The sequence below is a fragment of the Drosophila willistoni genome, assembly GCF_018902025.1.
Source record: "Drosophila willistoni isolate 14030-0811.24 chromosome 2R unlocalized genomic scaffold, UCI_dwil_1.1 Seg200, whole genome shotgun sequence".
NCBI lineage: Eukaryota > Metazoa > Arthropoda > Insecta > Diptera > Drosophilidae > Drosophila > Drosophila willistoni.
In genome coordinates this window covers 986,540-1,541,938 of record NW_025814051.1, presented here as the reverse complement: position 1 = coordinate 1,541,938, position 555,399 = coordinate 986,540, and the positions used below count along the sequence as shown (strand labels likewise).

At 34.9% G+C, this 555,399-nt stretch overlaps 37 protein-coding genes and 3 non-coding genes across 64 annotated transcripts; 25 read left to right on the top strand and 15 right to left on the bottom strand.

Annotated features, from left to right (window-relative positions):
- The first annotated feature begins 2,116 nt into the window (after nucleotides 1-2,116).
- On the top strand, nucleotides 2,117-45,207 carry LOC6641621 (protein decapentaplegic). Of its 4 annotated transcripts, none has more exons than XM_023175480.2 (3): nucleotides 2,117-2,209; nucleotides 40,928-41,848; nucleotides 43,270-45,207. In XM_023175480.2, exons 2-3 carry the CDS (start codon nucleotides 40,942-40,944, stop codon nucleotides 44,172-44,174), a joined length of 1,812 nt encoding a protein of 603 aa, XP_023031248.1. In that variant the 5' UTR covers nucleotides 2,117-2,209; nucleotides 40,928-40,941; the 3' UTR covers nucleotides 44,175-45,207. The 4 variants fall into 4 exon arrangements, with proteins under 4 accessions (XP_023031248.1, XP_002064605.1, XP_046866910.1 ...); XM_002064569.4 differs by lacking the exon at nucleotides 2,117-2,209 and adding an exon at nucleotides 36,344-37,703; XM_047010954.1 differs by lacking the exon at nucleotides 2,117-2,209 and adding an exon at nucleotides 40,555-40,739.
- Nucleotides 45,208-46,192: 985 nt separating this feature from the next.
- On the bottom strand, nucleotides 46,193-46,290 carry Trnay-gua. The gene is made up of 2 exons: nucleotides 46,254-46,290; nucleotides 46,193-46,228 (listed from the first exon to the last, which is right to left on the bottom strand). It is a non-coding gene; the product is annotated as a tRNA-Tyr (tRNA).
- A 3,192-nt stretch (nucleotides 46,291-49,482) lies between these two features.
- Nucleotides 49,483-49,580, top strand: Trnay-gua. The gene is made up of 2 exons: nucleotides 49,483-49,519; nucleotides 49,545-49,580. It is a non-coding gene; the product is annotated as a tRNA-Tyr (tRNA).
- Nucleotides 49,581-92,457: 42,877 nt separating this feature from the next.
- Nucleotides 92,458-94,904, bottom strand: LOC6641624 (protein sly1 homolog). The gene is made up of 5 exons (XM_002064570.4): nucleotides 94,779-94,904; nucleotides 94,551-94,710; nucleotides 93,783-94,474; nucleotides 93,015-93,724; nucleotides 92,458-92,948 (listed from the first exon to the last, which is right to left on the bottom strand). The coding sequence occupies exons 1-5, from the start codon at nucleotides 94,804-94,806 to the stop codon at nucleotides 92,616-92,618; spliced, it is 1,923 nt and encodes a 640-aa protein (XP_002064606.3). The 5' UTR covers nucleotides 94,807-94,904; the 3' UTR covers nucleotides 92,458-92,615.
- A 2,920-nt stretch (nucleotides 94,905-97,824) lies between these two features.
- On the top strand, nucleotides 97,825-99,213 carry LOC111518509 (zinc finger protein ZFAT-like). Its single transcript, XM_023175448.2, has 2 exons — nucleotides 97,825-98,972; nucleotides 99,032-99,213. Exon 1 carries the CDS (start codon nucleotides 97,918-97,920, stop codon nucleotides 98,941-98,943), a length of 1,026 nt encoding a protein of 341 aa, XP_023031216.1. The 5' UTR covers nucleotides 97,825-97,917; the 3' UTR covers nucleotides 98,944-98,972; nucleotides 99,032-99,213.
- Nucleotides 99,214-99,388: 175 nt separating this feature from the next.
- LOC6641670 (out at first protein) lies at nucleotides 99,389-105,443 on the top strand. Its single transcript, XM_002064574.4, is given in 4 exon segments — nucleotides 99,389-99,747; nucleotides 102,768-102,881; nucleotides 102,960-103,278; nucleotides 104,419-105,443. Coding segments are annotated over 4 exon segments (1,329 nt in total). The 5' UTR covers nucleotides 99,389-99,525; the 3' UTR covers nucleotides 105,093-105,443.
- A 34,479-nt stretch (nucleotides 105,444-139,922) lies between these two features.
- Nucleotides 139,923-140,800, bottom strand: LOC6641672 (cilia- and flagella-associated protein 299). Of its 2 annotated transcripts, XM_047010991.1 has the most exons (3): nucleotides 140,423-140,800; nucleotides 140,235-140,370; nucleotides 140,077-140,155 (listed from the first exon to the last, which is right to left on the bottom strand). In XM_047010991.1, the coding sequence occupies exons 1-3, from the start codon at nucleotides 140,726-140,728 to the stop codon at nucleotides 140,142-140,144; spliced, it is 456 nt and encodes a 151-aa protein (XP_046866947.1). In that variant the 5' UTR covers nucleotides 140,729-140,800; the 3' UTR covers nucleotides 140,077-140,141. The 2 variants fall into 2 exon arrangements, with proteins under 2 accessions (XP_002064612.1, XP_046866947.1); XM_002064576.4 differs by having other exon boundaries at nucleotides 139,923-140,370; nucleotides 140,423-140,799.
- A 38,614-nt stretch (nucleotides 140,801-179,414) lies between these two features.
- Nucleotides 179,415-180,858, top strand: LOC124460379. The gene is made up of 2 exons (XM_047011011.1): nucleotides 179,415-180,321; nucleotides 180,386-180,858. Exons 1-2 carry the CDS (start codon nucleotides 179,416-179,418, stop codon nucleotides 180,803-180,805), a joined length of 1,326 nt encoding a protein of 441 aa, XP_046866967.1. The 5' UTR covers nucleotide 179,415; the 3' UTR covers nucleotides 180,806-180,858.
- A 26,088-nt stretch (nucleotides 180,859-206,946) lies between these two features.
- LOC6641673 (probable cytochrome P450 309a1) lies at nucleotides 206,947-210,711 on the bottom strand. Its single transcript, XM_002064577.4, has 6 exons — nucleotides 210,437-210,711; nucleotides 210,026-210,377; nucleotides 209,548-209,967; nucleotides 209,356-209,479; nucleotides 209,020-209,283; nucleotides 206,947-207,125 (listed from the first exon to the last, which is right to left on the bottom strand). The coding sequence occupies exons 1-6, from the start codon at nucleotides 210,634-210,636 to the stop codon at nucleotides 206,971-206,973; spliced, it is 1,515 nt and encodes a 504-aa protein (XP_002064613.1). The 5' UTR covers nucleotides 210,637-210,711; the 3' UTR covers nucleotides 206,947-206,970.
- A 1,457-nt stretch (nucleotides 210,712-212,168) lies between these two features.
- Nucleotides 212,169-214,272, bottom strand: LOC6641762 (probable cytochrome P450 309a2). Its single transcript, XM_002064578.3, has 6 exons — nucleotides 213,894-214,272; nucleotides 213,491-213,842; nucleotides 213,009-213,434; nucleotides 212,830-212,953; nucleotides 212,497-212,760; nucleotides 212,169-212,430 (listed from the first exon to the last, which is right to left on the bottom strand). Exons 1-6 carry the CDS (start codon nucleotides 214,085-214,087, stop codon nucleotides 212,267-212,269), a joined length of 1,524 nt encoding a protein of 507 aa, XP_002064614.1. The 5' UTR covers nucleotides 214,088-214,272; the 3' UTR covers nucleotides 212,169-212,266.
- Nucleotides 214,273-217,496: 3,224 nt separating this feature from the next.
- Nucleotides 217,497-218,968, bottom strand: LOC6641763 (4'-phosphopantetheine phosphatase). Its single transcript, XM_002064579.4, has one exon. It carries the CDS (start codon nucleotides 218,849-218,851, stop codon nucleotides 217,769-217,771), a length of 1,083 nt encoding a protein of 360 aa, XP_002064615.1. The 5' UTR covers nucleotides 218,852-218,968; the 3' UTR covers nucleotides 217,497-217,768.
- A 324-nt stretch (nucleotides 218,969-219,292) lies between these two features.
- Nucleotides 219,293-220,035, top strand: LOC6641764 (60S ribosomal protein L37a). Its single transcript, XM_002064580.4, has 3 exons — nucleotides 219,293-219,376; nucleotides 219,581-219,709; nucleotides 219,771-220,035. The coding sequence occupies exons 1-3, from the start codon at nucleotides 219,374-219,376 to the stop codon at nucleotides 219,915-219,917; spliced, it is 279 nt and encodes a 92-aa protein (XP_002064616.1). The 5' UTR covers nucleotides 219,293-219,373; the 3' UTR covers nucleotides 219,918-220,035.
- A 3,682-nt stretch (nucleotides 220,036-223,717) lies between these two features.
- LOC6641765 (polypeptide N-acetylgalactosaminyltransferase 5) lies at nucleotides 223,718-230,048 on the bottom strand. Of its 2 annotated transcripts, none has more exons than XM_015178524.3 (9): nucleotides 229,539-230,048; nucleotides 229,103-229,455; nucleotides 228,876-229,042; nucleotides 228,495-228,813; nucleotides 228,253-228,430; nucleotides 227,777-227,957; nucleotides 224,598-224,737; nucleotides 224,307-224,540; nucleotides 223,718-224,246 (listed from the first exon to the last, which is right to left on the bottom strand). In XM_015178524.3, exons 1-9 carry the CDS (start codon nucleotides 229,716-229,718, stop codon nucleotides 224,100-224,102), a joined length of 1,899 nt encoding a protein of 632 aa, XP_015034010.1. In that variant the 5' UTR covers nucleotides 229,719-230,048; the 3' UTR covers nucleotides 223,718-224,099. The 2 variants fall into 2 exon arrangements, with proteins under 2 accessions (XP_015034010.1, XP_002064617.2); XM_002064581.4 differs by lacking the exon at nucleotides 227,777-227,957 and adding an exon at nucleotides 225,977-226,157.
- Nucleotides 230,049-256,477: 26,429 nt separating this feature from the next.
- Nucleotides 256,478-261,617, top strand: LOC6641766 (sodium- and chloride-dependent glycine transporter 1). Its single transcript, XM_002064582.4, has 10 exons — nucleotides 256,478-256,813; nucleotides 258,048-258,179; nucleotides 259,485-259,660; nucleotides 259,720-259,760; nucleotides 259,822-259,942; nucleotides 260,001-260,343; nucleotides 260,400-260,557; nucleotides 260,636-260,764; nucleotides 260,823-261,029; nucleotides 261,096-261,617. The coding sequence occupies exons 1-10, from the start codon at nucleotides 256,483-256,485 to the stop codon at nucleotides 261,363-261,365; spliced, it is 1,908 nt and encodes a 635-aa protein (XP_002064618.3). The 5' UTR covers nucleotides 256,478-256,482; the 3' UTR covers nucleotides 261,366-261,617.
- A 698-nt stretch (nucleotides 261,618-262,315) lies between these two features.
- Nucleotides 262,316-265,708, top strand: LOC6641546 (sodium- and chloride-dependent glycine transporter 1-like). Its single transcript, XM_023175435.2, has 9 exons — nucleotides 262,316-262,649; nucleotides 263,451-263,582; nucleotides 263,650-263,813; nucleotides 263,880-263,986; nucleotides 264,046-264,515; nucleotides 264,689-264,837; nucleotides 264,899-265,027; nucleotides 265,086-265,292; nucleotides 265,353-265,708. Exons 1-9 carry the CDS (start codon nucleotides 262,487-262,489, stop codon nucleotides 265,632-265,634), a joined length of 1,803 nt encoding a protein of 600 aa, XP_023031203.1. The 5' UTR covers nucleotides 262,316-262,486; the 3' UTR covers nucleotides 265,635-265,708.
- On the bottom strand, nucleotides 265,100-269,311 carry LOC6641547 (sodium- and chloride-dependent glycine transporter 1). Of its 2 annotated transcripts, XR_002723985.2 has the most exons (10): nucleotides 269,009-269,311; nucleotides 268,175-268,470; nucleotides 267,721-267,782; nucleotides 267,544-267,667; nucleotides 267,145-267,478; nucleotides 266,934-267,085; nucleotides 266,750-266,878; nucleotides 266,486-266,686; nucleotides 266,018-266,422; nucleotides 265,100-265,915 (listed from the first exon to the last, which is right to left on the bottom strand). XR_002723985.2 is itself a non-coding variant. In XM_002064584.4 (9 exons), the coding sequence occupies exons 1-9, from the start codon at nucleotides 269,184-269,186 to the stop codon at nucleotides 266,114-266,116; spliced, it is 1,785 nt and encodes a 594-aa protein (XP_002064620.1). In that variant the 5' UTR covers nucleotides 269,187-269,311; the 3' UTR covers nucleotides 265,919-266,113. The 2 variants fall into 2 exon arrangements, 1 of the variants encoding a protein (XP_002064620.1); XM_002064584.4 differs by lacking the exon at nucleotides 265,100-265,915 and having other exon boundaries at nucleotides 265,919-266,422.
- Nucleotides 268,545-268,732, bottom strand: Trnay-gua. Its single transcript has 2 exons — nucleotides 268,696-268,732; nucleotides 268,545-268,580 (listed from the first exon to the last, which is right to left on the bottom strand). It is a non-coding gene; the product is annotated as a tRNA-Tyr (tRNA).
- Nucleotides 269,312-269,784: 473 nt separating the features above from the next.
- Nucleotides 269,785-278,562, bottom strand: LOC6641549 (CD109 antigen). Its single transcript, XM_002064585.4, has 16 exons — nucleotides 278,177-278,562; nucleotides 274,943-275,120; nucleotides 274,396-274,877; nucleotides 274,002-274,332; nucleotides 273,658-273,941; nucleotides 273,489-273,600; nucleotides 273,159-273,429; nucleotides 272,959-273,096; nucleotides 272,483-272,896; nucleotides 272,292-272,423; nucleotides 271,809-272,227; nucleotides 271,393-271,740; nucleotides 271,153-271,330; nucleotides 270,740-271,095; nucleotides 270,228-270,684; nucleotides 269,785-270,164 (listed from the first exon to the last, which is right to left on the bottom strand). Exons 1-16 carry the CDS (start codon nucleotides 278,263-278,265, stop codon nucleotides 269,959-269,961), a joined length of 4,395 nt encoding a protein of 1,464 aa, XP_002064621.3. The 5' UTR covers nucleotides 278,266-278,562; the 3' UTR covers nucleotides 269,785-269,958.
- Nucleotides 278,563-280,463: 1,901 nt separating this feature from the next.
- LOC6641550 (CD109 antigen) lies at nucleotides 280,464-290,630 on the top strand. Of its 11 annotated transcripts, none has more exons than XM_023175518.2 (8): nucleotides 280,464-280,542; nucleotides 281,185-282,486; nucleotides 282,555-282,816; nucleotides 282,880-283,147; nucleotides 287,874-288,078; nucleotides 288,274-288,455; nucleotides 288,517-289,415; nucleotides 289,487-290,630. In XM_023175518.2, the coding sequence occupies exons 1-8, from the start codon at nucleotides 280,481-280,483 to the stop codon at nucleotides 290,573-290,575; spliced, it is 4,269 nt and encodes a 1,422-aa protein (XP_023031286.1). In that variant the 5' UTR covers nucleotides 280,464-280,480; the 3' UTR covers nucleotides 290,576-290,630. The 11 variants fall into 11 exon arrangements, with proteins under 11 accessions (XP_023031286.1, XP_023031291.1, XP_023031285.1 ...); XM_023175523.2 differs by lacking the exon at nucleotides 287,874-288,078 and adding an exon at nucleotides 287,460-287,625; XM_023175517.2 differs by lacking the exon at nucleotides 287,874-288,078 and adding an exon at nucleotides 287,096-287,309.
- Nucleotides 290,631-291,494: 864 nt separating this feature from the next.
- LOC6641536 (zinc carboxypeptidase) lies at nucleotides 291,495-293,033 on the top strand. Its single transcript, XM_023175477.2, has 5 exons — nucleotides 291,495-291,668; nucleotides 291,725-291,852; nucleotides 291,907-292,291; nucleotides 292,359-292,746; nucleotides 292,809-293,033. Exons 1-5 carry the CDS (start codon nucleotides 291,507-291,509, stop codon nucleotides 293,000-293,002), a joined length of 1,257 nt encoding a protein of 418 aa, XP_023031245.1. The 5' UTR covers nucleotides 291,495-291,506; the 3' UTR covers nucleotides 293,003-293,033.
- Nucleotides 293,034-294,241: 1,208 nt separating this feature from the next.
- LOC6641537 (zinc carboxypeptidase) lies at nucleotides 294,242-295,780 on the top strand. The gene is made up of 5 exons (XM_002064588.4): nucleotides 294,242-294,404; nucleotides 294,468-294,595; nucleotides 294,650-295,034; nucleotides 295,102-295,489; nucleotides 295,542-295,780. The coding sequence occupies exons 1-5, from the start codon at nucleotides 294,243-294,245 to the stop codon at nucleotides 295,733-295,735; spliced, it is 1,257 nt and encodes a 418-aa protein (XP_002064624.3). The 5' UTR covers nucleotide 294,242; the 3' UTR covers nucleotides 295,736-295,780.
- An 871-nt stretch (nucleotides 295,781-296,651) lies between these two features.
- LOC6641538 (zinc carboxypeptidase) lies at nucleotides 296,652-298,240 on the top strand. The gene is made up of 5 exons (XM_002064589.3): nucleotides 296,652-296,824; nucleotides 296,882-297,009; nucleotides 297,075-297,462; nucleotides 297,523-297,910; nucleotides 297,971-298,240. The coding sequence occupies exons 1-5, from the start codon at nucleotides 296,663-296,665 to the stop codon at nucleotides 298,180-298,182; spliced, it is 1,278 nt and encodes a 425-aa protein (XP_002064625.1). The 5' UTR covers nucleotides 296,652-296,662; the 3' UTR covers nucleotides 298,183-298,240.
- Nucleotides 298,241-298,264: 24 nt separating this feature from the next.
- On the top strand, nucleotides 298,265-299,934 carry LOC6641539 (zinc carboxypeptidase). The gene is made up of 5 exons (XM_002064590.4): nucleotides 298,265-298,450; nucleotides 298,511-298,647; nucleotides 298,760-299,147; nucleotides 299,210-299,603; nucleotides 299,664-299,934. Exons 1-5 carry the CDS (start codon nucleotides 298,280-298,282, stop codon nucleotides 299,861-299,863), a joined length of 1,290 nt encoding a protein of 429 aa, XP_002064626.1. The 5' UTR covers nucleotides 298,265-298,279; the 3' UTR covers nucleotides 299,864-299,934.
- Nucleotides 299,891-310,929, bottom strand: LOC6641789 (myosin-VIIa). Its single transcript, XM_002064591.4, has 11 exons — nucleotides 310,742-310,929; nucleotides 309,080-309,343; nucleotides 307,878-308,999; nucleotides 307,301-307,816; nucleotides 306,161-307,180; nucleotides 306,026-306,043; nucleotides 303,824-304,030; nucleotides 302,997-303,310; nucleotides 301,408-302,934; nucleotides 301,216-301,339; nucleotides 299,891-301,153 (listed from the first exon to the last, which is right to left on the bottom strand). The coding sequence occupies exons 1-11, from the start codon at nucleotides 310,763-310,765 to the stop codon at nucleotides 299,900-299,902; spliced, it is 6,390 nt and encodes a 2,129-aa protein (XP_002064627.2). The 5' UTR covers nucleotides 310,766-310,929; the 3' UTR covers nucleotides 299,891-299,899.
- A 5,831-nt stretch (nucleotides 310,930-316,760) lies between these two features.
- On the top strand, nucleotides 316,761-361,599 carry LOC6641790 (slowpoke-binding protein). 7 transcript variants are annotated; one of them, XM_023175468.2, is made up of 12 exons: nucleotides 335,174-335,231; nucleotides 342,400-342,890; nucleotides 343,963-344,082; nucleotides 344,494-344,661; nucleotides 348,945-349,152; nucleotides 349,207-349,443; nucleotides 349,497-349,678; nucleotides 352,076-352,286; nucleotides 352,352-352,477; nucleotides 352,546-352,688; nucleotides 358,096-359,215; nucleotides 359,280-361,599. In XM_023175468.2, the coding sequence occupies exons 1-12, from the start codon at nucleotides 335,226-335,228 to the stop codon at nucleotides 360,624-360,626; spliced, it is 4,359 nt and encodes a 1,452-aa protein (XP_023031236.1). In that variant the 5' UTR covers nucleotides 335,174-335,225; the 3' UTR covers nucleotides 360,627-361,599. The 7 variants fall into 7 exon arrangements, with proteins under 7 accessions (XP_046866926.1, XP_023031236.1, XP_046866925.1 ...); XM_023175470.2 differs by lacking the exon at nucleotides 335,174-335,231 and adding an exon at nucleotides 341,488-341,506; XM_047010970.1 differs by lacking the exons at nucleotides 342,400-342,890; nucleotides 343,963-344,082; nucleotides 344,494-344,661 and adding exons at nucleotides 316,761-316,829; nucleotides 333,815-333,904 and having other exon boundaries at nucleotides 335,155-335,231.
- Nucleotides 361,600-364,322: 2,723 nt separating this feature from the next.
- LOC6641792 (UDP-N-acetylglucosamine--dolichyl-phosphate N-acetylglucosaminephosphotransferase) lies at nucleotides 364,323-370,874 on the top strand. The gene is made up of 5 exons (XM_002064594.4): nucleotides 364,323-364,667; nucleotides 364,736-364,877; nucleotides 364,951-365,164; nucleotides 365,234-365,468; nucleotides 370,194-370,874. Exons 1-5 carry the CDS (start codon nucleotides 364,522-364,524, stop codon nucleotides 370,693-370,695), a joined length of 1,239 nt encoding a protein of 412 aa, XP_002064630.1. The 5' UTR covers nucleotides 364,323-364,521; the 3' UTR covers nucleotides 370,696-370,874.
- LOC6641793 (beta-1,4-mannosyl-glycoprotein 4-beta-N-acetylglucosaminyltransferase) lies at nucleotides 367,412-369,624 on the bottom strand. Its single transcript, XM_002064595.3, has one exon. It carries the CDS (start codon nucleotides 369,458-369,460, stop codon nucleotides 367,958-367,960), a length of 1,503 nt encoding a protein of 500 aa, XP_002064631.1. The 5' UTR covers nucleotides 369,461-369,624; the 3' UTR covers nucleotides 367,412-367,957.
- An 11-nt stretch (nucleotides 370,875-370,885) lies between the features above and the next one.
- LOC6641569 (radial spoke head 1 homolog) lies at nucleotides 370,886-372,045 on the top strand. The gene is made up of 2 exons (XM_002064596.4): nucleotides 370,886-370,962; nucleotides 371,033-372,045. Exons 1-2 carry the CDS (start codon nucleotides 370,888-370,890, stop codon nucleotides 371,984-371,986), a joined length of 1,029 nt encoding a protein of 342 aa, XP_002064632.1. The 5' UTR covers nucleotides 370,886-370,887; the 3' UTR covers nucleotides 371,987-372,045.
- Nucleotides 372,046-372,476: 431 nt separating this feature from the next.
- On the bottom strand, nucleotides 372,477-383,435 carry LOC6641570 (immunoglobulin domain and leucine-rich repeat-containing protein 2). Its single transcript, XM_002064597.4, has 5 exons — nucleotides 383,408-383,435; nucleotides 375,004-377,055; nucleotides 374,654-374,949; nucleotides 373,961-374,592; nucleotides 372,477-373,896 (listed from the first exon to the last, which is right to left on the bottom strand). The coding sequence occupies exons 2-5, from the start codon at nucleotides 376,984-376,986 to the stop codon at nucleotides 373,238-373,240; spliced, it is 3,570 nt and encodes a 1,189-aa protein (XP_002064633.2). The 5' UTR covers nucleotides 376,987-377,055; nucleotides 383,408-383,435; the 3' UTR covers nucleotides 372,477-373,237.
- A 284-nt stretch (nucleotides 383,436-383,719) lies between these two features.
- LOC6641571 (ATP-dependent DNA helicase PIF1) lies at nucleotides 383,720-386,452 on the top strand. Its single transcript, XM_002064598.4, has 2 exons — nucleotides 383,720-384,800; nucleotides 384,866-386,452. Exons 1-2 carry the CDS (start codon nucleotides 383,826-383,828, stop codon nucleotides 385,901-385,903), a joined length of 2,013 nt encoding a protein of 670 aa, XP_002064634.1. The 5' UTR covers nucleotides 383,720-383,825; the 3' UTR covers nucleotides 385,904-386,452.
- A 447-nt stretch (nucleotides 386,453-386,899) lies between these two features.
- LOC6641572 (NADH dehydrogenase [ubiquinone] 1 beta subcomplex subunit 10) lies at nucleotides 386,900-387,897 on the bottom strand. The gene is made up of 4 exons (XM_002064599.4): nucleotides 387,832-387,897; nucleotides 387,632-387,739; nucleotides 387,160-387,435; nucleotides 386,900-387,107 (listed from the first exon to the last, which is right to left on the bottom strand). Exons 2-4 carry the CDS (start codon nucleotides 387,711-387,713, stop codon nucleotides 386,980-386,982), a joined length of 486 nt encoding a protein of 161 aa, XP_002064635.1. The 5' UTR covers nucleotides 387,714-387,739; nucleotides 387,832-387,897; the 3' UTR covers nucleotides 386,900-386,979.
- A 1,457-nt stretch (nucleotides 387,898-389,354) lies between these two features.
- On the top strand, nucleotides 389,355-489,404 carry LOC6641573 (genetic suppressor element 1). The gene is made up of 3 exons (XM_023175540.2): nucleotides 389,355-390,688; nucleotides 486,387-487,607; nucleotides 487,638-489,404. The coding sequence occupies exons 1-3, from the start codon at nucleotides 389,657-389,659 to the stop codon at nucleotides 489,294-489,296; spliced, it is 3,912 nt and encodes a 1,303-aa protein (XP_023031308.1). The 5' UTR covers nucleotides 389,355-389,656; the 3' UTR covers nucleotides 489,297-489,404.
- A 4,921-nt stretch (nucleotides 489,405-494,325) lies between these two features.
- Nucleotides 494,326-498,702, top strand: LOC6641652. Its single transcript, XM_002064604.4, has 6 exons — nucleotides 494,326-494,688; nucleotides 494,832-494,985; nucleotides 495,037-495,199; nucleotides 496,547-496,671; nucleotides 496,728-497,398; nucleotides 498,440-498,702. The coding sequence occupies exons 1-6, from the start codon at nucleotides 494,525-494,527 to the stop codon at nucleotides 498,666-498,668; spliced, it is 1,506 nt and encodes a 501-aa protein (XP_002064640.3). The 5' UTR covers nucleotides 494,326-494,524; the 3' UTR covers nucleotides 498,669-498,702.
- Nucleotides 495,367-495,889, bottom strand: LOC26530261 (mitochondrial import inner membrane translocase subunit Tim13). The gene is made up of 2 exons (XM_015178587.3): nucleotides 495,633-495,889; nucleotides 495,367-495,572 (listed from the first exon to the last, which is right to left on the bottom strand). Exons 1-2 carry the CDS (start codon nucleotides 495,786-495,788, stop codon nucleotides 495,483-495,485), a joined length of 246 nt encoding a protein of 81 aa, XP_015034073.1. The 5' UTR covers nucleotides 495,789-495,889; the 3' UTR covers nucleotides 495,367-495,482.
- Nucleotides 495,978-496,467, top strand: LOC26529421 (probable small nuclear ribonucleoprotein E). The gene has a single exon (XM_015178564.3). It carries the CDS (start codon nucleotides 496,071-496,073, stop codon nucleotides 496,353-496,355), a length of 285 nt encoding a protein of 94 aa, XP_015034050.1. The 5' UTR covers nucleotides 495,978-496,070; the 3' UTR covers nucleotides 496,356-496,467.
- A 6,158-nt stretch (nucleotides 498,703-504,860) lies between the features above and the next one.
- LOC6641653 (protein spaetzle 3) lies at nucleotides 504,861-514,660 on the top strand. Of its 2 annotated transcripts, none has more exons than XM_002064605.4 (5): nucleotides 504,861-506,338; nucleotides 511,096-511,214; nucleotides 511,721-511,845; nucleotides 513,685-514,197; nucleotides 514,265-514,660. In XM_002064605.4, exons 1-5 carry the CDS (start codon nucleotides 505,366-505,368, stop codon nucleotides 514,419-514,421), a joined length of 1,887 nt encoding a protein of 628 aa, XP_002064641.1. In that variant the 5' UTR covers nucleotides 504,861-505,365; the 3' UTR covers nucleotides 514,422-514,660. The 2 variants fall into 2 exon arrangements, with proteins under 2 accessions (XP_002064641.1, XP_023031233.1); XM_023175465.2 differs by having other exon boundaries at nucleotides 511,093-511,214.
- Nucleotides 514,661-517,217: 2,557 nt separating this feature from the next.
- On the top strand, nucleotides 517,218-526,301 carry LOC6641654 (ras guanine nucleotide exchange factor G). Of its 2 annotated transcripts, none has more exons than XM_002064606.4 (3): nucleotides 517,218-517,281; nucleotides 519,926-520,202; nucleotides 525,024-526,301. In XM_002064606.4, exons 2-3 carry the CDS (start codon nucleotides 520,041-520,043, stop codon nucleotides 525,246-525,248), a joined length of 387 nt encoding a protein of 128 aa, XP_002064642.2. In that variant the 5' UTR covers nucleotides 517,218-517,281; nucleotides 519,926-520,040; the 3' UTR covers nucleotides 525,249-526,301. The 2 variants fall into 2 exon arrangements, with proteins under 2 accessions (XP_002064642.2, XP_023031207.1); XM_023175439.2 differs by lacking the exon at nucleotides 517,218-517,281 and adding an exon at nucleotides 517,349-517,456.
- A 5,507-nt stretch (nucleotides 526,302-531,808) lies between these two features.
- LOC6641655 (proline-rich extensin-like protein EPR1) lies at nucleotides 531,809-534,923 on the top strand. Its single transcript, XM_002064607.4, has 3 exons — nucleotides 531,809-531,957; nucleotides 532,035-532,255; nucleotides 534,091-534,923. Exons 1-3 carry the CDS (start codon nucleotides 531,940-531,942, stop codon nucleotides 534,440-534,442), a joined length of 591 nt encoding a protein of 196 aa, XP_002064643.1. The 5' UTR covers nucleotides 531,809-531,939; the 3' UTR covers nucleotides 534,443-534,923.
- A 3,601-nt stretch (nucleotides 534,924-538,524) lies between these two features.
- LOC6641656 (kinesin-like protein GA13060) lies at nucleotides 538,525-547,971 on the top strand. The gene is made up of 7 exons (XM_002064608.4): nucleotides 538,525-538,609; nucleotides 541,816-542,287; nucleotides 543,550-543,844; nucleotides 544,207-544,437; nucleotides 544,611-545,201; nucleotides 545,373-546,447; nucleotides 546,561-547,971. The coding sequence occupies exons 2-7, from the start codon at nucleotides 541,955-541,957 to the stop codon at nucleotides 547,399-547,401; spliced, it is 3,366 nt and encodes a 1,121-aa protein (XP_002064644.1). The 5' UTR covers nucleotides 538,525-538,609; nucleotides 541,816-541,954; the 3' UTR covers nucleotides 547,402-547,971.
- A 6,188-nt stretch (nucleotides 547,972-554,159) lies between these two features.
- LOC6641729 lies at nucleotides 554,160-555,001 on the top strand. Its single transcript, XM_002064609.4, has one exon. The coding sequence runs from the start codon at nucleotides 554,242-554,244 to the stop codon at nucleotides 554,857-554,859; it is 618 nt and encodes a 205-aa protein (XP_002064645.1). The 5' UTR covers nucleotides 554,160-554,241; the 3' UTR covers nucleotides 554,860-555,001.
- The last annotated feature ends 398 nt before the right edge of the window (nucleotides 555,002-555,399 follow it).

Here is a 555,399-nt window from a genome sequence, read left to right as displayed (position 1 = left end):
TATTAAAACTTTCGACACAGAGTTTTATATTTTTGTATATTCGAAATGAAAAAAATCTGATGCATGCTAAAAAATTCTTTAAAAATTTGTGTTATCTTGGAATATATAATCCGAATATATTCCTAACACAGAATCTCTTAACAAATTTTGCTAGCAAACTGATAAAAATTGTTGTTTCCAATAGTCCCCAAAGGATTAAGGACTGCAGGGACTAATGAGGAATCCTTATCTCTCAGAGATTAAAGATTGGTATATCTCTAAGTCCATGAAGAGATTCATTTCTACCTGCTGCAGGGTATCCTAAAGTCGGCGCTGAAAAATTAAATGATTAAATTAGTTGTAAACCTTTTTCCTTAAAAAATTGTCTCTCTAAATTTTGCTGTTGTTGAAGAAAAACTATCTGGCAACTCTAAAAGTGATTTAGCTTTAAGCATTTGGCAATCAATTTGGATTTGTCTGAAACACTATGAAGAGTTTAAAGAGAAACAAAGTTAAAGGAAAATAAACAACAACAAGTGTAACAAATTTCAAAGAGATAGGGAGAGAAAAAGAGAGAAAGGGAGTAGGCGGGTGTGTGTGAGAGAGAGACGTCGACCCAAAGAAAGTCCAACTCTAATCGATTGACTCTGATGTGACTCTGACTCTGACTCTGAGAGAGTTGAAATATTTATTGTAATTGTCTTCAGCTGTGCTGACTTACTTGGACTTGTTTGTTTGTTGTTGTTGTTGTTTTTTTTTTGGCTTGATTAATAATTAATCGCACACACACACACACACACTTATACTAGCATACAAAGAAAGAGAGATATATCAACATATACATATGCATATTTCGCCGCTTGCTTTAATTACTCAACTTAAATGGCGCTTTGAGTGGACTTAAGCAACTTGATATAGTGAGATTTTGTAATTGTATGTGTGTGTTTGACTGTGTGTGTGTGTGTGTGTGTGTGTAACGATCGACTCTCACTACTACTACGTGTTAAAAAAAAAAAAAAAATAACTAACTAACTAGCTCGCCACGGTTGCTGCTATTGCTGCTGCTGATGTTGATGTTGCTGCTGCTGCGGCGACTTCTCAGCGACGGCTTCGTCTCCGCTCTGCTCTGTGGGACTCTTTGGGGGGCTTTTTGCTTGGCTTGGGTTTTGCTTGATTTTTTCGTTCGCTTTTGCCTTTGCCAGTTTGCCTTGCCTCGGCCGCTTTGGATGCTCATTCAGTTTTTTGCGCTCAACGCTTGTTGTACGGAACCGTTTTGTTTGTCGCCAAAAAAAACAAAAAAAAATAAATAATAAAAAAAAAATACATATACATATATCCATCTATATACATTTATTCATATTTATGTATATAGTAAATCCATATATGTTTGTGTCGATGTTGTTGCTGTCGATAGTTCTTTAAGCAGTTTTTTTTTTGTTTTCCTTGTTCTCTGTTCTCTGTTGTAACATTTCGCGGTTTCTGCGGCTGTAAAACACAAAAAAAAAACAAAAAATAATATAAACTGAGAATAAAAAAAAAATAATGTAATCAAAAAAAATTAACGACAAACCAACAAAAACAACAACAGTAACAACATCAGTAACTAAGCGAGATAGCAGCAACAGCAGCAGCCTCAAGAACACACACCAAGTAAACAACAACACAGCCTCTCGAAGTCTCGGTTAGTCTCATCTCAACTTGCCTCGAGTTCCGCGATTAAAAAAAAAAATTGATATATATACATACATATATAAATATATGTAAAAAAAAAAATACATATATAAATATAAAAATTATCCATTTGCATGTGTCTGCGTATGCGTATATATATTTGTGTATCTCTCCATCTCTCTTTCTCTCTCTGTCTCTATCATTGTGTCTCTGTGTGTGTATGTGTCTTAGTGTGAGTGAGTAAATCGAAAAAGCCAAGAGCTAACCACAAGCCAAGCCTAAAGCTTTGTCTATCCACAATGTGAAGTTTTTTATATTCAAAGAAGTGTGTGATTTCAATAAATATATATATATAGAAAAAGAGAAAAGCAACAAAATAATAAAATATTGAAAAATATATATAAATGATTCCTGTGTTTCATCTAAATCATTATACATCCTGAATAAATATAATGTATGCAACGATTGTGAATTGCCAGAATTGGTTGTTGTTGCAGTTGCAGCCAAAGGATTTGTGGATTTTAGAAAGCTGCTGAAATCGGTCGTCGTAAGGCACAAGGTAAGCCACAAAATCAGCTAGTGAGTGCGTGAGTGACTGATATCTGTGTGTGTGTGTCAGTTTGCGTGTGTGTGTGAGCGACAGTCAGAACGAAATTGATGGGTGGTGGCAACCCTAGATTTAATAATAACGCGCATACGCCATGCTGGTTGCCATATCCAATCGAAAAACGCATTCAGCAATTTAACGCCAAAGTAATCCATATTAAAAGCAAAACTAATATTATTAAATGGCAAATATTAAACTAAAAGTGAAGTTTTTTGTCACTGAAGAAACTTTATATGCATTTCACACCTTTTATTCTGCATTTTCTTGCTAATTTGATTTCAATTTAAGTCATGGTAACTTATTTATCGAACTAAAAGTGAGTTTTTTTTGCCTCAAATAAGAGGGAATACTTACATATATGTATGGAACACCATTTATTCTAAGCCTTGTTGCTAATTCTACTTAAATTTAAGTCATGGCAATTTACTTAAGTTGCTTTTGTAGTTGTGTGACAAAGGTTTTCTTTATAACTCATATATATAAAAACGATAAATTGTGGTTAAAATTTAACATTTATTTGTTACAAATCAAATATTTACTTGACTTTTGAATAGTGAAATTTCTGTTCGATTGCTCATTTAAATTTGAACCTAACTAGCCATAAATTTAGAAAATAGAAAGTCATGCCACATAGCTGATTAGATTGTGGTTTAAAGTTCTTACAAAGTTTCTTTAGTCTATACATTTCTAAAGAAATTATGTGGTTTCATATAGTTTCGTTAGTCTATACATTTCTAAAGAAAGTGTGTGGTATAAGATAAACTTCTATTTTTTGTACTTATTACAAACTCAAAATTCGTAGAAAAATATTCAAAATCAATAGAATAGAGTTAGTAGAACCCAAATATTTAATGCATAGTCACAGAAATTACCTGCAAGTACAATTCAAATCAGAAATATGTGATTTACCTAATTCAATTAAATCAAATTTTTTCCATACTAGTTCTAAGGAAATGCTGACTATTCCTTAGCGACAGTCATTAAATACTTAATATGGACAGTAATCAAATTAATTTTTTCTCAAATATAAATCTTTCATTATAATTGCATATTCATTAAGACAAATGATGAACTAAATCAACAACATTCCACACAATTCACAATTAGCGCGACAACAAGAAATCGAGAGAGACAGAGAGAAAGGGGGGAAAAAACCCTTCGATCGGAAATGTATATAGGTACGAGTATGCATGGACAAGGTTGATAATTTATGGCGCCATTTGGTTAATTAAATAATTGCATGTGACTCGATGGGCGTGGTGGTGGAGTGGAGCACAAGTCAGTCAGTTGACATCGATTACTGTTGCATAAGCGTTTGGCTTAAACTGAAATCTATGGCCCTATCGGATTACATGTACTTTAAACCGATTTGCATTTAAACTGAATGAGATAAACAAAGAATATACTAAATCAAATGGAAAGCGCACTTAGCTTGATTAACAATGCCCAATTGTGTTTATTAATTGCGATGCAATTTCGAAAAGGTCAAACAAAATATACAAAGTATATAAAAATACAGTAATTCTATGAAAAGTGCAAATGTAGACTTGTCTATACCCTTTACATGAAGACTTTACCTAAAGTTTCAATACATTTAAAAACAAATCTTCTGACCTACATTTTATATGCACTTTCTTTCAATACAGTTTCAATTAGAATTGTCTAATTACAATCAACAATTATTTCTAATAAGTCAACCCCCTGGCACCTCCAACGGGCTATAGAAGGCTACATAGAACTATAACTCTCTTAGTCTTAGACTATGTCTTTGTGGACAATAATATATCCTTTATGTCTATAGTTAAGAGGTATAAGGCTACATAGAACTATAACCCTCTTAGACTTAGACTATGTCTTTGTGGACGATAATATATCCTTTATGTCTATAGTTAAGAGGGTATAAAAATTGTTTGCTCGTTTGTTGTTTGCTGTGAATGTTTTAAAAATTTTTGGTTTTTTTTAACCGAATATTTGGCTATAGAAACTTGTTGGCTAGGTGTGAAATTGATAGCTTCGAAAAAAACCTGATAAAAAAAACCAAAAGCAAAAAAAAAAAACGAAAAATACAATAATGAAATAACCGACATCGACTACGATGAGACGACTATGAAGGTCTACCACTTTCAGAAATTCGACAAAAAAAAAAAAAGAAAACGAAACAGAAAAAAAAAAACGTGAGCACGCAATCAAGCAACAAGTTGGAAGTGGCTCCATCTCACATCTCCGTGTTTGCTGGCCTGGCAAATCACATTGCTGATAACAACAACTAAGCAATGCGGCAATAATTTGACTCCCCTTCCATGCTTCACCTAAGTGGCTACTGGTCATCAGCATGGGGAAGGCAACTTTGCTGGCTTAGGCCAACATTTTATCAAAAGTGGTGGCATTAGCTAGCCGCTGGCTGCTGGCCGCTAGTCTCCTAACTACCACCACCCTGCCACCCTTTCTCTGTCCCACTTCAGTGTTCCAAGATTGCATGCAAAACGAAACTGGTCACACTGGACCATAAGCGGGAGGCAAACAGTGGGAAGCAGAGGAGGCAGCCTCCCAATAGTTTCACTTATTTTACACGCATTTCTTAACGATAAATAAATTCCACAAGCAGATGCGACCGAAGACGACGACGACGACTACGACGAAGACGACGACAAAACCAAAGCAACCTGCCTGCTCCGGTCTGGGTCTGAGCCTGAGCCAGAGCCTGGTCGGTAACAACTTTTGCTATCACGTTTCCATGCAAAAATTTCATTGGTATTTTGCTTGTACTTGAATTGCATATATGCAGGTGAAGCCGGCGTAGAGTAGGAGTAGGAGTTGCTATTGCAATTGCTGTTGCAGTTGTTGTTGTTGCTTGTGTGGCAGGTGGCAACTGCAACTAATGCTCTAGCTTTGGCACTGGCTTTGCCTCTCGTGGTTGAAAGTCAGTTTTGGTCAGTTCTGCCCGGTGGCTTGGACTTTGGCTCGAGCTCCAATATAGTTGGCAAATTGAAATATTTCCGCCTTTAAATGTGGCGCCTAAGACGCAAAATGGTAACAACCAATAGAGGCTAGGGGTTGGCTACATGCAATCAATTTAAATTAGTATTCGTTTTATAAAATAATCAAATATTAGATAAGTGGAGCAAACAAATTTGTGAAAAACGAATCATGATTGGGTAACATAATTTTATTAAAATATAATCTTAAAATAAAAATACACAAAATCTACTGACTATTTGAAGTTTAATTGAAATTGATGAAGAATTAAAGGTGGTAATGGAAAATATCTTCTTTTACTCTTGATTTAAATTGACTAAATTTATTTTTTAGTCGTTGTATAAGATAAGAATGGATCGAAATTGAAGAAATTCAAAAATGAATGTTGAATGTCTAATAGAAATATTTTATTTTACAATTTAGACTTAGGTAACATCATAATATTTATGCGAAACTCATATGTCATTTATATTGTCAATCATAATTTGTCAAAATTGGAAGATGAATGAACTCATATTTCAAGGTGGCATAGACAAACAATTTGTTCTTTTTTTTTGCCATCTGCTAAGCAAACAAAAAGAAGTATAAAGAAAATCTTAAATATTTTTTAAGGTCATCTGCTCAAAAGAACCTAGTTATACTGGTTTTTTCGAATTCAATTCTAAGTCAATGTGGCGTATACTTGATATGTGTTAATATGCGAACATTTCTTCTGGCCTTTCACTGATAATAGCAATAATATTCATAAATTGAATACATTGTAGATTGAATCGATATTATTATATATATGTATATAATGATTTATCATGTCTGACACTTGGGCCAAACCACTTGTCAAATGGTTAAGAATCGAACAACACCCAACGACAATCGACAAACGACAAACGACAACGGCAACATGCTGTGATTTTAGATAAATTCATAACTCAAAGCCTAACTTGTCTTGCCTTCAAAGTTCAAATCACTTGGCACTCGGTTATGTCTGTATGCGTGTGTGTGTGTGTGTGTTTGTATTTCATTTTAATTATTTATTTATGCCGTATTTTTGCGCGCCTTCATAACATACTCGTACATCGATAAGCCTCAAATGGAGAGACATCATTTACATTTACAGTTATGCGGGTCGATTTGCTTGGGTTTGAATTGCTTTTTTTTTTGTATATTCGGTTTGTTTACATTTACTCAGAGCAGCCTGCAGCAGCAGCAGCAAACACCAACACCAACACCAACATCAACAGCAGCAACATCAACCAATATCAGCTGTAGCCCAGGGCAAAATTTTTGATTTAACGAACTTGAAATTGCTGTAAAAACAACAAGCAAAAAACAAAAAAAAAACGATAAAATGTTCATAGCTTATATCTTTTCCTCTTTCCCACACTACTGTTGTTGCTGCTGTTGCTGCTGTTTATGTTGTTCTTGTTGTTGCCGTTCTGGGATATCCCTAGATTTCCATTGCTCTAATTCTGAGAATTTAGTTCACTTGATAATTGGTTTGGGAATGGGGAATAAGAACGACTGATTAGGAGTTAAACTAAAGTCTATTGCTTTATAGTGCCTTAAAATATGTTCTGCAATTATTTCAAAATCTACAACTAAATAAGCAAAATATTTTAATCATTGTTTCTACTATTTAAGAGTTTTCATACGACATTGAAATTCGACAACGAAGTTTCATTTAAATTGATTAAGCAATCAAACAATCAAAAAGCCAATCTTTAGTTTAAAAAAAAAAACTTTAACCACCTGATTGAAAAAAAATTTTTTAGGGCTAAAAAGAATATTATTATGGGAGCTTTAGTCAATCAAGAGAATATATGTATTAAGCATAATACAAACTATTTCGGATTTCAAAAGTTCACACAAATTACTGATCTATAGCTTCAAGATTATAATTATGATATATGTATATATCTAAAACTATTTAATATTTCCCTTACACTTGCAGCATTGATTACGTTTTGTAATTAAAGTTTCAGAAAAATCAAACTACTTACAAATAATCTTGACTTTATAAATTGTCAAATATTTTAAAACTTTCGATGGCTAAAAATATAAAATAAAAAAAAGAAAAATTTCCAGAACTGCTTTGATTGTATTGCAAGTAAAAATGAAATATGGATACGGAAAAATTGGCGTAAAATTGTTAAGGTATATTATTTCTGGCGCTTCTTTAATGTACAAAACACTTTTAGAAACTTAATTATGAAAAACGGGTTTAGATAATAAAATTTTGTAAGCCTTAAAAACATAAATGACAAAATTTTCAATGCATTCTTGATGTATTATTTTCTACTAACAGTTTATAAGATTCAACCTTCCGACAATAATAAGTAAATGCGTATTTTTCTCTGCGTAATTGATGTACAACATCATTAAATTTGTTATTTTCAAACCAATAAATGTTCCAATGAAAAATTTAATTTATAATAGTTTTTTTTTATGATTTTAAATGATTGATCAATAAAAAAATCACCCTCGATCGGTAAGGAAATTGTGTTCTTAGACACATCAAATGCCATTTCTAAACTTTAAGCTTCAAATTAATGTTTTATGCAACGCTGAGGGGTTAAGAAACATATTTCAACCAAATAATCATAGAGTGACAAAAAAGAAAGGTATTCAGAGCATCAACCTATGAAAAAAGTACAAAAATATAATAAATTTAATTTTCAGCGATATATAGGATAAAAAAGTTCATATAGTGTTGGCTGGCATAGGCTCAAATCGCCCCTCAATGCATAGCCAGGTTCCAGGTTTATCCCAAATTAAGTAAAAGAAAGGACTTCACTTAAATCCATTTGCTGCAAATTAAGATATATATTTCTAACGGTTTAGTTACAGATTTTTGTAAATTAATGCTTATAAAATCGAATTATGGGAAAAAATATTCTTTCAACTTTTACTTTCCTTCTAGATTATTTCGACATATTTTTTTGTTATTGCTTTACTTATATATTTTTTATCATATCTACTATAATTAGCACAAATATTGATTCTAAACACGTCTATACACACACACACACATATTGGATTACAAGACTTTTGAAGAAGAAAACAACAGAGAATAACACGTTTTCAGTGTAACCCTCACAGTTAGCTGGATACGCCAGTTTGAACCACTTTCAGTTGGTTGTGAAGAGTTCTAACCAGGCTCAAGATTAACTAACTTATAGTGCTAGCAAACATCACAATATCGTTTATATGAATGTAAATACGTGTGTATGTATATAGTTTGATCGTAACCACAGAATTTCAAGGAAGCAGCCATAAAAAACAATGCAAACAAAGCATTAAAATTAACATTAACATTTACGACAAATGTTAAGAAAATTTCTATAATCGTATTGAAGGTAATTTACATTTTTATGTAACAACTACTTGCTATAAAAATAAAATGCATTAACTATGTTACAGCACTTGACTCTTTTATTATTGTTGTAATTATCATAATTGCAATGCAATAGAGACACAGACACAGAGAGAGAGAGGGTTTACGAGACAGAGATATATAGATAGTCTCACATAGTTAGTCACAGTCAGAGTCAACATCCTGTGGTTTATTCACACTCCAGATAGAAGCTTTTGTCTCACTGGCTTTAAAATGTTCCATTTTCATTGATGCAAATCGGTTATCAAGTGACAAGAAAGTACTCAGGCAGGCACGCAGGCACATTTATAGATATACAGGGTGCTTACAAGGTATTTTTATGGATTTTAATAAGCAAATTGGGGTAGCAATTGGAATTAAACCATAAAACTAGTCAAGAAATTTATTATGACACTAAAAATATATTGCAAATATTGCATTTTTGTGGTGCACTATTTTAACGGAGGATCTTTAAAGTGAGGGATAGAAAGGTGAGGGGAGTAATTAGTTCTTGAAAAATGCTGTTTTGTACCAAATTTGAAAAAAATAATTATCTTTTAAGGACGAAATACAAGTCCAAATAATTTCTGTTTCAATATTAAAGACTTTTCAGTTTCAGACGTCTACAATGATACACAGATATCAAGACCCGTTCATAGTGGCACAAAGCTTTCATATTTATTATTATTATTATAAGTATAGGATATAGTTGTAAACTATCAACCAAACTAAATTTTACAAGCACTGGCAACTAAGGCTTTTGGGTTAGACGAAAACTTCATCCATACACTAGCCTGGGACTCGAACCTAATACTTATTTAATTTTTTGAAAAAAGAATGTGTATCTACTTTTGGGGACTCAAAAAACAGTTTTTTCTTGAAGATCTTAATGGCATAAAGGGTCTGGACACACCCCAAAATATTGATATTTCTAATCATTTTATACTTTTTTTCGATTGTCGGTCGGTCAATTTTTAGAAATCCTCAAATTGACAAAACGCCCTTCTCCAAAATTACTAAATTCTTAAACCACAAAATCTTAATTTTATGACGGGGACACCCCAGATTCGAATCAGTGATCCGAAATTCCCAAATTAGAGAAGAATAAGAAAACCTCTCACCAGCATATTTGTAACGATTGATTACAACGTTCTAAAAACAAAATTTCTATAACTAAATACTTATTTTAATAATTATAAACAAAACAAGACTTTTTTCCGGACTCTTAGAAATTTGCTTGCTTGGTAAATAATAAGAACTTGAAAAGCAATATGTCATTACATATGGACTTTGAAACTATTTAGTTTGAAATACTTTTCTGAGTCACCCTGTATAAATTGGTGTGTGTGACTAAGTGACACGCGTTTTAAGCATCCATTGCAGCTGCTGCTGCTGCTGCTGCTATTGCCGCTGCTGAAGCGGCTATCACTTCACTTGACTTCACTTCAATAAAGCAGCAGCAGCAGCCTCGCAGTCTCTTCTCTCGCTGTGAAAGAAACTTTGCCTCTGATAAGCTTATGTTTTTAAAAACAAAGTAAAAAAAAGGTCTTCTTTGTAATTGTTGTTGTTGCTGATGCTGCTGTGTCCAGTTGTGACACAAAGTGGGATAGAGAGCAAATGAGAGGGAGAGAAAAAACAGCACAAGGTTTGCTAAGGCGGCAACGCAACGGCGCTTGGGTTATAGCAATTTACAATAACAGCAACTACACCATACTATGCATATAATAAAAGCAACAACAACAACAACAACAACAACAACAACAACAACAACAACAACAACAGCAACATCTACTACCAGCGTCATCGACGACAACAACGACAACGACGACTACTCCACCAACTGGCAGCGACGTTGATTGCCACGGAATGCCGTCAAACAGGTTAAAAATGTAGGTAGAAATTCAATTAAAAATTGGTTATTTATTTATTTTAGCATGCACAGAGATCAACAAGTATCACCAAGTCTCTCCATCTCTATATCTTTCTCTTTCTCAAATCTACAAAAATTGTTAAATAAATAACCAACATAATCTAAATAATTTAATTAAGTTTTACTTAACTGTGACACGCAACATTTTTTAGTTGTCTCCTGTCAAAGAGAACTCAAATCTCGCAAAACTGTCAATCAAATTGGCGTCAAGCATGAGCCGTGCCACCATCACCAGCCACCAGCCACCGGCCACCGGCCACCGGTCAGCAGCCATCAGCCACTAGCCACTAGCCAGCATCCAACAAGGCAATTTTGAAAGTGAAAACCCCGAAAAGCTCAGCATGTGGCCCCCAGCAACAGCAACAGCAGCAACATCAGCAGCAGCAGCAGTGACAGTAGTTAAGTGACCAGTTAAGGAACAGGCAAATGTTAAATCAGTTGCAGCATTTGCTTAGCTTTCTGGAAAGAAATTTGCAATAAAAAACTAATATGGCTAAAAATTTGCAAGAATATCAATCAAATTCATATTTAATGAGTCAACGATTGATAGTCGACATGCTAGTACCCTGTGTCACAGCATTTTTTTTACCACTTATTAGGGGATTATGAATATATAATGAAAACTCTGCTGATTCAAAACAACTTAATGGTTCTTGAAAAAGCTATGTAGGCAACCTGCTCCTTCTTTTGAAGGTTGACCTAAGGCCAGCTTAAACGATTATAATTGTAAGGATACACTCAATTAAGCAATGTATCAGTTATTTTTCAAAAAGAAACTTGGAATTTTAAATTTTGATGATAGTAAATTATATTGGCGACCTTTTTCAATCGCTTTGAACGTCTTGTTCAATTCCTTCCAAGTCGACGTATGTATTTTTGTTAATATCGAACAGAGGATTTTTTTTTCTGTATCATTAAAACTTGTATGTTTTTTTGTTAATAGAGATAAAATACATTTCATGTCTAAAATTTTAAACCGAAATATTTATAAGATATAGGATCGGTTTTAAAACCATAAAAGTACACAGTTATTAATCATGAAATTTTCTAGATATTCTATTTTCCCGAAGTATTTTATATGGCGAATGGACATAAAATTGAATCTCTAAATCTAGTACTCGCCTTTAAGCCTCAAGCACCATTTACGATTTTTTTATGTACTGTTTTTTCTTTCAAATCTTTACGTGCGTTAATTATTTTAAGATCATTTTATAAAAGTAAAGTCCAAAGTCTAAAACTATGCATATATATATATGTATTCCCTGTTTTCCAAATGTGACGTTTTTTCTTTTGTCTCGCTTATAACGACACCGTTTTGCAAGTTAAATGAATTACATCATTATAAATCTGAAAACTCTGATAAATAAATCGATGTCGACAATAGAAGTTCATATTCCCTTGCAGTATATGTAAGTTATGTATGTATTTCAAATATTTTAAAATCAATAATATTTTCTATTGTTTCTATGACATCTATGACATAAATGTTATAAATAATATTGAAAGCCTTATTCGATAATGTGATGAGGTATTTGATATGTTCAAATTCTAAAAAAACGAACTACTTTTTCTTACATACATTAAATGTATTTAAAATCGTTAATCAAATGATTTTTTTTTCTAACAAAAAGTCGGAAGTGAAATCAATCTTCAATTTATTGAAAACATCAACAACTTTACTTTAATTGGAATAGTTTAATTATACTGATGAGGACATTTTTCAAAAAAGATGTGCCAAAATTACATATGTATGAAAAATGTTTCCATCAATAAGAAAAAAACGAAGGTCCTTGATTTTGTAAAGAGATTTGTAAATAGATTTCCTATGTAACTATGCGATTTTTATTTGAAATTAGCTACTATGACAATCTATTCCCATATTCCAGTTCAAACCGATATCATTTTGTGTTATTACAATTACTTATGCACATATTTGTTGGCAAAAACCGCAAACAAAAGTTAATTTTAGCCGATCTATTTATAAATATCTAGATTTTTGCGGCCCACTAACCAAACAAAACTAAACTATAATAGCAATAGCAAAACTGATCCAAGCCAAGTGTGAGAGGTGGCCATATAAATAAATACGTATACGTTTACGTATATGTATGTGTGTACAGATATATATGTATGTATGTATATACGTAAGCCCAGATATAGTTACGACCCCAAGCCATAAGTATGTAATTGGTAACTGGTTGCAACACAGCAAAGCAACGTCAACAGCGATTCGAGTCGAATTGAGTCGAGTCGCAAAGTCGAGTTTGCTGCAAAGACAGAGTGAGAGAGTGAGAGAAGAGGGAAGATCTGTCTGATGGATCGTTTCAATTTGTGACCGTGACATGCATGATTAAGATACTAATGCCTTCGATTTGAAGATGAGAGCTTGATCAGATCAGGTTGCTCAGCTGGAAGTGCGCGGGGTCTGTCAAAAATACGTATTTATGTACATGCTGGGGACCTTTGGTTAATCTTAAGTTTTTTTTTCGTTTGTTTTTCTTAATTCGCAACTGCAAAAAAGAAATTTACACTTAAATTCATTTGAACTATTTAAGTTTTAAAGAACTGCTTGCTTTCCAGGAAGTGTTCAATGTGGGGGCTAGGTAGAAAAGGTAGGTAGCCAGTCAAACAGAAAGACAGGCAGACAAATGATCTTGGGCGAGAAGCGTTCCGTTCGCCCGTTTTGCCCTGTTTGATGATATATGATGGAAATGTTTCGTTTCTGGCCTTCGCTATGAATTCATAATGGCTGTGTGTGTGTGTGTTTTGGTGTGCTATGCGTATTGTGGAAAAATCTGTGGCATGCCGCCGTGGAAAATGTGTGTGAGTGTGTTATTTTTTCCACCCAACTCTCTGTGGTATGTGAATTTACGAGCATTTAGGTATGGGGATTTTTCTTTTATTTTATGCTCTTCAATCCCCAGCTCTTTCTCTCACTCCCTCTCTCTGTCTCTCACTGATCGACCCAATAAAATGTTGGTCTAAATATGCGAAATGGTCAATTTAAATGTACTACAATGACATGCATCTTTTGTACTGGAAAAATTGTGAAATTCCCTCAAATTGAAGTGGGCTGAAGATGGATGGCGCCAGTTTTATCTAAATGAAGACTCATCATTATTACCTATAAGCACATTTCCACTCTGAGAGATTTAAGTAGAATCAAAACAACTCAATAAATATGTCGGAATTTTGGAAAAGCGTAAAGGAAGCTTGGAAAAAGTTATAGTCTTTGTTTGCCATTAATTTGTATATAAATTTACTTTCAATTTCACTTACGAAAATCGCAAAAATATTTGTATTTACTTTAAAGAAATAGTGATGGTGTTCAAAGCAGTGGTTAAAAGCAGGAAGGATTGATATCCTCAATGGTTAAAGTCCTTGGCATAAAGAGAGAACTCTAAATATATATATGTAAGTACATACATAAGTGTGTACATCCATGTGGCATGAAACTATAGCTTTAGATCCAATAGAATAGAATCCAATACTGATAACAATTAAACAAATAGTTGATAAGGAAATTATGTATTAAGTTAAACAGCAGCAATTTTCTAACTTAAGTGAGATTATATTATTACATAAAGCCTATATTTAATATATAACAATAACAATAACAATATTTATTAATATTTACCCTTGTAAAGAATAGTATAGTTTTAGTTTTTAATTTATTTAAGGAAAGGATATATAAATTTTGGCGAACAACTCACAACATGTAATGTGATTATAGTCAGTGCCGGATTGGCCATATATGAGGATTAAAAAAATCTCCACTTTATATAAATCTCCTCATCTATAAATTTTGACTAATTTTATCAAGTTAATTTTTTTTAAGCGAGACAAACAATGCCAATAAACCTTAATTTCATTAGGCTCTAATTTAATCAATGGCTTTTATTTCCAGGTTTTTTTTAATATTTTTCAATTTGAATTACAATCTTGGAAATTAATTTTTGTACCAATTTTCACAGGAAGTTATGTACATCATAGTCATACATCATACATAATGATTTTCTCAAGTGCCATTTAAAAATTTGCTATATTGCAATTTACATTTGTAGTTAACTTTTTGAAATTGAGTTGAAAATAGCGCGAAAGAATATAAAAAGAGGATAAAAATAATTCTCCTAAAAAAATCTAAAAAAAAAAAACACTATTTTTGCGAATAATTTTTGGCCGATTAATGATCTTTTAATTTTTTAATTTTTGGATTGCTACAGGCACTGAATATAGTTCATTGAATAGTGGCAAAGAAAAATGCCTAAAACACAATTTAAGGTTAATGCAAAAAGCATTAGCCATCAGCAAGGTAGAAACACAAAGTTTTCCAATCGATTCATTATTTCAAACCATTAACATAACTTTTAACTGAAAACCAAAAGAAAAAATAAACTCTTTCGAAATCTTCCACTTAAGACAGAAGATTTCCGTCATTAGTTTCGAATATTTATAACAACGATTTGATTTAAGGTCATATAATTTTGGGAAAAGCTCTTTCAACATTCTCCGGTTCATCAGAATAACTCACTGATAAGTTATACGTTTCTCGATAGTTTGGCGCTCTTTCATCTCCTCGGCGAATATTTACATCAACAATTGTGCGCAATTCAAGATCATTTAATGGGCGAGGGGAAATTTTTTTTACCAAGGTTTAACCTTACTCAGGTAAATGAACTATTACCCATGACCACAAACTATGTATGGGGGCAAAGGAGAAAAGTTCAATTCCAATGATTTACCTTGGAAATTTTTATGTAACAATTTTTAATAATCAAACCATAAAAATTAAATTCGTATACATTGCTGGAAGAAAACATTTCCCAAAAAGAGAGAGAGAGAGAGAGAGAGAGTATGGTGCAGAGAGAGGGAATTTGATGCCATAAAAACTTTCGTATAGCCAAATTCATGGATAAATTAAAATAATTGAAATACTTTGAAAAGTTAATTGCACCAGTCGAGGCGCGCTCGTTGATGCTAATGAGCAGACATAAATTTTTCTTTTTGTTTTTTGGTGAGCAGTGGAAAAACAGCAGAGCCAAAAGAAAGATGCCTTCTCTCAGATACAGATACAATACAGATACATACTCCAAGATATGTACATATGATTTTCATTTTGCCGGCCGGCACAACGCGCATATGTATGCAATATGTTTTAACGTTTTTTTTTTGTCTTCTTCTCGCTTTCGGCCTCGGAAACACGTTCATTCGCTTCGTTTGGCGCCCCAAATTGCCAAGAACACAGCACACAGCATCGGACCACAAATCAATTGGCAAATATTTAGACAGATTTCTGTTGGCAAAGACGTTTACAGGTGGCTGACTGGCCGAATACTGTGTAGCAAAAGTTTGCCTCATCATCATTATCATCATCATGAGTATCAGCCCAGCTGGGCGGCTTGGTCAAGGTTAGGCCAATTGTGAAGAGGGGCAGCCAGCGCCAGATACTCTATCTGCATCTTAGCTTGAATCTGTATCTGTGTTTTCCAGCATCTTCTGTTGCTGTATATTTGTATGCTCGGCACTGCAGGACATCATCATCATCGACAGGCGTGTGCTTCTTTTAACGATTTCAACAAAAAGCAAAAAAACGAACAGAAGAAAAAAATATTTCGATTTCTGCGCTGCTCATTAATTCGTTTCGATTAAAAATGTTTTTTCTTAATTCTTTTTTCTGCAGCCGCTTGTTGTGCATAAAAATCACAGCAAGGGATCATCTCTCTGAGAAAAGCAGCCGACTTCAATATCTCTCTTTCGCCTTTTTTTCCCAGACTTTATACATAAATATCAATTCAGTATACCCTGCACTTAAATAATAATGTGGTATATTTGGAAGCTACAATTGTACCAATATACAAGACATATTTATTTAAGTTAATCTAAAAGTCTTTAGATGAGCTCAATATTTTAAAGAATTAACAATAAATTCGACTTAATCTTAAATAGAGTTTTAAAGTGAACAAAACAGCAGGTAGTATTTTTAAAATATTTCACCACAAAATTGTATGTTGGGAATGTCCCTTATTGACAGAAGAAAGAAGTATTCGTTAATCAGAATACTCCATTGCTAAAAAGATCTTTAATTTGATCTTTCCTTAGTAATTAAGTATTAATTAACTGCATTTCAACTTGGGCTCTTTCTCATTTAGCTATCTATTTGAGCAATAAGCCTGTTTTATGACTGGCTTTATATATATAAAAAAAAAAGGTTTTAACAAATTATATTTTTAAAACAGATATTCCTTTCTGAAATTGGCGAACTGATCTAATTTTTTGAGCTATTTTTTAAGTATAGTGGAGTATTAGCTTATAATTTACATTGTAATATATATAATATATATAAAGTATTTGACAAAATAAAGCTCATAAAATCATTTATTTATGAATGCATTAAGATAAAAAAGAATGCAAAACATTTTTAAGGCAATTAGCGAATTCCGAAAAAGGATTCACGATTCTTGGGCTAAGCTGGTGACCCGTAGGAAAAAAACACGGTGATCCTTCGCAAAAGTTGTGAAGAGCTTCGCAACTTGCAACTTTGTTTTTATGAACATTCCTCAATTCACGTCTTAAATATCTTTCACTGCATAAGGATGCATCAGTTAATCCTTGGACACCTTTGACTTTCCAATCTGACTCAGTCTCGAGAGTCAGAGATTCTCGTTTTTCCCTTATCTAAGCCCTAATTAGTAGTATTAATCGTTTAAATTTTACAAGGTATCTTTTGGTTCGGTTCCCATGACCACATTTGTTTCTGCTCTGTTTCTGTTCCTCTTTTTTTTTCTTTTTGGCATTTTGTCTATTGGTGGAAAAACAAGTTGCCGTTTATTCCAAGTGCCTCTGAAATTTTTATGGGCTATGTATACTCTTTTCTTTTTTTTTTTGAATTTGGTTTTTGGTTTGGCTCTTTTTGTTTATGTTTTAAGTACGCTATGTGCAATTCTTTTGCCAGTTTTCAATTTGTTTATTATATGAACCGCCGCAGACTTCTTTCCTCATTTATGCCACTTGTTTCTCGCCGTTTTTTCCGCTTTTTGTTTAAATCGGCTACTTAATATAGATATATATTTACTTATTGTTGCATTGAGTTTATTTATTTCAATTTTTTTATGTTTTTTTTTTTTTTGTTGTTAATTTTGCTGCTGTGTTTGCTTTGTTTTAGTTATTTTTTTGTTAAACATATTACCTCTTTTTTTTGTGTTGTATTTGTTGTAGTCTTATTTTTGGGCTTTTTTGCTATATGTTCTCTCTCACGTAATCATTGCAAAAATTTCGCAGTGATTTCAATTGTTTTGGGAAATACTTTTTGTTTTTTTTTGCTTGAATTTTGGTGGGTGTATAAGAGTGTGTGTGTGTTAGTGTGTGTTCGTGTTGTTTAGAGGTGAAAATTAATTGAAAGTGTATTTCTGGGAATAGAATTTGAACAATTTGTAGGTATTATATTTTGGGCAGCTAGCAAAAAAATAAATTCTTCTGCATATTTCGATAGAAGTTTTTTTTTTTGGTTTCGTCTTCATAAAAATTAATTGTTTGTTTTCGAATCTGAGTTGCATTGATGAATTTGGCAGAGTAAACGCTTCATGAGAAATCGAAATCACTCAGCAATATAGTTTTTGAGTGAGAAATAATGATTTTACATCTCGTATACACCTAAAATACAATTTCAAATCTTTGCTATCCGATGTAGTACATATGATGAATTTCAAAAATAAGAACAGAAACAACAGATTTGAAATGTATTGAAGAAATTGGTTAGACTAGATAGAATTGGTAATTGTGGAAATCCGCTGCAAGTATTTGCATAATAATTTCAAACCTCAAATAATGGTTAATGGATATGGGATATATTATATTTTATATTTAAACCTATGGAGCCTTAATTAGTTGACTATTCAGAAATTTCTTGGGATTGGTATGTTAATGCCAAGAAACGAAACTCTTATTTGCCTTGTGACTTTTGAATTAAAAGTCGCCTGGTATTCGATCAATAAAACAAAATCAAGGATCGGCATGGGCAAAGTCCTAAGTTTAAGTTCCATAATTCAATTCTGAACTTTATTTTTTGTGTTAAGCAAAACTAAAAAGAAAGTACATCAATCTAAATATGTGTATTACTTACCCAATCAATGGCTCAACAAATATCACAGATACGCAGCATCTGGTCAAAAACAAAAATAAAAGGCTAAAGTAGGAAAGCCGTTGAATGCTTTCCACAAACACACAAAATGCATTTAAAAGCTCATTACTAATGCTAATTGATATGCAGAGAGAGAGAGAGACAGGGAGAGAGAAAGAGAAGAGAGAGAGAGAGAGAGAGTAGGAGAAAGAAAAGAGAGGGGCACAACCAAATCGAAGTTCAAAATCATAATTTTTCCTTGCTAATCGTACAACTAGAAGATAGATGCATCAACAGAAGCAGAGACAAATACAGGAGGCAGATTGAGGCAGGGGTAACCTAAGCAGAAGCCAAATGTTTGTTATTTTCCAAGTGCCCACACGCTCTTACATAAATTATTAACAGCTAAAAGCAAATAAATAAACAAACATTGGGGCGGCATGCTACCTCTGGCTGTGCCACAGCCGCTGCCTTCATTTGCCCCAATCGTTGATCATCGTTGGCAGCGCTAAAGCTGTCATCATTCATACCTGACGATTGTCCGACGATTGGGCAAAGTTCACCCTGGCCCTGGCATTGAAGATCAGCAATAACCACCAATAATCAGCATCATCATCATGGCATCATCTCTGCTGTGCATTACCCACTACTTAACAGCAAATCACTAAACATGTTTAAATATTTTATCTTGTCCCCAAGTATGATCCAGCAGCAGTCAGAAGCAACAAGCGGTAGCTGTTTGCCTGCGACATTTACCAAGCGGCAAAATGCAAAAGGCCAACCACTGTCCGGCTGACAATGAGCCAACAGTCCGAAGCCTTGACAAAAGAAATGAACTGTTTTAAAGTGAGTTGGAGTTGCTTTTTTGCTTTGCATCGCCTATCTCTCGTTTCTCCGCCACCGCAGCGGAAAACTACAAAACCCAAATTGAAAAATCATCAACCTCGCCAGAGCTCTGAATGTTCTTGTAGTTGCTTACTTACTGGACTCGAGGCTCGAGTTCTGGTCAATATTTGATTTAAAAATTTTTCACATTACCAGCGAGCGGTCTTGTTTTGGCATGCTAGAAAGGGTGGTAACACCCTGTAAGAAGGTAAGAAGGAAGATTGATTCTAGAAATTGACCTTCTGAAAATCAATCTAATACATAAGGATATCTGCATATAATGTGATATTGAAAATTATTTTTGCTTCGTTGGAAAATCTTAACAATGATAAGGTTGAAGTAGATAAAGGGTAACTGTTGTGTCGATACTTTTTAAATTAAAATTAATTTCTGGTTAAGCTATGACTTGGACCACAATCCAGCATGTTGAGTGAAATGTTAGTAACACACACTCACACACACACACACACTTACACACTTGTACCATGTTGTTGCAGTTGTTGCCTAGGAATTGTTTGCATAGCAGTGAGTAAAGACCAGCTTTAAGATTTTAGCCGGCCTCAGTTGGTGTCTCTCTCTCTCTTTCTGTCTCTGTCTCTCTGTTTCTGATCTCTGGGTCTCTGTGGCCTGTGGTCCAACGTTTTGTTTGATGTCGGCCTCGTTAAGAGCCAACGAAGCCAACGAGTAAAGCCATGTTGTTGCCTCTGTTGTTTGCTCATGAACAGTTGAACGTTGTCGTTGCCTCTTTGCATTAAGTTATTTTCATTTTCAATAGGCCGTGGCTAGGCATCATCATCATCATCATCATCACAACAACTGAGCTGGGAGATTCCCCAACTCCCGGTTATGAGTTCCCGATTCCCGAGCTCTGACTACAACGACTGTGATTCCTCCTTGGAGTGTTTTCTTTCGACGGCGGATTCGAGTGCTCTCCAAACTGTTGAACTTCACTTGTTTTCTCCAGCTATTAAGCCACTTGAGCAAGCATATTTCTCTATCCCCCTCCTCCTCCTTATCTCTTTGGCCCTTCCATTCTGTTTCTCTTGCTCAGTTTTATATAGTAGATTTCGGCACGACAACTACAACGATCGATGACGATGTCGGTCGGGGCCTTCCAGGAATTATGCAAATTTTTCATCTTTACATTTATGCCTATAAATCGCTCTAGCCGCTACTTCTGATTGCATAATTAATGAACTCTCTGCGGGCCTCTCAAGTGTCTCTCTTTTTCTCCACCAACTTATGACATGTAACAATTTTTTTGGTTTTTTGGTGGGAAAAATCCCTGATTCGTATGTGTGTGTGTATATCTTTAAGATACTTGGATACTATAATTTTTGAATTTTCTCATTTTCTGTTTATTTATGTTTCGCTGTCCCCCTCTTTCACTCTCGCTCTCCCTCTCCGCTTTCTCACACTCTGTTTTGCTCTGCATGCATCGCACAAAGTTGCAAAAATTGATTTGGCAAAAACATTCAAAAACCAAACAAAACCAACAAATCACAGCAATTATCAAAAAGAAGAGAGAAAAAAAAAAAAAATAATGTTTTGAAGGGGCCTTGCTACCTGACTAAATGAGAAATGCCCATCTAAGCTCCTCCCCCCTTTCCCCTGGCACAACCCCTTTCAACGTTTCAGTCGCCCGTTTTCTAATACAACACCATAAATTAGCAATTAAATGAGCCTGTGCGAACAAAATACACAAGATTTTCACAAAACGAAATATTGAAACGCAATAAGGTAGAGGTAGCAAATTTGTCGATAGTCAATTCAATGAAATTTTCTTCTCTTTGGGGGCAGACCACAGTTGGACAAATTGGCCCAAGGAGTTAAACAAAAAATTGGCATGCGAATGATATTTCAATTAATTTCTGTACACTCATCATGATCCATTCAATGTGGGCATAAAATAAACAGTCGAACCCAATCCAAACATAATTATCGACCTATTATTATTAGATGATTGACAACTCCAAGAACAAATAGATTCTCATATGAAAAGTAATGTGTGAAAGTCTTTAGAAAAAAATTTTAAACTTATTTGGCAACTGGCCAATCGATATATTCGCTCAATTCTCTGAGAGTGATTTGAAAATAATTACAAAATTAGATTTTCGTATTTACTTTGTCCACTTTTGAACCACTGTGTTTAGCAGCAAATGCTATCTAAAAATTAAACCCAACAACAATTAAAAGAAAAACCCATGGCAATATTAAACTGATTTCCTCCCACGCCTCCTTCTAGCTCTCTCTATCCCTCTCTGTAGTTCTCTTGGTGTCCGTCTTTCAGTGTCTCTAGAATCAATATTAAGGAAAACTTTTCGCACACAATACTCTCTGATCCAGGGGGCACACTCTGGACTCTAAAGAGGTGACGATGCGATGGCGATGGCGATGCCGATGGCTAGGGGCCTTCTTTTGGGCAATTGCGCGTTTGCGCTTTGCGATTAAATGCGCTTGTGTAAATAAACAATAAATATTAAGTGCGCTACATGCCGAGAGGCACAAAAGAAGAGCAGAGAAGTAGTGCGAAGATGTGGGGTTTGGGGCTGGTTGGGGGTGCGATTCGGTTTGGCGCGCAATTAAATGTAGCACTTTATGCTGGGCACGATCACTTTGGGTTGCCACAATGGTGGGTGGCATGCGTGTACTATCAGCAAAAAGTCTCCTTTTGCTCTGATCTTACCACTACTCCTGCCCCATGCCCATCCGCCCGTCTGCTTAGATGGATGCGCACGAGCGCCACTCTTCGAGCATTTTGTTGGCCATGCTCAGTTGGCCATTGCAGAGGCAGGCAACGGCCAAGAGGCAACATGCCGTCTTGTCTGTCTAGAGTGATCGTTCCTGGCGTCTCCCCTCAATCTCTCTCTGTCTCGCTCCTATGATACCCCTCTCTGGCCTGTCGTTTGCCAGCCAGGCGTAAAGCGCAAATTGTATTGATTATGCCCAAGAGTCCGCGGTGTGGCTGCCATGCACTTTTCTTTCTGTATCTTTTCCATGCGCCGTAAATTTTCATTTGATTTGCGAAGCAATCTGTTTGTTGTGTAATAAATTAATGCACTTGGTTTAATTTCAACGCTTGGCCTGTAACTTGTCGATGTGAATGCGAGCGAGATAGAATCGAATCGAGAGTGAGACGGAGATCGAAAATTGTAAGGTGTGTAGGAGGGCCAATCCAAAGTTTGGCCATAAGTGGAACAATGCAACAGACTATGAGATGTTTGGTGATCCAAAAAAAAACAGATGCTTGAACTACGACAATTCAGGCACAACCAATACAATACGATATATGTAACATTGAAAGGTCAAGTCCAGTCAAGTGAATAGACATCAAAATGTAATAATTCAATTAAATAAACCGAAATGAACAATAATCAAACATTTCTGTTTGAATATGCATTACACACATATATACATAGATACAATTCTTTTCCATTTGCTTTGCTTTGAAAAACAAATGCACAATAGAAAATCTTTCAACATGTCTGTTGAAAATTTTTGGTTTTACAATAAAGCAATAAGTCTATGTTTTGGGGTCTAAAACTTTTGTATGGCCAAGAGAGTCAAAAAACTTAATATTAATATTCTAAACAATTTATGGAATAATCCTTTTTAAATCATCCTTTTTAAATCATCCTTTTAAATCTTTAACGAATGGAGTTGTGATGAGGAAAGGCAGTAATGGAATTAATTTTTCATAAAATTTAAATATTTATTAGAAAGTCAATAAGTCGACTGACTTTAATGTATCCTGAACCAAATTTTTTATTTGGTATGGTTCTTGAAATTGCAATTATTGCAAAGATCTAGATCTAAACATAAAGATATCTTACAACTGATATATACTTATGAAACTTAATAAATTATTTACCCGATTTGAGTGAAAGTGTTAATAAAAGGATTATCCTCCTTGCATATCCTTTGTATTAAAAGCTCTCTCGACTCGATCAAATTAACGTACATACACTACGTATAATAGAAAACATAAATATTATTATTTGTAGAGAAGGATATGCATACAATCGATGTTAAGACCATTCAAATTTTTAAAGAATAATTAATAATTTAAAAATAAAATATACAAATATGTACGAAAATTGATTGATTGAGCTGCTTGGCCTAATTCACATTAATAGAATATAAAAATATAAATTGACAGGATATAATAAAAATGAAAAGTTCGCCAAAATACATTTCAGTTTTGTAATAAAATCCTCCAGACCGATCAAATGATATAAAACTATTGAATGGAAAACATCATTCTGTGTGAAATCTCATGCCAAATGCTATTAAAATTTTGCATATTCATTGCTTATATGCATCACATCAATTGAAAACGCTAAGAACCTTCATCTGCTAAAGAGATAATTCATGGAAATATAATATATGTATATATGTATTAAATCAGATTAAAGCAATTTACAAATCAATAATTTCTAGAAAAGTGTTTCCAAATGTGTTTATCTTAGGTGCAAATAAATTTTTGCATCTTCCAATTCGTAGGTACTCCAAAATTTCATATGAATCTGGCGTAATAAGCTTATATTTGTAATGCTCTCATCTAAAAATGCTTATGGCAAACAAATGTATCCCGCTGTTGTTGTAGAGGAGGGAGGGGCAAAATACCTGGAATGGCAAAAAATTCGGAAAAGGTCAAGTTCTACTACAAAACTACTACAATATATATCCAAGTATACTAGTAAATATATACAAATGCCAAGAACAAATTCATTTTTTCACTGGAAAATTGCCGAAAAACGCAAAACGCGTGGCAGCAACTTGTTCTTCTTATAAATACTTAATTGTTGATGTTGTTATTCTTCTATACACAGGTGAAATCTTGAAATCTATATATACAAATATATAGATATAGATGTAAAGTGTATCTGTATCTATTATGGCTACTAAGTATATTGACTAGAGAAAGAGAACAGGTGCGATTTGGTGGCGATTTTGTTTTAGATTTTTTTTTCTTTTTCTTTTTTTTTTTGGCGCTTTTTGGCTTTTCGGCTTTTGATGTTGATTAATTGCAAATGCTGTTGATTGATTTTTATTGCAAATATTGATAAAAAGTTTTGTATTAATTAAGGTGAAAAACACGCGTTTTGTGTTAATTGGAAAATGGTTACTGAAACTAAACAGAACCCAGTGGCAAGTGAGCGTACTACACCGGCTATACAAACAAACACTAGAAGCACCAACCAACAACAACAACAAACAAACAGACCGTGAGATACAAAGATATAAGTTGCATTTTGTAGAATGTACAAATTAACGAAAAAAACAGAGAGAGAGAGAGAAAAAGTTTCGAAACAGCAACAAGAACACGATCAGGCCAACTAATAGTACAAGTATCTGTATTGATACGATATATACATATATATATACATATATATATGTATGTACAAGCTAACATTTGATTTATGCTCAACTTTGATATTTACCGCCTAATAAACAAAAAATTAACGCAGACCCCATTTGAGATGTATCTTTGTATCGATCTCAATCGAATGGAGTCTATCTGTATCTGTATCTATTTCGATTTTCGCTTTGATTTGTACTTGACATGCGTACGTCTATCAGCTAAGGCAATTAAACAACATCAACACCAAGTGCCAACGAGTCCATCCCGAAAGATACATACATACATACGTACTTCAATCCCGGAGACCATGCATAGATCCCAAAGATTGCCGACTTAGCGCCATACAGTATATAAGCGTTGAAAGGGTAAGCGCTAATATTTGGTATTTGTTTGGGCGTCCACCAAAAAACAAAAAAAAAAAAAAACAAATGTTCCTCTCTAAAGAGTTGAAGATGTATTTCTTCTTTTTGAATGTTTTCTTTTTTGGACATGTTGCCGAAGCCCACCAACGTTGAGCCACTTTTTAACCGTGGTTGTATGAGAAAAAAGTATATATATCCTACGATAACTATAAGGGCTAATATATATGTTCTATTTGATATTAGAGAAGAAATGATTTTATAGAAGAAAATTTAAATTTGATCAATTTAATGCAATTGATTTAAGAATCATTAAAAATAAGAATCAAATTGAATCTTGTGTAAGATCTTTACAATATTTATTTGAATACTGAACAGATTGTATGTAGAAAAGTTTTAGCATAGCTTTTCCTTTTAATCTATTGGTATCAGCACATATTCCAAGGGCGACTTTTTGATAGCCTTAAATTTCGATGACTTTAGGTTGAAATTACTTTCATTAATGTTGAATAATCTTTATCCCTATTTAAATCAGATATTTATAGCAGTTTTCTTAGAAAGTAAATGCAATTTGCAGTCGTTTAACAATAATTAAAATTTATATTCAGAATTTTGGAAAATTGTTCCATTGTTCGTTCATTCGTTTGTATGGGTAATTAGTCAACGCAACTGAAGTAGCCAAAGGGCACATCACTCATCATTGGTATGCGGTGCGCCTTGAAGTTCAAACATTTGCGGTTGTTATATGTCAGCGCCAGGACAAGAGGAGTATAACATGGAAACAAAAAATAATACACACACACACATACATATGTACATATGTACACACCATATAGCAAGTCGACGCCTGATAGTCTCTCTCTGACTTGAGCCAGTGATCTGTGTGAGTCTCCAGGCTAGGGCCATAAATCAATGGAGAGGCCAGAAGAAGAAACCAACATGGCAACATTCGTGGCATTGTTGTAGATGGTTTGTTGGCTGGTTAGCTGGTTGGTTGGTTGGTTGGTTCGTTTGTTGGTCAGTCAATTGGCATGGCTAATGCGGCAATGGCAACTCATAAATTTATTAATTTTTAATTAAACTTACAACGATTTGTAATTCCAACATGGTCTAGCCATTTATGGTCACATGTTGCAACTGGTCCTCGATAGTCTGAGGAGTCAGAGTTTTCAATGAGAAGAGGCCCGGAAACAACTCATTATCCTAATTAAAACGTGCGCCATGCGCGCCCCAATGCCATATATGACCAATGCACGCGATCTGACAATCGAGAGGAGTCTCTCCAGTCTAGTCCAGTCCACTTCACTTCACTCGATTCCTGAGTCCAAGTCAGCGGCTGCATGCGAAATTAGAAGAGATTGTGTCAGATGCGAGATGCGTGCGTGATGCGTGAGTTTTCAATGATTTCCACACACCATGCCCCATTGCCCCCAACCAATCGATGCACTTGGCAATACAATCACGCTGGTATCTCCTCCAAATCCATTCTCAATTCTCATTCATACGCACTGTGGGCCGGGCCATTCACTCCCAACTCTTGTCCAGCACCAAAACGGGACATAAGACGAGGATTGGGGATCGGGGATGGTTGGGGGGAGGAACAGTTGTTCGTTGTTCATTGTCATGCGTTGCATTTACAAGATGCCAGCTGGCAACATTTTATAGCAATTGCTTCTGCAATTGTTGTTGCCACAACATTGCGGCTGCTTCGATTTCTGGCTTTGGCTGTGGCTCCGACTCTGGCTGCTGCCTCATGCAACATGTTGCATACTGATCAATTGCGGCTTCTTTGGCATGGGCTCTGACATGAATGACTTTAACCATTTTTGGTCCTACAGTTAAATTGCTCGAGAGCACAAACATCTGTGCAAGCTCAAGGCAATTGCATTCATAATAAGGCTGGAGGAAAATAGAGAAGAATCGGGAATGAATTCCCTATGAATGAAAATCGCGTAAATACTTATGTGTAGGCCCGATCCAGTTTATAAATTGTGCAGACAAAGTTTATAAATTATTTTCAATGTCAAACAAAATGCTAATAAATAAACAAGTTACAACGTACTTTTAACCAAAAGACCTAAAAATAGACCAAAATACGTGAAAGGCTAATTCTTCTTCTAGTTCTATACTTTAGGCCACGTTGTATCTCAATTTTGTGTGCAACCACAGCAACAACAACAACAACAACTTGTAAAACAAACAAACAAAATTGCATTTTGCACAAAATTGAATTTCATTTTTGCGGTTGCACTTAATTTGGCAATCGTTGCAATAATTTTGTTTACAATTTACGAGACTTCAATGCCTTCCTTCCACACCCAAAGAAGTGTGTGCGTTTGTGTGTGTGTTTGTATGTGTGTGTTTCTTTCCCACTTGGGTCTTTGCGTTGCGGTTTTTGGGTCTGTGTTTCGAATTTATAGCGACAAGGTGACAGATTCTCTCAAACAATTTTATCATCTTGGCAACAATGTTTCCACCTCGATCTATGCATTTGCATTGAACAATTTGTTTGGATTGTTGGAAGGTGCGTACTCGCAGATGCTTAGATGGAATATTTTACGATCATTTTGATATGATGTAGTAAAGTAGCTGAAGCTATAGCATTATACATACGCATGTATGGAAAATGTAACATAACTTTATGGTCTAGCCTATAAATAACCATTTGAAATTGGCAGAGTTTTTGCTATTTCGATTGTTCTAGTCAAGAATTAGGAACGGGTTAAATCCAACGAATCGCATAATATGCGAGGTTTATCCATTTGCCAATCGACCAATTCGACTTTTTAAGCGTTTTGTTAAAAGAATCTTCTAGAAATGTGCACATTGTACACACAAAACATGTAAATATGTCCCAATTACAATAAAATACAAGACAGACAACACTTTATCAATCCGTTTTAATACTTAATGATATAAAATTGTTTTTCCTCAATTACAATAGAGTACAAGACAAGTTTACAACACTGACACGTAATCCCTACTATATATTTTTGCAACTCTTTGTCAATCTATTTTAATATTTTATGATATAAAAGTGTTTTGAAGCGTTTTGTTAAAAGAATCTTCCAGAAATGTGCACATACACACAAAACATGTACATACATATGTCCCAATTAGACTAGAATACTGGACAGTTTTACAACACTCACACATTTGTGGGCTATTTAAATTTTCAACACTGTGTCAATCTATTTTAATGGGTACTTTTTAAGTTATGATATAAAAGTTCAGCATCAAGTTTTGCAATAATTGTCTTTGATTATCATTATTTAAAGACAATTTGTGTTAAGTTTACTGTAAACGCAGTATACAACACTAAACTCAAAACACTAGAACTTCTGCTAACTTTATGAACTTTACTAAAAGGGCAATAAATTCTCAAATAGTTCTCAACACTCATTATAGCTAAACAGGCAATTCTTGGGCGATTTCCCAACACTCTTTGATCACTGTTTATTGATGATATCGTCCAGATGGCAATACCAATTTATTCTCATAAAATTATTACACATCGAGTGAGAGAGCAATTAAATTAATAAACTACTTAAAAATGAAATACCAAATACATAAAAATCAACAATAAATATTAAGCAACATTTTTATGTAAGTGGCGATTATTGCGCCATTACAATTAGTTTATGTGTTAACAACTAAAACATCACACTAGCAACATAGCCACATAGCTCGCCGAACCACCAACAACACCACCACCAACAACAACAACAACTGAAACAACTGAAAAGTGTGTTTACAACAACAAGAACACATCATCGAAGTCAAAGTAAATTAATGTGTTCGTTTCGATATTTGGGAAAGTTTGTATAAACAAAAAAATTTTACAGAAAAAAAAAGAAGAGAAAAAAAAACCTTCCATTTTTGGAAGTTTAAACTTCAAAATCTACAGTTAAATATTTATGAAATCATAAAATTTGATGTTTCCTTGCCACTTGACACTTTGCTTTAGTTTTTTTTGTCGAGCTCCATTTAACGGTGTTAATGATGATTTTGATGTGCAGCTAACGGATTGACTGCAGAGATTCGAAAAATAAAAACCATTTGCTGGGCGATTACATGAAGTGCCATGGTAAACGATGTACCCCGGCCCTAGGTACCTATAGACCCATACCTGGCCATGCCGAAAATTCTCAATTTGTTTGTTTTATGCACGATTTGTGTTGTGTTTTACAATTGCTGTAAATAAATAGACATGGAGAGGACGGAGAGATATAGTCAGATCAAAGGCCTCCATTCAATTAGCACCCATTTCGATTATGTTGCATGCTGCACTTGTTGCCACCTTTTTGTTGCAATACAATTCACACCTAATTAGTAATAAATTTGAATGCCGCTGCCGCTGCTGATGTTGCTGCAATTTTCCATCTTCAACAATTTTTTTTTTCTTTTTTTTTGGCTCTTGGCGTGGCACCTGCAACAGCCATTCAACTTAACAGTTATGGGCGGCCATTAAGTTTTATCGATGGCGCTTGGACTTTGCTTCGGTTCTCGATTTGATTTGTGATTTGTGGCCCACTTGAAGGCCTCAAGCTTCTACCTTTGATATTTTCACACATATCCCGACCAACAAAAAAGAAAGAAAAAAAAGTAGAGAAAACAAGAACATAAAGATAAGGGAAGGGGAATGCCACGACTTAATTGCAATTGACTTTAAATGCTTATGCCCAGAGAAGGGGAATATGGCCAAGGGGGTGGACTGCCTGCTGTGTTAATTTGAATTCAAACTGTTTCCATAAAGTGGAGTGCAAGTGGAAGCCATGTGGCTAGGGATCGATCAATGATGACGATAATAGCAACGATTATGATGAAAATTCTATTTCTTTGACCCAACTTATATAAACTTGCAACACAATAGATACAACAATTATACACAGAGCGCCAAAAGGGGTAAATTAATTTTGCAAAAAACTAATTTTAAAACAAACTTCAGTCAAGGACAAATCGCTTAACATTATATTTGAATTGAAAAGTTGTTAAAACTTTTTGAAACTTAAATTTAAAACTTAAAGCTTTCTAAAGACTGTAAAGCCTGACTGAGCCCATAAAAACATTATTGTCTTAAAGGAGAATTTGACTTTATTAACTATATCTATTCTTTATTAGCAAGTAGTTGCATATTCAATGTACTCATTACTCAAAGTCTAGTTATTTCCTTCGAATTTCATTATATGTTTCATTAAGTAGTTGAAATTGTTTTAATGACAAAGTGGATAAATTTCTTTCAGTGTAAAAAGCCTCCCGCAGCCTGGTTCTTACAAATTACAGAATGGCGCTAATAAAAAAAAAGAAAAAAAACTAAAAAAAATGAATAAACAGTATTATTACTTGGTCTTTATATTGTTTCTTTTGTTATTACCGATATTGGGTTACCATCAAAAGTGCATAAATCAAGCGTTTACAAGCTGGCATATTGTCCTGGCTGTGGGCTCAGAGGACAGGGTAATGGTCAGTGAAGCAGTCACTTAGAGAGTCAGTCAGTTAGTGGTGGCATTGTTATCCACTCTATAAACAAACAAAACGCTGCCGTTGACAACAAAAGAACAAGAGACAACAAGAAGAAACATCAGGCGGCAGCATCAAATTACCACAAGATCAAGACGGCGACCCGTTTCCCTTGATTCCAGCTTCCCGCTTCTCGAATCTCTCTCTATCTCTCTCTCTCTATATATATATGTATCTCTTACAAAACGTTTGTCGTTTGTTGTTTGCCCAAGGATCAGCTTTCACAAAATGCAACTTAGACTTTGAGTCCCCAGTTGCAGTTGCAGTTGCAGCAACAACAACAACAACAACTGTATCTGCAACAACAACTACATACAATAATAACATTTTAATTGAACAAAAGACAAGACGAAAACCAAACCAAACCAAAACAAGCATCTTGAGCCAGTCAAGCAACAATTCGAACTCATTCGATACATTGACTGGACAATTGTCCACTCTGTAGTCTGTAGTGTATTCTTCTTCCACTACTTTGTCTTCCTGTTGTCTTTCTACTGGTTCTTTTGTGCCGTGCCTCTTGGCTGACAGACTGACTGAATGACTGACTGTCACCTTTCCATCAAAATGAAAACACGCCAACAGTGTGGCCGAGTGAAAGGCTCTCAATTTGATGTCCACGTGCCAATGCCAATCAGCATTGTTACCTGGTTAACGCGAAGGTAATTGATTAGCTGAAACCCATGAAAGTCAATGAACAAAGGATCTCTAAAGGCTTATTATGGATGAGGAAATGCTTAGAAACATGGTTAGCCATGTTAGAATGAGAAACACAGCAAAAAAATATAACTATAGACCTGTACTAAGCCTTTGCGCTTAATTAGTTAAAGCTGCTGTATCTAATACTGTTATATGAGCAAGATATATTAATCTTTAATGTCCAATCAATAACTTCTTTTTGGTCCTCTATTTTTTTTGTTTATTATTTTTCAAACGTTTTACTATATACTTTCATTTTTAATCGATACAGAAACTGCAAAATCTGTTGATTTTAGGCAAAACAAATAGTTTATTATTCAATAAATTTTCAATCTTTGTTCCCGTTGTGGGAAATGTAAGCTAATATTTTTAAAGACCGTAGTATAAAATTGTAGAAAATGATCAAAACTATTCCTTTTTGAAAAAATAACACTTACTAATATTTTTAAACAAATTCAAGATACATTTATGGGTAAATAAGATTTTGAAAGCATTTTAAATCCGAATTGAACTGAGACTGAGATTTAATAAGATTCCCTTTTAATTGAGCATCTTGCTCTTGAGTTTGATACTTGCTTAGAAATTAACTCAATTTCCTCGCCTTGTAGTTGCTTAGTTGCATATCCTTAATGTCATTCTCGGTCCAGCCTCTTTATAGTATGACAATTAACTCATGCCCCCGTTGCGACCCAGGGACAACAACGGAGGATGCAAAACCAGCTACAAGAAACATGAAAAAGGATCATGATCCTGCTGAGAGGCTGCAAATGGCAAAAGGCCTGGCATGTGGTCATCATCTAGACAGCCGCCAGGCTGGAGAACTCAAGGAGTTTCGTGTGTGTGTGCCTTTTTTTTTGGCAAAGGTTGTTATAAATGAGCCGAGAGTTGATAAATGAAGTGCAGCTGATAATGGATTTGTGTGTTGGAGTGAAAGTAGCGCCGTGGCAACTGGCGCGACGATGTTGGTGAACGGGCCAAGTGAAGGTCCTAGGAGCAGGCCAACATTCCAGGGCTGGAAAAAATCAAAGAAAGAACGACAGAAACGATAGCACTACAAAATTTCTGGTGGTCCGATAAGCAAAAAGGTAATTAAATGCCATTAAAAGTTGAGAGCTGTCCAAGAATCTGTATCTTCTGTTCGCTTTCCCAATGTGGTGTGGGAGAGGGAGCAGGAAGGGAGCTGAAGCCCAAAAGAATGAACCAAACGAAGGAGGAGCACACACAGAATGAGACAAGCACATATACATACATGCAAACTCAACAATCGCATATACACTCAGACACAGACAAAGATGGAACTGGGGGAGACACACACAGACGGACGGACAGACAGACAGACAGAGAGACAAACCAACCAACAGACAAACAGAAGGCGGCGGCTCTTGTTGGGCTCCGGCGATTAACATACAAAAGGATCTTTGGAGAGTTTACTCATCGCTGGCATTTTGGAGCCGCCTTCTTCTGCTCTCTCTATGTGTGTGTGCGTGTGCTTGTGTGGTTCTTTTTTTTCTTCATTTTCTTCCGCCAATGGGCATGAATCACTTGGCAGTTGGAGCGCAAAGAAGGCTGGGCATTGAAGTAGCCAAAGCGACGACAGAGATTTGATATAAAAAATTGAGAGGCCATGGCTCACATTAAACGTGGACAACACATACCCAAAATAACAAGTTGTTATCCCTTCCGGTTGGCAGGCTAGAATTCTATCTGACAAATTACTGCGAAATATGATGCCCAGACAGGCGTCAAGTGAAAGAAAAAAATGAGAAACTGAATAGAACAGGAACAAAGGCATCGGCTATAGCCAACGACAACAGCTACTTAAGCAGCCTTGGCGCCAGCAAACCAAACCCAATCCCAATCCCAAACCCATGCCATGACCATAAAGAAGAGCTCAAACCTATGAGCTAGACGAAAGCCACAATGTCTGGCAACGCTTAAGTTGACCAGTCTCCAGCCACCGACTCACCATTCCAGACTCAGACAACGGTCGCGACTATTCAAGACGCCAGTTAGAGAGGGAGAGAAACAGAGGAGAAGCTGCCACGAACAAGAATACAAATACATAATAACTTAAACCATGCAACTAAAATATGCTTGCAATTCAAATTGATCTAGACTGCAAAAATACCCTCGAGGCTATGAGTGACTTATCAAAGCCATTGAGTGATTTTTACTAAATACATCATAGAATCACTGACACGAATGCCAATAAATGAGGATGAAGCAATCAGGCAGTGACTTGAATAAAATAGATGTTTGTCGACCTAATTTAATTCTTTTTTACATCATTTATGTTATACAATACTTGGATTCATGATTTTTGAATCCATTGTTTTAAAAATGAATTAAATATTAAAGCTTGAAAAAAAAATAGAAGGAAACCCAAGTAAATACATACGAGAAAGAAACTAAAAAGAACTGTTTTGACAGAATTTTAACAATACGTTAAATACGAAAATAAAAATCATAATCATAATCTATATATTAGTTCTAAAGAACTTATGTATTTTATTTTAAAATTTTTATAATTTAAATATATAATACTTGAAAATAAATCCAAACTTTTCCAATAGTGAAAGATAAATAGATTATTATTTTACATAGAATTGGTCAAGTATAAAAGGGTATAGAAGTATAAAGGGGTATTATTTTTCTTTCGGGACTACAGTGAATACTTTCCCAAAAGACATCTTTTCTACCGGAAATTGACAGTTTGAAGTTTCAAATTGGCTTACAGAAATTAGCCAATGGCAAAAATGTGTCTGTGAATTACATGAACTTTTTGAATGTTAATTTTGGTTTTTAGAATTTGCATATTTTAATATTATCTCCATATTCAAAGTACATATATTCAGTTAACATAGCAAAAAAACTATGTAAGTAACTAACAGACATACTCTTCGTATATTTAATTCAGATAACGAGTTTATCAACACATATTTTGATCACACATAACGTTAAGGTCTTTAAGCAAACAAATTAAATTTCTATAATGACCAATATACCCATTAATAAGTAGAAAATTGGCGCGCTCAAAACGTGCATCATTTTGGGCTTTGCGTGTTTGGCTATTTTAGCCAAAAGCAGCTCCACCTATTCGCCACAATGAAGCAGCGTCGTCTTGGCTGGTCTGCAGCACCTGCTTCGATGGTAATAAAAATAAAAAAGCAACAACAACAACAACGATTGTGGCAGCATCATAATCGAGAGACCTTTGCGGCAGTCATGTTGGCTGCGCCTGCGCGGGTGTGCCATAGCCAAGTGAAGTCAGAGCCAAGTCATCTCCACAAACAGCAGAGAAAAAAGGGCCAACAACAACAACATCAACATGAAGGCAGTTTAAAGTGCATTTAGCTGTATTTACATTTGTGTTAGTGCTCCTCGCTTTGTGTCTATCTGTGTGTGTGTGTTTAAGTGTGAGTGTGGGAAAGAGTCAGAGAGTGTCATTCTTATGGCCGCCTCTGACTGTTTTACCTCTTGCCAACCAATAAAATTATACTAATTCCCGACTTTTTGATTTCATTTTGTTGTTGTTAAGGATTTCGTTACCTAAACACACACACACACAGAGAGAGGCCCTCTAAAAAACGAAACACAACAACAAACGAACAAAAAGGAAAAAACACTGTTTCGACTCGTTTGCTCTCGCTCACTCTAGTCTTGGGCTTATCCGGATCCATACCGTGTCTGTGTCTGTAGATCTGTATAGATTCTTATGATCATTTATTTGGCTGGCGCTGACTGGGCTGGCAGTATGTTCCCAGAGCTCCAGGAATGCAAGATCTCTGTAAGACGAGACAGTTTGGTTTTATACCTCTTGGCTCGTGCAACTCCTCCTCAAGACAGACTAAATTAAGTTGAGGTTGTTTTTTTATTTTAAACTTGGGATCACGAAAGCAAAACGAAATTGTCCCCTTTTGGACATATTTGCCGTTTAATAGTTATAGAAGATAGTACAAAAAAAATGTAAGTAATAGTCTAAAATTTATCACAAAAAAGGTTGTAAATTAAACGTAAAGATTCTTATTGAATGGTTTTTTAAAACTATTTTTCATTTATGTGGGTTAACATTTAATTTTGAATCTGATTGTGATTTTCTTATAAGCCATTTCCATATGTGAAAATCTTTGCGACATTTCCTAAGCTCTTCCCAAAGATCTTTCATGCCCAAGTTCATAACTTTGCACTCAAAAATAGCGTTGACGTCGACGCAGCAGCAGCAGCCGCTGTAGCGCCATCGACCAATTAACTGCGCCTTCTGTGTGCGACTGTGTGAGCAGCGGCGTCAACGCCGCAGCAACGTCGACGCAATGGGACTCGCACTCAATTTCAGCTTGATTGAGTGAAAGAGTAAAGGAGACTTTTTGACGTCGTGCTGGCTGGGAAACTGGCGCTAGACGAGATCATCATGATAATGATGAACAACGGAAGAATAAGATGATCATGATGATGCTGCCGATGATGATGATGAAAACTTTGAGAGAGTATCAAATGAAGGGAGAGACATTTGCTCTCAAGTCGAAGTCGAAGTCAAAGTCTCAGCCAACGGCAACGACGACTACGACGATGACGACAACAGCGAACCGAACTATACAACTCGACGAAGACGAGTCGTCGCTCGTCGTCGTGTGTTACTGTATCTGAGTATCTGTATCTGAATCAGGTAGACATGAAGGCGTTAGTCGTTCAACAGCGCTGATCGAGTTTATACTTACAATTTCTGCTGGCCCGGTGTTGAGAGAGAAATAAGCGGCTACGTCGAACTGGAAACCAAAGTGAAAAACTTGGCGTAACAATAACAAATAAAATACAAACACAACAGAAAAGGAGAAAAAAACACACACAAAAACAACAAACAAAAAGAAATACACAAAATTACAACAAACAAAAAAAAGCTTTCAATTTAAAATCTTCTTCAACCACAAAGCGCGTGTTCCAACAACAATAACTACAAAATTTTTAAATAAGAAACACAAAAAAAAAAAAAACAACCGAAGAAATATTGGAAATTTTTGTATCAAAAGCCATAAGTGCTGTCGTGTGTGAATTAGGTGTGCGTGTGTGTGTGTGCGACTTTTGGAATGGAATGTCAACTGACAAGTTGTAAAGGGAAACCCTGAAATTCGAACAGCCAAAAATATATAAAAAATAATAAGTTGCATATCGAAATATCTAAAGCAAAGATTAAGATACATCTACATCTCTATCCATGTCCAAGTGTTGTGTTTGAAATCTGCATAAACAAATCATCAAAAAGACAAGACAATTAAATTTTTGTATTCAATATTGACGACTTGTTTTCATTGTTCGTTTTCATTTTTTTGTTATGTTTCGGAGAAAAACTCTTTGGGAAAATATGTGGATTACTTTTGTATTGCCAGCAGAATCGAAAGAAGAAAATCAACGAGCCTGCTACAGAGGCTTAAAGCCTGTAACCAAATGCCAAATATAATAAAGAAAGTGAAATCACAACAAGGAAATAAATGTCGAGTATATCGGTTAGATACTCGTTTCTCATAGTGTGTCATGTGCCGCGGCATTCTGACAGCAGCAACCACACGAGCTAGCAAAAACCCTCGGCGCCTTGAATGCTGCAATCAAATTTTTAACAAGAACTTGATCTACTTTATCTACAATTATCGCAAGCGAAAAGCCAAACGATTCAAAAATATATAAGAAACTTCTACAAAGAAAAACCAATTCCATACGCTCTGTTATCACATATACAATTCACATATACATATGTATATATATATATATTTACACAAACGTGATTTAAAACGGAAGCCTCATCAAATGCCATAAACAGCTGTAAATTGTGCAAATATTCCAACTGTGTGTGTGTGTGTACGCGCGCGGTTGTGCTTGTGTGCGTGTGTATGCCTCTGTGGGTATGTGTAACCCAAAGCCGCTCGATAACAAACGTCATAAATTTCAGTGGAACAGAAAGTGTCAGACCAGACAAACCAGAGCCAGAGCCACAGACACAGACCCAGAGACAGACAGACGGCGGCGGCAATCCATCAATATTATATGTAACAGCCTAAAGTCTATAATCATAAGGCTTAACAAATTAATAACTAAATCAATATATATATATATATATACACACACACACACAGTGTCAGTCAGTCGTTGAAAAACAGACAGGCATCTGAAAAGTCTGATATAACCCATACGTATATATCACAACTTATCATTCAACCATAGGAAACTTTATAAGACTGAGGTGAGTGCGAGTTTTCGTCTTCTTCTGGTTGAGTTGTTCAAATCGAACTGAACTCAACTTAAGTAATCAACATTATCCATTATCATTATCATTGTCAGGGTCTCACATTTGCATTAAGCTTATGTAAATGTGCCCCCGGCCAAAAAAAAAAATCAAAAAAAGAATACACATGTATACAAAGAAACAACAACAACAAAACGAATATGAACTTGTTGTATCTGTGAGAACTGCACACAAAAGACCCCTACATAAAATGCATATTCAGGGGCACAATTTGATACCAAAGTATTTCGAGTCCGGGGAATGTGACAAATATCTTAAATGAAAATTGATCCTTTTCATATAACCCGATCGACAATCAAATAGTTGTACATATCAACAGAAAGTGACAAAAAGTTTTAGTTTGTGTTTATTTTGTTAATGGATATTTATATAAATTTTATATATCAAAAAAGAAGATATTTTATTTATTGAGTCTTTTATTTTTCTTACTAGAACTTAGTCTAATTAGAAATGAATTATATAATATACATATGTATAAGTTCATCTATTAGTAACTATCAGTGCAATATCCTTTATTATTTCTTTTATTTTGTATACTTTCTCGGATATAAAAATGTTGAAATGAAAGAAAATTCCAATTGGGGCGTGATTTTCTTCTCACACTTCGAAACAAATCGTTCGATATTCTAGCTCAATCAAAATATTTCCCCACATATATCATAATTTTGTATTGTCCTAGATTGGGTACGGTTTTTTATTTTTCGTTCCAAGAATCCAATGGAAAGCATTGTTAGCCTCTAAGGTTAACAATCAAAAATTTTAAAGTACCGTTCTGATAGAAGAATAAACTAAATATTATAAAGATGAGAGAGTCCTTAAACAATAAAATAACAACACAAAACTGCCGGCACTACAAAGATGACTCCAAAAAACACAAACCAAGACACAAAAAAGAAATGTCAATATCCTAGAGACATAAATTACAAAATTATGTCGAGGATCTATTGTATCTAAAAGATACATCACCATCACTAAGTCTTAGTGTGCTTTGTGTGTGTGTTTGTTGTGCGTTTGTGTGTGTGTGTGTAAGTGTGGTTTGTGGTGCAATTGCTAAGGTTATTTTTGGCATAGTTTATAAGATTATTGGGGCGACTGGCATTAAACATATCAATCAATTGTCAACGCATTTTTCTTTCTTTGCTTCTCTATCTCAATATAATTTTGCTGACATACATATACATACATACGTTGTAGGGGAATTTCAGAACCTGCATTACATTCAGTTTAGTTCTATGGTCAATATTGAATGGACAGAGAGTCGGGAAAAACCAGACCAAGACGTTCATTTAACATGGTCAATAGAATCGAAAGGGGAAACCCCCTGGTTGCAGGCCACATAGCCCATAACCAGAGGCAGCAGGGGCAGGTAGTTATATATTGTTACCAAAATAGTATGCCACACGCAACTTCGACCACAAAATTCGTGGAACATATTAAAAACAAACAACAAAATTATGAACAAATCATAAAAGCATTCAAAGCATAAATATATTGAAATTTATAAATATTTATGAAAATTTTCCCAAAACGGGGAAAAAAAAATTATGAAAAATTTCATTCACCCTTTCTTTTTTCCTCCCATCATCATCATCAACATCATACCTTACCATGGATTTTGTTAGCCTTATCAGAGCTGTTAGATCTCTGTTCTTAGCTGACTGCCCCCATATGGCTGGATGGCTGATGATGAGAATTTTCAGGGAGAGAGAAAGACAGAGACCTCTTGGCACCCCCCAGCGTGTGCCATCTTTAACCATTTCCAAAATTCCTTTTGCACCCAAGCGCCCTGTCATATAACAAAACTATATTTTCCCTTCGTCGTTTTTGTTTTTTAGTACAAGATAAGATTTTAATCTTTATGTGAAAAACAACATGTAATTTGTTGTGTGTGCGGCTGTGTGTACGTGTGCTGCTGCTCTCTCTCTCTCTCGTTACCTTTTTGTTCCTTAGGCTGGGCTCATCTTGAGATAAAATCTATGAAATTTATTGCCTATAACCAAAATATATAGAATACTTCTAATAATTTTCATAAATTTTCTAGATAAGTTTCCTCTTACTTACGTTATGGTATTCTCTTTCTTCTCTCGTTTGTAATAAGCCGCCCTGTTTATAAATCAAAAATCAGGAAAAAGAAAAGAAAAACCTAAAACCGATAAGTCTGTACAAATTATGACGACCGAAAAGTTCTCTAATAACCAAACTGCATTGAACCCACTTTTCTCAAATTCGGGTGGGGTCGAACGGGGGGGTGCTGTGACGACGATTGTGAATGTAGGGGCGAGAGAGAGAGACAGAGCGATCAACTCTGGTATATTAAATTTCTAAACGTAGACATAAAATGAGGCATGCCGATTATGGCCCAAAAGATCGTGTGTCAAGCCAACATCAAAAAGGTGCAATGTCCGCGATTGAAATTGCAACACGGAATGGCAATTGTAATGGGAACGGTCGAGGGAGTGCAAAATGGATGTGGGAACAGAGCAGAGCAGAGCAGAGCGGAGTAGAGAACAGCAGAGCAGCGCACGCGCGCCAATACCCACTTGGTTAAATGAGTGGACAGCCATTTTTTTTGATACGAATATGACGATGATCATGATGATGATGCACCTTTCACCCTTACCCTCATCCTCACCCTCACCCTTAACCTATGTGTGGGCCATAAAAATGGGCCAGAGTGTCTAAAAGGAAGCTGCAGCTTAGCAGAGGCCGTGGCAGAGGCAGCAGCGTAGTTTTTTGTAGTTAGTTGTTTTGTACCTGCCCTGCAGAGAAGAAGAACCCTGCTCGGGCGCCGCATTGTCAGTTGAGCGCCGCACGTCGTCAAGCGCGCAAACACACGCGCGCAGGCACACAGATCACAACAATTGAGTGAATGACAGAGTCAGCGAGAGAGAGAAAGGGAGTGAGTGAGAGAGCGATTAATTCTACTGCTAGTTGTATCGCTCTAACTTGAGCAATGGTCTTATAATTTTGAGTGTGAGTGAAATCTTTACGTTTTTATATCGAATGCACTCATCTCTCTCTCTTTGAGTGCGAATGTGTGGGAGAGAGAGACAGAGAGAGAGAGAGAGTGAGAGAGGGATCGTAGATGTATTGGTGGTGTTGGTGTTGGTAACCCTTTCGACGAATGCTTAACAATTTCCTATGCTTTTGTATCGTTTCAGAGTTACAAGCGACCATGCGCGCATGGCTTCTACTCCTGGCAGTGCTGGCGACTTTTCAAACGATCGTTCAAGTTGCTAGCACCGAGGATATATCAGTTAGATTTCTAGCAGCAATAACGCCGCCATCAACAGCAACAACAAAAGCGATTAAATCATCTGCAACAAGAACAACAACAACAACGACAGCATTAGCTAAAGCATTTAATCCATTTAACGAGTTACTCTACAAAAGCAGTGATAGTGATAAATATCATAATAAAATTAGTAAAAGTGACGAACAACAACAACGACAACAAAAACAACGGCAAAAGCAAAAACAACTGCAATTTAACGAAGTGCATAAAACCAGAACAGACCAATTAGAAAATTCCAAAAATCTAAATCATAATAAACCTAATCAATTAGTTAATAAAATCAATATAAATAATAAAAATCAACAAAAACAACAACAAAGCATTAAAATGGCTATTAAGGAGCAGCAACATCACAAATCAGCAACACCTGCAACAACAACAACAACAACATCTGCAACTGCTGCATCTATATTTGTGGATATGCCATATTCAATGAATATGGATGGAACTACTCTAATATTGGATAAGGAAGTGGCCGCCATCAATGTGCCAGCCAATGCTGAGGCCATCATTAGGGAGGACGAACCCTCCACATATAGCAATAAAGAAATAATTAAGGACAAAGTGAAACCAGATCCATCAACTCTAGTCGAAATCGAGAACAGTCTACTATCGCTGTTCAATATGAAGAGGCCGCCAAAAATCGATAGATCCAAAATCATCATACCGGAGGCAATGAAAAAGCTCTATGCTCAAATAATGGGACATGAAATTGATTCGGTTAATATACCAAAACCAGGACTATTAACCAAATCAGCGAACACAGTTCGTAGTTTTACACATAAAGGTGAGTTTTTTCAAACTATACACTATAATTTTATATATAAGAGATACCGAAAAATGACTAAAATTGGGAAAATAGAAGTAGATTATAGTAAAAAATATTCTGTTAAATTCAATTCATCACTTTAGTCCTTTTTCATCAAAATATTCTGTTAAATTCAATTCATCACTTTAGTCCTTTTTCATCTAAATTTCTTGATACTTTCGTTGAATTTAGTTTTTTCAATACTCTCCCGAATTTTCCATCACTATTCTATATGTAGTTGATATATCTAGACTATTATACCTACAAAATAAAGTTTCACCTGCTCATTGCCAGAAGGTTCACACAGGCTTGTAAATATGTTTCAAACACTAAAATTGAATTACACACGACGCGTACTTTCCCCTACAAGGCGGAATGCGAATGAAGAGCATTGCGGGATTTTCCCTTTAAATTCTAGTTCATCCATTTGAGGTGATTTGCATACCTGCTATCCAGCCAGCCATCCACCCATCCATCTATCATTCACGCAAGCGCTATGAAATCACGCGGAAATTCCGCAGCTTGAAATGAAAGGACAAAAGAGGTTGCAAACGTTGAGGGGCTGAGTCTTGAGATTGAATTTGAGCCGCCGGCTAAAAAGGACACATAACGGCCCAAATGTGGCCGTTTTTACCTGTTAACCCAAAATGTGACCTTGAAATTTTTCATACGAATTACACCAGGAGTAGTTAGCGCATGCGCTAAATGGCTTTTATATTGTATTTGTAAAAATAACAATTATTATTAAAGCGTATTTCGCATTATTTTCCACAGGATTAGAGAGATGAACAATAAACCGAATAGCCGATGGGAAAGAGAATGTGTGTGTGTGCGAGAGAGAGAGAGAGAGACAAAGGTAGAGGGAGATGTGCAATAGGGGATATAAGATGTATATATATAGATATAGATTTGGCAGGTAGCTAACCTGATAGTGTGTGCCGCAAAGTGTTTAAAGCCAAGTGTCTAAGCCGAACCAACGGTTGGCTGTCTGTTGTCTTAGTATAAGGCATAGATTTCATTTGGTCTCGGTCCACAGATATTTACGACTCTTGTCCCTTTGTTGTTGTTATTGTCAGGATTCTCAGTGGTGGTAGTGGTGATGGTGAGGTGATGGTGATGGTGTCGGCGGCAATTCAAATTAAGATTTTTCGCCCAACCGTGCAGAAGTTGCACCTTGTGCAGGGGTGGGACCGGGTCTTTAGCATAGGCGCCAGTCGTAAAAAGTCGGCTGGGACAAAAACAACTGGATCGGGATTGTTAACGTGTGATTTTCTACCTTTTCCATTATATTTTGTATTTATTTTTCTTCTTTTAAACTCCTCACCAAAAATGTTGTTTCTAACTGTGTCCTGTCTGTTTTTTTTCTTTTCTTTCGTTTTTGTCTTTTTTTTTTGTTGCAGATAGTAAAATCGACGATCGATTTCCACATCATCATCGGTTTCGGCTGCACTTCGATGTAAAGAGCATACCCGCGGAGGAGAAACTGAAGGCGGCCGAGTTGCAGCTGACGCGCGATGCCCTAAGTCCGGCATTAGCGAAATCATCGGCCAACAGGACACGCTACCAGGTGTTGGTCTATGACATCACCAGGCTGGGCATTAGGGGACAACGCGAGCCAAGCTATTTTTTGCTCGACTCGAAGACAGTGCGTCTGAATAGCACCGAAACGGTGAGTCTAGACGTACAACCGGCTGTGGATCGGTGGCTGGATACACCGCAAAAGAACCACGGCCTGCTGGTGGAGGTACGAACAATGCGATCTCTCAAGCCGGCGCCGCATCATCATGTACGCTTGCGCCGCAGTGCGGACGAAGCGCACGATAAGTGGCAACACAAGCAACCGCTGCTATTCACCTACACGGACGATGGACGCCATAAGGCGCGCTCCATACGGGATGTGAGTGGTGGCGGAGGCGGTGGTGGCGGTGGCAATGGTGGTGGTAGAAATCGTCGGCATCAGCGCAAACCGTCAAGGCGTAAGAATCACGAGGACTCTTGCCGTCGGCATTCACTCTACGTGGACTTTGCCGATGTCGGCTGGAGCGATTGGATTGTGGCTCCACCGGGCTACGATGCCTTCTATTGTCACGGCAAGTGCCCATTCCCGCTAGCCGATCATCTCAATTCAACAAATCATGCGGTTGTGCAAACCTTAGTCAATAATATCGATCCAGGGAAGGTACCAAAGGCATGCTGTGTGCCCACACAGCTGGAGGGCATCTCCATGCTCTATCTCAATGACCAAAGTACAGTTGTGCTCAAGAACTATCAGGATATGACAGTGGTGGGCTGTGGTTGTCGATAAAGGCAATTGCATTCCATATCGCTTCCAAAAATTGTAAAAAACAAATAATCGCAAGAGAATCGGAGACAGAGTGTGAGAGAGAGAGAGAAAGAGCATCAAATGCTGTTTGGTTCCAAGCCGTCAATGCTTTAAACACAACGCAAACAAAATGGACTGAATATTTGAATTTTAAGTGTAAATCGTTAGACTTTAATTGTATAGATGATGCAGCCATGCCCACAGGAGCAGCCAGCCAAGGTACATCCATTCAACCACCCACCAACCCACTATCCATCCGCCCACCAAAAAGCGAGCGAGAGCGAGTGCCCAAGAGAGAGAGAGTTTCCACAGCCAGGCTTTGGTAAACCTTGAGCAGAGCCAACTGTATATAGATCCACAAAACCCTAATCCAATTCCTCCGAAAGAAGCCATAGCCATCAGCAAACTAACATGAACAAATTGTATAAAAGCCTAAATATAATTACAAATCTAATGTTATTCTATATATATACATATATATTTATACATATATATATACATATATATAAATACTATATGATTCTTAATGTGTGTATGAGAAGAAAAAGAAAAACTCTTTAAGTAGCTGTATTCTTTTTCCTCTTGTTTGTGTAATAAATTTTTTGTTAATAATTTTATAGGCAAAGAAAAACCCTTGTAAATGAATTAGTAAACGAAAATATAGTAACTTGAAATTATTCTGTGGGGAAAAAGGGGTTTTCCCTTCCCCCCACCGCCACCGCCCTAAACACATGTAACTATCTAACACACACACACACACATATCGACGCAACGGTATTGAAACTTCGTTCCGAAAGTAAAACTCTTAATTATAACTGTAAAAAAAAGCAAAACAAAATGAAAACAGATGAAAAAAAAACAAAAATTCAAACAAAAAATGTAATTCTAAACCTATGCGTTTTTTCTTAGTCTAAGCTCGAAATAAATCCGTACACGTTAATTAATCTAGGTCATAAGAGTTAACAGTTAAGCTCAGCATGTTAAAATTAAAATATATATATACACATATATATATATATATATACACATACATAGATGAAATGAAAATGAGAAACGAAAAACAAAAAAAAAAAACCGAAAAAACACACACAAAAAAAAACAAAAACTGAAAAGCAAACAAAAAAAAGAAAAACCACTCGACTCGACTCGAGTCGTGCCTGATGTTGCAGAGCATGAATTGTATATGTAATTTTTTCTATAAAACATTTTTATTATTTTATTTATTTAAACAAACAAAAATACAATATTTTTGATGATGATGAATAGCTGGATTGTAGCTGCAGGATGCAAAACAAAGATGCAAAAAAATATAAAATGAAAAAATCTATTTAAAAAAAAAAAAATTGAAGTTTCTTTAATTTCTAGTTTCAATATTTTAGAACGGGCGGCAAAATAATGAATATCCAAGCTCTCGACTTTCTTTGAGGGTGGTCAATTTTTATATCAACCTTTGGTTATTAAAGTAAACGATCTTTTATCTATAATGTCGACTTGCAGAAGACACTTAATCTCAACTTTGGATATTGCAGACCAAACGTGCTATATGTTTTGCCAGTCCGCCAAATGATATAGTTAAACGATTTCGATAAAGTTACACAGAATTATAGCTCATCATGTGCATTTCCTTATTACACTATATTGATAGGTAAAAATCGCTTAAGATACAAAATTTTTTTTTAACTAATTTATTTTTAGCCGAACGTTTTTGTGTGAGTCGCACTATATTTAGCATACTGATTAGATAATGACATATTTTAAACTAAAAAATATAAATTTTTCAGGAGAACCTCTTGAAAAATGTAAAAAAAAACGTATTCGACCGATGTTTTCTCTGGAATCTACATACATACTTATGTGATTAATTAGCCCCGAAATATGTTCCGTTTCCTATAAAAAACAGTTTCCCGATGACCTGCAATATTAAATATGCCTCTCTTTTCTCAGAAATTATGTCACCGATTTTTTTAATTTTAGAAATAGTTTCAAATAAAAAATTTGAATCCTTCGAGCCGGATTTGAACCAGCGACCTATGGATGTCTACATAATTCAATTATACCAATCTACAGTCCACCGCTCTACCAACTGAGCTATCGAAGGTCTTGGCGTAATCAAGTGCCAACTTGTCAATTTAAAGCGCTTATCAAAATAAAACAAAGAAAAAATAAAAAAACAAAAACTTGAAACAAATTAAAACAAAAGCCAAAAGTTGCTTATCGCAGCATAAAATCCCAGTGCAATTTATTAAAACGTGTTGGGCAGATAAGAGACATATATGTATGTATATATATGTTTGGTTTAGTTGTAGGTACTACCCACTAGCAATAAGTAGTAACTAATTGATAAAAGACTTGGAACGAAAAAAAATATACAGAAATCAAGTAAAGAGTTTCATTTCAATCAATGTGGAGGCAAGGCCAAGCGTGACCAGAAAGCTTCGTATCGGGCGAAAGTAAGTATATATTTACATATATACATATATGTATATATACATACATACGTAAGTATAGCAGTTGATGTATGGGACAACAAGCAATTTGTTGCCATTAAAATGCCAATTAAACAGGCAACTCAAATCGAAATCAAACTGATAATGATCTGCATAGATCTGCCAGTATGTCTAATTTCCATTTGCCCGTTTATACTTGGACAAATTGTTGTTCCACATGGGCGTAATAAAGGGGGCGAAATCGGCAATCGATTTCGATGAACCCAAGAAATGTACAAAGAAAGTGAAAGATATTGAAAAAAAAACTTATTCTGCAATAATTTAAAAAGTATTTTCCAAATTTATTACAATATATATTACAATATCTGAGCGATTTAATCTTAAAATTGGTTAAAACGCTAAAAGGTTCAAAGAGAAACATTTGAAAATATTTAAAAATATACTTGAAATATTGAAAATTTAATTTTAAATGAATAAAATTGATGAAATCAAAAAAAGTTTTTTTTTAAACTTTTTCTAAAATTTTAAATAAAAATTAAATCAAACTCGAATTGGTCCGCTATTTAATACAACAATTGGACTGCATTTGACTTCTTACAAAAGTCGTTTAATAGTTTAAACCCCCTCTTCCCCCTTTACTGGGCCCTTGCTTTTCAAATGCGAAAAAAAATCTATTTATTCACTTACAGTTGACAAACCGCTGAGTGAACTTTGCTGATGCTGATAAGTCTAGTAAATAAATGTCAAATAGTATAGATTATTTCTAGAAAATGTCTACTACAAATTTTAAGTTTTAAATTGAAAAATATTTTCAACCCAAACTTATTCAAATGGTTTAAAATTTTGTGCTCATAATTTTGTTCTAAAGTGCATTTGGTTTATAATGTAAAGCAGGGAATTTCCTAAGAATTTTTAACACTTTTGACCAGCGACCTCTTATTTCTATTAATATATACAATCGGAAATATTACAACATCAAATGCAATTCCAATATATGTATAAAGGTAATTACATATATAAATTTATAGTATGCATCAATAAAAGACTGAACAAACAGAGACAGAGAGAGAGAGAGAGAGAGGCCAATACCACACAACGAATTCCTTAAGATGAGTCATGTGAGAGTTTGGTTTTTTTGGCTGGTTATCATGAGGTCAGTAAATTAATTTACCCATCCCTCGATTGGCAGATGCACTACAAAGTCAATTTTTCGGCTCAATTAAATGACTCATCAGGCGGTCGTATGCGATACATAGTTATAGTAGATAGGAGTAGGAGACAGAAGGGAAAACACTTTGCCACACACAAAGTGACTGACAAGACACACACACGCACACACAGTGCGGGATTTTTGCAGAAAAAATCCTAACTTATCTAACCAAAAAGAAAACTTGTGAAAATTTCCAAGAAATTTGGCAATTTTTTTTTAGTTTTCAGTTTTAGATTTTGTGCAAGTGATAACAAACGCCCACATATTGTTAATATATATTAGAGTGAAATTTTCATTCAATCCTCAGCAGGAAATTGATACCAAACATCAAGAGTCTCTACCGACAACTTAGGTCAAGATCTAATAGATAAAAGTATAAAAAAATGAGGAAAAGAACTAAAAAAAAATTCAAGTATTTCGAGTCATTCTTAAAAATTATGAACATTTGTTGGCCAACATATTTACCTGGGCAAATTACAAATAACTCGAACCAGGGAACAGGGTAACAGGGCAACCTGAACCTCAAACTGGGCCCTCACCGCGGGATGCTGCTGGGCAATCATTTTCTTATCTAACAAGATCCAAGTTGGTCTTCGACTTTGAAACCTTACTCAATGGATCACACACAAATTGCCGACCCTTCACTTCACTCTTCATTCGCCTCTTCTTTTCCCCCTCTCTCTCTCTCTCTCTCTCTCTATCACCATCGTCCTGATGTTGGCCCTTGCTTACTTCGGTAATTATCTGTAAGTTGTCAGTTTTTTCGCTCCGCTGACTTCGAGCACTTCAACTCTAACCTTTTTAAATACTCTTACAAAGGGTTATATTAACTTGGATTGGCATTATGCAGTGTCCAAAAAAGAAACAATTTATCCAATTTCTTACTCGAAGTCCCCGGATTTGTTGGACTCACACAAATTTCAAAAGGACATTATCAAATTGGCCACATGAATTGAGAAAAAAACGGAGAATCATGAGGTTTGAGCGCAACTCAAAAAGAGTATACAAACTTCGGTTAGCCAAGTGGGTTATATGTGTTTTTTTTTGGTCATATATATAATTTATATATATGTATATATAGATTAACTGATATTTTCCGTCGTTTTTTACAATTTCTTGTGGCATCCTAATTGGTTTGTTAAGTATTTTCTTTCCCCTCTCCTATTGTTTTCATTCCTTACCTTTTTGGCCGTCAAAAATTGCCCCTTTAGCTTATCGGAGAACACACTTTGCCGTCCCGTACCGTCTACCGAAGCAGCAACAGTTTGTGCCTAGGCCAAGGGCCACCAGCACTTGACTGATAAGAACTAGGGACTCTGGCTTAGATACATTAACGCATGGCATGGCCGTGGCATGAGTCATTTTGGCCACAGGCATCGGGTACACGGCAATGGATAAAGATATGTAGATGACTTCTGAGTCATCGGATGCAATGACAACCCCAAACCTCAGAGATGATCACCGTTTAGTAGTGCATTTTAGGTGGCCCCCTTCTTCACACTAGAGTTCGGTCTTTTCATCTCACCGAAATATAAAAAACCGAAATCGAATTATGTATTCCACCGGTCCGATAAGTTGTCGCACATTCACTTTTTGGCTTTTCAATCTGGTTTGGCAGCGTGCTATATATATACCTTCGATAGCTCAGTTGGTAGAGCGGTGGACTGTAGAGCGGTAAATTTACATTAAGTAGACATCCATAGGTCGCTGGTTCAAATCCGGCTCGAAGGATTTTTTTGTTTGTCTAAACAATTAATCAAAATCAGATCTGATATGTCAAAACATTAACTTTTAAAATAACATTTTTAATAAGCTGATATAAAGCCATTATCTTGGCATTTTTATTATAAACAATATTTAAAAATTTTTTTTATAAATGTCAATATACTTTTTTCATCATCTATAGGTACATATGTATGTACATATATTTCTGTTCGAATTTTGCACGAATACATTTGAAATGATTAAAGATTAATAAATACACTTAAAGTTCCGAGTAGCCCATATAAAGTAAATAATCTAAAGAAAACTACCCTATCAAGAACAATCAAGTTAAAATCCAATGAGTACTCAGTAAATATGTACAATTCGAATGCATTTGGCTAGTTTCAATTCATTTTGAATTATTTTAGAAAGCAAAACATGATACTTATAAAAGATAATTTATTGAGTAAAGGCTAGCTAACATCCAGCTTAAGTTTCCCTTTTCTATATATTTCAAACTTGAACAGTTTTTTCTTAAAAAAATATTCGAAATTTATAACTTTGAAATAGTTTAGCCAAAAACATGAGTTTACTTGTTTTGTCCAGCAGTTGTTAAATAATAAATACATAGTCAACGGCCAGGAAATTTCTTTTTAGATGATTTAGGTTTCATATTGAAGCACTTATTACTTCTTGTTTGTTTAAACTGTTCAGAATTATATACATTTTATATGTAGATTTTATAATTTTATTTATATGAGCACTTTATGAAATAAACCTTAGGAAATAAAGACAATTCCAAAATAAAGACAAGTATTAAACAATGTTATATTAACATACAATTAATAAAACATTGTTAAATCCTTTAAAACCTTCGTCCAGTACAAAAAAAACTTTTGAAAATGTGGTTTCAATCATTGTGATCTTGAGTAAAATGGTATTATTCTCTCACCTTTAAATCACGATCAAAAATGTGTCAAAGGCCTTCGGGGGAAAAAAATGTGAGCAAAATGTATCGAAATTGCAGTCGTCAATTTGCATTCAAGATTCCTTTTATTGCTCCATCTTCAAGGTACAATGCAAAGCAATCTCTCTGACATCTCTTTGACTCACATTCAGGTTGAAGAATTGTGGTAGCAGACGTCCTGCCGCTATATATGCTCCACAGCTACCAAACAGATGCTATCAATACATCATTTGCCTTTGTCTTGGCTGTCACAAATTCATTCACCTGTTCTCGGGCCACGACTTCATCATCATCATCATCGTCATCCATCTATCCATCCATCCAAGTAAGCAAGCATCCGTCCGTTCATCCAGATACCCAAGCCAAAGCCTCAACAGCAGCAGCATCAGCCCTCGGTTCAGACAATTATACTGCGTTGATCTCCAATTAGGCTGTCGAAACTCCATTTACACGGCAACGGGCGTCCCATAAAATACATATATGAGATCGACTTGGCCTTTCATAAGCGTGTATGAATAAAGAACAGACAAAAAAAAAAAAAAAACAATAACAACAACGCCACAAAAAACTTACTGAATCGTCGACTCTCGCTGAGCTGTTGTTGTCCAAGATGTTGCAAGTCATTCTCGCATCTCCTCCTCCTCATCATCATCATCAAACAGCAACATCAAGATCGGCAAGTTAAGTAAATACAAATATGAATGAATTGCTTGGGTTTTTTTTTTTTTTGTTTTTTTTTGGTCTTTATGTTGAATCTGGATCGGGATCTTTGAGTGGTTGAGTTGGTTGTTATACAGTGTATAAAACTCAAGTGTGTTTAACCTTTCAGCAAATGCAAGTTTCTGTTGTTGATTTTGAGTTTCTGTCGAAATTTCGTGTAATTTCCTCGTAATAGATGGAAGCCTTAGTTGGGGGCCTTAATTAACTAGTTCAGCGATCTTATGGTTAGACATATACACCAAAAGCCACAGGCATTTGGCATTTGCATGCCAATGCCAAACACAATGATGATGATGATGATGATGGTGATGATGATGATCATGATGGCATGCAGAACTTAATACCCATCGTTGTTGAACAACTTTTTCCTCATTATTGAAATTCCAATAGTTGAGAAATGAAAGGTTGCACACACATACATACATACATATGAGAGAATGTGACTGCTAAAATACTCTTTTATTTAAGAATATTTGAAATAGTTAGAAGAGGGCAATCATTATTAAGAACACTTGACTAGAGATTTCTAACAAATTTAAATACTTATTTGAAAAACCAAGCAATCTGCATCAAAATTTATGCAATACTTATCATGCTCCTTAGTAGAGGGTATGAAGAAGAAATCTCGGCATTTTAATAACCACACACAGACATAGTCTTGGGTGTTAAAATGGGGCGCCACACCAGCTTCAGCTGCAGCCGCCACATTCAAGTGGGAAAGCGTTGTCCGCGTCGCTTTGTCTGCAGAGAGCTTCGTGGGTTGCCTTTTGCTTGCTTGGTTCTCTGGCATGCTGCATGCATGCAAAAGCCAGAAGACTTGGTGGCTACCTTAGCAGCCAAACAAGCATCAGTGGCGGCAGTAGAAGGAAAGAAAAAAAAATCTTATTAAAGCGTAACTAAATGCCATGGATTAATGTCTCTAACAGGCAGCAGGTGCTGCCTATAAATGCCAGGTTTAGTGGCAGGCCTGACAGCAACAATAGCAGCAGCCGCACCACCATCAGCAGGACCCCACAATGTGAAACCGATGCCACCCTGTAACATATGTACATATATGAATGTATCTGTGTTCATGTATTAGCATATAAGCTAGTCCAGCTTTCCTTAATGAGGGCAGCAAGTTCGTTGCCTAAGTCTTTCGTTAGTGCACAAAAGCGAGGAAAAAATAAAAAAAAAAAAAAAACGGAAGTGCCTGCTACTGGATGATATCGACAGCAAGTTACTGACAATTGGCATATTAAATGGAAAAAAACAAAACAATTAATCAGCATAAATTACAAATGCCAATGACTTTAACTATTCGAGATTAGCATATTTTATTAAATAGATATTATACATATAATACATATGTATTTCTATATACATATGCCCTGCCCCATAACTAATTAAAAGAATTAATGATCATTTAATATCCTTTAAATGTCCAAAAGAATGAGACCACTTTTCACTTCAAGTTGTTAAATATTTTCAAACTCACCATTCGCCCCATTCGAATTGTTTCAAATCCTTTGGAGTTACATAGCTGCCTTTTGCCCTAAGAACTAAATAATTACCGCCTTTTAAATGTTTTCTCACTTTTGCTTTTGTTTAGCATTATATTTTCAATTAATTAGGCCATTTATATTAGTTATTTTCGATACTTTGCCAAGATCGACAATTGCAAAATAGATTTTCTTATAAACCAAATTCCTAATAAAGTCCTAGCGAAAGTTAAAAGCAAAAGTTGTTATTATCCTGTAGAGCATTTAAGTGTTTACTCTATAGCTTTTTATTGAATTGTTTGCTCATATCATTTGCACAATTCACTCAGATCAAGTTCCCTGCACTTAATTGCATTAAATAAACAAAATAGTTTCTCATCTGCGTAATTATGAATCGAATCAAGCACCGAGGCATTGGGCCATTAATAAAGACTTAAATATTGCATTTGAAATTTCAATTTCAATTTTGCAATTTTATAATTTTCTGCCCCCGCTGGTGTTAGTTTGATTTATCATTTGTTAATTGAAAAATTATACTGTTTGGTATTTGTCAGGCAGTTAGTTAAAATGTTGTCAGAGTGGATGAGAAGGGGGATTGGATGGTGGTGGTGGTGGAGAAGTCTGACAGTGCCAATTTATTGAATGACCAAACCAGCAGCAAGTGTAAATTGTAAATGATACGAGTCGGGAATTTTTTCCTAGGAATTTTGATTGAGTTGAATAAGCAATTCGCAAATGTAAGCGAATTGTGTAAGTGGTTGGACGGTCAATCGACTGGACTTCTCATCTAAAAATAGACTGACTGACTTGGCAAATAAAGCAATGCAAATATCAGCAGCAACAACAGCAACAAACAAACAACAATGAAACGAAAGACTTAGGCAACGAACTTGGCACTCAGTAAAATGTTTCAACTTTTCGCTTTCAGTTTCGGTTCATTGTTTGTTTTCTGTTTTGTTTGTATTTTGTATATTTAACGAAAATTTATAAGCTACCAAGCGAATTAATGCACATAAATAAACAAAATGTGACATTGAGCGAAAGACAAGCACTTGAAGTATTTTAATTGTCTAAATGCCAAAGTTGCTGCTACTACGGATGATAATCATGATGATCATGATCATGATGATGATGATGATCACCACAACAGCAGCAACATCTGAAAAAAGAGCTACTGGAACCAGTAACAATTGCAGTGTTTTATTTTTTGGGGTAAGGAGTTGACTTGCGCCTACGACAATTTATGTGTTGGTTTGAAATTTCTCACAGAAAACAAAGGAAATTCCATTTGAACTAAAGGAATGTTAAGGCGAGTGAGTGGACGACCAGTCGACGACCAGTCTTGACCATTCGATTGGGCCGCCGTTGCTGACATTTTGCATTTCGTGCAACGCATTCCTTAAGGCGCATGCGTACCACACACCAAGGAAACGGAGACGAACGCCAACAGAGACGACCGTTGGGCCAGACCATTTGACACTGATGAGGCAAGGAACAGAACAGAACAGAGAACAGAACACAACCAAACAGAACAGAACAGAACAGAACAGAAAAGACCGGAGCTGAGTAGAGCAGATCAACAGAGAATATTGCCAGTGCCTTTAGGCTAAAGCTGTGTAGTTGAGGCAGCATCTGGCAGTCAAGGTGGTCACCCCAAATGCAACACGCAACAACAAAAACAACAACAGCGGCAGTAACAGCAACAACATTTGCGGCGTGATTGTTATGGCTGTGTTGCTGTTGCCTTGTTGTTGTTTCTCCCAGTTGCATTGTAAATTCGTAAAACAATAAAGAAATAAATTACTTTCGGCCCCAACTTCAAGCTCAAGAACTCTTGTACTTAGTAGAAAGACTGGGAAAGGCAAGCAGGCCCGACACACAGGGTGGTGATGGTGATGGTGCTGCTGGAGAAGTAGGCGGTAGTGAGAAGTATGGTGAGGTGAGGAGCAAAGAAATCGCACTGCGAACACGACAAAGCGTTGAAATCGTCGTGGCTTTTGCCAGAAACAGAAGATGGGACCAAACCAAACAACAGCAACCAAAAAAAAAAATAAAATAAAATGGCCGTTCCCTCAAAACTGCAACCAGCCAGCCAGTGTGGCCCCGCCGAATCCCTATACATAGCCACACATATACAAACGTACATGTATATGAATGTAGTTATGTACACCTACTACACACACACACACAGTCACAGCCAAAGCTAAGCAAACATAATGTCTGACATGAACTTTGCGCGCTGCTGAAATTGCAATTTTAATGCAATTCGTGAGCAGCAGCGGCATCGGCAATCGCTCTGGCACACACAGCTTCAACCAATCGTTCAAGTCCAAGTACAATTGGACCACCCCGATGACAATGATGATGATGATGACGATGATCATGATGATGATGATGGCAAACCAAAGAAAAAAGAAATACATGGAGCACGAAGTATGGAGGGCTGGCCCACCATAAGAACACACCAATAACACCCGCACATGAACTGATCAAAATGATGATCAGTAGATCTATTATCGAGGGCTGCTTAAAGCAAAACTCTCAAATCTCAAATATACTTTACTCTATTGAACGACTGTAGCGAGTTTTTAAACATTTGTGTAAATATTTCAAATAAGTTTCAAACCATAACTGAACCAGTCTTTTATTAAATTAAGCAGGATATACAAATTTTCACATTTCTTTAGCCAGTTTGAAACCAGTTTTGAGTCAATTTTCAAAGTGTTTGAGACCAATGTAAGATCAGTTTGAACCAGCTCAAAACAGTTTGAAGTCAATTTGGAACTTGTTAGGGCACGGTCTTTTGACAATTTGGAACCAGTTTGTTATTGACGATAACTTAAAAATAATTTCAAAAAGCAAAGATCAAAGTATGAAAAAAATAATTAAACATTATTAAAACCTACTAATTATTATTATATATATGATTTAGAAACTTTGCTCAAATTCCACCTGAGTGAGAGGCAATTAATGACCTATATATATTCTTAAGCTACCCTCGATCATTTATGAGCGTCCCCCTGAAGCCAAAAACCTCCAACAAAAGATACAAAAAAAAAGGGGAAAAATACACAAAAGTATTTGGCGTTGCCATCAAGTCTGCCATGACAAAAGCCCAAGACTCCAGTCCCAGATCAGAGCCAGAGTCGAACAACTCTGAAGAAGACCAAGTTTCAAAGGCTGAGGCTGAGTTCCACTGTCATGAAATGCCAAAATGTCTAGCTGCGAGTGCTACACACGATCAAAGAAAAAAAACCAAAAAATTACAAAAAAAAAGGCTTTAACATCAACACAATGATTTCAATAATGAACAGTTTTTTTTTGTGTTTTGCTGTATACATATATTGCCGCAAGGGATTAATCTAGATAACAACCATCGACAATCAACCGAAAAGTGCTTCAGCACACACACACAGACTCAAAAAAGCCCCAACCAAATGAAACAAAGGCATATTGAGGCTTAAACTCGTTGGATTGCTTCATGCCACGCCTCCGCCGCCCTCCCTCATCACTAACTTGATCAATACATTTTGCGTCTTTAATGGAATTCTTATCGTGCAGCAAATTATTGTTATTAATTATTTTTTTTCAAAAAGGGGTACCATCTCATTGGGGGAAGGGGCAAATCCAACCAATTGCTCAAGGGTTGGGAGCGACACGCTGTCTGTGATTGTTACTGCTTTGGCATAAATAATAATAAGAAATAAAGAAAAAGCAAAAAAAAAAAAAACAATATATACTTTATTAGTTGTCGAGTGTCGAGGGGCGCACCTTTTGTCAAATTAGAAATCGCCACATTTGCCTCGTTGATGCTGCGGATTAAACCTGGCTCGCAATTCTAGTTAAAACCGATAGTTTACTGATGATCAATGGAAGCTTTGTTCATAAATAGAGATATTTCATCAGATTAAACAATTTAATTGAACAATTAATTGAATCAAAAGGAACAAAAAAAAATGGTTGAAGAAAAACATTAGTTCTTTTTTAGAAATATTAAAGTTCAGATGGTAGCCTCCAAAATCTGGCAGCCTTTACAAATCATTAAAATTATATATTCAACAAGTATATATGTCTAAATACAATCTCATATATGTATATTACTTACCTGTCATAAAGGCCAACCAAACGTATAGACATTTTTATTATTTGTTTAAAACACTTTTTTTCATTTAGTTTTTTTGCACGTAAAACGCATTGAAATATTTAAGCATGATAAATGATAATGATGAATGAGCATCATCATCGCAATAGGCATGCTGTGAATTGTGTGAGAGCTTCGTCTTCATCCTGTAAGCGGCGGCAACTGCTGTTGGCATTTCTAATTTGTAAGCCACAAGATGGGCAGATCACCAGATCAGCAGCCGCCACACGCTTGGCTACTTTTTGGCACACTGCGGGAAACAAAAATAAAAAAAATACAAAAAAACAAAAACCAAGGAGAAAAAGAGAGAACTCCAAATGCCGACAATGAATAGCGCACATTGTTTTTTGAAGTTGGCAAAAATCAATAAGGAGACGGATCAGAGGAAAGATCTGAGGGGAAACAACTTTGTCTTCCTATATAAGGTATTTCAGAGAAAAGAAAGTCACTGCATGTTAATGCAAAGAAAGTTGGGCGAAATTCCATTTCAAAATATTTGTAATATTGTTCTATAACTTATTAACGATTAAGTGAAATATATAATATATATAGATGGAACATCTTGATTTTTTCATAATTTCATAATTTTAATTCAGATACATTAGGGTCTTATCAATACAATAAAATTTAAAGAAGAACAATAAAACTTAAGAGCTACTTATTTTTATCGCTTAAAATTAACTAAATAATAAATGAATATGGTATATTTTGAATTAAAATTTTGAATGCTATAATTATATAAAAATGCTTCTTAAATTTGATTTAGTGCTCAGTTGCCTTTTGTTAAGAATCACCAAAGTAATATAGGAGAAAAAACTTTTACTAATACAATCAAATTTAAGATGAAACTATTAAAAATACACCTAAGACATATAAACCCAATTGAATTCGAATTAACTATTATCATGTAATATTCTACTTAAGAGCATTTAAACTAAATATGTGTATATTTAGTTCTATTTAAGGACAAAATGACGAAATGTTGTTTATTGTTTAATATATATCATATTGATACTTATGAAAAAACATACCTTAATTGCAATATAGAAGATAAATCATGCTATTAAGTATAAGTATTAAAAGATAAAGATAGATGAAAGATAAAAAAAAGATAATTATATTTCCATATTATATTATATATACATTTTGTCAAAAGCATCTTTTAATACTCCAAATATAATATAGAAGAATAAATATGCTTTATACAAACATTCACCATTTAAAGTTCGTCAAACAATTGATATATCTTTCTTTATATTGTGAAATAGTTTCGTGTCTTACTTTGATCTTTCAAGCAAAACGTACAAAAAAATGTTTAATCATCCATATTGTTTCCATATAATTATATTCAAATTAGCAGGTATCAGCCCACGTGATTGCTTAGGCTGCCTCTCTAGTTCTTTGTGTCTTTTGGCATTTGAAGTTCTTTTACCTAAAAACTTTGCTTGGTTAATTAGCAAATGATTTACTACGTCAGGCATTTGCTTTATGCCACGAAAATGTAACCACCCAAAAAGACTTAAAGGCAAACCGCAGGAGACTTGCTGGCCACCAAAGCAAACATTAAAACAAAAACGAACAGCAACAAAAACAACAAGAAACAGCCAACAATTTTCAGACATAAAACAATTTTTTGTTTGCAACTTGGCCTCGGAATGGGTCAAGATGATGATGATGATTATGTGTGTGTGCATGTGTGAATGTGAGTGTGTGTGTGTGCATTGGTGTGCGTGTGTGTGTGTGTGAGTATGTGTGGGTATGAGTGGTGTGATCAGTGATCTGCTCCTCCTTCTTTTCAAAAACAAAAACAAAAAAAGGAGAAGAAACAAAACCAAAAATTATTAATTATAGTCACGAAAGGAAATAAAGATTTCATTTCAACAGAATGTAAAGAAAAAAAACAACAACAACAAAATCGAAAAAAAAATATAACCGGCCCGCACAAGCGGCTGAGGCACTGCAGCAAGCAGAAGCAGCCGCCGCTCTAAAAGGATTATAAAAAAGTTGTCGAAACAAGCCATTGGCAACAGCAACAGAAACAGCAACAACAACAACAACAAACATTATTAAGAAATTAAGTAATTTCTTTTTTATTTATGCTCCACGAGTTTTACTTTAGATTATCTGTATTCGGACCCAAAAGCTGGACACACAGACACATACATAAAAGGGTAGCTGATGCTGATGCTGGTGCTGCTGCAGCTGCTCACACAGCATCTTGAATCCGGCATCTTGGCCTGCCCTTGCCCCTGTGTGAAATTTATTAACGATTTTTTATATGATTTTCTGTATTTCTTGTGGTCCCCGCGCAGCACCTTCCATCCATTCCAGTTCTTTTAATGTCTTTGTTTCGTCTTGGGAATCGCATCGAAGTTATAGTCAAGGTGTAGACATAGACACTTTGGGTGAGAAGAGCAGGGAACAACATCATTTCGCTTTTATTCCGCTAAAGATGAAATTATTTTGGATCCCCCTTCTACATCTCATATGGACCATCAAGTGGTAAGGCTAATTTGTTTGCCAGCCAAAAGATTCACAGAGAAAGAGAGAAGGGTGAACCAAAAAAACAAAATATATTTGAGAAGCGCTAATAAGCTGCATAAATTTTATGAGTGTGAGCTGATTAGCAATTTTGCGGTCAAAAAGGACCACACACAAACACACATTCAGACGATTGGGATAAGAAGATTTTGGACAAATTAATTGGTGAGGGTGTCGAAAATGCTTAAAAAGGAAGTCGCTAATCTGACCAACCGCAAAATGACTAATAATTTCTCACAAAACTTTTGCCAATGTAGCTTTGCAAAAAAAAAAAACCCACAGTTAACTATAATATTACATGTGTGTGGGTATAAGACCTATACACATGCAAGTGGAAATAGTTAAGAAATATAGTATTATATTATTTTTAAATAACATAATATACTGTTTATCTCAAGATAAAATGCAGCGTAAAAATAATTAATTTGTATCATTTTCTTCAGATGACTTCAGAAGAAATTTTGTTAATACATTTTTTTTTTAATTCGATATTATGAAAAGTTTCAAAGATACAGCGCTGGAAAGTGTGTCATAGGAAATATTGGTCAACACGATTTCTGCCGACATTTGAAATCAAAAATAAAATGCATTATAATTAATGTGACGAAAGATATCGTGAAAAGACGATATTTTCTGTATAATATATAGAATTCTAAATAAAACCAGAGGGCCGGGGCTAACTTTGACCTCGTCAAAGTTTGTATACCCTTGCAAGTTTTAGGAAATAACGAAGCTATTGATCAAAGTCTCTGTTCACCAACGATTATTCCTATGGAAGCTATATGATATAGTCGCACGATCTTAATCAAATTTGGCACAGTCATTCATAGTTATGCTAAACTGAGAAATATAAATTTTTATGGTAATTGCTTTAAAAGTAACGAAGTTATTGACCAAAGTCACTGTTTTCGACCGATCGGTCCTATGGAAGCTATATGATATAGTCACGCGATCTTGATCAAATTTGGCACAGTCGTTTGTTAGTGTAGTAAATTCATTATATATATATTCAAAATATATATACTTTATATGGTCGGAGATGCTTCCTTCTATGCGTTGCACACTTCTGACCAAAATCAATATACCCTTTATGCAAGGGTATAAAGATCTTTGAAACTCAATAGAAAAACGGTCTTCATGGTATCCCAACAAAATAAAAACAGGAAGATTATTGAAATTAAAATCTAGTCCTTGTTAAAGCCTACTTGTTAAAATGGCGGTCGACTGAACATAAGTGTTGAATTTAAGACCAAGAGTTGGTTGTTATTTCGTCTGTAAAACAAAATAATTTAAAATAATTGATAATTGAAAATATCAAAGTACCTTATGACTAGATAATGTTCTTTGGAATAAATACAAAAACATCATTCATTTTCGAGAAATGACTTACTGCGAACGGAGATTCAGAAAATTTAAATATATTTCGGATAATGTTTGTCAAATATGCTTTAAATTTTGTAGAATATAAAAAAAGAAAAAACTTTTAACATTAGCATTTTCATGTAATCTTGGAACTTTAAGATTTTGTACCAATTAATGAAAATGCCAGAAGAAAATAAACTGTAAATGAAAGTTTCCCAATGAAATTTTATGCCATTATAGTAACACTTGCTTAAATCTTTAACTTTTGAAAATTATTGTATCCCTACCTCTTTAATTGAATTTCCATCTTAACTCTACAAACTACAACAGCTAAAACTGCAATTGTTCAAATTGCTGCTAAAATCTATAATGCCGGATAGAAACGTATTATATTTTAAATATTTTTGTTGCCAAGTGTCACAAAAGTGAAACTTTTGTAGTTTTACTACTTGGCGTTGGTTAAGACTTAAAAAAAAAACCGCTTGACAACTTCCTATAGTTTGCCTATTTTTTTTTTTTATATTTTATATATTTGTGATTTTGTTTTATAGTTTTGTTTAGTAATCAGCATAACCATATTGGGCCTCGAGACAAGGTCAAAAGAGCAAAAGCAATTTCCATTCGTTTCTCAGTCTGCAGCTAATTTGGGCATACGCTGCGTATGCGCAATATGCGAGAATGCTTAATTAACAACGACAGCTTTAAAAAAATATATATAAATGCAAAACACAAATAAAAAGCAAAACCAAAAATTAAGTGCAAATTGGCAATTAAATGAGTTATTTATGAAATGAAATTTCACCAGGCAAGAGGCAAAAAGATTTTTGTAGGCTTATTTTTGTATTAACTCATAAATTTGAAGTTCGTTAAGAATGCCACCACATTAAGCAGACCCACAGCGAGACAATACAATGAACAATCGATACTCACAATAAACAGAACAAAGACTAAAGTGCCGACAAAAAAAAAACGATACGGCTTTACTTGGCAAGTAGACTGCCAGATACCCTGTGAACCAATCTTAGTGGGATAAATCCATAATAATAAAAAAAAATGCAAAAACTGTAGTCAGGCATTTAGTTTAAGTTTAAAGAGTCAAAAGTCTGAAATTTTGGGAAGATCAATTTTGGTTTTGGCACCCCTGAACCACCCCCTTAATCCGTTCTTCGTTCTCCTAGTGGTATTTAAGTCATTTATTAATATGTTTCTTTAGCTACAATATTCGAGCAGCCCCTTTAGTAGGTATAGTCTTGTTTTATGTCGATACTATTGACAGTCGATGCTAAAACTTCTTTAACAAAGCTCAAAAATATACTTAAACGAGGTCTCCAAAGTAGGTTTCGTGGCTTCTGCTACACTAAACAGCATAAAAACGACTCTTAAATGGTCTTAAGCGTCAGTTTTCTGACCTAAATGTGGGCCGCTTTTTTTATATCCCAAATATTATGTTTGTTGGCCACAATCTGGAAAGCTTTCTTATTCCTGAAACATCACGCAGGATACGATCCACTCTTACTTTTCACATGTGTACTTGGACTTTAGTCGGTGATTGAACAATACGAGACCATCGATTTTTGGAGAATGTCTAATCTAATGTCTAATGTCACACCCTCCTCGTTTAATAACTCATACCACATCAAGAATCTATATACCTCGTGCAATTATTTGCGCTTTTACGGTATCAAGAATCAGGCTCAGACAGATGCAAACAAATACGATGAAGGGGAACAAAAAGGAGAAATTAAAAATCTGTAAAAATAAAAATGAGACAAAATATAAAAAGGGCATTGGCAATTTGTTGTGAAGCGTCCATTAACATAAATTAAAGACAGAGAACCATGACCATGCCCATCTGCATATACATATGTATTTGTATTTCTTCTTGTATTTGTCCCTTATTCACCCTCGATCAAGTGCAAACAATTTTCTTTGGAATTTATTAAGAGTGCTAACAAAACAATTTATGCCTTTTTAATGGCTTATTAGCCATTATTAGTCCCGCTTATCGCACGTTCCTCCAAATACACACACCACACACACTCGTCACACTCAAATTTGAGCTTTTTTTCTGTATTTTCTTTTTCTTTTTTTTTGTCTACCGTATGCCTGTGCTTGTGTGTGTGTGTGTGTCTGTGCGCTTGTTCTTCTGCCTGTCCCGCGCGGATTCGTTTCGTTGACAAAAATGAAAAATTATCGTAATAAATTAAATTTGCTATCGCAAGACATTAATTCTGATGCCGCGGCTGCTGCTGCTAAACAAAATGGAAAGGAATTTTAAGTTCTCCGTTTTGTTGTAGTTGCTTTTGCTGCAGGCTCTCCAATTTTAGTCTCAGTTTGAAAGTGAAGACATATACAAAAGACTTAAGCCACAAACTTGCTGTTGGGGAATTCAAAAATGGGGAATTCCAAATGCCAAATACAGTATAGAGTGAGAGAGAGAGAGAGAAACAATCAAAAATGCTGTATAATTAAAATAAATGAAAAGATTAATTACATTTTGTCTTTAAACATTTGGTTAATGCATAATTTTAAAATTGAATTTCTGCGTTTACTAGAAATGAGCAAAGTTCTAATTGGCTTTGATTAGGTCAAATAATTGTCATATCTTCTTAAAATTTGGATTCAAAATCTGATATGTCCCAAGGCAAGTCGGATCTATTTATAAGAAAAAGATGTTTAAATTCGTCACTTAGTTTGAAGTGGTAAAAGTCTTTTAGTATTTATTTTAATTCTTTGGAGAGGTTTGGTGCAAACGTACAAAAAAATTCTAACCTTTTTCTGCAGACAGCTTACCTTCAAATAAAATGATCAAATTTTTTGAAAACTTACTTTTATTTTTGTCGAATTTTGCTTCGTTGCTTGTTACTATTTTTTTCGCAGTTAAAAAGTGATTTCTATTTTTGCATTAAGAAAATAATGATTCTATGTGATAGAAGTGTAGCAAAACAAAGTTATTACAAAAGTAATGAAACTATTCTTATACATAAAATGTAACTTATACATAGCAAAAGAAAATGACAAAAAAAAATAAGGAGAATTTTATACTCCTAATAACAAAGCGCTGTCAACAATTAGGTACTAATGGTAATACAGGCCGACAAAACTCAGAACCAAAGTACACTTTTATTTAAATCCGTTTTCTAAATGTTCAGTTTTGTTGTGGGTTATGAGATATCATCATTTTGAAGTGCAAAAATGGGGGTTTTGGCGGTTTCGGAAGCTATGTAGCTCATTTTTGTTGACCTACAATAGATACATATCTTTCTCCAGTATGGTTTAAAGGGTCGTATAAGTGATAATCGAAAGAAATGAGGGGATCGAAGTATATCTAGTCTTAGAAATGTATGTAGATATGGAGAAGAGTATATGTATGGAAATCATAATTTAATTGTAAAAACATCATTGTTATAGATTCTAAGAAACTTAAACATTGACATTTCATCTCAACCAATCGTAGTTCTTAAACATTTTATTATTTAATTTTGGTAGTTATTCCATTACCAATACAATTCATTAGGATATTGTATTACAGCATCAAGTTTACATAATTTCGATTGTTCTTTTATGGTTTTACCATCCACTTAACTGTTTATCGAGCTATATTACCTTTCGTAAGAGTATAGATATATATTTATTTCGATCTGTATATACTTTTGACAAATGTGAAAGCATGCGACAGCTGTTTACCAAATAAATCCATTAGCTAAACAAATAAACAATCGACAATAACAGCAACAATAAAATCAACTATTGACAAGCAATATATATTGATCATACTCACACATACCTATGATTTTGTATGTATGTACATTTGTATATGTATGTATATAAATATGCATATAAATACATACATATATACATGATGTCTGGGTGTGACACTGTGTAATCGGTAATTGTCGGTTAATTTATCAAAGGCAAATCGCAAAATGCACACACACAATAAGAGAGTGAGAAAAATAAGTATAAATATTTCATTTATATTGTATAAACACATACATATATATGCATATTAACTTTACAGTAGACAACATAGTAAAGGTTTGAACCAATAAAATCAAACTATATTGAAAATAACTTTCTTTCATGAATTTAATCTCTGATAGTTTTACAGCATTTTTTGCTCTCTTTGGTCTAAGTAACTTAAATGAAGCATAATGCAGACTGCTTTATGGACTACCAATGTATCTAACGGTGGCTTTTTGAAATTTTCTAAAATATTGTTGCTTTAAAAGGCATTTTCATTCTCTACTTATTTCATAAATTTGTTGTCTAGTGAGAAACTATCTAAGTTAGGTCTAAATTGCAAGGCGTATACGAATCAAATAGTTGTTGTTGTTGTTGAACATATATTTTTAGCCGGGAACGATGATGCTCATGAAGTTGCTGTCGTAGACAACCCAGCGCCAAATGTTGCGACGTTGGCAACACAAAAAAAGGAGAAGAAAACAAAAGACTGAGACAAAAAACTTGAAAAGGCTAAGGAAGAGAGACAGAGAGAGAGGGAGAAAAAACGCTCAAGACACATGCTGGCACATTTCTTTGATAAGCATTTAGGTGTATGCATGAGTGTGTGTGTGTGTATGTGCGTGTATATATATACATATCTTATCTGGCCAATCAATCTTTGTTGTTTGTTTTAAACACGTTTCATAAAAATTAATTTTTTTATTTATTAAGCAAAAAAGATTTTATAGCATGCTGCGTAGAGCTGCTGCTACACAAAACTCACACAAAGAGAAAGAAGCAGATGATGATGATAGTGATGATGATGATGTAGAAGATGTTGTTGTTGATGATGATGATGATTATGACGACGATGGAGAGGAGGTGATGTGGTAAAGTGGGTTGAGGTGTGGGTATAGGAATAAACACCTGCTGCGACCCCCTTCGCTTTGGATCATACACCATACACGTACACATATGTATCATGATATCATCACCCGAAATTCCTCTCACTGCCAAATAAATCCTATATCTAAAAAAAAAAATGTTCAAATTCTTCTACTCACATCTCCCGCTGCTCTTTGTGTTTCATAAAATATTAATTAATTAGTCAAAACTGAGAAAAAGAGGGACAGAGAGAAACACGGAGAGGCTGAGGCTGAGGAGGTGAAAACTACTTTTGAGTTAGAAAGCAGAGATAAAAATTAGATAAGCTTTGACATCAAACAGCCATTGTATTTGCTCAACCCATCCCAATCAACCCAATCAAGTTCAAGTTTATGGCTCCAACTCCGAATCAAACATGAAGAAGTTGTTAAACATTTCTGAACTTTATTGTTTTTTAAAGAACAACAACAAAAACAAGAAATAAACGAACGATGAGAAAATCAACCGAGACCAATATACATACATACATACATAAGGTATATACTCATACATTTATTTACATTTATTCATTGTGATTCTGGCTTCAGCTGATTATTGAACCGATAAGCTGCAACTTTTAATGATCAGAACCGATATTAAACCATTAACGAAACGTATAAATAATATAATTTCGATTTTATGAATGAAGAAATCAAGCTTGAAAATAGTTTTACAGCTAATTACAATTTGTTTTTTTTTTCTTTTTGTTTTCAGTTCTCAGAACAAAAGCAGCAACAAAAATCAAAGCAACAACAACATCTTCTCCAATCTGACACTTGGCATTTTTGATCGCTACTTTAATCACTTATGGGCATGAAATGCAGTTTTCATTTTTCCAAAAACAAAAAACCAATCGCTAACCATAATGGGAAAAACAATTTCATTCATGCATATGTCTATTAGAAAACTATTTGAAATATTTTCATGCCGCTCAACGACATGAGTTGGAAAAACGTGAGCCAACAATTGCCAGGCAATAGACCACCTAAGTAACTTGTTAGAATTAATCGACATTTTTTCGTTTCGTAAAGCATTTTTTTGAAGGCCAATTTCGGTAAAGCCATCAAAAAAAAATTCATTTTTAAAAAATCGAGAGACAGAAATAGAATAAGGCAAAGGCAATTGAAATTGCAGCTGTCAAATTAATACAAACTTGTTAACAAAATGCAAATCTTGTCTACATTTGCCGCAAATATGTTGTTTACCCTAATCAATTTGGGGTATATGTAGTTTTTCACTTGAATTTGTACAATAAAAAATTTACTAATCATGTACAAAAAATAATACTAACAGACCTTAGCAGTTTGGAGACCCTCAAGTAAAATATGATTTGCAACCAATTGGAAATGCCTTAAGATTGCCATTAAGTACGTATAAATTTCGTTGACATAGTTTTAGATAATGCCTACTGTGAGTTTTATGGTATATAGCATAAAAGTGGAAATATATTATACAATCTGAAATTTAAATATAAAATGTAATTCTTGTAATTCACGGGTGAGTACTCATTTATAACTAATAATGGGCTTGAATTGGCCTATTCAAAAGACTTACCTAATAAATTAATTTGTTTCATTAAAGAGTAAACAAAAGAAAATTACAAATTGAAATTTTCATAAACATTTTAGGTATGTTTAAGACCAAAATTCGTTCAAATTGTTGCTGTAAGATCGTAGAAGTCTAAAGTTTATAAGCACTGTAAACCACTAATTTATGACTTAATTTTTGAATACATTTCAATCTAACGAGCTAGATTTTTTATCGGTCTTTTAATACTACATTTCAAAAACTAAAAACTTGATCGATTTTCTACAGTATTAACTAATTTTTTGGATGGTTTTAAATAACCCAACGAATCGCTTAATTTATAGCAATGGAAGTTACTTACATCTTAATACTAGATGATCTTATAAAGACTAACCAAAATTTTGTTTATCGTAATTTTCTACAAATTAAAAAACTAAAATTAAAACGAAATTATATATTTTTCTTACTTACAATCCAAGTTAGAGTATTTATCTTATGACATTTTGATTTATTCCACTTGAATTTAGTTAAAATGCTTGGCGCATCTTGACATTTTTTCCATTCGTGGGCTGCCATTTTTGGAATGCCTTCTAATTGTTTTGTAATTTGTTAGCAATTTAATTTGCGGTTGCATTTTGTTAGATTCTGAGTGATGTTGTTGTTGTTGTTGTTGTTGTTATTTTTTGTATTGTTAACTAATTGCAAATGCAGTGCGGAGAATGCGCGTTAGTTTTGATTTGACATATTACTAAAACGTGCGAGCTTTAATAGGAACAACTCTACATACATATAAGCAATATATTCAACATTTTATTAAACATTAACATTAATTGTTGCACATTGATTTAGTGGCTTTTCGACTCGGTTAAGACTGTTTGCTGTGCTTCAAGTCAGTGTCGACTATGACGCCAAGACCAAGTTGCCTCATAAAATTTTATGGAAATTTGTTTTTATGACTGATGAATGGTTTTTGTTTTGTTTTGCTTTTTTTGTATTTGTTTTTTTAGTTTTGTTTTTTAGCCGTTGTTTGTTGCTCTGCACTTGAACTTGCCTTGGGATGTGGAAAAGTTGTGGGCGTTGGTTTCCTTATTGCTCAGAACGCCCTGTGTGGCCAAGTTGGAGACTCATTGTTGGGGCAACTTTTTTTGTTTTTTTCTTTACCGAGGTCAGATGGGATCTAATAATTTGCCAATTGAAAGTACTTTCTATTACAAGTCAGTTGGCAATAGTATCTCAATCAAGGTTGTGGGAAAATATGCACTTTGTAGAGCGTTGAATTGTAATTTCCATTTAGGATTTAGGAAAACGTGGGTAGGTCTTTTTTCGATTACTTAAAAGTGTGAATTATCATATCAGATTTTAAGATAGTAGATAGAAACTTAACATAATTTATTATTTTTTTCATCATTTTTCTAGTAGTCAAATTTAACCCAATATCACAACTGTACAACCAAAACAAGTCTGTAAATATCTAAAGATGGGTAATTAGATAACCAATTGTAGTAGCTATCAAGAATGCAAATTTCTTGTCTACTCTTACAATAAATATAAATTTTCCAACAAATTCCGGTCACTTCAATGACTATATGATCTTCTATAACTACATGTAAACAACTTACATTCTTCGTGTCCTATTTACAAAGAATTGATTATTATGCCTTCTGCACTTCTGTTTATATCTATTTTCAAAGTCGGAAATTTCAAGGTTTCAAGGATTTCAATATTTCTTTATTGTCTTTGATCAAGCGCCAGACAAATTGTCGCCAAAAATAAAAAGTATTTGTTGATTTTAAATCGATCGCCCAGGGTGAATACATATATCCAAGTATCGATTACAATTGCACTCAAATGTTGTTTTATAAATTTGCCTACAATAGAAGTTCGCCAACATCATACCCTTTATATTTGTCAATATTTTGAATGATACTTGTCTATATAATGTAAAAGCTGTCTGAAGCTGAGACAACACAAATAAAATATTAACCTCAAAAGATATTTTGTAGTGCGCATCTTTTGCCATAAATGTTGCTGACCCATGATGTTGCTGGCTCACCATGTTGCTGGTAAAATAAGTTTCTTTAAGGATCAGCGACTGATCTAGATGGCAGTGTTGGTAGGAAATCACACATTTCAAATTTAACCAAATATATATAAAAAGACAAAATTTAGTAATATGTGAAAAATCGAATTTGATGACAACATTTCAATATTTTATTGAAATATTTCATTTCATTTGTAATTAATTTGTCAAGCGCAATTTTGCTTGATAAATTAATTGCCCAAGTTTTATTTTAATTATATTTGGTCAACTAAAAATGATTTAAATTATGTCATAATTTGATTTGGTATTTGGTTTTAGAAATTTTGAAGAACCCAATATAACTTTTTGCCCTATGGGTAGAGGGTATAAAATCAGTAAAAAACAATAAGAATTGGCGGGCCCCACAACGTCTAGCATAAATTTGGAAAATGTCAAAACTTTTGTTTAAACGAGTGTGACTGTAAATGTTCATGTGTGTGTGTGTGTGTATGTATATTGAAGTGTATGTGTGGGGAGCCTGTCTTAATAATTCTTTTTATTATTAATAAATAAAGCTTAGTGTTGCTGTTTCTGGCTGCCGCACGGTCTGCTTATATTTGATTTTATTGCTCTGTTGCTGTTGTTTTTGGTGTTGCTGTTGTTATCGTTGTTGTTGTTGCTGTTGTGGTTGTTGTTGTTGTTGTTGTTATTGTTATTGCGGTTGCTAAATAAACAAAAGGCGTGTGTCGAGCGTCGAACGTCGAACGCTTCGTAGTGATCGTTGTTAGCTACCCAAGGCTTTGACTTTGAAAAGCGTTTAAGCTGCTTAAGCGTGTGTCCGAAACTGAAACTCAAGAGATCTCGCTCTCTCTGTCTCCCTGTTGACCACCTTCACTCCCCTCATCACAGACGGTTGCCAAAAGCCGCACCCCCCTTATCCACCTTTTTTCTTTTGGTTTCCACTGACTACTCCCTACGCTGGGCTGCTGTCATCGCTTAAAAATTTCGCCAGCTTTGTGTGTGTCTGTTTTTTTTTTTTGCTGTTTTTTTTTGTTATTTGTATTATTATTATCTGTTTTTGGGTGCTGCTGCCGCTGGGTGTGACAAATGATCATCAACTGCGACAGCAGCAACAACGGCAACAGCGGCAGCATCTGTGGAGCCAAATTGTCTGGTTGGTTGTTTGTTAAAGCTGATTTGCTGTTGTTGTTTTTGCTTGTTAGTTGTTTATTCGTTTTGTTGTTTCTACTTTTTTTTCCTCTTTTTTATTTATTTTTTTTTTTTTTTAGTTATATACAATAATTTGTATTCATAGTATGAGCTTGAGCTGAATGTGTAGTTATGATTTCAGCGAAATCTAAAATATTATTGTAGAAGTTTATTTTTAAACTTGCCGCCATAGAAATTCAATTGCCGTAAATGTAATGGAAAAAGCAATTTGTTGTAGATAAGCAAGGGTTTAAAAATATAGAAAATTTCGATTAAAGACTTTTGTTGGAAATTGAGGGAATTACTTCTAGAGTAGAATAAATCTCTTTTTTAGGGCTACAATCGTCAAGGGCATAAATACAGTTTTTACACTCATTTTTTCCTTTTTTGGTTTCTAACTTATCAGGATAGTTATTCTTGGCTTTCTTTTTAAGCTATTGACATTCTCTTCAGTCAGGTTTTCTAGCTTTTCTGCTTAGTATATTTAATTGTGTTTTAACTAACAAATTAAAAGATGAATGAAAAATGTATACATCTTTAATTTAAATTAAATGATGTAAAACTAAAATTTTCATTTAAAAGTAGAGACCAAACAGTGTTATTGCGTTTGTAGTCCCATTAAAAATCTTTATTATTTTAATTTATATAAAAAATTTTTTGTACTTTTGCTGATTATTTTGATCTTTAACACAACACTATACCGATTATTATAGTTTTGAACATGAGATAATGATATCATATATGTACATATGATAGAGATTGAACGTATTTCGGTTTCTGATCTTTATGTAGTCGACTTGGGCAATACACCAAGAAGCGTCTCATACAACAACAAACCAAAAGGATCCATGTTTTAATCACTGTTCTCATTCATTTTATTTTAAAATAAAACTAAGTTGACTTAGAATGATAAAAGATTATAAACACTTTAGTGTTTAGTGTATTATTGAAAAAACAGCCTAAAACTGAGACAATATAAAGAGAACTTAAACATTGAAGAAAAATTCATAATTTTATTGATCCGAAAATTAAATTTCTTTTTATATAATGAACTTTTTATGGCACTTTATGTTTTATATACTTATCAAATAGGAAAGGAAATTGAGAATTAAAAATTTAGTTTTGAACTAAGAGTATCAACTTTATTTATTTGGCATTTTAAATTTCACTTTTAGTCAATTTAAATTATAATTTTTTATCCATAAATGTTGGATTTGCTTAGTGTGGAGAATATGGTGTGATGTGTTTTTTATTTTTTTATTTGGTTTCGCCGTTTTTTAAACAAGTCAAAGTCAAGTTTTAACGATATGAGCGACACATAAATTTCCAAATGCTTATGGATTTTTATTTGTATATATATATTTTACTTTGTTTTGTCTTTTTAGTTAAATAATTGATGGCGTTTTTATTTATATATGCGCAAAAAAATATATATGTACATAAATATCCAATCAAGTGGGTCACTAAGCTTTGACAGTTATGGGGCAAAAATAGAATTTCAGTAGGGGAGAACAAAAGACTTGGACAGCAAACTTTATGGCAAATATGCGTGTGAGTGTGTGTGTGTGAGGGTGTAGGCGGGGCTCATTGACTATAAGAAATTGACATTGATTTGGCATACAAATCATATTGTCAATGCAATTAAAATGTAATCAAAAGGCTAGGCCATACCAAGCCAATTGAGTTGACGGAAACAGAAATGAAAAGTCAAAGCTCTTTGACTAAATGTAAATAATATCTTAATGGTAAATTAAAGCCACAAACGCGTTATACCAACTCAATCGGTTTGGCAACCAGCCACGCCCCCAATTTACACTATTAAGAATTCAAAGTATTATGCGGTTTTGTGGTTGACTTTATTCATATCAGTATTATTTTATTATTATGATTATTTATGATTTAGTTGAGGTGTGTTAAAAGGTGTAAGTAAGTGACATTTGTGACAACGCTGCTAAAGTTAAACATAATATCAGAGTTTGAGACAAAGCCACTAAAATCAGCCAGCAATTGAAATCATCATTTAGGATTTTAATCATTTAAACAAAAATATCTATAACTATTTGAAAGTTGAAAGACGCGTTTTGAAAAATTTTGCATATCTAATTAAATTAAGGATTGAGGAATAGGTTGAAAGAAAACTAATCAGAAAGAAGCAACTTTCTGAACTATAATAGCATAAAACCTTATCCCTTAATTCGAAAGAAATTTTTAATGGCTTTGTACTTAGCCAATTTAGACACTTTTTGAAGACATTCGAATTTTTTGTTTACAAGTCAAATCGACTGCGAATACAGATCAATATCAATTTAGGCAATGATACCATTTCTTACCCAGAGTTAGCTATTTATTATCCTCATCTTCGTTTTTTGATCAGGTACAAGTATAATCTACCGGATGAGAGCAAGTGATGGCCAAAAACTATATTAGCTAAACACAAATTTTGGCCCTTTTATCTACTTTGTGTTCGTTTGATTTGTAATCCGACGGGCAGAGTGCCATTTAGATACAATTATCAAGATAAATTCAAGATATTTTGTATCTAACAAATTTTACTTTTAAATCAATCAAATGTCGCTTCATTTATGGATTGCCTCTCGTTAAATTTGATGATATATTTTACTCTTATTTTCATTGAAAAAACTCGTTATTATAAGGCATCGCTTTTATATTTGTGTTTATAGATAACAGGATCTAAGAGTATTAGCCAAACCAAGAAAAAAAGAAAAAAATACGACATCTGGCGACAACCTGGCTCCTTTGGGCGGCTCTTGTTGATTTTTGCTGTTGTTGCTAAAATTCATTAGCGCTTTGGCGATTTTTCATGATTAAAAATGAAAAGTGTTGGCATTAAGTGCTATATATTGAGACAAAAAAACAGGTAACCTCTACAAAATCAACAATCAGTGACAGAGAGCTGGGGAGAGGTTGAGGAGGAGGGAGACTTGAATTCATCTATATTGATATTACTCATACGCAATGTTGCACCTGCAGCTAAACTTAATTACTAAGCAGGAAATATTACCGCGCACATGTACGTGTGTTTGTGTATATATGTATATATAGAGTTAAAGCAAATAAAACTAATGAACAAGAAATATTAATTTGGCCAAAATAAGAAAAACACGCCAACAACTTTCAAGTGCCGACTGCTGCTGCCTTTGCTCTGCCTGTTGCCACAACGAAGAGAAGAAAAAGGAGGAAAAAAAATTGTAGAAACTTGAACATGCATTTTAATTGCAGTCCCCTAGCTAACATTTGTGGCAAGTCTACGGATATTTGGTTGGTGGCAAAACAAAATGCCTGCCACAATTTGTATAAACACATTTTGCATTGCAGAAATGAAACGGCAGCAACAAGAAAGGAAAGTTACCAAGATTTTCAATTGTATGAAGTTGCCAATACACTTAAATCTGAATGCAAATTTATAGCTGGATAAATTGGTTTCTCAAATTTCGACACTAAAATAAAAGTTAAATTAATGCAATATAAACTTAATATACTTTCATTTATAGTTACTAAGCATGTTCTTAGAAAATGTATATGTATCAAACCTCTTTTTTATGTCGGTTCGAGATCAATCTTAAGAAAACGGAGTTTTCATAGGCATCACAAAATCAGGAGCAGTTTGTCTGCCGTTTCAAAAACACAAATTGTATCATCAGCAGACTATGCTAAAGAATTTGCCAGAATTTTAAATGACAATAACTAGTTGGGAATCACAGGTAAATTAAGCGAAAAAAGATAAAGAAAGCTTACAACATCTGAGTTAACCCATTTCGTGCATACCCATTAGATACATATGTAATCGGAGGATACATTCAAATATTTAAAACTAAATATTAAACATTTGTAACATTTTATTTCATAAGAAAATAAAAAGAAAAGAAAGTATAGATCGTATTCTTCAAGTCTGTTTTTGTTTTTATAGTAAAAAAAAAAAGATTTTCTAATTTATATTATTAACAAAAATTAAGAAAAATTCCCAAAATTATCTTCTTTTGAAATTTTTTACTTCAATTTACAATCAAGCGCCCTCTAAAAATTAAATGTTATAACTAAAACTTTTTTGTTTTTTACATTGAAACAAAACAAAATTTCTCTTAATTTTCAATCAAGTTGAACTTCTTAACTTTTATGTAGATTTATGAAATATGATTTATTAGTTATCAACAAATCGCATAGCAAATTAACCTTGTCCTCGTTGAAGAGTATATTTAAAATAAAACAAATTGCACAAGCAATTGTCTGCTGCATGTCTAGTCGTCATCGTTGCTGATGTTGTTGCTGTTGCTGTTGTTGCACGAAGCTTCGCGAAAGAGAAGAAGAAGAAGAAGAAAAAAAACTAAAAACTAAACTCCAATGCTAACGATGTCGGCAAAAGTTGAGCAATCAAATAAAACTAAGTAAAACTAAAAGAGAGACACAACAAACAAAAAGAAAAAAAAACATTGTCACGTCAAATTCATGTCATTTAATTAATTTTGTTTACTTGCCGCAACGATAATTTGTTGTTTGTTGTTGTTGTTGTTGTTGCTGCAGCAGTGGCGACTTGTTGTCTTTGAAAAAATTTTCCATGGAAAATGCCTATATGCTTGGCATAAAGTCAACTCTTTTTGGCTACCTCGACATAAGAAAAAATATTTTCCCACATGACTGCACTTTATGCAAATAATAAAATGGAAAAAAATTCGCATGAAATCAAACTTGCTTGCTTTTTACAATTTTTTTTTTCATTTTTTTGGTTGTAGTTTTTTGTTTTAATTTTTTTTTTTATCTGTTTGGCTGTTTATTCAAAGATTTGCCGACAGACTCTTGACGGGCTGTCAAATAAATGTCGCTTTATTCAAATTTCGCATAGCCACTAATTGTCTTTGGTGGAAAAGACAAAGGCTCTTTTTGCTAACAAGCTCTGAACTTGAACCCCAAAAACCCAACACAAAAAAACTCAACCAGAAACCAAAAAAAAAAGTGCAGATTAGCCCCTGCTTCTTGGCTTCGCTCTGGCTCTTGGTTCTTGCCAGTGTTGGCTGGAGTTGGCTTGGGTAGACTTTATGTCGCAGACTTTCGGTTTGCTCCTCCTCAATCAACTTTCGATCAAAACGCGCCGCAAATTTTTGTTGCTTGGCTTTTGTTTAACACAAAACTGAGTAACCGAGTAAGAAAGGAAAAAGAGGTTCGAGTGGAACCTTTTGGCGGCATTTTGCATGCCTCATTTGATTTTTGTTTTAGATGCGTTCTGATAGATCACAAGAAAGCAAAAACCACACCAAAAACAAAAAAAAAAAACCAACCACACACACGAAAATTAAGAAAAAATTTCAGAAGTACATTCGGACTGGCACAGTGGTTTACTAAATAAATCACTAAACAAACCTATTACCTTCCTTTTTGTTAAAATAAAATTAATTCAAAAGCTGTTTGTATTAGACTTACTTCAAATATAGAGACTAAGCTTCAACAAAATTTGTTGAGTATTAATTAGGTATTAAAAAATAAGTGATCTGTTTACAGATTGAATCGCTATTCTAAAAAGGAATCAACAAATAATATTAACTTTGAAAAGAATTAATAATTCTTTCCTCATATCAACAGAATTTACATTTCTACTTATTAAAATAAAACCTAAGGACTAACTTTGACCTTGTTGATGTTTGTAAGTGTTTCTATTACTTTTTCCATACTTATATATATGATCCCAAGCTAAAGACCTTACAAACTCAAACATATTTATGTACGGTATTTTATGGCATCTATGGTCTTTATATTTGTCAACGTTTCAACGTCAATTACCCATTTTGGTGAAAATAGCATAACCAAGAAAAAACATTTCCTAATCATTACTTTTGTAAATGGCTCAAATAGTGGCCCGATCACAATGAAATTGGACTCAATTTTTAAAAGGCATTTGTAAAATTTGTGATTTTAGTATAAACCTACATTTCCATCCGGTATTTTTTATGTAGATTATATGTATATATTTTTTAATAAAGTGTTTAGGTGTCACTAACCATTACGAGAATAAAAATTTCGAAGTTTATGGTCTCAAACTACATTTTGAACCAATCATTCATATGGGACCTATATTTATAGAAGTCCAATTCAGCTGAGATATGCATGGAATATATAAAAGTCAAAATGGAAAATTTTAGGGCTGCATCTTAAATAGTTCAGGAGGAGCTTACATTGATCCAGACAGGGACACAGACGTGCTGATCAGGTATAGATATGTATATACATATTTTAGATTTAAGCTTCTTTGTGTAGCATATTTCTTAATACAAATCATTTTGAAATTTACTACATAATGGAAACATCTTAACCACTGTGCGACGTTCAGTACCAAGTTCATTGAAGTTGAAAAACGGAAATTATCAAACGAAAGAGATACCGAGTGCAAGCGTACATACGACACCGGATGTCTGCCAGGAGTACACAGCCATATCCATACATATTTCTATATATACATGTTTGTGATCAACAGGCTGAAGGATAAACCAAAAAGTGAAATAAAAACGCAAAGCAAAAAAAAAAAAATGAAGAAGGAAAACCAACTAACTGCCTACAAAATGTCTGCTTTAGCTGCTGGATGAGTTAATTAAATCTGTCAATACTAACATGGTCCAAAAAGCCAGCAAACAACAGCAGCAGTTGTAGGAGCAGTCATCAAACGACCATGTCCATGTCCCTGTCCCTGTCCAGTGGCCCATCATCATCATCATCATCATCCAGCGGAATTGCAGCAGCAGCAGCAGCAGGAGCAACAGAGGCAATAAAAAATGTAGCACGCCATGTGCGGCCCGGGATCGGGTCCACAAAACTTGGCTCAGATTTTTTTTTTTTTGCCTGGAATGTAACTTGATTCCTATTAACTCATCAAGTTGGGCGCTTGGGCGTTGTTTTTTCATCCTTCTTTTTTTTGTTTCTGTTATTTGGCTTGGATTTTGTTCGTTTTTGGTTTTGGCCTCTGGTGGCCAATGGATTGAGAATTGGAGGCTAAAAATTAAATCACTTTTGGTTAAGCAAAAGGCAAAAGGAGAGCTACGAAATGCGGCCATACGGCTTAAGGCAATTTGTAGCCTTGTGCGGTCCTTTTTACCAACCAGAAGAGTGTGACTGTGTGCCTTAGTGCGTGTGTGTGTGCCTATAGATGGGTGTGTGTGTGTATGTGTATTTTAGGTGTGTTTGTGTTGGCTTTATAAAAGCAAATATGTTCACACACTTTACTAATAGCTCCATAAATAATAACCAAAGAGGTCAAAATGTTGAGCAAAGTACACTGAAAGAAATTTTTTTCAAATACACCTTTACAAGTTTGTTAAACATAATTCAATTCAATTTTTAGACAACACATTTCGTTAGAAATATTTATGAAAAATATATTTCAAAAAAAGGTGTTATTATTGTTAATGAGGTTATACTTAAAATCAAGTAAAATAAATTATATAAAATAATGTTTCTACTTTGGCCATTGAAGTTTAATTTCTAAAAGCATTTAAGAAGGATTCCAAGTCTTAGGAAATGACTATAAGCGAGGTTTTCTATACCTTTTGACTTGTTAATCTCGAACAAACGCCAAAACATAGATCAAATTTTGCTAAATTATTTTCATAGCATGCTTTAGGGATGACGTTTTGAAATTTTGATTTTTTCTACTTATTTGCAAAACTTTTTCAACTGTAGACATTTGCAGTTTTAGCATTGGGAGCATTGGAAGCATTGTCAGCCCATCAGACGCACGTCCAAAGTTGCCCCACACAGAGGGAAGAGAGAGACGAGAGAGAGAGACTCGTCTTTCCCCAACTTGTCTTGGTTATGTCTCATCATGGTGGCTTTCGTAGATGAAGATGTGTGTGGTGCTTGGGCCTGGTGTCTGGGTTGATAGTGTGCGTGTCTCAAGTTTTCAACAACAAGGGTCCGTAAAAGCCAATATAAAACGAAAAAAGAAACAACCAACAAAACCGAAGCCAAACTGAAAAAAAAAAAGCAAAATAAAAAAGGATGAGCGGAGAAACAAAAAGAAAGCAAAAGAATACCTTAATTACGGTTAATGGAGCGTTCGAAAACCGATGCCACAGCACTGTGTGTGGGGTATCTCTATCTCAAGCAACTCTACCAACCAAAAACCACCTCTTGCCTCTTGTCCTCCAGCTGCATCATTTTGCCCATCTTTATTCTTTGGGTCCTCTGTCCTTTTCTGCCGCAAAATAACTTAATCACATTTCCAGCAGAAACACACAGAGACCACAAAAATCTGCGAGCCATGTTCGTAATTTTGTATATAAATGAGCTGCGGCCACCTAATGAGCCTGATTAACCATCCAGCCAACGAACAGACACAGAGTGAGAGAAAGAGAGAGACAGCGCAAAACATAGAGAAAGAGACAGAAAGAATCTCTGAGGCGGTCGCTAAAACCAAAAAAAAAAATAAATAAAATAAAAATAAAGGGCAGAAAATGATTGCGGTGTTTCATTTAACTGCTTTCATGCCACAGATCGCGTCGAATGGGACGCGTCCTTTTGACCTCGAAAAGACTTGCCTTTTGGCTCGTCGAGCAATTTTATGAGCCTTCTCCCTCCATACCCCCATCCCCCCACTTGCCAGAGATGTTTTCGAGTTTGAGACGCTTTTAATTTGCATACGATGTGTCAATGATGTGGACGACAACGTCGCGTGTGGCTTTCCTTAGCTGTTGTTGCTGTTGATGTTGATGTTGCTGTTGATGTTGCTGTTGTTCCTGTTGTTGTTAAGGGTAATAAAAATCAGCTTTGCTTTAAATGCCATAAACAAAACGGCTGAACATTTTTGCTGACAGATGTCTTCATTGAAAATTATACAAGGAAGGCAGCACCACCAGCAGAAGAGGAGAAAGGGACCGAATAAGGCTTCGTACAGAATCTGAGCCTGGGATTCAGTCTCAGTCTCAGGCGTCAGGTGGCTTAGCCGTGAGAAAGTTTACTCATCTTCACTTGAAATCTGTTTAAGCGTTTATAGTCTCGTTTTTTGCACACATTCGAAATCATTTAAATATCCTTTTCTTTAACGAATTTAGCAAAGAGACATAAACCAAGTCAGTCATAAAAAAAACATGGTTCTATGTCATTCTACTCAATCAGCATTTGACCTATGGTCACGAAATTTCGTCCTTAAGTTTGTCTCAGCAAACAGAAGAGAACCTATGTCTACGGAGCTTTTGATCATGAATTCTTAGTTAAGTTGATCTGGTTTTCTCTTTATTTTAAAGAAAAAATAGAGTTTTTTGCGATAAATGATTGGCAACACCTACGGAAGATTATTAAAATTATGTATTTCAATGCCAAACCTGTTTTCAAAATTTTATAAAATTTTCTAAATTTGTAGAAGGCCTCCAAGATTTTACTACGCCCCCAACATAAACCTATGTTTATTCTTGACACAATAGTCGGACGATTTTTGGCTATAATTCAGCGATATGGTATCTCAGGCAAAAACAATCCCATCTCTGAGTTTCTGTATATACGAATTTTAATAAACTTTTGGATACTTGTGTTCATTTTTTATTTATTTATCTAAAATAAAAGTAGAAAATTAAAAATAGGTTGATGATTTTATGGTAGAATGAAATCATTTTATAAATATATAATATTTATATCAGCTACAAATAATATATTTTTTTTAGAATTTAACCTATTCAAATCCTAAACATTAGGAGCATCCATTGCTGGTATTTTTAGGATATTCAAGTAGTCTATAATTCATTTCATTCAAGTCACGCTTAGTCATGGTTTGGCTATTTGATCATTCCCATGGTGTTCTGTTCGGTTTTAGAATCGCAGCATAACTTAATCATAACTTTTTGGGTGGCCCCCCATTGCCCCAAAACAATGCTGAATTGTTCTCCAGACACAAACCGAGATACACTTTGATTTCAATCTGAAAACTGGCCCAGCATAATAATATTGTATCATTGTATCTCAAGGAGTCACCGCCGTTGTTGTCTTCGCGATCGTGTGATTGTGGAGCAGCAGCAACAGACCTTCGTCTCGTTCTTTCTTCTCCCATCATCATCTCCATCATCAATGGCAGCTTTGGGCCTACCGTACAATTCAACAGCAAAGGAACAAACAAACAAAAAAATAAGGTTTTTGGCTTTGGCACGCTGAAAATTTTATGACTTCATTTACTGACCACCAAGAGAGAGAGTAAGAGAGTCCAAAACCCACACACACACACACAAATACACACCACAGTTCAGGACTGGCTTCATAATAGGCCGGCTCAGTTGTTGTTCCGTTTGATGATGGCCAGTTTAGTATTTGGATTTGATCTGGTTTTAGTTTTTTTCTTGCTCTTTTGATTCTGAAAATGCAATACTTGGAATTTTGTGCAGCGGTAGGCATAGGACAAAGGTTTCTCCTGAATTTTGATTGAGATTTCGATTGGGTGGATCGAAATTGACTAGTTAAGCCTGTAGAAATCTCTGATCAACACACTTAATTAAACAAACTCTAGTATATTGCTTTGCAATCGAAGAGAACATTACAGAAAAATTAGAAAACACTCTTTCCACTAAGCCAATATTTCGTATATCTATGTAAAATCGATAAAAGACTTTGAAACTCGGTTGTTATTTATCTTTATCCCTTCTTTCCAACAACAAATCAATTTTTTTCTCTCTTTTTATGCCATCTATTTAGCATAATTCATTTAATATATTCATTTTTCAAAGAAAAATATTCAAAACTGTATCCAAAGTCGTCCCTTCCTCCGTTCGTCTATCGTTTTGTTGCCTTGCCAGAGAAACATGTATCGTTATCTGTAATTTATGCACTTGTACTTTGAATCACTTAGTTTGCTGCTGTTGTTCTTGTTTTGCCTGCTCCTCCTACTCTTCCGCTTTCCTGTACAGTGTGTCCTTTATTATTGTTGTTGTTGTTGCGGTTGTTGTTATTGTCACACACATAGAGAACGATTAAGGCAATGCGATTTTGATCTTATCGAGGGGGAAACCACAACAGACGACATCAGAGGGACCCACACGCAGTCACTATGAACTGGTTGAATGGGCAAGGGACTCAAAAGGGTGTGGGTTAGAAGGGTAGGATGAGGCACAAGGAACAACAACGTGAACAAGTCAAAAAGTCGAAAGTCGGAGTGCCGGAGAGTGCGTGCGTAGAACAGCTTCATAAATGTAAATTAGATCTCGTTTAGCATTGACTATGGTCTCGTAAATAAATGCCAAATGACATCATTATCGTTTTTTTCTTTCTTTGTTTTATATCCTGGCACAGTTCAAATTTCCTTCAAATTTAGGAAATTTAATTTAATCACATTTTTAATTCTGTTTAACTTTAACAAAGATTTTATTACCATAAAGTATAATGATTGAAGCAATAATTTAATTTAATTTATCTTACCATCATTTCTAGCTTTATTCATATGGCTTTAGTTTCTAAATTTACATAAATTGTAAGTGTCTTGGCAACAAAAAAAGAAAGAAATTCGGGAAAAAAGGGTTTGTAAAAATTGAGTCTTAAGGCTTCTGCGATAGCTTTTTCAGTAAATCCGAAAATGGAGAAATTTTTAACCAATTGCATTATGTCCATCAGCTTTTTTTAAAGTTAATGATTAAAATTTTCAGCTAGTTTTATCCATGAGCTTCTTTATCTTTAAAGTTAACGATTTAATAATAGAAACTTTCAAGTAGAAGACTTTTTTCTCAACAAACTCAAATGGGTAATGTTTTTACTTTTTCCTCATGTGAAATTAAATGTAATTTTAGACCACTGTGCACTGTTGTTAGTTGAGTTCCTTGGGCCTATAAGTTCCTTTGGTCTTTGTTGCTGCATCCTCTTTTCCTGCTGCTCCCGTTTCGAATGTCTCTGTTGTTGCTGTTGCTGCTGCTGCTGCGTTGCTGCTCGTTATCTTTTGTTTTATATGCTACCTTTGATGTTGTCGATGGCGATGCCTGATAGGCGGATGAGGCAAGGCTCTAAAGGAGATCTCTTTCGATCTCTCCATCTGTCTCACTTGCACTCTTTGGAGAGGACCTTATCAGCAACTGGCGATCAACGTTTGCTGCCTGGTGATAATGACTTGTAAGTACAAAATGGCTTGTCAGCATTTCTGCTGTTGCTGTTGCTGCTGCTGTTGTTGTTGTTGTTGGTGGTGGCAATTCTTTTTCTTGGCAATTCCTGCTGTTCTTGGCTTAAATTCTTGGCTGATTTTGCCTGCGCATCACTTCAATTAATTTCGTTGCTTTAATTTGCGTTTTGTTTCAGAAGAGCCTTACAAGCAAATCGTGCTCTACGGCGTCCGTTTGTCTATGCCAGAGCTTCATTATTTCCTTTTTCTTTTCTTTTTTTTTATTATTTGCTCTTTGCTGTTGTTGCTGTTTCTGCTGTTGCAACAACATCATGAAAAATGCATTTCCAATGAGAATGGCAGGACTAGTGTGGCACAACAGCAGCAGCGGCAACTCGAACGTAGACTATCTGTCTCTTCAGCCTCAAAACTCACTTAAAATTCTTGGGACATGTTTATCGAAAGAGTAGAGAAGCGAGGTTACAAGGCAAGGGATCTCTATGCTTATATGTGTGTGTGTGTGTGTGTGTGTATGTACTTACGACTGGAAAAGTTTTTTTTTTCTTGGGGTTTTGTCAAGTATTGCAAAATTGTTTTGGCAGACATTGGGATGGCGCTTGGGGGCATAAAAACAAAAGGCCTTTGCAGATGTCCAAATGACCAGAGAACGAAGCCCATAACACAAGGCTACAGAAATTTTAGTTCGAAAACTTTGTATTATTGAAGATCTACAATAAATTAGTTCTAGGAATGGATTTAAGTAAATGACTAATTACAAAGGAAGTTCGATGATTACACAATTTTATACTAAGTATAATACGAGTTAAATTGCAACTTGGTCTCCAAGGTTAAAAGTCTCTAGTCGATAGAATAATGTAGGTAAGTCGGCAAATTAGATCCGGGATAAGGATCGCTTCTGAAGTTTGAGATGGCCGTGCTTGATTAATAAACAATAAGATGGTTTATGAGCTCTCTTATAAAGCTCATAATAAAAAGATTAAATTTTCAAAGCAAATAAATCAACGAAGAAAACGTTAAACAATCCTAGAAATTAATCAGTTTCTGTCTTATGCTCAAAATGTTCAGAAAAATTGGTATATGATTAAGGCATGAAGGCAAAAGCTCAATTATTGGAACAGTGGATAATTAAGTGATAAGTGAGGCTGAAGACTAAAATGAATGAAATGAATACAATAACCTAAAAGTAGAACTTATAGAACCGATATTATGGGAAGCATTAGATCCGTCAACTCTCCTTAAATATATACATATATGTATCTATTAATATATGGATAGGGGAAATTCAATCCAACTTTCAAGGATTCCTTTTGTTTTGAGTCCTTGAGTTATGTTCTGCTTATTTACAGCTGCTTATACCGAATAAAAAATGTCATTAAATTTTGATTTACATAGGGAACAGCTCGAACAAAAATTGGGAATATCTTTGGAGACATTTCTTCTTTTTTTTTGTTGTCTAGTGTTGTGGCAATGTTCAAGTTAATGACTCTTCTACGATGAACATGGTCAAGAGTCAACTTGGTTTTGAGTCTCGAAGTCTTCTGCTCTTACTCCTCCTCCATCTATGCTTCCTCCTGGAAGTTGTGGTGCTCATAGGTTTCGGGGTGCGTGCGCATGTTTTTCCTAGGAAAAACGTCGCCCACATAATTTTCAATTTTGAGTTAGTGGCTTTTGATCACCGGATGTTGGCGATTGACGCTGCTGTTGCTGCTGCTGTTGTCTAATTGTCCAGCAGGTTGTCTTGAGGTGGGGGATAGGTCAGAGTGCGCAGTCAAGTGAGGCAGAGCAAGGTGCATACACACACACACACACACACACACACACGCACTCATAAAACACATGGCAGCTGGTGCAGCAACAAATTTTCAGGCAATTAGTGAAAATGTTTCAATTTACAAAAACAAAATAGAAAGAAAAACGTCGAGAAACACAAACCAAATGATAAGCGGGAAATTAGTAAATAAAGACATCAAAGCGCATAGAAAGAGGGTAGGGGCGGTGTCAGGGATAGAGAAAGGGACGGGCCACAGACTGACCCTGGCCAGAAGGAGGGTGAGCTCCGAAAAGAAGCCGGCGCTAATGGCGCTACATTTGAATGGCAGGGGGATAGAGAGAAAGAGGGGAGACAGAAAGATGCATACAACAGGTGATTAATTATAAACACTGACAAAACATAAAAATAAAAAATTAACCACATCTATACACAAATAAAGAAGGAAGCAAAGAAAGCAACCAAAAAAAAAAAAACAAAATTTAAAGAAAAAGGTCAACAATTAGTTAGGAAACAGTTTTATGAAGAGAACAAATTTTTATTTCCCTCATTCTACAATATACATATGTACATACATATTCATCTGTTTATGTGTATGTATGTGTGTTTGTATCTGTGTGTGCTGCCCATTAATCGTCAGTTAATTGCCTACAAAGCGGTGAGCTAATTGCCGATAGATTTTGAGGATCTTTTGAGTTAGGTCGAAGGAATTTGACTTCGTTGGGAGGCAACAAGGCGACAGATGAAAAGCGAGAAAGATCACTCTTATCAAGATGTATTTCAAATTATGGATCAGATGATTCTAGGTGGACAAATTAGTTGATAGATTCTGACTGCATATACCCAAAATTTAATTCAAGATCGTAACATTCGATATGTAAGAATAATTTGTGATATTACTCAAAAATTATTGTTCTTTCATTTATCAAGATGCAAAACTTCTAATGAATCAACTTATAATCCAATATGAACTTCTATTACTTGACAACTAAAAAAAATAATTGAAAATTTAAAAGTAATTCAAAAGTTGTAAAAGTATTAAAAGCAAATAGATGTATATCAGCTCAGAATATTCTTCAAATAGACTCTTAGGAACTACAGTTCGGAATAGGATCCTTCAATTCTTCAAAAGCTTTCTAGGATAATTTTTGATGTACATGTACATAATGTTTTTGAAAGAAATATTTAAAAACTTTTTTATAAGTCTCTATATTTGCCTCAATTAGTTATTTTACATTCGGACTCGTAATAAATAAAGTTAAAATACTTTTTTTTATATATTATGTTACAAAGATTTTTAAAATTCAACTCCAAACTCAGTCTAATATCCAATTTAAGAATTGACGATTTTTGAAAAACGAAATTTATCTTTAAATTCGAACGTTTTGAATATAAATATTTTGATTGTGGTTATTAGAACGTTGATTAATTTGGTCAAATATAAATTGTATTTATATGGATCAATATTTTATAGTTCAAGTGAAGTATATACTGGATTCATTTCTTAGGAACCATGTTACTAAAGTTTATTAATTTGAAATATGATGTAATATTAAGAAGCAATTAGATAAAAGATCTCTCTCTCTCTATCTTTCAGTTACAAATTTTTCTTTTTAGATTTTTCAGACTCCTTAGAACAATTTACCTTAAGTTTACATTGGGTTTAATGTGATTAACAGGCAAGTGGATATACCAAATGTTCTTTGGAGGTCCACTACCTCACTCCTTTGCTCTTTCACCTTACCTTTCGAGTGTTTGGTAGGGAAAGGGGGGAAGAAAGGAAGACTACGGTTGTTCTACAGTTCAGTTTCTTTATCCCCTCCTTTTTTTTTCATTATGCACGAAAATGAAACGAAACAAGAAATCGAGGCAGCAAAATTACTTATGCCCAATGACTGACCGGACTGGGTTTTGTTTGGTTATTTGGTTCCCAAGGCAAAGACTGAGTAACTGGTAGATGCATCAGACCATATACATACATACATATATATACCCACACGAACAAGAAAAAGTTAAAGCCCAAGATGAAAGGAAGGATGAGGAGAAAGGAGAAGGAGGAGGATTGTCTTCTAGCGTTGAGACCAGACAAAGCGGTGCGTGTGCAATTGCCAACTCTCCAGCCAGAGCAGCGTCAGCGGCCACTCCAGATGGAGGCCAAGAAGAGGGCGAAAAAGCTGGCTGAAAGAGATTGGAGAAAGATGAGCAGAGTAGAGGTGGAGAGCTGGCGAAGAAGGTGGACTGTGCGGCATAAATTGCGCATAAAACATGGAAAATGAAGCGATAAACTTGAGATACGCGATCGTAAAGCAAAAGCAACATCTTCTGGTAGGGCCAGCACATGGATGATGATGACGGAGAGCACAAAGCGGAGGCCCAAGGAGCAACAGCAGAAGCAGGAGCAGGAGCATCAGTGGGACTGTGTATTTGTTTATGTTTGATGAAGCTGTTTGGCTGCTTGGCTGCTGTTTCTTGGTGGGCCAAAAGAAGAATTGCCGCTGGGCAGGATAATGAAGACCCAGAAAAATCCAAAGTTTTGCTCTTACCGTCTCGTCCCTGTCTCTTGCTCTCTCTCTTTGTCTTCTTTTCCCCCTTCCTTGCACTCTTTTCTCTCTCTTTTTTTTTTGCATTTTTAATGATCACATTGCCTTTCACATGGGCGTGGTCGTGGGCTCAGTCCATCCATTTGATGCGTCACGCAATTTTTTGTGTTAAATCAATTTTGTTTTTTTTTTTTGTGTTTTGTTTATTTGGTCTTTTGCTTTTTTTTGGTCTTTTTATGGCTTCAGGAAATGGCCAAAAGCCATGAAGCATCATCTTTTATTATTATATATATGTATATATTTATCTCCATATATGTACGTAGATAGTATATATTTGTATATCGTTCTTTACTGGTAGCCCGGCTAACAAGCCGCTAACAAAGGCAAACAAGGTTATTCTACTCCAGCTCCTACTCCTGGCTGACTGGCTGGCTGGTTGGTTTGATCCATCCCGCCTGGTCTGACTTGTCTTTTGCTCCTTTTTTTTTATTGCCGGCAAATACTTAACTTGTTCGTTTTAGTTTTTTATTGTTTGGTTCGTTCGGTTCGTTTTTCATTTTTAGGGTGCCTTATGATTATTTGGTTGATTAATTAACATGCCGACGATGTGGACCACCAAAGGTGGCAGCAACAACAACAGCATCGGCAACGGCAACAGCAACAAACAAAACGTTAACAAGGATATCACAACAAAACACGGCAGCATCTTCTAATGGACAAATCAAACGAGCAACTCCTTCTGTTCGATATAAAATTAACTTTGTTTTTTTTTCTCGAAAAAATCTAAAGAGTTCAATGTTCGCATTTAAAAATATTTCAAGGAATTGCTAGTCTTATCCTTGTAGGTAACCAAAAAAATTTTTTGGTAAGTCTAAAATTCTTTAATCTTCAATGTATTAGACAAAAAATGGGACTAGAAAATAGATTTTCATAAAATAAAAAGAAAATTATTTAAATAAAAGAAATAACAATATAAAGTCAGCAAAGGAGAAAATATTGTCATTTGAATTTTAGAATAAATATAGTAGGTAATAGTATTAGGTCTCTATGTATATCAATCTACACTATCCATTCATTATCCCTTTTAATCCCATCTATCATACAAAAAAAAAAAAATGTATTATTTTCTACATGCAGTAGTTTAATAAACTCACTTTTGGTATTGGTTAATATAATACTTTTGAATATTAGTTATATATAAATTTTAAATTTGTTTGATAGTTAATGTGCCAAACTCAATTTTTTAGAGGTACATACGAAACATTCCATAGGACTTATTGTGAAACCAGCTGTCATTTTGGTCAATTATACTAGACTTTTTGTTCAAGTACATTAAAAAATATTGACAAATCACAATGATTAGCCAAGTTAGCAGGATTAGCAAATGCTACGAGCTCCGCGCCTTAAGCATACCTACCCTTTCCGAACTTTGTAAAAAAACATTGATCCTTTTGATTAATTGTTCATACCAAATTCAAATTACAGTACCAAATCACAGTATGAGCAAGATGAATAAATTGATCAAAATTTAATTTGAAAAAGTCTTAAAAATTTAAATGGATTTTTAAAAATTATATCTGCTTTAAAGTTCAATATATAAATAGATTAAAGTCTTTAAAATTAAAATATAAACTCAATTTTGTTTCCTATTTTCGCAAAATATTGTGATATATGATTTCTTTTAAAAATCAATTTTAAAATGTAGTTTTCAAAATGTCCAAATCTTTTATACTTTTTTAAAATATGGTAAAATGCTATTAAATAGAGACACAACTTTCTGAAATCGGTTAGAAATTGCCGAAAATAAGGTCTGAGAAAAATAGGTGGAATCACAAAACTTTCGTGTAGTAAGTGAAACATTTTGCAGAAATATTTTGTTACACGTCCTTAAAAGATAGAATAGTGCAAGAATTGAAAGCATTTGACCATTGAATGAGTCGAAATTTGTTTGAAACTTTCAAAGAGCTCTATAAGCTTGTAAACGCTGTTCAGGCTTAAGTCTGTTAATACTGATTTTCCAAGTATAAAGTGCGTTCACTTCATTACAGCTGGCACGTCAAAAATATTATTATAATTTTTTAAATTAATCAACATTAAGATAGTTAATATTTACATATGTAAGCTTTAATTAAACTATTTAAAAAACTGATCTCTGTGTTCTTTGTTTGGTTCTTTTCAAATTTGTTTTTCAAGTTTAACTCTTAACAAAAATAAAATAATGAGAATGGAAATAATAATAGAAATTAATAAGATAGTTAGTTGTTAGATTGCAACAGACCAAAAAATTTCATTTATGTATATCATATATATCATTATGAAACCATCCAAAAGTTTCCCAAAAGGCAAACTTTTTAACTTTATCTCTAATCTTCAAGGACATTCATGTGTAATTTTTCTTTTTAGTTTTGTTGACTTTATGATGTTGTATATTTAAGTAAGTAATAGTAATCCTAATATACGATTTCTTAACATTGTTTGATAGCTTTATTTTTGTGACCAACTCCGCCCAGCTTCTGAAAAGAGAAACTCTCGTGCTTGCACTTGGCTATATGAGTGTATTATATTAAGAGTAACGATAAAGATAAAAAAAAGACTCAAAAGGTTTATGGTTGTGGTTGCTGCACTGCCTCCAGTTTGGATGCGGACTCCTCCTAATGTGTGTGTGTGTGCGTGTGCGTCTTCCACTTCATTTTGTAGGTTTGGTTTCTGAATTGGGCCCTGACCGTCTGACTGGCTGGCTGACTGGATGGCTGGCTGGCTGACTCGAGATGGAGCTCTCGATGGTTGTTGGGTTAGCGTTTTGTGCTTCGCTTCTCGAATTTTGGAATTTGTTCTGCCTTGTTAAGAGTTGTTAAGATTATGATATATGTATGGCCTGTATGTATGCCTCAACGACCACGACCAAAGACGATGACGACGACAGCAGCGGCAGCCATTATGTTTCGCAGCAGGAATGTGGGAAACGGCTGCCTGACCATTTTTCTCTCTTTCTTTCACTGTGTTGTTTTTTTTCCCCCATTTTTTTGGGTTTGTGCTCCACACACACACACACACTAACACACACTCATTCACACACACACTGTCATACAGTTGCATTTACCACGTAATCGATTCATGCATGTGGCGAGTTGAGAATTTCTTTCATGTTGCGTTTTGGTTGTTAGTTTCCTCTGGATGTTGCTTTTGCTGCTGTTGCTCCATACGAAGTTTTATGATTTGTTTGAGCCGCATCTTTGTTGGACCACCCGTGAAATCACTTTGGGTTCCAATCGGTTTTTTTTACCCATTTTTTTTCTCTCGTTTTTTTTGTTACCCATTTTGAGGCTTTTGTTAAATTGCTCTTGTTTATGTTAACATTTAAATTGTAGCCACGGGTAGTCAGAGGGAGGGGGCAGTGGGGGGGCGGTGGGTTTGAGCCGTAAACCCAACCAAAACCAATATTTAAACTTTGCCGCTCCATGAATAATCATCTTGGTATCATCGTCGTCGTTGGTCATCATCATTCTCAGTTAGTTGGCTTTCATCGGGGCCATCAATTCTGATTTACCAAAAGTGTTAATTAGGATGGGGCCAGTTTTTTTTTTTTTTTTTCCTTTTTGTGGTAATTTGCTTGCATAAATATAAGCATTTATATTTAGAAATCTATTTTTGGGATAACAAACATTACTCACAAATTTAAGTAACTGGGAGGTTGTGACAAATGAAAAGTTTAACAATATAATAATAATTTCGTGAAATCTTTCCATTTTTATAGGTTTATACATACATATATATATATTTTTAACATTTAGGTAAAATGTAACTATATTGCTAATAGAATATTAATTAAAATTGAAAATATAAGTTATTAGTATATTAATATTATTAATATTAATTAAAATTGAAAATGTAAGTTTAAGGATATTTTCAATTTTTAAATATTATTTGTAATATTAAATATTTATAACTCATCAATCAATCCACGACGATTGACTATCAATTTTAAAGCTTTTAAAAATTTTCAATACTGCTTAACTTAAATCCATTTTGTTTCGAATTTCAGATTCAGTAAGAAAATTATAAAAAGAAGCTAAAAACTAAATATACTAAAGGATTTTTTGATATCGTTTTTGTAAGTCGTAACTCTTATAGTCTATAAAAAAGATCAATTTGAATAAATTAATCAATATATTATGAAAGTTGTAGGTAGAATACAAAAGTTAATTTTAATCTTTAAAATATAATTTTTGTTGATACTTTACAATTTTTTAAAGATTAATTTTATATTTTAGTTGTCTTATCATTTGACTTTAACCTACCTGTTAAAAATTCAAATTATCTAAATCAATATTGTCTGGATGATGTAAATATTGTCTGTATAATGTTTTTTTTATGTTAACAAACCGTTAATTCGGTTTTAATTACACTCCGAACTGAATCGAGGGTAATAAAGGATACTTAGAATGGTATTTGCATTAATTGCCAATCAAATAGTCTCAAGTCTGTTAAAAATATCTTTCTACTGCTGTTTTTTCGTACATATTGATTAAGTTTTTTTTCCAAAAATTACTGATCCATTTCTTATTAAGTGTCTATTATTTGAATTCATATGTAATCATTGGCATAATGATAATGATCTTTTTCAATTATATTTGTCCAAGATCCAACTTTTTAAAGATTAATGGCTCTTTGTTTTATGCAAGGAGCACATTCTCCTTTTGTTTAACATTTAAATTTCCCAAATTGTGTAGACATGAAGATATCTGCAAATTTCATCGATCTTTCTCATAAATATCTTGGGCGTTGGAAACATTTCATAGATAAGATAATAGAATACTGAGATATTTTAGTTTGGGAAAATCGATAACAAAAAATAATTACTATAAATAAAGTGAGTAAGTCTTTGCAATCTTCGCCAAGTGGAAAAAACGGTTCAAATTCATTTTTCCATAAATATGTCACAGAAGCTCGCAATTATAACATATAAGGCTTTTCTATAAGAAGGTCTCTAACATAATCATAACCATAATCAATCAAGCCTATGTTACTAATTAAAAGGTTTCAGCAAATCTCATATAAAATGCTTAAAAAACTTTGATATAAACCTGATTGTATGGAATGTCTTTCCCAAATCGAAAGTATTCAGTACAAAAATTGTGGACAATTTTCCACATCAATATTAGTTTTCACTATAAATAGCTTAAGACACTCACACTCTGCTAACTCCATTCATAGTTCTTTAGTAGCAAGAGACTGTGTCTTGGCTTTGGTGCTAATTGCTAGGGCCTGTCCCCAAGTGCCACGCATAGTTGTCGCTCCATAATTGTTGCCGTCAGCGTTACCGTCAACGGACAACTGGCATCGGCCATCGACCATCACCATCACCATCTCCATCACCTCAAGTCAACGCAGTCGTTGACTGCCGCCTGTCTGTCAGCTGTCCATCAAAAGCGTTACCAAGTTGGTGTTAATGGGTGACTAGAATGCACGAGAGCTGTTCCCGTTCTTCATGCCGCCAGCTCCTCCATCACCATCTTGTAGTCCGTTTTCTCTCGTTGAACACGCGGCTACGCATGTTTTTGCTTGTTGTCCTTCGGGGATTACGAAGCAGAGCGTCAGGTTTGAGTAATTGCCCATTGTTCACTTTGGTTTTATTTTATTTATTTTTTTGTCTTCTTTTTGTAGTTTGCTTTACTTGTAGTTTTTGCCAGGCATTTAATTTATTTTTGGATATGCTTAAAGTATAAAGAGAAGCTACAACAAACACATACATTGATTTTCCCCGATACGGCCCCCCTACCCAAATCCTTTACTGTCCTCGTCTGCTCAGCAGCAATGAAATGTTAGGAGTCGCTCCTAACTTGTCGATGTCGGCGCTTGAATCTCGCTGCCTAGTGCGGAAAGCTCTTTGAGAAACTGTTTGGCATTGGTCAATGTGGAGGCACCATAGATGATGCGTCGTTGGACATTGGACGTTTGTTTTTGTTTGATAAAATCGACAAGATTCTGATATTCAATATAATTGCCACCACCAACCATAAAGACCACAGCATCCTGGAAAGGAGCACGATTTTTGGGAAAAACATCACCACCCTTTAGCAATTTTGGATCCAGATATAGATAGTCATCAGTTTCAGCATTGCTGCGACACTCCATCACTTGCTCGGTGATTTTCGTTACAGGAAGATTCTATAAGATACAAACAGGAATATGATATTTAGCAAAATACGTTGTTCATTGTTGTCCGGTACTTACATGACGTTTCACTACTAAATTCTTCACACCCTCCATAACAAATGAACTGCCCTGTGAGACAAGTTTTGAAAACATGGACACAGTTTTGGTACCACCACCTTCATACTGGGTACCCTGGCTAATGCCCGGCGAACGATTCATAATCGATTTCCATCTTTGGACATAGGCCAAGGCAGTCAAATCGCAACCAGCTGCCTGGAGTGCCTCCTTTAGTCTATCCATTTCCACTTCAGGCAATTGCTGGGCGCAAATGTAATAGATAATGTATAATCGCAGTTTGTCTTCCGATTGACCAAATTCAGCATCCCTCAGCAGATCTATTAGGGGTTTATCCAAGGTCTGTTTCGACATAATCTTTTCCTCAATCTCAAAATAGGAATCCAGTCGTCGTGCCTTGATATAGTTTAATATTGCTGTAGCTATTTTCGTATGCATATCGATCAGACGCTTCTTCTCCATTAACTGGGGCAACGAATTGACGGCATTCGTAAGACGAGCTGTGGTATCATTGACCAACGAGAAGGCAATATCGGATTCACCCTCAATTCCCATGGAACTCTTCAGTCGTTTGATTTCCTCTTCCGAATTGCGATAGGATTCCAGTTCCTCCTGTATGGCCTCAGCCACAGTTGGGAATGGGCTACCCTTATGGGTCATCCAGAAGCGATCATTGCGATCCAAGTCGCAGGCTTTTGGTTTCTTTCGGGCCCCTGAGATTAACACAAAATGCATGTAGTAATGGATTTTTTCAATAACCTAAATTCTTACCCGTTGTTGAGCTTTGATCATCTTCCACGTAGACCAAATTCAATCCTAAATCGAGTACATCATGCACCAAAGCCTGATACGACCAGGTATGATGAAGAGGAGTGGCCAAATCCATGGTTCTATCCAGTAGCAGCAAAACTGGACGCTGGAAACTAAATACTCCGCCACCTGCTTGAGTGGCATCCATGTGAAACAGATTGGCACGGGCATCCCAGAGATTTTCACGCAATTTTTTCTCCAACTTGCGGGCTACCATCTCTGCCGCACTATTTCTGGGGCAGCGAATTATGGGAACATTACCGAGCGTTACAAACAACGCGAACAGAGAGTCAACTATGGAATCCATTAGAGCCTCCATTTCCTCATCCCTGGTATTGGCTCGATTGATAGCATAATAGGATAGCTGATCACTCTGCTGATGTTTTAAAATGAAGAAGTCATCTTCGAGACTAACAAAGTTTACATATTGATCATAGACTCGATGAATATTGGCCACACAACCACTATGCAGGGCAGCAGCAGCTAAATTTTCAATTTTATTTCGGGATATCGGAGCCAGAAAGTTCAGGTGATAGATGTCATAGAGGCCATTGGAGAAATCCTGCTGAATACGATCCAAATTCTCATCGGTGGGCAAACAAAAGTAAACAGCCGGCACATCTGGGATTGAGTCCCGATCTGAATGGAGTTGGCTAGCGTAAAAACAATGAAAAGATAATTATTGCCACTCGCAACTTCTGATTTGACTCTGCCCCTTGGCTTACTCACACATGCAACGTCACTCCCAATTCGCGCAACTCTTTAATGGATATTATCGGCGATATTATGTCTTGACCTACACGATCGTATATCAGAATCTTCCATACCGGCTCAGCAGCTAAGGCCTTTGGCTGCTGAGAGTTCAGATTTAGCATTTGCTTAATAGCATCTACAAGAAAAAAAAACATTTAATTAATTAAAGTAAATCGTGGCATATCATTCGCTGCTTTATCTCACTGATTTGACGCTCTCGGAGAGTTAACATTGTGTGTGCTGCAAAGATTCCTCTTAGTTAATATCGTTTTTAGTTGACTTTAATAAATTATTTTAGTTTTATTAGCTAAAAAACATAATTTACAAAAAACAACACGTCACAAGCGATAACGCGTTTCTGGTATTTTTTAGTATCTTACGGGATACAGCTGAGAATGCCAGTGTGACCGTAAATAAAATGAAGAAGCAATACCAAATGGAAACATAAAATTGTAAAATACTAAAGTAAACAAACGAAAAGCAAAACAATAACATCAAATGATACCAATTGCATCGTTTGTCCCGTCCCTTAGATCTATAAGTGGATAATCTTAATCTAAAAGCAACATGTATTTCTGCAGGCGATGCAACTATACCACCATCCGATATACCAACCTGCGACGGCATATGTCTGTCCATCTGAAGTCCTACGCTGGCCACATACAATGCAGTCTATGCAACTACAAAAGTTCTAGAAAACAAAATGTTACAAGGCATTTGATCAAGAAACACAATGGCAAAGGGGATGTAATAACAGGAGCAGAGTCAAATGTAGTCCCAAACCCATATTTAAAAACAATTTTCATCACCAACTTTAAATGCGATTTGTGCAGCTTTTCGAGCACCAAGGAGAAGGAAGTAATACAGCACCAGTCCAAGTTACACGAAGGCAAAGGCATTGTGGTGGCAGAACAGATAGAAGTTCCAAAGACCCATCCAGCCCCATCTCCAGAGCCACTACCAGATCCCAATCTAAATCCAGGACAAAAAATTGTTTTTGCGCCAAATTTCCAATGCAGTGCGTGTAACTATAGAAGCGTCAAAAAGAAAGATGTTGTACAACATCAAATTTTAAAACACGGCAGTGAAGAACCGGAAGATTCAAAGACTGAGCCATGTTCAGAAACGGATTCGATGCAAACTAAAAAAACCAATCCAGATAAGCGTTCAGACAAAGATGAATCAGAGCCCGGAAAGCGGCTTATAAAGAAGGAGGATGAAGATGAATCAGAACCCGCAAAGCGGCTTCTGCTTGCAGAATGTGGTCTCATATGGCACTCAAAAGAATTTTCAAAAAGGAATCCTAGTTAATTAGGATGTGGCATATAGCCTATGCCAGCATTTTTAATTTGCTGTCAACTGTATTAATATTCAAACCAATTGTTTTTGCATTTAGTCTTATTTAAATTGGTTCTCTATTGACGTGATAGTATTTAAAAACCTTAATAAACATTAAATTATATTCTTAAGATTTTAAATTAAAGAACTTTGAATTGAAATGCTAAAATAAAAGTAGTTTTTAGAAAAATTCGTATTTTGCCATTATGGACTATATTTTGATTTACTTCTATTGCAATAATTCGCAACTTTTCCAATGAGCGTCATATGTTTGTACATAAGCCAACTTTTTTTTTTAAGAGAACAACAAGTAAAGGTTTGTTTATCTGGAACAGCTGTGCGAACTCGTGTGGCCGCATACAAAACCACATAAAATACCAAATTTTTATATCGAAATAATCCGATTAAAATACTAAACTTAGAACTGAAAGGCCAAACAATTTGATTAAACATCAACAACCTTAATATTTGTTATTAAATTAAAAAAAAAAGAAAATGAAACAATGTCCACTTTGCAATTACTCTACCAAATCTACTGCAAACTTACATCGGCACTTTAATGTGCACAGAAAAACATTTTTCGGAAATTTTAGATGCAGCCTATGCAACTATGCAAGCACAAGAAAGGAAAATGTTATACGGCACTTGGCCCGCAAGCACAATAACAAAGGAGTTGTAATTACAGGACAAGTGCCAAGGCAAGCGCCAATCCCATATCCACAAGTAATGTTTGTTGCAAATTTTCAGTGCAACAAATGCAAGTATTCGAGCACGAATGAGAAAGATGTGATGAGGCACCGCATAACGGCACACAATGACCAAAGTGTTAAAATGCCGAAAGAAGAGGAATCACCAAAGTCTCATCCCGGCCCATATCCAGAGCCCCTGCCAGATCCCTGTCCGGAGCAATTTGCTAACATTGACACGCAACAAAAAATTGTGTTTGCTGCCAATTTTCAATGTAGCGCCTGCAACTATAAAAGTGTTAACAAGGAAGATGTTATGATCCATCAAGCGACGAAACACGATGGCGAAGATGAGGCCACAGCTGAAGCAGACCCCGGCGGTGATCCTACGAAAATAATTTATAAAGGAATTTTTCAGTGCAGCATTTGCAAATTTAAGAGCTATAACAAGCAAGTCATAACGAGACATAAGTTGGAAAAACACGGACAATTCGATGAGGGATTTGATACGGGGCGAAGGAAAAAACAAAACGGAGGCAAGGCCGAGGAAAAAAAACATTTAGAGATAAAGTCAAACAAAGTCGAAGACGATGATGAATCGGAACCTGCAAAGCGTCTTCTACTAGCGGAATGTGGTCTTATATGGCATTCAGATGTGTCTATAAAAAAAGGATCTTCTGTAAACGACTTCGAGTCATGACGGCAAGGATTTATAGTTCGTGGTGCTCTATATAGGTAGGTGCCTATTTGTCCTTAACCAAACTTTCACTGAATTTTCTAATTTATTGCTTCAGGATAAACCTAGTAAGAAACCTAGATGATGTAGGAAACTTTCAAACTGATTATGGAATTCATGTACTATCAATTCGATTCGGTTTTGTAAATATTTAAATGCGATGATACTAAAATGGGGTATAAAAATATAATTGAAACTGAGATTCAAAATCTTTTATTTGCTGCCGTTTCCTCAGATCTACAGTTCACATCCATTTGGAAATATTTGTATCTCTTAGTAGGAAATCCATTTGCTGATTAAAAGCCTTAACATTATGACAAGACTGCTTTGTTTGTACCTCCCAGTGACGCCTTAATCAATTGCAGTTAAATAAACTACAAACATTCATTGAATTTTAAAACATTTTATTAAACAAACAGCTGTAAGAGTCAATGTGACCGTATATATAACAAAACCATAAAATACTGAAATTTAATACTGACACAATACAGAGGTCTATAAAAATACCTAACAAACTAAATGGCAGAGCAATAACATTTGAGATTAACAATATTTATTATTATTTAAACGAATACGAAAGAAAATGCTCAGATGTCCAGTGGAGGGATGTAACTTTTCCACTCAATATAAATTGCAACTACAGCTCCATGAGATCGTACACCAAAACACCGATTTTAAATATTATACGTGCAGGCTGTGCGAATACAGCAGCCCTAAAAAACATAATGTTCAAAGGCATATGGCCGTGAGACACTATGGTGGCGAACAAGTGCAGCTACACCCATTTATGGATCCGCAAGCCCATCCCCCAGAAGAGGAACATCGGGAACAGAGAATAATCTTCGAGGAACAATTTCAATGCAGTTTTTGTCATTACAGAAGCACCAGAAAGTTGAATGTAATAAATCATCAGATCTTAAGACACAATAGCAACGACGATGCAACTAACCCGGAGCATCAGGAAGTATCAGTACCAAAATCAAGACCAGTTGATTCAGAGCTAGAAATAATGGTTGTAAATAGTTATCAATGCAGCCGTTGTGATTATACAAGTTCCAAGAGACAAAATGTAAGAAGGCATATAAACAGAAGACACAATAACGTTGGAGTTGTGCTCACAGAGTCATCAAATGACCTGCTAAGGCCATATAGTGGGATGCTAAATTCATATTGTCGCAGATCTGAGCCAAGCCCAGAGACATCGGATAAAATAATCTTTGAGGAACGCTTTCAGTGTAGCGTCTGTGACTATAGGAGCACCAACAAGGAAGATGTTTTGCGGCATCAGTCTTTGAGACACGATATAAATGATGAAGTTCCCGATGACTTCCACTGCAACATGTGCGATTATTTCTCCAACAAGAAGCATAATCTATTAAGGCACAAGTCTGCGAGACACCGTCGCATAGCCGATGCCAAGAAGGAAGAGTCAGGATTCAAGGAGGAAGATTCAGGAATCCAGGAAGAAGAATCAGACTCAAGAGGGTTCGAGGATGAACCTGCAAAGCGTCTCTTACTTGCAGAATGTGGTCTTATATGGAACTCTGAAACCTCGTCCAAGAAAGATGAGTGTTCGTCTAGCGATCGGGACACGCCGATAAGTAGTTAACTAAGAATACCAATTGTTTTCATAATTATGTAGGTATTTTTATTTACATACATATTTTTAATTATTATTATTAATGGTTTCCTTTCAGTTAATGTACAGCGTAGGTCCAACGAGGCGAATATGCAAATATGGACCAATAACGATGGGAAATATTTTTCTAAAAAAAAAACGAGATATAAATCAAAAGTGATTTTGAATTACGTCTCTTATATGATTAAAAACCAAAATGTGAATAATAAATTGGGAATTTCTCCCATTTAAGAACTACAATGTTTGTGTCTTAAAGTTCTATACCTAATGTTTGCTGGCTTACTTGTTCACTTACTGTGATTTTCACTGTTGGTATTTCATGCGTTCAATATATTTGGTCACATTTTTTTGGTATTTTTGTGTATGGCCATACTTCACAGCTGTTTCCGAATTTTTCGTAATCAGTTCTTTTCAGTTTTCCATATCGTGCGGTTACTGCGACGGTTTTTTTCACAAATAAAACGAAAATTTTTTTCATTTTACGTCGACACCGAAGCAACGCAACGAAAGTGAATTGAATTTACCGTAGTGTGTGGATGTGTAAAGTGCAAGATGATCTTGGCAAAGGATAGACCAATTGATCCCTATACATATTGCAAGCCAAGTGGCCAGCGTCGCATCTGTGATCGGGCAGCCAGCCATTGTTATTTGAAACAAAGTCGCGGATTCTTATGGTTTATACTGTGCAATTTACTAATGCCAACGATACCAAATGGCGGTCTTGGTGGTGGTAGCCTGGTGGGGGCCCAATTGTTGATCAATGTGCAAAATCAGGTGCGTGTATGCCACCAGCCGTCGCCGGCACCCAAGGTGATGGCGGTGGGAGTGCTTCATTATTAGATCATTAATATTTATCGACAACAAAAATAAAAGTCGCAGGAGTCTCAAAACAAGTGACGCTAGTTGTTTCTTCATTTTTCGAACATTTCATTTCGAAAATGAGCAACAAAAAAAAAAAAACAACACTAACCATACACTAGGAAGGAAGGCCAAAAGACGAGATATTTGAGCAATACTGTGTTGTTCTGTCAACAAATTAAATAAAAATTTACCTGTTTTGTTTATGTTTTTTCTTCGGGCTTTTTGCAGTTTTCGCTTTTCAATCAATTTTAAATTTGTTTGCACAACAACAAGAAGATAAAACATCAACAACAACAACAAAGTAGCAGCTGGTATTTCTGTGGCTGTGTGTCTGTATACCCCAGCGTGCTTGTGTGTGTGTGCCACCTGTAAGTGTGTGAGTGTGTGTGTGGTTCTATGCAAGTTTTTCTATGCGAATTCCGCTTCTATCTCCTATGTACGTGTGCATGTGTGCGTATGTATGTTTTCATCCTTCATTGTTTTGGCGATGGCCATGGCCCCAAAATGTCTCTGATTCACTCTCTCGTTCCAACTTTGACTCTCTCTTTCTCTCCCTCTCCCCCTATCCCTATCACTCAGTTTTGTTTACCATACAAACACCCGCAACAAGAAAACCAACAACAACAGTTCTCCTTGCCTTCTCGTGGCTCTCGCCTTATCCTGCAAACATCATCAGCAGCAGCAGCAACATGTTTGTTCATGTCCACGTGTAAAGGGCACATTTTTGTCCTTTTCTTCTCTGTGCACCGTGTAATCAAACATAGGCAAAAAGGTATATTAGTGTTGACAAACTCGATAAATATTTGTTTTTGGTTCTTTCTTAAGGCATTTAGTTTGTTATCATACATCCTTTCATTGGGATATTTAATTTTTAGAATTTAATTTTATCTGGGAACAAGATCCAGGCAAGTTGCCTTTTGTTTCATATATGTAATATTCAGTTTTAACTGCGCCTTTGTCCAATTCTTGATGAATCTTTAAAAAAAGTCAATACAGTCATAAAATATTAAGTCTGCATAAAATCGTCGTCATTAATGAGATAAAAGTCTAACTCAAAGTTAGTTGCATGTTACATACATACATATGTATGTATGTTTGCAAAAAGTTTAACCAATTGACTGTGTGTGAGAAGACTTTTCTAGGGATTCTCGATGTGAAAAATGTAAAAAAGTTCTACGTATTTTATTCCCTTTTTTAATTATTAAAATCTATAAATCTCTTAAGAAAGAACATAACACGATGACATGCATATGTATGTATTTATTTTTTTTATTTTGCCTGTGGTTTCCAGAAAAAAAAAATGGTCAAATGGGCACTTTTATACGTCACTGTAATCCCACAATATTTCGTTTGTACACAATTTTTTTACAACATCGTCAGAAAGTCATTCAAATCGACATTTTATACATTCATTGTAACAATAAATCGCATGAATTCGGCTTAAAACTGAACAAAAAAATACAGTTGTACTATACAAATACTGTGAAAATTCAAAGATTTCTAAGTTTTTGAAACATTCATTCAATGTTGTTTTCTGAAGTTCGTTTATTGTTTTCCAATTTGTGATCATTTAAATAGCATTCCGAATTCTGAATTTTTCTTTTTCCAATAATGATCAGAAAATGAAAGGTATAAATCATTTCGAAGTTGCAAAAATCACTAAATAACAGAATATTTAGAACATTATTACGTCTTCTTCTTTTTTTTACTTTGTGTTGTTGTAATTCTCAACTAGTACTACTTCAAGGGTAACACTGGGGCAATACAATTTTAGTCTATTGCGTCTTTATAAGGGAAAGGGTATTTCCAAAGTCGGTCCCTCGTTTAGCTTAGCGATATTTTTTGTTGCTTTTTTATTATACCATACACCCATAGGGTGAAATGGTATATTAAAGTCGCCAAAATGTATGTAACAGGCAGAAGGAAGCATCTCCGACCACACAAAGTATATATATTCTTGATCAGGATCAACAACCGAGTCGATCTAGCCATGTCCGTCTGTCCGTCCGTCGGTCCGTCTGTCCGTCCGTCCGTCCGTCCGTCTGTCCGTATGAACACCTAGATCTCGGAGACTGTAAGAGCTAGATCCACCAAATTTGGTATGTAGACTCGTGTAGAATGTAGAGTGATCAAGTTTATTTCAAATTTTTGCCACGCCCCTTTCCGCCTCCGCAATTTAAAAAAAGCGTTTATCTCAAAAACTATTCCAGCTAGAGACACCATATTTGGTATGTATATTCGCTTAGTAAATGCACACATTTTGTATGTGTCAAAATTTTGACACGCCCTTTTCCGCCCCCGTAATTTGAAAAACTTGATTATCTCCCGTATCTTTTTACCTTATGCAATCAAATGGCACACTTAAATTTAATACTAATATCTAGCAAAATACCAAATTTGATCAAAATCGGACAAAAAACAGTCGAGTTATGCATATAAACGTTTTTCCATAAGGCCGGATTTGGCCGTTGGTTGGTGGGGGCGCTAGGGTGCTCGTATGATTGAGTGAGCGAGATACTAAGATATGCTTGTAAAAAGCATGTGAAAATGCATTTGTTTAATAAAGTTGAAATATTTGCTTTACTGGTGTATGGTATACCTAAGTCGGCGAGACGACTTACTTACTTCATTTTATCTATGTAGTTGTTTTGTTGGAATGAGAAATGAGGTTGAGTACGAGGTGTGAGTAAAAGGAAAAGTTCTTTCGTTTCTCATTTCTTTCTATTTTCAACTCTCTTGACTCTAATTTGGTTCATGGTCGCCGTCCTCTTGTGTGTCGTCCTTCCCCTCCAGGCTCCAAGTGTCATAGTTAATTTGCGTTCCAAGGAAACTCTTGTCCTTTGTGTAAAACGTTTCCATCGTTCTCTCGGTTATTAATATCACTTTAAAAACGTGATGTTTTTTTTTTCTTTCTATGCTCTTCATTCTTAAAGGGCGGCGAGGTCATTCAGGAGAGCATCACATCCAATATAGGCGAAGATCTAATAACTTTAGAGTTCCAGAAAACCGATGGTACACTCATCACCCAAGTCATTGACTTTCGCAATGTAAGTACAAAAAAAAAACAAATGTACACAAATGTTTGAGTAACTTAATCAAATTCAAACTATTCTGATAACTTTTAGGAGGTTCAAATCCTTAAGGCCTTGGTCTTGGGCGAAGAGGAACGCGGTCAAAGTCAATATCAAGTCATGTGCTTCGCCACCAAATTCAATAAAGGGGACTTCATTTCCTCGGATGCCATGGCCAAACTGCGCCAAAAAAATCCTCATACCATACGCACGCCGGAAGAGGATAAAGGTCGGGAGACGTACACGATGAGCAGTTGGGTGCAATTGAATCGTTCATTGCCCATAACTAGACATTTGCAATCATTATGTACCGAGGCAATGGATGCCACATATGTGAGAGATGTCGATCTGAAGGCTTGGGCCGAATTACCAGGTGAGAAAGATTTCCAAGACTTTCAGAGCTTAAAAAAGAATTATAGTTCTAGACTGCTATAATTATATTGAATTCCAAGGAATTTAATTGGATAAAATATTTAAATTTAAAAACAAATTCTGCGCAGCATTTTATAAAATGGATAATTAAATAGGAATACCTTTTTAATCCTCTTACTGATTAAAATGTTGGCAAATGTAAGAGTATATGAGAAAATGCTTGAGTTGCATATGATTCCTTATTTTAATCGGCTTTGACACTTTTTAGAGTCATAATATACGACTTATTTAAAATAATGTTGTATCATACGAGACTCGTTTAATAGTTATTTTATGACTTCTTCAATATCCCCAAAACTATGGGCAATGTAAAAAAATATAATGATTTTTAATATTATTCATTTTACTAGCCTTATTTTAGCAGCCGATCCTTTGCATAAACGAATTGTTTTTGCATCAAATATGTAGTAATAAAATGTTAGTACAGTAGATGCCGGTTATAACGATACTCAGGGGACCATCAATAGCTAATAGCCGATATTCTTCATACCCGATTGTGCTTCCATAAAATTTTGTATGAAGCCAACCAAATTTTTCTTAGTTATAAGCGGAAAATCATTGAAAACGGCATCGTTATAACCAGTTTCTACTGTATATACATATTTTTACATAAAAAGTTTTCTTAAAAACCCTTAACAATCGGTGTTAACACGTTTAAAAACAAAAATGATAGTATGATCTATTACCGATGAGCCTTACTATAAATATGTTGTGATTTTAGGCATATGGAATATTAATTTTCGAGTCTTAATCAATTATGAAAATATAAACAATTAGACTCAATAAGGTGATTTTTTTAAGTCAAATTTTTTTTAAATGCTGGAGTTTTAGATGCTGACGTTTTTCCTTTAGAAAAACCCTAGCTAAACGTCTAACCAGTCGAGAGATCAATAAAGGAGCCAAATTGCCATAAAAGAGCCCTTGGGTCAATTCGACAAATCAGTTGGCTATTTTTTGATATCTTCAGTTGCTTAAAATTTTTTTGTGATGTTTGCATTTTGGTTAAGCCCACTGCATTTCCGTTTTGGGATGCTCAAACGTCAAGCCTCTCAATCCTTTCCTTTCTTAATATCTCCTTTAGGCTCGTCAATTTCCAGCCTAGAGGCAGCCACTGAAAAATTTCCGGATGCGCTGTCCACGCGTTGCAATGAAGTGAGCAGCCTATGGGCACCATGTCTCTGTACGCTGGAGACCTGCATCGGTTGGTATCCCTGTGGACTTAAATATTGCAAGGGCAAGACGGCCGCTGTGGGGTCGGATGCATCCGGGGCCCAACAGCAGCAGCAGACGAATTATCGTTGCGGCATCAAGACCTGCCGCAAGTGTACACAGTTCACCTATTATGTGCGACAGAAACAACAGTGCCTCTGGGATGAATGACGACGCGGCGAACTGCAGCTGATGCAGATGCAGATGCGATGTGCCAAGCGGCAGCAGCATGACAAGGAGGATGCTGCCTGTGATGCGACAGCAGTAGCAGGGGCACCCACAACGAATGCTAGCAGCAAAAGAACTGAGGGAAGACCTCCGCCCACTACAACAACTACAACGACCAACAAATTACGGCAACTGCTTTTGTTGGTACAGCAGCAGATGCCTTTTGCACTGTGGAGCTTTCCGGTCCATCACATTTCCCATCATCATCATCATGATGGCGTTGCCCCAACTACCGCCTCCACCTTGGCCCAACCATCGTCATCATCATCATTATCATCGCCATCATCATCATCCACAATGGCAGCCATCGTCGCGTGATAATGGGAGCTGGGAAAAACCGCACTCACCACCGCTGTCCCTTCTCCTCTTCCACATCCTGTTCCTCCTCCGCCCCTTGGTTCTTCCTCCTTCTATACTCAAATAATAAAGTGAGTGTTGACACTGTTTCAGGTTATAGTTTTTCGTGATGTGTTGGTGCGCGACAAAAGTCGTCCATATACAGGTGTATGTCTATATATGTGTGAGTGTGTATACTATGTATATATGTATATGTAATTATATATGATTAGCTTACGTTTTACGCTTATGCCAGATTTAGGTTTAGGCTAGCTAACCCAATATTATTACAAAAAAACTGAACAAATTAAACAAAAAAAGAACTCGCAGTATTTGGAATTACAAGAAAAAAAGACAAAAAATAACTTTAATTAATTTCTTTCAACATTTTACTTCATTTTTAATTGGTATAACAATACCATTTTCCAAAATTCTATATTTTCTTCTAATCAAAGTCTTTCTGGCTTTTATTCGACTTTGTTTATAATTTATATACCTGTGTTTAAAGTAGAAAATATTAACCATTTTAACAAATACTCAATATCTCTTTGTTCCTATATGCAAAACGGATAATTTACAATTTGTTTTGCTATGTCATGTTTTTGTTTTTCCAGTTATCTATCATTATCACATGTCATCTTGATCCTTATATCGTTTCGAAATTGTCTTCAATTGCATCTTTTGTTCATTGCATAGATAACTCTATTTATTCCAGTCCGTTTCGCTCTATTGTATAGGCCATGTCCAACTTTCATTTCCCATTACCCTGTCCAAACATCAAATTCAAACCTCATTCCAATTTCAATTTCAATTTGTTTACTTTCCATAGAGAGAGGGAGAGAGAGGTAGACAGAGAAAGTTCTATACTCTCTCCTCATAGTCTCTCATTCTCTTACATTTCTCTCCATTTCACATTGTGTGGCTGTAATTTCGTTTCAATTACCTTTTCCCCATGGTTTTCCATTCCATTTCTGTTTCATTTTTTTTCTCGTTCTTGTGTATGTGTTATCCCCTCTTTCGTTTTGTTTTAGCTCTTTTGATGTCTGTTTGCATTTCATTCACCTTTTTGTTGTTGTTCACCTCCTTCTTACCTTTGAACTAATGGCTCATTAGGTTTTAAATTTGAACAGTTGGGAAAAAAAATAAAGTGGAGGTTTTTGCGAGTTCTGATGAATAAATATATAGATTATATATAGTACGCATATATATTTAAATGATATATGAATAAAAATTAAATGTGGCCTTAGCATATTTTACATGAGCGCATCACAAACTAAAAAAAAATAAGAACTTCTTTAAAAAATTTGTGCTCATGATTAGATCTAACAAATATAATAGAATATATATACCTGTGTATATAAAAAGGGGAATACAAACCAAATTCAAACTGACTGCCGCATTAAAGCTTTTCTCTCTATATAATGTATGTATTTGTGTATGCATATATACATTGGCTGTTTCTGATCCTAAAAAAAAAACAACATGAACAATTTGTACAACTTTTTTCCTAGAAATTTCACTTTTTTCCTCGTATTTCTTTAATAAGAGAGTCTTTACTTTTCTCCATGTCTGCCTTTATCCTAATACTATTTATTCCAATAAAAATTTAAACAACAAAAACAAACACAAATTACCTTAACTAAATTACTAAACAATACCAAGAACAATAATCTATTGTAAAAATTTCAAACAAAACATAAGGAATAAAAAACATACTAACTAGTCTTACCTTAGAATGTTTAGAATGGCTAACTATTTTCCTATAAAGCGTATAAAACAAATGTTTCGACAAAATATATATAAAAAGAAAGAGAAAATAATGGTGATAATAATTTTTTCTACTACAAAAAGAAAATTAAAAATAGCAAAAGCTCCTTTTCTCAGTGTAAAAAATAAACATAAATGATTAAATTGCTAAACAAAAAATGTAATTAAACCCTTTAGCATTTTAAGGCATTTAAAATTTAATCGAAATGATCTGATTCGTGTAACAATTTAATCGACTAGTCTAACAAAACAACAAAATGAATAAATAATAATTTTAGTCAATAATTATTAATAATTAATAAAGCAGCTGGAAATTCTACATTTTATAGAAAACAAAAGAAATATTTAAAAACAAATTTGTCGATTAATTCATTTAAATATCTTTTAAGGACATGTTTTAAAAGGGCGGGCTAAGGACAGTCAGTTGTTTGTATGCACATATAAACGTAAGTATGTATATTTAAGTAAGTACTTAGCATGATGTTTGATTATATGTTGTATAATAAATACATCAAGCAGTTTGTTGAACCCAAATTTTATTTAACAAGGATATATGTAAATATTAAGCTTTATAGTAGTCATATGACAAACGACCAAGTTCCCTTAAATTTAGGGGTACAGCAAGCCCAAATAAGTATGCTACATTTTTAATCAATTTTGTGCAAAAACGAACACCGCAACATAAAAATTGTTTCTGCATACATACATATGCATGTATAGTAAATAAAAATCAATAGTGTATACATGGGATAAACCAAAGTTCATTTTGACCACGTGTAAAATCTATTTGTGCGTCTGATGATTTTTATACCAAACACCCATAGGGTGAAATGGTATATTTAAGTCGCCAAAATGTATGTAACAGGCAGAAGGAATCTTCTCCGACCCCATAAAGTATATATATTCTTGATCAGGATCAACAACCGAGTCGATCTAGCCATGTCCGTCCGTCTGTCCGTCCGTCTGTATGAACACGCAGATCTCGGAGACTATAAGCGCTAGAGCCCCCAAAATTTACATAAAACTGTTTTTCTTAAAAAGTATTACAAATAGAGACATCAAATTTGGTTTATATGCTCGTTTAGTTAGCGCGCAGAAAATAATTGTTTCAACTTTTGCCACGCCCCCTTCCGCCACCGGAATTTACATAAAACAGATGTTCTTAAAAACTATGAAAGCTACCGACATTAAATTTGGTATGTAAACTAGCCTAATAGACGCGCAGATATTGACTATTTAAAAATTTTGCCACGCCCATTAAACAAAACTGATTTTCTAGAAAACTAACAAAGCTAAAGTCATGTATAATTCCATCCATAATTTAGAAAAAACCGATTGGCTCTTGCAATTTTTTGACCACCGCAATCAAAATTGGCAGACTAATTTTTCTTTTTATAGATTATTTTGTTTTAAGCGAGCTATTTCTGTTCTAAGTTAAATACATACACATACCAAATATTAATGTGGCACAAATTCTGTCCTTTTTTTTGTTTTCAAATAAATATTGTGATGCTGTACCTCAATGAAGAGGTGATAAATTCGCCTATAATTTGCCATTTTTACTTTTTTATTTCGTCTAATTTTAATGCAGTTACTTTGGTTAAAAGTTAAAAAAGCGTATGGGAAAGTAAGTTTTTTGTAGTAATAATCCGTACTTCTGGTTTATGGAAGTCCGGATAAACGGGGGAGATAAATAAACTTTGATTATTTTAGAAAAATGTTTGTTATTCAATTTTAGATTTTTTTTTTATAAAAAAGCCTTTGCGCAAAGCGTCCATACCAACCTGTTGGAACTACATAGTAAGTTTAAATCGAAAACATTCACCAAGTTGGCAACTTTGCACTGATATCGGCTGCAGCAGCTGTTTTTGTTAACTCTAACGACTATATTGCCCGGAATTGATATTTTCAAATATTTGGTGAAATGTCGGAAATTTACATGAAACCAAAATTTTACTTGGCAGATTTCAAATTTTTATGAGGTTTCACGCGAAACAGTTGTTATATTTGGAGACTTTCGAGGCGTTATCGATGGTTTTGAAAAATCTATCGATGACGACGGCCATCGCTAGTTTGCCACCTCTAATATAGCTGCCAATCGATGGAGACTATTGATACTATCGACGTGTTTTCATTCTGGCGATATATCGATGTATTTTTTTTCTGTATGAATTTTTGTAAGTCACAATGTCAACTCTTCGGTGCTAAGAAAATCCGATAATCTTCCAGAGACCCGAAATATAAAGGAATTTGTGGTTTCACAATTTTCGCAATTATCTAATAATATATAGGCATATAATTTATTTGATATACAAACATCACATAAATAACCGATTGCTTTTCTATTGCAATTTTACACAAAAGCCTACGAATCATTTTTGTGCTGATTGTATAATTAAATTTAATGAAAAATTATATTTTTTATAAAAAAATTAAAATTATCTAAGTCCTTATCGATACTATCTATAGTTTGATTCATCGTTGGCGAAAACTATCGAGTGGAACCACTATCGATGTCTTTCCATCTCTAACTTACGTCTAGTCAGCCTGTAAGAATGTGCTAGAGCGACACGGTATAAATACAGGAACATAAAGGTCTAGAGCTCATTCTATTTCGTTAAGTCGTTGAGATAGAATCAAATATTTTCCTTAATTTTTGTCCTCATTTATAACTTTAAATCATTTTATTCCTTATTCATCCGCATTAAAGTTTTAAAGTGCTTATTATTATCTGAGGTCCACATTCCAACAGCGCCATAGGCCTTTTAGGAGATGTGATTGACACCGACGATAAGCGTCTATCGTTTAAAGCAATTTCCTTATTCATGTTATTTCCGTTTTTTCAAAAATGTTTCCAATAACCATAGCCATGCATAGTACAAATTGTGGTTACTTTAGCTTTTCACAATTTCTTGCTTGCACGATTGCCAATTACTTCGTTTGTTTAACTTAAACGTCTCCACATTATTCAGAGGGAAAAAAAATATATTGATAACAATTCAGCTGCCAGTCCTATCAACATGTCAGCCACAATTCTCAAGTTCAGTTTCCTGAACTATAGATGGGTGAGGATTCTTTTTTATTTCTATTATTGCTGACTGCGCCGACTCTAAAGTTCCAAGCATGTCCTTGCCAGATTTTTCCAGTTCCAGGTCCAGTTCCAGTTGGTAATCAACGACAGATTTTTTTTATTTTTATTTGCATGCATGCCAATGTTGCGACTAGTTTGTTGCTACTGCTACTAGTTCAAGCCTTCGGCTTTTATCAATTTCTTTCAGTTGAAAGCTTGCGATTAGTTGTCTTTTTGTCTTTCAATCTTTCCCTCATTGGTCATTGGAAAAAATATATCGATCACCGTCGAGATGTCAGTCTTATCAACATATCTTTGCAAAGCCTTTGGCGCAGTATTGTAATTGTATGCAGTTTACTTTCTTTACAATTCCAATGTTATTAACCGACATCTGGCTTTGACATATGTCACATAGAAACGGATAAATCAACACGAAGATTGATTTTATTGGCCCATTTTTTTCTTGGTTTCTTCTTCCAATTCATTAATATAAATTTAAATTATTTAATTTTTTTTTATTTTATTTAAGTTTTGAGGTCCTTTATTTTCCTCTTAAGTCCACATTCCAATAGCGCCATCAGCCTTTTGCATATTGACCTTTAGGCGATCTCTTTATCCGACGTTTTTTTGACCGAGTTTAAATTCCATTAACCAATATTTGTTTTTTAATCAACTCATTCCCACAATTATAGCTGTTTACATAAAACGAACTGTTTTTTTAAAACAGTTTTTAAACGGTTAAATAACTTGGTGACATCAATAAATCGATGTTTTTTTCGGTTATAAAAACTTATTCAAATTTTATTGAAATCGGACTAGAAACATGCAAAATATACGTATGAACGTATTTTGCTACGCGTGTTAAAACAATTTAATAGACATACATTTGGTTTTCGAAATTTTAAATATATGGTACACCCAAGTCGGCGAGTCGACTTACTTACTTCATTTAATTCTAATTTTTTTCATTTTAAAATTCATACAACAACCGAGGTATATTTAGAACTATGGAAGAATCCAGTGACGTCATCCATAGTACTAAATAAGTAAGTTTTTGAAGTACGAGTATAATTTTAATAAATTCTCATACAGGTAATGCGATAATTTTTGAATTTTTGAAGTACAATGCACTTTCCTACTTGGGTTATTTTTTTTTTATTTTTTTTTTTAAAGCAATCTTTAACTATAGGATGTACAGTGTATTTTAAGCATTTAATTAATAAATAATTTTCTCTTATTGCATTGCGTGAAGTAATAAATATATTTTGCAGTTGTTTTTTGACAAAATGGACGTGGCATCTCGTTTCCACGGACAAAGAACCGTATTTTGCCCAAAAAAGTATGCTAAGTATATCTTTAAACATAATACTTTTCATACAAGCGGTTGCAACATTGCAATTTTCAGAAGTTGTGTTCTGAATTCTTGCATTATGTTTAATGATACATACATATATCAATGCTACCCAATGTTACATTCAGCTCAAAGAATGTTAGAAGTCTGTTTGGCAATATTTTAGAAGGGTATCTTGATTTGAGAAGCAGGGTAATTATAATATGTATTATCCTTGCACACATATGTAAATAAAATTTGATTCCATGCAATTATTTCCCTTCCTACAAAATGATTTTCTGTTTAATATACATATATATATATAGTATACAAATTTCAGTTTTAATTCTCATAATATGAGTCACTTTAAGGGGGGAGAAAAATAACATCTTTTTCTTGTCAGTTATGCCAAGTTTTAGGACTGCAAGTCCTTAAATTTTGTATCTCTTTGCTTTTAATTAAAAACATTGATAACACAACTACATAATATCAAATTGGTTTTTATAATATCCACATATTTTGTTACTTTAGAGACCATATTTTGGAGTTCTTTTTGAAATATGAAGTTTTTTCTACTTCTTCTCTGTGGCACAAGAGTTCTATGAAATTGGAATATGATTGATTTTGTTTGATGTTCCTAAAGGTAAACAAAAGCTTATTAATGCATTTCTTTTTTAATCTAAGCAACTTCAGATTTCCTTTTATGCCACTTCTACTGGCAAATCTCCATTGGAATGCATTAAAATGCGCAGCATGCTTCGAGTTGTTTGTTGGCTCCTCTTTGGCCACCGATGCGCCACTCCATTTTCTTGGATTTGAACAAACAATGTTCCATAGGAGTCTGAACGAGAACGAGAAGATATAGAGCGGGCGAGAGATGCTTGAGGAGGCCAAGCTGTGAGCCAGTGGCAAATCCTTTATGCGATTTGTAATTCATGAGCAGCGCGCACAGATTCTTATCATTTATTTTACTGCGCAATCGGTATCGAGTGTTGGTTGCTGTAGAACAGCTCCCACTGATAGACACACAGACAGTCAGACAGAGAAACACTTGCAGCCAATATAACTATATTCATGGCAACCGACGACGACTACAACGACCATGAACCAACAGGAGTACGACGATAGCTTAAGACGTGCGGAAACCAAATCGGCGTCGTAGAAAATTGAATTTGTTACGATTTGGTATGGCTTGGGAGGACCTCCACCACCCTTCAGTATCCTAACGTACATATGTGCATGCCTAATGAGCCATGAAATGCCAGAAGCCCCTGGTCCCTTTTTTTTTCCACCCATCTAGGGGGTTTTAGGTTTGCCGTTTTTGTTGCTTCCCTCTCTTTGGCTTTTTTCCAGTTGGTAATCAACGACAGCTGGTGGCCAATTGCTGCGTGTAGGTCAGGGCTAGGCAATCCTAGAGCCTTGTTGACCTGACCCTCTCCGACTAAGGGCCAGGGAGAGTTGAGGTATTTAGCCCACGCATCTGTATATGTAGGTATACATCCATCCATATATATAAAAAAGCCTACAAGTATAATTAAAACATGCAACTGCTGGCGCGTAAATCAAACAAAATCAACTCTCCTTTCGCATGCTCTTAATTAAGTTTACACTCTTGCAATTCGATTTCTCTTATTTTTTTCCTTTTTTTTTTTGCTTTGCTTTGCTTCTTCTGCGGTTGGATAGGGCAATTCAAATAGGGCAGCATGAAGGTAAACCAACAAAAGTGGCCAAAACGTTTTCATTGGGGCAAATGGAAATCCCTTAAACTAGTCAATGTGAAGAGATATTTAGATCAGAGTGCTAAAATAATAACAATTTGGGCTTTGTCCAAATTTGAGTCCTTAGAAAAAAGATAATCAGAACACTCGGACTAGGAAATATTGTAAGAGAGTTGGTAATTCGGCAACCCTGACACTTCTTTTGTCTTTTTCTTAATTGTTTGTATTTTTAGCAGTGATAGATTAGATGTTGCAGCTTTATATATTTGGGAAAGAATTTACATAACTTTAGCTAGCAAAAATCATTCAAGCTATTCGAATTACTACAAGATCATAGAAAGATTCCTAAAAAGTTTAATTAAAAGTGGTTAATGCTTGAGAAAGTTGGGCAACTTAAACATTACGTACGTTTTTTTTCTAAATGTTTTCTAAATATTAATTTCCAAAATTAAGACAAGTAGACTCATGTTCTTATTTAAAGCGTGGCTCAATTTGAATAAGAAATTATACAAAAAATTAAATAAATCTGTATATAAATATTTTATTATTATTATTTCCATGGTTTCAACAAGAAGTTGATCGGCATGTTTATTGGTATAATATTTATCATTTTAGTTTATTTTATTCAAATTAAAATTTGCACATTTGTGGACTGTATAAGTAGTTATTCAGCCGCCAGCATAAGCAGTCAAACTCAACTTGCCCAGTTCTATGATTCTCTCTTTCTCTCGTGTGTTGTGGAATGCCTCAATATATATGGATGTACATATATGGATGTATACATAAATATGTAGCCTATACATATACGCTTTTGTATGAGTATATTCGTATGTGTGTGTGTGTGTGAGTATATGGTGTTTTCGTGTTTATTGCTGTTGGCCGTGTGAATTTTTCGTATTGACTTTTCAGGTCAAATGGCGGCTGTGCGCTTAACATTTGCATAACTACTTAAAACACACACGCATACAAACTCATGTGATTTACATGTATAAATGTATATATTCCTTTGTGTATATGTGTGTCTCCTGTAGATGGGGGTTCTGTTCATTATACATTTGTCAGTTTATCTCTGCGTTAAATTAAAATCACTCATACGCCATGTCAGCTCTTATACAATAAACCGAATACCAGATTTCAAGCAAAGTTCAAGGCCCATTTAAAGGCAAAATTTAGTACAAATTCTCCACAATATTTTCGCTGAGTCACGTAATTGAAGCGACGCCAGGTCTAAGGGGTGGAGAACAAAATACAAATACAACTACAAAGGCAACTTGTAAAATGTGACAACTTGCCAACTACTTTTCATTATCAATTTTGCCCCGAGGCATACCATTTTGCAATTTGCCCTTAGTTGCCCTTCAATGGTAATTGAAAGCCTTAAACAATTAGCTAGGAATTGCCTGGAATTTGATAAGTAAATATAAAACGACAATGGCAGGCAATTGGCATATTTTGAGACCTTTGACCCAACTTTTGCCAAATATATAAATTGAATTGTTAAAAAGAAATTCTGTGGCAATCAATTGGAAAGTTTGTTGTCCGCAACGTTAGGCAAGAGCAGGCTCGGATTATTGTAAAAAAGTTCATTTTTAGACCTACACAGTGAGTACGAGACAACAAATACTCGAATTTCCTCCATTTTGCTAAGGAAGTGTCGGATTTCTTTTATACAATAACATTTAATTTTGCCGAAGTTTATTCTATAAACTAATCAATAAAAAATTGATATGGTTCATGGTATTTAATCTGTACATTGTGTAGTTCAACTCACATTTTTGTAAATAAAGGGAGACTTTGAGACTTAGTTTTCTAGAATTTCGTTTTAAATAGCAGTATTTAGCAAATAAGAAAGAAATCAATTTAGTAGAAAGTTTTTTCTTTTTTTAAATCTTATTTAATAGCTTTTATAGTTCAACAATAAGATTATGTTTATATTATATTTAAAAAGATCTTTTAGAAATGTTTTTCAGGAGATATAAATGGTATGAGCCTGATGAATAATATTTTTTAATCAAAATTAACGCATAACAATTTAACTTAAATATATGCCAGTTGGAAAACGACCGAGGTATACAATTAAAAAGTTCATTATCATTTCTCTTAATTTATCATAAAGTGTACATACATACATAAAGTGTAGTGAAATAATTAGGATAACCAAAACATCTGCGCTACGTGTCTTTTGCCTTTTTCGAGAAGTATTTGAAGATCACAAGGCTAGAAGCGTTGATAACGTGGGCCGCAAGAGCAAATTGATCTATCACACATGACAACATCGTGGCTGTAATTCTTGCCAAGATCGTTGGTGAAACCGGCTCATACCTTATGGGCTGGAATAGGAGAGTGGTTACCCTGAGTGGTTGCTTTCAAATATATATTTCCCGAATTCAAGCACCTACGGGACCCCTACTGCACATATGTATGTACAGAACCGATTTGAGACGCAGAATATATAGTTTTTGGCACAATTCACTGCCTATATGGCTTCCCATTTTTAGTCAATGGAAGGACATTCAAATTCAAACTCCAGATAATTTTCTAGATGAGGCTTTTATTTCAATCCCTTTTTGTGAAGTAATAACTTCAACGTTGGTTCCTCGGAAGAGATATGGTAGGTTTCAGTGCGACCCTAACCAAGGTCGATAATAACAAACAAAATATTTTTTTACATGCACTAGTAAGGTTTCAACTGCTGTCATTGTCATCATTTATATTATTGTAGATAGTTTTACGTATACGTTATTTCGACAGTTGTGGAAAATGTGACGAATATTTATGGGGCTGGATGTTGAAAAAAAATGGCAATTGAATTTTTCATTCTCTTTTTTTTCGCCATATAATAACTTGTGTCACACTGCTTCACCTAAAAATAATAATAGTTCTAATTCTCCCATAATCTCCTACTTTTCTAACGGTTTTGGTAATATTTAAAATCATAAAGATTACTGACATTTTCTTAAGCGGCGGAACTTCCGGTAGACTCTGCATTGGTGCTAGCAGCTTAAAAGATTAAATTTCGAAAGAACCCAAAGGAACTTTGTAAATATTTTAAATTATTTGCGTTATATCAGGCGAAGTTAAAATGAAAGTAGCTTAACAATGTTGACGCGGCCTGAAAATCAGATTTATAACAAAAAAAGCAAAGCAAATGATAATGATAATCTAGTTTGCCAGCTTCAATTAATTGAAAATGGAACTATGTAGAAGTGAACGCACTTACTGAGCACTATTTTTAGGTTATTAAATGACCGATTCCGGCCCTGACCCGTGTGACCCGTGTCATTGGTAATCATCATTTATAATTGTCATTTTATGGCATTTAATTGAATTGCTTTTATGGTAGCCCTTTGGGGATTCTTGGGACCTTTTCCTTTTGCACAAATGTCCGTTACGCCTGTTGTCATCATTATCGTTCACATAATGGGATGGTCAGAGGAGAACAACAACAACAACAGCAACTGCAATGGCTTATACTACATATACATAAATCAATGACAATCAAAATTCATTTCGTTTGCGTTTGATTTATTGCTTTTGTTTGATTTTCGGGTGCTTAGCCAGAGAGATAGAATAGAGGCAGAAAGTCTAGAGAGGATGGGGATCTGGTTGCCTTATCAGCAATGCATATTAATGTGAGTTATGTAACGAAAATAAAACAAGAACTAAGCTCCTACCCTTTGCCCTTCTTGGGTTTTTCGTTGATACATATTAAAGGCACACATACAGGCGGTGGGTGGGGCAGCATGTGCACGCCTCCGGTTGAGTAGTAACCTTTCGTTTCCATTTTCTTTTTTTTCTCTTTTTTTTGGTTTTTCCCATCATCTGCTTTCCCCATGGCAAATCATCAATCAAACTCGTGTGATTTGCTACAGTTCAAATTTCGCTCTCAGTTCAATCGTTCAAGCATTCAAGCAGAAATACAAATATTTGCTTTTTTCAAAGCAAAGTACAAAAGCGGATGGAAAGGAAGAGCTTTCGCAACTGCTGTCCGGGACCGGGACTCTGACATGGCTTAGAAATTGAGGCCTTTTGCAAAAGCAGATGAAGAAAAAAAAATAAACCCAGTCAGCATACTCAACCACATAGCCGACTCTCAGATACTTTGTAATAGCCCAAAGCTTAGAAAATGTTTCACAAATGAATTGAGATGTAGTTGAATTTCATTGGTACTCATATAACCCCTTAACCTAAGAGTGCTGGGTATTCGTAAAAGAAAAAAAGGAATACTAAAAGGGTAAGCTATGCACTGTTTCACTCTCAACTCACAGGTAGCAGCTGCTACTCTCCCTTCAAGATGACTAATCTCCTGTGTGATGGGCTGACAACCTGTTACATGGCTCGTTCCTCCTCAGCGCTTAACTCTCTCCCAACTCCAACCCCGAACACCAACCCATGCCGACACAAGCTACTTTCCTTGCCCCCCACACAGCCCAACTCTGGGGCGGAGCAGTGAAATTATTTAGAAAATTTAACCTTAAGGCCATCAAGGGCCAACAATGGTAAGCAAAATGGTATTTAGGTTTTTGTGGCTTAGGCTATAAATGAAAATGTTTCTGCGGACTATTCATTCATAACAAAACGCAACAAAAGAAAACAAAAGCGGAAACCATAGAAAATAAAATAAATCTTCAAATTCTTTTTTCAAGTGCTGCTATTTTGAATAACATTTTGATTTATTTTGTATATAACAACAAGAGCAACAACAACAAAGAGAATATTTAGAGATTGTGTGCATGGTTAACTGTTACTTGCATATATAATAACTGCAATCATATTTATTTCAAAGCAATTAAAACTAACAATTTTCTTGAAATTTAATTACAAGTTCATATTACACATACGCCATGTGGGATGTGAGAGAAATGTTGATTCAATTGCATGCAAAAGTTATCAGTTGCCATTAAAATAACAGGCAATGGCCAACAACAGTTGTGGCTAGCAATAACAACAACAAAAACAACCACATGAAATATTAAACAAAATGGCCAACAAACACTCATCTGCATATATAGGATATAAGCCAAATTTATGAGCCACACAAAAGCTTATAAACCACAAATCAAAATGCAATACAAAAGCGCCAACGACAACGAGAACGTTGGCCAACAGCAACAACAATTATGTATCAAGTTAAAAGCAATTGTAAATTTTCTAACTGAAGTCATTTTGTCTATATATCAAATGTCTGACAGTCTGTCTGTCTAGCCGTCTATATGTCTGTTTTTCTGTGAATTTGTTTGTGTGTGTGCGTTTGGCGGATGCCATAAATAAAATTCAGCTAAAAGATAGACAGAGTCAGGATATACAAACATGTGAAGTGAGGTAGGCAGTGGGAGGCAAGGAGACAGAGTCCTGTACAAGTCTTGAGTCGGAAATTGTTTTGCAACGTGGGAAATGTTTGATTTATGTGTGTTTTTGTACCCCTCCTCACCCCCCTTCTTGACAGAGCCCAAAGACAGAAGTTGTAAAATGTGTAATTGATGATGTGGCAAAATGATATAAAATAAACTCTACGCCACACACGCACACTCCCTCACTCTCCACTGCTGTACACCGCACCCCGCATCCAGCGATTGCATAAAACTTGGCCCACCCACTCCCTACTAAATATGCTATTAATGTGCCTGAAATTTTGTTGACATTTGCGACAAAACACATCTACAAAATGTTGCACGACTGTAACAGCCAACGACCCGAAAAAAAGGAGCAGACAGAGAAAGGCTAAGCTAAACTGTTGGCCTCCCTGATAAGTGCATTTAAAGTGCAGGACATGAAGCGCGTGACGACATGCAAAGTGAAGTAGAATAGTAACAAAAAGAACATCCAGCTACAAAAATATAACAAAGTTTTTATACTCTTACAAATTTGTGAAATTGATCATATCACATTTTGGTTAAAGCAAAGCAATCCATTCGACTTGAGACCTAGTTGACATCTCTAATCCTACAAATGAATGGTATTAAACTGTGGATTACATAAGTATCTATCTAATCTGCATATAATAAACCAAAGTACTAGATAAGCTTAATAAGATTTATGCAATATGTTTCCATTCCAAAACTTTTTAGGTCTGGAAATTCTAAATTTTATAAAGTTTCGATTTTATTTGATTCCCATTTACATTTAGTTTACTAATATTTTAATTTAGATGTTTGTTATTTGAAGTCTAGAATTTGTACATTTCCCAACATAGAAATGTCCTTTCAATTATGGACTCGAATTTAAACGCTGAAGCATACAGGCTTTTGGTTTCGAAATCAAGAGAATTGCTTACCCTCCGCGCAAATGACCGCCTTTATTGCGACATAAATCATGTGGACAAATATAGGAAAACAGATTAACAGATTGGAAATATATTAACTAATTGTGTTTCTACGAACTACAGTTAAATTTATATGTTTTAATATCAGGAGAGACCATATTTCATTATCCGAAATATTGTACATAATTATGGCGCCACGTATTATTCTGTGATTAATCAAATCAGAAAGATTAATTAAGAATAGTCTATTAGAATAGCAGAGCAAATTGACATTGCGATCGCAATTTAACCCCCCAAAAACGTATGATTTTAATTCTAAAGTTATAAATAAAGAAATAAATTAATGACAGCCGCAAAAATCAACCACATGAGCAAATTCTCTAAAATTTGTTAATTATTCTAATCAAAACTAAGTTTTAGCTGGGTTGAGGTTGGTTTCTGATAATTTCTAAGATTTTTTATCATAGACAGCACAAAAGGTAAGCAGGTTGTTGTCCAAGTTCTGTCATCAGCAGACTTTGCTAAAGAATGCAGCGTTGTAAAGGCCATACCATATCTTCAAGGCTAAAAGACGTTGGGAATTCAAATTACTTACAACTGCCATCAGAATTAGTGTAAAAAGTATTTTAGGTTTAATTTTCACCAAAGAAAAGAAGGATTCACTACCATTTACTGATGCGTGTGTGTGTGTGACAAAATAGAAGCCATAATCAATATGTCCATTGGCAGAGTGTATCAGAAGGAACGTAAGCCAAACGGAAACGGAAACTGCATGCAAAACAAGAAGAAGCAGAGGCAAAACGATAGACAAAATGGGGGGATGACGAAGGAAATGTAATGTTGACCATTTGGCAAGCAGCACGAAAAGTCATTTTGTCCTGACTCTTTGGCACATGGCACCTTCTTGTTGTTATTGCTGTTGTTGTTATTTTTGCTATTCTTGTTGCAGGCTTGTTATCCTAGCAAATATTTTCGTAGCGCAACACAAAAGCATATTATCTAAGCCAAGGAGAACATTCCTATTGAAGCTTAACAAATTGAATTTTTTTTTTTTGTTCTTTGCTATTTTACCTTTTGCTTTCCTAACAATAGAGAACAAACTGGTTGAGTGATATATAGACAGCGAATAAGATGCATCGCCTGCCATCTCTTTCGTTTTTGTGCTTAATGCAGTGGAAAACATTTCGCAGGATCTAGTATAGCGCAAAGAAAGAAAGAAATAAGAAAGTGGAGGTGGAGGGAATTTTTTTTTATTTTTTTTTTGGGCATAAATACATAAATTCTCATTAATTTATGTGCCACTAAGTTTGGCTCATAAAGTGCGGCATAAGTTTCTTCTTTTTATTTTTGTGTGTGGTTGGCAAAACTGTAAAGTAAGGAAAAGAAATGCCATGAAGAATAAAAGAAAAAGAAAAAAATAAAGATGAGTTAAACTGGTTTGCCATGGCTGTTTCGCTCTTCCTTTTGCAGATGCCTTTAGAATGGGTAATGAAGCTGGCATATGATTACAATGTATTCATTAAATTTTTATACGTTTTCACAACAATTAATTTTTGCAATTTACATAAATTTGTACAAATGCGCTTAATTGTATGCTATATATATATTTCACTTTATTATATTGCACTTTTCAGGTACCACAAACACGTGCACACACACATGAGACACAAACTTCCGCACGAACAAACTGACCGCAACAACAAAGGAGACGATTCGTAGAGAAGCGAAACAAAAATCCCTCATCGATTGCACAGACATAACTCACTTTGTGGCACAATTAAGTGCCATCACACCTACCAACGACAAATAACTTGCACAGTGGTGCAATAATATTAAGAAAGCTATGCTTAACAGATGGATAAGAATTCAACCATTTATAGCCAATTTATTGAGTAGTTTCAAGCAAAAAAAAACTAAACAATACATTTTTGTATGGATAACATTTTGAAACATTCGTTCAGTTCATTAGTCATCTTTGGTCAACTGTTTGCCATTTTGGGAACAGACTATAGATATCGTATATATATATATATTGTTATTGTTGGCATTGCCTCGTAATCTCTCTCCTTCCCCCACTCGGTCTACGTGCATTGTGTTTTCGATGCTCGGTTTGTAATTGTTTCATTTAACAACTTTTAATTGAATATTTCGTGGTGCGTTTGTTTATTTGTTTAAAACACATACATGCACACACATACACATACATATATGTATTGTATAAGAACCATACAAAAGCAAGCGCATCGTGACTATCGTCATGATAAATTGTTTACACGTTTTAAGTAAATAAAATGCATTTAAAACACAAACGAATGATCGGGCAATTGGTAAGGCCATTTCACCTTTTGTTCGCCCTGGGCGGCTGAGGACAGAAGCATAAGCCGAAATCTCATTAAGTACTCAACCAATGAATCGATTGAGTTATTCCACTTGACGGGCAAAAGGAAAGGCGAAAAGGTTATCGCCTTCCAACCGCACCCGCCATTGTTTATTAGTTTTAATAAAGCCATTAACTCAGCCAACTCAAACACACACACACCTTACATATACCCGCAAAAGCAAATAAACTTTGACACTAAGCGCTTTAACATTTGACCTCGAGCTTTACTATTATTGTTTTGGGGGGTTTTTCTTGTCCTTTTTTACTCCTGTTTTTTTCGTTGTTCTTCTTATTGTTTCGCATCAAAAATTCCATTGCCATCGGTGTACTAGAAAAACCTTTTTTAAGCAAACGCATACAAATGCAACTTTTGTTTGCTTATCCATGTCCATGGCCGGCGCAACACTAGTTTATGTCTGTGTGCTGGGCCATTTTGTTGACAATATTGTTTACATAGCGTGGGAAACGGTGTTGCTGCCATCCAGGATGTCAAGGGAGTGGGGACTTAGTAGGGGGAGCTGATGCGGTGGCACCTCCAGCACATTTGCATACATTGTGTTATGTGTTTGAGTTGTTGGGCAACCAACAGCAAAATAAAATCCCAAAAATATGACGTATACGCCGCATGTGTTTGTACACTGAAACAAACAAATTAAATATACCCAATGCAAAAGCAATCCTTGAAATGAATTTAAATTTAAACAAATTTGAGAGAAGCACAAAAAAATAAATGAATAATTCGAATGCTAAAATTAAGTTGTATAATAAATACAAACGAAACTAAAAGTTTAACTGTCATAAGAAAAGTGTATTATTTTTTAAATATGAATTTAAAGATAGGTAAAGAATATTGAAACGTAAAACCACGATAACCGCTGGGCAGTCTGAATAATCAATGTGCTACACAAAAACAAAAATACATCAAAAGTTGATGTTTATTAAAAACAATACTTTTTTCATTTATGAACTAGCCAGCATTTAAAGTGTTTCAAAAGTTTTGTTAAAGTTTTATTCATAGTTTATAAATTCGATTCTACAAGAAAACTATTTCTTTTTGGAAAACAAAATTTCCTAATTTTTCTAGAAAATGTGGCCATTTCATAAGTTAACCTTTTCATATACGTGACTACAATGACTACAATGAAACCACTGTTTCAAGAGAGGAGAGGGCTATACTAAGGGACTTTAGATGAGACATGAGAAAGAGAGCAAAATTTGGCTAATGCGATAACTGAGAAATTGGATATGATAGGGAAAATTTTGCAATAATTTATGACTTTTCGTCAGTCTAGGTACCTCTACTCACTTCTATTTTCCCAATCCCACATATTGGACCCAAAAACGTGGACAACTTTTTGTAGTTAAGGGCTGTTTTAGATGAAGATGAGTCTTCCCGATAATTGAAAGCCAATGTGCATTATTACTAAAGACATTTTGAAATATTGAATACAATAATCAATTAATGTCAACAATATGGTTTATTCATACTCCGCTTATTGATTCGAGCATCAATCTTGCACCTGCTTTGAGAGCACCGACTGAGTATTACCCTGTTAAATTAATACGATTTATTACGTAGTAGTTTTTCAAAAATATTTGTTCAAATATTTTGTTCACAAATTATTGACAATTTTCCTACTATTTTAAGTGATTCTTTGTGTCACATAGAATATGTTAGTCTGTAATAAGTGAGGCTTTTCATCCAGATAGCAATTAAATTGTTTTAAAGCTTGATGAAAACCATTCTCGTTCATACATATGTAGGATGGGGCACTAAGTGAAACAAAAGTTTAAAATAGAATATGTACACATAAGAGACACATAAGAGACATACAGAGTATTAGAAGATCGTTATATAACATGCCTGTCAGTCAACAAGAAGTTGCCAAAGAGTCGGTAGTCAAGGTCGTAAAGTCCACTAATGAACTTTAATTGTCATAAAACATGTGAAATATTAATAGACAATAAATATAGTAAGCGATTGTCAAATCATCACCATATGTAGACATATATAGGAAATCAATTGCAGACAACAAATAGTTGCCCATAAGCACATGTCTATCATTTTGATAGCCATCAGAAATAAATAACATTAACAATGATTTATTTTAAATTCGTTGTAGTGAAGAAATTTAAATTCGTTTTTTTCACTTAATTAAAGTTGCCTTGCAACATTTTCTCATTCATCTACTTTATTTTTGCAACCAAACTTCATTTAAAATTTAACCAAAAGCCGTCAACTTGGTCGCCCATTGCTTGGGATAATGCCACACACACTCACCACGAATACTACATCCACAGGAGCTCTTTGTGTACGCGATGTATGTGTGTGTGTGAATGTGTGTATGAGTTTGAAAGAGAAAGAGATATATGTATGTATACATACACCTTCTGCGGTGACATTTTACGGCTTTTTCTTTGTTAATTTCATTTGAGGCATTTAAAATGCGAGCAACGCTGCTGACGTTGACAACTAAATACACACACACACACACATACACATATGGGGCAAGTAAGACCATTCTTACCTCCCAGCAGCAACTCAATCCCTCTACCCACCGAAACGTGCTAAAAGTTCTCCCTTTGCTCGTCTTTTGGCAACTTTTTTTTTTTTTAATGACTTTGCCTCACATACAAACATACAGCAGACAAAGCTAAGGGAGAAGCAAGTCCTTCCTCGCGTGCCAGAATATTTAACCACAAACGACGAAACGTCAAAATTAATTAGAAATAAAATTAGTTTTTAATGCCAAAGTATGTATGTGTGTGTGTGGCGGCTTAGAGAGCTGTAAAATATACTTTGACGGCGACAAAAGAGATGAAGACAGGGAGAAAGAAAAACGCAGAACCGAACATTTCTTGTGAAAACTTCTTGGTTCACTAAAAATATAAGAAAAGTTTTTTCTTTCGTTTTGTGTTGAGGCAGCGTTGAGTTTTACAGGAAATGATTTAATTTACACAAGTTTTTCTCTCACTTTTCTATGGGAAATGTTATGAAATGCTTTCATAGAAATTGATATAGTAGCGACAAAAGGAAACAAAGAGCGTAAAAAGCTGAAACTTAATTATGTCTACGGGGAAAATAGCAAAAAATGTAAAAGCTATAGGATTATTTTCAAAAATAGATACATTAATAATATTAATTCAATATATACACATCTTGCTAAGCAAATCGTCTTTATCTCTTGGGACTTAATAAAAATGTTTGTACAAAATTGATCTTATTACAGGATCTAGTTATTTTTGTCTATTTCTGGTGCCAAGGTTGCTTTAATATACGTTTTTATTTCTTCTTTTGGAGCCAAAGCAAGAAGACGAATAGGAAAGGATGCTGTTTGTTTTTTTTTAAAAATAAATAAAATGTTTTAGTTAAAACTTGTGACCTAAAGATGGATGTTACCCAAGAGTCACACTAAGAAGCACCTTATAGGGGCTTGCAATTGCTTTCGGTCACGGATCGAGGAGATTATTGGAGATTAAATTATAAAATTTTTTCGAAATGAAATTCGGTACATCTAAAAGCTAGAATCCCATGATAATGCACTGGCATTTAAACTGCTGGATAACAGCATGCAGACCAGACGTCTGAAAACATGTCACCCATTTGATCACAGACGGACTGGTGATTCTACTTCCGTGTCATGTTAACCTTGATTATATTTGCTTGTTGTTCTTATAGAATAATTAACGAAAACCAATTTACTTCGACTTTCATAAATTAGTAAGTAGAGTTTAAAGATAATTTATTTGGAATTCTAACAAATAAATTTGTTAAGTTTTTGTTGTTTATTGTTTACCTTGACATATTCTATAAGCAATTTTTTGATTGCTTTCTTATCCTTAATTGTAATGACAGAAACCCATTTATAATACCTAAAATTTTACTAATTATGTGAATGTTAAACAGCAATATTTAATATGTAGTTTTTAAAAGCTGATTAATAATAAAAGAATGAGAAATCGAAATTGTTGTGTTGTGTTTATAACAGAGTTGTTTAATATTAACTCGGGTTATAAAACCGCATTAATGTCGACAAATTGAATCAAAAAATATACAAACTTTAAGTAAAGTCAACCACTGCACGATATTTCTATACTGTTCAACTTTGTAGATTTCTGGGTCTTTAGTAATTTTTAGTAAAAAAAAAGACTTTAAGTTGTTTGCTCTCGTTTCACTGGCTCTTCTAGATTTTCATCTCACACCAGTTGCATTTGTAGTAACTGATTCGCGTGTTGCAATGGAGACTTTTCTAACTGGTAAATGCGAATGTGAAGTGCATAAACCTGACTAGGATGTCACGGAAAGAGACTAAAAGCGAGAAAGAGAGAGAGAGAGATGGCAAAAAGCTAAGACAAACATCCAAAAGGAGGCAAGTGGAAGAGCATCAGCAGTATTCTGACAGACAGCAGAGACAGAATTGGAATTGGAGTTTCTGGTGAATGGAGACAGAGAGGGAGAGAGATGAAAAAAGACGCACAAAACACACAGACACAAATCACCAGGCAAATCCGCAAAAGTGCACTTCAGTTGCCAGCCAGCAAGAAAGCCAACCAGCCAGTCTAAAGCCAAAAGACGACGCTGATGACGTTGAGTATTATAAACAGAGCGATGACAACTAGAACTATAGCAACAACAGTAACACCAACTACAACAACTACAAAATCATAAAAAAAGACGCAAATGCGAAAGGAAACAAGAAAAGGAACTACGAACTGCAAACTGAAGTTGCTGCCACTTTAGGCACAACTAGACAAAAAAAACTAAATAACATGAATGGAAAAAGGAAAGGGATAGTAAAGTTGGGTTACTCTTCGCACCGTAGAGTCGCTCTAGCAGCATTATTGAAAGGTGAACTGGGCGTTAACGGCAGTGGGCGTGGTTTGCTGACACAAAAAATCAACGCATGGAAAGTAGGACAAGTGTCAAAATCACTTAAGTGCGAATGCTATGCCAAATAGAAAGGAAACGAAGCCAGTCGACAGCCAAGGAGACATTGCCACTACCATCACTCCGCACCAGGATGACGATGACGATGACGATGAGAAGCATGAAGATGAGGACCACAATGATGATCATGCTGATAATGAAGTTGACAGCCAAAATGAAAGAAACGAGAGCACAAGAGTGAGATAAGCAACAGCAGAAGAAAAAGGAAACGGATTTAAGTAGTGCAAAAACAATGGAAAAATGCGAGGGAAATGGCAACGGTGTGAAAAAAGAGGAAAAATTTTATCCGAATGGGTTTTCTTTTCAATGCTTGGTTCATGCTACTTAGTTATAACTGTAAGAAAAACCAGCAGATGAATAAGATGATTAAGCCAAAGACTAAAACGACAACTAAATACACTGGATAAAAGGAAAGATTTCAAAACATGTGAAGAGAATAAGACCTATCCACAACAATTACAGAATATGAAAAAAATAGTTCAGAATTGATGTTAGAACTAAAATAAATTTAATAATTTTGTGGTTAACTGAACTAAACAATATCAGCAAAAAATAATAAGTTGGTTTGAACTAATAAATATTTTTAGCCTTTCATTTTCTTCACTGATGTAAAATTTAAATTTAAATTTTATATCAAATAATTCGATAATCTCACATTATGTACAATGTACGTCAAGTCAAATACAAACAAAAGACTTTCCGTAAAAGCAGCACAAATATAAATTTATTTCAATTATCTCGGCTCATTTCTCGTCTTCCTAACCCTTTTGCTCAACATGTTAGGGTATAATAAGTAAAATAATTTATGTTACAATAAAATACCAGGACACATTGTAGTAGAAAGTTTTTCGTTTTCGCTTCAACCATGTAATTACGAGCGCATTCTTTTGCACAGTCATTAAAAATGACAAATTCCCATTCCCGGGCACAGACAAAGTAGAACTGGGCCCAACCACGCATCCCAGCAGAACAAAATGAGGGAAAGAGAAATATGAGTTAAAAGACAGCTAAAGAGAAATATGTTCCCTTCCCTGTCTTCTGTGCAGTTAACGCGCTTAATCGCATTCATAAAACTTGGTTTTATGACTTTTGAAGCATTAACCCACAAAACAAAAAAAAAGAAGAGAGCCAGTATAAAAAATAACAAGAAAACGAAAGGATTTTCAATGCGTAACTTTTCGTTGGTAGAAAACGGAAAGTTGGTTGTGTTTTTTCTTCCTTTTTCTATTGTTATTTTCATAGCAAACTGAAATTCATAAAGGTGTTGCTCAGGTGGGTTCAAGTGGGGTGAAACACAAGCTCAATTCAATTTCTGGGAAGAAGCTTCCTTATAGTTTAAGTTTGTTTAATGAGAAATACAGACGGGAAATTAAAATCTTAATTAATTTATAAAGTCTGAATTTTTCCCTTTTTGTGAATTTGATAAATCCTTTACACATTTCCATAGTGTGTTTAAGGCCGCCAATTACAGGAATTTATAGTTCTTAGGAAATCATAAGGAATTCAGTGAAGAGCATTAAAAAAAGAAGGGAAGTTTAAAAGATCCAACTATCAAATAAAACCACCTTAATTTTGTTTCATTGCGCCTAGAAAAACCATGCACTAATTCAATATCTGTGCAAATTAAACTTAATTATTGAAAGCACACATTAGTCACTCGCTAATTAAGATTTATTAATTTTCATTAAAATTCCTTGGTCGCTTCTTGGCTGCTTTAAGGAGAAATATTCGCATTAAACAAAGGGCAGTCGGTAGCAATACAAAATTCAAAATCAAAGCCCATAAATATTTCGTAGGTAAACTAATCTTCAGATTGTAAAAATCGATAATATACTGAAGCCAAGTTTATCGACCAATTAGCCAGAATCAATGTGAATTGAGAACAATGCCCAATAGCAGCAGCAGCAGCACGTGGCTTCACTGAGCTGTACGACAAGTAAAACAAAAAAAGAAAAAAACTGGGAAGAAAGGGGCAAAGGGCTAGCCTAGGCAAAACAAAATGAAAGCAAACCAAATGGCAAAAGGCTCGCAAACAATACAAATAGAATGCACAATGCTATCAAACACTTGAAGCTAAAAAGATGGAAAACCTTTTGTTTAACCGAAAGAAAATCGAGAAAAATAAAGCCAAATTTCGGGCACATACATACACTCTCTCACACAGGGACCGAGTTTTAGTTTTGAGCTGCGTGTGTTTTTCCATTAAAAGAGAGAAATCAACGAAGCGATTGGAAAAGAATGATTTTGAAACAACATTAAATCATTTGAGAATGGTTGGCCAAGTTAAGTCTAATTAACTCTTAACATAGTATAATTTCCAATAATATTATTTTGTTCGGCAATATTAAAGAAATAACTTAGTTTTAATGAACAGTTTCAATGTGTTGATTTATAGCTTTCAGTGAGAGTTTTGGCATTAGCGAAAAAAAGGCATACATATATCATATTAAAGTTTGGCAATAGGCTCTTGAACCCTTAGATCCAGTGAAATGGCGTTCCTTTACTGTAAACTACAACTATAAAAAAAATGATTAAGAATGCGTCTTCCAACCTGTCGTCACTTTACGTCACTTATTAACTCTAATGCATTAATTTTCTTGACCGAAAAAATAAACAGGAATTGATCCCGCGTCAGAAAAGGCATTTCTGATCAAAATCAGATTACGATAAGATACTCTAAAATTGCCTCTCTAAAACAGTTCTGTTTTTAGCTAAACAGCTTGATTATCTACCCTCTTATTCTTTAAATAAAAAGGGACCTTGACCAACTATTCAAACTATATACATTTTATTGTTTATAAATTTCCCTAAAAGCTAGACTAACAATAACCGCAATAACAAATACATAGATCATTATTTTAAAGATGTTCTTAAGATTTTTAATATTTAATTATATCCTATAATAATATATCTCAATTAGTTATCATTGGCTATACAGTTTTTGTGCTGTTGTCAAATTCGGCATCAAAAAATGAGCATCAATTGAGATGTAAGCTTAGTTTGGTAAGTCTATTCGAAAGAGTTTCGCCCTTCGATGATTATTGGATTATATAAAACTTTTGTAAAAGTATTACTTTGGTGCAAAACGTAAAACTACATATATCTAAGGGCATAGCCAGGTAAGATAGGGCAACTATTTTACAAATAATAAGCTTAAATTTAAGATTAAAGATACAGATAATGGAAAATTGTTAACCTTTTAAAACTGGTAAGCCCATAATATCATAAACAAATACTACATATAATTTTGTCGAAGAACTAAACAACAAAACTATCAAACTTACAAGTCAACAAGTTAAGAAATTGTTTACCAGAATAGTGTAAAATATTATCAGATAAACTTATTTTCTTTCTTGATTCTAGGATGACATACTGCTTGTGTTTTTTCTGTTGCTTTTGTTGTTAGTAAAGTTATTTCAGCTTTTGCCATTTGTTTGTTTGTGAAAGCAAATAAAAATCATATTTCAAAGCAATGTAGCGTAAATGAAATTGCGAATTGCGAGAGAGACAAAAGTTTTACGACAGTTTGACAACAACAACAACGAAAACAAAAATAACTGCAGCAACAAATACATATAAAAAGTATGTACAACAAGTTCTCCAAGTACAAGAAGGGCAACCAAATTGCCGTTGCAGCTGCTTTTGCTTCGTTTTATTTTACATCGCATTTCATTTCATTTGCACTTTTCTCTCTCGATTCATCTTGAGTCAAGCTCTGGCTGGCTCGGATGGACATGATTGAAAGTAAATGCGGGTGAAATCGAAATGTGAAAATGCAGACATCTTCATCGCGCACTCCATCAGTAAGATAAGTGAAGAAGTATGTAGTAGTACGATATGTTTAGATATGTTGTAACTTGAATTTTGTGCAATATTTCTCTTGGCATTAGCAACGCATGTCAAAATGGCAGAATGTTTAGAAAATGTGCGAGCTCGTTAAAAAGGGCATCAGCAAGGAGAACGGCTTCAGGCAGGCATGAAAATCAGACATCCTGTACCTTATTGTTGCTGTTGTTAGAGCTGCTGTTGCTGGCAAATTAATGAGAACATGATGCTCTCGTATTTTTCATGTCAGCGCACAAAGCCTTTCTCCTTCCATAGCTTGATATACTCTTGGGCTTAATATGGGCATAACTAACATGTACTCAAGCAAAGTGCAAATCTTTGATTTTTTTTTAGTGACAACTCGAGGGAAACCATTCAATTTCTTATAAATTCAACAGAATGAGGAAAATTGCAATCATTTTGAAAAACTTTTCTGATAATATATATTCAATATTATTTTAGAAACTGAAAAAACATAAAATTTAATGTCTTGATTAAGAAATTAATGCAGAAGATAATCAAACGTTTGTTTCGAAGACAGAAAATAAGCAGCAAACTTGATTCCTGCTCAAAATCGCTATATCAGATAAAGCTTAAACTAAATGTTTAGGAAATGATTTTGACATATCAATAATATATCGAAAATACATAAACAAATTCAAAACATACACGACTTTGATTGACTTTATGGTAAGTCAAGTAAAGTTCAAGTAATTAAAAGAGTATTTCCACTTCAGTTAAAGTTTGGCAAACGAAAAATTTTGCAACTTTCAACATGTTTTTCTGTGCTGTCATTTTGTAATTTATTGAAGGCATGGCAAAACTTTTGTTTTCCCCCCCCTCTCCCAGCAAGCCATGAAACTCTTTTTGAGCCAACACTTGGCAAAGAAATCTCAGCGGTGCGTCTAAACCTTTTTTTCGGCTTTTTAAACTCGTTTTTTTCGTTCTTAGCCTGCTGTTCTTCTTCTAAAAAAGTGGGAACTTCATCAACATTTACGGACTGAACGCACGTGCATGGGGAGCCGAGTTGGAGCCACGTTGACATTGATTTGGGTCGTCAAAGCCAGTGATGACTCCCAGTGAAAGTAACCCATTTATTTACTTTACTTTACACAACTTTGCCGCGTTTTTCATATGATTTTCGGCGCGCTATTTAGACATATATATGGTATTTATGTATATGTATGTACCTAGGTATGTAGGTATGCGAGTTTTTCAGGTCCCGTCTTTTTCCTTGGCGGCTTCGCTTAATAAGCAGCAGGCAGCAGCATCGTGCAGTCAGTTTGTCACTCATTTTGCTTCATCATGCAGTAAGTATGTCAATGTAACATGTCCTTCCTTTGCCCACTCACACCGTTCCTCCTCTTCCTTCCTTCCCCCCTTTCCCCTCCGCATACTGTCTGTCATGTATTTGCCTTGCTGTTTAGTGCAAAACTTGTCATTTGCAATTTCAGCATTTTCTTTTTTTATACATTTTTTTCTTTTTTTAGTTCTGCATTTGTGTTTATTTGCACATACCCCTAGACAGGGCAGGAATGAGAAGAGAAGAGCTGACAACTCATGCATATTTCACTGGGAAATGCTTTTCCCCCTCCATTTGCCATCGCCTCTTTCGCTTTGCCATCATTTTCCCTCACTTTTCTATTTGTGTTGAGGTTATATGCAAACTAAGTGCTTGTAAATGGTTTTATGCTTAGCCTCAGCATTAACGGCGAGGACATCTCCACCTCTACCACTCAGCCCCAACATTCCATGGATTGTCTCTAAAAAGCTTGCTCTATATAAGTAATTTTTTTCATTTAGATTTTTTTTTTTTTTGGGTTTCGAGTGGGAGAAATTGTCAGGAAAAGTTTTCCTACACAACCGCCTAAATAAACAAATTAATTTGTGGATGGTGAAATTTTTTCGCGTCCAACTTACTTACTCCTCCTGCGTCTCCTTTTCACATTAAAAAGGATTATGTACTTGAGATTCTCGTTTTTTACTGCGTTCCTTTTTTTGTAGACGTTTGTTGGCTGCTCTTTTCTTATATCTGTGTCTATTTTTTTTCTTAATTAAAAAGTTATGGGCCTTAAAGTTAAAATTAAATGTTTGGCTCTTCTTTCTTTTTAATAGAATTTTTGCGTTAGCTTTTTTTTTTATTATTTATACGGATGAATCATTTCTCGGCTGTGATTTTTCAAATCAAACATTGGCTTTTGTTGTAAAAAATTTATAACGCGCAAACAAAAAGTTTAGCGAAAGAGAAAGTGAAAAAGAAATCGCTTTGTAAAAGTAAAATAAAATCAACAAAAAAGGTGGCAATGAATAAACAAGCCCAAGCGAGCGAGGTGGAAACAAAAACACAGAGAGAGGGAGGAGTGTAGAATGTGGGCGTGAGAGAGCAATAAGATGCTACACTAGAAAAAAAATGGTGAAATTTTTTAGAACATTTAATTAATAAATCAATTGCTGTTTAATATTATTTTGTTGTGTGGAATTACAAATGTAATTTCCAAATGTTTTAAATAAGAATATAAGGACAGTCTAAAAAAAAATTTCCCACAAAAGTATGCTAAATTTCTGTGCATTGATAACCCACAGATGGGTTTACAGAAATGTAGCATACTTTTTGGGGTAAAATGTTTTCTAAGCTTTGTTTTTTAGGCGTTAGTCTCTGTGCGACGCCATTTTAAGACCATTTAATTAACAAAACTATTTTAAACAATAATTCGTAATTTATTTTTATTGGCTAAAGTAATTTACGAATATTTCAAATATATTTATTGGTTAAAGTAATTAATGAATATTTCAAATGTTTCTTTACCAAATGAGGGTGGTAACACGCCCCAACTGCAGTAGACTGCATTGATAAAAATATGGTAGTTTGCCCAAATAAGTATGCTAACTGATCTGCAAGAAAAATATATAGTTATATTAATAAATACGATATACATCGTATTTATGATGTAATCCTTGTGGTATTTCATATCTTCTTCAATTTCAAGTTTATGTTTCATGGGATAATCTATAAATTTATGGATTCGCACAATACTTTGTTGACCATTAAGTTTTTTATATACAGTGCAAAACTTGAATCATACAAGTTTTTAACTTAACTTTTTTTTTTTTAACTCATTTATATCATGTTACAAAATATATTTCTTTGTTTTTATAGAACAGTATATAATATACTGTTCTATTTTTGCGTGAACAAAAGAAAGTTCTATTTAAATTGTTGTTAATCATTTGAAGCCAATTTAACTTCATTTGGAAGTTCATTCAACATTCACAATCAATTCTTATAAAATGTACACACGCAATTTTAAAAAACAAAAAGCTTTTGCTAAATTGCGTAGAAAAAAAGTTCGGAATGACCAAATTAAAGCATGAATATGTTTGCATTTTTATATGTATGTATGTATGAATATAATTTACATGACCAATATTTATAAAGTCTCCGATAAACCTGACCTATTTTTTCCTATTATCTCAAACTTTATTTTTTGTATTGTTTAATTTTAAATATTTCATATTTATTCTGTTGATACTTTTCTGTGGCAGCAGCTGTTACCCAAAAGCAAAATCAATAATAAAAACAAATTTATACAAAAAGGAAAAAAACGGACCTTTAATATTTGATGAGCTGCACCAGCAGTGGCAGCGACAGCGGCTGAATATGTCCACCGTCCTGCCAAACGTTTTCTGCCACCGTTAAGTCCCACTCCACCACCTAGCAGGCTGTATTTTCAATTAAATTTTCACAATTTTCCTTTTTTGCTGAGAAGAGAAATGGCTTATGCGATAAATATCAAGACAAATACTTCCTAGTAAAAGTGCTTTGAAGATTGAATTTTTTTTTGTTCCTTTTTGACGTTTTCACTGTAGAGAGAAGGGAAGGTCTGGGGAGAAGTGTTGGGAGAGTGGAGATTTCCTGTTTGAAACATGTAAATGTTCATGTTCATGTTGTTGAGATGGACGGTGGAAAGAGAATGGAAAGTGGAACGTGGCTATGTTAGCAATTAACATGCTTTCAACACTAAAGTTGCATGTGACAATATGCTTTGGTGGCCACTTGGATGTGTGCATTTTTGTTGCATGTTTGTATGTATGTATGAACACGCATAAGCGAATGAATGACTAAATGGCAACGTGTTTTTCTCCCCTCTCTTGTTTGACTTTGTCATTAGTAAAATGCACTCAAAGTGTTGTACGAGAAAGTCTCAAAATGGAGCCAAGAGTGGCACTTTAAAGATTTATGTGTCTCGTTGTCACATTCGCTTCACACCCCTATCCCCATTGAAGTCTGCTGCACAATGTCTGTGCACTTTTTGTTTTGTTGTTTGATTTTTTTTTTTTTTTTAATTATTGTAGAAGCAGCTGCTGATGAGAAACTTATTTACAATTTAACTGACGCTTACATTTTAGCTATTGTATAAATATGCAAAACTTGAACGCCAGCTGCTCGTCTTTGCTGCATCCCTTTTCTGTCTTTTTACTCTTTTCTTGACTTTTCGACAAATGCAATTGCACAATTCCAACGAATTGTAAGAAAATGCTACGTGTATAAATTGTTTTACCCCAAAACAATTTAGTTAAGAAAAGCAAAATGTAAAGAGGCACAAGTAAGAGTAAGAACTTCAATGTAACTTAATATGCCTTTTTGAAGCCTTCAGGCTAATTGTCTGTGGCTATCCGCACAATAGGATTAACATTTTCCAAATTGCTTCTGAAATACTAAAAGCATAATACCGTAATAGAAATTACCAGGCATTTAAGATATCTACTTATACATTTTAATGTTGGAACTTAAGTGTCAGCAGGGCATAATTATCATAATGCTATTGCAGTTGGTAGTTATAAGCAAAGCACACGCAATGGCTTAATATCAATGATCGACTCACTCTTCTATGACCAAAGAAAAGAAATAGGACACAAACTAAGTAGTATAGCACTTTCTGCGATGCTAGTCAAAAAAATAATGAAATTCTGTTTAAGCCTTTCATGTTATTTAATTACTCATTAATATTCAAGATGCTGCTATACTGAAGAGCTCTAGAGCGATTGCAAATCTGTGATCAGGTTCCTCAAATTAGAACACAACCCAATACTACAAGAAAAAGGTTCGATGTCCTGTGTATCCTGTGTATATTCAGTTCTGCTTATGGTGTTTTGATTGACACAAAAACGTTGTTGCTAGGTTCTTTTAAACTAGAACAAAACTAAAAATTTGTAGAATAGAATAGACTAATAAAAACAAATAAAAACAAATAATAAAAGTTGAGGTTTGGTTACATAAAAATTTCAATTTCAGTCTATGAAACGAAACAAAAGTCATAATATTTTGCTTAAAACGGCGAATTTTCTCTTTTAATAATTAAATCTTTTAAAGAAATTTTTAATATGAATTTAATTTTATATTCATTTCATTTACATATTTAAATACAAATAAACTACAAATACAACTTGGTCTAACTTATATACATAATAAATTTAAAAGATTGAAAATAAAAAAAACTAATATATTGTAGTTCAAGTAACAGTTTTAGGGCAATATGTGCATTCCTTATATAAAAAATGTCTTTTCTCAATCCATCCAATTTAGGTCAATCAACTTTGAAATATATTTTCATTGTGTGTGTGTGTGTGTGTGCGACATGTGTGTGGGATAAATTTCAGTCATTTCATTATTGGTCACATTTTATGAGTGCTTTCTGGCAATGGTTTCAGTTAGCGGAGGTGGACTTAATATCAAACCTTTTTGGCATTGGCATTTGTGGCATGCAACCGGTTTTATGTCTTCTGATGTTTTCTTTATGGCCAGCGCCTTTATGTGTTTATTTGGCCTGGGCACAAAGGGTTCGTTTTCAATTCCCATTTCTCCTTCCACTTGACATTTTTGCTCACGTAACTTAGCCAACAGCTGTCTCAATCTTGAGTGCTTAAATTATTTATTTGGCATATTTTGCTGTTGCTTATGACCTTATGAAATATAATAATTTTTGTGTGTCAAGACAGCAACAATACATATAAAATATGTTTCTACTGGATTGGGGTTCAAGTAGGGAAATTAACTCATAAATTACAAATGACTTGGCTAAGTGACCCAAGACATCATAACTTGTCATGCATAAAATAGGCTTTAATTTGTGTTTTAGCGAAATTTTCGATTTGATTAGAATTCTATTGTGTTTTTCTACACTTCTGTTTAATTAGTTAATATTCATTTCTATAACTAATAAGTGACACACACATACATATTAATATTTATACATATACATATATACAATGATGTCAATTTGACTTACTAAATACGACCAGAAGCCAAAAACCCTTGTTGCCATTAAGACCACAAACATTTTAATTATTCATTGGCATCATTGTTTGCACATGTTGCCAATTAAATTGGCCAACATCACCAATGGCAGCAACAATACATTCATATTTCATCAATTATTTATACATAAATCTTGCCCAATTTAAGCCATATCACAAATGGTCAAAACTCACTCGACCACATTTTCGCAGTCAAATTATTTACAGTTTGATTGACAATTCATAAAATTCTGTTGCAGTTTAAGAGTTACAAAATTGCCATACAAATTTTTCGGCAAAAATAGACCAAATGACAAACTAATACAATTTATACGACATTTTACTATTATTATCCCTAATAATTAAATGGGTATGTTAGTATTAGACGCTAGTTTAGGACCTTTGTGTAATAATCATAATGTGAGAAAGAATTTACATTTTCCAAAAATTTATATTTCAAATCTATCGTCCCTATTCGATAATTTCTAATAAATAAAAAAATGTTAAATTATGATATAATGGGTCATTCAAAAATTGCAAACAAGTTTAATCGATATCTCTATTTTAAGCAGTTCATTGCTATCAGTTTTGTTATATATTTAATCTATATGGCCAATGCCTGCAGTAAATAGAAGCGTACTGTACAATAGCTTTAATAAGTTGACAAAAATTTTACCTGAATTTGATCCAGTTGGACAGACAGACGAAAACATGATGGAAAAACCGGCAGACATGGCTTCATCTACTCGTCTCTTCGTTTATAAATAGAATATATGTATATACTAGATGGCATTAGGTAGTTTTATATTTTATGTGCAGAATAAACAAATTGAATAAATTGAATATAATAACCCTTTTGCAGAAGTAAGTATAATGGGACTCATTTGCTGCACTTCTGTTGGTAAAAATTAAAAAAAAAAATGGTATAAAACATCATCACAAAAATAAAAAATAAATCTCTTTGATTCTTTAATAATATGGTCAAGTAATAAAAGAACTAACATTTTTTCTTCTTTACCAATAGTTGACATATGTTCAAAAGTCATTTTACTCTCGTTTATTATTGCCAATAATAAATGTTGGATTATTGTTTGGGCGACATAAGTTTTCCATATTTAAGTAGGAGCAAATGAAATGATCTGGATATCTGGATGGATTTTCGTTTTCCATAGATCGGTCTTTTAAATAGATAAACTTTATCTGTACAATAAGGATTCACGAAATATTTTCTTAAAAAACACTTTAAAGCATACATTTGGTCCCATTGGCTTGCGCAAAAGGGCTTAAAAAACAACTTGAAAATCAAGAAAGCAAAAGCAATAAGGTATTAAAATAAAAAATTCTCCTGATCCTGATCCGTATTATAATAATATTATTGATCGACTGACTTTGTTGTTTAGTGAACTCAATAGTTTCTATGAGTAAAAAATCTTTGTTGTATCTTCAATATACCCAATTTGGACACAAAATAATTGCTTGTGACAATTTTTGTTTATTAACATTAGATATTTTACTTGCTCCAATTTGCAGCAGTAAATTGCCAGTTTATTTTGTATGAAATTTATATAGCTATTACATATTATTTTCATTTTTTGGTTGAGAGAAGCAACAAATTTGGCATATCTTTCTGATACAGACTAAAAGATTTATATAGTGCCCCAGAGTTAATGGGTGGTTGAACTCCTGTTAGTTAGAGAGAAATTGAGCAAATATTTATTTGAATTTTGCTTCAAGGCTATGCAGGTCCTTGCTAAGGACATTCCATTTACATTTGCACCTTGGAGTTGCTGCACCAGTAGACGTTGCTATTGCCCTTACCATTGCAGCTCTTAATGTTTATTTTAATTGAATTGTTGGCCAAGAGGCCTTGCCTTGGTAACTGAAGTCAAGGCTTTGTCCTTGTGCTAGAAAATTGAGATTTTCGTCTTCCCTCTAGCTGCCGTTCTCACTCAAACAGAGAGAGTTCTGTCCTGTTGGTTTATGGCATAAATTAGCAGCTAATTTTATATGCAAATTAAATTTTATATGCCATTCCAACTAGCTTTTAAATCATAATTTGGGGTAATTTATTATTTAGATTTATTTAGTTATTTTACAAATATGTATATGTACATAAAATATGCAAAATTCTTATCCATAATAACGGTAATTTGAAAAAGGAAATAGGTGGAAATTGCTTTAGGGAAAAACATCAAAATGTAGATGCTCCAAAGAGGACGACATGCTTGAAATTATTGAGTGTACAAAGGGGAAAACGAAAGTACAGAAAATGAAATAGAAATGAGACCCTAAGCAATAAGAAAATGGAAATAAAATAAGTTGTGAAAATGAAGTGAACTAGTTGCATGGAATACATTAAAAAATATTTGTTGAAAGTAGAACAAAATTTGACATAAGGAAACGTTTTTGTGCTCTTATATATATGACAGAAAACTTCTTGTTCTTTATTTGCTATCACATTGGTGTTTATTTATATTGAAATCATTCAACGTTAATTCGAAATTTATTTACCAGTTCACTTACTTAAATATAATAATTACCCATTGAGTTATGTGAGATTCAAAGATCTAATCGCATTTAAATTACCTTTCATTACTGACTAACTTTATGTTTTACCAAACACAATTAACTTCTGTCATTTCTTATGGTATTAATTTACTTGAGTTAATTTTGAATCCTTATCCTATATGTCAATAAATTGAAATTCCCAACAAAAGCACATTAATCTATCAGTATACAGATTACTTTGAAACCTTACAACCACAAACTAAATCAAATTTACCCAAACTGACTGCCAATTAGATGATGCCATACTATGTAGTTTAATTGAAAGTGACACGGCAAATACCACACACACACACACACACACACACACACACACACACACACACACACACACACACACGTAGATGGGCAGCCCAGCTCTAGGCATCAAGTCATCACTGTAAATGCAAAATATGATAAAGCTTGGTTAATTTCCTGTGCTAAGGGGGTGAGGACAAAGAAGTTGGGAACGTTGGAGGGGAACAGCCCTCAGAGTGTCCATCAAAAACATCAACGGAAGGCGTATGCCAGTCCCACAGACGCCCACACAAATACACCCACAAAACTGATAAGATATGAAAAGCAATTTACGTAAACTGTCAACGACAAATTCCGCCATGGACACGCCGGACACATGTCCGAAGCAGACAACAAACAGCCCACTACAAATTGACTACATTAAAGCTGCCATTTATTTTTATATTTTCTTTTCATCAATTAATTCATGCGCCTGATACTGTGATCAAAGAATATCACATTGCCATAGGTATTTGAATAGAACATTGAACGTGTGGCATTCCGTGAGTAGGGACAATCACAGCCAGCATTCACACAAATCATCTTATGATCCCCGCAATGCATTAGGAGTAAACTATGTGCTCCCTCGGAGATAATTAGAAAATTGTCACTGTTATTAAAGATGGTACTGTTCTTATGCCAATCAAAATGGCTGAGATCATGTTTACGTGGCATTAGTTTTACTTTACCCTCGAATATGCCACGCCAATCGATATAATTTGGATGGGAGCTATGAAAATGCGCTTCACGAAAACTCTGCTCCAAGTCAATAAAACTTGAGATTTCGAGGCCTCGACTTGAGCGCATTATAAGGAAAATAACAGTCTAAAAAATTACATAATTACAAAACTGTTCGTACAACTCTTAAACAACTTACCGATATGCGCTTCTGCATAAGTATTTTCTCCCGCCTGGCTAACTGTTTCAGCACCTGATCATTGCTATTCAAATGGTCACCGAACAGTTGCGAATCAGTTAGACCAGGCGGTTGTAGCATGTCCAAGGCCTTTTCACGGCGCGACACAAATTCCTTGCGACTCAATAAATTGCCGACACAACTCTTACCGCAGGCATTTTTGATTAACTTGCGTTGAACTTTGATATTTCGCAAATAGCGTACATCTTTAATTGTAATAAAATGATCAATGTATTCTTCATAGCTATTAAAGGGAAGTAAATCCATTAAAAACACAAAACAAAACAAACAACATACAAAGGAAAATAATGTAGGAAAAACACTGATGACTGACTGACTAACTGACAACTGACTGACAACAACTCCCTGCCAACTTGATTTTACAAAATAGGAGAACAAAATAACTTTTTTGCCTTAACTACATGAAGTTGCTGTAATTTTTCGCACAAATAATTAAACAATATTCAATACACACAAACTCACTCACGCATACACACACATGAATGCCATACATATTGTATACATATATATATAGAGTATTGTTCGTGTGGGAAATTTAATAAATGGAAAAAGTTTTACAATGCCCAAGCCCCGGCTCGACTTTGGCCTTCTCCTTTTATGCTTTTGTCCCTGGTTAAAGTTCTGCATACATACATATATCTACTATATATATTCAATTTCAGTTTTCTATGTGCTACACACACACACGCACACATGCCGACGGGTATACATACGCACACACACATACACATATATACTTGCATTTTGCATATGAAACTAATTACTTCATCAACATTTTCAACTAGGTCTCGCCATAAAGTTTTTTTTTTTGCTTTCCTTTTTCAGCCTGCGTGTATGCAACACAAAATATTTTTCCGCTTGCTTGGCATAAAAAAACTTTTCGGGTTACAATTTTTTAAATGCTTCAAAATGCGAAAACTGGAAAAGGGTATATGAACCAAAAGATAATGATAGAATAAAATCCTTTACTTTACCCTCGACGGCTCAGTAAGCATTATTTGTTTGTGATTTTCTTACAGAAATGTTAACCAAATAAAAATTAATAGAGAAAATAATAAAATTATTGATAAAGCTTTTGTATAAGAGCTCAGTATAATAAATAAGTAAAATGCGTTTCGTTTTTAGGTCTTAAATTTCGCTTAGCTCAATAAAATTTTAAATATGTTAATCAGATATTGGAATTATAGAAAATTTTTAAAATATTCAAATTGTTTATTAAAAATGACATTCAATTTCTTTAAAAATTTTAAAAACAACAAAAGTCATTAACGGATAACTTATAGCCTCATTAATTCTAGAATAAATTCTAAGCAAACGGCTAATACTAATATCATTTTAAATAATTTTATTCAAATAAATGTATGACTCTACTATTCATAAGGGTATTTAATAGCCTCCATGGAAATGTTTCGTTGCTTTTCAATTACTACATAATACATAGTGGGAATTGTGTATGTATGTGTGTGTTTGTGTGCCTGAGCGAATTCACGCTATTTAAACACGCTGTTTCCACTGTTGGCAGTTGCTGCTGTCGCTGCTGCAATTAACATGCCGCTGCTGCCAACACTTGAATCTCAAGCCGGTAGACTGTTGTGGCTCTAACTCTTATTCCTTAGCCTCCAGGTCCGTCTTCTTTTCTCTCTCTCTTTCTCTCAATCTTTTCTACTCTCTTACTCCCACCAAGAGCTCTGGCGTGCTTTGTCACCATCTTGAGCGCGTAAATTGCTACTTCGTGGCCTCTACCAACGTTTCTTTCTCCTTTGTGCTCCCTGCCTGGCTGTTGGCTGTTATTTCCACTTTACTCCAGTTTACTGCCACAGTTCCACTTCTTGTGCTGCTTTCTACTCCTATTTTGTGCTCTTGCGTCTTGGTCACAGCTATTGTTTGACTTGGTCATTAGTAAATGTACTTTGTCGTCGCATAAAAAGGAGTTAAGTGCACACTCTAAGGATTTATGTGCATACATTCAATGCTGACTGCTCCTACTTGAGCCTGTGCCATTCCATTTGCCATGTGTTAAGAGCAGAGTGTAGCAACTGCTTAACGATTGCTGAAAAGGGTTTCATTATGGGAATATAACTATGTATATCATAAGCCGGACAAGATGTTGAGAAGCATTGAAATGGGTAGCAGATGGTCATGTAGTTCAATTAATAAGGGAATTAGTAAGAGCATCTTCTCTTGGATTATAAATACATAATTTCAACAAGCGTATGAATGAAATACATACTTATATTATATGTATGTATATATTTCTACTGAAATATATACATACATAATTTCAAAGTCGATTTAGTAAATTAACTTTTCCACACCTAAATGTTGACAAATATATATATTGTCTATAAATTATTTCAAGTTTATTGTAGTTAGACTATACCATTTTTTTTTTACTCACTTTCATAGTTTATAAAAGTTAATTTACAATCAATTATTAATATAGACAACTTAATGCAGTTTATTTGTGATTTTAATCAGAAGCAAATTGCCGTTTTTGCATATGGCTGGCAGAATAAATGATTATTATTATTATTATTATTAAAGTATAGGATATAGTTATAAACTATCAACCTAACTATATTTTACAAGCACTGGCAACTAAGGCCTTCGGCTTAGACGAAAACTACATCCATACACTAGCCTGGGATTCCAACCCGGATCCTCGTTGTTCAGTTGACTAAATGACTGGGCCACTTAGACAACTCATCTACCGAGGACTGCAGAATAAATGAACTTTTGTGTTTTGCACATAATAAAATATGTATTTTGTAAATCAGTTTTTCGGCCTTATTCAAAAACTGATTGCAAATATGGAGCATATAAATTGAATTTCTCGTTTTGAGTCCCAACACAAATTATCAAGTTACCATAAATTGCTTGTCATGCCTTACATTCTCTCCATCTGTGCATCTTTCTACCATTCTTTGCCTCTTTCTCTCTTTTAGCATTGTCGTACATCTTGCCAATGAAATCAAAGCCACATAAATTGCGCAAATAATTCCGCAAATACTCTGGCTTGGGCATCAGCTCTTCTATTCTCCATTCTCCATCCTTGGAGCCCCTTTCCAGTTGACCAACTTGCAGTAAATATGGCGACTGAAATGGTACATCAAATGCAGAAAATGTGCAGCTATAGCCAAAGACAAAAGGCAAAAGAATCATCATCATCGCTTACAACTGACCGCAGAGGATGGTGGCCGGGGCTTAAGGGCAAGACAAGAGAAATAGATGGAGGATGGGAAGGGGTAAGGGTAGCGGTAGCGTTGCCCCGCAATCGATCAAAAGGAATTATGTCTCAACACAATTGTAAATAAATCTTTGTGGCCATGTGGACATCACGGCCAGGCCAAGAGGCCTTAACCACAACGAGAAAGATGGAGACACACACCGAACAAAAGAGGAAGAAAGAGCGTGGTAGAGGGGAAATATGGAGCTGGAGAATATCCTGCATATATATCTCCACCTATATCTTACTCTACACATACATATATATGAAGATTGAGTGGTAATGTGTGCAAATCTAAAGCTTCTCCGTTCGCTGCTGAATGTTCTCACCCAGTTTGCTCAGCCTCATCCGACTAGTATGTCCTGGCTTGTCGTTGACATGTTGGTAAATTGGTCCTTAGCTGATTGCATCGATTGCCCCTACCTCACCCACCATACATACATAGACTCTTAACCACACACATACACATTGATATTCTGGTTGTTTCTTGTAGTCCTACTTCATTTCGGATTTTGGGTTTTGCAAACTGGGGAATTAAGTCTAAATGCCGGAAATTAATCTGCTCAAAAAGGGACAGTCCAATACAATTCACAAACATGAACATACCAAATGCAATATTATTCAAAGTGATTTTACAAGTGTCGTTGTCATTAGGAAATTGCCTCCAGACATTATACCCTGACAAGGATCTATCTCAAGATGGATTTCGGCCCTAGCCAGCTGGTGCCTGCCGCTGTTGCTCCTTTACCAAATGAAATTTATTTATAATGCGCATCGATAATGATTTGTAATTTAGAGCTCAAATACAAATATCCGGCAATTTTTGTGGCAGACACGCTCCACAACACATACCTCAGCGTCCTTCTCAGCATTTTGTTTATTTTTCATCTCCAAAAGAACCAAGAAAAACAAGAAAGATTGAAAAAAAAACCATGCGACCACGCAAACGAGAAACTTATCGGCATAATCATGAATGGAGCCTTCAGTAACAGGAGGCTGAAATAACATTGCCATTAATTTGTTTCTTGTAAAATTGCCCCAGGCTTTGCGCAATCAACATGAACGTGAATATTTTCTGGAGGTTCTTCACTCTCCATTTTCTAAACTTTTTTCGCTTCCATTTTTTTCTTCTCCTTTTTCGAGGGTGTCTGGAAAATTGTTACCAAGCGCATGTCGATAGTGGGTGGAGGAAACAGGGAGTATGTGTAATGCAAAGGCAAAAGATAAGGAACGCAAGCAAAAGGAACAGAGTTGAGGTTTTTAGAAGATAAGCATTACACGATAATGAGAGATGAGGCAGGTGGTAAGTATCTTAAAAGAAAATTGGTCTTTCACCTTCAGATAGCATTTCATTTGGATTCCATAAGCTTTTGGTTTATTTCAAGAACAAACGAAAGAAAAAGAAATTGAAGTGTTGGATTAAGGCAAAACGTTGTGTCTATTACCGAAGAGTGAATATTGATATCAAGTTCGACATGAATAGACACATAAGTAGTTGTCTGGTTCCAACAATGTAGGCCATAATCTACAAGTACATGAATTGCCACACATGTTCAGGAAGCAAGTGAGGCACCTTTCTAACATCTGCTGCTGCTCATCGTGTCTATTCTTAGCAGTCTGACAGCCAGTTGTCCTGATGTTGCCTCTTCACATCATTGTTAACCATCGAGAAACGTTTCCACCATATGCCAGTCATATTAATTTTTATGCCTCTCGCCCTTTTCTCCTCCCCAAAGCCCATCGCATTCAAAATGGTGCAACCTACACGCTTCGATTTCGATGGGCAGCTGCCCCAATATGTCCTGTTCCACTCTGACGCTCTCTCTCTCTCTCCCTATCTATATTTTTGGCGTGTGACACGTGAGGAAATGCTTAACGCTTTACATCGTTACGGTTATGGCTTTTAAGTAATTTCCTTTAGCATCATCGTCATCATTGTTGTTGTTATTATTGCCCCATCCCATGACAGTTTTGCTCTGTATGGTATATTGTTGGCTGCATAAGCAATTAACTTGACTCCGGCAGATTGTGAGGTAAGTTTTAAAAGCCTTTTGATAGAATATGAAAATGGTTATAGATGACTCGTTTCTTTTTTTTTCGGGGTAATCTGATTTTAATGTTCATTCATTATGCAAATTTAATTTAATTATACAAATATGGAAATTAAATTAATTACCAAATAATTAAAATTAATACCCGGAACAAAAATAAAACCATGGCCACAAATTCTCTTAATTCCTTATTTAGGTATACAATTCGTGCGGTTATTGTGGTGCTGCAAAGTTTTATCCAACTTGTGGCTCTTAAAGGAGAAAATTTAAATCGTTTAATGTCAGTTTTTGCCTTTTTGTCTTACAAGAAGCAACAAAGAAAAAGGCAACAAGACTTGAGTTCAGTCTAGAAATAGAGAAATTTCGATTAAAAACTTTTAGAGCAGAAAATAAACATGAATATTTTAAAATTTTTGGGACTATTTCAACTTCTAACTTTTGCGATGTTTCTTCTGAGAAAATAATGAATTTAAAAAAATATTAATATTAAGAATTACGTGTACCAAACACAGTTTGACTAGTTTGAGTTAACGTACAAATTTGTTTTAATATTTGAATTGGTTTAGATGCTTCACAATGTACTGGATGAATTAATAAAAGATAGATATAAAATTTTTTCAAATTTCAAACATTTCGAAAATTTGTTAAAATAAATAAAAGTGAAATTTTAGACTTTTTTTTTAAATATTTGGCCAATGAAAAGATTCGATAAAAACAAAACTTTATATGATGCGGTTTCTTGATTCAGTAATTATCCCCTAAGCTGGAACAATAAAGATATTAGATTTTCCCTAGTTTTTGTTTTCCCAAAGATTGTTAAATACGTCTTTATAAGGAACAAGATTTTGCTTGTCGTGCATGCAGATATTTTTTTTAAAAGTTCCATTTAGATGCCTTTGTGGCGCCAGAGAATTTGGTTTAATCATATTTTTTTGTAACATCATCATCGCCTCTTTGAGTGAAGAGTTTTCCGCAAAATAAAATTGAAAAAGTCGTGCAAATAATTTGCATAATGTGCAAAAATGAGAGCAAAGCCCTTAACCAACCAGCCAGCCAGACGAGGCCCAAGGAGTAAATGTTTGTTGTCAACACGCAGCTTTTAGCTTGGCAGCAACTTGTGGGTCATATTATTTATATTGTATATTATTTATGCATATATAATGCTAAAGTCAGAGTGCCAACAGTGGTGCAATTCCATCACAAGACCAAAGTCAAAATATATGTTCACATATTTCTAGCTTAGCTGTGGGTTTTCATCCCACTGTGCCGAACCACTCGTATTTAATATGCAAGACAACAGGGCATATTTCACAGGGTAAAAACGAAATTAGCCTTAAATTGTAAGGCCTCCAGCGAGCGACATGGTTGTTATTAAGTGTATGTCATTGCCGACTTTTACTGTTCATGGAAATAAATAAACGAATCATTTATTTATTGGCCAACTACAACTACCAATATGTGTACATATTGTGCTTGTTCTTGTTGTCATTAACCTCAATATGGCCTGGCTGATTGTTGGCTTCTTCCATAATTGCTGCCAAATTGCTGGCAAAAGAAGTCGAAACTTAATTGAAGTGAAAGCTGCCAGAAGATGGAAAACTGCAAGGCATCTGCTGCCAAGTTCTGGTCAGGCAAAAAAAGAAAAAAAAAAACGGAAAGACGAAAATGAGAAGGAATACTGAAGCCAAAGTTGCTTCGCTTGCCCTAATGGATTAATTTACTTTGTCGCAGTGCCACAGCAGCAGAAGCAGCTGAAAATGTTGCAACAGCGGTTGCCAAAGCACTTGAAAATTGAAAGGCATCAAGGCGTGTAAAAGGTTTTTGTGGCCTAAACTACCTTCTGGCTCTATTCTCTCTCTCCTTTATCTTTCACTTTTCATTTTGCGTCCAGTAAGTGGGCGTTTGAACTAATTGAAATGCTGATGAAAGGAAAATGGTTGTTTAAAAAACAATAATGCAAAGTGAAAAAACTACAAAACGTTTGCCACACACTACTACATACATACGTATTTTAGGGTCTCAGTGTGTGTGTGTGTTTTTTTTGTGCTGATAAAAAAAGGAGAAAACCTGAAACTAAACAATACTGCGGAAACATTGTTGAGTTTTTTTTTTATTGTGTTGTTGTAGTTCTAGCCAACTAGTCCAGAAAGCAAGTGAGTACAGAGCGAGGGAGGATATCTGCAGGGCCTGTTCTGGCTTTGGCCACTATATTTTTCCCTTTTTTTTTTTGCAATAAACAGGAAACACCATATACATATGAAAAGAAGATTTGTTTACTGAAAGAGCTAGCTCTTGAATACCCAAAAAATTCAACATTAGAAAAGAGAGAGTAAATATGGAATTGTGAATTTAATTCAACTTTCATTCTTACACTTCTTATACATAATTGTAATTCATAGCCAGATAAATTATTGGCAAGGATATTTTAATTAGCCCTACGAATAATGAAGTCATGGTTTTTAAGCAAACTGTCCACCTTCTGTCCATTAATGTATTAATTACAATAGTTCATTTCATAGTTACATTTAGTTTTATAACAACATTTTATTAAATAAACCTAAAAGCAATTTAAACATATTTAGCCAACTCTTTACATCTTACTGTATATATTTTTCGAAAGTTTTTTCCAAATAAAAATGCTAAATTTTGCTTAACATAAAACTCATAAAAAGGAATTATTTTGTATACAAAGACAATTTTATCTATGTATAGAACATAGACTTAAATAAATATTGCCAATATGCTTAGTTAGTGTTAGATTTTGATTGAACAATTTTCACAGCATTTGCATGTACATACATACATATGTAGCTTTCTCTTGGCAAGCTTAAAACAAGTGTTGGTCTTATATTGGCTTTCTGGCAAATGTCTGCCATATGTTGGTCAAAAATAAATTGAAGTGGTCTCGCCTAGCACAGCAGAACGACCAATCCTAACTCCCAACTCCGCACCATTCTCATGTCGACCTAAACAGACATATTTCAGACACAAACTGCAAAATTCTGCATATTGGAGTCCCCTCTCTCTTTCTATATCTCTGTCCTTGCATGTTTCTTTTTTCTCTTTTCTGTGCCTTGTCTTCTTTATGTTGCCACAAGCCGCAAGCATTTAGTAAGCGGCGCCTTAACGTATGCAACATTATTTCAAACACTAAAATAAAAACTCCAAAAACACCATGAATATGCAGAGACTCGAGCGAGAGAGAGAAGCAGAAGATGCTCTGCAGTTTTAACATTAAATTAGGTGACTCCCCAGACAACTGCCTCCTTGGCTTGCCTTTTGGGTGGTGGCCTTTTTCGGCCAGGTGCGACAGCTTAGCCTTTGTGGCTGCATCACAGCCACCAGAGTTCGCCTTCATGTTTCCCTCATGTAAAGTAGTTTTTATGTGACCATTGCTTTTGCCCCACGTCCATGTCCTCACCCACCTTTAGTCCCCTAGCCATATGTACAGTATACCCACAGGGTAATGTCGACATCGCTTGTTGTGTGAGTGCATCATTAATTTTAATTTGTATAGCCCAAGCCGACAACATGGCCAACTGGCAGTCGAGGCTAGAAGGACACCCAGGACATTTATATATCTCGTCTGTTTCAGTTCCAGTGCCAGCTTCAGCTCCAGCTCCTGGTGTCTGTCTCGCTGCCTCACTGGTTGCCTCCAACCGCAATCCGACAACGTCACTTGCATGGCTGTTTAGTTTCACTTAAAGTGCCTCATTTTGTGGCCGTGTGTGTGTGTGTGTGTGTGCAAGTCCTTGCAGTCCTGTTTGCCCTTTTTCTTTTTGTTCGTTTGTTTATTTGCCAGTGCTGTCACTGTTGTTGTCTAAGCTCTGCACAAATTATGAATTGTGTTGTGAAAATGTGGGTAGTAAATTATTTTGCTTCCTAGCAGTTTCATTTTTAACTTTTTGTTTTATTTTGAAATATTCTTTTGACAAATATTTTAAGTTTTGTGTGTGTGTGTGTGTTTTTTTTTGTGCTTTTATTCTGCTCTTGATTTGAGAGCATTTTAAAATACAATATAAACGAAATCATTGAGTTAAAATTCAATAAAAACAAATATTTGCTATTGGCTTTTATTTAGCTAGCTAAAAGAATTTATTTTAAAATAAGTTTTCAGAGCTAAGTAAACTTTATTTAGCAAATAATTGAAAAAGCTCTATCAGAAATGTGTAATTGACATTATTTTGTTAAAGAATAAACTGAAAGAAAATACCAAGAAAACCGATTTCATGGTTGATTTGTCTTGCTGCTATAGAACTAAATTTATTTTTTTCCAGTTGCTTTTTCTTTCTTTATTTGCTTTTTTCCAGCAACATTTTAACATTTTGCAACGCTATTTTATGGCTTATTTTTACTTTAATCTTTCATTTCTTTTGTTTTACGCTATTCAAAGTCTCATTTAGTCGCCTTCAGATGTTGCCATTGGCAAGTGAACTCAACTGTCAAGCCAATACATGGTCCATTGATTGATCCTTTCACACAAAAATGCTGTACTACATATTCACATATACAGAGAACGCACCCACACTTTTACACACATATACATATATACATTCGTCACACCCACACCCATATATACTAAGGCTCAGACTTCAAACGAGTCCGAGTTTTTGCCATTCGGCTGTAGCTTCAATTTGGTTTTTGATTGCCTTAAATTAACCGACCATTTTCGTTTGTCCCTTTTGGGAAAATTTTGTGACGATTTGGCAATTGTCCACTCTGGCTGGCTCTCTCTCTCTCACTGTTTCTCGATTCCTGGACATAGCCATACTGTCGCCAGTCTGTCACTCACTCAGTTACTCAATCATGCATTCAATCAAGCAATTTTCATACAAACACTCGTCGTTTGTCGTCACAAAGTGCCTTAGCCCTAAACTTTGATTTTGCAATTTTGACACGCCGCTTAAATTGGAATTTTTGCTTTTAGCTTTGGCAAAATTGGCCATGAAAGCGTCAAGCGAAAAACAACAAGCAAAGTGAGTCCCAAAACAGAAAAAGGGACCATAGAAAACTTGTGATGTGGCTCGAAATGGTTCATTAAATTTGGTTTATTGAAGTGAACTTTGGTTCCACAAATCAAACTATTACTCGAAGCGTGAAAAGCATTGTCTGCTAAAATAAATTTTAAATAAAAAATGTGCCAATATGTGAAAAAAGGCGTCTACAAGTTTAAGATCAGATCTTTCGCTTTATAAAACTATTATAAAATTCAAAGTTCGAAATAAAATAAACTTCTTATATTAGGTAAAAATATTAAATAATTGTTTCTTAATAATGAGTCGAATCAGTCGAATAATAATATTCATTACTACTAATACTCGAAGATATTGATTAATCGAAAACACACACAACTCAAAAATATATCAAACTTCTCAAAAATATAAAATATATGTATAGCTAAGCAAAATAAATTTAGTGTGGAACCAATTGATCTGGAACCTTTTTTTGGCAACTCTGAACCTTTCTTGTTTAAGCATCGCTTTTTTGTGCTTTTAATAGAAAAACTCATCCTCTTGCACCAACCATTCTACTGTCTGGTTTTTGTGTTTACTGCGTCATACGGAGGGCCGCATCAAAAAACACATAAAAAGCGTAGGAGATCCATGGCTTACAGCTCAAAGGATTTGAGAGGCCCTGAATAGAACGAAAAAGCGCGCTTGGCCATCGTTTCCATCGTCGTTGCAATCAGCTTAACAGTAACTGTAACAGTAACTAGAAAATAAATTGCATTCGATTTTGTTTTTTCTTTCAAATTTTTTTTTTTTAGTTTTTTGTTTTCCTTTTCTGTTTTGGTTCCGGCCTTATCCTCACTTCGCTGGTCGATGGTCAAATGCGTGATTGGCCAGCGCGAAAAACATCGACAACAAAGACAACAGAAAAAGTGCAAGCTAAGTGAAAAATGCGCTTTGCCAGTTGGGGTAAGAGGATAAAGTGAGGGTGAGGTCTTTGCTTTTGTTTTTGAGCACTCAATCCGCTTTTTCACAAATTGAGGCCAAGATTTCTCTGCTGTTGTGATTTTTTCGCATCGCTTCCTACCCAAAAGTGGCTAACAAATGTTGCCGCATTCAATAATGTCAAAAGCAATTTTTTCTGTTTAATTGAATTGCATTTTATTTTCACATTTATCAACCAGACAGTTATCGAATTGAAGTAATATGTATTTTTTTCGGAATACCTTTCACGTTGAAAATCATAGCATACTTCTCTGGGCTCGACAATTATTACAATTAAACAGTAATTTATTTGCTTTACTCGATATGGCAAAGTAAATTCAATTAAGCCTGGCCAACGTCATGAAGGGAAGCAGACAGCAAGTAAGCGAGAGCTTTCATGAAACTTCAAAGGGTAAATAAATGATTTCGAATCTCGGCTGAGGCAGTTATGGTCTTTGAGCATTTGTTACAAATGCATTATACCCTTCTTTCCAGAATACATACATACGTATGCGATAACTTTTGTCGATATCTTTGGTTATCTAATACTAAGTATCACTTTAGGAATTCTACAACAAATAGTTTTTTATTTGTTTTCTTATGATTTATTAACTTTTCCTACATGGTGTAGTATATGTCGAATGTCTTCTCAAAGTTTTCTTTTTGCATACACTCCAATTAAAAATCAACTCTATTGACACATTCTAAGCATTCCACAAATACATTTACTTCTGGTTTCGAGTGTCTTCATACATATATAACGTATACGCCCACAAAGCCCTTCTCTGGGGAATTTATCATTTGAAGCAGACAAGTTCATATTTTACACCAATTACATAGACGACTGGACATAATTAAAAGCATTTGAAATACTGACTACCTGACACTTTAGGCTCGTTATGTGAGTTTTTATTTCACTATGGGACACCAGGGAGCCCTTAAGACGGAGAGTGAGACCATTCTGGATTTATAAATGCTCCGACATTTTATTTAATTTCTGTTTGTGCTTGTGTTTGATTTATGTGTGATGGGTGTGTTATGTTTGTTTTTTCATTGTGGGTAGTGTGCATCGTTTGTTGTGCATCATTAAAATCAAGCAAAATTGCTGAAATAAACGAAAGAATAAATCAACATTTTTATTACCTAAACGACAATTATTTTTTGTCGTCCGCAAAAAATCACAACGAGCGGCTAAACGAAAAATGGCTGTACATATGACGAACAGAGTACGAATTTGTTGCCATTTCTGATTTTTTTTCCTTTGTTTTACGCTGGGTTTATAAATAAATTCAAAGCTTCAAATGACAGACACACGCGCCGCTTGATTTATGGGGCCAAACAGCAAGTGCCGGATGGATGGAGACAGTCAGACATTCCGTATTTCTCATCGAAATTCCCAGTGCACAACAGTGCGTATGAGTTATTTTAATTACAATAATGGCATGTCAATTACAATAGCTGACAATGTGACACATTCATCTTTCGCCTCAGCTCTAATTAATTATCCGAAAAAATGTCATTAATTGCGGTAAGAATTTCATTAAATGAACGTTAAAATAGAACGAAACGAAGAAGAAACTCATCAGGTTAGCAAAATAAAGTAAATAAATAATATGTTCGAAGCTTAAGTAGATTTACAAAATGCGTTTTTCTTTTTTTTTAATTACTAAAAGCGTAAATTAATTAATGCCACATACACACACATGCAAATAAATCTACATGCATGTGGGCGTGGCTTACGCACACGCAGCAAGTTTTTAAGCCCCCATTTTGTTAAGTTTAATGCTTGCGGCGTGTGATCCACAAAAACCACCAAGTCACAGTAAAATAGAGGAAGTAAATGTGAATGGTGGGCGTGGTTCACTAGACCAAGCAGCAGGGAGCCGAATGGAGAGAGGGCATAACTGCCAGTTGGTGTAACTGGGATTATGACCATACAGTTTGTGTGTGTCTGTGTGTAGAGGTTCGAGCCATGTCTAATGGCATGTGGCGGCGGCAGCAGGCAGTCCCTGCCACGCCCTCCCCACCACACATACACAAATGTGCAAGAGGTGAGGCGGTGAAAGAATGTACGTGTATTTAAACTTGGTAAGTGTAAGTGTTATATTGAATTATACTTGGTCAGGGCACGGGCCGGCAATTGTTCAGGTGGGTCAATGTGTGAAGAAATGATTTAATCAAAGTTAATAATTGAATTGATTTCACGATGGGGCAAACAGATATAACACGATATTTTAATTAAGAAATTGTTGTTTGAACCACAATTTGACTTAACTTGGCAAAAACATGGGATTAATTGCACTATAGGTCGGAGAACTATATATAAATATTACTCCAATGAATACAATTGAAAAAAAATTGTATTAGATAAATAAATTGCATGTAAAGAAAAAATAGTATTAATATACATAGGTCCTTTATTTGAACAGACTCATAATTTTACAGGGGTTCTTTGGATCTTTGGAGTTCTTGAAATTAACTGGATAAGACTTAACTTTTTAAAACCCGATTAGAAATTGGTGAAATATAGTCTGAAAAAAAAACAAATAAGCCAAATTTTAGATCTAAAAATTCTACAAGAAAAACCGTGATCTGATTTGAGTTCTAATGCACTGTATTAGTATATATCAAGTAGATGCTTATTTCGGTGATTACCGTTTGCATTGTTTTTTTCATTTACAGTTTGGTCTAATATTTGTGGATGAATTAATGATATGTTGGTAAAGCGTTTTTAATTTAACTACTTTAAATTCAGTTTATGTAAGTCTTCACTCAATTTAGACAAGTTTTACAACTAAACTTTCATGTTTAAACCTTTTTGGACAACTTTATATTAAAATGAAAATCACGTTTTTATATTTATGCCCGCAATCAAGGTGACAATGTCAAGTTAGCAACTTTATTAACCATATGCAATATACATATGATAAGTCGCCTCTGTCATCATCATCATCACCATCATCTTGTCTCACCTCTTCTGTCATATTTAATATCCTCAATCAATTTTGACAGCTGTTTAAAGAGCGTCTCCCCCGGGAATTATTTACATCCCACATACATATGTACATTCCATATAACTACTTGCATATATATGTAAGTCTGTATGTATATAATGTATTCATATGTACGTGTATACAATATTTAATATTTGTTTGCTCAAGCTATGCACTTGTGTGGGTGAGTTTGCTTTTGTTTGTTTTTACTGCCAGTTGTCAATTATTTTTATTGGCAGGTATTATTTTCCCTACACATTTTTTATATGCAAATTGTCAAGCACACGCAGGGCAAAGCAAAAGGAAAGGAAATAAGGTTTATGTAAATGTCTGTATGTGTGTGTGTGCGTGCGTGTTTTGTGTATGTATGCGTGTATTCAGTGGTTCCGTCTAAAGTTGCATGTCATTGCCGCATAATTTGTTTGTTTGCTGTTTATTTTTAATGTTTGTTGGTTGTATTTGATGTTAGAGTACACAGATTTTTGTGGTTTTGTAATTAGTTAAAACAAAATGAATCTGTGTCATAATTAGTGAAACAATATTTTAATTTAAAGCGAATAAAAATAGTTTCAATTCTAAAAAGGCAAATGCAATTGCAAAAGTTAAGTGAATAGTAGGGTAGTAGGGCCCAGTTATGACCCGGGTTTTGAAAAACCTCGAAATTTTTTCTTCAGTTCGGGAAAATGAAAAATTAAGAAGTTTAACATTTAAATATTAACCAAACGCAACATTTTTCCAAAGAATGTATGTTTATTTGAGTTACTCAAAAAATTTTGGAACAGATTTAATTTGGATAACTTTTTTTAACCCAAAAAAAAAGTGGCCCAGTTATGACTCAACTTAAGAAATTCACTGAAAATAAGAAAGTATGAAAGGAATTTGAAAAAGGAAAACGAAAATGTTTTAAATTCTAATTCTTTATTCTAATTATAACACATAGATCATTTGTTGGTTTTGTTTTTTCTTTTATTTTAAATGGAGTTTATTTGAACTTGAAATTTTTACAAAATTCTATATTTAAATGGCCTTAGTGATAATTTGGGTGCGCGATGTGATCGAGGCGAGAGTACGATTGCGAGTAGTTTATGAATCAACGCTTCTCTTTATTTGCCAATGAGTGAGTCAACCAGATAGGTACGGCCGCTCCGTGTCGTTCTGTCTCGCTCACTAGCTACTGCCCGATTGCCATGATTATGTCCGCCTGACACTTCATTTCCTACATACATTAAACACATTTCAGTGAACAAATGTTGAAACTTCGCAATGGCAATACGACTATGTATACCGAATTTATTGATTGGCATTTAAAGCCCCATTTATTCATATTATTTGTGCACGAATACAAAAGAAAAATAAATAGTTAATTAGTTATACATTTAATGTTTTCTATTTTTAAATTTGGACGGATAGTAAATCCGATGAAACTTTAGGGTATGAACGATAAACTTTCTTTTAATCGATACTTTTGTTATCGATGTTAGACAAAGTTACTCACCTCCAAAAAAAAGTAGCATTTTCGTCTCCAACAGGGCATAGCAGGCTCTGCTTTTTACGGGTATAAAAGCAGGCCCACTCGGCGATTTTCTCATTCATTTGTTGAGCTCTCTCAAGGCAACAACTGTTTCCTTTTTTTTTTTTTTGATTTTAAAACGCTTTAAAACGTTCAAACGTCCAAACTAAAGCGGCGAGACCCACTTTAAATACTTTAATGGGTTATATTTTCCTTTATATTATAATTCAAACTTAAAGTGATGAAAACTCAATAGGCAAGCTCGGTCGTGATGAATTGTTTCCATACTTCAATATTTTCCTTAATACTAACATCCAAAATTAAAGTATTAACTCAATAGGCTTCCATGCATAAGTTCCATGCATTTGTTCTTAATCCCATTAATTGACGCATTATAAATGTCGTTCTTGTTCATACAGGTTAGACTTTTTTTAACATTTCGAAGATACTTTTTTTTTTGAACGAACAATATAAAAAAACTTACCAAATTTTTTTTTTATAAAAAACTTAGAATTTTGCACTAGTGTTCGAGACACAGGAATAATCCTTTAAATTTATTTCTTTTTGATACTAAAATGTATCTTAAATTTATAAATGTATAAATTTATTTCTGGATCTAAATCATATTCTGATGATTTGAATATGTTCCTTTTCTTAGTTCAAGCGGTACTCGGGGATCGGGTATCATGATTACTTCCATACCAAACAAACTGCTTATTTTTTTATCAAACATTCAGAGAAAAACAAAAAATTTGTACATTACATTTTTTCTCTTTTTTTTTAATATAGTTTTTTGTTATTGACTAGTCAACAGGCAACTGTCTAAAAAAAATGATTTTGTTTGATTTCTATAATCAATTTTATGATTCTTTTTTGTTAACTCATTTTTTATTTGTATACTAGCTGACCCGCCATCACGAAGATCTTTCAACGTTCTGTCCAGTGCCTCTAGCGACCTCTTATGGGCCATTGTGAATTCATCCCAAACAATCAATTTGCATACCTGTAGGATCTATTAAATTCCATTAAATTCACATCGAAACATCGAAAATGTTTTAAATTCTAATTCTTTATTCTAAAGCTTTAAATTTTTGTTTAAATTATAACACATAGATCATTTGTTGGTTTTGTTTTTTCTTTTATTTTAAATGGAGTTTATTTGAACTTGAAGTCTTTACACAATTCTATAGGGGAGAGGGCATGTATAGGGAATGTATGTTTATTTGAGTTACTCAAAAAATTTTGGAACCGATTTAATTTGGATAACTTTTTTAACCCAAAAAAAAAGTGGCCCAGTTATGACTCAACTTAAGAAATTCACTGAAAATAAGAAAGTATGAAAGGAATGTGAAAAAAGAAAACGAAAATGTTTTAAATTCTAATTCTTTAGTCTAAAGCTTTAAATTTTTGTTTAAATTATAACACATAGGTCATTTGTTGGTTTTGTTTTTCTTTTATTTTAAATGGAGTTTATTTGAACTTGAAATCTTTACAAAATTCTATAGGGGCAGGGCCCAGTTATGACCCGGGTTTTGAGAAACCTCGAAATTTTTTCTTCAGTTCGGGAAAATGAAAAATTAAGAAGTTTAACATTTAAATATTAACCAAACGCAACTTTTTTCCAAAGAATGTATGTTTATTTGAGTTACTCAAAAAATTTTGGAACAGATTTAATTTGGATAACTTTTTTTGACCCAGTTATGACTCAATTTAAGAAATTCACTGAAAATATGAAAGAATGTCACACGAATTGTTGTGATTTAATGGTTTACTTATTTTGAAGGGCTTCAAAGCCAAATACAATGAAAAACCCAAAAGAAAATGGCCATAAATGAGAACGATTTTAAGCCCTCGTCGTCCATGTCACTTTCGCAGTTTTTGCAAGCGAAATAACTTGCTTGCATATTAGCGCACTTCGAATGAACATTCCCGATCGAGATCTTCCAGAATATTCTTGGACAAACTGGTCTCAATATGTAAATTCCCTTTCCTTGTTGTTAAACAACAACAAAAATGTTGGAATTTGATAATTTTACATAATCCGAGTGCAAAAAAAATGGGACATAACTGGGCACCCCAGCTGAGTCATAACCGGGCCTTTTTATAGTTTAAAGTTTATATCTATATTTTTTATAGACACTACATAATCACATAAATTTTTATAGAATCACAAAATATACGGCAAATACAATACTTTGATGCATTGCACTCACCTTTTCACTGTTGATTTCACAAAATTTTGGTACTTTGAAATAAATGGAAAAAAACTTTTTCGCACGATTTTCAACACGATGTTTGGTACGCGTATATACAATACGATTATTAACGTTGGGGTCTGTCCAAAAACTGCAGAACGTCTAACAAACATGATTTACAGGGCTCAAACTGTCATTCAATACCGCATTTCAAAAATATTTGAGAATGTCACAACTGGGCCTGAGTCTCAACTGGGCCCTCTCCCCTATAATTTTTTTTACGTGCAAATACATCAATATCTAATTAAGAGGTAAGCGATAATTAAATATTGATTAGATGATTTAATGTTTAATCTACAATTGATCGATATCAGTAATAAAATTAGGTCAAAACAACTATTTTATTGCAATTTTATTTAAAGTGTAAACTCATAGATTAAGATGAGGTTTCTCATTTTGATCACAAATACATACATACATACATCTCTTTGCCTGCATTATTAACAACTGACAACTGAATTTGTCGAAAAAAATTATATAAGCTTACTTAGCTAATTAGAAGACATTTTCTGATCGCAGTAATAAATTTTTCCAAAAATTTTTTAAATACTCGTTTAAGTCCTTAATTTGAAAACTACTGGCATTAAATTTGGTAACTTGCAGCTATAACTATATGTTGATCAAGATCTATGATCTCTTTTGAAAATATTTGACAAAATAACTTTTCTAATACCCTCAACAAGGGTACACAAATATTTAATAATCATAACTTATTTATAACTGAATATCTTAAAATGCAAGGATATTCAAAATACGGTACAACCTTTTTTGATAGCTTTATTGATTTTTTATTTTCTGACCTTTCAAACGTTTTTATTGGCATGTAGAAATAAAAAGTACTGAAAACTATTCAGGCATGGCAACTTATCTTTATTAAACTCAAATAAATATTTGATGACGCTCTCGAAACATGTATTATTAAAATTTTGTCCATAGAGCACATATACTGATTTGACTAATATTCTTATTAAAATTAAGACATTAAAAGATGCACGTCAACTTCTACACATTTCACTTGTGTCAAAATGTGTAGCCAAGCATCAGAAATTTTACTCTATTCCTATTCAAAGCAAACAAAGAAATTAAAAATTTTTTCAAAATATTACCCAATGACTTAAAGATTTGCCAAGTCAGTGTTACTTTCTTATCAACAGGTGCAGTCTCATCCATCCTACATGAGCTTCATTAATGCACTGGCATTCGTAACCAAAGACATCTCTAGCTTTCCGCACTCTTCTTTACATTGCCCCTCACTATACGGCAACAAATGCAAATGCAGATCCCATGACCCCAAACAATCGAACTGTTTCATTCATGGATATTGGAGTGGAGAGAAAAGGTATAAGGCATAGGTATTGATGCCATTTGCCAGTTTGAAAACAACACAGGAAACAATTGAATTTGCATAAAACACATGGCTATTGTCAGTTCTTTAGCTCAACCAATTCAATATCATGCATAAGCTACCTAGACCAGGCAAAGGCTTGATTTCATGGCAGGAACAGATTTGTGCAATCGGAGAAGGCTTTTTAGCTGATGGCTTCTTAATGAGTCGCGGCAAACACGCAGAAAGTCCATCCACTAGAGAAGCCGACCTTACCACACGCTCACACAGCTGACGCTAATCTCTAATTGAATGCACAGTGCTCTAAAATATATGAAGCCAATAAAATGAGAATGAATTATTAAATGTATTAAAGAATTGAAATTTAAAATTGATTAAAATAACTATAACATTTGTTATACGACATGCTTAAGTCACCTGTAATATACAGTTTGATTCTAATTTAATTTCAAATTCAATCATAACTGGTTCCACTGTGCAATCAGCTTACTGCCTGACTAACTTTCTTTGGTCTCATTCTCATATTGAAAAATTTGTTGCCTTCTCTTACCAAATGCAGTCACGCACGACTAGCGTAGATTTTTCATTCAATAGCCACGCCCACCGCCCAACTCTTACCCAACATTCTGATGGCATTTTCATTATTTGTACATTGAAACAATTTAGCGAATTTACCAACTTTCAACTTTTTGTCCCCTGGACAATTTGAATGTAAATTTGATTTTTGCGGGTAAAATTAAATCATGACGTAAATTAAAAGTGATATTTGGCGAAACCGAATAGAATATTTCCTATGCACGAGCACATTTCCGGGATGGATGTGGGTAGGGGAATTAACGTTTAATTAGCATTCTACGTGATGATTTATGGTTGTCCCAGAATTGGGGCAATGAAATATGTTGCCTTTGCGTCTGTCTTCCAATTGGGAAGAGAGTCAGAGTGTGTGTGAGATAAGGAAATATGCTTAAAAAAGGGAAAAAAGTTAATGTACTGTAACGAGGAGAACCCTTTTTGGTGATTATATATATATAAAAATGTACTTTTATTTTATTTTTTTTTTTTGCTGGGGCCATTTAACACTATAAAATTATTATCGGTCTAAAGGAAATCTGAGCGCCATAAATACGCACACACACACACAGTAACAGGAACAAACAACAAAAAAGGTCATCAAAAGAAAGCACCCAAAAAGCAAGTAAAAAAGAAAATCAACATTAGCATAAATTATCAGGGACTTTTTTTGTTGGCAGAGGAATATGTTGTGTGGGGAGGGTTTGTTATAGAAGGGGGCGTGTTATCAAGTTGACGCCGCCATAAAAACGTTTAGTAATTATTGCAATGAAAAAAGAAATTTGAAATAAAATTTGAAGAGGCATTCGACCCGACCTGAACCGTTGCCCTATACTCCAGCCAATTCAATGTGCAGGCATGTCGATAAGCGGAAATGGCTTTTGAAGAACATGTGGATGTTTGTATATAAGACTACAGTGTGCCATTAAAGTATACGCACTACACTTCTAATTGTTGGATCTGGATTTGTATTTCTTAATTACCGATAGAAATTTTAGTTACAAGCCTATTCCGATTCAATATGATCTTGATATTAAAAAATACTTTGGACAGACTTCCCTCAGTTATGAAATAAAAAAGGTATTTCGGAGATGTCGTAGTAAATTTTGTCAACTCTCTATATATTTCTGTTATCTTCAGTATTATATTCAGTATATTCTTGCATCTATTTTTCAAGAATTATTTGAAAGCGATATAGAAAAATTTGTCAGACTTTAAGCTACTATAATGAAAACATCAATGGAAATATTAAAAAAAAATATCAAATAATAAAATTCAATAATAATATTTATTTGTACATTACAGCGAATACTTTTCTCACACACTGTGTCTTCTAATATAGTTATCAAAAATTGCTTGAATGTGTGTGCGTGTGAAGACACGCAACTTGCCAGCCATGTTCGTCGAACTATTTCGATAAGTTTCGAACGACAAAATTTGTGTAAAAGGAAAAAGAACTTTACACCAAATTGTCTGGGTGGGAAAGAGCGAGTAGCAGGGGAGAGAGACAAATTGTGAAAACTTGTTTAAGGCAGACACAGACACCGACAACGACTTATATGTATGTATGTATGTCCATATATCGTATGAATATGTGTGGGTGTGTAGGCGTTTTGTCTGTGTGTGTGTTTGTGTGAAATGTCTGTTACCTTAGGCTTACCATAACGAACCAATTGAGTGTAATTTCGAAAATTATTACGTATACGCCACGTGTGCCATATCAAGTGGCAGGGTAAAGAAGAAGCTGGAAGTTTTTTCTGTCTTTAGGGTAGAATATTAAACAACTTTATGCCAGCTTGAGTCTTAAGTTAATGAGTTTTCTATTAAAAGAGAAAATCAAACGAAAAGTATAATTATATTAATTTCGATTCAATCTTAATTTGTTTGCATTTGAAGGTATTATATAATCAATGCAAAATCAATAACACAGTCAAATGAAGAGTCTACAATTTCACCAATTATTTCCAATGAAAATTGCCAGTTATGCGTTTTGCGTTTCAAATGGGAATGAAAACGAAAATGATTTGTTATTGTGTTTTGCATTTTACATTTATGACCTAAAATTGCTTTAGCCAACACTTTTTGCTCTTCCCTGTCGACAGTTCTCTCTCTTTCCTACATCGTACTTTTTCCACTGACTCTCTCTTTTCTCTCTCTTTCTCTTTCCCTTTTTGCGTGTTAGTCAAAACCATTTGCATAATAAATGGTCAGCTGCTGGCCAAGCGAAATAAATTACAAACCTGAAACCAGAAATTACGCATACGCCGTGTGATACATAGAAATGGCAACACTAACAAAAGCAAAGCACACAAAGAGAATGAAATAAAAGAACAAAACAGACAACAGATTAGCTAAACTAAAACTGGAAGGGAAGTCGCAATATCTGACATCGTAGTTACACTTAGAAAAATTAAGTGTCAATAGGATTCTATAAAGAGTCATAGTAAATTTATATTTTTGTAATATTATTTAGAACTTGATGTGATGAATAATTAACAAATGTGGTTCAATCAGTATTATATCGTAAAAATAGAATGTATTGACATACATAAAATATCACATGGTACAGAAGTTCCCACAGAGAATTTCAAAAATCCAGAAAAACATTTAAAACTAAAAAAAAGTTTTCCATTATTTAAAATAAGCACAATCGCCTCATTGTTGACGTTGAGTGTTTGGTTGATATTTTTATGGGTTTCTTCCAGTTTACATTATCATTTAATTCTGCTTGACTCTTACGTTACGTACATTATTTTTCGCGGACTGTATATAGTCACAACACTCACTTGAAAAGTCATTAAAAAATATGACAAATTATATGCCAGAGGAGCGAAATGAGTGGTAGAACTTGTTCCAGTTATTTCTCCTGTTGTTGCAGTTTGCTATTCCTGTTCCTGATGATGGCTTGGCAATAAACTAAAGTTAGCAGCTTAACAAAACAATAAATGAAGTTGGCAAATGCGATTGTTATGCTTCAAAGCGAGAGTAGCAAAAAACTTTTTCTCCCAACAAGTCAAACTTCGATGAAAAGTTGAAGGACAAAAACAACTGCAGTAGATACAACATCCTTGGACCCGGAAAATGCTGGCTGGGGAAAAAAGAATAGTATGAAGCATTAAAAATTTGCTCTCCAAATTGCTTTCACGCTGGTTTTTTGTACTTAACTTTTGAGTTTTAAGCATTTTTTTTGTTAAGAAGGAGTTGGTGTGGGACAATTAGGTAGTAAGTTGCATAGAGATATGTGGTAGACACATACAACAGGTGGGAAATGTGAAACTCATTAAGCATTCATTTCATGCACACAACACAACGAAATGCGAACGCATATTCTGTAGATAGATAGAGTCAGAGAAAGAGTAAAAGAAGACGGAAAATGAGGAAAATGTAAACGATTGTGATTTATGATGCCGTCATGAGGATGATGATGATGATGATGATGGTGATGGCTAAGGACAATGATGCCGCATATGCATAGATGCATATTTAGAGCTGCTTTTTAATCTTTCTGCCTTTGCATTTTTGTTATTTTGTCATGTCATATAACTGCAACTTGATGGGATGACACAAGGACCAAGAGTCAACCAGATTGGAATTAAGCAAGCAGAAACAAATGCTATGAAAACCATTTTGACTGTGAAAGAAAGCATTAGAAAGTAAAGTTCATTATTTTCATCTATTTACCATATTTCTGCGTTTGGATGAATGTGTTTGTTGGTGCATTAACTTGAGACGATGTTTAAATTATCAAGAACTTAAATGGCTGTGTGCCAGATTTAACAGAATTTGTATAGATCATTAGCGTGAATAAAAAAAACAACTGTCCTGATTGTCTATTTTAGTTCAAGAGCTATTTGTTTGAGCTTTTTGTTTAATTAAAACTATTAGTGAAAAAGGTTTTATTATTTTTAAAGTTCTTTGAACTAAACTGCTGATTTCAACAAAGTTTTGTCACATCGTACTACGTTGTTAAAAAGTAGCAGAAGTTTTTTTGAGTCTAATATAAAAGAATCACGAATGATTTTAAATTGAAAACTTGGGTAGGATACCGATTGAGGAAAAATGTTTCGTAAAAAATACAAACTTTGACACGGTCGAAGTTAGCCCCGGCCCTCTGATTTAATAAATTGTTGTTCAAATATTCCATAGCACCAGATTGGAAATGCCCATATAAATAAAAAAATGGTAATTAAATCGTATTCCCCAGAGCTAAGCAGATTGGGTAATACCAACTTCTGTAGTGGTCTATGGTTTTCAGGTATACGATATACCGAAAGAAAATGATAAAAATTAACATACGAATAACATACCGAGCGCTTTCAGGATAGTCTTAGTCAAAGACGGTTTCTTTGATCTTTAAAGGTGGACAAAGTCTTTTTAAACTTGGAAAAAGTTGTGGGTATAATTTGTTCCCAAAACTTGTATTAAAATTTTTTATTTTGTGGTTTGATCTTGCCGCTGTAAATATTTGAAAAAGAGATTGGCATTCAATTATCCAATTATTTAAGCACTCTTCAATACAGCACATCTTTAAATTTAAACTATCATTGCCAGATGAACAGTTGCCCCTAAAATATCCTTATCCTACATAAATTGCCGGATTTTTTGGTTTTCGTATTTGCCTTTGCGTAGCACATTTCATTGGCCATTGGCAAGCAGTTTATGCAATGTTTGGCTTGCCGAGCACGAACTGCATCAGCATTAGCAGCACCATGAGCCGCAAGTGGAGCATTTAGATTTGCTGGAAATTCAAACCATAAATTTCCCAAAAATCGAAATGATAAACGGTAATTAAAGATAACCTATTAAGCTAATCTAATCGAATGAATTTATTAGCCAATGCTATAATTTTCCCAAATAGTTTTCCCTTCAATTTTTAAATAAATAAACGGTAATTAAAGATAACCTATTAAGCTAATCTAATCGAATGAATTTATTAGCCAATGCTATAATTTTCCCAAATAGTTTTCCCTTCAATTTTTGCTTGTGCCGTTTATTGAAGGTAATTGGAAAATTATGCAGAAAGGCATAAGACAAAAATACTCAAACACAAACATCCAAAGACTGAGGGTACCTACAGTTGGCCACATATGTACATATGTACATATGTATGTGTGAGAGCTACCAGGCGGCGAAATAGGATACCACTAGACAGCAGCTCATTTTTAGCCGGAAATGAACTAGAAATGCAGAAACTGGCCAGCCAAAACGACGTTTCAGTGTGGTAAATCGAAAAATCGTTCAACAGCCAAAAAGCTGTTGCTAACGTAAAATGAAATTAAATTTCCGTTTCAAACGCTTTCAACATCTCTACCATAGCTGCTGGCATTTAGCCTATTAATTATGCCCCGATCCATCTGATATGCGTTATATATACTCTAACCGAACATACATACATACTTAAAGTTGCCAACGAAAATGCATTTTTAAATGGTTTTCTTTGTGCTTTTTTTGTTTAAATCTGTTTTTTGTGGTTCTTTCATTTCAGTTTTGGTGGAACACCGTGACAAACGTCACAGCAAAAAGAAAAACTGATTTCAAAACAAACTCAAACACACACATGTGAGAAAATGTGAGCTGAAATGAAATAGTGTCGACTTTTTGCTGGCAGCCTTTATGCAAATTCCTTGCTCACAATCCTGACTATGTTTGGACAGGTGAGTAAGAGTGAGTCGGCGGTGGTGCTGTTGGTGGAAGCGGAAGACCAGAAGGCGCTTTGAAGTGCAGAATAAATAATACGAATGAGTTGCTGAGTGTATTATTTTGATAGTGCATAATGTAGTTAACCTGCCTGCAAGTTTTCTATCAAGCTCTCGACTCACAAATTTAGACAGTGCCATCTTGCTTCTTTGCTTAAATCAAATAGTAAGAAAATAATTTCAAAGCTCTTTAATTTTCATTAGTTGAGGTATAATCTATGTATAAACAGTGTCACTTCAAAATGTCAGAAAAATGTACATTATATAGTTAGTTATGCAATATGCCATTGTCATTCGTTTTCCTTTTCATATTGCTTTTTGTTTGCCAATAAATCAATGTCAATCATTCAATATGCAAGTCCGATGCGAACACATCAATCAATCAGTCTCAAGTCAATCAAAAATGCAAACTTTTTTTTTATTTTTTTGGCTTTCTGTATTTTTATTTTGTGTCTAAAAACTTTTTACATTCAATCTGTGGCCTCACAATTTCGGTTGCGTTTTGTGGCCTTATTACCAGGGATAACTTTACTGGTCCAGCATTTCCATTTTGCATCACATAAATCACACTGATTAGAGGAAAATGCTGTCATCGGTTCGTGTTGATTATGGGCCACAAATCACAATAAAACAAATTTGACCATCGTCAACAAATTATTGACAACCAAAAACAAAAAGAAAGCAATTACAATGCATGTGCGTGTGTGTGTCAATATGAGTGTGTGTATTTGTGTCTGTGTCTGCCATAAATAACATTTTTGCGAGGCAAACATGTTCGAAAATGGGTTTGCAATTGATCCAACAGCAGGAAGTGATTGATTTATGCCTGCCTGTTGATCCAATCGAGCTTCGAGGGCAAAAGAGTTGGCCACAATTTTTGGGTTTACGTTTTTATGCAAAAACCCAGAATGTTTTACTGATGATGTGTGACGATATAGTTTGTAAGCCACACTACATTCCCGGCAGCAACATCCCAGTAACATCTGCAAAGGAATAGAGCAATGACTTTTTGCCGGCTCATTGCTTGGATAATTGATGTGCCTGAAGTTATAAATATATTTTAGTCACGTTCACTAACTAACTTTGCCAAACAATTAGTTTCAGTTTTCCTCTATTTTCGAATTTTTCTAATTTTTCTTTGCTTTTATTATTATTATTTTTTGTTGTTGTACATGGCAAAAAGTTTTCCATCAAGTTTACTTGCCCTGCAGGCTGTTGTTGCTTAGCGAAAAGTCCGCTGTTTGCCTGACATCTTAGAACTTTGTGGAATGACGTAGAGTTTAGCGACTTTGGCTTTGGTGTCACTGGACAATGAAATGACTTAGAACGCACATGTCGCTCTTAGTCACTCGTATGGGGCAACAAGCAGAGCAAAAAAATTGAAAATTGAGCCAAAATCCCTTCAAGGCAACAAAAACTCGATAACATGATAGTTAAAAAAAGAAAGAATACAAAACAGATAAAAAAAAGTAAAACAGATAAGAGCTGAGTTCATGGAATTTTAATGAGCATGAAACTAACAGTTAAGCAGATAAGAATCCGAATGATATAAACAGATATCAATTATAATGGACTCGAAGGCATTTGTGTTTTTTTTTTTTGCTGTCTGTATATTCTGTATACTTTTTTTTGAACCACGACAAAAACTAAACGGGCATGTACTACACAGGTTGAATACTGTTTGTGTATTCAATAGTGGTACGAGTACTTTTGTTAACCACTGTTTGTATAAAGTACAATAGCAACAGTTTGTTGTCCAAATGTTTGCTTCCATTTCAGTTTCCAAATCCACACTTAAGCTCCCTAACATATAAATATTCTATATGTACCTGAGTGGCTATAAAAAATAAAAAAAAGGAAAGAGGGAAAATGAGAAAGCTTAGTTCAATCCGCTTAGCTCTCTAACTGGCTAGCACAAATTGCATTTGGTGACCCTCCCTCCATTTCCCACCCTATGCTCTAAGTATCCCTCTATCGAACCCTTATCTGGGAGCACTTCATTTCATTTATTCGCGCATTTATTTGCCATTTTTCAAATAGAACTTGCACAGAGTTTATTGAAAACTTTACTCAGTTTAATTGAATGGCTAAAGAAGGAGAGTTAACATAGCGATACCCCCATCCCATTGCCGGTTAGCCTTATTCCTTGTCTTTCTGTACCTTCCCCACTCATTCCCTTTCGTTATGCATGTACACTTCTTCATTTTATGCTTTATGCAAAGTCAATTGTGTGCGTGTGGCAAAAGTTTTTACTTCAAAATGCAAACAAGTTGAAGTTGAAGCGTATTTTCCATTTTTCACACTAAAAATTTTGCAAAAATTATGGCTTAATGGTAAAGTTGGCTTTTTCGTTGCTTTCTGTTGTTTTTTTCTTGTTATTTTAGTTCAGCACTTAGTTTTCAATTATGAAATTTACATTACACTGAGGCACTTTTCGGCAAGAACAATATTGATTTTGATATGGACTTTGATTTTTCAACAAAACGATTTTTCATTTTATCTTTAATTTGGCTCTCGATACTCTCAATTACTTAATTGCAGAAAAGAAATCAAGACAAAAAGGATACTTTCAGCTAAATTAAACAATTTCTTTTTACGTAATAAAAGCTATGTCTCGAGAGTAGACATTTGTTAAGAGAGTTACTTTGTCATGGTTGAAGCATGCCATGGGTAGGGCCAAACCTTAAAATTTATTAAATTGTAATTTTTCTTTTGTTGTATGTAATGTAATTCCATTTGACGTGCTAGATTAGTTGGAAAATGTTTTCCCTTCTCGATCCGTTAGATGATGGATGATATAGAAATGCTTTTTAAGATAAGCCTATTGATGTAAAACCTAATTATTTTTGAATAAATCACTTACAATGAACATTTTTGTCCATGTTGGAATTAATTTAAATTTGAACCCCCGTCGAAGGCAGCTTTTGTCTACTGCCATGAATTTAAGACATTTCTAATTTTTGTATATTAAAATCATTCGAGCGTTCACATAGCAACTGTCCAATTGTATGATTCTTGCCCTCCAGCTGCAGTTGCATCTGTTAGATGGCACATAATTCCCATGCGTTAATTCGCCTTCTCTGGTGATTATAAGTGTATATACATATATTTATAACAGCGAATGACAATCATTGAAGCATTCATTGTAGTGAATCAGATAATAAGATTCAATTAAACAAATTAAAGAGTGAAATGTATGTGGAATAGATATTTAACGCTTGATTTTTTTTTCCACAAACCAAAAGTATGCCACAACATTAGTTGCTAATGAAGTGTTTAAGGAAATTAAGAGTACACATACGCCATGTGGGCCACAAGCTCACGTTACGCATACGACCCAAATTCTAAATAAACATTTCCATATCTTTTGCATGAATTTTATCTTCAACCGGGGACAAGGGCATGGGCCAGGGCAAAAAAAAAAAGGAAAACAGAACCCCAAGTGAAAGGGAAACGAAAAAGAGGGCCGAGAAAGAAAAAAACAAAAATGAGAATGGAGAAAATGTGAAATAGGGAAAACAAGTTAACGCTGATTGCACAAAGCCGGCGGATTTGTAGACGGTTGCACAGTCAACGACTTTTTCTTTCCATGTCACACTCTCCCTTCCCTTTTTCGCTCTCTCTTTCTCTATCTTTATGTACCTTTCTTTCTCCAGCGTAAACGGGGAAAAAAGTTAGGCAAAAACACGAAATTAAGAAAGGAGTCCCTCTTCAAGCGTAACGGTATATCTAACAATACGAAGGTGTATGTGTGTGTATGTATGTCTATGTCTAGGTATGTGTATGCGTGTGAACAGGATACATTAACAAAATTAGCGCAGCAAGGCGTTCAACCGGAGTCAGGGCATTCATTCCCATTCCCCCTCGTATATGTACATAGGTATGTATATATAGAAAGTCTAAACATTGCCCACAGGCAAATCATTCAACGAAGAAATCAGTATGAGGGAATGTGAAACGGGCGGAATGAGGAAAAGGAATTCAACTGAAGCTCTCAACACTCGACAGCAAATTGCCGGAAGTTTCATGCGATTAAAGCGCCATTATCGATGTGAATTATTTTAACGTTGATTTCAATCCTCTCGTTCAGCGCCCATCGAAAACGCTCCACCCCACCTTTTTCACCTTTTGCCTTGGCAATCAATTTGCTTTTACTTTAAAAAGTAATTGCCAGGCATTTGTCGCCACTGAAGAAAATGAAGTCCTTGCCATTACAAGGGAAAAAATATTCTGAGCACTGAACAAACGGAAGTCTATAATGGTCGAAAGGGCAGAACGAGAATGAATGGAAAACTGTGAGAGAAAACTTTACCGCAAACTTCAAATTCAAATTAAACTTTTACTAGTTTCTTCTGTTTCTCTCTCCATCCCTCTCTCTCATTCTCATTCTTATGATTTGTTAGCCCCTAGTCTGGCTAAACATTTATTATAACTTAAAACAAAAGTTTTTGAATGTCCTTTTTTTCAATGTCCTTTTTTTCTTGCTTCTTTCATCTGATTTACAACCATGAAATTTGGTGGACTTTAATTTGAAGACTACAGGTAAATGAAGTCAAAATGCTTGACTGGTTGCGATGGCTGCGTCCTTTGTAAATATTTAATTAGTTCAATTCACAAGGTAGCCGCAAAATTTATTGACTCCTGAGGACTAACTACACAAGGCTTGTGGTGGTGGTCATGGGATGGGGTATCTAAACAGATGAAGAGCCATATGATTCCTAACCAAGAGGACTTGATTAACAAAGCCTACTGCCCTCGGTCTGCCGCAATGACCCAAAGGGGGCCATAGACTAAACTCAGAATTCTCTAATTAGCATGTCCGAAATGGTTAAAGGCTATGCCAGAGTCTTAGACAAAAGATATAATGATGGAAATGTTAAGTGGCTTGGGGTCGAATTGGATACTGCAACAACTGCAATTAAGAGGCTAGCTAAAGTTGTAAGCCGGAAACAACACAAATCCAATTAAAGACAATTGGGAATACTCATAAACCATCTGAATAATTTCAAGGATGAATCAATACAGATACAACAAATCCTTCACGTGAATTTTCATGTCTGTGACTCTTTATTTACAGGCGTCAAAGCGTCTGGTAAAAATGTCCATTGTCTGATAATTAAATCGGTTTTAATTATGTAATGCTTTAAATAGTATTTTATAATACATAACCAATTTTTATAGAGCGCAACTCTTTGACTTTCTTATGAGTTTTTACAGACAAGCGGATACATTTGTTGAATTGTTTTTAATATAAATCAATAAATAAAAATCGTTTGATTGAATTGCACAAGCCAATATAAACTGGTTTCAGAATTTTATTTACCGGACTTACCAGTCATCAAGACTATAACTCTTACCTCTCGCATGTCTTTTAAAAGTTTTTATTTTGATTTGTTTGTTTTGCTTTATCGAAATTATATCCAGATACATTTCCTGCAACATAAACTGGAAACACTTTGGCAATTTTTTACACTGCTGCCATATGGAGCATCAATTTGGCAATTTTCGATATTATTTTTTTGCCCAAATCAAAGAAAAATCGTACGTACATATAAAGTTTCAGCGGAAGCGCCCGGAAAAGTATGCTATAAAATTTGTATAGCTTATCCAATGCATCAACAGCAATCGAGACCAAGTATTTGTGAAAAAGTTAAAGAGAGCAAACAAAACGTACACACGAAACGAAAATAAAATAAAACAACAACAAATTTTCCACAAAGGAATTGTTCAGGTTGTTAGGGTGTGGGTGTGTGTGTGTGTGATGGGAATTGTTTCCAGGACACAACCAAAATGAGAGGTAAAAAATAAACTTTATGGTAAATAATTCAAATGTGTTTCGCATACTTTTAATAGCAGCAGCTACTCCTCCGCCTATCTGTTTTTTTGTTTTAAGGTGTTTCATCCTTCGTTTATTTTGTTTTTTTTTTTTTTTGAGTAAAATTTACTATTTCGCTTAAAACTTTTGTGAGTCGTGACAATTTTGTTGTTTCATTTTAAACAACAATTTACAATTTTGGCCCTGTTTTTTGGCTCTAAAACGAAATCGTAAAGTCAAGTAAACTTTCTTTATATTGAATGCCTCCGCCATAGGAATCGAACGAATTTCTTCTGTTCACTTGCTTTGCCATTTTGACAGTTTGCTAAATTACGCGACATTAACTTAATAGACTTCTATAAATTTTGTTCAGACATTTGGCAGCTGGCAGCCACAAGGCTGACAACAAAAGAGAAGGCAATATCCTTGCACAGAGTACAACAAACTTGAGTTACTTTCGTGTGCATGGTGTGCATGAGTATGGCACAATATATTTTCTCTATCTTATAGACTTTGTCTTTGGCATTTCTCTTGTTGCCAGTTGTGCATTTGGGCAATATAAATTTTGATTGAGCTCTAGGCAGTCAATTTACTACACATACATGTACAATGTACATACATTCATGTACACATACATGCGACCGTCTATAAGAATGAATTGACCTCTAAAAACAAGCAAAAAAAAAAAAGTTGAATTAATTTTTTAAAGCTTTAATCCCATTGCCTGACACGCGTTACACTCGCAACTGACTCGGGGATTCGACTTTTTGGTGTCAGCGAAAAATGAGAACAGACTGGCTACAAGGCATACCATGACATAAACAGGTAAATACTCTTACTGAATTGTAAAGAAAATATTTGTTACTAGGAGTACACATAACTACATAAATATAGTTTATAGAAAGTTATATAAATCAAGTTTAAAACAGTAATGTATATATAATAACAGAACAAACATGAAAAGTTTGACTTAAGTAATTTGTATAATTTTCTAAAGACCCTAATTTTAAAAAATAAATTAAAATGTCAACCTTTTATTCCAAATTTAAGATATTGTTTAAAATTTCTCGATTTTTAATGAATAATCTGATTTTCCTTCTAAAAAACGCAAATCTTTAGAATGTCTTATTCTGTTGGTTAAATTAAATTTACATGGAACTTTCACATTTCTCAATCAATTTATCTTAATTAATTGGTTTAATCATTACTCTGTATACTTCAAGCATTTTCAACAAGTTGAGGCCAACACTGATTGCAAAACTTTGTTTTACTTTTAAACTTTATCAGTTATAACGATGTCATAATGAGTTTACATGAATAACGAACGAAAAGCAACAAATTGATTTTGTTAGTCAAAGTTTTAATCAATATGAAGATGATTTATAAGTTCATCACCTTTTTTTTGACGCCAGGGAAGTGTATTTACAAAGTGCACGGAGAATGAGACATAGAGGGAGAGAAATAGTGAGAATGAGAATGAAAGGATGCGAGCGATGGGCTAGATATGTGAGTAAGATAAAAAAAAAAAATGCAAGTGCAGCAGAAATTAGTGGAAGAGCCTCTTACTCTAGGTTTTGCTGCGTCACTGCTTATGCTGCGTTAAGCAATGAAGAACAGACACATGCACACACACACACATGCATCTTCCTCCTGGCACCGTGATGTTGTTGTTGCTGATACTGCTGCAGATGCTCTCGTATATCACTCAATGTTATGGTTATCAGCAACTGTTGTTGCCTGTTCATGTTGCTGTTGTTGCTTCCGCCTGTTTTGCATTTGCCTCACCAGACACACTTACACATACACATACACAAACACTTGAATTTGCCAACAATAATGCACACACTCACGCACACATGCACACACATACTTATGGGATGGCGTTAACATTCTGCATAGTTGCTGCTGTTGCTAGTTGCTAGCTGCTTGTTGCTGTTGCTGTTGTTAGTTGGCATCCATAAATTCAAGCATTAATGGCAAAGGGGCGGACTGGTGGCCACTCCTCCTCCCTCAATTGCAAAACTGCATTTGATGCCTTTCCCCTTTCATGTAAAAATGTCAACCGAAAAAAAAATGGGAAAATAAACGAAAGAAAAGGAAAAAACTTTTGCAATATTTGCAGATGCCTCTCCTGTGTATCGTTCTTCTTGCTTTGATTGCGGTTTTGCCAGGCAAGCCAGCGAATTTTTTCTAAAAACATATTTTACTCTACACAAAATGAAAATACATACCATATACATACACACATTCATGTTCATACACCAAAATGTTCAATACTTGCAGAGAAACCAATTTAAGAGGCGAGCATTGAGTTTATTTTAAGTAGTTTTATAGTAAAGGAAATAAATATAAAAAATAAAATAAATAAATAAATTCCCCCAAGCATTTTTATGCGTACACGTTAAGGGAATCAGATTGTGAGGGTGCTGGTGGATGTGGAAAGGTGGGAAGGGTAATGTAGGGCAGATAAAGGAGTGCCGATTGAAAATGCCAAAGAACATTAAAATTCAATACACAGTCAAACATAAATTCGATAAGTTTGAGTGTTCGTTCAACAGACCGAGAGAGCAACATGTTTTATTTGGTCCGGCGACGTGCGTGTTGGCTGCTAAAAAAACCGAAAAAGAAATAAGCTAAAATATTACAGAAATACACGGTGACTTTAGAATACTCTCTGAAAAGTAGTATCTATAAAGGCAAATAATACGAAAGATACAGATACAACACGTTGGAACTAAAGCATCTGAAATACATAAGTTTTTCATTCTTCGAAATAAAAAGAAATATTCTGCCTCTGTAGACCTTCGTCCTATCCCATAATTAAACTGAATCCTTAAGCAATAAATTGCCATGAATACAGCTTGGTCAGACTTTCTAATGTACTCTTATACCCTACATGCTTATGAGGTATACAAGGAAAGGTGCTTGTGGGTGTTTATGTAGTGCACATATAGAAACATATACTTATATAATTCAATAGAGCAAACATGGCACTGCCTTTGGCAGCCAAAAAAAAAAGTACTAATAAAAAAATACCGAACCAAACGAAACAAAAAATAATAATAAAATAAAACTTTATTGACACAAACATAAAACTCCCAAATGGACGTGTCTATCTCTGTTTCTCTTTCTCTCTCTCCTATTTTTCCAGCAAGTTGTTGCGAGGAAGAAAAAACCATGTATCCTATTTTTTATATAGACAAATTTATGCATGTGTAAATATTGTTACCGTTTGATAAAAACATATTGACAAACATTTGCTGAATCGAACTCCTAAACAAATTGTATTACAGTCCCTGGAACAAGCAAAATAAACAGGAAACAGTTTATTTCATTTTTATTTTTCTCTTTTCCATTGGCAGTTGTCGTTGCTTGTATGTTGCATGCATCCTGGCATCCGTTGACTTGCTGCAAAGGTAAACTAGCGGAAGGCAACAGCCTAACAAACAAAAAGAGCCTAAGAGAATCTTTAACAGAATTGAAGTGTTTGCTTCATATTGACCCAAAAACCTAAAATGCCAATATGTATGTAGTAGTAGGCTGCACAAATGCATTCAAAACTCTTCGAGATGAAGAGAATTCAAGACAAGAATGAAAGACCCTAACTTTGTCCGATATTTATATACTATGTTTGGGGCAAATGATATAGCCATTTAGAAATCTTTAAGTTCTTTTAAAAATTTTCTCAACATATTCCGTTTTAAGAATTTAAAATGACTTTTGAATTCCATAGATTTGTGACCTAAAATATGAATTTAATTTTTAATCAACCTTAAACATATATTTGCCATATTTTGGTAACTATAAAATCCATGGTAATCCATGTCTATTTCTATGGTCTTAAAATGTTTTTCCCTCGGAAATATCTAGTTCCTCGCTATGAATTGTAAATTGATGAAAGGATAGAACTTATTCACTAATGGCTACAATTATTATTAATTATTGTTATTAAGAGGCAAACGATTTGAAACCGAAAAACTTAAAAAAAAACAGGTTTCAAATCTTATTCCGTCAAAATCCTCCTGTTTAATGTCTCCCATAAATAGTATCAGCTCGATATCTAAATGGTTATGTTCTTAAGTCTACTCTTTATTAAAACCACTCTCAAACAACTTTTTATAACTATCAGTTTCACAATTCCAAATTCAGACTAAACGCTTTTCTTTGCTGAAATTCTATTCACAAAAAAACCACTTAAAAAACTAACCAAAAGTGAGTAACCCATTAAATGATAATCTTCTCCCAAAAGACTTAAATTGGTCTTTTTCCACACTTATTTCATTTGAAATTTCAACAATCTGCATATCATAAAAGAACAGGCAAAGTTTTTTTTCGGTTTTTCAATTCTCTTCTTTTTTTTATGGTTAAGCCTTCTTGTGCTGCTGTTGCTGCTGCTGCTGCTACTGTTGGCTCATTTAACGAAACAATTAAAACGGCTTATGCACTAAACTGGCAAACACAGTTATGCGACAGATTCCAGAAACGAGAAATCCGAGCCACATGGGAAAAATTGTGTATGTATATGTGCGGGGAGGACCTCATACAAGCAGCACCATTTTGCATTTGCCGCCTAATAGAACTTTAATTGTTTTGCAAAATACTTGGTATTGTGGAGTGGGGGCTAAAAGTTGAAATTGCTTTTCTTTTTTTGGGTTTTTTATGGAATGAGATAAGGGGTTTAAGGAAGAGGGCTGGCGTGATGGCAGTTAAAAAGAAACGAAAAGTTAAGAGAGTAGGAAACAGGAAGCAGACAAAGCTATTGACAGGCATGGAAGCGTAAGGCTTGAGACACGACTGCACATAAGATATGCAAGTTTATTTGCCATAATGTGGAAAGCCTCAACAACAACCAACACCACCATCAACATAGGCAAAGAGTGAATGGATGCAACTTTGCACACCGAAAACTTGTTCTTTTAGCCTCACCATCACGTTATTGGCCTGATAAAGCGAACAGGCACGTGCAGACATAGCCGAAAACTGAGTTACCCCTCCCTAACTCCTAACCAATGATAGAGTTTCTTTTGCTAGGGAAATGTTTCACAGTTTTCAGACATGTGCGCCCATTAGATTGAACAGCATGGATGAACTAGGATAAGTCTGAGGGTCTTTTTTCCTCAATCTGTGTGTGTGTGTGTTTTCCATTATGTTAAGCTGAAGAGTCGGCTGCAACTAATAAAAGCTTTATGACAAAGTCTCACGAAACCATTCTGTATGTGTGTGAATGTGTATTGTCTATGTATGACACTGTGTGATTCCCCTTAAGGCCATTGAACTTAGGCCTATTCTGCTTTAGTTCCTTGTTGTATGTATGTCCTATTGGTAGATTTCCCCACTCATTCTAATCCGAGTGTGTGTGTCTGTGTGTGCGTCTGTGAAAATATTTTCAAAGTCTTAACCTCACTGGCTGAGCAATCATAAATCAAATGCCACTGCTCTACCTTTTGTTGCTTGAGTGCTCACAGACACATACACACACATTCACCCACATACATAGAGACATTCCCAGACTTAAATTTTATTTATGGCTCAAACTGCCATATGTGTGTGTATGTGTATATGTGTGTCAGCAACTAACATACCAAAACAACAAAATATATGCGAATATTCGAGCGTTGAGCGAGCGTGAAAATAAATAAATCAGGGAAGAGGAAAAAACTGTAGCATACCTTGCAGGCGCTCAGCGCTAAAGTTTTTTTTCTTCTTTCTGTCTATCAACGCAAAAATATTCCCTCGACAACAGATCGAACTTTTTTTTTGTTGCTTTTATCTTAGGACTGCTCTTTTTAATACAAAAAAAAGTTATCGTAGATGAAACATACCAAGACTTCTTTGATAATTGTACAAATTTAAAAATAAATATAGCTGCATTTTAAAATTTTGAAGTTTCCCTAAATAAGCAATCAACTAAAACAACAATATTTTATTAACGAAAAAGGTATTTTACAATGTGAAAGCAACAAAGACTTTTACATCAATAAATGACATAGCTATGGACTTTTTAAATGTGCAATGCCAACAAGAAATTTCAAGCTTTGATGCTAAACCGATGGTTTTGTTCTCGCTTTCCTGAAAGTTGTGAAACTCATGATCACTAGTAATTCTTTCAAGTCGACATGTCTCCTACATAAAGGAATTTCAATTAAGAATTTAAATTTCTAGGATATACTAAGATTTAGCAGAGTATTGTTAAGCCGCTTCATATCCTTTTATCGGTAAATAAAGGCAACCAAAAAATGTAGAAAATAAAAAAAAAATATCATTTTATTGCACAGGCACAAGTTGAAAAAGGCCCTTTATTATAAATACATAGTGATTATAGGAAAGGGGATACAGATGATATGGCATATTAGGGGCGGATGCCAGACTTCAATTGACTGCACACTTGATTGAAGTTGACATTTTGTGCACCAAAATGTTTTAGTTGCTGAACAAGATGGGTAAAATATGCTAGGGGGATAGAAACGACTTTATTTTTTGCATGACAGGAACCGAGTGCGTGTAAGCAAGTCAAAACGGAAAGCTTCAGTCATAATATAATGACAAGTTTTGATTGATTCTGAGTGAGTTTTTTCATGTAATCTTTGCAAACAATATGGTAATAGTATTATGACTCAATTCAATTGGATAGCAGTAAAAAGAAATGTAAATAAATATAGACTCTCAACACCTTTTGTTTAACAATCATCTAAACGTTTTCAGTCAATTATTCTATAAAACCTGTAACCTGTCAATTAGTCTATAAAACCTGTAACTAACTGTGGTGGTTAGTTAATGGAATACATTTAAAATTTCCTATATTCCAATCTTGCCAAAAAAGAAGAAATTCTTAATCTATTTCTTAGTGACATAGAAAACAATCATTAAGATTGTCGGGTGTAGTCTTTAAATGCTCATAACAGCTTTATCATTGTAATCATTTCCTATTTGTTAATGTAGGACTGTAATATAATGTGAATATATGTAAATGCAGACGACATACATATACGAACTTACATTTTTAAATACATTGCAAATATATACATATGTATTTATATGTAAGTACATATTAAACGATACCATAAACTTTTCAAAAGTCTGAATGGTATAAAGCTAGTACTCGATAAGGGTTATCTTACAGTCAGTGCCTCGACTTGCATACAGACTTGGGGCCTTTAAAGTGCCCTTGTTGAATATTTGGAACAACTTATGGAAATATCTTGTTTATAAATAAACTGTAAGAAAACCGACTATCAATTAAGATCAAGTTAATCTGCGTTTAATCGTCAAAGTTACTATTTATTATTAAATACTACAAATTTTTTTATTAAGTTGGAATGTTAAAAAGCGAATTCGATTATCAAAATCGATTTTAATGGCAATATCAGATTTAAAATAAAGAAACAAAGAAGAATTTAAATTAATAAAATGCTAAAATGTTTAGTTTCAACCAGTTATCTCAAAAAGAGACCTCCTCAAGCATATGTAAATAAGAATTACTTATAAAAGATATCGACTTAAGTATACTCAACTCAGTTAAAGCTCGTTCGTCTCTTCAACATGCGAACCGAGTATGCAGTGGAGTTTTCGGTCGCATTTTTTATTTTCTGCGCTTATTCTCGTGCTGATCCGGAAGCATATATAGCTATTGAAAATGGCCTCAAAAGTCTGTCAAACGTCGTAGTGAAATATCAAAGTGAATTCGATATGAAAATTAAATTTGGTCCATTACAAGAAGCCATTGATGAAATTGACAAAGCTTTAATAGGCATTCAGGGTACAGCTACAAGTAAAACAATTGAATTGCACAAAACGAACAAGGACGCGCGGTTGGCATACCAAAATTGTGTTGGTCCTGTATTTGAATGGTGTGTTTCGATCAATCGTACGCTTGATCTGTTTATCCCATATATAGCTGACAAACAATTGACAAACGATGACCGAAATATTATATGGCTTATGAATATCGATGCGCTGAGTGATGGTCAAGGTAAAGTCTCCAGCTCATTGGAATTATTGAAATCTGTACAAAACAAGACGGCCGATCTGAAAATTTTATTGGATGCCATAAAGCATGATCTACATCATGATCTTGCTCCACAACGACAGGACAAAGATGGGATTCAGGAATCTTTGGCAAGGCATAACGTATACGCCACAGGTGCATATGCCACCGCTGGAGTAATTGGGACTATTTTCACTTTGATTGGAATTATCACAATGGGTCCTATAGGTGCAGCATTGGGCATCGGTGTGGCATTTACCTCTGTAGGCCTGGCACATGTTTTCGATAAGGACAACAAAGCTTCGTTGGAACAACAATTGAAAAGCATAGATACGTTTTTCAGTATTATTGATGAAAAAATAACAAATGCTAGTAAAATTGCTGATCAGGTCAATATAGACTTGGAGGAAGATAAGAAGAATCTTTATGCACTTTCTGGTCTGATCACAGCTGCAAATAGAGTAAGAAATGTGAAATGTTATTCATGAAATTAATAATGATTCCTGGTCGTATTTGCGTTTTCAGAACAACCAAGCTTTATTGAACTCTTCTCCGAATTTGCGAAAACTTCTTGTTCCAAGCTTTCAGGCTTTGGGAAAATCATGTTATGAGTACACAATTTGGCACGGATATGGCTCAACAGGTTATCAACTTAAAAATGGCAGAGCTAAACGTCATGTAACCGAGACTTGTAAAACTAATAGATGGAAGGCATTGCAAACTCGAATGAAATCGTTTTCTTTGAACACCACATTTGCCACCATTGTCTCCCAAGCTCATTCTTTTTTAATGGAAATCGATTGTGAAGAAATAAATTTGCCTGTACCAGCTACAAATGAAATTTCCAAAGATCCATTGCGTTACCCAATTAACCCATCAAAAATAATTTCGTCACAATCAAATCCTACACTGAATATAATTGCATCATATTTAAAATACGTTTAATGAGAAATGGGAAAAATTCCTTAAGTTAGAAATAAATTTAGTAATATCTGAAACTGTGTATTCATTTTTTCAGTTTTTGGTTTTGAGATCCATTTTTTGAGCAATGCTAAAATTTAGCATTAACCGCGCAAAAAATAAGTTTTGTTAAAATGTTTACAATACAGTTTTTTTTTTAAATTTCGTCCCACTGTATAATCAATTTTTGTGTTAGTTTTCTCTTCAAAAATATCAAATAAATAAATTATTCTGGTGACTCTATCGATATTCATATTTTTATTACTGAAAATAGATAACATTGTGGTAAATATTTAATAAAAATTGTTATTAGCCCACAATGGTGGCCTGCAATAATTTTTCTGAGTTAAGGCAAACAGAAAGTCTCATAAATTGCTCAGCCCGCATTATGTCAACTTTGTAGGCCCAAAAAATAAAAGAGTTTTTTATAAATAGTTGAAGACGGCTTTTACATTCTGGTATTGCAGACCGATTAATTGTATTCAAAAGATCAGTAACTGATTCATCTATTCGGTAGAGCTTCCTCAAATGATCCATTGTGGCTTTCGAGAGTAAGGCTCGACATTCTTGCTGACAGCATTCTGGATACCAATTGCATTCTCTTGAATAGAACTTTAAGCTGTCGTTTATTGATGGCGTTATTATTGGTGTTGTCGATATCGGTGAGCTAAATAATAAATTGAGAGTTCAATTATTGTAGTACATGCACTTATGAATAAAGTCGGAAACTCACATTTTGTTATTTAACTTTTCCAAAATGGGTACACATTTAGTAACTATATATTCTTTGTTAAAGTCATCAGTCTCAGCATTCGAAATGGCAGTTTGTGTCTCAGTTATCATTCTTATCGCGTATTGCAATTTATCATTGAATGTTGTCATCGTAGTATTAATTATAACAGTTCCCTGACTTATAGACTTTTCCAGAAGTGGAGCCAGCAGTTCTTTTATATTTGTCGGCGTAAAGCCACGAATAACTTCATATTTTAGAATACCATCTTGGAATATTATTTGTGCTTCATAGTTTTTGATAACCTGTACTTCTACCTCTTGTATCGAATCTAAATAGTATTTCATCTGACTTAGTTCATTCAGTACATTCAACGCCAATTGGGATTCACTTTCACGACTCTGGCCTATCAAATCAACTGTATTCTTTACTTCTGTGCACCACTTAATCATCTCACCACATATGTTTGTATATGGGACCCAAGCTTTGCGTAGATTATCGACTGCTTTTGAAGGTACATTTTCTTTTGATTGAAGTAAATTATTAATTCCATTTGGTGACAGAAAAGATTCAAAGAAACTAAGCTTCTGATTATACAACTCTACGATAGCTACACCACTTGCTTGCTGAAGGGTAGAGGCTGAGTTAGATAGGGAAATGATACACGAAAAAATAAAATAAACTGTATTCATGGCGACGTCTTTTCAATGACTGAATGCGGCTTGCTCCTTGTTGAATCAGCTTATGTACCCTTAATACTCATAATGATCCAGTCTTATCAAGTGTCAGCAACTTCACAGCAGCAATACATTATTTACTTAGATATGTACATATGTGTAAACAAATGTTATAGAGAGTTCTTGGGGGCTAAAGATTTAGCTAAATATCTGATTAAATATAAAAACTAGTATAACTATTCTAAGGTAGATTTCAGAAAATATTTTTAAAATATTTAGACCGCGAAGGCTGGTCTCTAATAATATTCTAAATATTAATACCTTTGAAAGTTAACTAAAGTGGAGGAGTGAAGTTAACTTCTAATGTATTTATATGCTCTTATGTTTTCATTAAGTTAACTTTATTGTTCTTTAAAAGAACGGAAGGAATCGTATATTGAATTGCATATACAATGTTTTTAATTGAGTGACTTTAAGGGTAAAGACTGTAAAGCAATAAATGTTAATTATCTTTTTTTCCATGCTTCATAAGAACCAAAATGTTTTTGTTTTGGATTCATATACATGGATAAATCATATATGTACTCAACATATATCACGAGAAGTGGTTCAAAGAAGTGTGGAGGGACATCGGGAAACTCTCACTCTGGGATTTTACACCCTGGATAGAAAGTCACTTTTTGATATGAGTTATCTTGAAGTCACTATCGTGAGTTATTATTTATTGCAGACTTGCGGACTTTAAGCTACTGATACTGGGTAATCAGAATGCTCATGGAATACACTGGAAATACTTTATTTATATATTAACTATCAAAAAAAAAAGCAGCTCGGCTTACCGAACTTTATATACCCTTGTAGTCATAAGGTATTCCAATTTTTTTACTATCCTCTAAACACTGTAAAAACTTCGACTAATTTGAAAATCTCATGGAATTTTTTGTTGCTCCACTTTTTACGCAGATAAGACTTCTTTGAATGCTATAAAACTTAGCGATCCGAATGATTCTTAAATATCGAAATTGATTCAGTTATCTGAAAAACAGAGAGAAGTTACTTATAAAAGTTGCCGGTTTAACTTTATTCAGCTCAGTTGAAGTTTGTTTGTCTGTTCATCATGGGGATGAAATATAAATTTGTGTTTCTTATGCTTTTGTGTTCCTACTGTGCTGACTCTCATGCTGATCCAGAGGCATATGTAGCTATTGAAAATGGCCTCAAAAGTCTGTCAAACGTTGTAGTGAGATATCAAAGCGAATTTGATATGAAGGTTAAATTTGTTCCATTACAAGAAGCCATCGATGCCATTGATAAAGCTATGTTGGGCTACCAGGGAATAGCTAAAAATAAATTGAAGGACTTACACAAAACGAACAAGGATGCGCGCTTGGCATACCAAAACTGTGTTGGCCCTGTGTTTGAGTGGTGTATTTCGATCAATCGTACGCTTGATCTCTTTATTCCCTACATGGGTAATGAAGAATTGACAAACGATGACCGAAATATTATTTGGCATATGAATATCGACGCCCTAAAAGATGGTCAAAGTAAAGTATCCACATCTTTGGAATTATTAAAATCTGTACAAAACGGAACTGCGAATCTTAAAAATTTACTTGATGCCATTTTACAAGATCTACATAATGATTTCGCACCAAGCGGCGTTTATGGAAAACAGACAAATAGATTGGAGGAGTCTTTAAAACAAAACAAGGCTTTAGAATTAGCTGCAGCTATAAATATAATCTTCAACGTTATTGCAGATTTTACACAGTCTCCAATAGGTGTGTTATTGGTATTACCTTTAGCCTTTCTTGTGAATGGACTACAAGAAGTGATCGAAAGGAAACGCAAAGCTACGTTAGAGGAACAATTGAAAACCATTTACACATTCTTCGCTGAAATTGAAGCCAAAATAGCAAATGCCAGCGCAATCACTGATGAGGTTAATCTGAACTTGGAAGAGGATAAAAACAACTTGTATGCACTTGCAACACTCATTTCAGTTGCAAGCAAAGTATGATATATGAAACTTATTCATATATGGAGATAATTTTTATTTATTGGCATACCTTTATTTTCAGAATAACGAAGGTTTGTTGTCCAATCTAACTTACCGAAGACGTCTTGTTCCCAGCTTCCAGGGCTTGGGAAGTTCATGCTATGAATACACAATTTGGCACGGATATGGCTCAACAGGTTATCAACATAAAAAGAGAGCTAAACGTCATATAACAGAGGCATGTAAGTCTGATAGGTGGAAGGCATTGGAAACTCGCATGAGATCGTTTCCTTCAAACACCACATTTGCCACCATTGTCTCCCAAGCTCACTCTATTTTGATGGAAATCGATTGTGAGGAAATAAATTTGCCTGCCCTAAAAGCCGATGGAATCTCAAAAATGTCATTAAGTTCTCCAAATAACCCATCAAAATCACCCCAATCAAAACCCATGAAGAATATCATTGCGAACTATTTAAAATACGTTCAATAGAAGACACTAACACCACAAATTTTTCTACTATATATATATATATATATATATTCTAATAGTAAACATAAAATTCTTTTGACAAAATTTTCGTTCAGACGGCTTTATCTCTACTGTTAGCAAAGACAAGCAAAAGATAATACACAACAAAGGTTGAAAAAACGTGTTTATACCTCTCATATAATATAAAAGGAAAAAGGAAAACAAAAAAGAAGGAAGCGCTTTCCAGAAGTGTATTAATATATACTTTTATTATATTTATTAAAGTCTTGGAAATATGTTGGCCTGCGTTACAACACAACGCCTATCAGAAAGATACAAAAAGGTACATACAAAATTCCAAAATTTTAACTGACTAAAAATTCTGGGCTATACTATACTTGTTATTTTGTAGTAAAACTAATGAAAGTTTTACTAAAAATACAATTTCTTCAAAAAGTAGTTCTAATGACTGCTTTTAGAAAAGCGATATTTAATGTTCATTATCTTAATACAGTAACAAACAAACTACTGCAGATTTTTTATGAAGACACTTGGGATTTATGATTAAATTAGAATTAAAGTTTAAGGACGCTCAACATGAAAAAATTGTCGGAAAGCATTTTGTGTTGGACTCAATTCCGTCTATCCAAAAATTTAAAAAAATATGTAAGTCCAAGGTTCTTTATAAGCAGAGTGTTTTTTTGATGAGTTATCAACTTGATTTTTGCGTTGATGTAATTTTTCGGTCAGCATGAATAATGATCCTGTAGTAAAATTTAGTTTTTAGAAAAGAAAATAAAAATCCTTTTAAAAAATTGTAATACCAAGAGAGGTGTAAAGAACTCTGGATTGCCTATTTACATCACATTAGCATCACCAATATCATCATCATCATTATTGTCCGGAATTGCCTCTCTGTTGTGGCTGTGGCTGCGGCTGCTGCTGGTGGCACGTGAAGCATGCGACTTTGGTTGCATATAATGTCCGTTCCGCAGCCGCTGACCTAGCTCTGGTCCAGACATCCGTGTGTACTGTACTTTATTTATAGAAGTAAGCGTGGGAGAGGAATTTCCCTCTGGTTGTGTGGGTGTGAGTGGAGAACATTGTGGTACAATGAACTGACAAGTGTAATTATGTTACCATGTTGTAGCTGTGTGAGTGCGTGTGCGAACCCTCTACATAACCGCTGATTGCAAGTTTATATGCTGTAAGCAGGGTACATCCTTCCATCTCCATCTAAGTTTACATAACGTTCTGCCAACTCCTAGTAAATGTATTCGGACTAGGCGAAGTGGAAACAATACTTATATGCAGTTTCCATTCCCATAAAATACTTCAGAGAATATAAAAGGCCGTTAACCACTAAAGTAACATTGAATCCATTGAAAATCAACTACTCAAGTATTGAATTTAAATCAATGTTATTTGTGGTATTTCTTTTTTTCTCATCAAATAATGATATTAGCAAATATCTCTTGTTAACAATTTAGATTTCAGAAGTTTACGATCTTCAATGCTCATTTATTGTTAAGTTAAAGAGTTTCAATCGGCAACTTTCTTATTTCAATACCAAAATATCCAATTTTTTAATTTTCTGAATTTTCTGAATTTTTTTTCTAATTCGACAAAGAACATTCAGTTTGCATTAGCAAAAGTTTTTATAATTGGAATATTCTTAAGACCTAAAAAAATTAAAAAAAAAAACATAAAAAAATGCCAAAATAAAGCTCTTATTGTTAGTATTAATCAGTCCAATTTCAGTAATGGTGATTTCAATTCACTTACATTGAATATTGTAAATGGGAACAATGTCAGCAGTAAAACTTGATGTCTATACTAATTGGCTTCGTGTATAGTTTCTTTTTCATTTCGCTTCCATTCATGACTCGTTTTTCTCCCTCCTTTTACCACCAGCATCATGCAGGCAGTTAACATTTATGGGGGTAAAAGTTTTTGCCAGTGATTAGTTGAGGATTTTTACTTGTGCTTCTTGCTATTGACTATAACATATATGCCATAGAGAAGGGGAGAGAGAAACTTAATGAAAATTAGCATGCCCGAGGATTAAGTAAGTTACTATGTACGTAAGTTGGAAAGTGAGATGTCTGCTCTGTGTCGCAGTATGTTGAGAGGGTTGGCAAAAATTACTTGGCTAATTACTGGCTGCTAAATGTGTGAAATAGCTGCTAAATTCTCTGAGACTGGAGAATGCCGATTGAGACCGAAAATTTGTTTGCCAATTAAGTGAAGATAATCTTGTAACATGAAATCTTAAAGCCGGAAAATTACTTAATCAACTGCAAAATACTTCAATCGATGGCATTAGGATAACATAAGCGAATATGTATTAAATATTATTTGACCCCTATTTACTGCTTGCAAAGTGCACATGACCAAAAAAGTTTGTTTTAAAAGGATTCCATTTCTAACTTTGACCCACAAATAAATTTGCCCAAACTTATGCTTGTTTTTTTGTAAAAAATTTCAACTATGCAGGTTCAACGATTTCCTCATAATTGAACAATTAATTTTCCTTTTTTTTGTTTGTTATCTCTGTCAATAATTTTGCTACTTTAATTTCCCTTTTGGCTGAATGCCCTGTAGACAGCTGCTGCCAAGATTATTCAACATCCTCACGCCTCTCTTCCTCCACTCTTTGTCTACTTAGCTAAAGCTACATTTGTTCGCATTTTTGGTCCTTGGACTGCACTAATGACGCAAATCGGCCTAAATAACAAGTTCCTGGCATTTGGTCAACAAGTGGAAATTGCGTTGCCAACTCAGCAGTCGATTTTAAAATTTTCCAGTCAAAACTCCACAACCCACCCACTTCTCAAAGCTCCAACCGGCGAGTCTAGAACCGCCCTTTGGTTGACCTCCCGCTCTCTACTAATGAGAAGCAATCAAGAGGAACAACGAGGACTTGCTCTCGAAATGGAAATTAAAATGGCAAGAAGGTGGTCGAAAGGGCGGAAAGTGGGCGTTGGTTGAACATTTGATTTAATTAAGTTTAAGACGCAAACTGTTAAGGCAAGTTGGCAGCGCCTTTAATGTCGCAATGGTTTTCTTTTTCCATTTGGATAAAGAGGCAACCGCGCTGTGTCGATAAATGTCACACCGGTTTCCCAGTTTGTTTTAGCCACAGAGAATAAGGGAAAATTGCTTATATGGCGTGCTGATGCCGCTGCATCAGGTTGCTGTGTAAAGGGCAACAATGCGAGACGTGGTCGCTGTGTGCTATTCAATCCAAAAGGCACAGTATTTGTCAGTTACGGTATGTTGACTTTATTATGTGGATGCCAAAGGCAAATGGTGAATGAAAATAGCTCGATAAAGACACTGAAGAGGCAGAACTTAGCGAAAATAAGGTACAAAAGGTAGAAAAACAGTATCCAGAATTTCAACTAAGTTAACCAGTGAAGCAGATCTCAGAGGAAAATAACCTATTAATGATCTTACCTAGATTAAAAAAAAAAGTTTTGTGATGATGTCGTAGTCTTCAATTTGGAAGTAAAACCCACTCGATTGTTAGAAAAGATTCAGCAAACAGTCTTCTGAAGAAGGGAGAACACATTGGACTGGACTAAACAAAGACTCTTATCATAAGGCTAGACCTTTAAACTCTTCAACTTTTTCATCCCATTGCCGAAACTTTGAACAAGTCAACGCTGTCCACTTCGCAGCTGGAGTTCGACTCCATCTGAAGATCTCCTGCTTCATTCTCTTGTCCTTTCGGAGACACACAAATTGTCGAAGCAAATTGCACAGCTGGTTGGTTATTTTGAGAACTTTTCAACCATTCAACCGACCAAGCATATAACTTCGAGATATATGTTTGCGGTACCCACACACACACACAGACACACGGACAAGCATTTCATTTAGTTTTTGTGGCCATTAAAAGAATTTCTCTCCCTTTTTAATATTAATGAAATCTTTTTTACCCACATATACAAATTGATGTTGAAGTTTTTCCAACTTGTAACTCTAATTGAATATGTGTGGCCAAGTTCTTCTCTTCTGCCTTTTTGTGTGGAAAACGTGGGTGATGAAAGTAACGTAAATGGGGGGGAGGGGCGAGAGAATTCGCTTTAGAAAGTTACCATGTGTGCAATATGTTTTGAAGTTTTGAATGCAGCCTCATCAGGCTACAGCAGCTTATGTTATCAAAATTGCATAAAGTTCTCTACTTGTTCTTGTTCTGTTTGTTTGAAGAAGATTCTAACCAAAAGGGATGATGCACTTGCTCTGCTGGTACTTAAGTCTGCCAAGAAAAAGGCAAAAGTTTATCAAAAAGAAACAGTCGGCAAGTCATTGGCCATTCCACAAAGCGAGCACTTAAAACTTGAAGTCCTCTCAGGCATTTCCAGAAATATTCATATAACATTCCGAGAGTCTGCATATGGAGACGAGTTGATGGTTATTTTACAGGCTCTACACATTTGGCCCCATGCTAAGGCATTCAATATTCCATCAATGGGTGAGCAACAAATTTGATGAACGTTATTTTGATTAAGTTTAATGAGCGGTCGTATTCACGTGGCTGTCGCCCTTCACTCTTAGACAGAAAACCTGCAATGGTAACTAATTAAGGATTTACCACATCAATATCCCGGCTACTATCAGCAATAGCTTCCTACTTAAACAGCTTTTTTTTTCATTCACATCGCCACTAATTAGATTTAGCCTATCATCCTCTTACCCTGAAGGCATAGCCGGACTAAGTCATGTTTTTGCGTCATAAGTAAAGGAAATGCATCCGGTTCAATAGGATGAAAAGTTTGCCCGGTAGAGAATGCTAAAAATTTTTCGAACGGACCCAAGTTAACACAATATTGGTACAAAAGTTCTGATAAGTGATTAACAAATATGAGCCACTTTTATTTTTAGGAAAAAACGCTGATGCAAAGTAATTAAATGAAACAATTTTATTTTTTGTACTATTTTGTTGAATTATTTTCCAATTGACTAAAGTAGAAATTCGGTTTGAGTTTAAAATCCCGAATTCAAAGGCCCAAATAATGATTCTTAGCTGAAAGGAGGTTGAATTAAAAAGAAATGCATTTAAGTCTTAAGTGGCTATTTAACGTTACCTACAATAAATACTTATCAACCCAATATATTAATATTCTTAAACAATAAAGAAATATAAAACAAAAGCAATCTGATTTCTTTATATTTATCCAATGAATTGAACTCGAGCCGGCAAAGCATATCTTAAAAAATAAAGTTATAAGATTCAAACAAGTAAATATTTTAGAAATTATACATAAGAAATTCAACCACTCGAAAATGCCAATATTGAAGAAATTGCTAATTGCAACAAAAATATTATTATGTGATGGCATTATGAAAATATAGAATTAACTATATTAGGATTTTAGTCAGTGTGTAACTAAAACAAATATTAAGAATTTGGCGATTCACCTAAACTGTATACGGAAACGCTATACGGCAATTCGGTTTTTTTTTTTGAGCGCAAGTGCAAAACAGAAAAGCAAACTATCCAAATTGTAAAAAAGACACATTTGGCCAAAACGTAGTTTAACTTTTGGCCAATTGCCTTGACTTTCTATTGTGTTAAAAATAACATTTGTTTAATTGAAAATTTAATAGTTAATGATTTTGATTGAATTTCTATGGCTACTAACAGTCTAATACAGACAGAAAGATTTTATTTTGTGCCAGTAGCACGCGTTTATTTATTTTCGTTTAACACTTTTCCGGTTTAGTCAAAGTTGTGGGGCAAATTGTGTGGGTTCAGACACTTCAAAAGTCAACAGCAACAACAAAAACTAAATACACTTCTGTTGAATGAAGTAGTTTTTGGGGAGTGTCGACAACAGCAACAACAATAACAGTGGCAACTTCTAGTGGAACAACTGAAGCAACAGCATAGCATTATGCTAATTAAGTAGAAAAGTTGAAAACTGAAACTAACTAAACATAAATTAACGCAAGCGACAAATTTCAAACAGAGAGCACACTCACACACGCACTCACAAGACAATGAGTCTGAGTGAGTGTGAGAGAGGGAAAGGGAGAGTAACGGAAACGGAAGTCACAGTGTTGCCATTTTGATTTGGCTGGGCCATTAGCATTAGCATCCTTTGAAGAAGGCATAAATGGCCTCTGCTCGTTACAAAATGAGAAATTAATTAAAAAGGTGGAAGAGAAATGTTAAAAAGAAACGATTCAAGCGCGTGACCAAATTGTAAAACAAGTCCCAAATGGCCTAGAGATGTAGTCCAGCTACCCTCCACTCCTACTTGCCCATCCACTACACACACAATCGTCAGCCATCCTTTGTTCATGTTCCTATTTTGGATGTGTCCAATGACGCAAGAATATTTAATGCGTTTGGTAATAAAAGCGGATTTTCGTTTTTGGCCCCAACCAGCACCAACCCAACACACACACACACACACACTAATCTGGTTAGGGCTCAAGTATTCCTATTTTTGGCAACATACTGTTTTTTGTGCCTCTGCCCTGACCCTGTCTCCCTTCTCTGTGCATTTTTATGAACTACGAAACGGAGGAAAGAAAAGTTTCTTTTCTTATGGTGGAGAAAAACTTGTTTTTCTTGGCCATGTGAAAAATTATTGTAGACTTTTTTTCGTTGTACTTGAGAACCAATCAATTGCATGCAACATCAACTAAAACAACTTGCTGGCCACTGTAATGGCTGGAGGATTATAATGGGAAAAGTAATTTAAAGTCCTTGGCTACACAATGCTTATTCCTAATATACAGAATCAATTTGACCTCAATACGTTCGATGGGCCAAACTTTTAAATTACTCAACGGGCACTTTCAATAAAGGCGGCCAATGGCGGGGGTCAACTCACATACTACCTGCCAAAAAAAGACCAATACTCACAAAGCCAACTATTGCCGAACTGTGAATGCTCTAAGACACCGGAGAGTATGTCGACAAGGAGTCAAATTTACAAGACCTCTCACAGTCTAAATACTAGATCTGCATGAAATAAACTAGAGTTACTGAATACCAAGTTTTGGTTCTTGTTTCGAGAGCTAGCCAAAATTTATAGATATAGAACAGTCAGAAATTTTTATAATATAATCAAAATTACAAATTGAGTATTTAGGACCACTCTTGGTCTAACATTTTATAAAGGTTATCACATTCAAATATGTTTTCGAATTATCTTTCTGATTAAGTGCTTAGCTTTTAATCCTGATTAAAGCCCTAGTCAGCGGAAATGGTACTTTATTTTCGACTCCTCTTGATGAGTTGGACTTGATTTCCTTTATAAATCAGTTTCGACTTTTGCTAGATTCATATTATTAAAAAGATTTTGAACATATGGAATCAGTATGGAAATTATCATTTCCTAATCAAAATAGACTCATCAAGGTATTTTCCGGTAAATTAATCTTCCAAATGAAGGGTATGTAGTGTTCAGTTTTATCATATGTAGCAAAATCCATAAAGTTAATTTAATATGGTAATATTAAAAATAAAATAAATAAATAAAATGTTATTCTTGTGCAGACATTTTTTAGTACTAGGAATGTGTAGCAGAACAAGAAAAACTAATAAGGGTAACTAATAATTATGATTATTAAAACGTTTTTTCTATAAATAAGTTAAAGTAGGATTTTTAAAATTTGTTTATTTCAAATTTAAATATTTTCATAATTGTTCCTTGTTTTGTAAACCAAAATAGTGTTCCAAAACAGGCATAAACATTTCAATAATATTTCGAATGAGAAGGCTCGAGATCATGCTTGGAGCAAAAAATTAACTGGTTGTTGTAATGCCATACCTTTAATTCACTACAAAAATCAGTCGGAAATTAGAATTGGATTAAGCAAAGAAAGAAAAGCATCCTTTTTTAAATTCAACCGATTCTTCTCGAGATTTCACGTCGATATCACAATTAACTTTCTTTAGAATTATGAAATGAAATTAAATATATGTAGGTAGTAATATATGTATGTATGTAATAGGTATTTGATCGCCAAATTGAGAATGTAAGTTTGTAAAGAACCATTAATTTACTTTGAGTTCCCTTAAGTTAATACTTAAGCAATAATATAATAATTAACTTATTACAATTTACATGTATTGCAGTGTAATATTGAAATATCGATAGAAACAATACACCAAAGTTCAAACTTTAAAAAAATTCCTCCTAACCATGAGCCAACTAAAGGTTATTATTATCCCTGTTACATATTGGCATATTGATGAAATTCTCTCACAACGTCACGATAGACTTAAAATGTTTTTTATGTCAATCATCACATTTTTCCATGTCAGCTAAATGATTTAGTGGCTGATTGGAAATGGTCTTGGCTTAATATTTATAGCCAATATATCCTTTACCTTAGGGTATTGGAAAAACTCCTTCGACAAGGTCCCAACATGCCAGCCAGAAAAACTTTTCTTACTGCCGCACAAATTTACTCTTTTCTGGCTCCCCCTCACCAATATAACTGGGCGTTAGGTGGCTCGTCTTTAGCAAAAGTTGTGTTAAAGTTTTTCCCTTTTCTTTTTTTTGTTGCTGTTGTTGTTGCAGGATGAAGGACGACTACAACGAAGCCAAGCAGGATGTCTATTTCCGCCGTTGGCGTAAAAATAACAATCGACTTGCAGTTTGAATACGTCAGGCAAAACTTTGCTCAGTTCCTGGGCTCTCCTCTATACATTTTTTTACCAGTGCTTTTCTTTTCATTTTCTTTTTTCTTGATGTATAAGACGGCGGGATTAAGTGGATTTTTAAGTGGCAGCAGCAAAAGTGGCCACGGGCCAGCTTCAGTTGCCAGTTTGGATTCTTTTTTTTTTTTTTTTGAGGGGGGGTTTAGGCTTTTGAGTGTGTCCCAGGCGACACAATTACATGCACGTTATTTCCCCGACGTCGACTTTGACTTTCGTCGCGTTGGCAAATTTAGCATGGCATACTTATGGGCGAAGGGACAAGGCAGTCTTACCAATTGACATGGACAGCACGTGCTAATGGGCAATTTTAATGCAGACACAAAAAGAGTGTGGGCAAGGATGTCTGACAGGGTGAAGCATTTGTCAGTGCCTTTTGTTTTTTTTCTTTCTTATTTTTTTGCTTCTGTTTCTCGAAAAAAAGGTTATTGCTGAGGTTATGTGGTCGTCTAATGATTGTCTGAAATGGTTTTTATCATGCCAAGGTAAAAAGAGAGAAAGAGAAATGAGGACGATCAGTATATGTTGGTTTCGGGAGCAATAACCTAACATGTGAATGCTCTTAATAACTGTCTGAGAAATCAGAAAAATCAGTAAAAAACTAGATTGCTTATGATTTGAGTAAACTGAAATAAAGACATTTTGAAAACTTTGCCTGGGATAATCCTTTTTTTATTATTTATTATAGAAATGCACAGAACGTGCAAAAATGGTAAGAGCCATCAACACTGATTAAGATTCAGAAATTTACAATTTAGCTTCAAAACAAAGTTAGTTGAAACAAAAGTGTATCTGCCAAGGTCAGTGAAAACTTTCATTGAGAAGGGTTTTCTTTCATTGTTTTACTGCAATGTGTTGTTGGGCATAAGATTATTTCAATTATGATTCAATTATTTGCACAAAATCAAATTGTCATCAACTTGATGGCGGGGCCAAGTGTTAACAGGCAAGAGTTTATGTCAAGTGCTCAGATACGAGTTGGCATTCAGGTGCCTGCCCAATCCGCTGCCAATCCCAAGCCCAATCCCACTGGCCGAATGTAAATTGTAATGTAAGCGGAAATAAGCATCGGTTGACGCTGCTGAACTTGGCTGCCGTCGCATTTTAATTAAAATTTATAAGCCCTGGTTGGGGATTTGGCATCCAGAACCAACAGACACAAGGCCAGGATTCTATGGATACCACTAACGGGAATGGGAACGGCAATGGGAACGGGACTTGTGCCTAGAGATGGACGTGGCGTTTTAAGCTTTTAAGTTGTGGTGGATTTGCAAAGGATTTTATGTGAAAATCAACTGCGGTGCGCATAAATTAAAAATCAAGCCACAACAAAAACAACAATAAAGTGAAAAAACAGCAAGCAACAACAAAAAAAAATGCTGCTGCTATGGTCCGACTTTGTGCGCATTATTTGTAATTAATTTGCTGCATTAGCTTTTTCCGTTGCCTATTTCTAGGCCAAGCACGAACAAAAAATAACAAAAAAACAAAAAAAAAGTTAATGCCTCGGCAATTTACGCATTTTGTGGCTTTGATTGTCAAATTGAATTATTTTGATTTACAAGTGCACACAAAGCCATTCGCCGTATTATTATCCATTTTAATGGGTTTTCCGCAAATAATTGTTTTCGATCAAATATTTCAATAATATATAATGAAATCAATTATGATTATTGTGGGTTAAAAAAAATACACACACAAATTTAAAAAAAAAAATGTATACAACCACTTATTAAGACAAGCAAGATACCCTGGATCACCTAGGATTCATATATATGAATGTACATATATATGTACATTCCAATCTTAAATGTACATAAAACACATGAAATTTTTTAACGACTAGTTACAAAAAATTTTTTAATGACACCAGATTTGGAACAAGAACCCAAGTGCTGGGACACAAACTGTAATTATTTTTTAGGTATTTGTTTTTGCAGCCTATTTTAATATTAATTTGTCTGAGATCTTATATTGGACAAAGCTAAAAGTGATTCGAGAACTTGCACACTAAAACTAGTTGAGAATTACGTATAACGACTTAATCTTAGTTTACAGCTCCAAAACTACGTTTGCTTACCCTAAAAGAGAGTTATTTTATCAAAGCTTAAGATTTCTTAAATTTAAATATCGGTTCCAATATGTTTTTTATATACTTAACAATACTTTTCAAACTGTTTAAATAAAGCGGACCTGTCTTTTTAAACTAATAAATATTTAATATCTTTATTTAACCCTTATTTTTATTATTTTAAAAAAGCTTTTTCCAGAATTTACAGAGAAAACCACAGCCAAGAGAACGCACTTGAAATAATTAGCGTGGAGAGGACACCTTTTTCAATTTGAAATAAATCTTTTAACAACTTTTCAAAAACTTCGACTAACTGCAACTTCCAACGTAATGTATTTTTTATCTCTAAAGGCTTCCATTTAATTTAATTAGTCCAAATGCCAAAGCAATATTTAATCTATATTTAGTCAGTCAGTTCTACAATGCTAAAAACTTTTATACTCAGCTGTTTTAGGGTATTGCAGATAAAAATATTATGCAGGCTGACAATAAACCTATGTGCTTTGGCAAATAAATATACATACATATGTACTACATATATGCCAACACTTGATAAAAACTGATATAAAAAACAATTATTAAAAAAGGAAGGTTAAGCCAGGCATTGCCGAATTATCTATGTTTTAAATTCACAATTAGTTGAGCAAAACTAACATAGCAATAACTAGTTAAGTCTCTATTCCAAAGCCCACAATATAAATCTACTGTAAACATTAAGAATATTTTAAATAAGCCCGCTTTTCTTCTCAGTGAATTTCCCCGATAACCGAATTTGGTCACACTAAAATGGTATAATGCACTAAGGCGGGGTACGAGCACACTCTCTCGAAATATAGTCAATAAGACCACATGTGCAGTTTTTTGAAAAAAAAAAAATCGGAAAATATAAAGAGAATCCCAAGGGATTAATTACCGAAAAAGTAGAGAGTTTACACTACTAAATAAGATAAATTTTCACATCCACTAAACGAATTTCATTTGTTAATCTTATTGCACTCCTTGTAATGATCTTTTACTCGTTGTATAGTTTTTGGTTTCTAGAATATTTCTTTAAATAAAACACAATAAAAAAAAAAAAAACTGAAACACTTTTCAAAACTGTTGCGAAAAAAAACAAGTTCCAAAAAAACTACACCATAATAATTGCACTGCAATATCTAATTTAACTCTATTTGGCAAAATATAAACCAAATATGCATTTTATACTTACATACTAAATATAACAAGGTCTATACCCAAAATGTTAGAGTATAAGCATATAATGAATATTTTTTAACTAAATAAGCATGTGATTAAGATATTTCAATTGGTTAGTTAATATTACCAATATAAATAGTTAAGCATTTTTTTCAATTACTTACTTAAAAAAAACATAAAAAATCCGAATTACAGACAAAGAATGTCCATTTACATAAATTTAAGCATTTGAAATTTAAACAAATTAAAGCTTTATTTGATGTGATTCAAAAAGAGATTTAATAGGTACTTAATCACTGTAGACAAAAGTAGACGATAGGTTCTACAAAAAAAGACAGTTTATATTACAAATTAAATTAGTTGGAGTTTATATTCTTATCCAATATTATTCAAATTGGACAATGAATGTGTCTGACTTAATTAAATTTCCATAGATAAGCGAATCGAATCTAAGTTGCTTATTCTTGAAATCTTGTTAAATGCAATATTTGGGAATTTGAAACGGAATTAGCCTAAATGGACAACGACATTTATGGCCATTAATTGCTGTCTATCTCTACGGGCTATTCCCTTGCCAAATTGGCCAAAAATTGCATATCACTTTGGACCACTTGGGCTTGGTATGTATATACAATCAATGGACACCATACTCGGACCGCTCCCTTACATGCATGAACTTCCTGTTTATTGATATTTTATGCGGCATTTTATGCAGCAAATTGCATTCTAATTGCAATTTTAGGCACGTTCACAATGGTCCATCCCCAAATCGTTGAAAAATTTGCATAACATGAATTTCCAATTTAATTGTTCAAATAAAAATCCGATTTTTCGCACATGTTCAGCAATCAGCCAAAAAAAAAGAAAAAGAGAAAAAAAACAGGAAGCAGTAATACAGAAATGAAAAATGTTTTGGCCAAAAACCTATGATGAAATTTAATTGAGAGCAAGCGGGGGGAGCAGCTCAAATCGATTACCTCTACTGGAGTTGACAAAATATATACGAAAATACACCCATACATATGTACATACATACAGAATGAGTGTAGGAAATGCCTGGGCAATGGCAATGGATTTTTGTTGTTCGAGGCAAAGTGCAATTTGTTGTCAAGTTTTGTATGAATTTCTTAAAAGCGCATAAATTTTACAAGCACATGACGGAGGTGCCATGTCGGGGGAGTTAGAGAATTGGAGAGATTGGTTGGCAGGAGAGGCGAAAGGTGATATGGGGTCGAGTGTCAAGTTTATTATGGTCCCTGGAAATGGTATGCAAAGAATCAGTCAAGTTACTGCAGCTGGAGCTGGAACACCTCAACTGGCTTAAAAATTTGTGCAAATTTTTCAATCAGTATGTGAAGACTTTGAGCTTGTGCAGTTGCTGATTCGAGATGGTAACGTGATTTTCAAACGAAAAATGCTCACACTAGTTTTATTGCCATAGTCCCATCTCTAGACAAGCCAAAAGTTAGTCCAAACCAAAGTCAAAGTTCAAACACAATATCTCAAATATGCTCGAAGGGTTTTTTGAAGTGAGGAACTTGCAACCTGAAGAAGAAGAAGAATGAGAGGAGGCTATGTGCACTCATGTATGTCTATTTCTCTCATTTTTTTCCAAGTTCTTCAGCTGTGTGTTTTGTGTGCGCTGCACCTCTGGAAATTGAATGGGCCATGGCTCTCATGTCCTCTCAAGCCGTAAAAGAAGATAAATGACAGAAGTGAGCCATATCAGCCACAGTCAGCACCAGCAGCAGAAGCCGCTCCAAATGCTTTGCATTTTGCTCGAGCCATGATTTCACGGAGGAGGAGTTGAAATCCTAACAGATAGCGTCACACATTTTGCCATCTTGAGGCTGCAAAACGTCAGGCCATCAGCAAATGGCCTTTCTCACTCGTTCAACTTTTCCGTTTGATTAAAAATCTTGTATACTGGTATATACAGAGGCATGTAAAGGTAATCCCAAGTTTCACCTTTCGCCAATTTGCAATTTAATATTCATATGACTGCAAAATGGCAACCAAAAGTCGCAACAAATAAATGAAACAGAGAAAAATATGCCAGACATAAAGAATGTAAGAGAATGAACATAAACTGCAACGAAAGACTCATTTTTTGAATGCCCTTTAAAAATATATGATCCATACAAGGAAATTAAGGCAATAATCTAAAAGAACATTGCAAAAAAACAAATTTAAAGCTTAGAAAACAAAATTTGTATGATAATTTATTTCAGAAACAATCTATTTAAACGAAAATGCAACATTTCCTGCCAAACTTGTTGGTCATGCAATTCTATATTAATCTTAGTAATAATAAAGAGTAATCTTACTTCCGGTAGATCTTAACAATATAGTAATATATGTAAGTATATATATTAGGCATTAGTAAACTCATTTTACTTCACCGCTACTATCTTTTTAAAAATCTGACAAAATCTTTCAAATTTCAGTTCGACATATTTAAAATTTTACAAATTTTTTATAGATTTTTCATAATTGATTTAGTTTTCATTTTGTATTTTGTATTAATGCAAATTAACGAATAGTTCTAACTCAACATTTTTGTTTTGTGTAATTTTGGAAGACTTTTTCCATTCAGGATATGGCTAGGATACATAAAGGCTAGATGTCAATTTTGTTATCCCTTGAGGTTATCATTTTTCCAAATGACCCTCTTTTGGTCAGATTTCAAAATTCATGATGCAGCTCATATACTCTCTGTACGAAGAAGAGACAGAAAATATGACACTGAGCTGGAACGAGGACGAGTTCTCAGTTCTGGGCAAGAGTAGAGGTGTCCTTTGTGGTACCATGATTGGTGGGCCAAAGGAAGGTTGAAGGCTATGGCGTCTCTCTAGTTTGGCGCAACTCGCGAAACGTCATATAAAAGTAAACACGCTCCGGCATTCGCCTGACAGTGGGCATGGAAATTTATTGCTTTTTCCCCAGTCCTTTCAGTTTCCATCTCTCCCTCTCTCTACGTTTGCAGTCTTCTTGCTACTGAAGTTTTGCGAAATTTTTGGCGGCCATGCAGCACACTCGTAACACACTGACAAAAGTTGGACGCAGGAAATAAAAATTACCAAAAAAAAGAAAAAAAAAAGACGCCAAGGCAAACGCATGTGAAGCGGATGTACATATATAGCCCAAACCCTGTCCCAAACCCAGACTCATGATTCATGATATATACACATGCGAATGTTTTATAAAAACCTACATATACATAGGTACTTACTTATATACATTTGTATGTATTTTTTAATATGCATAAATTGCACACTTATTTTATTTCGTTTCATTTTCAAGGAGACCGCCCACAAAATCGGACTAAGGCGATTTCAGTTACCTCAACTCTGGCAGGAATTGAGTCGAGTCGACTGGGCAATTACTTATGTATGGCAAAGGTATTAAAATGAAATATAAAATACGTTTCGTAATTAATTAATTGTATACTTTGTTAAAAATCGATTTACTCTGCTAAGAAAAGAAAAAGTCCACTTAAAACGTTTGTTTTATCTATGTCCTTGAAGTAAAATATAAATTTGGAAAAAGATCCATAAGGCATCGATATAATTTTTCAGAAAAAAGTAGAATATGAGCGATTCGAGTAAAAAATCATAATTTTTTGCAATATTTAAGAGCTGAAAATGAAACACATTTCTGTTGAAAGTTAAGAAGAAAAGCGGCTTGTGTATTTCTTCGTCAAGGGAATTAAATATTTGGTGAAGCTTTGCTGAAAATGTTGGCCTGATTGTGTGACAGTCGCCAACAGATATATATATGTATATAATTGGGTATATATATCACATAAATGTGTGCTCCATCCTTCTGTGTGTCAGTGTGTTTGTGTATATCAGAGACATGACAATTGACAACATTATATGGCACGTTAGGTTTAAAAGGCCCAAACTCTATATTTGTATTTCATCAAGTCAAGTCAATTCTATGGCTTTAACTCAAACAAGTCATTTTCATTAACTTGACTTACTTTGACCGCAGCAGCAGCGGTGGAAATATTCTGTAATATAACCAAGTTCCTTAAGCCCATATACACACTAGTATTTGCTGATTGTGAAACAAATATTGACAAGGCCAAGAAGGACAGCATACAATACTCCACTCCACATACTATTCGTCTCCTGCTCCTCAATATACCAGCTCCATTTACAGCCTTGTGCTTAGTGCCTTGGTCTTGCTTATGGTTTTGGTGTGGTTCCTGCTTTCCTTTTTCCTGGTTTGGCTTCCTTCCACTTTCCCCCTGTAGTCCGCAGAGACATTTGTGCCATATCATGTTCCATGTACCATGTTCTCTGTGTTGACGCACTGGCACAAAAGCTGAAATTATATTTAAAACTTCTCTCTTTCTTTCTTTCTTTCTTTTATTCTCTCCCACTTGCTTTGCGTCTGGCTGTCTCTTGGTCTATCTGTCTGTGTGTGTCCTTTCTTGGATGGCATGTTATTTACTTTTGTGGTCATTGTGCGCCATCGCCATCCCAAATGCCCCAAAGTTATAATTCTTAAAGTTTTTATCTACCAAAGGAGCTGCCGCCCGCCACCAGCTTTCTATCTGTCTGTCTGTCTGGCTCGCTGGCTGCTCAAGTGGGCGTATACGTAATATTTAAGTTAAATGTATTTAATGATTCTTCTTCTACTTTCATTTAATTTTTCTCTTTCTTTCTTTTTTTTCTTCTTATTTTTGCATATTAATGATTTATGAATGGGTCCCAGACATGTCATAATAACAACAGCACAACAACAGGAAAAGTAGCTGTCTATTTTCATTTAGAATTCGCTTAATTTTCATTTCTTGCTGCTTTTGTTAATGAGAACATTAGACGTGTATAGACGGGGCATGCATTGAGTTCACTTTTTGAGGGTATTTTCAATTTTAATTAAGTGCTGAGCTACATTTAAGCCTAAGCCGGCATTGGGAGTCGAAGTCTTATCCCCAGGCCAAGTTTTAATGCTGCCATTGCCTGTCTCTTTTTTGGGGCAATTTATGGGCAAGCAAACAACAAATTTGGCAATTTGTTAGGCTAATGATGCCATTTTTCCTCAACGAAATTACCTGATGCCTGGACGGCAATACCAAACCACCTCATCTCATATAGTAGGTACATACGTTCTAAAAACACACACACACATTGCCACACCAAAATAAACTACAGCCGCCAGTCATGTGTGCGTTTTGTTGATTGGCAACTAAGACCAGACCCGAACTAGTTCAGTTATACACTAAAGTAAGTCTCAGTTAAACTTGCCGACAAAAAATTACGCGTAAACACCTCCAACCAATTTCCAGTGTAGCTTTGGGTATCAACGTATTGTGGTCATAGTTTCTAGCCTTTTTGCACAAAGAAATTTAAAAATAAGGACTATTATATGTTAACATATTCTACTTTTTTAATTGTCATGTGTGTTATAATCAATATGTCTATAAACAAATATCAATCGAGAAGTAATAGGTTGAACATTAGAACATAATTATTTTAAGCAAAATATCTGTTTAGGAAGGTCGTAAATCAATTATTAGATGTAAGCTGTATTTTTTGAAATATTGTTTTAGTGATTTATACCTGTTTCCAATTAAGTTAAGCCTCAAATGAGCCATCTATATTAAACAACAAAATTACTGGACTCAAAAAGGAATCCTAATCAACTTAAACAAAACATTTCATACAGTACTTTGGATACGTTCAAATAGTTTTGAAAAATATTGACTGCGATTGGTTTTTCAATAATTACCATAACACATATAAAATGAACTTAATAAATCTTATAAACCTTAGTCCTTATTTTTAATCTTGTATATAAAATAAGGTTAATCAAAATGTTTTCCCATTAAGACGTAAACGATTTCTTGTTGACTTTAAGCCCAAAAATTAGCTAATTAAATAAATTAAAACATCATAAAGTAAATTAATTGAGAGTTAAGAGTTTTATCAAGTTTTTAATGCTGTAATGTAGAGTAGATTGCTCAAAGTACTAAGTTTTCTAAGAATTTTTATAACTTTGGTTATTCTTAGAATATTATAATATAGCGAAGTTCGTGTTGACTGATTTATAAATAATATTAATTAGTTACTGTGTGCAATTGGCTTGCTTTTATTAACCACGGTCTGTTTAATGTAATTAAAAAGATAGTAGAGTAGGTTAAGATTTGGTTCGTTGAGAAAAGAGGTTTTTAAATGAAAACTCAGCTATATTTGAATTTTAGCCATGACATAGCTCAATCAGTGAATTTAAAACAATGTATTAGATTCATACATTCTAAAGATTGAAGTCTTGGAATATTCAGTATTTGTTTTTCTGTTTGCCCTTTGGAACTGGATCTTTTTTTGGCCACAACTGTTGGACATCAGCAACACTCTAATTTTGGGTAACAAATGTAACTATTTTTATATATCATTCAAGGGTCAACAAGTTACGACTAGTCAGCAAAAATTCGTGTGCCCCTCTTCTTGTTGAGGTAAGTAAGTACCTGTCATAAAAAAAGGAAAATGTAGGTGCTCAACAAACGGCATGGGATGAGATTGAGGCGAGTTACGCTTATACTTTATCCGAATGACTTTGCTTTCGGGGGAGAATCTCAGGAAGAACTTTCATTTAATGGTAACTAGTTTTGGTTGGTCAAATTTCCATTTAATTAGCGACAACAGCTGTAGCCAGCTGTATGCAATGAAACCCCAAAGTCTATTAAGCATTGCGAAAGCCAAAATGGCAAACGTAACGTTAGGATTTAATGCCAATGAAACCGCGTGAGGCATTTGCCAATTCGGTTGGGTTCAGACATTAGACGATGAGGGGGAGTAAGTAAGATGATACTTGTATCCAAAAACTAACCAGCCAGAACAATGCTTAACACAGACACCCGAGATCCTGAACCAAATGTGCAACATGCCAATGCACATGATGTGTTTAATGGTTAAATTGTTGCTAATTCCATTAGCCGTTTGCTGGTCTCATCGGTCCGGGGCTGGCCTGCCCTGGTTGGGGTATCCTCTGGTGTTGTTGGCGTCTGTTGTATGTATTTGTGGCCAAAGTGTTGCGTTGCAATGCCGCCAGCTACAGGGCAGACCCATGGCAAACTCCTCTTTATACCACTTCACTTCAGTATACTACACCCTATCCCGCTGGCAAATGGAACGTGCGCAAATTAATGTTACGTTGACGCAATGTTGGCATGGCTCCGAGTACCGTGACCTGTTCTCGTTACTCCTCGTTACCCACCAAATCTCACCCTACCCCATGCCACACTCCACTGTGTTTCCTGTTCCAAAATTTGGCACATTGTTTGCCCTGGTCTGCAGATTTGTCAAACTTGTTCTCAAATGGAGGGCGGAGGCGGCGGAGTTAGAAGCGGAGGCAACTACAACTGATTGGAATTGCAATAGATTTTGGGCGCCCATCCAAATTGGCCAAAAGGCAACAAACTGTTTCGAGTTTTAGTGTTGAGTGTGTAAAAGAAATTAGCCTCCAATTTTGTTTGAGAACAATGAAAATTGGTGGAATATCCTAAATCAAGCTAGTGAATAAAAATGTATATGTATATGTACATATGTACATACATTGGAAATGGACTAAAACAACATGAATTTTAAAAACTTCAGTCGATCTTGCGAAATGTCCATTGGACATTTTTCCAAATTCTATCTCCCCGAGTTACCAAATCGATTACATTTATAATTTTAGATATACATATTTTATTATAATACATATGCATTTAAATATATATATATGTTTAAAAAAAAAAACTCCGCTTTATTTTTCTACATTTGTCAGTAATTAAGACATTGAATATCTTCTCTGCAATTTATCATTAGCAATTAAATAGGAATTTTTTTTTAAATTTCTCTAAATGGTCTTGCTTCTAGTTTATTGCTAATCACTTGCTAAATGCGCTTTTAAACCATCAATAAACATTTTAAATTTGGCAACACAGATTTCATTCAACCACACACACGCACAACACCCCAAACACCCATAAATAAACATAAAAGTACAAATAGTTTAACCCCAAACTGGTTAGAGTTTTCGCGCAGCAGCGCCAAAAAACACACATACATTAAATTTGTTTAGTAAATGATGGCTAAAATATACGCGACAGAACATTAAGGCACCCAAATGATTATGGCGCCCTTAGTTCGAGGACTAACCTAAAACCCTCTCTCCACGGTGCTCCCCTTACTTCCCGTCATCCTCATCCCTTTGGTGCGCTCTTCCAGTTCCATTCAGTTAACGCGTCGCAGCAGCGTAGTTGGCACTTTTCTATTTATTTGCCCATTAACGCTCATTTGTGGTTATCAGGTAAATTGGATAAAAGCCAACGTAGCATGAAGCCCAGGCATGGCAGGTACTAACATTGCCTACCACTAGCCTCCTCCCAGTTCCTTCTGTGTCTTCTTCCCATCTACCTGGTTATCTTCAAGTGTTGTTGCAACACGAAATGAAGGCTTTCTGCCGTTGCCTTTCGTCGTTGAATTTGCCCATGGCCAAGGGGAAGTGAAATTTTTATACTCTCTACCCATTACTAATTGGTTAAAAGGGCATAACAAATAGAAAGGTACTACTTGTATACATGTATATACATTCTTTTTGCTTATCAGTGGTTCAGAATATGTCGATGTCTTGTCTGTTTATTTGATGAATGCAACAACAAAATATTTTAATATCGAATCGCAAAACATTTACTTTAATTTGGACTAAGATTTAGCCTTTAGTGTTCTACTTATATTCTTTACAAATAAATATCTATAGATACTAATCCTTTGATAGAACTAAAGCTTTAATGCTAACAATCAATGAAACGTGTCTCTTTTATTCCAAAGTCACCTAAAAAAAACCGCCGTGAATTCAAATTTGCAAGAATCAAATGCTAAAAGTTGATCATCGGACCTAAATGACAATTTTTAAATTAAAAACTTCTAAAAGGTCGTGGAGGCTAAAGCTCGATGTAACGAAAAAGCGACAGTTAAAAGATATGGACTTATAAATTCTTAATCTGTTGCTTGGAAGATAATGAGTTAGGTAGCATTTTATAATCTTTCACATGTTAGTGGTTCCCTTTAGTGGTTCCCTTTTGTGTATCATACCCTTCCAGAGATAGAGAGAGAAAGATATTGAGAGTGAACAAGATCTCTATAAAAAGCTGCAATACAGTATAAAATTTTTAAAGGTTTCAGTTTTGCCACGTAAAGTACAAGTTTATTTCTTGTGAAGTGTAAAATATGCTTTTCCAAAAACCTAAAGATAAAGATTTTCCTTGATATTTTCTATGAAAAATTAAACAGATAAACAGGATCAGAGCCTCAAATGCACTGTAATTATTTAAAGAAAACAGGATACTTTTCATGTCGACTCCTCATTGTGGCATATAGAATTCTTTCGTTTCTGTTTGCCATTCGTTGTATTTATTTCGGTTTCGGCGTTAACTGCGTCAGTCATTAACTTTTTACGACTGCTGGTTTTTTGTTGCGGTTAGCTTCCAGCTTTAGGATGGTGGGAGGTTTCGTGTCTCTTGACAAATTCCTAAAATGCATTCAACATTTTAAATCGCGTATTCAAATATTTGCAGCTGAAATTTGATATAAGCCACAATTTGTTTGTAAGATCGGTTTAGTTTGTTCTGTTTCACTTTTTTTTTTGTTTGTGGCTAATAAATAAAATCCCTAGTCATAAAATTTAATTTAAACCAAAGTTTATGCAAAAAAACTAAAAAATTAAATGAAAAAAATTCACATAAATGCGCCATATTGCACAAGCTCAAATGAAATTTTGTGGTCTGTTACAAAAAAAAGCGAATACAAATACAAAAACTAACGAAAAGTATAAAAACAAAAATGAAAACAGAGAAAAGGCGAAAAAGAAAATTGTAAATAAAAATAAAAGGCAAACGCCTGCAACATACAAAGCACTCGCCTCAACGTGGTGGCATTGCGGCTAGGGATTGGTCCGGTCGGCGCAGTGTATTGTGTTGTCCTTCGTCCTTTGCCCCATATACATACATACATATGTATGCGTGTATGTATGCATCGTCAAGCGTGTTGCAGTCCACTGCATGTGGTCGCCCCTCAATATGAAAGCCTGGTTCAGGGTGTCAAACTGGGTAGATGCTTGGAATGGCAGTTGGTCTCTGGGTGTTGGTTTGCGCTAAATTAAATTTCGCCGCGGTTGGCCTCAAAAGTCCAACTCACATACACACACACACACACACACACACACACTTACAACTATGAAAACATTTATACCCCTATAGTCTAGCCGAAATATTGTGCAAATATATGTAGATACATTCTTTGGTCCTCATTTTTTTATTATTTCACAATTTGATATATTCCAATTCAATATCACCATCAAGGAATAGTCCCAAACCACTGTCCGAGCTCATCGACAATTTTTTCGTCTGCCTTATTTTATATTGTGAGAGAATTTGTACGACTGCCGTTTTAACATTTAGCTGGCCAACACGCATTCCTGTTTAAAGAGAAGCAAAATCAAAAATAAAACAATGATTTTAATGGTTTTTCATAAAAATATGCCCTTTTTTCAAAAGAACCAATTTGATAGATATACTAATTTTAATTTAAACTGATATTTATTTTTGAATAATTTGCATTAATATTTTTGGGGGGAAAATTTAGCTACAGTTTAGATGTTTCATATTGTCACAAAAGCTGCTGTAGAATTACATTATTCGACTCTCCACCACAACTGCCTAATTTAACAAATACATATGTAGCTAAGCCTTGATAAGAGACTACTAAAAATACCTATACGACTTGGAACCACACTAGCCCAAACCCAGCCTATCCCATATCATTTGACTCAAATACATCCATGACAATTTATACAATTGTACCTTTTCCTGCAGTTTTTATTTTTAGCCTAACTATAGCCTGTTATACCCTGCGTATACGTTATTAAATTGTCATATTTGTTGTTGTTCAATAACTTTTACACATGAAGGAATATCCTCAGTGTTGCACACACTTCTGACTCTTATCCATAAATTTTCGTTTGGAAAGGAATTAAGATTAACATAGATCGGGCACAGTATAAACAAAGTTTACAATGTAATTAGGGTTTGGACGTTATAATCAAGGTTAAACACCTTTAAAAATATGAAAAAATCACGTATTTTGGATCTGAAATTTTCAGCTCATTGCGCGTCATTCTCCATTAATTTTCGTACTGTTAAAAAAGTAGTTTCCTTACAGTCGTGACAAAGTCGGCAAAAAATTTGGGAAGTAATTTTTGTTTGAAAATAGATTTAGTGAACATATTTAATGTGCTAATTTATATTTTTAAGTTGGTCCTTATATTGAGATTGAGTAAAGTAAAATGTTGTAGGTATAGTAAAATAAAAACAAACTCAATAAAACAAATCTTTGATTTATCTCCAGAATTCAAATTGGAGTTGATTCAAAGTGTTCATTTTGTATGACTATTTTTTGGGTCTTTCAACTTAAAACTTCACTTAAAATCAGAAATTAATTCTAAAGCATTATTTTTCTAGAACTAGGAAAGAAACTCAACTAAAATCGACATCGATTAAGGGATTTTCAAACAAAATATGTGAACGACAAAATATGTTAAATGACAAAATATTTGTAAGCATAAAAAAATAATTTAAAAACTGTCTCAAATCTTTTGTCATCACTGTACAGTTACATTTAAAACGCAATAGAGAGCCAGAGGGATAAGTGATATCTTTGACGACGCCGATTTCAAAAAACGGTAAGGATTATGATCCACTGTTAAGTGTTATCTTTGTCTTGGAATTACAAATATTAAATTTTTGGGATATTTGACATTACTTTTTTACTGCCCCGAAATTTTTTGTGTGATGAAAAGTGTGCATATAGATAGCTCTAGTGGTATAATATGTATGAAGTATTGTAAAAGTCCAACCCTGATGACATTTCCTTAAGTTTTCATAAGCATTTAACATATATTCTTCCCAGAAAGGAACATAAATCAGTTCTTGGGTACAGAAATAAAATGTATACTTTTTTAGTTATGGTTAAATTTTTTGACACAGTTTCTTCATCATAAAATAACGTATACGCAGGGTGTGTTGCTCAGACTTATAATGTGGAGTAACAATAATATAAATGATTAAGGATGATCATAACGATAATTCAGATAATAATGACAGTAGAAATTTTTTGCATGAAAGTAATTTTACTTTTGCTTATCCTAATTCATATATTGCACAGAAATCCAATTAGACTTAAGAATCATACTAAAGGTTTACTACTCAATAGGCAGTTCTGAATAATTTATAAGCTACATATATGCGACAACTGTTCCCTATATTTGAGATGGATATCTTGGACGATTTTTTAAAAGGAAATAGAAAACTTACCTAGACAAATTCGGGGACCATCCCCAAATGGTAAAAGCATTCCACGTTTAGTAAATTCAGTTGCCGGCTCATTGCCAAACCGTTCGGGCTTAAATTCATCTGCTTGCGGATAGAGAGACTCATCGTGATGAAATTGAAAGGCAGGTATGAGAACAGAAACGCCGGGCTCCAAGTTTAGGGTCTTATCATTTCCGACATCGATTTGTGTGGGTCGAGTGCAGATCTTCATTAAAAATCCAATGGGTGTGGTCAGTCGTAATGATTCTGGTAATCAAGTGGAAATTTTTTTTTGTTTCATTAATAATTGATAGTATTATCAAAAGGTCTGTCAACTACCATTTACACACTGATCGAGATAAGGCAAGGCGATGAGTTCCTCATAGCTGATACTCTTATCATCACCAAGAGCATCTAATATTTCGGTGCGTAACTTTTCTTGCACTTCATGGTATTCGCTGAGCTGATAAGATAATTAAGTAAACAAAAAGTAAATATATAAGGGATATATGTATGTAAGAAGGTACCCACCGAATAAAGTAAATGATAAAGGACAGCCCCAGAGGTTTCGTAGCCATCCATAAGAACAGTCAAAGCATGCCCGACAGAGTCATCCATGATATTGCCCTTCTGCTGGAGCTGTATGAGATGCGATAGATAATCTGCCCGATTTGAGCCGTTCCCATTCTGACGAAGTTTCACCGCCTGCTGAGTCAGTTGTAAATAGAAGGCATCCGTCTCCTTGCTAAATAGGCGCATTTGAAGCAATTTACGCATAAAGGGAGCGACCAAGGATCGATTGAATTTGGTAATGCTCTGGAAGGCAATAAAAGCCCAAGCGGTGGAGACCTTCTGAAATTCGCACTGCTCCTGTACCTTGCAGGTCAATGAGCCAGCGTCGATGCCCCAAATAAAATCAGCCATGGTATTGGCCATAAAACGATATGAGAGCTAAACAAAAATTATGTTATTAGAAAGTTATACGTCTAGAGATAATGTTTACACTTACATCTCTAGTTTCAATAATGTTGCCTTTCTCTGCTATAGCCTTTTCCATGTACTTGAGCAATCTCTGACCACTCTCTTGCCAAATGGCATAGCCCAATTTTAGTCTATTTGCGGTAAGGCCACCTCCTCCCTCAGTGCGTCTCTTCTTCCAAGTATCGCCGGAACTAAAGAAGGGATTACGTGCCACATATTTGTCATCCTCATTGTGACCCACAAAACCGCTGGTTATGGTATCACGAAAATTGTTAAAATTCGTTACCAGAATCTCATGGGCCAGTGCTGGATCCAAGATCAACAGTTGTGGTTCACGTGTCAAGAAGGTGCCTACCGCCCGATGTTTTCCCTTGTATTTGCTGGAATAGAACAATCAATTTTTATAGAATGATATAAATCGTGGAACACTCCAACTCACTTATAAACTTCCTGCACATCGAGTACAAGACCACGTTTACCCCAACCCAAAACACCTGGATATGTGCCAAGAATTGTAAATGGTTTCGCTGTCACTATACCGCGTTTCTTCCAGTAATTGTGATGCCATGTTAAATACAAATAGACGATAGCAAATGCTACGTGAACAAAGCCTAATACTAAACCAATAAACGACCACATTATAGATTCGAAACTTTTACGGAAATGCGATCGAATGCGAGCTCAATCACTTAGAACCGATCCGCTCACAGACCCAATGACGACTGTTTTGTTTATTCGCGTGTTGGACCCCACAGATTGCAAAATTACGGGTCCAATATAATATATATTGTGTACAATTGTAGAGGAGGGTCTTCATTATCGTATCACAATTTTATATTTAAGTGCTTGCTGTTGTTGTATGATGAAATTAACTTGCCTATTTAATGTATTTAATATTGTGTTTGAATGTTTGCCTATTTATCCATAATGGCAAGTCATGTGAATTTGATTAGTCAAAATAAAAAGAAACCGGTTAGGTTCAATTATGTTAAGAACTACCATAACATAATTGTTCTCCAACCGGTTTTTTCTATTTTAGCTTAAAAATATGTTTACAGAAGTTTTTTTTATGCACTTATTTTGGGGATCTACATCTGCGAGGTATTCAAAATATAGTCCATATATTTCTCATGAAAAAATGTATAAAATAACTAAATAACCTTAATCCCAAGATTAATTAATTTATTGTCGACTGTATAAAGTATTGCTACATAACTTTCAGACTTAAAAAAAGATGCGCAAGAACGACTCTTCGAGAAGTCGTTCAATGGAAGTTCCCCACGACTTTCAACTTAGTACAAATTTAAAAACAACAAACTTATCGGTCCAGCCTTACTTATATTCATTTTGGTCATTTGTTCATTTGGTCATTTTCGATCGATTGTGAAATTAAGAAGTCTTAGCATTTCAGAAGAACTGGAAGGGGACGAGACTAAAATTGTTAATACCATTTAATGCGCGGTCGTTAATCTAAGATGACTGCCGTCCGAAATTTGGTATTTTGACGATGAAATTGTCTTTAAAAGAAAAAGTAATGGCTGTTTATTTCAAAATATAACTTTGCAAAGCTTTAGAAAACCATTAAAGAATTCGGAAAAATAAAATTTAAAAACCCAGCTAAATTTCAAGCAAATATGTGTAAAAAGGTTAACTAAATTTGGAATCCAAAATAACCCAGAAACATTTAAACCCACTTTTCAACACAAATTAAAGATTGCAATCTAAAATATATATTTTTTTAATCGTAATGTGCAATCTTATTTTTAATGCGTTAATATATAGTACTTTAAGATTTTTCTAAGTTAAAACTTACAACAAATTTTTTACGATGCAAAATCGAGCTGCACGATTTTAAAATGGCTCTAAGCTGCGACAACTAAAACTTTAATTCAATTTTTTATTTTATGTTTTAAATTTATTTATATTTAAATTTACAGATGACAATTATTATATTCCTAATCTTGTGCTGAACTGTGGACTTATGTACATTTAGCAGACGCATTTTTACATTACTAAATACTTCTTACATATCTGCAAATATTCTATTCTCTGTTTTCCATAAAAACCTAACGACAATGTTTAGCAGCTTGTTATTCAAATTGCAAAGAGTGTTGGCGCGTTCTGTGCTTAGTGTGACCAGACTCATGAAAAATAATGCCAATGTAACGACATGCAAAAATAATAACGGTATTTTATTCAACGAAAAATTTACGTTACTTTTTGACGTTTTATTCATATATGAAAAAAAAATGCATTTTGCATTCGAGTTCTATCTCATGAATCGACGAAACTCCAAAAATATATCACCCTGAAGAGTAATGCCAAAACCAGAGTCTCCACTTGGAATAATCTTTTCCTTCGATCTTACAATTTGATAGTCGCTAACTATATATAACAGAGCCGATTTCAATGTCAATAGAGCCAAACGCATGCCTGGAAATGTAAACAAAAAAATAGAAAATTAGAAAATCTATTCGGATGCTTTTGTGCAGGACTTACCCATGCAAATGCGTGGCCCATCACTGAATGGCAGGAAAATACCTTTCCGTACAAGTTCATCATAGACGCCATTCTCAAAACGCTCGGGCCGAAATGTTTCTGGATCGGGAAAATAATGCTTGTCGTGGTGGAACTGATAATTCGGTATCATTATTGTCATGCCCTCTTCGACCTCCAATCTTTTGAATTCGTTCAACTGAATGTGTGTGGGACTTGTACAGATTTTCGTATACTGCGGTATGAGACTACTCAGACGTAAAGATTCTGTAAGAACCAGTATAAATTGGTTATAGAAATTTTGAATTAATTGAACTGGCTAAAGGCATAACTAACCATAGACAACTTGTTCGAGATAGGGTAAGGCGCACAACTGTTCGAAGCTTAAGCTCTCCTTGTCGTTTAAATTTTGCAGGACTTCCGTGCGTAACTTTTGCTGGGCTGTTGGACTCTCTGCCAACTGGAAAAATAATATATTTAAATTCTTATCAAAGAGCTTTGTAATTCATACCCACATAGTATAAGGCATGAAGCAAAGCCGTTCCCGTGGTATCGTAACCATCCAGCATCACTGTCAGAGCATGACCCACCAAATCATCATGGCTAGCCTGCTTCTGTTCACGCAATTGCAGCAAATGGGATAGATAATCGGTTCGAGATTCTTCATCACCCGTTTCAAGACGCAAATCAATTGATTTTTTGGTAAGATTCGAGAAGAACTCATCAGTTTCTTTGGGATAAAAACGAAAACGTAACAGCAAACGGGAAAATGGAGCTATAACCGAGGCCATAAATATGGACAACATATAAAAAGCATAGCTTGTCCATTTACTGGCCATTTGTTGGATCTTATTGGGATTCTCCAGTGGTCGGGTCAAAGTGCCAGCATCAATGCCCCATATAAAGTCGCCCATTACATGAGCCGTATAGCGAAAACAGAGCTAAGAGAAATTTCATTTTACAGAACACTATCGCATATTTAATGGCATAAGCTTACATCTCTGGTCTCCAGGATATTGTCGTGCTCTAGCACTTGATTTGCCATGTATTCGTTGAGCTTCTTGCCACCCTCCTCCCATATGGCATAGGCTTGGGCCAAACGACGGGCAGAAATACCAATCTGAGCTTCGCTCCTCAAACGCTTCCAAGTCTCACCTGAAGCCCAAAATGGGTTACGCTTGGCATATTTGTCCCATTTCGCATGACGGATATACGAACTAGTGAGAGTGTCTCGGTAGGATCGAAAATTCGAAACTAACACTTCATGGGCCAACTGCGGATCGAGCACCAAAATCTGTGGCTCTCTTGTCATAAATACACCCACAGCGCGATGTTTGCCCTTATACTTGCTAAAATTATGATGAATAGTTTATATGTTAATAGGTTTTTCAACAACTTACTCATATACCCGCTGCACATCGTGCACTAGATTACTTTTCCTAGTCAATAGACCGGGATAGGTGCCCAATATGGTTAGTGGCTTGACCGTGACAAGTCCTCGCTTACGCCAATAATTATGATGCCATGTTAGATACAAGTAAATCGGTAGCACTATCAGATGCAATGCCACCAATCCCAAGGTTAGCAAATACATTCTTCCGCCAGCTGATAGCTCTTCCAAGCTCTCGATTTATACTGAACGTTTATTAAATCCCAGATTTCACTTCGACATCATCCATACACTTTATACTTATTTTGCGATGTTTCTATGTTTGTGTGCTGCTGAAAACAATAGATTTGTTTGCACGGTAATCTATATACATATATAGATTTGAAAATGTTTTAAAAGCAAATGTTTTGACAAATAATCATAGAAATAAACTTATCCATAGGAATAAGAAAAGATAGGAATGATGCTGTGAATCAGTTTAAGAAATTAACTGCATGTGTTTAAATATAATTGCATTACAAAATCTTAATTTTTCTTTTCTGCATAAAGTTTTTCTACAGATTTCGTAGCACTTCCTAGTTAGATGGATCTGAAAACCTTAAATTTTTTATACCATACACCCATAGGGTGAAATGGTATATTAAAGTCGCCAAAATGTATGTAACAGGCAGAAGGAAGCATCTCCGACCCCACAAAGTATATATATTCTTGATCAGGATCAACAACCGAGTCGATCTAGCCATGTCCGTCTGTCCGTCCGTCTGTCCGTCCGTCTGTCCGTCCGTCTGTCCGTCTGTCCGTATGAACACCTAGATCTCGGAGACTGTAAGAGCTAGAGCCACCAAATTTGGTATGTAGACTCGTGTAGTATGTAGAGTGATCAAGTTTATTTCAAATTTTTGCCACGCCCCTTTCCGCCCCCGCAATTTAAAAAAAGCGTTTATCTCAAAAACTATTCCAGCTAGAGACACCATATTTGGTATGTATATTCGCTTAGTAAATGCACACATTTTGTATGCATAAAAATTTTGCCACGCCCTTTTTCGCCCCCGTAATTTGAAAAACTTGATTATCTCCCTTATTTTTTTACCTTATGCAATCAAATTTGGCACACTTAAATTTAATACTAATATCTAGCAAAATACCAAATTTGATCAAAATCGGACAGAAAACAGTCGAGTTATGCATATAAACGTTTTTCCATAATGCCGGAGTTGGCCGTTGGCTGGTGGGGGCGCTAGGGTGCTCGTATAATTGAGTGAGCGAGATACTAAGATATGCTTGTAAGAAGCATTTGAAAATGCATTTGTTTAATAAAGTTGAAATATTTGCTTTACTGGTGTATGGTATACCTAAGTCGGCGAGACGACTTACTTACTTCATTTAATATTTTATATATATTATTATTAGTCTGTTACCACAAATTGATTTTTTCAACCAAAGTTGGCAAATCGTCAGCAAAAGGAATTTTTTATTAACGTTTTATATATTTCTTGAATCTTCTCTTGACTAACAGCAAGTTTGAAATGTTTATTTAAGAATAAATAGACTAAGGTCTAGTACCTACTTAATTTAGGCCCTGGGTATGTGCTGACTTGTTATTGGTTGGGTCTGTCATTTTAATTTGCCTCGACCTATCAATAAAACATAAGATTTTGTTAACCATTATGAAGAGTTTTCTTTCTTTCTATGTATAGGAGTACTCTTTTAAAATTTTGAGATTGAAAACAAGAATTTAATGAAATTTTTTCTCCAAGTAGTTTTTATTTTATTTAACCCCCTTTTAAAAAGGGCCTGATATCTGTTCCTATATACCTTTGATCATTTCAAACACTTTTCTATGTATCAATAAATCTTAAAATCTTATAAATATTTGCTAGTTAATAGAATAATTAAATATATTGAAATATTTGAGCTTCGGACACGAGAATATCTTTTAACAAATGTTTTAAAATTGATTTTATGTTAAACTTTACTGGTACATACAACACTTAAAAAAGATTTTTATTAAATTTGGTGAAGTTTATACCATAAAATTAGATTGTAAGATTTGATTCGAGCAAGTTGAAGTCTTGGGAATAAAAATCGAATCCGCTCATGTCTTTCAGGTTCAATAGCCATACAGCTTCAAAATGAATCTTTCTTATCAGATGCTTATCAGTAATATTTACGGCTCTCTCTATGAGAATGAAGTAAGTGAGCGAATGAGTGAGGGGTAAAGATAGTGGGAAAGATAGTACAAGATAGTTGAGGCATGCGAATTATCACAAAATGGAAAACAAAATTCGAAATGTAAACATTTTAGATATTACGACAACGGCAGCTGCATATTATCACACGTCTGTATAAACAATATCTGATCTCTTTATTGTACCCTATAACTATAGGCCAAATGAGTATATCACAAGTCATTCTCGTTTATGGACACGTTCTGTCTGTCTGTCTGGAAGAATCAAGGTGATATTTAAAACTATTTAAACTAATGAAAGCAATTGGAGTATATTGTCTACAGTCGAAAGTGGCGACTTATTGTTAGACTTTATTGTTTGTTAAATATCAAATTTAGAAACTCTAATATTTCAGAGATGGTTATTCATGCGAATAGGCCGACGATACATACATACGTATTTGCATTACATATTTAATAGACTCGATAAGCAAATATTTTCTAAAATGGTTTTAATGGACTAATTTGATGAAGGATAATTTAAACAGAATTGTATTAAGACTATCTCTAATCATTTGATACTCTTCTATATTAAATGAATGAGAGGTCTGACTACTTAAAACACTGGGAATATTCAGAAGCTCTGTGTTCAGTCGCTTATTCGCTTACACAAATTCATTCATTTATATTATACATATATTATAGAGCTACGTCTACTTATAAATTAAACCCAAATGACTGAGCCTTAAAACTCAATTGAGTCAAGAACTAACGTAGAAGTCACTTAATCATTTAATACTTGACTGAAATGAATGAAAGTTATGAATACTTAAAATACTGGGAATACACAGAACAGTCTAGGTTTTTGATTGAGTTGGTCTTTAAATAAATGAGTCATTCGCTTGCCCTTACACAAATTCATTTATACATTCCATTTCACAAATGATTAATTTGCCGTATATTATTAATTTGATGCATTTGAATATGAGTACTCAATTGACGCCTACTAAGGGTAATCAAAGTTTTGAATCTTTTCGTGTAGCTTTCTACAATACAATCTTTATGAATCTAACTCGTGATATGAATTGATTCTACACAATCAAAATTATAATTTTACTAATTCAGAGAAATGTAATCAATTTGTATTAATATTATTCTAAATATGCCTCTTGTACTACCCATTTATAGGGTATTCCCATTGTCTATGCTTTGGCTTAAATATGCTATTAAATAGGTTGTTTTAGGTTTTTGTGAAAAGTAGTTTTATTTTCTTATCAGTCGACATGTATATGTATATATAGTACCGTTTGAGGTTGGTTAATCCATTATATGCTTATCAAGGTACGGGTGTGTCAGTGTGTTTGTGGTTTTTATATAAATATGGGGCCCCTAGATAAACAAAGACCTACTGTTATTCATTTTAGTTCATAATTAAAATATTGTATATGTTTTGTATATATGTATATTATATATGTATGAATGTAGGTATGCATTTATCATCTAGCCTTCCACAGTTGAAAATTCTCGATGAATGCAAATGCATTGGATGCACAAATCTCATATGGGGGTTGGTAAATGGGGTAGGGCACAGCAAATAACAAATAAAATATAGCTTTGTGTATTAATCTAAACAATATGGCCAATTCCAACAGCAGCAGCAATAACAGCGGTATAACAAGAAGAAGATGATGGCACCATCTATGAGGATTAGGCCGGGACTAGCTGAGACCCTCATATTTGCAGATGACAGCAAACATCTCATCCCCGCCTAGATATTTGGCAAGCCAACGATTCTTAATAACGACCAGTTTGAGGGTTTCGCAAGCAAAATGGGCATTCAGATTGGTGTGCAGAGCACGTCCCATGCCCTCGATGATCAGTAGGTCAGTCTCATTGGTGGCTATTGCCTCGCACAGGTCTCGAGGTAGGGTTCGCATATCCAGACAGGGTCCAGTCTGTCCATTGGCATAGACAAGCAGGCGGTGACTTTGTAACCAGGCATCCTTCAGAATGGCACACTGACAGGAACACTCGTCGAGCAGGGATCTAAGTTCCCTACTAGTCACGTCATTTAGAGAGGGTTCACTATTGGCACAGAGCAGAACCTTTGTGCCGCGCTTTAGCAGTTCTCTGACAAAGGGTAGAATGCCTAAAACCACATCCACTCCACTGTTGTCCACAAAAATAACTGCGCATTTGTGGGCCGGTTGCTTTAGACGCCTTAGCCAGCTATCCAAATTATCTACCAACCAGGGGCGTTTCTCTATACGATCCAGGGCTTGATGCAAACCAAAATTGCTATCCTTCTCCAATATGGTGGCAATGGCCTGGGCCCCCCAATCGAACATATTACCCGCTAGGACTCCGCGCACCAGTTCCGTCCATTTAGCATCTACATCTGTAATGGCATCAATTTCATCTAGTCGTTGCTTTAGCCTGCTCTTAGCTGAGCCATTTTCCAGCTGCTTCTGACGGAGCCAAGGATCTGTGAATCCATATCGTCTTAACATTGTCTCGTTAAGCTTCAAGAGTTCACTTGTACCCAGCACCACTTTTCCACTATTCTGGGCAATATTCTTTTGATGTTCATCCAGATGGCTCAGATATGCTTCCATAAATTGTTGGGCCCGCTGTGGAGCTGTCTCGTCCTCCAATTGCGAATCGGCTGCTTGTTTAGCAAATTTCTTTACTAGATCCCGGAAGCACGGAAACCAATAGTCCGCTGCCTTGGGATCTGTGTTCAGGTCCAATGTGTCCGGCTGGTAGCTGGACACATCTGAAAGTAATGTGCAGCTGTGCATAGCGAACACCGTACGCCGAATGCCCCTCTGTTGAGTGAAGCGTTTTAAATTTAATAAAATCTTTGACGCCGTCGTGTTGCTGTTTTTATTGTCGATGGGGCCTACGGCTAGTGATGAAACGAATTGTAATTAATCACATTACAGTGACTGAAACAAGTGACTGATCAGTATTGTGGTTAAATTAAAATTTGTGACTTTAATATTTTTTAAGCTTATTTATCTTATTTAAATAATTACCTTCCATATGAGTTTTCTCAATTTATAAAAATAATTATTTAATAAAACTCGCACAAACAAATTTATATAAAACAAATTAGCGGGAATTACCCTAATGTCATCACTAATCAGTCACAGTGATCGTCATCGCAAGACCATGATATATCGATACAGTACACATTTATCGATATTTTTACAACCCTCAGGGAAATCGATAAAAGCAAGTTCTTTTTTATCGTGCTTCGCTGACGACACGTTGTGTTGCTGGAGTTTTTCCCACTTATTTTATAAAATAAATTACTAAAAATGGTAGGTGCATGTGCAACAATCGTTTGTAATTGATAAGATATGCAGTGCGACACTTGTTGCTGGCATAATTGCCAAAAACTCAAATGCAAAACTTATTTTGTGCATACTTAACCTCAAAGTTTTGTACATTTCGTCGCGTCGCATGGTTCTTTTGAAAGTGCTGTGAGATTTTAACTTATTAATGTTTATTTATCTACCACTTAGGCCAAGCGCACCAAGAAGGTTGGAATCGTTGGTAAATATGGTACCCGTTATGGTGCTTCCCTCCGTAAGATGGTCAAGAAGATGGAAATTACCCAGCACAGCAAATACACTTGCTCGTTCTGCGGCAAGGTGAGTAGTCCCCCATTTGGTGTTCAAATGTACAAATTAATTCATTGCGCTTTTCTATTAGGATTCCATGAAGCGCGCTGTCGTCGGCATCTGGTCCTGCAAACGCTGCAAGCGCACCGTCGCCGGTGGTGCCTGGGTTTACTCCACAACCGCTGCCTCGTCCGTGCGCTCTGCTGTGCGTCGTCTCCGTGAGACCAAGGAACAGTAAACGCACGCTTTAATGCTCCCGTTTATGCTGTAGTTCCCATAGTTTTATAGACGAACGCGATTTTCTTGTGGTTTACACCGGTCAAATGGAAAATAAAAGAAAAATTGTTTTTACTTTATGAGTAAGAGAAGTTGGAGATTTCATTTGGATTACGGATATATTTACCTTTCAAACTGTGATTGAACTAAATCATCAAAGTGTATCCTTTGAACATAAAGTTTAAACAGTGAGACAGGCTGATTTTATAGTTTTAATGGTCCGCTTTAACTTGACACAAGTACAAATTTAAATTTTTTCGAAATTGCCTTAATTTGGATATGATATGCTCCTTTTGTCATCGAAAGACGACACGCTTTCATTTGTTATTGGAAAACTCGTAAGAAAATTCTCCACTCTCATTCAAGGGCCACGTCTGCTTCATAAAATATTAATAAAGCCTTAAATCTGTCCACAAAGACAATGAATCGTGATTACAATTTAATAAAATAAAAATGAAAGAGATCCGAGCTTATATCGGGGAAAAGAAGATTGTAAACTAGGTAAATCTGAAGCTGGTTATAGGAGCTTAAAAAAGGCAGTAAAACGGAGGAAAATTCAATTATAATAGTCTAGTCCGGTACGATAGATCTTCTATTGCTCCAGTTGATCATATAGGGACAATTGAGAACTATTAACTAAATTAGGAAAAAAAAACCTTTAACTTTGGTCAATCGTCACTTTTAAATTTTTCAGCTTTAGTTTATTTTGTTGCCTTTGAGGAGAACGAAAACTATTTATTGGAACCTGTCGCCTAGTTTGAAGTATTGCATGTTTTTGTATTTTCATTCAAATTAGGAAACAACTCTTTGTATAAATCAATTTTTAATCAAATATTTTGCAACATGGCCTTTGTCTAAATTTAATCTTATAAAACGTTTAAAGTCTTATTTTTTTCTATATATTAATTTCAAGGTCGATTCTTTACTTCAAAAGTTATTTAGGGCATCAAAAAACTTTCTTTAAAAAAATAAAACCCATTTATTGACTAATACAAGGATTAAATTAAACTCTAATGTCGAAGATGATGTTTCATTTTAATGATTTTAAATAGGAATATAAATCACGTCAATTATCAAGTTCATTTGTTTTATTGAGACAACAAATTTTGAATGAACATTAAAATAGTGCAATAAATCTTAATTTCATGAAACTTTAACTTCGTCAATTGTTTAACTATTTGATAAATTCATGTCTTCATTTTCAAGTTCTGCATTAAAATCTCGGAAGCTAAATTTTTTCTCATATTTTTTTTTTACAAAAATCGAATTGAAATTAATTTTTCAAAATATCCGAGTGATCAAACACTTTGAAAATATACTAAATCGCGATTTGATTGATATATTATTTGTTGAAATTGGTAAAAAGTACCATCTGACAAAAAAGGCAGACTGACCAAAAATTTATGATTACAAATAAAAATATATCATCTTTGCGAATCGTCTTTGATCGATTTTCATTCATGTTCAGTTTGGCAATACAAAAACCCATAATCAGTTCCAGTCATGACGAAAAAGGCAGTTCAAGCAGTTCCCGTTGAATGTTGGAAAGCAAGCAGCTCAAATTTATGAATCAAGCAGTATAGCTCAACATGTTATTCATGTTGAACTTTAAAACTATGTCTACTCTGATGCTCAAATTAAAGTAAAGTTTATTTAATTTAATTTTAAAAAAATATTTTAAATTTGTTTAAATAAACTTTTTATTTATTAATTAAGGTACCAAATAATTCCATTTTGCGTTTGTAGATAGGTTAAATTATGAACGTCTCATTTGGTATGGTAGTACTGATCCAATTCCCTGGATATTTAAGATTGATTGCAAATAAAGTCAAGTCCTTTTTTTGTAAAGAATTCCCAAATTTATGATCACCTCTCAAAAATGCAGTTTTTGGTTAAGACAAGTAAAAGAAGTGAAGTATATGGGAATCTTTTTTCTTAATTTTTCATTCTTTGTTTTATTTATAAAATTTAAAAAGTCTCTAAACAAACAAAAAGGTTTTTTAAAAAGAAAAATTGCTTACAAAATGTCTTGCTTACAATCAGTTTTTCCTGTTTGCCATTTTTTTCTTTTGTGGATGAGATTTTACATTTAATATAATAGTAAAATTATATTTAGCTAAACATATAATTCAACAATGATTTCTTGTTTTAAGATTTATATATATGTATATATATATATATAGATGTATAGTAAACTATATAATTGTATAGGCGGTTCATGGTTGGGTTTCTTTTTTGTATTTTAGTAGAGTTATAGGAGAATCGTTTATCGAGGGAAGCCAACCTGTTTTCGAGGGTTCCGATTGGTTATGTTAAGGTTAATGCTAAAATTAAAATTGCACCGTCACCAGAGTTAAAAAATAGTTACTATTATTTATACTTGATGTTCATAAACTATTTGTTTTTTTTTTGTTTCTCAGTTTTATTTAGCTAAAAGATTTTACTTGGCCTGTGTCTATCTGTGGCTTGGTTTTTTTTATAGATACATACATATATTTATATATATAGTATATCGGGGACTGTGAAATTTCTTTTTAATCAGGTTACTTTTTGATTGAATACTTTTCTCATTTTCGTTTAAATATTTACACAACAGCAAAGAGAGTAAAGTTCATTTGAGCAATATTTGCATATATATGGATATATGTATGTATATATATATATATATTTGTATATGATTAGTTAGTGAAGAGCTGTTGTTGTTGTGGTTGCAAAATTTCCATTTAAAACTAATTTAGTTACGAACTTAGTCAATTAACTTACAACTAAATGCAATTTATAGTACACTTTCTCTTTTATTATTTTTGCTTTGCATGTGTTGTATATATGTACTCATTACATATATACGTATATATATATAAATATTTATATTTAAATGTATATTTTTGTATAGCTACTTTAAGTTATATACAACATTTTTCGTTTACGCAAGACTTGAATTGTCATAATTTGTTTATAGATAATTTGGTTTTCCATAGTTTTCTTTATGTTTTTACACTGTAGTTATGATATGCGTGCAATTATATAGAGATTTTTTAAGTGTATAATGATTATGGTTGGAGAAGCATTATCTTTTTAATTTGCATTCTTTTGATATGGAGTAGCAACGAAATATCTTTCGATATATATACTATATATAAGTGTAGAGCAGAGTGCGAAGTATACCAACCTGTGATGAGGCCTTAAAAATTAATTTTGCACAAAAATTTTAACTAAAATAGGAAAAACTTGGAAAGGCTATTAGTTTCGAATCAATATAGTTTCGACCATGGCTCATACTCTTAGAATCTTGTTACAATATCTTAACATTTTCAATTTTGAATTTATTGTAAGAGTTTAATTGGAAATGCGAATCGGGACTATCACTATATCGGAATAGTAGAAAAGTGTGAAATGTCCAAGGAGTTCTCATTGAAATACTCAAATTTTTAACGCAATAGGGATTTGATGGATCTGATAAACTAACAGATCGTTATCTCTTATTTTCAGCTATAATATTGACAAATCATGACATTTATTAAATGCTAATTCAAATAAAAATTGGAAGGACTTGTAAATTTTCTTTAAATATGGATTGCTAAGTGGACATAAAAGTTTAGATATTCAAGTATTTAATGATCTCCCCTTGCATTTGATATAGTTAGGAATGTGCTTGGATTTTGTAGAATCTATTACAATGCTTTGCTATGACACATGTGGCGATATTTTTAGTTATAGTTTTTCATTTTAGCAATTTTTTCCAATTTTGTGAAGCACAAAATGTGTCATTTAAATGCCAATTTATTGGTACTTGGTCGACGCTTTATAAATGTACATTACATTATTATCTTTATATATATGTTGGATATATATATATATATATATATAACTAAACTCATTCATACACACAGATCAAATTGGGAAGACATTATGCGTTAAGCACACACTCTGATACGCAAAACACACACACTCACACATAAACATTTACAATCATTGTCACACTGAAATAATGATCAAATTATAAACCTAAGGCTAAGTAAACGAAAATGCTTTAAATCAACACAAAATTGGAAGTTCATAGTTTAGAGTTGAATCTTGTTAGGTTGTTTTTTGTTTTTGTTTTGTTTTTTTAGATTAGTTAGTGTTGTTTAGTTTAGTTTAGCAGCTAGTGGGCCTGCCACTTGAATTTCGATTCCATAAGCCATTGTTGACCCTTGCTATAATCACAGGGTCGCAATAATGGCGTATTTGCATCATCTCGTGTGGCACGCTGTAAGCACTGACCCGTATTTGTGTGACGTATCCATTTCTCCTGTAAAAAGCATAAAAGTTTAATTTCTGATTGACAGGGGGGTAAGTGTTTTATTCTAACCTCTGCATCATAGACCCACTCCTGGTTGCCACCCATATTGTGACAACGAACCATATTGACTGGCCCATTGGAACTAGATGCATCTAGACACAAATCATCTGACATGATTTGCTGACGCTTGGTATAGGCAAACACCTGATTGCCACCGAGTCCATGGCAATAGCTAATGCCCACTTTTTCATTATATTTACGGCCCATGGTATCCAAACAGGTTTCCGTTTCCGAATTGCGTATCTATAAATATTCACAAGAATTTTATATTTATGCATATAGATTGCAAAAAATACCCACCTCGCCCAGATAATAGTAATCCAAGGGCATCAAACTCTCGGGATATACATTCTCCAGATACCAACGGAAACTTTTACATTTGAGACGTTCTCGTAGATTCTTACGATCACTCACATCGCCAGCTGAAGCCTTCCGAGCACCTAAAAGTTTTTGGTTAAACGATATCATTAGCTAAGATATTCGAGAATTGATTCATTTCAAAAAGCAAACTATGTGAGTGTGTATGTTTCTGGTGTTATTAGTTAGATGATGAGTAGTTAAGTTAGTTATGAGAAGGGCTATTGTACACATTAAACATTTAGCAAATTTTGTTAAAGACTATGAAATAATATACACACAAAAGTTAATACACAAATATATACATATATATAAACATGCAACAAATTATTTTAAAATGGTAACAACTACGAACAAAATTATGTCTATATACACATAGCGAGAGAAAGAGTATTCACATTCAGATGATGCTTAATTGAATGTATATTCATTCTTTTGGAATGAATAATGTTTGAAAAATGATTTTAAAAATTCTTAAAAGCTTTTTTAATCTTCTCAACACAAAATTTATACAAGTTTTATGTCTAATTGATGCCTTTTTATTTCGATTGTGAATACCCCCAGAAAATGCATATAAAAAATAAAAGACAGATGCAATATTTACATGCTCTTGAGCGTGTTTTTGGGGGGCTTGGGAAGGACGAAATCAAACAAAAAACGACAGCACAATTGAACCTTTCAGGTGATTTTTTAAAGTAGAGAAACAAAGGAGCAAAAAAAAACTATGACAAAAAGAGAGGGGGAAAAAACAAACATCATAAAACTGTGGGACACAAACAACATAATAATAATAATAGTAGTAGTAAAAATAATACAAGAACAAAAAATAAAAAAACTCAATAAAGAATAAGGAAAAAGAAACCGACGAACAATTTGCAAATCAAATATACATGGGTGAACAGATTCATTTTTGGTGGTTTGGGCGGTTGGGTGGGGTTGGTTTTGGTTTGGGTGGTTTTGTCACGTGGCCATGCCATATAAATCAGATAAGATGGGTAGGTAAAGTAGGTGATATATATATATTAGATATGTTGGATATTGTAAAAATTAAATGTATATTTATGTAGAAAGAGTAATAGAGACAGACAATTTGCATTATGCAGACAGAACGTGCCACTTGCTCGATAAATTGATATATATATATACATATATAGAATATATATGTATCTGCATACATTTACAAAACAGAACATTTTTTTAAGAGACAGAGACAAAGAGAAAATTCAATGTGAATATGAGAGAAAGTGAAAGGAAAGAAGAGCATTCGGTGGAGTTTTTTGTTTGTTTTTATTTTTTTTTTTGTTTGTTTTGTTTTTGTTAACCTGGATAAAAACTGTAGTAGAACTCTTTCCAGTCGTCCAGCCAAACCTCAACCAGACGCGCATTATTGTGATTCACAATTTCCGTGGTGCCGCCTGGGAAGGTATAGGGCGTTGACTTGCGAAAGACATGACCCACACGGGAACAGGGCGCTATTTCGAGGATACCGCCACACATCCAGACCTGGTAGGGTGGCGGTTTATTTTTGTTTTTTGTGGTTGATGTTTTTTGGTTTGGTATTTTGGGTTGGGTTTAGCGAATGTGGATGGGGGGTTGGGGAGAAAAAGATTTACATACATATAGAAATATATTTCAAACATGGGTTTGGCGTTATAGTTTAAGCCAAGCGCAAATCTAACGAGTGCCTGCCTGTCCTGAATGTTTGTAAACCTTAAATTGTTTGGCTAAATAAAGTCCAGAAAATCATGAGAAAAATGCTTCTTCTTAAGTGAAGGGGAAAAACCGAAAGAATGTTGTGAAAAACTGAAACTTTTAACCTTTTCCTTTAGCTACCGATTTCGACTTTTGGCATAAATTATTTAACTTTCTTCGTTTACTTAAATAAAAAGGTTGTCTTAATAAACTTATGGGCACTATTTTTGTTGACTAAGAATGCAAAAACTTTATAGAATACAGAAGTATTTTTTTTTTTTTCGTTAAATCTTATGGGAAATTTGAGTTTTGTTAATTGTTTTAAAGGGTTTGCTTTCTCTTTCTTGCTATTACTACAGAATTTTGTGGTTTAAATGTGAACAAACGATTAAAGCCTCATAAGTAATTAATTAATTTGGATAACTAACTAATCAATAGTCGTTACATTTTAGCAAGTAAAACTAACAAATTCCCCGAGAATTCAACAAATGTACCCAAATACAAAATATTACCAAAAATAAATTTAAGCAACAAAAAAAAAAAAACACAGATATTAGTTACAAGTGTGTTTGTGTTGGTAGTAAAACTAAAAAGAAAAATGTAAATTAATAACCAATTTTTAAAAAATAAATGCGTAAAATATAGTTTTAAATAAGCAACAATTATTGTATATGGCATTATCAAAGAAAATGTGTGAAGTTTCACAGCAAATTAGTCGGATTTTGTAATATAAAACCCATTAAGTGAGATTGGGGTTTCCCGATTTCATAGAGTGAACGGACATGATATCACACCAAAAATATAAAAAAAAGGGGATGAGAACATCGAGCAGAAAATTAGAAAAAAAAGAACTAAATTAAAAGTGCTGTTTGTAAATGGAAAGGAAATTGGAATTAAAAGCAAACGATGAGATATCGTTTAATAGTTTGTCCGATTAACTTTGACATACGGGGTTTAGCTAGTTTTATATATATATATATATATATCTCTTTGTTTACGTTTTATATATATATAGAGAGAGACAGACAGAGAGAGAGTTACACAAAATCTTTACGTATAGATTATGTTAAGGTCTTGATGCTTTTATATGCTCAAAAACATGTTTGTTTTGGATGTTGTGGTTAGTGTTTTAGTAGTTTCTATAGAGCCTAAAGGTCGAATAACCTTTTGTTGATGTTCTTGTTTAATTATTGTTTGTTGTTGTTGTTGATTTTGGTTAGCATATTGTAGAAGCCAATTATACATATATATTTAAAATTTTCTTAAAAATCTAAACGAAAAAATATACGAGTTAGATAATAATGCACGCAAGATATATAATCGATTTTTGTGTGTCATATTATTTTGTTTTGGTTTTTTGTTTGTTAATTGTTTTTAGTTTTGTTTGTTTGTTGTTTTGTTGTTGTTGTTTTTTTTTTTTTTTTGCGAACCTGTGCTCATTGCATAATAGAAATCACGCCACTCGTCCAGCCACACCTCGGCCACACGGGCCGCATTATGTAGCACAATTTTGGCCACACCGCCGGGAAAGGTATACGGCGATTTATCACGAAACACATGGCCCACATGAGAACAGGGGATAATTTCTAAAATTCCTCCACATTGCCATATCTGAGATGGTTTTGTGGTATCATTTCATTTTGATTTTGATATACATATTATTTTTTTTTTTTTAGTTTTGTGGTGATGCAAGAAAAATAAAAACAAAAAAATACATAAACAAAACGATTTGATAATATTTCTGGTAAAAATTAATAAGAAAAGACTTCAACTGAAAAGAATTGTCAACTTTTGGTAAAGAGGCAACAATTTTTTTTTTGTTTTTTTGCGGCTTGGCTTGCGTCTAAAAACACAAAAAAAAAAGGAAAAACAAAAGGGAAAAGAATGAATGATGACTTTGCCTTACACGGAATGACATTTCCAGATTCTCGCCACCCCAAATGTCCATGCCTTCGTCATAGGAGCCAATCTCATAGAAGTAATCCTTATCGATGGAGAAGAGTCCACCTGCCATAGTAGGTGTACGGAGTGGAGCAGTTCGATCGTTATTCCGACGAGCCATTTCACGGGATGGCACTCGGTACCTTTTTGGAGAGTGGAAAATAGTAAGTAAAGATTTCTAAAAAACTTTATCTCTAGTCCACTTACCATCTAAAGTTTAGCTTCCAATTGAAGCCACCCCATGTTGAATCGGACGCTGTGATATACTCAAATGTCTCATCCGAGATAACATCAATGATGGGACAGACGACAGTGCGACGATTTTGTACAATTCTGGCTAAAAGTGGTTCCAGCCAACCCTCAGTGCACTCACAATGTGCATCCAAAAAGGTAATCACTTCACCTGTTACATGCTCAGCACCCAGGAGACGAGCACGTATCAAACCTGAACGTTTCTCGGTACGCAAAACAAAAGTCCTTACTGGTAATTTGGCCACATAGTCTTCCAATTTTTTGCCAAGGAAATCTAACAATAAGATGAAGGAAAGGCTTTAGTTGTTAGCACATAGAGAGTAGAAAGAAGCTTACCTCTCTCACTGGCATCGTCCACCAAGATAATTTCTTTAAGCAATGATCGTGGCGATCGATTGATAACACTCCATACAGTGCGCAATAGAGTGGTCCAGGCCTCATTGTGAAACACTATGACGATTGAGGTGGTTGGTAATTTTGAGGCATAATGCTTGCGACGACAGCTAAAACAGAAATCAAATTTATAGTATATAGTACATACATATCTATATGGGGAGACTTACTTTTCGTGTCGCACATCTGTTAGGGAACGATTTAATGAGATCATATCACTGGCCAATAGATTGAATTGATTCTCTTTGAATTTCTCTTTCATCACTTCCTTCATGTCTGCGGGTATTTTCACTGGCTTCCCCATTTCGCCAGGTTGGCCATGTTGTTCACGCACTGTGGGGGCTTGGAACCACTTTTTCAGTACCACACTGCGATAGGTCATTGAGATGCCGCCTGGTGCAAAGCCTTGACCCATTATTAAAGCGCTACCCGCCGATGGATCACCATCTAATGACTTTTCTGTATTTATTTCATTATCATCCACTAATTGATTATCGTCTACCAAACGCTCAGCATTGGGTAGCTGCAAAAAAGGAAAACCAAAAAGGAATGCAATCATTTAGTAATGTGGTTAGAATTTTTTGTGTTTCTTGTTGACTCTCTCACCTCAACATCATATTCGCCAGCTCTTTTACACCGCCAGCCATCCTTGCCTATGCAATCTGAATATCGGGCAATTAGCACAAAATCAAAAATGACCCAGGCTAAAGAGGTTAATAGGACAATACGGCAGGTATTTGAACGCATGCGTCCGCGCATTTTACGTGTAAAGCTTATAAACGTCATGATTACAATTGACGTCGATGATGATGATGATGAGGACTATTTACTATATTCTATGTTAACTTAACGGACAATCAGAAGATTGACAGTTTGGTCTCTTCTTCGTCTATTGAGAAAATAAATAATGCTCTATAGTATTCTGTTTGATGATGTGCGATCCTTTCTTCTTAATTCCTACTACTATATCATGTGTGTCCCATTCGTGGATATGTTTGAAAATGTTATTTGTTGTTTTTAGTTGTTGACGATCGTGTTTCGAATTCTTATTGTAAAAATGTATTAGTTTTGCTTTTGCTTTTCGTTATCAGACTTTTTTCTTTTCCTTGCTCCCTCAAGCATTTAATTGTAAATTATTAATGTTGTTGTTGTTGTTGGCACATATGGGAGCTGCTCTCTTCTTCTCCACGGTCTCTCTCACACGTTTCATGCTAACTGGCCATTCACCACATTAAGTTCGTCTTGACCTTGTTCTCGTTGTTGTTGTTTTTGTGGCATCTCCTCTTCAGTTCTCTACTCATCAGTGCATCGCAACGTCCAGGTCCAATGATAATGACACCACGGCCAACTCATGCCCTCCTGCCGCCGGACCAGACGACCTTGAAATTTATACGAACTGCAAAACGAAAAAAGAGTGAAAAAAACCAAATAAGATAACCGGTAAAAAATAAAAGTAAAGTAAAAAAAAATTTCAAAGTTATGATTTCATATGACAATTTGTTTTTGTAATTTTTTTATTGTATAATTTGGTTTTTGTTTGTTGATTAATGAGACAAAATTGTTTATAATTTATCGTCAAATGAATCAAAATTGATACATTTTCCGAATAAAAAAAAACGAGTTTGGCAAATCGAAACAATTACTTTGAAGGAATTTTTTTTAACGCCAAACTACAATTGAATTAGTCAATAAGCAAAAAATTAATGGAAAAGTATATTTTTGCAGTAAAATAATATCGAATATCGAAAATGACTCAACAATGATTTTAATTTTGTAGCAAAAAATCTTTTGATGATTTTTCTAACAATTTCGTTTTTAAGAAAAATAAAAAATACGTTTTCTCAAACAGATATGCCGAGAAGAAATAAAAAGAAACGAAATGTAACAACTATTTTTATTAACTTTAAGAATCATTTAGAAGAATTATAATATTGTTTATTTCTTCGAAAAATAAGTCTCTGATGGCGAAGAAGAGCCAAATCATGATTTTCTATCATAAATTAAATGAATGAAAGCCTTTCGAAACACGCTAAGGATGGTTCTTATATTTATTTCTAGACTAATTTACGACTTCTATGTGAGGAGTTAAGATATTGTTCTTGAGGTACTTAAGAAAAACCCTCGAAGTTGGAAAGATTCACATCGATAAATTTTGTTGTTTTTTTTCGAAAATTAGATTTACTCTAAAATTATTTCAAAAGATTCTTTGGGTTCCATAATAACTTTTAAAAATGTTTTAGATAAGTATATGACACAAAATTGCAACCGAATGTAAATGCGTTTTTCGAAAACTCTTGAACGACTTACTTCATGTTTTATAGTTTTTTCTGTTTCTGTTTTTTGTCTAGTTTTTATCTTACTAAAATGTTACCTCATCGAATCAAAGTCTCGAAACTAGAATAAATTCATCAAAATTTGCGATATCCTCCAAAAACTTTTTTTTTTGGCTATTTTTACTTTTGTTTTCGATAACAGCCAATAAACCACAACAAAGAGTTTTTGGGACAAATTACGTTAGAAATGTCTATGAGAACCTTTTAACCAAATGTCTGTATACTAGTGCATTGAATGGTATTGCCTGTTTTTCTACTAGACAAAAGAGATTAGGTGTCTAAGTGACACCTAAACAGGTGTCTTCGCCTTAGTCAATGAGTTTCAAAGTTCTTCCTAATGACGAACTGATCTAAGGAAAACGGTTTAATTTCGTAATTTCTTTGTTGCTTATCTTTTCAGCTGTATTAACATGGACAAACTATATATTATTTTCATTATTAAAGCACAATCAAAGTTTAGACATTTGTGAGAGGTAAAAAATACATGTATTTGCGATTTGTTTAACTAAAATTTGCCATCGAAAGCGAAGAAAAAGAGCCATAACACCAAATCAAAGCGAATCCCATAGCTCACCTTTTTTTTTTTGTTTTTTTGGTTTTGTCGTTTTGATAATTTCACAGCCAAAATCCCCCAAAATGCCAAGCCAAATTCCATTGACAAAGGTCAGAGACGACGAAACAAAATTGAAAAACACAAAAAAAAAGAAATGCCACAAACCAGCTGAAAAGCTGTTGGGGCACAAGATACCAAAGACAAAAAGAAGAGAGAAAAAAGCGCAACTCTTAACGGTATTTTTTTTTTTTTTGCGCACATAACGTGCATTTGAATCATTCATAAGGCATGCGACGACGTCGACAACCAAACTACTAGACTAGAGTCCCCTTGGTAAGAGAGCTGCTCCCAAAACCAGTTTTTTTTTTGCTCATACAGAAAAGCATTCGTGAGGCGGCATACCCAAACCAAGATGGAAGCTCCGGTTTGGGGGCTTCTTCTTCTCTGTTAAAATATGCAGTTGCATGCCCCTTGAAACAGACTCACATACCCACACACACACACACATACACAGGGCACTGGAGAGCCCTTTTTATTACCTCGCAAAGGTCTTCAATAATAAATTTAATAACAACGCATTGAAAATGTGTAAAAAGGCCAACAAAAATTAAAGAAAACATATAAAAAAACACTTTATATAATAATTATTTTTGTAAAAAGCTGTTTTTCACATACAATTAATAATTCAGAGAGCGAAAAATATACATTGAGAGTGTGTGAGAGAGAGAAAAAATGGCTTAAATTCAATTCATTTTACATGTAATTAATCAAATTTGAATGGCTCTTTTTCTGGCTCATTTGCATATAGATTTACAACATTCACCAGCATTTTGGCCATATGTATGTATGTATGTATGTGTGTGTGTGTGTGTGTGTGTGTGTGTGTGTCAGAGTGTGTGTTTGGACTTCAATTAGGGCAATTATATATTTATCTATAAACAATTCAATTATCATTATGTCAAATGAATTTATATGTACATATATATACCTAAAAAACGGCTGAGATTTACAATTTACAGTACAGTCATGCTTGGTCTAAATGACTAATTGACAGGCAGGCCGGCTCGACTTTAAATTACAAAGAAATTGAAATCAAGGCAAATAGAGATAGATGGAATTAACAGCTGATCATAGATAATCAGTGTTAAAAGAATGTTATTAAATCAACATTAACACTTAATTATAATTCAATTCAAAGCAATTGAAACAGCCTCACCGAGCAGCAACTCAAGTTGAAGGAACAGAAACATTTAGCAACAATAACAACAAGAACAAGCCGCAACATAGTAAACAACACACAATGCCAGAGAAATAGCGGAAGAGAGTGGCAGGCAACAGGGTGGAGTGGAAAGCGGAATGAAGAGATTGAGCAGCAAATGGGAAAATGCCAGAAAACCCCAAGGCACCACAGTGTCCCTTGAGGTGGCAATACGCAGAAATTATGGTACCAAACGAGGCTCATAAACAAAAGTTGGTTTTTCAATAATAGAGAAGAATTTTAAAGGAATAACAAATTCATGGAAATATAAATACATCGGTTTATTTATTTAAGGGTATATGAGAACCTGAGAGACCCTGTGTAAATCTGGTCAAGAAACCATCAAAAAACCGCTCTGTTCCGCACGATTTTCGACATCGAAAACATCAAACTTAATGGAGAAATCGAGTCCAATAACACTGTGAAAGTTTAAAAAAAAAAGACATGGCAAAATTCGATGGTTTTACCCTATTTCGGGTCCTGCGAATCGAAATGCATCATTAGTTTTTAAAGTCATGACGATGGTTTAATACAAAATTTTTTCCGGAAGTTTTTCATCAAAGTTGCCATTTTTTTTCGAAAAGGGTGTTCCCGACACAATATATGAAACTGAGGGTTTTGTTTTGTTTACATTAACATTTACATTCTGAGGTATAGCTAAATTTTTAAGAGTGTTTTGTAAGAGACTTTACTCTCCGTTGTCAAAAATTTATATTTTTAAAATCGGCTACGGCCAACACTAGACTTCACTACCAATCGAGTTTGATAACCTTTTTCTTTTGTTAATTGTGTAAGATTTTTAAAAGAAAACTTGACCGCGCGGAGGCACTTTTTTTAAAAGGAAATCAAAGGATCTCAAAAGATTTTGTTTAATTTTTGAATTCTATGGTTAAAAGCTTAATTTTTAAACATATTAATATAATATTAAAATAAATTAAATATAACCTTAATTTTAAGATTTATGTACATTTCACTTTCTTTTCCCTTGAAAAAATTCTTTCAGAGATTCTAAAGATGATCAAGAATAGTCTCGTTAGGCCAATGGGTCTTTAAATATGTTTACTCAAAGTTTAAAAAGTCGATTGGTGTATTATCAGAAATCTCCCTTATAGGGTAAATTTAATTACAATTGACTTAATATGCTCTAATAACAATAAGATTTTCGTAATCACGTCGCAATATGTATACTAAAATTCTAATTTTGATAGTGGGAGACTTATTATAGACCGGATAGACTATTTGCAGTGAGATAGTAAATTAGGCAACGAAAGTTCAATTAACATACAAAAGCTTTAGACATCATTGATTATTACATCGACTCAATAACGAAGTGCTCAAATAAAAATCTAAACTTATTGGTTGTGTACCAAACTAATTACTCAAGGCTTTGATTCTAAGCTGGGATTTAGAAAATTTCACCCATGTTTTTTGACTTCCAAGACACTGTGCCTCCTCTCTCGGCTCATTCGTTGGCGTCTGCGGCAACAACAATTGATGATTTATGTATGGTTATACATACATATGGAATGAAGGAGAAGTGGGACGAATATTTAGCAGTATGCTCAATTGTAGAAGAACGCCGCCATGAGGAGGCGGTTGGCGGCAAGGCAGCCCGCGGGCTTTTGTGAACTTGTGCGTTAATTTCTAGTAAAAAAAAAAACCCCCGCTCGTCCCTCGGAATCTTCTCCTATCACACACTCTGCAGCACTACGTACTGTTGTTGGTATTTGTGGGTGGCTTTCAAAAGTTGATAAGCTTTTGTTTGTGTTCATTTTGCTTTAATTTTTTGTTTCTCCTAATTTTTTTTTTGTACTGCATCGACAAAGCTGCTGCTAACTAGAAAATTTTCGTAATTTAATTTTGTGTTTTTAATTAAAATAGAGTGAGCCAAGGGTGGATGAAGAATTGGTTGGCAAAAATATGCACAGCACGTAAAATCGAAAAACTGTCAAACTGTCATAAATTGAAATGTTCACCTCCACTTCCCTCCCCCTCTCTAACAATCTGTCTCTTTCTTATGGCTATTGCTCTCTCATTCTCCCTGTTCCTATCTCGGGGCCAACAAAGCGGAAGTAACATTTTTATACTCTATATTTAACTGGTTTCCAGTTAAAGTAAAATATTATCGACTGATAGAAGGAGAGCAAAGAATTCTGAAAGTTGGGTCCTAATTTTTGAGACTGGACAAACACAGAATTAAGTCTTTTTTTCATTTTCTAACACACCTCATCGGTAATACAATTTTAGGCGCTATGCATACAGCTCTGTCAAAAAAATAGGAATAAAAAACCTATGTACATAGTATCGTATCTGTAAGCTGCTGGTGGCTCAATAATTATTTACGGACTAAGGAATGTACTATACAAATTTAAGTTCGTAATAGAACAGCATTATTAAGGGTATTTTATGAAAAAGGTTTAAATATTTAAAAAAATATCAAAGAAGCTAACATCGGCTATGCCGAAGTTTATATACGCTTGCAGTCCTTGGTAATAATAATTTTACATGTTCAAAATTTGTTTTCTTCAACTCAATTCATCAATATACAAACAAAACAATTTTACTCTCTATTTTACAATTATTTTACGATCACATATGTAAATTTCATAGCATACTCCGATTTTTATGAAAATGTTTCTTCTAGTTCTTCGTGAGCTATGTATATGATATAGTGGTCCGATCCTGAGGGTTTTCATACTTTATTTTTCCCGGGTAATAAAAAACGCCGAAAAAAAATTTCAGCCCGATAGCTCTTAAGACGGCTGAGTAAAACGCATTCGCACAGACGGACGGACGGACGGACAGACGGACATGGCTATATCAACTCAGCTTCTCATGCTGATCAAGAATATATATACTTTATGGGGTCGGAAACGTCTCCTTCTGTGCGTTACAAACATCTGACCAATTTTATAATACCCTCTGCAAGGGTATAAAAATGTATACATAGCATCTTATTTTCATATTATAATTTCGAAATTTTGTCGTTTTCATCAAGTTTTTAAGCGTATGGCAATGGAATTCAACTACATTTCTATTTTTTTGAACACAGCTGTATATATTGTTTTTTTTTTTTAATTCAAAAACTAGTTAGTGATGGGAACTTTTCTTAGATATGTTTTTTAAGTTTAAGTCGGCTAGAAAATTGTTAATTTTTTTTTTCCATTTCTCTAGGAGAGTATTTTAGTGTCGGTTTTGCCACATAAAGTAATATTACAGCGCCATGCTAAAAGTACTTTTTTTTTTTTTTTTTTTGTAGCTGTTTATTGCTACTGATAAGCGAGGGCGTTAGAAGGCGTGACACGCCCGCATCTATATGTGTGTGTGTGTGTTAGCTGCACTTGTGTTTTACACTTTGCCACGCTTGTTGAGCGCGCGCCCACTTGAAAGACACACACACAGAGAGACAGAGGGAAATGAAAAAGAAGGAGGAAGGGGAAAAGCTCGCTTTTAGCAATTAATTTGATGAAAATCTGTGTCAATTTTTTGTTTTTTTTTTTCGAGAAATGGCGAGAGGCATGTGAGCGTTGTGACAAGAACAACAACATCAACAACAACAAATTTACCGCCGTAGATAAAGATAACGGCAGTTGACAAGCATAAAACGCCATAAGTGATCGATGACGTGGCCCCTCCTCCTCCTCCTCCTTCTCCGCCCTTTTACTTTTTATCTCTTTGATTTCATTAAGAAATTTGATATTTCAGTGTTTCGTCTTTCATTATTAACCAATTCATTAATAAAAAGCTATGCAACGTTTTGACTTTGCAAATGAAATTGTAACACAAACGAAAACGACAATTAAAGCGACCGCAAAGCAACGTAAAACTAAAACGACTACAAAAAATACAGAAAATAACAATGAAAAGAGAGGGGTGAAAAAAAAACACATTTTTTAAACGTCAGCAATTAAATGCAATTAATGAAATTGTACAATTACTATAGCCGGATGACCATTGACCGACCAAGCGACATTTTAGGGGGACTGACCGACCGATTTACCTGATTTTCCAATCATTAACCACACAATGAATTTTCAACTAAAAATTTTCACATGCAATGCAATTGACAATTTTCCACAATAGTTGCTGATGCATTCTGTCAATTGGATTCCAACAAAAACATATATTGACATACGCATTAGACATCTGCATGAATGCATCCAAAAGAGCAATTGAATCATTCATTCTAAAAACGTGTACAACTTTTTCTGTACAGTTTTAAATAAGTGTAAGTGAATGTTGTCAAAATTCTAAGAATTGACAGCTAGTGAACTCACTCAACTCAGTGTTGTACAGCAGTTAATGAGTACACTAAAATTGGTGTGCAGTACAGAGAGTTCTTTATAGTTATTATTATTATGTTATTACAATCTTTTTATAAAAAAAAAACATTGTCTTATTCACCGTATCATCTGTGGTTCAACACACGTTTTTATTATTGCCAACTCATAATTATGTTTAGTGTACAACTTTTAAATGCGAGACAAATATAGTACTCCGTTTCGAAGGGTACTACTTAGTGTCAATCCAATGTTGTGCACTATTTTGATAGCTACTTGAATATACTGCACAGCAAAGAATGAGTACAGTGTTTTTAAGAACACTATACTACCGTAGTAGGGCTATGGTATTGGAAATGAAAGTATTAATTTAGACCTGCACTACGTATGTTCTGTATAAGAATTTTGTTGTGTGTGGTACTTCTAGGAAAATTAAATTATATGGCACTACCTAAAGAAGGTAATATAATATTGGGTGACTTAATATGCACATTTTATGTTTAATCTTAACCATTAAAATATTGCCTGTAACTTATATTTAGACACTTTTCCAAGAGTTACTCTAATTATTATCTTTGTCATAAAATCTAAGCAATTAATTAGAAATCTAGTCAAAACACATTCGCCCGAAGCTATATTTTGTGTATCTTTTTTTTTTTCATAGAAATGAATTGAAAAAGCATTTAATAACATGTTTTTAATGCAGATTTATAAAATTATAATTGTTGTTTAAATACTTTTTTTTACACTGTTATTCGTTCTGTAGACTTTGACCTTAAAATTTATATCAATTCGTAATTCCTTCGCACATAAGGCTTATATTTTTGAAAAATGATTCAACATCTAGCACAGTTCATTTTACAATGTTCCCCACGTCTCATTCATCGCAAAACATTACATCACATTATTTAACAAATACTTTTGAAATGGAGTCTGTCTGGCATTCACAGGAATTTGTGAAGCACATTCTCTCAATGCGGTTTAATTCATCACTCTAATGTTCCCATCTGTTTGCTGGTGCTCCATTAAGGCCAACTCATTTGCCCTTTATTTTTTGAAACAATTAAAGTTTGACCATTTTTGGTGTACATAAATTCCTGTAGGTGAGTTGGAAAGCCTTCTGCACTTGCACATTTAAATGATGTATATAACTAGCAATCTCCGTGCTCGTCTCGTCTCGTCTTGCGCTTAATTTACAACTTGCAGCACACAAATAAAATTTATTACACTTTCATGTTGGCATGCACATTTCGCCTTGGCAGCGACACTTGAAAATGATACAAATTAGCGCTATAAATACCAAAAGATATTCAAAATCACAGAGCGCATACATACGATCCACAAAACATTTAGTATTAAATCCGAGTTGTTGTTTCTGTATATCATTTTATTTTATTTTTTTTCGGAGTCATAAACAAATGCGATGCGGCGCTTGTTGTCAGACCAGACTCGGTTAGGTTAATGAACTAAGTCGACAACAACAACGACAACATGATGTGTCGGCTGTAGTAGTATACAAGTAGACGATGATGATGTGTGTGTGTGTTGATGACAACACGGCTCGCAATTTCTCTTAATAAAATGCTAATTTTTATCTGCCCATCAATACCGTCTAGAAATTCGTTATCAAATCAACACACGGATGAATTAAGAGAGTAACATAAGTTAGATACTCTAGAGACTTGGCTTGGGATATATTTTCGTTTAAAATATCATTGACTGAAGGTAATCTTACATCAGCATCGACAAATTGAAAAGTAACTAGGCCGGTAAAATTGTTTTAATTCCTTTTTTAACTTAATTTGGATTGACTCTAACCGAGACATTGATTTACATCAATTCGGTAATGAAAACTTGTAGGAAAACCTAATTTGTTGCTTCACCCAGCTATTTGCTCGTATATTTATGATGCACTGTCCTCTCTAACGACCCATGTAGTCCAAAATTCAGAAGTTAAGACATATGAGGAAGAAGGATATGTAAACCATTGAATTCAACTCCTTTCCCAAGCTTATTTTATTCAACGTCAACTTCATTCAACATTTTTATATGTTATCTTTTTCATAGTCAGTTAGGATTTCTAATAAAGAAATGTTAATATATTTTGATTAAAATTCTAATTAGATCAAAGAATGGTATTAAGAAAATGTAAACAATTAGGAAAATTAAAAAGGAATTGTTATCCCAGGCATTTCTTATACTATTCATTTTCTTGAATTTTATTTCTTTACAGTTAAAACGATCCAAAATGACAAAATTGAGATAATATAATAGAAACAAATCATTTTCAATAGGTGTACTAATGTTTTATCTTAAAATTCATTAAAGTTTAAGTTTTTAAAAGTTTCTAGTTGGACATTTTAAAATATCTCAAAGTATGAAAACTAAAAATTTCAGTATCGTTTAGTGCGTGACTCTAGTTTTATATATTTTAGCCACTTAATTGTAGTGTAATCACACCCAAATAGCTCATTACTATTTATTACTGAGATATTTAAGATAATTTTCTAATATTTGAAATAAAATGTATACCAAAGATTTCGAAATAAAATTTATTTTAACAAATTCGTATTTGTTTTTACGTGTCCGCTTACTTGTCTTGCAAAATATTTAACAAACATGTAAAAACAATTGTTTAAAATATTTATTTATTTTACTGTGCATTCTTAAGAATTAAGAATAAAAAAGACTGTTTAAATACTTCTGTGTTCTACCGGAGACACATGTGTTTTGTTGAAAAGAAAAATGGTTAAGCCTATTTAGCAAATGCGAAAACAAAAAACCCAAAACCCGAAAACAAATGACTAAGAACTTAAGCCTCCCATTGGTTTTAATGGTATTAATCAATTGATATCAAGATACTAAACCAAGCAAATTTCTCTTTCTAATGCTCTCAAGATGATGAAAGATGGTTTCCATGAAGAAGCAAAAGAAAACCTGTTAACACAAATTAGGAGAAATGGCAAACAAGTCAGAAGAAGCTTTATCATCATCTTCATTCTGATAATCAACAGTTATCAGTTATTCCAAGCTTGTACACATCTTCTTCGTTTTTCTCTCTCTCTTTCTCTCATTAAGGAAATCTCATAAAATGCTTTTTGCGCTAATTTTTGTTACCCAAAATCCAATCCAAAAAAAACCAAAAAAAAATTTCATGACACGCATTTTAATTAAAAGCAAATAGAGAGAAGGCAAAACAAAAAGAAAGAAAGAAAGAAAAAGAATTTGTTTGGACAAATGTGGTAATGGTGGTGGTGGGTGGGTCACAGGGGGAGTATTCTGGGTGAAGGGGAAGGGGGAGTTTAATGTAGCAGAAGTTCCACATAGAGGGCAGGGGCTTGGTGACGTGGTGGAGGCGGTTAGAAAGTAGAAATATGCTAAATGCGGTTAAAACGGTTTGCATAGCAATTGCTCATTTGCACAGACCCCAACACACACACACACACACACACACAAAAAGAATTAAATAAAAACAAAAACAAAATGGTTTACTTTTTCTTTTTGCGGTTTTTATAAATTCTCTAAAACAAAGTTGGTTTTTTTTTTTGCTAGTATAAAACAAAAGAGACAGAACATAAAGTAGAACAAATGAAAAGTTTTTTTTTTACATTTTATTTAAACTTTTTTTTTGCGAGTTTTGACATTTGGGATACCAAGTGAGAGCACACTGAGCAAACTTAGTTCGACCCGCATCATTAACTTGGTTTCTGCTTTTTATTTGTTGCCTTTCCCTCTGTTGCCTCTTCTTTCAACTAATTATTATGCCACACACAAGAATTGCATAAGAAAATCCACAAAAGTCAAGGTTTATGCATTTCAAACTAATTACCCATGATTGAGGTGGGTTAGGTACATACATAATATAAAAATGAAGTAAGTAAGTCGTCTAGCCGACTTCGGTATACCATGCACTACTAAAACAAATAGGTTTTAAATATATATTGAACTTCAATTAGGTATGTATTTTTAAAAAAATTCTGTTTACACGCTTTTTACAAGCATATCTCAGTATATCGCTTACTAGCGCCCCCATCAGCCAACAGCAAACTCCTGCCTTATGGGAAAACGTTTATATGCATAACTTGACTATTTTTTATACATATTTATTTCCGATTTTTATTCGATACCTGAGTCGATACATCGCATTCTGTCTTTTCTGCTCCTTGGGTCTGGTGTTGGACTCATTTTTCTAGGCCTGTGTCCTTACCTCTTAGCAGAGATATCTTATCTTTTCTATCATAACATATCCTGGCCATATATGCAAAAGGGAAATTTCCTAATCTTTCCCAAAGAATTATGTCTAACATGATCACTTAAAACCGATAAATTCAACATGAAAATGCTTTTACATTGTTATCACATCAAATTTGCAGCCCACTTATCACTACGAAGATCAGGTTAGAAATTTCAATGTTTGTGTGTTTGGTGTTATCAATGTGCACTCCACTCAAGTGCTTTTTAAATGTATGTACAAATTTGAAAATTGACTAGTAATTAGCTTCTTTTAAGGTCAAGAAAAAAGTGACCTTCTACTGCATGAAACGGATGAAATATGGAAATAATAATTAAAAAACTCAGGCTTAGCGAGAACATTACATTAATGCAGTAAAAGTTTTTCTTGCAAACGCATCCAATAAGGGAATACCTCCCATTAACGAAGAGAATCACACGACACTAATTTATAAAGTCTTCAAGATTTGGAATATATTATTACATATAAACCTGAATTGGAGTGTGATACAGCCTAAAAAAAAGGAAGTTCGTAGAGTGGAGTGCGAAATTATGGATCTAAATTCGATAGAAAGGCGTGTACGTCAATTAAGGCCAAAGGGAATAACCTTGCCAAAAATGTTCAATATTTCAATTTTTTTAAAGCCTTGAATCCTATATCATTATCCTGAATGATAACTGTTTTTCCTTGTCTCTTTGTCTATTTTTGACCAATCTTTTCTAAAAACTTATCCTTAAGTCTACAATATTTAATATTTAATATTTAATATATTTAAAACAGCCAATGTAGAGAGAGTGATGAGGGATCGCTTACCTGATGACGCGCAGTGTTTAGTACACGACTACAGTTAGTCTAGTAACTAAGGAATTTTGTTTTAGGGTTTTCAAGTGTTTTGAACCGCAGATAGTTTAACTAGTATGTGATGACTTAAATTTTGTTAAGTAAATAGTGCTCCAAAAAAATATGTTTACAGATCGTTTTCTTTATATTCTTTCTTCTCTTTTTGCCCGTATCCCGCATAAACCTAAATACATATATGTAGCACAGATGATAATATGATATAGACATTATTTGGTAATTTTTGCGGTTTTGATGTCAACGACATAGCTTTCTCCCTCCATTTCTCACTCTGGCTCACTCTATCACCCTCCATCCCTCTCTCTCTCGCGCTATCTATCTGAAGCCGCCGTTTGCCATGAGCCATTAAAATGTTATTTCCTTATTATTGCCTTAACTTAATCGTTTTCCTCCTTGCCATTCTGCCTTGTGCCACTTTTATTGCACTCTCTTTTTCCATGTACTCACACACACACTCACACTCACACAAAACATGGCATATAGGGGACAATTGTTCATGGTCCCTAAGTAACATGTAAAGTGACTGACTCAGTGACTGACTGAATGACTCGACAGACATACAGATGAAACGGCGTCAGAGTCAGGCTTTAGATATTTGAGTGGCTATGTGTGTGTGTGTGTGTGTTGTCGGCGGTCCAGTCCATCCCTTTGGCGTGTCCATGACAATAGAATCTCCCCCAAGCACATGGCATACAAACTACTTCTTTCTTTCTCTCTCTCTCTCTCTATCTATCTGTCTCTATCCCCCCGTGGCATACATTTTCTTTTGGGAGCTTACACAACCACATAATCTTCCACAGGGGAGACAATGTTTGGCATCACTCTCTAAAACATCTCTTTTTGGACCAGCATCACGTTTTTATGATTATAATGAAGTGCCACATAAACCACAGTGGATAGCATTTTAAAAGTAATTCCAACTAAAAAAAAATACAAAATCTATAGACTGGTAGATTCTATATATACATACATATCTCATAGGCGCCAGCCGCACGTTCTTTTGATTATTGTAAAGTTTTTAATAATTTTTTTTTTTTTTTTTTCGTTGGTTTTGTTCTTAGATTAACACAATCGTAAGCAAAAACATGCTAATTTAGACATCAGCCTCATTTATAGAATAAAAGTGGGTTTCGTTTCAAGATTGTTAGTAAATGGCATGGATTTAAATGTAAGATTTACTTAGTGTTCAAAGGTGAACAACTGATCATGTTCTTTTCAAATTGTTCTTTGTTCACTTGTTCTATTTTAAAAATCCAGGTAATTATCAAAATAAAATTCATTGAACATTTCTAGCAAAGTGAGCAATGTTTACCCAACACTAGTTTATGGTAGTGTACATTCATTTATATATCCTTAACGTTACTTCATAGTGTTGGTAAATACATTTAGTATGAACCCTTACGTATCCTCTGATTTGATTAAAAACTTTAACCTATAACTGATTCAAAGTCATTTCTTTCTGTAATTAAAAACTCTAAGTTTGTGCTTACTTAACAGGTCGTTAGCTGATTTTAATATTCCTTCTAATCTGTTTTCCTATATTTGCCTTTAAATCTGAAATATATTTATGGTAAAAACGGTTTAAACCAAACGCCCACGTAGTTATTCCTGAAGACTTTCATCGGGTAACGATTAAAGACAGAGACAGGACTTAGACACCGATATATATTTACTACACTTTTTATAACATCAGTGGTGATGGAACTCCCACATACTAAATATCGTGGTTCTTAATTTATCTTTTACTGTAGTAGAACTTTTCCAATTCAAAGAATCAATAAAAGATTCATTAGATGTGAGATATTGGCTTTTGAAATCGGGACTTAAGATTTCGCGATCTTTTTCTCTTCGGTTATGTTTCATGTTTGCTTCATTACCAAAGATGCTTGATCTCTCTTCAAAAAGAGAAAAAAAAAGTCTTAAAAAGTTTTGTTGAATGATTAACTGGACCACATTATTAACCTATAATGTAGCCATAGCTTTAATCTTAATCATCTCCTGTGGAGTAGTGATCTCTAAATGTCAAACCACTGTGAGAGGTGGCACATTTTTGACATCTTCTTCTGTCGTTCTGAAAATGGCTTTTAGTACAGCAAAAACAGGCCATGTTCAATAAAATGAGACAAGTTAAGCTTAATGGCCAACTGTAAAGATGTTGCGGAGGAGTGAGGAATGAATTGGGATGGAAGAGCCTTGTAGTGTGTCTCTTTTTGTTTGCGTAAAATGCATTGAACTAATTAAACAGAAGAGAAAGAAACGTAATATGCGTAACTCTGAGTGACATTAGCAATTAGTTTGAGTGGTAGAGTCGAGTCTCTGTCTGGCAATCAAATTTCATAGCCACGTGACTCGATTTTTCTTTCTTTCTTATTTCCATTTGTTTCAACGAGTGCGAAATTATGTTAAACAAATGTTATCTTTTGTTCCCAAAACATTTTGTGTCATCTAACCGATAGTTATTTGAACTAACTTCATGCGCTAATAGTTGATCGCAATGAAAGAGAAGAGTGGAGTGGAGGAGAAGAGAAGTGGGTGAGGTACGCCCACGTCAACATTAAACACGTTTTGTTTAAATTGCAGTTGACGTTGCGGCGCGTTGCCAACCTTGGCAAATATGCTGACTTAGCGGATACCCCGGGTGGGGCGACCTCTCTACCGAGTTGGTGGGTAAAAGGGGGAAAAGGGGCTACTTGGTTGGTTGCTTGCGTTGGAGGGCCTTCTGGGCCAAAAAATGCGAGGGCATGCCTCATAAATTTCTCGCTACCTTTGCAATATGAAATATATGCAACATAATTGAATTACGCTTTACTTCTATGCTAGTGTATGTGTGTGTTAGTTGTGTGTGTGTGTGTGCTCAGTGTGCTGTTAATTCTTAATTTATGCTCGTAAATAATCAAGCCATTTTCATTAGACCAACAACAACATTTGAAAGAAATCTTTAAGAAAGAGAAGCAAAACAAGAGAGAGAGAAAGACGAACCGTAAAAACATGACGAAGAAGAAGATGAATAAAATAAAAACCCATAAACCGGACAAAATGAAATGCAAAAATAACTCAAGAGAAATTAATAAAGACTTGTTGATACCCTTTCTTATCAATTGGCCGGCATGAGCATTTAACGGCCAGCTCCGAACTTATGGCCCACCTATTAAACAACGTTTTTATGCATAACTTGGCTATTTTCAGTTGAAATTAACAACACTAATTGTGTGTGCCAAGTTACGATATTCAAGAAATTGCGTAATAAACATTCATCAAATGCATCAATTCATGGAATTAGACATATTTTAAGTTGATGTAGGCACTTAAAGTAGTGTAACCTACACCTTCAAATACGTTCGGCTCATTCCAAGTGCATTCTGGTTGATTAGAAACCTATTTGATGCAAATACATAGATTCCTTTTTAAAAAACTTTAAAATATTAAACCAGTTTATAATGACATTCCAAGTCTGCTGTACGAAGAGAAAGACATACAATCTGATTCTTCTGTTTCTTATTCTTATTTACTTCACATTTATCACATTTCTCTCGAAATGAACCATATCAAAGTGTCTCTCTACAATCTCTTATCACATGTAATCAATTTTGTTTTCATTTCCTTTTAGATTAAAGTTTTTATCGTAAAGAGTATTTTGCATTCGTCTCACACTACTTACTTTCATTTTCATATGGAAATGTTTGTTTAAGTTATTCATAACTTTGAGAATTAGCCAAGTGAATCATAGTTCTCAATTACCATAATCTTTACAGGGTATATGTATACATACATATGTATGTATATAGAAGCCACCAACTGAAAGATAGAAAACATGCCAACACATTTTTGCCGGTAAACAAGAAAGCAACAACAACAAAAAACTGTGGTGGCAATAGAAAATGTTTTTGTACTTTTCTTTTTTGCTATGTCTCTTAAGATGCGTAAGCAAAAACGAGCTAATAAAGGTAAAAAAAACGGAACTAGGGTTTAGTCTTCTTCACTTTGTCCCTTTTAGCCCCTCCTCTCTTTGCGCTGCATTTTCTTTGTAAACTAAAAATAGAATAGACTAAATTTGTGTAGAAAAAAAAAACTTACAAGTCTCCAAGTAATTTCAAAAGGTGTTCAAAAAGACCCAAATCTGCCGCGTAATCATTTTCGGAAGCTCCACACACAGTTTCAAAGCCCCAAGCTGAGTAAATACACGTTGACAGACGACGATGACGGCGACGGGGCAGACGACGTCAGCTAGAGTTCCATCACTTAAACACATACACACAATCGAAACAGTTGGGGGAGAAACAGAAAAAGAAGCGAAAATAAGGCCAATGATGCTTGTAATTGTGACCCAAAGTTGTTGTTGCTGTTGTTGTTGCGGGTGTTTTTGGTGGCTAAGGCCAATTGCAATTTCAAGGCAATAATCCAACTTGAGCTTGAAACTCATTAACTCGTTTTTACCATGTGTTTGTGTATGTGTATGTGTGTGTGTGAGATGATAAAATGAAGTGAAGTGGATACCAACCAATGCTGATGATAATTATGGAAACTTGATGCACACGGACACACTCACTTGCCGCTTGTCATTCACAAAAAAGAGTGAGCGGGAAGAAGAGGAGCGAGATAGAGAGTTGCCACAGAATGCAACAGCAGATGTTGCTCTTATTTCGGATACACTTTTTCCATGATTTCTGTTTATCTTTCTGGAGTTTCTGTTTGCAATCAATGATGGTCAATAATAGCTATGCGGATGCTGGCCAGCTGGCTGTTGTTTAATCAAGCTAGATTCGCTTAGAACAGGCTCGACACTAAAACAGTTGGAATGCAGTTTTGGAATGCTTCAAAAAATATTCGAAATTCTGGTTGCATTCATTTCGCATTGTCTGAGCGGATTTAATGAGTTTTAATTAATATAAAGTTGTTTTGACAAATGGATTTAAAATCTAAGCATTAATAGTGTTTTTTTTTGTGTTATCTTTCTGGATAAATGTTTCATTATTAGAAACCGGATTACTTGGAAGTTTTCCTTTATTCATTGTCCTTTTTGGGTAAACAATACATAAAAATTTGGAGATTCTTACTCATGTTAGTCTCATTTTATATAAATCCTTATTTTTAAGATGTATCCTTCTTTGACAAGACCCAATAAACAATAATAAAAAAAGGAATTCTGATGGATAGGGTGGTCCCTGGAAGACTCCAATGGGTCTGGTTCCATCGCAAAATGCCAGTAATTCGAATAATTACTGGCGGTGGCGATCTAATTTCAAGCCACTTTCTTTTTGGCAAAACTGTAAGCCAATATGAAAGAATTTATTCTTGCTGAAGATCATTGAATCCTGCATATATTTTTATCGTAAGATCGAAAAAGTAAGTCCAAAAGATTTGAAAAAGTCACTTTTTTTAACAATTTCTTTTTTCAAATTTCCATTAAAACAAAAATTAAGAAAATTTCAACCTACTCACAATGATTTTTACCTGTTGGTCTACACTGAGCGCATTCGATATGGTGGGGACAAAAAAAAAAAGTAGAAAACAAATTGTGTCATCTCATGTTCATCATCTTCTTGTTCCTGTTTGTTGGTGATGATGGACATTTTCATCACCTCCTCCTCAGCATTCTCAACCCAATCTAGACAATTACGAGTGGAGTATAAAACCAGCTTGAACTATGGGGAAATCTGAAAAACCATGCTGCATCTAACACACTGAATGGCTGTTGTTGTTACTACTTGTGGCAAGGTATGGCACTCGGGGGAATGGCTTTCTCTCTAACAACATTTTGCCACAAGAAGTTGATTAAGGGGGGTAGAAGAAATAGAGAAGGAAGGAAATCAAGGCCAAATGATGATCTGCAGGCCAAGTTGGGGCCAGTTTTATAGCTTCATTTGCACATTATAGAGGAGGATGAATAACGACGAACCAAAGAAAGAGGGAGAGAGAAGGCACACAGGGGGTCAAGCAGTCACACACACACAAACAAACATTGGGAGGGGGAGAGACTGTCTTTAAGTAAGATTTTCACTATCTTGGGTTTACTTGATAAGCTACACTCCTCACCCCACCCCACCGCACCCGCCATTTCTATAGCCTAATGGACAATCACATTAGTTAGACCAACGACGTGGCCGCCGCCGTCATCATCATCAATAATTACACAAAAAAAAAAATATATATGTAAATAACAAAAGCAAAACGAATTGTTGACAATTCGTCTAATGTGCAATACGTTTGGTACCACTGTGCCGGGCACTACAGAGCAGAGATGAGCGAAAATGAGGGATAAAGAACCTGTAAATACGGTTGTAAAGTGGAATTGCAAGAACAAGAACTCTGACTGCAGCAGGAGCCGCGCCGCATCTTCATTTCTCGCTTGAACCGGTTTAATTGAGAGACATCCAATCAGAATCAAGTTTACAAAAAACACATTCAATAAAAGTAAATACTTTGAAAATAAGAGGAAAACCAACAAAATTTCTAGAAAAGAGAAGATAATAACAATTGCCGTTAGCTTACCTCTCTCTTTCTCTCTCGTGGACACACACACACAATCTGTACGTTGATGAAGCTGCGGGAAAATTCAGGCAAATCCTGTGGAAGATGAAACGAAGGGAAGAAGGCGGTTGGTGAAGGCGTTTTTGTAGTTGCAGCGGTATCAGCTTAGCATATGTGGCGAATTAATCATTTACAATTAATTTTTTCCTAAAGAAAACAATAACCCGGTTTAATATTTCCTACTATTGGAAGAACCGCGCCTTCCCCTTCCACACCCCCGCCGACGACACTTTCTACTACTACCACTATGTGTCGGCTACTATTGGAGTTGTTGTATGTGTGCGTGTGTGTATATACATCTGTGTGTATGTCACACGTATGCATGTGTATGTTGTATGTTTTGCCTCTTGTAGTTTGCACAAAATTAAAAATTGATAAACAATTTATATCATTTCCTTACACTCACTCACTTCCACCGACGCGAGCAATATTAATTGCTATGCTTTTCTTTTCTTTTATTATAAATAAATTATTAATTCATGCGCGAAAACGCGTTGCTGCTGCGGCGACGGCTCAGCTGGATTTGTTATCGTTATTGACATTATCGGAGCGAAGGAATCGGTTAGCGACGTCATCGGAGTGAAGTTATCGATTATGGACTTTATCGAAGCAAAATATTGATTTGTTATCGGTCATCGATTATTCTATTATGTGAGAGATGCCAGAGCGATGAGATTGTACAATGTGGCTACACCATCATATTAGCGGGAAACTTGAATTATCTGTAATTGTATGGTGTTTTAAATGTAGCGGCTAATCAATTTAAATGTTTCGCTCCGTTTGTAAAAAAAAAAAACAATAACAATTGACAGCAGTTTGATATTCACAGTATCTGTGTTTTCATCTTCTTAAATATGATTTTTATTTGATTGTCCCAAGTCTGTTTTGTAATATTTTTATTTGAGATAAGTTATAAATCTTCGTAAATCTTTTTTTGTTGTTTTTATTTTTTAAGCGATTATTGTAAAAGTTAATATATGTATATTGGTCAAGTATATCAGATTCTAAACAACGTGGAAATATATCCCTTATTATAAGTCCTCTTAATCCAACAACAATCTTGCCAAAAGTAATTTATGAAATGATTGGATGAATTGGATATTTTCGCGAAAGGTAAGTTACAGCTTGATTAATAAAAAAATCTGGAAATCAATAGTCTAGGAAATCATTTGATATGCATCTACGAGCATTAATATACATATTGAGTGTGGGTAAATTAAACTGTGGCAAACCTTGATCTATCACGTCAATTATTCATTAAAATGACAATTATTGGACCATAAGTGGAATTGAACTGGTATCAATTGGAATTTAAACCAGTTTTATGTCTCCACTCTCGAATACAAATTACCCTAGAGATGCCGATACCCACACGCAGATAAGTTAATCACTTGTCGCAGTGCTATTTTTGTATTTATCTGCCGTCTAACTAATAATTAACTATACTTTGTTACGCCTCCTAAATTCATTGATTGATTCATTGGCTACAAAGGCGAAGCGCAATTATAAATTCAATTGCCAAGTTCAGGCGCATGCGCAAGTGCGTTCCATGCCATTCCGGGGCGGCGGAGGGCAGGCGAATGGGACAGATAGACATCAGATTGTGAGTAGTAACCACAATGGAAGGCAACTGTTGCTCAATTACTCATCGAGTCGCCTTCCTTGTAAACACATTTTCAATCCTCTCAGTTCGGGTTTCAATGCTCCGTCGGGGGTACAAAGTCTGGCGCTTGTTTTTCCCATGTTATTTGTGCCGCTTTTAGCTTTTGTTGCACTTCGGTTTTTGTTTTTTTGTGCTCATGTTTGAAATGCTTCAGTGTATCGTTATATGTATACTAAGAAAAAAAAGCCTCACATAGTGCAATGATTTATTCGATGCCTCGGGCCAAGAGTCAATCGTGGTCTCTCCATAATCGGAGGAGCGCTTAAAAATGGCAAGAAATTTTCTACTGGGCTTTTGCTTTGCCTATAGCTGGCAATTGCCCGATCCAAGAGAAATTTGTTTGAACAGGTAATCGACAAACTAAGCTACCAAATGATTACTCTAAAAGAATTAGAAATGGGGTGGAACTTTTTATTACGATCTAGTTTCAGTTCACCTACTACAGACGATTAGATGTGAGGCTTTTATTTCGAAGAATTGTATATTTCAAAGAGAACTTATGGCTTCGATCAAGTTTTCTTTTGGTATAAGATAATTCAATATACATTTCATAACTATTTCCGATCGATTTAATAGCCTAAAAAAGCGGTCACATATTAACCAGTTTTGTTCTAAAAAACTTGTTTAAAATAAAGTTGCTAAACTCTTTTTTTCCAATAATCAGAAATAATATTTTAATACTTTTACTTTAAATATTATGCGAAATTTAATAATGAGTTATCATAGCTTATCCACAAATCAGAAAGTTGTCTTGAAACTTACATGAGGAATGTCGCTTTGGTAGTGAGAAACTTTCAGATAATGAAGGTGTTAAGTTTTTTAACATTAAATAAGATGAACCTAACTTTAGCCTATTCCCAAATATTTTGGTATTTGACAAGTTTTTCTATATTTTTATTTAGGTACCTATTTCATTTCAGTGATTTTATGGTTGAGGGCGTGATATTTACTATATCGAAATTATGTACACATTAATGGGGTCGGAATCGTCTTCTTGTCTGCATTGCAAACATTTGACTAAAATTATAATACCCAAAACGAACCAAGATTAACATACATATTTAAACGGGTTATTAGTAGAGATAATCCAGTTTAGAAACCCTAGATCCGTTTTCTGGGTAATATCCTTTCTGGAGTCAGATTGGATACGAGTTTAAAATGTACTTCGTTAAACCTTTTAAAACATGTCGAACCAATTTTCCATATCAGTTCTTTTTTCAATTATATTTTCTGGGCTATTAAACAGCTATGAAAATTTTGAGTATCCCAATTTTGAATTTCTGATAAAAGCTGACACAAGAATAATCTTCATTACCACAGGATATACTTTTTTAAGTAAGTAAGCAAACCAGAAATTCTATACCTTAAGTTTGTATCTAAATAAATTTAAATACATACCAAATTTCGTGATTTATTTATTTGTTGAATTTTTCAGTTCCTCCAGGCTAAAGGGTACAAAATCTGGGGGAATTTGATATTGTTAAATCGATAAAACCAAATGCGCAGTACTCAGTTGTTAATGTACAAAACGTGACCCAACAATTTTGTATACATTTTTATTGGCGTGATCTCTTCTACACTGGTGGAAAAGAATTTTATAAAGAATATAGTATGTATCCCGTATTTTAGTTGGAATTTTTAAATATGATGGTATGTTTATTTGTTGTTGTTCCTTAAAAGCTATTCGACTTGTCTTTAGTGTTCATATTGAGCTTTTCATAAGAGGGGATATGTTAGTGATATTCTAAATGCATATGTACATATACTTATGTATCTGAGCAGGTACGAGAAAGTTTAAGCCGGGTTCGAAATTTTAAAAGTTATTAAATCTCAATATATGAAAAATTGGGATGTAAACATAAACAATATTTAAATTTCAAATTCTATAAATAATAAAGTTTTTGAGAGGTCAATTTATAAATGGTACTAAATTTATACCAATTTCAATTATTTTCCCATATTACTGTTATCAGTGGCAGATCTAGGGCTGTAAAATAAAGGGAACATTACCCTATAAAGTATATAATAGACAATCGAAGAATTCTCGGTTAAAAACATATAAAGAAACATACGATTGTCCTGTGGATAAAAAAGAGTCCTCGAAGCGTATATTGGTTGTAAACAAATTGAACACTTTTTCAACCAATAGCATACTTCAGGGGGCTATGTTTCACCTTAGATCACCCAACAGGGTTCCTAGGTTGGCATAAGACACTTGTAAACGTTTTAATTAGAAATTGAGTTATTATATTTTACCACTGCACATGTTCCCTTGATATTAGCAGGACGAACCTTTCACATTTCTCAAATTCATTCATTCATTATGCATATTCAACTCATTTCAAGAACTTTTTTATTTGTCAGCAGACATTCCTAGGTTATGTCCCTGCGCCTAGGAATGTTGTTGCAGCTCTCTTACTATCACAGTCCCCCACAAAACAATCAAGCAAAAGCAAAGATTCCCCCCCTCTGATAGCCAAAGAGTATACATAAATAGCGCAACAACGTCAACTTTGTTGCCGAAGTGGTTGGTGGGTGGGTGGTTGGCTGGATGGGTGTGTGTTGGGTGAGGCACAAAGAAAGAGATATAAAAAACGTTGAAAGAGAATGAATTGTATGCTTCGGGGAAATGTTTCGCTTTCGTGTTTTGGTGTGTGGCGCGGCGACTTTCTGGCTACCAGGCCACTACTAGGCTAGGCCGGGGCCAACAGCCAACAGTCAGCAGTCAGTGTCAGTCGCCAGTTGGAACGCAACGTTCGAAACGCAGCGCAAATGAACGGCGGCGATTGCATAAAAACGGCTAAAAAGTAAAAGGAAAAGAGAAAGAAAAAGAAAATTTGTCGCCGGTCGCAAATAAAGTGATTTTTTTTTTTTTGTTACAGTGTTGCATTGAGACTTTACGTCTAGAGGGATTCAGAGATTAGAGACTGAATGATAAGACAACTTTTTTTCTTAATGCAATACCCGGCGCCAATTTAAGTATCAGTAAGAAATTCCATTGCAGACTTGGCAAACACTCGAGACGCCAAAATTGCAAAAACCGAATACTAGATTTATGCATATATACTTACAATATAGCACTTGTTTTTTTGTTTTTATTTTCTGTGTGTGTGCTTCTATAGATTGTAATTTCACGACCATTTGAGTTGATTTTGGCAAATTTATGGCACACTCTTCAAATTTGTTTATAAACATTTCAATTCGATTTGGATAATGTGAGCACGTTTGCTGTGCAAAAATTCCTTCGAGTGCAGCAAACCTTAAACATTGCTTTTTTGTCATTGACGTCATCGAAAGTATATATGTGTATACATATGTGTATAAAAGTACTATAAACACGCAAAAATCAAATGTCTATGCTTAATTCGTAGGGGTAGTTTCTATACCCTTGTTTATATGGGTCTTAACCGATCTGATATCGAGGGAGTTAATGAAGGCCCATTAATTTTGCATATGCCGTGTTGGAATGTTCCAATTTTTTCAACATTTTTCATGACTTTTTAAATAAGACCTTTTTATTTAAAAGCAAATTTCCATTTGTTGTTGTTAATTAATGAACTAAAGTTGTTAAAGTATTTTTATGTACATTAATTTTAAGTTATTGGCCCTATTTGAGTATAAAAACAGCATGAAAACTAATCCATAATAAATTATGTTTTTTAAAAGATAAAGAATTCTGACTATCCAACGATAAAAATCTGTTTTCCATATAGAATTTGTTTTCAAAAAATGAATTTAAATTATGGCCTCAATTTAAAGTAAATAATTTTATTGCTTAACATTCAATTTAACATTCAAAATTTATATTATTTTCAATATTAAAACACCAATAGTTACCCCTTTCTTCTTTATTGAATGGAAAAATGCATATACCTTTTTTTTGGTAAAGGGTATTAAAATTATCTAACTATTGCTCTCTCATTCAAAACAAAAAACAGCTGATTTTGTCACGCTCCCAATTCAGTTTCTTTTTTAACCATGAAAGTGTTGTTGTTGCTGTTTCTGTTGACCCCCTTTTTGCTCTATCCCCTCGCCGCCTTCTCTTAAAACTACAACTTGTTGAAAATTTTTTAAAAGAGAATTATGCGCAAAGAGAATTTGCAAAAGAGTATAAAATATAAACAGCAATAGAAAGAGAGAGTGAGAGAGAGCAAGTGCATCCATCAGCTGGAGTTGGCTACGTTGACGTTGAATCGTCCATTGCCCCCGTTTTATTTTTTTGTCTTGCTATTTAAAATAATAAATAATACAACAAACTACGCGCCATTTGTTCTTTGTGTATTCTTTTAAATGAATTTGCATTTTATGTTTTTTTTTCTCGTTTTTAGCCTTTTCATTCCATTGAGCATTTTGTTGTTTTCTTTGTTTGAGATACAGATCTTTTAGCTAAATTTAAAATACATACATATATTTGCGTACTTATGTGTAGAATGATTTAGTCAAGTACAGGGGCACGGGCATGTCAATGGATACAGTGGTTGGAAAGTGCTTTAAAAATTATATGGAATCTGAAGAAATACAGTCTGTTTAACCGGCGCTTGTGCCACTTTGGATTACGTATACAAAGATCACGTATACGCAGGGTGTGACCAATTCTGATAGGGAATCTTGTTGGTGAAGATTGCAATACAAAAATTTACATATTTGATTAAAAATCGCCAAAAACAAATTGGAATTATCGTATATATTGCTCGAAACGCAACTTGGTGAAGTGAAACTTTGTTACTCTCATAAAACTGGCTCAAAAGAGGAAAAAACGTTTCTAGATTGTTGAATAAGGCATTTTTAACTTGTTTTTAGGTCCTAGCTGTATAATATGGAATAAAGATACTTGTTATGAATGTCAAGAGTTTTTATGTAGTCTGAAAATAAGTGTTCAAACAGGGTTTTATTTTTTGATTTGATGACATGATGACAAAGGCTCACCTGTGCTAAAAATTGTTCCTTTCCATTTGATTATTAAGGTGCAAGCGAGAGGAAACGACTCTACAGTTAATCACAGACGTTATCGCAAAAAATTTCGTTCATAAACCGTCTAATTCCTATTAATTAATGCCAAGTTTAGTAATTGTTTGTATATTAGATGGTATTCAATATATAATTGCCCACTTCATTTTTCCCAATCATTAGCTCACTGTGCATCGTGTACACACACTTATTGACTCTAGCGTAAATATATATTTAATCAAATTCGTCGCTTTTGTCGAATTACTTTGCTTTGCTTAACCCAGAGAACCGACAATCACAACAAATAGCATCATTTGTCGTTGAGCATCGTTGGCGATTGCTTCGGGTGCTGGTGCTGGTTACTCTGGCGGCACTAGAGTTAGAATCATTGTGCAGTGCTTGAATAAGTGACGGGAACAAAAAAAAAATGCAATAATAATAAAAAAACGTGACAGTGATTCTTCTTGATTTCAATTAAAACTGCTAACGGCAGCATTAAAAGTTGATTAAATTTTGCTTTGGGTGTGTGCTCGAGTGCTTCCTATTCAAAACATTCTCCGACTGACCCAAAAAAAAAATAACAAAAATACAATTCGCCACAAAAACCACAAACTAGGTCATCATGCGAAACTCTTACTCGCAAAATTTGTGCAATAATATGAACTTGGAACTCTAAACCAACATAGACGAAAATCAAGTGAAAAAATATACCTAAGTAAATAATATAAAATAAAAGTGAAAACATTGTAATCATAAGTGAAACTCAAGTGCCTTATTTGGTAAACACTGTAGATGATGATGATAATTGAGTGTTAGACCAAGGTCCAGATTTAGATCCAGACCATCAAAATATATATATATATATACAAAACAACACACACAAAGAGGCACAAATCAATATGAAAGGCCTTTGTGATGACAATTTCAATAACAATAATTGTATGCTATTCGGCGGTGGAGGAGCAGACGATTGTGAGAATGGTGGAGGAGGAAGAGGAGGAGGCCATGATGAAGGAGGCGGTGGGAGACGACATCGTGCCCGACAAGTGCACAGTCTGGCCGTAAGAACCACAAGTGCCTATGACACATTGGAGCGTCCTTTTCGCCATGACAAACTACGTGGACGGTGGTCAAAATCAGCTGATTTTTATTTCGCCACCTCTAGTCATGCCTTCAGTTCAATGTTATTCTCCGATTTACCCGTTTGGGGCCTCATGTTTGGCGGTTGGAGTGAGTATGACTACATGTATATATATTTATTTTAATTTTCAAATTCATTCACTATCAGTCTTTTAATTCAATTAAGCCATTAAAATAGAGCTGAGGGGTTATCAACAGACAAATAGCAAAATGCGTTAATTATAATCAACTTTTTTTTTATTTTCTTTGTGTAAAAACCAATTTTTTTAATGAAATGACTTCGAAGACGAGATAAGAGTAGGCCATTGACCAGAAGTCTCTCATTATTATTCCAAACTCGGCTATTTACCTAATTGCAATTAATTAAACAACACCATAATTTAATCGTGATCTTTGTTTAGTATAAAATTATTTCAATTGCTAAGCTAAATTTGCTTTTACTTAGGCGAGGAGATCTCTTATCCAACATTTACTTTAGAAATCAGCTTCCTTTTTGACACAGGGAAATCGATTAGACATTGATTTTTGTTTACTCTTCTATGTGAAGAGCACTTTACAATTGCATTGTTAGAGATAGCATTCAGATGGCTCTTTTTCCATTGAGTGGCAATAGCTACGTGTCCCCCATTGCCTTTTAATTGTTCTTTAGTAATTGTTTCCACACAAAGATCGTAAGAGTAGAGAATGTTAAATAAAGCTTAAATAAAAAATCAATTGCAGACTCAAGTCAAATAGTTTTGGCTTTAAGTTTTGAGAAATTCTTTTAGTTCTAAAATAATTAATCAATTAAGTAAGTATATATGGAATATAAATGCAAACTATATGAATCATTTCGTACAGAGGAAACTGTATGGAAAACTTCCTTAACTTCTATTCGATTTTACAATACAATGATTAAAATATTCAAATCAGAAAAATAGTTTGTATATTTAGTTTGTAATGTGTGTAGGGCCCCAAGAAGTGATAATTAAAGTAATCAAATTGAACAACTGTTTTGCTACAATTCTTGATGATGACACATCTTAATGTCGTTTAAAAAGGTTTGGTTTAGAAACCCAGCTGAGCCTATGAATCTATAGCATTATTTTTCTTACAACTATTTTTATTTTTATTAACTTTATCTCAATTAACAATTATATAATTTATCGAGAGCTTGAAATATGTAGTTTCAAATCATGAAAAGTTTTTGAATGACTAAGATCATTTTGTTAGGGTTTTTGCGGTTGCAAATGCGAAGTAAAAAGTAAAATATATACTTTTTTATAACTATAGATTTAACTCTTAACTATGGAAATCTAATTATTTATATTATTTTCTTTTACAGAATACTTTTTACTGTCCTATTTACTGGCAATAATATTCTCTTCGCTTCCCATATTTTTAATACAAACATTTTTGGGACAGTTTTCATCATCGGGAACTATATCGGCATTTCGAGTATCGCCCATATTTAAAGGTAAGAAATTGATATAAACAAAAAAGTATGAAAGCTTTTATTGTATGGCATTGCATAAGGCGTGACTTAATTGAGATATTCGCCAAATTTTGTTTTTTAATATTGTTTCAAAGAATAGTTTTCTGTCGACTTATTTTTGGTCTTGATTTCAGACTTTTAGATATTTTCTTTGTAAAATGAAGCAGCTGGTTATTTTTGGCCACCTTTTTGATTGAAATCAAACCTTTTTGTTAGCCGGCTCAAGGTCGATGAATAAAAACACAAGGTTTTATTCCTTTTTGGGGTTTTCCGAATATATTTCTTCAATGGAATATTTTTCACGTTTGACGTCTGTTTTGTCCTAAGTTAAGCTTTCAAACAAACAAAAAGGTGTGAAAAGAAACACCTAAAAATTGAGTTTTACCTAACTGAATCAGACAGCATTAGAGCAATGTTTTTGTAATTATTTAATTTGAACCCTTAACTGTTGTTTATATCTGACAATTGATGTTAACTAACTTTTTTGAGTTTCTTTTGAGGGACCTATATTTCTGACGATGAAAGTCCCAGGTGTCGAACGTGAAGTCAAAGTAAAAGTATTTCAGAAACCCTCTTTAATTTTAAAAAAGCCAAAATCTGATAATTACCATATTTGCTGCAAAATTTGAATTTTGACAAGCCTTCGTTTTCTAGAAACTCCCAAAGAAAAATAAGTAATTGGCACGCTACAAATACAGACTTTCCTAGAGAATTGCCCATATATTTATAAAATATTCCTTATATTGGCAAAAATATATAATAAAACTAAAATAAAACACCTAATTTCTTGTGTTTCGTCAATGAATCTTTTAATTGCCGTGCAATATTTTGGCCTGTTCGTGTTTTCGAATCGTTTTTAAACTTAATTCGACTTAAATTTGTTAGGAAATTAGTTATAATTCTGTTAAATTTCTCCATGATTGCAAACAGTATTAAAAAATAGTTTTAGTGAAGATAATTTTATAGTTTTTCTTTAAAAAGTTGTCTAGTTGGATAGCTTTCAAATTGACCTGGAGCCAGTAATCAGTTCATGACATCAACTCTAAAAGGTCACTCAATAAAACACAACAAAAATGAAAATGTTGTGCACAGTATTAGGCTTTTTTATTATATTGCTTTCAATTATATTTTAAGTATACAGCATACTTATAGACTGAAAATTAAATAAAAATTTCTTATACGTCTTTTAATAAAGGGACGATATTTTTGTTCAACTTTATAAAAGAGATGTTAATTTTTAACAAATTGAAAAATATGTTGAATTAATGCCTTTTTATTCATTTTTAGGCATTGGCTATTCCATATTACTCTTGAATCTGGCCACGCTTACCTATTACAGTATATTTGCTGCCGTACCGTTCATCTATGCGGTGAATTCTTTGCATCCAATAATACCATGGATGAGTTGTAATAATACATATAATACAGTGAATTGTTCAACACACACAACATATAATCAAGATGTAAGTCTCCATAGGCAAAGAGAACCTCAGTAAAATATCTAATATTTTGATTCTTTCAGGATGTTTGGCAAGATCCTCATTCCACTGTGGAATTCTTCAGGTATAAAGGTCTACTATTCATTTAAGAGACTTAATTATCCTTCTCTTTTTTACTCCCGCAGATCTGTAGTTGCGTCTACATCGGCTGGTTCCGGTTCTTTGACAATTTCATGGTCTCTGCTTATTGCCGTTGTATCGCTGTGGCTTTTTGTTTTGGCCTTGATACTTAAACCCATTTCATTTGTAAGCAAATATAGTGATAAAATATTTCGCGTCTATATGTAAATGTAATTGTTTTTAGATCGGGAAAACCTTTCGATGTGCTTGCATTGTGATGTTTTCATTTTTTCTATCAACATTCATCTTTATGGTCATTCACATGGATGTCACTTGGACAACGTTGTTTCATTACTTCAATCCCACATTGCCGGACAGTTGGAGTGCCATTTTTCCAGCTATGCAACAAGGCATCTTAATGGCCCCTCTAATGCTCGGACCTGGTTGGGGCAGTGTTCTAACACTGGCCAGCTACAACAGTTTTCGCACAGATGCTGAAAAATTTAGTATTTGGGTTAGTGTAACCCACATATTGATTGCAGTGATGGCCTTTGTATGCGGTCAAGTGGCCAATGATCATTTTGAAGGTGAGTTTCCCGTGATTTTGGAATATTCAAATTTTTAAATTCCATTTTGTTTTTAGGTCATGTTGGCATGTTACGCTGGCATGTTGATGAGGACCATGAGATGCAATTTCTATATCTTTGCTATGCCTATCTGTTTGGCAGTTATAGCACGTTGTCAAATTTATGGTCATTTCTGTTTTTTATAGTCATTTTCATAGCAGAACTTTGCGCTTTGGTAAGTTATAAATTGAAATTTAGACAAATTTTTAACATTTTAACTATAAACTAACATATATTTAAAACTTATTTACAGGTCATTCAAGTTTTAAATATATTGACGGCACTTTTCGATGAATTCGAGCAACTACGACCCAAAAAGAAATATGTTATATTTTCTTTGGTATTTTTCCTTATGATGACTTCTATATATTTCTGTACTCAAGTAGGTTTAAGAGAGTTTTTAAAAGGATAATGTTTTCCAAATATTTGTTTATTTTTAGTTGGGATTTCGACAAATGAGTTCATTACCCTATGTATTGGTACTAAGCCAGTTGATTATATCGGGCATTTTAATTATGATGACCACTTGGATATATGGCCGTGTGAGATTCCAATGCGACTTGCAGTTTATGTTGGGCAAAACGATCTCAAGTATGAAAATTTATTTCATACGCTTTGCCACGCCCATATTTTTAGTAATCTGTGTGGTAAATATATACAACATAATCAATTAATTTTGCAACTATTAATGTTTTTTCTTCCCTTTTTGATAGTTACAAAATGCCTTTCATTTGGCCACTGACAATGGTAGCCAGTTACATCATTCTGTGATTGGTGTCACTCAGGGAATAATCTGCCTTGTGGCCATCTTTTATATGGTCTATAAAATATGTCAGACCAGCGGCACTTGGCGTCATCGTTTGAGGCAATGTTTTACACCACATGACTGGCATCCTGTTGATGCTGATAATCGTCGTTTCTATGAGGAAATAATGGGCACTTCTGAGATGCTTGTTATCGATTCAAATGCCAATAACACATAATGCCTAATTCCTTTTTGATTGATCTACTATTAACACTTATAACTGACTTGCCTGTACTTAAGAAAGAGCTGAGTCGAACTGAATCCACACCCACATATACAAACACACACACACACACACATGCACACTTTTTGTGTGGATATTAGAATTTTTACTTTAATAAGATTGTGTACTGATATTTTCCAAAAACGCTTAGGCTATTTAATGAACAATAAAACTGGTGATAATAATTTATATAGAAATGCAAACGCACAAAAGAACAAAAAAAACTTATTAAAAAAAATGTTGCATACTTTTCGCCTGTGAAGTAGTTTTAATTTAATTGAACACTTTTATTCCACAATTTATTTGATCAGAGATAAGCCTGTGGCTCAATGGAAATCATCATTTGATACACATTAAATTGCAAATTCTATACTCAATGGAAAAGCTTTACTGAAAATCAACACGAAATAACACTTGAGGGCATCCATCATTGCGGTTTCCTGTCTATTACACAGACAATATAGACAGAGATATATATTGATATATAAATATCAATTTCGATTATGTTTTGGTGTATGCATATGCAAAAATTTGTCAAGTGTCTCATTTGCAGCGGAATATGAAGAGAATGTAGGAAAAACCTAGAGATAGATAGAGAGAAAAACTGGTATAGGGGGAAAAATAAGACAGAGAGAGACATAAATATATAGACACTGTGTCAGACAAAAGCTTGATAATGAGAAATATGGAATAAACGTCGACATTCGCACACATCTGCCCGAATGGCCCGACTCATCCATCTGATGCTGGTAGCTTTTCAGATTCAGAATCAGTTTGCCGGCAACGTTTCTTCTAATTAGTTCGTCAATTTAAGAGCAAAAACGTAGCCACGAAAAAAAAATTTAAAAAATATTATATATGTAATTGTTTAATTTTTAACTACAATAACACAACAAACAACCACAACAAGAACAATAACAACAAACAAAAGTGATTCAAGATTCTTTATTTGAAGCTGCAGTAGAATATTTTTTTTTTTGTACTTGTGATTATTTTGAAGTGCAATGCCATCGGCTTGAGGTTGACATAGATAATCTTACCTATCTATATAAGCACATTCCAATTCCAACGCCGAAATGGTTTATGAATCTTCATACGAATCGGGGCAAAAGCCCTTTCGTCCCGATCTGCAACGTGGCAAATGGGAAAAACCCACTGACTATCTATTCGCCTGTTTCGGTTTGGCCTTAAAACTAGATGTATTTGTGGCTTCCTATTGGTTCTTTTTTGATATGGGATGTAAGTAATATAATTTTAATATAAATATTTATGTACAGTCCTGGATTTACAATACAAGCGGTTACGAAAAATTACAAAAATTCTAGAAATTTTCATATATATTTTATTCAATGGTTATCCATAATTAAATTGTTAATAAATTTAAGTAAGTTATATGATTTGTGGGTTTAAAATATATACATTTTGTTTCACATAAATTTTTAATAGATCTTCCAAGGAGGTAAATCCAGCCCTGTGTATATTTGTGAATGATTATAGATAAATGTACTATATATATGTACTATACTTATTAGCCTATAAAATACTGATTAGAATTATCATTTGAATGCATTTTTCAAGGGGCGTTTCTATTGGGGGTAGTCATTTGACCTATGCAAATACTTATATGTATGTACATACATATTTGTTGATTGCAAAAATATTTACATTACATATGAGTTAAGTTTGGAAAAGGTTTATGAAAGATTATTAAGGCCGCCATTAATACTTTTCAAAGAAAGAAACACGCAGTTTAGTTTAGTTAGAATGAATTTCTGTGTCTTTACTCTAAAAGGTTATTTCAGATGACCCATCCTTTAAGTCCCGTGCTTTATATGAAGATTAAAACAATTAGTCATTAGATTTAAAATACGATAATAAATAAAATGGAAATAATTTATGTGCTAGGGTGCCTTCGGGTTATCAGCGCCATTTCGCATGGTTTGGAAAAAAAAAATTAATTTCGCTTTAAAATCGATTTTTAAAAGTGTCATTAACGCTTGGAAATTTCTAATCTATAATTTATACAAAATTTTTTTTTAGTATTCGGTATGATGCCCTATTATATATATATGGTTGTCTATTTGGTTCCCATTTTGGTTGTTCACTCGTTTATGGGTCAATTTTCCAGCAGTGGTTTTATATCTGCGTTTCGTCTTTCACCGTTTTTTAAAGGTAAGCATATAGTTTCTACTTATAATAAGGGATATATATATAAAAATATTTTCATTATTTCTTCAAGGAATGGGCTTTGTCAGTTTATTTTTGAGCGTATCGATGTTGGTTTACTATGGCATCTTTGCGGCTGTGCCACTTATTTTCATAATTAATTCACTGCGTCCCACTTTACCCTGGAGTTGTGAGGGTATTGGAAATTATGCGAATATTTCCCACTATCCAATGACTGTGAGTTTATTAAAAAAATATATTTTATACATCTATTGTAACATTGATGTCATTCTGTATGTAAAGATTTGTAACAAAACGAACACAGAATTGGATGATTTGATGGCAAGTGACAATGAAACGGAAATATTTCTCACAACTACAGTGCATGTTCCATCGGTTTTGTTCTTCAAGTAAATATATTATAATGTTTATCAGACTTTCAGTTATTAATTTATCCATTTGATTGCAGACATCATTTTCAAAGTTATGATTCTGAGAAGTTCAGTTATCTCGAGGATGAGTATGAACTGTCTTGGCATTTTGTTGGCCTCTTTGTAGTGGTTTGGGCAATCGTCGCATTTATATTTTATAAATTCTCTGAGACAGCTAAATTTGGCAAATTCATACGTTATATGGTTATAAGCACTTTGGTTCTATTACTTGTGTGCTTTGTGCGTTTTATCTTTCTACCTGGAGCTCTGGATGGACTTACCCATTATATGAAACCTCGACTTGATGATATGCTAACCGGTGGAGTATCAACGTCTATAATGATGTTACAGGCTCTTGGTGCTGGCTGGGGCAGTATTATAGCCTTATCCAGTTTTAATGAGTTTAAAACAAACATTATGAGCTATAGCTGGATTATTGCCTTTGGTCAAATAACTATTTACATTCTGTTTGGCATGGTCACCTTTATGCTGGATCATTTCTTTGAGGGTAAGAATGCATATAAAAAGTAAAAGTACAAGGGGATTGTTGAAGGACTCATCTTCCTTCAAGCTTTTACCATTATACAGAATTTCAATGTAGAAGTGCCCAGTTTCCAGCTCTAAAATTTCTGTGCCTAGCTAATTTTATAAAGCACTTTTCCCCTATTTTTTCAAATATAGAAATGAAGGCGGATAGGTTTGAGTCCTATGTGGAAAACCATTGGCTTTTGTTCTTATCTAGTGCCAGTGCTTTGGCTTCTTTGGAATGGCCTAACATGTGGACCATTTTGTATTACAGTATGCTCTTAATGGCGGCACTTATTGTGATGGTATGTATTCAATTCTTTACTTTAGATTGAAGATGAAAGTAAAACTTTTATTTCTTTATAGGCCACTCAGATCTTTACAGTACTCAAAAGTCTTTTTGATGAATTCGAAGGATTACGTCAGTATAAGCAAGAAGTTACCTTTGGCGTAATTGGTGGACTGGCCATTTGCTCTTTCTTTTTCTGCACTAATGTAAGTAGTTGAGAATTTTTAAAAACATTGTCGATTAACTTTTTATTGACCATTCCAGCATGGTGTTCTATATTTCTCGAGCCTCAGTCTGGATGCTATCTTCTCTCATAGCGTATTACATTTGTTGCTCCTTTTGGTCATTCTATGGATCTATGGACGTGAACGTTTTCAGCGTGATATTGAATTTATGCTAGGTCAACCATTTGCCTCTTGGAGAATCATTGTTTTACGTTTTGTGGCTCCCCTGATGCTAATTTATTTGCTGGTTCGTCTAACTATTATCTCTTTAAAACAAAATATAGTTATTTGACCCTTTTTTTTGCAGTTGATGGGCATCTTTATTTCTGTATTAGAGCATTCGTTTTCCTCAACTGTTGTGCTGATAATAAGCACAATTTTGGTATTGATACCATTATTATTTATACCCGGCTATGGTATATATAATATGTGGCAAGGTGCTGGAACATTTTGTGTACGTTTCCGTAGAGCCTGTCGTCCCACAGATTGGTATCCTTTGGAGACAGCAGATCGTCAACTATATGAGGAGGCCATGGGAACCTCGGACATAACGCATCAATTGTATGAAGTTACGGAAGAGGTCAATTGAGCTAAACCAATGCATTAAACTTACCAACATATTTGTATAAAATAAAAATATTAACAAGACAAAAAGGTGACATATTTTGGTCGGTCATGCTGATTTTGGTATATTTTATAATGGAAAAACATTCATATGGGACAAATTTTATAATTGTATGACTGAAATATGATATGAGTTTTTGATTTGTTTGCTCCTATCAGAGATTTATACTATGGTCGCCCGATTTTGATAAAGTCTGAACACATTTAATAATGTGTCTTGATGGTATGATCCATAAAAAGTATTGCCTGTAATATATATAGAAAAGTGTTTTAGGACAAGTTTTCCTTGCTTCACACGTTTTCAATTTATAGTTGATATAGCCAATTTATACAATAATTATAATGTACCTAATTGACTATTAAATTGTGTGACATGTACTATTTTCAGAACATTTCATTAAGAAAATGTTTTGAAAATATGATAAATTTAGACGAAAGATTGATTCATTTAATTGTTTCTTCGCCGCCAGATGTCTCTGACATAAACTCTGGCATTCGATTTTTTCTACGGTATGCATTGTATTCGGATTGAATTTCAGGATCGGCTGGCGTCCAATCGAGCGGTTTCAGACGTTTCTTAAGACTATCACACATGGTCTCACGTTTGCGAATCATAATGTATATTATATAGAGAGGTATCCACATCACAGACGACACACAACTTGCCCAACCAATACAAATTGCCCATTCCGGATAGGCTATACTATTATAAGTTATTCTTCGTATAAAAATAGTGCTCGTGAATAGTATGAACTAGAAAGAAAATTAAGGTGTTAACCAAATGCAAATGGTGTATACTTTCTGTGTCCAACTTACAATCAAAATCAAGGGAGTTAAGTATTGCCAAGAGATTCTCCAAAACCAGCTAGGACGTTTGCCTATCATAAATTCCACATCGAAAAGGAAGTTTTTAATGCCATAGATATAGGAAACCATAACGATCTCCACCAGACAGATGACAATTACAGCTATGGCCGAGGAATACCAATCGAACAGCTGCAATATAAACATGCCACCCTAAGAAAAAAAAATGATTTACATTACAATCTGCGAAAGTTTAAGACATAAATGAATATTTACATTGGTGCACATGATAGTGGAAATCGCAAAGAAGGTAGTGCAAACCATCAAAGTGACTTTTTTTTTATGATTGCGTAGGAAATGAATCTCATCCAGAATTGATGAAATGATGGCCTCCAGTTGAACAAACTGGGGATGAGAATGTGTGAGAGTTTACCCTGAGAATAATTATTCAATTAGCTACCACACTATCAATGCCCAGCAGAAAGAGCATGAAAAAGAATAGGACTGCCCACAATTGTGGAATGGGTAACAAGGCAATGGCTTCAGGATATGTCACAAATGCCAGACCTGGTCCCGAGGTGGCCACCGTAGCTACGGGTATGCCCGATCTTTCTGTGAATAATAAACAAAAATTACACTTACATTTTGTTAAACCAAATTAAAAAACCAACCCGATAGATGACCCAGTACTGAGAATACCACAAAACCAGCAAAAATGCTGGTAAACACATTTATGGCAGGACAGAAAATTGAATCGAATTTTGCATTATTCCGAAATGAATTGAAACTGGCCATATTAACAATGCCACCCCATCCAGGTCCTAGGCCAAAAAACATTTGTATAGCTGCATCGGCCCAGACTTTAAGGTCAAGCAATCGATCCCATTCTGGATAAATAAAGAACTTGATCCCGCTCCAAGCACCGTCTAAGGTTATACCTCGTATAAATAATATGAAAAGCAATACATAAGGAAACGGAGCTGTAAAATAAACAACTTTCCCCATCTAAATTCAATAGAAAATATAACAAATTAAATAAATGCAGTTATCAAATTTGCAAATATTCATACCGACTTAATGCCTCCAAATAGGCAGATATATATAATAATCCATGTTATAAATAAGCTAGCGAACTGTTCCCATACCAAACTGCCCAAATTGGCAATACTATCTGATAATCTTAAGATTTCCCGACTAGCGAAACAAAGAATAATATATTTAGTCACAATCAAATCAATAATACTTACTGAAAGAATTCATCTGCTGAAGTGGATAGCTTTTCGGATGACCCATTAACCACCTTAGCCAACTAAAATTAGAAAGAGTTAAAGTTTAAGTAATTATAACTAAATATAAAAACTGTAACTATGGACCTAACAAGCTGGCTGATTTATATGAAATTTGATAGGCCAGAGATCTTAAGGAACAAAAGAACGGATATGACTATCTATCTATCTATGTCGATAATGAATATATACATTTTATACAAACGTTTTGTTTTCTCTTTTTCTCTCTTATATCTTTCTATAACTACTATGTCATAAAATCTCACCAAAAACTAGTTGGGAATTACATGCAGTTCAAGCGATATATGTTATGTATGGCTTACAACTTTAAATAACTTGTACGTTGTATTATTTATAGTAAGGAATCTAATATACATATTAAACCTACACAAGGATGACATGATCAAGTACTTACTTCATCAACCTGCACACAGGCATCCGTGTTCCATGAATGATCACAATCAACCCAAGGAACTGTCGAACTGAAACAGTATGATATCATGCGCACCGGAAATGATATAATCACGGAATAGTAACAAACACAGTACATATTTACTATAACCTGAGCTGCGCCTGTTCCACTCAGCAAGGGTGCCAAGCGAAACATGCCTGTGCATCCAGTGCTAGAGAATTGTCCAATTAGCACTTCCATATAAAATAGAGGAACGCCACAGAAAATAACCATTAATAAGTATGGCACCAAAAAAGCTCCTAAAAAAATTAAAAAAAAAAACAAATAAATAAATAAATTTTAAAAAAAGATAGGATAACAAAAAATATAGCAATCCTTCGAGCCGGATTTGAACCAGCGACCTATGGATTTCAACAGATCGCGATTTAATGAGCTGATGCTACAAGAGCAAGCGCTATCTGGGTCGTCGGATATTGTTTGGCCCAGAGTCCTGCCACTGCTCGTAACATCAAGCCTCGGAAACTCTACAGTCCACCGCTCTACCAACTGAGCTATCGAAGGCATTGGTTGCATTGCTGTCAAAGTGCCAACAAGAAGTAAAAGCTATTTGGCTTAATAGCTTTCGTTTCAGCTTTCACTCGAAAGCTATGTAAATACTATGTACAAGTCGCATGCAATTTCGCTGCAGTGACGTCAGCGTACGTATGCGCTATTTTTGGCACAAGCTTTGAGTGCTCACTCATCAATTAAACGTAACGGAAGCATAATGGAATGGAATGGAATGAGTTGGAATGGCATGGGATGGTATGGCATAGAGAAAAATATTTCTGAACTTACCACCACCGCTGCGGTAACAGAGATATGGAAATCGCCATACATTACCGATCCCAATTGCATAGCCAATACATGTCAATATAAATTCCGTTTTTGAACTCCATTGACCACGATTCTCGTCTCGGACAATTCGTTTTTCTTTGCGCGTTGGCGTTGCTGGTTCTTCTTCCTTTGGCGGCATTTAAGAAATTCACAATTTTATGTATACATATATTTTGCATGCCTAAATATGATTAACATGTACTATGTTCCTTATGTTGTATAAAGCAATAATCAAAACCCTGAATGTTTTGATAAGAGATGTTTCTCAAAAAAATGTTGGAATGATTTGAACATTTTGTGGCAATTGACTTTTTTTCTATTACTTCAAACTGTTGCAAGAGCATAGTTGAGCAATTTGTGTGTCATCAGCAGACAGTCAGTCCACTGCTCCACCTAAATGTATGCAAAAGGCTGGAAAAGCATTTGTCGTATTCAACAACTATAATTTTTCTGCCTTGTAACTAATTGTAAAATTTTATCGGCAATAAAGGCAAGTACCTTCTTTGGGAAATTTTCATATTTTGCAGCATCATCTGAAAATTGCCTCATTTATTTTAAAGAATTATTGGACTGCTTATTGCATACTTAAGGGGAGAAAGTTTGTACCATTCCACTCCACTACAGATACTAAATAGAAATTTATTTTTGAAAATTGCATATAAATAAATACAAAATTTGGTGCTATTTGACTCAAAAATAAAACTTCTGCAGAGAACCAGAATGGATACACTCATAGATTTAGTAAATGTTATAACAGCGTTTTATTGGCAACTTTTTCTTAGTTTTAGCATCGTTCGTAGTTAATCTTAACTTATTGATTAGGAGAGTGAGTTATATTTCATAAGTTTTTGTTTGACAATTGTTAAAGCTTCGTTTCGTTTTCACCACTTGGCTCTTCTTTAATCTCTTTTCTAATACCGCAGAGTCGTTAGAGTCATTAAAACTATTAGCAAACTCGAGGTCAGTCTTAGACTGTTAGCAGAGCTACCAAAAGAGTCATCTTGTTGACGAGACTCTCGTTTTTCGGCTTTCTCACAAATATCGCCACAATTTGCATGTTCGCAAATGTCACATATATTTGACTTGGGCGCCCTATAAAATTGACGGGCACGACGAGCTAGAATTGGCAAAAAGTTAAGTTAGTTTGAGTTTGAGACATATTTATATTAATTAAACGTACCATTATCATAGTAGTCATACATAGTCACAGCCACAGGACGATTTTTGGTTACCTTTACCGTTTTATATGCATGCAAAGTGGGACAAACTTCTCGCCTATCAAGATAATCAAAATAGATTATCACCTTGGTGTCTCGATTGACGGTCTCCACCTTCTTGATGCGTTCGCTTGACTCGAGTGTGGGTAGAGTATCTGTATCGACAACAAATCCACTGGGCAATTGGACTTCCATGACGGCCATATTGGATCTTTGCTCCTGTTCACCTGCCACAGTAACAAAACTGGCACAGGCCGACAAATGCAAATAGTCGGCATGGGAATTGCGATTTACAGTGGGATCCAGAACAAACCGTGGCCAGGCACTGGTAACATTTGTATTAAATTTATAGCTGACCTGAGCCAGGGCCATACCACGTCCTGTTGCCGAAATACTCAAGTTTTTCAAGGTATTCGGTAGCTGAAAACAGCAATAAGAGTTAGCGGCTCAGTGTTTTAATGCTAACTTAACTTACCTCAACTCTTTGTAGTGCCATTGAATTCTCGGCATTCACATTCAGGATTGTCTCGGCACCCTCACCATAGTGGAAACCTAATTGCACATTATTCGCCTGACTCGAAAAACGTTCGGCAAATACCATGATCGCCTGAAGACCGACAACAGTGTCTTGGGAGGTAACGAAACCGCCCAAGGCACTACGCTGATCCATTAGCCAATTGAGAACGGGTAAGGCATCACTAACAAGATTATTTTCCAACAAAACCAGCGCTGCATAGGCAGAGATCTCAATGTTAACACTTCTTGTCCGGTTATACCAAGGTGATTGCTGTTCACCCGATGGGGCTGTCTTGTTCCACCATTTGCGACCATCTGAGAAAATCATAGGAGTTATAAGTTATTCCGAACGGCAAGCCACCTTTAGCTTACCCTGATTGATGGCCATTGAGTCGAGACGTTGTAGAAAAGCCGCTTTGGCATTGTGATTGGCCTTAGAAAGGACATATGTTCCCAAAGACATGGCATGTAAGTTGCTGGAGGCATCTAGCCCACGTGTAATGAAATCCAAAGCCTTGTTGATATTATTGCGGTACTCTGGATAGACATCCTAATTGAAAGTATTCAAAATAACATTACGGAGAAAATTCATAAGCTTGATTATTAACTTACCACACTCTCCATCATGGCAAGAGTAACAAATGCAGTCAGACTAATGCCATCATCACCAAATTGTTCAAAGACATCGCCGTGTTCTTCGTAACCTCCATTTACTGATTGTACACTGGCCAAGTACATCAAGGCCGATTGCAGGACATGCTCATCCACTTGTATATACGGGGTTGCTTGACGCAATGATCTAGCCACGTATGCAGTTAGCCAAGTCGAGCTCTTTTTCGAAGATAAACCGAAGGCACTAAATGCTCCATTGTCATGACGGTAGTAGAGCAATCGCTGATAGCCTAAAGCTAAGTTGCTCAGAGCTGCCCGCTCTATTTCCGGAGTAAGTTGACGTAGGCGCTGCCAAAGAAAAATTAAGGTAAAAAATCAATAGAAATAGCCAAAAATTATAGGTTACTCTATCTTACCCCCAAATAACGAAGCACCATAAGATTGGGTACAAATTTCACCATAGTCTGCTCTCCACAACCTGTTGGCAATTGTATTAAATTGTCAAGATTACCCACAATACTTCCCATCAGATCGCCCACAGCAGATACTTCAATGCTGGTGGACTCTGGTATGGCATTTCTTGGCACTTGAATTGTAACATTTTGTCTACGTTGCGCATTTGAATTAAGCTCAAAAAGGAAACCTCTATTGATACTCTCTACGGCTCCGGAATGCTCAACCATAAGAGTTCCCTCGACAGTATCGCCAGCTAGTGAAGTGGAGGCTACAGCCTTGACTGGAATGGCTCCAACACGCTTCGGTGTGACAATGAAAGATATAGAACGAGCCGATTTGCCAGGAACTTGAATCGAACGACGACTATAGAGTTCAACCTCTGTAAAAGTAACAAACAATTACTGCCAAATTCGATGCAAAATAGGGTTCTTATCTTGGCTTACTTGGCCTGTTTGTTGATTTTGTGTCCAATTGTGGGAACTCAAAGTCTTGAGCTGTGTTGTAGAAGGTTACCTCCACATTTAAGTCACTATCTCTATTGTTATGCACCACGAATGGAATGGCTATGAGCTCATCTATAAGCGAAGAAGGATAGTTAAACTGATTTCTATTTACTAAACTTAAACAAACTAACCTTTTCGTATAGAGTACGGAAGATCGGTGGCTATATAGAATTCTTTGTATGTCTCCATTAGGCCTTTTGGTTGATTAAGACCCAAGCCATTTACCGGATCCAAAGCAAAGGCAGAGACCACCCATGAAGTCATGTCGCTGGGAATGCGTCTGTGTATAGAGTTTCGACCATCACTGCTGGCCGAAAGATTAAGGAAAAGCCAAGTATCCGCTGGATTATGCATGACATGCACTCGAGGATTGTGCCAATATGGTTTTGGGGTATAGGAGAAGGCATAACGTCCCTTGCCCGGTGGCAAAGTATTCACTTCTATCTTGTGTGCTGGTCCTATATCAGTTTTGCGAACAGTTGTCAACTTATCTTCCTCAGGTCCAGTCGATATGTCTCGACCTATTGCTGGCGTACTCTCAGCCTCTACAAAGGCAAGAGGATGTATTATTTAAGGAGCAGAAATCCTTAGCTATGTAACAAGTTACCTTTTTCTACAAAATAGTCTGTATTGGACATGGTAATGACGCCAGATTCCTTGCCAGGTGAACCCACTGGAGTATTGACATCACTTAACTCATACGAGAGTAAAGCATCCATTAAACGGTCATGGCTAAGGTCGTTACCTTAAATAAATAATATTATATTCTTTGAGTGAGTACGAATTAGACGAATGTTTTCAACTTACTGCTGCCCAAGTTGACTGCATTTTGATCGACTATCATGAGACCGACATACGAGTAGGGTTTCGTACTTATTCCTATATCAATATCCTGTCCAGGCGGTGCTCTAAGAGGGGCCTCGATTTGCACAGCATTTAGAAGATTCTCTTCGAATTGTATAATTTGCTCATCATAAACAAATTCGCCATTAACCACCATATAAACTAATAATTTCGCACGTGGCATCATGGCAAATGAGGCAAGAAATTTAATTGTATGATACGTATTATCGGGAACCTGTGGAAATCGTCATATTTACTTTCACTTAATTTAATTCTAGCAGCAAAATTACTTACATCAACCGCACGTGAGAGTAAGATATCGCCTCTGCCCACCAATTGATACATGAAATACTTCATGGGCTCATTAGAACGCACTGCCACAGAGATTTCCTGATTTATCATGGGTCTGTAAGACAATATTCTCTGTAATATATGATTAATTCTTAAATAAATTTCTACTCACTTGTCGTTCAGGACTTTAGCTGTAATGTAGTTTTTGCTATGCAAATGCTTTCGCGGCACTTTGCCTACATCGCTGATCACACCCAAATAGTCCACAATTATGGAATGGAATTCATCGCGATCGCCGACTGGCACAGTGAATTTCATTTTTATCTCTCCCCGTGAGTCTATACTGTAGATCGTACGATTATACATTTCACTGCTGCCATAGACATTGGTCAAATATGCCGTGATCTCTGGTGGGAAATCCCTCAGAGGATTGCCATCGTTCCTGGCAATGCGGGCCTTTAGAGAATATTTGATATTCATTTAAGTGAATCTTTTTTAACTAAGGAGAATACTTACAGTAGCCTCAAAGGGAACACCTGGTATATAATAACTAGGCAATTTAACAGTCTCCACGCGATAGTGATTCAAATGAAGTGTCAATACAGTTGAAAAATTTTGGACTGAACCTGTGGATTTCTCTTCTACTAAAGCATCCAATAGATATTGACGTTCATAGTCTTGCTTTAGGTGTAGCTCCTGTTCGATATCAAACTCAAAGTACGCTCGACCATCAATGGGCACCACTTTGCGTGTTATAAGATCATTGACGAACGGCTGCAATGAACCAAAGAAAGTTGGATAAATCGACAGAGTCGCTTCACCCACAATGGGTTGGCCATAGGCATAGCTTCAAGGAGAAGAAAAACTTTGGTTTAGTTATGAAAATAATTTCACTTAATTCAACACTTACTAGGCCTTGATAGTGGCTGCAATTTTTCCATCCTTATAGATGGCATTCCTTGGTGTCTCAATGTCAACCACAAATTTGGGTAATATATGATCCAAAATCTCAAACGTCTGTGTATGCTGCTGTTCGCCCATTCCCAAGATAATGGACCAAGCTCCAAAGCGTGGATAATCTGACAAGCGCAGCTCATTTGAATAAATTGCATTGGTTAGACGTATATCCGTATAACTTCTAATAAGATTGTTGCCCGAATCTTTAATCTCCAAATGAACCCGTCCATAGGCACGGGCAGGCTTTAAATTGGAGTCCAGCAGCAGCACCCTGTATTGAACCAGATCTCCTGGCTTATAGATACTTTTATCAGTTTGTATTAGAACTGTGTGCTCCTTGGGCTCGAAGTGCAATTGAGTTTCATTGGTGAAGACAACTCCACCGCTCAGACCCTCAGCTGTCAGGCGATAACGATCTCGTTTCAGTGCTGGAATCTATACAAATAATAAAAGGATACCATTAAACTACAGGATGTGGTGGAGGATGCTTCATAACTTACATCAAAATGCAACAATTGCGTGGAGTAAGGACGCAACTCGACAGTTTTAAAATCCGTATAGCTGCTGCCCAGTATGCCCACTTTCATATGAGTTGGTTCCGGTGATTTGTGTAGGCTGACAGCCACATGATACTGAGAGTTGGGGCGTAAAGTGTTTGGTGCTATTATACTATAAAGTCTAAAAAGATGAAAGAGAAACAAAACAAGCAAAAAAGTATTGTAAGTACAAAATCACATTTTGCTTTTTTTTTTTTTGCTATTTATTCACGCGCTTAACGGAAGACAATGCCACTCGTCAGGTTTCGAGGGGTAACAAACTTTGCTTCGCATCTCTTTGATTGCGGTTCGCAGAGGGGTCAACCGCGGAAATGATGTGCGGGGGCCATAACAATTTCTGTGGTTTATCTTTGCCTTTGCATCATTTTGTGAATTTGTAGCATTATGTCTACCAATTGCAGCTGTGAATCAGTGCAGACTTTGGCTTTGTTTCTCCATTTTCATTTCCATTTCCATTTCAATGGTGAAGACATTTCCAGTAAATGTTAGGTAAGTGAAAATTGCACTTTCATTGATCTCATTTTATAGAGAACTGTGAAAAACTGAAGCTAAAAATATCTATGCCTGAGGACGAACCAAGAAGTAAATCTATAATTTTAAATGAAATTTTATATATATAACTCTTTAAAAACATAATTAAATTGTTTAAACTGCTTTAACTGAAAACAACTATTCCATTTTAATAATTTATTATATATATATTTAGCTATTTAACAGCAAAGGAACCTTTCTAGAATATAGTAAAGTAATTAAAGTCCTTCGACTAATAATTTTTCTTGAAACCTTGAGAACTATTTGCCAGTTCTATTTACAATATCTGTTAGTTTTGGATATAAAATAATATCAATTTATTTTTATCTCTGGGACTCTATTAGACTTTTTATTGTATATTTTTACTTTATACTTTATTCACATAATCCCAGTATATTATAACTTCTATGTTTTTAGTTATTTTCTTCAACGAAGTAAGCAATGAAAAAGTTTTAAAAATTACAATTACAATTCTGATATTTGAAAAGATTTAAAACTTACTTATTTGTTGTCTATTACTAAGTCAGTTGCTAGTTATAATTGTGCACATACATATGTAAATTTGTTGCCTTTATTATAATTGAAACTTCTTTTAACAAATGTTCTTCTTAACTTCTTCAGTAGTTGACTACACAATCTCTCTAAAACAAAACAGTTTTATGATTTGAGAGTGTATACGTAATTCGCATAAAGTGTGTTTTGTTTATTTGGTTTGCAATCCAATTTTGGAGCTTTACTGTGTTTTTTTTGTATATTTTTACTTTACTTTTTGTTATTTTTTGCTTTGTTTTACTTTGCTGCTTTCATAGTAAGTTAAGTTTGGCCATTTTTAGTAGCTTAAGTAAGAGACTGGGGCTATTCATTTAGGTAGTACAAGAAGCACTCGTAGTTAGATGGCAAAAATTTATGGACTGTCTCCTAACTGTGCCGGTTTGTCTGGACGGGTCTGGACAGCCCTGGTGTGGTGTTGACTGGTCTATCTCAACAGTCCCACTAACTGTCCGATTGTCGTAATTCACAGTTGGCCCTCAGCTTGTTCTAATTCCAATTGACGATCGTACTTAGTGTGGCAGTTGTGTCTGTTTGGCCACCGCCTAACCTGTTCCCACATTTTCTTTTGTGTTGTTTATGTCACGATTTGTATTTAGCCTAAAATGAAAACAGGTTCCCCGGTTTAAGCTACATTTTCGCTTTTTTTTTCTTTTTTTTCTTTTTTGTTTTTGCAAAATACGTTCCACATGATTTGGTGCCAAGCATTGCATTAAAGATATATAATGGGCATAAAGGTAAGCCGATATGATTTTATTGAAATTTTATTATAATCACAGAAGCCTTGTGTAAGCTATGCCATATATGGGTAAGATATTGAACCTGGCATGTGGAAGTAAGTGAAACACCTACATATAAACACTCGCAAGTACTTCAATTTAAATTAGGTTGGTTCTTTATTCTTAAGAATAAATTAACAGAAATAGCTTATTGAGTTGAACGCACATTACTTATGCAAAAACTGTTTTTTATCTCAGTGATATTTTGCTATCAAAGTGTAAATAAGATTTTCTTTCTGCAATTATAACAAAAATGTCATTATTATTACGTTATTAACCCATAGGATATTAACCGATTTGGCCATCAGTTAGAACATTTTTGTACCAATGTCTATCTGCAATATGTTGGCATATAATAGTGATGTGAAATTATCTTTAAAATAGCTGCAAAAAGGCATATACCATGTCAAAAAACTCTTCTTGAAAAATATTTGAAATACATATAGGATTTGTTATAAAGTAAACATTTTGAATTGAATCGGTTTTATCTTATATTTGACAACCTGTTATATTTTCCTGTGTGTTCTATATACAAAAGATTTGACTGATTAGAGTGTGATGTGTTTTAACAAGTTTTTTTTTTTTTAATTTTTTAACAGCTTATATACTTTGTATGACTAAGTACAAATATGTGACATCCGAATGTACCTATATTGTTTTCAGTACATTCTTAAATGAGAATTCGCTACTCTCATTCAACTGGTCAACAATTTGACAGGCATTTCAAGGTGAGCCAACGGAAATAAATAAGTAAACAGATTGCGTTTATGTGTCAGCTTACTAAAAAGCATCACCAGGGTAATTCATGAATCACATTTTAAAAACTTATATATGAATACTTCTTATGGACATCTTGTTACCTTGCATCACTTTATATAGTATATATCTGAGTAGAGATGCGTAGGTAGCCTCTGGCATCAGTTTGAAATCAAAAAGAAATAAAATAACCAACGCAACAGCTACAAGTTATTTAATTCATTTTATGACTGTCTTTTTGCTCTTGTCGCTGTCTTTTAACCTGTTTTTTTGACTCTATGCTTTGTTGTTGTTTTTTTTTGTCAATCTGAGATAATTTCTTGATTACATGTTGTTAATTATATATAGAAGTTATTCGTTATTATTCATCCAACACAAGGCATTATCTTCTCCCTCTTCTTGTTTTCTTTTTGTTTTTTTGACTGATCGCGTTTCTTGTCTAAGTCTTTTGTTTTCTAACATTTCTTTCGTCTTATTCGAGTGGCATGATGTCATTCCATTTTTCATCATTTGTCCCATGTGGGAGGTTGTAGCGTATATAAGTAGATAATGTTATACTAACCCCTGAGCAGCAACATTATGAGTTGGCACTGCCAAAAGTAAACAACTTATGACTACAAATAACATTACACTATAGCTTTGTAAGCACATTTTGATGTTTTCAAACGATTTGATATTCTATAATATACTTTTCACTATCACATATTTCAGACACAGATTCAACTTTTCAATTTTTTTTTGGGGATGTATATTATATTTTTGGGTTTCGATCAGCCAGTATCTACAGCAGCAGCAGCACCCGATTATTGCTCAAGACACAGCGCGCGGAATTTTGCTCACGTTTTTGTTGCCAGTTTTGTTTTGTTTTTTTTTGCCCCGCTTTTTGTGTGTTTTTTTGTTTCTTTTCACTTTCAGTTTCTTAGCGCGTCCACCTGTTGCCCGTTCGTAAGTTCGCTTGCTACTGATTTTTTGGGTAAGCTTTAAACCTGGCTTTTGCAATATAGCCACTTTAAAAGACTGGATTGGGGTAATCGTGGGAATGAAGGTGAAGTCAATTTTGCTTGGAGCTTTGAATTTGCCCAAAAGCTTTTCGTGGTTGGTTAAGAAACTGGCTCAGACAGTTACAATATACGCTAAAGATTTTTATATGTCACTAAACCTTTTCTTTTTGCAAAGTATGAGATTATAAGAAATGCTTAAGTAAGCCAAAATATAAAAATGCATTTACGATTTTTTTTATGACTTGTTCTAATCAAAAAAAGTTCTTAAAAAACAAAACATATTCAGAATGTATTTTTTAGTGTTCATTAAAAATCGACTTACAGTGGAGTTTCGTAGACGGAAATTAGCTAGTGAACTACATCTCAATACTGCTTAATAAGATGCAAAGATCGGCTAAAAACTAAGCTCAATTAGCGTTAATGAACATTTTCTGAACAATATCAGTATCTAGTTTTTAATGGAATAAACTAAAAAAAAATCCTCAATATGATAATAATAATAGGAAAAACCAGGGACAGTAAATAATGATCTTTTTTTTAAAATAATAAAATCATTTAGTTATATAGTTATTTAGTCTTCGAGAATGATAATTTTGAGTAATGTACTAAAAATTAAATTTTTTTCACTCAAAATAAAACTCACTTTTAGGAAACGGCTTCTGGGTCAAATATTTTCCAAATACCTTTGCACATCCTTGAAAAGGGACTCAAGGACACCCCCACCAAAAAAATTTTTGAATTATTTTCAGTAACAGTATTTTTGTTTATTAAGAAGCTTTCTACGCTTTCTAAAATTTCAGCACTGTAGCTTGAGTTGCGTTGCGTTGATCCAAAAGGACTAACAGATGGATGTGGTTTTATTATATTGTCTGGTCATGCTGATCAAGATAATAATCGCAAATACGTTCTTCTATGCACCTTCTTTACAAGGGTTGAACAAGTCAACGGCTTTTAAAGTTGATTGTGAATTCTAAAACAACCGTTCATTGACAATATAAAATATTAAATAGCAGATTTAAAATTTCTTAAAGCTTCTTATATCTTTCAGTGTAAGTTAGTACTTATGTATGTATGTTTCCTTTTGGATGCACTCCCTTACTGATTTTTTACTCCTTCAAATCACAATATTTAAACAATGTTTAACACTTTTCAGCACTTTGGTCATTCATTTATTTAGTCGCTAGTCACTTGGTCATTTGTGCAAAAGAACAGGTTAACGATCTTTAAACCAAATATACATACGTTGTATTTTAATTGTATGTTTTAACAACATTTTATATTAAGATTTAAAATGAAGAAATATATTAGGCTTTCGGGTGTTAAATATAAGAGAGACTTGACAACCTATTCGTTATCTCTTAAAACAAGCACGAGACAAATAGATAGAGAGACGAGGAAACAGATAGAGATGGAATGAGAAAAACATGCTCAAACAAACTAGTTTATTTTAATTTTGTTTGTGTATCATCAATGACGTCTCTACCGGTTCGTGTGATCTATCGGAGAGGGGACTTGATTGCAATTAGCTAGCCACAGCAGGGAACTTCCCAGAATTTAAGGTTTTGTAAATAAACAAACTAAAAGAGTCAGTGGAAGAGAGTGAGAGAGAAAGAGAGAGAGCACGTGAGTGAGTGAGAGAGGAATTGACAGCGCTCGCATCTATATATAGATACTATATACCAACCGCAAGCGTACTTAAACTGAGCTTGAAATCAATGCGAGCTCATTGTGGCTCGTCACTTCGAGGCATTCGGTTCTTCTTTTTGGATTTTCATTTAAATATAGTTTTGATTATATTAAAGTGTGTGTGTATAGTGATTCCCCATTTGGAAATTGTTTCAATTTTAAACAAAAAATTCGCGAACATGTCGCGTCATTTGATCGGTTTGTGCTTCTTGCAATTGGCTTTACTTATTAATGCTACTGGGTAAGTTGAAACCTTGACCTCTCTTTCTTTTATGTAAGACAAGCCTAAGAAAAAATCTATAAATAGAAAAAGGATCCTATAGGAACCTAGGAGAAAAAAATCTATAAATAGAAAAAGGAACCTATATTGATATACATGATTAGCATCAAAGAGCGAAGGTTTATGTGTTTGCCTGATTTCATTATTTTTTTCCTATATGTATGTATTTTGTATTGTTCGTTTAGTAGTAAATTTCATAAATTGTACGTGCACATCCATACATATATATATAAAATATTTGTATATATGTATGTATGGATTGTATAGCCAAATAGTGTAAAGACCAGGAAGAGCTAAAATTCTGTTATCGTTGGAAACAATGAATTCATCTGTTTTTATGGGTCTTCCCCATTGAGTTCACTAAAAACAATTAATTAATATTTTTTTGGTTGTTTTTTTTTTCTTTTTATGATGATTGAGCAGAGCCATAAAAAAAGCTTTCACAAATAATGTAAAGTACCTTGCGGTATTTCTTTTTTTTTTTCATTAGCTTAGCTTCAGCTTAATCAAATTTACATGAAAATTTAATTAAATAAACAAATGAATCGAAATGGCTGCTAGAACTTTTCAAACTAATGGAATTATTTGATTATTATTTTGCAGCCTCTATACAGTGATAGCTCCGGGTACCATTCGATCGACTTTTAAGTACAATGTAGCCGTGTCTATTCATAAAGCCGATGGTCCCAGCAAAATAAAAGTTGGCATTACCGGACCCTCTTATAATGAGACAAAAGATTTGGAATTATTGCCCATGACCACAAAAAATGTTGAATTTGATGTACCAAAATTGTCGAGCGGTGATTATAATCTCACTGCCGAGGGCGTTGAGGGTGTTATCTTCAAGAATACCACCAAATTGAATTATGAAAATAATAAGCCATCGGTCTACATACAGACTGATAAGGCTACATATAAGCCGGCGGATTTAGTGCAATTCCGAGTATTGTTTTTAGATGAACAGACGCGACCTGCTGCGATTGATAAGCCAATTCAGATTGTGATCAATGATGGAGCCCAGAATCGTATCAAACAGTGGTCAAATGTCAAGCTAATCAAGGGCGTGTATACCGGTGAGTTGCAGTTGTCCGATCAGCCAGTATTGGGCAAATGGCAAATCGAGGTCAGTGTTGAGGATCAAGACTTGAAGCAAAGTAAATCATTTGATGTGGATAAGTATGTGCTGCCCAAGTTTGAGGTTAGTGTGGAATCACCTAAAGATATAGCCGTGGCTGATGGTTCTGTCAAGGCCACAGTTAGAGCCAAATATACCTATGGTAAGCCGGTGAAAGGCAAAGCTCTGGTTACATTTGAACCCTCTGGCTTCTATGGATCAAGTGGTGACATACGGCAAGAGAAAACCATTGATGTGGATGGCAAGGGTCATGTCGAATTCAATATCGGAGGCACTCAATTCAGAAGCCATTATATTCCTCCAATGAAAATTTTTGCCATCGTAACGGAAGAGCTGACGGGCAATAAACAAAATGCCTCAACCACTGTCAACCTTCATAGTCAACGTTACAATCTAGAAGCAGTCGATAAGCCACCAAATTATCATCCAGGCAAAAAACTCACTTACAAAGTGGTAGTAAAGAATCTCGATGGTTCTCCTTTGCAAAATGCTCAAAAGAAGGTAAAACTTACACTGGGATCTTCACGCTATTATTTTCCTTGGAGAGGTGCCCCAGAACAGATTACCAACAATGACGATATAAGTCTAGAAGCTCCAGTAAATGAACATGGCATAGCCACATTTGAATTCAATATCCCCGAAAACGAAACTCGCTACTTACAAGTGGAGGCTAAATATGATGACTCTTTCTCTAATTTGGGTAGTCTGCACAAATTCCAGCCTGCTGTCGAAAGTAACGACCCCTTAAAGATTGTTTTGAAGACGCAACCGTAAGTCAAAAAGATTGGAAACAGAAATTGGAATTGTTATCATTACAGCCTATCATCTGTTATTACAGCCTAAAATTGGGCAAAAGTGTATCATTTGAAGTCAAGTCGAATGCTGAGATACCCTATTTTGCCTACACTATTGTAGCGCGTGGTAATATTGTGGAAAGTGATTATGTTGATGTTCCAGAAGGTCGTAAAACTCATACAGTTAAATTTACACCAACATTCGCCATGGTGCCAAAAGCTACAATTTTCGTCTATTACATTTTCGATAATGAGTTGCGTTTTGAGGAGGAAACCCTCAATTTTGACAAGGATTTCGAAAACTCGGTAAGTAATTCCCATAAATTGCCAAGATTTACAGAATTAATTGATTCATATTATTTGAATTAGATTGAAATCTCTGCACCTATCGATGCGAAACCCAGTGAGGAAGTTAAATTGAAGGTAAAAACCGATGCAGACTCATTTGTTGGACTTTTGGGTGTAGACCAGAGTGTTCTCTTGCTTAAATCTGGCAACGATCTCGATCGTGAGACTATATTCTCTGACCTTAATAAATATCAAACTTCAACACCCTCACAAAGGGGATACGGACGTTATCCAGGCCAAACCTCTGGCTTAGTTACCTTAACCAATGCAAATTATCCCTATAATACAGGTAAGACTATCATTTATATACGAATATGATAATTTAAGGATAAGCTTTTCAAAACGCAAAGCTTATCATTTAAGCACCTATGGTTTTTGCTCCAATCGACTATGACTTGGATTCATTATATGAGAACCTTCATATAGTGGGAGATCGACCAATTGGAATCAGTACAATGAAAATCAATTCGAAAGTGATACGTAAAAATTTTCCAGAGAATTGGATATATTCCAATGTTGAGAAGTATGATTATTCAAAATATTAAGAAATTAGCCCTATTCCCCTGCTGGGTTTGCGCAAACTATAAGCTAAATGGTTTAGAAATCTATTTCTATATTCTCCTCTAATGATCCCAATGTAGATGTCAGATTTCCACTTTTGCCCAGACCTATTTCCTGGGTCGGCAGGCCAATTTTTGCGCTAGCTGCTGTCGCACCCACTGGCTTATCTCCTAATCTCGCGCTTGCAGCTCCTCCAATCCGTAAAGAATTTCCTGAAAACTGGATTTTTTATAACGCGGAAAAGTATGCATCAGTTAAAATTTACAAAATCTATCTACACAAATTTGTTTGGTTTAGGTCTTAATTATGTAAATAGTTTTAAATGTATATGTATGTGTGTGTGTCTCTTTATTACTTTGCTTAAAGTGCAAATCTAAGTCTTTGATTCATCAGTAAACTATTTAATTTATCGTATTTCATTTAATGCAGAAGAGGAACCTTTTTTAGTATCGCATTTTGCAATCGGGCCACTAATATTCGATAGATTACCGCAAGAGGAGATTATATCAAATCGCTTTCAGGAAGATCTTCAAATTCGTCAGAAAATTCAGATTCGTAAGGAATTTCCTGAAAACTGGATCTTCTATAATGCTATAAAGTATGAATCGCAGATTAAATATACAAAATTAGTTCAATTTCTTTGGTTTAAGACTTGATCTTTACTAGTTATACTCTTTCTTTCTATCCCTTTAAGTAGAAAACCTTTACCAACTTTTTCCACTACCAAAGTGTTAGGAATCTTAATGTTTGGAAATTGTTTCTAAATTTACTTTAATTATGGTTCTAACCAATGCAGATGAAATTATATATTTTGCGCTGGAATACAATGATGTACCAAGGCCAGAATTATTTAGCATTGGATCATCGATTGAAAAGACTGAAACCATATCGGTTCCTGTGAGTCCGCCAGCTCCTCAAATTCGTCAAGAATTTCCCGAAAACTGGATCTTTTATAACGCTGAAAAGTATGAATCTGTTAACCTTAACACTTGATTTCATTTTACTTGGCTTGTGGTTCTTCTCTTCTTTCAATTACTATTCTTCATCTATTCTAAATGTTCTTCTATGACAATTTCTTAGTTTGATATCCAAGGCTTTAAATATTGTAAATTTAAAATAAGTTTTAGTGAATTTTTTCCTTAAATTAATGCTAATGAATATGTTCTAAAACAGCTATGGTTTTCCCGCATTATTTTCTGTATAACCAATATCCTCTACCCATATATGCTAGTAGAGGGTTTGGTGTTCCGGGACCACCAGGTATTCTTGTAGGATCTGCGTTCTCAGCCTCAGCTCCTTTCCGTCCAGGTCCACGACCACAAGCACATATACGAAAGGAATTTCCTGAAAACTGGATATTTGATAATACCGAAAAGTATATACAAACTGCATGCACGAGTTATATGCCTCAGTCCTCTGTATGCTCTGTTATTGCTAATCAATTTAGTTAGATTTTCATATCATTATCCCATTTCTTACATAAACTACAATAATTAAGAGAATCATAGCATTTTAGCTCTAGCTCTCATAATTTATTTTTGGAATAATTGACATGATGAACTAAGTAAGAAAATTTCTCAAATAATTTTTAGACGAAGAGTTTTTTGAGTATTATACATTGATGACTGAAACATATCTAAGTACACCGGCGTATTTAAATTTAGCAGAATACGGTACAGATGAAGTAGATACGCCAGTTGAGATAGTAGCAATAAGGAAAAATTTTGCTGATGTTTGGATATGGCAATCTTTGAATGATGGGAGGTGCGTTATTTAAAAGATAGAGTATGCAATGCATGCTATGCATGATTCAAAAAGATTCTAATCAATACCTTATTAACAAAACATTCAACTACTAATCATACAAATTCTTCCCTTCACATATATACTTTGAATTTTCTCATTTGCACAAATATGAATGAATGAATTTATGCCAAGTTACAAAAAGAACAGGATTCGTTTTATTGTGGGAATTTGTGCACAATTTGTGGTAATTGTATTGTATGATTGTATATCAGAGTTTTTATTTCGTTCAAAAATTATACTTTACAAGATCAAACTGCTTTTTACGATGGGATTATAACGACAACTGCTTTTCCTTTGATCTACACAAGTACTCTTCCTTTGATGAGGACAACAGTATCGCAAAAAGTTCGTTCGATATTTCCTGAATCTTGGATTTTTACCAAAAGTCTCAAGTAAATTTCTTAATCAGTTACTCGCTAAACTATGTCAAACAATATGAAAATATGTATGCATGTATACCCACCTCATTTTCTCTAGATTTTGCAATTAATCAGATAAAATTGATATTAAAGATAAAAATTTTTTAAAATAGCTTAGCATTTGAAAGAGAAGTTAAATATTAATGGGGATCGTTGTGTAATGTTAATCATAATCTAAAGTTGTTAAAACTTATAATTGTCCCGAAGACTGAATGTGAAATATATGAAAAAAGAAAAGTTTTTATCGCAAAAGATTTGACCTTAAGCTGGCAAAGCGAGCTATGCAAAATTGGGAACTAAAAGTTTTGAATTGTATTCTTAATTAATTTTTGTTTACTATCTAACCAAGACGTATTATTATTAAGATATTTTCTTAGATTTTTACGATGGTATGGTGCAACTGAGGTCGGATGTAGTATACTCAGCTTCAAATCATCTCAAACTTCATTGGAACTTCCCAACTTCGGCTTCACATAATATACGCAAAGAGTTTCCCGAAACTTGGATATATTCCAATACTGAATAGTATGCGAAATAGATTTTATTATTTGTGTCGGAATCTAATGTTCGTCTGTTGTGATACACACATTACATATTATTTGCAATTTTTATTGATTTTAATAACATTTAGTTCCCGGGTCGTAGTGTTGATCAGTAACGTTCGGGGCGTGGTCAAATTTTGTAGCTCTCTTAATGTCATAAACAAAATAATGTTGTTGCTTTCATAATTTTTTCTCCAAATATTGAAGCTAGAAGGATACAACCGCCATGGGATTATTATCACCCTCTAGCACCTTCAATTTTTAGGAGAGAGTTTATCACAACAACTCCAAGAATTATTAGTGGACAGACTACAACTAATGCTCCCAGTTCGCCACTGTCCCAAATTCGTAAAGAATTTCCCGAAACTTGGATATTTTTCAATAGCCCCAAGTAATTGTCCTCATCATATATTAACGATAATGTATCTAACAATATCCACTCGAAGCTGATTACATTAGTAAATAACATACGGCTGGATCAATAATAAGTTTTATAGTTAAAAAATTACTACAAATCTTTAATTTTAAACTATTTTTTCATAATTTTTTATTGAATGACAAAGTGAGATTGTGAAATTGAATTTTAGGTCTAGAAATGGTTAATGATGATATTGATTATACAGTATCATTGGATGCGAATGTTGAAGAATATGATACAGAGGATGCACACGAATTAGAAATCGAAAATTCAGATGATCCAGAAGTGGTAGAAATGCCACAAAAATCGATAATAATACGTAAAAATTTTGCGGATATCTGGATATGGGAATCATTTAATAAAGGGAGGTGCGTTAACGAATATCTAGAATATGCATGATTCAATAAATTTCTATCAAATATAAAGCTTATTAATTATTATAATTATTAAGAAGGAGGCAGTTAATCTTAATTTAATCATTAATGATTCAGGTTTCCTGGTTGATTATGATATGGAATTTTCGGACGAAATTTTATACATGATATCTGCTAACTATGATGATTCAATCTCTGGACGATTATTGGAACCCAAAACTTTTGAAGAAAATTTAGTGAGACGATTAGATATGATAGTACCAAGTAGTACAACACGGACACAAATACGTAAAGAATTTCCCGAAACTTGGATACATTTTAATATTGAAAAGTACGAGAAATAGGTTCCTTTTGTTTGTCAAGATTTCGTGATTGTTTTCATAGGTTTACATGCTCCTTTAATGCACATTCTTCATACCATCTACATATAACAAAATTGAATATTTTCGTTTCTTATAATTTCATATACTTATATGTGTAGCAAGGCGTTTACACCGTAGAAAATATCATTTACGGTTTCGGGGTGGAAATAGACGCCGTATGGGTCATTTAACATCAATGTCAATGTCCACATTGATGATTGATGTTACTCCACCACAAATTAGACAAGAATTTCCTGAAACTTGGATACATTCCATTCTAGACAAGTATGAAAAATGGGTATCCGGTTTTTTCGTATGATATTTTGTCCTTTGCTTGCGTTTTCCGATGGAAATTACTCATACCATAAAAACTTAATAATTTAATATACAGTTATTTTTCTCGACATCTGATCTGATGTCCAGAGGTTCTATGACCGTCAAGAATTCTCACAAACCTAACAACTTTTCAATGGCCTTGAGTAAATTTGTATACAAAATATTTACTTCGAATCTATTTTTTATTTTCGCCAAAGTTAATAATAATAAGAAGCCGGAAACCGCGGGTATTATACCCATAATGAAAATCAGTGGAAATAGTCAAAATAAAAATAACAGCAAGAAAATTTATAGGACCACAACAGAAATACCCCAGATCATTGATGAGGCAAATACAAACGAGACAAATATTGGCATACGCCAAGACTTCATTGAGACTTGGATATTTGAAAATACAGAAAAGTAACTAACATTTTCCTAAAAACCAAAACAAACTTTTTTTCACACACTAATTTAGCAAATTAATTTTTATTTTCATTTAACCCATTGTGCTTTTGTCCTTGTTGCTTTGTGTGTGTGTTGCATATGTAATGAATGTTTTGTTAAACAATTAAAGAAGACGCTAATCGATTTTTATCTTTGTGTTAAAAAATAAAGCGTGGATGAAACTGGATTTGCCAACTTGACCAAAAAGATACCAGATACCATTACCTCTTGGGTGATTACTGGCTTCTCTCTGAATCCAACAACGGGCTTAGCCTTGACTGAGAGTCCTACTAAAATTCGGGTATTCCAGCCTTTCTTTGTGTCAACCAATTTGCCATATTCTGTTAAACGAGGTAAGTTGTTGAAGTAAAGATGAGTTTAAAACTAAAATCTTGAATTCTGTGCAAATCTTAGGTGAAGTTATTGCCATTCCTGTGATCATTTTCAATTACTTGGACAAGAAACTAGAGGCTGAGGTTGTCATGGACAACTCGGACCGGGAATTCGACTTTACCGAGGCCACCAATGAAGTAGAGGAGAAATCAATTGACGAAGTTCGTCGTGTAAAACGTGTGACCATACCGGCAAATAGTGGTCAAAGTGTTTCATTTATGATACGGCCAAAGAATGTGGGAACAACTACTCTAAAGATTACAGCAACGTCTCCATTGGCTGGCGATACAATACATCAGAAACTAAAAGTGGAACCCGAAGGTGTGACCCAGTATGAGAATCGTGCTGTTTTTATAAATCTTCCTGAGCAGTCTGAAATGAGCGAAGAACTAGATGTCGATGTACCCAAGGAAGCTGTTCGCGATTCCGAGTTCATTGAATTCTCAGTGGTCGGAGATCTATTGGGTCCAACCCTTCAGAATTTGGATAATTTGGTCCGTATGCCATACGGTTGTGGTGAACAGAATATGGTAAATTTTGTGCCAAATATTTTGGTATTAAAATACTTGGAAGTTACCAATCGCAAAATGCCTGCCATTCAAAAGAAGGCTAAGAAATTCTTAGAAATCGGCTATCAGCGTGAATTATCATATAAGCACGATGATGGCTCTTATAGTGCCTTTGGCAAATCAGATGCAGCCGGCAGTACTTGGCTAACAGCCTATGTGATGCGTTCCTTCCATCAGGCAGGCAAATATACTGATGTAGATCCAAAAGTCATAGTGGCTGGCCTCGATTTTCTAGTGTCTAAGCAAAAGGAAAATGGCGAATTTCCCGAATTGGGTAAATTATTTGATAATGCCAATCATAATGCTTTGGGACTTTCATCGTTTGTCTTGCTGGCCTTCTTTGAGAATCATGTAAGTGACTGAAAATAGAGCTTCAATAATGGATATTCAATTATGATTTTTAATGTTTATTTGTTTTCTAGGAACTCATGGACAAATATAAGCAAGCCATTGACAAGGGTGTTCAATATGTGGCCGAAGAGGTGGACAAAACTGATAATCAATATTCCTTAGCCATTGCATTGGTGGCCTTACAACTGGCCAAACATCCCAAGTCTGAAAAGGTTATTGCGAAAATTGAAACTATGGCCAAACAAGAGGATGGTCGCAAATGGTGGTCCAAGGCCAAGGAAGATTCAACCTCCAATGATCGCCGTTCCTATTGGCATCCTCGTAGCAATGATGTGGAAATCACCTCATATATACTCTTGGGCCTGCTCGAGAAATATCCCGCCGAGGCTTCATTGCCCATAATTAAATGGCTGATTTCCCAGCGGAATAGTAATGGCGGTTTCTCCTCCACCCAGGATACTGTTATTGGCTTGCAGGCTCTTACCAAGTTTGCCTACAAGACTGGCTCTGGTAGTGGCACCATTGACATCGATTTTACACCGTCTAATGGCACACAGGATACGATTAAAGTTAATCCTGAAAACTCTCTAGTCTTGCAGACTCATGTGCTACCAAAGTCAACGCGTAAAGTGGACTTTACAGCCAAGGGCAAGGGTTCCGCTATGGTGCAACTTTCGTATCGCTACAATCTGGCCGAAAAGGATAAGAAGCCTAGTTTCAAAGTCACTCCTAGTGTAAAGGATACTCTCAAGAAGAAATTGCTAGTCGAGGTATGTGCTGAGTATATCCCACTTGAGGATAGCGATCAAAAGAAGGACTCAAACATGGTAGTAATTGAAATAGCCCTGCCTTCTGGATATGTCAGTGATTCTGATAAATTTGATCAAATTAAAGCTGTCGATCGAGTGAAACGCATTGAAACCAAGAACTCTGACTCTACAATCATAGCCTATTTCGATAGCCTCACGCCCGGAGATGTTAAGTGCATTCCCGTCGAGGCTAATAAAGCTCATGCAGTGGCTAAACAGAAGCCGGCATCAGTTTCCATATATGATTACTACGATACCGAACGTCGTGCAACCGAATACTATGAAGTGAAGAACTCTCTTTGCGACATCTGTGAGGCAGATGATTGCGGAGCTGGTTGCAAGAAGCCTTAAAGGCAAACAGATTTTATTTTCAAATAAATCATATACATAAATATGCGCACTTAAATATATGTTTTATTTATTGGACTGGGCATCGATTAGTCTGCAGAAGATTACAAGTTATTAATGATTAAGAGAATTCTAATATGAACTTACTCCTGAACATTTGCTATACAAAATTTGGCCACAATTCTCTCCTTCGCCATCAGTTTGTGAAAAGACCTCATTGCCAAGGGGCTTACCATAAGATGAACTTCCGTAACTGTCGTATGCCATAGGTTATACTAAATGGAATAAGAAAGAGGTTATAAGTGTTAGTTAATGATAGTCAAATTTATCAACGACTCAGGACTGAATTAAAGAGTAAAAGGTTTTTTTATCGAAGATTACAAGTTACTATTATCGCGTCAGTATGATGTAAACAATATTAAAATATACTCATTTTTTACTCACATGTTTTGGTTGTTCCAGTAATTTCAATACAACTTGGCGTTGTCGGATATTTTGAATATTTATTATATACACCGCATAATTATCATACCGTACGCGATGCTGTTCTTTGACAGGAAGTGAAAATGAGGCCTTTATGGCTACAATAAGCATGAATGCAATTAAGAACTTCATTCTTTCATTGAATAGTAGTGACTTGAAACTGACTTTAAGTTAAGGAAATAATTCTTTATAAAGCTGTCTACCAGCTGTGGCTCAAAAACATTGCAATATACATACACTTATACACAATAAATAACAAATTGAGGTCAATAAATATGGCACACACTGGACAGAAGTGAATGGTATACAGTGAACACATTTTATGGTTAATATCTTTATAATGCCCAGTAAAAGATTATAGGAATTGATATAAACATTTATAGCAAGAAGGTTGGTAAGTATAGGAAAATTAGACCTGAATTAGTTGGTTTTAACATTTCAAAGCGGACACATGAAACTGTGCGAATATCTAATTTTGTTTACTTCGATCCTTGCCATATCTTCGGCTTCGTTCAAGGTCAGATATGATGGATATGCGGTGTATCGTGTTAGATTTGAAAATGAGCAACAGAGACAAGTTTTACAACAATTTTTGGGTAAAAGAGAACAGAAGGTAACACATGTTAACACAATTGAATAGCAATTTTTATCAAATTTAACTTTTATCAGTACGATATTTGGTATGAAGGACGCAATGAAATGCATGTGATGGTCAATCCTCTTGAAGATAGAACCTTTCGGAGTTTAACTTATATGACAGGACTAGAAGTGGAAGTCTTTATTCCAAATGTGCAAAAGTAAGTTAATCATTAAATTTTAACTTTGTATATAAGATGTATGTACTTGCCTAGATTAATCGATGATGAGCAACCCCTCGAAGAGCGATACAATTCGGACTTTAATTGGAAGCGCTATCACAATCTTGAAGAAATCTATGCCTGGTTGGATAAGATACTTATTGATTATGCTAATGTCACTGAAGGATTGGTTATTGGGCAATCCTATGAGGGTCGTGATATAAGAGCCGTTAAAATATCCCACAATACAGGAAAACCTGCAATTTTTATTGAATCCACAATACATGCCAGAGAGTGGATCACAGTGGCAACAGCTACTTGGTTTATCAATGAGCTTTTGACGTCCGACAATTCTCAAGTAAGGGAATTGGCCGAGAACTATGATTGGTATGTCGTTCCAGTGCTAAACGTCGATGGTTTCGTCTATACACATACAAATGTAAGATTGGAGATATCTCTTCATAGGTATATAGAATGAATGTGAGTTTATTGTTTTCTATTTGAAGAACCGATTGTGGCGCAAGACCCGACAACCTAATGCCAATTCAGACTGCATCGGTACCGATGGCAATAGAAATTTTGATGCCCATTGGATGGAAAATGGTGGTGCCTCTGACGAACCGTGTGAGGATCGTTATGCTGGATCTGCACCCTTCTCTGAACCGGAAACAAAAGCATTGTCCGAGTTTGTTGCTAGCATTAAGGATGATTTGAGCATATATTTGGCTTTTCACTCGTATAGTCAGTTCCTATTGTATCCTTACGGGCACACAGAGGTAGAAAGTCCTCCAAATAAGGAAGATCTAGAGGCTATAGGGGATGTTTTCACTTCGGCGATTAAAAATATGGCCTATGGCACTGAGTATAAACATGGAACCACACCCAGTTTGTTGTGTAAGTTACCCTGATTGAAATGAATTGAAAATGATTATAATAATCTTATATTTATTTTTCAGATATTGCTTCTGGTTCATCAGTAGATTGGGCGTACAGCGAAATGGATATTAAATTAGCTTACACTATTGAATTCCGCGATACAGGACGTCATGGACAAGTCTTACCAGCTGCATATATCATTCCTAATTCTGAGGAGCTATTGGCTGGTCTTATTGCTCTAATTGATAAGGCTAAAGACTTAAGCTACATTTGAACAAGATCAACAAATTTTATAATATTAAACTAATTAAGCTTTAAAATCTATTGATCACTTAATCTTATTATGTTTCAAACTTGATATCTATTCTTCTTTACTATTATATGTACAAGTGTACAATCTGCAATTCTTAAAACTTTGAAGAAAAACTTAATGTCAATATATCAATATTTTCGTAGATACGTGAAGCACAAAAAATTCCAGTTAATATAATCTTTGTTTCTATTTTAAAACTCATAAATCAAAATTGATGCCAACGAAGCGAAATGTTAAATTTATGCTGTTATCTGTAAACCTACATATGCACAAAGTAATGAAGAGACATAGTCTACTGATTGATCTGAAGTCTAAAAGATTCTTTAGTTTTCGGTTTTTGGCATACCGAAGACGATGGGACGTCTTTTGAATATAGTAAGTTGTCTCGTCGACTTTGGTATATCACGTACCAAATTTGGATACTTTAACTTTGTTAGCCTTTGAGAAAATCCGGTTCATCTAATTTTGCGGAAGCAGAAGTGGGAGTGGCCAAATTTTGAAACAAACAGAATCTGCGAGCGTACTAAACCAGTAAAGAAAAAGCTTGCTTCTGCCTGTTTGATACATTTTTACATTTAGACTGAACAACGAGGATCCGGGTTCGAATCCCAGGCTAGTGTATGTAATTTTCGTCTAAGCCGAAGGCCTTAGTTGCCAGTGCTTGTAAAATATAGTTCGGTTGATAGTTTACAACTATATCCTATACTTTAATACAATACAATACATTTAGTAAAGCACAGACAGTAAATTCTCAGGAAAGTACTACGAAGGAAAATGTGGAACAACAGCAATAAAGACGCTTTTTAATTTCTAAATACATCCCTGACATTATCTGGAATATGAGAAATATTTGTCCTATAATTTCTTTTATAGCATCATCTTACAAATAAGATGATAGATGGTTTTGTATCGGACAACAATACACGATACGAACGAAAAAATAACAGTTTACCATCTGTGTACGGGAATCGCCCTAAACTAGTACATACTATTATACAATAAACAACCAATAAATACAGTAAATCATAAGTAAATAATATACATAATTAATACAGTGAGCACATTTTATGGTTGATATCTTTATAATGGCCACTAAAAGAATATCGGAATTAGTATATAAATACATTTTCAGCAAAAAGGTTGGTAGGTATACAATTATTTCGACTTGAATTAGTTGGTTTTACCATTTTAAAGCGAACACATGAAACTGTGCGAATATCTAATTTTGTTTACTTCGATCCTTGCCATATCTTCGGCTTCGTTCAAGGTCAGATATGATGAGTTCGCAGTGTATCGTGTTACATTTGAAAATGAGCAACAGAGACAAGTTTTACAACAATTTTTGGGAAAAGGAGAACAAAAGGTAACACATGTTTACACAATTGAAAAACAAATAGCAATTTTTGTCAAATTTAACTTTTCTCAGTACGACATTTGGTATGAAGGACGCAATGAAATGCATGTGATGGTCAATCCTATTGAAGATAGAACCTTTCGGAGTTTAACATATATGACAGGACTAGAAGTGGAAGTTTTTATTCCTAATGTGCAAAAGTAAGTTAATCATTCAATTTTAACTTTGTATATAAGATGTATGTACTTGCCTAGATTAATCGATGATGAGCAACCCCTCGAAGAGCGATACAATTCGGACTTTAATTGGAAGCGCTATCACAATCTTGAAGAAATCTATGCCTGGTTGGATAAGATACTTATTGATTATGCTAATGTCACTGAAGGATTGGTTATTGGGCAATCCTATGAGGGTCGTGATATAAGAGCCGTTAAAATATCCCACAATACAGGAAAACCTGCAATTTTTATTGAATCCACAATACATGCCAGAGAGTGGATCACAGTGGCAACAGCTACTTGGTTTATCAATGAGCTTTTGACGTCCGACAATTCTCAAGTAAGGGAATTGGCCGAGAACTATGATTGGTATGTCGTTCCAGTGCTAAACGTCGATGGTTTCGTCTATACACATACAAATGTAAGATTGGAGATATCTCTTCATAGGTATATAGAATCAATGTGAGTTTATTGTTTTCTATTTGAAGAACCGATTGTGGCGCAAGACCCGACAACCTAATGCCAATTCAGACTGCATCGGTACTGATGGCAATAGAAATTTTGATGCCCATTGGATGGAAAACGGTGGCGCTTCTGACGAACCGTGTGAGGATCGTTATGCTGGATCTGCACCCTTCTCTGAACCGGAAACAGAAGCCCTGTCCGAATTTGTTGCTAGCATCAAGGATGATTTGCGCATATATTTGGCTTTCCACTCGTATAGTCAATTTCTGTTGTATCCCTACGGACACTCTGAAGAAGAAATTCCACAAAATAAAGAGGATCTAGAGGCTATAGGCGATGTTTTCACTTCGGCCATTAGAAATCTAGCCTATGGCACTGAGTATACACATGGAACCACAGCCAATTTGTTATGTAAGCTGATTTGAAAGTAAAGAAAGTTGTTAGTTTTACACATACATTTCAGATATTGCCTCTGGTTCGTCGATAGACTGGGCGTACAGTGAGCTGGATATTCAGTTAGCCTTTCTTATTGAGTTTCGAGATACCGGTCGGTATGGACAAGTCTTACCACCTGCCTATATCATTCCCAATGCTGAAGAGATACTAGCTGGCCTTATTGCTCTTGTTGATAAGGCTAAAGACTTAAACTATATTTAAACAAGAAAAAATTGTAGTAAAATATTAAAAAAATTATTCATTTGATTAATTTGATTATTTTTTATTACTTCTTCTCCATAATATAATGTTACGTAAAGAAACTTTATGACCATCAAGCGTGCTAATATTTCAACGATTTCATAGACAGCGTATCTAAAAATACTCAAAAAAAGAGAAAAAATAAAATTAAATTCTAAATTCTTAGAAACATAATGTTCTTTTCTATTTGAAAACTTATAAATCAAAATCAGTAGCGAAGCGAAGTGAAGTTTCTAATTTATTTTGTTGTCTGTCTATCACAAAAAACAGGTAAAAAAATGTATTTTTGGATGCCTCATAATAGGAAAGTACTACACAGAAAAGAATGTATGTAGAGTCTAGACCCCAAATATGGGTGAGAAAGATTAAATATGTAATTGCAATATGTACGATAATAATTAAGTAATGCCATCGACTTTGAGACACACTGCAGAAAGTGTTTTTTGAAACAGCTTATATGTACATTAAATACTTTAACTTTTGCAAATTACATTGGGAAACTTAAAAGATATATAGTGGACAAGGAAGTATAGAAAAATTTGTAGATGACGGTCGACATAAATTGGTATAACACCAATCTACCATGGATTGTGATGATCGCTGACAATAATAGTTCACGATCTCTCCATGAAATTTAGGTATTCACAAGCTGCAATTGTATAGGCTAAGTACTTATTAGACCACCCTCGTTGCAAATATTAAAACAATATTGTTATACCCTTTGCAAGTGTATATTTATATAACTACTTGATGCAGTGGGTTTAGTTTTCTATCAATGCTATCTTTATGAGCCCATTGAGTTAATGGGTTAAAGCTGTTAGTGTTATTTACTACTTAAGACGAAATACATAATCGTATTAGTTGTCTGACGTTAGCCAAACCCTAAACATGCAGCTAAGCGGAATAACAATAATATTTATATTATGCCTAGTCCTGGTCAGAGGCTTAGAGGATCCCATTCGATATGATAACTATGCTGTCTATAAGCTCAAATATTCAAGTTCCTGGCAACGAAATTTATTACTTAAACTAACCGAAGAACATGAAAATGTAAGTTTTCCCTATTCTTGATGACATTCCTTATTTAAAATCTATTCACAACTATAGTTTCGCCTGTGGCATGAGTCCAGGGATGAGCTACACATGATGGTGGGACCAAAGGCAATGTGGAAATTCCAGCAAGCATTACAAAAGGCCCATGTGAAAAGTGACTTATTCATAAACAATGTACAAGAGTACGTTAAAAATTAATTCCCTGATAACATCAATCAATTAACGATAATCAATTTTTTATTGCCAGACTAATTGAAAACGAAACTGATATCAGTACCAGGGCAGATACTTCAGAATTCGGCTGGACTCGTTATAATACTTTAGAAGAAATTGAAAAATGGCTTGATGAGATTTTGTCTGCGTATCCTGGTGTAACCGAAGAATTCATTGTGGGTCAATCGTATGAAAATCGAACTATACGAGGCATTAAAATCTCCTATAAATTGAATAATCCAGGTGTATTCATTGAATCGAATATACATGCTAGGGAGTGGATAACCTCGGCCACAGCCACCTGGTTAATCAATCAGTTTTTGACCTCAGAAGATGAGATGATAAGATCTTTGGCCGAGAATCATGATTGGTATATTGTGCCGGTACTTAATGTTGATGGATTCGTATACTCGCATGAAAAGGTTAAAGACATCTCAATTAATCGAAAGAGTTTATCTGAAAATGCTTCTCCCCTTTTATAGGATCGCATGTGGCGCAAAACTCGCCAGCCATCGGAGACATCCTCATGCGTAGGGGTTGATCCAAATCGAAACTTTGATTCCCATTGGATGGAGAATGGAGGAGCTTCAGAAGAACCTTGCGCAGAGAATTATGGGGGACCTTATGCCAATTCCGAGCCTGAAATTAAGGCCATATCTGAATTTGTGGCCAGCATTAAAGATAAAGTGAATGTTATGCTGGCTTTTCACTCTTACAGTCAACTTCTGCTGTCACCTTACGGCCATACGGCTGAGGAAGAACCCGAAAACTACGATGATCTGAATGCGGTTGCCAAGGCTTATGCTGATGCAGTTCTAGCTCTGCCCTATGGCACTTCGTATGATTATGGATCGGTAGCCTCGGTACTCTGTAAGTCAATGATTTAAACGTGTTTATCAATGAAACTAAATCGAATTTATCCTTCTTTAGATATTGCATCCGGGGGCACAAATGATTGGGCCTATAATGAGCAAGACATACGTATTTCGTACACCATCGAGTTTCGAGATCAAGGCAAATATGGTTTCATTTTGCCACCCGCTTACATTGTGCCCAATTCCGAGGAGGCATTGATTGGTATCTCAGCTCTGTTAGATAAGTGTCAAGAGTTGGGTTATCTGGAACTAAAATATACTTTGTAAATACCGCAATAAATCACTCAAGATTAAGTGAAAATAAACATTAGTTTAAATTGGCCAAGTCGTCCGTTCAATTCAGTCAGTCAGTCAGTTAACCAAAATGCGTTTAGTTGGGTTGCTCTTGCCGCTTGTTTTGCTGGCTTTGGTCAGTGCTGGCACCGTAAAGGATACTCCAAAAAAACGTTTCGACAATTATAAAGTATATCAGTTGATCATCAAGAATAAAATTCAATTGGCTGCTATTAACAAATTAAGTGAACTCAGTGAGAAGGTAATATTTTACAGTTATTATTTTTTTGGTTTAACTAAAACGACTTGTGTGTAATTTCAGTTCAACATTTGGAAGGAATACGATGAGCGTACCAAACAAATTGATATTATGGTTCAGCCAGAAGAGTTGTCCCATTTCCATGAGATTTTAAAACTAAATAATATCCACAGTGAGCTTGTGGTGCCCAATGTTCAAACGTAAGTATAGTTTTTTCCCCATTGCGATTAGATGGCAGATTAGTCGACGATTATTACGTGCTTACCGAACACTTTTTAGATTATAATCGTTTTTTATTGCCCCCCAATTTAGGCTTATCGATGAAGAGCAGCAGCAAGTCACTCCCCAAGATAACGTTTCATTTGGCTGGACAAAATACTATGAATTGGAGGAAATTCAGGCTTGGCTAGATGAGATACTGGCTACCTATCCAGAGGTTACAAAAGAATTCATTGTTGGACAGTCCTATGAAGGTCGCACAATTCGTGGTATTACCATATCACATGGTACTGATAAACCAGGTATATTCATTGAATCCAATATACATGCTCGCGAATGGATCACCTCGGCTAGTGCCACTTGGTTCATCAATCAATTGTTGACCTCGCAGGACCCTGATGTACGCAATTTGGCCGACAGCTACGATTGGCATATTGTGCCAGTATTCAATGTAGATGGATTTGATTATTCCCACAAGAAGGTAGACATGAAAGAAAACGTTTGTTTTCTATAGATAATGAAAGAAAAACATTTTGCTTAAAGGATCGCATGTGGCGTAAGACCCGTCAACCGCATAGCACAAACGCTTGCATTGGGGCCGATGCAAATCGTAATTTCGATTCCTATTGGCTTCAAAATGGTGGTTCCTCTGACAATCCCTGCTCTGAGACATTTGCCGGTGATGTGCCCAACTCAGAACCAGAGGCGAAGGCTCTGGTTGAATATCTAACGGCACATCAGGATGAATTTAAAGTTTACTTATCCTTCCATTCGTATGGACTTTGGCTACTATCGCCTTATGGCCACACTGCTGATCCTTTGGAGAAACCCGAAAATGCTGATGATCTACTGGAAATTGGTGAAGCTTTTACCGCTGCTGTTAAAGCTCTTCCATATGCCACTGATTATGTACATGGACCTACTGGCACTACCCTTTGTAAGTATTAGCTAACTAATAACCAGCAATTCAACTCACAATCTGTTTTCTTAAACATAGATGTTGCCTCTGGCACTTCGGTAGATTGGGTATTCAATGAGTTGAACAAGGAGGTCGCTTTTACGTTGGAGTTCCGCGATAAAACTGGTGGATCGTATGGATTTATTTTGCCACCTGTGCAGATAATACCCAATTGTGAAGAACTTATGGCCGGCATGTTGGCCCTAATTGGCAAGACCAAGGATTTGGGTTACTTATAAACACAATAGTTGAATGTTTTTCTTGTTTATTTCAATTCATTCATTAAAACTTTTCATATAGGAGGCAAGCAGATCGTCCATTTTATATCCCTGACTGGTGCTACAAAGTAATTTTGAGGCGCCAATCATGTTGCCGAAACGTATATGAAAATGATTTTTACCCGAACTCCATATGCCCAACTGATTGTAGTCATAGCTTAAAATAGGTTGCTTTGTCTGCGTATCAAGCACATGGAATCCCGAACTATTAATTGCTATCAATAGGTTTTCGGGTAAAGATTCATTATTCAATTGCTTCACAGTGAAAAATGTGGAACCAAAGGAATGCTGCTTAGCAAGCTCATTAAGAAACATAAATTTAACCTGATCTTCGCCAAGTTGCTGATGTAAATTTAAAAGGGGTAAAAGTTGTTGTCGCCATTCAGCAAGAGTTTGTAGTGGTAGCAAATCTTCTGGCACAATACGTGGTAAGGCATCGCCCAATCGTTGAAGTCCTATGTCATGATCCACCTCAGCTCGATAAATGAGAGCCGCCAGATGTGAGGCCTGCTCACAATCTATGGGATAATAACCCTTGAGATATTTATGCAACTCTTGGGGATAGGTGAAAATTAAATCTCCATTCGAATCCTCGCCTGGTTGATTGTTAAGCCAAAGTTTGCGCATAAAATGTAATTGATAGTGACCATCGCAACTAGCCCGTAGGGTCTTCTGATGGCGTTGCCAAAAAAGTAGCTGACTGATGAAATCAAATACAAATTCCGTCTCCGGCATGGCGTAAACCTTCTCGCCAGTCTTTAGAAATACACTGTAACCCACATCGGACTTTAGTTCCAAGCGGTTAGTTATTTCCTTAATGAGAGCTGCTCCTCTTGTATGCGATTCAATCTCGAAGGCCTCAACAGTATTGTCAGGAAAATAGACCTTGTGATAGATATGCATGCAACGCTGTTGTATGCCTTCCACCTCGATGAGATGTGGCGCATGCTTGCGCTGACCATGTTGAAGGGTTTTTTTGAGACGTTTTAGACAGGCATCAGCCAAAGCATCCGAACGTAAACGAAGAAGTATAATGAGTTCTCGCATAATGAAAACACTTGGAGCCATTAGTCCAGTAGCCAGGTATAGCAAATCCCAGCCACGTTGCTCACTCTCCAGTGATGGATTATCGATCAACTGTTTCATTAGCTGACAATAAAGCTCATCGCAGAGTAGCGTATGCTGCAATGGAGGCTGAAATATTAGATCTGTGTTCACAGGAAGATTTCCCCTGGCTATTTCACCCATATACTGAAACAAGAAAAATTTATTTTCCAAATTACTCCAAAATTGGCTAAATTAACTTTTTTTACCTTGAGTATGTGATGATAGATGACCAAAGCCTGCTGAAATAGTTGCGGTTTCGATCCCAGAGATTTCAGTAGAGGAGCCTTCAAAGGTGTTCTACCATAACTCCACAATGGGCTTGTTTCAGATCTAAAATTATAGAGTGAAAGGTGATATAATTAAAAATAATGTAAGTAAGAATATGCTTTTCAACCTACTCCAACGGCTCTCTAAATTGAGTCTCAGCCAGTTGAGAAATATTATGTTGACGTCGCTTCGTTGGAACATGATTTCTAGGACTCGCTTGTGGAGGTTCTACTAGACGTCCTTCTTTGAGAATTTCCAAGAGTTTTAAACTGGGTTTGGTTAAGGTGGCCAGCACACGTATATTTCCAGTTGCGAATTTACCCCACTGCCCATTGACACAACCCTGCCAGCAGAATTGTGCATCACTGGCCATTATTCGTGAGCCAGTGACGCCTGCTTCAAATTGTATCAGATCGCCGGGACTTAGTTTTAGATAGTCTTCCTCATCGGTTGTGGTGTTATCCACGGCCACACCATAGCTAGAACGTTGCTGGAGATTCTCCACTATAAAGTTTATTAAATTGGCAACGTCATGTGCCTCGGCACATTGGAAGACAAAGTTCTCTTGCTGAATTGTGAGAATATGAAGCTCTTCCTTGCCTTTAGATTGAACCTTGAGCAATTCAGCAAAGCTGCAAGAGGCCAAAATCTGTTCAGTTTCATCGATTAGAAAGAGGCCAGTGGCATTTATGGCCAACATAAGTTCATCAGTTTGCAGTTTTGGTCCCTGCAATCGTACAACCTCAAAGAGTCGCGAGTGGCGAATGGGCCACGAAAGGTGAACAAATAAGCAAATATCTTCTTTGGCCCGTTGCTGGGATTCGGATTTATTTTGCTCTTTGATATAGGAACTACGTTGATAGGTAGTTGCTATTAGACGACGCCAGTTCTCTACGGCTCGCTCTCCTGAGGCCAATAGATCGTGAGGCACAAATGCTGTTATCTCTGAAGCTTCAAGTCGAGAAATATCGCCTGGGCCATGTTCAATGAAACAGGCCAAAGCACACATCATGGCAATATCTTTTTCGGATCGACAACGATACTCGCCGCACTTTAGTCCTTGCATAATTTGTTTATATATCAAATGAGTGGCGTGTACATCAATTGAAGGATCATACCAGGTGGCAAACATTTCTTTTCGTAGATATAGTTTCCATGATCCATCCACTTGACGTTGCTCGCTAGCCGAGATAAAGTCCAAGACATGTTCTCCGCCAGCTCCCAATGGAAAAAGTTTCTCATTTAGCGATAAAACCAATCCAAAGCCAAATGAATCTTTTAATTTCAAATCCTCACATAATTGTTGTATGGCCTCTTTGGCTGTGCTGGCTGCATCCAACTGAAGGCGTCTTACTTGGCCATCCATTAGAGAAATTTCCAATTTCAATGGCTGACGATTGCGCAGGGCTTGCAATTCAATCAATGCAGGCGGTTGAGAGCGAGCTCCATTGGCAAGAGTTCGCTCCAAACGTTCCTTGGCTGGAGTTGCCAGCAATTGGGCAGGTCCTGTCTTCATAAAACTACGTAAATGGGGCTCAAAGTCCGAACTTGGGGGAAAACAACTCAAACAGAGGGATAGCAACAGCCAACCACGACTCACGGAATTGCGACTGGGATTCAAATACAACTGCTTACAGATCTGGGCTAGAATTTCATCTCTGAAAGTAGAATATATAATTTAAAGGACTAAATCATTTTGATTGTGCAAGATAATAAGTACCTTAAATTGTCTTTCAAAATGCCATGACCAATGATGAAATGTAATTTATCCAGTGGAGAGCTAGCTAGATTTAGCCAATGCTGATAAAAGTCCTCAACCTCCTTCCATTGATTATTGCCATTTGCCTTTAGCTTCATCGGACGCTTAATTATCTGACGTACAAAGCGGCGGGGCTTAGTCGTGGTTCCATCTAAGCCCAACAGACGCGTTAAGTCGTTCATCAGGAATAGATTATGTACATTTGAACTTGTCGATGAACTGGCAGTCATCTCTGGTAAATCGCCCATAAAACGTAGAATGGTCAACCAAATGGCCTGAAAATAAAATTGTTTGGAATCGAAATGAACTTATAGCGTAGGAAAAACTTTGTGAACCTCGAGGTAAATTATTATAAATTTTGTTTTAAAAAACTGACTAACAAGTTTTATCCAAGAGATTTTATTGGATGATTCTACAATATTGTAATCTATATTTTCCCAGAGATATAGCAATTCGCCTTTTCTATATGACATTTATTCATTCATACTCTTCTAAATTGGCTCTATTTTACATTACCAATTTCCTGCCTAGTTGAACCCTTAACACCGCAGACTTGTCATAGTCTTGTTAAGAGCAGACATATCCGTTTTGATATTGATTATTTGTGGGCTTTATCTATCTAATAATGGCAATAAAGTAATTCGGGTATTTCCTTTTCCTTTCATTGTTTTGAATTACTAACTAAGCTATAAAGGGACTTGAAAAATTAAGTATTAAGTTCTCAAAAGTGAACAAGTTAGAAAAATTACTTCCTGTTGTCGTATTTGCTACTCATTGACTTAACTCACCTTGGAGGCCATCTCATCTATGGCCAACTCATGTTTCAATAGGGATTGTTTTAGGGGCTTCCTCTCATGCTGGGCTGTGGCCCCTCCTCCGAAATAGGTTGCCGCATATTTCAGGTAACTGCAATCTGATGTATCCACCTCTGAGACTACCGATTTTGGCAATCGAATTGTTCCACCCGTGGCAATTGCCATGATTTTTTTATTTTTCTACCAAAAAAGAGCAAGTAAAATTTAATTATCAATACAAACTCTTATACACACTCGAATAGTATTCTCATATTCTCTCTCTTCTACAAGCCCATCCATTTTAAAGTTTATAATTCAAGCGACGTCTTAATTATTTCGACAGCTGTAATCTGAGTGCCACTTATCAAAGTGCTTTGGCTGGGTAAGCTTTTCAAGAATTTATATATTACCTTCCAAAGATATGCCCAGGCGATACGAACGAAATTGTGGCGATTATTTACGATCGAAATTTTATTTTCATTTATCATTTTGTTGTGGGTATTTGTTTTAAGCTAGTTTACCGCCACCGCTTTCTGATAGCGTACATAAGAACTCGTATGGTTTCACGACATTGGGATATGCGTTTCGGTTTTCTCTGCATTTAGTTGCTGACTAAAATTCACACAAACTGGATCTGAATTTTGAGAAAATTTAATATTGTTTTTTTTTTATTTCTGTTTTTTTGACTAATAAAATTGAAAGAACTTTGTGGTGTTTGTTTTAATTAAATATGGCAAATGGTTGGAAATAAAAACAAATTAAGTAAAGTTAACTTTTAACTTATAAATTTGTTTAAATTTTGTTGTGTTTGTTTTAATCACACAGCGCAGGAAAATGAAGGAAATTAAGAAAGTTATTTTCGAAGTCAATCGAAGGCAATTGAAAAAAGGTAGAGAAAGGTCACGGAACAACTTAAATATCAAGAGATAATTGACTTACTGGATTATTTTTTTTTTAATTTTAAGAAACAAAATCCCAGTCATGAAGGTATTTCAAAACAAATTACAAATTCGGCATAATTTTCAGAAAAGTTAAACGTAATTTTCAGAATAGTTAAACGTAAGTAACTTTCTCAAATAAATGTTATAAAATATTGAAGGTAAGGAGCGCTTTAAAAGGTCAAATCAAGGTCAAATTTCCTACCAAATATTATAAAAAATAAAATTTCAAATGTTATTTTTTTTCTTTAACTCTGCACTGTTGAGCCAAGTTCAAGGTTTTACTTTTATGCCCTTATAAAAGATAAGCACCTATATTTAATTACTCCAATTGGCTTATCCACCTGAATAAACAATTTTTGCCAGTCATTGGAATTTCCAATATTTCAAAGTATCCAAAATAACGCAAACTTTGGACATTATTGTTTGGCCTTTAGCTATCTAATCGAAATAAATATAAATAAATGAACTTTGCATAACTTAATATTCAACTTTTTGCAAACTTATAAAAATAAAATAGATAACCCGAAGTCCACGGAATAATGAAATGATGTCGCACAGATAATTTCTTTCGTATCATCAATTGAATGTCTTATCTTTAAGTTGAATATTGTCTATAAATTTATATACTATTTATGCGTTGATAATTGGAATAATTTAAAATGAAACTATTCAGAATGAGTCATGGCTGCGATTGCAATTTGATTCAAGATCTTTCTACAAGGCATTGATAGTAATGGTGAAATGTTTGATCCTATCTTACAAAAAAAAAAATAAATGAAATCAAACTAATATTAGGCATGATCAAGCAATGTTCTGTTTTAGACTGTATGAACAAATATATATTTATATACATATATGTACACAATCACAACCATAACCTTGACAAAGACAAAAAAAAATATAATAATAAAGACAAGACGATCATTTGGATTTTGTAATTTCTATACATATGGCATTACTTAAACAAACTTTTATTCATTATGGGTATTTATATACGATATTTATGTATGTACAAAATGCAATCACAAGACATGTTAACCAATAGAAATATACAAGCTGACATTTATATAACAAGAACAAAGACCATTTATATATATAGGTATTCAATTGAAGAACTTTTACACCCCTCACCATCACCAGATAAACTCAATTCGATATTTGATGGGTGGAAAAGTTCGAAATTAACTCAAATGTAAAACTAATTTGTTCGAGGCTGTCCCAGTGGCCGTTGCTACTAGAGACGCGTCTGATTAACTATTTTTCGAGGCGCTGCCTCATAGTAGTTTACGGGACGGGACAGCAATTTGGTTGGTATGTCTTTGCGCAGGCGCAGTTCACGCTCGAACATCAGAGACTTCTCTTTGACATTCGGCCCCAGCGGACCACTCACATCGGGCTCATCGTTGAGGAAGCCAAATACGTCGTCGACGATTTGTTTCGAAGATTCCACATCTAGCATAGGACTCTCGGGTATTTTGCCATTTGTATAGCCATTCGTTGGGGGAGCTGGGGCACTGCTAGCTGGACGTTTGGGCAACGGGACGGGTGCTATCACAGCTGGTGGAGGTGGTGGTAGCGACATTCGTGCCTGTAGGGTCGGCACCACCGGTTGCTCTGGCTGCTTAAATGATTTTACGCGTTTCGGTTGTTGCACTGCAGCCATGGCCAAGGCATTGCGGGCAGCTGCCTCAGCCTTGAGACGTTGCTCTTCCTCTAACTTTTGCTTAAGTCGCATTTGCTCTTGCTCCTTTTGCTCTTTAAGACGTTGCAGCTCTTGTTCCTTCTTTAAATGAGCTGCCCTGATTTGGTCTTCCTTTTGTTTTATTTTTCTGGCCTCTAATTTCCCTTTGAAATCTTTTCTAGCCAAATATCCGCGACTTAAGGCCTGCAACTTAATGGTTCTACTTCGCACCATTGTGAATTTGGTCGTGAGCTGCTGGGCTGCAATGCATGCACCCAAACGATGGAAGCCCTGACGCATTGTCTGATACTTACGTCGCTGTAAGCGACCACGCCAATACCTCTGCACCGTGATAATAGCTTGGCGATATTTCTGCAAATATCGTCGGAATAGAACGCGTCGAATGCCACGCTGAATAGTTATAATCGACTTCAGCATCATCTGTGATCTTTGCGTTTCTAGCAAGTTATCATCTTCATCGCGCAGAAATAGCTTAGTACGTCCAAATTGCCGATCACCATCGGCAGAGAGCGTAGCCTGGCAGATTTGACGGGCCAAGAGTCGGCAATCGCATTTATCCAATGGGCCAGTAGGTGGCACCAACAAACGATACCGATCCACAAAGGCACGGTATTCATGACGTATGGGATAGCCAGCACGGCGGATGCGAGCTGTTTCCATCATGCCCGAATAGCGCAATTGCCGTACACATAATTCCTTATCGAAGTTCTAAAGAAAAATAAATTTGCCATTAGATAAAGGTTTTCTTAATTAACAATTTAGCCTGAACTCAACTACTAAGTCTTATTTTGACTAGTGGGTAAAATTAATAGGCCGATCATTACTCACATTTGGCTCTTTGTACTCATTTGGCTTAATGCATCGGATGAAATATGGATGCGCCTGGGATAGAGTACGCATTAGCATGTCCAAAGAGTTGCGGAATTTCACACATAATGTTGGCTGCTTCTTGGTCGTATCCATGGGCATCTCTTGGGGAAAGATATCCACGAGATATTTATTTTTCGATCGCTGTACAAGTGAACGTAGATCACTGCTAAATGAATCACGATTCTTTTCAAGGAAACCCAATGGATTGTACATAACAACACCGGCATAATGCCGTATTCCAAACAGGGATGTCTGTGTGGTTTTGCCCTTGACATAGATGGAACGATTGCCATGCTGGACATGAAGTTTCTCCAATAGAGTTTGATCTGTTCCTTTAGGAAATTTAGATTCTTCATCAATCAAAGACATAATATTGATGGGTTTCATGCCGATTAGATCAAGAATTTGTTGATTGTCCTGGAACTCAATGTGCTGCCAATTGATGTGCTCACTTTGATATTCCGCTTGCTCCATCTGAAATAAACGAATACTGATTAGTTAGGGGTCAAAAGAGAATAAAGCAACTTTAACCTACCTTGAAAATATGTCCAACAAAGAACTGCTGAAGGTTCTCATTGGCGTAGTTAATGCAAAGCTGTTCGAAACTATTGTTATCAAAGTTCTCAAAACCGAATATATCTAGCACGCCAATGCTATTCATAGGATGTTCCGGCTGTTTGTTGATGGTCTCATTAATGCGTCGCACAATTCGGACAAAAATTCCATCATACAGACTCTTGACAAAGGCATCGCGGCCCTCAACTGCAGCCTCTTTGCCTAGGCTGGTGACCACATGCTCACCATGGACAAAGATGGTTCGCTGGGTCAGAGCAGCATTCAATGGTGCTGTGGGCAAACCCAATAGCTGGGCCACGTTTTGGAGATTTTTTCCATCATCCAATTCAGCTACTTCCAGATTGGCCACTTCGGTGGCTTTAAATCGGAGATTTCCCAAGTGCAAAATTGCTGCCAATAGGCTGAATATAGACCAGACCTCTTCCGGCTTAAATGACAATACTTTCATGGCAGCTCTGATATCGGCAAAATCCTTAGCATCCTGTTTACCAGGCAAGGTAAAACAACCACCCTGAGCTAGATAATGATACTGACTTGGCGACTTCTCCAAAAGTTGTAGACGCTGACGTTCTGTATCACTGAGACCCGCCAACATACAATAGAAAATATGATAATTACGCTCTTCGCGACTTTGGAATACAATGCGAGATTTCTCCAATAAATATTGCTGAATCCGAGCACCCTGTATGGCGCCTTCAGGTGTGAATCGAATTTCTATGTATTTGCCAAAACGCGAAGAATTGTCATTTCTCACGGTCTTGGCATTGCCAAAGGCCTCCATAATGGGATTAGCCTCGATAATCTGTTGCTCAATCCACGAGTGTTTGCCACTAATTGCGGCCAGGTACTGTAGAATCAATTTGGTGCTCTCCGTTTTGCCTGCCCCCGATTCACCGCTAATCACCACACATTGATTCTCCTTATGTCGTTGCAGACGCTGAAAGGCATTGTCGCTGATGGCAAAGATATGAGGCGGAAGCTCACTTAGCATCTTGTTGCGATATAATTGAATCTCACGATGCGTATATATGGGCAATATTTGATAAGGATTTATGGCCACCAGCATGGAACCCGTATAAGTCTAATAAATAAATAACAAATAGAAACGATTAGTCATTGAAAAAATGCTTGAAGAATTTCACACTTTCCTATTGCACTTACATAAATCAACTTTTTGGCATAACGTGTCTGAAGATTACGTAATATGGTATATTCCTGTAGATCACCCAATGTTATCATATCCTCCACATCCTCCTGAGATGTTATATGCATGGCCTTTAGCACATCGCCAGCTGGCACCCAGAACTGTTTGTTTTGATCATTACAGACCAAAGTCTGGGTCTTCTCCGTGCGAACGATACGGGCGCCAAATGGTACAGCAAACTCACTGGTTGTATTCTGTGGCTTAACCCACACATATTCGCCCTGTAAGACAAAAAGCCATACACAATTCATTAATTGTTTGTTGAACGCCCCCCGTCCCCTCATGATTTAATCAATGCTTAACTCTAAAAAACCCGATAAGACTTAAACAAAGAGTTTAATATTGTTGTAAATTAATTAAACCATAGGACCACACCCAAGAAAGTATCAAAAATAATCTATATTATAATAACCCATATAAAATCAGAAACACAAAAAAAAAAGGAAATAAAACTTGTGGTAATAAAAATATTTGTATACTTTATGATTAAAAAATTTTAACATGATAAAATCGTTTTTGTTGCTCCCTTAAATTATTTGATTTAAATAAAAGGTGAAAACAAAAAACTACAATAATAAAAAAAAAAAATTGAAAAACAGTAGCCGACAAAAGTAAATATAGTTAAAGACACAAACCAAGTTGTGTTATCTTATCAATAACAAGGAATGCCGATATACAAGAAAAATCGGTCTTATCGGTATTTCAGAAACAATACCAAAACACGACACGGCAACAAACAGGTGATAATTGCCAAAAAAGGAGAAGAAAAAGAGACTAGGTATAAGCAAAAAAAAAATAGTGAATTATTAAAAAGTTAACGAAATATTAATAAACACTTTAAATGGGCTAACATTTTTTTCTTTTTTCTTTTAGATTTTTTGCAAATATTCAACGACCTTGTTTATCTTTTAGTCGTGACGATAAGATACGTCGAAATCTATACCAAGAATTATAATGAAACCTAAATAGAAATCAAAATTAAAATTTAATATATCTCTGACGATCATAAACATTTCATCCCTAATCACTAAAATGAGCTAATCAATATGTCTAGCCATTAAAATTCTTTCTCTCTGACTGCCTTCAAGGTGAGGTCATTCCCCAATTGAGGCTGATTCATAGTTGTGGTACGATGAAAAAATATTGTCTTTATTTCTAAAGACAGGTGTTTTTTTTTCTTTTTCCATTGAGATTAGATGCGTCTTAGACAAGTTTATTTCTGATAACTGTTCTGACCACAATTCATTGAAATTGTATATTTCCTTTCTCTAATCAAAATGAATTAACTTTTACCGATGATAAGGAAAATTTTGTAGCACCGGAATTCAGAAATATCAGAAAATCTTAAAATATTTTTATGCCAATCACTAAAGCTTATTATCATAAATACCAGTTTCCAAAAGGTACTTATTTATGACTCTTTTCACACGTGGAACGCACTTAAAGAGAGACAAAACAAAAAAAAAATTAATGCTCATTTCGGTTGGTTTTTGATAAGAAAAATAACCTAAGCAAGAGCGAACAGTATGTGGTTATCAAAAGATAATAATTTTCTGATATTTACGATGACAAGCAGGAAGTATGTAAATTAAATCTTCAGTTATCACATTCACACTTACATGTTGCCGCACAAATTCCGACATAATATGGCTGGGAATTCAACAAAAATTTGATTGTATAATTCTGCGTTTCATAAGAAACACACACACACACTCAGACACACACAGATACACAATATACACGGCGGTCAATGAGATAAAGTTACTTAATTGGCAAATATTTGGCCCCAAACAATTGGGTCTTATTATTATTTTTCTTTATTTTCACAGCCGTTTTGACTTATTTATCAAAAATTATGTTCACGTCTTCTATTTTTCTTTTTTATTTTTATAGTTCTAGGTAGTTCTGCACAGCACGAACTGTCGTTCACTTATGAACTAACCAAACCAAATTGGTTATTGTATGGCCCCAACTGTCTCGACTTTTGTCGCTTTCAGTTGACATTCGTGAAATTCATTCTTATCTATTAACTTCGATAATGAATATTGAATGCTTTTTCGGCAGAGAATCCTTATCAATGGAGCGTCGGGCATGGAGTGACGGGCGCCATATGGTGCATAATATTTTTGATTCTTTCAACCTAGAACTTGACCCCTTTTACACAAAAAACTACAATATTTGAATCATGTTGCATATATTTCTGCATACGTCATGATTAATCGTCTGTAGAATTCAATGAATTTCGGTTGTCAAAATGCTTATCTGGCTTATTTGCCGATTAGCCACAATCGACGATTTTTTTTGGTTTTTGTGTAAACGTAGTTAGCTGGTAACTGACCATGCCTATGACTCATTCATGTCATATGTTTGTACTTACACCTGCATTTATAGTATTTGGCACCACAATTCATGGAAATCTAAGTAGGTATATGTACATTGCTGTGGCTTTATGACTTTGTTGAATGTTTTCAAGAAGGTGAAATATATTGCATTACCAGCTAGTTCTTGAAAAAAAGTTGTTGCAGATACAGAATGTTAAGTCAATTCATGGTATTCCGTTTAAATATGTTATAATTTATTATAAAAGACATAACAATAAAATTAATCACAATTGACATGGGCTTTACTCATCTATAAAAATACAACTTTTACTGCGTAGTATTAGACAATTAGCGGCACCCATTTGAAATTTGCACTTTTAAATATTATATCTAAAAGTTTTCTTTGCAGTAAAATTTCTTCGAAGATTACAAAGTCCAATGGCCTTTTTGTGGCCTTTTTTTTTTTTTTGTTGATGATTTGTCATAGCTTTTTGGTAGGCAGCCAGCTATTAATCGATATAATAGCATTTGTCATCAATTAAAATCATTTATTAAACAATCTACTGATAAAAAAAAAGAAACACAAATAAAACAAATAAAATGACAAGTCAACCAAAATCCTTAAATAACATTTAATTTTGTTTTTATGCTTCACCTGATCGAAGTACTCGAGTCTATATATTAAATTGCACCAATTTGCCATTAATTTTGCAAATCTTGAACTCGTTTTTATAACTTTGAAACGTCATCGTTGCTAGTGCAAAGTAGATTAATTTTGTGGCTTAAATAAATTGTTGTGCGATAAGCATAATGCAAAAATGTTACTCAAGTGGCTTATATAAATTATATTCTTACCTTGGGGGATCTACATAAAATGGCTCACGTGCACAATGAAACTTATTTTTCAACGACTGACTTCGTCTCTTAATATTTATAATAATAATAATAAATACCGAGTCTGACTATGACATTGAAGATGTTAGCATACTCTTTCTGTCTGCATGTTTTGTTGAAAGCGTACAATTATTTAATTGAATTCATATTTTAATATTAATTCAATGTACATAGCCATTCAAGTCTGTTTTTGCTTATGATTTTAAAGAAATTTGATTTAAAAACTTTTCTGACTTTCGAACGAACTCGGATTTGAATCAAATCAGTCTGGTAACATTAAGTGAAAGTTTACATTTGGTGGTGAGATTAAAGTAGAATAATTATTCTTAGCAAGCAACCACAAAATACTTAGATAAGAATGTATATACGACAGCGATTGAACTGAAATTTCTTTGTTATCGTTTTCGTAAGTTCTCAATGGACGTGCATAAACTATGAATCAATTAAGAAAACTTGTTAGGATTAGAATCAAATTAATCGTGAGTAAAACGCTTTCAGTTTATACAGTAAACAAAACAAACTGTTTCAAACTAAATAAGTTGATAACACAAAATTTGAAAACTATGCTGAATCGCTGTCGATATACATTGAAAAATGACTCTGAAATCATTAATAACTTTTAAAAATACTGAATTAAAATACTAACAATATTTTTCGAATACAGTAAAAATGATAAGAACTTATATTTTGTTGGCCACAATTAGCGTTTTGTGCAAATAGATTTGTGTGTTTAATAAATGGCTAAGACTGGACACTTGTGGTTTGCGTTGAGTCCAATTCACACCGATTACACCTATCGAAGTGGGTTAGACTAATATAATTAATAAATACAACGATTTATGGGATTAACTAAATAACCTAAGCTTCTTAAACCTGTCAATTTTAACAGAATCAACCACTCAGTTAGAAAAGAAGAAAGAATGAAACTGTCAACTTCTAATGAACCATTAGTACCATTCGAATATACATGGTAGATGAATCAGAAAACACTTGATTTTTAAACCCGCTTTCTAATCTAGGCAGAAAATTAATTTCAGAAGACCTACCACTTGGCTTTAGGGACCCTTGAGGTCGCAGCTAATCAGCTTTCTTATTTTGTGCAAACTTTCAATAGAAATCTATGCAACTTTTTCTAGAGTATTGAAATAAGTAAAGAGCAATGTTCTGTGCTCTTTGTCTCCTTGAGAGTTACAAGCTTTTTGCTTTAAGTCCTTGTCAGAATGCAACGAACTCAATTTAATACATACACATACATAGCAAAAACGCACACAATATGCGTACATACATACATATACACAGAGGCAAAATTGTGGCAACAGAGAGAGAGAGAAAAAGAGAAAAGAGAGCTTCTTCTTCACCTCCTCGCAATTAGGATTATCCTGAGAAATGTGCTTAGCTAAAGCAACACAAGTGAGCCAGCAGCGTTTAGCGATTTCAACTTTTGACCCTATTTTGAATGTCATAAAATATATAAAGAAACAAGTAAAGGAAAATGTCCAAAGGGCAATGCCAGAAAATCTCTTCAACTGTCAGCTATGTGTTGAATAATAAAGCCCAAGCCTGCAATGATGCCATGAAAATATGGCAACATGATGAGCTTCTGTCATAGGAATTCCATTCCAAGATAACGTTGCGTATACTTAATGTAAGACAAATTGTTGTCCCACTTTGAAACATCGAGATAAAAAACATCAAAATGAACTAAATCAGTAACAAATTTCTATGTTTGCCCTGCATGTCGTTCTGTTCTTCATGATAGGCCAGCATCGTTGCACTGATAATTTTGTTGACGACACCGCCGAAAGCCTTCAACCTCTTATGAGCAACACCACATCTCTACCTCGTTAGTTTTTTCTTTTTATTTCACTCGCTCTCTTTCTCGAATCCTGCGAGCCATTCTCTTGGCTCTCTCGAAGCACATCGTTGACCTATATTTGGGCATCAATGAAATGCAAGCAGATGGAGAAACACAATAATACAAAAAAAAAAAAAATACACAACCAAAAATGCCAGCTGCCAAGATTTCAATGCTATTTTGTCGAGTAAAAGCTCTTTACATAGTAGCCGCTTCACTGGCTATCAAAAAGCTTTTCTCTCCAGTAAAAGCTTATCCACTGGAAATGAGAGAATTTCTCTCAGCTAAATTACTTTTGATACCGTAAAAGGTTGAGATTTTTTCAAAGTTTAAAAAGATGGAATGGAAAATATATTTGTTTTAATATTATATTAATATTAATTTTCGATATTAAAAAAAAAAAATATATATATAAATCTTTAAACAAGAATATCGATGATATTTGTTAGCACAAAATTTTCAAGATTTGTAAATCTTTATACCAGTATATCAAAATCGGCGGTAGAACTCTGGAAATCCAAAACATTTGAATTATTTTCTTGTTTAAGTTTTTTTTATTATTTCTTTACACAAGTACTAAGCAAATTTTAGATCGCATCCCTATCTGCGACATATATCTAATATTATATGCGAATATGTAATTATCATCTTTGTAAAAAACACAATACTATGTAAAGTTTTTGATTATACAAATTTAATTAAAATATAATATTTTTCAGTCTTCCATAAATTTGTTTGAAATTTTTTAATTACCAGATATTTTTAATTTGACGATTCTGGGAATTTTTTTTACTATAAACAGACTTCATGTAACTTTTTAAACAATTTTAATATTAATTATGAAATATTAATTTTAGAAATCGAAATCTATTGTATTAGTTTTGAAAAAGTCCTATAAGAAGTCTGATTTCTAATATTTTTACTTATTTTTGCAGGTAGTAAAATCATATTATACATATTTATTTTGAAGGATTTATATTAGGTTAACGAATAATGCAGTTTTTACGTCAATACAAAATCTTCGTAGTAAAAAAAGATGAAGCATTAAATTATGTACTCAAATTTGTGAATATTAAAGCTTATCTTTAAATATTTCTTATGCAGTTTCTTTAGAGATCCTATCAGAAATTCCCCCCCCTAGAGTCTACATATTTCGAGAAAAACTATTACAAATGATTAATTGCCATAATAAATTCTTGGCTTTGCTTAGATTTCAAATTCCTTTAGTTGCTTGTTTCTTCCTTTGCTTTGCTATTCCATTGCACTTTGTTGTACTTTTAAATTATAACGGTTCGGATTGCCAACAACTAAATCAAAACATAAGGTTCAAACAGCTGAGACGTGTGACTGAGAGTTGAAATGCCAATCTCTCTCAAAATCTACAAACTTAGATTCATATGTGTGTGTTTGGGGGATTGTGTGTGGTTTTATGCGTGTAGTGATAGAAAAGTTTATCATATTGTTGTTATTGTTCGTGTACCTTTGACCACCTGGAAAATTCTAAGAAGGAACAAACAGCTGGAGCATTCTAGGGACAGAGAGTGTGTGGCAGAGAGACCCCGTCATGAAACAATCTGGCAATGGAACAGTAGTTAGTTGGACCAAACTGAAAAAAAGGGTGTCAATGGAAATTTTGTAAACTTTATACATACGCACGAGGAGCAGCAGCCGAAAAAGAAAACACAACCACAACTAACCAACTACCGAATGAGACGAAACAGAAAACGAACGACCGAACGAAAGCAAGAAACGAGCGGTAGCGGCACTTTTAGGAAAAACTGGAGAAGAGATATTTTCTCCGTGTTTTCCCAACAAAACAGCAAACAGGCAGCGGTGGAAAGCGGCTGGCAGCTTTTCAATCCAGTTCGAGTGACGCTGCGGAGTGGACGTCTTGTCTCTTTTGGTCACACTCTAGCAATTTCACGCGCGTTTCTCAGCGAAGTCCTCAAGTTAGCGGTACAAAAATTATCAAATAATTGAAACACAAAGTTGCTAAGAAAAGTGTACAAAACAAAATTTAATTGAAAAAAGTTTTTTAAACACACATAGCGTTATAGTTGGTTCTTTTCCATTCGGCAAGACTTCAAAAATGTTATAAATTATTTAAGGAATTTGTTTCCATTGTTGTTGTTGAACTCACTTTCAATTGTGTTTGCTTTGCCCTACAGTGCTCCCACTCACAACGGAAAACAACAGAATTGTAAAAAAAGACGAATACCGACAAAAAAATACCGAGAATACCGAAAACTTAAAACTGTAAACTCATTTCATTTCATTCAGTTGCACGAGAGCATTGCAACGGAACGCATCTCTCCTGACTCTCTGACCTGAGACGCATCCGCATTCGCATTGTCATCGGCAACATTATCGTCATCATCCTCTTCATCATCATCATCAACAACAACAAAAGAAAAGAAGGAAAACTTTGCGTTGTAATATAGAGTACATAAGTACATTTGCCTATATAGCCAGCAAATATATAGTAGACAAATTCGTGAGTGAAAATTCCAGAAATAAAAATTGTCAATTAATATAAATGCAATCAGCAAAAAACAAAAAGAAAAACATAAAGCTATACTAGAAATAAAATACAAACAAACAATCAACGGAACATTTTTGCCATCCTTTTGGTTACAGGTGAGTTTATCTACCATAAAATTGTGGTAGAGGCATAAAATGACCTATTTATCAAGCTTAAGAGTATCAGGCTGAAATTCTATTGTCGAAGATAATTTGAAATTTGTGTAAATTTATGAATAAGCAAATAAAGACCAAAGCACTAAGGACCTAATAATCGTGCAATTTGTATTACCCTTTTGCTAAAAGCTTAAAGATATCTATTAAATTTTTGGTAATAATTTTCCTTGAGAATCGAATTAGGTTTATTCAGTATTATAATTGCTTATCTCAAATCAATCTTTACAAATCATTTTCTAACTTGGTGATAAATGAAAAAAGTTAACTATAAAATCTTTAAAATGCAATATAGTTACAGGATCGTAAAGTTATTGAAAAGATCATGCATTTTATTAATATTTTTTGCATCAATAGTTTGTTCCCAAATTGTGATAAAAATGAAGACAGTCATAATCTAATGAAGACAGTCATTATATACACTCATGGAATAAAAGGCATATAAGCAAAAGAAATAATTCTGATGCAACTATATAAAATGCAGGTATATACACCCTTGATCATTATGAATAGCATTTTTAAATTATTATTTCTTAAATTTGTTTTAATGAAATACTAATCAACCTTAGAGTTAATTCTAGACCGAATATTGATGTGAATTTGGTTGATATTGTTAACTATTAAACTCCTATAAGGACTCATATGAAACAGAAAACTTAATCAACTGTGTGTAAATGTACCCATTATAATTAGATGGTAACTAGATGGTATATACTACAATTCTATACCGTACCTACGGTATCCCTATATTTATAGAAATCTGAACGATTGTAGTTTGAGTTTAACAAGATATTTGAAAAAGTTTACTAAGTAAATTCTAATAGTCGATGCGAAAGAGATTAATGTCAATGGGAAGGTATAAATTTTTAATGTCGAAAGTTTCGAACTGACTAAAAACTAATTTGTTAAATGTCGTACATCAATCTTTTGCTTTTCTTATGTCCATAATAATGCAACACGCTAGTGTAATCCTTAGAAATAATGAACAAAAGTCTCCCTCTTACTTTTTTACATATATTTTTTAATCTTTACAAATTAAAGTTTCAGAAAATTCCATAAGTTAATTTGATTTCTTTTCAAATGCCGTCGTTTGCAGAAACTTAGAAACAAACTTTTTGTATGCTAATGATTGACATTTCGATTTTGTTATCATTTAAATAAACCATAAAGCTATTCCATTTAGTTATTTTGCAATTGCCAATCAATTTAGCATTGTCTTGCTATATAAACGCAAATAATAGAATTATTGGTCTATACACATTTACAAAACCTACTTATATGTTTCTTGAATCTTTTAGTTCATCTTTCAATGAACGATATAACCGCTGCCCGCTCTGCTCCCTAAACGAATAACACTTTGTCTTACAAGAAAAGTTGTGCGTCTCTTCTTTGTTTATGCTTGCTGTGTTGTTTTGGTCCTTAAGTTATTCCATCTATGAGCTCAATTGTCTATTTTTAGAGTGGACTGCGTCAAAAATCTCGATGCTTTGTTTTTTTCGTCACCCCCAACTTAACCAAGCAGTTCGAAAATAAACCAAAACAAAGGGAAAGTCAAATATTACGCATACGTTCACTCCCTTTGTGGTGTAGCTGCAAAAAGGGCGTCGTTTTATGCATAATTAGCATAAATGTCGTAAATACTTTTTGCGTTGTGCTGTCGTAGGCGACACTTGGTCGCACTTAAGTGTTATGGGGGTTACCGCATCCCAAAATGCCAACGATCTATTGATCCAACTTTTCTATCAAAATTAACATGAAAATCAAATCAACAAATGAAAATGAAGCCGCAAGCCAAAGACAAAACGTAAAAATCGAATAGAATTTTGTGTATGTGTGTGTGTGTGTGTGTGTGCCAACACAGACTTGGGATGAAGGCAAAGAACAATTGATGTGTCTAAGGCAAATAGCAAAGCAAAAAGAACAAGCGCCAGATTGAAATCCTCGCACACTCGTAGAGGAAACATCAGGGAATCGATTGAAATTTTAAACTGAGACCCGCTGCTTTCTCACAATCGACTTTCGTAAAGTTCTTTGCCATTCATTTGGCTAGTTCAGAGTACAAAGCCATAAAAATAGAACATTAGCCCTAAAGGCATTGCCAACTTCTTGTTAGCTTACGGCCATAATCCTTGCACAAAATTCCTGGTAATGTTTAGAAATAAAAAGTAAAAGAGCATCTTTTGATAGTGCTCACACTGACGCTTTTGCTGATACTAGTGATTCTATTGATGCTGATGTCCTTGAGGGTATAATGCATTCCAATTGCCAACGCTTTTCAAATTGAGAGTAATGCAACGTGGCGGCATTCAAAGCATTTCAAGCGCATTCCTTTAAGGGCCTCTGTGACAAGACAAAGATGTGAAAGCCATCTCCATTCTGCATTGACGATTGCGTCTTAACTGTCCCATTTGAAATAATTCAGGCAAATGCACAAATGGGCAAACAGCAATTTCCCTTTCATATCATATTCCCAAGCAATGGGGCGTATGCGTAATATTATTTGTTATACTATTTTGGAAAATTACAAGAAACTGAAGGGACAGAAAAGTTTTTCGATAAAAGAAATTGTATACAAATTAGAAGCATAAATTAAGAAATATACACAAGTCACAAAAAAAAGAGGGAAACACTGGTCTTTTATGGGTTTGGTATGGCGATTCACTACTGTAAGTTCATAACCATTTCTTTGTTGCCCGAGGGTTTATTCCATTGCTTGCTCTCATTCCACTTACGTTCTATAAATTGTTATTTTGTATCGACAAAATACTTTTCCTCTCCGCTGATTTATGTGTGCGTGGTGGCTGCTGCTGCTGCTGCTCGTGTAGCAAAATGTTTATTTTAAGCCCTTTTTTTGGCTTCGTTTGGTTAGGTTTTTGTTCGCAGGGAATTAGTTCATCCTGCTACTTTAAGTCAAGTCTGCCACGCCCCATCATTCAGGCGCCACCCAGAAACATACACACCCAACTACATAGTAGAGTCTTGATATGTTTTTACCGCTTGTGTGTTTGCTGGCTTCAATTTGTTTGTTTGTTTATTTCACTTTTCGTTTTTACGTAAAAGGTCAAAGTTAGCATTCGCTTTGGGCTTTACATTCTCTACTCCCATGAGCCATGTGCATATACATTTGTACATATATACACATACATATATATGTCTGTATAAATATATTGGTGTGGGTGTGGCTCTAAATTTTGTTTATGTGCTTGTCGCGGGGGTTTTGGCCTGTCATTCATTAAAAACTTTTGAAGAGATTATCGACTAGGCCAGTCGAAAATATTTATGGGGCCGAAAGAAATATCAAATAAACAAACTGAACAACACATTCATTTGCCATACGTTAAAGGTCAGAGATTGACCTTTAACATATATAGATATACATATATTCTAAAGTAACATTATAACATGAAATCAAAGACACGATGACAAAAGCAAAGAAATATTTGACATTTAGCAAATGGCAGCAATAAAAATCAACTTAAATAACGTTTATGGTGGAGCATTGAATTTCTGTTAATGCCTTCTGTGGGCAAAAGCATTCGGGGACGAAAGGTAACGAGAAGAATATAATGTCAAGACTATCATAAAAGAAATGCCGAACTACAAATGCCCTAACAAGCCTAAATCTGTTATAACATTTTTAATCCAGAAATACTTTAAGCGAAATTTCCTATACAGAAGACCAACCTTAATAAGATATTTTGAACTATTGGAGGTGGCTGTGCTATATCTTGATGATACACTTTGTAAGAGTATAAAATGAACAAAAGATAAGTTTATTGTAAATTTGAAATTTTCATTGTTTTTCTTCTTCATGCAAACACAATTAAAATACCATTTTAACCACCAACCAAGGGGAGCCTTTATCAGACCAAGGATCTACAACGGTACCACCCCGCCCATTGTTTTTTCTTTTTTTTTTCTTGCTTTAACCTTCTCGACCGAGTTCGCCCCGCCCCATTTATATCCATAAAAAAAAGTAGCCTAGCCAGTAAAATGCAAATTTTACAGTGTGTGTGTGTGCGTGTTTGTATATGTATGTGTGTCAACATGTTGACATAAAAAACACACGGCAACATTTTAGTAATTTATGAGAACTTTCAATAAATTTAAGGCCACTGCTAAAATTTTTCTCACTAAGCTGTCGTTATTGACAATTAATGAATTTTGTACATAAATATCTTTAATATTTTATATAGATGGATGAAAAATTTAAAATTTAAGATTTTAAATTAAAAGTAGATGATTCACAATTAAAAGATATCTGAGTTTTGCTTTTACCATATTTTTCAGTTAAACTGAAACTAAACTAGTTAGAAAGTGAATCAAATTACTTAAGATTTTTACAATTCTTGTCTAATCAACATCGAATAGACAAATTTTGCTAATAAGTAGGCAACACTTTTTTGCATCAAACAAATTTATCATGAATTTGATAAACGTAAATGATGTTTATTGTATTTACTGCATTGTTTTTTACACCTCTAACCCAAATATCGGACTCACTAACATTTCATTGTTTTCACTTAATCAACTCCTGGTCAATTTATGAATCGTTAAATCTCAAAATAGACTTTCAAATTAGAATATAATAACAGCTTATAAAGAATGATTTCATTTAACATTTAATTACAAATTATTATTTACTTATGTATATTTTGTTTAATGACTTCCATTAATAACATTCCCAATTTGCATATTGAATAAACTAAGCGAAAACATTTATTAGCATAAATATTAATGTATTTATGGTATGTATCAATTGCTGGTCAAACAAATTGGATTCGTATGTGGAATCGTTGAGTTGTGCTTGCCTCGCAACTCACTCACTCATTCATTCATTCTGTTGAATCGACATGCGAACAACTTCCGTTTCCGGCGGCAGGTCTGAAAGCTACCGAAAACACAAATCATATTTCCGTTTTGCATTGGCAGCCTTAATATGCAATAACAGACATACATCGGAGAGGGTAATTCCCGGGTTCAGGTTGTTAAATGGCACACAAATTTGTTAGTCATTTACTGGGCTAATTGCCTGCCACATTTTCGTTCACGTAATTATAAAATTAAATATGACGTTCGCATATGAAATGCTGCACATTTCCGTAGTGAGTGACCGGACTGGACCGTACCGAAAACCAAATGGGAATGTAAAGGAAAAGTTTCTACAATATTTATACAATATTTTCTTTTTTTTTCCTTTTTTTTTTTGCCCTACTTTTGCCTGGGACTGGACTAAAGTGGACTTTCAACAGTTGCCGCTTTTGCTTTCTGCACTCCTGCACAGCAGGCAGTAACCAACTTGTTTTGCGTTTTTTTTCTTTTTTTTAATGCTGCCCAAGTGAGAGATAGATAGTTGGAAGAATAAGTGAAAGGGGGGAGGGGATGGGTGTGTGTGTGTGGATGTGGATGTGGATGTAGTGCGGTACTGTTTGAGGGCGAAAACGGCTCAGTTTACAGGTGAGCCGCACTCTCTGACGACATTATTACGATGTGCGGCGTTGTCATTGGCTTAACGGCTAATGGACTCAAATGGTTCTTTGCGGCTTCCGTATTTTTTTTTTGTTTCTGTTTCCTCTTTTCCATCTTTACTTTCTCTTTTGGCATCTTCTTATGCTGCATGCTGTATAATTTCTTTGTTTTTCTTTCTTTTTTTTTTGTGTTAATCAACGCTTGTCATTTGTTTTGCGACTTAACTTGGATTTTGTTTTGGCACAACATTGGTAATTAAAATGGCAAACGATGAATAAATTGATGTTATATTCAAGACTTAGGCATATACGAGTAAGAACTACAAACTTAAAGTTTATTTTTATGAAAATCTTCAACCAAACATTGCCAAATTTATGGAAATCGTAAAGTTTTAGTTTCCAACTTTCGTTGACAAAGTTAGTTATACAATTTTAAAGCCCGATTCCGACACTTTTTGTTTCTCGTTGGCGACCAACATGAGACTTCTAAACTTTGACATCAACTTTTAAGGCTCAACTTGCTATCCATAACTTTCAAATACAGCTGTCTAACGTGCATTCTATGTATAACTTCACAATGTAGCTAACTAGAAATTGTTAAGCCCACTTTATAACTAAAAGCTATATTACTTATTCTAGGACTTCTTTTGAAATCATTAATTTTGATTAAAGCTTAGTTTAATGGAAAAAAAGAAGGATACCTTGAAAATGCTAACAAAACGAGCCACTGCACAAAGCAAAAATAAAAAGAAAGCAAAAAAACTGAAGAGGAACTCAAAGAGCGCTTCATCCTCAGACATCTTTCACTCCGCTCAGGTAGGATATGGACCGCAAAACCGCAAAACAGCCTTTAGCTTAATGCAAAACTGAAAGCGCATTCAGGTCAAACAGAAACTCACACACACACAGACAGATACATACTGACAAACACACCACACACCTACACACACACACACACTAAGAAATATCGTCTAAAACATAGAGGAAAGTTTACTTCATCTCAATAAGCAAAATGTCGAATTGTGGCCACTCGTTATGACCCGACCCACTGGGCAGTGGCATATGCAAATGAATTTTAGTTTCCAAATGCGACTTTATTGTAATTTCTGGCATAATTACTTATCCAACACACAGATAATACCGAAAACTAGAACAGTGCTCGAGGACATACAAACAGACATATGTACATACATACATATCACACAGTATGACAATGAGAGAACTACAAGTCGACGTATAACCATTTGCATAATCCGTAACTAAGGGGGTAGAAAATGACAGAGAAACAGAAAAAGAGTGAGAAAAAGATGGTATAATAGAATTAGCCATAAACAGGCGAAGAGTGCATTTAATTTTTTAATTTTCATTCCACTTTGATGACTTTTGTATTGCCTGTTCCTCTGGTTATCCGGTTTATTTAATGGCCAAGCCATTAAGAAGTTTATGTTTCGTTTAACTCAAGGATCGCAGGGGTATACATAGTTTAAGCGTTGATTTTATTGAGTGGCAAAAAGAGTTGAAAAGTAGACTCTATCAAATAATGTCGTTATAGCACAATGTTTCATTGGTTCGAATAGCAATCAATCTCTAAATTTGATAATTTACCAAAGTGAGCAATAAAAATTGGCATCTAAAATATTATGATTAAAACTGGGTTTTAGCTTCAGGTCAATAAAATTTATCAATTTATAAGATTTTCAGTCATAGGCAGCATGCAAACGCTTTTGTCTTTTTTTTTTTTACTTTTGCGAATTCTCAACTATTTTAGCGCTATAGTTGAGTTCTTAACTAATTTGGGTACGCTGATTCTGACTGCATACTCAGTTTTTGTTCATTACGTCCAGATTTTGTGAAATTAGGGGATCTAGGGTTGGGAACTAGGCACCTAAGAGTATACTATATAATGTTAAAAATTGTTTTTCTACATTTTTAACGAATTGTAGAATTTCTTGTTTAAGAAAAATAGCTGTTGTTTGCGAACATTACTTATAAACAATTTGTTAGATGCATAAAATTACAATAATTCTTTAAAATTAACAAGTTGCAAATTCTTTAAATCCGTATAGCATACTTTTTGGTTCGAATTTTACTCATTTTGGAACCATATCCAAAGTGTATGATAATATACATGATAACAAAAAAACGGCTATTTGATTTTGTGTAAATTGCGTTTTAATCATACCTAATATATTAATAGGTTAAAAAAATAACGTTTTGAGTATAATAACTTGTTTATATTATACTAGAAAATATTGAAAATGAGGCTATTTTGAATAATTCCAACGCATTTTTTTCAAAGTCCCGACGTGATGGGCAAAAACTAAGTACAGGTTCGTGATCAGCACCCCCAAATTACTATAAAAGACCTATTGAACTTAGAACACTTTTTCATGACCTCGAAAATGTCGGCCTGTGTTATTCATAATTTGTGATACTTCGACGAAATAGGCGCAAGCCCCAAGTGGCGCTTCCATAAAAATAAAATAAATAACAGTATTATTTTAAATTTATTATCTTAGGAAACAAAAAGGTGTCGAATGATTGGATTTCTACGAAGACAGCCGTAATGGCGTGATAAAGGTAAAAAGAAAACTATTTCTGTTTACGAATGTGTCATAAATCTAACTTATTGGCATGTTTACTACTGGTTTTGAGACATTTCTTGCCGATAAATATTGCATTTTTGATTAGCAAGCTAATATAATTCAATATGAAAAAACTCATTTATTTCATTTTGAAAACTGAGACACGGGGCAAAATTTTGTATGAAACAGCAGAGGTGAAGTTTTGCATTCGAGCTTCCAAACATATACTGCAGGTGTTATATATCTCGGTTACAGCTGGATCTAATGACTATAACGTATAGATACCATTCTACTTTTCTCAATAAATCCTTTTTTTTTTTGAGCTGATGACATGAAATTTAATATTTGTGAGTCTATCATACCTACAAATTTGATCAGGATCGGGAAACTATATCGTATAGTTCCCATAGGTCGAAAGCAGTGACTTTTGTCAACCACTTAGTTAGTTTTGATGCTATTGTCTTAAAAGTTAATGTCTCTCAGTTGAATAAAGCTTTGCATACTAGCTAAATTTCATCAAGATCGGATGACTTATATCACGGAAATTCGACTTTTTGTATATAAGGGAAGAGTAACAAAAAAAAACTTGCAAAACTTCAACGCGGTCGAAGCTATCCCCGACCCTGTGGACTTTATATCCTTATTGCAACAAGTACTATAGTCAAATCAAAAGTGGCTTTGTTAATGCTTCCCATTTCCATAGAGTGCAAAAGATTCACCTGCCCCACATTATATTAATTTCTATTGCCTTCAACTGTCGCCGTATCTCATTTGAAATGCTAGAATGCTCTTCCACACAGTCAATTACTGTTGAAACTGTGGGACAAAGGCAAACAATGTCAATTACATCGATTTACATATGATTAAAAGCTGTTTATATATGCATTCAATTTGTTGTTTGCGGGATAAGAGAGCTTAAAACGATATCAGTAAATCACACTCTCTGTCTCCCCTTTTGACGGTACATTTTCAGGCGATTTGCGTGCCTGAACTGTAGGCAATTAATAAGAAGTTCCGCATACATATGCATACATGCGTGTACTTAAATGATTAATGATTGAACCAGTTCCCAATGTCTGTGTATTTAACATGGCCACAAAGGGTCGCTTAAGATTGCAGACTGTGATGATTTCACATTGCGTTTGCATAATTAAATTACATTCGAAATGATGGCATTCTATCCTTTTCTCGACTCTCCATTTAGATACTTCTGTCACTTGTGTCCGCGTGGTAGCACGGAATTAACGGGTATCTAGTCAGTCTGCCAATCGAACGACACGGACAAACGGTGTCTACTGTCATTGTGGTTTTTCAACGAATTGACATTGCCACAGCCATGACCATCAATTTTCGATATAAGGATTTCATTCCGCAAATCGTTTATCTCAATTTTCAATAGAAGTTGGCAAACTTGCTCCCTGATGGTGGGATAAATGAATAAATCTTTGATTGGATTGGCCCATTGACACTGATTCTTTTATTCCACGATTGACCATTTGTTTTTTTTTTCAACTGTCAATTAACCAAAGAAGTGTTATTTTCATGAATGAAGACAAATTTAAAGTTATCTTGGAAATGCCTGAATTTATGAACTTTAAGATAAGGCTACCTTGGCTGAGTTAGTCCCTTGCAGGTGACCAGTTGGTTATAAGTTTTTTTGTGGGTCAGGCCAGCATGACTCTTCTAGCAATGCTTTTAGCTATGCTTCTAGAGAGATGATTGCGTTGCCCCCACAACTATTTTGCATATGGAGCCATCAGCCAGTGAACCATTTCTGTTTTGCCCCTAAGCAAAGAGGAAATTTACTGCAGTAGCTCTTAAGTCTAGCAATTTCTCTACCCTTCAAAGTAATCTTTAACTGTTGACTATTATTATTTTCTTGACTTATATAAATATTTTCTATTAGCTTTTAATTTCCTCAAAAATTGTCTTTTTGTTTAACTTTTAATCAATCACACAAAAACAAAAATTGTCAGCCTAGATCACAAATATATCTTCATTATCCAAATGTCCGGCAATCAGAGCGGACAAAAACAATAGACTGCCTTTGACAACTGTCAACAGCTTGTCATTTGACAGACAATTGTCTTTATCGGCTGATAAATAATCATCAAAACTATTTCGCACATTCGCTAGCGAAGGACATTTGCTTTTGGCCATACTGTGCAGTAATTGAAGCATTGTCCTGTTTCTGGAACACAGTCATATTGCCTTCAAAGCTATATAAAAGTTACGTCAACATACACACACACAGTGTGTATGTCTAAGTGTGCGTGGTCGGGGTCTAGCGACCGGGAAAATGTAGAGGAACTCTCTTTCAAGCGCTAATTAACTGCGGCTGCAGCAGGAAATGTGCCAACTGTCAGCCGGAATCGGGTTAATTAATCTCTTTACCGCCTAACGCGGGCAAAAACAAAAGCAAAGCTGTAACCGAGAAGCTTCAGCATTTTGGGTGTCATTTCCCTTCTCTCAGCGAAATGTGTGTCAGGGACAAAAATATACCTAAAGGTATATAGGCAAAAGATAGGCAAATGGCATAACATAAATCAGAAAAACAAAATTCTCACTAGATATTGAAATCCACATAACTATAAACTTATTTTTTCCATTTTTAACGTTTCTATAACATTCCGAAAAATAAAAGAACCACGGACGGTTTTTCAATTTTGACAATAAACTTTGCTATGAGCAGTCAGACAGTAGGCAGAAGGAGAAGCTGAAGGAGGAGGCAGAGCTGCGACTGCTGCGAGGATTTCTGTTTTGCCACATAAAGTAATAAAAAACGTGTGAGAAACTCAAAGAGATTTTGCCTGAATTCAATTTGCCGTGGTGCAAAGGAACAAAAAAAGAAAAAGAAAAAAAAACGTATAAAAGGACTGAGAACGTCAACAAGCACAAGGACATCAATGACAACCCACTGGTTTGGTTTGTCGGTTTTAATAAAAATACTTTCTATATATAAAACATATGTATATGTACGTATGAATTTGATCAACGCCGTATCTGTTTGTTTTTTTGTTATCTTTTCTTGCCATATTTGCTAGGATATTAGCTCTCTGAGTATTATTTACTTATTTGTTGGGAGATAAAATATCACGAATATGACTTAAAGTGGTCAACAATATCTAGCCAACAAAAAAAAAAGGAAATCAATCTTGTTTGAAATCATTTTATAAAGCGTTTTATCCAAATGTTTATCCCAAAATAAATCATGGGAGTTTTTCTGTGGTTAACTTTTAAGCTGAATTCAAAACAAGGCAAAACTATTTTTCATTATTTAATTGTCAATCTGGTTTAAAAGCAGGGCAGATTGGATCTAGGGCTGGAAATTGGGGCGAAATTTGCTTTCGAAAGTAGAAAAGTATTCATTTAACAAACACACTTGTAACTTAATAGTATCTACATATGAACAATGTTTGCTTCGAGAACAATTTTCCAAAATTTTGTACAGCTTCTGAGACTGTTTATTGCATACTTTAGAGAGCAAGGGTTTCCCCACAGACCTCTATCCGCATTGTTTACATCAATATATCAAATATGATAACGTCTAAAGTGTTAATACTTTAAATTAAAGACTATTAATTTTTATTTTATCTTTATACAGAATGTTAAGCTTTCACTAGAACTGAGATATTTTTCTTCAAATACCTTACCTTCATGATTGGCTTACGTTTTGTAGTATTGTTGACGCAATATTTCAAGTGAAAATATGTTTTTTTTGCCGTCTTAGATAAGAAAGACAATTTATGGTTTCACCTTGTCCAGTCAAACTTCCTTGTTGGCAATTACAAATGTCAACCTTCCACAATAAATACAAGGATTGTGCAATCACGAAATGTATCAAACCGAAAATAGGAATTCTTGGAAAAAACCGAGGTCTGTGTACAATAATCAGAAGTTGTTCATATGGTACGCTTGAAGGAATGGGAAGGACGGTACCGCCTGCACTTCCGTTTGCATGCGCCAACTTCAACGTTTGGTCTTCGTCTGTTTTTATTACATCCGGTTTGGACTATGTTCTGGTTTCATGGGGGGCAGAACCGAGAGGAAAAGTGGTGACTGTGAAGCAGCTGTTGCGACCGGAAGCATCCCTTTGGGGAAAAAGGTAGAGTTCTCGTCGCCATTACCGGTGCGAGGCTGAACATTAAAATTGCATTTCGAAATCCGAGTGCCGGTGGTTTGAGAATGGGCCAAATAGGCGGTTGGATAAAATGTCACGTAAAGTTTTTACTCTCGCTCTCAGTGGCTTTCTCGTTCTGTCTGGCTCGCTTACTCTTTCTCTCTGAACCACATTGGTGGTATGACATTACTGACCTGCACAACCAAACAGCAGAGAGAAAATGTTCAAGCTTTTCCTTTCTCTCTGTCAGCTTTTCTTTTTCTTTCTTTTTTGTTTTCTTTTTTCCTTCTTTTCTTTTTGTGTGTTGCTTCCGTCGACTACATACTTCTTCCTTGTACTCGACAATCAATTTTATTGATTTGCATTTACCCCACAATGTACATATGTATGAATATATATGTACACAACCAAATAAATATATTTATATAGGTACATATATGTATATGTATATTGTCAACAAGAAATTTAAATTGAATAGTTCACTCAGCTTTTACTCCATTTAATTTAATTTTCACACACACACACACACTCGCACGAGTTGGGTTAAAGGAAAAACAGATATGGGAAAGGGTTTGAGTCGGTTAATTAAAATGAAAATACATGAAATACAACAACAAGAACATACTTTTTTCCTATATAAATTGCCGGCGTCCATTTTCAATGCAGACTTGTGCGGAACTGACCAGAAGAATATACAGAAGAACCGAGAAACGACCGACCGAGGTTTGTTTATTTGCATTTCATTTGCCACGTTTCTAGTTTTACGCTTTTGGCCATTTTTCTTTGCCATTAACATTACCATTACCATTAACATTAGCATTACCATTGTCAATGGCAATTTTGTTTTGCCAGAGTGCCGGAAGTGTTCCAACATGCAACATGAAGCAAAGAGAGGGCCAAAGAGAGAGAGAAAGAAACTTAAATCTATGTATGTGCTGCATGTTGCTGGGTGCTTAGAAACACTACAGAGATAATCATCTTTCCATAAAATAATCATAAATCCAAAACTAGGCAAGATTAAAACAAATACTTCGGGTCTATAACATATTTGGCCAAAAGGTGAAGGTTACAGTGTTTGCTTTATGGTTTACTTACCGGAATATAATTGAATTTTGTTATTTAAATGCCAACCACAAGTAATTAATAAATATCTACAGCAAAAACCTATTTAATCTCAACTGAGATCTCTTGGGTGGTAAATGAATAATTCATGGCAAGAGATGAAATCAATTTGTCGTTGCCTCTGCAATTTGTCTTTTGACTTTATAATTATTGCTGAAAATTTCAACAGCTTGATTTGAAGCACAAAATAAGTAATGTAAAAGTAAATATAGTATAGTATTAGAAATAATATTTATTTATTTAATATATAAGGCATTAATACTATATACCTGCTCATAATTTTGGTGGGAGGAAATAGGCCAAAATCATGGGGGAGAAAATTTCATGAAAACCATTTAGACTTTTAGTTTCAACTTGAAATTGTCTTATAATAATTAGAGGCAATAGCGGTAGTTTTCTATCTACTTTTGCAATATTTGACTGCATTTTATTTATATTTCAACCCGGTCCACTAAGCAAAACTCTTCTTAGACCATTAAGTTACAGTGCTAAAATTTGGGTAATTTCAAAGAGAAATTATCATTTGAAATAGAGTTAGACTAATGATTTTGTTAGCCAAATTATTTTAAATGGGTTTGTACTTACTCTGAATAGTGCAAAAGTCTTGTACTAATCCTTTTTCTCTGGTAGAGATAAGAAAATTGTTGCCTAGTCGCAGCTTTGACTTTCCACTAGCCAGAGATGTTTCTTTAGTCTGGAGGATGCTTTAATCTTAATACCAGGATAACTTTCTCGTTGAAATTGGTGTCGACCATAATATTCGATCACTCTAGCCATGAGTAAAGACCCTACAAATGGCTCTTGGCGACTAAAATAAAATGCTCGCTTCTCCAAATTTTAATCACAAACGCAGTATGTGATTCTACTCTATTCCTACATTTGAATTACTCTATCTAAAGTTTTTTAAGCAGTTGTTTATTTTTACTTTGACACGATTATAAAAACCTTGGTATGGTCAAAATTAACCCAGTCCTCTGCGTGCAATATAGGATAGTTTACCCAACTGAAGTTGTAAAACATTTTGTTTAATAATTGTAATTAAAGAGTCAGTCCTTTATCAAATTTTGGCTAAAAAGTTTTCATACATTTACAAAATTTCCCTGCTCAAATGCAGCAAATGAATAAATGAATGGTGTATGTTTAATTTTGTTTCAATTAAACGACCAAATTACTTCATTTTATTTTGTTATTTACTATAATGGCCTTCTAATTAATGTTATAATAATAATGATTATACTAAAATGCCACGCCTTATACAGTTGGCACGCATTCGCATCAAATTGAGCGACAAAACCAAATAAAAACTTTTTGCTTTTGGCACGAAAATTATGAATTTACACGCAACATGAACTGGATGAGAGAAAAGGGAGGAGAGACACACACACACAGATGGGCAGAGAGTATGAGAGGGGTAAGAAAAAACCTTGAAAGTTTTCACTCAAGTGCCGGGCCATATGTAAGCCACCGAAATGGGTGTGGTTATCCTCCACTCCCTCTCCTTCTCCTTTGACATCCCTTCCAAACTACTCCCAGTCAAAGTTGAGACAAATCACGCTGACTGCCTCAACATGACAGCTAACCCGCCCAACTGTGTCTCCCTTCTTTCCTGCCTGCCTGACTGTCGCTCTTTTAGCCAGTTTCCTTGGCCAACTCCAAGGCAAAGCGATGATAAATGAACATGCTGAAAGTGACACAGATTTTCGGTCAGCTGCTGCAGTTGATTTCTAGTCATAGCGCATACATGTCGTAAGAGTAATTTATTGTAAATGTGTTATACATGTCAGTGTGTTGCTGTTTATGTGTGTGTGCGGGTTTGTGTGCAGTATTGACAATTTTATTAGCCCGATTCATGTGTTTTTATAATGCGGGCCATAACAATAAAGTAAACCTCGTTAATTTCGCGACATATGTTTGAACACATTTTGAATTGTCAGCAATTGGGGGAAGGGGGAGAGCAGATAATTATGATGGCAATGTCAATCTTGTTGATGATGTTTTTGATGCGGTCGATGGTTGATTCCAACATTTAACTGAGGAACATTTATTTTTTTGTTGAGATTTTTCGGTTTATGTTTTAAGCTTTAATTGATTCAATTGTTCAAATTTAAGAGAAATTCTTTCGTATTTCTGCGAACATTTTCATCCCATTTAGTGTGTTCCATCGTCCCTAAAAGTTCAAAGTTCAGGCGCGTGCCATGTACATGACTGGCATTTCCAGAGAGACTAAATCAACAGTTTGCCTTTTACCTACCTCATCACCATACCAGAAACAATGTCAAACCAAATGCCAAGAATATTTTCCTTTTTCGCACACCCACTCACACTTTTATTCTTTCTCTCTTTCGCTCTTCCTCTGTATCCCTCTCGTTTGCACTTATATTTGGCAGCGCTTACCCGCTTGCTTGGCCATAATGATAATTGTTAAAAAATAAAAGCGAAGGCGGCAGCCACTAAAACACGGAGAACGCTCCATTGAGCAAGTCAAGCTCATACCCATTCCAAATTCCATTGACCCTCTTGTGTGAATCAAACGCTAAATGAATTTGATGTTGGCCATCAACTCTCAACTCTCGGCAGGACATCCGGTCCCCACCTTCAAAGTGCCACTTGAAATTCGATGAGGAAAGCTAATCCCAAGGCTTTCACTCAATCAACGGGGGAGCAGCACCAACAGCAACAGCAACAACAACAACAGCAACATCATTGTTTGCCATTCGACCAATTATATTTTGGGCAAAAACAAATCAATGAAGTGTAATTACATGAAAGCAACAGGATTGCTAGAGTGAAGAGCTGCAGACTTACTGAGTATAATAAAAGTGAAAACAAAAGGAAACCAAGTTTTTTTTTTGCTTAATGGATAGATCTCAATAGAGATAAGAACAAAATTAACTAAATTTTAACTTAATTGATGCCCCTCATGAAAGATTATGATCGCAAGAACGACAAAATGGATCCATTAGCTTATTGAAAGTAAACTTGGTCAAAGTTGCGTGCCGATATTAATCCATCGTTTTTTAGATAATCTTAATTCTTCGAAACTTAAAAAGTCGCACTTTTACATTCATCAATAAGTTTTGAATCGGAATGTTTTTCTAAAACATCGTTAAATTGGAAAACCAAAATAATTAAGATCAAGATTTTTTCAAAATTAAAAAACAAACATTTGGTTTCTAGTCGTTTGATTGGCTATTTCAAGTGATACCCTTTGCTTTCGGATTCATAAAATCTAGCTAAAGATAAAGAAAGTTATGAAGCTATTAGGCAGTCCTTGTGAATAGATAATGCCGATTTATGGTGTAATCTCGTTCAAAAACAACTGGTTCCTTTTATAAAGTGTACATTGTACTAAAAACGCTTCCATTCTGAGTTAATTTCTTTGGATTAACCTAGTAAACCTATCTAAGTACCTGATAGCTCATATACGTACTGATATTTTGAAACATTTTGAAATTGTGTGCTTTTGTAAGCAAGAGTTAGAGTCTTAAACTCTTCCAATATGACTTTATCCAAAATCGATGAATTTCGCATTATTTTCGTTTAAAATCAACAATACAATTTAATTTATAGCTTTTTTTTGGCAAGCTTACAAAAAACTCATAATTCTTTTTACTCTTGCTTTTCATTTTGCAGCCCCTCCAACCACTGTGACGTGCCCATAAATGAAAGGAACGTGCGATGCAACTGAATCCCAGCAGACATACTGAAACGCACTACTGGATTGTGAGTATAAATCCCCCTGGTAGGGGAAACTTTATTGAAAGCACTGCCAACTCTCAACTCTTAGTTCTTTTATGAATCCTTGAACTTTAAAAGTTTTGGTCTGCCATTAGAAATTGCTTCAACTTGACAATTTCTTGCCACAATTATTCAGCCATAAATCCTAAAAAAAAAAAAATTCAAAAAATAGTTGCCAAAAAAAATAAGAAGGAACGAAGAATGAATGAAAACTACATGCATATACACAAAAAAGAAAAAATGCAAATTCAAATAGAATTCAGGAAAGGGCTGATGCAAGCAGTCGGCATTGTCCCAACACATTGGCCGGATGCCAGAGACTGGCTCCAGATGAGACAAAAGACTGTCTGACTAACAGGCAAAGTGTCTGGGCAAATAGAATTTGATTGCACGAAAATTGTTGGAAAATTACAAAATTGTTGGAGAAAATTTGCTCTCTGACATGTGTCATGATTTTATTTAGCGGCTTTTGTTTCGGTCACACAGAAATCTCAATTAGAAGAGCGGAAAACAGGGGGGAAAGCCAAAAAAACTGATGACAATGATGATGATAACACACACCAAATTAACTAATCAAGATGAAATAACTGATGATGTCTTTCCTACTAATGCATTTTTCATTATCTAACCAAAATGCGAGGGCTTAATAAATCATTTCTAATTTTCGGTTGCCCTCAATCAACCAGCAAGAAATGAATCGACAGAATCCTTATGCTCTGTCATGGGTATTTGGCCTTGTTTTTGGGTGCAAAAAAAAAGACAAAAAGAAAATAAACTGCAGTTGACATTTCTTTGGCTCTAAAATTGATGATCTGACTTAAATGACTTGACTTGGCTGACCATCAAATTGAATGAAAAGATGTTAAGCTGTCTTTTCAGCCAAAACCAATTTGTGGTCGCTTGTTTTTTGGTTTTCTTTTTTGACCCTTTTTAGATTTTACAAAGAAATAAATAAAGAAGACTTAATGGCTTATGAGGATGTTTAATTTGTGGCAATATATTATAAAAATTCTTTGAGAGTTATTTAACTTTTTAGTTAGCCCTTTATATTCGTTTTCATTAAACACAAAGGAGTAAAGAGTATGTTATTTAATTGCATATAAATTAAATGCAAAGATTAGACTTGGTAACGTAATCAAATACTCAATCACTCTAACACTCTGACACTATTCTTCCTTGAGAAAAAAATAAAAAGCAAAAAAAACGATATTTATATGTAATTTTTCTCTTTCCAGACCCTATTTTGGTGTGCCTTAGGAGGTTTGATATTGGGTGGAATTGTTGTCATTTCATATTGGATAAGACGATGCAGGTATGTATTTGTGTTATATATTTTATAAAAAATTCTATCAATATGAAAATATGCCTCGATCGAAAGCGGGAAAAAAAGAAACATTTATCCAATTATGGACCCCTGACCACGTTGTTAGGCCTTAAGATGATAAATACAATGTTTTGTTTAAAATATTCATTGGACTAAGACCCGACGCCACACGTGACTAGCAGTGACTAGCTCAGCGAGCAGCGAATTATTCACAAAAAGCTCAACGTGAATATGAAAGCCAAGAGACTATGACAACGACCACAACGAATGCACGTGAAGGGTGTGAGGAAGTATGGAAGACAGACAGATAGTTGGCTAGGATGGTAGAATGACGGTTTGACGACATTTACAGAAAACTAACAGAGAAAAACGAACAAACAAAACACACGAAAAAAAAAAATATACCACTCGCTGTGAATAATTCAAGTCGACAATTGGACTGACTGTTAGCAATTAAGTTAATGATGCAAGGTCACTGGAAATGCGCACCGAAACCAAGCCAGGACGACCAGGCCTCCACAACAAACTATGACGTCTCCAAATGGCCAGTAACTAACCCCGCCTCCAGATAAACCACTCTGTCTGGGGTGCCATTACATTACATTGGCGCCACAGACAGAGGCAGAAATTTTGTTTTATTTTTTTTCTCGTTCTTGTTCTTCATTATTAATAAAAAAAAGGACAGCAAACGTAGCAAACAGAGGCAAACAGAGCAGCAAAGGACACAGAACAAGACACAGACAAGTTGGACGAACAGGAGAGTCGAATGACTGTTGCGTGTGCACGACATTCGGTTTTCACGCGAGGACAAGGCGTGAATAAAAACTTTTTCCAATTTCCATATGGAGTCGGGCGATCAAATAGCAAACATAAAGTGAAAATATTTGCATACAAGCAAATGTCCTGGGAATGAGCAAATGGAGTGAGGGAACGAAGGTGTGGTGCGGTGTGGAGTGGTGTGGTGCATAGTGGTTTGGTTGTGCGGTGGTGTTGTCGGTTGATGACTGATGGAAACTACCACCAGCTCTGGTAAACAGTCGTTGAGCGGGTCATGATTAATGTGTCACGAAGTGGACAACATGATTATTATTATTTGCTACAAACAAAAAGTTATTTCTCTAATGGCAGACATGACACAGTGGCGCAAATATAGATGCAAGAAGCTGATAAGAAAAGCTTCTAAGAAAGTAGTACTTAAAGATGCACGCAAAGAAAATAATTACTTTTGGTGCTTAAGTATGACTTACCTTAGACAAATTCTTTCGAAAAAAACGGAATTTTTAAAAGTTCTTTAATGTCTGTTTTAGCAAATTAGTTGTATTTAAATACTTTTTTATAATTTTTAAGGTGACATAAAATATATTTATTAAAGAGATTTGCAGTCAAAAAAAGGTCTGAGAGCAGGTTTCTCTATAACTATTTTAAGAACTACCAAATTCTATTATCAGTAGACTTTCATAGAGATTTTTAGAATTGCAATGACTATACATCTTATTATCTTATCTCATCTTATCTTTAATTCTAAAAGTAGTTGGGTATTACATTTAAATAAATCAATAAGTAGAAAGACTCTTTTTCAAATAGTTTAACAAAAGGTCTATTCAATTTGACAATTATCTTGCATCACTTTCTTGCAAGTAGTTTTTTGACTTCAAGAAGGTGTAACTAGAGGTAAATACCTATAGACTATAATAATTTGTGGACCACAGTTCACCACAGTGGATCAAAATGTAGCTCTGCTATAATTCTTTTTATTTTGTCAGTTCATTTACCAAACCACTTTGATCTGAACGTGTCCAAGTCTATATGAATCAATTCATTTTGACTAATTGCTCCCTTATAACTTGTCATGGCATTGAATATTTCTAAAGAATGGGACTTGGTCTATTTGGGTAGTAGTTACATTTTTCAAAACTACTCAACCACAGTAAATTGACCATACATTGTTATCCCATTGTCAAGTCAAACAAACTGACATGCCAAGTTCAAATCGTGCGGTTCTCTTTGGGGTTTAAGGTGCCCGCAAAACAAAAAGAGAGAAAGAGAGAAGCAAGAAACGACTTCAAGATACCCCTTGTTTATTTCAATGGAATTATGTACAAGTTGCAAACCCTTCTGACGACCGCAAAGTACCCACCTTTTTACATTATGGGTATAGGTCATTAAAAATGGAATGAATATGAGACAAGAACAAGAGCATCACAAACGAAGAGCACAAAACTGAGGTCACATTCTAAGCAAATTGTCGTAAAAATTAAAAATCAATTTTTATAATCCAGTTAGAGGGGTAAACGCTGCAATACGGGGAGTAAGAGCAAAAAATGAATGAAAGAGAAAGAAAGAGAAGAAGCTCCAAGTAGTAGCCGACATCGTCGACGATGGCGACGACGAACCAAAGCCAACCGCAAACAGAAAAATGCGATATGAACTCACGCAAACATTGAAAGTCAAACCACAATCACCCATTCACCGCCCAAACCACCCACTCACAAATACTAGTTAGAGTCACCTCGTTGTGTTGTATGCCGACAGTGTCCGACTGGAATGAAGAAATTTCATACATATTTTCAGTTTTTTTTCATTTTTTTTTCTTCTTTTTGCCTAAACCGAAACGATGTTCGAATTTTACCTTCATTAACGGACGACCCGACAAACGCGTTGGCCGCGTTTTTATTTTCGCATAGCTCCAATAGAGAACGAGAAACGAAAATACTTAAATTCCACTATACGGAAAGTTTTCTTTAGTCACTTACCCCCAAACAGTGTTAATCCATTCCATGGAAGAAAAAAACGACGAAAACTTTGTTGTTAACAAACTATTTAAAAATTTATTTCAATTGTGTCGCGTGAACGAATTCTCTCTTTGGCATTTTCGGCCAGGACTGTAAATAATAAAATAGTCAAGGAAATGATAATGAAGCTGAAACATTTGAGCCAACAAGCAGAAGGTTATTTTCTTGCGAAAGCATCAAGGATGACGTGGAAATAGAAGTGGGAGTAGCAGCTAACAAATTAATCACAACATCATAATCTTTTGTTTGCATCATCATCTTCATCATCATGTTTAATGGGCAATTACATTTTTGGCAATTTTTTGTCTCATTTATAGGTTTTACTTTTGACATTTTCTTTGAGAAATTTTCCAAGATTAAGTATGATTAGATGATGAAATATTTGTGCAAGTAGAATATAAAATGGTACTAAAATAATAAGAAATATAAGAGGAGAATTTTTCTTAATTACCAATGTGACATGATCTAATATTGTGCAATATTGCAGAAGTGTCTTAAAATTTGATTAACAAGAAATATTGAGATGGATACCATTTGAAACAGATAAAAAAAAACGGAATTATTTACACTTTGCTTAGTGATTATTTGATTAATTAAAACGATAGTTTTAAAAACTTTCAACTAACAAAAGTAAAATTTTAAATCAATGTATCAATATTTCGTTGCTTGCTTAAACCTTTTTATAAGTCTTATTTCTAGAATTTCTATTTCATAGTATCAAATAGCTTCTGATAAATTCCTATAGCTATATGAAGTTAGGTAAAACATGGTACAATGTGAATTTCAAACTCGTCGGTCCGAAAATTTCTTTGGATTATTAATTTACCCCAAAAGATTGAAATTATTTCAGAGAATAATATTAAGAAATATTTGTATTATTTTTCTAAGTACTTTCACATCTTGAGCTTTAATTACATATGAATTTAAAATCTTTAAAAGAACTTTGTTATAGTACTATATTTAAGAACGAACTTGGCTTCATTTTGAGAATTCAAAATCAAAAAGATAATTTAAATTAAATATAACAACATTGCATATAAAAATTTAAGACTTTGCATTAAAAAAATTTAAAACATAAATAAATTGTAACACAATAATCAGTAAGTTTTTCTATTTTTAATAGAATACTACTGTGAGTCATAGATGTTATTAATATTATTTTTGTTTTTTGCCACGAAGCTCATAGTTAAACTTGATGAATAAATCTAACTAATACCACAGTCAAACAATATAGAAAAGGCAAGAATAAGACTACTTCGACTACAAAAAAACATTATTCACCATAATCATACCTTTCATTTTTACGTAGATTAATCATACTGAATTTTATATGTGCTATTTGTATCTATTCATATATCATCATAGTCAATGCCTCCTTTTTGACAATTTAATTTGCAATAAAACAACCGAAAACGGAAAAAGTGACAGACAGGATAATAATGCAATAATAATGGCAATCACTTGAAGAATAAACTAACTTGATATCGTGATTTTAGCTTGACTAACGGACTGACTAACTGACTGACATGACAGACTTTTTTCGTTGTAGAAGAAATTGATTTGAATTTATTTTCTTTTGCCATATGACACCAAGCTAGCGGGAAAAGCACGGCAAGTGCGCTTCTTCCTTTCAGCTAGAAAAACTAACGAAAGAAAACGTAAAGAAGAAAAGTCAAGAAAATCAATAGGCCTTAAAAGTAAAAGGCAAAACGAGCATTTGCCGTGGCTGATTAGATAAATGACTTGAGGAGCGTCAGCCAAAGGTTGAGGGGGGAGTGCAGTGTAGGGTCTGCCAGTGAGTGTATCAAGCCATATGCAAGGGTGGGGGGAATGGTCGGCAAGAAAATACAATTTAAAATTAGAATTAGACAATTAGACAAATAGGCTAGAGCAATGGACATGGAAACGCATGAAGAGGGGCCCTGAGGCACGTGATAGGCACATGGCGAACCTTTGGGTGGGGTAAAGGGGCGGGGGAAGGGAGAACGCATTGTATATAGAGCTCAATGTCACGCATTCAAACGTACACACATACACATTCATATGTATACATAATACACAATACATGAGGAGGCACTTGACGTCTATTCTGGAGTGAAGGGATACGGGGCGTATGATTTATTTAAGCGTCTATTAAAGTACTTTCCATTATTTCGTTGTTGCTGTTCGCTGTTTGCTGCGGTTTTCCGTGTGAAGGACATTTGTTGAACTGTTGTTTAGAAAATTAACTTAAAAGAAAGTTTTTCGTGCTTTTTAATTAACACCAACGAATGAAAAGCACCAAATGGAAAAAAGCCATTAGACAAACTGAAAACACCCCCCATCTCAAATGGAAATTATATGAGCAAAAAAAATTCCAACTTTTGGGAAATGAAAATTTCATTAAAAACTTTATAAATTCCTTTATATTCTTATTGAATTAAACTCATTTAAAGTAGAACCAATAAATTACAGGTAGAATTTTATTACTGAATAAAAGTCAAGTTGAGGTTGTATGTAAATATATTTATCGATAAGTGCAAGAAGCCTTTGGAGATCTTTCATAAATTCCCAAATACTTAATATAAATAAAACGATAAGTTGCAACAACATAAAAAACATACTTATACATTATAAGATAATGTATAATAATTTGAGACAAGGATAAAATTTAAAGGCTCATTGAAATGTATAAATCATGAAGAATTATTCGATAAGGTTGTCTGCTAATTTTAGGGGCAAAATTAAAAATATTAACAATTCAAAATCACCTTCTTTTAATATAGAGTTGAATAATGATTTATAATTATTATTATAGAATGTTATATTCCCTTTAGAAGATCTGTCAGAGTAACGAGTAATGAGTATATTTATTATAAATCGAAGAAGAAGTGTTTTATTATTGGAATTTTGTCAAAAATGAGAGCTCATTTGCTTCATTTGTTTGATTTATTTCTTATCATTCGAGTGAAGCATTGAACGCAAAAATGACTTCGACTTCTATGACTGCATTTGTCTTTATTTCAATTTTAGGCTTTATTTAATTGAGTTCGTCTACCACGTCATTTAAGTCATTTCGTCATTTCATTGGTCTTTAATTTATATTCACATGAATCTTAATCTTAGTTGTGAATCGGGATAAGGCTTAAAGGATTAAGTCATCTCTTTTTTAAATTTATAACATTTTTTGAGCTTAATTGCAACATTTAATTGCATTTTGGGAAGAAAAACAAATAGTTGTTTGTGTTATTATTTGCTTTGAATTTTATAACCAATAAGATATAAATTCTAATTTTGATATTGGGCAGATTAATATACACATTAATATACCCATATTTATCAACTGATTTAAATACATACCAACAAGATTTCGTAACAATTAAAATAATTAAAACCTACCTATATATATATATATAATCATCGACCATTCAGATTTAGGTATCTTGCATTGTTGTCGGACTATTGCAAACTTTGCTTAAACTGTTGCAATCGGTAGGTAAATTTGCTTTTTTACCTCGAACAAAGCAAATTAGCCAGCAAAATAAAAACTAAAATCCAAAAAAACATTCAATTTGAGCGCAAATAAATCACCAAAGCAAAAAAAAAAAACCTAAAGCAAAACTCTAAACCGTTTTATGATTTACTTTAAAGCAAAGGCAAACAAAATTTTTAAAATTGGCACACAATAATATTCGACTATATTTTTAATTCGTTTTTCTTTCTGTTGTTATTTTCACTTATTTATAGCAAATTGTTGAAAAATATGAAACATTTTAATTCGCTTTTTTATATATCTATATTTGAAATAAAATTGGCTGCAAAAATTAGTTTAGTTTAAATGATCAAAATCTAGTATGACCGAAGCATGTTTTATTTGATTTATGTTCAACAAAAATTACCACAAAACAAATTAAAAAGAAATGCGAAAATTTTAAATGCTTTTGTGATTGTCATTTACAGCAAAGAATATTATGAATTTATTTGTCTACAAAGAAAAAACACAAAACACATAGATTTCACATACTCACTTAACCTTTTGTGATCAATTGTTAAGCAAAATGGAGCAACCTGACCAAAAAAAAAGGACACCAAAAGCAAAAACAGAAAATGCCTTCAACAACAAAACAAAAAAAAAACTTTTGGTTTTGCGCTTTTCACTTGTACTTTTCCAATTTTCATTTCTATGCGTTGCTGTGTTATGTTTACCTACAATTTTATATACAAAAACAGAAAAAAACAATTTTGATTAAAACTATTATTGCATATTTCTTTCCATTTCTCAACTTTTGTTCGACAAACAAAACAAAAACTAAAACCAAACCAAATCAAATCGATCAACAAACAAACAAAAACAAAACACACCAACAATTGCAATATCCTCACAGGACACTTGCAGTGAAGTCAACGACGCGACAGCGGCGACTCAGGAGCCGGAGCCGGAGCTTATCATCAACTGTCATAGGCGTCAGTATCAACAGCAAACCGCAAAAGTCATCACCCGATCAAAATCATCGTCGTCGCCGACGACGAATGCTGCAGTGCATCAATTGAAACAACAGCAATCCTTGCCGACACCATTGTCACACCAACAGCACCAGCAACAACAACAACAACAGCAGCAGCAGCACCCAAACGACCATCAGCACCACAATCATCCGCACGCCTCGAAATCGGTATCAATTTTGGTCTACAAAACATTGAATACAGTCTTCAAGAGTAGCCGAAAAATCATTGTTCGTGTCTGTGAGGTAGCCAGCTCAAAGAAATCATTCACCATGTTCAAGTTCAACAAGGCCGCCCAACAGCAACGGATCGACAATCGAGCCAGTGCGGTAACCGGGCATGATCAATTTGTCCGACCACCTGTGCCGGAAAAGTGAGTTTAGAAGAAAATTCAAGATCAAATAATTCGGAAAAAGTGCAGCAGAAGTGTTGACAAAGAATTCTTACAGTTTTAAAAGCCTTTCAATTATTTCAACTTCAAATGATTTGCGATCAACAGCAGTCCATTTTGTAGAATTCAATTAAAAGCAAGACTTAAGTTCAGCCATGACTGCATTTTCAATACAAAGCAGTATACCATAACAATAAATATATAAATTATGGTCAGAATTGATGTTTAATTTTCATAAAATAATTGCTTAAAAACAAACGTTTTAGTGTGGAAACTTTCTTTCTTAGCGGTAACGCCAGAAATCTTTTGAAGGCTCATATGAAGGAATCACAAATGATTCTGAAATGTGGAAATCTGCAAAATAAAGTTATATTGATTTAGAACCATTACAAAAAATGTTGTGTTTAAAAAAGATAGACCAAATCGCAGATTTAAGCAATTTAGTAATTTAAAGTGAAAACTTAGCTCTATTTTTTCGCTAAACAAAATTCCATATTTTTGCTTATTCTAATCCCGATGGCCGATTGAGGTATTTTTCTTCTCTAAGACTGGAAGCACCCTTTTAGCATTAATGTATAAGCCAATGTGCATAGTTATATGTTTGTTTCATGTTATTATATAGTAAATTGTCGATCCGTAACATCAGATTTGAAATGTGCATGCAAAAGTATTTCTCTAACATCTTAATAGACAAGATTTTGTCTGATTAGTTTCTATGGATCTATTCAAAGGCATTTTAAATTTGCTTCTGCTGATATGTGCGTCAAGTTCAAGTCGATGAACACATACAAAGTTCTATAACAGATTATTGAGAAATCTTAAGATATTTTTCATTTTAAAACAGTTTTAGTCTTGAACCTTAGTCTTCTTAAGCAAACTTTTCATGAAATAACTCCTCAAATAATTTTAGTCCAATTTCAACAACTACAACTTTGCAACACTTTTTGCTAGCAAACCAAAATTTGAATTGCACTTAATCAAAAACAATATTTAAACGTGTGTGTATAAACTCAAATCTATTTGTGTTATCGATAAATGTCATGCCGCACGATAGGAAGGTGAAACACATTATGAAGAAGCTGCACAAGGCAAATGGACTGAAACGTTCCAATTCGGCAATTGAATTTGATGTCTCAGCACTGACAGCTGCCAATCGCCGTCAGATTTACAGTAGGTGAGTACTCATCTTCGACTTTCACCGATTCATATAGTACTGATGAATGTGTGAGTTCAGATGTGTCTATGTGTATGTGTGTGTGTGTGTGCATTGCACGAAAAAAAGATAACAACAATAAAAGACTTGTTTTTGATCAGGACACACACACACACACAGAGATGCCCACAACCTGTATACGAGTGTGTATCCAGATTTGCACTAGCAGAGAGATACCGCAAAACTTGATCTTATACTTTTAATTGATTTTCTTTTAAGAGAACTTCGTAAAGAAAACAAAAGAAAAAATTAAAAAATACACCAATTTATTATATGTTCATTTATGTTTGTCCTTTTTTTTCCTTTCTCCATTTATTTTCGGCAACTATTTTTCCCACCATACCACTCGTCCCCCCTATATTCTATTTACAGCAATCGCTCGGCCAGTTCGGAGCAAGATAACTCAGATCTATCCGAGCACTCGGAGAAATCGCCGCTGGTTAGTGCGAGGTTAGACAATCTTGCTAGGCTCTTTTTTAGCAAATCGATGCCAGCGGAAACCGGAAGTAGAGATACCATAGATTCAGTACTAACAACCAGGTTGCATATGAATATATATTTTATACATCTTACCAAACTTACAAATATATATACATATCTACATATATCTATATATATTCGTACATTCAATATTTTCTTATCTCTAATACTTGAAATTCAATCACTGCATCATAAATTCGATTCTAATCCACAACATTCAATTCAATTGGCATATTTCGAATACATTTACTTACTAAATCTAACTCAAGTGTTATTTTTATCTTAGTTTTCTTGTATTTTCTTCTTCTGTTTTTTTCCCCTCTGTTTGTTGTTGTTTTTTTTTCAATTCTCTTTTGGTTTTTGTTTTTACGTTTTACTTTTTCTATAGCTTGCTTTTGCTTTTTTCTCTAGTTTGCCCGAAAAGCACTTTGCATGCTAAATAAATACATAGAAAATGCTTTCAATGTTTGCCAAGTAGAAAATTTATCGCAGCACTGAAAAACCAACAAAAAACAAAAGAAAAACACTTAATAATTTTTGTTTAAATTCTGTGAATGCCTTAGCATATCAAAAACAAAACAAAACAAAAAAAACGCACACAAAACAGAAAATTAATTAACAAAATTGCCTAAAAATAAAAGCGAAACCAACTAAATTGGAAATCTTCTTGACCAGAAGAAAAATTAAATTATCTACAAAAATGCTTTGGTTGGATTTTCAAATCAAATAAAAAAACAAAAATAAAATTAAAATTACTTGAGCTATCAGACAATTATTCTAAAATTGGATTTAGCAATCAAATTGATTTTCAAAATTATAAAAAATGAATTCGAACTATAAAAGTTAATTTGTCTTTGCAGTCCCTTGATAGTTTTAAACAATCATTAGTTGTTAGATTTAGTTAACTATTACAAAAATTATGTCTATAAATGCTGAATTTTTGAAGAAAGGGCATTTAGAATGGAACTGTCAATTAATATCATTAGGGCACATCACAGTTTACTTTTCTTTGTAAGAAATAATATTTAAAAACTCAATCTGCTCATTTTTGGTTTTCCCCAAAAATGACCTGCTTATTCAAGCTGAAACCTAGAAAAGCTTTTTGTCCATTTTCTATAAAAGCCAACATTTCAGCAACATTAAGTTTATGCCAACTAGATTAGCATCAAAATACATATATATATTTCAAAACGCGCTGTATACATTGATAAAACTTTCTACTAAGTAGTGGATGTAATCATTTAGAAACTTAAACGAAACCTTTTAGAAACTATTTCAATTATTTCTGGAAACAAAAGTATTGTTTCTACTAGGATAATGTTCATACATATATGTAACTTAAGCATTGCTATGAGCTATAGTACAAAATATGTCTGTCCTTTTTACCGACTCCAATGTCACTTATGGTAGATGCCAGAACTGTGGCTTATGCAAACCTAGTATAAAGCAAAAAAGAAAGCATTCACATAAAATGCAGTAAAATGAAAGTTCACCATGTTGACAGTTAATAAAAAAGACCGATCTAATCTGATCTGATATTTACTCATTTAGAGTTCAACTTTTAAAACTTTTTTGAAATGATAGCATTCATTACTTACTTGTTAGAATCAGAATATTTTTTTTTAAGTCTAATTTCCCTTTTGGCAAAGCAAAATCAGTTCAAGGTAAAAATGCCCTAAAATTAGAAAGCCAGGCACAAAATAAAAAAAAAAAAAAGAGAAAATTGCAAATTAAATTATCAACTTGGAAAATGTTCCATACGCGGCAGGCGTTGTGGGCCGCTAACATTGATGAATGTCAGTCTCTCATGAGCAGGTCATGTGTTTGTATATGTGTTCATGTGAGTGTGTGTGTGTCTGTGTGGCTCTATTCACCTGCCCGGCTTCTCCCTTCAACGTGCTGAGCCGTGTGATGAATGTGCAAGCGAGCGTAAGCATCTGTTCGTGTGTATAAGTGTCTCTCAATGTATAGGTGTGTATGTGTGTGTGTCTGTCTGTGTATGAGTTCTAACGAGCAGGCATATATATGGGACTCTCTGTGTATGTGTGTGTGTATTTGAGGGTATTTGGGTACGTATGGGAAATGCCGCGCTGCAAAGTATGCAATAAAAAATTTCACACTCGAGCACGTTAATTACGCGAAGCGAAAGGCAACAACTCGTGCACCGCCTCTTCTCAATCAAAAATACAATTTTTTTTTTTGCCAAGTTGCCAAAGAACCACTTAACCCCCAAACCCTCTATTTTTTCCAATTTTCCACAAATATATTTTTATTTTAGTTGCCCAGATTTGGGATCAAAATCAAATTTTCATTCCTAATAAATAATTTTTGTTCCATCTATAAATGTCAGTTTTTTGCCTCTTACTCTATGAAGAGGAGAAAAAAAAACACACACACAAACACAATCTATTACATTTTTAATCAAACATTTGTCTGAAGGACATTTCACCCCGTTTTCAATTCCCTGGAGAGAGGAAAATAGAGAACACTCTCATGCACATACATACATACATACATTTACGCACACACAACAAGTGTGTCGAGTGTTGTGCAAATATTTGGAGAGCAATATTGAAAAAGAAACTTCTCCAACCATCTTTCTAACCCTGGCTTCCGCTTACCATTCTTCCATATCTAGCTATCTTCTGTTGCCTGCAACCCAGAAAAAATTAGCTTAAATCAACAAACAAACACACAACGAACGCACAATTTTTGCAACCAAGTCAAGGTCTATCATAAATGCAAAATGTTGCAACCAGCAATGGGGAAGGGCGAAATGAAGGCATATGTGGCAGAACCAAAAAAAAAACAAGCAACAGAAAAACAACAAACATATATATTAAAAAATTATTATATTCCACATACGCAACGTTGGCCAAAAGCGCAAGCCAAGCGTTTAAAGACATGTGAAAGTGAAATTGAAACTGAAAATTTGTTTCTGCATTTTGTTCATGACGTAAAATGGAAAGACTGTTGGTTAACTTTTATGCCTCTCAGACGCACACACACACACCACAAAGCAACAACAACAACAACAACCACACACACACACAGATTTTCACTTTACCCCTCTTTCTTGCATTCTTTCTCTGCCTTATTAAATTTTCAAACACATGCTAAACTTAACCCAAGGATGTGCTTAACCTTCGCTCTGTTTTGATTGAGTGGCCCTAAATGTTTGTTTATGAGCCTGTCTCTTTCTCTCTCTCTCTCTCTCTTTCTTTATATCTGTATGTGTGTGGTGTGTGTGTCCCCTTTCTATGTTTGTTACACTTTCCACTCTCTTTTGCTTTTTCTTCTACTCTCCGTTTTTCTCCACACTTACTTTCCTCTACACAATTAAGCAGATTTTCCTCTTTTTTTTATACATATATAGTTCTTTTGGCACTTTTTTTTTTTGTATTTGTTGTTGTTTGTCTTAAATGAAAATGAAAATAAATGGCAAAACAATTTCGTAACGAAACGAAACGAAATGAAAAGAAATGTATGTATGATAAACTCTTGCTTCCGTTTCCGCTGCGCCATTGTGCAGGCAAGTTATTTAGTCCCTGTCCCTGTCCCTGTCCCTGCCCCTGCCCCTGACTCATACCTCAAACACACACACACAGACTAGTCCTTTGCCCAGCCCTCTCAATGGTTTTTTGAATTGCAAATTTATTTTTTGGCAATGTTTCATTGTGTGCGTGTGTCGTGTTGTTGTATGTGTTAGCCCCTGCGGCAAAATTTTGAATGGTCTGGAATGAAATTTGTTTCTCTCTCTTAGTCCCTCATTATCTTGGTCTTCCTTGTTTTGTCTGGCTGTCCCGTTTGTCTGCCATTTTTTGTTTGCTCTCATCACAAATGTCTTTGGCTGAGTTTCATTTATTGTTCAATCGTTTTACCGGTTAGTTAGATAAGGTTTCGTATTGCAAATTGCAATGCTTGCTAGAGGCTGATTTTAAATCGTTTATATGCAAATGTTTGAGGTTCTTCTAAAGTGTTTTTGAAGTTATCTGAGAACTTAAATTGCCTGCTGTCATTCACTCTTAGCATTAATTCATAAGTTCGAATACAATTTTCTCATGTTGGTCAACACGAAAATTGAATATTTCATCTTATATTGTGGTCATTCTTGTATATTGACAAAAACCCTTAACCGAGTGATCTCATAAGGATTAACTCATTTGTATAGTAAAATAATTGAATCATTTTTGTAGCTCTTACAAAAAATTCATAATATTTTGTTACATTTTCTGTTGTAATATTCTTGCTCTCTACTAAAAAATCAACCTTTAAAACACATCAATTAAACTAAGACCAAGTGCAAGACTTCAAAATTTATATATATTCAAAACAATTTACAGACCAAATATCAAATATCAATACTCGGCTCTGGACAGCGGCAATGGCATTGTGGAGCGAAGTCCTCGAGAGCGTGCCCAACGGGAACGTGCCTTGAATGCCACACAAGAGTGGATACAGAGCGCCAATGGTCGCTATGAGGTGATTGCCCATCTAGATGAGATTGGATCGAGGCATGGCAAGAACTGGTTTCTGGTCACAGATGCATCGGTAAGTAGACAGTTATTCTATAGTGACTATTTCATGTCATTTGTTTTGTTATAGGTTCGCACAGATCGTCTAATGACATTGCTTTCTCTGCCCCCCGATTGTGTGGCTTTCGAGGACCTGCCGCCCAGTGAAAGTGCCAGAGATATACTAATGGAATTGCTGGGCTCATTGCATCATCCGTATATCTATCCTGTATTGGATTTGGGATTCTTGCGTAATAGTTCAAATAACTTTGCTTGCCTAGTCACACCATTCAATTCACGTGGCAGTCTCAAGGATCTTATCTATAAGGCAAGTTCGAGGCAATTTCCTAGTCAGACCAATGTTAATTTATTTCCCTTTAGGCTCAATGGAATGAACCCTGGGCTAGAAAATATACACGGAAACCAAATGGTTTGCCAGTAAGTCAGGTTCAACGTCTTGGCCGACAGATACTGGAGGCTCTACTCTTTCTGAAAGAGCGTGGATTTCCACTTCATGGTCATTTGCACAGCGGCAATGTCATATTACAGAATGGAGCTGCAAGGTAAGAGATATGCACTTATCATCATACATACATATATATCTACATAAATATGCAAATGTTAAATTAAAAGCAATTCAACAAAATCGTTGCCCATTTTTTGGGGCCATTTTAAATGCATATAAAATGAATTTCATCCACACACTCTCCACCCCATAGCAGACACGCCTCCATTTACACCTCCCACTACCACCTTTACGGTTTACCCAACCGCATGGGTAACACCAAATGGGTTTAACGCCATGAAAAGGGGGCGAAAGAAAAAAACTTCAGGGCTTTTTGTTTGCCATTTAAAAATAAAATGCCAAGAAATTTACTTATATGGCCCATGCAAAAAGAGCTAACGATTGCTCTGATATAACTGCAAGCTATACATACCTACACATATGTATACAGAAATATATATATATATGTATATGTATAGGTGGAGTAGACATATAGCCTTTAAAGTTTAAAGTTTCATTTTGATCAGAGCCCTGCATGACCCATTTCGAACTGAATAAGGTGATTTTCATATAAATTGGCCATACATATACATATATAGAAAAATAGAGTGTGACAATGAGGGAGAGAGAGAGAGATAGAGAGGGAAAGAGACAAAAAAATCAGGAAAAAACACCGACAGATAAATAAGCTCAAAATCGGATTGATAGCAAGGGAAATAATTCACAGAAAAAAAACATGTTTAATTTGACTTTGCAAATTTGATCAAATGCAAACTAAATTAAAAATGGAATTTTAATTGATCTTGGCGTTAAATAAAAAGTAGATTAGAATGAGATTGTAATTGATGTCATTTAAGAACACATAGCATGCTTTAAAAATATATAGAAGACAAATGGATGAAAACATTTTTTTCGGGTCAGTAATTTTAGTATTTTTCGATGAAGGCATTTTGCCACTAACTCACTAGTTTTAGATATAAAAAAAATGAAAATAGTCGGAAATTATAAGAAGTATTGACATTTCGGGAGGTGTCCAGTCTCGAACGATGCCTCCTGGATCCGTAACTGATAAAATGTAACATAACTTTCAATAAATAAAACTTTACTTGAATTTTCGAAAAAAAGCAATACACAAATCTTAAACTTAATTTTTACAATGTTCATATTGAAACCTTAAATCGTTTTCGAGTCATTTTCAAACGCAATTGGATAGCAGTTCTAAACGGATTTCGAACTTGTTGTTTTCAATTACGAGTATAATTTTAATAGTTTTAGTATTCAAAGTTTTGAACAATTTTGCTCTGCCTTCCATATTAGCTATGAGACCAGGTCAATTTCATTTCAATTACTTGCTAAGAACACATTTTGCAAATTAATGAAAAGATACAATTTATTTACTTATGGCTAATATTGGTCTCAACATACAAAAAAATAGATATTAAAATGAATGACCGATAAAATTAACAACGAACAAAATACAAACGATTGAAAATTAATCGTTGTAAGCTTTGAAATCAAAAACAACAACAGATCTTAAATTAAATCCGACAAAATCATTTACAATTGTAAACGAAAACAAAACTCATCATTACTTTATTCGTGAAATGAAATATGGATATACTTTCTTGTGTGAACATTAGTATTAGCTTCTTTTCAATACTTACTGAACAGTTTTCTTTATGAATCTTGTGTTCGTTTCCAATAATGCAATCAGAATCTAAATGGAAATCCGATTAGTTTCTAAAAGAATTTGTCTCCATGATTTGTCTTACATTTTAATTACTTGTCAATATTTTAGCTTTCAATTAATATAATATTTGTTTTCAATTCACAAAATGATTGCATTGCAAACAAAAAGAATCTGGAACCGTCGCCTAGATACTTACATATTAAATTATAAAGGTGAAAGCGAACCCAATGTCACGCCAACTAAATTAGTCAAGATAGTGTCACACGTTGGGCGCCAATTAGAGGTCACAAGTGAATACAGTGAATATCTTTTGATCACAGCAACAAAACCTTTACCCCTTCTCTTATTCTCTGTTTTGACCATAAACATAACCGTAACCATATACAGGCTATATAATAGAAAAGTCTCTACCATAATATATCTCACATCAAGTTTGACATACGCTCTTTGTCATAAAAGCAGACGCACACATCGCATACTCGGGCACTGGCGCACATTCATCACCCCTCTCACTCACACATTAATCCATAAAAATAGTCACTTTGTGTGTGCCACGTGTTGGCCATCAATATAGAAGCAAATACGAAACCCAACCCCCAACAATTCGTTTCACCTCTAACCACCTCTTTGTTAGTCGTTTCATCAAGTATGTTGCATAACTTTGGGGATTGGGGAGTGCTGAACGTAAAATGATTCACATTTAATTGTGCATTTCAATTGACGTTGGTTTTTAATAAGTTTTTTTATTTTCTTTCTTTTTGTCAGATTATCGGGCCTTGAGAATGGCCTTTTGGGTCTCAGTTCTCGCATAAATGCCGTCATGTGGTCGCGTTCGGAAACAGAAATTGAAAATGTCGATATAATATGTTTTGGCCATCTGCTGTATGAAATGTGCACGGGCCAAGAATTGACCACACCAAAACCGTCCATGCGGGTGCTCGAAATGGAGCTACAGCATTATCCACAAATTGGCCAGGTGAGTGACAAACAAAAAAATAAAAAAAATTTGAAAATACGTTAAAAATTTTTATTTTTTAATAGATTCTAGAAATCTTGGGTCTTATATTTGAGCCGCCAAGCGGCGTTTGCCCCTCCGTTGAGGACTTAGTCCTGTGCGATCTCTTTCGCAGCATTGATTTAAGAGAGCTGCGTGGTCCCTGTTTTAGTGTGAGTATCTTTAGTTAATCATCATCTATCTCTTAGCTAGAAAGTAATGCGCTTATATCTTCTTGTAGACAATTAAGCCAAGTCTCAGCAGATCGACATTGAATCTGTTGCATGCCGTCAAGAAACGTCAATGCGCCTCATTGGGTAACTCATTCAGCGAGGCCAGCTCACCCTGTACACCGCCCTCTACGCCACATGATCGACGCACTGGGTAAGTTGATATTCATTTAGCCATCAGCTCGTTTTGCTATGCCTTAACTACAACAACAAAACCAAATTCCGTTCAAAATGCTAAAATCAAATCAACAAAACTCTCACTCTCACCTGTATACTGCATCACATTTTACCTCTACATATTAATCTTTATTATGTATGTATGTACAAGTAAATCACCCACAAACAACACCATCAAACACTTCATAGTCCAAAGAGAAAAAGGTCATCGTCGTGAAAATGTTTTTGCTGTCATAGGTCTTGATTTTGTGGTGTGAGATGTTTATGTCTTGTATGCAGGTGAATATAATAATAATGAAACTACTCGTAGACTTTTCTAAAATGACTGCGGACCGTCTCTTGTCTGATTGGCTAAATTTTTCATAAAATTAAACCATCTCCCGGCAGGCTAAGGGTACAATATTTTTCGATTTACTTTATGAAATATTATAGTACCTTTCATTTTAAATTTCTATATACAATGAAACATTAAATATTTTTTATATGCGCCATTTTCCTTAACTCAACCCCTTAATAAACACATTTTATCTACATATATAAAAAGAAAAATAAAGTAACACACGTCGACTTTAGTTTACCCTTTAAGCTGAATTAATGGACCTTTTCTGATGCTTCCTTAAGTGACACAAAATCTTTTGAATAGTTTTATAGAAAGTTTGTGCTGAATTATGTAGATTATTTATATTTTTTCATTAATCAAAGGTTCATATAAATAAATGAATATAAGTAAAGATATAAAATAGTAATAAAATTTTACAACCTACGTTCTGTTTCTTAAATAGTTTCGAAAAGTTCAACATTTCTTGGCAACATTTTCAAAAGTATTCAGAAATCTTTTTATCAAATTTCAGTTCATTAAAACAGTTTCAAATTTTCGAAAAAAAAAACTCCAGAGTTTAAAATTACTAATAATATTTAGAGTTCTTAAAGATTTTTAGCTGGAAATATATTAACTTTAACAACATTAAGTTTAGAAACCTAAAAACAAAAATTAAAGAAATATTAAAAATATATAAGTCAACTCAAACGGCTTCAAAAATAATATGTAAAGATTTTTAGCTAGGGCTGTATTGGGTTTAACAACTTTGATTTCATTTTTAAATAAATTCACCTTCCCAATAATCTTCTAAGATGTGTGGTATACCCTTTAGATATGTGGTTATATGAGGGTATAAAGACCACTCACAAAAGGTAAATGAGAAAAGAGGGGAAGGAGAAACTAACTTGTTCAACCAACTAAGTCGGCTCATAAACTGGGTTGAGTGTAAATGTGAAAATGTGTGTGCGTATGTGTGTGTGTGTGTACACCTGTGTCCTGTTAATAATTATGATAATATGCAGGGCCTCTATCTCTCATTCGCTCTATCTCTTTCACTCTTTCTCTCTGACTTTGACCCAGACTGCAAATTTATGCATACAAGACAAGAATATAATTAAGTAATAAAAATAAAATTGTAAGAGAAAAGAAAAATATTACCGTCAAATTGTGCTCATCCGTTTGCCTCTCATGTATATTAACGCATCTCTCGCTGAAAATCTCTATCTCGTTCTCTCTTTCTCTCTATCTCTCTCAATAATTTTATCTCTCTCGTACCTCTCAATCTGTCTCAGTGTAAATTAAATCTGCTGCCTAAATTTAAATAATTACAAATCGCATGTTTTATTTACTTAAACAAACAAATTTTTAAACAATCAATTGTTTCTTGATTTTTTTTTTTTGTCATGTAGTTGAGGAATTTTTTCAAACTAAAGTATATATAATTTTTTCCGTATGCCATAACTCTTTACTCTTTCTTCCTACTCTCTACTACTACTACTACTACTACAAATACTAACTAATAACTACTACTACTACTACATTCAACAACAAACTAACTATGTGTCTTAGTGTTGCGATCCCTAGCAGAATACCGTTACCGTTACACCAATCTCATCATCTACAATACATAATTGATACATATCGTTCAGCTCTTGAATGTCTATCAACTTTCATTTTTGTTTATCTAACATATGTGTGTGTTTTGTTTTTGATTTACAAACTTTTGCATTTCTGCATTTGTTTATTTACATAACCCGTAAAAACCAAAAAAAAAAAAAAAACAAACAAACAATCTCTATATATAAATATATAACCACAACAAATACAACAACGACCACCAACCAACCAACCAACCAACCAACCAACAATTCCAACTTTAACAAACATCATCTCAACTGCAACAACAAAAGTGTTCCACCTGCGCCCTATGAAGTCTTTCGTATGTACTAACAAAAACAGAAAAAAACACCAAATAAACTAAGAACATTTTTCATCTGAAAACCAACATAAAAGAAAAAACCAAACCAAACAAACTAAAGCATCAAAAAAAAAACTAACTAAAAATACGAAAGCAACTCACAAAAAAAAACTCACCCATAAACCAAAAAACGAAAAAGAAAAACCAAAATCAAATCAATATATATATAGAGAAAACAAAAACCAATTATTCCCAACAAATTTTTGTACCGAAATGCAATTTTTGTATGAAATCAAATGGAAAATCATGAAAGACAAAACTTGTTATTAGCAACAAAAACGTGGTAAGTGGCATCATTTTTTTTTTTGTTTTTGTTTGTTTGTTACCGCCAAAAACCACCACAAAAAAACACAAAATAAAAAAACCAACTAACCAATCAACCAAAAGCACAAATAAAATAAAATCATTCCAAAAAATAACTTCGGTTCACCGATGTTTATATACCCTTGCAAAAGTATTTTAAAAGTATTTGAAATAAGTCAGCGAAAATCTATATATAAGCAAAAATCTTATAATACCTATATTCAAAAATAATCATATATTAAATATTTTTGTTCTTATAAAGAAGTAATAGTTTTCGAAATATAATTATAATTATTTACGAAACTTACATAGGTATAAGATGACATCTAATGTTTTCTTGAGGAATCACTTAAAGAAATATACAACGATAAAATTAATTTAAATTTTAGCTACGTAGTTGACGGATTACTAACTAGTAAAATTTTGGCGAATTAATATAAAAAACGCAATTATTATTAAAAGTCACCGAATTTTTTATGTTTATTCCTAAAAATCTTGAACTCGAGTAGGCAAAACTAATTACATTTAACTGAATATTTTGGGTTCAGAAAAACTTTCGGCAGTCTCAATTAGGTACTTAAAAATTTATTTATACTCATAATTACCAAAATTCAACGATCAAAATCAGATAAGTTTGCCTTTTTCTTATGCTAGATAGACTTATTCAATAGATAAAATTAAAAATCTGGTTAAATAAATAAAAAAGATTGTACATAAAAAGTACCTTAGCAGTTTCCAGTTTTAGTTTATTTCACACTTAGAAGTTCTTCTTTGATAAGGCTTTCTCTCTGAAGATAATCAATATTAGTCCTAGGGCTATCATGAACTGCTTGAATATATGGTCAAAAATATAATATAAAATTTGTTATAAATAAAGGGCTTTTGATTTCTGATTAAAAGTTTATTCATGAATATGGTATTTACCTCATGTGATACTTTATATGTCACTAAAGGTTTTACATAGTTGATTAAAAAAAAACAACTGCAAGGGTATATAACCAAAATTTCTGCATGCGCAATTCGCATATTTCCTACAATTGCTTCCTATTATCATTGACAATATTTGCATTCATTTTACGCTTTTATTTTATTTTTGAATTTCTGTTCATTTAATTTTGATGCATGATATATGAGATACATCTAATTTTAATAAATATTGCATTTGAATAATATTTTATGTGCATAAATAAATGTTTATTGCTTTGAAATGTAGCATGTATTTTAAACAGATAGAATAACTAGTTATTTTTGCAAAATTGCTTTATTTAGAGATTTACATAAAAAAAAGACATTTTTTTAGAATTATTGGCAAATGCATTCAACTAGAACTATAATTCGTGAATTCCTCTTCCTATCTATGATACGACTTACTTTTCAACCTTTCCATACCAACTGTGTGAGCCAATTTGTATAAATCAATTTTAAATCCGAAGAAAAAATCCTTTTAAAGGTTATATCAGATTTTAATCAAACAAGCTACCTATATATTTACTGAGCTGGAAATTAATGACATTATGATGTCATGTAGAGCTGGGTGATCAATAGAGCAAGTATTTTTCAATTAACTTAAACGCAAACTCAAAATTTGTTAATACTCAATGTATATTTCATTGCAGAAGTATAAACAATTATTACACTTGGCTTTGCTTTCAGGCTAGGCTTAGAGGTTTATATTGTAGCATACTTTTTGGGGTTGGATTTGGTTTGACTTATGGGGGAGGTAAAAATTCCAAACAAAATTAGGCTTTGGACGCAATAATTTAATTGTAATGATTGATTATTTTAATGTAATGAGAATAATAATATAACCTTTCTAAAAATAAACATACAATATAATTCTAAGCCGATTAGGGCAATTTCTATTCAAAATTTAAGTGTTCCCTCATTAAACAGTCGCTGAAAAGTTTTATTAGGAACATTTTCAAACCTTTTAAAGCCTTTTTATACTAGAATAAAAAATATATGTACTTGTAAGCATAAATTAAATTGTCGTAGCCCTTGGGCTTGGCTTAAAAATAAGTTTTATTTCGGTCAAATCTTCGACATTTAGATATAATAATAATAATACAAATTTATAGACATTAAATTTAGGCCAACTTTATCTTTAAACTAAGGAAGTAAATGTTTTAAATTTGTAGGATTTTAGTAAATGAGTTTAAGGCTGAGAAGAAATTCTAACATTTCTTTTTAGTTACGTAAGAAATTCAGAAATGTTTGCTCAACAAACTGACTTTTAAAAGAATACAAGCAAAGTAAATAATATATGAAGGGATTTCCTATTGATGCTAGATATCAATCTGGTTGCTATTGACAAACTCTTCGATGAGAGTATGTACATATGTGCATATGTATGTATGTAGCAATGGATTCCTGAGCTTTAATTTAAATCACGCACGTATTTGTCGCTTTCAATGCAGCAGCAGCAGCAGCACCACCACAAATTCAAATCGAAGTGCCCACGCCCACTCATGTACGTCCATATACTCACTTATCCACACACACACACACACACACACAAAAGTCAGACACACACACACACTTATTCACCCTCACTCAACCACCAAACAATAAAGCAAAAGCCATGACATGGCTGAATCTGAATCTGAATGTGAATTCAGGTGCCATTCCATGGCTTAGAGCTGGGTTGGGTATGAGGATTGGGGATTGGGTCATGCATCGATGACGATGAATGTCAGAAAACCATTGCTGATTGTTATTTCTCTTTCACACACTCTCTTCCACATCAAACTATGTACATATGCATATATATATAACCACTCTTAGAATCAGCCGAACAATGGACTCATTTGACATATCAAGCGACTCGGAGGAGGGTCTGCTCGAGGAGATTGTCGTGGGTGGAGGCGGCAGTTGCCAGCATCAGCAGCATCGACAGAGCCTGCTCCGATTGCAGCACTGGCATTCATCGGCCAACGAGTCACCCATACACTATTGTGACCATGCAGCCCTATACTCCGATGACAATAGCATTCAGGAGCCGCCCATTATACGTTGCAGCACCAGCAGTCAAAGTAACCTAGATGTAATGCTGGCCGAAGGGGGACTGGACGAGGGAGAGGAGGAGGAGGATGAAGGAGAGCTGGGCATTGGGGTGGAGGCTAGAGAGTTGGGTGTCGAGGCAGATGATGATGAAGTGGCCAGTGGCTCAGCCCAGGCTCAGCGTCTATATGCTCCGTCATCGAACCCAGCATCTGCCTCTGTTAGTGGAGCCTCGTTCAATCATCAGCTCACTGCAGATATGTGCAATTATAAGAACTCCAAGAGTCGTCGTCTGGAATACTCGCTCAAGTGTCTCAAATATGGTCGTAGTAATCCGTCACAGGATTCAGCATTTGGTTCGCTCACTGATAACGATTTGTCGATTGGGTCATCAAGCATACGTCTAAGCAGTTTCCAATCCATCTCGTCACCGATTGATGAAGGAGTTGAGGATATTATTATTGCCACAACAACGGGAGGCAATGAAACTTGCCTTGAATTGGCAACCATACCCCGTAGTATGGTCTCACAGGATTCGGCCATTTCTTCGCCATGTCGTGAGAGTTCTCCAAGCAATTTTCTGCACATTGATGATGCCATGTCCGGTTCGGGTTCCACCTCTTCCGGTTCTGTCGGCTGTGGCTCATTGGGCAACATGCGACCCCAACAGTTTCCTGTATCCCTTTCACCAAAAATTCTAGTCACAGCCACTAGTAATTCGAGCAGTTCTTCCCTGGCATCGACAGGGAATCAGGGTCAACGGGAGCAACAGCACTCACAGAATCCCACCCAACAGCAACAGTTTGATCCGCCCAAGATACTGGTCAATGATCAGAATTCCATATATACCACATCGCCATCAAAGAGATCTGGCATGATTGAGGTCTTTTCCCAAAAGTATAGGGTGAGTGTCAAAAAAAACTTTAAGTCCGAAATGAATATTTTAATTATGTTTTTCATTACTTTAGGTCAGCTCCTTTGAGGACATGTCGCCCAAGCGTAATTCGGATAAGCAGCACTTGAAGCATGTGAATCGTATGGCCTTCCGCTCTCTGGAGGAAGAGCGACGCATCGATAATGCTTTCATGCCGATGGCCGATCGAACACATTCTGATAATCGCGTCAATATGCAGAGCGAAAAGTATAAGAAGTTGACTCATGCCTCGTTTCGGATCAGCAAGACATCGAGTCAGGATTCGCCCACTAGTGCCACTGCCACATGCAGCATGGAAATGCAACGCACTGGACGCCAGACTTTGTGGCGAGATAGTAAATTTTATCGCAAGAATCGCATAGCCAAAAGTAATGATTCGCTAATGGAGAACAACTCGCCCCATTCACCACGACTCTCGCCGAGTTCGCTGCGAGACAATCAATACGAGTGCCGCAGCAGCAGCAGCACTCAGGTCAATGTACGACGCTCATTGAGTGGCAGCCAACAAATGCTGAGTGTGACGACAAGTTTTTGTGGCAATGGCAGTGGCAATGCGACCACCTCGGGCAGACGCTACTGCAGCTCTAAGAGCGAAGATTTGGGTGAATCATCTGATTATTTAAGGGTAATGGATGCCCGCAAATCGTATTCAGAGCGACATTTGGTGCGACTCAAGCAAACGGCCATCAATAATACGCACAGTGAGGATGAGATGAGCTTCAACGATGACAATAATGCATCATCATCGGCATCAGTATCAAGTTCATCGCATGCCCATAGCCATGGTCATATACAGGGCCATCAGGGACAGCAAGGACATTGTCATAACCGGGCGAATCACCACCACCACCAGCAACAACATCAACATCATCATCATCATCAACAACAACAGGTGACACATCAGGCGCCTGGTGGTCGCTGGAGCAGTTGTTCCATTACCAATCAACTAAAGACGACCAATATTAAGACCACTTCGTTGGCCACTCTTACCCTGGCCTGCTGCCAAACGAATTTAGTAGCCAAAGCTCCCTCCGCTCCATTATCAACAACCGCAACAACCAGCACCAACAACAACAGTGGCAACAGCAACAGCAGCAGCAATAACAGCAGTTACCGCACGCCCTCCAAATCCATGGATCAGGCACTCAATGTCAGCAGCAGCACCAGCAATAGCAGCAGCACCAGCAACAACAGCTCCGTGGATGAATCACCCTCCAAGCTGACTCCTAGTGGCGCTGAACTCTCTCGCATCTTTGTCATGGACATGGATGATGCCACTGGCAGCAATTGCAGCGAAGAGAAGACACCGCTTTTGGATAGCGTTGAGATGTCACCGATAAGTCCAACTGAACCCAATCAGCCAGATCTGGAGAAGCTTTAAGCGACATCCAAATACATTACAAAGTCACAATTCGCACTGCTTGCCACCTCAAAATCATAATCAAAATCAAAATTCTTTCTACCTTTCGAATTCTTTTAACCCCTCGATTTCCCTTTTCAACTCTTTTAAATGCTTTTTTTTTTGCCAACAAAACCAAATCGTAGAAATTAGAATTAGAACTGATATATTTTGTTGATCTTTGACTCCGGCAAGCAGTGCATTTTGTTGCCACACACACACAGAGACACACGTATTGAGCAGCCGAAATGCAAAGCATGTGATAGAAATACCAAAGGAAAAAAATACTAAAAGCATGAAATGAAATTGAAAAGGGGAACCACATCAAGTTATTGAACTTTTTAAGCATTAGATATGGTAATGGCAACTAAGAAATAAGTGTCAATGAAGAAAGAAAATAGCAAAAATTACAAAAAAGTTATCTTTTTCCATAAGAAACAATATTTTTTCAATTTATTTTTAGTTTGCTGTTTCTTCCAAACTTAAAGTATTCTCTTATGTCTAAAACTTCTAGAAATTTTCTGATTTTGAAACAAATTTTGTTGAAATTTCAAGCCTTTTTAAATTATGAAAGTTTGCTAAAAGCAATTTTATTTTACGACTCTTAGTATTATTTTACTTTAAGCTTAATTCAAAATTTCGGTTACAAATTTTTCCAGTGTTTGTCAAGTAAAATTTTTTATTGAAAGGGATAGAAAAAATGAGAAATGGCAACGCCGTTGAGAAGTAAATTCAAATCGAATTTTAGTTTTTATTTTTCAAAAACCATTTAAATTGAAACTTGTTTCTTGTCGCCGTAGTGAGATGTTTTTTATTTAGGGATACATTGTGATTGCTGGATGAGTATGAGTATTTTTGATCCTTAACGAGTAGTTGCTCATTTTATGAGTTTGCTAAACACACAAAAACTAAACCCAACCCGAAATCAAGAAAAGTAAAACAAAAAAATTCGGCTGCTTTTGCCTTTAAACCAACAAAAATACAAAAACCGTATATTAAAAAAGAAAACCAAAAAACCAAACAAAATAAATGAAAATCCACACTCAAAGCTTTCTTCTGGTAACAATAATAATGTTTTTCTTTATATTGAACTTTTAATAAATTGCTTTTACAGCAATTTACAAAAATTTAAACTTTACTGATGCTATTCAAATCTCTAGACTGCTAAGCAAGAAAACCAAAAAATTAAAAAATAAAAATGAACAGCAAACCAAAAATCGAAACTAAATTTAAAACCAATAAAACTTCTGATAAGTTGGTTTTCGATTGTTTCGTGTTTTATTTTTAGCAAGTAAAATTTTTCGAGTTCGAAATTATACAAAATATTACTTGGTAGTTAATTGAATAGTTAAGAACTATAAGTATTTAAAAAATAAAAAGTAAACAAAAAGCTTCGCAGCGCGTATTGAAAATATTTTACTGTAGCTTAATATTGATTTAAGGCCGTTCAGACAACAACAACTAAAACAAAAAGAATCTTGTGGGACAAAATATTTTAAATCTATAAATTTTAGGGAAATTACAAAAAATAGTGAACAATTTTATGAAGTTGCAAACAAAGGAAATCAAAGAAACTAAAAACCAAAAAACCATGTGAATTCACACACACACACACAGACACAATTTTGATCTTCTGTTAAATTATATATATTCTATTTCTTTTTTTTTTTTTTTGGTTTAGTTTAAGCTATAAGCATGCACTTAAATATTACAAGAGAAAAAATAAGAGAATTTAAAAGTAAAAATTTACTTAAAGAAGGGAAAACCAAAAAAAGATATGCAAATAGATACATAGAAATGATTACGATAAAAAAATACAATAAAAAGAGCAATCAAATTTACAAAACTTACCAACAAAGAAATATCACAGTAAATCCCAAAGAAACAAAAAAATGAATACATATAATATAATATATATATATACAAACACAGACACACACACAAAACAAACATACATATGTATCAAAAATATATATAAAAAAAAGAAAAAATAATTATAGACGCACGCACCTAGCGAGTTGCACTTTGTCATCAAACAAACAACAAAGAAAAGAGATAACAAACCCGTTCCAAAAACAAATAAACAAAAAATGATCTAAACAAATTTCATAACAACATTCGCTTTTAGTTTTAATTTTTAAATTTATTAAATATTAACTATGTAGAGCATTGTTTTCAACAACAACAACAACAACAAACCACTCTTGTGTAAATTAATTTATTAAGGATTATTTAACATTGTGTATAAGTAATTCTCTAAGTAAACTGTTTGGAGAAACTCTTTAGACATGGTCAAAACCCCTCTCCCTAAAACGTTTTCCCATCCCCCACCCTTCAAAAAAAAAATGGAAAAGAAAACCAAGCCCAAAAATAAAATAAAATTAAAAATTAAACGACAAAGTATTGTAGTATTGGAGAATTTAGATATATGTATAATCAAGGTTTGGGAAATTTTGATAATGGCTCGAATGATGTACAACTAAGCGACTTTCATAGCAAAGAAGAACTCATGGCAAGGATTCTGTGAAAGATACAGCTAGTTTAGGAATAAAAATGCTTGCTAAAGAGCATTTGAGCCTCATTCTGATCATTAAGCCTGACGGTAACCACCATAATCATCCGGGGAGTCAAGTGGAAAAAAGTGGGAAAGTCGCTATGGATGGAATTATACCCACAATGTTACAGCGCATGGCATCTCGTGTTGATATTCAGATGGTGCCTAAAATTTCTTTTACGATATTTATTCCTAAACCTAAACCAGAAGAGGACAGACCATCAATGTGGGGCAGCAAATTTTGTTTACATGGTTCATTTATTATCATGTTTTTATAGATTTATTAAATATGAATATTTTTACAACCAAAGTCTTATGATTCTATTCAGAATTGCTCTTAACGCAAGTTTCCGTTAATTTAATCATAGATCCGTCTTTGGAAACGTTTGAAATCATAATGTTAATAATAAGTTTACATAAAATTTTGGTGTAGATGTAAAAAAAAAAATTATAGTTATAGTAAGTGCCGTTAAGTTGATTCGCACGGACAGACGGACAGAAGGACAGACATCTAACTAAAATATATAATAATCTACAATAATCAATTGTTCAAATTTACTTTCAATCTTAACGTTTAATGAGTTAGTCGAGATTTTTTTTTGCAAAATTTAAATTAAAAATATAAACTTGTCAAAAAATAAAACAGAGTTTTAAAACCAATTTCTGATTTCTAAAACATTTTATCAAATTTCAAAGACAATTAACAAATAAAATAATGTGTGACCCCCAGTATTTGCATTTCATGCTATTATTTATTTTTTGTGTTGCAGATTTTAATGTTGTTTTATTATATCTCATCGGTATTTTTTTCAGAAATAAGAGCTGTACAATGATTTGGAAAATAATTCGGGAAAGTATCTTAAAAAAACATAAATTAAAATATACATAACAGTAAATTTATATTTTGGTTTTTATATCTCATCGGTATTATATCTTTTTTACTTGGATGCATATAAACAGTTTAAAAGTATTTTTTTTTACTTAAAGTTAGAAGTAGAAGTGTGTTCAATTCAAAATTAACGAACTATAAATAATTTTTGCATGAAACACTCTGTGCGCCATAGTTTTCATGTGGCATTAGACTGCTTTCGAGCGAATGGTCACACTGCTGATGGAACAGCTGTATTTGTTTTTATCAGCGCCGCATAAGAACAATTGCGTGTACTTTTCGGCCAACCTAATTAGTTTTTTCTTGGGCAACATGATCGAGTGAGACACACACATAATTGAAAATAACACACACACACAGAGCTGAATCACAATCTTGTGACGTGGAGTCGCTAGTGGGCGAACAGGTTAATTAAATTAAGTGGAATTGCAGCAATGTCGGCAACTGCAATAGCCATAAATGCGGCACTATCCACCGCGGCGTACTGCATGACGGTGCGAATGATACCGCGATTCCGGGGGATGTTCATCAAGGCGAATTTATTTGGCAAGGATCTGTGCAAAAAGGACCAACCACAAGTGTAAGAGGCTCCACGATGTTCCCTAGAGATTACCCCCATGTAATGCACTCTACTTCATCTTTGTTTAGACCCGAATCCTATGGTGTTGTCATTGGCTGCGTTTTCCTGGTGTCTATGTTCATATTCATACCCGTACCCTTTGCCTTTGATGAAGCAGCTGCCACAGATGCGGTGACTGGAGGCAAACCTGACACATTTCCACATGATAAAGTAAAATTTAATTTAAAAATTCGAAATGCAAATGCATTTGCTCAATCTTTTCATTCCATCTTCTCTCTTTTAGTTCGTGGAATTGATTGCTGCCTTATTATCCATTTGCTGTATGATCTTTCTGGGTTTTGCCGATGATGTCCTGGATTTGCGTTGGCGTGACAAGCTTCTACTGCCCACCATTGCTACGCTGCCGCTGCTTATGGTTTACTATGTCAACTATAATTCGACCACCGTGATAATGCCGAATTTCGCACGTTTCCTACTGGGAACTTCGGTTAATATAGGTTTGCCTCATTTTGCCCGTTTCATTAACAATATTGTAATTCCAATATTTCTGCTCTTTTTATTTGAAGGTCCACTTTATTATGTCTTTATGGGCATGTTGGCGGTATTCTGCACCAATGCCATTAACATTTTGGCTGGCATCAATGGCCTGGAGGTGGGACAATCATTGGTTATAGCTGGATCGGTTTTGGTATTCAATTTAATTGAATTATCATTGGGACATCAAGTGGAATCGCATGCGTTTTCTATTTATTTTATGTTGCCATTTTTTGCCACCTCATTGGCCCTATGGAAGTTTAATAGGTAAGTCTATTTGGCATTTGTAAGAGTTTTGGTAAGCCACTTTCGTTTCTTAGACTTTTATAGTATATAAATTGGTTTTTAGGTGTAACCATACATACAATTTAAGAAAGGAAGCGATTAAGCCACAACAATAAATATAAAATTTAGATAGTTTTTTTTCTAATTCAAAAATTAAAACCCAAAAGGTTATTAGAAAAAAATTTCAGACTATCTTTAGAATAGGATTCGAAAGAAAAGAAAATGTATGTGTCCTTATCATGAATATATGAACTTAAGTATTTATTACGATTAAATTCGTTATCTATCGCTATATTTTTTGCCTGCTCGTAATAATTTGCGTTTTTTGTTTCTTGATTGTTTGATTCTCGCGATAGCTTTTGCAGTATATAATATAATATAAATGCAAATGTGTAGCCATAATTTCTCTTTAAAAACCTAAGCTTCATTCGTAAAATGTATATAAAGAAATAAATAACATAAAACATGAAGCCCAGAAACCATCTGATTTCTATCCCTTACAATATATCTTCATCTATCTTTTCAAATGGCATTTTGGCATGAATGAATCCGTATTCAAAGTCCAAATGTTCAAGATGAAGATAGTCAATCCTAATAGTCAAAAAATATGGTTTTTTTTTTATACCATACACCCATAGGGTGAAATGGTATATTAAAGTCGCCAAAATGTATGTAACAGGCAGAAGGAAGCATCTCCGACCCCACAAAGTATATATATTCTTGATCAGGATCAACAACCGAGTCGATCTAGCCATGTCCGTCTGTCCGTCCGTCCGTCCGTCTGTCCGTATGAACACCTAGATCTCGGAGACTATAAGAGCTAGAGCCACCAAATTTTTTATGTAGACTCGTGTAGTATGTAGAGTGATCAAGTTTATTTCAAATTTTTGCCACGCCCCTTTCCGCCCCCGCAATTTAAAAAAAACGTTTATCTCAAAAACTATTCTAGCTAAAGACACCATATTTAGTATGTATATTCGCTTAGTAAATGCACACATTTTGTATGTATAAAAATTTTGCCACGCCCTTTTCCGCCCCCGTAATTTGAAAAACTTGATTATCTCCCGTATTTTTTTACCTCATGCAATCAAATTTGGCACACTTAAATTTAATACTAATATCTATCAAAATACCAAATTTGATCAAAATCGGATAAAAAACAGTCGAGTTATGCATATAAACGTTTTTCCATAAGGCCGGAGTTGGCCGTTGGCTGGTGGGGGCGCTAGGGTGCTCGTATGATTGAGTGAGCGAGATACTAAGATATGCTTGTAGAAGCATGTGAAAATGCTTGAAATATTTGCTTTACTGGTGTATGGTATACCAAAGTCGGCGAGACGACTTACTTACTTCATTTTTTGCTTATTTTCGAGAATGTGTAGCATAAGCCACAGTCGAAAGAGAATAAAAAATATCCGACCCAGCTCTTTAGAGAATACCTGATCTCAGACGAATCATTTTCGAACCCCCTTTTTGAATAAAATAGTCATTATAGTTAAAATGAGCTCGTTCTGTAAACATATATGAGTTGCTTTTAACCCCTTCATTTAATCAATTTTTAATCTTTTTTAAGTCATAATTTTTATTAAAATCTTAGGGCTTTATCGATTAATCGTACGCATCTCAATTTGGAATCATATAGACTCATATTTTGACTTAAAGCGCTTCTTTTTCAATTCGTATTCTCATTCGTACTTTCAATTCGTGTTTAAAATAGACTTATTAGGGCGATTTCTGTTTAAACAATCCTCCAAGTGCTTGTTTATTTAAAGATAGTGCAGTCCTCATTAAATGAGTTGCCTAAGTGTTTAGATCCACAGTGAATCCACCATGGGTTCCAAGCCCCAAAGTGGACTTCTAATGCCAATCCATGGGTCAACATCTCTCATTTAGTTCTGAAAATTTTAAGTTTCTTTGCTTTTCTGTTTTTTTCCTTGTTTATTTGAATATGAATCTGACAAGTTAACAAATTTAGCATCATTTTTTATAAACTATAATTATAAGACATTGAATTAGATTACAACTGATCTTAAATTTTTCATATGCAAGGGTTTCTTAATTACCTCAATTTAGTTAATACTAATATATAAGCTAAATTCTTAAGTCAACTCAAAAGATCATATCATATGGTGGTCACAACGTATAATTCCAGCAAATTTGTTAGATATGAAGAATTATAATTAATTTTCTATTAATTTCAATTCTTCATATATATGTGTATGTGTGTTTTTTTTTTCTTATCACAGATGTTCCGTCCTGTCTGTCTGAAATACTAAAGTTTGTTTTTCTTAATTTGTTTTTTGAGGCGATGTGCAAATATAATTAATGTTTAAAATGATGATTAATGTGATATGAGATCGATGATATAAAGCAGGCACGTATACATATTTAAACAAATATGTATGTATGTATATATTATCGAATAGGACTCCTATCTTCACTTAGATTAGGTCACAAGTCAAACTTTGACATCATTCCATCTCGTTGTCGACATCGTCCTCTTCCTCTGATATATCATAAAGATTGACTAGAAGTTGCCCAAATTGACTGCTTAAGCGTAAAGCCATTTCGGGGGCATAATATTTCTCACTTTGTTGACGCAAACGTTGCAATTGGGTGGTACCGTCTATATATAAACCATTCGATATCAATCGTTGTATATAAAATGAATCTATATGGGCATTTCTGCTCGTATTGGGCAATTTAACATTCAAATTGTGATAGGAACTTTGCAGCAGGCGTACAATTTGCTCTGGCGACAAACACAGTTGGCAATGCCAGCCGCCAAAGTGATTGAGATCACCCAAGGTATGGCTATAGCTATCGATTTGAGCGACACCATTATGCAGATGGTTCAATGAACTGATTACTCCATGTAGTAAAGTTCTTTGTGGATGTTGCCAATAGAATCCATAGACATTGAACTTCAAACGAAATTGTAGAGGTAGAACATCTTTGGCATAGTATTTGAGAAATTTCAAGGAGGCCGGCGCATAGACTGTTTCACTGTCACCATGGAGGAGCAGGTCCTTGACCTGCATTTGTACACCACATAGCGACCAAAGTTGACGACGAAATTGTCCGTAGACCACAGAACTACTACAATTTTGACGCGTCGGACACTGATAGAGCAAATAGCTGGCATTGTTTCGCCCCAGCATGGCCTCCACAGTGTGTTGATGCTGTTCCTGCTGCTTGCTGCCATTGTGATTCACATAGTAGATGAGAAAGTAATCCACCACCTCAATTAAAGCTATCAATTGCAGTTCTAATAGATCCAAGTTTAATAATTCCCATGGTCCCAATTCCAGCATATAGTACAGACGATGCAGATTACTTCCACTCGCTTCTCTTAGCTGGAGTGGAGATGCCGCAATGCCTGCCCGCTTGCTGACCCGGCTGAGGGTCATCAGAGCACGCCAAATGATCTCCGGCTGACCACAATCCCTTCCATGCCAGCCACTGGCACATTTACATTGCAATGGCGCCATTAGATAGTCCACTTCATTGACATGACTCTCGTTCAATGTGCCCTGTCGATAGCACCATAAAGATGGCTCCAAATCCTCCTCATAGGCGGCTGCTTCCATTAAATTCGTATTGTTTAATCTTTCCACTTTCATTTGATAAAAGTCCAGATCATAACGATTGACATTCTCGTGCGGATGACGCGGGCAATGAACACCCCCGCCACTGAATCGAGCTTCTTCTCCTCCTCCTTTTCGTTTGTGATTCTTTACAAAGTTTACTCGCCTTCCCCTCCAATCCTTGGCATCGAGATCCCATGATCCCGATATACTCTGCTGCATCTGTTGCTGTTGTTCCTGGCCGTTGTAGCTCATTTGAAGCAGCCATATGCAACCAATGAAGCCAATTTGTAGTATTAGAACTGACCAGAGCACCAATTTTTTGGTTATACCCAATCGTCCATTGCCGGCACTGACGATTGCAGTTCCTGTGAAACTTTTCACCATTCTGCTGGCGTTTTGTTGGAAAAACAAAAGTTAAGTTATTTTTTTGTCCATTTGTTGGCTTATATTCATTTTCTGCTTTCAGACTTTTTCTTTTCTTAACACACCCAAAAAATTCCTTTTTTTTTCTTTTTTTTTTTTTGCTCTCCCCCGCACAGCTGACGTCGTCGCAGCTGTTTCTGCGTCGACTGCGCAGCCGGCGAATTCGGTGTAAGAGCATTTAGCCTTTTTACTGCTATAAGTTTAAAAGCTATTTTAAATTCGAAAATAAATAACAAATACAAGTCATTTGAATCAATATATATCTAAAAACAGGAAAAACAGCATATAAACTTAACAGTGAAACAAAATATATAAGATTTTCATATTTATGTCTTTGACTCCCAGCGAAGCAATACTAAAAGATAGTTCTTAAGGGATTAATAGAATAATAATTGCTGGATTAACGTATGTTTTCATTAAAATCAAAGGAGAATTACCAAATTATTAATAAACTCTAACAAATTTCGGCACTTATATCAAGAAATGGTAATCAATACATGGTAATAGAAACAGGGTATTTGCTTTTCTTTGCGCATTCATTTTTCTTTACCTTTCATCAGAAGTGGATATAAAATATTTAGGTCTTATAAAGCTATAACTGGCCTTTTTTTTAGTTTTTAGTGTGACCAATAAATTTTTCCGTTAAAAGATTCAAATTTAAATACCTAATCTCTCTTTTCTGTTTTTCTTACAGATATCCATCACAGGTATTTGTGGGCGATACATTTTGCTATTTCGCTGGCATGACATTTGCTGTGGTCGGCATTCTGGGACACTTTAGCAAGACACTGCTCCTGTTTTTTTTGCCCCAAATATTAAATTTTTTGTATTCGACACCGCAACTATTCCACTTTGTGCCATGTCCTCGTCATCGTTTGCCTAAATATGATAGTAAATCAGATTTATTACATATTAGCACAACAGAATTCAAATTGGAAGAACTGAATCCATTGGGTCGCCTCATGGTCACCATATTGAGGAAACTAAAATTGATAAGCTGGCAAGAGGTGAGCACTGATGGTCTAGTGCGAACGAATAACTTCACTCTGATTAATTTTGTGATGGTCCTCTTTGGGCCAACACATGAGCGAGTGGTTACACAAATATTGATGGGATTCCAGGTGTTGTGTACCTTAATGGCTCTAATCATACGCTATCCATTGGCCAATTATTTCTACACGGAAACGTCTAGGTAACCGAAAATGTGGGAAGGGATGGAAATTTAGAAGATCTAATTTAATATTTATTGATAGAAAAGCAAGCCTCGGCATTAAATGTAAATCGTAGTCTAATGAACACACTATTATTCCTACACTATTATATTTTCCCGAAAGTAAATTAAGTTGATTAAATAAATCCAATTCGAAAGCCGAAAGGAAACCATCGTTATGAGTATTTCGGATATGTCAGAAGAGTCGGATTTGTCGTATCCCGACGAGGAGGATTCAGGACCTAATATAGGTGTAAGCTAGTTTGAATTTTGTCCAATGAAATATTACTCTACCCCCTTAACCCTTAACCCCCTTAAAACAGCTCTATGTAGGCGGACGTAATGCCGCTGGACAACGTCATGGTCGCGGTTGGGCAATTTTACCCAATGGTGATCAATATGATGGAAATTATCGCAAGGGACGACGTCATGGCATTGGTCTTTATGTATTTAAGAATGGCTCACGCTACTATGGACAGTATCGTTGTGGCAAACGATGTGGGCGTGGCATATTCATCTATCCCGATGGTTCTGTTTACGAGGGAAATTGGCGCAAGCATATGAAACATGGCAAGGGACGCTATAATTATGTGAATGGCGATTGTTATTCGGGCGATTGGTTCAAGGGTCAACGTCATGGTGTGGGCATCTATAGCTTCAATACCAACAAGGATAACTGCTGTCTGTCCGTACGACTGAAATCAACATGGAATAGCAACACACGAATGGGTCCATTCGAACTTTACATTGGCAACGATGATAAGTGCACCATTCTGCATGGCATCTGGGACACTCAGTATCCCTCTGGACCAGCCGTATTCAGTTTCAATAATCGTTATCTACTTTTGGGCTATTTCCTGCCCAATAATTTCAGTTTGAAGGCCACAGCTTCGAATGAAAATATGCAAGGTGAAGATGAAATGGGCCAAATGGAGGATGAAGAGGGCAATCCAATGCCAATGGAACCAACACATTGGTTTGCCCAAGAGATTGCCGTCTATGATTATGCACTATTGCCGCAGGAGCCAGTGCCCTTGCCCATTTCCGATTCAGAGCTTTCCGTCTGCTCGCTGTCCACTATGCCCAGCATGCTCAGCGAGGAGAAGATCAGCTACTTCGATGAGGGAGAGGAGGGCGAGGGCGAGGGAGAATTGGAGTGCCATCCTTGTGAGTGTGAGACTGATATTAGCGAGGTTGAGACCGATAGTGAGCCATGCAAAATCGATGCCAGTCCCTGTGCCATCGAGGTGCTCAATCAGAAATGTCCCAATGTTTGAGGTAATCTTGAAGTTGAAACTTGTGTTATAAATAAATTTTTTGGGATAATATCATATGATTTTTTTTTGCTTCTGTTGTTTTATAGTAAACATTTTATTTATAGATCGATTTTTGTTTTTCATATATAGTTTCTGCTATATTTGAAAATGATTAAAATTTGTTTTCTTTCACTTTAAAATACACCTCTCCTTAATTTTTTTTGTTTTATAGATTTACTTTGTTTTTTAAATAAGTTGTTCTTAGTTTTCTCTTTTTCTTTTTTGTTATAGAATGAAATCACAAATGGGGGCTTTTTAAGTATTATTGACAATTAATTAATGATACATTTCCATTTCTACAATCTCTCAATTTTTAAATTCTTTACTAGGCATAGATAGATAGATATATAACTCTTCTCAATTCCCAATATGCTGAATTTCATGCTTACAGGAAAATAAAAACCTTTAATAAGGTAGAAACAAATTAATCTCAAAAGAAAAACATTTCTAATAGACTTGCTAAATAACTGCTTGTTTTATTTTGTTTTGTATCTTTATCTTTCTTACTAGTCAACATTAACTAAGTTTAGTTTAAATCAGCTAAATGTCCTTTTAGTTTCAACAACTATTGGATTTTATATCTGAAATAAGCTAAAGTTTATTTGTAAAAAACTATTTCAAATCTACAAGTTTACTAATGTTTTATAAATTCAGATAACATTGAATTGCCTTATGCTGATTCGTATAATTTTCCAAACTAAAAGTTGCAGTATTGAAGCGGTGATTAGACCAAAAACTAAACAGTTTCTAAAATAGAATCTCAGTTGAAAATTAAATATGACCTTTTCATTTGTCAAATTGAAAAATTTTAATTTTAAATTTTTCTAGCGATCTCCGTTTTGTTATTGTTCCAAAGGATAATAAGTATATTAAGACTTACAAATTTATTAGAATTAAGCATCGGAATTGAGAATAGCTTCTTCTTTTTTTCTTTAATGATACCTATATGTGTGCCAATTTCTGTATAATTATATATAGTTAAATAATCGTATGACTTTTCTTATTTCTTTCAATCTCGAATGTTCAGCATTTTTGAATTCATTAAGTTCCGCTAATTAAATCTAAATATAATTATTGTTTGCTGCCTTAAACTTAAAATCTATGTATGTATTTACTTTTACATCTCTTCATTTTGCCTTCGAATTAGTTTAACTTTCAATTAATTAATTAATGAAAAAAAAAGTAGAACAAAAATCTCTAAATGATTCAGGTTCAGGACTGTTGCTGTTCGTCTAGGATTATGTTTAGCTTTGTGGCCGGAGGAGATGTGGTCAATGATGACTCATCCATGGGATTCAGATGCTGCGGTTCTCTGTCCTTGGTCAGCAATTCATGTAAAGTACTACCATCACTCTGCTTGGACACCTTATAGATGGCCGGACATGAACGAGAGTTTCTAACATCTTCAGTCGTTGTATCTCCAAGGGGTAACAGTTCTTGCTGCTGATCCTGATGATCTCGATCTAGATCCTCATGCCCGCTATGATGATTGTTATCCTCAATGCTGGCGTAATTGGCTAAAGCAACAGCTGCCGCCATGGCCGCCGCCTGATTACTGCTACTTGCTCCCTCGGGATTCAGGTAAAGGCGCGGCGTATTATATAACAGGAGAAGAGGATCCATTTTAAAATCGTGCTCCAATTGCTTCTGCTGATCGAGATTCTCATCAATGTAATTGATGTGAATGGGTGAAGTTTGCAAATTGAGACGCGAACTACGCAACGGATCATCAAGATCATCTGGTGGTGTATAATAGATGGAAGCTTTGCTAGTCGAATTATTGGCCACAGCCAGGCGTGCTTTGATCTTCTGTATATTCAACTCCTTTGCACCAGCAAAGTCCAATTGGCTTTTGAAGTAGCAGTCTATGTCTACAAACAGAAAAAGTTTCAATCATTTGGCTTTTCAGGAAGCACAAATATCCTTATAACTTACCCTCAGCTATGTCCTCCTCACAGCGTCCGCGACAATTTTCGAAATAAAAACTGGGTAAATTCTCCAGCACTTTGTTTAGTGTCTGCTGTTGGTACTTGTAGCCCTCACGCAGACGTAAGACTTGATGGGCACTAAATTTCCTGATCTTATTGCGCTGGAAGACATAGTTCTCACGCACCCAGCTTAATTGGCCAGTGGAATAATCGCGTACTTTCTTAACCTGATCATAATATTGATCCTTGAGAGCAGTCAAATGATTTGAACCCATATCACGAAACTCTTTAATATGTTTGGCCTGGGTGGTATAGCTACTTTGAATCCATTCCACTTGCTGGGCACAATTCTCACGAATGCGATGCACTTGCTGGGCATAATTCTCACGCAGACGTTCCAATTGTTGACTCTTATAGCTCTCAATGCTGTCCAACATGGCATAGATTTGACGAGCCCTTGGTGATTTCTTATTCCGATTGGCACAGCAATAGAAACGCTGACAAAAGCCACAACGGGAGAGACAACTTCGAATTCCCTGAACAATCAAGGTGAGAAAAAGGAAACTGCTGGCCAAAGCAGTGCCAGCCAATAAGCTACCAATTTTCACACGATAAAATACTATAGGATCGATATAGAGTCTGCAAAAAATTAGAAAAATGTTAACAAAGTTACATGAAGAGAAGGAGCTCTCTCTCTCACCTAAGGCCCGCTGATGATTTGCCCATGACATTGAAGGCAATGCAAGTGTAAAGGCCACTATCAATACGTGAAATGTTGTGGACCAACAGTGAACCATTCTCCACCAGAACCAAACGTTGGCCCACCATCGAATTCTGTTGTCGACTCAAGTTATGCTTTTGCACATAACTCTCGTCCATAAGGGCAGCCAGCTCGAATTTACTTATAGGACGAGGATCATCTCGATCGCTCTCAATGATTATGGGTCGCTTATCGGGATCGGCATGATGACGCAATATAGTGTTGCGCGGTGTTACCTAAAAATTAAAGAATGTTAACGAGTGAGAGAGAACTTATGCCTTTTGACTTACCCAAAGTATATCTGGCACTGGACTGCCCGAAATTTGGCACTCCAATTTGGCTGTGGAGTGAAGTTTATGCATTTTTGGCTCAGAGAATTGCCTAACCACAGGCACTGAACAATTAAGGTTGCTTAATACACGCAACATGTCACCCGGATATCCATATTGACATTTTAACAAATCAATCTGATTGTCAATTGTCTCATATGACGCCAATGGTGGTCCCTGATTGGAGCTGGGTGAACGCAAGCTGGTATTTGAATTGGTTAACCAGTCATTTAGCCAATACATGCTGCAATCGCATTGATACTCATTGTTCAATATGTTGAGATAACGCAAATGGGCAAGTTCTTTCAGTCCCTCGTGCAATGAGGCCAGATTATTGCCCCGCACCGAAAGACGCTGTAGACGTGTAAGGCCAGAGATTTGCTGGGGCAAGGCCTGAAGACCGCTCTCCGCAAGCAAAAGTTCACGCAAATTGCGAGCATTGGCAAACAGGGTACTCGGCAAATGGGTAAGTTGATGATTTTGCTGCATCGAGAGATAACGCAGATGTCGCAATATCTGGGGATCGATTAATGATTCATCTGTCCGGGATATCCAATTGGATAATTGCTCCAAAGGTGTCTGATCAATACGCAGCAAAACCAAAGATCGTTGCATTTGAAATAACCCCGAAGGTAATTGCTTGAACTGATTCCGACTGAGATCCAATTGCTTGAGGGCAGGCAGTGGCTGGAAGATGATGGAGGACAGTCCGGTTAGATTGTTGCCGGAGATATTGAGGGCCAGTAGATGATTCAATGACTCAAAAGCCTTGCGATCAATCTGGCTTAAGGAATTCTGTGAAAGATCCAATTGCTTTAGATGATGCAAATTGTATAGACTATGCTTGCCAATTGAACGCAAATGATTACGCTGTAAATGTAATTGCTTTAGCGGACCATTCGGCGAGAAGAAGTTATCGGGAAAGGAGAGCAACCAATTTTCGCTGAGATCAAGCAATTGCAAGCTGCGTGCCGTATGAAAGAGCTGAAAGGGTAAGACGGTCAAGCGATTTCCAGATAAATAAAGACGCTCCAGTTTCAATGCTCCTTCAAATATATCACGTGGCAGTTCAGTTAACAGATTCTGACTAAGATTCAGTAGACGCAACTCACTGAGATGGCCAACAAAATGCAAAGGCAGCTCTCTTAACTGATTTCTATCCAAATGCAATTCTTCCAAATGATTCATATTTTGCAATTGATTTAAACTGCAATTGGCCAAACGATTGCCACTCATTTTAAGTACTTTCAGGCGTCGCATCGATGATGGAGAGTCTGCCCATTGTAGGCATTCCAATTGATTCTCGCTAAGATCCAATCTCTCCACATACTCAAAGCCCTGAGGTTGCTTTTGGAGCAACTTGGCCAGGGTGGAATCTTTTAAATCACTCTCAAGCCAGCGAAAATCTTTAAGACTCTCATATTGCTGCAGCTGGAGAGGATTGGACCCATCGGCTTGAACATACCGCAGCCTAATTTGATGATAAGAGATGCTTCTTTTGGCCAACAATTCTCTATTGATTGACACGATGTTAATTCGTTCACAACTCAATTTAAATTTACTAGTTAATGGATCTATGGTTAACTGACTGCTAGATGTGGTGTCCAATACATTTTGGTCTTCATCAATCTCTCGACTATCAGTTTGCTCATCAGTCAATTCATCCAGCCACAAACTTTCGTCACTGTCACTATCATCCAAATCCGTGTCCACTGCATGCCCCACAAATGGCAAATGGAATTTATAGCCCAGCAGCGAGAACTCATGCTCCTGCCATGTCCTTGGCCTGGTCTTTAACTGTCGATGATGATGATTGAATTGCTCGGAATCCGAAGTACTGCTACTCTCGATGCTGCTATAGGTTGATATGCAATCAGCGGATGTCTGTTGCACAACTAGACAAACGACAATCAATATCAGGGAAATCTGGGATATTGTTTCCATTTTTCCGTTTGTAATCTCAAATATATATATGGCATTATCTCTCTGTCATTCTGCGGTCGCATAGTACACCTAGACAACGGAATAGAAAAGAAAAGTAAAACCATTGTAATTAATTTCAATTTGATTATTGATTACATCAACAAAATTAAAATCGATATTTACTATATATTACAAATGGTTGAAAACCACAAAAAAAAAAAAAAACTAAAACTATTGCGTGTCCCGAATTCCAAAAACAAAAAGAATTATTGGTCTGGGTTGAAACTGGGTATTAGTTGATTGCTTTGTTTGATATACGACAAGAAATGACGGCCAATTATTAGAAAACAAGTTAGAACAAGTTGTTTATACCCTGCATAAAGTGAAAAATTAAAAAGGACCAAGTCTAACTTAAGTAAAAGTTTACCATAGCCAACTACTTTTAACGCATTTTTTATGACATGGACATAACAAATCTAATTACAATGTACTTTTACTAAAATTAGGATATACTTTTATAACTTCTTGTAAGTTTTGTTGAGTTTATTTATTGATCTGCCTACAATGTGTATGTATCTTATAAAAAACAAACCTTCTTCCACCTCCTTGTCGACTTAAATAAGCTCACATTTGGGTATTTTAAGGGCTGAGTTAGTAAATGGTAGACAAATTAAATATTATTAATAATGCAGCATATAATGACAACTTTTCTTTGACGGTTTGAATTTTCCTTACTAGAGGAAAGCCAAAAAGAAATTTATTCTATTCTAATGGAACACTAAGCAAATTTTATAAGCACTAAACACATGACATGACCCAATACAATGATAGTTCGACCTTGTCGACAAAAAGCCAAATGGAATGGAGGAGGGAAAAACAATTTTATAAATTGCCAATATAAATACAGCTGGACCCCAATTATCGGGGACGGTCGGGACGGAAAATCGAAAAACCCGGTAAATCGAGAGGGAAATTTCCACGTATTTCGTACTTGAAATTTTATAAGTATATATATATCTTTAAATCAATCCACAAACAAATGTTTCTTAGTTCTACAAAACGTTTAAAAACCATTAAAAAAAGAAATGTAAAAAAAATATTTTCGTTTGAAATCACGGATAATAGAGGTAATCACGGTTAACAGTGACAATGGAACAAGGACAACTTCATTCCGGATAATAGGGGTGTCCGGTTAATAGGAGCCCGGATAATCGGTGTCCAACTGCATTATTATATTAAGTATCTTATAAAATAAAATGGCCAATAGGAAAACTAAGAGTGTTAGCTAGAGGGGTTCTCAACTCAATGAAAATTAAATATTTTTGATTTTGGGAACATTTTGAACGATTTTGAAAGATTAACGTACTTTAAACAAACAAAAACTTCTCCAATTTCCATCAAATTCTTTGTTAAAGGGTCTCATTTTTTTAAATGGGTCCATTTAAAAATGGACCTTTCTAAAGGGCTAAAGGGATCTAAATGATTTTAATTTAACTCTCGTCGCGATATTTAAACCTTGGACAAATTATAAATTAGAAAGAAAGCAGTGTTTATGTGTCGAACTATTCTTTTCCTCAATCTTAGCGAAATTTATTTATTATTTTGTATTTCTGTTGGTGAATGTTTATGGATCTTTTAAATTTTATTGTAATGTAATTCTTTCTTGTATGTCTTTTTTAATGTGTGATTATATAATGTGATTATAAAATTTAATAGCATCGTATAGTAAATTAAGTGCAGAAATACATTTTAGTTGTAAAAATTTGTGTTTTTTGCAATGTGTTTTGAACCTTGAAATTTGTCATTTAAGCAAAGAGTAAGAGACATACAGGGGCAATATGTTGTAAACATTTCAAATAATACTTTTAAACTATTTCAATAAGATAAGATTATTTTTTTAAGTTATCAGAATAAATGTTTATCACAGTAGCTTATGAGTTTTTCGTTGATTTTTTCCTTCCTTCCTAGTGATTCATTCCTAGAGGCAGACATAATCTATTATAGATTATTATGATATCTTTTAGAAGTTTATAGATATGTCTATACCATTTAATTTTATTATTTATCATTATTTCCCGCTATAAGCCAATCAGTCAGTCAGTCAATCAATCTGTTTCTGTTATTACCTGGCAAAGACACAAATTCCTTTGACTCAATTACTACTTTAAATTGCTGCACCAATTTTTATATGGTTATAATAATAAATGATAATAAAAACAAATCCTACAACATCAATATCGAAAAGAAAAACACGAAATAATAATTGATTAAATTTCAACAATAACGATCAATCACAAATGAAACTTTACAGGGTGTAACAGTTAACCCGATTATCTCATTTAATTGTTTATAAACTTTAAACATAGTTTTGTAAGAAAAAATGCCCATTAAAAAGTATTTGTTTCCCCCAATACGATGAATTTCAATTTATTTTTAGAAATATTCTATAAACAAAAGTAAAATGTTATTTTGGCATGCTTCCGTATTTGTTTAATACAAACAATTAAATTGTACTGTTGCTATATAGAAATTATAAGCTCGCTGAAATGCCAACGTAATAATTAGAGAAATTGTTTATATAATATGGTATAAAAACCACAACCTGCATCAACAACAAAATATGGCAAAGTATTTTATTACCGGCAATATAAAAGCCACAAAGTCTGGCATAACTAAAACAAAAAATATTAAATCTTTCAAAATTTTATTAACAATATGATCAAGACCTTTTTCTACTACAAGAAGGAAAGAACGAACAAAACTGTGTGCCAAGTGTGATTGACCCCATAAAAATGTTGACTTACAGGCATAAGATTAGGTTGCCATTATTATTTAAATATAATCTCTTCTCTTTTGTGTATATAGGGTGTGTAATTAGCGGAAATCTTTTAATTCCTTATGCCAAATGCCTTGACTCGAGTGTTTTTTTTTTAATTAATTGCTTATAATGTCAGAGTATTATTTCATAGTTCTTTAAAAACTTTTAAAATAGCGTTAAATAGGGTCAAGAACGATTTCTAATCGGTGATCTTTTTAAATAATAGTTATTGTTATGCCAGTTATGGGGATTCACGTATATTTTCAAATGTAAATCGGTTTAGTTTCCCAATCATTGTGGAATTAGTAATATAGATTTAAATGTTTCTACGATGAAACAAATTAAGTGGAGAAATTTAGTGGAATACGAAGGAAGGAACTATTAATCTTGATTCCGAAAACATAAACAATCCTTTTTAATTTTTAATTACTTAATTTCCTGGCCAGTTTCTTTATTAAATCAAAAGCAATTTACTCATAGCTTAATGCCGACTAAACAATGAAACATTAATAAATTATTATGATGAAATTTTTATGGACTTTTCTCCCCTAGGTTAGATTAAGACTAAAGTCGTGCAAAAACTAAATACAATTACTTTTATAAAGCAAGAAAACAAAATATACGTTTTAAGCGATAAAACTATAGATTTCTGAAAACGAAAAACGGATAAAAAATATCAACAAAATCAAATGTTTTATTATTATTACTAAATAGTTTTTACTTTTTTACCAATTAAGGATGTATTTTTTCTTGGACTTATAGAATAATAGATTGAACTATTAGTTAATTGAGGACTTAAGATGATGTTTTAGGAATTGTCCTTTGTTAAGTAAGTCTTTACACTTACAAATTGCAAATAGTCCATTTTTTTAAAGTTTTCTAAAGAAATACTTTTTAGGAAAAACTTAAAATTTTATTCTTTTAGGTTTTCCAATATATTTAAAGAATTAAATGATCACAATCATATGCATCAATTCATAGTTCTATTCGAATGATTAAAATAAGATTTAAAAAAATTGTAAACTTATAAGTCTTATAAGTTGTACAAAAATTTTAAAATTTGTTACCAAGGAAAGTACACCCTGTTTAATATTACAATTGGGTAGTTTTTGGAAATTTACGACCATCAAAAAGTAACTGTAAAGGACTGTCCTAAAGATCTTTGCATTCGACTCTCTCTCCAAATTCGTTGTCCTTTCATATGGAATGCTTGAAATCATGTTTACACACTTAAATGCCATAACAAACTTCCCTAAGTAAACCCAAAAAACGCACTAACAAGACTATTAAGATTATTTTTGCGTGATTGTTGCCATTTAAACAAATGTGACCTCTATAATAGGCACCCTTTTAGTGGTCAGACAGCGGCTTATCAGTAGTCTTCGACGACTTCCCTCCCTCTATTGAGTGACAGGGTGCAGCAGTCTTGATAAGAAAAGCGATTAATCAAACAACATGTGCGACTTTAAATGCTAATTCCACGACAATTGAGAGTTCAATAAATAAATAAATAATAGCAAATTGTTGTTTAAATATTTTTAATATGCGCTTTTTAAATGGAGGTGAATAATTTCACAACATTTTGACACTAACTTTTTTCTAGTGCGTGCAAAAAGCGAAACAGAAAACCCAAAAACAACAACAACAAAAAATGGCTGAAATTTGGCTCAAAAAAGAGAGACAAAAATAGCTCGAAAGCAAACAAGAAAAAAAAACTGCCACGAATATATAGATATAAATACCTATATAAACGTGTATATATACGTATTGCCATAATTAAATTAGCAAAGACTTGAAAAAACAGAGTGAGAGATAGTAGAAAGCAAAGATTTTTGTTTAACAAAGAGTTGGAAATATTTATTCTAGCAGAACTCATGATCAAAAGCAATTGAAATAGAAAGAGGAATAGATGAAGCTAAATTGTTTATGCGACGACAAACAAATTCACATAAACGAGGGCCTATACAACAGTTGTGGCAGTCAAATGCCATCACTCAATTGATAGACCATTGATAGGCAAATGTCACTGAATCGTTTGGTAATTAGTTCAGAGAGTGGGGAGGCTTAATGAGTTTATACATGAGCCTTTGTGGCTTTATTTTTAAGGAAATACTTGAACGAAATTACCTTGGAATATCCTCTATAAAGCATTTTTATATCTCATAGTTGGGTATATATATTTGCAATCTTTCTTTATTTTCATAAACAAATCATATAAACATGACCCGGATAAAAGAAAATCCTGGCAAATCTCTATTCCATCTTTGGTTTGGAGAATGTCTTCCTTTGAGTCGTTTGTTTTGCGGCTTACTCAAATTTTTAGACTTATCATTACGTTAATATTATAAATATTTAAAAAGGATCCATTTGTGTCGTCAATTGAAGGAGACGTCATCATTTAAGGGTTAAACTAAGGACTATTGCGTCTTTTTTGTGATTCCTTGTAAATACGTATACGTAATATCAATTTGAGATGATTCCTTTTAGCTATTTTAATTGTGCTTTACAATCAACAAATTTGTTTAAAACAAAAGCAAAACTTCCAAACATTTCTCTTTAAAGACATTTCATGAATTTTAACTTATTAAGATCTTTTTGCTTGTGCAACATCACTAATTTATTTTTGGAAGATGTCAATATTATAGGTAATATGCACAGGTCCGCATTTAGAGAAGAGAGAGAGAGAGAGAGAGAGAGAGAAACGAGTCGCAAAATTGTTTATACAGCAGCCAAAAAACAGTATTTAGTTTTTAGAAACTTTTTGAAAATATTTGAAAAATTTTCAATGCCGCCACGAAGACCCGGGTTCTCCACTTCTTAAAATTCAGCCCTGTGAAAACATTGAGCATATGCTAGAAATTTTAGAAGCACCTCTCGTTAAAGTAAATTTGATTGAAATCTAGAATTGTTTGTCTGGAAGTTGCATAATTCGGCAGACCAGCTTAAAGTAGAAACAACAAAACGTCTGACAATGGATTAAAGCACACACACACACACACACACACACATACATAGACACACACTTACACCCCCCCACACACACACACACAAAACTTTTTCTATGTACTTTATCTTCTCTCTTGTTTCCTCTTTGCTGACGTCTGTCCATTGGAAAAAAAAGCCGCTAATGAGCCCAATGCGAGCGTAAAAATAAATACAAATAAGAGAATATATTTTTTGTATACTTCCCCCCTCCATACACCCACCACGCACAAACACACTCGCAGGTGAACAAAATTGCAGCCATTCACAAATCTTAACACTTCTTCATCATTCTCATAATTCATTCATCTTCCTATTCATTTGTTTGCTCCTTCACCTTGATCTCTCTCAGCAGATGTTAAGTAATCTAAGAAGTTCTCGAAGGCTCTTGCATCCTTTTTTTATTGTTTCACTCTATCTCTCTCTAACAGCTGAAAGGAATTCCTTTTGCTGCTGCTGCTGCTGCTGCTGGAGCATAGGTGGCAATTGTATTTTTTTTTTTCTTTTTTCACCCTTTGGACAAGCAGAGGCGAACACATACACAGATGCTTGCAGTAAAATGCGTTACTTAATTAAATATGTCCATATATTTAATGCAATTTAGCTGCATTTTGTTATTCTTGGTTACTTTTATTAACTTACCGTTCTTTATAACATTTTTGTTAAGTTTTATTCAAATTTAGAAAATTGTGTACGAAAATATTTTGTTGAATGATTATGGCTTGCGGGTTGCGGTGGGGGAGTAACCCAGAGTGACCAACTTATTTCATATTTTAATGCACCTTGCGCGGTCACACTAAATTCGAATCCAACATATGTAGCGCAAAAAATACTAAAACTACTAAATACTGAATTTCTTCAGTCACGCCACTGAGCGATTTTACGAACTGTCCATCGATATTTTTGACTTCGGTGGTTTCAGATATCGATATTTCCATCCATGGTTTTGCAACACTAGATTTGAATTGTGCATAATTTTTTTTAAACACCGCCAAAACACGCCGAGAAAATTAAATTTATTTTTTTTTTAATTATTGACTAAATACAACCAATTTGCAATATGGATTTGAACGAAGCTGTGCTCACCTGCGCAGTGAATATACACTGGACGAATGCGGTGGGCGTAACGGGACGCAAATTGGCCTACAAGACGGCCACGCTTCGTTTGATACGCAACGATCTACGAGAAATGTTCCTGGAGCTGACGCCTGAGAAACTGAAGCCAATGAAATTTAAACTAAAGGATATAATGGTACACAAGAAATTCATGTCCGAAGGCAAGGCCACTTTCAATTTCAAAGCAGAGCTATGTACACTATATTTATCAAATGCTCCACCCGGTACTCTGATGTTCTTTCTTCGCACCATTTTCATCAAGATGAATGGCGGAAATGGGGAATCTGGCCAGCCAGATGAGGCATCGCTGCAAAAGAAATTGCGCGAACACATGCTCTCGGGAAGACCAAGCAGTTTCGAAGAGATTAGCCCAGTGACCACAGCGGAGATGATTTTGGCGCGAAAAAAGGCGGGAATAGGCTCAAGAGCTACCACAACTACACCCTCACCCCAAGGCGCTAAGAAACGTCGTCTCGAGGAAGACAGGGGTACAGGAAGCGGTAGCAGTTTACCAGCAGCCAAAAAACTATACCAACAATCATCCACATCCTCCAGCTCGAAAGCTGAAAGCGAAGACACTTTGCGTTTGAGTGAAGAGCAAATGGAAGTCTTACGTTCGTGCACGGCTGGGAAAAATGTATTTTTCACGGGCTCTGCGGGCACAGGCAAAAGTTTTCTATTACGCAAAATAATATCAGCTTTGCCGCCCGATGGAACAGTGGCAACGGCATCGACCGGTGTGGCCGCTTGTCTGATTGGTGGCACAACATTGCATGCTTTTGCTGGAATTGGAGGTGGAGATGCCACTTTGCCACGTTGCCTGGAGCTGGCCTCCCGTCCCGTAAATGCACAGACTTGGCGTAAATGCAAACGTTTGATTATCGATGAGATCTCCATGGTGGATGGGCAATATTTTGAGGTAGAATATGACACTTCTTGACAATGATTATGTCATTAACAAAATCCATTTATTTTTGAACACAGAAAATCGAAGCAGTTGCTCGTCATATACGACGCAATGAACGTCCTTTTGGTGGGATTCAATTGATCCTATGTGGTGACTTCCTCCAGCTGCCACCTGTGATTAAGGTTGATTTCGGTGCGTCGACACCTCAACAACGTTTCTGCTTTCAATCGAGCGCCTGGGAAACGTGCATTCAATGTGTCTTCGAGCTAAAGCAAGTCCATCGACAATCGGATCCGGAATTTGTGAAAATCCTAAATCATTTGCGAATCGGTCATGTCAATGATGTCATCAGTTCCCGCCTGGTGGCCACGTCCAAGCAGAAAATCGAGGGCAATGGCATTTTGGCCACACAATTGTGCTCCCATACGAACGATGCGAACTCGATAAATGAAACCAAATTGGAGAATCTTAGCGGTGATAAGGTACTCTTTCGCGCCGAGGATTCTGATGCTGGCATGACCAAGCAATTGGATCAACAAATTCAGGCCCCATCTCAATTGTATCTCAAAGTAAATGCCCAAGTGATGCTTTTAAAGAATATCAATATAGCCAATGGCCTGGTCAATGGAGCTCGCGGTGTAGTGGTGCGCATCGAGAAGGGTCTGCCCGTGGTGCGATTTAAGAATAATCAGGAATATGCCTGTAAGCATGAGAAATGGATCATTAAAACAGCCACTGGTGGCCTTATAACACGACGCCAAGTCCCGCTCAAGCTGGCCTGGGCCTTCTCCATACACAAAAGTCAGGGTCTAACTCTGGATTGTGTGGAAATGTCGCTCTCCAAAGTGTTTGAAGCCGGTCAAGCTTATGTGGCCTTATCGCGAGCCAAATCCCTGCAATCGGTACGCATTCTGGACTTTGATGCCAAGCAGGTGTGGGCTAATCCTCAAGTACTGCAGTTCTATAAGAATTTCCGAAGACGTCTCATCGACACGAGTATGATTCCCTTGGGACCCAAAAATAAGGATCAGAAGCGTAAGCCCGGTGATGCTGCTAGCGCTCTGGCCAAGATTAAAAAGAGTCTAATGAGCAAGCCACTTGTTTCAATCAGCTAGTGCACGAACTGAATATTTACTAAATTAATTGAGACAATTAGCTAAATTGACTTTACTGACCTTTAAATAGGCTTTTCATTTTAAGACTTTTAGTTTTGATAGAGTCTTAAAGTCAAGACCCTTAAAAACTCTAGAAATTAATCGACTAAGAAGAATTCTTTAATCAAAAACTTTAAAAAGAGGCTTACAAATTTAAAATTTGTTATAAAAATTAGAAAATGTCTTTCATTTTTTTGAAGAACTAAACGATTTTCATATTTCTAAGCCTCTCTGATCTATAATTTTCCTTTAAACTTTTTCTAAAACTAATGAAAATTTAAAAGCATTCAAACTTTAGTTCATTCCTGAATATCTTCTGATGGAAATTAGGGTGGATTTATACGGACATTTGTTGATATAAATTTCCTAAACAGTTTCTTCAACATATAATGTCATTTTTCTTTAGTAAGTAATTGGAAAATAAACCTAGGCTCTCCAGTATTTCTTCGATAAGTGCTTTACATTTAATTCCAAAGCACTTATCGAATAAACTACTTCATTTATCTTGAATATTTAGTTTTATTTCTTTAATTAATGAAAACATTGACTGAAACTAAAATAAATATTTTAGTTCATTAAATCAAATAAAATTTTTTAGTTTTTTTAACTCATCACTAATTAATAAAAGGGCTTATGAATTGAAATACTGCCTAATTTATAATAAAACATAAACCGAAACAAAGAATTCGCACAACTTTTTCTAAATCCGAAAATTGTAAAATACAAAATTATTTGAATATAGATTCTTTTCTTGAACGAAATGATTTTCTACTGTGCAAATTGTTGATAAAGGAGTCGTTTAAAGGAAACACATCCCATGTGTCTCTCGTTCTTTCACTTTGCATCTCTCAACTTTGTAGAGAAAATGAAAAGTCCTTTTTAAGTTTAACAACCAATCAATAAGCAAGCCACATTTAATCCCATTTTGAATGTTGCATAAGTTCAGAGTATCAGAGATTCCTTCGTATAGATGATGGTGTATATTTCTTTTGTAATCACGATTTAATTGAACTAAACAACAGAAAATTGGGAAAAATTTAATGAGCTGTCTGCTCTTCACCTTTCATGCCGGTGCCCACAGGGCCATGACGCCGTTCCCAGATCAAGCGATGCTTCTGCTTCATGTAGGCAGTTTTGGCATTGGCATAACCACCCAAATCACCATCTAAAAAACAAAAATTATCCATTGAAGTACATGATATTTTGGTTTGTCTTACACTTGATGAACCAATTTTCGGTAGCCTTCTCATATGTCTCCAATATGGGTTTGCACTTGACAATATGATCAGGTGCCTCGTACAGGGTGCAATCCTCGAAGCGTTGACGCAAAATGTTCACAATCTCATTGTCCACCATACGATCCCGACGGAATTGTTGATCCGCCTCGAAACGGCATACGGCATCATCTGTATAGCATTGATCGATGGTGGGTACACGGCGATACTTCTGATGATACCAATTGTATTTCTCTTGATTCGGTTCCACAATGCTCTCTAGAATGAGAAAGATGTCGTTGGTTATGCGGGAGGCAAGGGGAAAAAATTGTAAACAAATCTTTGAGGTTATGTCATTATGTAATTGCAAACTGTTTTTAAACAGGATTCGTGTATTTATTGCAGTCAAAACAAATCACAATGATTCCTTGATTAATTTGGTTGCAATTCGGGATGTCAAGTAGTTTGTACATACCACGGAACCAGGTGATTGGTCCATCAATTATATTCTGCACCGACTGGGCAAAGCTGGCCATAGGACTGCGAGGCTCCGGCATGTTTCCTTATCCTCTTTAGCCTCCTTCTGTTAAATAATAAATATATAAGTCAGTAGTGTAAATTATCGAATATAACCATCGATTAAGACATTGAAAATTGTCAAAAATTGTTAATTACTTGAAAAATATAATTATCAAAATACGTCGATTAGAGATGGCCGATATTGCAGGTCTAGTGTCGCAAGTAGAGGAGAAGTGACCCGAAAATAACTGTGACAAGTGAAGTTATCTAATGTTACACTGTTTGAAAGCGACATCAAACAGCATCCTTTTTTGATCTCACGAAGTTTACAGATGTCGTCCCCAATATGTACATTAAAATCCGATAGTGAGTCCCGCAGAACAGATAAAATAGAACTCAATTTAATTCTACCAAATATAATACGAATTTACGGATTTCATTTTATGAAAATTTGCATTTTAAATGGTTGCTGGGTAAGGCGCCGTCACGAAGTAAACGATAACATATTTATGTTTAACTTATCGGATCGATTCGATATCGGTTGTTTTTTTGTACTATGGGCCGATTGGACGATTAAGCCAATATTTTAAAATATTTACTTGAATTTTGTACCATGAAAGTATATATATATCATATAAATGTTTGCTTACACAGTTAAGAGTAAACATTTGCTTAATTATCTTTTAATTGAAAACTTTAATATGAATGTCCTCTAAAAGATGAACAATAGTTAGCAATTTGGTCAAGAACAATCCTAATTTTGTATTTTTATTTCATGTTAAACTACATTTGTATTAATAACAAAATCGAAAATAAAAGATATAAAATAAATTTGATTTAAAGATACTAAGCTTTACGACTTCAGAATATTGAAAAAACGTTTTACATCAAATTCAAATAATTGTCAAAGTTTAGAGCTAAAACTTTTGCTTATTGGGCTAGTATTTCCAACTGACGATACGAAAATGTTTGCTGGGTAATTTGTTTTTTTCTTGTTATTGTTGTTTTTGGTTTCGTCGTGAACGGACGTGCGCGCGGAACTTCTTCGTCCGTAATTTTGCAAAAAGCTACGTAAAAACAAAAATATCAACTCGTAAAACAACAAAAGAAAAAAAATATATAAGAAAAGCTCGCACGTGCGGATACAGAGAGTCTAAAAATTGTGTTTGTGTTGTGTGTGTGTGTTGTCTGTGCCAAAAAGCGAGAGAGAGAGAGAGATAAATAGCAAATAAATATAAACAAAATAAATAGAAATTTTTAATAAATACGCAAGAATAATTTTTGCAGCAAATAATTGAAGCACACAAAAAATTAAAGCTTATAAAGCACAGGCACAGGGGAAGGAAGATAGGGGCAGCACCACAATTTTCTCTGTGTGTGTGTGTGTGTGTCGGTGTCGTTGTCGGTGTCGCTGTCTGTGTGTGCGTCTGGCTGGCTGTCTACGTCTGCCGGCCTTCGTCGTCGGTGTTTCGCCTCTCGCCCCAAACCCCGCCCCAGAAGCAAAACCACCCGAATCAATCCCTCATTGTGCCTGTGTGAGTGCGAGTGCGTTTCTTCGTGTGTGTGTAAATGTGTGTTTTGTGTTTGAATAATATAAATATAAAGTTCAAATTAAAGAAATATTAATAAATAAATAAATGTATATAAAAGAATAAGCAAAAAAGAGAGATATAGAGAGATAGAGATAAAGAGAGTGGGACACATTCTATTTATAAAAGGAAAAAATTTGTTTGCCGTCGGCAAAATGCAAAATGTGCCAACCAAAAAAATCAACTGATAGCAAGCACCAGAGCAACAAATTTGTCTTAACATATTCTTAATTGATTGAGAACACAAAATGAGATTCTCCTTCAAATAAAACGTAGAACATCAACGCCACGCCCCCCAAGCCCCCACGCCCATATATCCAGCTAAAAAGTGGAAAAAGCCTTTGATTAACCGTTCTTTTTTTTGTTTGGTTTGGTTTGGGATATCCAGAGACATGACCGAATACGTGACACCTATGATCAGCAATGTGCTGAAAAAATATCAAACGAGTGCACCAAAAAGTCTACAAGGTCCTGGTCATCATGCGCACCATCATCATCGTAGCGAGAGTCCGCCAAATGTTAAAGGAGCCGGCGCAGGAGCAGGAGGAGGTTCGCCAGTGATGGCAATGATAAAAAAGGAGATACTCAGTTCACCAGAGCCACAGATGCAGGAGATGCTGCATCCGCATTTGCATTCGCATTCGCATCATCCACACCATCATGAGTCGCCGCCATCGTCCCAGCCACCGTCAGCCACCATTTATCCACCATTGCCGCCGGAAATATCCCAGCCCATACTTTCGGTGGCCGATTCCGGTAGCGGTGAGCTCTATGAGACCCGTTTGGAGGGCAAAACCATCGGTTGCTTCTCCTTGGGCGGAGAGATGCGCCTCTGCTTGCCACAATTTCTCAACAATGTTCTCAATGACTTCACTTTGGAGCAAATCAATCGCATTTTCGATGAACTTGGCATATATTGCTCCCAGTGTACTCCAGATCAATTGATTGAGTTTAAGGCAGCCAAGATTTTACCATCGGATGTCAAAGCCAGCGGTTTGATAACCCGCACTGATGCCGAACGTCTCTGTGCCGCACTATTGCATCGATCCGATCGCAATAGCTATATACCCGTTGAGAATTTGGCCAAAGGCGCCCTCAGTTTTCATGTGTATCACAAATGTTTCGGCAAATGCGAAGGCATCTGCACTCCGGACATGTATTCGTATCAGAAGCCCACTTGCATCAAGTGTCTGGAATGCGACGGTTGGTTCTCGCCCCAGAAATTTGTTGGTCATGTCCATCGCAAATTCGAGAATCGCACCTGCCACTGGGGTTTTGATTCACGCAATTGGCATGATTATCTTCATGTTGCGTTGGATGTCGAGAATCGGGAGAAATATCAAATAATATTGGATCAACTGAAGGAGGTGGAAATCAAGGAGATGCACAAGGCGCAACGTGAAATCGATCACAAGAAACGAAAGGTAAGTCAAGTCATAATGATCCTCGAAAGATTCGTTTGGTTTAAAGGTTTTAAAATTATATCATAAACTCATACTAAAGAGCGAATAAAACCTAATATAGTAAATATCGTAAATAAGTCTAACAAATTGTTTTTTAGAAATGTTTGCAAACAAACGCCTTTTTTTCGTGAACAGAATATTCTAAAATCTGTTAAAAAGGTTAAAAAACAATTTTTAACTTTCTATAGTATACTTTTGGGGGCCTATTTTCCAATCCCCGATCCTCTGATTTCATAAAATCTGGATGTGATGGGCAAAAACCGAAGGTAATCAAGTCGGTCTGTGTAATGAGTAAGGGAAGCAACATATTGCATAGAATTTATTTGAGTCTCTTAAGAAAAAAAGCTTTGCCTTTAAAAGTTATAAGGGGAAGTTATGAAAATCTAACATAATGTTGTATGCCAATTAAGTAAACCTATGCCAAATTCCCTTCCCAAATCCAATTTTGGGTGGATTCAAATATATTGATCTTCGATTATTCAAGTGAAGCTTACATCTTTAAATTCCAATCAATAAAATATTAAATACCTCAAGATTACAAATACATTTCAATTATTTATCAACAATATTGTAGTTTTCTAATCGAAACTAAGGCTAAACAAAGAGCGTCAAACTAAAATGTCAGTAGTAAATTATGCGTGCAAATATAATTTAGGAGCACCAGAGAGACTCTACCCAAAAGTCAAGCGCCAATCCGCCATTGCTTTAAAGTTTCTTCACACCTTTTTAGCTACCGATTAACTAAGTAACTAACTGGATGAATGACAGAATGGCTGACTGACTGACTGACTGTCTGATTGAATGCATCGCCCACTGAGAGCGGGCCCATATTTGGCTTTGTCGTCGGCTACTTCCCCCATTCTCCCTCAATTCTTTCAATTCACATTTTCATTCTCATTCTCTCATTCACATTCAATTTCGATCTTCTTTAACGACACTTTGTCGTCGCGCCCGTCGATCATAAAAAAAAACTATATAAGATCTTGCCAAGAGCCGAAGAGAAGCATTTTATGTTCATTTTATTATAATTATTATTATTGTGATTTAAGTGCAGCTGTGCAACATTTTGTAAAACAATTTTTTTCTTCCTACATTCCGTTGTGGTATTTTATTTATTTAAACTACTTAATTTTATGCTTAAACAGCGCTCGATGCATTTTTTTTTTGTCAACTTTTTTTATTTCCATTTAAACAGTTTTTTTGTGTTTGCATTGGCCTAAAGCGATTTTTTGTTCATGTTTTTTTTTTGGGGCTTTTTTGTGCCCTGTATTTATGCAATGAAGAAGGGGTATATGTAAATTCTTAAATTGTTTATTTCGAAATTTTTATTTTTTTTTCAAAGAATCTTATTGAAGATGGGAAAAAAGATGATGGTAAAACTCGCCAATGAAATCGTTGAGGCAATAATTTTCAATGATATTATATATATTTGCAACTGACTAGCTTTCGATCTCGTTGAAATGAATAAACCTTGAACTTAAACTGATTAGAGGTTATCCTAATCGTTTTAGTTGGTTGTAATTCTCAACTAGTTTTTTTCTTTGAACATATTAATATTATTTTTCTAATTAATCTATGTGCTTGTTAAAAGAAAAAGTATAAAGTATATGTAGATCAGTTTTCCACTTATCTCTACGTGGCGTATACGTAATTTTCATATATATTAAAAGAAGAGCCGAAAACTAAGCAAATAAACCGCTCGGCACATATCTATGTGAAAACCCGATTATAACCGAATACAATTTTAGTGAATACAAAGCACATTCGTGGTTTAAAACGAAAGGAGTAGGCCTATAATCACTTTTCTTTTGGCGATTCACATACAGCTGTGTTCAAAAATATAATAGCGTATTGCCCTACAACATTTGTATTATTTTTTCGACATGTTAAGCATTAAAAATTAAACTTTTATTTCATATTTTTCAAAGAATAGAATACAAAGATGAGAACACTGATTAGATTCCGTTTGTTTTACAATGGTTTTTATAATTTTTTAATGACTTTTGTGAAAAGTGCCTGTTCATAATAATAGTAGTGGTTACATAAGAGCCAAATTCGAAATCGATTTTTTCGTTGTTTTTTTTTTTTTGAGTTCCTTAAAAAACGTAAAATATAACTTTTTCTTCGAATGAATTGGAATGAAAACAAAATTTTAAAAATAATTTCATTTTAAATTGAGATTCTTAAAAAAAATTGATCTAATTGGTGGCAGTTCTCATCCCCTGCTTAAACGTGGCTACGCCCTTGTCTAGTTGCCAGCAACAGTACCAATATTTTTATCCTCCTTTAGAAGATGTCTGCCTAGGGGAATAACTTTAAAATTCGTCCAGCTACTAGAGCTTTTACTGTATCAAATGAAATTAAAATTATGATAGAATCATTGTCAGTAAAATTTTTTTGACATGTAATGTTACGGAGAATTAAAGACGACATAGCCGGATTTCTGCCTTGTTGTTTGACTTTTTCTATAGACTAGGCTATCAGGTATCTCATCGGCTTGTTTTGCAGAGTAAAGCAATGTCGTTTAGTTGGACTTAATGTTGGATTAATATATTTTATTTTGTTTGTTTCTGTTGTTTTTTGTTGCTTTACAGTTGCGTGCCGCTCAGCCACAGCGACGTCTGCCGGTGGCCATGGTTGGCCGTTGACGACAAGTTGTCTCTGCCGCAGCATTTTTTGTTGCTGTTGCTGTTTGTTTGCTGTCAAACATCAGTCAGCTGCAGCATCGACAGCGACAGAGACGTCGCAGCGACGTCGATTGTTGTGGCTTATTTTTAGTTTTGCGCTCAATTTATTCTGCTGCTGCTGTGGGCAAACCTTTCGTTTTTTTTTTTTATTTTTTGTTCTCTTGTACGTGTTTTTTTCTTCTTTGCTTCAATGTTAAATATTCAGCAAATAATATTAATAAGTAAGACAAGTAAAGGGGAGTAACAAGCAGGAGAAGAGGAGTGACAAAAGAGGCGGGAAAGGAGAGGCGGGGGATAGAGAAGCAACAAAAATAAATCGCAAACCGGTTGTTGTTGCTCTGCTTGCGTCGTCGTCGTCGTCATCTTGTACTTTGACCATGGCTCAGCTGCTGCTCTGCTGCTGGGCCCTGGCTTTTACTGTCCGCCTCTAAGCCCCCTCTCGGTCGTCGCTCCTGTTGACTGCCTTGTCTTGTTATGGGATGTGTGTGTTTGTCTGGCAACAAAAAATTTACGTCTTGCGGCATTTTTGTGGCGCAAAAAAAGCATTAAGAAGAAGAACACACACAATATTATATAAAATAATAATAACAATCGAAGGAACGGATTTAGTGATGACATTCAAAGCTCAAAAATTTTCTGCTACAGTGCTTATCATATTTATAACCCACTTTTTAACGAAAAGAGCACATTGTCTGAAAATTTTTCATGCAACTTCTTCTTTAAAATAAACTTGCAGTAAACAATGAAAACAGTAATATTTATACTAAACTCAATAATTTGCAACAAATTAAGATTTTAAGAAAGTAGTGAGCGTAAGAACCTTCGAGTCGCTACCACGGACAGTAATGGTACATTCGTCTTGAATGCTGCTTGTTGTTGAATTACAAATAAACACATATTTCTTTTATAGTTTTATGATATTGAATTGATCCTATACTGTTGGACAAAAGAATAGAATCCAGCTAGATTTTAGTGCCAAGTCTAGTACTTAAAAATAGTTGATAAAAAATCCAGCTTAAGGTTCAGTAGCTATATCTAGGTATTTTTAATGCTGACAGTAATTTGTAATTCCATTGAAGTTCAATATAAATAAGTAAATAAATAGTAAAAAAAGTATAAAGTAATATATTTTTGCAATGTTTTAAAATTATGTATGTATATGCAAAGTTTGGAGTAAATCGTTCATAGAACTTTCAATGCATGAAGCATTGGATTCAACCACTTCTACTTCCTACTAAAACTAAACATTTTGTTTTATTTATTATATATTTCAAATATGTTCTTCCGGAGGCCAATATCTTGAAGAATATATATCTTAAAACGTGCTTGATTCATACTTACCTGTTTAGATGATATTGATTGATTGCCTACATTCGAGATTGATAAAAATTTAAAAATTGTCACGTTATCATCTCTAGACTAGAATATATTTTCAATACCCACACACAGCATCAAAGGTATCAAGATCCCAAAACCAGAGAAGGAGACGAAAAGAGAGATTGAGAGAGAAAAAGAGGGTGAAAAAGCTGAAAAAAAGAGCGTCACACGGGCGCAGTAGCATGCAAAATACACAAACTTGCTTTGAAATGCCAATGAACGTGACAGACGACAGTCGACAGACGAAAGTCGACGTTGACGGCGCCGGCGCTGTCAATGGGCAAACAAAACAGCAACAACACAGCGACAAAAAACAGAGACAAAAATCGTATCGAAATGTTGCTTTGTCGCTCTGCCCTTTCGCTGCTGCTGCCGCTGCATGACTAATCAAATTGCAGGGACTCTCCAAAGATCCTTTCGACCCAAAATTCGGACTTTGTCCATCCCATTTGGAAGAATCTTCGCTTGTTTTGTTTTGTTTTTCTGATTTTTTTTTATATGATTATCTGTTAGTTTGTTTTGCTATTATGGTTATTTCCATGTTTCCAATTCAACAGGTTTTTGGTTTCGTTTTCAATTATTGCGTCTCTCTCTCTCGTTGAGTTGTTATAGTGAAAACCCTTTTGAGTGGACAGTGACAGTTTTCAAGAGAATAACATTTCCAAAAATTTTAACAAATACATTAATAATATCTTGTCAAGAATGACAGAGAGCATACAAGGAGAGCAGGGGAGTCTCGTTGGAGAAGCCGCGTCTTTCGGACGTTTCGGACAATCTGCAGAAGAATGTCTCTACAAAAGGAGCTCAAAATAATAAACATTAAGAAATTCTCATCATAAAAGTAAAAATCTGTCGAACAAGTTTTCACTGTACCAAAAATCTTATCGCTTATAAAATTTCCAAAATTTATGCTAATCTCTTTGATTATACATATATATACATATATATATTTTAAAAAAATTGTATTTTGCTGCTGGTGCTACTCATCATGTTTTTCTGGTTTGCATTGCTTAGCACGTTTCGCTTGTGTTTTTTTTATTATTGTTGTAAATGAGAACCCAAAAAAACACCTCCTGGTTAATTGTTACAGTTTTTCGACACACACACACTCATAACTATATAAATTTCACTTATCACCTCTGCCGCTGTCGATGATGATAAGCTTAAGCACTAAATGACCACGTTGTTAATTGTCAAAATAAATTATGAATGTAGCCTAAAGACAATTTATTAGTCTTTGCTTTCATTTGAAACAAGATCAAGTCCAAAAATATTCATGTAAAAATTATGTCGAACAGGATTTTCTTTATATATCTCATTATATTATTATTTTCGGGGCTCTTGAGAAGAGATGGGGGAATATGAAAGGAAAGAAACTTTTGATCTGCTGATCTGAATTGTATAATGAATGGCGAAATTATAATCATAAAAGTCTTACAATGTTTTTTTCCATGAAATTTTCTAATCAATTATCAATAAATTTGAAAAACAGATGTATACAGTGCGTATGATTAATGTTATTAAGTATACGTTGGATTCAATAGAAATGAGTTTAAGATAAGAGTAGCAATCAAAGATGTACCATGTTTTAATACTTAAGTGTGTCAGTAAATATTTTAAGTGAATATTTTAAATTAGAAGAAAGAATAAAATACCTTTTAAATAAATCAAAAAACTGCAAAATCGCAAAAATCAGGTTAATTTTTAAACGATTTAGAAATTACAATTAACAATCAATATCAATTCATTTGGAATAGGCATAATTATAAAATATTAAATTACTATTGCATTACAATTACATACAATTTTTTTTTATACTTTTTTGGTAGCAAGCTTTATTATTTCGAGCCAAATTTTTAATAAAATAATCTACATTTGAAATTATCTAACTAAAAATAAAATCACTGTACTAATATTTGTTAACACTTTAGATAAGTTTGCCTTAAAGTATTTATTTGTTTTCAGATTGCAATTGTCTAATAAACGAGAGCCTGATTATAATCCCTTTTGATTTGCAATAAATGCAATGTTTTTGTAGAATCATTAAGTATATAATTTTTAAAAACCCTTAGGCTAATATACATACATGGGACCGACGTGTCAGTTAGTTAGCGATTTGATAAGCCCGATAAACCACTAGACATCCTTTTATTTTTGACTCTCGTTCTCTTTCTCTGCATTGGAGTTGGTCTTCCCTTGGGCAAGTCTCGAGACCTTCGCATCATCATGTCATGTGATCGTTCTGGTTGGCTGTTGTTTTATTTTTTTTTTTATGACTATTAGCAAACAAGAAAATAAAAACAATTTAAGACACACACGACAAGGTATTAAAAATAGTTTCGATTGCAATATACCCTGTAATAAGGAATACAAAATGATATCAAATGACAATCAAACTGACAATTACTTATTGTTAGTTGTCTACTTAGTTTATTCTTCATTAATATTAGTTTATTGTAAATTTTCGTATTTTCGAATATGTTCCTTTTTAAGTACAGGATATGAATCAACTTTGTATTTCTTTTAACAAAATAAATCAGATATTTGTAATGCAGAGAGGGAGACGTTTCTAACCCCGTAAAGTATATATATATATTCTTAATCGGCATGAGAAGCTGAGGCTATAAAGACAAGTGCGTCTGTTAATTCGAAAGCTATTGGGGCGAAATTTGGTAGTTAAACAATTCCTCTGAATAAAATAAAGTATGAAAATCCTTTGGATCGGACCACTACGGAGTTAGAATAGCTTTATGAAATTTAGTAATGAGTTAGATTTTGATGTCAAGCCTCGTATTCTTAACATTCACAAGTTATCAATCACTATAAATCGGTTCGGTTGTAAAAGAGTTTGAAACATGTACAAATATTATGACCAAGAATTGCAAGGGTATATAAGCTGCCGCATAGTCAATGTTGATATTTTTTTTCTCTATGACGATGCAAAAGGTGCGGCCTCGTTTGGCACTAGAAAGGAGTAAAAGGAGAATTGTATCTCACTTGTTTTTTCTCCTTCTCCATTTTATGCCTAGAGTGGTAAATGTTGTTGCAAAGCTGATGTTAATGTTGTTGTGTGATGGTTGTTGTTATTGTTGCTTCAGCAGGTGTGTTTTTTGGGATGAAGTTTTATGAGTTGATCTTCTAACTAAATAGAATGCTCATGTTGCTATTGATTGTTATATTGCAATTTCGTTGTTGGGTCAAGTATCTTCTTCTTCTTCTCTGCCTCTCGTCAGTCAGCCAGTCAGTTAGTAAATATTTAAAAATCATTCTCATGTTTATTTTAATTAAGTCCAACGCGATTTAATGCGATCGTCCGATCGTTGCTAATGATATTGTTGGGCTTGTTCCTCTCCCTCGGACTCGGTCTTTGTGTGTGTGTGTGTGTGTGTTAATTTTATTTTATATTTATTTTGAACACACAAAAATTAGTGAAAATATTTAAATAACCAAAACGTGTTTTCAACAATTTTATTTGATTTCGTTTAGGTAAAGTGAAAATTATTATGCAAATTGTTGCGAATGTTGTTATTGAAATTTTTTTGTTTTGAATTTGGTATTTGTAACACTGATCTCTATGTAAATTTCCTAAATTCGTTTACATAATACATATGTGAAATGGAATACAATGTCAATTATCGACTTTGTTCCAAAACATCTGCAAGAAATATAATAAACAAAGGTCCTGAACGGGCAGGCTCAGGAAATTATCTATCTATCGTGTTCAGTTTTTATCATAAAATGTCAAATGAAAAGCAAAATTTTTTGTTTTGACTAAACTAATTCACACAAGCGTAACTAATGCGTGTTCAGCAAACTTATTCATTGAGACTTTTATTAGATTAATGAGCGATCAATGGATGCTTGAATTTAAGTTTTGCGACTTAATTATTCTAGACCTTTGACCCTTTCCCCAAATATCGTCAAATTCAATATTTATCAATCTTTAATATGTTGTGAATAAATAATTATCTGTGGATAATACCGTTGTGACCTTTAATAAACATGAATTATTCTAAAATATTAATATAAGTATAACCAATAAAATTTCAAAAGTAAAAATGCAATAATAATAGTTAGAAAATTTTGATTTACTTTATAGTTCAATATTATAAAAACCTAAATGTATGTAGACGTTTTCCCCCTTTTTTTTGCCAAATAGCCAATGACCTCGTTTGAATATGTAGTTCTTGTTGTTGTTTATTTGATTTTGAAATTTAATTACACATATGTATATGTACAAACATATGTATGTATATGTATATAGAAATCGTATTTGAAACTCTATAGGAACTGAGCTGATAATTTTTGTATAATATATAAGTACATGTAGGTCGCCTTGGGTCTTAAGTCTTATCAGCATCTAAGTCTATGTGACTGTCTGTCTCAGTTGCTTATTCTGTCTCTGTTGCATTTCAAGAGTTAGTTTAAGTATTATAATTATAATGATTTGTTTATTAATTTTGCTTATCATTTACAGTTGACGACGACTGGGATTTTATCTCTGGTTTATATATAAAAAGTTATCTAGACCGGGTCCAACATTTAAACCACGTCTAAACGTTATCGCCGGTTTTTCATATTGCCGCAGACGTGACAGAATTTTAGCTTGGGCGAATTTCTTTTACTTTATCTCAATGGAGAATTTGCTTAAATGGTCTCTCAGTGGGAAAAGTAGTGAAAAAGAAAAAAAAAAAGTGGTTTACAAGCGATTTCCTAGTGTCATTTCCCATGTTCTCTCACTCACACTCCGCACTCTATCTCCATGTCTCTCTCTCTCTGTCTCTCCTTTTTGCATTTCCGATGGTTACCTGACAGCTTACACCTGGCGACGCCTCGGTCGGAGAGGCAAACCGACAAAATGCGACTTGCTTCACTGGTTTTAGGTCTCTCTCTGTCGCTCTGTCTCTCTGTCTCTTGGACTTGTTTATTTCCTTTCTACCAAAGTATTTGCTTAACGGTTTGCCTCCAAGTCTTAAGCGGAAATTTTACCCCTTTCCTCGCCCCGGACTTACCCCTTCTGCCACAGTTGATCTAAGGTCTGCAACAATCATTGCTAATTGGGTGAATCTAACAGGTGTTATAACAATCACATTTAATAGTAATAATAAAAAAATAATAATATAAAACTTTAATAATTATTTTTTGGCAAATTTTTTTTGCAAAAATTTTGTGTTTTCTTTTAACGTTTTCTTTTGACACATTTCATTGTGTTTGTTCGTTTGTCTGTCTGTCTGTCTTTTAGTTTGTTTGTTTGTTTGTTTGTTTATCTTTTTCATTTGAGTTTTTCTTTTTCTTTTTTTTTTTTTTTGATTGTGTTGATTGCGTCTGACAGTGAAAAGAATTGGCAAAGACTTCAGCACTTAAGCAATATATAGAGAGAAGTGCTTGGGTAGGCGGTGGCGGTGGGTTGGCTTTTAATATCAGTTAGTTGTCAATATTAATGAGGCTGCCAGGTGGTAAATGACATTCAAAAGAAATAACTTTGATTGGTTACACTTAGTTTGTAGTATAAAGTGATATCGATTTTAATATGACGGCAAATATAAATGCGTTTCGATTGCTATATAACTGTGGAAGGGAGAGTTGAGCTCTCTCTTTAAATCGTTAATATATCCTGAGTTTTAAATAATATATCTATCAAACGTAATTTCCTTACTCTTCATTTGATCTTTATTTATTTCAGTTGGATTTTCTTGATCCTTTTTTTTCAAAATGTTTTGCATATAAATTAATAAAAAATATTTATAGACACTTAAACCTGATGAAATAAAAAAAAGAAAAACGAACTCACAAATGGTTTCCATCTTTGAACAAAATTCTGGGCAGGCCAATTGTTAAAAATTAAAAAAAAATTGATTTGAAAAAAGTGTTTCTTTTACTAAAATTTTAAAAATGTCCAAAAATATTTTGGAAAAAATGTCTTTCTTATATTGTCTCAGTTTAGTCATTTTAGTCAATTTCAAGGGACAGCAAAAAAATGTGAAAAAAATGTAAAACGGTGTACCTACCATATATGTATGTACCTATAGGTCTGAGGAACAAACGAATTTGTTTCAAATATTTTTATTATATTGAAATACATGACTAAAACGAGTTTAAAAATGTTCTATTGTTTAATTCATTATTAGTTAGATTCAGTTGCAAGAATCGAAGCAAGTAAAAGTAATTAAATATTATGACAAAATAAATACAATCCCTTTCTATTATAATTCCGAGTGTTCTTAATCAGAATCTGCAAAAATGATTTCGAATCCTTACAATAATTACCATTTATACACAACTTAATATACAACCAAGGATTAAATCGCAATGTCTTATCTCAAATGATTTAATGAATTTTCACATTAATTTGATACCTTTGACGTTGTTAACTTTGGAAGTTGCACAAAAGCCGAAAGTCTCTATTAACCCACATTGAAAGCCAGCGTCAGCTCTCCCTTCCGTTTCTTACCAACCCTCGTTCCTCTCCCCCTCTCTCACTCTATCTCCCTCTCTCTCTCTTGACCAGACATTTTCTTTCTATGATGATTGACAGCAATTGTAATATGAAACTTGACATTCATTTCATTTAATATAGAGAGCGTTTGGATAATGACAATGCATGTGGACGAGTTCCATATACCCTAACGAACCGCCACCTTCTAAGTATGTCTCTAAAAGCTTGCCATCTTCTTGAGGTGTCTGGAATGGTGGGTGGTGGCGGGTTGGCAAGGCCTATAAAGCTTTCACACGCAATGTGTCCCATTAAGACAAAGAACGAAACGCACTGGCTTATTTTGCAAAAATCTATAGTTCTGTAATTAAGTTATTAGATAACTTTCTTTGAAAAGAGCATAATTAGAATGTCATTCAAATAAACAATTTTAATAGTAACTTAAAGCCCAGAAATTTATTTTAGCAAGGAGTTTTAATCAAAGGAGAATCCACTACTATCTCTAAAAGGAAAATTTAATATTATGGCTTGTATTCAAATTATTTTCTCTATTTGGTTTTCGACTTGGTTTTTGTTTTAAATTTCAATGGCTACCTGTGTTAAGCATTTTGAGAGACTGAGAGAAATTCTAGATGCTTAAATGTCAAATGCGGCTGATGTTGTTGCAATTGCATTTGTTTTTCATCTCGTTGTTGTTGTTGTTGTCAGTGCGCATGAGTGAACATTGAGCCGACAACGACGTCAGTTGTAAATTTCGCGCAACATGACGGCAAAAACAAAACAAAAACCAACAGAAACAACTACAACAACAACAAGAAATGCCACAGCAACAGCAGCAGCCCCCCAGGCACAATCTGCCTGCCTGCCCTTGCCCCTGCCACCATGTCACACCGTTTCTTGCACCTTCTTCCACCTGGCAAACTGAGCTTGTTGTAAATGATATTGTCGTCACACAAACACATAGACGACGCACATACATCCATATAACTAGACAACAAACATTTGCATAGTGCCCTGCCACACATTGTTGTTGTTGTTGTTACTCTTGCTGCTGCTGCTGTTGGTGACGGCGTCGCCAACGCCAACGCCTGTCGAGTCACCATAAAATGCAGTAGATATGGAATCTGCTTTTTAAATACTCTTTCAAAAATAAAAAAAAATTTATTCGCATAAAGTTTGTAAGATTAAAAAATGCTTTTTATTACTTGGGATAAAAAAATGTTCTTTTAAGACAAGCTGGTGCAAGGGTTTAATGTTTTTCCTCAAATGTTTAAGCAATTTTGACTAAATTTTTAATCTTTTTATTGATCAATTGAAGACAAGAACTCAGTTTCAATTGCTAAACAACTAATAACTAAACTAAAATACACACTTAAATAGTTTTTTATGTATATTACATATATTATTTTCAATTTATCCCAAATCGATAATAAGCTAATATTTTGAAGAGTATCAAATACTATTAAATATTAAATAAATTTTAAATTAACAAATTTTATGTCACTTTGATTTAAGATCAAATTTAACAGTAAAAATGCTACATTTTATATGTTATATAAAAAATTGTATAATAATATTATGTTTCGATTCATCTCTAGGTAGTTAAGGTACTTGTTAGATTAACTTTTGATTTATATGTACATGTTCAATAAATTAATAAAGTGTTTAAAAAATCTTTTCGTTTTAATGTTTTTGAAGTTTTAACGGAAAGAAAATGATGCAAACCACATTTGAACCTTGGATTCAGATTCTCGGATTCGACTTGAGATTTGTTGTCTTGTGATATTTAACATTTGAAACATTTATTTAGCAACTGAAACATTAGCTTCAAAGTGGGCATAATTTAAACAGTTCTATTTATTTTCCTAAACCATTAGCATGTATATTTCTATTTTGGAAACCATTTCGGAAGCCATTTTGAAATTAGAAATTGCGATGGAAATAGTTTTGAGACTAATCTCAAGTCAAGTCTTCTAGTCTAAACTAGAAGTCTAAATATTTAACTGGAAAAATGTGTTAAATCCAATTCGAATCGGACACATTTATTTGTTTTTATTTTAGTTTTTAAAATTTTCCTTTTATCTAGAGTATTTTCATTTCGAACTTATTTTTATATTGTCTAGCCCTGCCCCACTATATTCCTGCTTAGTGCTTCTTGTTGCAGGCAGTGAACTATAAAAAAAAGCTTGAATATGCGGCTAGTAACATTGTTGCCCCTCTTCTTTCTTGCTTCCTCCCCCTTCAAAATTGCGGTGGTGTGTGTTTTTTTTTCTTCTGTTTTTAATTGGCACACGCAAATTGTGCACATAACCTCAAAGTGGCTGAGACGTTGTAACCTCTCTCGAGCAAAAGCCTCGCCAAAAAAGGTTGCAACAACGAACGATGACGCTGGCGACAATGATGATGATGTCGATGGCGATGGCGATGACGTTGACGTTGGTGTTGACTAGTGTATCCAAAGTTTGCTCTCTTTTACTCTCTTTCTCTTGGACTCTCTTTTTTCTCTCGTGCTTATGTTGGGAGGTCTTCGGAATGGGCACGCGACTGGCGACTTGTGACGAACTGAGACAACTCTGGGGTTTAATGAAATATTAGACGCTGACAAGGCGTTGAAGACGACACCCCACTGGGAATGGTAGGGTAGGGTCTCTACCTAGGTGGCAGACATAAATTGAGGGGAGGTAGGGCAAGGCATTCACGTAATTATAATGTAATGTATAGTGTTGTTGTTGTTGTTAGCTGTAATTAATAAATTGTTTGACTAAAGCTCACTCATATTTCTTTCGATGTGGCTCTCACTCTCTCTATCTCTTACTTTTACTGTTGTTTACGGAAATATTAACGCAGCAGAAGCAAAGAAAAGCGACCTCTTTATGGGCAACCTTCTAGTGCACCGTCCAACCGACAGACAGACAGACCGACCGACCCACCACCTCCATCAGTCAGCGCACTTGACGCCGCATTGTGCAATGTATTGACTTTTTACACGTGACAGGCAATTGACGAGCTGTTGTTGTTGCCGGCATGTGTCTGGGCCAACGGCCATCTAATTGCAGCATTGTCTAGGCTTACAACACGACACGATGCAAGGCGATGTGATGTGATGTGATGCGATGCGACCCGACCCCATCCGTTTCGATACGTTTCGACCCTGTGGCCCTTTTTAGTTGTTTTTTTTTCTTTCTTCTTTCTTACATATATGGAGTAAAGTAAAATGGGGGAAAATCGAGAACGTAGATTGTCTAGCTGATATCTGAAGAATGATGAGATTAAGATTTCTTTTGATATGATTACTTATCAAATTATATCGCATGTATGAATTACGGAAACCCTTGGACAAGGAAATACTTCATACTAAAGTAGAGTAATCTATTACTGATAACAACAATAAGAATGACTCACTTTACTTTAAACAAATATTGGAGGAAAAGCAATTAAAAACCAGAAGGCCGGGGCTAACTTCGACCGCGTCAAAGTTTGTATACCCTTGCAACTTTTTTGGTAACTTTTTCCTTACCTCTAGCCATAAAAGTGGAAATAACGAAGATATTGATCAAAGTCACTGTTTTCCACCGATCGTTCCTATGGGAGCTATATGATATAGCTACCCGATCCTTATCAAATTTGGCACAGTCATTAACAGATATATTAAACTAACAAATGTTTAATTTGAAAGCAATCGCGTCAAAAGTAACGAAGTTATTGACAAAAGTCACTGTTTTCGAAAGATCGTTCCTATGGGAGCTATATAATATAGTCACCCGATCTTGATCAAATTTTGCATAGTCGTTTATATGTGTAATTAACTCACCAATATTAAATTTCACGACAATAGCTCAAAAAATAATGAAGTTATTAAGAAAAGTCACTGTTCGTGACTTTGGCGTTTGTATGGGAGCTATATGATATAGTGATCCGATCCGGCTGAATCCGAGATATACAACGCCTGCAGTATATACAAGCCTACATGCAAAATTTCAGCTCTGTAGCTCTTACGGTCTAGGAGGAGTTTGCGTTGATCCAGACGGACGGACGGACGGACGGACGGACGGACGGACGGACGGACGGACGGACGGACGGACGGACGGACATGGCTATTTGAACTCGTCTCGTCATGCTGATCAAGAATATATATACTTTATATGGGCGGAGATGCTTCCTTCTATGCGTTGCACACTTCTGACCAAAATTAATATACCCTTTTTGCAAGGGTATAATATAATCATACTTGCTTATATAATAATGTTTTCATCATCTTTGTTATAAAATGACATTATTTTATGGCTGTATGGCTTGTATCTTCCTAATCAGTCAATCAGTTGAGCGAGTTTTCACTGTACTTACTTCCTCTCATCGTCATCATCATCATCATCATTATGACGAGCCAAAAATGCACTAATCAAATTGCAGTTTTGAACTTGATTTGAAAATGCATTAACTGCTTTACCTGCTGTTGCTACCTCTACTTAATACTTAACTGGGTGTCGGTGGCAGCAGCATCAGTCGGCAGTCGGCAGTTGGCCAATAAACCGGTTGCAGGTGGCTATCAACCTAGTCTTCGTCAAAACATTTGCTGTTGTTGGTTTTTGTTTTTGCCAAACATGAACTGCTGCAATTTGTTGCAAGCAATCATCTTGTAGGCTGATGTCTGTCTATCTATCTGTCTGCCTGTCTGCCTGTGTTTTTCGTCTCATTTTTGTTTGCTAAAAATGTTGACCAAAAGTGTGGCTAAATTGCATTTTCACTTTAAGTAAAATGTTGATTTGACAAAAATCTGCAATAAATGAAATCACAAATATTGAATTTCAATGGTTTATTTACTGTTCATTTGAAAAAAAACAGTATTAAAATAAAAAACAAATTTTATACATTTAACCTTTAGTTAAAATCTTGCAACTTTTTAGAAGTTTTGGCTAAATCGATGCCTTCTTTGTCTCAATTTAGTCCATTTTAAATAATCCACGTTTTATTTGTGTTTAAAATATTCTTAATAGATTCTCTTATACAATTTGCTCAATTTTCCCCCAGGACCCATATAAACTTATGACTAATATAAATTTTTAAATGTGTTTTCTACACTTTTTTTTTGTTGAAATATTTAAAATATTTCAATTTTTGAATTATTTTCTACTTAATGCTTGCCTATATTTTATGTGACTCATAAATTGTATGGAAATATATTTAAAAAATGTATTATAGAAAACTTTTGGTTAGGAAAATAAACTGCCTAAATACCCCTTGCCCCTGATCCTATGCGGCATCAGTATGATGATTCTGATGCTGATGATGATGAGATGCAGCATTCCTTCAATAATTCCATCTCTTTTGCAATTGCAATTGCCAACTTGTTGGCATTGCCATTTTGGCCAATTTACTATTGCCACGCCCAGAACTTCTCGCCTACTTTGTGCCTCAATTATGCCAATTGCAGTCAGTCAGTTAGACAGTTGGCTGCCTGCTGCTGCCGGTTGCCGATTCGCTGGCTGCGCCATGACCTTAAAAAGGCAACATGGAAATTGTCTGCTCCAACTGAGAAGACTCGCAGCTGTCCTCCTCATCGTCATCGTCGTCGTCGTTGTCGCTAGTTGTTGTCATTGGCCATTTCTGTGTATGTGTCTCTCTGCATTCAAGCAAAGTTATGCAATGTTGGAAAAACATTTGGCTTACCGAAAAAAATTCTCTGCGATTTTTGGTTAAATATTTTAAGTGGTTTTTACCATGCGCCGCGCTCTAAGGTTGTTTCAGAAAATTAACGCATTTGACCTACTAAAAAGAAATCGGCCGACTGTACAGACAGACATTATATACATATATTCTTTTAGTAGTAGTAGAAGAAGAAGAAACCCCTAAACCCAGACAAACGCCGACCATGGCCAAGCAGCAATTTTCCGTTTTTCCGTTTTTCATATTCGCCGTATTCAAGTTAATTACGCCGTGCACATTGTTTTGTTTTGTTTAGTTTTTTCTTTTTTTTTTTCTTTTGTCATTCATAAAAGAGTTCTCTCAATTTTTTTTTAGTATGAGTCAATCTACAAAAAATTGGATTTAAAAAAAAATTGTTGAAAAATCTTTGACAAAAATCATGTGGGCGTGGTCACAATGTCGACGAACGACAAGCGACAAAACAAATTTGACTGCCAACAACAACAACAACGCCAAAAAGATAAAAAAAAAACTCTAGCGAGAACATTTTCTCGACAAAAATATGCCGAAAAGTGCAAACAAGCATAATATTTTGTTATTTATGGGAATTTCAGTTGTTGTTCTTGTCTACTATGTCTGACTGGGAAAATCTTCTGGTATTCACAATGAAAGGGTATATACGTTTTATACGGAATGAATTATTTGTGGAAACTAAGCTTCTATAATGGCATACTCTATCAAATGTGAAATAATAATATCAACTATGATTAGAAAATATTAACAAAATGTTTTAAAGTGTTCTTAGATCATCATAAAAAGGGGATATGAATATTTATTTATAACACGGAAAAATATATAAACCAATAATGCAAATTATGTCAATTACTATTTATAATCAGTCCTTAATTTTTTTAGTCTTTTTAAAATGTTCTTATTATTACTTTTTAAACCTGAGATTATTTGTTAAAAGCTATGAAACTTTCCTTAAGGTCTAAATCAAAATCGAAGTTGACCACCCTGTGCCTTTTTTTTTTCTTTTTTGTAAATTACTTTTATCGGTAGCTATTAAAAAATGTTTATTTTGGAAAACTGTAAGCTTAAATAAATTTGCAAAATCATGAAAGTTTATTTGATTTTTATGTTGGCAAACAGATTTAATGTGTGCATATCTGAAGTAAACTTAAATAATTAAATAGTTTTGAGTTTAATGTTTATTTGATGACTGACTTTAAACGTTAATTGAGTAAACAACATAAAAACTTTCTCAAAAGGAATTAAAGGAGTAGAATGAGCAAATGGTAAAGTTAACCATCTGTTGAGATACCATTTGAAATTTGAGGATGAGAAGAGCAATCGAAAAAAAAATATATATAAATTAAGAATCAAAGATTTGTATCTCAGTGCAGAGAAACTATCGCTACGTTTTACATTGTCGAATTTGATCATTGTCATGCGTTCGTTTCAAGTACTTGTGTATTTGTTGCTGACTTCATTGCATTGCAAATCTTTTTCGAGCCATTGACACCCTGTTGTGTGCTATTATAGGTATTTTACTTATACAAAAAATACATATATACATACATACATATATATGAGCACATTCTGTTATACCGGCCAGCCTTTTTTTCACTTTCTCATTTACGCCTGCCTCGTCTCTCTGGTGTCGTCTCCTCTTGTCATCAACAATTAGCCCATAGCCCGTTGTCGTTTGCCGGTTTTTGCCTATTTTTAAAAATAGGCACAAAATAAATCAAATTTATGTGAACAAAAATGAGCTACAGAGAGCAAATATTTAGGTATATAGAAGATAAATGTGAATAAGCTAAGAAATATAATTCTTATTTGCTGTATGTATTGTAAAATTCTGTTAAAGACTGTTACGAACTGATAAAAGTCCTTTCAATTGGCCGAGCGCCTTTGTGCTTGTTTTAAAATTATCTCAGTAGGTTTTCTAAATTTCTTCCTTTTGAAATCTTTGTTCAAACTTGAATAGTCAATATAAAAGGAAAGTGAGCAAAGTGAACATAGTTTTAAAACTGTTTGAATATGGAATGGAATACGACAAAAACATTTCAAAGCATACGGCAGGGAAAATGGAATTATAATAGGCCAATGATAGTGTGATGAAGCTTTGCTACGTTAGGGTTATGAAGCTTTGCTACGTTAGGGTTATTTAGCAGGTATATAAAGTCAGAAGCTTCTAATTTCGGTGGGAGTCCTGACCCCCTGTACGACCTACCTGGATCCATCCCTGGCATACGGGCTTATAGGCATAGGACAATCAAAGTCTCTCATATCTTTTCTCATTAAAAATATTATTTATTATTATTAGCAAAAAGGACATCTTGTAAAAGTTATTGGATAGATAAAGCACAAGCTGCTACATGCTTCTGTTTACTTAATTTAGTTGTATAGGTTATTAAAAAAAAGTTATCTACTAAAGCGGTATCTAAAAGACAGGATAAAGAACTGCAGAAATCAATGATGTAATGGTGTCAAAAGTTTCCGCTTTATGTCGTACCATTTAAATTTTCTACAATCTTTGGCATTATCTTACAATTTTGGATATCTTTTATGCAAAGCTTTTCTTTGCTGTTTGGTGATCTAAAAACAGATAGTCCTAACTTGTTGGCAATGTTTTTTATCTAAAATTCTCCCTTTGGCTTTTATAAATTGATATTTTATGTATGTAGAAAAGGACAATTAGAGCATTGAAAGGCTCAACCCTTGTTATCTTTTGTATGTACATATATGCAAGAAAAGGGGTGGGCGGTTGGTGTAAAACCTATGAAATATATAGACCTCCTCATATTCTTTCATTCCCCTTCTCTCACTCTATGCTTCACATTTTTAATGATGTTTTGCAGTTGGGTGGAAATTTTCTAATTGTGCAACGCACATGGGCAAATATGTTGAAAAGTGCGTGTAAGTGTTATCCTTCTCTCTTTCTCTATTCCTCTGCCTACCCCACACGCCAGGTGAAACCCCGAACCGACCTAAGACAAGCAAGAGCAACCCTTGTGCTCGTTGGGTATGAAATAGAAAAAAAAGCTCGAAAGGACGACGAAGCCACCACAAAAGCCAACCCCAAAAGACAAAAGTACATAAATTGCGTTGCATGCAACAACAACAACACCAACAATAACAACAAGAAAATGTAAAAAAAAAATGGGAAAAACAAACATAGAAAATGCGTAGAGGCAAAGACAAAGCAACACCTTGAACATACATACATAGATGAAGGGTTGCTTGGCTACATACGTATGTGTAACCATATCTCCCTCCTGGTACCCCATCATCATCAACAACATCATGATCATCTCACATATCTTTCTATCATATTTCTAAAGCCATTTTTCTGCTTTAGAGAAAGAGAAAAAGGAATTGAGAAAAGTGCGTAACCCTCTTGTCTTTATGCTCACCCTCTTGTTGAAGCTTTTGCCGAAGTTCATCAACTTTTCTTAGCCCTCAATCCCCCCCGCACCCAACATTTGCAATCTTTTAATTTATTAGATTTTTACCCTACTATCTTTTTTCCTATCGCATATCCTTCGCCATAAGATCTGTAAATATATCCTTTTCTTTTGGGGTTTTTAGTTTGTGAATTTGCTCCCCAGTTTCTTTGACTTGGTCGCTCTTTTCTTTCTTTAAGCCAATTCCTGGTTCAATAAAAATGTGTCTTGGCTAAAATGTGAAAAATATCCTTGAAAGGTTAAAGACATTACCAATGCAGGACACCAGCGTAACCACCATTCTAGCTGCTGCTGCTGTTGCTGCTGTTGTCGCTGCCGTCGTTTGTTGTTGAACTCGTTTTCTCTCAGTCATGCGGTCGCTGCCCCTGGCCGCCTTGAGATGGAGTGCGAGACAGAGATAGCCAAATAAAACCGGAGGGAGAGAGAGAGAGATGAAGAGTGAGTTCCTTTTGTTTGGTATTCTGGCTGCTGCTGTTGCTGTTGGCTGCTCCTCCAAAAGACCCATTGTTATATGCTGCTGCTTCCTACCGGTGCCTGACTGCTGCTGTTGCTTTTGCCTTTGCCTCAAGTTCCTTTCAATGACAATGCGTTTCATTCTCTTCTCAACCTTTCCACTGCCCTTCTGCCAATTTGATGGGGCGGGCTAAGCATTTGAGCTGAACTGAACTGAACTGACGGGTGTCATCGTCATCGTCGTCGTCGACTTCATCAGTGCGTTGTACTCTATTTTTTTCTTTTACTTTGGGAAATCCACCTAGCATTCATTTCTATTCGAGGGTTGAAGAAATCCTTTTTCATACGCTTTCGTTGTGTGACTTTAGGTCGACCAAAAAGGCTACACACATAATTCCTCTATTCATTGAGACGCATCGGTTCTATTACCATTACCATTCAATTGAAAATATTACAAGAATTTTCCAAGAAAATTCATTTACGAAACAAAGTTTTGAGTTTTGTAAAAAAATTAAATGTCCGTTTAGAAAAGTATACACAATAAGGACAAAAAGTCCCTGATTTTTAATCATAGGAAGTTAAAAAGAAGAACCGAAAATCGAAAGAAATAGTTTAAGTTTGTAGGTAGATTTCCATAAATTAATGTTAATTGTTATGTAATGTAAATAAAAAAAAAAAAAAAAAAAAATTTTATTAGAATTTATTAATATAATATCAAAAGGAAAATGAAATACAAAGACTTTTTTGTATGATTATTTAAGAGATTCCCAACTTTTCTTTTACCGCCCTCTAAACATAATAATTTATGATATTCGCAGACCAAACAGATTGCACTTCTTGATCTCTGACACATTCCACACACCCTCAATGCGCTGCGGCGCCTAAAAGTAGATACGCATAATTAGTTTTTAATGCTTTTGGTGTCAGCATTAAACGATAAGGGGAGAGAGAGAGAGACAGGGGGAGAGCGAACGCAGCAGCATGGGGAATATGACGATGTTGCGCCTCATTTGAGATCTTCTGAAAAGTGATGACATTTCATGTTGACCTTAACCCCCCAAAAGGCGTGAAAGCGAGGGCGGGCCATCGGGCTGTCTGTCTGTCTCGAGGCATTTAAGTCAAATGAGCACTAAAAGGCAATGAAATATGGATTAAACACATTCCAATTATAAGTACACACACACGCACACAAAACTCTCGAGGGGGAGAAATTGGCACTTGGAAGTCGCCGACAGCACAATGACGATGATTGCGACATTTGGTTCTTATCAGCAAATGCAAAGAATAGTAACAGCAACAACAAGTAGCAAGTAGGAGCAGAGTGGCCTTTCAAGATATGGCGCTAAATTTCTTATCAAGCAGCAGCAAAAAGAAAAATAACAAACAAAAAACTTAATAGAATAAAAATTAGAAATAAAAAACGACAAAAAATATAGTACAAAAATTTAACAAACTTGGCTGGCGACAAAACAAACCAGACAAAAAAAATAGAGAAAAAAAACAATAGAAGTAAAAATAACAAGTTCCATATGCTTAATTGTCTGCCAACTGGCGAATACTCTTTAAGCATATAAAAGTGGTAATTAAATCGCTATATAAGAGGAAAATTAATCTAAATACATTGCATATACAAGGATAGGTATTTTCTCAAGTTTGTAAAATCCAAAGTACTTTTCATTAACTTAAGTACAGGGTATAAAAGTCCAAAATGATAAGCAAGAGAGCAAATTATACATACGCATTTATATATACATTTTTTTTTGTGAATGTATATATGTACATATATAAGGCAAAGGCAATGACAGTATACAAATTTATAAAAATCATTGGCGCTTGGCCAATTGTCAAATGACAACAACAATACCAACAACAACAAAAACAACAAGAGCAACAGCAACAGCCCCGCAACAAGAGCAACAGAAAAAATGGTCGTCGACCAGGCAAAGTGGAAAAAATAAATATTATAAAGATGAAGGCAAAAGCAAATTTCAAATAGAGCAAAAGAAATAATAATAATGATAATAAAAACCCCAAAAAACTTGACAGCCAAATTATTTTAGGACTCAGCTGAAATGAGAATACCCTTTTGAGAATACAAATATGGAAGGTCTATCAATACTCATTACTACTTATTATTAAGGATATACATACCATTTATTCTCATCAGATCAATTATCGCTAGCCTAAATATAGATGTCGGCATGAATAAACAGATTATGACCCAATTAATTGATGGGTGGAAATAGATTTATATATTATACATATATATATTTACTTGTTAAAGTAAAATTCAAGTTCCTAAACATAATCTATGGGTATTTCGTGTTGTTAGAGTATCTAGAAAGGCAAGTAAAATAGAGAAACGCGCGCGAAAAACAACAGAAACAAAACGGACAGAGACATAGAGAATAAGCGAGACAAAGTTATTTCTATATAGAGCAGAAAAGAGACAGCTTCTCGATGTGTAGGGATAGGACAGACTAACTGACACACAGTAAGGTGAGGAAAGGAGCGTGGTGGGCGGGTGTGATGATGGAATAAGCATATGAGAAAAACCCAACGAAATGTTTTAATTAAAATTGTCTTAATTTATAATTTATGTTCAAAAGGCATTAATTCACAAGGCGTTGGAGACGCGACTAATTCACAGCTGGCCTAGCTATATAGCAAGCTAGCTCGCCATAGTATCACACCGACATCAACGGCAACCGATAAACATTTATTCTACGCAGCAGGCAGAAATCGTTAGTCGTTGGTCCGAAAGGGCGGAAGGGGGGTCTATAAAACATATTTGCTGTCGATTTTTATGATTTGTGGTGCCAATAGATAGGCGCGAAAAATATTGCCAAAGATATGCAAAAAGAAAAAAAGAAAACATTGGGATTTATTATTAACACACAAACTTCTTACATATGAAATCATATTAGTGAACTATTAATTGAAATAAATTAATTAAATAGAAATTGTGGTTAGGTAGATAAATTTAAATGTTATCAAATTGCTTAATATTTTATTACCAACTTGTAAAATCCGTTTGTTGTTTTGTTGTACAAAAATTCATGTCGAAAATACCAATCCGTTATTATAAAACAATTGTTTTTAAAGAATTTCTTAACCAACAACAACTGTATAAACACTTAGTGTTAGGTGATTAAAAACCACAGATTTTTTTAACTAGGAAAGCAATTGATTTGAGAAATTGTTAGAACTAATAGAAAATTTTTTGGCTAAATAATTTTGAATATATATGAATATAATATGAAGATGTGCTCTTAAAGTAAGTTAATTGGCAGTAAAAAACATAAAAAAAGAATAATTGGAGTTGGAATAAAATAATTACTTATAATTTATTGCTGATTTTGTATAATTTATAAGTAAAATAACATATTTAATTTTTTAACTCTTATCTTTGCACTGAATTAGTATTGGGGGACATTGCTCATTTTTCTTAACATGTATAATTGTTATTTGTCTTTTGAAGTGAGTCAATTCACTCATTTTGTTACCTTGTTTAATTCACTGCTCATTTGATTAGCATAAGCATTTTAAAATTTATTTTGATAAACGATTTTTAGGATTATTAGATAGTGAACACAAACGCACAAAAAAGTGCAAGTGACCAATAAAGATCAAGTGAACAAAACACATCAATTGAAACATGTTCAAGTGCTCAGTTTAGTGAACAGCTTGTTTTTGATCATTCATCGATAAACAACCCAACACTACTCTGAATTTTTACTTGGGCAGGAACTCCATATATTTATGATAAATTGAACAAGAATCGCTCAGGTTTAGTTAATTCGATTAAAGTTTAGTATTGAATCGATTTCTTGCTATATTGCTGGCCCCTTATCTATTGTATGTATTTGTAAGTACTTTCTTACTTAATCAGTTAAATAATTCAATTTCTTCTTTTCTTTTATTTGCAGGTATGTTAATTTGAGGAAAAGCTTAAGATGAAAATTGGAGTTCTACTTGTATTTTTGTTTTTAATCCCTCTTCTCCCCTTCGTATGGCGCGGCACTCCTCTTATGGTTAGCTGTCGTCTTTTGTGTCATTTGCACAAAATGACAGTTGCTTCATGCATTTCCGGTTCTAAATGCGTAAGTCTAGTCAAATTAAGGCAAAGTTTGTTTGCGGCCAAGACAAGTGAAAGAAAAAGAGAGAAAAAAGAAGAGTGAGTTAAGCAGACAGGCCAACAACCAACCAACCTACCAAACGGCTAGCTAGCTAGCCAGCCAGCCACTTAGTGGAAAACACCTGCTCATCTTGGCGTTGAAGAAGCACGACATTGCATTGCATTGGGTTTGCTTGGGTTGCCATCGGGTTGTGGCTGGAGTCCAGGGGCTGAGATTGGATTGTTAGCCATGTTGCTTGGCAAAATGTTGCAATTAGATAAGCAGAAATTGTTATGTTGACATTAAAAACAAACGCCAGGCAAGATAAATGTGATTGAAAATGCAATATAGTTGCTGTTGTTGTTGTTGTTGTAGTCACTGTGACTGCCACGCCTCATTTACTTTGATCGAATTGAAATGAAATATTTTAATTCATGTGGGCAGCTCTTTCTTCCTCTCACCCCGCTCAACTGAAATTTCAGATGTGTCAGTTGTTGGTCGACCAAGAGCATGTGAATCGCGTTTGCAATTAATTTTCCAATTGGGCCATGTGAGAGAGCACTTTTGGATTTGGCTCATTAAGAGACACTGAGTGGACAACAGCAGCAACAACAGCAAAAATCGCCAACAACACCTTGCTCAAACATGAAATACATGAAATGAACTTACAGACAAGTTCCGCTTTATTTTTTTTTTTTCTCGCCTTCTTCACATTTTGTATGTTTTTTATTAGTTTTTCTTTTTTTTTTTTTTTTTTGGTTGTTGCTGTTTTAGTAACCCAGAAATGTTTGCTGGTCGTTTTCGGTTAGCTGTTTGTTGTATATATTTGCCCGCCGGCTAGCCACATGTGTCACACATACACACACAGGCACACACATGCTTACATAGCTGGCTACTAATAACCAAAAGTGCGAATAATGACGATTTTTCTAGTTGTACAATGGGCCAAAGGCTTTACAATAATAAAATAAATATGTTAGAATGCTGTTTTTTTTTGTTGTTATTTAATTCATATCTTGGAATTTAAAAAAAACCTAATTTATGCAAAATTCTAAGAAAATTCATAACAAATTTTTTCAAAAAAGAAATAGAAAAATAATTCAAATATATATTTGATTTTTAAATTTTTTAAATGTCTTTTCAAACAGAACAAGATTATTTTTAATGAGTTTTACAATTTATAATACAAATTTGAAAAGTTGTTTTTTTATAGTTTTTCAAAAATAAACTGAATGCTAGAATGTAGTTTATAGTTTAATCACGGTAAAATTCATCCGGCTATGAGAGATGACATCTCACAGGTATACAGTGTATACATACCTACATATATGCCATTAGCGAATTTTGTCTAGAATTACTTTTTACAGGTTTCTGTCTTTAAAGAGAAACTTGGAACCAACACTGAACTAATAAAAGTTTAATTTAAAACTGTATTGCTCATACGATACGTTGCTTGATACATCTAAAACTATCTTCAAAGTAACTTTAAATTGATAGGTTTTCCACAATAGCTGAATCTATATTTGATTCTGGTAGTCCTTTGATGTTTGTAAAGAAAATAATAACGAATGGAAGGGCTATACCTTACCACTACTGTTCTCTTTTTTTGCGAAAAGTCGCATGACAACCCATCACAGAGTGCTTTGATTTGGATGTTGTTGAATTTGAATGTATTCGAGTAATTGAAGTAATCAAAGATGTATTATACTTAATTACATTATTGTTTATATTAAAGAGGTACAAGTCGATACCGATACATTATTTCTCCTTGAAAATCTTTGGTTACTTTGATCATTTCATTTTCTTAATGAATAATCAAACCTTTTGCAATTCTATTATGTAGAAAATGTATAAATATTGAATTTATACCACTGTGCAGTAATGCTGACTGTGACGATTTGGCGGCTATGGTTTAGTCTGGTCTAGCGATGATGTCGTGTGGGTCTCAGTCTCTCTGCGTGTGGCTCTCAAAACTGCGCTTAAATGTTAATAATTTTTATTGCCGCTTGTCGCCGACGCGTTGTTGTCGAAGCTGTCGCCGTTGCCGTTGAGACTTAGACCGAGACGAAGATAGTGACAGAGAGCGAGCCACAGTCAGAGTCAGATTCAAAAACCAGAGACAGAGCCTCTGTTGAGTCAGTCTGTCATTCAGTCAGTCTGTCAGTTTGTCCGTCCGTCTGTCTGTCGATGATGATAATGCTAATGGTGTTCGCTGCTGGTGGGTCATTGTCTGGTCATTGGCCGCAGTGAAGCGTTGAAGTTTTGCACACATCAACAGAAGACGAAGAAGGGGCCCAAAGCGGAGTAGGAGCAATAGAGAGACGGTCGGGGCAATAGAGGAGGAATGGAAGAAGTTAAATTGGCAAATCGACAAGGTGTTTTGCTGCCTAGTTATGCTTATTATTATTATGCTTGCCGCATGTGGCAAACCCTAAAACCAAAACCAAAACCTAATGTTAAACCAAAAGTCAAAACAAAAAGAAAAAAAAAAAAAAAAAGAAACCAAAGTTTGCCATTTTGACTTGACATTGATTTGAGTTTCCGCAAAATGGAAAATGCCGTTCTCGACTCGTTTCGCATAGTTAATTTAAAAACAAGAAAATTTTGTATTTATTTATTTATATATGTATTTCGTTGGTGTCTTTTTGTATTTTAGTATTTGCATTTTGCAAATTACAAATTACAATGCGCGATTTTCAATTGAAGGTGTCAATCATATGGATAGAATGCAGCAGTCTATTGCAATTGTACTTGAAAATAGAATGCAATTAACAAATCCAAAAGGCAAAGAGACATCAAAATCAAGAGCTCCGCTGCACTTGGGAAATTAGCGTTACAATTCTCAAGGCGCACGACGGACACGGACACGGACTGGCAGCTGCCAAGACAGATAGACCAGCCAACCAAGCGACCAACCAACTTTAAGTCATTCATTCGGTCAGTCGTCAGTTTGCTCCGATTTGCTCCCCTCCCTCTCTCTCCACGCCGATACACAGATAAATGGCCTTCGTATGAAAAAAATACAAGCTCAAACTCGATCTTAGTCTGGCGTAGTACATTCATCTAATCTACAGTTTCTACACCGAGTATCTTAGAGATACAGTCTAGAGCGTTAGCAGAGCATTCATTGATTTTTCTTCGTTGATTTGTTTTTAGTATTTTTTTGCAACAACAACAGTTTCAAGTTCAGTTTTTCATCAATCAAGTTGGTGGTAAGAGCAACTGACAAACTGGTAATACAATATCTATTGAGAAATTGACTTTAGCTTTAGATGCTCTATAATAATCTATTTTAAATTGATTTTCATGCTAAGAGAAATTTCATGAAAAATGATCGCAGAAACAACAACATACCAAATTAAAATTAAAGCAAGAAAAACATAAAAAATTAAACATAAAAAATGATTTGTTGAGAAACATGATGGACATTGTAAATAATCTAAGTAATGGCTTTGATTGTGATTAGTAGTTTTTAATTTTTTTGTTGTTGTTGTATACTTATTCTTGTTGCTTCTTAAACCCTTTTCTTCTTCTTCTGCTTTAGTGCAGAATGAGGGTTTTTTTTTGTAATTAGGCCCAGCTTATACGCAAAAGCTCTATAACCTGTCTAATAACTACATTCAACTTAAATGAACAGTTAGATCATCTCTTTGCATAATTGCGAGAGGTAGCTTTAGTTGCGAAATCTGGTTTTATTGGCGCTAAAAATCATAATACTCTTTGGAGACTGTCTACAGTGTGTTGGCATTAATCTTAGTTTTTATATTCAAAATAATTTTATATGGGGACTTGTAAAACACAATCATAAATAGAGACTTGTGGGAATGAAATTATAGAGATTATTCAATAAATTATGCACCAGATACAGTTTTTTATTGGATCTATATATCATAGACATATATACATATAATGGAGATGTGTGAAAACTTTGTTGCAAAATGATGCGAAAGTTGAGTAAAGTAATTTTAAAATGAATCAATTTGTATTTTTTGCAAATAATTATTTTTAAAACATAAAACTAAACTTTTAGAAGGTGTCCTTATATAAATTCAAAAGATTTTTTCCATTTTTTTTTTTTTACAAATTCACACATATTTGTAAATTATAAATTAATATTTGCCTATGATGTCATTAGATAAATTTTCTACCGTTAAATTAATTCCCTTAACAGATCTTTGAGAATGGCTAGTTTTAATCATTTCCAAATGTAGGGATTTTGCGGAATTCACGAATAATACAAATATGAATGACAAATTTACTAATCCGAATCGAATCTTTAATATAAAACATAAATTTTAGCCATTCATTTATTGAAGAAACATCCGAAAATGTTGGCATTCTTTATTAATTAATGATTATACCCGTTTTCCAATCAATTTCATGCCTTTATTCATGGCCCAGCGCATAAAATGTGCGCGTGTTTTTGCTTCATGGAGTGAGAGAGTTGGGATATACATATAGTAAATCAGCATCATCAGCAATCACAAGATAAGACAGCAGCAGAAAAATCAGCAGCAACAGCAGGAGTAGGGGCAACAAACGGCGGCACGTCTAGCCCATAAATTTTCACCATTGAATATCCATTGACATGGACTGCTAAACCGCGTGCCAGACATTAGAAAAATGTTTGCTGGACTTTCGTAATGATTTTCCTCTACCCCAGTCTCCCCCAATCTCTCTCTATCTCTTTCTCTTTCCAACACACAACTATGTATAAACATCAAAAGCAAATTGAAGACTTGTCTGCCCTGCCTCAATGTCTGATTCGAAATTTGTTTGGTTCTCTTTTCTCCTCTTGATTTTTGATTTTCGCGCAAATTTTCAATTAAAGTGCAAAAATAAACAAAAAAAAAAGAAAACGATGAATTGCGGCATGTTAGTTTTTATCATTAAGGAGAAGCTACAGTCAGGGAGAATCTACGAGAGAGAGAGAGAGAGAGAGTGAGCAAGCAAGATAGTGAGTTTATAGAAGAGCATTGAATAAAATGCGCACTGATTTTTTTGTTGTTAATTTATTTTCGAATATGATGTAGAGCTTTTAAAATAAACAAAAAAAAAAGTGGAGACGAATAGCAACGAGGAACTAATAAAATAAAGTAAACGATCCTCTCTTTCTCCCTCTCTCTCTCTCCCTCTATCTTTGTCTTATTCTTTCTCTCTACTTTCGTAGACATTTTGATTAGATGAAATTTTTTATTGCGCATACGCAATGTTGACCGATAACAATTACTTCAAGGCTAATGCAAGACCCGTTAACTTATATTTTCTAGGGTATATGCATTTTAGATAACTCTGAATATTTAAATTAATAAACGTTTTAGTTTTAGTGTCATCGGACTTACCTTTTTATAATTTTATTAAACACTTCTTCATAAAAACAGTTTTATGGGATTAAATGTTTCCAAATGAATATATAAATTCAATAAAACTTAGTTGACTTTAAAAGTCAAGTATTTTCTACAGATTTCATTAATGAAGAAAATAAATTTACTTCATCTATGGATATCTGCCCCACTCAAATAAAAATTCCCTAAGGATGTCTTAGAAAACAATCCGGGAATAAAAATTATTTTCTTATTGTTAAAATAATTATTTCTTTGGTTACTACTACATTACATTTTTAATACAATTGATTAAAAAAGGAAACGATTTGGCTATAAAAATTTCTGCTTCTTTTTCGACCACTAACAGAGCAAAATGTTTAAGGTATCCAGGTGCTAACAATGTTGCTAATGAATGACACGTTTTCAAGTCGGGCCAAAGCTTAGCCGCCAAAGCCTCCAGACATGCAACTGTCGGCGTGATCAGCTCGTGGGCAGATGTGAGCTGTCAACAAGAGATCAAAGAAGAAGACACGGAGAGAGTAATAGAGTGAGCGAGTGTGAGATAGAGAGAAAGAGAGTGAGAAGGGAGTTTTGGTCTAGAGATTTAGACAGACAGTGCACAGTGGGCTGAAAGTATTGGTTACTGATCTTAAATACAAGTATTAGAATGCAAAAAGTTAAAAGAAATATGTTATCGAAACTAATTACAGATACTTCAGATAATTTAATGTCTAATGAATATTTTACATTTGGTTTTTCCCAATATTTCAATATACTGTTGTTGGTCTGCCTGGAGCAAAGGTCTTGACGAATTGTGACAATCAATCAACAATAGGCGACAACAGAAATAACAACAACAATGGACAGACCACATCGGTCAGCAGGTCAAGCCCGCTAGGTGGCACTACTGTGCTTTTGCTGTTCTGTTTCTCTCTGTGTTGTTTGTCTAGACTTTGTTTTGACTTTATGCTATATATGCTAATTGATGTCAGCAACTTGTTTTGCTATTGCAAATTCCCATTGCCTTTTGCCTTTACGTTTGTTGTTATTGTTGTTTGTTGCTGTTGTTGGTGTTGTTGGTGTTGTTGGTGTTGCTGTTGTTGGTTTGTCTAATTTGAAAATTGCAATGGCCCCGGCATGCAATTTAGTTTTCATACCCCTTTCTATCACATTAGGCATAATGGGTATATAAAGATAGTGAAAATAAAACATAGGTAGCAAGTGATACATTTTATAATGTTGCCTATCAAAAATTTTGTCGAACTCTTGCTCATCTCTAGGAACACTGGCGTGAGGAGTAAAATTGACTCCTGATCTAGAGATGTAAATTGTCATCTGGAACGAAGATCTAAGATATTTTATCGATCTCTCTCTACAAAAATGCGAAAGCTAGTGCTAAAAACTTAAAAAGTTTTTGTAAATCTCAAACAGTGTTTGCTTAGATATTGCTTAAAACATTACACGGTATTTTCAAAATCGTTCCTTGGACTCAAAACATATAGACAATGTTTTTTTCTCTTCTTATGTTTGTTTTTCACTGCAACGACTTGAATTCACGCACATTCATTTGCCAACTATTGCACTCTAACTGTAAACACGAGACGCGTCGCAATGTCTGGGACTGACGTTGACAGAGAGAAAGAGAGAGATAGCAAAGAAAGAGACAGCAGGAAGTTGAAAAAGAAGTAGGGGGTTAGAGTCACAGTCAGAGTCATGTCAAAGCGGGGGCGGGCCAACGAACTCGCTCACTCTCCCGCTCAACCGCTCATCCGCTCACTCACTGGCGCTCACTGCAGTGAACTGAACTGAATGCGAATTCGCTCCTCGACATGAATATGAAACGCATGTAAAATGAAGGGAAACGCGTGCAACTTTTTCGTTTTTTAATATTTATGTATTTTTTTTTTTTGTTTGCTGCAATTTGCTAAGCGTAGCAAAAAGTTGCCGAGGGAAAGATTCTGATACATCACGGGGCTGCAAACTATACATATTTGTGGGGGAGGTGGATATATGGATAAACCCCAGCCAAGACGAAACGGCGGGAGTTTTGCTTCTAGCATTGACTTGTCAAATTGTATCATCTCTATGACTCTTGGCTTAGTTTTCTGCACTCAAACAAATGATTGTCTTTCAAAAAATTAAGTGGTAAAAGTATTAAAAAATAGACAGAACTATGTAAGTATGATTAGAATAAAATAAACCGTAACAAAACGCGGTAATTTTTTTAACTTAAACTTTTTGTTAGATATGTTTATAAAAAATAGTCCAAAAAAAGGTTTTATTTTTATATATTAAAAATTAAAATGATTATTTATATATAGTGTGTCAATTCTTAAACATTTTTAAAAATGAGGGAAATTCAAAAGTAAATAAGTTGTGCCTATTCGAAAAATAACATAAATGGCAAAAAAAATTGAAAGCTTAATTCAGCGATTAAACTGTTTCACCTTTGGCAAAATTCAAATGACTATATAATGTAATTTTTTTTTTGTATTTTTTTGTTAGTGTACAATGAACTTCAACAGTAAATGCATTTGCTTGAAGGGGAAAATTAATTGGTAATGTTTGTTGCATGCAGCAATTGCAGCGGCAACAACAGCAACAACAATGCCAGGGAGCAAGCAGCATCATTGTCATTAGGGCGCTAAAAGCCGTCATTTTCATTAGTTGTTGTTACTACTATGAAAAGGAATCATTATCCTGGCAAACATTTTTCATTATTTAATGCTGCAAATAATTTTCCCCTTTTTTGTCGCCCCTCTCTCTCTTTTGCTTATTCTTCATTTTTTAAGCTATGAGTGTGTGCGTTTGCTTGTTTTCATCTCCTCTCTCCACTCTTTCACTCCTATCAATCTCGTTTTCCTTCTATCTCTCTTGTCTTGTTTTCCCTCTGTGTGTGTGTTGCTTTTGCCTATGCCCTGGGGCACTTTTCTTATTTATTTGCGTTATTTATTTCTTGGCGCTGCGCTTTCGCTTTTGGCAGCGCCAGACATTGTTGTTGTTGTTGTTGCTGTTGCTGTTGTTTGCATTTGTGACAAAAATAAATGCGCTTGCATTAATTTGCCTGTCTGCAAATTGCCACTGGCCACATTTTCGCCTTCTCCTTCACACACACTCTCTCTCTTTTAAACGCTCTGGGTCTGTTTGCTCCGCTGCTGCAATTGCAAATTCATGCGAAATGCAAATGTTTGACAACGAACTCTTTTTTTTCCTCTGATTTGTTGTTGATTATTGTTGTTGTTGTTGGCTGAGTCAGCAATGGGCCAAAGGTATTGAGTAATAATACTTGATGGGCGAATAAGAAGTATTCCACTTGCTTTGTCCCTTTGATGGAAGCCAACAAAAAAGGCTCTGCTCTTTGTCCTCTTTTAGCTCCCTTTACTCCATTTTTACTTTAGAAAGAGAGCTTTTCTCTCTTGGCTCATAAAGTAATGTCAGTCAGGCAAATACAAAATTTTGCTCTATACAAAAGGGCATAAAGTCAGCCCTTTGGCTGATGTGCAAACACATGTAAAGCTAAAGCAACAAACCGACAAACAAACCAAACGCATATACTCACACATACATACACACCACACACATGTATAACAAAGCAATCAAACAAACATTTGTGCCCAACAAAGTGAACAATAGACAAAGCAAAGCGAACAAACGGTCGAGAGGAGAAGAGTGCAGCAAAAGGCGGCAGAGAGTCATTAGAGTCATCACCTTTTGCATAATTATTGGCATAATTATGGATATGCCAGATGGTGCTTGAACAAAAAGTGAAAAAGATGACAAGAAAAAGGTTATAATAACATTGTCGTTAGCCTCAAGCAGTGGGAATAGAGTGCCAAGAGAGTGGGGTAATCAGTGGTTTAGCTTATCAGGCTTAATAGCATGTGCTTGTATTCCTCAAATCATTATGACTAGAGCTTTTTAAAATTCTTTAGACGTTGAAAATGTGAGGTTTTTTTTCCTGATTTTTGTTTTACATGCAAAATTGGAACTAATCTTCGAAGAGGAAAACACATAAATCGATACAAAAGTCAAAAATCGAAAGCCTTTTTATTTTAACACTTCAATTAAGGGCCTGCAAAATGGTGAAATGGGATGCAAGTAGGGCTAATAGATTTATTTTATAGATTACTTCTTGTGTCTGATCTCTCTCCCTGTTACCTGGTAAAGGAAGGGCTTTAGTAGTAAGAGTTTAAGGGTTATCATTTAAGCTAATTAATTGATCACTAGTATAAATTTATAAATGGGTATAAAGTTTAACATAAATATTTAATTTTAAGAACTTTTTGACCAAATTAATATCCGAAATTTGTATATAAATTTAAAAAAAAGAAATAGGTATATACGAAATAGGAAGGAGATTCTATCTCTGTTAGGTATGCCACACACATGCACAATAAATTTGTGTTTTATTTTATTTTAGCCTTCATATTTGGAAATTTTCATTACGTATACGACATGTTGCCGCGAGACCCAGTGAAAATTTATGACATTTTTCAAGAATTGTGTGTGAAAAACGTATAAAGCTGCATTCCATATATGAGTAGGGCACTGCAGCCAGAGGTAAAGATATTTTTTTTGTTTTGATTTTGTTTTTGCAACCATCAAAACAATCAACACCTGCAGCGGTAGCGGCAGCAGCAGCAGTGCCTTTAGCCATGACAGCCACGCCCACGCTGTCGTTCTTCTCACTCTCTGGTTACCCCTGCTAACCTTCTTTGGAGACCAATTTTATTTTTTTTATGTCATGGACTAACAACAGCCACCACAAACTAAACCCAAAACTTAGGCTCGAATCTCGAAACCAGGTGGCGGAGGCAGCGGCGGCGGTCCAATGGATGCGTTTGGAAATTAAAACTGAAGTTTTGCACGCCACATTTAAAGCGGCAAATAGCGGCGGGCGCAGTGCAACAATGTCGACGATGTTGTTGGTCATAAAAATTGTGGCCCAACTGCAACCGCAGTCAAACGGGATGTGGACATGGACATAGACATAGAGCAGAATCGAGAGATGTGTGTGTGAGTGTGGTGGAAAAAGGGGCGGCCGCAACTCATGTGGAATTGATGTGCCATGGCTCGTCTATCTGTCTGTCTGCCTGCCTGCTTGCTTGCCTGTCAGTCAGTTAGTCAGCCAGCAGTGAGTCGCATTTGCCGTTTTGTTTGAACTTTGTTTTCAATGTTGCAAAGCGCAACGATGCAACAATTTTTACCCTTGCCCCTCCCTTTTGAAGTCCCTCCTCCATCCTTTTCTTTAAACGCCAATTTTTAGTTTGCTTCTTTCTATTCTATTAGATAATTTGCAATTAAAAGCTAAACACGTTTTTCTATAGCCACGGCTTTTCGTTGAAGCGAAGGCCCACCCACGATGTTTCGAAGGCGTTTTTTTTTTTTTTTTTTCGGGAGATTCCATCGAAGTCATCGAAAGACATCGAATGGCCAAGGCCAGCAACACGTGTTCAACACCGCCGTTCACTCTAACTAACTCAAGACAGTTTGTCTAGAGATGTGAACGTGAATTAATATAAACTAAATCGAATTAAACCTATGCTTTAGAGCGTAATAGTTCCATTATTAAAATGTAAGGCTTGCTGGTGACCCCCGTTATGAGTAAAGAACTTGAAATTAAACTGATTCTATGAAAAGGAGACATGATTAAAATTACTTATTTTAGTTAAACTTGTACTAAGCACTTGAAATTCGTGTTTTTTGTTTATGTCTCACGTGATCAGCACTAAATGCTCATATATATTTGTCTATATGCAGGTTTATATATGTATACATAGTATGTTGAGTGCAGCAGCATTGGCATTTGCATTGCCCATCGACGATTGTCTGCTTCGCTGATTATCTGCCTCAATGCCATACAGACGGTAAGACAGACAGACAGACAGACCGAGAGACAGATAGATAGACATACTCCATATAGAAACTCTAACTCAGCTTGTACCTATTGTTGCATTTTGCTGAGCGATTTGTCTTTCATTGGAGCAAATGTCATGCGACAAGAGAAGTAGGAGGAGAAGGAGGAGGTGGAGTAGAGACAGAGGGACACAAAATCACAAGCCAAAAGGTAAAACCAAAACGTGAGCTGGCAATTAAGCAAGTTGGCCATAGTTGTGCATAGATAGGCTTCTGAAGGCAGAAGCCATCCAGTTCTAGACTGTCACATGGCAAATAAGTATTTTGAATTTAAATGCCTCAACCATATAGAGAATTGGCAGCATCTGAAATAGACAGATATTGAAAGAAATAGAGAGACAGAGATACATGCATTTAGAGAGGGAGATGGCAAGAGAATGAGGCAAGTATGGTATGTATGTACTTCATCCAAAGATTTAACTGATTAGTTTTTCATAGCACCGCTGCATATCCCCATCGCCCGACGACCCAGTGTCTTAGCAATTGTGTGACGAATGGTCATCAATATCTTTTGCTCTGTGGCCAATTTGTGTACAGTTTATCCATTTCCGGGGGCAGAGAAGACAGAGCGAGCGAGAGAGAGAGAGAATGAGAGGCGAAAAAATTGTGTGAGAATTTTCCAAGAAAATCTCACCCCCTCCCATTACGTCGCATTTCCCCTATGTTTCTCTTGCGGATTTTTCTGCATAAATGAATGACTGATTGAATGACGTCCGATTGAATGAATGATGACCATAAGTAAGTACTATGCATCAATTTTATTGTTGTCTGCCGACGATTTTAATCATTTAATTAAAAAGTCTGATTTTTAATTGGTTCAAGAGAAAAAATGTTCAACCCACAGTCAGCGTTTGGTTTAAGGTTTTCCTCTTTTACTCACGCAATTTGTTAATTTTCTTTTATTACATGAGACTCATGAGTCTCTAACTTCTCTGGTGTGGTACTTTTGGTTTGGTATGTAAGAAATATCATTGTCTTAAGTAGGTACTAAAGCATCTACAATTCGTTAGATATTACCATTTACACGCAATAAAAGAAAATGCAGGAATTGTTGTTGGTTAAAGATGCAGATTTAACAGATACACACATACACATGTGAATATCCAGCAATTATATAGAATTGTTTGTGTGTGAAAAGTGTTGTGTGTATGTGTGTATATTCAGGGCCCCATTTACATCAATAAGTATTGTTATGCAGGGTGCAACGATGCGAATTGATGTAAGTGACACGCCCATTAAAGCACAAAAAGGAAGACGATTAAGTCACACCAAGAAACAAACAAACAAACAACAATAATAATATTTAATACCTGTGATTGTAAAATTAAATTATCAAATAATTTTAACAAGTTCTGCAAAAAAGCAAACTGCTTGTCAAACTCAGCCTTAAACACGAATCAAGCAAGCAGTGCACTCAATTAATACAGAACCAAAAGAATTTATTGCGAACTGGTAAACATATAATTTCGTTCATCTCACAATGAAAAAACAATGTACATATGTAAAATTTGAAACTAAATCTTTAACCACCTAAATGGGAGGAAAATGGAATGTATTTGAGGTCCATATTGGCCTTGTGATTGTAAAATTGTATATTATATACGGATTAGGAATTAAATTGCAGGAATAGAAGATCGATGAACGTTCATTATGTACAGATTACTTTTTCAATTCGACTAAGACCAATATAAAAAATTCTCAAATATGTTATAGATTGCAAAGCTGAAATTTTTCAATACTTTTATTTTTTTGTGTATGTAGAAAAAAACACAATAAAACTCCATATTTTCGATGATTTTGAAAATGTCATATTTTTCGTCGTCGATTTGACGAACGATATCGTTTTAGGGTTAAGGAAAATGTTTTCAAAAATAAGTCTGGGCCAAATTTAAATGGGGAAACCAAAAAATATTTAATAATAAAGCTTAATTCATATAAATATTAACCTTTATAAATTTTAAAGGTCCTAGAAGTTCTCATCCTTGCTCAAAATTTTTACCAAGAATAAAAAGTAATCAATAATTATTTTAATAACCATAATAGCAATAAAGCGCACGTTTTTCTATATAGTTAAACTATTATACATATTTATTAAATATTAAACAATCTTAAACTAGATTGTAGTTTAGAAACTAGAACTGGTATAAATAACTTGGCCAAATGATTTTTTTTATTTCGCATGCTAATACAACTTCTCAAAACTACGCTTCACTTTTAGTTTAAGTGAATGCTTTCATCTATAACTAATTGCTGCTGATGTCAGCAAACTCATCATGATCAGCATCCACATCTTTTGCTTGCCCCTTTGGTGAGAGAAATGCGCCAATGAAAGAAAAACAAACAGAAAATATCTAATGAAAAGCGCAGATGCAATGGCATTGCAAAAAGTTTTCAATTAATGCCCAAGACGAATGAAAAGCTAAAAAGTTCATTTCGAAATAAAAAAAATTTTTTTTTTTTTTTAAATGAAAGAATAACAAATATTCGTGTGAATAGAATCTGATACAGAAGAGAAGTGCAGGCGGAATGCAAGGTTTGTTTGTAGTAGAAAAAATGAAATATTAATTAGCGCTCAAATCAAATATAGAAATGCTAAAGGTTTAAAAATAGATGAGCGTCGAGCAATGGGAAATTTCCCTCTCTAAGGCAACCAAAAATATTCACAACATGTTAATCTTGCCAAACCGCAATAGCAGAAGCAGAAGCCACTGCAAAAGCAGTAGAAGCAACATCAGCCCGCAGCAATTAAGGACATCAGCAGCAGCAGCAGCATCAGGGATGCAAAAGGCATGCCCCCAACACCAACAACAACAAGAGCGACCCTAGGAAAAAAAGTAGAAGATAAATGCATCCAGGCGCAGCGATAGTTAAAGGGGGAAGAGAGCGGTTATAAAGTGCAAGATGAAAGGGGATGGTTAAATCTATGCCATAGTTCTCACAATGGACCAAAAAAGCACAAGAGCCTGGCAGCAGGATATGGCGTCGTCGTTGCCACAAACTGGGTCAAAATTATAAACACGTTATCATGCAAATGGCACAGGGACATGACACAAACTAAGAGAAGAACAGGGCGAGAGAGAGAGAGAAAGAGAGTGAGCGAGATGAACACCGAGTAAGAGATGCGTTTGGAGGAACTAGAGCGAGGTATTATGGGAAGCAATAGGAGAAGGTGGTAGAGGCGAATGATGATGATAATGATGATGACGGGAATACAGCAACAACATAACTCTGGGACTATCTGTGGCAGACACATTGATAGAAGTTAGAGAAGCGTCCACAGCAACAGAAATTATCCTGGCCAGCGAACACGAAAAATAGGCAAATCTGTTGGACTTCTTTATGCCGCCAATGTTGTGAGTCACTAAACAGGAGAAAAGCTCTCGCTCCATCTCTTCAAAACCAGAATTAATACCCACTTAAATCGAAGCTGTATTGATTGGAATGAAGAGCCTGGCCGCAGTTCATCAGTTTCAAAAATAGAACACTTGATGTATGTAAGAACTATATACTAAATCTATATTAGCGTGTTAAAGTCTGTGAATTCAAAAACCATGTTATAAAAACAAATCTATATGGACTGCAATATGAATGTTAATTGGTTAGAACAATAAAAGGTAAATGGTGATCCCAATATTAAGAGTAAAACATCAAGCAGTGCAAGCAGTTTACAGTCTAATCGAAAAATAAATTGCTAAATGTTTTCCGAAGGTTTCAAGAACCATTTAATAACGACTTTAATCAGTTTTCTAGTCAGCTTGATACTTCTTCCAATTATACTAAAATCCTATGAATGTTGGCTAATTTCATGTGAGCATAGCTTGGCCACAGCATTGCGGTCTCATTACAATAAATTATGCAAACTAGCGACTCCACAACAACAACGACAACTTCAACGTCGATGGCAATGTCGTTGAGTATGGTCGACCGTCGACCGTTTGTAATTAAATGTCATTTTGAGCAGAATTTGCCTTTGATGTGGAGCTCTGTGGGCCCTCTACTACTGCAGATGATGCTACTCCACCGTTTCGTTCTCATTTTCCCCATATTTTCACGCTTAGCGTTTCCCTTTGGCCAACAAGAGACACACACGCACACACACAACTAACCAAAGTTGTTCATAATTAGCGCACTTTGCATTAGTCAGCCGAGACAAACTTACACCTGTCGCAAATTTTTTTTTTTTGGTTTTTATATATTTTTCTGCTAGAGATGCACTTTGCGCATATTTTCTTATGCTTTCTGCTTTCTTTTCTTGTGCCTGTGCCGTGTGGTGGTGATTTATTGTTACACTTTAAGCAAAAATTATTTCTAGTTTTTAAATTACAACTCGAATCGTTTTCAAACATAAAACGATTTTTTCTTCGAATCGCTTTAAAATGAGATAATTAAATTTATATATATATTAGGTAAACCTTTGAAAGCTAACGATTGTAAAGCTAAAGCGGATATCACTTCTAACGAGTTAATTCGAAACTAAGAATAGGAACAGAACTAATAGTATTTAGTTATAGACTACTTTCTCAACAATAAGCGTGTTGATATATATATAGCTTATTTCAAAATGTGTTTTAAAACGACTCAATAACTGCAAAGTAGCATTAATAACTTACTGGAATAATTTTGTATCATATTTGATTTCATACAATTAAAATGAGTCCTAAATAAATGTTCTCAGGTTTTCAAAATATTTTCGATGAGGGTCCGATTAAAAAATCCAGATTTTCGGCAGGGTATTTTTAGTTTTTTTTCGTTTAAGATATTTTGTCAGTAATGAGGGTTTATCAAAATTGTCCAACGTCTTCAATGACTCACTAACTGGGAGTATAAACGGGTCAAATTTTTCAAAAATTATTTGAAACACAAGCCTTTCAGGGGGTGTCCAAACTCCCTGAACTTCTATCCTGGATCCGTCCATGTTCAAAATGCAGTTCTTATTAAATTTTCACATCTAAACACATAGAAACTCGACGAAAACTTAAAAAACTTAAGAAAAATGAACTAACTATGCATTTAATTAGTGATGGAAATTTAAAAAAAAAATACATTAGAAAGGTTTTTTGAAGACAGTTTCATATAATTATGTGAAAAAATTTGATAAGTGACCAATAAAAATCGAAGTTTTCGTAAAATATCGATACATCTCTATTGAGATCAACAAAAACATTGATGTTTGATGTTCGATGAATTATTTAAGTAATTAGATATATCTGCTTTGAAACACTATCGATTGGACTCTGTATAAGAAAGTTAATTTGAATTAAATTGTGGCAAGTAACTTTTAATTTCTTCTAGTGTAGATTTTATATTTGGCTTGCAAGTTGCAACATTCTAATGGGGGGGTAACCCGAGACTTTTTTCCACACATAATTTATATGGCAAACATTGTGCAAAATTATGTTTGCACTTTTAGATTTTGGCTGGGATTGTAAATCAAAACTGTATTTTTATGGCGATTAAGATGTCCTGTCCCCTGCTAGTATGTGTGTGTGTATATGTGCACCATTGTGGGTCTGCTTCTTCTTTTTTTTTTTTTTTTAATTTCACTTTAGTTATGTTTTAGTTGTTGTTTTTTTTTTTTTTTTTTTTTTTTTTGGGGCAATTAGCGGTGCCGCCTGGCCACCAACCAAGTGACTAATGCCAACCAGCAACAACAGCAGCAGCAGCAGAAACTCTAGGAAGAGAGTTCAGTCCTCAGACTGTTGGCGGCGGCCTCAGGCGACACGCAATAAATTAGCGTAAATTTACAACATTTTCTAAATTAAAAATGGCAAATGCGAACGAAGGAGGATGACGATGATGACGATGATGCATATACAAATTTAGCAACATTAGAGACACTGGGGGAGAGAGAGAGAAAGGAGACTATGTGTGAGAGATTGAAGAAGAGAGGGCAAATAGAGGCCCATACAAAGGGCCCCCTTCTTAGATTGCTTCATTTCTTCGATATATCTTTTCAGTTTATTTTTTTTTTTTTTCTTTCTTTTAGTTGTACTTATTTTTTTTTCTTCCTTTTTGCAACTGTTTGCTCGTTTATCGTTTGCTGTCAGTCAGCTCAAAGGGGGCAATTAACGCTTCCAACTACATACATCGGCAACAACAACAACAACAGCAAAAATAACAACAGCGAGATCACGATGGTCGGGCGGGTAGGGGTGAAAATAGAGCCGGAATAGATGTCGCCCATATTCCTCTCTACACTGGCGACATATTGGCGACGCCATTTTGACGCCGCGGCGTCGTTGTTTGTCGCACGCAAAAGGACAACAAAATTCACGTCCGTCTGACTGTCTGTCTGTCCGTCCGTCCTTCTGTTTTGTCTGTCTCGACCCACGGACGACACAAACATTGCCTGTCGCCGTTGCCAACACAATGTACGCACTTTTTGCCCTCAACCACCTCACTCCTTAGTGGCCCCTCATTACCCTCATTGCGGCGCGGTTTTTCTTGTCTAGCTTTTTATTTTTATTTCACAAAATTTATTGTGTTAATTTATTGTGTGCTTGTGATGAGCGCGATTTGCATATTATTGCAACTATTTCACACAATTTATGTGCCCCTCAACTGATACACACACACACACACACTCACACCTAACCCTATTGCTGCGCCCCACTGGCCACTCCCACAAACATTTCAAAGTTCACAACAGAATCAGAATGCAACGACTGAAATCATTTCAGTTTATATATACATTTTTTGTTTTGCTATCAATTTGTTTTTAACATTTTGATGTATATCCCATTTCTCTTGATTCTTACTATGATCTCTATATAATCTATCAATTAATTTACGTATTGAGAAATTCACATAAATTAATTTTGGGCTTCTTTTTTGTATTAAATTATTTTTGAAATCTTATATCTTTTTGCCTTGCATTTTAGCGAAAACCCTTTATAACTCGTTAGATTTGATGATTTGATATAATTTATAATATTTTCTTCAAAAACAAATCAATAGCAATTTTCCAAATAAGCTCCAAATATTTTTGTGTTTTATTTTTAAATATTTCTATAATTTTTTAGTGTTTCTAAATTAGTTTAACTTCAGAATATTGAATTTAGGCGTTCTAAAAAGAAGAAGATATTTCGAAACTAAATTTTTGAAAATGATTAAAAGTACAATACATTTCAAACCACTTATTTAGCTTGTCACTTGTTTTTATCACAAATATATTTGTTTTATATTAAATTAAACTGAAACATTTTTATTCTAAGCTGCATCTGCTTATATTGATATAAACGACTTCTAAATTTAGAGGGCTTGATGTTATTATATTGATATAAACGACTTCTAAATTTAGAGGGCTTGATGTTTTATAGCTAAAAATCGTCAAAATTTGAATGCAATGAAAATCATAATAAATATGTATTTACTTTGTTAGCTCTATTCATTTATATTGGTAAGACCTGCCAAATTGTGAATATACTCAATTTGCACTAGTACAATGAACTCTAATAATGATCACTTTAAATCGGGGCCTAGATCCTGCTCATCATAAATATTAAGGCAAACACAATTATAGATTTTAATTCAACGCCAACGTCAAAGAGCGTTGGGTAAAACAAATTGCAATGAAATTGAAAATAATCGAGTCCCGGCCACGAGTCTGGCAAAATTTTAGTGCGAGTAGCAAAGGAAAGTGAAGCATACATATATATGTGAATTTTTCTATATATATTTTGGCATGCAACATGCATAAATCTCTGGCAAAGTGCATGCATTTGCCATACACACACACACACACACACACACTCCATTCCCTCCGACCTAAACCATCTATTCTTGCATATGGCATCTTCTCTTGGCATCTCATCTCTTTCTTTCTAAAAGCTAAAATGAATTCTATTGACAAATTAATTGCAATCATTGCAGCAATTAAAATTCTTCTTTAAGAATTGGCACACAACAAAATCTAATCATATTTTTTTCGTTTTTTTTTCTTCTCTCTCTTTGCAGGTATGTTTTGTGCTGTTTTTTGGGTTGACTGGTTTGTGGTTCTATGATTACCCGTTTAACTGTCAGATGTAAGTAGATTGCTATATGTTATGGGATAATTATGCAGACAAAATTTTGATATATTTCCGAAGGGAGTAGATTTTGTAATAACATTCTATGCAAATATACAATAGCTTTTACCAAATGTTGTGAAAAATTTAACGCTTTTTCAAGATTTTTTATTTTTGTGAAATATTTAATTGGTAATAGGACACTGAATTTATTTTGTGTACGAAATAATGAATTTGTGAAATAATTTGTAATTTGAGAATGAATTGATATAATAAAACAGAGAGAGATGTATAATTTATCTGAAATATTAAAAATTTCAAACTCAATATAAACATCAAATAACTATTAAAGATAACTAAAGCTATTTTAATTTAAACTTGAAAGCTTAGTCAACTGAATTATTTGTCTTATATTACACATTTTTAAACTATTTTTTTTTTCATATGGCAATGGCCAATAAAAATTTGTCAAGTTTATATATACCAGCGCCCACTGCAGAGTAAAAAAGTTGACAGAGAGTGACAAAGATTATAAACAATTAGAGCAGCTTTTTGCGTAGTTAACAAAGATTTTTATTTCTCTCCCGTCAATTGGCGTTTCGAATGATTTCTATTTTTTTTTTTTTTTGGTTTTCTCAACATGACGAACAAGTTTTATCCGCTTCGATTTTGACACCTGTTTACGCACCTTATTAAGAGACGGTAAATCGAATGGAACACGTGTTCATAAGTGTGTGTGTGTGTGTGCGTTTGTGTTTGTGGAATTTTGTGAATGGTTTGTTAATTTATATATTTCGTTTTCAACTGTGAGATTGATATCGATTCTTTTGGGTAAAGTTGAAGCTGGGCCAAAGTAAGTAAATAGGCAAAGAGAATTCATTCTTTACGGTAAATAGAAGAGCCGACTTTTCAGTACCCTAAATGCAGTTCTGGCGAAATGGAATAATCCCCTCAATGATTTTGTGACACTTGCGATTAAATTTGTATAAATTATAATCGATTATTTTCAATTTTCTTCGATAATGCTTGTTTAATAATCGTTAACCTTAGATTATAAAATCTTTTTTCTTCTTGTTTGCCATCACTACTCGTTGTAGAACTTAGCCCGAACAGGATTTGGTTGAAAATTTTTTATTATGTACCTATATATACAAAAGATTTAAAAGAAATGTTTCTAATAAGAAATTTAATTAAGTATATGCATGCTTCTTGTTGGTTGGGTCATAATATACCATTTAATTCCTAGAAAAGCACAGGGTATTTAAAGTAAAACACCCTTGAGACAAGGAAAAAGGAAACCCAAGAAGCTGATAAGAAAAAATAACTAAAACGAAAAGAACTGCAACACCAACAACAACGACAATTCGAGATGTCGTAAGACAAAAAGGGCGTCGTCGTCGACGCTAAAGAAATGACAGAGATAAAAGACACATGAGAGAATGAGAATGAAGGAAAGAGAGGGAGAGAATGAAAGCAATAAGAAGTCGGAAAAAAAAACTTTTTAGGAAACTTTCAACAGTTTTTGTTGTTCTTCTTGGCGTCTGTCTGTTTGTCTAAGGGCCGAAGGGAGAAAGCAATAACGAAAATTCTGCTACTGCAGAAATGGCTTCGCCCTCAGACGAATATTGTTGCTGTAGGTTGTGTTGGTAGGGCAGCGGTAGTAACAGCAACAGCAAGTGGGAGTTGGGCTAGAGGACGACTTATGGCTTAATTGGGTGGCTGGGCAGCGTCTGCTGAGACGACGTCAACGGCAACGGCAACGACGACGTCGAGAACAAATCGTAAAGGGAAATTGTTTTTTTTTTTTTCATTTTTCGTTTTTGGGTTAGCCGACTGTAGAGAGGACGAGAGGGAAAAGTTTTTGCTTTGCCTTTTTTTCTTTACTTTTTTGGTCGTTCGTCGTATATCGGTCGGTTTATACATAGGCGGCGCCTGCTCATTCCATCTCTTTCTCCCACTCTCTCTATCTCTATCTCTCTCTGTTGCTCTTCCTCACATATATAATGCTACTATATAATGTATATATTGGGTACATATGTGTGTGTGTGTGTGTGCGTCTGCCACTGTCTGCCAACGTTACTAGACGGTGGCAAGTTGCCTCGCCCAAGTTTCCGTTCCTTGTCTGCCTGCAAAATTGTGTATGTGTGTGTGTCCGTGTGTCTGTGTGTGAGTGCGACACAGTTTTATACTATGTAAAAAGACGTTCATTTTATCTCTCTGTGAATGTATATGCCTGTGTGTGTGTGTGTGTGTGTGTGCTGTGTGTGTTTGTGTGAGTATTCCTGCTTCATTTCTGTGCCAAATGTATGCTGCCTCTCTTCTGTCTGTGTCTGAAACTGTGGCGCGTGTTTGGCATTAGTGACAGTCATGTCAGCAAAACTTTGGGCCACATTCAACATTCCAAGTTTATGTCGTCGTCGTTGTTGGCGTCTCCCCCTTGGTGTGGCTTGTGGGCGTGGTTGGAGGTTGGGTGGCTAGGGCATTTCGGCAGACATGCTTGACGTTGATGTTGTCGTGTCCTTTTACTGCCTGCCTCCTGCTGCTTCTCCCCACTCCCTGCTGCTATGCCAGAGGAAAATCACATTAAAGACGCAGACATTAGCTTAAAGCACCTAACCCAAAAACCCACAGAAAAAAAACAACAACATAGAATTTCCTTAAAAATTTAAGTGCATCATTTAGATAACACACTTTGTTTTTGGGGCTCTATGAAATCGTTTACTTTATCTTTTATTTGGAACATTTCACTTTTATGATTTCTCACTTCATAGTTTTTTTCGTAGGTTTTCCTTTCAACTGAATTAATCATCTAATTGACAATTTTCTTGGTGTATAGCGCAATTTCCTAAAATTATGCTACATAAATTGATTCGACTCAAGATGTTAAAGGAATTCCCTATCATAAACGTTTACGTAGTTGGATTTACTAGAATGTCCTTTGTATAATTAGTTTTGGTGATATTTTCTTCTTGGTCTCTTTTTGGTATTTTGTATATTTAAAGCGCTCTGAGTATATTTCGTTTTCGATTAGTATCATTTCTTATCTAAATGTAATGATATGGATATGATATTGTCCATATTATTTTTTATCGTTATTCAAATATATAAAAATATACATTAATTTTATTTCAGAACTATTGCTTTCAGATACTAATTGTTATTTGGCTAAAAAAGTTGTTTGCTTAAACTGAACACCTTTATATAGTCCATAACCTTATCAGAGCATCTTTAAATGTTAAAAAAGAGATAATGATAAGATATAATAATTGCAAATAATTGATTTTTGTTTTCACAAAAGGCTTCGGGTAACTTAATTTAAAGTAAGAAACAGGGATTCCTATTTTTGCTTGTCAATATCGTTATTAAGAAATTTCTAAACGGGTGGCAATTCAAAGCAACCGAAACATGAAAAGAATTGCTTCAAATTGCAATCGAAATAGTTTGGAAGATTTTTCATGGAATCTTCATTTAATGCGATATAAATTGAAAACCCCGTAAATAGTTTATTATCACATCTAAAATGTTGTAATAACTTTTTATTCGTTGTGTCAACTTGTGGAAAATTTTCTTATTTGACGTATAAAGCCATATCAAATTGATATTGATCTATATATATACATTTGTTCGGTTTTCGTTTCTCCATACTCTTTTTTTCTTCTTTCCATTTCTGTTGTGTACTTTGGGTATACACCCTCTCAATGTCCTCAGCAATTTAACCATAAAATTCCCTAGGCAATGTCCCTAACAGCAACAGCAACACCAGCTACAGCAACGGCAACTACAGTATGACTGAAATGTCATCCAGCGACTACTTCTTCTTTCTCCTTCATCCCTGACATAATCATAAAATATTGACAGACTTTTCTTTCAGTTTTTCGCCCCTCTGGCTCCTGTCTTGTGTTACCAATTTGTGGGTGGTGTCAACTAAATTTTGGTGGCTCATTTGTCCTTGGCCAGGTCACGCACAGAGAAGCCAGCCGCCAAATGCTTTTCCAGCCGCGCCCAGCAATTATTGAGTCTCTCCTTTTCTTTTCCTCTCTCTCTCTCTCTCTGTCCTTCTGACTATGTATGCCTGGTCAATGCCTATCAATTTGTGGAAATCATTTCCGCAATTTTATTGCCTCGTGCCAAAATAAGAACGTGGGCGGCAAAAAAAGAAATTAGACTTCATTTCTAACATTTTTGAGGCCATAACTCTTTTGCTTCACCAGCTGCTGTAGATTCTCTCTGTCTTCCCTTTTATCTCTCGTTTCTGTTTGGATGTCTAAATTCCATGGTCAGGTCAAGTTTGGCCTTTTAACTGGGTTGAACACGAGGCCTAGCAGAGACTTTTTTGTGGTAATAACTTGTTTTTTGTTTTTTTCTGTCTTCTGTCTTTTTTTTCCTAGCAAATGGATTTTTGCATTACAATGTCAGATTAATCAAAACGAGCGAATAACAAGAAACAAAAAAAAAAAAAAATGAGAAAAAAAAAACAACAACGTTAGAGAAAACCGACAATTGTTTGTGGCTTAGACTAGAGTTAGTTGTTGTGGTATGGCTAGTGGTCATCGGTGGGGGGTTCAGTAGGAGGTGGTAAGGAGGCGTGGTGCTTTGGTGCGCTTCACAAGAAATACGAATGCATAAAATTTTATGTTTTTTTGCTACTAGTACAACTGCTACAACAACGATGACGACCGCGACGACGATGACGGTGGCAACAAGTGGGCCAAACCACTAGCAACAACAACAACTACAAAACTGCAGCCATGGCCACAACCGCAGCGGCAACAGCAGCAGATGATTATCGGCTAGAGTAACAACAACATCAGTATCAGCAACAACAACAACAACAACAACAACAACTGCCACTGCATTAGTTTTTATTGAGGCAGTTGGCCTGAGCTCTCCACTGGCAGACAAAGCGGCACTCTAGCAATAAGCAAGAACAACAACTGCCACAGCAACATTTTCATTACCATTCATCACCTGACGACGACAACAACGACGACTACTACGAGGACGTACGTAGACGTGCCTGACTTAGGCTGCCTGCCTGCCTCTGCTGACAGTTGGCGGCAGAGTGAAAGAAAGAAAACCTTGTGCCAAGACCTCGACTTCCTTTGGGTCGCAACAATCGAGCGCTAGCTTTGGGTGCTTTGACTGTAGCTCTTGCTGATGGACAGACAAAACCAGATGCATCGCTGCTGTTGCTGCTGCTGCTGCTGCTTCTATGACTTTTTGTTCTGGCCCCGTAGGCCATGGAAGTTGCTTGTTAAAGTTATGTTTATGCTCTGTCAAAGGGTATTTTAGGTTATAACATTTTCTTTTCTCCTCCTTCATTGTTCTTATTCTCTTTTAGGCTAGAGATCGCAAAATGATTGTGAATAAAGCAATCAAGGCATAAAAATTATGATCGATATAAAAATGTATTAGTAGAGAAATAAAAAACAAACTATGACATGCATTTATTTTTCTTTTTGCAAAGTTTAACAAGATCTTTAAAGGCAAAAACCAACACATCCGTATTAATATAATAAATAAAGAATTCTCGGTTTTAATAGAAACTTTAGTTGGCCTCTTAATTAGGTGCTTTTAGAAATGGTTTTTGCGTTTTAACTTTTTCTTTTCTCTATGAAATTTACTTTTTCAACTTTGTTTAGATGATTTTTAGTCCTTTTTTTTTTTAGATTATCTAAAATTTAATGTCTATATTAATCTATGTTAACTCGTGTTTGTGGTGTTTTTCCATTTAGCAGGAGATTTAATTAAAGGTCTATGATTAGCCAAGAATTTGATGGCATTTCAACCATTTAACATTTAGATGTTAATTTCACGCGAATTATTTGTTAAAAAGCCGCAACCAGAAATTACGTATTTTTGGGTCAGATCAGACTCCTCCTCAACTGTCTAGCAAAAACAAAAAAAAACAAAAAAAATAAAACAAGGACTTAAAAATGTTTCCGGGGAAACGCAACCCGAAAAGAGAAATGGCAAAAAGTCACAACATGAGAAACAGATGGAATGGAAAGGAGAATAGATGGCGGGCAGACATCTAACGTATCGTAGATGGTAGTTTTTGTCCATTATTATTATAACACACGCTTTTATGACATGTTGTGAAGGACACACACACAGCAACAAGAACAACTGCAAACATTTACTTTTAATGGCCGTAGAGTGAACGAAGGAAGAAGAAAAAAGAGGACCAAGGGCCGTCACAAGTTTCATAACAAAAAAGGAAAGAAAAAATAAAACAAAATAGGGCCAACATTGTGTGTATTCTCTAACCATCGATAAGAACGAACAATGAGGCCTGACCCAGGGCTACTAAGGGCTCCATCTACTCCACCTTTCTCTCTTACCCCCCCTTTCTCTCTCTCTCTCTTTCGTTTTTCCTGTTGTCGGCGACGACATCCTTTTTCCTGTCTGTGTATGTGCGTGTGTGTGTGTGCTCGCCTTGTTTTTCTTTTGCCTGTTGTTGCCGCCTCATTTCTGCCTGTCTGTGTGAGTTATTTTCTCTTTATGCGGTTGTATTGGTGCGCGTGTCTGCCGCGTCCTGGACGCTCCCTACGACCGTCCTTGCTGCCTGTCGAAAATGTTTTCCATTTCAGTTAGCAAATTATGTCGGCCAAAAGCGAAACGAGGAAAGAGCACACACACACACACACATACAAAAAAAATAAATGAAAAACTCAGACGGCGTCGCAAGTGGAAATGGAATGAGGTAGAGAGGGAAATGTGTTTTTATGACATGGCATCGCCGGCAGGCAGGCAACGAAAGGGCCGAAGGACGCATTGGAAAAATAGGTTTGCAGAAGACCCCCCACCCCGACCAACCGGCACCCTGAAGTCTCGCGGACTCTTCGGACCTTTTCCTTTTTTTTTCTGCTTTTCGATTTTGTTTCTTTCTTTCTCCCATTTTGTTGTCCCGCTTGGCTTTTATAGTCTCGACGTTGGTGGTGGACTGGCGACGATTTCCGCTTGAATTACGCGACCCAGCGAGCCATGCAACACAGCAGGCAGGCAGAGGCAACACAAAATAAAGTTGCAAAAATTGTCGTCGACAATCAACAGAGAGAAATTCGATGAGAAGAGGAAGCTGTATGGGACACAGAGAGAAAGAGAGTGAGAGAGAGATAAATAGAGAATGAGAGCAATTCGGAACATTCGCCATTTTGTTGAAGCAAAGAATGGCTGCCGTCGGCAATCATTGTGTCATCGATAATAAAGATTAAAGAGTGTGGGTTGTGGTATAAGAATAGTTGAGATGGCTTTGCTTTCAATCTGCTTGAAAGTGCTTTTTCTATATATACATAAACATCTCTCTCCCTCTCTCTTGCTGTATATATATATGTATATATATATTCGTATACCATTTACATATGTATATGTGTGTGCCTTGCTATAACAAAAGAAAATGCAATTCTATTGTAAATAGTCTGGTAGCACTTGTCACACACACACACATATACAGAGAAAATTCTACATACTTTTCTATAACATTAAAACAGTGAAATCTCTTAAAAACGATTTTACAATTCAGTTCATCGCTTTTCATAGCATACCTAAATGGGCAAATGATAATGATTTGTTTTCTGAAAAGTTGTTAAAATATTACGTATACGACGTGGTACTTTTTTTTGAATAAGCGATGAAATGATAAAATGGCTTAATGTACGCCATGTTGGCCTATGATAATTAAATTATAAACCTGTCTTAATCCAGTAACAAATAAGTACAAATGTTTCTCTTTAAAAAAGGGATTTTTTTGTTTGTCCTTTCGAGTCTTTACCGTATTGTTTTTTTTTTATAGCAGTAGTTTTCCCCTATTTGCATTGCTCCATTATGCGAACGCCTTGTCAAGAGCGTGCTTGGGCTCTCCATTTAGCCAGGCTATATGTGTGTATGAGTGTGTGTGTGTGTGTGGTTGGCCAAAGTGGTACAAAGTGCTAGCGGCGGCCAACAACTGAAAGAGGACTCTCTGGCAGTTGGTTTCAGATTCTAGATGCTGGTTTGCTGGTTGCTGGTTTGCTATTTGTGGGTTTTCTCATTTCAAAACAAAACGACCTTCAACTCATGCTGGCAAAAGAATCCAAAAACCCAGGAATGAGTGCCAAGAATCAGGTCAGGCCCAAAGCCGGATCCAAACTAGGGAGATGGGTACTTGTTGTTCTTGTTGTTGTTGTTGTTGTTATTGTTGTTCGTATGTGACAAACCAAATTGTAACTAACAACTTTGTATGGTCTGTGGCCCCAAGAACCGAGCACAGAACACAGAAGCATAGAACAGAAACAGAAGCAGAACTTTAGAATTTGTGCAAATACATTTACTCACCACTGCGACGACATAGAGAAAATGCTAACCCAAACCCCCTCACCCCATAATGCCCTTTTCACATACCATTGCCCTTGGGTAACTGCATTGTCCAACCAGCATTTATCCCGCATTATATTAAAAACAAAAATAAAAAACAATGTTTAACTCATCTTCTTCAATTCAATCACATGAACAATACAGGCTTTAATATAATCTAATTACCAAATCATGTCACTCAAATGAATTTCATCATCGGACCACATTGCGTATACTTGATATCTGAATTTTTAATCAGTTAACTTGTCTGGCATGAAGCGAACGAAAGTCAGGCGCGCGTTGCCTTGATTCACTTAATGCTGCCTCTATATATGTATATATATATAAATGTATTTTATACAAATCTTTATTATGCTTACGGAAAATGTGACTCTAATTGGAACAAAAAGAAGAAAAAAACAAAACAACGAAAGTTTCAATGCCCACAAAATTGCTAGTATACACATTTGTATAATTTAATCGACTTCAGCAGGCATTTGGATGTTGCTAATCAATAGATATTTGTTGATACAATTTTTATTTTAAATTATTTAAATTTATGAGATACGGAAGATACGGCTATAAAGAACGAAACAAAATTAATATTTATTATGGGGGGAAAAAAAATTAAAAGGATTAAGTAGAAAAGATTGTCAAAAGAAAAATGTTTGCAATAAGTTTTATTCTAGTTTTTATTCATTCAAATATTTGTGACATACTTAATGTTTTGACTTTTAAGAAGTCAATTGTTAATCGAATTTTAAATGAATCTAAATTTGCACTTTGCTTTATATGAATATATACGTAAGCCAAGATTACATAAAGTCATAAAAATGCGTTTTTTTGTTGCTTTAAGCCATTGAAATCACTTTTCTTTTTTCTCTTGCATTGGTTAAATGCAAAATATTTCTATATATAAACTAACGCTCCAATCACGTATTTGTCGTTTTGAAGAGATTCAATTTAAAAATAAATTACGCATTCTATTATTAAATCTTTGATTTTCTTTCTAAAAATAACCAGCGTAGATTTGCAGTTCAATTTTAGTTTAACCTCCTTACCTATTTACGCGGCAGCTGATGGCAGCTCAAGTAAATTCCACACAATATATACTTTTCTTCCACATTCAAATACTCGAACAGAGCACTCATCCCATCTAACCTGACCCACTGACACTGCACTGAAACTACACATAGTATACAATCAAGAACCTAGTGCAAAACGCCCAAAAGGCCGCCCCCTCAAGTCCAATGTGGAAAAATCTCCCCCAACAACATGCCGGCAAATCATATTTCCGTTTTGTCGCCGTTGTCGTCGTTGATTCCGTTGCATTCATCTACCCTCCCTTTTTGCTACTCTCTTTCTCTCTGTATCCCCCTCACTTTGTTCACTTGCTATATACTCTGGCTGTGGCTGGGTTGCCCCTGTCATTTTGCAACGTTGCCGGCATTCCATAATGTCATAAATATATGCAAGGCATGTCTATGCGTGCAACGCCTGCATCATCATCACCATCGTCATCATCGTCATTGCAAACGTGATTATCGCCATCTGTCAGACGCGCGTTTTGCGGTCGCTTGCAAATTGAATGTAGGTCGTCCACCGACTAACCAACCAACCGACCGACCAAACGACCGACCGACCAACTGTCGTTCGTCGCGTGACCACAGAGAGCCATCGATCAGAGCGCTAGTGGTGAAGATGAGGTAAGTGGGTAGATGGGTAGGTGGGAGTGGTTTTATGTGATGGTTGGTGGGGGTGCTTAAAGACAGTGTAACGCGGCTGATTGGCCGCCTCTATGTCTGCCATGTCGTCAGGCATGGACATGGAGCGTTGCGGTCACTCAGTGTCATGTGCTTTTGACGTGTCCCACACCCCAACTCTCTTCTCCATCTCTGCCCCCTAGAACATTGTTGCTGTTGTTGTCGTAGGTTGCTCTACTTTTTTTCCCTCTATATTGTATCTACCCCAAACTCGCGGTTTACATAACCCATATATGTATGTAAATATTTATATATATACATATATATATTGCAGCAGTTACATAGATTTCTCGCGCGCTCTCTTTTGTGCTTGTGCTGCATCTCTAAAAAGTAGGCAATACTTTTTTGCAGTTACCCTAAAGTTTTCAACTGCGGCATTAAAGTTTCCCTAAAGAGCTTTGAAAGGGAGTGGGTGTGTGTATGTGTGTGGAGGCGACCACCATTAATTCCCTTTTTCGTTATACGACTGTCTGCGAAAAAATAAAAGCAAATATGTACTTGGTATATCTGTTTGGCCCTAAAATGTGTGCTACACTTTTTTTTTTGGCGCAGCTGCCCTGGCACTCCCTTTTCCACTCAAACACATTCATATATAACACACTTACAAACTCACCTACACGAATTTATATATACACACACACACACAGACATACAGACAGCAAGAAGGAGGCGACTGACTGGTTTTTAGGTCGATGGCGTAAACGACTGAACGACTAACAGTCAACGCGGTTTACTGTTCTGGTCTGGTCTGGTCTGGGTTGGTCTCGTTAACACAGACACACAAACACACACTTATATCCATAAAAAGGGAGAAAGAGAAGAAAGGAAGAAGAGAGAAAAAAGAGATAGAGATACAGGCAGACAGAACAACGTCATCATCATCATTATCATCATCATCATCATCATCATGACTATCAACATACACAAGCGGAAAACTTCCACCAGACTCCTTCATCCTCAGACCCCCAAACCACCCCACCCTTCAACCCATCACCGAATGAACCATTCAATTTGCACAGGAAAAAGAAAAACCCAACCCAACCTAAAAGCAACCCCAAACCAAACTGAAATTCAAACCTGCCAACAACCTAACAAGCTGCACAATTTGGTTCGAATGAACCAGTTTTTCAATTTTACATAGACAAAAATTATATCTACTCTGCCCAAAGGGTATACGGAATAAATGATGAACGATTTTGCAATTTTAAATGTCAAAGAAGGGATATTATTTGTTTATATTGTTTCTCTTTGTAGTGAGGACAATGTCAATGCAATGGCCTTTTATTCGGAAGGATCTACCATTGACAATTGTATTTAAACATTTTGAAAGTCTTATTCAAACCTTGTAAAATTCTGTAAAAGAAATGAGTATTCCGATAGTCGGTCAGAGGCGCGAACTAAAGATTTTTGCGCAATTGTTGTCTCCTCTATCCTTTGCCCCTCTTTGTCCAGTCTCGTTCTCCTTCTCGCTCTAACTTTGAACTCTGTTTACTTAGTTTGCCGCCAGATGGCGCCATTTTCGTTTTTTTTTTGCCATTTTTGGCGCGCTATGTGTTTGCTTTATATGTATGTATGTATTTATATATGTAAAAGTGTATGTATTTTGTGTATATAACTGCACAAGTGCGGACTTTTTTCATTCATTTCGTTTCGTTTTATTTGTCCGTTACTGTCGGGCACAGCAGACAGCGTCAGAAGCAGCAGCAGGAGCAGAAGGAGCAGCAGCAGCCGTTGCCGCCATTTCTCCTGCCCTGTGTGGGATTTGGTTCGCTGGATTTCTGTTTTACTTATTTTTTTTTGTCGTCCTCAATGTGGCCCGCATTGTGTGCAAAGGTTTTTCTTTCCACTTTTTCTCCTACACATCCTTCTCTATTTGCCTTTGACTACACCTCCCCAAAATGTTGTGCCCAGCTGTTTTGTTGTTTTTGTCTGCTGCGCTTGGGATTTTCTTTTCGGGTTTTCTTTTTTGTTCTTGCTTTCATATTTCTTTTCTCAGGTTTTGCGCTTCCCTTTCACCAACATCGGCTAAGCTGAGAATTTATGTGCCATGTGCGTTTCATATTTTTACGTTGCCATGCGAAAGGGAGAACAAAAAAGAAAAAAAAAGTTAAACATGCCTGTGGTTCACTCTCGCACTGGGAGGCACCACACCTTTGGGTTTTCCTTAGTTATTCTGTTCGCCATATATTGAAGTTTAAATTGGAACATTCTTAGTGAGTGGAATTTAATAAATATTGAACATTCTTTCACAATTTTATACCTGTAAAAGTAGTTGAGAATGAGTTTGATTGAAAAATAATTGAGTGCACATTTTTTTTGTCTTTTTATGAATAACTAAAGGAAATCCGCATACATTGCGTATGAGTAATGTGATGCAAACATTTTAAGAACTTGAAAAAAAACGTGATAACCAATAAGTTTCCAAAACATAGTTTAAATTAAAATTTTATTTCGACTAAACTTTAGTAAAAGTTAAAAAAAAAACTATTTATTAATAAAATTTTTAACCTTTTATTTTAATTGCTGCTTGAATTTTTTACTTAATATAAATTATTTATTATGTTTTATGTTCCAATTTTATTTTAGTTCTTTTCATTACTACATCAAACCATACATTATTCCTTTGACTTTAACTTAAGTTTTTTGACTTATAATCTATTATCATAATCTACTAACCTATTTACAAAGGCCCATGATTCACAGAAGAATGTAAAAAAAATCAATTAAATAGATATCTAATTACCTCGGTTTTGTTTTGTTTGATAAATTTGAGTGTACCAAAATAGTTACTTAGTTTTAGTTTAAACCTAAAACTACTTCATTTTTAAAGATTTTAGTCTTTGGACAGCATAATTTAAAGTCAACTTCTGGGCTCAGGGCTAGAGAGGGAAGGAGCGAGAGTCCTGTTTGCGGTTTTGGCTTTTGTCACGTACCAGTTGGGCCACCACTAGTCACCCATCAAAAAATATGGAGTGGGATTAGGCGAAAGGGATAACAGAGCAGGGGGTTGACAAGCAGAGCACTACAGCAACAATGTTGGCAAGTGTCAAAAGTTTGGCTTAACTTTTGCACGCGCTTTACTCAAGTGTGAAGTACAAACACACGCACATACACACACACACACACATCCTAAGATATACACTCAAATTCACGCACAGGCACACAAACACAAGCACAAATACACTCAGACTTTATGCGGTCACATTAATGTTACGCCATTTGCTTTTTTCTTTTCTTTTTTTTTTTTTTGGTTTTTTCCTTTGTCTATTCTTTTTTGTTTGCGTCATTCTCGCTTGGTTGTCTGTGGCTTGTCTCCATACCAAATGGGAGTTACTACTCTAATCATGGGCTCGGCCCAACCGCTGGCTTCCTTTTTGGCATAATTTGCATATTCAATGAGCTTTCGAGGACGCACGTGTTACATAACTTTGACTACGTGTCTGGCAAACGACGCGACTTTCTACTGCCACTTTACCATTTGCCTGCTCCTCCCCCTCTGTCTCTTTTTCTCTTTTCCTTATTTAATCTTTGTTTCTCATTCTTGCTTACAGTATGTATGTATGTGTGTATGTATCTCTTTTTATGCTGCTCTGTCTCTTTCTGGTTTCGTACACGTGGCAAGCAAAATTGTTTTGTCGGCAGTAAATTAAATTTGTTTGGCAAGTTGACGACGCGTCATCATCCTGACTTTTATTTGGTTAGGGGGCAGACGACACAGAGGTTTCCATATTATTGATTAACTACCTTCATCTCTGTCTCTCTAACACTCTGTTTCTCTCTCTTCCTGGGTCATAAATAGCTACATCTATATTTATATTTTGTCTTGTAGTCTTTAAACAGTAAATTCCATAATTTGAAGGTTGCACACGCAAAGAAACATTGTGAAATTTTCCATTTTAAAGCTTTAATTAAAGTTGGATAGACATAATTTGATGCTTTAGTTTACTTTGAGGTGTACCCAAAAACTCAAAGCACGTTTTTCACATTTCATTTCACTTCTCATGTCACTGGCAACAACAACACAAAGTCAAGTCAAATCCTGATTCTGAGTGGCGGCTACTCCTCTTGCGCTCCGATGCTTCTTACTCTTATGACAATGACATGGAAAGGGACTCGACATGTGACTGCATTAATCATTAGAATGAGAAGCTCATCAGCAAGTAGAAAAAAGCGAAAAGCAAGACAAGAAAGAAGGGTCCTAACCCCACTCCAATCCCAGCCCATACAGCAAACAGCAATGTCCTGGCCAGTGTCTCATTAGACTCGACCCTTGCTGCAGTTGCCGCACTTCATTTTCACTATATTCTACTTCGTCCCTATACACTTTTAAAAGCATCTAATGATTTTTAGGACAAGTATGCAGCAGTAAGTTTATTTTAATTTATTTTAATAGGATGCATTTTATTCATTTTTTTTCCATAGATTTATTATACTACTAAGAAGCTAGTGGTAAAGATCGGTTAACTATTTAGGTCTAATGATATTTTAAAGCGTAAAGAGTATAAAAAGTTAGACGCGGTCCTAGCTAGAGCGACTTTTCTCCGCATTTCTATCTTTTTTTTTTGCGCTTTTGTTTATTCTCCTTCACATGCATATGCATTTCTCTTCTCTTTTGGTTTTTCTTTTTTTTCAGCGTTTCGTTGTTTGTTCTCTGCAGTCGTAATTTATTTTCCCTTCGCAGTCGTCATCCCCGCCCACTTGGCAAAACAAATACCGTCCATGTCTATACACAAAATCAGACGCTCAAGGACTCTTGAGTTTGCACAGTAGGGGCGGGCTAACGTTGGCAACCCTTCTATTCCCCCGCCCCCATCCTGCTCAACTCGGACTCATACCCGAAAACCCACTTGAAACTGCCGTGCAATGAAAGTAATTTCACCAGAAGAGACTCTGGCATTGCCACTGCCACTGATGTTGCTGTTGCCGAGTTTGCACGGCTCGCTGAGTTGTTGTTGTTTTTTTTTTTTGGTCCTGCGGCTGCCATTACTGCTAGTGCTGCTGCTGTAGTAACAGTAAAGGACATGGACCAAATGTGTTAAGCTAAATCAATGGGACAGCGAGATGCCGTTGCCTAAGGGGAGATTTTTAGATTAATGAGATTTTGGTAGAAATAACTTTTAACAGACTTAACAAGAAAAAAAGTGAAAGACAAAAAAAAATTTCAAATGAGAAAATGTCTATTAAACTTTTAAATGCTAAACCGACAGATCAAAATAATTAAAAAAAAAACCTTAAAAGAATTTTTTTGTTTCTTTTGTTTTTTTAATCAAAGTTGAACTAAAATTTTTTGCAGTTTTTATTTTATTGTATCTTACTTACAATTTCTTTTTAACCCCTCACAATTTGATTGATTGATGAAGCTTATAGTTGGAATATAAAATGATTTGTTTTTTTATTTTAAGTGAAAATATTTTCAAAATAAGATTGTACTACGGTCTAAAAAATTCCACAAAATAGATACCATTTATTTAAAATTCAGATACATAATTTTATGTCTCAAACAATATTGAAGTTGCAATTTGAATATAATGAATTAATATAAATTTACTCCCTTTACTCTTTCATATTGAAACGTTTTATTTGCATGTTTAATTTTTAAAAAAAAATTGGAAAAAACCTTTTAATTATTATTAGAAATGGCAAAAAACAGAATACTACTTAGCTGTATAACAAAATGTTTGTCAATTCGAAATGCTATTTAAAATTTATTGAAGTGTTTTTTTAACCTATGTGTTTGTTCCGCTTTTCGACTGTACAAAAATATAGACTATTTCATACTAATCAGACATTTGCTAATGTTTTTCTATAGTAGTGTTATTTGTAGGAAAAATCCAGAAAGAAATTTAGACGATTAATCCGGCTAAAGTTTATGAATTTCTAAATCGAATGCAAAACCTCTTCAACCTCAGCAAATAAATATAAAAATTTATTCATTCAACAATTTCCCGCTATGCCGCAAAAAAAAAAAAAAGAAGAAAAATGTAATTTCCTGTCTCAACTCTTAACAATGTTAGCATTAAATGAGAGAATTTTCACTGACGAAGAAAAGACCTCACGTTGACAATTGGATGCCCTAATTGCCTTTCATGGCTAATGTCACAATAACAGCAAGAGAAATTCTGAGTGCGGCACAAGTATTTCCCTAGAATTTCGCTCTACAATATTTAAAGTTTTAGTCCCTAAAGTTTTTGCCTCTGGTTTTTTTTTTTTTTTTTTGCCTTCTTGTACCACACAAATCAGTGGTATTTTCTATGGTTTGATAAGCAGCAGCGCAGAAGAAGCAAAGAAAGAAAATGAAGGAAAACTGAGGAGGTGTGGAATAAGGTGATGTGAAAGGGAGTAGGAGAATGGGGGTGGGGGGGTCTGACTTGTCTTGCCTCCAACTTGATTTTGTGCCATTGTCAGTCATAGAGACTTGGGTCTCTGCTGCTGTCTCTCTGAGGCCATATATCCACGTCTGCCACAACGTCTGCCAAGGCTTCGTCGTAGTCGTCGTCTTCTTTTTTGTTGTCTTTGCTGTGCCATTTCTAACTGTAGCTGTCTGTCTCGCTTTTATTTGCCTGACTTTTCCCCCAACTTTTCATCCTCTAGCCACCACCACCTTCTCCTGCTGCTTCAACAGTTTCTTTTGCTACTTCTGACTGTTGTATTTATTCCACAACTTTACATTTTCATGCTCGTGTTGTTCACATTTTCTCCTCATCTTTTGCGTACTGCGAACTGCTTTCGTTTCCTTTTTTCTTATTCTCTCTGTGTGTCTTCTCTTCTCTGCCTTTCGTTCTTTGTTTCCACCCACTTCCGCTCTATTTTCATCTACTTGAGTGGAATTTTTATTTGTTTCACTTCTCCTTTGTTGTCTCCAATGTAAGCGCTTTTCATATTACCTTGGGGTAATCATTTGCCTGAAGGCCTCTCCCTGTTACCCCCAACCTTCATTTGGAATCCTTTTGCTGCTCCCCTTTTATTTTGTACTTTTTGGCCAACAAAAAATTTTAATTTCGTTCAACGTGGGATTCCCCTAGCGAAAATTCATTATGCGTTCAGCAACAGCAACAAGAGCAGCCTTTCATCTTCATCATTGCAAATGAAAAGTGTCTTCTGTGGCTCCCTGGAGATTTCAAGAAGAAAACTTCTTCTAGTTTTCACCAATAATTCCTTCGTTTTGTATCTCTTTCTCTCTGATCATTGGTTCTGTCAGCGGAAGCTTCTACAGTAGCATTTAAAGTTTTGCTTCTTTTACTGCTGCTTTAACTTCTCGTTATACCATGCAACCATGTGTTGAAATGGTATATTATGCTGACACAATAATACACGTGAAATAAATTATATATATACATTTAATTTCCCGATACATTTAATGTCATATTTATTTGGTCTTATTAGTTGTTACACTTGGTGCATGGTATAAGAAAGTCGACGCGACGATTTAATTTCTTTTGCCGTTTTTTTCGGCGATTTATCTTAAGTGGTTCTTGGTGAATTACAACAAATTTCTATAATAAACCAAGAGAAAAATCTTGAAGTGGCCAACGGGCAGCAAAGTTAAAAAAAGATTTAAGTCGTACCTTAGACTACCCTAGCTTAAACTTTGTAAGAGACACTACTCAATTGGAATTTAACACTAAGGAAACTGAAGCTGATTACTTGGATACATTTTAGGGCAAGGTTGTAGACTCTTGGCAAAAGTTTATAATTATTTGGCTTACGATAAAGTAATTAAGTTTTGAAATGATTTTACGATATGTATTTAGAAATTCTAGTTCAACATGGTACATTTACCTTAACAAATTCCCCAAAGTTCTTGTACATTAAAGTTTTCTAATACTTGATGCAGTCCGTTACTCTCATGAGCAAAAAAAAAGGGTATTAAAAAAAAATGAGGAAGGAAGGCTCGTTGTCTAGGGGGCCATGAAGAAACCGCTACTTATAGTGCGCTATCAAAGATAACAATGTGTTGTTCATTTCACCATTAAAATAAAAAGGAGAATTTGAGATAGACGGAGAGAGAGAGAGAGAGAGGAAGAGCGAAATAGAGAGGCAGATACAAAAAGTGTACCACCTATAGTAGTTTAATCAATATCAAATTGACGTTTCATTTATAAGTCTTTTTTTTTGTGATAAGAAACTCTGTTGGGAACTGTACGCCTTATCAGCACCTAAGCAAATTGCGTGGTCCGCTTGTGGTATGAAAAGCTGTAAACAAAACGCAATATATATGATAAGGCCACCAGCAGCACCAGCGACCTTTGATTTTTCCCATACACAGACAGAGTGATAGACACAGAGAGGAATAGAGAGAGAGAGAGAAAGCGAGCTAGTGCCACAGGAGAGCGGCACACACGCTGTTAGAACGTGCTTGTTGCCGATGCGCCAAAAATTTGCCATAAATGTATCGATTGCAGGCACTCAGAAGGGAGAGCACCTGTTCGATTCGTGGCCAGCACAAAAAAAAAAAATAGCCATCCACTTTATCAGCATCTCTCTGGCTGCTGGCTGACTAGCCAAAACCTGGCCAACAAACCAAAGAGTGCCTCTTCTCTCCCCCTTCTACTTCCTCCTCTTGTTGCGTTCTTCTATTTCTACTGCTACAAGTGGTCTCGTCTAGCTGGTAGCAACGATGTGTCGTTCACTTGCAAACGAGCAACAGCAGCAGGCACCCGCCATGCACCCCTTCACCAGTAGTTACTCCTACTCCTGTCTTTATGAACTCATTTTGTTGCCATTGCCACACAGTGGAATTAAATAACTTTTAAAAGCGCACAAAGTATTCTATATTTTCGATAGGTTCACCACCATTTCAGAGAGTTTCGAACTAATTAGTAAAATTCAAAAACATTTTTTTAACTATATTTCTTTTACCTTCCTTCTATTAAATAAGAATAAAAAGAAATAAAACATATGTGCCGATTAATATTTATTTTGGGTCGATTAAATCACGCCTAGAATATAATATTAAAAGTGAAAAATAAATCAAATTAACTATGCAAGAGGCAGAAGGACACGTTTTCGGCACCAAAAAGATAATGTATTTCTAATCAGATATCAAAATTGAACATATCCTTGATTATGTCGGTTCAAAAATGTCTCTTTTATACTTTTGTGTACTTACACATTTTAATTAATCTTGAAATCAAGTCAAATTTATATTGCAATTTCAACTTATGCCAGTTATTGGTATACTGACCAAAGAAAAGGATACCAATTAAGTCCCTCAGCATAGAAAAGCAGTAATAGTACTCATTAAATGCGTAAAACATTTCTTCTTGATAAGCATATAATTACTTGGGACTCTTAAAAACTTGAAAGTTCTTATTTTATAAGAAGTTTGTATATCTTAATACAATGAGAGAAAGTATTGCAAGATATTAGGTATAACTTGCCCCACAGTTCGTTCAGTGGCAGGAATAGCATCGTAGCATCGTTTTGGAGAGCTCGTGCGTGGCATGGCCTGCTGCTCTTTGCTTGTTCATAATCAAAATTAATGATTGAAATTATCTAGCAGCTAAAGTAGGCAGTAGCAGCAGCAGCAGCAGCAATACCAAGAGTCAGTTGCAGTTGCATCGTCAACAACAACAACATCATCGACAGCAGCAGCAACAGCAAAAACAACAGCCGCCTCGACTAACCCACTGATGGCAGCATTTAGACAAGGCTATCAGCACCCCAAAGAAAAGTCGCAGTCTCCAACAGTGAATAGAGGAACTTGTGGACGTTTTTTTTTTTCGTTTTTATTTTTTTTTTTCTGCTGCAGCCAAAGTTGGCCAACAATTTCATATTAAATTGCCAAGTATTAAATGGGCGCAAGGAGAACAAAAAAAAATGGAAAAAAATAAAAATGAGGAGGAAAAAATACCCACTCGTCTCTCTAGTGTTTTACTTCCTTGTTCTGCAAGGTGCTTGGTGCGGATTAGTGCACTCTCCTCAAGTTTAGAGGAGGAGAACGTGAAGAAGTAAAAGAAGGAGAGCCTTTGCCTCCACCTCCTTGCTGCTGTTGTTGTTGTTGTTCTTCTTGTTGTTGTTGCTTGCCTGCAAGGGCTAATTTGTGCAACGCTCCGTTCTATTTACTGGACACTGGCAATAAAAACTAATTACAGCCTTTTGCCACAAGAAGAAGCTGTGGCAGAAGTTGGCCTGATAATAATCTTGGCATAATGATAACAATGCTCCTTCGTACAGGCCAGGCTTTTTACTAAGTAGCGTAACCTAGAGGCGGTCAAGAGATCGAGCTGCTATTTAGTAATGTACAGTTTTGAATTTTCCTTTTGCTTTAATAGCAAAATGCTTTAATTAATTGCGATAGAACGAACGAACCAACGAACGAATAGAAAATTGTGAAATTATTTTTTCAAGTGCTGAAACCGTTAACCGAAAATAATCGATGGAAATTACATGCGAGTAGTTAGTTTAGTGTACTTCAAATTTACAAGTACATAGTTTAAATATAATCCTTTGGGGGGCAGTTCATTAGATCCCAGAATCTATTTCGGAATCAGACGAACAAGTTATTATACCATAAAATAAGTTGAACTTAACTATTGATTTAGGTAAATTTCAAACTTCTTGGCTAAAAATGAATAATTTTAATTAACGGAAAATATATGCATAGGTGCATATTTTGGCTAGAAAGTTGGGACATTAAGTTTAATTTTCTTCACACGCTGACCAACCGATGGTGTCAACTATCTGCATAGGCAAAAAGGCAGAAAGCAACAGCCAATTAAAATGTTTACAAGAGACAAAGAGACATCATCAGGAATCTTCAATCGGATCAAAAGATCTTTCGCTGACTGTTTCCTGTTTTGTTTAACCAAAACTCTCTATCTCTGTCTTTCTCTCAACCTGATCTGGCGACAATTCCAAGCATTGACAGGCGATTTCCGTTTCATTTCATGCTGCATACTACTGACTTGTTTTAAGTTTAGTGGTTTAGACTTGAAGTCAGTTAAGCTAAGCACTGAATTCAGCAGGAGCAACTCCGTTAAAGTCAGACATGGCGCCAGAGTTTAGTGAGCGCCACGCGCCGCCAGCTCTATTGGGCGCCGCCAAGGTGGCATTCAAATTTCTGCTCTGCTAATGGCTAGACAAGGAGCATCATCATCGTCATCATAATCATCTTTTGCTCTGAAGGAGTTTCACGACAATGCACATATAAGCGATGCCACTCGCTGCCTTAGGCTCAAGGACACGCCCCATATAATGATGAGCAAAAGGCGCAGGTGAGTTTTAAGACCAAGTCAAGTCATCATTATCATCATCATCGTCGTCGTCGTCGTCGTCTTCGTCGCCATCAAATTGCACTACTCTCTGTTACCCTCTCCATATCTCTTACTCTGGCTAATCACAGACGCCGCCACCGTAAGCAACGTTTGGGGGCCCACTTGTTCTACTCATTTTCTCTATGGAGATCTCTTCTAAGCCGCCTTTATTATTTACTTTAATTAGCATTTCCGCACGGCCAGTTGATTTACTGATGGAGGGTTCGTGGCATAGTAGTAACCGGCCACTGGAGTGCCTGCATTTTAGAGAGCATAGTGCAGAGATATTCCGCATCGATAAATAACATTAATTAAGTTGTTCACTTGCCACTGACTGACTATTGCTTGCTGCAGCTTTGGAGATTTCAGGTCCAATCTGAAACTGCGGACTAGGCCACTCCCCAATAGGCCGCCCACCATCAACCATAGAAGTGCCACACCACCACTTACAATTTTAATTAGCCATTTATGTTGGCTCATATTTAAATCTCAACTATTGATCTATAACATCTGACCAGCAGGCCATAACCTTAAGCAGATTATAGACCAATACAATGCAAATTACTAGGAGGGTCTATAAAATAAATATATTTATCATACTAACAGGCGAAAGTAGTTGTGAAATCCGATTAGCAAGTGAAATCAAAATTGTATATTAAATTTTGCTAACCGTCAATTAATTTAACTATTTAACTAATTTTGATATGTATTCTTTGTTGCTAAATAAAGCAATATTATATTATTTTCAAGCAGTTCAATTTTCGTTTAGAAACAAAAAATAAACAAAAAACTACATAAAAGAGCGAAAGAGATATCTAAAAGCGATAACAAAAAAACTGCGGGGGAGTGCATGGCTAAAGTATGCTTGACTGAGAGATCAGATCGTAAATAAGAGTTGAAAACTTTATAAAGGCGACCATCGCATAAACTTGGCCAACATTGGCTTTTTGGCCTGAGACTTGCCATGGTTTACGAGGCGGCAACCACACAATGGTGGTCACGATCAAAAGCGGTCAAGAGTTGGGCAGCCGCAAAGCTGCGGTAGCGGGAGCTCCGTTTCATTCCACTCACAATCGTCTATATATAAGCAAAGTCACAGTCTTCGTGGTCGTGTGACAATCGCCCAGACACATTGTTCCTGCACTGTGTCACAAAAGACACTGAAGAAAAAATGTAATGTGGAAAGTTGTGAAGATATTTTGAAATATTTTATCGTTTTGGTGATACTTGGCTAACAAATGTAGTAGCACAGTTCCTTTTTATTACATAGTCCTTTACAGTAGATTTTCTGAAGCACTCAAAGTTATTTATTTCCTTTGCAAGGTCAAGGCCTGGTCAATGTCAACAAATTTTTTAAAGCAAAATAAGATTATTGGATATTAAGTCTTATTCAAAAAACTTGTCGCTTGAACAATATTTAAGTTGAATTTGATACGAAACGATTGTCTAAACTTATCTCAAAGTCACGATTTTTTAAAAATTACCACATCATTGCCAGCAACAAGTGGCTAAAATAGTTTTCTAAGGATAGAAACTAGAATTGCGGAAATGAGAAGGCTACAGAATCATTTTAGAAAATAAGTATATAAACTTTTCCTCTACAGAATATTGTAGACTTTCTATACTTTTCTTTCGTTTCTTCTACTTTGTTTTTCTATATTACAATAAATATTTCCAAATGTTTCGGTACTTGTGTCTTTCAATTGGCTAACAATTTTGAAATTGTTAAACATTTTTTAGAAACCGCTAATTGAAGTTATAAAACAAATTTGATGATGCTACTAAATATATGTTCAAACTTAAAAATTAATAAAGACTCAGATAAAACTATTTAAAAAAACAATTTTTTTTTTACATATGTGACATGTCACCTTAAACCCTTCAATGCTAAATCAAGGTTTTTTTTTTATGAACCATGCAGTTTTGTCAGTGTAAATGACCAAAGTGATTTTGATTGTGGGCAGCAGTACTTGGACGCCATTGTGGCTGGTGATGTTATTCTTGTTGTTGCTATTGTAGCGGTGACATTCCTGAGAAACTCAACTAAGACCGACATTGTCATAATTATTAATAAGCTCATACAGTTTGATTTGCATGTATGCATATTTGAAGGCTTTTGAAGTTCTCCGACACCTGACAAGGTTATATTTCTCCATGTTCTCTTTCTATTTCTCTATTATTCTCTATTCCGTCTATCTCTAATAATGTTGTCCAATTGAAATTAAGGTGTCACACACCTGACTAAAAAAAAAAAGGAAAAGGAATAGAAATGCTTCTGTCCAATTCGCTTGAAGGCACACATACACAACTGATTGCAGTTTTTTTTGCAGCTAATTGCAGCACTTGAAGGCAACCATCTCTCTGACTTTGGCTACCGACTTGATTTTCCATTCTACTATGACACATGGCAAGAGATGGCTTTAGGCCATTTCGGCCTGCTCCTCATTTAAATCGCACATTTGTACGCGTCATCTTCATCTCTCTGTCTCACAGTTAGCCTGTCCCCTTCGTCTTCCTCCGTCCTGTCTGTCTTTCCATCCATTTGTCTATGCATAGCTGGCAGCTAATTTTGCCAAAGCAAAAGGAGAGCAAAAGCAAAAAAGAAAGAAAAAATTAACTCCCCACAGTGTAATTTTTCATTTCTTGGAATACGTTTTTGGCGGCAGGCAGGGAGGGAGGTAGGTAGGCCCAGTCGCTGCCGCAAGTAACACGACTTTTCTTTGCACAAATCCAACTCCTTCGTTTCTGCACTCGAATTGTGGAATTGTGGAGGAAACATTAGAACATTTTTATGCCGTTGTTCATATGTAAATATTGGCTCAACATTATATCATTGGCAAAAATCTGTGGCCAGCCAAGCAGGCAGTAGAATGATGACTTCTTCTTGAATGAGCGCGCCCCCAAAATGCGGAAGTTTATACACAAAAACAGAAGAATATATAGAAAAGATGGCAGAGGGTGAAGTTTGCTTGTAACATTTGCAACTGTCAACGCGACATTTGAACGTCAGAGTTTATTACCGGGTTGGACTTAGGCCAATAATGAGACAACCCAAATGAATGGAAAGGCAAACATCTACAGAAACATCTTAGGACAATCCCAAGAGAAATCTAAAAAATTTATTCTTGTATGCCAGAGTTTCAACGTCTTAAGAAAAAGCTTTAGAAATAAAGCAAAAAAAATGCAAAAAACACAATAGGGATAATTTAACATTAAATTCCCACAAAGCACTAAGACTTAATAATGCTTTGAGGTTTTGGAATGTTTGGAATTTTGAAAAATTACTTCAAGTTCTGGAGTTTTTAGTAGTTAGGCTTGAGGTTCTTACTAATCTAGTCGTGGGGATTAATGCTAAAACAGATATTGCTTAGACATTTTCTCCTGTGTTAGTAGATAACTTTGTTTAAATGCTGAAAATCTATTAGTCTTATATCTAAAGGACTAAAAAGTCAAGCATTTTAGGGTTCAGATTAATCTCGGATACATTTTATATTACTTCTTATACTACTACTTATGTATATTTCGAAGCTTAGGAACCAGTGTTGCGATTTAATTTCTAGTAAAGTAATCACAGTTGTCAAAAATTGTGACCTTTGACTCTAGATACTTTAAGTTTGTTCTTTAAGATTTTTGATTTTTGAAACATGTTTTGTGTATATCAATCGACTGAATATGAAATGCAATCTTTTAAAAAAACCAACATTCCTCCTGACAAACAAAGTGTTAAAAATGAATTTTTAAAATTTGCGCATTGGCATTTATGCGATTTCTTAATATTTAGGAATTGCACTAAACATTTGTGCACTAATATATTGTATGCATATACCAAACATAGCTTTCCCCTTAACAAAACTGAAAACCTTGAACCATAAATTCTTCAAATATGGCAAACAAAAAGAACAAAAACCTACAAATACTCAGTACACTTACATATATATACATACATACATATCCATATATACATATGTGTTTTCTCTTGTATACTTTAGATTTCAACGTTTTGACCAGGCCAAAAGCTGTCAATGACATGAATTGCAAGCGCCGCAAAATGCTAAAAAAAAAAAAAACCTAAAAGCGAAAAAACCCAACCAAAAACCAATGCCACATATGCCCCCAGTTGCTGTTGCTGCTGCCTGCCTGCCAAATCAAAACGTCAAATTATAATTGTCTATGAGTTTGTTTTTCCTTTTTTAGTTTTCTGTCTGTTTTCCTCTTTTTTTTCGTTTTTGTGTGTGTTTTCCGTTGGCACGAGCAGCGCTAAAAACAGTTAGTAGTGAGCACGACGACGACGACGTCGACCAAACCAAACCCAGACACCCACGCCTCATTGTCAGACTTGGACTTGGTTTTTTGCGACCTGCTCCCCGTTGCCTTCTTCTGCCAGTCCCCCTTTCCAACCCCCCGTTTTTCTCCTTTTCAACTCATGTGCCAGGAAATTCAGAAAAGCAACCAAGAAATGCGCTCAAGCGCAGCGAGGGCGAGCCACAGCCACAGAAGACTGTTTAGGCGAGGTCAGTACGCTGGCCTAAGCCGCCGTCCATACTTATATATATATTACTTTTGTACGTACATATGCATAGCTATGCAAAACAGTGGCGGACTTAAAAAAAAAAGACAGGGGTTTGTATTTTTTAAAAACTTTGTTTAGAATGGATAACCTAACAACTTTTTAGTTGACCTCCTAAAAGCCTTCAATTAAGGTTTTCGTTTTTTACGGAGCAGCTTCCAAATTAAAACAAACAAAGAAACAAAAAGCGGTTTCTTGATTTTCGATGTCGCTTTCATTATTACCACTAAATAATATTGGAGATTTTTCGATAAAGCAATTAACGCCATCAAGTGCATTGTCGTAGGACACCTTATCGTGTGCGAGTAGATAAGACTTTTAAATATAAGTTAAAACAAAAACTCGGAAAACTCTATCTCTAAATACAATATAGAGTAATAAACTTAATAAATATAATGCAGAAAATTTCAAATGCGAAGTCAGATATCTAAACAAGTCTTTTTTAATAACCCCGCATTTTGCTCACTTGTTTGTTTACAGATAAAAATTAAATGGTTTTAATGTTTAAATGAAACCCAACAATATTTATGATTATTTATTCTTAGAAAAAAAAGTAAACAATCAGGAAATAAAAGACACCCAAATAATAAGAGTAAATTTATGTAAACAAAATATTTTGGCACCCTAAGCTTAAACTTTCAAAGTGTATTTGATATAACAATGAAGCAATGAATTGAGTTGAATGTTTTTAAAATAAAAAGTTGCAACATTTTAAAGATATTCAGCAAAGGGAGAAATCATTTGAACAAAAGAAGTTAAGGATCAAATAAAACAGGAAAAGTTTATTCACACAAGGGGGGGACCCTTTCTTATATATAAATCATTCGAAAATCCGCCACTGCTGGGCATACATAAATTAGTCAGTCAGTCATTCAGTCAGAGAGCTAAAGTTGCATGCAAAATGACTAACTGCCTTCTCACTCTCCCTGGCTATTGGTTTGGCCTGCCTCCTATTGCAGTCGCCGTCGTCGTCGTCGTCAAACTGTCTGGGGTTTGAGAATTGAACATTTTGTCCGATTGGCAATTAGCTTTTTGAAAATCCAAAAGCTTTCGATTGTTCAATTTTCGGTTAATTGGTCCTGATTGTTTTCGGGGCGTGTTTGAATTGAATTGAACTCGGGGAGTAAATTATGCATTTTAGTTTCTCCATTTGCCTGGCTTTTTTTGTTACTTATTTCATTACAAATGACTAATGCATACAATTTTCATCTAATTTTTGTTTTTCTTTTGTCTTTTGCAGGTATGGAAAATGAACTGAACATATTTAACCAACCAACTAATATTTGTAGCTAGTTATGATGAAGGTCAACATTTATAGGTTTATTGTATGTATATACATATATCACCTGTTGTTTTGTAGTAAGTCTCGTCTAATTATCTTTAACTTTGAGTGGGTGTGACCCACTGGCTGACTGAATGATGGTGGATGTGCGATTTGCATGCCACAAGCCAGCCCACAACTTGATTATCTGGCAATTATATTTATATGTATCTCTTTCCCTCAGTCTCTCTCTCTCTCTCTCTTTCTCTCTCTCTTCTGTGTGTTTGTCTTTCACTAACTGGTAATATAAATTAATTTAATGGAAAATCGTGTGCTGTGTGCTGTTCCAGACAGTTCTTAAAAGATACCGCCAGACGCCGACGCCGCCAAAAGACAAAACGAACAAACGAACTCGTACGACAAACAAAGACTCCGACTTGAGACTCGAGTTGAGTTTTAAATGCTATGTAATTTTAATTGCCCAAAGCCGACAAATGTGCCTGCCAAATATGGTAACTGACATTAACAACAGCAACAACAACAACAACAACTGCAATAATAAGACAAGTGCAGCTAAAAGAAGACATGAAGACTGGTAGCTGGTTTATTATTGCATCTCTGTTTGGCTTGCGTTTTTTGGTTTTTTACTTTTTCTGTCTCCCGCTAAAAGAATTATGCATTTGTTTCCATCAAGAAGTTACTTATTTATTATAGTTTGACAGATCATTAATATGTTCGATTTCAATTTCCTGCACTCAGACAGATTAAATCAAATTTGTCATCAGTCGATCAAATGATTATAATTCTTACTCCCACAGATTTTAAGATTGAACTAAAATGCAGTTAATATTTTAAATACTTAGCAATATCACTAGACTTTCAGCCTTCAAACATTTTTATTTGAATTTCTGTTGAATTCAGCTTATATCATTGCTGTTCTTATAGGTAAACTTAAATCACATTGATTTAAAATTCCCGAAATTATGCATTTATTCTTTTGAACATTTAAAATATTTCATATTTTTAAAAATTTGAGCCTTAAACTATGATTTATTGCTTACTGATCAGATTGAAGTAAAATGATTTAAGTTTTTCATTCTCATACTTTTTGTGATCTCACATTAGAATTAATTAATTTCTAAATTTTACAAACACATTATCAAAAGCTATCAAAATAGTTAAAGATTTATGAACTATAATTGTGACTAAATTGTTTGTTAATCAACGCAATTAAAATAAGTTTTAGAACTTTCAGATAAGAAGTAAGGCTTTATATTAAGACTTACAGAACTCTTTGTATTACATTCTTCTTACTACTTTTATTGAAGACAATCCTAAAAAGGACATCATTGACACAGCAAGAGGAGAGAGATAAAGAGAGAGAGAGACAGTAGGGAGATTTTAATGTAATGCCTTAACCCCGAAAATATTACAGGATATCTCGATATTTGCAGATGAAATGCACATGCTGTTTAAAAGAAATCTTTTGTTTTAGCTAATGTGTGATGGAATGGGAGAGCATTATATTAAATTACCAAAACTACAGGAGGGCATACACAGAGACATAGCTAAAGAGTATGCCTTTGAACGCTTTTGTTTAACTTGGCACTTTGTGCATGCCAAAATACGATAGAGAGAGGGAGAGAGAAAAAAACGAGGTAATGCCAACAAGAGGCGTAGGCGTGTGGGCCTGGTCAAAATGGGCAGTGGCCGCTTCAAACGAAGTTGAGTGAGTGACGGACATACTGACTGACTAACTGACTGAATGTCTGACTGTCGGACTGAACTGGGCTGACTGACATGCCCATTTCGCATGCCTTTGTGTTTTTTGGCTTGTTTACCTCTGCCTCGGCCTGCTTGCCACCAACCACTACTGCCACCCCCACACGCGCATTTTCCTTCTCTGTCTTTGTGGCTATCCTTGTCTCACTTGTGTTCCTTTCTTTTTGGCGCAACAAATTTTTTTTGGGGGCCTTTTTTTTTGCATTTTGTTTATATTACGTGTCGCCAGGCATTCGCTCGCATTCAAGGCGGCAACTGACTGACAACTTCAATCAGCATCAAAGACAAAGCCGACCGAACCGTCGACGATGCAGCATAAAAGTGCCACGCCCTGACTCACTCACATTGGACTTCTCTTGTAATTGGAGTAGAGTGAAGTTGCCTGTTTGGTTGGAACTGCGGGTCTTTGCTCTTGCTGGATTCCCAATGCAATTTTTATTTCTTTTCTTTCTTTTTGTGGGTGTTGACAAAACCGGCCACGCATGAAACAGGGCACCGCAGGGTTAATTGTAAAGGCCACAAGAGTGTTAAATGTGACAAAAGAATAACAACAAGAGACATGCCATGGACTCAATAAATAAGTCAAAATGTTAACTACGAATTCTAAATAAGTTGAAGGCTTTCTGCCAAATAGATTGTGATCGAAAATCTAAACTGCATGAAAGTACAACTTTCAATGAATAAAAATTAATTAATGTTGCCTAAAACGAAGGTAAATATAATTTGACTTGAGGCACAGCTTGCGGAAACAATTATAAACATATAATAAATAAATTAAAATTAAGAGTAACTAAATGAAATTTTTGTTTATATATGTATGTAGTAAAAATACAGCATAAAATAGATGGTAAAATGTAAAAAGCATCTAATAAAAATACTGTGGCTGCAGTTTCGAATTTTCCCAATATCAAAATTGTCAACAAAAAACAAAGTCAAAGACTACAAAATAGATTTCACTGTACACACAGTTTACATACACAAACATACATACACATCCATATGTAAATACATATGGGCTTCCACTGCATGCCCCAAGCATGACTTCATCTTGACCTCGTGCATATCCATTGGAGCAGCAGCAGCTGCTGCTGCAACCCACTCAAATATGCCGCAAGCATTTTGGATCTGCCTCCGCCGCTGCTGCTGCTGCTGCTCCATACGAGACAGTTTGTCTGGTTCGCCATCGCCATCGCCGTCTTCGTTGTCGGCGTTTTGAAAGCTATTTTTATTGATGAAGCGTACAAATATAAACGAATCAGCACTCTGTGTTATACATATGTAGCCGATACATTGGACTATATGTAGCAACATTGTTGCCATTGCTGCCGCTGGCAACATTTTGATATTATGAAACATTGCATTCATTAAAAAACGCATGTTGCAGCCACAATGTTGCTTACACCAGAGGAATGACAATGACAAACGGTCTTCAGATTGATTCGCATGTGTGTGGTCCGGTCCGTTGTTGTTTTTTATCAGCTTGCCATTTAAGCTTGAGTGCCTTTTCTAATTCACACTTTTTTTTCCTCTTAGCCCCTCTCTCCTCACTCAATTCTTCTCACATATGTATGCTTTTGCCCGCATGTGACGACGTTTGCGTTTTAACGCGTCCGCCGTCATCTTCATCGTGACGATGATGATGATGATCATCATCATCAAGCAAAAGTGAAGACCACACAGAAAGCAGCGCAGAAGGCATTTGGTTCGTCTCGTCTCGTCTTGTCTAGGCCTAAGCTTAGTTGGACGTGATGAATGAGCAGCGACACTAACAACAACAACAACATCAAAATCAGCCGGTCAAGGGAATGAGATGGGAACGGACATTATAGTATAGTAGGATGGCATAAAATGGTGGTATGGGTTAGATAGTTGGCTGCCCCGTTGCTGTCAGCTTTGCTGTGACTTTGTCGTCGGCAGTCGTCAGTCGGCGCGCGTTTAATTTGCAAATGAGCTTTGAGGCTCAGCAGAAAGCCAAGTGACATTTTTAAAGAGACTTTGGAATGCATTGCCTGGACACGTGATTACAAGCACTAGTGATCACGAAGTCCACAAATAATACATGCAAATATTTATAATAACCTGAACAGGATAGAAAAGAAATATATATAAGAAACTTTAAAGAATTTTAATATTATTTATATTTTTTTGATATTCTATTGTCAGTTACTATTCTAATAGAATTCGTTAAGTCTGTTCACTTTGAAAAACAATTATAGAGTTTTATACATTTTATATAATTTTCTTCCTGTACTTTTTCCTATCTTATGCCTTAAGGGATCTTTGATTAGTAATTATAAATGTTCTATCAATGATTTCTCTTGAAGTGTTAACTAAAAATCGAATCTATTTGTAATTTTAAATACAAAATAGACGTCAATATGCAAAACAAACAATTTACCTATGTAAAATAGCAAATTTATAGATTGTAAATTGTAAGTTTTTGACATAATCTCATGACAACCATTTATGGTACCAGAGATTTCTATATCTACTTAATGTATTTTAAACTTGCATACGAAGTTACCTCTTCCGTAAGGGTAACGTCGATTCAAATTTGCATAGGACAATTATGAATGTGGGGGACATTTTTGACTTATTTGAATATGTTCATCAAATATAGGCAAAAAGAAATGCTTTTTTCAGTTGATGTCTATGCTAATAAGAGACGACTGCTATAAATTTTATATAATATCATTATTATCCCTAAGGATTCAACATATTGTTGTATAATCTTTTTTGAGAATAGTTCATTCTCCCCTCGATCTAATACCGACCGAAAATGTATGTGTCTAGTAGGATAAATGCTTTGGTTTTGGCTTTGCCAATAGTTTTGCCCCATTCCTGGAATTGTTTGTCTCTTTGTTTTCACACAAACACACAGAGACACACACAAAAGACACACAAAAAGTCTGGGGTCTTGGGTCTGGGATATTTAGGGTCTAAGCTGTTGTTGTTCTTGTCGTTTTTGTTGTTGTTTTTGTGTTGTTGTCCGGATTTGGGTTTTTTTTTTTTTTTTTGTTTTGATGCCATTTACTGAATTGAATTTCTTGGCGGGCTTTTTCGCTTGGTCTGGCCTGATCTTTGCTGGCACAGCACAAAATGAGCTCAAAACAAAACTCCACGCACCAAGACCTAGGGATGTCGATTGGAGGCCGGGGCTAAGTCTGAGGCCGAGGCCTGAGAGGTTTTGAGAGCTTTCCAGGAACGACATTCATTCATAGGCCATTGGCATTGTCGATTGAATTACAGCTTCTAGTAAAATTAGGAGGGGGTAAGCGGCATAGAGGGCATGTTGAAATGGCAACGGGAACTGGAACTTGTTTTTCTTTTGTTTTTATTTTATTATTATTATTTTTTTTTTTCTCTCTTCTTCTTGTGATGTGTGTATTTGTTTTGTAGGCGTCTCGCATTTCGCAGAAGGATCGGTTCGGATCATCATTGTCATTATCAACATCAGCAGCATCATCATCATCATCATGTGGAGTTCGCGGAAGTAGGTCGCAACGATTCAGAGTGTCCATGTGTGTGTGTGTTTCTAGTTCTTTTTTGGGTTTAATGGCTGACCCATTTCGGGGGAAGCCGCATGAGGGCCATAGACATAGCCATTGCTGCCGCCTCTATGCAACATTGTCGTAAATTATGAAAAAACAAAAATCATAAAATGGACAAAAAAAAAACTGTCAACTCGCCTACAAATTCACCTCTAAAACATCATCCATTGTAACATCAAAAAATTATGTCACAAATGCAAGCCAAAACACCCACCTATTCACATATTTCATACCCTACATAAAGGGTAATGGTAGGTTATGTAGACCCAAACTAACCCAATTTGGTCAAAATGTTAGGCATTCTAATACCATTTAAAATATGTTTTAAATATTCTTCATATAGAATGAGTTGTGCCTTAAAATTATTAGGTATTTAGAAATTTCTTAGTTAGGCTAGTTAAAACTCATCCTATATCTATTATAGGGTATATTAAAATCGTTGCATTTATTTAATAAAAACATTGATTTGATTTGTATCTCTCTTCGATATAAATTTTTTTTTTCTTTATGCTAATCAGTCTCCCACATGGCCAGACACAAAAAAAAAAAAAAATAAGAAATCGAAAAAAAAAATCAAAAAAGTTGTCTAGCCAAAAATAAACATTTGACTTTTTTGTCCATGTTTTTGTTGTTATTGGGTTCGTACTTTATTTGGTGGTGTCTTCATTTGCAGCAAATGAATTTATTATTTATTAATAGACTGCCGTAATTTGTAGCGACAGTTTGGCATATCATTAAAAGTGAATTAGCCGCAACGGATTTTTAGATTTTGGCCACAAAAAAAACAAAACCAAGTTAAATAGATCGTAAACACTTTAGAGTTGCTTGGCCAAATCGTTCTTTTATTTTATGATTAATTTATTACGAAATAGACAAGATTGTTAAATGTTAGAAGAAAAAAATGAGAATAAGAATAAATTGTACCATTAGTAATTCCATATACGGAAGTTATTTGCATAATTACTGTAACCATTAAGCTGATTCTACTGACCAAATAATAATAAATCCTGATGTGGGTTTGTAAATGTGTTGGTCGATGTTTACAGATTTGTTTTAAGAACATTTCAGTTTGAACGTTATTAACTTTCACGTTTGTCTAGCAATTTTACTACGTCATAAATACGTTATTTAATTAGTTTTCTAACAACATTTCTGAAAATCAATGGGCTTGTTCTGCCTTGCTCGTTAAAATGGTTCAAATCCGGTCTAACTTAGAGTGTTATTCATAAAAAGAGGTAGGATTTAAATCCAGCTACTTCATTTAAGTACATCTAAACTTATTCGACATCTGCAAGGGAATGGCAAAAAAGATATTCATGCTTAAGCGAATCATTTGAATAGGAAATAGAAAATAAAGTATCCAGCATACTTCTCAAACTTTTACACGTTGAAAATGGTGCTTATATTCTAATTATCCAAAAATATTTAACATTATTTATTTCATCACATCATACAATAGATTTAAGCAGATCTCTCGATCTTTTTGATTTTTGGTAGCATTATCTAAACTAAAAAGTATAAAATAAGAATAAAACTTTATTATAAATATCCCGAATAAAAGTACTTTCTAAATTTGAAGATTTTATTGTTGAGGATAAAGGAAGATATTCATAATTTACAATTATACAACTCTATTATTATCGCACAGTTTGTCAACCCTTTGAAAAAGCAATTCATTGTTGATGACAACAGCTATGCTTCGCTCTCTTTCTCTCTATCTTCACCTCAGAGTTTGGATAAGAGATCAGGTGCTAGATTAACTTCATATAGTTAAAACGGGTGGCAAAAATGCAAAGAGGGGGGGATAGACGGCATCAGGCGGCAAATTTAAAGGGCAGCGGCGAGACGTCAACGCCAGACGTTGCTATGGATAGACAGACTGAACAGCTGCAGCACTAAAAAGGAGGATAAGGAGAACGGGGGTAACGAGGAGAAGTTGCAAAAGGAGGAGAGGAGCGGATCAAATGCAATGCAACATAAATAAGCAAAAAGGCAAAAATTGTCTTTTATGATGGAGAAACAGAGTTTGTGTAAGAGTAAGAAGGAGAGGGAGAGGGGAGACGTGGATGTGGAGTTGTGCCTGCAGTTTAGTATGATTCTTTCTTTTTTTTTTGCAGTTGGGTTCTTCCTGCCCCGCTGTTGTTGGTGCTGCTGCCGTGGGGCACTTAAAGGTGCAGCGCGTGTGCCAACGCATAAGAGGAGAGAGGGAGTGGGAGAGGGTGGAGTGGGCAAGGGAAGCGAAGGGAACCAAAGAGATGTGGCGCAAAATAAGCGGAAAGCACAAAACACAATGTTGCGCAAAGAACGTTGAACTCGTTGCCTGGCAATTCGTCGTGGTGTGAGGGAGACAGGGACAGAGAGAAAAAGAGAGAAATCGCAAATATACATACATACATACATATGTATGTGCATATGTTTGTGTGAGTATGATTTTCATAATTTTTCATTTTCACGCACTGCTGGGACATTTGAAAAACTGGCAGATTTATAAGTCACCACCACAACCACCCCATCTCAGCGTCCCCCGTTCCCTTTAAGCTCCTATCAACTTGTTGTTCCTGCTGCACTCAACATAATTGGGGGAAAACCTTTAGAGAGAGAAAATGAAAATTTGCATCCTCCTCGTTTTTTTTTAGCTTCTGTGTTTATCCTACCAGTCCTTCTGCGTGCATTCCTACCCCCACTCTCTGCTGTAATCTTTAGTTTAAAGTCGTTTAAAGTGAATTTGCAAGAGTTGTTTGCTGCTGCTGCTGCTTGTCATAATGTTGGTGAGGATAATGCCGCCTGAAACCATTTTGTTTGTAATTGGCATAAGAAGTCTCTAATTTCAAATGCATTTATTATTTCAATATGGCCAACGACAAGTTCTTTCCTCTTGAAACTTCTTCAAGTTTTCTTATTTCTTGCCATGGCACGCAATCACAATCGTTGATTTCGAATGCAAGCAGATTTTGGCTGAGGAGCTGCTAAGCTAAGCTGCAAGCCATAACCATGGCCAAGAGCATGAAAACAGATCAGCAGAAAAAACACAAAACACACTAAATTACACTCGAAATAATTTTGTTTCAGAAAGTGTGAGAAGTCCTGTTTATGTTCACATTCAATCACGAATTATTGAAAACTTAAGGTTTTACCAAATAATTTGAAAGTTCGGTTAAAGTTCGTTTACTTTATTCTTCTGCCCAGAAACATTGTGTTATAATTTTGAAATCTAATATATCGTGATACTTTAAGTTAAATATATTATTTTTATATGAAAATGAGTATATTTCGTATGTTTTATTTATTTATACAATAAATATTCACTTTTTTTAATGAGATTTCTTCATAACGTTATTGAAATCATAGACGGATCATAAGCAGTAGTATTTTTAGCCAACTCACTCGTTTTGTTCAATTTCTCAGTTCATCAAATGCTCACTTGTTCAGTTGATCAGCAGAGGCATTCTGTATTTTATTTCGATAAGTATCAATTTTGCAATATTTTTTTATAATTCATGATTTTTAGTTAGTGAGCAATACACATGAGAATTTAAAAAAACTAATGGGTATAGGTACTCAGTTGAGTCAAATTATGAGCAGTGTGATAAATATATGTACATCTAATTTGTAATTTAGTAAAACTATAATTGTTTTCACATATGTTTAAACATTTTTATCTTAAAAACAGAAATATAAGCAGCATTATCTGAAAAAATTCAATTGGGGAAATGTTATTCCATCTTTCCTTGGAATGTTTTAAAAAGAAATGCAACGTATTTGGATCATATTCACGGGCTCTTTACAGGATTTCTGTATCAACCCAGACAAAAACAACTTCCAATATTTTCACAACATCAATCAAAATCGATCAAAATTTTCAAAATTTCTCAATGAGTATTTGGTTGAAAAAGTATTTTTCACTTGATTTTCGTTAAGTGTGCAGAACTCGTTTCTCAGATCTTTTGTGCTGAAAAGATTTTTTTTTTATTTTTGCAGTCGTAGTGAATATGTTTTTGGTCGAGGACGTCGTTGTTGCCTGAAAACCTGATTTGTTTTTACGACCCAATCTGGTTTGCCTTGCAGAAGGTAAAAAGCAGAAGGAGAGACACATTTTGCGGCATTTCAAGGTCTGACTCAGCATTCAGGCGGCCAGCCAGCCAGCCAGCCAGCCAAGCCGGGCCAGGCCAGGCCAGGCCAGCATCCAGAAAAGAAGGAAACGTATCAACAAGAGTTGTCTCTCTTAGCTGCGCCCTTTGGCCACGCCCCAATGCCGCACTTGGGCCCCACATTCCAGTTATGGAGTCCGTAGTCCGCAATGGCTGGCCGCAGACACACCTAGTTTGTGTTGTTTTTTTTTCCATTTCTTTTTGGAAATTTTGTTTGCTTTTTTGTTGTTGTTGTTGTGTGTTTTGATTTTTTATTTTATTTGCAAATAAATGTCTGGGGCCATTGCGGTCTGTGAACTCCTTTGGTCTCTTGGAGGCTTTTGCAGTTCGGTCATTGGCCAAGTCATTCAATTGTTTTCCCTCTTCAATTTAACAAACTTGTAGTTTAATCACACATGGTTTGACCAGAGACCCCATGTCCAGTCAAACATATCAAATAACCATTTGGTCTCTTCAAAAGAAGCCGCCAAATGTGACAACAACAAAAAAGTTCTTTCTACAACGTTTTTTTTTTTTTTTTTGTTGTTCTCCAGTATTCTTCTTCAGTATTTAAATTATAAAACTGGGCAACAGAGGAACAGGGGAGTAAAATAATGGTATAAGTAGTAGCAAAAGTCACATCAAAGCGTTGACTTTATTTCCCCGTGCTGTCAATGACCGCCCGAGTGGCGAAAGCTTGAATTACCTAGTAGCCCAACAACAAAGGGGAATTAACCAGAGTCCTTCCTTTGTAGTTCCACCGAAAACTTTAGCTCTGCGGCAACAACAACGGTTTCAATTACGCAAAACAAAAAGGAAAATTATTTGCATTATGGACACACGGCGATGGCTAAAAGAAGAGAAGGCAATGGAGGCAAGTGTTTATATGGTTTACCTACTACATAAATATATGCATATACAACTAACAATAATAATTCGTAATGGTTTCCCCATTTTCATTGACCATGTAGTTAGCTCTTGGCGCCACTTGGCATTAAAAATTGAAAAAAACTGAAAAAAATTATTAGTAATTATGCCACAAAAGTCTCTTGCCCATTAAAATATTCTCACCCACTTTGCATCCATTTGCTCCCTTCGAATATGGGGCTGGCAGGCGCCTGCCCTCAATTATTGTTTTATGATCCCAAAGTCCACAAAACGAAAAATTTTCCATTTTTGAAAATTGGCATTCAATGCAAAAATGTATGCATACAGATGCAAATGCAAAAATGCAAAGCGCAATAATATTTCCCTCAGCCATGCCCCATTTGACATATGAAATGGCATTTTCATTTCGCGGCAAACTGCCTGCACATATCTCATACGCAGTGTGTGACGCTCGGAGAAATTGTTTTGCACATCGGTCACTCAATGAAAAGCAACATTCAAAATCCATACAGATCAATAGAAATTGAGAGTAAACCCAGATATAGCCCTAGGATTAGTTCTAATTAGAGATGACATATTTGCACAAGTGATACGTAAATTGAATTCGAACCCAAATTGAATTTATTAGTTTTGTTCACCCAATCGCATTTCAAACATTATTCCCAATTAATCTGTCATTTTGTTTTAGATGTAATTAAAATTATAAGCACTGTTAACTTATCTACATGTAAATCATTGCTTTTATTGTCAATCCGTTTGATTTAGTGGCTACTCAAACATCATCAGAAATCGGTATATTTTCTCCTTATACCATAGAACAACGACTCTTTATAAAAAATAGTCTATTTGTTTTATGGAACACATTCTGAATTGTATTTTCTTATAGAATTTAACATTTAATTTGCTTAAAAAAAAATTATTTAATAATTTCTAGATGATGGGTATAGGAAAAATGGTGTTAAACCAATTTAGTTTAATCATAAATATAGACATATTCTAGTTTATCAGATTACTATTCTTTTTAACGAGTGTTTTTCGCTCTTAAAACTGATATTATCACTATTGAGCTAGTAAATTTTCCCTCACAACTATTTATGCAAATATGTTTTTCAATTAGTTATAATACTAATTAATTTATATTTAATTAATTGAGACTATTTGTTCTCCTATATCTAATTGACAGTCAATAATTTGCAGTGTCAGCCTTTTGGCGATTTCCTCGCATTCTCCAAAATAAATGCTCACTAAACTGTGGAAATCTTTTTTTTTAATTTTTTTGTGGGTCATTTTTCTATGCGCTGTGTGTCTCTCTCTCTCTCTGTTATGGGGGCCCCCGAGGGTAATAAAACTCAACTACCGTTTTTGGTTTCAAGCCACTCCCCTCACAATTCGGCCCACCCCACCGCGTCAATCTATCAACAGCCACAATCATTCAACAAAATGCAGATGCAGAGCGCGTCTTTTGCCCCTAGCCATTTAGTAGCTACTGCAAAAACTCAAAATCTGCAGCCAGCAACAACAATCGTCGTTGTCGTAGTCGTCGTCGTCGTTGCCATTGCCGTTGTCAGTTAGCAACAACAGCGGTAGCGGCGGCATCGGCAATGTGGCAATTAACTCTTTGATGGATTTACTGCCCGCTGTTGACGTAGCGGCGAATCCACTGCCTATGAATCTGCTTTTGGCCCCCTGACCATTCCTCTGGAGGAGCAGCCCCTGTGACTATTAAAAATGGCCACGAAATGCGTTTTTGACTGCAGCGGATGCAATGGCCAAACAGCAAAAGAGCCAAAGAGATGGAGAGACAGCAGAGAGGAGACTCCACAATTATAAAATAACCATCATTTATAATGGCCGTCGTCGTCGTCGTATTCGTAGTTGAAGTCGCAGTCGTCGTCATTGTTGCTGTTGTTGTTGTTATTGTTGTTGCCACCGGCACAATTCTCAATGCGAGCGGAAATGCAACAACTCCAAAACTGCGTGTGGATTTGAAATATTCTATTCTAGCCCAGACAACACATTTAGCGTCGCTTTTTGGGGCTAGCAAAAGAGTTAAAGGCAATGCTAAAAGCCACTAACCGTCGGTGTACCACTAGCAAACCAGCAGATTTTCCGACTCACAGAAGCGTTTCAAATTATAGGCACCAAATAAGTCCAACCTACTGTCTTCTCTCTCCTCCCGCATTCAACTTCTGCAATAATCTCTCTAGCATTCCGTCTACATCAACATCAACATCAACTCCATCGTCTTAGTCGTCATCGTCGACATAGACGCCTTCATCTTCATCTTCGTTTCGGTTACCGCCGACGCCGACAATAAAATGCGTGGCAAAATGCAATTGAGAAATTAATTTTCTCCCATTCATACGCTCTCGCATTTACGTCTATAATTATAACTAATTTGTGTATGCGAAAAAAAAAGAATACAAAACCAAAAACAAAAGCCAAAACGAAGAAATACTAAAAACAAAAACGCCCCAAACAAACACTTGCCTTTGTTGAATTAAATTCAAGAGGAAAACGTTTGAAGAAGTGGAACCGATGAAGACATCAGAAAAATTGCAACAAAAACTTAATTCAAGAACTTTGAATCCAAGGAAACTTTTCTTAATTCGTTTCACTTAATGTGAAGTAGAGTAGTTTCCTTATTTTAAGCAAAATGTTTTAGTTCATGTATTATCCTGTATTGCAGGAGATCATAGCAATCGTCATGATGATACTGTTTTTTCCCTAAAATAAATGATTTTTACTTAAACTTCACTTTACTGCTCAAAATCAGTTATTACGACACCTTCGAAAAATGTTTGCACTGTTCAGAAAGCAACTTCACTGTTGCATGGGTTACTTCAGGAAATTAACCAATTTATGTAGAGTTTTAAGGGTTTTTATTCAGCAATTAATGTAATGAAAATGTCCACGCAAAAATCTCGTGTTCATTAAGCTAAGTTACCTATACCAACCCCTTTTGGTAACTTTAGTTAAATATTTAGAAGAAGATGTTAAACATTAAGCACCATATTGTAAATTTCTAAAGCTTTGCCAATAGATCGTTCAACAACCTTAATGTTGCAACAAAGTTTTTCAACTCTTGAAAAAAAATTAAAAACTAAAAAAAATATTATAAACTACCTCGTTGGATTCCAAATAACTCTAATTTGTAGTGGATTTTGTATATACATTTTTCTTGTTTAGTTTTTTGTTTTTGCGTTTTTGTTGCCAACTGTCTGGTTGGTGGTTTTTTCGTGTAAGTTGGTTTTTTTTTCCAGGTCGATCTACTTCATCCAGGCGTGCTAATGAGCAGCACAGGATAATGCCAACTCTGGCAAAGCATTCATGTCTGATAGCATAGCAGAAGCACAGGAGCACAGGGCAAGCCAAATGAAGTGCCAGAAATTGCGAAGCGAAATTGCATAAACCTCTCGACGAAGCGGTAGAAAAACCAACAACACTCAAGTGAATGGCATTGGGAATGGGGATAGGGTTGGAACGTGGAGCATTGGATTGCTGGAAGGATTGGAAAAAAATCTGCAAAAATAAAAAAAAAAATCACGAAATATTTACAGAGCTGAGTTCATTAACATTGCAACTAAAACAAAAATTGTCCAAACAACGACATCTAAATACCCTTTAACACGCTGAGTATATTAAATTGGAAAAAATATAGCTTTTAGCATAACTTGTTTTTATTAGTTATAAAATTCAAGTTTTTATTTGTGCTAAAAGAAAAGTGAATAATTTTACATAAAACAAACAAAAATTATAAAAAAAACACGACTTTTTTAGTCCTGATAAAAAAAGGAAAAATTCTTTTATATTTTAGTTTAACTCATAGTTTTGGGACACATGAAACAACAACGAATCCTTTCTGATATATTTTAATTCAACTCAAGATTGGATTAGTAGTTTTCGAGATTTTATGTTGACTAAATGAAAAAACGTAGCTTCATTTTTGAATAGAAACCATTTTTACAGTAAGTTTGTAGTGATTAATAGTCGGTATTACTTTAATTGCTGTAATTATTTGTGTAGGGTATCAAAATGATGCAACTCTCGGACTAGCATTTCAGGTGCTCAGTTGCTGTCAAACTGTGGTCCATCCATCCATCTACCCACCCACTCAACTCAATGTTCCACTTCTTATACGCTCTTCTGCTCTCTTACACTCTCGCCTCGCCTTCTCCTGTAATCCATCTCAACCAACATCACTCCTAGTTGTTCCCTGTAGGACCTTCTGGTAGCTAGGCTGCCATATCTACCCCAAGCGTTGGTAAATCTAAATGACTTTATTACTTTTTTTCCCCTCATATTTTGCTCCTCTCTACATTTCGTTTTTTTTTTATTTCGCTCACCACAGGGTGAGCTGGTGTTGCTCCTTCTTCATGCCATTCCACTCCACTGCTACTTTCATTTCAAATCCAGCAAGGATACAACAAAATGCGGCATAAAATCAAGCAGGAAAAAAATACACACAAAAAAATACAAGGATTGCAGCAGCAATGCAAATACATGGCAAACGACGAAGGATTGCAGCAGTTTTTTTCCGTTTTTTTTTTCTTGCCCCCGACCAACCACAATGCCGTTTGAAGTGGTGGGCAATGGGCGGTTTGATACTGGTTAGTGTGTGGGTAATGGGGGATGCTGCCGCTCGAGTTGATGTTTAAATGCTGTGCCTGCAAAAAATTTAATTAGACAACTGTAAAAATAAAGAAGGGGCAGAAGTGGAGAGATGTGGATGAAGAAGAAGAAAAACTCAACCAACGAACCAACCAACTTACCCTGAGGGTTAAGAACCCCACTACTAGTAAAAGTTTTACGAATTGTTCGAGGGTGGGGAGAGGATTCTTGAAATTCGGTTTTGGAATGAGCTGATGGGTCATGGGTGACTGTGCTGGCATGTGTAGGATACACTCTCTATAAGAGTGCATTGTGTTTTTTTCCCTCCATGGGCGACGTTTCAAGGGTAAGCAAAAGAAGAACAAAAAAAAAACTGAAATGGAAAATGGCGAGAGTTATGGAGTTCCCTCCATTGTTGTGTTTGCTCTGATGTGCCGCTTGGGGCCAGCAGTGGCAACAGCCGCATATTAATTGCATTGCATACTTTTGAGCTCATTGTATGAGGGTGTAGATTTCCCTCCAGTCTCTCCCGTTCACCCATTATGTATTATTAATAATGAATCAAACTTGACTTTCGGTTCGTTGCTCGACGAAACAACAAAAGAAAACTGAGTCCAAATTGTGTTTGGGGTCGCCCCTAATCAGGGGCGCAGCAGGACGAACAATGAAAAATAGTCAATTCTATAGCAAATGATAAGCACATTGGAAATAAATGGTCTATTAATGCAATATAAAGAGGTCCATTGTACTATTATATTTCCTAATTGAATGTCTCATTCTATAAAAGTTGAATGCAATTAAAAAGTTGCACACCTTAAAGCTTTTTGTTTGCAATTTTTTTTTATAATTGCACTTATCGGAAACAATAATAATTGCATTTTGAAGAATATTGAAGGCAGTTGAAATTATTTTTAATCTTAAGGTGCTTACATCAATACCATCATCTTATTAAGCACATCTTGGTCCACTTTAACTCCGAAAATTAATAATTATAAAAGATTTATTCAAAAAAATTCTTGTGTCTTTACATTGACTAAGTTTTTTCTTTTCTATCGAGCAACATACTTTCATTTGGGTTAAGTATTTTTTCTCGATTAATGTTTGTGCTTTTCTAATTAGTTTTTTAATAATCTCTCTATTTCTGTATGTATTCCACATATCCCTTTGTATTTGTCTATCTATGTATGTATGTTTTCTTTTCTCTGTCTTACACAATATTTCAAATTTGAGATCTGTCAATTATTTCTATTGCTTTGCACTTAATCTATCTGTCTATCTCATTGTATCTAATCTCAATATTTTTCTATGCCTTCTTCATAAATACAAAATACAAATTTTTAAAGTGCTAGCCGAAATGCATTTGGTTAGTTTATTTATTAATTATGTTAGTTTAATTTATAAAACATAGAAAGAGGTCGTTTTGAGCTTATATAAATGATTTCTTAGCACATTTTCTGAAGTCGTTAGCTTTCTGTTTTAGTACTTCATACTAGATCAATGGTTTTTCTATTCATTCTGTGATTTCTATTGAGGTAAATATATCTAATAGATTTAAATAAATTGAGGCTATTTAATTATAATTCTTGCTATTTTATTAAATATATTAGTTTCGGGATACAACTTTGACTACGCCCCTGGCAATTCTGAAGGCATTCTTAATGAAGGCTTCATAAGAATACGTTGAAAAGGATTTTAATATGACGCCTCAACGTTTTCCTTTAATGTTTTTGACATTGCCTTAAACATATTCACACACACACACACACTGAGCTGCATAAAAAGAGTGTGATTTTCTCTTCTTTTATTTCATTTTTGTGACGTAATATTTTTTTTGTGAATTTCCTTTATTTTTTAGCAGCTGCAGGCTTCTTGTTTTTTTAGTTGTTGTTTTCTTTTTTTTTTGGTGTCACGTTGGGCTGCTACATGCGCGCTCCTTGGTTCAATGACATTTTCCATGCTTCAGCTATAAAAATGAAATTCCAGTTGAAAGTACAATGACGCTGAAGTACCAACAACTAAGTGAGACGCCTTCTTCTAGCCCGCAGCTTTAAAATTGCTTAAAGTTTGTATTCTTTGTTTGTATTCCTCTATTTATTTGATATCTTTTCTAATTAAGCATCACACCCGCCGCCCCCTGTCCAGTATAGGGAACCCACATTCAGGGAGAGCGACCCACATGATTTTGATTCGAGGAAGCAAAAAAAAGGAAAAAAGTGGACACAACAAAATGTTGTCCCAATCCCATAAACTTTTAAAGCCAACGATCTTACTGATCCGATGACTGTGTGTGAGAGTGTGAGTATGTGTGTGTGTATAGTATGGCCATGTTTGGTTTGAGTAATAAATAAATCGAAATAAGAAACGAATCGCATTGGTAAGGATCAAACCAACGCGAACATTTTCATAAATCCTCCAGGTTTATGGCATTTTTGTGCAAAATTTTCTCAACGATTCTTTGTAACTGTACAAAATAGCCAAAGTCATGACCATACATTGAGGCTCAAAGGCTGCAATTGAATGACAATGGCAGAAGGGGGTGCGGGCAGTGCGGGTGGCGGTGGTGGTGCAGTAGAAGAAGAGGTCAAGTGGTCAACAATGAATACTAAATGCCAAACACCTTTAAGTATGCTAAACATAGGCATAGACAGGCAGACAGTGACTGAGGGGAAACGTGTGAGAGGGAGAGGGGAGTAACAGATAGACAGTCAAAAACTGACAGTTTGACTAACATTTCCAGGAGAGAGAGGGAGGAGAAAAGCTTCTGCTACTTCCGTGTGTACATGTGTCTGTCAGTCAGCCAGTCAAGAAAAGTGTGTATGTGGTGTGTGTGTGTGTGTGTGTGTGTGTGTGTGTGTGTATGTGGAGTGTGTCTAAGCAGCGGCCTTTTCTGACAGGTTTGACTTTTTCAAAACTCAAGAAGGATTTGTATTTTATTTTTTTTTCTGCATTTTCCCCAACGCTTTCCACCAAAAAAAAAAAAAAAATAGAAATAAAAATCTATAGCAGTTTTAAGTTTTAGACTCTTTCTCTGGCGACTTACAGTTTGACTGACGTTTTGAACTGCCTTTTGCCTGGTCATTGGGGGGCGTGGCAGGTGTAAAGTTTTCCCAAAAACGTTTCTTTTACCCCTCTACCGATAGTTGTCTCTAATTTGCTGTGGTTAAAAAGTTTTTAAATTAAATGACATGACCATGAAACGACGCCCACGACAAGACAACGACGTTTGATGGGCATTTGGAGGCGTGGCATAGACATGTTCATGTTGATTTTAGAGCCAAACCCCAAAGATTTTCATTAGCTATAGAATAACATGAAGAGAAGACACAAAAAAAAAATTGACTAGAACTAAGACTAACAATTTACCGTTTTCTCTCACAAAAGACAAGCCATAGAGATCCCATATAAAGTGAGAGAAAGCAATAGAGACAAGAAGGAGGAGTGTGAGGGTAGAATAGTTGAGGTCTTTCTCAAAAACAAATCATAAATTTTGTGGTCCAATTGGTTTTGGGCCAATTATGCAGCAAACAAATGACCCATAATGAAGTAGAACGAACTGCTGCTGCTCCTGCTCCTACTCCAACTCCAGCTCCTGCTATTTTCTACTGCTGTTGGCCAACTGACAAAGTCAACATTTATCTTGCCATATACGAACAGGAATAGACAAAACTATAAAGGAACGACAATACTCAAAAATATTTTAAAGCCGAACACGAGGCACTCTAAGAAATGTGATATGTCAGGAGACTTCTTTAAGATAAATTAGATTCTATTAAATGAAAACTTTAAGTTTTGTTTTCTGGTAATTTTCTGTTAATACATTTATTGGCTTTTAATGTGGCCTTTGCGAAAAAAAGTTATATTATTCAATGCCTATTAGCCAGTTGAAGTCCCAATATATTGAATGATATTCTTAAATATTACTTTAAATTTTTGGGTCGTGATCCATTTAGTACTCTATTTCAGGAACTTATTGGCTATTTAAAAATCTTTCTAATCAAGCCAAACCTCAAGTTTTAAATGAAAATCACTACCAATTTTGATCTGGGAGATTTTTCTCGATTCAACTTAATAAACTAGTTAAGCTGGTCGCTTAACTCGATCATACTCTTCCAAACTATCAAAGTATTCTCTATATTTGCACTATAATAAAGCGTTTGCTGGCAACAAATAAATTTTTCGTTTTCCATGATGGGCTCTCCTTACTTTCTCAGGAGACTCGACTCAAGAAAAAGTAAGAGGGGAACTGATGGGAGTACTGGGAAGAGGAATGAATCGTTCATTCTGTCTCTGGCCACAATGTGCCCAGCCTTAATTGCCATGTTGCGGCAACATGTTGCTGATCAATGGCAGAGGAGCTCCCCATGGTCAATGATAATGACAATGCCACAGAGGTAGAGAGAGAGGGAGAAAGAGAGTGAGGTAAACCAAAAACCAAAAACTCAAAGTCCCATGATTAATGACAATAAATTTGTGAAGAGCTTTAGAATTATTGTTAGAGGCGGAAGCGGCGGTTGATTAGAGAAGCAGCCACAACTGCCAATGTGGCAAGCGGCAGCAGCACTCGTAAATTTCAAAAATATTGCACGGCAGCTGTCATAAAAATGCAATGCGATGGCAATTTGTTGTTTGGTTTTCCTTTTTGCCGCCGTCACTTTTGTGCATAAGATTAACATAAACCAATGAAAGAGGCTGCTGATAAAGTGGGGGAGGTGAAGGGGCGGCAAGGGGTTGCAGGTGGGCAATGTAGTAGGTAGATCTAAGCATTGCGCCTGCGCGCATTGTCTGACTGGTGGCCATCACTCAAAACGTCGCACGCTAATTGGACAGTGAAATTGCAGTGGAGGAGTTTCTCTCTACCTCCCTCCCTCTCTTATTCTCTTGCTCTATGGCTCTGCTTAGATGGTAGTAGGCCTAATAATTTACTAGGCAACACGCATTAACTTCTTATTTATTTTATGCGCAGTTTCGGTTTCATTTAGTTACATACTCATTTACCTCTCTTTCGGAATTCCTTCATGTTCATTAATTATGCGAATCCAAAAAAAAAACCAAGAGAAAAAGAAGAGGGGATAAAAAGTTACTAAGCTATACAAAACATAAACAAATGCAGTCAGCCATCCATAGAATAAAGTTGGGAATTTGTTTTTTGACTTCATTAAAGTTGATTTAAATATTTTTCTAAATGCATTTGGCCCGGCTCTTTGAATGCAATAAATGTGTTTTACTTATTTTTACAGTTTTACTTTTAAAATGAGTTTAAAAATTCTTTTCGCACCCTTTTCATTATCCAAGCCGCTCTATAATTAAATTAGCAATTTGTATATATTATTTTTACTCATTAAAACTGCTTAACAGGTTGTCTACCTGATTTTGAAGTGAACAAATAAATCTAGAAATTAAGAAACATTAATTTATAGTTTCAGTTTAAATAAAAGGCAATTATTATTTGATACACAACGACATAGAAATGCATTTTTTTATAAACACGCGTGATTTTGATCAACCGAAAGTTTTTAAAAATTGTAAACCAATCAAAAAGTATTTTTTTTTTCAATATTATTTAGGAACTTGATCTTTTAAGACAGTAAATTGATTGATGAAACCAGAAACTTATCTATTTTTCACCATTTTTACGTTTGTATTCTGCTTCATTTTGAAGGCCTTTTAGCATTTCAATTTAAGTCAATCGAAATTCACACTTGACTTTCATTGTATCGATAAAGAAAGGAATCAAGTGTGTTTCTGTTAAATGTTAATCTAATTAGTCCATTACCAAATTACTTATAAGATTGTGTGACTCTTCTGAGCAAAACATTAACTTTTCGAGATTTTAATTTTTGTAATTTTTGTATAATTTTTGTTCTCTGAATCGGGTCGAAAGTTATTCATTTTCCCATCGGTTAGATACTGGGAAAAAATTAAGTTTGAAATATATGTGGTTTACAATATTGGTTTAAAAAATTCACAAAAATAGTCCGGCGATTCTCATTCATGTCCTAACTTTCATATTAGAAATTAATCCTCCAACCTACAATCTGTTATCTGCTGGTGATACATTATATTGACTAGTGAAAATGATTCCTCATAAATATCAATGAATTTAATCGTCTTTCCTTTTCAACTATAGACTGCCTTTATGTCAATTCTATGAATCGACCCATTTTGGCTTAAATTTGAGAGTTGGTATTAGAAAAGAAGATTGAATCATAATTCTTGCATCGGAATTCCGCTAAAATATTTGTTCAACAAAAAAATTGTTTTAGGTTAGGGTATGTCATGGTCATTGCTTGTGGGTCTTGGCAATTGCGAATGTTTTTGTTTTGTTTTTTGTCTTCTTTTTCTCTTGTTGCACTTTTTTTTTTCTTCTGTAGTTTTTGTTTTTGGAGCCGCTCCTCTCTCAGACCGACTGCACCGACTGACAACGGCAACAACAAGCAAAACAGCAACAACAACAACAACACGAATTAAAATTGTAAATGTCGCGACTTGTTCGGGGATGTGCAATGTCGATTCGACTGGGCAAACAAGTTTACGGCCCGCGCCAGACACAGACAACAGCAACAGTAACAGCAATAGCAACAGCAACAGCAACAACCACGATGACGCCAAGAAATGCAGATGAAGGCGGCCTGACAGCATCGTCTCGTCGATTTGGCGGTAAGAGTTGCATATGGGTCGCTGCTCCATTTCCAGATGGTGGACGATGACTCTGCCACAGTCACAGGCACAGGCCCAGGCACACATCCTCATCAATTGCCGAACATGCAACATAAGAGAGAAAGAGCAGCGATCAGCTCAAGAGTAACAGCACCAGGAGCAACGACGACGACGACGACCGATCCGTAGCTGCATAATTGCCAGTCTAAATCAATGGGGCGCAAGTTGTTGCTGTTGTTGTTGTTGCTGTTATAGCCAAACCCCGCTTCGCACACACACACACACATGACTCTGTCCGACTTCATTGTCAACGCCATCGTCTTCATCTCCATCTCCATTGCCGTGTCCATGTCCATGTCCGTCTCGCTCGTCGTCGTCGTCGTCAATATTTGCCATGATCTTATCGTCAAGCAAAGTCATGTCGTTGCCATGGTTGACTCTCCGTTTCCTTCGTTTCTACTCTGCTCCCTAACTATCTCTTTCGCTGTTGCCTTTGCGGTTCATCTGGCAGCAGCAACAGCAACAACAACTCACAGTCACTTGGGTGCAATTATTTTATTATACCCTACCTTAATAATGGGTATACAAACATACCCATTGATCTGTCCTTGTTTACGCAAACGAAAGGGTAAGGAGAATGATATAATTCATATAACTTTAATCCGATATGGAATCTTATATACATAAATAAAACTTTTTATGAATCAATGACCCACTTTTACAGAAGAGCAAATGTAATTAAAGTTTGCACAGCTATGATCGTCCCATGTTAAAAAGAGAGAAGAGATATACATCTGTATAGAGAGAGAGAATGTGTGTAACGAAGGATCATCTAAAGTAAGGGAATTCCTTGAAATTTTCTTCTATAAAAAAGACCTATTACTCTTTATTATCTCCATCTATTTAAAATTCTCTAAAACAGTTTGAAAAATTGAGGTTATGTTTTACTTTTACTTTTCTTCTAGTGAATTTTAAGGATAAGTTTGGTCTCTTTTTCTACCAAAAAGAGCATTTTAACTTCGGTAATTGATCTGTCGCTTCTCTGTTATTTTCTATCGTGTGCATGTCGTGTTTGCTGCACATCATCTTTGTCGCTGAGTTATGGCAAAAGACCTTGGACTTAAGCACTTTGGCGCGATTGTTCGATACGAAACGCCAACGTCGGAACGACTGTACCGCCAAATGTCTTGCTGCACCCGCACTACCCAAAAGCAAAGGCTGAAGCTGGTGCAACACCAAGCAACAACTAACCAACAACCAACCAAGCTTGAAATGCCCTCCACCCGCATTTTAGCCGCTCTTTTTGGACTCCCATTCTCCCCAGACTCTGACTCTGACTCCTTCGTTCTGCAATTTGTCATTGCGCCGTCAGCAACGACGCGTGCGCCAAAGACTGGAGGCTGCTGCTTCAGCCAAGAGCCTCGGCCCCCATCATCTATCGCTGACTGCCATCTGCGTACAGTTAAACTGACTTCGACTGCTGGCGTTGGCGATGGCGACGGCAACTTTCCTCCTCTTGGTGACTGTCGACTGGCGTCTCCTGCAGCGTTTTTTTTTTCGCTTTTGTTTTTTTCATGAGTCTCTCGGTGGGGCTGCGGCTGCGGCTTTGGCACACTGGCGCTCCTTCGACGACTTCTTTATGGCTCTTGATTTTTATGATTTTGCTGTTTAATGGTTCATTTGTGTGCCTTGGCCGTGTATGTGTCCGTGTATGTGTCTGGCTTCCAGTTTTGTTATCGCCGCGTCTATATCTCTCAACCCAAGTCTTTAGTTTATTTTTTTTTCGGTTTTTTTACATTTCTTTGGTTTTTTTTTTTGCTTGTTTGCCATCGTCGTCGTCGTCGTCGTCGCCAACATTCTGGCGGACTAAGTGTGTGCTTAGTTGGTCGATTGTCTGCTTGGCTTAATCTCTGTTGAAAATATTTGACCATAACGCCATCATGCTCATCGTCGTCGCTGAGTCGCCACTGGCGTTTTTTGGCCGACTTGTTGTTGTTGACTCTTCGAGTTATGGCCGACAGGAATCGATAGAGTGGGCGAAGGAGTTGTAGTGGTGGCGGTGGACAGTTAACTTCTTTGTTTGTTAACTTTTTACATTGTTTACTTGTTGTTTTGTTGCGTTGTCTCCAATCCGCTAGAATTTATATTGCATACTTTGTGGCTGAATCCCAAGAACCAAACAGAAAGGGTTTTTTGTATAGAAAACTAACTTTAAATGCTAAATAAAAAGGTAATATAAAATAAATTGAATAATGTTTTTAAGATTGTTGAAAATGTTACTGAAGATTTACCAGAGATTTAAAAAATGACTTGACAAATTACCGAAAAAAGAAATTCGAAAAAATAGATCATAATATTTTGTATACATATTTTTTTTTAAACCTTTGCAAAAGTTTGTTGGGTTATAGAAAAGGCATGGAAACTGACGAGGAATGAATGTACTGAATGTACACAGTTAGAAATTCTATCAAAAATTGAATTGAAAATCCCAGCTAAGACTAAAAACTAAGCCGTTCTTGTTTAGAAAATATTTAAATATTTTGTACAAAAATGGTGAAAATTTAATTTATAAGCCATGCGGATAAGCCCTGCCACAATAGTCACTTAGTTTATGGGGTTGGGTTAACAAATTTGCTAATCACCTTAGCATGATTATTTTAATGAGCTACTCCTCAGAGTTGTTGACATGCTTCTTAATGAGACACCACTGAGCTACCGACCATCAGTGGTATTTTCTGTTTGTGCCGATGCCGCCGCCGACTCAATCAAAACGGAGTCCGATAGATAGATATATCCATAATGCTTAGCCACGATTTATGGTTTGGTATCGTCGTCTAGCTTCTATGTAGTCTTCTCTATGTCTCTTGTATGTTTATGGCCATTTGTTGAACTGCTGCAGTGACACCTTCTGCGAAACGGCAGAATAGTAAGCGACGATGATGGCGCCATATTCCATTCAAAAATCACTTTATGGTGTTGCCCCTGACCATAATTGGATGCGCGGTGCCAATCATTTTAACAGCTAGGCAAACACGCAAGGCCACGAGTGAAACCCCGAGACCGAGACCGAAACCGGCTTCGGCAGACCCAAAACTCCTCTGATGATAATGCAAAATGAGCTGAGCAGAGGAGGAGCTGCATGGACGGACGACGAGTATGTGATCGTTGTCGTCTTCTTCAGTCTCTCAATGACAATTGGCGCCATAACTGCGGGGCGTACCGAGACCGAGAGACCCGAGGAGGATCTGTAGTTCGCTGTGTCTGCTTGTTTGTTCATAATTAGCCAGCGTTGGCAATTCAAATTAATGATGGCTACTGGTTTTTCCTCCTCCTCCTTCTTTTCCTTCTCTCTATTTTAATTTTTTTGCTTCTTTTTTTTTATGGACGATCAATTTTCTAAGATGTCTTCTCTCTCTGTCTCTTCTCGTTTTAGGCGGAAATGCTTATGGATGAGGGTCTGTTGGGTCCACTTGGTGGTTTGCCTCTGGTGGCTGGGCTGCCGCCATCGCATCAGGCTTTGCCAGCCAACCTCAAGCAACAACAATTGGACATTCCAAGCTCCAAGAAACTAAAGGGGGCACCCCCACCCAATTTGGAGGCCTATTATCCAATGATGTATGCCCATTGCATGCTGCAACAGCAGCAACGCGAACGCGAAAGAGAGCAGCAATGTGTGGCGGCGGTGGGACAACAGCAGCAACAACAAATGAACTGCTCCTCATCGGCATTTCGTCCATGGGGACCAGGCAATTCGGCGGCCTTTCTGCAAGTCTACAATGCCACAGCGGTGGCTGCTCTCTCATCTCATCTGCCCTACACCTGCCAAGATCCACCCGAATTGCAGAATCCCGAACGTGTCGTTCGTAGCTCCGATCGTGAGCGTTTCGAGCGAACCTATCAGCCAAATGTCGCCTTGGCACCACGCAAGAGTATACTTAGCAAGGAGCGGGACAAGGATCGTGAGCGGGAGCGTGAAAGGGAACGAGAACGAGAGCGCTTGGAGAGGGAACTGGAGCGTCAGCGATTGAGGGAGCGAGATGAGCAGCAAAAAGAATTGCATATTCAGATTAAACAGGAGCGGGCGAGTACCCCATCTCCACCGGCATCGTCTGTGCCGGCAGTGCCGGCTCCGTTACCCTTAGAATCCGCTCATACGTCAAGTCGCAGCAATTCGCCAACGACCACGCCAACGCCCACGCCGATGGCAAAACCACTCCCGCCCTCTAGCAGCCAAGCGACACCAACAACCGCTAGTCGACATGTGGTTGCACCACCTCTGCCCCTCAGTCCGGAAGAATTTTCAGCTGGCAGCAATGAGATAACCTCATCCACATCACCGGTGCCGCCAGTCCGCATAGCCACAGTCAATCAACACAACAAGTTAATGCCCAGCACAAATGGCTCCAGCAATCATCACCATCATCATCCATCACATCATCACCAGAACCAACAGCAGCACCAGCATCAGCATGAACCAAGTCGCATAAGGATCAATAAGAATTTGATGATTCAGCCGACCATTGCGGCAGGAGCAGGATCTCCCCTAAATAACAATAATAATGGTGCCTTGGTGGTGCAATCTCCCTTGCCAGCGCATCCCCATCACCATCATCATCATCCATCACTGGGTGCCCCACATCATCATCATCAGCATCATAATCAACAACAACAACATCAGCATCATCATCATAATCATCATCATTCACATGGCTACTACAAGACGCAACAACAGCAACCATCACCCACTCAGTCTTCCAGTGCCGGTCTTAATTTAAGTACTCACTCCTCCAATGTGGTTAGCTCGCCGCATCCTCAAACCACCAAACAACAGCAGCAACAACATCCAACTCCACATCAGCAGGCACCACTTCAGAATGGTGGAGGCACCAAACCCCATTTGGGCAGCGAATTTGAATTATCAACAGACACGGATGATGACAGCCTGAACGGCGAACCAGATAGCAGTGCCATGCTACCACCTTGGGAACAGGCTGTGGACGCCCTGCGAGAAACCCGACCCCGGGATCGGGAACGTGTGCTTAATTTGCTCCAGCGCCTGCTCCAAGAGAATCAACAATATCGCTTTAATAATCTGCAATTAAGTGAACTGTTGCACAAGCAGGATGTCCATATTTCCGACTTGACCGAGCAATTGCAGCGATGTCGCCGTCAGTTGGAGCAATTGCAGGATTGTAAAACAGATCTGAAGCGAGTGCCATTGAAGCAGACCACCATGCTGGAAGAAGACGGCCAGGAGGATGATCGTGATGAGGAAGAAGAGCTAGAGGAGGAGGAAGAAGATCGGGCGAATAACAATAATCTTGGTGAACAGCTACTGAAGCAGCCGCAAACCAATGGCCTAAGACGTAGTCCTACGCCCCTAAACCGAGATGAAGACGAGGAGGACGAGGAGGAGGACTCACAGAATCACGAGCAAGAGCAAGAGTCTGAGGATGAGCCAGCCATGAAAAGGGTTAAGCTGCAGGAACAGAACGAACGAACAGAACAGCCCGATGACCAGAGTCAAGGGGATGATGATGATGACGGTGATGAAGATAGCCGCAATTCTTCCATAAAGGAGAAACCTCTTGAGAATGGTCGCCAGATTAATGGTAATCATATGGAAACATCTGAGGATGAGGAAATGGAAGAAGATAGTCCAGACAATGACAATGATATTGTAGGTGTTCCTGTGGATCAGGATGAGTCCCATGTGCAGGCTCCACATAGCAGCTCAGTGGCCACACCACCCACAGCCACAACGCCCATTTCCCCCGATTCGGCTGCCACAGCGGGGCAATTGTTCGATAGCAGCAACAGCAGCGATGAATCATCCATGAAGAAGGCACAAATGTCTGCCTGCAATGCTTTAGCCAAAATGACCAACAACAACGATGACGAGGACGAGGATGATGAAGACGAGGAGGATGGCGATGGTGACGGCGAGGATAATGATAATGATGAAGACGATGATGATGACAATGATGAAGTGAGGTCTGACAAACAACCACATCGGGATGAAGATTCAGATGATGAAATGCCTTTGCAGCAACGCAAGCAAAGAAGACGTCGACACAACGGCAATAACAGCAATAATATAATAACAGCATCGGTAACATCTTCCACTCCAACCACAACTCCAACTCCGTCTCCAGTGGCATCAATACCGTCTACGCCAACGCCAGCAACTCCACCTCCACCACCACCACCAACAGAAGCAGCTCCACCACCACCACCACCACCCATGGCCACTAAGGCGAGCAAAAAACAAACCACCATGCTACCAGCAACCATAATAACCACAACGAACTGCGAGTTACAAATCAAAAAGGAAATAGCCTAAATAGTCCTTTCCCTGTTTCACCTTCTAAACCTCGGTCAGCTCGAAACGCTGTCTCTTTCACACACAGACACACCAACCCTTACACTCACACACACACTGACACTGACTCACAGCAACAACAATAACAACAACATTTTCTAAATGTTTTATGTTCTTTTCTTGTTTAAGTTTCATTTACTTTACTTTTTGTTTTTTATTTAATTTTTAAGTTCTGCAGGTCAAATGAAAAAAAAGAAAAATTTTCAACAAAATTTTTAAGCTCAAAAACTTTGTCGAAACGCACAATACCCTTTAAAAGGGTATAGTGTTTCATACATAAAAACCTTTATATATGTTTAATTTCAGTGTATAGATCAAGTCAAATGGTTAGTGGAAAACATTTTCAAAAGTTCTTTAATGTCATTGAATTTGAAAACTACAAAAACTGAAAATTTGTGTTAAATATTTCGATTAACACAATCTTGATGATTTTGATAATTTCAAAACCGTTTCAAAACCTTAATAACCTCTATGACCAATACTCATACTTTTCGAAAACAGTTAATAATAATTTCAATAATGAAAGAAGTAAGATGAAATTAGTTGAGACTATATTAGACAACTTTTTTTCTATTGTATTTAATGTCAGTTCACATTTTGAGAATTATAATGATTATGTATAATATAGATTTAAATTGAAAAGTTCTATAGATTTTTTCATTGCTTTGTTTCTGGAACTATTCCAAGTTATCTTCTTGAATTGAAGGTTTGATTTGCCTAAGAAATTATTTGCACATATTGTTGGCATTGTTTTATTTATTGTTTAAACTTTAAAAGTATTTGATGCCGACAATTCATGTGTGCGATTTTATAATCATAATACTAACTCAAACACAATGATGACTTTATAAAATAAATTTCGAAGATTTACATACCCTTCTTAATTACTTTTTGTTTAATACTCTATTCAATGCTCACAATAGTTTTTTTCTATTCAATTCAGGCATTATCTTAATTACTTATCTGTTTTTCAATTGCCCTTGATCTATATATAATTGAAACTGAATCTGCGATCAATCATTAAACACTACTTTTACTTGACAAAGCCAACAAAATATTATGAATTGTTTAAAACATTCATACGGATTTATATTTTTTTATCAAATCAATCTTAAGCACATTTTGTTCTTCTTAAAACTTGTTTTTTGATCTCACGTAACACAAAACAAATATAATTCATAAGGCATTCTTGTCTGACTTTATTGAAGCTTTTTCTAAATTTATCTAAACTAACAAAGAACTTTGCTTGCAGAAACCATACATACATACATTTATATATTTAATTAATTGAAACCAAAGCTTTAAAAAAAAACAGAAAAACAAAAAATATAAAAGATAAAAAAAATGGAACAACACATTACTTGTAACAAAACGCGATCGATTTATGCGTTTGTTTTATTAATTTTTTATTTAAATGTACTCTTAGTTTTATAAATACGTTTTTTATAATTTTTTTGAATTGTAAAAGCTTTGCGAAGACAAAAAAAAACTACGAAACAAGTTCGGAATGTCGAATTTTGTATACCCTTGCAGGATAACAAGACCACAAACTGTAGATATATGTATATATAGTAGTCCGATTTGAACAAACATGACTATAATACCAGGATAAATTTATTTGCCATACGCTGATCTGAACGATAGTAAGTAGTTGTGGTCTCATAGTTTTATCTAATAAAATGTATAATGGTTGGAAATATGTTTCTTTTTAAATTGGTTATTCATGTTTGTTGATCAAAAGATATGGTTAAAAGTAGATTGTTTAATAAGAAATGTTTTAAAAATTCGAATTCCTCTCTTAAGTTTCTTTGCAAGGGTATTTAAACGAAAAGCAAAAAAGAAAAACTTTAAGCGAGGCTTAAAAAAATTATTCATAAAATAAAACATATAATTTACTTACTTTTCTTTAATAAGGGCTGGCAGCTATATATATATAATATATATATATATTATTGTAAAACCCTCTGAAAATCATAAAATATATATATGTGTTAATTGTAAGTTTAAACAATAAAATTTAAGTTAAATGCAACAGAGTGAGTAAGTGACAGACACAGATAAAGAGAATGAGATAAAGGAAGTGAAAAGGTAAAGCAGAGAATACCGAAAGAAAAAACACACACACAAAATGAACCCACCACAACAATAACAACAACAAAATAAGTAAAATTGCTAAAAACAACAAGAATAAAAAACAAATTTATAATATATAATTATTACAAAATATTTTATAAATGAAAAAAAAAAAACAAAACAAAATATACAGTACTAAGAAAGTTGCCGCGTTAAATTTAAAAAAATAAATCAATATGTTTAATAAACCATATGATATATATATACATACAAATATATATGAATACGGTTAAACAAATTATATTAACATAAATATTTATTGTAGCCTCTAAAGAAAGAAAGAAAGAAGAAAACAAAGAACACTTATAGTTATATATTAAACAAGAATTAATTAATTGTATACTTTCTGTTTCAACTTTGTCTAAGCTTTGCTTTGTAGGCATTTAGTTTTCCGATAGAACTCTTAAATTAATTAAAAAGCAAGTTATACAATTTAACAAATAAATTACACAAAAAAAAAAAGAAACAAAAAATACAAAAAAAAAAAACAATGCTAAATAGTTTTTAAGGCTTCTCTTTTAATTTTAAGTATGTGAAATTTTTGTAAATATTATTTCTTTCAAGTATATCAAATTTCGTTGCCAATACATTGTAAAATATATATGTATATATATACCGAAAAGTATGTATATATATATGTATATACTATGATTATATTGTTCTGGATGTAACAAACAAAAAAGGAAACCAAGCCAAGAGCCAAGCAAACCGAAAGCAGAGATTTCAAAAATCTATAAACGTTTTGTTAAAAAAACAAGCAAAAAATAAAAAAAAATACACATAATTCTTAAATTATTTCTATGCCTGTGTGTTTGTACTTTCTAAAAGAAAACATTTCGTTCTTGATTTTTAAAAGAATTTTCGAAATTAAAAACAAAATTTAAACCACTAAAAATACAAATTTAAACCAAAATTGTCTTTAGTTTGTAGGCACAAAACAAAAATACATATATAACAAAATATTGCAAAAAACAAAAAAAAAAAAACCAATGTGTAAAATTGTAAAAATTTAAATTTAAACAAACCCAAAAAAGAATAAAATAAAAATTGTTATGCAAATTTCAAAAAGTTATATAGATTATACGCAAACAACAAAACCGTAAACCCGAAATAAATATTGCTATGCAAAAATTAAATAAAAAGTTAAAAAATAAAACAAAATACAATATATATACATACTTATATATATAAATTATTGTACAAGTTTTTCTTTTCCATTTGTTGTCTATTTTATTTCCCCCCTCTTGCCTTCCCAAAGCCTCCCCCTCTTAAATGACAAAAAAAAAGAACCAGATCTTATAATGGAACAAGATACATACATATATAGCAGACGATGAAAAACAAGAAGTTAAAACATGGTTAATCAAAACGGTTTTCAGCAATATTTCATATTTATGGCCAAATTTTACAAAAATTAACAAACAAAAAAATAGTTGAATAAAAAAAATAAAACGAAAAAAAAAACAAACAAACAACAACTACAAATAAAAGAACAAACAGTTTTTGTATAATTTTTTGCTAACAACCCAAAGATAAAACAAATAACAATCATTTTATAAATTTAAAATCGAAACAGATATAAAAGATGATAACAAATTAACTATATATACATTCATATATTAACAAATTTTACATACCCACGACAACAAATATCTGTGCTTGATATTGTTCAAACAAAAATAATAATAAAAAAATAAAATAAATGTGCAAAAGCAACAACAAAAAATGAATATAACATACAACACTTAATAATTAATAAGCATACAAAAACAAATCCGCGTCTTGTCAAAATATAATTAATTATATATGGCAAAAAATAAAATATTAACAAAAATGTACAAATTATGGATGAAGAAGAGTTGAAAACGAGGTAAAAAACAAAGATTGAAGCAGAACAAGCAAGTGAACGAAAATGATGGCAAAACCGCAAAAGCAAATTAAGTTTAATTAAATTAAACAGTTAATGACAAAGAAATAAAAAATTTGACTTCAACGTTTCATATTTAAGTAGTGCAGATCCCAATAAACAAATCAGCAAACCAACAACAAAACCCATTATTACATATGTAAAGAAAACCCCAAGAAAAAAATAAAAAAAAAACATAAATATTATGCAAAATACATAAAACGTTCGTTTCAATTTAAATTTTAGTGCCGTTACTACGTTGGCGTTGCCACATCTGTACAAATAGTTTTGCCAACATTATTAAAATGTGGTTGCATACTTAGAGGGGTTATGGTTTGGAAATATTTTTCATTGATTAGATCTCGCACCTCATTGACGAAATGTTAAGGTGTCGGTGGATGACTGGGTGACGCACGTAAGGACAAAAATAAGAAATCTGTAATATATGTATATTACAGTCAGCACCATCTATACTAGTAATAATGGATAAATATACGCCAGGGCACTGTTAAATTAACTCAAATTTTTGCTTACCCTTTCAGAGTTTTGGTTATTCTGAAAATCGTAAAAAATCTTTGCAGCCCGATCCTTCGAGATTGCAATTTGGGCTAGGTTGAGCCATATGCATCACATTTTCAATTTCTTAATAATGAAACGGAATTCTGGCTACGCCTCTGGCTTATTTATTACCCAAGAGAACGAACAAAACAAAAAAACTGAATATCGTTTACCTGCTCAAGAATCCAGAGAAAGAGCTGATGCTGACCTGGCTCAGAGTTCCATCTTCAGTCGTTAGGGCAAAGCGAGAGCGTGAAGAGCATTAAGGGATATTAATTTGCGTAAATTTGACAAATTAATATGAGAAAATTACAATTTAATTGCTAAAATTCAAGTACAGTGGAAATATAATTTGTTGTTTTCTATTTTTGAGTGCTTACTTTTCTGTGATTCTTGAAGATTTTTGTGGTAAATTGTTTTATGCCTAGCATTTTCATTTTGAGAACCGGTTCTGTTCACTCTTCTTGGCCAACACTCGGAGAGTAAGAGAGTAGTTGAGTGAGGTTCGTAGCTACAGAGACAGGGAGGGGCGAGGGGAAGGTGCAAACATAAACAAAAACACAAACAAAAATATTTGCAATACATCAAGACCATGGGAACACGTGCCCCGCCACCTTGTCCAGCAGATCCTGGCTTGCCTCAATTAATTGAGGATTTACAGCGATTGTCTGAGGATCAGGATAGCGCTGATGTGGTCTTTATATGCGGACGCGAGGATGAGCGAATATATGCCCATCGCTTGATGTTGATGGCCCGGTAAGTTGGAGTGGTCGTGGAGTGTTTAATTACCTTGCCATTACCTTTTTTGGTTGTGCAAGCGTGCAGCTATGTGAGGCATCTCTTTCATTCGATTGAAGCTAATCAATTAATTTATTGTTTTTTGTGTAATTTCCTCCCAGTTGCAAGAGCTTTAAGCGGGGGGATCCAATTCCCATACCGGGATGTACCGTGTCACCAGCAGCACCAGGCACATCGGCTCCAACCACAATTCGTCTGCCGCACATCAATGCCGAATTGTTTCGACAATTTATTTTGTATGTTTACACAGCAAAGGTGAGAATAATACAAATAATCTTTTAAGACTTGGAATTATTTCCTGTGTAGTTGGTTTTACAGGATTCACAAGTATTTCAAATGATGATGATGGCCCAAGATATGGGCGTAGTTGAATTGCGTGCAGCTTGCGAAGATCATGTAATTTCCACTTTATCTGTGGAAAATGCCTGTACATTTTTAACCGCCGTCATGGATATACACGAGAAATCAGGTATGTAGAGCTATAAAAAAATACATATTTAAAAAAAATCAAATTTCGCGCAAATAATCGATAGTTATAAATTCGCATCGATATCAATTATCACTTCTCTGGCAACTCTCTTAAATAATCCATGCTGCCTGTTGTAAAATACAGTTTCTGGCAACACCAAAACATGGTTATCAGCATATTCACGTAACATTTATTGAATTTGTAAAGACTATATTATAGTTAAAAAACTAATCAATAGGTTGTCAATGCAGTTGTCCCAAATTGCACTATTGGTCTACAATTTTTACTGCATACGCTGTAACCGTTGGCCGTATGTTCGGGAAATGAGATTCCACGAGTCCATGAACCGGTCCATACACATGGAAATGCATTTCTATTAAGATGAAATTATATTGCATCATTATTATTTTATAAATAACAAGCATGATCTTACCTGTTCACCAGAGTCTAAGGAAGTTCCTGGCTTATTGACACATTTTTTAAAACACTTTTGTGTCATTTGTGTGAGCATCTCCTGCGCATTGGCCACAGCGATTTGCTGCTTCACCTGGGAAATCAATTCACCTTTGTCCACGTTAGCCATAGACATTTTCTGATTTATGTTTTATGTTATTAATATTAATTTTTAGAATTAAATGAATATTAACACACAGGTTACTAGCCCATCTAGGGGTTGCCAGAATTTCCAAAGAGTGCTAGAAGGTAAAACATTTTATCGATAGCAAATGTAAAATATCGATTCATGTAGATAAGATGTAGATACATTTCAGCTGTGTGCACATAATTTCCATCTCTAGTGAAAAGAGACGCCGGCAAAAGCAGCGGCAAACGTTGTAGAATTAGCAAAAATTTTCAGTAAAAAACATTCACAATGTCCTTCAAAGGCAATCCAAAAGTGCAGAAGGTGATGGTCCAGCCCATCAACCTGATTTTCCGTTATCTGCAAAACCGCTCCCGCGTCCAGGTCTGGCTATATGAAAATATCTCACTTCGTATTGAGGGCCACATTGTCGGCTTTGATGAATACATGAATCTGGTGCTGGACGACGCTGAAGAGGTGTATCTGAAGACCCGTCAGCGCAAGAGTCTGGGCAGGATTATGTTAAAGGGCGACAACATAACACTGATACAAAACGTCAATCCTTCCAAGGAATAGCCAGACATTCTACCCCTCTCTCTAGCTACACCTACGATAGCCTCCTGATCGTAACTATAAGTGAATTAACTGTAAAGCCTATATGAAAATTAAAACAAAATTTATATGTAAATGAGGAGTTTTCATTGCTAGGAGCCAAGTGAATCGGTATTTCATTTGTTTTGGGTATTCTTGTCTCTAATCTGTTTCAGGAGCAAAATGTTTTATGGAACGCTGCATCATCTATATAGGCGAAAATGCAGCTGAATGTGTAAAGACGCATGCCTTCCTCACACTGACAAAGGATGCTTTAATTAAAATCATATCATCGGACTATGTAGGTGGCAATAGTGAGATTATTTTCATTCATTAATCGTCTTATGTTTTCAATAGTTTTGCCTGGCTGAGGAAGAGGTTTGGCGTTGTGTCTTAGCCTGGGCAAAATACCATGCTGGTGTCACCCAACCGACTGCCCATTGGACAGAAGAGGAGCGTGCCCGCGTCTGTCAGCATTTAAGCGGAGTTATGGGTCATGTTCGACTTCTGCTTATCGATAGCCAGGTGTTTGCCGAGGAAGTGGAACCCACAGGAGCAGTTCCCATGGAATTGTCACTGGAACGTTATCGCTATGCTGCATTGCATCCCAATAAGCTGGTGGAGAACGATAAGCGCTTGCAACCACGTCTAACGGTGGCCATCAATATGTTTCCCGGCTCTGTAATTTTACGCAACGATAAATTGCCTTTGCAGAGCATTCTCAATAGCTGGTTTGGTTCTCCAAAGCAATGCTGGCGCTTGGTGTATCGCGCCTCCACCCATGGCTATGGTTCCAGTGCCTTTCATCGCTATTGTGATGGGGTGGCTCCATGCATGGTCATTGGCCTGGGTGATCATGGCGAGATTAGTGGAGGATTCACAGATGTGGCCTGGGCCAAAACCAGTCGAAAGGGTGGCTATATGCACTCTGAGAGAGCTTTCCTTTTTGCCCTCAATCCGGCCAATGGAGGCCAACCAGCCAAATTTGATATAGTGAAGAAACCCTATGCAATCTGCTATCATCCAGAGTAAGTTCTTCTACTGTGAGGAATTTAAAAAAGTTTCTGAGCAAGACATATGTACATACATATATAATGAATGTGAGCTTAAATAGAGAATTGAGAGTATTGAGAATATTGTTCTAAAAGAGTTTTTCAAAATTCTAAATGCTTAAGGAGATGTGACGTGTTGAGTCATGTGAGGCAAACTTCTAACTTTAAACACTTTTTCTTAAAACCAGGTTTTTTGAACTTGCGGCTACATCCCGTAAATTTGAACCGATTTGAACGACTATTTGACGATTTGAATAGTATTTCCTTTACTATTTTTTTCTTAAAAACAAACAAAAAAAGGACGAAAACTAATATTTTAAAACCGAAAATTCGGAATATGGCCAGGATCAGAATTAGATCATTACTTTTTGCGAATTTTTTTAATAGTCTAGTTCTTACTTATAAAAAAAAACTACACAATTAACGAAACTCTTTCCGTTTTCAAATGAATATTTTTAAAAAAGAACAACGAAAAGTAAGCAACGAAAAATGTCAATTTATGCCTGTACAAATATAAATCTGATGCATCTTCAAAGAAAATCAAAGTAATTTATAAGAGGCCCATGTGAACTTTATCACACGCTGTTGCGGGTTTGAAACCAATTTCAAATTAGAAACTAAAGAAATAATGTTGTTAATGTTAACTGTAATACAATGAAAAGTGCAAAAGGTAAAACCTTTTCTGATTTCCTCTTGTATGTGCAAAAATTGTGTTAAATTGTTAAAGAAGAGATTGGATCCAATTTAAAGCTATCAAAAACTTAATTTTTAAGTGTTTTTATAGACAGACTATAAAGAAGGGGCATATATCCTTGGCTTCATTATTTTGATAAACTAAATTCAAATTTATCACAATATTTTTGAAATGTTTGCAGACTTTAAATAAATATATGTATGTAGTTTGTACATTTTAACTTTTAGCTCACTCAATGCGTTAAATATTTTGTATTCTTTTCAACTAGTTTTAATATTTGTTTATTACATTTTCTTTTCTCCCTTATTTGCTTCCTTTTCTAGCTGTGGACCAATTTTTGGTGCTGGCGCTGATCTGCTTATATCGAGTAATTGCAATGTAAACATTGATTCGTATTCCAATCTTCCACATTCCTATGATGGCCCAGATCTTACACTGTTTGCCGATTACAATTTCTGTGTTAGTGACTATGAGGTCTATACTGTGGCCTCACCACCAGCACCCGCCTTGCCGCCAGGTGTTCCCATTAAACAGAAATACGATAGATACTAAGTAAGTTGCATCAGCTATGAATGTATGTGTCCCCCCCCCCTGACAATAAATAAAACTGGCTCATTTCCTTGAAAATACACTTGAACAGACTACTACTTAGATATTGTAATCCCCGCCGGATCTGCTACGGTTAATGGTATTTCATTTTTAGGGGCGAGTCCACTGAGTTCATGACTTTGCACAAGGTAAAAAAATAAATAATACAAAAAAATATAACAAAAACAACAGAAATCGAAAGGTAATTAATGATTTGTTATATATAGAAAACTGTTTTTGGACTCTTTTTTTTTGGCGGCTTTTTTATCTAGATGGCAAAAGAACCAGCAAATTAATTAACTCGTTTCCATGTTTCTATGTAAAAACCAAACGAGGGCTAATTGAAGGGTATTGTTTGAGTTACAAATGCAGAATATATATGAGTTTAATGAATAGTTCCATTATTGATACGATTATATGGAGTTGAATTGAATTAAATTGTAATATATAATTACATTGGAAACCTGTTGGAGATATCTAAAACTATTTAATAAGTAACAACACAAGAAATTGAGTCAATTTTTCAGACTAAAAGTAGTAGACAAAAAATAAAAAAGGCGGAATAGATGAAAAATTCGGATTTTAAATGTAGAAATTGTTAAAAAAAATACTAGGAATATAGATTAAACTATGATTAATCTATATAAACTAAAAATTTTAAGTATTTTTAATAATTGAAAAAGGCATTAGACTATCGGATCTAGGGTTGGAGGGGACCAATGCCCCCTAAAGTACGCAATATGCAGGACAAGTATTCAGTTTTTAACATAGATAAAGATATGGACTCAATCATTGGTTATACACACTTATTAAGGTACTAAGCATACGAAAAGTTATGAATTTAGCGAAAACAATGATTATAACCTGTTGCATACTTTAAGGGGCAAAGTTCCTTGCTATGTACAGACTCGCCTGATCGATAAGTGTTAGATGTAAATGAGAATAATTGTTTTTAAAGATTTATATTTATTGTTTTTTCTTTTATGAATTATGATTGCTTTATAATTAACCAAATAATCACTAAATGATCGTTAAAGTTGTTTCAATTTAATAAACTAAAAATTAGTATTTTTTTAAGGCGAAATATTTCAATTGTTTCAATTTAATAAACTAAAAATTAGTATTTTTTTAGTTTATTAAATTGAAACAACTTTAACGATCATTTAGTGATTATTTGGTTAATTATAAAGCAATCATAAATCATCCCTAATATATTATAGGGATGTATCTAGGACTGTGAATCAGGCTTAAAAATTGTTTATTATTTGCAACTTTTCCAATGCCGAATAATTGAAAATTTTTCAGCAAACAATGTTTGCTTTGATCATTTTTTCCTTCCATAAAATATTTAAAAACTTCTTTAAATGTTTTAAAAAACCTTTTTTTTTTGACTTGTTATTGATTGGATACTAGGGATATTTGATCCCAAATCCCTTATATACCTTATGTATCAAACCATGTTGTTATCTTCTAACATACTTTTTCTAAAATCTTATTTTTTAATGAGGCCAGCTTTATGAGATATGCAGTACTCTAAATTATCTTAAATTTATCATTTTTCTCAAATTTAAATAGGTAATATATAATTCAAAGATTTTCTTTCAGAATTCTTCTTATCTTTGCCTTTTGCATTTATATATCTTTTAAAATTATGTGTTTCTGTTAGTTGTAACTTTTAGACACACCTCGCTAGAGTACATCTATAATATTTCACATTCGAAGTTATGTGCACTTGAACCTGGTTAGGTTGAGGTCCACTAGTCCACCACCACTGGCAACCACCAACCACCACCACACCTCTCCATTGGTACTCTCGATAGTTCAACACCAAAACGATACAATTGACAAAGGAAAACAAATGCGTAAAAGGCAATTTCAGCTTCACTTTGGCCATATAATGGTAATAAAATAATAATAATAATAATAATGGCTAATGTTGTGTTATAATGAAATACTATACTCACAGGTAGATACATACATACATAGGTAGGTAGGTTGGTATCCCTCTCTATCGTACGATTTGCCTCTGCACATGGCGCTGAAGTTGCTCTCAACTGGTTTTCAACTACTTTTCAAAATGCTTCTGATAAATTGGTCCACGCTCTAAATTGGTTCTAATTAAAGCGCCTTTTTTTATGCTGATCGAATCGATCAGCGTCTTGGTTTGGCTTGACTTGACTTGACTTTACTTGGCTCTTGGTACACAGAGCCCCCACATTTTTGTCATTCGTCTCGATCTGGAGATTTTGGGATTTTGGTTTTGGGTTTTTGTGGCAACAAACAGAAACAACAAACACTTGATGTTTGGCGTTTTTTTTTTTTTGAATTTTTTGTTTTTTAAATGTGTATTGTGACTGCACAAAAGATTGGCAGCTAAAAATTTGTTAAAGACTTAAGGCCAAAGCTCGAGAGCCACAATTTTTCGATAAGGTATGACGGTGAGGTGTGAGGTAAGGTCTGTTGTTGTTCTCGTACTTAATTTTGACAGGCGGCAAAAGCCTCAGGGGCAATCAGCCAAAAAGGCATACAGGCTGTGGCAGGCGCTAGAAGAAGGAATGTCATTTCCATAGATCTCTTGTCAATTTTAGATGATTGTCGAGTGGATTAGAGGGAAATATACATACACATTATATATGTACACATATAAAATGGTTTTTAGTCAAATTACGCCTGTCACATGAAAAGGGAAAGGCAAAAAATAAACTGGCGCTAGGTACGCGTTGTTATTGTTGTTGTTATAATTGGAGTGAACTATGTACTGAACAAACTTGTTCTGGCTTTATATATATATATCTCTATGTATATGCATATAGTATATATACATTTTTGTACCTATTTTACCATATTGCATATGCAACATGTTAGCTATGGGAGTCTAGGGTTGCATAAGGAAGGAAAATTATCTTAGGAAATTTGCAATTTTTCATAAGGAAAAGTGTTCAGCACAGAATACAGAAAACTGGTTTTTTTAATTGGTTTATTTAATGAACAAAGCTAATTAACAACTACAAAGTAGTTAAAGGAAAATGTTTGTCAATTCGCTTGAATTTAATTCTCTTAAAAGTCTTCTCTCCTTCATGAAGTGCAATGACAATGACACTTTAAAATAAAATAAACCATTAAACTTTGATTTAATCTCAAGGATCTGCATATATGATTGTTAAGAAACTAAAAACATAATTAATTGTATTCAAAAGCCAAATATCACGTAGTACAGCAGCAGCATACTGAAACCAGTTGATATATTAACAGCAATTTTATGACAAATCTGTAGACAAAAATTGAATTGGCGAATCTATTAAGTCTATTTAATCTGATGGCTAAAACTTATGGAAATTTAAAATAAAAAAAAGTTAAAGTTTTAAAAATTAAGCTATCTACCTAAATGCAAGTGAATTCCCCTCTAAGGCAGATGGAAAAGTTCAAAGTGTGAGAAGAGAGTTTGAAATATTTAAAAAAAATATAATAATACAAATTTTTACTACATATTATTAAACTCAATAACAAATTGACGACAATACCAAAAGTTAATTCTAGTAATAAAAACAAAAAAGGAAATTCTTTTTAGAAAGCAATCGTAATCCTAAAAAAATATAACACCATTTTATAAGATTATACTTTTTAATGAATAAATAGTTTGAATTCCAAAATTCTTCAAAAATTTTCAAATGTTTGGCGGAAATATTGAATCGATACAGTGACAACAAATTTTTTATATTTTTTTTGTACATTTTCCTTTAAAAAGCTTTATTTTTTGAGAAATTAGCTCCAATCGATTGCATTTTTTTGTGTTTATAAATTTTACGATTAAGTGATGAATCTGGATACCTGTGATGACTGGAAAGAATCTCATCATAAACATAATTTTGGTAAAGTAGTAAACAAGATTCATTTATAGGATAACAATCACCATAGAGAGTGATCACTTTGGACCCAATGATCGATTTCTTGACATAAAGACTAATTTGTAAGTTATCAAGTTAACTTTTTAATACATATGATTCAGACAAAAAGCTTAGAAAACGGAAAAATATATGAATTTTGTTTACAGGCTTACACATAAAAGAACACATTGCGTATACGTAATAAGTATGTGTATATTCAAGCTAAAGGTAAAAACAAAGTCGTATAAAAACTTATTAGCAAGCATTTGTACACGGATTTTTAACATTTTTTTCATGTATCGGAAAATATACATAATTAAATTTAAATCATATAATATATTTCTCAACAAAAATATATTACTTTTATATTTTACTTACCCTTTAATATAAATATTTTAAATTTACTTTTAGTCTACTCTTAAATAACTACAGGCACACAAAGAAAACAAAAACTTACAAGATTCATACCGCTGATTTTTTTTTAAATTGAAATTGTAGGGCTAAAATAATATCGATGTTTTTAATTAAATTCTTACAAACAGTTTTTCATGGCCATGAACTTATGATGTTTATTAACGAAAAATGATTTTTAACTAAAGATATACATGGCTTAGTAGATCAATAAATTGTTCTTTGGCTTATAAGTGCGAATAGAAAATTTGAATCTGATTTTTACTCTTTATAGCTGCTAATAAATGGCAAGATTTAGTCTCTACGTAAAGTCTATTAAACACCTAATCTGTTTTCCTATTGCAACATTCTTATTACCTGCAACCCTGGCTACTGTGTAAATGTGCAAAATACATATATTTTTGTTGGGCTTGGCCCAATAGTCTATAGAACAAAGGCGGTCTCTGCCGCCCGGCCATTAGCCATGGCCATGACGAGTTGGTCAACCGCTAAGAGACTGGCCAACCCATGTGTTACACTTTAGGTGACTTATTTACATATTGAAATATAAAATAATTTGTAATATACTTGAAAGGAAAAGTTAGAAATGTATGTACATATCTGACAATTGGGGCCACAAAAACTATCAATACGACCTTGAAAACTAAAAAGAGACAAACGAGATTCTACTTTTAATAGATTTCCTTATAATATATTGATTTCAACGACATTCTTAAAAGTGAATCATTTTGAAGGCAAGAGGAATTGTAGGGCGGATTTTCCTGACACATTCATGTGCAAGATAAGATCAGAAGATCACGGCATGTCCAATGCATCCGTTTCCGTGTGTCAGTATGGTTGGCTAGTGAAGGGGGGAGTGGTAAGAGAGCTCCAGTTAAAAAAGAGAAGGTGCTAATCATTCGGCAAAGTGGACACAGTGAGACCAAAACAATGACGTAGCCAATGAGTCTATGCCCTCGCGTATCTCAGTCTAACTGTCTGTCTATCTGTCTGTCTATCTCGATGAGCGTCATTCATTCATAGCCTCATCATCATCGGTAGCTGCCTCAACGCCTCAATGCACTCGGCATTAGTGTTACAAGCCAATAATAATTCATAGGAAAACCCCCTGTTTATTGTCACACCTCCGCCCAACGCCCCCAACCACCCAATACTGCAAAGTTGTGTTCTCCAGCTGCTTGAAGAGAGTTTCTCTTAGGGTCTGACTGGTATGGGTTTATTATTAATTTTTGTTGTTGTATACTTTAGCTCTGCTTCTGTAACTCTTATGGCTCTCTCTTCACAACCTGTTTTTTGTTTAAAGCCCACTTTAAAAATACTTTTGCTTTTCATTGCCTTCGATGATGGTGTTTTTTTTTAACTCAGTTTTTGTTTTTTCTTCTGCTTTTATTTTTTTTTCTTTTTTTGCTAGTGATTAATATGCGCTTTTCGAAATTGAAACAAAAAAGTATAACACACATCATCAGCATCATCATCATCATCATCATCGGCATCATTGAATGTGACCTAGGTCAGGTTTGGGCTTAATTAAGTGCTAAACTCTTGAGCGATCTACTAAAAATATTCTTTTAAACATATGTCTCTGGCTTTGATAATAATCAATATTCCTAAGGGCATCTACAGTTCGTACAATTACATATTGCTTATTTTTCCGGTTTTGTTTTATTTTTCGTGTTTGCCATTCAACAGTAAAGAAGAAAAAAAAAAAAAAACTTACGTTCGCTCGCTGCGCTCTCCGATAATTTTTTATTTTTGTTTTTTTTTTGAGTATTTTTCGAGTTGAAACATTTTTCCCATTAAGTTTTTTAAAGGCGCACGGCGAGAACGGCTCAGTCTCGATTGTCAGCTTGTCGTGAATGGTTTTTTTAGCACAAGACCGCGGGTCCGAGTAACTGAAAGATTGAAGTCTAAGTTCGACATCATATTTCTATATATATATATACATACATATGTATATACATATATAACTCGCCACCTAGATCGTTTCGCGCGCGCGTGTTTCCCTGTATGCGTGTTTGTGTGTGTGTGTTGGTGTGTGTGTGTGTGTGCGAGTGTGTGCTATTGCTAACTCTATTGTCGCCAAGGGGGAGTAAGACTGATTTGTTATTTATTTCATTTGTTTTTTTGCATAAATCAGTTTTTTTGAGTTGAGCTCTTCTTGCTCACATAAATTATGTGGCGGCCAGGTTCTAGTTGATATTAGAGAGATAGAGCGAGAGAGAAAGAGATAGAGAGGGAGAAGTCAATCGAGTTTGTGGCTTAAGTCTTTCGTTTCCTATGAGAGATGCATTAATCCAAACGCTAAACAAAATAGTTCCATAAATTTTACGTAACTCTCCCATTAACAAAAAATATTCAACTTGAATATGGCTCTGACCAATTTCTCATTGCCATTTGGTAACTTGGCCCAGCCATGGGGCGTGACATTGGCCCCCTTGCATCCCATACATCAATTGGCCAGTAATACCAATAATTTACTCTACTCGCCGGCCGATCATCAGCAACAGCAACAGCAGCAGCAGCAACAACAACCGCAGATCACATCAGATATTAATTCTGATTATTTCAAGAATAATCCTTATGGTCCACCAGCGGGTTATCCTTATCAAAGTAGACGCAAACAGAACAGCAATGCCTATTTGCCACCGACTGGTGCATCTGCATCTCGCAACTCTGTCTATCACCTACAACAGCAACAGCAGCAGCAACAGCAACAAAGCCACCAGCAATCCCATGTGGAAGCCAATGAGAATACTGTGTCATTTCAGAGTTCGAGTTCAAGTAGTAATGCCAATAGCCAGAGTACCATTCATTTAACACAATCGTCATCGTCTGGTCGTAGTCCTGCTGAAGGCTCTTATACACGTTATCCTGGAAACAATAAACAACAGCAGCAGCAACAGCAACAACAGCAACAACAGCCACAACAGAAACAATATTTCAATGCCCATGGCAGTGCCAGTGCCACCTTCTCAAAGAACAGCGGAAGCTTTAGTATTACCAGCTTTGGCAACAGCAGGCAACAGCCGCAGCAACCACAACAACCACCAGCACCACCTCTGCAACAGCAACAGCCACCACATCAGCCGGCACAGCCGCGTAGACCGTTGCAATCGGTCAAGCCGGAGACTCAGCCTGCCTCAACATATGGTGTGGCTGCTGCCGAGGATAATTATCCGGAGCGGGCACCTGGTTTCACACGTGTTCAGGCTGGCCAGGGATCACGTACCCAGGTACATGCCGTGCTCGACTATGATGTGGAGGAGGGTGAAGAGGATGAGGAGTTGGAAGACGAAGACGATGAGCAAGGTGGCAACTATTATCAAGGTCAAGCGAAAGGTAAGAGCAAAAATCTTTTTCAATTTTAAAGCTAATTTATTTAATTAGTTGTTGATTTCTTATGTATAGATTATTTAAAAATTTATTAGCCCAAATCGATTTTTTATTTTGATCTCTTCATCTAAAAAAATCAATCCATTTAACACGAATTAAATGGTTTCCTCCAAAAATACAATAATTAGTTACTTAAACTGTTTTAATATCAACGAATTTTAAAGTGAGATTTAGGAAAATGATATGAATTGCCTAATTGCCTAACATTCTAATCCAAGTCGTAGTTCCTTGAAATAGCTCTGAAAAACGTTATTTTGTTTCAATTTTGAAATATATGAATTTGATGATCTTAAATCGGTTGCGATTCTGTGTATCGGATAATTAGTAACTTCTAATTTATTTTGAATTTAAAAATCGTTATCTATATTCTCAAGTAGACTTGTGGAACTTGATTATTTTGGATGTATATTCATAGCAATTGCTTTCCAAACAAATCTCAATTAATGGTAATTTTGTAATTCCACTGCATTCCACTTTTCCTGAATGTAATAGGCAAATTATTGTGTGATTTATTATATATTGTTTTTTATTCAATACATTACGTTCAATTGCAAATACCTTCCATATAATTTCATATCTTTTTCCGCTAAGTCAGTATAAATTTTTGAGTTCTTTATTTGATTGAAATCGATTTAAACAGAGTTCAAAGTTCTCTGTTTCTATTATAAAAATTTGTATTCAGTCCCAATACGAACTATATACTATTTAATTGGATTAATTATGAAAACTTAAGCATGACTTGTGGTTTGTTCATAATATAGAGTTTGACTCATGATTCTCACAATTTGATTTTTAACAAATATAAATTTTTGTTTAAATGAAATAAAACTTTATACATTTGCTTATACTATTCATTTTTTTGTTTACTTTTATTTGCTCTAGTCTATATTTGTTTCAAAATTTTGCATAATGTAAAAAGTTATTTTGAATTTGTTATTGTAATCGGTAAAATACTTTATTTTTAGTTTATAAAACATATAGAAATATAAAAAAAAATATGATAAACTAAAAAATTTATTTCCATTTAGGTAGTTTTAAAAAATGTTTGATTTTCACAATGTTTTATTTGAGGAAAAGCAGCCGAAAAAGTCTTTTTCACAGCAAAATATTCTTGAATTCTTTTTGTATACTATATGTATTATTTTCTAACAATCCTACAATTTTTAAATAGTTTTTAATAGGGAAAGAGACTTAAGTTTATTAAGAAAGATTCACATGGTAATTTTTATATTTATATTTCTTTCAATCAGCTTCAATAAAAATAACTAATATCGATTATTACCATTTTTGATCATATAAATGAAAAAGAAAAAAAACTTTTCATATAATAATTACTTTCCCTAATTAAAAAAGATTTTTAATTTCTTCGGCTTCTGTTTTATATTTACATAATATTTTTGCAAACATTTGAAAATAATTTAAAGGGCTACTCCTCTATATATTATTTTGAATAACTGTTTAAGGCGTACACAAAAAAATAAATGGTTTTTAATTTTATAGTGCCAACCTTTGTATAGGGAGTGAATAGAACTTTCAAATTTAGTTTCGACTTACGATTACTTTTAAAATATTTTATTAGTTAGTTATTTAAAAACAACAAAAAAGTTTCTACATTGTCTCAATTGTTTAGTAATTCACTTTTGATTTCATAGATAGTTTTTTAAATAGGTTAAATCATTCGAGTTTAACTGTCTTCTCACTTTATCGATCGATCGAACAAAAAAGTTTTACTTTTCCCGCTCGCATGCGAAAATTCTTGCTAAGTATTTCCGGTGTGCGGCAAAAAAAAGGCCGTTTTCCATCTAAACTCTAAGCCATGTTTCGAACCCCTAAGCGATGTACAACATCAGATCATGATAGCAACATGATCCGCTACCGTTATTCATCAATTATATATGAGCATGAATGTTTGTATGTACATATGTATTTATATATAAATGTTAAAAAAAGTAAAAAAAATTACTGTGCATTTTGTTGTCATGTTGGCGGCGTGTACGAGTACTCATTCACTTACTTATTTTGTTTGTTTGCTTAGATTAACTGATAAGCTGCCTCTTCCCACTCAACCCACACTAAGCAACTGAAAGTCATGTGGATTTTTGCTATGAGTGTGTATGTGTATGGGTGAGTGTGCGTGTTAGTTAGGTGTTTATTTTGTGTGTATCTTTTCAATTGAGAGCAACTTCTGCACAACAACAACTAACAGCAACAACAACGAATAAGTATAACAACTACACATAGATATACATGCAGCAGCGGTGCGACAAGGTCAAAGGTCTACAAACCGCTTGGCAAGGTCACTTTCAGACAGTAATGGCCAGTGTTTGACTTTTATAGCTATCTGACTAACACGCACCACGATTTATGCCTTTAACTCAGAGCAGCACCGTTCGGTTCCAATCACCAATTTGTTAGATGTTGTTGTTGTCGTTGTTGTTGTTGTTGCTTTTGCTGTTATAGTGCTTAATCTGCATATAAGACATCTTGAAGTTTGAAACCGAGATACATCTCTATAAACATACCTTAATTTATATTGATAGCGCTCTCTAATTCCTGCCCTTGTTGTCCTCGTATAAGACACAAAACTGTCAGCACAATTAAAATTTGGTTTCTTGACATTTTACTTTTTAATTTGAAATTGTCTGTGGTTTTTGTTATTTCTTTGGGGTTTTTGTTGGCGCCTCTTTGTTTCACATCTCATCTCAATCTCCGAACTTGTTGAGGCATTAGCAACCTGCCAGAGACAGAGACAGCAACTGAGACGGAGACGGAGATGAAGATGGAGACCTCAAGTACTCAAGTCGGTTACGGTTACGCGCGGGGTATTATGCAAGAAGTCGGGCTCATGAACATGAACCAGCTCTTCTCATACTCGAAAAATTCATACCATACGATACCATACCATGGCATATACAAAACCCATACCCATACCCCATACCCCACACTCATATATAAATGGTGAAGAAGACGTGCAACAAAGCACAGCACACGCATATCTGACAAGTTTTAAAGATGTGGAACGAGTACTCAAGATTTGGTTTTCACCTTCTTTTGTGTATGTGCATGCCATGGTTTCTATGTGTGTGTTTGAGTGTGTATGAGTGTGTAAAACGAGTCCATCATGTAATGGAATGGAAAAAAGGGTTAAAGATCAAGCAGTAGCTGACAGCAGATTGAAACCAAAACTTACTTACAAGTAATACCAACTAAAGTGCCAAGTCAGGATGGTTTTCCTATTAAGCAGAGATTCCAAAACTATTCCAAACTTATTTAATTTCTCATTTTCAACAGAGATCTTTGAGTTCTGAATCTAATTAAGGCCTTATTTATGGAAATGTTGATTCTAAATTAAAGGAAACAATCGACCATTTGGCTTCTGTTCTTAATTGTCTAAAATATCTAGCATTTAACTAATTACTTAAGATTTCAAAATACTGGTTTAAGCAATTAACAAATGTGAACATTTAATTCTAATACTTGTATAAAAAACTTGCCTCATCAAACTTAAAAGTTGTATGAACTTATGTTAGATTAGCTTGTTGGACTAAAGACTATAACTAGATGCTAGATTCTTAATGCTCTAAATAATGAGCTTAGTCGGAAATCAATCAATTTGTGACATTTGGTCAGTGATTTATTATAGTGGGACAAGATTTACATATAGAATAATTTTTTGATTTTTATGTTTAGAAATTGCCTGGGAATTCGAGAAACAAATCTCTTTATTTTTTATTTTAAAAAGAAAATCAGCGTCTTGTCTATCTATATCTATTCTTAATGGGTTTTTATCTTTGCTAATCCTAAAAAAATGTTATAGATATTTATATTGAGTAGGCATTTAAGAAGAAAAGCTTTTAAAATTCTTCTAGAAGTCTCAATTCGGTAGGCATTTAAGATTCAAAACTTTAAATATAAGTTTACTATATCTCATTAAATTTATTAGCTCTTCAGTAATTTTATAGATCAAATAACATTAGTTAACTGAATCTATATAATTAATCGATTACAAAAAATTGAAAGTTCATAATAAATCATTCCAATCCAGTATGCCCAAATTAGATAAATAAAAAATGCAACTTAATTTTAAAAGAGTCGTTTAGAAGTCTCAAATTATTATTATTTATATTAGAATTAGACGAAAACGTCTAACAATAAGATCGAAAGACCTCAAGACCTTAGCTACTACAGCTTAATTTTTAAAAAATATATGTAATTCCATAAAGATATTTATAAAATTAATAATAACAACAAAATTCAAGATAAAAAGAAAATGATTTGGAATGTCAAACAAAGTTATTGACATATAGAAAAAGTTATTTCTCTTTGTGTAAATGCATTTTTATTAAACATATCTTTGTCACTTTGACAATTCACATCCTGATCTACTCTGTTTTGCGGATTATCTGGGGTGAAGGGAAAGTTGTGTGTGTGTGTGTGTCTTTAGATCCGGATCTGGGCATTACAAATGCCAAGCAGGTACTTATGCAGATGGTATGTCAACTGTTGCATTCCGATTTGGTATGCAGACACTGCACTTGCACTTTATTTCGGGTTTAACCACTAAAAACAGAAAAGAAAAAAATCAGAGCCTCTGATTAATGCCTTGTCCTTGCATTTCATGTGGTTTTTACTTTTGGTTTTGTTCGTTTTTCATTATGAATCATTTAAAGACTTGCATATATTTTTTGGATTCATTTCAGCAGACAAGCAAATGAATGTGACACCCATACAGGGACCCATCTATCTGAAGAATGGCAGTGTGCCAGTGGTGCCATTATTTTCCTATCCCAAGCTCAACAATGGATCGTTCTTACAGATTCCGGTGAGTTCTCTATGTACAACTAAATCGAATCGATCGAATCGAAGGGGGCGGCGAGGAGGTGGGGACACGCGCAATATCGATCGAGTTTACTCAAAAAAAAAATTTGCGGAAATAACTTTGACGATTTTGTGTTTCATTTCATTATCTTTGTTTTTCGCTCACGAAGGTCGTGCGAGTTCGTTTCGTTAAGAGGTGTGATGATGAAGTTGAGCTCTGAGTGAGAGATAGAGAGCAGCAGTAGCATTTAAGAGGTTGGGGAGGGGAGGGGAGTGGTCTGGCTTGCCTCTGCTCTCGTCTTGTCTCGATTGCTCTGGCCAAGTCAGAAGATATTAAAATTAAGTTTTTTAATTTTGTTTTTGGTTTTAATGTTTATAACTTTACTTGAGTCATTTTCACACCCCGGCTATAAATTGTTATGGTCGTAAGACTCCCCCTACATACATATTGTATATGTATATTAAAATTTATGTATGTATTTGTATTTATCTCTGTGTTTTTTTGCGTAGATCTGGTGGACGGCATTGTCAGTGGCACTTGGCCTGGATGTGAGAGGCGATGTGATTAAAGGAGTGCCATGCATCAAACGATATCATCAGCTGTTCTGTCCCACGGCCGGTAATAGTTATCCCATGTGAGTAATAACAACAACAACAGCAACAACAAACGCTTTTGTTCACAAAATCAAATTAAATAGAGGAAATTCCAATAATATACAACAAAACAAAATACAAAAACTAGTTTATTAACTATTTTCCCAAACTATATAAAAAAAAATTACTGATTTTTAGTTCACACATTTCGCTGATTAGTTCAGGGATGCACATAAAATGTTTTTTTTTTTTTGCTTTTCTATTTAGTTACTCTTAATTTTGTGGTTTAAAATGAGAATATTTCCATCATATTTATGTTAATTTGAATACAAATGGGTTCTTTTGAGTCACCTAACGGTGCTTATTAGCATAGGGTTGTTAGATTTAATCAGTTTTCTATATGACTATTTCATCATATTGAGCAAAAAGAAACTCAAACACGTAAGCTTGGCCATAATCTATTAAACAGTAGCCAAGACAGCCATTAAAAAGTTTTTGCAAACTCATCTTAGCAAAAAAAAAACAGAATAAAAGACTCATAAATGTCATAACTTTATTAAAACTAAACTAATTCTACTTGTGATCTTTCATTGTATAAATAGCATTAGCATAATACTGAAGATCTTAAAAAGATCTAAAAATTCGGCAATTTAATTGTTGAATGAACTATGTCTGACTTACTTTTTAACTTCACCTAAACACTATCACAAATTTTCAATGGATTCTTAGATCTCTAGGCTTTAATTGGGGCTCACATATTTACTCTTGATACTAAACTTCCACTAATTAAGCTTTAAGTAACTGCTGAGTTTCAGAATTATTATTTGCTGATTTACATATGTAGATTATCTCTATTTAAAAAAATTTAAAAAAAAGAAGGGTTAGCTGTCTTGGGTTAATATCATTTTAATTGTGTTACTAGTTTTGTTTTCTGGCATTAAATTTTATCAAGTTGGTGCAACTAGAAATGTAAGACTAAAACAAGTACATACATAGTTTAAAAAGTGGAAAGAGTGTAGACCATTTTGAACCTCTATATAGGAACACATTGCGTATACTTAATTATAGAGTTGGGTTGAAACATTTACGTACACCTTCAAGTCCAAGGTAATGCCAAAGCCGGAAAAAGACAACTAAAAGCGACTGATATAGGATCGGATTATACTTTAGTTTAGCGTAAAACATTATAGAATTTTCAGGTTCCTTTATATATACACAATTCATTATATTTCTGTATGTTTTGAATCGACAAATTTTGTGCATGAGCACATATGTACATAAAAATAAACTAGAAATTACTAATAATGACTGAATAAGCAGTCCTCGGTAGATGAGTTGTCTAAGTGGCCCAGTCATTTAGTCAACTGAACAATGATGATCCGGGTTCTCGAATCCCAGTCTAGTTTAAATCATAGATAGATAAATAAAATGAATTAACTTGGAAGAATACTTTTAAGTAGATGAATATTGAGAATGAATATGTTCTGCGGCTCTTTGGCCAAGAATTTCGAATAATGATGACTCTTCCTTAGAGTTGAAATCACAATCATTTGCGCCTTGTCTTTCGTATATGTATTCATTTAAGTATTTTCAATACCATACCCCAAAAAAAAATATTGAAATGACTTAAGAAATATAAAAACTTGACTCATGATCAGATATAAATACCTACTCACATACATATGTACCTACTCACGTGGATGACCAACTACATCATAGTTTTGCTAACATCATTTGGTTTGCTATTTTAAAAGAAAAATGTAAATAATAACAAATTATTTTGAAGGGCTATGAAAATTAATTTTAAACTGACGAATTGCTCTGTGTTTTAACATTTCTGTTTTATGATTAAAAACAATTTAAATTTCTCTGCTTTTTAGTGAAAAAATCGAACGTTTTATAGACGATAATAAGGCCCTGATGCGTCGTATGTATGGTGACTTTGAAATGAATATGGAGGGCAATGCAGGTGGCGGTGGGGTCGGCGGAGCTGGAACAGATGGGTCACGACAACAGGCTAAAGTTCGCAAACGTCGATTCATCGATGAGCCAGATATATTTATACCTCCCGGTGCCTATGCAGCCCATGCAGGTAAAGCGGGTGATAGTTACTTTGGGAAATTGCGAGAAAAACGCCAAGCAGCCGCCGGTGGAAGTCGTAATAGAGCAGGCGGCGGAGGAGGAGGAGGAGGAGCAACTAGCAGTAATGCCAATAGAACACCGGGCGGAGGTGGTGGCAATGCAAATGGTAGTTCTGGAACTGGCCGTCTTGATGCCTGTGAGTCTAAAATTGAAATTGTCACCCCCTATTGGGCATCGAATTCGGCGGGCAAGATCCGTGCCATTGTCAATACGCAGCACTTTGAGCAGGCCATACATCAAGAAGTTTGCAGGTGAGTGCCCTGAATGAGAAATCAAGTTTAATATTTATCTAGACTAATGTCGTGATCCTTCAATTAGCACAACACAGACGTCACGATGTGAGGGAGAATGCGGCTGTGAGCAGAAATATAAATGGCATCGATTACTCGCCTACGATCCCGACAATGATTGCAAGGGCATTTTTATGGATTGGTTCCTGTTTCCTTCATGCTGTGTCTGTAGATGTAATCCCTAACGGAAGTAATCAAAACTTTTAATCAATATAAACAAATGATTTACTCGTACTCCATAGTTAGAATGCCACTGAATGTATTTTAGTTGTTGTTAAGTAGCTCCTAAAAATTTCATTTTAATGGTAAATCTTTAGTTAAGCTCAATTCTCTAGTTAAGGTTTGATATATGAGCCATATCCTTCATGTAGCCACACACAAGCACACACACACACACACACAGCACATGCACACAAACATACACTCGCACAGCAACACACACTCACACATACATTTAATATATAATTCAGCCTTCATTTGTTGTTGTAATTGTAAAAACAAAAAACCAATTAAAAGTGAATAAAGCTTATGCAAATAACCATAGGAAATTTACCTAATCAACTGAAATGTTATTAAAGGAAGTTTTTTTAAAACATATTTCAAAGTGATTCAAATCAAACTGTGATTTTAGGTAAGTCAAATATTTGACTACAATGTGCTTAGAAAATCATAAAACATTTTTAAATTGTTCATATCCTAGTATATAAATTACTTGGGGGTTATGATTATGGTAGCCGAAAAATTGCAATATTTTCAATTTTATTTTGTACGTATTTACAGTATGTTGCAAAAGAGTTGTGTCAATAATTTGCTATATCTTAATGGTTGGTACAATTAAAAACTAAGGAAAAACTAAGATAAAGGCAATGTTTTTCAAAACCACAGTAGTGCCATGTCCAATTTTAAGATGGGAACTTTAACGTTTTTTTTAACGATGCCTTTTGATAAATAAAAGGAATAGAAACAACTATATATAAAATTTCTATTAATTTTTTATTTGTAACTGGTGTAAAAATAGTAATTATTTTTTATGAATTTAGTTTATATGAGAATATTTTGCTCCATTCGCAATAAATAACACTTACTTTTGATTAAAAATTATCTTGATATCGGAAGATATTTTGAAAGCCCCACATGGAACAAATAGATTCAATCAAAAACTCAAAAATCAGGCTAACTATAGTTAGTACTTCTTTTTGATATAAATGTAATCGTTTTCAGAAAAGAATATACATAAGAAGGCTTTGACAAATCGAGAAAAAAGTAAGGAGCAAAAAAGAATAAAATTTAAATAAAAAAAGGATAAAATTTTATACAACAGAATATACAAATCCAGTCAAATTCTTGATGGCGAGATGTTTGTCTGTCGCAGCTAAGACAAAAAATAACACTGATTTGACATCTCCTTGACATAACATCCACAAAAACGGACCTCCCGTGGCTGACATTTCTTTGCTTTCGCCTGTTCCTTGATCGCAATAGTTAGGCTAATAATTACTAATGAATAATGAAAAACCATATTTCATTCATTATGCAAGTTTATTTATCCAGAGAACAATTTTTTTTAAATGTGCCGAAATGAGCACTTCCGGCTCACTTTTGAGAAAATTCGTTAGTGCCATCAGACATCGGCGGATGGCGACACCGGGTCGATGGTGGCGACATCCATTGTCGGTTGCGTCCACAGTGGCGACAGCCGGGTATAAATGATAAAATTTAACAAATTTGCATACTTTTAGGGACGTATGAAAACTGCGAATAATTTTTGCTTTCTTTTATATTTTTTGAACGTTTAATATTACAAGATTGTACAAAATAAAAAACACAAAGAAAATTAAAACAGTTGGTTAAAAAATCCACAATCATTTGTGTATAAAAACTAACAAATATTTATAACACTTTTTAAAAAATTTCGTTGTTTAAAAAACACAAATTTATTGTTGAATCCCGCCAATGGCAACTTGAACTTATTTTATGCTCTTCTTCTTTTATAATATTAAGTAATTGTATTTTTTTTTTCCATAAAATATTCTCTGTGGTTGTTTTTCATACAATATTTTGAAACGTAGTGAGCATCAATAATTTCTGAATGTTTCATAAAGCGTTTATTATCTAGAGTTCATAAATAATACAGAAATATGGATAAGAAATGATAAGAGTGGGGGGTGGAGTTGTGAATATTGTATCCATTTATCGTACATTTGGCTATCCATATCCCAGAGAGTTTCCAACATTTGCTTAAATTCAGGGCCGTAAAAAACCCTTGCATACATTTGCCGATGCCCGTCACGTATTCAATCACAGCCAATGGCTGAGTACAAAAAAACACCAGAGGAAAAAAAACTGCGCTATATCAAAAATTTTGGGCTATCAGGCGTGCATGGTATACAAATGGATCCATTTTGTAGCAACCATCGATGAAGAGAATAAAAACTTGAGTGCCGCCCGAAAGTGTTTTACTATATGTATATTGCTTAGTTGCTTGCTTGGACTAGTTATTGACGCCCAGCAATGTCAACAACTGCAGCCATGACGACGACAACATCAACGACGACAACAACGAAAACGGCAACGACAACAACAACAATTGGTGGGAGTTAACCATGAAAGTTAGCCATGCGAAAACATTTCGCCAGATTCTATAGTAGCTATCATTTGTAAGAAGACAGCCAGGACAATAGAATCCCGAACGGCGGCAGGCGAATTGAGGAGGATACGGAGGAGTAGTTCTATATTATATGCATGGGTGACAATGATATGTGCGCGCGCACATTTCGCCAAGGAATGCGGGTGCGGCATAGAAGGCATCCAAAGGATGATACTACCAAATGTTAGGGGGTAGCGCATGTGTAGGTCGGCATATGCCGGATGCCTCTGCTTCTGCCTGAGCCTGTGCCTAGGCCAGCCAGCTAGGTCCTGGCGTCACACAACCCAATCTCAGTCATTGCTGCGGCATTTTTGGCTATAAATACAAATGTCTGAAGACTGTTTCGCTTAAAGCCACATTGTTATCCTAGTTCAGCACATCGTGCCCGACACACAAAAGTGAGCATTGTGAAAAAGAATAAAACAGCAAAAGCAAAAAAATATATAAGCAAAAACACATTCAAAACGTGACGCAGTTAAAAAGCTAATCCCACTCAGAAAGTACAAGAACAGGACAACCAAAATAATAACAACCAACCAGCATAAAAAAAAAAGAGCCACAAATAAATAAACTGTGAGTCAGTAGCAAGTGCAGGTGCACCAGTTGCTGGCGCCACCAGGTGGTGCGGTGCGTTGCGTGGGGGGGTGAGGGTGGTTCAGTGGTTTTCTTGTCGGAATATGAAATTATTCAAGATTATTGTGTAATCAGTTCTCATGTTCCATAACGAAAGAAGAGTGCTTAAAACGGGGACTAAGCATGCACGACTTGGCAAAGCTTTCTGTAAATATGCATTTTCCTTTTATTGTGAAAATTAAATAAGAAGTAAATAGAAAGGCGGAAAATATAACGATACTTATTCAATTCGAGTGATATCAAATATGTTTCAACTAAATTGAGCTTGATGGTTATTCTCTCTATTAATTTTACAAAAGTCAATTTGTTTATAAATTTATAGTTAATAATCTTGATAAGCATTTGAGCGAAAAATGTGTTTTTAAGTTACTATTGTGGGAATTATTTTGTAATTTTTGTAACCAATGACGAATATATAGCTACATATGTATATGTAACTTTATTTATCTAGAACTTTTAATTACATTTCAATAAGTAAGAATGTTATCACGTTGACTTCTTTTCATTATGAATCAAGTGAAAAAAGTTCATATGTTGGTAAAATTTCTTTCAAATTCTGCGTAGAACGTACATACGAGCATTAAAGCACTTTAGCTCTACAAACGCCATCTCCAGCCTTTTGGTTCTCATAGTGTAAAACGTTTTATCTATAACTTGAGTATTTTGTATCCAATTTTAAAGAAATTTGATAGATATAAGTAGATACCAAAGTTTAGTGTCTCAAATTTAAGTCTAGTCTAGTCTCTAAAATCAATCTCTTCATATAGATGGGCGTAAAGACTAATACAAATTTTCGATGCTGATTAGGAAAAACTCGTTCCTCTTACTCTTACATACATACCTTCTGTCCACGACATATCAATACGGGAACGTGGCTACTTCAAAGATTATATATCCTTGAAGTGCAGGCCATTTCCAAAATAGTTAATTCCCTAGATAAACAAATAAATTTCCTCAAAAATGTTTTGTAAATAAGATTTTTCTATATTTCTACTAAGTCGATGAATAATTTCTATATCAGTTACACATATGTATGTTGCAGTAATCCGATCCGACGAATTGACAATATTAAATGTCAAGCATTTATACCGAGTTTTATTACAGTAGCTTTATAACTGAGGACTTTAAGTTAAGACGTACATATAGACATGGCTATATCAATTCAGCTTCTTATGGGATACAAAAAACTGCTTAAATTTATAATCCCCTGTACAATGGTTTATTATTTACAGAAAAGAATTTAAGATTTAATTTTCGATTGACATATTTTACTTTTTATCCCTCAAAACCTGATTTATTTTTGAGCACTTGTCTAACACTTTGAAAGGAATCAAAAAATTGTCACTTTTCATTAAAATCATTAAATTATTATTTAATAAAACATATATAAGATGATGCTGTTAGGCACTCTTATGTGTTAATGATTTAACATATTCTAAATTATTTTTCTCATTCTATAAGTAAATGTTTATTTTAAGGATACATTTTAAAGGACAAGAGCAAAGATTAGGAAGGGTGTTCATGATATGAAAATATATAGTAATGTTCGATTTTTTTTTGACAAATACATAACAGTGAATTCGGAAAAATAAAGTAAAATGATAAATATGCAACACAATTTTCACCATTACTCTAACCAATTGTTAATAAAAATAACAAGCTTGTCAGCTTGTAAGGAAATAGCTCCCGAAGGAATTATCCTTTTAGCAGTATCTAAATATTTTATGATATTAATTATGTGTTTCCGAAATTTGGGGAACCTTTAACCGATATACAGACCAAATAAAATTTTTCATAAAATCAATATATAATCCTGGCAATACTGCTGAATAGTAAGTCAAGAATTTATTTAAAATTCCTCTTCAAAATAATAATAGTATGGAAATGTAGCTTTAAAATTATAATGTTTATCTTGTTCTGAAGTCTATAAACCAAATCATGAGATGAAATGAGATTTTCCTGCATAAATTCAAGGCAATAATTCAGTTCTTCCAATTAAACTAAAGCATTGAGAAGATACTTATGGCTTGATAATTATCTAATACAACTTCACAATGTTGCTAGACTACATATTAAATTGGCTATAAATTTGTGTGTATATTTTGAAGTTTCATTCGCAAATGGAGAAAAGTTTTTCAATTTTCAAGAAATCACTTAACAGAATTAATGTTTCCTTTATTGATTTTACTTTTAATTTGCTTTCATTTTGTCAGTATGGCAAAGATGTAATTTACTAAGGCAATTAAATAGAAAAAGATTTTCCGATGAACACTTTATCCTGCTGGCGACCTCACCCAAGCAATTACAGCAAGCAAGTCTCCTCCTTCGCCCCTTCCCCTTCATACATTGTATGTGCTGCAATTTGGTCTTCATTTAATATTCCCCTTTTACTTTCCCCATACCTTGCAGCAGCAGCAGCAACAGCAGAGTGTGTAAGTGTGCGAAAGTCCAAGTACAAGTGCCAAGCCCACACAAACACACATTCAGCCCAACCCAAGCCAAAAAGAGGAAAAGAACGCCCACAATGACAATGAAAGCCGCAAGGAATCAGGTATATGGACCCAAAGTGCTTATATGGCTGCTGCTCTTACTCCTGGCGATGCCACCGCAAATGGTGGATGGACGTTACCTGCCGACAAGGTCACATGGCGACGATTTGGACAAGTTGCGTGAACTGATGCTTCAGGTAAGCACCGACTAAGTGACTGCCTCAGTGAGTGAGTGAGTGAATGAGTAAGAAATGGAAATGTGCATTCATTGGCATTTTTTGCGTCGTCGATATAATTAACTAAATGAAACGAGAGAGCCAAAGCGTGGTATTAAGTTGCAATTATGTCGCCAATTATTGAGGTTTTATTTTTAACTTGTTGTTGGCTGTTGTGTTGTATTTTTCTTTTTTGGGTTACGTCATTCGCTCAATGGTAAATTGGGTATTGGGAATTGGGTATAGGGTTACAGGTTCAGGTGCAGGTCCACAGGTCTCAGGTCCCTGTGGTTACTGTGGTTGCTGCGTGTTTAACCATTTCAAAAATGCATATACATATACATACATATATAAATGCATTATTTCGCAAGAGTTTCTTCTTGGCATCTTAACGGTGTCTTCGATGGCTCGTCCGGCTACAATCGCCAACAAACTCGACTTCAACTCTTGGACTCTTCATCTTTTTCGCATTCTCCAACTCTCCTCAATCCCCTCTCCACGCACAAAAACCCCCAACCCACACACACAAACACACACACTGAAAGTTTCCTGTTCTTTTTCGCAACCGAAAGACAAAAATGCGGCTCAACCGGAGCGAAGCAGAGCCCAAATGATGGCAAGGGGTCGCTTTTCTGACGGGGGATTCCACATAAATTGAATGTAGATGTGGATGTGTAGTCACACGATGGCAGCACCAGCACCAGCAGCAGCAGCTGCAATCTGTAGTCAGCAATCGCCAATCTGCCAACCTGCAACTGTTTTATTTGCCATTTAATACAAATACTTATTTCAATATATACTACATATACTACATACATATATTAGTTAGATGCCCAGACTAACTGTAGCAGCACTAAAAAATTCTGAGTCATGGCCCTGTAAATCGATAAGATGATGCTGACGTGCGACGCGCCAGACCATCTTTGGGCAAACAAGCAAACCAAAGAGACCAAAAATCGTTGAAAAAGAAAAAGGGAAATCAAATGTCAAATACCAAATAATGACGATGACGTAGTCGCTGATGAAGGTTGACTTACCAACTTTGGCTACGTCACAACAGCGAAAGCAAAATACATATATACCTATATATATATATGTAGGTAGGTATAAAGAAGCACTTGACATATAATGGATAATAATGCATTGAACCTGAGTGCCCTGTTGAGACAACAACCAAATAGAGCTTAGCCTTTTCGGCTTATTGTTATTGCCATTTGCCAGGATGTCATGTCACTCACAACAGACCACTCCCCGCCCCAACCACTACACCATAGCCCATAAGTTCCAGCCAACAACCAACCACCCAGACCCAGACCCAAGCCCAGACAAACAACTGACAATGACAATGGAGCAATTCCCCCGACAGAAACCAAAGCCGACAAAGTGGGAAATTGACTTTCATAATGCGAATTCCGTCTGTAGGGTGGAAGGAAGTTGATTGTTTTCAATGTTCTCACTTATCAAAATGTGCAAGTGTGTGGTTGAGGCGGGGTTAAATAAGATTTTTAATTAATGGGATTAGAAAAGACAAGTGAAATTTGATCTGGCACGAATTTGTTCCACACCAATTAGGTTTATTTTTAGATATCAAAAATTAAATATGCGAGAAACTTTTTCAAATTACTTTTAAGTTAAATTGTCCACAATGCTAGTAGATAAAGTTTTCTTAGTATACACTTTGATTTCAATTAAAAATGGACATTGGGGCAAAATCACACTTACTTAGAGAATTATAAAATTATTTGACGAGTTTTAGTTTCCATAATTTTGTTTCAACTAGTCGTTACTTTGGAACGTTTAAGTATAAAGGAGCTTCGATCACATTAATTACATGGATAAAGTTGTATAGTCGATTTAATATCAATATTTTAAACAAATATGATTGACCCCGCGGGGTTAAACGGAAGTTTTAATGTATTTCGAGGAGTTCAAAATCTAGACATATCAAATTAAAGAAGTTAAATAAGTTTTTGTTACTTACTATGACACAGAATGGCTTCAAAAAATCTTTTTTAGAGAAGTCTCAATAATTTTATAGATCGACTAAACAGCCTAAAATTTCTGTGTATTGATTCAGATATTCTCAAACGCTTAGATTCGGATGATGCTATTTATTAGTTTGCATCTGAGAATAAAAATAATTCTCGTTTAACTTTGAAACAATATAAAAAGAGAATAGAAAGAACAGTGTTTGTCTTTGAAATATTTTTTTTCTTAACCTTATTGATTAGATATACGACTTTCCTAACATAGCACATTAAATTGACTTTAAGAATAGGCGGGACTTTTCACCGTGCCCCAGGCTCGAATCTATATAGCCAAAAACACGATATTCTATCACCTGAGAATATTTGATGCTCTTCAAAAATGACCAGATTTTCCGCGAATTCGTTTATAAACCCATTTAAGCATTCACAATCCCAATTGCTGTGATAAACGAACACCAAAGAAAAATATTTCTTGACATTCATTCGAAAACAACATCATCGGTCAGTTTGAGTACTCAAAATTGGCTCAAATAATCACAAACATGTAGTCATGCTCGAATAATAGTTGTGTGTTTCAAGTTTGATTATTCCATTCAAAGCTAATTGTACAAGTTAATTTAACTTGTCATAATCAAATGTGAGAAAAATTGCATTAGTAGTTTAATGATCTGCATATCATTTTTGGCTCCGAAGGATTTTTGTTGAACCTTAAACTAGAGCAGCCAAGTATGCAACTTGTATATGATAAGGTCTTCCTTTCTATCCCGCTCATAAATCATTTTAAAGTTAAGAAATAGAAAATATCAATAAATATAATATGAGAATAATTCATTTACGACCATTATTAAGCAGTTGACCACGAGAAATATGTATATCTTTTATTTTAACATAAAAAGTTACTGTCCAAAATGTACAAAAATTAATAACAAATCGTGTAAAGCAAACCACACTGTTTAAAGTGAGCAGATTTATCTGCATTTTGCCCCACTGTACATTGCAATTGCATGTGCTGCTGATTGCATCAATTAAATAAAAAAAAAAACGTAAATGAATAAAATTAAACAATAAGAATTGAACAAAATGATTATTTAACATATAAATACCATATAAATAAAAAAGGTAGGAAATCAAATTAAAAATATAACAACAAATAATATACTTAAAAGTACATAAAAAAAAATCGATTAAATTTTCTATAAATTCCATGCCCATAAAATTCGAAATTGTTTTTCAATTATTTTTACGAGCCATGGCCGACTTACAGCATTTGTCTGGCATCCTTAGCAACTCACATAACTTTGCACTTAACGCCAACTCTCAAATTAAACTGTCCAAATGTGACGACAAAGATGTGCCAAGTCTTTAATAGTATTAAAAACGGGAGGTAAAAACAATAACAAAAAGCAAACAGCTACCAAGAGACCCCCAAGCGACCCAAAATCCAAAAACCCAACACCCAACAATCACATTCACCCTTCCTAAACAGATGCAGAAATGCGATAACAAGCCCAAACAGACAAAACAGTCATCATTGCTTCCTTATGTGACCAAAGAGTACATCATCATTTGCAATCGGTTGCACTGCCAGCACACTGGTCCTAAACCATTAATAACTAAACAACACCAGAGATGGAATGAAAATGGACCCAGATATGTGCATAATCAGGGACGGATTAAATACAGATATCGAAACCTTTGAGAAATTTCATTTAGAAAATGTTTTTATAGATACATTTTATACTTTAAAGTAAACTAAATAACTTTAACACTTTAATTAATAAGAAATATATCGAAATTTATCACTTTGTGGGGAATAAATAACAATCAAGTCCTAAGAAAATTGGAAATTGGAAATCCATATAGTTAGGTTGAAGTTAAAAAGACTTTAGAATACATAAAAGTTGTTCAAAGTTGTGAATAACCCTTGCCAAAAATGTAATATAATTTGACCCTTGTAAAACTTTAAACTCCTCTTTAACTATTTACGAAAAAAAAGCCATATTGTCTATTTTATAATTGGACTTAGTCATATTGTTTGATGGGCCTTATCACTCGGCAATCTTAATCCGTGCCTGTAACTGGCGATGAAATAGCTGAAGAAGATAACGAAAGCTACAAAAAAAAAAAAACAAAAAAACTATCTTTTAAATTAGCAATAATATAATTACTTGGCGCGAAATTGTTTTTAGGGTTTTTTTTTGGTTTTGCTTGTATGTTTTTTTTGTTGCTGTTGTTTTTGTTCACACATCATCGCTGGCTCGTTGTTGTTGTTGTTTTTGTGATTGTTTTTGCTGGGTTAAAACAAAAGAGCCCCAAAAGTATGAAAAGAGGTTGCGCGGCTGGTGGCGAGTGGCGGCTGCTGTTGATAATTACACGACAATACCCCCCATTAACACATTTTCAGTCATCATCAAGTCGCCAAGTCGCACAAGAGCCGCAGCAACAACAATAATAACAACAACAACAACACGTTACAGATAAAGTTCATTCGATTTAATGATTCGCCAAAAAATAAAAGAAGCCAACAGCCATAGCAAAAGCTAAAAGATGTGACGAACTTCCCACGTAGCCGCGACGCGTCGCGTAGCGTTGAATAAATAAGATTTCAACAGATTTTTGAAATAACTCGCATCAAAGAGCGCCCCGTCGCTGAGGTGATCCGTGTTAACATCTATCCTAAGTAAAACTACTACTACTACATACTGCCAAAGACGATAATATAATAACAACCATAACAACTGCTCAAACATACATACATATCTTCAATCCAACTCATCTTGGTGTAGCTCTAAAGTTTAACTCTTTTTGTTTGCAGATTTTGGAGTTAAGCAATGAGGACCCACAGCAACAACAACAACAACAGCAACAACAGCCGCTGCAACAACAACAACAACACCCACTTTTACGTCTGCACAATGAGGGCAACAATCCACTACTAGCAAACTCTCAACGTGGATCCAATTCCAATGCCGCCTGGCTACAGAAGCTTAGCGCAATGGGAGCCCTGGATGAGCAAGGCGGTGGCTATGGGCGTTACTAGAGACCCAGATGATATACATACATATATACATGTATATGATTGTAACCAAAATGGAAATGCTGACGACAACTGAAAATTAGAAATGGTAATGAGATTTTGAAATTATACGCTTTAAAATAATTCAAAGAGAGACAAACAAAACAAAATACTTCAAATTCAGCGTAAATTTGCCATACATTTTTCAGATTCAGTTCAAATTTGTTTTGACTTAATGAATCGCAAGAAAAACAAAAAAAACAATGTTAAATTGGTTTCACTTTCATGTTGGACCTCCAAAAAAGTAGGCTACATTAAAATGTGCAACTAGAACAAGGCAGAGCAAAAAAATGGATAATAAATCTAAAATAATATGATGCTCATAATGTTTAATAAATTGTCTTAAAATATTTTTTTTTGTATGACCCTTTTTTTATAAATTTTATCACACTTAGTTAATAATAAGGCCTATTCAAGTTAATGTGAAAGTTTTTGGGAATATAAACTTAAATTGATTAATCAAAATAAATGCAAAGTCAAACATCAATAATTTTTAGCAATTTTGAGGTCAAAAGAGCGTAACTAAATTATGATTTTGATTCAAAAAATATTTGTTTAGACCTAAAAACCACGTTTTGGCCTTATTTTTAAAGCAGATAAACGATGGCTTTTTGACTTTAACTGAACATGAGTATATTTATGGCTTAATTTCAAAACCCATTACCATTTCCAAACAAAAAAAAAAACGTAAAACACTTAAAACTCAACAGTTTTAAATTGCTTATTGCAAAACTGAACTCCACGGACTAAGGAAGTTCCTATATTAGCACAATAATTTTTGAATAATTCAAACTAAGAAAATTGTAACTATTTATGTGTATGTGTATGAACCGATATATATATACCTATATGTACCTATATGTAAACTATATGTGAGAGTCACACCCAACAAATAATCCCTCCCCCCAAAATTTTATCCTCTTCTTCGTTTACTATTAATGGAGAAAATTCGTCTTCTTTTGCCTGGTTAAAGTAAATCAAAACGAGCAGCAAAAACTCAACAACTAAAAAATAAAGAAAAATGTTTAAAAATAAAACTTAAAAAACAAAGTCAATTGTATATATTTATATATATGTATAAAACGCAGTCCCTCAAGGCAACACATGGCATGGTGTTTCTTTTATTATTTGATTTTTATTTAATAGCCCCCAAGGCTGTGTTAATACTAAATACATACACATATCTGTGTGTATGTGTATGTATGTATAACAAAAACTTATATTACCTAGTAACTAGCACTAACTGAAGATGCCAAAGCGGAGGCTTCTTTTTGGGGCTTTGCCATTTGGTTTTTGTGTGTTTCATCTTGACCTCCAAAAACGTCGGCACAAGTTACAAGTTCAGTGCGTTGTCGGTTTATAATTTTAATGGCTCTGTTTTACTTATACTCCTATATATGTATGTATATGTATTTATATTATATACAACCACAATATAAATGAATGTAAATTTAATTGTTGTTAAATTACGTTTATCGTTATTACCTTATGATTAAAAACAAAATAAAAATCATTTTCAATGCAAGTTCAACGAAATATCTACACTCATCTCATTGAAACCAAGTCTTTTACCAACTCTTATGCAAGCCAGATGTAAATAAATATATATATATGAATACGTATACATATGTACATATAAGGGAATTTTTACATCATCTTCATTATCATTATCGCAATCGAGAGATTCCCAACTCAATTTACTTTCTTCTGTCTGCTGGTTTGTCAAGTGCAACTCTTGACAAATTAAAACTAAAAAGTGGCACCCACCAGAAAGTTGATACTGATTCGAGTACTAACCCAACCAACCAACCAACCAACGAACAATCTATCCATTCCATCTATTCATCCATCCATTCGCTCTGTCAGTCGTTTCGACCTCGATAAGTAGGTACTCCAAGTACCGTTGCCTTTTCGCCGTTTTGTAAACGCATTTATAATTGTTTTTTCTTCATTTCATTTTTTTTCTTTCTTATTTTAACTCTTTTTTTTTCAATTTTTGGTATTTTATGTAAATATAATATTATTTAAATGGTTTTGTCTTCTACTCCAACTGTGTGTGTGTGTGTGTGTTTGTTTGTCTTGTTACATAAAGTCAAGTCAAGTCAAAAAAAAGATACAATATAATAATTAGTATTTGAGATGGGCAAGGTGTCGGAAGACTTGGATGAGCATGTGTACGAGGAATGGAGAAAGCATGAAAGATGAATGGTTTTTTGTTTAAATTTCATCTGATTATATGTAGCACAAAATTACATATTTGGCATTGAGCAAACGACAAAAAGATGTAAAAGAATGCAAAAGGACAAAACTAATACAAAACCAGGTCAAGATCTATATTCTAGCCATATTACGCATTCCTTTTGCCTTGTTAGGGCCTTAATAAGTAATAATAGAATGATGTCTTAACTCTAACTTTCACAAATGCTTAAGATTTTAATGGTGAGTAGTTAAAAATTAGCCAAATTTTGCAATGAATCTTGATGACGTATGATATTTAAATGTTTTTACTAGTAATCTGCACAGGTGATGTAATTTTTTAAATACTAGAGACCTGGTTTTATATATCCCTAGCTGCATACATACATAAATATCCAAAATAAAGTCCTTGAAATTTCAAAAGCCATCTATTAAATTAATAGAATTGCAGATCCAAACTATTTCACTTACTAGAAACTTTAGATAAGAAAGAACAGACAAATATCTCTGATATGTAGAGGGAAAATGTAATGGTTTAATATGAGTATATTAAGTAGTATATTACAGATCAATTTGGCCCTAAGATATGTAATATCGATTACTTCAAAGCCAATTACAAGCTATAAAAGAAAAACCTGCCCCACATACTGAACTGAGCATCTGCATCGCCACTCACCTTGTTTAACTGCCTACCTGTGGCTCTACTTGTGCCTTTGCCATTGCAATCATAATTTACTCCACTCAATCATTATGATGTTGTTGATTATGATGATGATGATGGGTGATGGTTTTTGAATGTGAAAGATGAGCAATGAAAATTAAGGAAATGCTTGGCTGGCTGGCTGCTGCTCGGGAACCGCAAGATGAACAAGAAAATCAACAAAACAGAAAAACTGAAAACTGAATAACTGAAAACACGAGCCCAAGCACTTGCCATTTGGCTAACGGCATTATAAATGATGCCGTTGAGGAAAAGTGACAGTCGGCCTGAAACTCAAAATGCACTTGCAATGGTCTTGTTGGTGTTGGTGTTGGTGTCGTCCTACTCTTTCTCTTCATCCTCAAATCGCTTAATGCCTCTGGCCACACACTTATATTATGCTATTTCAACAAATTCCAGCAGCGTTAGCCAAGAGGGAGGAAGATATAGAGATATAGAGAATGCCATTGGTTGGCAGAGTGGTCGCCAGGAGTGGTCGCCAAACGAAAGGTGATCAGGATCGATAGCGATGCCTCAAATTGCCATTTATAGATTATGTGCATAAAATTTTCTTCCCCATGCTCCATGCCAAACTCAATTCAAACGTGACACGAACAAAAGAGTATAACAAAAAACCAGACGTAACTTTTTTGGCTAATCATATATTTCTATACCGTGTACATAAACACTGTGAAAGGGTATATTAAAGCAAACTGGAACAAACAGTTGATGGTAGTATATTTTCAGACTTATATAAATCATAAACATGAAGTCTAAAGCTAAAACTCTTGAGCTAAATATGTAATATTTGGCAAATGAGATGTGTATAATGATTTAAAAGAAAGAACTTTATGATTTTTAACATCTTTAAAGGCTAATCTAGTAACAAGACGCATAAGATAGTATAGTATAGTATAAAAGAGATATCTAAAGAGAATCGGCATGTATGGATTTACACAATTTCTAGCACCTAAGACTACAGAAAATCTAAGGAATCTAAAGAACCCCATCTTAAGTTAATCAATCTGTCACTAAAACAACAAATAAAGTAAGTGATATTACATAAAGTAAGGCTAAATTGATCTTAGTTTTGACCTTTTATATACTTGTGTATGTATTTCATTTTCATCTTCGTTTTTTCACAGGATATTCTCAAAGTCTGTACTCCAATTTCACTTTCGTTTTCAGTTTCAGTTTGTGCACTTTTTTTGTCATATTTTCTGGCGCCAAACAGACAAAAATTATTAAATAAGAAAAATGTAAGAAAAACAACATCAACCAAATAAAAAAAAAAGAAAAACAAATTAAAGAAATTCAAATTCAAAAATATTGCATTATATTATATATGTTTATGGGGAGCAAAAGATGAAGATGGCTATGAGGATGATGGGGAGAGACTCCAACAAGAGCGTGAAGCTCATTATGAGCTTCGTGGCCAACACAGCACGGACAGCAATTACAAAAGCAACAACAACTGTAACAACAACAACAATAATAATAACAATAATAACAAACAGGCACCCATAACACATAAAAAACAAAACAAAAGACTGAAAAGCATGAAGAAATGAAATAAAACCAAAAAAAAATAAAAAAAAATACAGCAAATACAAACTACCAAGTTCCAGTTCCACTCGCAGTCCCAGTTCAGAGCACAATATTCCTCATCTCCTACCTGGTGTGTCTGTCTCCCAGTCTCCTCCCCCTTCGTCCCCTCTTTGGCATCTTTACCTCATGCCATTCCATCCAGAAGCGAGTGTGAATCCACATTCATTGAAATTGAAAGTGAATCGTGCTACACGATCCGATACGATCCGATCTGATGATGCCGACGACGACGACGATGGCGAACTACTTTTTGCCATCCTCACAAAAGTGACCAAAAAAATAATAATGTAACCAAAAACAAAAGACTTTTTAAGAAAGGCTATCTCTTTTTGGGGACAGAAACGCCGATCGTGAAATACTCTTAAATATTTAGAAGTAAACATTAAAAATATATTTCCAAAAAAATTATAATATTTAAGAATCTTGGTGTACTAACATACATATACTAATCTGATTTGTGGTATAACTTACTTAGTTATATTCCATTATACGCACTTCCACATTTCTTTGAAAGACAAAAAGGTACTTTTTACGAAAATTTGGTTAAATCTGTGCCTATGACAATATCTATAATTTGTATTAAAAACTCGAGTAAACGAGTGAAAGAGAAGTGAAAAAAGGTCGCTACAGGAATTTTATTATAATGTATAACATATTTTATAATTTTTATATAATACATACCTAACCTACTCATGACTTAATTATATAGTTTTAAGGATAATACGAATCCTTTAAAAAACCAGAGTGCTTAGCTTTATTTGAATATTGACTCTCTTTTTCAGATATTTATATTATATATGATATTATGATATTTTTTATAGACTTGTGTTGAAATATTACAATATGAAATGGACAATAATTCTATATTAATATCAGAGTCAAAATCAATATAGAAGGACAAACAAAAAAAAATTTGTACAATTCAGAAATTTGTATAATTTTGAAGACTTAACTTCTGGCATCATCATTCAATATCATCATTCCTATTTATAGAATATCCCATTTCGTTGAGACAAAACAAAGTCTTTTGCATCTAAAAGGCATCTCAAGTCAAAATCAATATAGAAAGACAAAAAAAAAAAAAACATACTTTTAACATCATTTTTCATTTAGAAATTTTTTGAATTTTTTCGATTTCTTTGCTGGACATTATCATAAACTTTTAAAGTCATGACTAAATTCTACAAATAAGAGAATTTAGTTATTCTACTAATACAAAAAAGCCTTTAGCATCTCAATACCAAAGTCAAAGTCGATATAGGAAGACAAAAAGCAAATATTTATAAAATTTTAATAATTTTCTATGTACTTGGGAATACTTAATAGGTCATTTGGTTTCATTAAGCTTCATCTACCCGAAAATAATATCTTATTTTCATTGTTTTATAGGATTGCCAAAAAAAAAAATGCTTGTCTGGTTTATTATAGCCCCAGCAATAAAAACAGGATTTCAAATGGCAAACGACATCAACAAGTCGAAACGCTCCCTATCAGCTGAGGCAATTTCAAAGAAGTTAATAAAAAAAATAAACATTTAACAAAAACAGAAAAAGGAAAAACCAAGCATTATAGTATTAAAGACGAACAAAAAAAAAAATCTGCAATAACAACAACAACAGCAACTAAGAAACGGTCAGCAACAATCGCAGTTTGGGTTGACTTCGCTGCCGCAGCTAGGAGCGGCTGAGACTGCGACCGAGACAGAGGCAGAAGAAACTGAGGCCCAGCTTCAGATTCCCCCCACAGATGACTTGCCAACTGCCAAAGTTGTTGTTGTTGCTGCTGCTGCTGATGTTGCTGATGTTGCTGATGTTGTTGTTGCTGCTGCTGCTGCCGTACACTTCAATTTCTTCATGGTTATGCGCCGCTCTTTGCCAACTGCTCAGCAGCAGCAGCAGCAACAGCAGCAGCTGACTCTTCGCGGTCGCCGTCGTTGACGTCGTCTTTATTTTTACTTAATTTTTATTTCACGCGTTGCGCCGCTATAAAAGAAACTGCAACAATCGTTGTGGCATGCAGTAAGAGGTTCCGCGTCGAACAAGCTTCAAGTGACAAAAACAAAGCCAAAAAAAAAAATAATATAACGAAAGATAATTCGCTAAATCCTCAACAACATATTAACGGATATACTTACAATCACTCCATATCAAAATGCAGCCCACTTGTGTGGTATGTTGTGTTTATTTCCATTGTGCCACATCTAAGTTTACTAAAGTGTGTGTAAATCTTCTTCTCCGGTCTAACAGATAGTGCTTGTCTTGGCCGCTGCCGCTTTGGTGGCTGCCCGGCCAGAGCCACCACGTGATACCTACAGTGCTCCACCATCGAGCAGTTATCAGCCGAGTGGTCCGAGTGGAGGCTATGGCGCCCCAGCCCCTCAATACGGACCTCCTCAACAGCCTCCCGTAGTGCATAAGCATGTCTATGTCCATGTGCCACCACCAGAGCCAGAGTATCAGGCACCAAGGTGAGAATCTACAGAACCTCTTAATCAAGATCCTTTGCATGCTTTTCTTCAAATCCTTCTTATAGCTTTAGATGCTACTAAGTACAAGTTATTCAACTGATTTCCATTATATAGGCACTGAGATAAGAAGATATAAATCAGTTTTGAGGGATTATAGATTTCTCATTTCTGAATTTATGAATTATTTAGTTTATTATTAGTTTTTGAGAAAAAGTAGAGTCGTAGAGTCTTAAAAAGTAAAATTGGTTAATAAGTTAGGAAAACTTTAAGGATTTTTTTCCAAATGTTAAATAGTTTTTAACATAATTATTCATCATAAACTTTTCTAAGAAGAAAAGGATATTTAAGAAGATATGAATCTTTAAAAAACCATTTTTCAAAAGATTTTCTTTTCTGGTTTCCAATTGAATCTCAACCAATTTTATTTCAAAGTTCAAATTAAAATATTATAATCCAGATTTTAGAGACATCTTTATATGAAGATCGTTATTTTAAAGTCTTCTTCGGTAACTTTTAACTTTAAAATTGAAAACAAATTGTTTTCCCTATGGAAATAAGGTGAAATGATGTTTATTATTTCTTTCTTCATTCAAATATTATACGAATGTCTTACAATAGAATGAATTTAAATGAATATTCGGAAGAGGACTGAGATTTTACATTGTCTAGCCTTTTTTCGTCTTCAATTTTCCATCTTGTAGCTCTTTTTCTTATTTTACCAAATATCTTGCTCAAATTTTGAACTAAATATTACATTTAAGAATTGAGATTAACCAAAATTAAAACCTTTCTTTGATTCATACTCCATTGGATTCTACGAACTCTTAAGAAGCATTGTCAAAAGCTTCATCAAAGATTTATGATTCTTATTTAAATCTTCCCTTAGCAATTAACTATTTGAGTCAGAGCAACTAACGCGATCCCCACGATCCCATTTAAAATACAAAAAAAAAAACTACTATAGTAAATATGTGTGGCATGGCATGTTATGCTATGATTTGATTGTAAGATATCGTTGGTTTTTGTCATCAAAGTAACACGATTGTTATGACTATATAATCTTCTTCACTTATGTAGGATTCTCTCACAATTCATAGAGCAAAATTGGTTGCAAAACCTGCGCGCACTCTAATCATCTAATCCAGCTCATGGCCCTTTTATTTTTGTTGTTTTTTTTTGTCAACTGATTGCCACATTGCGTTTATTTTTTGCATTATCATTTATGCCAACAACCAGCCAGCTAGCAGCAGCAACAACAACAAATCGGTTAGGTAGTTTTCAGTTTTCAGTTACAAGGAAATTTATTTAAGCGAAGGCTAAAAATTGTATCTCTTTGTCACTGCTTTTTCTTTTGCTGCTGCTGTTGTTGTTGCTGTTGTTTGTTTGTTTGTCTTCTTCTTGTGCTTGTGTTTTCTTTGGCAAGTAATGTTAATTACCCAGAGGGGTTTTCGGCGATTGTTGGGTATGAGGGAATGGGGGAAATCGGGAGAGGGGCAAGATATGTATGACGATGATGATGATGTAGACCGCCATACCGTGACTAAAATGTTACCTAAGTTTCTTCTTTCTTTCCAAGCTAATTAGACAATTACCATAGAGGGAGAGATACACTGTAACAGAGAGAAAGAGAGAGAGAGAGAAAGCATACAAATTTTTTTTTATATAAGCCCTTGGGCCAAAAAGCACAGCTGTGGGCGGTAATTGTGACAGGTCGGTCGAATGTCATCATCATTATGATTGGCATCATTATCATCTACATTTTTTTCTTTTAAATTATCAAGATAAACAAACTGTATTGCAATTGTTACATTCTCCTTTCACTTCGGCCTCTGTAGGAAACCTCTGTATGTGCCACCACCACAGAAGCACTACAAGATTGTGTTCATTAAGGCGCCATCGCCGCCAGCACCCACTGCCCCAGTCATTCCACAGTTCCCACAGAACGAGGAGAAGACACTGGTCTATGTGCTAGTCAAGAAGCCCGAAGAGCAGCCCGAACTTATCATTCCCACACCAGCACCCACACAGCCCAGCAAACCGGAGGTCTACTTCATCCGCTACAAGACCCAGAAGGAAGAGACTGGACCCTATCCTAATAGCATTGCCCCACCATCGGAATATGGTGCACCAGCAGCTCCGCCAGCTCCCTCTGCTCCAAGCAGCTCATACGGAGCTCCATCCCATTAAATTTAACAGCGAACACTCACAAGGAACTCCCAATCACATACATACATATCTCATGGTTTTAACCTTCTTACTCAAATTTTTCAGCAACGAAAAAAAGGAAAAAAAAAAGATAATGAAATCGACGAACGAAAAAACGTGTGACAAAATTTACGAACCAAAAAACAAAAAAAAGAACCCGAATCCTTTTGCATTTCCCAATCATTTGGGAAATTTCATTTCATTATTTGTTAAATCTTAATACCTCCATAAGTTGTTTCTTCATTCATTATATAGGCTGTTTGTTTCAAATTGTTTTTGCTTAGGTTTTAAGGTCAATTAGTTTGTTTAAGCAGATGCGTTATACAACAAGATATATTACAGATATATATACATACATACACTCCTCACATCGAACTAGCCTTAGTTATACGTACATGATACTTGATAATCCAATTCCGTAATGCATTTCACAAATGACAAAAAAAAACAACAACAAAACAAAACAAAGACAAACAAGAGAAATAAAAATGATACTCAAGTATTTGTAATAAATGAATGGCTAAATAAAAGTTAAAAAAAAAAACAAATTATCCAAATAAAATCCAAATAGAGTTTTGCTTTTACTTTTACATCAAATTCAATTTGTAACGGCTACGACCAACGTTCAACAGGGGGCGCCACTGTTATTCGAATGCGCAGAAGGCGCAAACATTTGAATTTCAATTGTTTCAACGACAAATACTACAAAATAAAATTGCATTTGTACAATAAATACAATTGTCTGGCTATACCAAAACATTTAAGCTTGTTTATTTTTTGTAATTAAATTTCGTAGTTGGCTTAAGGCCATTTTATGGGTTGACTAAACTTTGGTGATAAACCACAATCTATTTAATAACCATTTAGTGCGGCAAAGGAGTTTTTTTTTCGTCCAACAATTATGTAGGGGAGAGGGCCCAGTTATGACCCGGGTTTTGAAAAACCTCGAAATTTTTTCTTCAGTTCGGGAAAATGAAAAATTAAGAAGTTTAACATTTAAATATTAACCAAACGCAACTTTTTTCCAAAGAATGTATGTTTATTTGAGTTACTCAAAAAATTTTGAAACAGATTTAATTTGGATAACTTTTTTTAACTTTAAAAAAAAGTGGCCCAGTTATGACTCAACTTAAGAAATTCACTGAAAATAAGAAAATATGAAAGGAATGTCACACGAATTGTTGTGATTTAATGGTTTACTTATTTTGAAGGGCTTCAAAGCCAAAAACAATGAAAAACCCAAAAGAAAATGGGCATAAATGAGAACGATTTTAAGCCCTCGTCGTCCATGTGACTTTCGCAGTTTTTGCAAGTGAAATAACTTGCTTGCATATTAGCGCACTTCGAATGAACATTCCCGATGGAGATCTTCCAGAATATTCTTGGACAAACTGGTCTCAATATGTAAATTTCCTTTCCTTGTTGTTAAACAACAACAAAAATGTTGGAATTTGACAATTTTACATAATCCGAGTGCAAAAAAAAATGGGACATAACTGGGCACCCCAGCTAAGTCATAACCGGGCCTTTTTATAGTTTAAAGTTTATATCTATATTTTTTATATACACTACATAATCACATAAATTTTTATAGAATCACAAAATATACGGCAAATACAATACTTTGATGCATTGCACTCACCTTTTCACTGTTGATTTCACAAAATTTTGGTACTTTGAAAAAAATGGAAAAAAACTTTTTCGCACGATTTTCAAAACGATGTTTGGTACGCGTATATACAATACGATTATTAACGTTGGGGTCTGTCCAAAAACTGCAGAACGTCTAACAAACATGATTTACAGGGCTCAAACTGTCATTCAATACCGCATTTCAAAAATATTTGAGAATGTCACAACTGGGCCTGAGTCACAACTGGGCCCTCTCCCCTACATTGTGATGCTAATGCAATTAAAGTTGATTAGATTGTATGTACCATGCAACTTTAACTCGATTACCGTTAAATCCTTTGCACAGTGGGTCAAAGAAGTGCAATTTAGCGCCAATTATTGGCGCCTGTGTGGAATGAAGTTCATGAACTTAACTATTTGAAAGGCTTTCCTTTCCTTTAAAGTTTTACCAGTTTTATTGTATACAAATAGAAAGACTATTAATCTGTTTTTCTTTTGGTTATCAGGTAAGTCATTTTATTAGATATAGTAAGACAGATATGTCATGCATACTAAATTTTAAACTGGTAAAATAACGTCTTGAAACTTATTTACAATTTCTTTGTATGGATCTATTTAGAATCGAAAACGGAAACAGGCTTGATATTTGTATTTCTAAAAAGCAAATCAGTTTGAGGTTTTGGCGTTTATATTTTCTGTTAATATAGACAATAATGCAATAGTTGGTGTATACCATTGTATATTAATGTATTAATTGTATATTAATGTATTAATTGTATATTAATGTATTAATTGTATATTAATGTATTAATTGTATATTAATGTAATAAATTAAAATAAAGATTTAAAGAGGCCTCATTAAACTTTAGAAGAATGAACTATCTTTTGATAGGTAGTTCTTTATTAAAAGTATTCAGTTAAAACAACAATTTTCTGGGTTTAACTAAAACTGTTTGCATATAAGTATTAGAGTATTGCATAATTACATTAAAAAAGCAAATAGAGTTATTTGGTTTAATATTATGAACTCTAAGGTTCTATACATTTAATGGCTGACAAAAAATGTTAAAACTTATTTCCTGGTATTTGTTAGTCAAATAATTTACATAAATTTAGAACGTAACTCCATTCGTTTTTCCAATATCAAGTACTTTGTTGTATGAGCTCGTTTGAAAAAGCAAAGTAAGTTGTCAGTACTTTTAAAAACCGAAGTACTTGTTTGAGCTGTGTCCATAAATATTTAATGTGCTTATTCGATTGAAGCACATTTATGTATATCAAGGGTTAGACTTCTCTAAACTTTCATATTACCTCTTAAGTGTTTTATGGGACAGATATTTCTAAATCTCTTAATCCGCTTTCTTTCACATACATACAAACATATTTCTAAATCGAAAACAAATCAATTATTTACGTTCAAAATGTCGATGATTTCCTTCTCTTTCTCTCTAATCTTGCCCAGGGTGCTCTGTCCAGTTTTGTATTTCCTACTTTAATTGAGTCAAATAAAAAAAAAAAAACAGACACACACACACAAAGACTTGCAGAAAGAGAGTGGAGAGGGGAACAAGAGCAAAAAAAAACACGTCTAAAAAAAACCTTTTAAAATACACAAAACTCAACAGCTCCTTCACGGGCCTGCCAAATGTAAGCGAACTTAAAAACACATCGTTTGCATTTGTATAGGGACGGAGGACAGAATGGTAGATGGCTAAGGTGGTTGGGTGGGCAGGTGGGTAGGTGGGTAGGTGTATAATACAACTCCCACTCTCAATCCCATCTCCAAGCGGCACTTAAGTGACGCTCCAGCAGCTGCCAACCCAAACAGCTCAACTATCAACGTGTGTGTTGTTCCAGTGTCTGTCTGACAGTCTTTCCTTCTTTTCCTTATTTTGTTAGTTTTTATTTTAGCATTTTGATGTCTACAATATAAACATCATTTGCGTTGTTCCTTTTGTTTAAGCCTTGCTGATTTTTTGTTTACCTGAGGCCCACCGCCCCCCCTCCCTCTGTTTATGGCCAGCAAGAAGAGAAAGAGTAAGAGCCTTCGTTAGAGACACCAAAAAAAGAGCAAACAAGTTGGTAAGAGAGAAAGAGTATTTCCCCATTGGGAAAGTCCACCCTTGGTCAAAAGGGCATTACCATATTCAATGCTCTTTGTTTTTGTACGCCTGCGCCACCATTTCCACCAAAACATTTTCCGAGTTACCGTGTGAGAAAGTTAACCGAATGGTTCTCAACATTCCGTGTTCCGAGTTCAGTTCAGTTGCAATTGTAATGCCAACGCTGAAGGCACGTGAGTGGACGTGGTCGTGGTCGGCGCGATTTGTGTGTGTGAAAATGATGATGATGAAAATGTTAGAAACTCGTTTCAGTTGAGTTGTAAGAGAATCGATGTTAAAAAAGAAACGAAACGAAACGAAATAAATAAATAAATCATGTATAACAAAATCAAAGATGAAGCCAAAGAGCCAAAGATGAAATCAGCAACAAGAAATTGCCAGTCATAAAAAAAGGGTTTGTGTTGTGTTGCCGTCCCCCCCTTTACTTCTAACTCCCCCCCCCCAAAAAAAAAGAAACCATTCTGCAATTTCTACCCCATTATTTGTGTGTGTGTGTGTGTTGTTGTTGTTGTGTACAATTAGAAGGCGCATTGCCAATCGATTTGTGTGAAAAGCTAAAACTCAAAAGGTGGGACGAACGCAAGAAAAAAAAACCAAAAACAAAAAATAAGAAAAGAAAAACTGAAAGAAGAAAAACTCGCCTCCAGGTTGGGTTGGCAGGTGCGCGTCGTAGTAGTCTGAAAAATGAAGTTCAACTTTGTGTGTGACTGTGGTGTGTGTGTGTGTGTGCGAGTGTGCGAGTTGTTGTTGCCCTGTCATTCATGGAAATGGAAAGCATGGAAAAAGCCCGAGAGGGGACAATATTAATGAAAGACATTGCAAAAATGTCACGTTCCGCAAGTCAAATTGAAATAATAATGAAGGCATTGAAGAAATGTCACAGCAAAGGAATTTACATGAGAATGCAAAATGAGTAGAAATGGAGGCAGCAAAACGACAGCAAAACAACAAAAAATACACACGAAACGTAACGAAACAAAATAAATCACAAATAGCACAAATTGGTCGACTTTAAATAATGTATAAACAGCATAATCATTAATATGAATGATTTGTAGAAATTCTCTTTAAAACTTTTCTACATTACCATAAATGAAACCCTAATGAAAGTCAAAAAATCATTTCGATATGATAGGTTATTGCCACAGCTATTGAACCAGAGAAAGGAGTTAAGATAAAGGCTGCAAAAAGTTCATATTTCTTAATTAAGCAATAATATAATATGAACACTTTTTGCAAGAAAGCAAGACTTAAAAACTAATTTTCAAGAATATGCAAGAACAATGTTGTCTACAAAAAATATTAATATTAATCCAAAAAAAAGATTAAATTTATAACTGATAAATTAAAAGTCTCTACTCTCTTACTCTTTTCAAAACTAGAAGTTCATTTGTTAAACTTTTATACAGACAATTATGTTTGAAGATTTGTTGATGATGTTGGTTTTTTAATCCGAATTGCCAAATAGAAATAACTTAATAGTCTAATTAATCCAAGTTTTTAAATTTATTTCGAAAAATCTGATAAATAACCAGGTATTTTTATTTTACATGCAAAAAAGAAGTTCAGTTCATTACAATAGTCATTACTTCATTACTTTGCCAAGACTTGACAATCCTTAATCTGATTTTCGGATTGATTTGGATTTAAATCGTCTCGAAATTTGTTGTTACACACTTAATTATTAAATTTTTACAATCTTCGTCTAAAGTTTTACTACTTGTTTTAACTTAGATAAAATTTTAAAATCTCCTAATCCGAAGCGTTAAAAACGTTACAAAACCCATATCTCTGTATCAGAGCCGTCGCGTAATAATTTCTTGGCTGAGCAAAGACTCAAATCAACAATTCTGTCAAAAATTTGTGTTTTTAATATACATATCAATAAATTTTCGACTCCTCACTCTGAAGAAAATCTAATTCAAATTGTTTGTCCTTGCCACTGCCTTATTCTCTATATAGAAATGTAACATAAAATCTAATTATAAACCACATAAAACTGTGAGTACATACCACAAAATTTATTTTGTTCAGCCCTGTTTATTTCAAAATTTCATTGATTTAAAGATGTGTCAATGTATTAAAAAATTTAAACAATTTTTTTTCTTCACCAATACTGCCAAAATACATAGGTGAATTTTAATAGTTGAACATTTTACAATTTTTTTTAATTACCACTTACCCGATGTTGTGGGTTTTATGCTCCAAATACACGTCAACTTAATGCCTTTTACCTCAATGCCTAACAAAAAATTGAATATATTTTTTAGCTGTTAAAAAATTAATAAAAATGACTAAAAATAAAAACATTTTTCGACTTTGATCGGTTACAACAAGTAAAGAGTTAATTTCGTTGAGTTTGTTCACAATTCGGTTTGCAACATATTTTTGGAATATTGGAATCAAGTGCCTAAAAACTAGCTTTTCGAAAAAAGAAATCTAAAGGCATTTGCCTCATCCTGTTTCTAGACTTCCAATTATTGAAAAAATGAACTCATTTTGAAGGACTCATTTGAAGGCAATTTTCAATTTAAATTCTTTGTTGCTGATTTGACACACACAGGATTCTTTTATTTTAAATTAATGAAAAAATTATGAAATTAGACCTTCTAGTTCAAATGAAGAAGACACATGTGTAAAACTGTATCCAGATTGTAGTCCAATGATTCGAATCTCTTTGCCAGGGTCACTAAAAATCAGATGACCAAAATTGAAAAGAATTGCCTGCTCTTAAAAATATATTTGTGGAATAAAAATTCACCTCTCCTCTAATACTTATATATTACAATGAATTCATAAGTTCTGCAAGACCACAATAAACTTTTAATAAAAGCTTCAATTAAATTTTAAAACTTGTATTTATGTATACTAAATAGCAGCTTTAGCTTGTTTAAAGAAATTTTATAGTCATTCAAAGGATAAACTTCAGTTTAAGTACCTTTGAAAGAAAAGTCCCAAAAGCGTCATAAAACTCGAATGTCTTTGATTTTATGGAGCCTTGGCAGTGCTTTTAACGCATAAACTTTTCTCTGAAAAATACTTTAAAAAGAATAAATTCCCGAAAAATAACTCTGAAATGAGTGGAAATAAAAGGTTCGCATAGGCAAGATGCTACAAGTGCATAAAACACAAGCTCAGTGAATGTGACAGTGTGATAGTGGAAACATATGCCCAATAAACAGATGCCCATAACCATAAAGAAAAAGTGTTATGGCTATTACCATAGACAGGACCAGAAGCAGGACCCTCTTCTTAAATCGAAGTGCGAGACCAACTGTCCAGCCGCCCGTCTCTCTAGCCATGAGCCTGGTCTTTGATTATGCTTTCGCTCCCAAACACACCCACCCACACACACACACACACACATACACACCATGAAACCAACAAAATCACAATTTATGACAGAAACAGAAGAATCTGTGGGATGAAACTATTTAAAGAGCCATAAAAATCCATGGATATAAAATCCAACAATGTATCAAAAAAGCTTGGGAGAATTTTAAGGTCTAAAGCATGGAAAGCATAGGAATTCTTATTAACTTTATTTCGCTTTATTCTCCTCCCACCCCACTCTAATTCCGCAATTCCCCTACCAAAAAGGAACCCCCAAAAGTGCTTCCGACACAATAAACTTCCAACAAAAACAACAACTGTGGCAACTAATAATAATATAGGACGAACAGGACGAGGAGGAGGACCTAGAGGAGAAGGCGAAGGAGGAGGAGGAGGAGGTGTAGCCATGGCTACCACAATAAATAGCAGCAGCAGCAGCATCACACGCAATGGCGGTTTCTGTGGTGCACTGCAGCGTGCCCCACCGCCCATGCCGCCGGCTTTAGCCAGACGACTAAGCAGCCGCGAATGCTATGGCGTGGGCAAAGTTAAGGTCATGCTACGGGTATCGGATAAAGTCGAATCAGATTACATGGTGCTTGACAAAAAGAAGCGTCAGGTCACGCTAACCGATCCCAAGAATGTGTGTCCACCACAAGCAGCACAAGAACGAGCTCCGATGGTGGCAGCGCCGAAAATGTTTGCATTCGATAATCTCTTCACCGCTGAGGATAAGCAGGTGAGTGACCATCAAGTCTTTAATTTTTAATCGATTTTTTCAATATAACTAATTTATGGTAGTTGGAAAATGGTGTAATTCTATCCAGTTAACAAACGCAAGTTGGCAGTTTCTAAAGAAGATTCCTTAAGTGAATCATAAGGCAAACATGGTCCTATATGCATTATGAACTATTTATTGGTCATAAAAATTAAGCACCATTTGAGGGTGACTTCGGTGAAAGGACTTGGGAAACCTTTTCATAATTTAAGAGTTTCTAGTTAAGGATAACATTGTTTTATCCTATGACCAGAGAAGTAATTATTTAAAGTTAAGAACTCAAAAAAAGGTAGTGGACGGCTAGCCATCTAATCGAGGAGTATCTAAGATTCTTTTTGACTAGATATCGATATGGTTCGATTTGGTTAAACGAGTGAATATTTAATAATTTAATTTTGATCACGATCATATAGGCACCATCCAAACAATCAATCCGCAATAATTTTGGCCAAGAAACCATTTTTTACAAATAATTAACAGATAAGTCTTAGCTCAAATTTTTTAATATCCGAAGACTAAATCCATTCGTTCTCTGTCTGAAATGCTTCGCTTGTCTGTTGGTCGTTTTAAAATCGACTTTTGACATTAAAAGTTCTTATCAGGTAGAAAGTTACTTAAAGCTTTGCTGGGATATACAAACTGGAAGTTATCCGGGACCTCTAATAAATTCGATGCTTCTCGAAACGTTGAACTCTAAACTAACCACTTATAATTTATTATTATCATTTAAAGCTAAAGTTATTTAATGTCTAAGAAGTCGATATAGTATAGAACCTTGATATACTTAGTAAAGAAATTGAATCGGAGAAGTTTCCGCCTTTGAAAAAACCATCATTTTATACATTTATTTCTCTAAACTTCTAGATCCAACTTAATTTTTATATATAAAATTAAAAATAGCTTTTATATGATATGCATATGTTATTGTAAGTCATACGTAATTGATTTCCATCAACATGAATTTTCACCCTTTCATTTATCATTTTTCTTTGGCCTTATCATGTAAAGCAGAAGTTATAAAATGCCTAAGAAGTCGTTCTAGTGTGAACCGTTGATTACTTAAGTATTAAATTTAGTCCTCCTTAAGGACGAAAGAAGTATTTTCTAGTAGTAAGCATCTACATAAAACATTATCTTAGGAATGAAAAATAGCTTCATACATATTATTGTTGGTCATGCATAATTAAATTTCATCTACATATGAATTTTTACCCTTTCGTTAGTCGGATGTTTGCGCATCGGCCTTAAGTGAAGTAATACCAGCTGTACTCGAAGGTTCCGACGGCTGCCTGTTGGCCATGGGCTATCCGGGCACTGGTCAACCGCAAACCGTGCTGGGCGAAGTGACCGCTGGTTCCTTGGGTGCTGCGCCGTGTGCAATTGCCTGGCTCTATAAGGGCATACAGGAGAGGCGACAGAAGAGCGGAGCTCGTTTCTCGGTGCGAGTTAGTGCCGTTGGTGTTAGTGCCACCAAGCCGGATGCTCTCTCTACGGATTTACTTATCTCGCACGCTGCTGGTAAGCATATGGATAGATGGCTATGACTGGGATAGGCCACCTGTTAGCTGCCAAAGCGGAGAGGCGTGGGCGTGGTTAATGTTGCCCCTGGGCCAGATGATGATGTTCATGATGACTGGGGCAGGCCCAATTTGAATAAACTTAACCTGTGAACCACCGCCCATCACCCCACAAGATTCAGTGCCTCCCGCCTCACGCCCCCTGCCCCTTGGCAGCTCACTTATAGAGTGGCATTTATTCCAACATAAAACCTAATGTCCTTTTCATTCACTCTACACACCGTCTCTAAACCATCTACACCATCTACATTCTATATTCTTCGTTCTAACTCCAACAACTGCCAACTGCCAACTCCAACACAGAATCTGACGACTCCCCGGGGATTTATTTGCGTGACGACTTCCTTGGCGGTCCAACGGAACTACGTGCACCCACCGCCGAACGTGCGGCTCTGTTTCTCGACTCGGCTTTGGCCGGACGCTTAAAAAGTTCCGGCCCAACTGGATCTGGGGCAGGGGCAGGAGCTGCCCTGGAGTCCGCCCTCATCTTTACGCTGCATGTCTACCAGTATAGCCTGTCCCGTAAGGGGGGTGGTAAGTCTCGACTCGCTACTAACTGTAGCTCATTGTTGTTGCCACTCAAGTGGCCCGCTAAATGTTTCACTCGACGCCAGCACCATTAAAGTGTCGCATTTCCATTCCTCAACCTCGACTCATGAACCCCCAAACCTTTCTCCTTCTTTTTCTTCTACACATTCACATTTCAGTTGCTGGCGGTCGCAGTCGTTTACATATCATCGACTTGGGCGGCTGTGCCAATCGCAATGGGGGTCTTCCGCTTTCGGGGATTGGCAACATACTGTTGGCCATATTGTCGGGCCAACGGCATCCGCCACACAAGGACCACCCGTTGACGCCGTTGCTCAAGGACTGCCTGGCGCCCATTACCTGCCACGTGGCAATTGTCGCCCATGTGCAGCACGAGCAAAGCTATCAGGATGCACTCTCAACCATACAGATTGCGTCCCGTATACATCGCCTGCGACGACGGAAACATCGTGTGCCCATGCCCTTGGCCGTTGGATTAGCCCAAAATGGCTCGTCAGCCGGTTCGGGGGCGGATCCATCGAGCTCGGAAATATCCGCCGATACAGTCATCTATATGGGACCGCATGATGATGTCGCCACCGATGGCGAACATCCTCCAGTCTATTTACCTTCACTCAGTGCTGGCGATAATCGGGCTATGCTTAGCAAGGCTCTCAAGGGAAGCGCTGCAGAGAAACCACCCTGCAAGGGGGTGACAACAAGTGCAAATTCCAGCCCCATGATGTTGAAGAAGATTCAAGCAGAGAAAAGTGAGTTAATCCAATTAAGCCAATTTACGAAATTAACAAGCATTAAGTGAATACCAAAGAAACACTCAAAAGGGTTTCTAAAATGACATTTTAACGCTGATGAAGAACATTTTCTGTACAAAGAATTTTTGATTAAAGTATGTAATTTTGGAATTCTTATCCTTTTCTTAGGTAAAAAACTAGCTCAGGTGCAGAGCTCCACAGGTAGTCTCAAACGTCATGCAACAAACTCACCAGTCACAACATCCACCATTGCAGGGCATGAGGCAACAGCGCCTGGCTCCCCCATGCCCATACCCAGGCATATGGTATCCAAGGGTTCCAATGTACCCACACCCAAGGGATCACCTTTGCGTCGTCCTCATGCAGCAGCCCCCGGAGCTGCTCTTGAGCAATTGGAAGCTGGTATGAGAAAAATCACTGAAGAACAGTGGATCGATGGTCCGCGAGTGTCTCGTGCCAAAGTTGCTGAGGCTAGACATCTGTTGCGCGAAGTGAATCATGTGAAACAATGTGAAACCTGGGTCGATGGACCCAAATCACAATCATGTCGCTCTCTCACAGCAGGCAATCTGCCCTCGTCGTCGATGCAGGCACAGGGCTATGGATTCATGGATGCACACAAGAAGACCATGATCCGGCAATGGGTTGAAAACCAAACATCACAAGTCTTCCAGAGTGCCAGCAATTCCCCGACATTGGCTCTGCATGCGAAGCTATCGCAGCTGAAGCAAAAGTCACTTGACCTGCCTGAGAAACCCAACTATGTGTCGGCAGATCAATCCTCAGACTTACAGCAGCAGGGCTATGAAAGCCTGCCCCTCTTGATGGGCAGCACAACGCAGGATATGGGTCAGGATGGTGACGAGGATGAGGATAGTGGACCTTCAGAGGTGCCACCTGCCTTGCCATTGCTTGATGATCCTTTGGGAGGCTCGCGGGACATATCACAGGATAATTTGCAACGCATGTTGTCGCGACATGTGTCGCGTGAACAACTCCATGAAGCTGAATTTGTAGCCAGTCGAGCATCGTCTTCCCATCATCCCAGTTCGCAACGTAGCATCGATTGTGGTCTGCAGGTGACAGAAGAGGAAATCGCCCGCACAATGGCAAACAGGGACCAAGAGCTAGCGAATCAACATCCTCATCCATTGGCAGCTCTAAGTCATTGCGACAATTTATCCTTTGTGTCTAGTTTCAATATGGCCTGTGAATCCTTTAGCGAATGCGGCGAACGAGCCAGGTGGGTTAATAAATCTTTAAATTTCTAGTTAAAATTATTCCAGATAAATGCATATAGCATAAACTTTATACTCCCGCCATTCTCTCTCTTTCTCTCTTCCCAATTTCTTGCAGACACCAATTTGACCAGTTGGCTCGATTGCATGAAATCTTCACCTCCCAACTAGCCATGGCGGAAGTGACACCGTCTTCGGCCCTCTTCCGCACCGATGTGGGCAGTGTTTTTAGCGAGCCGGCATTTCGTTTCAATGTGGGCCAGAGCAGTGTGTGCAGTGAGCCTGCTTATCGTCTGACGCCTAGTCCACCCAAACAGCTATCGCATAGTCCCAGCCAGGGGTCATTGCCCAGTTTGAATGGCATCATGGAGATAGCCGGTATGGATGACTATGCTCTATTGCGCCAACCCGATGGCGCTTCCGATCCGAATTTACCAAAGAGTGAGAAACGATTTACACCCCAACACGATGATATATGTGAGTTGGATGAGAAAACTCTGGCCAATGCGGTGGGCAAAAGAAATTCCCTGGAAGATGCCCAACACAAACTAAATGAGATCACAAATATTCTGCCCTTGGCAGTGCAATCACGTTTGCCACTATTGCCATTGAACACCAGCTCCGAGGCCTATGACAGTGGACATGATAGCTCAACGCCCCGCACATCGAAACATTCGGGCATATCACGTCGGGCTGAGAGTGGCTATCATAGTGTGGCCACGGTGAGGGATTCTGATGAGAGTAGCTTTGCATCGGGCATGTCGAAGGGTCAACGACATCGTATTACCATATCAGCCAATGGTGGTGCAAATGGTTCTGGAGCCAACTATCAGCGCCATGGCAAGAAACGTGGCCAACGTCAGGAGGGCGGCGGCAATAGCAAAGGTCTTTGCAATTGGCTACTAAATCCATTTTCCTGCACTTATCCAGAGACTGAGGGTGAGATTAGCGATTTCTAAACCGAAAAAATCACACAAGCAACAAAATTTGTCCAAAGCAACAAGGGAATAAACAAATTTAAACCAAAATTCTATATCAAATTGTCCAACCACCCACCCAAATTAAAAAAAGTAAACAAGAGCTAGTCCAGCATTTCGAAATGGCCAAAAGAAACAAAACAAAAACATATATACACAATATATCAATGATGATGAATTAAGATGAGGAAGAGACACTTAGCCTTTTGGTGGATCTTTTTTATAGCGACTGATTAACTTTTACTAGGCGCCGGCTGCCACTCAAAAAAACAAAAAAATACTCACACACACACATGAATCAATTTTAAACAAAACTAATCTAATAAACTAACCCAACTACCTAATTATACATACATACAATACCTAAATGCTATATTGAAAGCTGCCACTCAATCACTCACTCAATCATTCACTCACTCACTATGAAAAACAACAAATACACGCATAAGTTCAAACAGGGCTTTAAATATTTTTTAAGTTGCCAGCTAGCATAATAAATACAATTAAATAATGATCTATATATACATACATAAGTATATAAAGGGGTTAATTGGAATGGTAAATAGTTAAAGAAAATAAATACAAAAGTAAAACAAAGAGAAATGAAACAAAATTCTCTTAGATTCTGAAAAAAATCGTTTTAAAGTCGAGCATTACTTTTCATTAACTTCTCAGTGCGTTAGTTATGGAAATCTTACAATTAGATACAGGAATCACATTTAGAAATATTCTAAAGTTTAAAATGAATAATATTTAGCATCATGACCCTAAGCCTACTAAAAAAAAGTTAGGCCGTTGGTCAGATTAAGCTATTATTCAGTCAAAATTATGAATAATGATTCTCTTGGCAGAGTTTTGCATCTGTTAAAACCATTTTGTATAGAGCCCAAGTCCTACTTGTTGAGTAAAATTGCCCAATAACTTAAAACTAGCGATAGCTTTGCCGACTTAAGTTTCTTTAACTTTACGTTTTTTCAGAAATCAAGTAACTATTTTCACGATTTTACATATTCCTTTCAAGATAATACAATTATTTAAAATAAACTGAATCTAAGACATAGTAAAAGACCGACAATAGTCAATTAGGACTAGTTAAATTTGCATTTATAGTAAAATATTACTATTAATCCATTATAGGCCATCAAATTTAGTTTATTTTTGGACAGTAAATCAGTTCAAAAATGCTCAAACTAAGTTTAAAAGTTGTCTATAGATATCCTATAAACAAAAACTAAAAGAAAGGTCATATTTTTCTAAAAAAAAATTGAAAATTTCTTTTATTTAAAATATATTTTTAATTATTGGAAAAAAAACTTTGGCTTATTCTTTTTTAAATAGATTTAATACAAATTCAATTTTAGTAAATCGAAGATCAATTTGATTTAATTTCCAATTGCCATATATGTAATTGAATTTTTCTAAAACCTTTGAACTTAAATATGTTTTAAACTTGTAAAAGTTTAGATTTTATATCTTCTGATTCCCATTCTGATTATACCCCAATGCTGTATCTATATAAATAATTAAACATACATAAATGTACTTAATCAGGCTACAATCACTATGACTTTACAGCAACAAAAAAGTAAATATTTAAAAAAGAAAAACAGAACAAGGCAGAGAAAATTTATATACATAATATATATATGTATACACTATATATCTTTATCATAGCTATTTATTGTTTAATTTTTTAGTTATTTGTTTTTCGAACAAAAGAGATGAAAGTGACGATAAAACACAAAAATCGTATGCTAAATGTTAAATGTTTGCTTATTCAAACACTTTATTGCCAATTATAAGTTACAAAAACCAAAAACAAAAAAAAACCTAAAAAAAAGAAAAAACAAACAAAAAGAAATGTTTAAATTAATTGTTAGTTAGCTAAAGTTATACATCTACTTCAAAGGACAACAACAACTACAAAAAAAAAAACACAACAACAAGAACCACTGACTATAAAGAAATCGGTTTTTTTGAAAAGTAGACAAATGTTAAACATACAATTTTGTTGCCATTTTTGCCTAAATAAACTATGTTACAAATAAAAAAAAAAAACACACACACAAACAAAGAAAAAAACGAAAAACAAACAAAAAAAATAAATAAATAAAATTCAATGGAATAAAATATATATATATATATATTTATCAGAGATATAATATGAAATGAAAAGAAAATTTTAAGGAACAATGAAAGCTAATGCATATACTCGAAAAATATACATATATACATACATCGATATTATTATACACATACAAATGAAAATCACATGGATAAAACCAAAATCTAAACCCTTAACTTCGGCTCAACGAAGTTTTTATACCCTTGCAGATCAACGAATTGCCTATGGCAAAGTTTAAACAGAACTTAACAAATTTAGCAGTCAAAATAAAACATTAATTCAATCTATTCGTAAGAGACTCTTTGGTATTTAGTTGTCTGATTTGAATGAAATCAAGTATTACAGTACTATTAGAATTTCCCATATTAAAATTTGTCCTTTAATCGCAAAGAGATAACTAAAACATTTTTTTCAAGAGTCCATTTTAGCCTAATTCGAGTTTGTTTAAAAACAATTTGTAGATAGAATATTCGATCGTGCACTCAGTTGTTAACGATGTCTTCTGCAAGGGTATTATGATGAAAGTATGCAACATAATATATGAATAGCTAAATTTTTGAATTGTCAGCTAAAAAGCCATTAACATTGATAAATATGTACGAGTATTTTCATTGCAAAACTAACAAAAGAAACAAAACACAAGAGAGACGAAGAGAGAGAGAGAGAGATATAGGATAGCAGACGAGATTATCATACATTCCTTCATTGCCTTTTTAGTCGCATTCATTCGCAGCAATCAGCATATAAATTAAATGTTTAAACTCAACACACTAATTATATTGCATTATTATTATCTATTTCGTATTATTCCACACTTATCAAGCGTAGCGTAATCAACCAAAGGCTCCTCTATACTTTTAATTTTTAACAAAACATAATCACAAAAAAAAAAAACAAAACAAAACAAAGCAAAACAAAAACAAAAAGAAAACGAAAAAAAAAAACCAAAAACCCAATTTCTTTCAAAAACCAAATGCAACCACATACATATACATACATACATACAAAACTAAAAATACATACATATTATATATTTGAATGGAGTCGTCGACTTCGGCGCTGAAATACAGACTAATTATTTTTTATAATATAAACAAATTGACAGCTGGTTTTATTGCAAAATAACGACGGCGGGCAGAAGGGGAAAATGTGAACAGAGAATGGGGGTAGGCCAAAGGGATAGGGAAGTTTTGGCCACAGTTGGACAAATAAAGTTGACGCTTTTATAGATAGAGACATGTGCGATACATTCAACTACGTAGTACATATATCTAAATGTTCCACCCCATCATCAGCACTCCCACCATACCCCGCCCATCTATTCCCTTTGTATTTGCCAAAAAGGCAGATGATGGGAATGTGCTGCGGCAATACACGGAGACAAGGAGTGGGGGATGTGGCGTTGCGTTTGGATGTCAAACAATAAAACACGAAACGAGAGCAAATGTTCAATCAAGACGAAAATTTAAATGCTCTTTGAAATTCATCAATAATATAAAACATTTTGAATACAGTAAGTATGCGAAAACTTTGAGAACTTTGATTTGGTTCTCTTAAGAAATCGACTAACAAGGGATAATACTCATATAATCATTTAAGATGAAGGAGAAGCAAGTTAGATGTACCCAACGCTTTAAATAGAATCTCATTTCTCTAAAAATTAATCAGTTGTAGAAAAAATCTTTATTTTTAACGCAAAAAATATAAATATTTATTGAAAAAGAGATCATGTTTGTGTTAAAAAATTATGATTTCATTGGCTATGCTTGGTTTTAGAATAAACTTGAATGTTCAAAATTGGTTTAGATATTAAAAAATCGATTCAAAGATTAACAATATTTCAAAGATATAGTGGTAATCATCTAAGGATCGGGAAATGTTTTTTTTTCAGCATATTTTCAAAGCCCATCAACATTAAACCAAGATCTACCAGAAACTAATCTATGTTTGATAAAACTTCTAGATGTAAAATAGGTAATGCGCTAAATTGGGGAAGGAAAATCGGTCTAGAAATCCGAAAAATCAAAATCGTTTTACCAATTAATTAACATCAAGAAAGAAATCGTACAATGGGAACACAATTTACTTGGGTACTTTAAAGTATGACATTTTGGCATTGCCACTTCTAATTTGGCTATTGATTTGATTCGATTCGAATCCAGAATCACAGCTCCAGAATGACAAACTTAATGCTGTAATTCGCATACCCACATGGGAAGCGTATAACAATAAAATGTGTTGGCACCTTCTGGCAAATGCCGCGCGAGCGTTTCACAATGCGAAGAAGTAAGTATAAGTGTGGCACATCTCCCATCCCCCAACCCCATCTGCAGCCCCCCCCAAACCACCACCCCTTCTCGGCCTTACAACCTTCACACCGCCATCATCAGTTGCTCTGCAGCGATTTTTCTTGTTTGTTACTTTCCTTTAGCCATTGCGTCCTCCTCAGTCTTTGCCTTTTGTCTGCCGCCCTTTTCATGTAGCTTTGTCGCAAACGTCGCCATTTTTTTGTTCCTTTTTCGCTTCTGTTACGTTTTGTTGTTGTACTCTCTTACTTTCGTTCCTTTATTTTTTTCTTTTTTTGCATTTTGCAATATATTTTTCCTTTACAACCCTCTTATCACAAAAACTTTAAATTTTCGCATTTCGCAATTCGCAGTCACAAATGCAAATGCCGTCCCCGCCCACACCCATATACAGACCCATATACACACACACACACACACACACACACACACGCAACACCTCCCACTGGCTCCTTGAAAGACTTCAGGCTGGCTCGCCATATGTTGCCAATTGAGGCGAAAATCGAAAACTCGTCTATGCAGGGGAATTGTTTATGACCCTAGTGACTTGACTAGTTGATGATGATGATGAGTAGACGCGAGGGGTAACGGTCGGTGGGTGGGTGGTTGGGTTCTTTGGTTTAGTTAAGTAGGGGCGGTAACTTTCCTTTTCCTTTTTTTCTCTTCATTTTGTTTGTTATTTGCTTTTTCTTTCCCCTTTTGCGATTTTTGCTCCTGTCGCCTTTTAATTATGGCTCGCAAATTATTTTCGAATTTTTCCATCATGCTACGGAAATGAATGTTGACTGCAATTTCCCTCCAAACAGGATGGCAAAAGGATTCGAACAATTTCTTCCATTTTTTCAATACCATGTATGCAGTGAGTAATGGGTATATTGGGCTATATGAATACAGTGTTAACATTATTCCATTAGATGAGAACCTAGACCAAAGTTTTATACCTTTAAGTTTTATGCATTTTCTTTTAGATCTATCATAAATTTAATCAATCATTTGAAATGTGTTCTTTTAATGTCAAAGGATCTGCATTTCCTCGAGAGTTTTTCACACATTGTTAACTGCTTTTTGGTTACAATTAACTTAAGGTATAAGAAAAGGTCAACTAATCCAAGATTTCTTTGAAAAAACAATGCCAAAATCTTATTTAAGCTTTATAAACTGCTAATCTTTTACTTTTTTACCATATTTTTTTACCAGATTTCTCAAAGTTCTCTAAATAGTTTATTTCTATAGCAGGGTTGGAATGAAGAATTTAAAAAATAGCTGAAATCACTTTAGCTTTATACCGAAATTTCATATACTAACTAGAACAAATAATACTAAATAAACATATATGAATTCCTTTTTAAATAATAGAAATTAGAAATGAATTTTAGTTACTGGGTATTTCAAAGTCGAAACATGTTCGAAATCGAATTCTTCATCTTTTTATGCACCAGGTATAACGTCCACTGTGTGCTGGAGTTGTTGTTGTGACCTAAAAAAAATATTCACACTCACTTCACCTGTCAAGTTGAATAAAAAGCAAACGTTGCCCGTGGGTTAGGAGTGAGAATCAACCAGGAGTTTGCAAAAAAAATAAAAATAAAAAAAAAAAACATTAAATTAAATATACTCATATCTATATATACGTATGTATGCATATGTTTATGCGAATGTTCTCATTAAAATTTGTATCCCGCATGCAATTAGAGTTTGTCATTTGACAGCAATGGAAAAGATACGAAATAAATTTATTGTTAACAAGCTGCTAAATCAACAACAAGCACAAATTCTGGAGTATGAAAAAGTCTGTGGTGAAAGTAAGTGAGAGTATTTGTTGACAAATTTAACCAACATTCATTGCATAACTTTAAATTTTGGTATTTTTGGAATTAAGTCTTAAAGAGACAATATGTTTATCAAATAAATCCCTGGGAAGTCAGCCTTCTTATATGAGCCACTTCTGCAGTCGCGACTTGTCTCCCAACTGAAGGATGTTCTCTTACTTTAATTGACTTTCCGAAACCCAGAATTCAATTTCTTGATATGTGGAAAAGGCCTTGGCAAAAGTGAGTCAAAACTAAAGGGATTTATTACGAACAATTTCCAAGATTCGCATTAAAACGTAAGTAAGACATCGCGTCATTTTGACAATGATAATTCGGAAAATAAGGACGAAATAGGACTGAGTATTGCCATTATAAACAAAAGCAAAAATAAACACCTAGATACGGTGATTCCAAATATTCACTAGAGTTGTTATATTTGGAAATATTTAAGACAAAATGCTAATACTTAATCTAAATGATTTTATCCAATGACTAGACACTCACTCTTCTGTTTCTCATCAAACCTAGTAGACTTTTCCTTAACATTTGGCAAATAATTTCAAAATTTTCGTTGCTTGTCATGAGCGAACCCATTTCGGGTCGTGGATTGCGTTGCGCTTACAATGGCCTTCTACTTTATAGTGCCTATTCGACGGTCAAGAAGATGCATTTGGCCGAACATCCTTGTGCATACAGCGCCTGCATTGTAAGCGGAACTGTGGCTGTCCTTGGGCTCTTGAGAGTCATCTTTGGCAGTGGACATTCGGACGAGTGTCGTAAGTTGCGGGACGTTAATCAAGGTGTATTGGAACTGGTGCCGTTGCCTTTGGTCAATATGGAGCTATACATACGATCCACGGGAGTGAGTCCTTTAGCCTTGAGTCATGCCATCTTTGTCCTGCCTCTGGTGGGGGATTTGTGCTGCTCTATTGTCAAAGAACGCCGGCAATGCGATATTAGCGAATGTCTCAAGGATCTTACGGTACTGGGAAACATTGTTTCCCTGGCATATCTGGCTCATGTGGAAGAAAATTTCATCTATATGCGGATGATGCTGGTCATGGCTGTGATGAAGTATGGTGGAGTCTTGGTGGATAGCATACACGAGGGCACGGGCGAGGACTTGCAAGTGTGTGGCACAGCCCTGTTCCTGCACCTGTTCGGTAGAGTACTGCGGGAATGGAAGGACAAGATGTGAATTAACCACGAGTAATAGTAACCAGTTGAGGGGGGGCTGAGAGGTTCTAACCCCTGATCGCTTTATGGTTTCAGCATTAAATTTTCCATGAATTTTTTGGTGACTTTTGTATGGTATTAAATTTCATTAAGCTGCTTTTCAATTGCTGTTCATGTTTGTGTTCATGTTTTTGTAATTGCCAATTGGCGGCAACTCCCCCATCCAACCACCTCCATCTCCAAGTGACTTGTATGGCTTCTACGGGTATGTTAGTCGTGTGTCATACAAATTGATATGGGGTGATTACAGATGAAAGTCAAATAGCTGAGTCACCGCCATTAGAAATCGCAATTTCTACTTATATCTTGAATGTATGTAGGTAGTTATTGGAATTTATTGCTAGTACAAACATCAAGTGCATCATGTTTAAAAGTGGCAATTCACTAAGTCGATAGCCAGCAGTTTTCACGTGACTTTACGATAAGTTAATGCTTGGTCATGAGGTCAAAAAAAAAAATATAAAAAAATAAAATTGTAATTTGTATAAGAAAGGTATTTAAT

Coding starts and splice junctions, on each gene's coding strand:
- LOC6641621 (XM_023175480.2), top strand. CDS start 40,942: ATGCGCGCATGGCTTCTACTCCTGGCAGTGCTGGCGACTTTTCAAACG. Junction 41,849..43,269: donor TCGTAGTTTTACACATAAAG/GTGAGTTTTTTC, acceptor TTTTTGTTGCAG/ATAGTAAAATCGACGATCGA.
- LOC6641624 (XM_002064570.4), bottom strand. CDS start 94,806: ATGTTAACTCTCCGAGAGCGTCAAATCA. Junction 94,711..94,778: donor TCTCCGAGAGCGTCAAATCA/GTGAGATAAAGC, acceptor TTTTTCTTGTAG/ATGCTATTAAGCAAATGCTA. Junction 94,475..94,550: donor TTGGGAGTGACGTTGCATGT/GTGAGTAAGCCA, acceptor TTTTTACGCTAG/CCAACTCCATTCAGATCGGG.
- LOC111518509 (XM_023175448.2), top strand. CDS start 97,918: ATGCTCAGATGTCCAGTGGAGGGATGTAACTTTTCCACTCAATATAAA.
- LOC6641672 (XM_002064576.4), bottom strand. CDS start 140,728: ATGGATTTACTTCCCTTTAATAGCTATGAAGAATACATTGATCATTTT. Junction 140,371..140,422: donor TTATGCAGAAGCGCATATCG/GTAAGTTGTTTA, acceptor GTAATTTTTTAG/ACTGTTATTTTCCTTATAAT.
- LOC124460379 (XM_047011011.1), top strand. CDS start 179,416: ATGCGAACCGAGTATGCAGTGGAGTTTTCGGTCGCATTTTTTATTTTC. Junction 180,322..180,385: donor TGATCACAGCTGCAAATAGA/GTAAGAAATGTG, acceptor TTGCGTTTTCAG/AACAACCAAGCTTTATTGAA.
- LOC6641673 (XM_002064577.4), bottom strand. CDS start 210,636: ATGTGGTCGTTTATTGGTTTAGTATTAGGCTTTGTTCACGTAGCATTT. Junction 209,968..210,025: donor ACATTATTGAAACTAGAGAT/GTAAGTGTAAAC, acceptor ATTTTTGTTTAG/CTCTCATATCGTTTTATGGC. Junction 209,284..209,355: donor TCTCGATCAGTGTGTAAATG/GTAGTTGACAGA, acceptor CTTGATTACCAG/AATCATTACGACTGACCACA.
- LOC6641762 (XM_002064578.3), bottom strand. CDS start 214,087: ATGTATTTGCTAACCTTGGGATTGGTGGCATTGCATCTGATAGTGCTA. Junction 213,843..213,893: donor GATGTGCAGCGGGTATATGA/GTAAGTTGTTGA, acceptor TCATAATTTTAG/CAAGTATAAGGGCAAACATC. Junction 213,435..213,490: donor ATATCCTGGAGACCAGAGAT/GTAAGCTTATGC, acceptor AATTTCTCTTAG/CTCTGTTTTCGCTATACGGC.
- LOC6641763 (XM_002064579.4), bottom strand. CDS start 218,851: ATGCACAGCTGCACATTACTTTCAGATGTGTCCAGCTACCAGCCGGAC.
- LOC6641764 (XM_002064580.4), top strand. Junction 219,710..219,770: donor CTTGCTCGTTCTGCGGCAAG/GTGAGTAGTCCC, acceptor CTTTTCTATTAG/GATTCCATGAAGCGCGCTGT.
- LOC6641765 (XM_015178524.3), bottom strand. CDS start 229,718: ATGACGTTTATAAGCTTTACACGTAAAATGCGCGGACGCATGCGTTCA. Junction 229,043..229,102: donor ACAGATGTGCGACACGAAAA/GTAAGTCTCCCC, acceptor TTTCTGTTTTAG/CTGTCGTCGCAAGCATTATG. Junction 228,431..228,494: donor TGGAAGCTAAACTTTAGATG/GTAAGTGGACTA, acceptor CTCTCCAAAAAG/GTACCGAGTGCCATCCCGTG.
- LOC6641766 (XM_002064582.4), top strand. CDS start 256,483: ATGAAAGGCCTTTGTGATGACAATTTCAATAACAATAATTGTATGCTA. Junction 259,761..259,821: donor TCCACTGTGGAATTCTTCAG/GTATAAAGGTCT, acceptor TTACTCCCGCAG/ATCTGTAGTTGCGTCTACAT. Junction 260,558..260,635: donor TAGCAGAACTTTGCGCTTTG/GTAAGTTATAAA, acceptor ACTTATTTACAG/GTCATTCAAGTTTTAAATAT.
- LOC6641546 (XM_023175435.2), top strand. CDS start 262,487: ATGGTTTATGAATCTTCATACGAATCGGGGCAAAAGCCCTTTCGTCCC. Junction 262,650..263,450: donor GTTCTTTTTTGATATGGGAT/GTAAGTAATATA, acceptor ATTTTTTTTTAG/TATTCGGTATGATGCCCTAT. Junction 265,028..265,085: donor CTTTCTTTTTCTGCACTAAT/GTAAGTAGTTGA, acceptor TGACCATTCCAG/CATGGTGTTCTATATTTCTC.
- LOC6641547 (XM_002064584.4), bottom strand. CDS start 269,186: ATGCCGCCAAAGGAAGAAGAACCAGCAACGCCAACGCGCAAAGAAAAA. Junction 267,783..268,174: donor CCTGTGTGCAGGTTGATGAA/GTAAGTACTTGA, acceptor TTCTAATTTTAG/TTGGCTAAGGTGGTTAATGG. Junction 267,086..267,144: donor AGTACTGGGTCATCTATCGG/GTTGGTTTTTTA, acceptor TATTATTCACAG/AAAGATCGGGCATACCCGTA.
- LOC6641549 (XM_002064585.4), bottom strand. CDS start 278,265: ATGTGCTTACAAAGCTATAGTGTAATGTTATTTGTAGTCATAAGTTGT. Junction 272,424..272,482: donor TCCGTACTCTATACGAAAAG/GTTAGTTTGTTT, acceptor CTTCGCTTATAG/ATGAGCTCATAGCCATTCCA. Junction 270,685..270,739: donor TGGCACTACAAAGAGTTGAG/GTAAGTTAAGTT, acceptor TGCTGTTTTCAG/CTACCGAATACCTTGAAAAA.
- LOC6641550 (XM_023175517.2), top strand. CDS start 280,481: ATGTCGCGTCATTTGATCGGTTTGTGCTTCTTGCAATTGGCTTTACTT. Junction 280,543..281,184: donor TTACTTATTAATGCTACTGG/GTAAGTTGAAAC, acceptor ATTATTTTGCAG/CCTCTATACAGTGATAGCTC. Junction 282,487..282,554: donor ATTGTTTTGAAGACGCAACC/GTAAGTCAAAAA, acceptor CTGTTATTACAG/CCTAAAATTGGGCAAAAGTG.
- LOC6641536 (XM_023175477.2), top strand. CDS start 291,507: ATGAAACTGTGCGAATATCTAATTTTGTTTACTTCGATCCTTGCCATA. Junction 291,669..291,724: donor TGGGTAAAAGAGAACAGAAG/GTAACACATGTT, acceptor AACTTTTATCAG/TACGATATTTGGTATGAAGG. Junction 292,292..292,358: donor TCGTCTATACACATACAAAT/GTAAGATTGGAG, acceptor TTCTATTTGAAG/AACCGATTGTGGCGCAAGAC.
- LOC6641537 (XM_002064588.4), top strand. CDS start 294,243: ATGAAACTGTGCGAATATCTAATTTTGTTTACTTCGATCCTTGCCATA. Junction 294,596..294,649: donor TTTATTCCTAATGTGCAAAA/GTAAGTTAATCA, acceptor GTACTTGCCTAG/ATTAATCGATGATGAGCAAC. Junction 295,490..295,541: donor AACCACAGCCAATTTGTTAT/GTAAGCTGATTT, acceptor CATACATTTCAG/ATATTGCCTCTGGTTCGTCG.
- LOC6641538 (XM_002064589.3), top strand. CDS start 296,663: ATGCAGCTAAGCGGAATAACAATAATATTTATATTATGCCTAGTCCTG. Junction 296,825..296,881: donor TAACCGAAGAACATGAAAAT/GTAAGTTTTCCC, acceptor TCACAACTATAG/TTTCGCCTGTGGCATGAGTC. Junction 297,911..297,970: donor ATCGGTAGCCTCGGTACTCT/GTAAGTCAATGA, acceptor ATCCTTCTTTAG/ATATTGCATCCGGGGGCACA.
- LOC6641539 (XM_002064590.4), top strand. CDS start 298,280: ATGCGTTTAGTTGGGTTGCTCTTGCCGCTTGTTTTGCTGGCTTTGGTC. Junction 298,451..298,510: donor TAAGTGAACTCAGTGAGAAG/GTAATATTTTAC, acceptor GTGTAATTTCAG/TTCAACATTTGGAAGGAATA. Junction 298,648..298,759: donor GTGGTGCCCAATGTTCAAAC/GTAAGTATAGTT, acceptor CCCCCAATTTAG/GCTTATCGATGAAGAGCAGC.
- LOC6641789 (XM_002064591.4), bottom strand. CDS start 310,765: ATGTCGGAATTTGTGCGGCAACAT. Junction 302,935..302,996: donor ATTTTGAAAGACAATTTAAG/GTACTTATTATC, acceptor TTCTACTTTCAG/AGATGAAATTCTAGCCCAGA. Junction 301,154..301,215: donor TCTATCATCACATACTCAAG/GTAAAAAAAGTT, acceptor TTCTTGTTTCAG/TATATGGGTGAAATAGCCAG.
- LOC6641790 (XM_023175468.2), top strand. Junction 344,083..344,493: donor CGCCGTCAGATTTACAGTAG/GTGAGTACTCAT, acceptor TTCTATTTACAG/CAATCGCTCGGCCAGTTCGG. Junction 359,216..359,279: donor TCTTTTCCCAAAAGTATAGG/GTGAGTGTCAAA, acceptor TCATTACTTTAG/GTCAGCTCCTTTGAGGACAT.
- LOC6641792 (XM_002064594.4), top strand. CDS start 364,522: ATGTCGGCAACTGCAATAGCCATAAATGCGGCACTATCCACCGCGGCG. Junction 364,668..364,735: donor AAAAAGGACCAACCACAAGT/GTAAGAGGCTCC, acceptor ATCTTTGTTTAG/ACCCGAATCCTATGGTGTTG. Junction 365,469..370,193: donor GCCCTATGGAAGTTTAATAG/GTAAGTCTATTT, acceptor TTTTTCTTACAG/ATATCCATCACAGGTATTTG.
- LOC6641793 (XM_002064595.3), bottom strand. CDS start 369,460: ATGGTGAAAAGTTTCACAGGAACTGCAATCGTCAGTGCCGGCAATGGA.
- LOC6641569 (XM_002064596.4), top strand. CDS start 370,888: ATGAGTATTTCGGATATGTCAGAAGAGTCGGATTTGTCGTATCCCGAC. Junction 370,963..371,032: donor ATTCAGGACCTAATATAGGT/GTAAGCTAGTTT, acceptor CCCTTAAAACAG/CTCTATGTAGGCGGACGTAA.
- LOC6641570 (XM_002064597.4), bottom strand. CDS start 376,986: ATGGAAACAATATCCCAGATTTCCCTGATATTGATTGTCGTTTGTCTA. Junction 374,950..375,003: donor CAGTGCCAGATATACTTTGG/GTAAGTCAAAAG, acceptor TTTAATTTTTAG/GTAACACCGCGCAACACTAT. Junction 373,897..373,960: donor TGAGGAGGACATAGCTGAGG/GTAAGTTATAAG, acceptor TTCTGTTTGTAG/ACATAGACTGCTACTTCAAA.
- LOC6641571 (XM_002064598.4), top strand. CDS start 383,826: ATGGATTTGAACGAAGCTGTGCTCACCTGCGCAGTGAATATACACTGG. Junction 384,801..384,865: donor TGGATGGGCAATATTTTGAG/GTAGAATATGAC, acceptor TTTTGAACACAG/AAAATCGAAGCAGTTGCTCG.
- LOC6641572 (XM_002064599.4), bottom strand. CDS start 387,713: ATGCCGGAGCCTCGCAGTCCTATGGCCAGCTTTGCCCAGTCGGTGCAG. Junction 387,436..387,631: donor ACCAATCACCTGGTTCCGTG/GTATGTACAAAC, acceptor TTCTCATTCTAG/AGAGCATTGTGGAACCGAAT. Junction 387,108..387,159: donor CGAAAATTGGTTCATCAAGT/GTAAGACAAACC, acceptor TTTGTTTTTTAG/ATGGTGATTTGGGTGGTTAT.
- LOC6641573 (XM_023175540.2), top strand. CDS start 389,657: ATGACCGAATACGTGACACCTATGATCAGCAATGTGCTGAAAAAATAT. Junction 390,689..486,386: donor TCGATCACAAGAAACGAAAG/GTAAGTCAAGTC, acceptor TTCTCGTTTTAG/GCGGAAATGCTTATGGATGA. Junction 487,608..487,637: donor CACATCATCATCATCAGCAT/CATAATCAACAA, acceptor CATCAGCATCAT/CATCATAATCATCATCATTC.
- LOC6641652 (XM_002064604.4), top strand. CDS start 494,525: ATGGGAACACGTGCCCCGCCACCTTGTCCAGCAGATCCTGGCTTGCCT. Junction 494,986..495,036: donor TGTATGTTTACACAGCAAAG/GTGAGAATAATA, acceptor TTTCCTGTGTAG/TTGGTTTTACAGGATTCACA. Junction 496,672..496,727: donor AAATCATATCATCGGACTAT/GTAGGTGGCAAT, acceptor TGTTTTCAATAG/TTTTGCCTGGCTGAGGAAGA.
- LOC26530261 (XM_015178587.3), bottom strand. CDS start 495,788: ATGTCTATGGCTAACGTGGACAAAGGTGAATTGATTTCCCAGGTGAAG. Junction 495,573..495,632: donor CCTTAGACTCTGGTGAACAG/GTAAGATCATGC, acceptor TCATCTTAATAG/AAATGCATTTCCATGTGTAT.
- LOC26529421 (XM_015178564.3), top strand. CDS start 496,071: ATGTCCTTCAAAGGCAATCCAAAAGTGCAGAAGGTGATGGTCCAGCCC.
- LOC6641653 (XM_023175465.2), top strand. CDS start 505,366: ATGGCTCTGACCAATTTCTCATTGCCATTTGGTAACTTGGCCCAGCCA. Junction 506,339..511,092: donor TTATCAAGGTCAAGCGAAAG/GTAAGAGCAAAA, acceptor GATTCATTTCAG/CAGACAAGCAAATGAATGTG. Junction 514,198..514,264: donor ATACATCAAGAAGTTTGCAG/GTGAGTGCCCTG, acceptor TCCTTCAATTAG/CACAACACAGACGTCACGAT.
- LOC6641654 (XM_002064606.4), top strand. CDS start 520,041: ATGACAATGAAAGCCGCAAGGAATCAGGTATATGGACCCAAAGTGCTT. Junction 520,203..525,023: donor TGCGTGAACTGATGCTTCAG/GTAAGCACCGAC, acceptor TTTTGTTTGCAG/ATTTTGGAGTTAAGCAATGA.
- LOC6641655 (XM_002064607.4), top strand. Junction 532,256..534,090: donor CCAGAGTATCAGGCACCAAG/GTGAGAATCTAC, acceptor CGGCCTCTGTAG/GAAACCTCTGTATGTGCCAC.
- LOC6641656 (XM_002064608.4), top strand. CDS start 541,955: ATGGCTACCACAATAAATAGCAGCAGCAGCAGCATCACACGCAATGGC. Junction 542,288..543,549: donor TCACCGCTGAGGATAAGCAG/GTGAGTGACCAT, acceptor CCCTTTCGTTAG/TCGGATGTTTGCGCATCGGC. Junction 543,845..544,206: donor ACTTATCTCGCACGCTGCTG/GTAAGCATATGG, acceptor ACTCCAACACAG/AATCTGACGACTCCCCGGGG.
- LOC6641729 (XM_002064609.4), top strand. CDS start 554,242: ATGAGCGAACCCATTTCGGGTCGTGGATTGCGTTGCGCTTACAATGGC.